The sequence below is a fragment of the Acanthaster planci genome, linkage group LG05 (genome assembly GCF_054643075.1).
Source record: "Acanthaster planci isolate LZ-2023a linkage group LG05, COTS_SCS, whole genome shotgun sequence".
In the NCBI taxonomy this organism is placed as follows: Eukaryota; Metazoa; Echinodermata; class Asteroidea; order Valvatida; family Acanthasteridae; genus Acanthaster; species Acanthaster planci.
This window is the reverse complement of record NC_141781.1, coordinates 17,986,313-18,408,487: the sequence shown is the minus strand read 5'-3', so window position 1 is coordinate 18,408,487 and position 422,175 is coordinate 17,986,313. Positions and strand designations below refer to the sequence as shown.

The 422,175-nt window shown below is 40.9% G+C and overlaps 16 protein-coding genes and 12 long non-coding RNA genes across 63 annotated transcripts in view; 17 read left to right on the top strand and 11 right to left on the bottom strand.

The window, feature by feature from the left end:
* Positions 1–12,644, bottom strand: part of LOC147799158 (uncharacterized) — a 15,919-nt gene extending 3,275 nt beyond the window's left edge. The window contains exons 1-4 of one of the 2 annotated variants that reach the window (XR_015425354.1): positions 12,522–12,644; positions 6,583–7,086; positions 6,040–6,147; positions 5,151–5,245 (exon numbers count right to left, since the gene is read on the bottom strand). This is a non-coding gene — a long non-coding RNA (uncharacterized LOC147799158). The remainder of the gene's footprint in view (positions 1–5,150; positions 5,246–6,039; positions 6,148–6,582; positions 7,087–12,521) is intronic. The other variant, XR_015425355.1, reaches the window with a different exon arrangement.
* A 9,046-nt stretch (positions 12,645–21,690) lies between these two features.
* LOC110988710 (uncharacterized) lies at positions 21,691–24,712 on the top strand. Its single transcript, XM_022252489.2, has 5 exons — positions 21,691–22,061; positions 22,332–22,387; positions 22,538–22,658; positions 23,309–23,406; positions 23,888–24,712. The coding sequence occupies exons 1-5, from the start codon at positions 21,771–21,773 to the stop codon at positions 24,033–24,035; spliced, it is 714 nt and encodes a 237-aa protein (XP_022108181.1). The 5' UTR covers positions 21,691–21,770; the 3' UTR covers positions 24,036–24,712.
* A 2-nt stretch (positions 24,713–24,714) lies between these two features.
* On the bottom strand, positions 24,715–28,414 carry nudt15 (nudix hydrolase 15). Its single transcript, XM_022252490.2, has 3 exons — positions 28,220–28,414; positions 26,279–26,475; positions 24,715–25,431 (listed from the first exon to the last, which is right to left on the bottom strand). Exons 1-3 carry the CDS (start codon positions 28,384–28,386, stop codon positions 25,322–25,324), a joined length of 474 nt encoding a protein of 157 aa, XP_022108182.2. The 5' UTR covers positions 28,387–28,414; the 3' UTR covers positions 24,715–25,321.
* Positions 28,415–30,380: 1,966 nt separating this feature from the next.
* Positions 30,381–62,560, top strand: LOC110988708 (regulator of G protein signaling 7-binding protein-like). 2 transcript variants are annotated; one of them, XM_022252487.2, is made up of 6 exons: positions 30,381–31,333; positions 40,128–40,294; positions 47,898–48,019; positions 50,486–50,672; positions 53,102–53,175; positions 57,686–62,560. In XM_022252487.2, the coding sequence occupies exons 1-6, from the start codon at positions 31,115–31,117 to the stop codon at positions 57,787–57,789; spliced, it is 873 nt and encodes a 290-aa protein (XP_022108179.1). In that variant the 5' UTR covers positions 30,381–31,114; the 3' UTR covers positions 57,790–62,560. The 2 variants fall into 2 exon arrangements, with proteins under 2 accessions (XP_022108179.1, XP_022108180.1); XM_022252488.2 differs by having other exon boundaries at positions 30,383–31,333; positions 50,510–50,672.
* On the bottom strand, positions 52,882–57,266 carry LOC147799157 (uncharacterized). Its single transcript, XR_015425508.1, has 2 exons — positions 53,548–57,266; positions 52,882–53,438 (listed from the first exon to the last, which is right to left on the bottom strand). It is a non-coding gene; the product is annotated as an uncharacterized LOC147799157 (long non-coding RNA).
* Positions 62,561–67,374: 4,814 nt separating the features above from the next.
* On the bottom strand, positions 67,375–91,461 carry LOC110988709 (uncharacterized). 2 transcript variants are annotated; one of them, XR_015425502.1, is made up of 9 exons: positions 91,342–91,461; positions 86,872–86,975; positions 86,505–86,603; positions 82,738–82,801; positions 71,061–82,024; positions 70,505–70,640; positions 70,074–70,166; positions 69,449–69,518; positions 67,375–69,050 (listed from the first exon to the last, which is right to left on the bottom strand). It is a non-coding gene; the product is annotated as an uncharacterized LOC110988709 (long non-coding RNA). The 2 variants fall into 2 exon arrangements; XR_015425503.1 differs by having other exon boundaries at positions 91,290–91,417.
* LOC147799156 (uncharacterized) lies at positions 84,177–97,735 on the top strand. The gene is made up of 3 exons (XR_015425506.1): positions 84,177–84,867; positions 85,389–85,457; positions 97,603–97,735. It is a non-coding gene; the product is annotated as an uncharacterized LOC147799156 (long non-coding RNA).
* On the bottom strand, positions 96,432–119,388 carry snupn (snurportin 1). 2 transcript variants are annotated; one of them, XR_015425501.1, is made up of 10 exons: positions 118,850–119,388; positions 115,734–115,881; positions 114,954–115,058; positions 114,149–114,245; positions 113,082–113,257; positions 112,284–112,364; positions 102,250–102,353; positions 101,640–101,729; positions 100,699–100,772; positions 98,700–100,035 (listed from the first exon to the last, which is right to left on the bottom strand). XR_015425501.1 is itself a non-coding variant. In XM_022252432.2 (7 exons), exons 1-7 carry the CDS (start codon positions 119,005–119,007, stop codon positions 97,571–97,573), a joined length of 1,032 nt encoding a protein of 343 aa, XP_022108124.2. In that variant the 5' UTR covers positions 119,008–119,388; the 3' UTR covers positions 96,432–97,570. The 2 variants fall into 2 exon arrangements, 1 of the variants encoding a protein (XP_022108124.2); XM_022252432.2 differs by lacking the exons at positions 98,700–100,035; positions 100,699–100,772; positions 101,640–101,729; positions 102,250–102,353 and adding an exon at positions 96,432–97,837.
* On the top strand, positions 103,298–103,779 carry LOC147799155 (uncharacterized). The gene is made up of 2 exons (XR_015425507.1): positions 103,298–103,430; positions 103,591–103,779. It is a non-coding gene; the product is annotated as an uncharacterized LOC147799155 (long non-coding RNA).
* A 159-nt stretch (positions 119,389–119,547) lies between the features above and the next one.
* LOC110988677 (beta-hexosaminidase subunit beta-like) lies at positions 119,548–140,025 on the top strand. 3 transcript variants are annotated; one of them, XM_022252431.2, is made up of 12 exons: positions 119,548–119,881; positions 121,465–121,709; positions 124,030–124,095; positions 124,819–124,868; positions 125,445–125,555; positions 126,575–126,676; positions 127,229–127,539; positions 128,835–128,994; positions 134,506–134,683; positions 136,882–136,972; positions 137,119–137,223; positions 137,996–140,025. In XM_022252431.2, exons 1-12 carry the CDS (start codon positions 119,685–119,687, stop codon positions 138,039–138,041), a joined length of 1,662 nt encoding a protein of 553 aa, XP_022108123.2. In that variant the 5' UTR covers positions 119,548–119,684; the 3' UTR covers positions 138,042–140,025. The 3 variants fall into 3 exon arrangements, with proteins under 3 accessions (XP_022108123.2, XP_022108122.2, XP_086993610.1); XM_022252430.2 differs by lacking the exon at positions 134,506–134,683 and adding an exon at positions 130,216–130,393; XM_087137484.1 differs by lacking the exons at positions 136,882–136,972; positions 137,119–137,223; positions 137,996–140,025 and adding an exon at positions 130,216–130,393 and having other exon boundaries at positions 134,506–134,648.
* A 265-nt stretch (positions 140,026–140,290) lies between these two features.
* LOC110988712 (alpha-1B adrenergic receptor-like) lies at positions 140,291–144,708 on the top strand. The gene has a single exon (XM_087137485.1). The coding sequence runs from the start codon at positions 140,606–140,608 to the stop codon at positions 141,677–141,679; it is 1,074 nt and encodes a 357-aa protein (XP_086993611.1). The 5' UTR covers positions 140,291–140,605; the 3' UTR covers positions 141,680–144,708.
* Positions 144,709–144,802: 94 nt separating this feature from the next.
* Positions 144,803–183,285, top strand: LOC110988680 (uncharacterized). 6 transcript variants are annotated; one of them, XM_022252438.2, is made up of 13 exons: positions 144,811–144,953; positions 151,030–151,122; positions 152,594–152,752; positions 153,091–153,204; positions 171,164–171,286; positions 172,496–172,603; positions 173,603–173,926; positions 175,035–175,120; positions 175,922–176,308; positions 177,161–177,241; positions 180,930–181,059; positions 181,444–181,492; positions 182,323–183,285. In XM_022252438.2, the coding sequence occupies exons 1-13, from the start codon at positions 144,944–144,946 to the stop codon at positions 182,399–182,401; spliced, it is 1,743 nt and encodes a 580-aa protein (XP_022108130.2). In that variant the 5' UTR covers positions 144,811–144,943; the 3' UTR covers positions 182,402–183,285. The 6 variants fall into 6 exon arrangements, 4 of the variants coding, with proteins under 4 accessions (XP_022108131.2, XP_022108130.2, XP_022108129.2 ...); XM_022252437.2 differs by having other exon boundaries at positions 175,868–176,308; XR_015425498.1 differs by lacking the exons at positions 172,496–172,603; positions 173,603–173,926; positions 175,035–175,120; ... (3 more) ...; positions 181,444–181,492; positions 182,323–183,285 and adding exons at positions 163,679–164,929; positions 165,834–166,204; positions 166,948–167,173; positions 168,361–170,937 and having other exon boundaries at positions 144,803–144,953; positions 171,164–171,287.
* LOC110988681 (17-beta-hydroxysteroid dehydrogenase 13-like) lies at positions 182,263–191,499 on the bottom strand. The gene is made up of 5 exons (XM_022252440.2): positions 191,157–191,499; positions 190,398–190,610; positions 187,501–187,748; positions 186,330–186,455; positions 182,263–185,447 (listed from the first exon to the last, which is right to left on the bottom strand). Exons 1-5 carry the CDS (start codon positions 191,400–191,402, stop codon positions 185,366–185,368), a joined length of 915 nt encoding a protein of 304 aa, XP_022108132.2. The 5' UTR covers positions 191,403–191,499; the 3' UTR covers positions 182,263–185,365.
* Positions 191,500–195,286: 3,787 nt separating this feature from the next.
* LOC147799154 (uncharacterized) lies at positions 195,287–198,493 on the top strand. Its single transcript, XM_087136814.1, has one exon. It carries the CDS (start codon positions 195,287–195,289, stop codon positions 198,491–198,493), a length of 3,207 nt encoding a protein of 1,068 aa, XP_086992940.1.
* A 105-nt stretch (positions 198,494–198,598) lies between these two features.
* On the top strand, positions 198,599–256,002 carry LOC110988707 (uncharacterized). 10 transcript variants are annotated; one of them, XM_087137495.1, is made up of 13 exons: positions 198,599–198,738; positions 199,136–199,868; positions 200,456–201,032; positions 201,374–201,577; positions 208,283–208,357; positions 209,125–209,264; positions 211,445–211,679; positions 214,346–214,508; positions 231,488–231,642; positions 243,669–243,852; positions 244,138–244,307; positions 246,752–250,120; positions 254,212–256,002. In XM_087137495.1, exons 6-8 carry the CDS (start codon positions 209,190–209,192, stop codon positions 214,441–214,443), a joined length of 408 nt encoding a protein of 135 aa, XP_086993621.1. In that variant the 5' UTR covers positions 198,599–198,738; positions 199,136–199,868; positions 200,456–201,032; positions 201,374–201,577; positions 208,283–208,357; positions 209,125–209,189; the 3' UTR covers positions 214,444–214,508; positions 231,488–231,642; positions 243,669–243,852; positions 244,138–244,307; positions 246,752–250,120; positions 254,212–256,002. The 10 variants fall into 10 exon arrangements, with proteins under 10 accessions (XP_086993621.1, XP_086993615.1, XP_086993612.1 ...); XM_087137489.1 differs by lacking the exon at positions 208,283–208,357 and having other exon boundaries at positions 231,492–231,642; XM_087137486.1 differs by lacking the exon at positions 208,283–208,357.
* On the top strand, positions 217,280–217,765 carry LOC147799153 (complement C1q-like protein 3). Its single transcript, XM_087136813.1, has one exon. The coding sequence runs from the start codon at positions 217,280–217,282 to the stop codon at positions 217,763–217,765; it is 486 nt and encodes a 161-aa protein (XP_086992939.1).
* LOC110988706 (uncharacterized) lies at positions 224,246–235,678 on the bottom strand. The gene is made up of 8 exons (XM_022252481.2): positions 235,481–235,678; positions 234,611–234,655; positions 231,877–231,998; positions 231,325–231,580; positions 230,594–230,875; positions 226,915–227,039; positions 225,270–225,522; positions 224,246–224,879 (listed from the first exon to the last, which is right to left on the bottom strand). The coding sequence occupies exons 1-8, from the start codon at positions 235,620–235,622 to the stop codon at positions 224,629–224,631; spliced, it is 1,476 nt and encodes a 491-aa protein (XP_022108173.2). The 5' UTR covers positions 235,623–235,678; the 3' UTR covers positions 224,246–224,628.
* A 2,285-nt stretch (positions 256,003–258,287) lies between the features above and the next one.
* Positions 258,288–261,005, top strand: LOC147799152 (uncharacterized). The gene is made up of 2 exons (XR_015425264.1): positions 258,288–258,568; positions 258,963–261,005. It is a non-coding gene; the product is annotated as an uncharacterized LOC147799152 (long non-coding RNA).
* Positions 261,006–266,402: 5,397 nt separating this feature from the next.
* On the bottom strand, positions 266,403–269,242 carry LOC147799151 (adhesion G protein-coupled receptor G2-like). The gene is made up of 6 exons (XM_087136812.1): positions 269,210–269,242; positions 268,659–268,774; positions 267,763–268,025; positions 267,267–267,333; positions 266,584–266,870; positions 266,403–266,428 (listed from the first exon to the last, which is right to left on the bottom strand). The coding sequence occupies exons 1-6, from the start codon at positions 269,240–269,242 to the stop codon at positions 266,403–266,405; spliced, it is 792 nt and encodes a 263-aa protein (XP_086992938.1).
* Positions 269,243–276,499: 7,257 nt separating this feature from the next.
* On the top strand, positions 276,500–278,228 carry LOC147799150 (zinc finger MYM-type protein 2-like). The gene has a single exon (XM_087137078.1). The coding sequence runs from the start codon at positions 276,516–276,518 to the stop codon at positions 277,017–277,019; it is 504 nt and encodes a 167-aa protein (XP_086993204.1). The 5' UTR covers positions 276,500–276,515; the 3' UTR covers positions 277,020–278,228.
* Positions 278,229–288,158: 9,930 nt separating this feature from the next.
* LOC147799149 (uncharacterized) lies at positions 288,159–291,736 on the top strand. Its single transcript, XR_015425385.1, has 2 exons — positions 288,159–291,322; positions 291,694–291,736. It is a non-coding gene; the product is annotated as an uncharacterized LOC147799149 (long non-coding RNA).
* Positions 291,737–298,550: 6,814 nt separating this feature from the next.
* On the top strand, positions 298,551–301,527 carry LOC110990145 (uncharacterized). The gene is made up of 4 exons (XR_015425504.1): positions 298,551–298,742; positions 299,088–299,312; positions 300,122–300,203; positions 301,389–301,527. It is a non-coding gene; the product is annotated as an uncharacterized LOC110990145 (long non-coding RNA).
* Positions 301,528–301,926: 399 nt separating this feature from the next.
* On the top strand, positions 301,927–308,328 carry LOC147799148 (uncharacterized). Its single transcript, XR_015425505.1, has 2 exons — positions 301,927–304,618; positions 306,475–308,328. It is a non-coding gene; the product is annotated as an uncharacterized LOC147799148 (long non-coding RNA).
* A 7,270-nt stretch (positions 308,329–315,598) lies between these two features.
* LOC110990146 (uncharacterized) lies at positions 315,599–367,873 on the bottom strand. The gene is made up of 29 exons (XM_087136924.1): positions 367,770–367,873; positions 366,020–366,147; positions 364,358–364,497; positions 359,196–359,264; positions 350,985–351,080; positions 349,936–350,041; positions 348,853–349,002; positions 346,687–346,823; positions 343,479–343,587; positions 342,429–342,486; positions 336,957–337,122; positions 332,712–332,922; positions 331,992–332,074; positions 330,334–330,518; positions 328,548–328,585; positions 328,109–328,342; positions 326,440–326,712; positions 325,695–326,048; positions 324,538–324,675; positions 323,510–323,776; positions 323,160–323,239; positions 322,696–322,842; positions 322,012–322,369; positions 321,199–321,389; positions 320,902–321,081; positions 320,659–320,765; positions 319,991–320,253; positions 319,482–319,548; positions 315,599–319,086 (listed from the first exon to the last, which is right to left on the bottom strand). Exons 1-29 carry the CDS (start codon positions 367,775–367,777, stop codon positions 318,552–318,554), a joined length of 4,878 nt encoding a protein of 1,625 aa, XP_086993050.1. The 5' UTR covers positions 367,778–367,873; the 3' UTR covers positions 315,599–318,551.
* Positions 363,057–389,120, top strand: LOC147799147 (uncharacterized). Of its 15 annotated transcripts, XR_015425248.1 has the most exons (7): positions 371,437–371,749; positions 382,994–383,094; positions 385,146–385,310; positions 385,824–385,917; positions 386,018–386,164; positions 387,692–387,769; positions 388,657–389,120. XR_015425248.1 is itself a non-coding variant. In XM_087136926.1 (6 exons), the coding sequence occupies exons 3-6, from the start codon at positions 385,274–385,276 to the stop codon at positions 388,706–388,708; spliced, it is 261 nt and encodes an 86-aa protein (XP_086993052.1). In that variant the 5' UTR covers positions 371,437–371,749; positions 382,994–383,094; positions 385,146–385,273; the 3' UTR covers positions 388,709–389,120. The 15 variants fall into 15 exon arrangements, 5 of the variants coding, with proteins under 5 accessions (XP_086993051.1, XP_086993054.1, XP_086993055.1 ...); XR_015425243.1 differs by lacking the exons at positions 371,437–371,749; positions 382,994–383,094 and adding an exon at positions 363,057–363,208; XR_015425247.1 differs by lacking the exons at positions 371,437–371,749; positions 386,018–386,164 and adding an exon at positions 363,070–363,208.
* Positions 388,026–390,222, bottom strand: LOC147799146 (uncharacterized). Its single transcript, XR_015425252.1, has 2 exons — positions 389,885–390,222; positions 388,026–388,865 (listed from the first exon to the last, which is right to left on the bottom strand). It is a non-coding gene; the product is annotated as an uncharacterized LOC147799146 (long non-coding RNA).
* A 1,636-nt stretch (positions 390,223–391,858) lies between these two features.
* Positions 391,859–393,787, top strand: LOC110987620 (uncharacterized). Its single transcript, XR_002599312.2, has 2 exons — positions 391,859–392,119; positions 392,949–393,787. It is a non-coding gene; the product is annotated as an uncharacterized LOC110987620 (long non-coding RNA).
* Positions 393,062–403,546, bottom strand: LOC147799145 (uncharacterized). 2 transcript variants are annotated; one of them, XR_015425490.1, is made up of 7 exons: positions 403,456–403,546; positions 402,636–402,706; positions 402,290–402,387; positions 401,367–401,575; positions 399,625–399,758; positions 394,063–394,133; positions 393,062–393,182 (listed from the first exon to the last, which is right to left on the bottom strand). It is a non-coding gene; the product is annotated as an uncharacterized LOC147799145 (long non-coding RNA). The 2 variants fall into 2 exon arrangements; XR_015425491.1 differs by lacking the exon at positions 401,367–401,575.
* Positions 403,547–422,175: the final 18,629 nt, after the last annotated feature.

Sequence of the window (422,175 nt, the reverse complement as noted above, 5' to 3'; positions counted from 1 at the left end):
TACTTTCTAGATGACTTTTCCCTCCTTGCATGGATAAGGGGATTTTTTTAATACTGTGAGCAATAAAGACAAGGGACACCTTATTCAAATTTTCCATGTGAATTTATTCTAGGGGACCCCTATTCATTTTTTTTTTCTAAAAAAAACAAAACCAGTATTATGTATGTCTTTTGAATTGGACTTTTCTACTTCATCTCCAGTGGAGTCTTGGACCACCAAAATGACAATCACCTCAGCCTAGATGATGACGTGTGAATCAGAAAAACACATTCTAACATGGCTGGCTACTTTACAATTTGACTAGGTTTTGGAGAAAAAATATCCTTGAAAACCTCACTCTCTCAACAAGTTGTTCCATTAATTAAATGCATTGAAGTGCAGTTCTGGTAGATAATTTTGTTTGCACTTGTGATGAAAGAACCACACAATCTATGAGAATTTCACTGAGTAACGTTTCCAAAATTTGACTGCGATTTTTGTTTTTAAAACAACAAACCCCACAAGAACAATTTCCATTTTTAGACTGTGAAACTGACAAATAACAGTGTGTGATCAACAGAAAAAAGCTTTGTGGTTCAGTTTTCCTTCCTTACCAGAAGTCTGGCAAAGCCTCTTAGGAGATACTGAAGATGACATTCGATTTGTTAATGGTCTACTCCTACGAAAAATATTCTACATTTATTCCTATCATTTTTATATTCCTATCATATTTTAAAAAATGAGCCACAGAGCAAAATATTGATTCTCGGGATAAACAGTCACATTTCACTAAACTAACTAAATTGTTAACTTTTCATAATCTTCCTTAAACTAATATTACAATCACTTTAAACACCCTGTTGTACAAAATCCAATGAATTCAATCCAATGTGCTTTAGACTAAACCTGAAGCGTTAGTAACACCTGTTAATATTCTGCTTACATTGTTTGACAGCTAAACATGTATCTGATACTGCAAACTCAACAATAAATTGCACTTTGCCTCTGACCTCCTTAATACTAGAAAAAAGAAACACATTTTCTTTAACTTAAACTTGTATAATAACACTTTATGACAAGTGAGTGGCATTCCTGGAAATCTGGCCAAATGACTATGTTCAAACATCTCCAATGTTAATAATCACATACATCTACCTAACTTCCTCTAACAGATATGATTGTTAATGTTACTATTAAATATAAAGATTCCTTTTTATAAGATGATCTAAGTTTTATCGTTAAACATTTTCAAAACATTGTTTGTTTAAGGTTACTTCTACTGGACTAAAGGCTCATTTATTCTACTTTGATTGCAACTTTTTAGAATGTTTACATTTTGAGGATGCCCCTATCAATTACCTACAAACCCAGATGTAAGTTTATTATGAATTTAAACTCTACATTTTTCCTGACAACATCTGGTTACCAATCTTTGATGTTTCATGCGCATGTTATTTTTATCTTGTATTCGCTGAGGGACAGGTGTTGTCGTTGTTAGTAATGCTGAGTACTCCAGTAGACATAAACAAATCATCAATCTTATCATTTGACTATCCTCGGGAAATTAAACAGTAATAGAAAACCACCTCACCTTGTAGTCCTAATCATTAACTATGAAGTTTAACTCTCTAGAAGAATTTCATTACTATTTGAATCCTGAAACAGAACGCTAATTATTTGTAAAAGGTTTTGAGGTTTCCAGAAATAGAACTAAACCTTCATTTTATAAACTATCCTATCAACATTGCTTTTTTGAAATCAAGTTTTGCTTGTCCAGTTTGACATGGAAATAACAAGGTACTTTTTTATCTTTCTTAAATTTACTTGTGGTGAGCCAAATTGACACTTTTAAACATTATGTTAGATGATCCTTTGTTGCTAATGCAGACCTATCAGTACCATTTCCTACTCACAATAAACTTTTATACTGTCTACTCAGTTTTACTCCTTTCATTAGCAATCCCAATGTCATCTCTGATACCACCTTTAAGAAAACAATTACCTCCAAATACAAATGAAACCAAAACTGAAATGATTTTGCAGAAGTTGGGTAAAGTTGAGCAGCCATATTTGAATGTCTTTCCTCCAAGTCTCACATCAACACCTGAGAAGAAGCCACTATCATTCATCAGGTCTAGACCCCCCTCAGATCAGAAGCAGATGTCCTCTTTGATAAAGGCTAGGTCATCATGACCCTGCCAAAAAAAGCAACCTGTTTACACAGGAACAAAGAGTGACGGGTACCAACTTAGGATAGCAAAATGATCGAAAAAATGGTCCTCAGTCCGTCACACCAAGCCATACAGGGACTCCAAAGACTTCAGTAAGCAACAGGAATCCTTTCTTTCCTATTCTTGAGAGTTTGAGATTTTTGGGTGAAATAGCGTGTCAATTATGTGAGGCAGGACACTGGTGGGTTAGAGCACCAGCGACACATACAGTCGATTTCACTAAACAATAGGTATATCAACCACAGTACCTGGGCCACAGACTGCCACACGCCCCAGACAGTAAAGGGCACCGACCAGCAAACGTATGTTTAGCACAACACCGCTGCTTGTACATGCATGTAGAATGGGATTTCATAAATAACACAAAAAGACATTTTGGAAATATTTGGTGAGTAAGATAATGTGAGAACCACTCTCCTGACACAAGCCATTCTGAAAAAAATACTAAAACATAGTTTCTGTAAATACACACTGTTGATGAATAAAACAAATAAATATATGTAAATTGAACAAATTTTCAAAACTACACCAAATCATGCATGAACTGCAGAAAAGTGGACAATGATTTCTAAATTTCAAGGTTTCAGATTCTACTAGAATTGCTGTACTTAAATTTCATTTTGGAATTTTGCAAAGTGTTTGTCTCAGGGTCTGTGTCTCAGATTCAATTTGTGAGAGTGATTCTCATCAATATGCAATAACAAACAACCAAAGGTATGGTTAAAATCATCAAGCACCATCAATTTGTAGCTGATCAGAACACAGCTCTTTGAGCTGGAATCTTACGCGCAATCAGCAAACCCAATTTGATCTGTTTGAGACTTGAATGCAATGGTTTTTACATTGTCTTCGAGTTAATGAAATGGCTAAATTAATAAGCAGTGCACATCTGTGTTAAAATGTACCCAAAAAAGTCACAGTTCTCTAAATTCTGATATTTCAAAATTCCAGATTTTTAAAAAGGAAAACTTATAAAAATGTCTTATAAATATCATAATGTGTTCTTAGAAATCTTTACTACAATCGTAACACTTGAAATCTTGAACCATACCTTTGATCATATCCTTTGAGATGGATCCATGGGGATGTGTTTGGAAAATCCACAAATGGGAAAGACAAAAAAAGCAACATTACACACCAGAAATGGATAATCATCATATCCTCACACAGGAGGGACAAAGTTGGAAACATCCCTACATCGGGGAAGGGACAAAGTTGGAAACATCCAAACACCAGGGCAGGGACAAAGTTGGACACATCCAAACACCACGGCAGGGATAAAGTTGGACACATCCCCACACCTGGGCAGGGCCAAAGTTTGACACATCCCCACACCAAGGCAGGGACAAAATTGGAAGCATCCCCACACCAGGGAAGGGACAAAGTTGGAAACATCCCTACATCTGGGAAGGAACAAAGTTGGAAACATCCCCACACCAGCGGAGGGACAAAGTTGGACACATCCCCACACCAGGGAAGGGAAAATGTTGGACACATCCCCACACCAGGGAAGGGGCAGAGTTGCAGACATCCCTGAATAAGGGAAGGGACAAAGTTGGAGACATCCCCACAGAAGGGAAGGGACAAAGTTGGAGACATCCCCACACAAGGGGAGAGGGACAAAGTTGGAGACATCCCCACACTAGGGCAGGGACAAAGTTGAAAACATGCACCCGTTAGGGGGGGGCAAAGTTGGAGACATGTATCCCCACACTAGGGGAGGGGCAAAGTTGGACGTACACATCCCCACACGAGGAGGGGGCAAAGTTGGAGACATCCCAAGAATAGGGGAAAAATGAAGTATCATACACAAGAAAAGGCCAAAGAATGCATGCCATATCCGAACACAAGAGATAAAGAGACCATTGACTGAGCACAACATATGGATCCATCTCATTATAGTCTAAAAAATGTTTACCAGGAAAACCCAAGGAATACATGTAGCAACCTCCAATCGTTTCAGAATTGTAAATTTTGGTCTGTATACCGTTTCAGAATATTGTCAACATTTAACTTGAAACTTATAAACTTTGTACAACTTTATTTTTTGGGGGGGGGGATATTGATGCAATGATTCTGAGTTATATGATCTACATAATTCTTGCAATGCCACTGGATTCATTTGAGTTTTCTGTAACACTTTATGATTTTCCAAGAATGAAAAACACAATAATATCCCATATATCACTAGCAATAAGAAGAAACAAATTTATCCTCAAGCAAACTTGACAAACAGTGTTTGGGCAAATACCAGCATCACTGAGTTACAGATAAATGCAAGGTAAGATGATATCATACAATGGTATCAACCAATGAGCATTAACGATTTGAGTTTGCTTGAAGATAAGACATTACAGACATTTACACATCAGAGCTTACAAAACAATAGCTTAAAAACCTATCCAAGTGTTCTTACTCCTTTCCTTATGAAGTTATTTTGTTTTTGCTATCAATGGGACTTGATTTTGTATTCAGCATTTCATAAATAAAAACAACTGCTCTGGTGGAAATTTGGATACTCATCAGACTAAAGAATGACATTTGGAAACGATCCAAAATGTTGGAAGAGTGCATATATACCTTGTTGTGATTTTTTCTCTGTCATCATCTCAAGATGGGCAACTTTCCTGTTCTAACGCTTGGAGTAAAAAACTTGGACAGCTCACAAAGGCTACAAAAATATCCAAGTTAACATCATAATAACCTTTCAAATTCACTCAAATCTGAAATGTTCTCTTTCAGAACAAACTTTCAAAAATCTTCCTGTTTTTGCTTTTTGATACTGGTCAAACATGTAACCATACACATGTTTTTGAATGAAAAAAAAATAACCTGAAGATTTTTCAAAATATATCTCCTTAATTTAAGGAAAGGTCGATGATAAACAAGGATATTTTGACACCTTAAAAACTGCAAATGTACAAATGATTCTTTTTTTACATTTCTGGTGAAAACGAACGGCTGGACTTGAAATCTCTGGAGGCAGAGCTGTTGTCATGGTAATGAAGGATGTTGCTGTTTATCAAGTTGTTTACCTGCAATGATGGCGAGGAGAAAATAAAGTTACAAGTGAGAAATGCATCACAGGAAACAAATCTAAAACAAAACTCTGAGTATATACATTTTACTTTGAAAGTCTGTGCTAAGTTTTCAAACACAATAATACATGAAGCTCAATTATTCCACAATTAAGCAATTACATATAGTTGCAATAAAAAGAAACAGACTAGCTATTATCTGTTCATTTTTAATACCCATCACATTCACAAATCACTCATTGTGGGATTAATTTGTTCCAAATCTTCCAAAAGCCACCAGTATTGTGATGAGCATAATGAAGCTGTAACTTGAAAATATTGCTTTAATTCAAACCAGTGAATCAGAAAGTATCCAATGACCAATACATGGCAACAACCTCCTGTCTGAATGACTTTTTTGTTACATCCCAGAAAATCTACACATACTGGTCCAAGGTTAACTCCAAGACTTTGTCTTAACGTAGGTCTACGTATGTTTACAATACTATAAGCATGACACACTGGATATAGGAGCCTCAGTCATGGGACTTTTGGTATGAACAATTTGCCAAGAGGTCATTCAGAGTCTTTAATGACACAAAGTAACTTAGACTAATTCTAACAACTGAAACTAGACACAAGAGACTGGATAACTTGGACCAAGCTTTGTTATATGCATTTCATCTTTCAAAGGAGTGATTTAAGTCCTGAGGCCCCAAGTTTAATTTAAAAAAATTCACATACATGTATGCTAGAGGGTAGAGTCGGTATAAAAAGAATACTACCTTGTAATAAAACTATGTGGAACTCACCTTGCAGGAAATGGCTGGTTGTATTTGTCTTCAAGGTGTTTTCTTGGAGAGGTCAGGATGGCAAGGGTCAAAGGTACCACAAAACATATCATTTTGTGGGGGATTTACCTAAAAGGAAATTGTCAAGGAATTTTAGCAAAAGGGATGCACAAAGTGGAACCAAAGTGGAAACGCTTTACTTTCAAGGAAACCTAAAAAACTTGTAACTACTAACAATCCACTGGCACAGCTTTATGTATGAATAATATTGTGAGGTTTTCAATTTCTTTGATGATCTATTTCCATTTACATGTACAGTGGAGAACTATTCATTCAGAAATCAAGAAAGGCATGATGGGGTTAGAAAGATGTTTTTATCTACATTTGTGAGTAGTACTTGTAGGTTGTGTCTGAGGCTTCATAAGACCTCACCTCAACATGATTTGCATTAAAAGATGATAGTGACTGTGTGGAAATGACAAGGCATATTTGATAAATATAAAAGGGGGAAAATCCATCCAAAGGTACACATCAAAAGCATTTGAGCTTTGGTATGCAGCCTACATGTGCTAATCCACTGCATGATTGGTATAGATAAGTAACACTGATGCCTGACTACTTCCTGGATATCTAGCATGACTGGCTTGAAAGATGACTGGCTGGTTGGTAGGCTGATTGGTCCATGAGATAACATGGCTTGTTGGTAGATTGATTGGTCCATGAGATAACATGGCTTGTTGGTAGGTTGATTGGTTGACAAGATAACTGGCTGGTTGGTAGGCTGATTGGTTGACAGGATGACTGGCTGGTTGGTAGGCTGATTGGTTGACAGGATGACTGGCTGGTTGGTGGGCTGATTGGCTGGCAAGATGACTGGCTGGTAGGCTGATTGGCTCACAAGATGACTGGCTGGTTTGTGTTGGCATGTACATTATTTATTGATGTCTTCAAGCACAGCATTTTTGTATCACAATTTGAAGACCCAAGGTCAACTGTGTTGTCATCTGACATGGAATAGCCTTACTGAGTTGGCTCACTGATGGCAGGCAAACACCTGTTCCAAGTCTCCTGTAAAAGATCAGCCCATGAAAAAAATACAGCACTTGAACAGTAGTCGCATGTCTGACATTTTTAACCCGGCCTCTCCAGCCTACTTTGGCCAGAAAACCTGCGGACGCATTACTTTGCATCGTTTGTCACAGTGGCTTGCCTGCCCTGTGTGAAAAGTTCCCACAGGTCAACTCTCCCCCAGGTCAAAAGCCTGGGAGTCTGTGGTGGCCAGTCACTACAAGATCCAAAAGTGGCTCTGTTCAGTGGGATTAGATCCCATGGTCTCAACATGGCCAGTTTGTTCAGCTGCTGCTGACTGCCAAGTGCATCAGATTCAGGAACCAGACTTTTTCACCTGATGGGGTTAGGGTTTAGGACCACAAAACACATTTCGCCCCTCATCAGTAAGCCTGGTAATTATGTGTAGGGCATGTATCTCAATGTTTCAAGGCTAATGCCAAACGATAGCCATTCTACCAGGCCCCTGCCTCAATGTTCAGACTAGAAGGAAAAAAATGTGATTTTGCAGAAAAAAAAGTTGCTGCGAGCATTTTTGTTTTCTCACCTAAAGTTTATTTATTCACCAGAACTGCAATTTCTCTGCTGTTCTTGTTTTTTGAATTTTGTTCTTCATTTTATTCTCTCAACTGTCACTGCAATTCATTTGCTACACAGATTCAATCTCAATGGGCACTGCCATTCATTTGCCACACAGATTCAATCTCAACAGTCACTGCAATTCATTTGCTACACAGATTCAATCTCAACAGTCACTGCAATTCATTTGCTACACAGATTCAATCTCAATGGGCACTGCAATTCATTTGCTACACAGATTCAATCTCAATGGGCACTGCAATTCATGTGCTACACAGATTCAATCTCAATGGGCACTGCAATTCATTTGCTACACAGATTCAATCTCAACAGTCACTGCAATTCATTTGCTACACAGATTCAATCTCAATGGGCACTGCAATTCATTTGCTACACAGATTCAATCTCAATGGGCACTGCAATTCATGTGCTACACAGATTCAATCTCAATGGGCACTGCAATTCATTTGCTACACAGATTCAATCTCAATGGGCACTGCAATTCATGTGCTACACAGATTCAATCTCAATGGGCACTGCAATTCATTTGCTACACAGATTCAATCTCAATGGGCACTGCCATTCATTTGCTACACAGATTCAATCTCAATAGGCACTGCAATTCATTTGCTACACAGATTCAATCTCAACAGTCACTGCAATTCATTTGCTACACAGATTCAATCTCAATGGGCACTGCAATTCATGTGCTACACAGATTCAATCTCAATGGGCACTGCAATTCATTTGCTACACAGATTCAATCTCAATAGGCACTGCCATTCATTTGCTACACAGATTCAATCTCAATGGGCACTGCAATTCATGTGCTACACAGATTCACTCTCAATGGGCACTGCAATTCATTTGCTACACAGATTCACTCTCAATATGCAAATACAGTCACATTCTTGTAAGTCTCAAACGGTGATAAATGCCAAGATTCCAATGAGTGTTTTACAAGTAGGTTTGTGTCTTGAAACTAGACACACATACATGTAATGAAGCAATGTGTATCAGTGAATGAACTTAAATTAAAACTCCATAGTGCTTGTCTCAACTTAGTTGCGCATCATTTGTTGCTTGTGAAGCAATGATTTCTGACTCAATCCCAACAAGTTACATGTATTGTGGTTCGCTACTTTCAACACTGTTTAAGATAATCATGCTCTGGGGAAAGGAACATTTCACACTAATAATAATAATAAAACTGCATTTCTATAGTGCATTATGAATTAAAGATTCCTCAATGCGCTTTACAAACAAAAGCTCGACCTTAATCATATTACAACACTTAAAATCATATGATTATAATCTACACATGTACATTTGAAATCCCTAATTATAAAATAGCACAAATTAAACAGGCCAGCTAAAAAACAGGAAATAGTTTAGGAATTGCAGCTCAAGCAAATTAATTGAACTGCTTGGTTGAGTGAAGCCATTACTAGAGAAATGGGGCTCCTAGGAATCTAATCTGAAATGTACAATGTACATGTACTGTACACACTTGTGGAGTTCTGACAGCTTATGTTGTCCCATTGGGGAATTAAGAAAAGACGTGACATGAACTTACATTTTGCATTTCTGTACATACCAATAATGTAATCTCTATTCCTAGGTGTACATGTGACTCAGCGTACATGTAATAAGATACATGTAGGTACATGTATGCACATTCGCACTGTATGTACTTGTACATGTATAACGACTGGACTTCCCTTTAGAATTGCTGTAAAAAATCTGTTCATCCCTCCTCTACTAAGGGTCAACTATTTAACTCAACATAGTACATGTATGTATGAGATATGGACATTGTGTATAGTACATAAACATGTACAAAGAAACATGTACAGTGTGAGTTGGCCGTACCAGCAAAGAATGACTACAGTACATTTGACAAAGTCATTAAACAGGCCTGGGGGTTGAAAACCAACTTCAAAATGATTATGAACGCAAGATATGAACATTTATGTGGCAAAAACGTAGTGCCCATGGGAAATTGCCCACGTGGTGAGCTTGCCAGCCAAAAGTTGGGGTAAATGTTGACTTTTTTCAACTGGGACACTTTTCAAAGGCTTTTAATTCCAACATCAAACTCATGTGTGCTTATTTTCCCTAGGCAGACAGACCTTTGTCCAAATAACAAGGATAGAATATCGTAAGTCCCTAAACAAAATCTTGGGCTCACAGGGTATCCTCAACAGTTGATTTTATTTATTTCCACTGATAAATAATTTCAAAATTCAGGGGGCAATAACTCTGAAACTATGCAAGAGATGGTCTGAGTAACTTGGACTCTACAAATCTACAATTTTTTAATACACAGGTTGTAGGGTTCAAGTACTTTGGCTTTCCTTCACATTAATTCATTTCATCATTTATCATTCCTTATCATCATTACTGGAATCTTTCACTTGATCCTAAGCCAGGCGCATTAGACAGTCTTTAGAAGGACCATTTTGCAAATGAATTCGGAGGATTTTGATACGGGGTACGAATTATTTTGAGTGAAAGGAATTACAGTCGAAACTCGTTAATAAGAGCACTGTTAAAACAAGAGGCTGCTTATAACAAGGATAATCATAGGTCCCAATCCTTTGTTTATCATTGTTTTCATTCCTGATAATACAAGGTTCCTGTTATAACAAGGTAATTTGCCAAGTCCAATGGGCCTCTTATTAACAAGGTTCGACTGTAATAGGATGGAAAGCCTATGGGAGGTACTTGGACCCTACTATCACCCCACTATGTCCAAATATTAAAAAAGGCGATTTGTAGAGTCCAACTCGGACTATGCAAGAAATCTCTTTTGATGGCAAATTCCAAATGCCTTGGTTCAAATCACCCTAGGTACCAACACGCAGCCTGTAACTTTTATTCATTTTTGAGAAACTGGCCTCCAAAATTCCTTGCAAATTAATTTCTGTGATTTGCAAGAGTAAAATAGTGAGCATGGCTCCAATTTTGGGGAGGTTTATCTCAGGAACACTTTGGAGTTGAAGCCAACAATTTTGCATGTGGTCATATCAGATAGCTGCATTCTTAAAAAAAAATCTGAGTCGGTTACCATGGAACCTCCGGTTGAGTTCGTGTGGAATAACCCTGCCAGTAACTTCGGCACTTCCAGTTCATAAGCCTTATTGCTGATGCGGCATGAGTGATTTTGCACAATGGTAGAAAGGTACTACTTAGGTATTCTAGGAAGGAAAAGGGGGCAATGTTTGGTCCTTTTCTTTCCCATGATGCTTTTCACCATTGCACAAAATTGCTCCTGCTGTATCAGCATTATTATAAGGCCTAGGCCTACCATGGAGGAATACATGTGTGTTTTTATTCTCTATGGCCTTATAGTACTGACAAATTTGACATGAGATCGAGTGCGGCGGCTGAAGTTGGCAGTCCATTTTTTTTCCTCTATAGCTAGGTCTATGTCCCCCAGAACTGTGGGGTCTGACGACCGCTTCTCTCCCATGAGAGAAGCCGTACCAAAAACTACTATGTCTACGTTCTAATTTTGAGCCATGCATACAAGTAAAATCGCAAAGGACTTACCGCCCTCATGACAGTAAATACGAGCTACATGTATATATGCAACAATACGTATGAAGCCAAACCACGATTCACAACCATGCACAATGCATGACATCTCCGATGCTCAACCAACCATAAAAACCTCACATGTGAAATTAGGCTCCTATAACATTCGGGCTTTATTTTCCTAAAAAAAAACCTCCCTGTCCACAATTTCAACCCAGGATTCGAACCCACAGTCCATGCATCAAAAACCATTATGCTAACCACTTGCCTACTGCAATTCACACAAGTTGGCATTGTTTTTACTGTTGATATACCTATGAACAGCTGCAACATGAGTCTAATACACATTGGACATGTGCAATACAAACACAACCACTGTGGTTTGGTTTCATACGTTACTGAGTATGGTTGCATATCGTGTAAATACAGTGTAGCGTTGGGCCTAGCCCCACTAGTGTGGCACGGACTCTCACTCCCGATTTATCCTTAGCCACACATCCGTACGCGTAATTTCGTGTCGGCGAAATGAACATTTTTGGCGCACCAACTTATAATCGTGGGCGCAATTTCTTTTGCACACTAACATGATTCTTGACCTTTCCGTTTTCTAAATACCATTTATTGAATGATTTCACTCAAGTTATTGAGGTATTTTGCAGTCTTTTTTCCTTCATCCATTCAATCTAATGGGCCCACTCTCACAGTCGCCATCTTTAAAATAAGGTCGTTGAGCATTACGTCACTTGACCCCTCATCGTCTCAACGGCTGTTCCATGTCGAGACATCTAAACTGCTGCGAAAGTTTTGGAAGAGTCCATTGGTACATGTAGTATCTTATCGCTCAGTCCGTTTATTACATACGTCTTGACATGGAACAGCGTTTGAGACGATGAGGGGTCAGGTGACGTAATGCTCAACGACCTTATTTTAAAGATGGCGACTGTGAGAGTGGGCCCATTAGATTGAATGGATGAAGGAAAAAAGACTGCAAAATACCTGAATAACGTGACTGAATTCATTCAATAAAACGGAAAGGTCAAGAATCATGTTAGTGTGCAAAAGAAATTGCACTTACGATTATAAGTTGGTGCGCCAAAAATGTTCATTTCGCCGACAAGAAATTGCGCATACGGATGTGTGGCTAAGGATAAATCGGGAGTGAGAGTCCGTGCCACACTAGTGGGGCTACGTTGGGCCTAGTTCTTCAGACACAAGCAACCAGTAACAACTAGGCCTAGTAACATTAACAATACCACAGAAAAGAAGCTTCTTAAACACGGCGTCGTACTATATTTTTATGGACACAGGATATTTACCGTCCTTTTTATCGTAACAGCTGACAGCTGACTTAAAACTCATTTCATTTAATGGAAAACTGAAAATTATCAGCTCACGTTCTACAATGTATACTTATCAAACGCGCCATCCGTGCATTCTTACCAAATATATAACGCCCTCTATTAAAAAAAATAACAGCGCCCTCTATCGAGATATAATACAAGATCAATAAATAGCGCCCTCTTTTGACAAAAGCAATGCCGCCCTCTATTGACTGATAACTGATCTTGCCCTATGGGTGCAGTGTCCCAATTCAAAGAAAATTCTCCGCCAGGCCGAGGCGCAGAAAAAGTACCCCCAGAGATTGTTTCGAAAAGAGGGGTCTGTTTGGGCCAGGAAATGGTGGAATTGTGTCAGTATGGCCCAGAATCATCTCTGTAGATTCAGGGGCACCCATCTGGGGGCAAAGCAGACAAAAATGGGATTGAAAATTAGTCAGAAGAGCCCCAGGAAGGTGAGGGATGTCATTTGAAAAATGGCCGCTGGGAGGGCTTGGCAACATTCACTTTTTGGGGGGTGAGTTTGTTTTGGGCGGATAATTAAAAAATTCATTGGTTAACCTACTAAAAATTGAAAATCAAATGAAATCTGAAGGACCAAACAACACATTGATTTTTGTTTGAGAGGCCTCAGGGACTTCAGTTGCCTGCCATGGGGCTCCAAACTTGGTTGATTTTACACTATTTTCAATGGAGCTTGAATTAGTTCAGTGCACCCTATATTGCCAAGATGGCGGCGTCCTGGATGTCATGACGGTTGGATTGAAAAATCATTTCTCACGTTTGCGATAGTTACACCAGTGGTGAAAAGACCGGAACAAGCCAGGGATAGGAGTTTTATGAATTGTGAGACATGAGAAACATTTGATTGTTGGCAGCAACACTCCACTGGTAAATACCCATGCAATCATGTGGAAATTCTGAAAAACAATTAACTCTGTCACTGTTCATGCTGTTTTGCGTGTAATTTTCAAGAAATCAGCAGTGACCGAAGGACTTGATGGTTTCCGTGGGCCAACCCTAACCGAGCTTAACCCTAACGGAGGCCAACCCTAATGACGGCTAACCCTAACGAGGCCAACCCTAATTATGAACGGTAACCCTAACGGGCGCCTAACGAAGGGTGGGGGTACTTCCTCGATGGTCAAGTACAGCCCGCGCACCAACTGACCAAGCTGTGGATATATGCACAGGTGACTGAAAGTTCTCGAAACACTCTCCTTGGTGGTTTGTTCCACTCTTGTGTTGGAAGTGCCCTATTTTGGGCTCAGGTTTTCAACTCTTGGGCTGGAGCGTGTCAACAGGAATAAATTCTACGTAGAGCTTTCATGTCAAAGCATGGCTGAAGTTTCATAATTTTCTTGTATTTGATCTCTGCTGTTGCTAGTGTATGGCCAAAGCGGTAACCCTTCCTTGTCAGTAGGACATGCTAGTTGAAGCTATTCATGGGGAAAGGTGCAATTTTCAAATGCTGATTGCACATTCTTCTGTTTGCACTATAGTAGAAGTGTACATGTACAGTGTATGTATAGGCAGTTTGTGCACATTTGCTATTGGCTGACCTTGATGATTTACTCCCCATAGCACAGCCAGTGGACTTTTTTTTCCAATTTATTTTCAAAATTGAGTTTTCTGGAACATTCTCAATCATTCAGCATTGTTTTCTGTGTCAGACTGTGAAAAGGGGGTGTATATAAAGGGTGCAGTGGCCCAATTCAACGAAAATTCTCCGCCAGGCCGAGGCGCAGAAAAAGTACCCCCAGAGATTGTTTCGAAAAGAGGGGTCTGTTTGGGCCAGGAAATGGTGGAATTGTGTCAGTATGGCCCAGAATCATCTCTGTAGATTCAGGGGCACCCATCTGGGGGCAAAGCAGACAAAAATGGGATTGAAAATTAGTCAGAAGAGCCCCAGGAAGGTGAGGGATGTCATTTGAAAAATGGCCGCTGGGAGGGCTTGGCAACATTCACTTTTTGGGGGGTGAGTTTGTTTTGGGCGGATAATTAAAAAATTCATTGGTTAACCTACTAAAAAATTGAAAATCAAATGAAATCTGAAGGACCAAACAACACATTGATTTTTGTTTGAGAGGCCTCAGGGACTTCAGTTGCCTGCCATGGGGCTCCAAACTTGGTTGATTTTACACTATTTTCAATGGAGCTTGAATTAGTTCAGTGCACCCCTATGGCCCTGAATAATAGCGCCCTCTACCTAGATTTTATTTTAGTGACAATAATTAGATTGGTACATTTCGAAGAATAGCCGAAAGTCAGAAAACAAAGGTTTGCGACACTTTGGTCAGCTTCAGATCTCTTTTAGAAATAACGGCTATCCGACCGAAAAACTGTAATCTTTGAAGTTGGACTCTTTTTATCACGTTTTCGACCCCAACCAAGCTAAAAGTCAAAGTTGACAAGAAGACATACTTTGAAAAACTCTCCATAAACGAAATGGCGCCCTCTGCAGTTTCGTATAGATTGAAATTACTAGTATAGCGCCCTCTAAAGAACGCTTGAGTTTGTCATTATTGATTACTAGCGCCCTCTACTGAAAACTTGCTCCAATTTTCTTTTTCATTTTCCACATACATTTTTACGTTTAAGGTATTTTTGACCCATACTGATTATAAGTTCTCCGCAAAAACCTTTGGGAGAAGAACGTTGGGAGGGGGGGTAAGTGGTTTCAAAGAATCGCCTCTGATATTTTGAATCATTAATTTTTATTCATTGGCTTTTGCTGGTTCCACCCTAAAAATTAACTGGAAAATGATCTTATATATATACACTTAATTTCAACTTAATGGAATATCTCCACAAATCTTTTTAATATTTGAGTTTTTTTCTGAAGTAATCAATTGCTACATATTACTGTGTATGACTGTTATCAATTATAAAATTATTTTAACGAACATATCACATGCACACTTGCCATTTCATGTTTGAAAAGACATATTAACCCGAAAATATCATTTTGTTTCTCCGGTTGACCTATCTTCTATAGAGGGTTAAATTATTAAGATCCACATCGTCTGGTTAGATAACTGGCTATCTTCAGTGGGCAACGTTTACAGAGAAATCAGTTTATTTTTCAGTAGCCATTCTGATCTGCGCAAGGTTAAGACATCTCCAAAAGGTTGCGTTGTTCATGCCATATACTTCCATTGCTTTACTTTCAATCTGTCCGCAAAACCTTCTCACGATTAGACCTGCTTTAGATGTCCATTTCACTAAATTACCCAACCAATTCAAGAATTAGAAATAATTAATTAGTCAACCAACCACAAAAATCCAAGGTCCTAAGAACTGAAGATTACAGCGGCAAGTGGAAGCAGTGTCTGGTTTGGGGTTTTGTTTTATTTTGCCAACTTTTTGAGAGCATTTTTGAAATGATAATCAGAAATCCTGTACTATCGAAAAAACTATATTAAAAGTACCCAGTATTTTTACAACGATGTTTTCAAGTAATAAAAAAACAGTTATTGCATTTCAGGTAAAACATATCTGTATACTACTATTTTAATGTTTTTTTCCCATAACACTGGGGATTCAGTTAAGTGAAGATTAAGACTTCATTAAATTTTAAAGTGTCACTTTTTGATTTGACCAAGTATTTTAAAAACTTTTTATTGAGAGAAATTAAGGTTTAACCCATGCACTAATTGCGTACATGTTGAAAAAGTGTAATTATAGAAAGTTTCACCTCACATTCGAAATGTAATTAGATTATCACTCTTGTTTTTCAAAGCATTCAAATTTGTGAACAGTAAATGAAGATAACTAAGCCAAACATTTCCATTTTTGTATGTCAACACTAGAAATGATACGGTATTGTCCAAGACAAGACTAAAATTAACTTTTATTTTCTCTCTCAGTTAAAAAAATGTTAACGAAAAGTCAATCCGTTTACACCTTTTTAAAAATCATTTGTTTGTTGAATGAAAATGTCATTTTTTTTCTTTTAAAACCAACACCAACAGTAAGAACTGCCAATCTCAGTTTTGGCGATTATATCTGTTCACAAAAATATTTGCACTTGGAAAATCAATGCGCTATTTCAGTAGCGGTAATAAATTCAATGCAATGGAGGATTGGGGCCGAGGCAGCAGTCTACCCATTCCCCTCCCTAGAGGCATTTTCAAATCTTTGTTTTCCTTTCCAAACAACGTAGCCTCATCTCCGAACCACAAGCACCAAAATGAATGGAAAATTTCCCCACCCCTCCAATCCTCAAGAGTACTGCATACCGGAAATCAAGCGATTTTTCGTTTCGTTTCATAGAAAGAGTAGAACAGTTAGAAAGCAATTCACGTTTAACTTAAAATTATAATGCCCGGTTTTTTGGTTTTTTTTTCTGCCATGGAATTTCTAGCTAGACATGGATCGCTTTCGGAAATGGTACAAGTCAAATGCTATCTCTAATATTATAAGCAAAATACCAGGAACAAGAAATTTTTACAAGATGACAACATCATTTTTTTTATCACATGCCCCAAAAAAGAATCAGTCATAGTCCTACTGATGTTGTTTCTTTACAAACTTCAAGAAATTTCCAAGTTCTTGTTAGAGTAGAGTTTAAGCTCTTCCTCTGTGATGCCTCATAATTTGTACATTTCTCACATTTTAGCATTAGCAGCCACAAACAGTTCAACTAAAATAGCAAGTTAATTGACCTATGCAACCCCAGCCTACATGAGCGGGAGTATGGCCATTGATGACCGCATCAGGTGGTCTTGCCTCAGACACCAATAGGCGAGCGGTATCATGCCTGGTACACCGCCCCAGAGACCCACGAAATACAGCACCAGACCCATCTGGAAAACATCACTGAGCTTGGTCTGTGGTGCTGCATCCTCCACCAGCTCTAGGGCGATGTGCACGTGATAGCGCCGCCATCGCGCCTTCTGTGCTGAGGTGAGGTAGTGTACCCGAGGATGGCTCGCCAGGGTACACAACCCCACGTCAATAATACACACACACCAGGAGCCCCCAACATCACGGACCAAAATCATATCAGCTTTGAGGTCGTTATGAAGGAGGCCCCTGTCTTGCATGAATCGCAGACCGTCCAACACATACAGCACGATGCAGCACCTGGACGACGGGGCAAGATGTAGTCAGCTGGGCCCTTCCAGGGCATCCGTCAAGGTCAGCAACTGGCCCATAATGGAGTTTCTGGTGATCCATCACGAGTCCATCCTTGGTGGTGGCCAGCCACTACCAGGCCAAAGAAACATGGAAAAGACAGATGCCCTGAAAAAAGGCCCATAGCTCTCGCCTCCCTCAGGACTGGAAGTCTGTCTTTGACCTGATGAATTGGATGGCCACTCTTGTTCCATGGAAGGTTCCTTGCCAGACAGTTCCAAAGGCACCACTCCCTTGGATGACCTTGCCACTGGTAGGCAGTTGTATGGCACAGGGCTCTATTCTTTGAACCCTGCCTTTATAAAGCAAGAGAACACCTCCAGTCTGCAATGCTGAGATGTAGGGACATTAGGGAGGCTGGAGTCCTGCTTGAACTATCGGCAGCAGCGCTGGACACTGTATTGAGAGTTGTTTGCTGAGGCGGCGTTGATGGTGTCTGATGTGATGATGATACAGGGCATTGCTGTTGGTTTCTTGCTGATGGTTGATTCTGTTGGCCAGCAATGATGGGCAGATTCCTGGGGGATGCCCCCAACCATCTTGCTAATGATAGAGGGGTGGACTTGATCTTTTGGCCTATGGGAACAAACAAGGATATTGCATTCCACAAGTTACATGTACTAACATGATAAACTTCTGATTCTTTGATCAAGCCAACATCGGTGCACAAACGTATATTGAATGGAAGCTATAGGCCTAGACATCACTGACATCATCATATACTACATGCAATATGTAGCACTGTGCAGTTGAAAAAGTTTTAGAAGAAATGAACTCTTATTCAAGTACTTCATTTTCAGCAGGAGAACTGACGGGAATGTTTGAGCGTACCCATTTCTTTAAGTTGGTCCATTGAACTGAGATGGCCACTGGAATAGTGAGGGGATATGGTTGCAGAGATGTCTGATGGACTGGAAGGGGGGGCTGATGAGGTGGAGCTAGTTAATAGAACACCTTTTAACAGACAGCTCCACAGGTGCAAATAGGTCTGCAGGGATAGTTGGAGAGGTGGCCAGCAATCCCGTGTAGGGAACAAACAAAAAGAGCTAAAGCATATCTCAGGTAGGTATCTCTGAATCACTGAATACAGGCATAGTGCGCCACCAAGACCAACTTAAAAAAATATTTTAACAATCTCACAATCATTCCATAAATTACACTCCCCTCTCTTTTATCTTATTATCTCATTCCTACTGTACATGTATATGGAGTTAACAGAGTGTACTGCATCAAATTCAAAATCAGCCTTGCTATTTCACCTACTTTTCTACCTTTTTGAATAGAGCTGCAATATATACATGCATATCTGCATTTTGCACTGAATCTTAAAAGTTAGCCACTAAATTTGATTCATCAAATATCCCATACAACAAGAAGACGTGCAGTTCAACAGAATGTTGAGCAAAGCATAGAACCAAATTTAAGGCTTATAAATGCTCGGACTTGAGTTCACTTCAACAAGCAGAAAATCAAAGGACAAGACAAAAGACAGAGGCTTCTGGAGTTCACATGACCAAGTTCCTGTGCATACATCTTTTTTGAAAAAAAAAATTAATAAGACGATACCCTCAATTCCAGACTGTACTCTGTAAAGTTTGGTGTCAAAGTATGAAAATCATATACTGTTTATTTACACATGTTATTCTCTGATGTAGAAAGAAATCACTTTCTTGCTTTTTTCATATTGATTAGATTTTACATAACTTTATTCCATCTGATATATCAATCCATTTTGAAATTTTGTCTGCTGCTAGTGTTTCCATCATCACTCCATGAATTCCCATCCAGCCTCCAACTGGTACAAGGGTAGCTGATCAAGCTCATATAGACCCTTAGCTGGCATGGATGTGCTTACCTTTTTCTGTAGTACAAATAATTAAATATCAGGAGATGTTATTTTACCTTTCACGCCCACAACCTAAGGCAAAAATGGGGACATCATCCCAGCATGATATATCTCACACTCACAGCCCAGCAAGGCAGAGCATGCCTAGGGCATATTATAGGATATAGGCTTAAATATGCACTTCCAATGTTGACTGTAAAACGAATGGACATGATGGAAAATCTGCTCTTTCTTGTAGACTGCATCGTTCAAATTACACACCACACGTAGGCCTACGTCATGTATATGTAGGCCCTAAATGACGAAAGTAGTAAGTGGACTTGGTCTAGAACGTTATATACAGGCATGATGTGCGCATGCATTGTGTGATCGACGACGGCGTTCAATCAGTCCATGTCAACCTGTGCCTAGACGTGGTCCAAGAAACTGACAAGTTAATTATTAAATGAGCATCTTCATAAATAGCGGAACTCGCAAATAAAGCTATTGCTGTAACTCCTTGCCGAGGCTGAAACACTTACCTGACGATTTGTGCAAAGGATCTGGCGCGACTACGGCAAAAATACCCAGAATTCCACCAAAGAAACTTCGTGACCTTTTAACCATGCCGGCCCAGCGGGTCCAAGGTAACTGTCTACGGCTTTTTTTGCATGAAGGCCAATCGGGAAATATAGTGTATCTGTGCCAAGTGCATTTCAGATAATACCATTTAATGTAAAGAAAACTCACAGTGAACACATTATCATGCAGGACTGGAAACTAAAATAATGATTATTTATGCCCTTTTTAAAATTTCACCCGTTGGGCTCGAGCTGGTTTGGGCAAATAGGTGACAATGCAACTTTATCCATATTCTTGTAACGCCAGTGAAAATTTAATTCATATGGTTTTGAGAAAAGACGTCGAAATTTAAAGCTAAAAGATCTGGGAGCTGTATATGCAATCACACATATGAAGCCAAACCGCGGTTCACAAACATGCACAATGCATGACATCTCGATGCTCAACCAACCATAAAAACTTCACGTGTGAAAATAGGCTCCATAACATTCGGGCTTTATTTTCCTCAAAAAAAAAAAAAAAAAAAAAAAAAACTCCCTGCCCACAATTCCGACCTATAATTCGAACCCACACCCCATGCATCACAAATCATTATGCCGTAACTGCTTGATTACCGCAATTCACACAAATTGATGATGTTTTTACTGTTGATGTAACAATGAACGGCTGCAACGCAAGTCTAATACACATTGGGCATGCGCAATACAAGCGCAACCATCGTGGTTTGGCTTCATACGCATGATTGCACATATATCTCACTTAAGCGGCTCTCCGATATTGCTGTCGCGCCGTGTTGCTGGTCGCGCCGACAGGTATAAAGTTGGTGGTTCAAAAATTGGCTGATCGTGAAAAAGTAGCTCGTATTTTAAACAAAGTAGGTGGTTAAAATGTAGCCGGTGGTATACTTTAAACGTTGGGTGGTTAAGCCGATGCACAGTTCATAGTAGTGACTCGAGTCTACATGCAACTCTGGTTGTTGACGGTTTGAGAGTAGCTGGTGGTCTAATAAATTCCTCGAAAAGGGCTAACACGATTGAGTATTCGAATAATTAAATAAATGAATGCAACTCTCTGTGCCTCGTGACATAGCTAAGCTTGTACAATCTCCTTGCTATATGTTTGTTTTCCGCCCCCGGTAGATCCATAATTCATGCTGTCCACAGGTGCACTAAGGTTTAAATAAACCCTATATATTAGAATCAAAGTAACGGAAAAAATCACCAACGCAACAAACGGGGTTGACGTACTAGGGCTACATTAACCCTTACATTGAGCAAAATGAATAGTTTGATGCACTAAATAAAGTTATCACTACTATTTTGGGGTCTTTACAAAGTCACCGTGAATGCGAGTGGCGTAAATTTGTGCTCGAAGGGGGGGGGGAGATGGGGCAGGGTGATGACTTGCCCGTCCATGAAAATTTGAAAAGGGGGGGTTCACGTTGTACCGCGGCACCACCGCATTCCCAGCCTCGGACCCGACAAGCTAATACGCAGGCCGCTCAAGTTACCGCGTATAGCGCCACCTTCGGACAACCGAAGCAAATTCGAAATGCCACTGTTACGTCCCAACTATAGCATAAGTCCCAACTATAGTTGGGATTGAAGCTATAGTTGGGACGAAACAGCTGCGCGCTACCCATGTTAGACCCAGGACCAGACTTCTAAGTCTTAACATTGTGAATGTTTACAGTTGAGAGACCTGGAAATGTGCAGTGCGTCATGATTGGATCTGCATTGAGCTCTCTTTTTCGACGGGCTAAAATAAGCAGAATTTGGTCGCGGTGTAGTCATCGTATTGGCGGTCACAGCGGCAGTTACTCGGCACGGCCGGCGGCGCCGGGCTTGCTAAGACGAGTGACATGTGCATGTGGTGTGCTCGGGCATGTCAGGAGGCCACGTTCAAGTTGTTATGCATATCCTTTTCGGACTGATAGTATTGGCCAGACACATTCTTCATTCCTTTCTGGGAAGGTAAAAATGCACTGACCATAAATTGCTGTTTTTCATAGCCACATGACATTGCTATGATAAATGATATGATATGAGTTTCAGGCCTAGGCCTAAATTAGACCATTAGACCTAGGCTATAGCCAGCCTAGGATAAGAACCGTAGGACAAGACCATCGTGCATCATCACCATATTTAGAACAATTTTTCATCATTCCTGGTTACTACTTAGCATAATTTAATGCGTGATGTAAAGGATTTTTCTGCAATACACAGCTTGCTCATGTTTTTCAGGATGGAGTGTACAGTTGTACTGCAGGTCTCTGCCGTTCCACCGATTCCTCAGATGGGTAAGATAACCACATTTGTATGAGTGCAATGTACAGAAAACCCAGGCTATGGTACTAGAAGTGTGATGTGTTCATTTTGTGCTGTATCTGCATGATGGTTAGTACTCCTGGTGTTAACAAAATAGAGTGTTAACTCAAACGATTTCACAGGAAACTTGATGCTTTGTCCTTTGACACCATGGTGGAGGACATTTTGGAAAGTCTGTTAGACTTCTTTGAGCAGCTCGGGGATGAAGAAGACGTCCACGAGGATTTTGATGTTACATATTCGGTAAATGACAACATTCCTTTGCTATTTTGGCAAGCATGTCAGTTTACAGTTTTAAGAATTAAAGTGTTGGCAGATCTTGGAACTTGTGAAAATGTAATGATTTGGCCAACTAAATAAGAAATAGTTTCTCACCCTACCTTGTTTCTTTCCCCTAACCGTTGTTTTTTTGTCTACTGTTGTAAAACTTTGTTGTTTATATATTGACATTGTTTCTTATGAAATATACAGCCATGCATGCATGTTCAGACCTTTTAAGTTGGGTGGTACATGTACATGTAACTCCTTGCGAAATAGCAAGCAATCTTTGTAAAATCTCCTCTTGAAAAGGGAAAGGATTAAAGAAAAAGGGCTGCCTCTTGTTCTCATTCTTTTGAAAGTTCTGGGTGAGAAACTAATTTTACAATTTTTGCTGCTCAAAAGGCAAGGATCACTGAACATTTTTAAGATAGCAAATTTAACAATTTGCAGGGTGTAAGTTGAAATTAGGGTCGACTAATAGTGAACTTGCGTGTATATCACTTGAACAGTTCCTCCAACTTTTGCTTCGTCTTAGTTACGCAGGCTTGAACTTCGGATACCACTTTATTACAAGAATCTAGAAATCTTTACAATTAACAGCATGATGGGTTTTTGGTTTTCTTTCAATGCAGTCTGGTGTTTTAACAGTTAAATTTGGGCCCAACCATGGCACCTATGTCATCAACAAGCAGACACCCAACAAACAGATCTGGCTGTCATCCCCAACAAGGTCTGTCTCTTACTTGCTCTTCTGGAGTGTTAAGTATATAGCAATAAGCAAGAAAGCAACGCTTTCTCAGAAATGTTTACAGTGAGTTAATTGTGCGTTCTATTCCTTCCCTGAATAACATCACTGCAACAGTGCCTCAAGTTGTCCAGGAAAGCCTGGATAATTTAATGTTTAAAAAGTGCATTTTAGGAGGATTTGAACCACAAGGATGTGAAATAGTTCTCGGACGTTGAAAAGAGAGTATTTCTTGCAGAAAAATTGTGTCTATGAAAAATTCATTGGAGTTACACTTAACATGAGATGTTTGTCCTCCAGCTTGTCTTGCTACATAGCAGAGTGCCCTCTCTTGCCCATGCACAGAGCGTATAACCTACACAGTCAGTTGGACAAGGCCCGCATTATGACATCCTCAACGATGGATAAATTAAGAAATTTGGAAAATTTGAAAATTTCTGTGGATTTCATATTCCATCTTTTCCAGTGGTCCCAAGAGGTACGACTTCACGGGTGACGACTGGGTATACTCCCACGATGGCGTCCCCATGCTCCACCTGCTTTCGGAGGAAGTCTCCAGAATTATTGGGAAAGATCTCAACATATACAAAGTGATAAAAGTAAAGGGGACGTGACACAGCCTTTTATTATGAAATGACTATACACATCAGTTGTATTACTGGCATTGATGTATTTTGTACAATGAAGCAGTGTTTCCGTTGTCGTTGATTCTTGGTAAAGCTTGCAATCAGGATATACTCAAATAATTCGGAATTTCTTCCATTTGCCTGCGAAATTTTCAAATGCTGCTGAATCCAGTGGGAATGCCGACTCCTGGGGTGTTGTCTCTTGTAATTTCTTCAAAAGTTCAAATTCTCCCCAAATCCTCCATCGTACAGTAAACCCTGGGGCACATTCTTTACACTTTCCACGTTCTAGGAGCATCCAACCAAATGTCACGCAGTTACGATATGGGCTCTCATGCTGCCGCAGTTGACCCTGTGAAGGCCCTGCAAAACTCCCATTGGACATTGAGGGATAGGTTTGTTTTGGGGGGGGAGGGGAGGTTAGGACAATCAGCATGGAGCAGTCTCTGTGCCGTTTTGGTGATAGAAGCAGTGGGCCTCAACTTCATTTTGTCATGGAGCAGATCTTACTTTAGCAAGACCAGGAGTAAACTTTAATCGAAGACCATTGGCCGAGTGTTGTCTATCATCGAAATTTGCCCAAAGTTTCCAGTGACCTTTGATAGTGACTTGTTGCAGTTTGATGATGGAAAATTATTAAATTATTAAGATAACAAAGCTCACAACGTTTTTACTTGTGCATTTATTTGGTGTGTTAAAAGGCTCCCTTCATCAAAGAAAAAATTAACTTTAAGGTTTGACTTAAACTTCAGCTCAGTATGAAAAACACAACTATGAACAAATTTAACGATGATGGCACACACATTTGCGCTTTACATATATATAACTTCAGAGGACACAAAATGATGTTTCTTTTTGTTAAAAAAATATAACCTCCCATAGATTAAACCCTGGAAATTACCAATGCTAACAGAAGACTGATTTAGACAAAGGACTGACATTCAAGTACAGAAAAATCAGCTGTTCCCTCTGTGTGTCTGCACTTCATGGAAGTACAACATAACGCATGAATAAAATCAGAACAAGACAATTCATAGTTCAAAATCTTTCATCGGAACTGCCTGTCATTTTTGGGACCCTGACTATTCGACACCGCCTGACCATCAGCAAGGCCATTTTACTGTGTCATCCTTAGGAGAGTCTGGTTACAATTCGGAAGCCTGCCACTTAGAAACAATACATTAAACTTGTGAAAGGCAGTGCAGCGGAAATGAGGTACTTAAAACTGTCTCTTCAGCTGTCACAGCAAGAAGAGTTGTGCACTTGTAGCTGTATCACGGTGGGCAGTTCCTGAACGCATCATAGCCCTTCTCCCTGACTATCCTAAGCGGAACGAACAGGTCCTCTGGGTTCGGGAACTTGTCCCAATCCCACCACTCCCAACCTGAAAGAAACAAAATCGTTCACTTTGTGAGCTGCGTGCTGCGGATAGTGTGGGAGTTTGCACCATGTCAAAAGAAATTCACACTACTTGAAGGATGACCTGTTACCATCATGTGAACAAAATGAAGCTGGGTGGGATGTTATGGCAGACCTTGAAATGTGTGGACTTCAAAGCCAGTTCATGATTTTAATCATTTGTTAACTCATGGCACGCACGGTGACGAGCTAAATGAATGCTTTTGTCATATGTCTATCCATGCACTTTACTTATTGGAATGCCCTGTGACTTAACATGAAACTGGATGACCGGTGACTGACTTGTGGGGAATCAATTGTGGCTGTTATGGAGAAAGTCTTTATATTTTGCAATATAAATGCTATTTTTGGCAGTGAACCCAAAATATACACAAAACTCGTACAAAGAGAACACCTCTCCAGTCTGCACGAAATAGAACTGAGAAATCTATAAAGTTACTGTACCAAAAAAGACCAATGTTTGAATATAGTCATGTTGACAAAAACAGGAATATCTCTGTCCATCCCCCTCAGATCTTTAAACGTCCAAATGTGCATAGAATGAAGAAATTTCGTTGGAAAGAATTCCATGTACGGAGAAATTTATCCCTGCAGTGACCTGTTAGCCATCTGAAAGCAATATTTCCTAAAATGTCAACAAACCAGTGAAAATATTGAGACATTCATTTAGAAGACGGCATTTTTCAGACTAGTCTCATAGGTTTGTGCACAGGGAGTCAAGCGGTGTCCGCATATGGATATCTTTCCCATTTGTCGAACATTACTCTCCAGAAATGAACAAAATACTGTGACTCAAACAGAACAGTACCAACCTTCGCATTTATTGGGCTCCATATTTTCAGGCTCCTTCTTCTTGGTCAAATCAATCTCCCCTCTCATGAATATCACAACGTAATGATATCTCTCTTCTTCGATGACTGCGTTGATTACAGAGTCAAAGGTCACACCGATAATGCTCAGCCCTGTTTCTTCAAGGGTCTCGCGGAGTGCGCATTCCTCCCAAGTCTCCCTGATGGAATATGCAATAAGCCAGGTCAGAGTTTCGGGGGTGCGAGGCATTGTGGGATAGAAATTGGATAAACCAACCCATGTGGCGTAGCCAACGGTATGGTATAGCATAGACCCTGGTGTACGAATAAGTGAGGTTTAATTTATTTTCAACTTTCTGCAGTTAATATGAATTTTTTGCAAGAAATATTTAGGGGATTCTTTATTCACCTTTCATATAAAGGTGTGTATATCCCAAAAACTGCCCAGGCACACAGCAGAACATCTTTTACTTTCGAAGAAATCCAAACCAGAATGGCGAGTCGAAAAAATACTAGGTGAGAATATGTGCATTGCTATGGAGCAGAATGGTTTGTTTATCCAAAAAAAGGGTCGTCAAGGCCAGTTGGCGCATGCGGGACCGAAATACCAATTTGGCTAATTGCCTTCATCAGAAAAAAATTGAGCAATTCATTTTACAATCTTCTCAAAGCATCTCTTTATTTGTACAGTCCTTCCATGAGTACAAATGGAGGCAGTTAAGCCTTGAGGATAAGACTTCCATTTCAAAGGCCAACCTTGAATTTACAGAATTGGGGTCATTCAAAAGGCAAGTAGACTACACTACCACTACCACTGTTTTGGTCCTTAAAAAGAATTTTTCCACTGGCATAGGAATACCTACTTGCAGAATTCCAAGTCACTATTCCGTGTGACTTAAAGCCTTTGTTTTATTAAACCCATCAAGTTAAGAACCCATAAAAAAGTCAAAGGACTGCAAGTCAGACAGAGTAGTGACTCAGAGTTCTGTAGGTAGGAAATCCAAATCCAATCTGAGCTGCCTCACACTCTGACAGATTAGCGAGACCCCACCAACATCACTTCAGGGCCAAAATTTCACAGCAATGATGAAAAATCAGCATGGACTTTGAGCTCACTAAAGCAAAAAATAAGACGGCTGGTTACAGACTTTATCATTGTGATGATGTGCTGAAGTGGCGTGTGCATGAGATTTCTATTATTATGCCGCTGATTTAAAGTGTAGCTGCAGCGATTGTTTCTAAGACATAACTTTTCTGCAAATTTACACTCTTCTTCAAAGAAGGAAACTATTTGGCATCCCTATTGAATTAAATGGATTGAAAAGTGCTTCCTTCTGAAACATTTCAAATTATGCATGCTTTCCTAGAAACAACCAATGACTTGTCAACCATGACAACCACTGATATGACTGACAAAGTATACTTCTGGGCTATTCTATGAACATGATGAAACTCTACTGGTTGTATCTTACGTAAAATGTTAACCTCTGTCAGAAGGATTTCATTTGAAATAATGATTAATGATAAAAAAACCATGTTTTTTATTTCATGCTCGGACAAATAACAAAAGAAAAGAGTTCCATATATGGAAAACACTTGAGGCCTCGTGCACCTCTGAGACTAGTTTGAAAAACTCTAAGTGTTTTCTAAGTACATGTAAATGCTTCAGAATTTTCTCCGCTAAATTTCACTTTTTAACTTATTTTAAGACATGTTATCACTTTCTGACGGCTGTTTTAACATTTTAAGGAAAACTGAGTGTTGTCCGTGTATGGAGCTCTTTCCAAACAAAATTTCATTCCTGTGGCCTTACAAACATGACGAAGGTGGTAGACCAAGAACGCCTAGAGTTTAACTTTTTACTGTTTTAGTAGGCCTAGTAATAGTATTTAGTAGGCCTATTAATTATTAACGTTAGACCTACAGCTCTTTACTGTGCCTTACGAAAATTCCAAGTGCCCTCCTGGTAAAGCATAATATCCATCACCATGCACGTTCTTTCGTTTTCCTATAAGCACACATTTAGGGTGCAACGGACTTGTGATTACCACACCAACACCAACTTTCGGACGTAGGTTTTTCTCATGCTTCGAACTCGCAGGCGCAGCCATCTTGAAAACGATCTTGTCAGACGAAACGCAAGGGGGCGCTGTAAAAGTTTATGGACATCGCAGAGTCGTTCGGACGCGTCTCACGACCAGACCTTCCGACATGCCATACCCCTTCCTAACGTCAGGCCTTTACGCGCAGTAGATTAAGATTTGAAATGAACTGAAGGCTGATTTAAATACTTTTCAATCTATTGTGTGGTAATGCCTGACGTCAGGAAGGAGTACGGCAAAGTTGGCAGGGCACAACTTGTCGGGCCGAGGGGGGATAAAAATTATTAGTGAGGGCAGTCTATACTAATTGAATTGATAAACTGTGGCAGAACCAACGTAGTAACAGGATTTCCGAATCACACTGAAAGATCTTGGGATGGAAAATGTGTAATGTCTCTAAACACCTCAGCAGCGATTTGACCCAACTAGTTATGCATACGCGTAATGCACATTTGCCTCGCCCCCAGCGAGATAGGACACTATTTTCCATGCTCTTCTTAGCACGAGGTTGCATTTTGCTCGAAGTATAATATATGAAAGAATATGAAATGAATTACTTGGCCAAGGGTTATATGCGTTTTTGAGGCTTGTAGTTTTTTTAAATTAATTTGGAGGTAAAGAGCAGTGAATAGAAATAAAGTAGGCAGAACAGCCTCAATCAAGAGTCTTAGAAACGATGTCGTCGTCAAGAAAGGTGGGGTCATGCTTTCCAAAGACATCCGCCTATTTTCAGGTGACAGTTTAATCGATCTTGACCAATTAAGCAGTTAGGAAATAGGCCTGATTTTTCAAGTCAGAACAAATTGGGGGCATGAGGGAACGCGACTGGCGGCACAGAAAATGCCTCACTGCAACGAGGTTCGAGGGCAAATGGGGAGCCATTTTCATCATCGCAAAAAAGCGGGGGGGGGGGGTTGATATCCTGCAGCCATACATGAATGCGCTCTAATCGCCCTCTTTGTCGAATAGTGCAGGAGAGGAACCCATATTGATAATTAAACCGGTGGCTGCAAAGCCCCAGGCGGACCGGCCTCGTCGTGCGCAGCGTAGGACAACCCATCTGAGGGTGACGAAGATTACAGTGCGCTGCTTGCTTGTCGTCGAGTAGCTGTTGTCAAGGGTGGCGAATGCGCGTTCGGGTTCATTCAACATGATGATGTAATGAAGGGAAAAAATCAAACGCCTTAAATTGAGGTCCCTAGATCCTTGCTTTTTTTTAGCTGGTATTGTTTTCTGAAGGTTTTGGTGCTAATATTGGATAAATAAATATACCGGTCACTTTTTTACCACTCACCTATGAAGTACTCCCCCCCAAATACATATGTAATAATAATCCGTGGGGGGGGGGCTGGTTCAAGTTACCCTCCTGCCCCCCTCGTTCGATAGGCTACTGGGCAATTGTGATGTTTTAACAATTCCTCTCTTCTTTTCTTACACTTCAAAATAATTCAAAGTTTAAATGCTGTCTGCAGAAAGCTGTGCTAATAACGGACAGTGACAGCTGTGGAATATTCATGAACATGAATAGTGGAAGCTCACTACTTCCGTGTTCACTTGTTAAGTTCCCTCCTTTAACCTGTTTTTTGAATAAACGGTCACACTCGGAAACTGAGCTTATTTTTCATTCAGTGGAAAAAAAGTGTTAATTCTTTACGAGACATGATGATGTTGAACGCGTCATATTTTATCAAGCCTTATTTGTGTCCAACGAGTAATTTTTCAAACCCCAGATTCCATTTCATCTCGATCAACCGACTAACATCCAATGCAAACATAATAACCGTAGATATAAAATGCGACGCTCGAAAAAAAGGAAAATGCAAGTAACACGGGCCGTACGTTTTATCGACCACGAAAGGGCAGTCCATCTTGCAGAACAATTAAGGATGAAGAGGACAGTGCGTCTGCGGAGGAAGTTTCACCAATCAGCATCTAACGAAGCCTTCGCTATACAACGGCTGTTCAGCTACTCCGGGTATTCCGCAGATGCCACTACATTCTTCGCTCATACGTAATGGTACTGATGCACCGAGGCTGCGCAGAACGTTCCCCCCATAAATTATTACATGCCGACACCGGCGAGGTACAGTATGCGGTTACCGTAATCAAGCTGGCGCGAAGGTGGAAATCGTCACTTCCGTACGCGTTGAACGTCGTGTTCGCCAATGAGTGTTTATACATCCATCGAGTTCACTTAGCTTTCCATTTTCGAAGATGTGATGTGCGCAGCATATAGGCCTATGCCCTGCACGAACTGCTCTCTAAAAAATACTGTGCAGTACCAATGCTTAAAGATAGATATACCAGTTGGTGAAATCGTCATTTGGCTCTCAAATTTGCCCCATTTGCCAGGCGTTTGATGTGCATGCATTTATCGCAGCCCAGGGAGACTTTCGTGGATTATCCAGCTAATGTTTTTCTTCAATGGCATTCCTCCTGTATCTGGGTCAACCGTAAGACTGGTCACTTTTATGGTTATTAAAAGCATTTAGCACCGTCCTCCCTCGAGTCATAATGCTAATTACACATTGGAGACACGGCGTGGTGTGACCATGGAGCTATTGCTGCCAGACCGTCCTCCGTGCACTCCGCTGTTATGAATTATAAAGATCAGCCACGGGTCTCAAGTGTTGAGCCGAGGACTCGCGGTATTAGGATTCAGCGGGGGTACACCCGTGGCAAGCGTACGACCCCCATGAGTAGCCCCGGTAGAGACAGGAACAGCAAGCCGGCTTGAATGAACCGCACCTCGTCCGGCCGCGGCTGTAGCAGTCGACCCCGGAGCGCTGGCCCCTCGTCGCTAACGGTGCCGCACGCAGGAGCCAGGGTCCACCACCACCCGCAGCACGTCGGCAGCCCTGCCGGCTACGGCGGTGGTGGGGGTGAGTTCGTCCACACACCCGAAGATAGCTATGACGAAGCGACTTTGAAAGGCTGCGTGGACGAATGCGAGAAGGTACGGTGTAGTGATCAATCATTCTTCTAGGTAATTGGTAATGCGTTTGAAGACGTTTTTGCCAGATACGTTCTTGAAATGACAGCGATGTTGTCTTAAAACGATACAGCTGCTAACAAACTGATATGCACTATGAGTAAGTGCTGTTTGAGATTAAGGCTGTCGGATAGTGTAGGGCAAAAACACGCTCCATTTAACACTATTGGCTTGTACATGGATAGCTCTTAGTGTTAATCCAACACGTACTTCATGCAGGGGGCTGAGTTGTCGTAGGGTCCATCCCATGGCAAGCCCTTTCACAAGTTTAGTCACACTGCCACAGGCTTGACAGTCACAAAGCGTCATCCTTCATTTGATATCTTGATGCATAAGACATATACAGACTGGTGACTGACTTAAAGACACTTGTGAGGCCTTGTGATGGACTTGAATGCAGCACTAGTTGGAAGAGAGAATTTCTCACCTAGTCCACGCAACCAAATTATTCTGAACATGTGTCTGCAAAGGTTACAAGCAGGAGAATGATCCGGTTCATTTCCCATTTTCCCAGCAATTCTCGGGATGGGATGACATTGGGCATAGGTAGGCCTATATTTAATTCAACATACTTAAACAGGGCAGGTAGATCAGCAAATTTAATTTGTTTTCCAGTCCGAGTTTCACTCTCAATGAATGACAGTGAATTTACAAAGGTAAAACACAAATGTCCAAAGTAAACTTAGATGGACTTTAGGCTTAGATTGAATTCTCTCGATGGATCAATGTATAAGAAAAATTCAGGGCAGTGTATAGGCCTACGTTTATTTCGAGACAACACTGAAACCCTTCGTAAAAATGTTGCTGCCACCCAAAGTGACAGTTGCGGTAACATCAAACCATTCGAACACACACCACTCATCAAATCGTTGTGTCTAGTCACGTATGAGTATGCTAATTGTATTACTGGCGTTTTACGATCGTGCCGTGCTGAAGATGACTTTGGCCAGTTAAGCCACGCCTTCACCATGATCTCCCTCTAGGGATGCAGCTCATTTTGCAATGCCAGGCAGAGTAGATGTTGCAAGGTTATATGACATCCGGAACTCGTAATTATGAATCTGAATTGCCGTACAAATCTACATTGTTTTGTTGAAGCGCTCACAGGAACCAAAGACGATTTTATGCGTGGCCAGAAGTTTACCTTGGCCAGGTTTACGCTCGGTGTCTGGTTGCAGTCACTATGAAAAAGTCGACCTCATGTGCAGTATGGATATGCGCAAGATGGTTTCTGCATATTCACCGCTCTTTTAATGACTAGCTGTACTCGTCCTTGTAATAAAACGCCTGACCATAGGCCTAACGCTGGATTAAAAAATCGTCCTCTACATTTTGTTTGAGTTTCTTGTCAGGTAATGTGCCACAATTACACACCCACTGGCCGCGCCTCTCTGAACCAGCTGCTGAACGAAGGGAATGACCGGACGATTGAATGGTGAAAGGTTTGCACGGAGAGATGGATCCTTTCATATGCTCAAACCAGAGCGGGTTTCCATTTGAAGATGCCATAAAAGGAAGGTTTTTGTCTGTCATTCTCCAAGCCGTGAGAGAAAACCTACGCATGTCAGTGACCTTTTTACCGGCATCGTTTTGTCCATTCCATCAGTAACTCCTTGTTTTCCGCCCTTTTCTTTGCCGCCTGCAAATATGTAAGCGAATATGGCATTAGTGCACAACGCAAAGTCGGCATGTAGGGAGCCATTTCATAATAGACGTAGGACACTGAAGAAAGTCTTGAAGAAGGGAACAAACATGATTTCAGGGCAACTCTTCGCCAAGCTATACCCTGAAGAGGTATATCCGCCCTGAGCAGAAGCACCCCCTCATCGGTTGCAAAGAGCCGCGTTGTTTGGGAGTATTCATTTTGTTGGTAGCGACGCAACCGAAACGCTTGAGTTTTCTGATCGGTCGTGAACCAGCGATGTGCAGTTATTACCAAAGGAGCCGCCGTTGCTGAGGAAATAGCGCCCTGTCTTGGTCCAGCTCGGGACCCAAGACCCTTCTTTTACTGCACGTCACGGACTAAAGGTTGGCAAAATAAAACCGGCCTTGTACAAAAATATAAACATAATTAACAAAGTGCTCGAATATCTCACATAGCTATTAAAACAATTAAATAATAAATACCATTACATTATAGCAACTGAAGTGCCTCAATCTTTAAATCATCAATGGAGGAAATGCGCAGCTCGTGGGCGAAATAATTTGCAAACTTTGGCCGCCCATAAAAATGCCAGTCAGTGTTTGGAATCAAAAGACAGGTTTACAGGAGGACAGGAAAATAACCTCTTATTTCCCCTTCTAAAGTCAAACTCGGAAACCGTGTATGATGTGGATTTGTTGTGCCAATGTTAATAATTCCTCGAAGATTATGAAATTGTGTGTGGGGAGAGTGTAGCGTGAAGGATCACAATTTACTTTCATGCCACTCCAATGACAAACCAACCAGACTAGTGACCACTGGCCAGAACTGAGCATAATTTGAATACCGACTTCTTATTGCAGTGTTTTAGCTGCGTCGTGCATGTGCACTGCATATCTTATGGGATAATAGAGATACACGCACAGGCTCCTTAGTCTCCAAAGTTGTTTCAGTCTGTCTTAATGCACGATCTCGCTCTCGGACATCACACTGTCCATTTTGCCCTGTATGTACCTTAGGGCTATTATTCTGCATGATGCGAGGAAAAAAGGGTTTTGTTCGATCATCTCTCTCTGATTTATCGCTTTGTGCTCGGAGATTACGAACAGATGACTGGCAAAATAAAACCTGATTCAACTTCGTCGATGATCGGAGATACCGTGACTTTGCATCATTTGGGAGTTTTCTTCAGAGGAAATGGTTGCGGCGTCAGCGTTGCCGTTTGCCTCTGGTCTACGTCGCTATCGGCGTCTCTAATTCCTTCCATGCGGAAACAAGAATTGCCGAAATCCTTGAGTCGATGAGTCGATCAATTTCGTATGATTTGCCGCACACTAAGCGATACTGCAGTATGGTAAATGATCCCTGTCACGAGACACAGTCATTTTACCCAAATGGGGATTTGAACCACGAACCAGATGGTATGAGTGACATAATTTCCCTATAGAAAATAATTCATAGCATCTTAGGGTCAGTAGTCGCCCGATGTGTTTGATAATACATATTGTTAATTACCCTTGTAATCCATGTTTGGACGTGAGAATGACGTAGGCTGTCTTCAAATCTAACCTTGTAAACTAATTTAGGTAGTATTATCTAGACATTAGTTGCAAACGAAAAACAATCAGTGATTAAAGTGCAAGAAAGCTTTGAGAAGTTTCCTTTTAATCTGCAGAGGAAATGCGACATTCTGAATTGATCGTAGATTCGCTCTGGGCACTAAATTTCATTTATGATCACTGTAGCAGGTCAACTGTGCAAATTCGCCGAGAGACCATTCGCTGAATCCACCCTGTCACCTTGCAGCAGATTCTACACGAATATATAAACCCGGAGACCAAGAAATTACTCATTTCTCAGCTTTGCAGGCGCACGAGATGCAGCTGGCTGCATTTTCATGACAGAGTAGGCCTAATTGGCTTGGGCTTTTGAGGCGGAGATATAAATTCGATTTCGATCGATTTCGAATTTGAGCAGATACATAAGAAAGATGGAGACATCATAGCTTGACTGATGAACATCTGGCAGCTGCACCATGCTTTTTTGTGTGGTGGAAACCTAAACTGGTGAAAACTGACTCGATAAGTTTCACGAAAATGCTAACAACAGCAGGCATAGTAGCAAGCGAGATTGGTCAAGATAGTAACGCGAGATGTCAAACCGACCGGAGCAATAACGTCACCGAAATTTAATTTGGTATTCAATTATGGAAACATGCTAACCTTTGATAGGCTTTCTAACGCTAAACTAGAAAAATGAAATACGGATTTAGATGAAAAAATCACGGATTCCAAAGGAGATCTTCAACCATGCGTAAGGCCCTGTCCGAAACGGGCTTCTAGAGCTACGGCTCCGTCTGTTGTCTGCGCGTCTCCAAGCATTTCCAATGGAGCAAAGACCTAGACCTAGCTGTAGACAAGAGATTCAGATGCAGCCTAAAACGCCAATAACCGGAACAAAAAATCTTTCTTCTTACTTTTTAGATTTTATATGGTCCCGTCACAACCTCGGAACGCTGGCGTCGTATTCAGTAAGTGATTCCGTGGGAGTGGACTCTGAGGCACTGCAGTCATGCGCACGTCGCACGAAGGCGCGCGTACATTTTAACAAGAAGCCAGCTCTTATTGGGTAAAGAGGCAATCATACATCTCGTACGCAGATTTAGGCCAAAGAAATGGCAAATAACATAGGCTACATATCCGAATTACGCTTTTCCACCTTGTAAGGAACAGTCACACGCAGTTGGACTGATGGTCATCGTGAAAAAAAAGCTGAACAGTTAAGTCTGGAGATGGAGAATTTATCTTTTCAGAAAATGTGAAGGAATTATTTTTTTTAATGGGAGAGACCTACGCTGTCTCAGTAATGTTTCGGAGTCGCGTTTTTTTGGCCAGATTTGTCTGCAATATGGTTTATAGTTCATAACTTTAGAATCTGCAACGGACTCCAATTTTTGTGTATTGAAAAAAACTATTTTGCACAAGCTGCAAATGTAATGATTATGTCAGCCACCGACTGTGCTAAGTTCTTGTTCTTTCTACGCTTTTACCTTTCTTGTTCTTTCTACGCTTTTATTTTTCGAAAAATAAAACGCACAGTTAAATGAAAACATGCAAATCAAAGAACTCGTCAGTGTGGAGCACAAAAACGATTATTAATCAAAACTAGGGAGCTCTAAAACTAGGGAAACAAACGAATGAACGAAGCATGCAAGACACACATGAAGTTTATGTAATTAAGAGCAAAATTTCTCAAAGATAATCGCGTCCTTTTCTTCACAAATTAAGTCACATTCATAACACAGCGTCGCAGCGTTCACCTTGAGTGCGCGCTTAATTAATTATGTGCACTAAAATTGTGCAGGAACAAAAACAAGTCTTCAAGCTTAACTAAAACAAGTGGAAATAGCCGCAGTTTGACATGCAGTATTTATCTCTAGCGGTGTACGACCTTTCTTGGTCTTTTTGCACGTACGAATGCCAGGAGGCACAGCAGAAGTATTTAGTGCCGCTCTGTTGACGGTGAGTAGATCTGTCATGGACCAACAGATCTGTCACGGGTCGGAAGACGCTCTTATTAAACCCCACGAGAATGATTTGGAGAACAGGATTTTTGTCTCAGCGGATTGCGGCCAAGCTGATACAAACTGATCTACGCTCGGCGAGGTTGAACATCAATGCTCTCACGTGCCCTACGATTATCCAAGCACACTGCACGACCAATTAAATATGTCTGAATGCAGTTCAGTGCATGCTATCGAACCTGAACGCTACTGTCGTTAGCATGTAGTAGGCAGGTTTTGCCCGATAAAAGCAACGTAAAAAAATCTTTGAAATTATTTTTTGTTAAATCGCGGGCCTCTTCAAGTACGTGTGTAGTTAGTCACACATTAGCCACTGCCACTTTGCTCGAAGATCCATTGGAAAAAAATCTGTTTACATAGCATTGTGTACACTAGGCTTTTCATTTTCATGTAATTACTTCTCGTGTCTATATATGGAGGTATAATTCGATTTTCTTGACGACACAGCGGAGCCACGACAGCTGCCATTACTTCTGGTAACTGATAGTGTTGTCAAGAATTTCCATTTAAACGACCATGAATGGCGGTGTATAATCTTTGCGTAGACGCAACGAACAGAAGCAGTTTCATTTCATTATTGCAAAATAGATTCCAATTTACATGTGTATGGTAGATGGACGACAGATAGTACGTGTACCTGGCGCCTGCAACTATTGAGTTAAATACACTTTTACAGCAATTTTACCTGGCAATATGGATGCCCGAAAATTTCAGCACAATAACAGGTGTATTTTGAATTGAATTCAAACCTTTCTGTGGGAAAATGATTGATAGTCAGGACCACAGTGATCCCCTGGCCTTTTCCCATTTATTACAACAGTATAATATGAACTAATTTACGGTAATATTTTAAATGCTATCGTCCCCCATGAATTTGGTACTGGGGGAAACAATGTCGAATGTCCCTTCCATATTTAAAGCAAAACAAAATACTGAAGGAATTGATGGATGGAGGATTTTCCCTTTTTAGTTTTTTATAAATGGAATAAGATAATAAACACGGTGTGCACAAAAAAGTGTAAATAGATCCCCCCCCCACGATCGAGGAGAGATTTCTGCCCATACTTGGCATGTCTGTAAACAAAGCTTTTAAAGCATGGGCTTGGCATAAAAATCAAAATTAAGTGTCGTGCTTGAGACTTCCTGGAATGAAATGGAGTTTCGAAAAGAGACGCGTTGATTAAAGGCACCACGCAACACAAAATGTTTTTCCAACAACCCTCCCTCTAAATTTCAGCTTTGTGTTTAATTTAACTTAAAGAAACCTGGAAATTTTACTAAAAATTGCATCTTTGGGTTTCAGTTAACTTGATTTTAAATTTTTGTTTTGCAATTTCAATCCATATTGTGATTTTTTTTGTTTATGCTTATGTATTATTTGCATATTCATGAGAAGAACTACGATGTCATCCAAGGCACTGGATCTCAATGTTGCACTGATTTGTGCACGGAAAGTTTCTAGATCTTTTTAACCACTGCTATGGCAGATTTTATTTTCTTTAGCAATATATTGCTGTGTAAGAATATGGCAATAATCCAGCAGAAAACCTTTGCACGGAAATGTTCCTATATAGACAGCAAATTTTGGGAATCACAATTTGAACATGAAAACATGCAACCTGAGCTTTGTCTTCCTGAATTTACATCAAAGCAAAAGCGCCCTTGTCCAGAAATGCTTGGTCAATTTTTAAATGTTGGAAAAACTGCACCGTCCAGTTCACGTAACTCAAAAAGATGTCCAACAGTCTTCATACGTGGAAGAAGAGTACAGCGATACACAAAAAATAATTCTAAGAAAATTCATTTCCTGGTTCCTGTAATTTTCATTTGCTGGTTTGCTATGTTAATCGTTACTTGGAGCCTTTTGATATTAATATGATGCGTAGATTTCTATATTCATGAGAAAAAATGTGTGGTCATACCAGGCACAGAACATCAATGTTGCTTTGATGAAAAAAATGTTGGATTTTTTAAAATATATATTTTGCCGTCTTAAATTTCCGTTTATTTGGCAGTTTATTGTTGTGTAACCAACGAGCAATCGAAATGTTCGAAAGAGCAAGTTTCGGGTTCAAAATGTATTCGTGGAAACGTACAAACTGAACAGTGTCTTCCCTGATTTACATTACAGCAACAGCACTCGCACTTGTCCGGAAAAGCTTGATAATTGTGGATACTTGAAGAGTGCACTTTCCATACGCTTAACCCCCAAAGAGATCTCAAACAGTTCTCATAAGAGTCTAAGACAAATTCATTGCACAAAGCCTGTAGGCCTACAATAATTCAAATGATGCAGAAATATTTACGTATGCAGAAGCCAAGGAAAATTGAGTTTGAAAGAAACGTGAGAGGGTTTACATCGACGTAACTTCTCGGCTTGTCACATTCAATGAAAATTTTCAATACCGAAAATGCGGTACCTTTTGTATGTACACACTATAACTGAATCAAATGCACTTGAAACGCACTTAATGGTACCCATTTAGTAATGTTATAGTAGCATCTAACTGTAAAAATAAAGCAGTGATCGCACAGCTAGAGTTTCTCAAAACTAATTTGAAACACCAATTTATAGCATAGGTTTCTTGGAAACAATACGTAAGAATAGATTTAGCTTGCAATATGACGCTACATTGGTCCAAGCTACAAAACAGTCACCTAGGGCACTCCTAAGCGTACAGTTGGACGATCAACATCTTTGGACTGGCCAATCAGTACCATAGTTTGGATCGAAGCAGCAACAGTTTTCACCAGAGTTGTATAAAAAGAGAGTAGCGTCAACGCCAGACTTTGGAGCCAACATGGCTGTTCATTTTGTTTGCAGTACGGCATGCAGCTATCGTGTGCTAACTATCCAAGTCCACTGATGCATAACCGACCATGTTGGTTGCAACATTTGAGACATTCATGTCGCAAACCTCTCTTTAAATAGTTTTGTTAGGACCATTGCCGACTTGAGCTAAACAACAACCCTATGGTATATAGCTTAGTGCACTGAGCTCTGCCCATCAGTAACGTTAGAGATTCCAACCCGTTAGACGCATTCAAGCAGGTTAAAACAATTTGTTTGGATGGCAGGATAGCCGAAACGTTTGTGGGGTGGCAAAGGTCAACTTAATTGGAGCAGGTTCAGGCGCCTACAGAGTAATTTCACCATTGAGTACCACAAACTCTGATGTAGCCGTTATCCCAGTCCTCTGTGGCGCTACCAGGGGAGGGGCACAGGCGGTAGAAGTGAGGGGGCAGGGTGGCCCCCCCACTTTTTTTTTACTGGGACACGGCCCCCACATTTGGTCTTATAGTGGGGGCAGGCTCAATGGATCGGGCTTTTTAATGGCGGATGTGTGATGGTCCCACAACTGCTCCCTTCCCACTTTGAAACTCGTTCCGCTGGGACAACTGAACTTTGATCCTTTGGTATTGGAAGCTTTAGTGATAAAGTTGCTGTGACGAATCTTATTGTCTTTCTGAACCAGGAGCCGCATCATGATTCTCAGTATTCAGATGTTTGTGTCTGTGCTTACTTCTCGCAGCTTGTTCGAGACTTTAACACCAGAGTTGCCCAATACCGCGAGAAGTTAATCGGCATCGCCGACGTAAGCGACTCCTTGCACTTCCGGGAGGATATACGGCGCAAGCGCAGAAAGGGTCTGGATGCTGCCAGGAACGCAAAGTATAAGCTGTTTCCACACATGCGTGGGTAGGTACAGTACATCTCCTTGAGTTCTCAAATATAGCCTATAGCAAGTTTTTTTTTTTACAAATGATTGTTTATCCAATGCTTGCTTCGTGACATATCTTGTGCATCGAGGTATATAGTTTAGGCGTGCATGAGCCGTGGTCTTGCTCATCTTGAGGAGTAATCATGTGTTAAGTTAATAGTTATCTTTCAGTCACGTTATCGAACTGTTTGCTTTCGTAAAGTTGCCGGGCAGTTTTCAAATTATCCAATACCTTAGACTTTGGTCAGTGATCAGTCATTAATTCTGCTTATATAAATGACGGTCCTAGCATTGTTAGCTCTAAATTGACGAGGCCTTTGCACTACATGGGACTATCAACACAGTGTGAAAACCACTGCTATTTTGCCCTTTGCTTTGACACATCAAACTCGAATTAATTCTTCAGTTTAATATTTTTCTTCCATCTAATTTGTGCAAACATATCTGAGAATTCACTGTTTTCACGCCGCAGAATCGAATATGAATAATTGCCGCATTCTATAGGCTGTCATAGCACACGTGTGAGCTCCACCTCTGTCTTGTCTTCAATTCGTGTGAAAAAAGATAAATTTATCACTTCAAGGGGACAAGCTACTTTGTATTTTGTAAAGACGTAAAAGGTAAAATGTCTCATTATAATTTGAAAAAAATTCAGAGATGTCACTATAAACTCATGATTTTAATAAACCCGAAACTTGAAAAAGAGTGAGATTTCAGCACTTCGTGAGCACAGGAATGATGGCTGAATCACGGTGAATCCGGTGAGTGTTCTACTGTACTTAGCGAAATTACAATAAGAGATTTGATTGCTCTCCCTTGACATCTTGAGGGGTGTAATAATCTAATGCAAGGAGTCTGTTAAAAGACCGGTTCACTCACGGAGTTTTAAACGTCTTCTTAACCTATCGCCTCCTGCCATTGACGACAGATAGACCTGGCCATCCGTCTCTATAAAATGTGTTGTGTTTTTGTTTGCGTTCTAACCATTTTAAAATCCACCTTAATCCTTTTAGAAGTAGTGGCCAGGGATTTTCCTGGATCAGAAGAGCTTATCAAAACCAACCCTTCTTTCTACACAATATTTATTGAAGGACCAAAAATTTATCAACATTATTATACGCCCAAGAAAGCGCTGCACAGTGTCCTTGCATTGATCTTGCGTGTTTCTCGGGACAGCACCTTAAAGGTGTCCTCTTTCCAAATAAATACTATTCAGAAGTCGGAGTCCGATATGATTGGATGCTTGCATGTGCATCCGCCCTGAGCAGAAGCACCCCCTCATTAGTTAAAAAGATCCATGTTGGTGGGGAACGTTCATTCTATTAGTAGCGATGCGACCGCAGGGCAGGCTAGTCGTTCGTGAACCAGTGAAGTGAAATTCCCACCAAAGAAGCCCCTGTTGCTAAGGGAATTGCACCCTCTCTAGGTTCCGCTCGGGGTGGATAAGCTGGTACATGTATAACCGTGGGTTATGTTTATACCCGCATCCATTCAATAGGCCAGCATCAGACTGGCGTGCACCAACTATGAGCAATGGGTTGTGTCCAAATTATTTGGTTGCAGCCCGCAGTGGTCCCCAAGCGGAACCAAGAGAGGGCGCATTTTTCCTGTCAAACGAATGCTCTTTTGGGGGGAACTGCACTTCGCTAGCTGTGAAACGAATGCGTCGCAGTGGCGTGGCTACCAACGAAATGAATACTTCCCACCAAAATGGCTGTTTTCAACAGATGAGGGGTGCTTCTGCTCAAGGCGGATAACACACTAGTTTCAAAATGGCTGCAAGCGCTATCTTTACAGTCAAGTGCGGCCAGCATTCAGATGTTTGAAAAATTTAGCCATTCCACATTCGCTGAAATGGTGTCGGCCTACCTATTCAATTTGACTTAAACCGTTTTTGATGTCCGTAGCAGAAGCAGATCCAAGGGAAGGGGGCGTTAACTCACGCACACCCTTCTTTCTGGATTTCTTAGGGAGACCACCTTTTCTTTTGTTGTTTCCTTCCGCTCTAAACTGGTTATTATTAGAAAAGTTTCAAAGACAGAAACTATGAATTGCCTACACTGTGTTCCCATCACCATTTTACTACCCCAGTTCAATAGATGCTGGGCGCCCTCCCCTCATTTTGTATCAAAATTATACCTGATCACCCACTGCGCATTGCGCAGCATTTAACAGTGTGCATTCAGACTTCTGACGTACTTGGTGACTGGATCAAAGCGGTTATCGTGCATGGTAACTATGGAAATGGGGGGGGGGGGATCACAACCATCGTTCCCTGGCTTTTATAATGTAATAATAAAACAGGCAGGCAAGTAGGAAGACAAACAAACCAATAATCTTTGGTGAAGGGGCAATATATCAGTGGGGGCTCCAGGCTTCCTGCACCAATGAAAGGGGGCGTAGATCACCTATAGGAAGGGGTCCGGGGCCCCCAAAGGAGGTAAAACCTCGAACATACGAGCGAGACTTATTATGGTTGAAAATTCCTGCGTTTATAGGATTACCAAATAAAAACTATGTAAGCAGCAGTGAATATTGGGTGTTCTGACAGCTGCGTAAGATTTTTGAACACTTACTGGATTATTCTTTCTTTTATGCTGACGGCTGGCCTTAGTTTTGGAGGCCACTAGTTGGCAAATATACGACTGTGAAATAGAAAGAGCAGACACTGTACGCAAAAACCTCTGATGACTTTAACGGTTAACGGTGGCAGGACATGATTACATGAAATCCTCGGCGTGCAGGTTGCATAAAAATGTACTGACCATGCTACGGTATCGTATGCACTGACATGCTTCTATTCGTGAAAGCAACGAGATGCAGCGTTATGAACTGACTAGGCCTACTTATCATGGCAACCCGCGGCTTCACAATACTATTAATTTTTTTTCAAAGCAGGCCTATTGTGATCACAAATAATGTCACTGAGCAGGATAAAAGATGAAACCTGAGCGACTGAGGCTATAACAATGATAGAAAAACTGACGAGCTGGGCAGTCAAATAAAAAAAAAGGCAAGGGCGTACGCTACAGGGAGCGAGCTAACGTTACACGACGTCTGTGTCTCATTTGTTATGTATGAGACATTAATTAAAAGCACCTGGCTGCTTTAGGGAAAAATGTGCGTGTATTTTTATGAAAAAAGCATATGACTTTCCACCGCTGCATGGAGAATTCATTTCGAGAGATCCTGCGCGTTGGTGTCCATTCCTTCAGTCCACCAGGGTGTGCATCCGGCAGCTTCGTGAAGTGTAATCTCTCGTTAGGAGAATGTGCATTTATGATTAAAGATACCACTCGATGGAGGACTTTGATGTCTGGCCGCGTTGGGCAGATGTAGCTGAGTCCTGGGAAATGTTGCATGACGTGGGGCCCTAAATTATGCAAGGTGCTTCAGTTAAGGTCGTGAGATTGGCGTCGGTGAAAAACATCAGGACCACTGCTGAGTGCATTTCAGTATATTATTTGGGAATGGATAGACTTTGGTGCTGAAGTTGACCTTGTTGCCCTAATGATGAGTTCGTTTGGAATTGGGGCGATAAATTTCATTTTAAAAGTGCCAATGTAAAAATATTTTGGAAAATAACAAGTGGCCTATATTTGTTTGAAATGTTAGGCCTTTTGATAAAGTAAAACAGAAATTGGATATCACAACGACGTACATTTCGTTGATTCCTACATAAATAGCAAAGATCGTTGAGTTATTTAACACGCCCCATCTCTGTACAGAATAGGTATGAATGTTGAAAATAATGCACAGTGCTGAGTAAATGTCTTGCTTTGTTTTAAAGGTGATTGTAATATTTGACACCAGGCCAGGCCATCATAGCTAAATGGGTACCATAACAACAGCGGAAAACGTAAAGTTATCAAAATTTGTGCTTTCTATCACACAGCATCTGAGAACAATTTAAACGTATTAGAAATTCTTTTTGCATTTTTTTGGGTAAAATACTGATTCAGTGTGCAGCTTGGTGTTAACTGATTTACAGTAATTGAAACAGGTGTCGCTGTGGCATTTGTTTCAAATAAAATGAACAGTAATTGAAAGGGGTTCTGGTTGTGTACACATAAACGAATACGTTGATCCTTTGTGCACAACATTTCCACTACAATGGACACATTTTTCTTTCTTTATCCAATTCGTTCCCGAAATCCCCCTACTTCTATCAAAATTGTAATATGGCGCCATCAGAGTATGGTAGGTTGGGAAAAGACTGCAGAACCATTTCGGCCAAATTAGTAAATTGTTTTAACTGTAGTTATAAAGACCAATCTCAAGCAAATTTTGGCGAATTTACCATTTTACAGCGTATTCTTCTCTCATCTGTTTATCATCAAGAGATACATCAAATATTTGTCTAAAAATAGTGGGAAGGTTTTTGTACAGAGATAAAATTTTGAAAAACAAACAGTTTCTTTTGGTTCCCCCATCAGCTAGAAAACAGTGCTGTAAAAACACTCAGAAACTTAAATCGAGTTCATCGTAAACGAGGTAACAACTTCAATTTTGCTAACTACTTTAAGTAATAAAATCCAAATTGTCCGTTGTGCTCCAAACTCTTCTGAATTTGTTTGATCGAGGCTTTTCTACTAATATTTCTTCAATCCAGATGAAAATTAATATTCTTTGTTTTTAAAGGTATGATGTTACCATGATAGAATTGAGTCTGCTAAACGGCTACTTTTCGTCTCTTTGCAATGTTATTTTCGGTAGTGAGTTGGGGCATAGTGAGATTTAAATGGGATCCATTCTTACCTTCATTCTCAGCTGCAGTGTAGCACTTTAATTCATGCATCGGCATAGAGGCTTTGTCACCGACGGCACATATCGGCAACTCCCATCTCAACAGAGATAATCTTACAATTTTTTGGGTGGCTTTCGGCGCCTTAAGAAGGAATGAAGTATGGAAATATTCTGTAGCACGTTTTATCCTATTCAATGCAACACAATTTGTCTGTGCATGTATTGGAACGTATGAGTACGTAAAGCAGTGCGCACAGTATAGCCTGTATTCAGGAGTCACATGAAATTAGGATATATCGACAAGCTTATCTCATCACCTGAACTCTTACCCCTGGCGAACTCTAGTCCAAAATTTATGCTACAGTTCATTAAGCGAAGGCCGAAATAAAGTAGAATCGATATATCTTCTAAGGCGAGGTAACTCCAGACAATTTAGCCTTGAGAAAATCGTGGAGTTACTGGAATTACGTTCAAAATGTAAAAGAAAAATTGGCAGATATTTTGAATAAAAGCAAAATATTGCGATTGCATGCGTTTTGGCACGGGAATGAGGTAGTGTGAATATTGCAGCACGAATCACAAGACTAAGCTCTCACCAGGCATTTCGATTTGGGCATATTTCACAAGTCTGACACGTTAGCTCAGTGATTTCAACCCCAGGAATATAGGTGATGACTCGGGCCCCGGGGAAGTCAAGTTTGGTTGTAGCTTTAATCGACAACCCTGTCAAAATTCCCCTGACAGTTGGCTAGACTGTTATACAGAAACAGGGCTGCAGTGCCTCGTGTGACAGCAGAGGCATGAAGGTAGGCATATGAGTATAGATTTAGTATTAAGTAATGGAAGGTAATCAAGTAATCAAGCGGAAATTTGGCCAAGCTGTTTATTCCGTTTTACGAGTGCTGACTACATAACCAGAAGATATTATGAGCTACCGAGCTACACTGCATGCTCTCGTGGTGCTTTGCTTGTTTTTTTTTTTTACTTGGTGGTTTTGTTTGTTTGTTTGTTTTTTGCTGTGTGCTTTATAGCTTGATTAACAATGTTTTTAGCGCCATCGGAAATACGCTTAGCGCAAATGTGTGACTCGGTATTAATTCAATTTTCTCACAAATTGATTTCGATTCTACATTGATCTCTGATGCGTGACATACAGACCCCAGGAATGATTTGGTTCAGTTATGATTTGCTGGACATCCTAATCATTCTTGTTAAGCCAATTGCAACATTAAAGGGATTCTTAATATGTCTGAAAATAATTAGTGTCTTTCAAAATGAAAGACAGTAGACATATCAAAATGTAAAGGGTGATGCACTTCGAAGGAATCGACCACTTTGTCTGAATTGAGCAGTTTTCTGCAATTCATTTTGTAAAAACCTCTCCCATTTATAGATAATTCAGCGTACAGTCTCTGGCCACGAGAAAAGTAAATAAATCTCCAAGCTGTTGCCACAGACGATAAGGCGTTTCCCTTAAGCTACAGACGTAGACGCACTGTTTGCTCTCGACAATGGAAATCGCAAACGTGATCTGATTATCCAAAATGTCATTTTGAGCTGTTTGCAGAAGAGTGGTGTTAATGACGCTCTCTCATCATGTATTTTTTACTCGGCTTGGCCTCAGCGTTAGCCTGCAGGCGCCCACCGTTCCACATAAAGACGCTGTGTCGGCTTTCTAGCGTTGGACGGCGAGTAATCTGATTTGTGTGTATGCACTGCGGGAATAGCCCGAGGATGCATAAACACGCGTCGAGCGGCCCCTCTTAGCGCGGTTCGATCATAGAGCAAAGGGCCATGGTCTTGGTTTGATCGAGACAGTGCGCGGAAGAAAATCCGGTAATCCACACATAGCGCACTTAGTCCTCGAGACTCGTTTTCTCTTACTGCTTTACGTCTGTGAGAGATGATGTTTCATCCCGCGGACAAAACATTTCGAGGAGCAGTTGAAAAGTGGTTTTTGTTTGACCTTTATGTATGTTACGAGAACTCGTCGAACAGCATCTGACATGGTGCGCCTGCGTGAGCCATAAAAGAGACCAGTGGAAATTGTATACGCGAGCGGGATGTATTTGCACATCGGGAAAATTAGCTCCTTAGGCCCCCCAAAGGCTCCGGTTTCAGGTCAGGGGCTGGATCCAAAATTGGTGCGCCAACGCTGCTTGTTTTTTGCCCTACAAATAATGTGCACGTACATGTGCTTGAACTACCAACACTGAAATAGACTGACCCCTCAGTATTTACTGTTTTAAAGCTTTTTCAGCTGGTAGCTGTACACAGGATATAAGACCACCTCGTTTGTGTGGTTCCCAGAAGTAAATGTTACGGCAATACAGAAATGACGTCATCTGAAAAAGAGTGCCCGGCGTAATGTATGGGAGCCTAGAAGGACTCCTTTACTGTGCCTATTGCTCAACTGTACCCCCATCTAAAACACGTTAAAATTACGCAGTAGCAGGATTCCAGTCGATGTACATTTGGCAGTTTTTGGACATCGTATGTTACCAAATAAAAAACTGTTTTAATTTGGCCTTAAATCTCCATTCTACGTTGTTGTTTTATCTGACGCAGTATATAAAGTGTACATATCACTTCCAGAAAGTACACACCTTGCAAGGTGTCTGAAAAATAACCGCACAGAATTGGTGACAAAAAGTTTCCAGTCACACACATATCCTGTACATCTGCACCATTCCCGATACCCCGTTGCAATATCTTACTTGAGTAACTTACTATACCAATGAGCTTCCCTGTTTAAAAATCATAGCATTAAATAATACCAGGGGGGTCAATGGACTGGTCTGATTCCTGACATCCTTTCTTGTTGGTTTTACCCAGGAGGCTTACAAAGCCAGACTTCCAACGTCTTTTCATACAGTTGACCGGCTGCATGCATCTGTTTATAGCAGAGATGCGGAAATCCTTGGTACTCCTCTCAGCATTTCCCATTGATCATGTTGGTAAGTCAAACTGGTTTTCAGATTCACGGTAGTTGAGTGGACGGTGTAATAGTCATAACAACACATGAAGGCCAATTCATAATCGGCACGAAAGTGAATACAAACGCGATTTTGCAACACTAATCAAACACTTGAGCTGCAATTTTGCAAAAGGTGAATACATTTGAACTAGGCTAAGCGAATTCGGAATAACGCTGCAAGCGTTTCGTGACATCAAACTGATGCACTTTCGCATTTGCCTGAAGTGTGAGCTGGCCTTATAGTTTGATTTTGAAAAATGCGTATACCTTGGAACACTGAGCGTAATTGTATACTTACAAAAATAAAGAAAAATGTAACATGGAGAGGATTAATGTTACCATGTTCGTCATCAAATCGTCTGTGTATATAAAACACGTTGACAGCATGTGTAATGGATAAAGTCCTAATTCATACCCTTTCATACATCAATAACACCGTTAATACAATGCTAAAAACTCGGTTCTCGAATGATGTTTGAGAATTAGTTGGATAATGTGTTTGTCAAGTTAAGAAAGGAGGAAATATGGACGGTGATGTCTTCATGTCGCGAAAATGTACGTGACCGACAAGACATCTTTCAGCTTCAATTTTCTACTGCATTTTACACCAATCAGTATTCACAAACAATTTATGTAAACAATCACAATATCCCTGCGCAGTGAAAAACTAGATCCCTGTGGAAGCCTCTTGGTGGCGTTCGATATTGGGAATTCGCTCCTAATTACCGAATTACTTGAATGGCAGTCCTTTAATTAAGGTCAACTAGGGTAGGCTTCAGTTTAGAGTCCACCGAATACCCACTCCGCATAAAGGGTTGTTACTAAAATCACAATTTTTGTCTGACCATAAATTGGTGTACAGCGGCCAACGCCAATACCACGGAAAAGGAAACACAAAACGTGATCAAAGGTGAAGTTTAAGGCAGGCGTGTAGGCAGCGTGTTTCCGTTGCAAATTAAAATTATGCCCCACCAAGATCAACTAATGGATCCCGGCTTGCAAAGCACTGTAAGATTATATCGATTTGGGAATATGTTTTATCTCAGTATTCAATACATTTACTGTATATTTTCACCTACATTTTCATTAATGATCCAATTGACGGCCCTATATTGCTTCTATCAGCGTCGCAGTCTCCCTCTTAGATTCTCTATCGCGTTGCATTCTGCCATCCTGCATCCTCTTTAGCTACACTACTGGTGTAAAGTATTGGCTAGGCAAACCCCTTCTTTTCTGTTTAATTACTCCGTCTATAACGGTACCACGAATGCGTACACAAAATCGGGTATTGGATATAATGGTAATTGCGAAGAAATTATTCCCAGTTATGAGACAACAGAATAAGGTGAGAAAATGCGTTCTCTGATGACTGCAGTTGAGCGAAAATTGTACTCAGGCATGTGGAACTCGGGATCGGAGAATTTTTCGCCCCATCTTTACAGTAATCTACTTCCTACGGGTATATGTAGACAGCTGCATTGTGTGCACAAAATCTTTTGCGTTTGAATTGCTTGTATGGTAAATATTAGCAATCATGGCAATCAAGAATGGTTACAATATGTGAGGCTTATAACAAATATACATGAAATTCATGGTATTGTTGTGTTATTGTAGAGTAGGAAGACGTTTGCATTAAAGAGGATATAATGTAGTTTGAATCGTTTGTTTTGCAAAAACCTTGTATGAAAAATTGTCATTCAAAGTAGTGCATATGCCTTTTTTTGGTTGGATTTCTGTCTGCGATCGTTTTTCAGCTTTTGTTTACCCATCATTAAAGAAGTCCTGTGGTTTTTATTTGCTCGTGGCATTGCAGAAGCAACGAAACAGTTCGGTATTCCAAAAGGCAAGGTCGGTCGACAACAAAGCACGCTGTTGGCACAGGTTGAGCTAATGGGCAGACCCCGTGCTCACGTATTGCCGTTCGCGATGACCTAAGGCGCGCTTAGTTTTGGCATGCGCTGTTGGAAAACCGAACTTGCTCATTTTTGTTATACTAATGGAAAGGGCACACTGTTGCTTGCTACTTACACGTTTTGTGGTTTCATTGGTACTTAAAAATCAATAAATCGAATAATTACCACAATCATATTTTTTTGGTTAGATGTTACAATCAATACGTTGCGTATTGACAAATATTTACGTATAAATTGTGTTTGGTAGTTTGAACAAAATATTGATAAGTTGGATTTGTCTGTTTACCTTTAAATGTTCAATTAAATTGTGTAAACGTGATCTGGAAACGCATATTCTCGCACGCAACGGAAACGATTCTGCCGCTTTAAAGTAGCTACCCTGGCCAAGAGTGATGATTCTTCATCTTTCATCTGCATTTTATGTGTGCATGATACCATCGCATGGATCCATACAAAAATTCCCGCGCATGTTGTTTATTCCCTTTTGCCGGTTTCTTTTTTTATACCTTCTTGTGGGCCACATTTATCGTCAGGCCATCCGTATGAAAACCTCCCAGGTATGGTGATGATGATGGAGATAGCTGGCCCCTCCCACGACCGGCGGGGTGGGAGCCACAAGGGTCGAGAGCTGACTGTGTCGGAGATCTCTGACCAGCTGGAGGAATCGGTCATTCTGGATGGACCAATGGCCACGTCAGAGGATCTTCAACTTATTGCTAAGTATGTAATCGCTTTTTTTGGTGCAAAGAACACATTTACCGCACCTTACCTCAGTGATATGCTAACGACTGTCCATGTTAAAAGTACCTAACTGCTATTACAGTACAAAGAACAAAACCACAACACCGTACCTGTGTATAATGTGCTTGTGATTGTGCGTTTGTGGTAAAAATAAGTAATCGTTACCATGGGAACAAAGAACAAAATGATCGTATACCCTACCTGTAAATTAACGAATATCCACGTAATTAGAAATAAGGTGTTATTTAATAACCTTGGTCTAAGGACTAGAATAAGTTTAGTGCACTAGCTCATAAGGAACAAACTCAATAGCTGCATGCTAAATGCGAAATGGACGAAGACATTGTCGTTTGTCATGTGCCCTGCCGGCAAAAGGTCGTAAGCGCTCACGTCCTTTTGCCGGGAAGCATGATCACAGCAGATAAAATGTTCCCGGCGAAAGGGCATAAGAAACACACTCTCTTTATTTAGTAAAATTGATAAAATTTACAACAAAATCAACACAGGCTGTACAAAAAACAAACTTTGAAAAACTTATAAAAAACGACTTGGGAATTTGTTTTAACTTTTATATTTCATTTAAATAAAACAGTTGCATGAATACGTCCATTTGCCGGGAAAAGTGTTTTTGTAGTGATCATGCTTCCCGGCAAAAGGGCACAAGCGCTTACGTCCTTCTAGGCACACGACGAGTTATAGAACACCGTAAGTTTGCGCTCTTTTCACCCTTTTACCTTCTCGCAAACCATGCAAGGTCGAATAAAAAGTGCCCCTTTATAATGTCTGAGATATTTGACCAGCCTTTAAAAAGTACGTCACACTTATCTGGATAATCCATGTTTTGTAATCAGATACACTGATACTGTGCACATGCTGCATTTTAGCCAATCAAATGAAAGACTGTTGTGTTAGCCATCTTCATATTCAGAACCTGAGAGTGAAATTAAAAGCAACAAAATTAAAACAAAACAAGAATAATTTAGAATATGTGATAAATTGTATCCAAATGTTTCAAGCCACATTTAAAAATATAAATTCAAATGAACCTTGGTTGGTATCCAGAGTAGTCTGGCACTGCCCTCGTCATTGAATGTTGTATATTTAGGGAAAACAAGTGAAAATGGCTTCTAAGTGAATAAGGTCTGTTGGCCCTGCAAGTTAGTTGGCAAATTTCTTATATCATCGAAAACGTAAAATAAATCTGTTGTCAAAATGTGAGCGAAGCGTGAGCAGTCACCCGTCTGAAGGCTCAAAACGGTCAGACAAGAATTATGCGGGGGGGGTATTATGTGTAATCTAAGAGGAAGAAGGCCACTCTATCTTGGTATCATTCTGATTTGCCGTCCTCGCATAATTTCTTGGAGCGGAATCACAAACCTTCCAGAAAGGTCCCACTTAATATGCTTACCCCATGCGTGCTATATGCAGACGCATGAAGCCACTCGCTACCCAAGTAAAAAACGAGAGCCCGTACTTGAGATTGCCGCCAACATCTGCATAATTTACGGGAATCGACCCATTACTTGCATAAACCAAGGACAGCGGTACAGTCCAGAAGTAAAAATAAATACTGATAAATAAATAAGCTGATTGTCGAAGGCGCCAGTTCTTTTCCAATGCAGTGGGCCTCACAAAAAGTAAACGACTGACGAAGTTACGGTTGCTGGGTCACGAGCCAGGAAGGGTCCGCACGCAGTTCGTGACAACGATGGCAACATGAACCAGACGGGAATATCCAAATCGGAGTGGTTGCGCCTCATTATAGCAACGCACGAACGCAATGTATCCACACGCTCAAACCCATCGATCTGAGCAGCATTGATATTGATCTTGACATTGTGTATGATTTACTCCCCGCGCGGTGTTTATTTAGTGACCGCCGGCGTGTATGGCTGAGTACAGCACTGTATGGAATGACTACATAAGAATGTCTGGACGTCATCAATGAACAAGAAACGTAGAGGTCGTTATGCATCCTCTCTATGTTATTAACAGACAAGCAAGGATGCGGTAATCTCTGCTAGTGCGTTAACATAGAGGGAGCAGATGCATCTTTACTGGTAGCTTTTCTAAACATATATTAAAATGCCACCTTCACCAAGTGTGACCCGCTAGATGATTACGACATTGTTTATTTTTCTGCAAAGAACGGATGAAAAGCAACAGAATTTACAGACATTACAATCAGTAAACTAAAAGCCGTACCAGTGTGCTTTACTTGTATGTGTTTTGTTCTAGGAATCACATACAATTTGCAAATCTAAATCAAATCTACCCCCCCCCAAAAAAAAGGGAATCAGTGAGTGGGATAAAATAACTAATACAGACAGAGCGTTCTGTTCGATTGCTTCTTAATACCAACGTATACATTTGTAACAAAGGAATATTGTAACTATGTTTCCATATAGGGATATGGAGGAGGTGCGGCATATGTTAAGCGAGGTGGATCTGGATGAGATGATCCCTAGGCAACGCTCACCAGGTGAGACATTGTCGACAGTTACTCATGAAAGAAAAGCAAAGAAAAAAAAATAACAATAATAACGATAAACAAGACTGTTAAAATTATATTTCCCGGAAGGCAGCATTACTTTGGTTTCATCACACGCTCAAACATGTTGCACCCGTGTTTTTTTTCTTACGCTGCTTCCTAAAACACCTACACTTTCGGCAGTAGCAACAGCCCATCGGTCCAAATGGAATTGCTGGGAACATGTGATCAACCTGCGCACAAGCGTGGCACCACTGTAATTTAATAAAATGCACATACATGTATAAACCAGTTGCGTTAGTCTAGCAACTGTCTATCAGATGAGAGAGTAAGTCTCAACAAAAATAAACATGTTAATGTCACCTCGCAATGAAGAGCGTGAAGAGCTTCCCTCAACTTTATAGGCAGCCTCCTCAACCTTGTTTAAGTTGTTTTGTTTTCCACAAACACAATTGTTTTGGTTGGAAAACAACGTCCTCGTGAATCTGCAAATAAACGTGTACAAAATAAAATCCTTTAAATTAACATAACATTTTAATGAGAATGGGCATAAGAATTTCTAACAGTGTATGCTGCATATTATTTCGCCTTTTGGATTGGTTTTGGGATTAAACAGGCACAAAGGTAAGAGAATAAGCTACAGTGAAAACTGAGACCAGGGTCTTCCTCTGTGGCATAAATATACAGTAATTAGTAACCTGGTTGGCATGCACACAGACAATGAGGAAGATATACACGCACGCTATGGGCGGGCAGGCGAGCGATCTCACATGAATGCACTGAGTAAACATCTTAGAAAGTAACCGCAGTCGCGTAAGGACATCAACAGAGCTGCCTGCCTGCAGTTAAAAGAAAGGGGGACCGTCTTGAAGCTCTCTTGCAGCTTCAAAATGTTGCTCATGACTTGGTTTAAGTCAACATCGCCCACCCTTTATCGCAGAAGACAGGCCAAATTTGTTCGAGATCGGGAAGACATGAGAGCTAGGAGGCATCATATTTCGCTCGCGATGAAAATAATAACGTGATGCATTTCTTTCCAGGGCTCTCTTGACCCCAGTTAAAGTGCCCATCGTGTGAAGCATTGATGAAGCTATGTCATCCAGTGTTAATTCACTGACGTCGTGCCTCTTGTCTCAGGTTGGAAAAGAGAGGGTTGTAATGCAAGTGGTATTGCAACAAACGTCGCATGTTTCCCTAAATACACCAATCCGACTGTAAGCAACATTGTGCATTCTGGCCAAAGCCTCCAATATTTGAGGAAATATCAGTTTTTCCCAACTACTGGTTAAAAAAAATTAAGCACGTGAATAAAAATGTAATGAAAAAATGGATTTTGAAAAGGACGAATTGCCATACATTTAGGTATAAGATTAAAATTTTATTGCCCTGTGTGCTGAAACTTGCCGTTGCATTGCATCCTGGGATTCGTGCAAAGCAATCTGGGTCCTGGCAGATGGTTATTAGGCATACAATTTAAGCATGATCTGATTATATTTATCAGATCTCATAACAGTGGGTGCTATGTTAGGCAAGCTCATGTGCCCGTGTCTCCCAAACTGACAACAAGTGCGGAATTTGAAATACATTTGAGAGATCTGGGAGTTTTATATTTGAGATGATTTGGGAGTCATGCGCAGAGAGGAAATGAATATTTATAACGCTGGGGACGCGTTCAACCATATTGTCACTTTTCATCAGTAAAAATACGTTATAGACAAGAGGAGGTGTGTGGGAAAAACGTTTGTATGCATGAATAAATAACCCTGAAGACTTGTTCTGTGTGGTCTGTTAATAAAATATCTATGGGGGGACCAAAATAATGAACGAGTGATGGTAGTTAAGATGCATTAAAGGAAAGAGTGTAAAGGTTATTCCATTCGTCTTCCACTTTCAATTTCCAATTTCCTTTAAGAGGACCTAAACCCTTATCTATTTTAAGCAGGCCTCGGCTCATTTTACTAAGTGCAGTGTCGTCAGGAAATGAGAGTCATGACAAAGTAACACGAAAAGAGCCTCATCACCACTGTGCGACATTTGTCTCGTACTTAAAGGTTACAGTGCGCCCTCGAGAGCCTGTATTAAATTTCTGCAATAGTTCTAATTCTTTTTGGAAACAAGGTTGTGCATGTAAATTCCTGTTGGGATTTGATGTATTTTCCCCTCATTACATTTCAAACTACAAGGCTGTATTTATAGAGTACCTCTAAAGGAAACATGTTTTCTGTGATTTTATCTGTTCAAATAAATGTGGAAGCATCCGAATCGAACGCAGTGTCGTTTGTCTTTAGAGCTCAACTATAACAAGCTAAGAAAAGGTTTTTTCTGTTCATTCCAAGATGTCTATGGGGAGATTATTACAAAGGTATAAAAGGATTTGAAATTTAAATTTATAATGTCTTCCCGTTCTCTGGTGCATTTTCAGAGCATTCTCAAGTGAAATTTCAGAAGTATACCCCAGGTTTGTTAATTTGTAGGGCCCACATTATCCAAAACAAGTGCACGAAAATTGAAAAAATAAAGGTTTTGCAAAAAAGAACCGCGAGTAAAACGGGGAATTGCATGTCGTTGGCTCGTGGGACTATGAAGCTGCACTTTGTTTGGTCAATATGCACTTGACAAGTTCCACTTGGGAGGCCAAACATATAACATGTATCTCATTTTGAACTAGGAATCTGCATGATTTTGCTGTTTCATTTTAAAAAACGTGGAAATTGAAAACTTGTTTGAAAAGGGAGTTCTCAACACTGTGTTCTTTAATCTTCTTTTGGAGAAAAAAACTAAACTTTCGCAGAGAGTTGTAAGAAATCAAATGACTTCACTTGCGGTTTTAGATAGCTTTAATGACTTTGCAATGAAAATAGAGAATACATGTTTGCAAAAAACACGAGAGGTGTCCCAAAATTCAATTCAGTCAAACGTGAAAGATTTCGCTCCTGGAATATCTTGCTTTCTGTCTCTAAACGTTCCCCACTGATGCATTTGGAATTCGTGTAGAAGCTTCCAAAATGCACTGCATATGTTGTAATCCTTGCAAACATGACGACACGATCTCCATAATACATCTGCTCTTGCTACACGATGAAGGAACACGATCGCCCAGACTTCGCCGCGCGGGCTTTTTTTCAGACGAAGCGGTATAGAGTGGTTTCCTGCCGTTACCTTGGCAACCGGATGTGCATAAAGTTGGGATAGAAGTCCCAATGACATCGGCTGAACATTTTACAAATGCCACGAATAAGCTACACGTGAAGCTGGAATGCTCAGGGGACTCTGTGAACAGGGGAATACTCGCATCATCAATGCCCGTCTAAACATTAGTCGTTTGGGTCGAATTTCAAAGGACCTTCACTCAGTGTGTTTGTTTATTTATTACAATGCACGGGAAGATAGAAGATATCAAGTGTATTGCTGTACTTAATTGTGTAAACGTCGTTGCTTGGTGCGGTGTATTTTCTCTGTGGTGTTTCCTGACGCTTGAAGGCAGGCGCAGATGTAATGCATTCCAGTGACACGCATAAAGGAGCTTTAAATGTCAGCACAAGATTGCATTAAAAGCATTTTTACATCACCAAACATTCTGAGCATTGAGATAAAAAGGTAATACATTCAAGAGTGCTGACGTAAAAACCCAAATGCAAGTCCTCGGCTTCAAGGTCTTTCGCTGTTTTAAAACAAACCAATATGTGAAACTACATTCATCGGCCTTCAACTGTAAATTGTTGACCGTTGAATCTTGGCCCAAGATAAATTAAAACCAAAATGGCCACGCACAGCCCTAAAAACGTAGGAAGGAGAGCATATCCAAAGGGGCAGATTGCATACCGGTAGTATTGAAAATTTTCAAAGAAAAGCCGGGTTGTCGATAGTAGCAAAATCAAGACTATAAAAGTGGTTGAAAGGGTATTTCTTTGGCAAAAGGCAAATAAAACTTTGGTTACTCCGATCTGCATGTGTCACTTGTCCCGTGTTTCCACTTAATTGCGGAGGTTTCCTCTTTACATCAACACCCCCTGAAAACAAGAGTGCAAAAGTCACTCTCAAAAAGAACGAGTCCTTCATAAATCCACTCCAAAAGAGTGAAAGCCACAGACTCCAAAAGAGTGAAAATCACTCCGAAATTGGAGCCAATGAGGGATAATTCTTTTTTAATGTTTCCCTTATGTGGCTCCTTGGATGTGTGGGAATCTAATTTACTCTTTTGGAGTGGGTTTCACTCTTTTAGGTGGATTTATTAGGGGCCTTTTTGAGAGAGGTATTCACTCGTTCCCACTGGTGTTTATTGTTTGCTTACAGTTTCATTGCCCCGTGGAGTGAAGAAAATAATGCTGAAACAATCTCTAACACGTATACCTTTGTCTCCCAACGTAGCTTTGAATCATCATTTTTGGCCATTTGGGTTCCTGAGCGCTTATGTCCTGGGTAAAGGGACTCCAAATGATATCCATGTTATTCGTTTCAAACAATATTAAGCGACATTTCCTCTTGTTTGGTTTCTTCACAGATGAACTTACCCAGGTGACCTCCATTCATCGTCAAAGCAGCCTTGTAAGACTACGAAGGCGCATGCTTTGCTGTTGCAGTAGGCCGAAACACATCAAAACCTGAAAAGATGGTCCAAGATAAATTTTATTTATAGCCTGCAATAATGTACTTGAACTCTCCGGATGCAAAAGCTGGAACTGTTGAAAACCCCGTCGACGTGGCAGCTTCGAAGTATTTCTTCATTGTTAATAATGGAACATGGGTGGTATGCAAGTTTCACCTGCGACTTAAATGACTGCATTGCAATCACAGTGCCTAACTCTTGGGGGCTGCCCAAGAGTCTGTCCTTTGTGCTGCCACCAAGTGTCCAGAAATAACTTCTTAAGTACTTCTGAGCGCAGACTCATTAGTACAATTGATCTCCATGCATGCATACCTGAAAAATCTGCGGTCAATACTCGAGATATAAGATTGTTTTTTTTATCGTTCCATTGAGTGTTCTCACACGCACCCATATCCCGAGTATATTTTATTTAAGAAAAACTTTAACAAGCTTACTCTGAAGGGACTCGCACCCATGACCTCATCCCTAGGTAGCAGAGTAGACAGGTATTGTTGGTTCAATGCCCACCCAAGCAAGCTTGTAGAGTTTACTGCGTGGGCGTTGGGACAGCTCTGGTGATACTTGAAATTACTTCGGTACTATTCGGTAACCCATTAGACAAGAATCTTGACAATGCTGGTGTTATAGGTGTTGATAAGATGTACATTGCTGCTGCGTTTTTCACACTTTGAATCGGTAATTTAACAGCACAGATGCAACAGAGGTTTTCAATCCGAATGGCTCATCACGTGGACAACTAGTATAAACCATGCAGGCATGGAACTAAGGTTGATACAGGCCTACATTACACAAATGTACCATTTTCCATACAAAATTTTCCACGTACCTTTATGTATACGTATACAGTGATCACAGTACTGTCCCTTGGCTTATCATGTGCTTGATATCAATCCAAACAAATACTTCACAACTTCACCGGGACACGAGAGCCAGTGAAATGTGCAGGAGGGCCTTCAGGTGTCCCTGTTCCCTATTCATGAAAGCAATGGTCCGCACAAGCTCGAATCGTCCTGTCTTCGAGTGAGGTTAGCAGTATTAGACCCTGACAGAAGGAGTGGCAACATACAGCACCCGCGAATGGTGGGCTGATCATCTGTGCTTTGCGCAAATACCACCAAAAGAACACCAATGCGCGCTGGAACTGTCACATAAAATGCTTAACTGGTATATGGATAATTCAATTTGGAACACTAGATCATGGACCCTCTTTCGTTTGACGAATTGTTTTATACTGTATACGCGGTGATTTTACCATGCTAAATGTTATACAGTGTGTGGTTATGGATTCCGCACAGAACACGTAATCATGATATTATTTACCATTGCATGCAACATAAACATTTTAGTTTTGTACGAGATGGACTACAGTAAAGCCTGGTTTCCATAAGGTCTTTTATAACGCAGACAGAACGCAAGGTGCGAAGACGCAGAAACGAACGGAAGAGACGGGGCATGACGTCATTCCAGACAAAATTGAAACAAAATGGCGTCCGAAACTGTGTGATTTTTCGCGAAAAATGTGCTTTAGATGGACTGTACCGCCTGATGATGCCAAACCTCTACTCCAGTTTCATGCATTTCATTAACCATCATCTATTTAGTTGATTACTGGGGTGCAATATTTAAGCATTAAGGAGACAATGGGCAAAATTTGTGAAACTAAGCGAGGACATCGTTGAACGCCGGCCATGACAGCATGCGTGTTTGTATGGGGATACCACGGCTACTTGACGCACACAGTCGGCAAAGTTGAAACTCGGCTGAGCTTTGCCGATCGTTCGCGGGCTGGTTTGTGTTTGTCTGCGTTATCGAGGACGCCTCCGTTTGACATGTTTCCGTATGTCCGCGTTGCAGTTTGTGTCTTGATTGCGTTGCTCGCTGTGTTTCTAAAGTCGATATGGAAAGCAGGCTTAGTAAGGTATAACTTACTTGGCTTACTTGATCTGTTCTCTAGGGCGGCATTAATTATTGCTAGTTCAGCCTTTTGAATATGGGCTTCGGCACGGACTTTGAGGAAGATCTTCATGCTGCACAACACGTTCTTTGAAACAAACTAGTTCGAACAATGTCTTAATTAGTCGATTTTCCGATGACGATTTGTCATGGTACTCTAATGAATTGTCACTTGAATGGGTAAATGAGCCCCATTCGGACACACTCAGACACAGGAATGAAAAAAAGGAAAACAAAGTGAAACGGTGTAGGTGTAGAGGCTTTGCGTGGTAGCCATCTTGCAGGGCAGTTGTTTTGTTCCACAGGGATACCTCATTTGTGCATATCCTGTGGAACAAAAGAACTGGCCTGCAAGATGGCAGCCATGCAACCCCCTATTGTATACGACGTGCCGTTTGATAATTTTGGTCTAACTTAAGGCAAACAACTGAAAGAGCATCGCTTTCTCTAAAATTTACTGACTGCTGAGAGCTTGTTTGAGATCCTAATGGTGGGTTTTAAAATTTTAACGTAGTTGCAGTGAAGGCACAGAACGTGTGCTTGAGGTACTTCTGTATGTATTTTAAAGGAACGAGGACATGTTCTCATCAATGGTGCACCTGACAAGCTTTACTGTTGCTGTATCGGGTGCAATTGGAAACGTCTACTTGGGCAGCACGTTATGGGCACAGTTGGGATAGATTCCCCTAAAGTTGGGCAGATGTTAGCTGTACTTTTATTTACCTGACTTACCGGCATTGCCTTTACTTCGAACATTTGTGGCTGCTGGTGAAGTTCTTGAAGGATACCGTGCAGATCCCAAAATCTGTCCACCGGTAAAACTGTCCGGGGACAGCATTACCTGGATGAAAGTTTTCAAGTCCCTCAGTTCTGGTCCCCTTCAGGTTATTCTGTCCTCTGGTAATTTTGCCGCCCTAGCCACGCAGAAGCTGAAAGTTTTATGTTTTTGTGATAAGTTCAGTCCGCAATAGACTTTTCTGCCTCTCATCAAACTATCAAAACGAAAAAAAAAAAAACTTCCAGATTCATAGAGATCGCTCTAGCTGTGCTTTTGGAAGAAATCAGAACAGGAAGCAACGTATTCTGCAGACTTCCTGCACGCGTAGTTATTCACCTGTACATAGGACATGATATTGTGATCGACTGCACTGCAGCTGCAGCTGGCTCAGTGTCATTGCAAACTTCCGGGGGGAAGTCAGTAAGCTCACAGTGGGTCTAACTATAGTAAACTCCCCGCACTTCGGTAAACTATGGTCGAACTCATAATAGCTTCCACGTATGCTTCAAGCACAATAACTTCAGACAAGAACTTTCTAGCGCGCAGATCTCGATCGGTCTGTACGAACATCTCGTACAGGATAGCCCTTCTCACCCGATTGCTGTGGTTTGAATCAACGGGCATTCCAAAAAGAAAGCAAGGCGTCCGTCAAGATGCCGCACGGAAAGAGTCGAAAGAAAGCAAAACATAGTCGGGGCGCCAAACATTTGACGTTTTACGGGGACAAATATCCCAGGGGACACATTTTCCGCTGAGTAGGGCGACAGATTTCCATTTTCCACCTGTTCACTCCACTTGCACCAATAAGCCTATTAGTCCCCAATGTCTCCCTCGTGCCTACAGAAGTGAACGAATGCCATGTTGTTCAAGTTAGCACAAACTGCACGAAAAATTAACTATAGGTCGCGGTGTGCTGATTAGGATTTCAGGCTTTCTTGAGTTTAGCGTAAGATGCAGTGTCACTTTTGACACTTATGGTTTGTACACATTGTATCACAAGTCTTTTTAAAACGGGTGATTCACAATACAGTGCATTGTGCCACCAATTGGTTGTCAAGGCGAGGCCATTTTTCAAGTTAAAAATCACCAATAAATGTGAATGTCAGTTGACAGTTTGAGGAAATGTGTGATTTATCAGGCCATTACGTGCCTCATGAAAAAACAAATTAACACTGATACTCCTAACACTTTTGAATCTTCAACCCAGAAAAAGAAGAGCGGAACAGTTTAAGTCCATACGCACAGCAGAACCGGAGCCAAGAACTTTGTCGACCGTTTTCCAATAATGCACTGCAAAAAGGCCTCTCTATGGCAACCTCTTGGTGGCGCACAGCATTATGAACCGCCCGTATTACGGAGGGCGCTTTTACAGATCCAGCAGCTTGGGCAAGTTCGAGCGACGACAATAGTTAACTACAGTTCGACTTACACCGCCCGACCAATGGATAGTTTGGATTACCCAGTTGACCATTTGGGACCAAGCCCCAGGGTATGGTCGCACCGCTATATATCAATAACCGAATCCGTTTATCATTACGACAGTTCAGTGCAACTGAACTGTTTCTTAACAAGCAAACTGACTACTATTCATACTATAGTTGGCGCCCGAGCTTGCCTTTGTATTTCTGTGAAAATTAAAACAGCTATTAAAAATATATCTGCATAATTATGGCAATGGATACAAGCAATCTGAGTTCAATGTAATTAGCTGAAATGACATCGAAAAATTTCCGTTTTTTGAAGTCTATTGTTTTCACGTTCATGAGTTCTTACTTAAGGTTTGTTGCATAAATTGCAGAAATGAGGGGTAAAAGAAAAAAGTGTTTCGAACTTCGAAGCTTGATTTACTTTTGAGTATTTAGATATGAATTCCTATTTCATTTGGCTGTCAATCATCCAGGGCCTTAGACTTTACAGGATTCATTACCCACCTACCCACATAAACAAAATTAATGTAAACCAAGCCTCCGGCTGGTGGTGCATGTAGAAATTTTGGTTGGACGTGACGGAATGACCCCACATTCCATGGAGAATCTGCGTCAACATAATGAACAAAATGAAATGCATGGAAGCAGAATTGTTTATTGTTGCTTTACTAAACCTTTTGAACACTTGACATTTATGAAGAGAGTTACTGAATAAGACTGCGAAGGTTGTACAGACACGGAACTTATCCGACCTCAAAATGATTTAACAGAAGAATACACCAGTTTACAACCAACCACTGTTTTCAGTGTTAAAGCACAACTTCTACAACTCGTTGTGCATTTCCTAACTTAATGAAACAGTTCGGTATTTCTTTAGCGCATGCTCAAAACAAGGCGAATCATAGCTCATTCGAGAGCATCAATATGTGCACGCGAGGTATACCCTGTGTGCATTGCACATGTTAATTGCAACCGACGTGACGTCAGATGCTTTGTTCGCAAATTACTTTGCCTTTTTCGAATACAAACCAATCCTCAATGGGGATGGTACACGGCGCACGCAGCACGATCTGAAATGTGGATGTCTTTTCCATTTATAGGATGTCGACAGATCGGATAAACTTAATTGATCATTCTATTATTAAAAGACACACGGATACAGGTTTAATGTAAAAGTTAACAGAACTGAAGTTGGAACTTCCCACGCATAACCCACGTTTCATAGTATTTTTAGAGTAATTGTTCTTAGACGTTAATAATTATGTACTTCGATGAGAATCGTGGCCTGACTGCATCGAGAAAAAATCTGCGAAGCCTACTCTGCTTTCGTTCACAGCTTTCATAATGCCTTAGTTCAAGGGAAAGACGGCCCCCTTTTCAAATACAAGTTCTTATGGTCGAACTTTATTTGCATATAGTTTTTTCCGCAGTATTTGGAAACAACCACCCAGATGCACCTTTTGGTCAAATTAGCACGTTACTAACATGAATACGATTCCTTTGTTTGCAAGTTTTCTTTCGCAGAGGTATTTACTTTTTCCGGTAAACCGGTATCCAATTTAGAAAGCACTATTATGTTAACTAAAATTAAGCTGTGCGACATTGAATTTTTTTTTCAAAATGTCTGCCACATTCAAATTGCGCAACCCAAGTAGTTGCTTGGGTGGTATAGTTTAGTTGCTTCAAATGATTCACAGATTTCTTCATTATTTCTTCGTGGAATCCTGTAGTCTGTGAGGTGCCAGAGTTCAGACAAATATCTAACCCACACAAATACACTATGAATTTGCGAACGCATGCAACATCATGAGTGCAAGCATGCATGGTTTCGCCTGAGCAGAATGGACGATGCTTGCGATTTGCACGCATATAAAAGCGTATACATGCAATAGGTTTTATTCACAGTCGTATCGAGCACTGAGACAGTTACAAAGATTAGTATTGAAAGGAAATATGACTTACTAATGTTTAAGTAATATACCTTGGTCAGACAGATGCAAATTGCAAGCATGACCGAGACATACGAAATGTACGCGTGGGCGCAATGGTGAGGGAAAGACATGTTTAAAAAAACGCGTGCTGGCGGCAGGCGGGTATAATGTAACTTGTTTTGGTGAGTTGCCCATGCAGAAAACGCAGTGGCTGAAAAATGTATGATGTTCTGTCGTCCGTGATGTGACATTTTTGCCAGGTGTAGTTCGGGTTGGGAGGATATAAAGCCATGTGCAGGCAGACGACTCCGGTGCAGCTGCTTAGAAAAACAGTATTATGGGGAGCAAGTTGTCAAGTCAAATGAGTTCGCCAAGGACTATTCCACCTGGTGATGTGAAGCGCTGTCATCAATGAAAAGGACAGCTGCTAATTTTCCTCAGTCGCAACCCGTACGTTTTACTACTTCTCAAAGGTTACTAAGGGAATAAATATATACTTGCCAGATCTTAAACTTTCACTGAAGACCGGATCAGGGGAATGGACGCTGATCATGTCTGAGCCAAAGGAGAAGGATATTAGCAGTGTCCACTCTCCTATAGCAGTCTTCAACATTTCAGACCGGCAATCATTATGTAATCCTATTCACGAATACCTTTTGGGTCACAAAGTCTCAATAAAATTGAAAAACTAGAAATTTCTAGCGATTTGTTCAACAAATTACTTTTTCCCCTAAAAATCTCTTAGCCATGCTATTTCAGTGCCCGAGTTGAAGTACACCCCAAGCGGCGAAAGAAAGACAGATGGTATACAAATACAGCATGGTTTGAGGGGAAGTACTGTAGTGGGAATTATACAGGTCCCGAGGTGTGGGTCATTCCTTGGGTCGAAATGGCTTGGTGGGTAGATATTTGAATTTTTTTCACTCTCAGTAAAGTTATCTTTCGGCGATGATAGACAATTTCCCAACGATTCATTTGGACGCAAACTTGCTCAGCGGTTTTCACGTAAATCGCAGACCTCCTCTTTACTAAGTGCACCTGACTGTTTCGCTATAACTGCATAAAATTGAGACTTACAACTCTTCAGGAAAAGGATTAATACATCCGTTTAATACCAACATTTTCGCTGCCGGGCCAATCAAAATTTTAAAGTTTTATGCACTACTCACTCACCGATCCCGGCAGTGTTTACATTGGTAAGTTTGGTTCCCTATTAAACGACCAACACTGGGTTTCCTTCAATGCAAAATCTGGGTTCCCGATTTTGGTCACATACATTTACGCGTGTCTCTGATGTCATTTGATTGGCCAGTATTAGAGAGAATATGTCAATCAACCAATCAACCAATCACAGAGAGTCTTTCACGAAACACATACGGCAGTCTAAACCTGCGATAACGAAATATTTTGGGTGCACTTGGCTGTTTCGCAACGACTTGAAAAGTAAAGACTTATTGTTTGGCTGGATATATGACATATCTATCTTTCTGCTGTCAAGAAGATTCTGCCGACCCAGATTTGGATCCACTAAAACCATTTTTGGCCCTCGTTTTTACACGCGAAAGCCTACGTTTTACGCCTAATATCCTTCAAAAGACACCGCGAATATTTGTATTTTTTTTTACAAAAGGACATGAGACTGATATTTTAACTGTACATTTATGTAAAGATATTTCATTTTTAAAGATAACACAAGGTGGTATACACTTTAAAAAAGTCCACTACATAGCTCATTACATATGCACGATTCAGACAGCCGTGCATACGTAGGAAATGAAAGGAGCAGCTTTTACGGATGCTGCACGCTGACTGCTACCAGAAAAATATCCGCACGGCAGCGAGGTGGATACTCATCGCTATGACGTCACCTGGCACGTATCATTTCTACTTTCCAGACGCGAGGTGGAATCGGTAATGATGCGCTCCGATTTGCTCATGAATATTTATGAGGTGTAGTAATACGTTTTCCAAGCGGGTTCTTGCACACGTTCTGCGTATACGCCAAGACCATAAATTCTGGAAAAAATATGCGCCTCCACGTGCGTGCTCCACGTCAAACGCGCATATACTTGCGCGCCTTATGGCGCGCCTATGCAGTATCAAAAATACGCCCTCTTTTATTTTGCTCTGAGTGGATTGGACTTTTGTGCCGGAAATCGTACACAATAGGCTTTGGTGCGCGCTTGGTGCGTCCCGTTTGAGTTTGTGCACGGTGAACTGGTGCGTTAACAAGACCAACCACGTGACGGTCTCTTGACCAATAGGAATGGCTAAACTATCTTAGGTGTTTTTAACCTGCAATTGAAACTCTGCATCTGAAATGATTAACAGAGTAAGGTTAATACATTTACTGGTGAAGTTGAAAATAAAACAGTCCCAGAGAAGTTCCAGAGAAAAAGCATACCAGTCGCGGCAGTGTGTTTTCATTCAGAAGCAAGGCGTCATGCCATCTTGCTCCTGAATGTCACAAGGTGGCGTTATTTTAGTCCGATCTTATGTTGCTTGCTAAGGGAGCGTGTCAATAGCAGTAAACCATACGGCTGATAAAGACACAACAGCGCCCTCACATGTGATGGAATACACAAGACCAATTGCTGGGAGGAGAGACAGCAATCTTTCTGTCATTGTGTGGGTTGCTAGGTATCTACTTTTTCATTAATTTTACCCGGAAATTTCCGAAGTAGACTTGTGGGAGCTAGTACATGTATAAATAAAACGATGTCCATTTCAGTGAAATCAATTCAACCAAAACAAAATCTGAAACAGAATTTAAATAAAGTGTCCTTTTAAGTGGGGAATGGTTTTTTGTGTAATATACGGCGCCAGGCCCGTTTCCATCACAGTCTGCATTAAAAATCTTATAGCGCCGCCTAGCGGCGCAAGATGGGGAACTTCACCGTGCATACGCGTAAAACGTGGTCATCGCATGGGCGCTATTTCGGTTGGACTACGCCTGCGAAAAGCATGTTAATGCACAGGCGCAGGCGCTGCGACAAGCACGCACATACTATGCCTGGCCTGCGCCTATGCATTAATGTTCACACTCGAATGGCGCCCATGATAATAAGACCTTTTGGCCAAATTATCCATCTTGCGCCACAACGCAGCGCTATATAATCTTTGGTCTGCATTGTGGTAGAAATATATACCACGACAACATGAGAACGAATTGAACTCGACACTGAATATACTCTGGATCAACCTTGACCCTATGAGCTACATGCTCGTTCTTTCACTTGTCCTTGTCAAAGATAGCATAGCGCCGCGTAGCGGCGCAAGATGGGGAACTTCACCGTGAATACGCGTAAAATGTTGTTATCACATAGGCGCCATTCTGGTTGGACTACGCCTGCGCGGTACGTGTTAATGCGTGAGCAAAGCGCGAGCAGTATTTGGTTTATCTGCTTGTAGAACAAATATGCTTGACTCAGCTAAAAACAAACACAGTAGTAAGTAAACGACGAAGACTTCTCAACAAACCAGACACGAGACACGTTTTCTCTGCAAACTTTGGCTTTCAATGAATGAACCAATGACTAAACTAAGAACTGCAAAGGTTTAGCAACGCGTAATATCAACAACTAATAGCAAACACATGGAAGAAAAATTAGACTGTGTACAACAAGACGTCTCAAAGGCTACAAAGAATGAAAGCTAACATTTCTCCAATTCTAGCACAAAAATCGTTTGAAAAGAAATATTTCCCGGTTACAGAACTGTTTCAACACTGAAGAAAAATTGTTAGCGATATTCAGCAAAACAATGCACCTACGGTTTATAAAGGAGTCAAAGTGTAAAACAAGCCTCTAACGTGTGCATAAAGTGTTATATTTTACCTAAATTATCATGAACCGTTTTCCAGATACAATTAAGGTTTTCCTACCGAGGTCCCCCCAAAAGTCGGTCTTTGGTAAGTACGCGCGTCGATTTTAAACGTGCGCGTCAATTTGTTTTCCATTTTTTCTCAAAATTTTCAAAATAGCCCCCTCTATTTCTGCACTGCCGGAATGTTCGCGAGTAGACTGATTCTCAGCCACAAGTCCACAAGTCAGAAGGGCAATTTGTTCAAGGAACCAGACTAATTTGTGGGTAGCTCGTACCCGATGATGTTAATGTAGAACACAAAGAGTAGACCACAGGTAGGTTACAAAGTTGTAGCCAGCTGATCAACAACAATGGCGGCATGACGTGCGACGTGCTAATACTAGCCTTTGCTATTTGATTAAATATGCCAAACAGTCCTAAAAAACCACCCCCCCTAAAAAAAAGCATCACCGCATCAATTCTGGAACTTTGGTCTGACTAGAGACTGATTATTTTGGGGGGCCTAATGAGAGCACGTCAAAAAGAATATTTCGCAGGAGCTCTAGTGCCGTCAATTATATACCCTTAAGAATCTACGAGCTAAATTGATAAGCTTATAGTTGTTCACTGGTTTTTCAGCACCTTAGAAGCAACCCAATTAAGGACCATTTCCGAGAGACCACACATGGCAAAATGTTGAACTAATATGTTGAATATGTTGAACTACTTAGTTACCTTCAGCAATAGAGACGTACAATGAACAGCAGCAATTTCCGAAATATTTTGGACCAGATATCTCTAAATCCTTGCAAATTTTTTACCGGTGCATTTCGATCTATTATGCTGCAAGTTGAGACTAGTACGTGTACTTGTTACTACCCAGCAATTCAGAGAGAGCAGGGTACTTGTTTCAGACGAAAACTGTTCAAGTTTAGTTTGTTTTTTTTTCATTATGGGAAGAACAAACAGGATGCCTTACACAATGTGTACAAATCTGTAGATGTGATCCTCCATATTACACTCTCAGATCAAACAGCAAATGACCGTGTGACTGACACGTTGTAAAGCTTGAACCGTCAATGATGGTATTCAGATAAAGTTTAAGTGACAAATCAGGAAATGAAAAAATTCTAACACAAAAATACACACTTAACTATTTCCCACTCTGATTTATACTTTTATGTGCTTTTTTAAACAGTTTTTGAAATAAAAATCAACCCCAATGAACTTGAGAGCATGCAGGGTGCTATAATTGCGTTAATTTCATAACCTAATAAGAAACTGGAAACCGTTTAAACTCGGCTTCCCATCAACAAGTGAACACAGTCCGTCCAAAGCCAGCAGTAACGAGCGAATTTCTCGGTCACCTGTATCAGAGGTATATAAGTACAACACATTAAAATTCATAGTGATTTATTTTACCATAGCTCAAACAAAAACAAAGTCGTATTGTTTATGAACACGCGAACTGAGGGTTAATTGATTGAAGTTAAAACGTGTTAAATTTTCCTGATAACATATAAGACTCATTTTTGTCGTGCCGAGCATTCAAAAGTTACGAAAACAATTCCACAAATTTTATTGAAATTTAGCGTACCGTTTTCCAAAAAATACACTCCTTTCAAAGGCATAGCAGTAAATGTTAACTTTGTTGCCATAGACTGTGCAAGACGTTAGGAATGCTGCTATGGTTGTGATATGGGATAGGGCCTTTACTGACAAAGCACTGAGGCCGGGAGGAAGAATGCGATTGGCACAAACTTACCTGACAAAACATTTCCTGCTATTTTAAGCATAGCAACAGTAGCAACTCGGACGACAATTAATACAGCATCCTGTCAAAAGACGCACAAAACAACTCGGCTATCACAGTGGCCAAACTGACTGTCACACGGCAGAGACACGTTTTTGACAATTTTTAAATTCGGGCATTCGAAATTAGAACATTTATATTTAAACTTGTTTCGTCTATTTCACGCCAACATACTTCACTTCTGCTCAGCTCTTTCTAACTTATTAATTTTAATGTTTACATGACATTTTACGGTTTTATTTACTCGCCATAGGAACAGTTGTCCCACTGAGACTCTGGCATTGCAGCCGGTACGCCAGAGTGCGTGATGTCAGTCTATCGGTATGCATATCGGGTCGAGTCCTATAGGCCTACATCTCAACGCCAAGCAGGCAAACGCCATCTAGTGAGCATGCGGTTTCAGCTTTTCCAATTGTTTTAGTCGTCCCCCCATCCTTTCTGTAATCATGAATGTTTAAAAGTTGTCATAGGCTCTTCGCTAACGCTGTCGGTGATCATTACGACCATAGCGTAAAGATAATGCTCATTAACTCTCCAGAACCTAACATTTCTTCACACTCGCAATGACACCACTTACTTTGCGCATTGCGTGCAACCCGGTCTTTCCAAACAAACCAGTCTGAATCGGCGTTGCCAGCTGCTTCGTTCACCCTTTTAATACCTTTCTCGTCTGTCAAACAATGGAGATAGAATAAAGAAACTGGTGGTTTGTTTCTTTTTATACAGCAATGTATTTCTTTGGCAAAAGCCATCCAATGTGATATTAAGACAATTTAACAAAAGTCACGGTTGCCACAGCAAAACCTCTATTCAACACATCATAGAAGCATACGTTTTGCTCAAAGCTAATTGTCCAATTAGTATTACGTCACAGTAAACTACATAGCAGACTTGGGCATTTTTGACAGGAAATGGAAATAAAAAAAATGGACTTAAATTATTCTCCCGAAATATGAAAATATGAAATGCAGGTTATCTTCCTCTACCTAACTGATCAATTCAACTCACCATGTCCACTTGGTACTTCAGAACTCATCACAGTTCCCACAATCAAAATGACGATGAAAAAACAGCTGAGAGTCACAGCCTTCATGATGTCAAACTTAATTTCGCCGCAACACAAAGGAAAGATTCTATGGAGAATCTGCAGCCAAGGGCACAATTCATATTCATTATCGACAAATGTTAACAATGACAAACTTTAGAATAAATGGCCTCTACTTCACTAAAAGAGATTGTTGCGAACAAAATGCACAAGACATGCATCGAAAGCCTCACGAGCCCGTCGGTGTCTCTGGTTTTGATTGAGAAATTTTAATTATCATCCGCCAGCAATCGGATCTGTGATCATTGGCAAAGGAGCAACCGTAACAGTTTTAAACAGAATTTTGTTTATACTTTGCATCTACACATAGGTCTAAACATAAATGATTTGAGAGGGAATTTTTTTCAACGAGAGCTGAAGTGTAGGCATATTATTTTTTTCTCCGGGCTTATGCCGATAAGCAACGAAAGCAAGATACGAAGACGCCTACATGAACATCATTCCCATGGTTATACTTACGTTCACTTCGTTTGGGATTTTCTGACGGCGGTAGCAAAGCCGTGCATGTGAAGTAAGAAAAGGAAACCACTAAAATGATCCAGTACCACGAAGCCCACGATAAAAAACTGCATCGCAAGAGCATTTTGAACAGGCTGAGATTGCCTCGTGCCGAACTAGTCCAAATACGTCATCACGCATGGGCGCAGAGTGCAAATATTCGCTGGAAACAAATATCAGCACGTGAAATATGGAGACATCAATAGAGGCGGCCTTAAACGGTGCAGGCCAAGTCCATTCGCTTGGGGGGCTGACTATCATCCGTGCACGCACATTCTTGTCAAAAGCCGATTAGGTTTGGTGCTACTTTTTTTTAAATCACAGCGCCTTAATTTATAGTGATACAACTATTATTTTCTTGAAAGTTAAGGTAAAAAGGTTCTTCGTCTGAGGCACATTGGGGGTATACTCTTTATTATCCGACATGATTACATAACTTTTTGGTATATTCCTTCCACGAAAATAATCGCACGACTTTCATATTGCGAAATTCTCAGCTGGCGACAATCCAAGACCGAATATCAGGGTCAGTACGTGATGCCATAATAATCGATAACGAGTGCGCTCGGCCGCAAGGCATTATTTTGCAATCTTGGCAGGAGGTTCCCAGCGTTCATCATGTCTGGGTCCTTAATCACCAAATATTATTCCCTTACGTTTACGAGCGAATAACGTTGATTTTAACGACTGGCTGACCTCCACGCAGTAACGTCTGGTGGCCTGATCGCTCAGAAGACAAAGGTCACATCGTGCACGTACGACGTTGACATGTACGCTGGCGAGGCCAATGTCTTCAACGGTGAAAGGGCCAATGCGATAATACCTTCTGAGAAAATTCTGCGAGGTTGTGTTGCCGCGTTGAATTCAGCACCAAAGCAAACCAAACCAAACTAAACCAAACCAAAGACAACACAACACAACATAACACAACAAAACTAAACAAAACTAAACAAAACAACAAAAACAAATGTGGGTGATTTGACAACAGTGTTTTGATTACAGCGGGAAGGTGAATTACGTTTACCCACGACTTGGTGCACCAGGTACTGCACTGGGGGATAATGCGATGCGTAAAACAACGATGTCAACAGAGTCCAACCCGGCGGCCGTGCCGGCGAGGACACTAGATTAAAATCGAAAAGCCATAAAGGGAGGGATACTGAGCTGGAAGGGATTGGGTGTTGTTTCAAACATGGACGGAAGCATTTACATTACTTGCAAGTCAAAATGCCAGCAAGCATTGAGAACTTTTCTAGTGGACGACAGATTTCACACGAAACACTAGCAGACTCAGTCGGATCGCCGCGTTGGCGGGACTGGCAATAAATTTGTGTGTAACCCTTTTGAGTGAGTTTAATCATAACCGTACTCCCAAGTCATTTCACTGTAATTTCTGCGAAATAAGCATAAAAAAGGCATCCAACAGCGCCTCTTTCTCACTAAACTCTTGTGCGTAACTGTGGGCTATGGAAAATCACTGTGAAACACATACAGTATTTGCAATAATATCTCACGTTTTCATAACTGCAAATTTCTGGCGACAATCCAGGGCCCCAATCCGGGTGAAAAGTTCAGCAACACATAATGATCAACATGGCGTGCCCTTGGTCGTGCAACATTGAATTTGAAAAACAACTCGGCATAGCGTACGTTACCCTGGATTTTGGAAGACCGTGCCACCGGCAGCAGGTTCTAGTTTTCACATCCTGGACATTGGCCCCAAAGTGTGTTTTGCTGTGATAAGGATTCAACTTCTAACAGTGCTTTTAAGCAATGAGCTCATCCAACATTCACATGTACGTGTAGTTGAAATCAACCCCCCCGCCGTGATTTAAACCAGCGAGTCTTCAGGGAAACATTTTCCGGGGGGAGTGTGGACCACTTTTTTACTGTTCAGCTTACCCCAATGGATACCAATAGGTGTGCTTGCCTTAATTGTTGTGTACAAGAAGATAATCTGTCATTAAACGCTTAATCCAAACTCGTCAAATTAGAACTGTGAAAAAATACGTGTAAATAGGAATATGAATATAAAACAAACAGAATTAGGGACTGCATGGGAAAAGCTAAAAAAGAAGAAATACTTAACGACAGAAAAGAATGGAAACAAGAGTACTTTATTCTATCGGCACCGACCTGACACTTACTAAGCAAGACGTAGAAAAAAAATCATACAGCTCTCGTAAATGTCGTTAGTGTTTTTTGCTTTTGTGTGCCCTCATTGTATAGGCCTACCGTATACTCCTGCGGGATCATACTTCAGGGAGCGGTACGTGAAGCCTTGTTTCTGTAACGACCGCCATTGTTGTCTTATATCGTCGTAATTGCTTTGCTCCGTTTGTCTTGTTCAAGTTGAATTTTGATTAGGACAGCATCAGCAAGAAGAAAAATGAGGATCATCACTTTGCGGGAATAGCTCGCGAATTCTGCACTGCATCAGGAAAGAGACAACAGTTTTAGAAGTTAGAAATGACAGCACTGAAAAGATTACTCTCAAGGTTTCCGCGCGGAAATGTCAAAATGTCAGCTATGACGGGTCGCAGCGATTGGTTTGTACACTACTCACGGTATGCCAAAAATGGACCCCTTCACAGCAGACAATAATTATAATCATCTAACGCACTTTTGTGCCTGAACCTTATATTAAAACGGCGCAATTTAACGATTTTGTACTGTTTTAGAACGCTTTAACATGTCATGCGTTTTCGTTTGCCGAAAAGATTTTGTTTCAAATCCAAAACATGGATGATGATCACAAGGTTTATCCTCTGGTCCACGAGTTGGGGATATATCTCCCACAGATCGTCCCACGTTAAACTTTGAATGCGTAAATTACCATGAGCACAGCATGCCACCCCTAATACAAGCCAATATACCAGCACACAGGGAGATTTGAACGGCTGGCTAACACGAAATAGGTCTTATCCATTCCACTGATTGGCTTGTAACCATTCTTGTGCATGACCCATTTAGTCACCATAGTCATATTAATATCAGGCTTTTCGCTGACAGTTTTTAATCACAACATTACTTGGTAATAATTTTACTTCCATTTTCTTGTGTATTATCATCAGTCTGTGCCAGGTCTCTTCGTTTATATGAGGCTCTTTGGTCTCTTAAATCGCAACGGTAGGGTATTAAACAATACCCACAACATCAAGCTAACATTTAGTACATGCTTTCTTAAACAATGTAATCTCATGTTGTCACGACTGCGGTATTCTGGCGACAATCCAGGATCCAAGATCCGGGTGAAAGTTCATTGATCCAAGAACCCGGGTGAAAGTTCACTGGAAATGATGATCGACATTCCACGCGCTGGAAGAAGGGCTTTTGAAAACTATGGTGGCCCTTGAGGAACACAAATATTAACGACTGTAGTGAATATTTTTGCGACACCGTGAACTTGTTCATGGCTAGTCGTGATTATCTTTGTGACGTCGTGAATTTATTCACAACCTGTCATAGATATCTACCGTGAATTTATGTAAAACTAGCAGTGAATATATTTACAACGTCTAGAAAATTTTTCAGCACCGGTCGTGAATTTTCTCGCGAACATTTTTTTTCAGTAGCTTAATTTGTATTTACCGGCAAACAGATGATTAAAAAGAGGACATTACTGCTAAACTGCTACATTGCTGAACCCCTCAAGGTGTTGGAAATATTCACGACAAAAATTTATGACTTGTCCAGAATATTCACGACTGGTAGTCGCGACTTATTCACAACTTTGCAAAATATATTTATAAATAGTCGTGAAAAATTCTTATATATTAGATGTCGCAAAAAAAACATTAACAGTGAATACTGTGTCCTGTTATGCGGAAATCAACATTATAAACATTGCTTTTAAGCAACTGGCTAACTCCACAATGACATGCCGTGGAAATCGTTACCCTAGATTTTAAACCAATGAGGTTTCTTACAAAATAACGTATCATACAACGACTCAGTGTCGCCTTTAAAACATTTTAGATCCACTCTTGAACTTTTCAGCCCCTTAGATCCCATGCACTATTCAGCTATGCTTGCCAAAACTGCGTCAAGGGAAAATCAGTTCTCAGCCATTAAGATCTTAATGGCTGAGAAGTTCAATCAGTACTTGTCTACTTAACTGTAAAAAAACACATAAACAAAAATATGAATACAGGCAGAACATGACTGGACAAGGAGGGAAAAAAGAAAGAAGTGTGAAAAATAATCAGGAAACTAAAGTACAGTGACGCAAATGATTTACATGTATACTGTGGTACATTATCAGACAGCGCGAGCGCAGGACTTACCCTGTTCAGCTAAAGAGGGCGCTATTATGCGAATAAAACGGTGCAGCCTGACCACTAATTCAAGTGAGAATTTTTGACCAGCTCATTAGCATTAAAAGTGCCCCCCCACAGTATCTTTTGAAAAAGGAGATTGTTTTGCCCCCAAAATGGTGAGATTGTGTAAATCGTTGCCAGGATCAACTCCCTGGGTCTTTGAGCTTTCATATGAGAGCAGAAGGGCTAAAAACTACGGTTGAAAAATGGTCCTAAGTGCCCGAGAAAGCTGAGGTTGCCACTTGAAAAATGGCTGCAATCAGACTTCGGAAAAATCACTTTTTGGGGGGTGGTTTTGTTTTGTGGGAATAATTAAAAATGTAATTGGTTAACCGACAAAAAATTAAAAAGAAATCGAAAGATAAGTGACCAGACAAGAATTTTGTGTTTCAGAAATCTCAGGGATGTTGGTGTGCATGCTATTAGGCCCTGAACGGTGCTGATTTTACACAGTTTTCAATGGGGCTTGAATTAGTGAACTGGACCCAAAAGACAGCTCGCGCGCTGTAGCCAGGTGGTTGGAGTTTGGATCTTGTCCAAGACGGACGTACTGAAGTCAGGCTCGGGTAATAGGAGGCTACGGGAAGCACTACGCGGATTTGAGCGTGGGCCTTTGTACATACCTGAGTGGAACCCACGGTGGGATACCAGGGAAGGAACCAGGGATTAGTTTTGGTTCTCAGGGGTGTGGAGTACCCTGGAGACGAATACTTGTAGCCTGGAGGCTACCTTACGAGAGGGTCCAAACTAGGAGGCGCAAGGGTAGCGGGAGGCTATTTACGGTAGCGCTTAGTAGAGGCTTTGCAACTGAAGTCCTACAGTCCTTTGAGGGTCCCACATTATAGTGACCACCTAGAAGCTCACATTGTCTTGTATGATTAACGTATGAATAAAAGAGGCTTCCATATACATGTAGTTACTTGTCCCGTCTGTTCTTGTCCTGTCCGTAGTTGCCCTGTCTGTGCCCGCGGAGGTTGTTGGGGCACTGTCCGGTCAGCCCTGCGAATAAGGCGGTACATCTCCGTCCAACGAGCCTTCCCCTCCGGTCGTAGGTTTTCCTGAGGGAGTACCACACTCGCTGAGTGACCGTCGGGGGAACACTTAAAGTCTGGGGTTTCTAGGTAATTCCGTAACAGTACTTTAAGGAGATCCCCTTTGCACTGACCTACCCTCAGCCGCAAGACGTAAATGGAAACTAACTAGAATTATTGTAATAGTCCATCGTTAAGTTATTCTTGTTTACTTTTTATTTCTTGGCTTTTTGTTCTTTTTAGGTTTAGGTGGAAGACCTGTTGTCAGGGAAAATGTCTTGTGAACTGTGATCTCTTACTTTTCATGCCGATGTCGATAATCTGCGTCTAGGTGTACCGGTAAAACTTCTGCAAACACGTACACCAGCGATCTATCGATCGCACCGATATGGGTTTATTAGGTGAGGGGTGAGATTAGAAGAAAGGAAGTATCCTCGATATAATCATCAGGGGTTTCAAGGGCCGCACAGCAGTCTGTGGTGTACACTGTCTGCCATTTCTTGTGTTCTATATCAATTAACGTTTACACGTAAGACACCTAAGCGGTAAACACATGATTTCCTACTTTTTAAAAGAGACTGTTCACAAAAATCCTAAAAATCAGGAAAATCCTGATGAAAAAAAAACTCCAAAGTTTCCAGATTAATCCCATTCTTGTAGTTGAAGACAATGTATAGGGGCCTACACTGAATTTGCAGGATGCAACTTTATTGTGTGATTTATTTAAGATTGGATAAATGTACTGTGGTACCGTGACCCGTTTTTCTTCTTCTTTTTGCTTAGAAGTGCTGTACATGCACATATACTTCAGAGCGTATGGCCTTGTTACTACGTGAAGTGTGAATTAACAACTTGGAATTAATAAAAGACCATAAAAAATGACGAGAGGCAATGGTTTCAGTCAACTCACTCATAAAAGAGGCTTCAATTTCTTGGCAAGACTGAGGTTGTTAAAATACAGTAGCACTGCAAAACCGTGGAAAAATCATATGTAAAACATAAATGTTCAGCTCCACTTTCCGGTTTTAAATGAATTTCTCACGAGGTAGCAGTACAGTGACATTCTTTGCGCATCGTTTTCTGCTTCAGCTTAGAGGAAACAAAGTGGCACGTCAATTAACCTATTACAAAAATAAATGAAAACAGTTCAGCTCCAGAGTCAAAATGAAAATAAAATTCTCATGAGGCAAATGATATACTGTGAACATTGTTTTATGTTTTAGCTTATAATAAACAAACTGCATTTAACATATTGGAGAAAACAATTCAGCTCAGAAAATAAATTCTCCTGTCACTCTAATCTGCCTTTGTTCTTGGCAAGAAACGATCAACGATGCATGAGTTGTTACATGTTTGGTTGTCATAACGCTATGCACGTCCATCGCCACTGCATGTGCTGCATGCGTACTACGCCACTGCCTCCGCGACACTGAAATAGACTGGCTCCTAAAGATTTATTGCTCAAAAGCGTTTTCAATTTGTATTGCAAGACCACTTAGTTTGTCTGGTTCACAGACGTACGTGGGCCCGGGTCCGAAGGGTGCACCACTACAAATAAATTCCCATAGACAGCAGTGATAAATCCCCATACTTCACAAATATTTTAAAAATACTCACAACTCTCACAGGTGTTCAGGCTGCACAGAAAAATGATGTTCCCCATGTCCTCTTTCATTTTCCTTTCAATTTTTGGGGGGTTGGCCAATGAATTTTTGAGAAATTTTCACCAGAAGCAGACCACCCCTAAAATGCAGAAAATGTCCCTGTCCAGAAAAGTAGCCATTTTGAAAAACCCTCCCTCAGCAAAATGGCTCAAATAGTGCCACTTTCATACCCGATTACATCCAAATTGCTCAGAATTGGAAGCCCCGAGTCCGGCGCAGAGGTCCAGTCTCATATTTCTTGAATTCCTCAGTTCCATGGCTCTCAGGACCCTCTAATATAGAATATTTTGAGTGTATAACTTTTATTAATGAGCTCGGCGGACATATTTCTGGCCTAATTACCAGGGTGCACCCCGAATCAATACGGGCGTTTCGCAATAGTGCACCTCCAAGAGTTTGCAAAGCGTTGGCCAATAACAATGCGCGAAATCTGTCGATCAAGCGCACGTTTAGAAATGGTCGACAAATTTCGCGCGTTGTGATTGGCCAACGTGTTGCAAACTCTTGGAGGCACACTATTATCAATCAACCGTATTGGCTACGACCGGAAATTACACCGAGTATTTGGCAGCATCCACGGCTAGTTCCCATTAAATCATGCATGATATCAAGCCGCCGCCAACTGATTCGGACACGGCCTTCGTGTCAAAGATACACGAATGACGTCATCTGATCAGAGTGCCCGACTGAAATGTGTAGAGGCCTTGGGGGATTCCTTTACCGTATATATTACTCAACCCCTCCAAATATTAAAGTTGGCGGCTTTGTAAATTGTTTAATGCAAAAAAGTCTTTATTTTGCCAACGTGCAGGTCTACGGCGACGCGCGCAGTGACCACAAACTGGAGACTATTTTTTTTGGGGGGGGGGCCTAAACATCAAACCCTTTTTTGCCCCCAAAAAGGCCTTGTGGTCTGCTTGAAACTCGCAGTACATGTAGTTACTCTTACCTCTGCAATATCATATTCGACACCCTTCTCGTGCTTTTTAATTAACGGAATCATTTGCCCGGGCATAATTTCCTCCGCAAAGTGATGTGCACAGGTTTGGTTCTCGGCCTGGTCACACTGACCAGGCAAAGGCCACACCGTGCACGTATGACGGGTAGGTGCAGTTTACAAGGCCAATGATGTCTCATGCAGTCGTTCGATTAGACTCACTGTTTTACACAATTAAATTTATGAATACTGTTTGAAATCATTTTGGGTTCAGTGTATTGGAAGTTAACTTCGCTTTTTTAGACAAGTGAGGGCATTGTGCTCGTTACAGGTTTTCACGGTCAGATATTGACTGCACCTGATATGACACCTCAGTTATCTTAATGAATATTTAAATTTGCATTAGCATAAAAACCAATTGTCCTTTCTCAATGACAGGTGCCCGCATTCACTCTTTTTAAATCCTGTTAGAGAAGAGGAAGTAATTGATATGCTAAATGCTGCTGCTGCTGCTGCGACGACGACGACGACGAAGCTAAAGACCGTTAGACACGAGAGATGTAGGATCAACTGCTCTGTCTGTAATTGCCTGTGTTATTCAAATTGTGGATAAGAAAGATCAAATGTGATACGATTAAAGCACTCAAATCTTTTGGAGGTATTTTGACTGTCTAAGAGTAAGATCTGGCGATAACTGTCCAGTATTCAGTAAGGACGTGAACATTTCCTGTCAATATGAGGTATTTGGGATCGAAGATATTAAATTTTTACTTGAACATTTACTAACATTGAAATCTTACTGCTGAAACCACTAATTTTATTTTGTGTTTTAAGGTTGGAATATTGTAAATACTTTGGAAGCAAGTTCTAAATAAGAATTTGTATAAACAGAATAATATGTTTTGAAGTCGTCAACTGTGTGTGTGTTATCCCCGTTGTCCAATTCTGAACTGTGACATTCTGCGACTACATTGAAAACCTTGAAATATTTCTTTCGCAATTCTTGAATTCCTCTGCAGGGTTACTGACGTTCCATTGCATCTGTGGAATTTCCAAGTCATTGTTTACAATAATGGATTGTAACTGTCAGTGCGCCTCTAAAACGGTCAACAATGCCAGCAATATGTGTCAATGTAATGTTTTATAACATGGTCAAATTTAACAGTGCCAGTCAAAATCCATTGAAATCTTGTTGATTTGGCTAGTTCTGGCTGTCATGGCAATCCTGATGGTATAAAGTATGATTCTAACAGTTTTCAGTTAACGTGTAGATTCTGGTCGAACAGACTGGTTTTTTAAAACTGCAATCTGGCAGTTATGGAGTTGCCTCGGCTGTTCAACTATCACAGCACGAAATCCAGACGCGGACATACATGTATGTTACGATGTTAAGAAAAGAATGCGTATTACTCAGCATGCATGACGAAGACTTCTTGTAGTAAATCAGGACATGATACATTTGTTTTTGCAGAATCCATCTTTTAATTAGGTCATAAACAAGTACTACAGTAATACAAAGATTCTACTGCAACAGGTAATGGTGGGCCCAGCTACCAACTTGAAATAAATGGAAAATAACTGAAAATTACCGCGAAGAACATGTAGTCCTCATACAAAGAAAATGCCCAATTGTTTTTTGATTATTGATAATGCACACTGGGGGCATCCGGTTGAATGTCAACAAGTTCAAATAATACATGTAGCTTTTTACGCCAGACACCAACAGGGTTTGTTTTGCAATCAGTTCAGACTAGTGTGCATCTGGCCACAATTCACGATTCAGGGAGAGCGATCTTCTTCAAAGAAATTGATCATGTTTTGGTCCTGATTTCCTAACGTAAGAAACGATACGTTAATTGTTTGACACATTGTGTCTATATCAGAATTGGTTTATCTTCGATATTTATACCCAAACAGAGCAAAATACAGAGCAAGACATGCTTTCAGGAAGCACAATAACTGATGGTGCTCAGGCAGAGGTTTGATAGGGAAACCAAACTAAGCATTAAAAAGACCCCGAATCACGATTTACGCCCAAGCTTTTCTATCATTCTTGCTTTTGTTTTGAATTGTTGGGTTTTGTTTCTTCAGTTCCGTTTTTATGCTTCTCGCTTGTTTACCCCATCAGGTTCACGGCAGATAAAACAAACTCAGAAGCTTTTAAGCAAAATGCTATAATGAGCCATTTCGGTTGTTCGAAACAAAATCATTTGAGAACGAAGTACGCGAGGGTGAACATGTTCAGCGCTGGTGAATCCGAATCAACGGCGGATTATGTGGGCCCTTAATTAAGTGCGGTATTGCTGGTTCCTGGTCGACCACAACGTGCTTTATTTCGGTCATCCGCTGTACGTTCAAATACCGAACTGGTTCACTGCGCTAGACTATAAGCCCCATGCGTTTTTGCTTTGTTTTGTTTCCCGGGGGTGAAGGATGGCTTTTTAAGGCTGGCAACGCACACGGAAATGAGTGACATATTTAATCAAAGAGCACAGGCTAGTGGTAGCACGTCGCACGTCATGCCGCCATTGTTGCTGATCAGCTGGCTGCAACTTTGTAACCTACCTGTGGTCTACTGTTTGTATTCGACTTCAGCGTTACGCAGTCGTAATGGATCTATCACTGGGTACGAGATACCCACGAATTAGTCTGGTTCCTTGAACAAACTGCCCTTCGGACTTGCGGACTTGTGGCCGGGAATCAGTCTACTTGCAAACATTCAGTTGGTGCAGAAATAGAGAAATAGAGAATAGGCCTAGCTGTTTCGAAAAGTTTAAGAAATAAAGGAAGAAATTGACCCGCGCGTTCAAAATCGACGCGCGCGCTGACCAGAGGCCGACTATTTACTTTTTTGAGGCCTAAACTTGATTAATAAAAACTATAAAGTTCCTCCAAATTTCTGTTCCTCCTCATAAAGTAAACTCAGCCCATCCAAATGATACCGCATCTCTGACTGTAGAGAATCTATGGCTGCCTGTAACAAACATAAGACAAATTAATGACAGCACGATGGCTCGCGCTAATTTGAATGATTGGGGTAATGATGAGCAGGAGGAACAGGACGAGGACAAGCGGACGATAATGATAATGCAAGTGACAAAGAATAAAATCATGGAACGTGTTGAAGAAACACATATAAAAGAAAATAAAAAAGGCCATAGTTGATAAGCACAACGCAGGAAATGGTACAACAGATGATCATGATTCAAGCCTCAAAGAGCTTAACTGGAATTTGCCTTTGTCTCAGTAAATTTTTTTCAGCCCAATTTCATCACAAGTCAGTTTGGAATGCCAACCTTTAAGTTTCTGCTCGGAAATACCTCAACACCACTTTTGTAGAAATTGGACGAAGCCTTAGGCCTATTGCAAGAATTGAAATTTTCACTGAAGGATAGACGCGGACAAATGTTTAGTTTTCACATGCAGCGCAAAACGAAAAGTGCTCACTAATGGAACACTGTAGTGATTATAACATAGACGGGCAGTGTAGAGAAAACAACGAATATGAGTTATATTGAACTCAAGTATCATGAACCAATAGAAATTAAACTAAAAATTGTCAGCAGTGGTCTAAGGAGCACGGTGTTCATTCCCTGACATGAGTAGTCAACAAGGCCGATTTCACGATTCACATACGAAGATGAAACACTGAAATTGGGACGACTAGAATGTAATAACTATAATTACCTTTATGCAATACAACAGTAGCAGGTGCCACACACTCTCAAGCAGGGACAAGACTGCCTATTATCTACCAAAAGAGAAATACAACAAAGACACTGTAATGAACATGGGAAATTCTATAATTATACGCAAGAAACCGCAGGAAAAAATCCGACTGAGACTGTCATTCCCCTATGAGCTCGAAGAAACACCAAGAGAGGGCGCCATGTTCCTGGCAACAGAGGCTCCTTTGGTGGGAACTGCACTTGGCAGGTCCACAAACGACTGTAAAACGCACGAATTACGGTTGTGTTGCCAACCAACAAAAACGACAGTGCTCTTCAATGGACAGAGTTGCTTCAAATCGAAATTACCAAAGGAACAACTGAGGAACCACCCATACCACGCCTGAAAGTTAATTCACACGTACGGACGCCATTTTCCGGTCGAAGCACGTATGTTACAGTGACTGTCGAAAGAAAAGCGACAGCAGATACCAAGGTTATATACGTCACCACTCCTAAAACAAGCTTGAGAAATTGGAATGTTTTTACGGTTTATTTATTCGCAACAGGAATAATTGACCCACTGAGACTCTGGCATAGGAGCCAGTAAGACAAAGACTGTGTGACATCAGCATATCGGCATGCGTACGAGTCGCATTCAACAACTCCGACACATCAGTCAGCAAACGCCACTTTGAGCACGTTCGGGCTTTTCCAGTTGTCTGCGTTTTTGTTTTAGTCATTCCCCATTAAAGCCTTTTCATCATCACGACTGCTTACAGTCTTTGGTGACGCTGTCGATGATAATTACGACTGTAACGCGGAAGTGGTAGCAAGTCAACTTTTGCAAGTCCAAGTCTAATCACAAGTCGGTTTTCGCAAGTCTATAAGTCAATTCTCAAGTCTAGCAGTCCAGTCATAAGTCAAGTCACAATTACAAGTCAAGTCATGTCAAGTCAAACGTCGATTTGGTCCAAACATAAGCAAGTCCAAGTAGACCGATAAGGCGAGGGACGTGTGATATCAAGCCGCAGCCAAGTGATTCAGACGTGGCCTTGGGAAGACAAGACCGAAGTAGAAGTCTTACGCTGATTATCTTAAAACCCTTCGCTGCATATGTGTTTTTCCCATTAACTATTTCTATGTGGATTGTGGTGACGGAAGTCTTTTAATCACGTTATTATTAATTGTTAAACATAAATGTTCTTCTAAATGGTTTCAAATTCCTACATGGATGTCCTCTGCACCCTCAAACCATTAAATGAATTAAAAAAAGAAAAGAAAAAAGGAAAAGGCCAAAAAAAGTCTCCGGTTTCTGGTCACCGCACGCGTCGCCGTAGACCTGCGCGTCGGGAAAATAATTTTTTTTTTAGTTTTGCATAAAACGATTTCTAAAAGCCACCAAACTTACTTGGTCAGCAGGAATTCTGCTACCGCGTAATTTTAACGTGTTTTTGATTGGAGGGGTTGAGTAATATATACGGTAAAGGAATCCCCCTAGGCCTCTACACATTTCAGTCGGGCACTCTGATCAGATGACGTCATCCGTGCATCTTGACACGAAGGCCGTGTCCGAATCAGTTGGCTGCGGCTTGATATTACATATGATTCTATGGGAACCTAGCCTTGGACGCTGCCAAATACTCAGTTTAATTTCTGGCCGTAGCCAATTGATTCGGACCCGGGCCCACGTACGTCTGTGAGAAAGACAAACGAAGTGGTATGCAAATTGAAAACGCTTTTGAGCAACAAACCGTGAGGCGACAGTCTGTTTCAGTGGCGGTGAGGCAGTGGCGGTAGATACGCATGCAGTGGCGATGGACATGCATCGTGTTATGACAACCATACATGTAACAACTCATGCATAGTTAATCGTCACTTGCCAAGAACAAAGGTAGATTAGAATGAGAGGAGATTTTATTTTCTGAGCTGAATTTTCCCCAGCATGTTAAATGCAGCTTGTTCCAGTGAGCCAGGCCAGAACTCTGAACAGCGCCCTCAATAGTTTGGAGCTTTGTATCTAAACCATGCTTGTCAGACATCTTTTCTTATGTTTTCTCTTGAAAGAGTCTTGTCCAACATGTGACAGTTTTCACCAGTTTTACTAGACCAACGTTAGACAGTTACCGAGAGGAGTTTTGCCAAAGAAGTAAGCATTCATTTGACTCTTCATTTAAAGGATTTCTTGAGATTTAAGGAAGAAATTTAGTATAGTGTTTAACGTTAGATTTGCATGAAGTTATTGTTGTAGTGGAACTATGTGTATTTTGTAAGACATGAAGCCAGTTTAAGTTGATATAAATACCCATATAGGTTCACGCTTTAGAACACTAAGATTGAGTAAGACTTCTGAATTACATTAGTTGTTTTCTAAAGTTATATGACATACATAGCTTAGTGTTTAATTTCCGGATTTAGAAAGGTTTTCAAGTTAAAAGTGTTAGTCTTTATAGTGAATCATTTACTTAATGAAAGAACTGATAACTTCAGTCTAGATTTCAGTGACACAACATTAACTAGAAAAACTATATGCACATCAGTATTTTGAATTCAGCCAGTCATGTCATTGCTTTATACATACAGTCCACAGAATTTAGATCATCTTTGGAAATTCAGTTTTATTATAATGGAACAAGCATTTATATTGTTTGTTATTTCCGTGTTTTCCAGATCGAATAAACATGGCTGAGTAATTAGCCCTATAGGCTATACGATTCACAAGACTCCTCTGAGGCTGAGGTGCGTGTTGTACTTCTGAAGATCCACAGCTTGTTTCTTTTAAGCTAAAACAGAAAACAGTGTATCATGTACCTCATGAGAATTTTATTTTCATTTTGACTCTGGAGCTGAACTGTTTTTATTTCATATTTTTTCCTATTTTGACGTGCCACTTGTTTTCTCTGAGCTAAGGCAGCAAACAACGTGCAAAGAATATCTTATACTGCTACCTCGTTAGAATTTCATTTAAAACCGGAAACCGGAGCTGAACATTTATTTTCACCCATGACCAGAAACCGGAGTCTTTTTTTTTTTGGCCATAGGTAGTGAGCTTTGACCCTACAACAGTTCTTTGTTTGCTTTCAGTAACTGCTCCGAAGCGTAACAACGCACATGAAATATAGCCTTTAGCTTTGCTATCTATACCAGGGTAGAATTACCCAGGCACGCGCTTTCTGGAAAGCCGCGAAGCTTCTAAAAGCCCGACAGCCTTTAGAAGGTCGTTTATGGGTCACAGGCAGGGCCTGGGGCAAGCCATGCACCAGTTGATATAATAAATACAGGATACATGTAACTCACATCTGGACGATGTTTGTACACAGTTGAATGGCACTTGGCCAGGGACCAGCGCGATTTTTTTGTCCCTACTCAGGGGAGGCCCCGTAGTTAGAGGTGACTAAACCAGGCTGTTCAGCATGAACACAAGGAGGATTTATATGGGAGGTGACGGCAGGTGGCCGTTTTTATTTTTTATAAATTCATGAACAAAACGGCGTACCCAGGGGACGTCAGTTGAAGTTGAACTCCGTTGAACGCAAGGCAAGTTGATAGGCTCAAACTTAAGTGGGTTCAATTGAGCAGAGTTGTAGAGTCTGAATCAAGTCACGTGTCAAAAGCTGAGTGTTATGGCGAGTCAGGTTACGTGTCACAAATATAGCAACTCGAGTCCGACCGTGAGTCCAAGTCAGGTCAATCGAGTCTATAACTCTGCTGTGTAGAAAACATAATCATGGTTGTTATCTCTCCATACACCTAACATTTCTGCACACGCGCAATGACACCACTTACCTCTTGCCTTGCGTGCAATCCGTTCTTTCCAGCCAAACCAGCCCGAGTCTGAATCGGCGTTGCCAGCTGCTTCGTTCATTCTTTTGATACCTTTCTTTCCTGTCAAACAACAGAGAAAAATAAAGAAACTGATACTTCGTTTATTTTGATATAGTAATAGATTTCCTTGACAAAAGCCATCCAATGTGGTATAAAGTCAATTCCACAAAAGTCAAAATGTTAATTGCCAAAGAAAAGCCTGTGTGCTACACAACTGGATGTGGGTGTACAAAACATAAATTTTTTTTACATAGCGACAGCGGCGTTTCCAAATATAAATGTGAAATTCAAGTTATACTCGTTAACCTGACTGATCTATTCAACTCACCATGTCCACTTGGTTCTTCAGAACTCATCACAGTTCCAACAATCAAAATGATGATGAAAAAACAGCCCAGAGTCACGGCCTTCATGATGTCAACCTTAATTGATCTACAACACGAAGGGATCAATCGATTGAGAATCTGCAACCAAGGATACAATTCCACTATCTTCCCTCCGCACTTTCTTAAAATCCTCACACTACGGGCAAAAGAACACGAGCTTTCCAATACAACATCGAGAAATGTTCATTACAGGGACGGCCTCGACGCTTTTGGTCATTTTAAGTTTGTACACATGTGAATGGGCCATTGCTTTGTGCACAATCTGTAGCAGTGACCACCATCCAATGAATCAGAGCAATGGCTTTCCATAGGCCACACCTCTCTTTTAGTATGCACTTGTGTATAGAACGCCAAAGAGGCAAAAACTTGGAGGCAACACATCGATCGTTCTTCAACATCGATCGATCGTCCCCCTACATCGATCGATCGTTCTCCTACATCGATCGATCGTTCCCTACATCGATCGATCAATCGATCGATCTCTTTTGATCGATGAAGAAAGACCGATGAAGCTACATCGATGAAGCTACATCGATGCCAACGTTATGTAACCTCTTCCAGCACCAAATTACATGTGTTCCCAATAACCATAGCCCACCAGCACACAAGGCGGTGTTGAGTACTCGTAAGTCTGGTCCCGAGCCAATTGAGTTCTCATATTGGTGTTTATATCTAGTTTCCTTGTCATGAAACCACTGAGAATATTTTCTATTTTCCCCTTGATGGGATGCCAGTTCATCATGGGTCGCTCCCTAGGGGTGCAGTGTCCCAATTAAAGGAAAATTCTCCGCCAGGCTGAGGCGCACAAAAAGTACCCCCCAGAGATTGTTTCGAAAAGAGGGTCTGTTTGGGCCAAGAAATGGTGGGATTGTGTCAGTATGGCCCAGGATTATCTCTGTAGATTCAGGGGCACCCATCTGGGGGCAAAGCAGACCAAAATGGGATTGAAAATTAGTCAGAAGAGCCCCAGGAAGGTAAGGGATGTCATTTGAAAAATGGCCGCTGGGAGGGCTGGGCAACATTCACTTTTTTTGGGGGGGGGGAGTTTGTTTTGGGCGGATAATTAAAAAATTCATTGGTTAACCTACTAAAAATTGAAAATCAAATGAAACCTGAAGGACCAAACAACACACTGTTTTTTGTTTGAGAGGCCTCAGGGACTTCAGTTGCCTGCCATGGGGCTTCAAACTTGGTTGATTTTACACTATTTTCAATGGAGCTTGAATTGGTTCAGTGCACCCCTAGCCACTGTGGGCAGACATATTTACTCCAGGTGGATACGAATTTTATTTTCCACACCGATGCCTGGCGAAACCGGCAGAACCAGCTGAACCAGTGGAACTATTCTTTCATTCATTGACCTACATGTACATGTACTTTGCAGAAACCAGGCTTGCACACAAGAGACCCTTGTATATGGTGACCCCTGCCCAGCCTCAGTGACCGCGGGCGCAGTTTCAGTACACCATGGTGTATAATGTACTGTACATGTACACGTACATGTACAGTGTACATGTACATGTGTATATGCTATACAGTAAAGGGTATTTTGTTGGGCCACGCTTCGGTTACTGTGTGGCTCAGGGACCAGCATGTGGTGTTCCCGTTTCGTGTAGGTTCAATGTGAATAAAAGACCTTCCGTTTCTTGATAACTAGTAACTTCTGAAGTTTACCAGTCTTTAAAATGTTTTGTCCTTTACAATATGTACCCAAATGTGTGACATGAATGACAAAACTTAATACCTATAAAATTCAAAGGTATTAACTTTGTTCAAATCTTTAACATGTTTATTAACATTACACAAAAAGAAGAGATAAATCTACAAATGAACACAAAGTTACCGTGACAGAAAAGACATCTGTACGAGTCCGGCAAGTAACGTTCGTAACTCGGTGTCCTGTTGTACGCGTTAAATACTTATACGATGAAAATATTTTTTTTCAGAGACATTGTGTATTTACTGCTTGTCACAAACAAGGAAAAACTGAAATAAAAAATAAACATATTGTTTCCTATTGGCTATTTAGATGCGGGAAAATGAAGGACACCGTTTTAGATGCGTTGATGTCCACAAATTAATAAATCCTTGATCTTTTGATATCTGGGTATGTATCAACTAACTTAATGTCATTGCAAATTATTTATTCAATATGTATTTTTTGCGGGAGATGTTAATTTGGGGAGATGTTAATTATATATAACGGGTTTGCCCTTACCCAACGTATATTGATAAGCACTGTATGTACAAGTTGCCAAAAATGTGTTTCCTTAGTCCAACTTCAGAAAAAAAAGCGACATCAAACGAACTTAGACCACCAAAAGGAAACTGTACCATGATGGCATAAGTAATCTGGTTAATAACGTTTTCTCTGAGGTTCAAGAGTTTAATCGCGAATCAACGCGTGGGGAATGGGAGTCCACTCTTTCAATCACCGCCGATCGCTATCCTTTATAAAAGGAGCCCAAATCATCAACAGAATGCTGAAGTTGAAAGTAACTTTCCTTGAAGATGCTCCTTTTCCTATAGTGGACTCCCGATTCCTGCATAACTCCCAGTTTACCAGAAAGACGCTCTGAGATCTTCCTTTCAAACACATTCCTTATAAACATACCAGTAGGTCGGGCATATCTGAGCACAGATCGAGTATTCCCCTGCACAAGATATAAGAACAATTTCTAACACACCCTGTATCTGCTATTTTGGATAACACTTTGTGTTTGAAACAAAACAATAGCTTTCACATGCACCTGCATTTTTCCGACGACAGCCTCGAGGTCAGATTTACCAGCACCAGTACGTACATGTACATGCATTGCGAATCGTGTCCTTGCTGTTTATTATTACTTTTGGTATGAGTGGAGTACTGGGAGTCAAAGTGTTCTGGAATATTTACGATCCCCTCGCAGTTGTTTTGCGGTCAAGGCCCATTGCATGCCGCGCATGGCCCCGCCCCGAGTAGTATGTATGTATGTATAAGCATAGAGTAGCTCTATGGTATAAGAGAGTTCGAGACCAGCACCCTTTTTCACTCTGCTTCCACGCTCCAACCCACACACAGACCCAATGCACTCACATAAGTGTGTATTTGCCTGCAACTGGGGACCCCTTATTGTTCCTCTTTTGTTTATACTTTTTTAGAAGACTGCCCATATGTTTGTACACAGTTGTCGATTGGGGACCCTCTGTCAATTGGGGACCTTATTGTCCTCTATTGTTCAGGGTCCCCAATTGAATGCGGAAACAAACTCATTGACCTTTGACCCCGGCGCTTTCCATAAACAACTCGAAGTGAAACCCACCGCGCCTCATTTTTAAAAAGCTTCATTTTAGAAACATGGGAATTAATTTTAGTAACCTGTTTATTTTGGTAAACAAAGACAATTCAATTTTGGCTAAGTTTGCTGACATTACAACGGCTTACAAAACGCCAAAGGTCACCCAGCAAGAAGTCGTGGATCGTTGGACCACAGACCCGATGTCAGTTATCAAAACCAAGTCAATTTTGCGGTGTATTGCGCAACGACTGCGTGTGGAATAAATTTTGGACGGATTGTTTACCCCAGTCAATATAGATATCTGCTTTAATGAATTTCCACGTGTATTATACGGTAAAAAGATCTTCGCCAAGTGTATGGCATTGCCTACAGACAATATATTCTATCCTTGTAATAATTATTAGTTTAACAATGCGTTTAATGACACTTGTTGCGAGTTTAACATGGATCCAAACATGAATTTTTGGCAAGCCCGCGATCCTTTATACAAACGGCCTCGGTACCGCTTATTATTACGACACTGCAGGTTTTGCTGATGCCGGTGTAAAAAAATGGCTGCCCGTTCCAGGGAAAAACTACGACCCAAAAAAGACTTATAATGAATATGGTCGCGAAGGCAATTTAATGGATCTCTATTGGCAACCCGTGGGTTCGAGTCTGACGATTAAATATAAAATTGACTGGATTTTACAAGATGCTAAAGCCAAATCAGCGTGGCAAGACTTTATTCCACACAAAAGGACAATTATACAGACGTTGGAATTACAATGGTAAATGAATCGATTCGAGCTTACGTCTACGCGTTACTTGGTGCCCAAACTCAAAAAGACGAGCGGTTTAATCCCCGGCACCGGATTAGACATACAACGACAGTTTATTACGATCGTGCAATCTTTAAAGACAAAATGACATAAAATAAAAAGGTACTGATGTTAAAACTATTACTCTGCATATTTTCTGACCAATGTTGGCAATCAAGATCATGTAATACACTTGTGTCTCAAATGAAATAAGTAATAGAGTTTATGCAGCATGAAAATTCACGAACTTAATCCCTCCCAAACAACATGATGATCACATACCTGAGAGCCAGCAGTATGCTGAGCAGTACAAATGGATATTAGGAAAACCCACCTGTCGATGATTGGAGCAAAAAAAACCCACAATTTTTTGACACGATGTCTGAGGATTAAACTTGAACACAACTTTCAGCGATAACTAACAGTAATAAGCAGTGAACGGCAAGGTGAGCTTTTCTTTCGCCAGAGGGCGCTAGTTACGTTTTTACTGTACGCGACTCCTAAATAGCCGGCGGTTACACTCCCCCTTTCTAAACATGTTGTATCGTCCCGATACCAGGATAGACTGTTGTGTTACAAAATGTCTTACAGAATGCAGGAATCCAACCACCACTCACCTCAGTATGAAAAGTTTTGCAGGTAGGTTGGCCCAAAGCATCATACGTAAATCTTTTCGAAGGCACCCGAGGCCTAGTTGATCGTACTGGATGGTTTTCTACAGACTCGTAGGTATCCCCAGAATCCTGGGGATGTAGATCACTGACACTGCCCCCTCCCCAGGTTCAGTCTCTAGGTCTGACACAACAGAAGGGCCCTCATGGCAGGAACCACTGCAAGATGTATCGATGCTCATCTTGTCACGACCATCGGCTCAGATTCACCCAAATGAAGCGTCCCTCCTACATCCTCATCACTATCTTTAAGTTCAGACTCAACCACCGGTTCGCGTATCGTGTGAATCCCTAGTTAGAGACTCTAGAAAAAATGCAACTACATGGAACACCTACACTCACAACTGTCTTGTCAGAATCATCGCTATTAGACTGAGCATTGAGGTCAGCGGCTAAACAACATGTACCACAACCTGTCAGAGTGTTTCCAGGATCTACAACCCTTATTTCCGTGGCTTCCGGCAGTTGCTCGTCTACTCTAATAGTTGGGGAGCTGCCGTTTAGCTCCGAACTCATGGGCGATTTCTTGGGAACAAAAACTTCAGCATCTGCTCACAAGTCACTATCCGTGCTCGCCACAAAAGCGATACAGTCTGTTACAGGAATGGTTTCCTTATGCCAACCTGAGATGCAACATCTGGGTATAATGGTTGGGAAACTGGCTCAGGATTTTCACTATTAGGCCGAGTACTAATCAGTTCTGCCTCCTCTTAATCAGACGCTTCATCTATATCTTCAGTCTGGGATGGAATCTGACCTGATGATGCTTTCCTTTACTTCTCTGGGCCTTTGGGTTGACCTGTCTTGGAACGAATCTGCGCCATGTATGTTTCTTTTCAGCTGGTAGAGTACCCAACATGTTCAGCAATGTGCGATTAAACCGTTCAGGCTGTGGATTGCGGGTGATAGGGAGTTGTCCTTGACTTCGACTTTACCCAGAAGCGAAGCAAGCTCCTTGATAAGGTTGTTGTCAAACTCCCGACCTTGGTCTGAGTGGAGACGTTTTGGTAGTCCGTAGTGCAGGAAACAATGTTCCCACAACACAATCGCAACAGTTCTTAAAAATTTATCTCTAGTTGGCACAGCTTGGGCACATCTAGAGAAATGATCGGTTGAGACAAAGATGTATTTGTACCCACTCTTATAAGGTTCCAACTTCAGAACATCCATGCACACCAACTCACGAGGAGAGCTGGTGGCGATGTTAACCAAGGGTCTATCTACTTTTTGTGTTGTCTTTCGGGCTACGCATCTGATGCACTGAGAAATCCAGCTATCTTAGAGGTCATCTTGGGCCAGTAAAATCGCTGTTGAGCCAATGCAACTACCCTTTCCACTCCCATGTGACCAAGGTCATCATAAAGTCCTCGTACTGCCCGCTCCCGAAACCGTTTTGGCAACACCAACCGGAACATCTCTTCACCACCTGGACTGATGATTCGGCGATACAAGATACCATCTCTCAAAACTAACCTGTTGAACTGAGCCAACAAGAGTTCCTGCTCACGCGTTACGTCAACTTCAGCGTTCGGCTTCTTTCCTGTCTTGACGGCTGAAAGGATTCCTTGGATAGAATCATCATTGGCTTGCTCTCTCTACCAATCCACTGGTTCATTACACACTCCACTTGGATCTGAATACAACGCAGGAATAGCCTCAGTACTCAATGCCAGAGAATGCACTAAGGATAGGTGGAAGTTTCTCCACTACTGCATACAGAACTTGACATTAGACTAACAAAGACAGCACGGATGACGTCAATGTCACAGTACTTTTCAACAATATCATTCTCATCCTGCAAGCGAACCTCAAGGATATGAATCTGGTCCCTCTGATTTTCAGCATTTTTGTCTTTGGGGTGTGGCCTCTGGGACAGTGCATCAGCATCTCTATTACAGGGTCCGGGCTTATAGTGTAGTGTGAAGTCGAAGACAGTGAGTGCCGTAAGCCAACGGTGGCCTGAAGCATCCAGTTTTGCTGTAGTGGGTACATAGAGGATTGTTGTCTGTGAAAACTTTTGTCCCCCTCTGCTGTGTACAGGTAGTCCTTGAGCTTTTCTGTGATGGACCATTTGAGCGCCAAAAATTCCAGTTTGTGAGCAGGGTAGTTCCGTTCAGTACGGGTTAACCCTCTGCTAGCATAAGCTACCAGACGTAGCTTACCTGATGATTCCTGACACAAGAAAGTACCTAGTCCATCCCTTGATGCATCGATATGCAAGATGAATGGTTGAGTAACATCAGCAAAGGCCAACACAGGGGCATCGCAAATCTTCCCCTTTAATGTGAGAAAAGCTTCATCACACTCGACAGTCCATGAAGAACCAAGTGACGACCTACTGTCCCCATGTTTGTTGGGATTAGAATGGGACGATGACTCCCGCCTTTGAAGTCCTCCAGTAGGCTGATGCAGAGGTCTAGCAATTTTGGAAAAACCTTTAATAAATCGGCGGTAGTATCCACAAAACCCCAGGAAAGAGCACAACTACCTAACATTGTCTGGACTGGGCCAAGAGTTAATGGCATCCACCTTTGCAGTCAGTCTGGACACCCTCCTTTGACACAATAAGACTGAGATATTTCACTGATGTGCAGCACAGTTCACACTTCTCTGGTGCCACTTTTAAGCCATAATGAGCAAGACGGTCAAATGTTCTCCCCAACCGCCTCTCCATCTCTTCAAGTGTTGGTGCAAACACAATAATGTCGTCCATGTAGACCAGGACCTCAGCTCCTCAAAATCTAGACCAGCCATACACCGCTCAATTAACCGCTGGAACGTCGCAGGTGCCCCTTTGATGCTTTGAGGCATTCTCTCGAATTGGAAAAACCCAGCAGGGCACACAAAAGCCGTCTTTTCCTTGTCCTGAGACTTCATTTGAATCTGGTAATTTCAAATCTACAACCGAGAACCACTGACTCCCATGCACACAGTCAAGGACGTCCTGCACAACAGGAACTGTATACTGATCTGGCAAGGTACGAGAGTTCAGTGTCCTGTAATCTACACAACCTTATTTGGCCATTCTTTTTGCGAACAATCACAATGGGAGAGGAATACTGTCTCTTGATCACCCCAATACCCATCAATTTCTGCAGGTGCTCCCTGAGATCCTTCAGATCAGTCCGTGACCCACGCCTTGATCTTTCACGAAAAGGCTGTTGGTCATTTAGTCGGATTTCATGCTGGATCCCCTCTGTAAGACCAACATGCCATTCATTTCTGGAAAATACTTCAGACCTACTAACAAAGACAGCACGGATGACGTCAATGTCACAGTACTTTTCAACAATATCATTCTCATCCTGCAAGCGAACCTCAAGGATATGAATCTGGTCCCTCTGATTTTCAGCATTTTTGTCTTTGGGGTGTGGCCTCTGGGACAGTGCATCAGCATCTCTATTACAGGGTCCGGGCTTATAGTGTAGTGTGAAGTCGAAGACAGTGAGTGCCGTAAGCCAACGGTGGCCTGAAGCATCCAGTTTTGCTGTAGTGGGTACATAGAGGATTGTTGTCTGTGAAAACTTTTGTCCCCCTCTGCTGTGTACAGGTAGTCCTTGAGCTTTTCTGTAGGCTAGTTTCTCAATTCGGCGCCGCCACTCTTTGTTTATAGGACCCCCATACAAAAGGCTGTGTGGCAAACTCCGCTTCTGTAATAGATGGTCCAAAACTACATTTTTCCCTGGTGAAACTGATGTACCCACAGAAACGTTGCTGCACTCTGCATGCTCATAGTTCCTGGTCATGCTTGTCCATGCAGGTACGAATGGTCCTCCCAAGACATACTTGTTTGGCACGGGTACGCTTTGTCCTGTTGAATTCATTAAGCACACAATGACCTTGTTGAACCCGGCATCAACATGAACGAGAGAACTCACCACCTCCAATCCACTAGGTAACCTGCACGGAGACGCAGCGTCAATCAACACCGTAGTTGGTGTCTCATTTCTATTTCGAAGCGTGACAAAAACAGTCTTCAAATAATTGGGTGGAACTTCCATTTTTCCCTTGCAACGTAGACTTATCAATCCCGAGTGCCCATCAGGTCGAAGCTTCTTTTGAAATGTAAAATCGTTGTAGATTTTGGTGCAAGTTGGGTGAACCTCTCCTTTTTTCCTCTGAGCACCCTGAAGAGAGTCTTTTCCCAAAAGACTGACCCGGAATCTGGGTCCCATGGGGCCCAACCCCTTTCCAGGTCAGATTTTGACCCCCTTTTGGGCCATATTTGACCCTTTCTCGGTAAATTATGACCCAAAACATAATTTGACCCGGAAAATTGTCAGGCCCCATGGGACCCAGATTCCGGGTCATTCTGACCCAGGTGTTTCAGAGTGTACGGAATCGACTGCTTTCAAGTAACACTGGATTCGACACCAGTTTGTTTCCTCCACGGAGATCATCACCAAGGATGCATATTTTACGAGCAAACTACCAGAACATTATCTGAAATCAGGCCGGTGCCCAGTATCCAGAACTGCCAAAGGACAAACAAGGCTGGGAAATGCAAGGACAAAGACATTCCTACAAGTGGAATGAAGGGGACATTCTGCCAAAGGAACTGCGGACCTGGCAGTAGAGCACATGGTTCATGCAGAGGACACGCAGAAACAGGAAGACAATGATTTCATTGCATTGACAGTGATGTTTTATTTTCATAAAGCATCACCATGGTATAACAGCCTGGAGTTATTGCAAACCAAAATAGGTTCCTCATGCACTTCAAAAATAAATGGGGGTACGGGAGAATAAAGAATAAGTGTTAATGTGTGGTTTTATTCTGTACAAGTGTACACACACATGCTTGGTTTAATAACATTTTCCTATATTCTGTGCCATCTCGTTTCTCAGAATAAAAATGAACCAAAACTGTTGCCATGGCAACGACATGTGCAAACTCCATTAAAAGTGGTATCTTCAACTAGACAATTTAATTATCTTCAATTTAAAACCAAAGACAAGCTTATTGCAGTATTAATTTAAATGGTAATTGATGTTTAATGAAATTCTACTAGTTTATTTTGCGTTGCTTTGGCACCGGCTCTAGAGCCCATACCCATCACTGGATCAAAACAAGAAGCGGATTTTGAGTCTTAACTACTGGAAAACTATAGGAACAAAATGTCCCTAATGGGGTGGGGACGGGGGGGTCTATCCTGGCCAAGATCAGATATGACATTCATAATGAGAAGGAAAAGATTTTACTTGACAGAAAAAAGTACATGTATTGTAAGTTTGCATGACACATCCACAAGCGCATGGGGAAAAAATCACCTTTTGGATGACCCTTGGTCATTATTGTCATGTAACATGAAAACGTTTTGTCCAACGAAGTGGCAACACTGCCAAATGTCCATGCTGGCGAAGAGGGGAGGGGGATCAAACACAATAAGGTGAAGGGGCGCTTGGGGTGTTGTTGGACACGGCCCACGATGTAAATTAACCTGAACAATTAAGTTAAAACAGTGCATGTTAATATTTGTATGGTTTCAGTACTAGGTAACACATTCGTCAGTTGAAAAGAATGATTTGTTTTTAAACGGCCAAACCTGGATGATGAACGTAAGGCCCATCCTCCAGATGGACGTTTCTCTCAGAATCACGGGATTTACATCCTAAGTGACACTGAGCAGGGCACATGTCACTTTTTTTCAACATTATAAACAAACCATTTCCTGTTTTTATACATGTATATACATGTTCATAGACGGTCAGTTTCGTTTGAAACTAGAGCAGCGCATTCAACTTCCAGCTCAGAACCCAGTTTGTCTCTAAACCAGCTCCGAGAGGCCACTCCTGATCTTTCCACACTTTTCAGTGAAACACACTTTTCGACCACGGTCATCATATCATTATTCGAGCAAAATCCAAGATCACAGGGAATCTCAGTCCCCCTCATGTCTCTGTCATCTGATTTCCACCCTCAGCGACAGATTTGATGTCTCCCGCCTCGGCATCTACATTCGCGCTCACGACCGTCTCCATTGACGGGGCAGGGGGTTTCAGATCTGCACCATGGGGTCTGGAGGCCATCACAGACTCGGGAACCGGTACACCAAGCATATCAGGAAGCATCCAGGGTTTTAACCATCCGACTAGCGGGGTGCTTCCTGGTGAGTAATGAGCCTCCTTGTGGTAGAACAGCAGACCATCTAGCTCAGCCTGGAAACGATAAAAGAGCGATAACAATAATTCATAGAGCCCTAAGACAGTTGAGCCATTTCTATTGGTCAAAACCCGTCAGGTGGCTGGTCTTTACAAGACCGGCTCAGGGGACCAAGCTGATAATTTCCCTTGCCTTCGGCCCTGACCACTACCAGCAGCCAATCTGTTCTGGTCGTATTTATTCCATTATTAAAAGAGCAAATAACAAACAAAGGGGAAAACGTAAAGAAATTTCATTTCTTCTAATCATAAAATTTCGAGCCTCTCATATTCCATTTCTTGAAGGTTTTGGACATCGTGAAGTTGTTACGCACCGTACGTTAGTTTTGAATTGCTTAATTTTCGGCGAATGCACGCGCGCACACAGCAGAAAAGAACAAAATAGTTACTTATTTTTTTGCATGTGATTCAGTTAAAGATGTACAAAAAACCCAACAAAATTACAACTTGGGAAACCTGGTCTAACGACACAGGGACACAAGGACGACGACGCATCGGGCAGAGTTCATGAGTTCGAGTGACGCATTCGAAATAAAAATGGATTTGTAGGCACCAACACATTGTTGACCTTTCAGTTTAGAAACGCTGATCACGTCTCGATTCCCGGGGAAGGGGACCACATTGGCTCTGATAACCAGCCCAGATTGAATGAAGGGGTACCTGAGTGGCTTCTACCATCCGCCGTCCCGTCTCATCACTCTCAGTTATTTGTACGTTACTACATAAACACACAAGATATGTAAATCTTAGTTTCATTACGTTTATCCCGGTTCCCCCATCGGCCATCGGACTTCAGTATCTGTCTTTCATATCGCATTGGGTTTCCAAAGACACGTATCCCTCAAAGCGTATCGAAAGATTTCTTAACGAACTAAGCCTCGAAACTCGTTCTTTATTTGCAAAACCATGCTTTTACTGAAACCTTAACTACATACTGCACTGCTACGAGTCAAAAGTATCGCGGATTATTAACGGCTAACTTTAAACACATACAATATAACCAAACCATACTGTGTAACACAAAGGTTACGAAGAAGACTTGCGGTGCCCAGTGTACTGAAGGAATCTTTTGAGAAGACAAAACATTAGCTGGTTGCAAACTGATACAAAACATTTTCATTACTGAAGCCATATTGACGACAATATCGAACAGTTACCCTAACAATTCACGTATATAATCCACAGTGAAAAAAGAAAGGTTCTGAAGAATGTAATGATTCAACTATGCTGTGCTGTTTCAAGATACAATGTAGCCTTCCCTGTTAATAAGAAGACATTAGACAGAACATTTCACAGGAGCTCTCGTAACCTTTATTCAAAATCCATACACAATATAAAATAAAAGCTGGACTCAGTGGCGTAAATCTGTGCTGGAAATTGGGGGTGAGGTGGGGGATGACTTGTCCGGCCATGGAAATTTGAAAGGCGGGGAGGGGGCCTACAACAGACATATATACTTTATATGGGGGTGATACTCGTGATAAAAACGCTTAAATCGTTTTGCTCATCATTGGGGGGGGGATTCAATAGCCCGCCACCACCTCAAAATGGGGGGGGGGGGTATGTACCCTTATCCCCCTAGGATTTACGCCATGACTTGACTGTTCGTTGTTTTTTCAACTGCTTAAAAATAGCCGAAATGCTGGACAATATACCTTCAACAGCTGGGAGATGTAATGAATAGCAACAATTTCGAATAATCATACCAGAATCTGTAAAAACATGTCATTTCATAGGTTCATTGTAGTTCAGTTAGTTTAGACTAGTGCGTGTACTTGTTATGGTCCAGCATGAAGAGAGAGAGAGAGAGCGCAATGTATTTTCATTATCGGAAGAACGAACATGATGTCTTTACACAATGTGTACAACTGAGCAAAATGACTGTAGCAAAGGAGTTTTAAAGCAAGACCCACATATGATAAGGATGAAGTTGTAAATCGGGAATTGAATAAAAATCAAACATAAAGAACTACACATAAAGCTAATTCGCCCTTTGTTTTTGTGTGTTTTTTGTCTATACTTCCAGAATTACAAATTTTTTTTTTTCAGAAGATACATATCAACCCACTTAAGAAGTACAGAGTATAATGGTGTAGGTGCGTTAATTTCTAAACCTAAGTAGTACCCAAAATCAAACCCCTTCAAAATCCGCTTCCGATCAAGTGAACTCAGCCTGTCAAGATTCCAGTAACAATCTGGAAAAAGAGACGAAAAGGTAAAACAATGCAATTAAAATAGATGAGGATTTATCTCAAACAAAGTATAGTCATATTATTTATGAACACGACAACGCACAATAATTCGAATGACAAAATGACACAAGAATCGATATAAATGGTAAGAAGAAAAAAACTGAAGCTCGCAACGTCGACAAAGATGACTATGAAAATAATGCAAAAACATATGAAAAGGATGGTTTTTAACCTAAAAGGGCTTGGGTAGGATCTAGCCTGGTCCTTGTCAAATTTTCCTGATGACATGAACTCGATCTGCCGTGCTGATCAGTCGAAAGGCCAGTTCATACTTCTGGCGCATGCGAAAGCAAAGCGAAGCGAATTTGACGTCACAAAACTCCAGCGAAATTTCGCTCCAGTTGAAATGTGTTCAATTTTTGCAAAAAGGCAAATATTTGATCTAATGTCACAAATTCGTATTTCATTCACTTTCTTGAAGAAGGAACCCGCCTCAAGTTTTGCAGCCAACAACACTGCCTAACAGCTTCATCGAAACTGGGCCAATCATCTCTGCTCGGAAGAACAGTGGTCGAATAGTTTTGTCTATATGACATGGGCCTGGATACACACATGTACCTAAAACCACTGATGTCGAGAAAAGCGATGTCATAGACACAGACTCACCTGCTAGACACTGCATACTCTGCCTTTTTAAGCAAAGCAGCAACTGCAATAAGGATAACAAATCGTACAGCATCCTGTCGAAAGACACAAAACGAATTGACTGTCACCGTGGCCAAACCGACTGACACACGACAAAGTCGATGAACAATTGGAGTGTACCACACGAACAAAAGGAGGCGGCAACCAATAGATAAAGCTCAACAAACTAACATTCAAGCAAACCTTTGTGCACAAGGAACCATGAAGCGTAACATGAGCATAGCTAAGTTGCTTTTGAATATGAAGATTTGCTTCCAAGCTAAAATGAAAACAAACAAAAATGAGTACACGGCAATTAATGCCACGCTTGAAAGTGCGGAGATAAGCAGACAAATTCTCTTCATGGTCGAAACGAAAGGAGACAACACCCAAGATGCCAAACCATACAGAATGGTGAATCACGTCATACGACGCCACTCCTATGAAAATGCACCCGATCGAGGCTAGTTTAGGTCAGTTCCTGTAAAATTGTTTTAGATACTTCTTGCGACTACACATTCTGAGTCGATAATTTCACTTAGCCAATGGTCAGGGCTTTTCAAACTGAAATTTACGGATTTATTCAATACTATTACCAAAAGAATAATTGATGAAAATGGTGGCACAGAGACAAGTGGCACAAAGTTGCACGACAGCATCATATCATTATGTTTGTGACTATCCTAAACCTCGACGTAGCAGTCTGAAAACGCCAAGGTCAACAAGCTCCAACTCCTTCCACTGTTTGCGCTCCCGTGTTTGTCAGTTCCAACAAAGCCTTTCTGTAATCGTCACTGCTTAGCCACCGAAGAATCTTCGGCGACGCTGTCGGCCATCATTACAACTACAGCGTGAAATGTTGCTGTTTAATTCTTAAAAACACCCAAGACTTCTGCACACTCCGTGCATGTGATACCACTTACCGCGCGCACTGCGTGCAATCCGGTCTTTCAAAGCAAGCCAATCTGAATTGGTGTCGCCATCTGCTTGGCCCACCCCCTTGATGCCCAGCTCTTAAATCAATATTGGAGAAACAGTAAAAATAAAACTTTGTTTTGCTTCATACAGCCATAAATGACCTTAATATAATACACGTCATCCAACGTGATACAAAGAACGCAAAAGAGAGCAACATTCGTCACCGATCAGACAAGAGTGCGACATCGCCAACAGCAAAGCCTCTTTTCTGCACAGCTGGGGGAGCACAAAATCAATACTGAGCCGTATTCTCTGTGTTAAGAGTCTTCCTTTGCTAGGGCAGTACAAAATCAGTGGGTAAACGGACTCTATGCCCTGTAAGAATCACTTTACAATAAGCTCCAATTGTAGATACATTTGTACGCACTTTTAACAGAAAATCCCCAAACTGATGGAATAAGACTAGTGTGACATCATAATAGACAAAATAGCTTTATACGAAAGAGGTCGTCCTTTTTAACGTTATAGGCCTATGGGGGATTTCAACCCCCCCAAAAAATAATATATTCCCAATTCCATTTACCCTCCCTGCCCTCGTTGATCAGTTCAACTCACCACGTTCTTTGGGTACTTCAGAACTCAACACAGTTCCAGCAATGAAAATGACGATGAGAAACAAGTTGAGAGTCACGACCTTCATGATGCCAGACTTAATTCCACTGAAAAAAAAAATGGGGACGATTCAGTTTACAATCGTCTACCAAGGAATATGATTTCATGTAGTCCATACACTGTAAACGAAAGCTGCACAATCCCATCGATGTCATCAAACTTGATCCACGTAATCCTTTGGTACCGGTATCATCAAATTTGTGACCCTAAATATAAATAAATTACATCAGCTCACACAGAACAGGAAATAGTATTAGTTGATTTTGAATTGAATAATGCATTCTCACAAAGCAAAAAGATACATAATGTGCTTACACCGAATATATATTTTATATATTATTTATACATCAATATGCATGTGTGGCTCTATTATTTTATCAGCAACAGCTAAAGGACAAAGAGGATTACATTAGAAGAAATATTCAAACAAGGGATTACCAAATGGCATTTTTATCTTTTATCAGCAGGAGGATCCATATTCAATACTTCAAGGAAATGTCTCGTATGTGGTATTTTAAATCAGCTACTCAGTCGGTATTACCATGAAGCTTTTCACAGGCTTGCCCTTGAGTGGTCAGCCAGGCCCAAACCACTAACATTAGTAACAACACTGGGGACCTTCGTAAACAAACTGATTGCTGTTGTTGGGAATCCTTCAACTGATACCCTCAAGTTTGTCTACAATTTGTCCTGGACCAATTTTGAGATGGCTCCTCATCATGGTTATGGTTTAACGGTTAGCACAGTCCCGATTGTCCAAAGCCCACAGTATTCACGTAAACAGAAGCAAGCCAATCGTCGACGCTGAACAATTATGTTGAACGCTTCGTGCGGAATGGAGCCAACATGGACGCCAAAAGTAATATTGGACATATTGGATCAGTTTCTAGGCCTGTATCTCAAAACTGTAAAGTAATGGTATAATAACTATAGAACAGACGAGTAATACATGAAATGGGAGTTTTCGCTTAATTGCTCACCAGGTCACTACGGCCGATATAACAGGAATGATCTATCGATCACGGAATCCTCGAACTAGAATGACTACTTGAACCTTTGCCGACCGACCAAGCATGCGATATGCGTGCAGTCGATGGATGGGCCGCCTGACGTCAGCTGCCAAGGTAATTAAATCAATGCACAGTACATGTGATTGTCATTCACCATGACCCGTGCTTTGGCAATAGAAATTTCGGTTGACTTATCAGAAATATCAGAATCAACAAAATGACAATTGACGGCACGCTTCAATATTCAATAGACCTCTCTCATTTTTCCCCCTAGTGCGAGTGGTTGGTAATGGCTGACCGTCAGTATAAAGTACTACTACGTGAAGTCCACACCGGCAGCCCTCTTACAAAGGCTATGGGAGAAGGGTATATTTCAATTTTTCGGAGGCAAAACCGGACACCCATGGGTGGGTGCCCCACACAAATACGATAGATCGATAAACACTCGCGAGGAGACAAATATTTTTAGGAAGCTCAAATGTCAGGGACATGTGAGGCCAACGTGAGGGACTTTCATCGAAGTTTAGAGCAGTTCATTTAGTAATGCATGTAGGCCCCTTATGTGTGCTTATCGGGCTGCTGACAGCTTGAAAAGGCGGAGTCGATTCAGTTATTGAACGAATATGACGATCATTCATGCAATAAACAAAATCGCCAGAGGCAGACCAAGGAGTTTTTTACCGGGGGCGGGATTTTTATTCAGTGGGGAGGGGGGGAGTGCCACGATATGTAATTTTTGCCGTTGGTGATGAAGCCATTTAATCTACGTGTATTGTCATTAACCATGCACGCAAAATAAGAACCCTACATGGTTTATACTTTTTAGGAGGTCTTCCACCTTTCGACGTTGTAGGCATCTTTTCAAACAAATTGACAATGAGCGTGGGGAGATTTGACGAATTACGAATTCGACCTCCACCTGCAGACCTTTTTGTTTTGAGAATAAGTTGGCTAAAAAAAATGATCAAAGGAAAACGAAACAGGGAAAAGAGCAGCACATATGCGTGCTGCACAGTTAACTCTACTCTTGACAGTTTATTTCCAAAGAAAGAACTATGAAAAGTTACATGGGTATCACGTATGTTCACGGTGGCTATTTAATTAGTACGCATGCGCGTAAAACTCGCCCAGTTTCGTGTTGTAAATTGTTGACCCTATTTTTTAAACCAAATATAGGAAAGAGAGAGACTGCATGATTGCATAATTAGTGAATATCGCATGCTCATGATCATAGTTATGTTTTGGTGGCATTTTTTCTGATTTATTTCGGTTCACCTTTGAAAAAAAGTGGGATTCAAGACAGAATTTTGATGAGTTTGTCGATTATTCGAAAAAAGTCACTCTAAATTCATACAATTTTCAACTTGAAAATCATTTTTACAATCGGTGGTCTCACAAAATCTTGTAGGGGGAACTGAATGCATTGGAAGGTTCTTGCGTTAGGTAAGTTTCCTTCCAGAGTTTATTTTCGCGCCATTTCTGTGTTTCAGCACTAACGTTAATACGGTACAGTATACTACTCTGTACTCGGTCTTGAATGTGTGTTTTTGCAAGACTGCCTGATATCAAAGCTCACGTCTCAAAACTTCTCGAACATCTCAAAATCTTTGTAGGCCGAGGTCCACATGGAGATTGACATGCGTTCATACAGTAGGCGGTCGATCGCGTGATTTTAGGGGCGGATACATGAGTTTAAGCTGGCGGGGGGGGAGGAAGTTGTTCGTGTGGGGATACCGGTGGAAAAGACATCTAGTCTTTTTCCCCTTAACTGTACATGCAAAAATGACCCCTATCTGGATTATGCATATAAGGGATCTTCCAACCTTCAGACGCAGAACCCTAAAAACATGCAAATGAAAAATTTTCAAAATAAACCAAACACATTAGCAATGTGCAAGGCGATGGGTTGGTTGCCTACCCCTACCCCATTCTGGATCTACACTTTTATCATGGACACAAATCATCAAAGTTTAGCAGTACCAGTGTCAATTTCTGAAAATATCTGCTTATGGAGTGCTATAATTGAGGCACCAATCGTAATAGTTTTTTCATCTCAATGTGCTCACGTTTTAAACATGAATTTATATTGTGAATAAAAAGACCTTCGCTATTTCTTAGGTCTACATCTGAAATTCCTGCAAATGAAGCAAAGCAGGTTACCGTACCAAAAATGCATACGTAAATTTCTAATAACAGGAAAATATTTTAGTTTACTGACAACATGTTTCATTTCGTTTTGCCTTTTCATTGCCTTTGCTTCTTCTGTTCTTGCTTCTCTTCTATGGTCATCAAGTGTTGGCATTGTTGTAACTTGTGCTGCCATTTACATGTAATAAAGTTTGTATATAACACATGACGTTTCACACAGTAAAATGATATTTTACCTTCACAAATGTTGCCTTAAGGAAATCTTGAAGATCCTGACTTTGTCATTTTCGATCCTCAGTAAATCAGTAATAAATTAATGCACATGACCCATGCTCATACATATTTTTCATTTTCTTCTCATAAAGCTCATTTGTGGTAATAAATATAATTCTTGAATGTAGTTTGAATGTTACAACAGTTCAACATCATAAGTTAGTACCAAGATACTTGCTAAGAGTTAAGTTACCCTGTTATACATATTCTGGGGATCTTTGTCTCATTGCATCCTCCTCTTTTGTTTTATGTGCAATTCTCTTGACATCTTATTTAATTAGAATTAATTACAGGGCTAGTCTGCAGCCAGTGCCTCTTCAGAACAGCTTGAAAGGATGGCTAGGTCCCCCTTCACCCCTATGATGTCTCTCCTGATGGTGTTGAAACATGCATGGACAGACTCCCCACCCTAGCCTGCTCAACACAGAATCCTAAACCCACCCTCCAACGTGTGATGCAGGGTATGACATGTTCTTCTCGTATGTGCATCTTTGGAGTTACTGTTTCGTTTGGGAAATTGTCCCGAAAGAACTTGAAGTAGGCTGCATTGCATCTTTCTGAAATGGAATAAACACCAGTCATGAAAAAGGTCTTGTAATTTCCAAGGTCATTAATAGAATTGTGAGCAGAGTGAATACAAATGCTCCTTGAGAAATTCCTTTTTCCTAAATTACCCACATCTTGTATGTCTTTGTCATCCATATGTCTGGCAGAGGAGTATATCTCATGGCATCTTCCAAAGAGGGTGAAAATCTGCCTGTACCTCTCAGCCACATTCTCAGCATCACACAGTAGCACTCTCATTAAGGGCTTCAGTCAGCATCTCAATCATGGGATGGCACTCATCAGATGCTGCAGCTTTGGTAGCAATGCATCCATACTTGATTTCCATCTTTGTGTATGTTTCCAACAAGTACACATAGCTTTTATTTGCCTCCGGAGTCTTCATGGAATTGGCAGGATGTCATTGAGGCACAGTAGAGCTTAATGCCTAACTCATGGCATGCAGTCTCAATGCTCACAAAGTGCTTGAGAAAGATCCCAAGACTCAGATGAAGACCAAGTGGGCATACCTATGGGTGACACAATTTATCATTAGTGTTGCTGTGATTTTCCTTTAGGCCCCTTCAACCTCTCTTTCGAGCCTTTTACAGGTCTTTTATTAAACCACCACATTAAAAGGGTGAACATTTTTCAGCACTGAAGTTTACCTGTTTACCTCACTGAGCAGTATTGGCTGTATCGGGGATCTTATGATGTTGTTGACCATCTTGGCATGCTCAGATATACTTCCATCACTATGAAAGTTACATAGGTCATCCTCCATGGACTTAAGAGTTCTGAGCAGTGCAGTTGGTCATTGTGCCTTGGGTAGATGCATCTCATGTTTTGAGGCAGTATAGTACAGACAGCAGTATCTACCTGAGTAGGGTAATGTTAAAGTTGAAGTTGAATGTACTCTGAACCTGTGAGCCTGCGGGAGCATTTTTGAAAAGTCTTGCAACCAAGACACACAATAGCAGGTGAGGTGACAGGAATCTGAGTGGAACTTGTGTAACTAATTGTAATAGTATATGAAACTGTCTGTGACCCTAGTTCAGTGATTCCATATACACAAAAAGTCACGTAAACAGACTTCAAGGAAGACTGGGTGACAAGGAATATGGGAACCCCCCATGACCTTTAGTATGTTTGGAAGAATCTACATGATGCTTAAACTCACCTGATGGTCCACTAGTACCATACAGCTTGTAAAGGTACTCCCCCAAAAGGAATACTTTGAAGTGGAAATTTCTGAGAAAACATGAATCATAGAAATTATTTGTAAAGTCAATTTTAACCTGTGTGTTGTGTTTCTGATAACTAACAATCCCCACTCTTTTCAAATTCAATATTTTACTTTCAATAAAAATGATAACCTTTACCTCCACGATGATTGCATCAGTTCAGCAATATCAGATTGGGGACGCTGCAGGCCCAACTTCAAGTTGTGCATGCTGTCACCTGCCTTGAAGGCACAAACATCCATGGTGTTCTTTGGTGCATTGGGGCTATCAACATTGGCAATCTGAAACATCTGCTTAAAGGTGATATCACCCTTGTCCCCTCCTACCTTCACCCAGATCTGGTTCTGTGCCAAGTTAACATGCCTGCCCTGCAAGGACAACACATATTCCTTTAATCTAAGAATATGTCCTTGATGATAGAATAAAAATGAGCCCATTTTACACTCAAAGTGGTTCTTACATATCAAATTCTTCCAGTTGCTTGATGACCTTGGCCAGCAGTGATTGTACTTGGATACATGGAGCCAGCCGGATCATCATGCCGCCATTCTTCTCATCAGAGAACTCCATTGGAAGTGTTTCAGCGAGGATATTGTCTCCCACAATGAGGTCATGCTGCTGTCGTAGTGATTTCTCACTTTTAGTAAGAACTCTGTATTCTTTTAACCACCTTAAAGAGAATGTAAAACATATTTGTCAGAAATAGCAACAAGTACATTAAATATAAGACTTAAAGGTTTTCATGGTGAAAGAAACTAGATCTATAGTAAAGATTGCGGTAACACCATGTATTTATCTCTTCTTTGAGTATGTGTGGTTCTGAGAAGAACCGGGGAATAACTCGACGTTTCGAACAGTGTACTCTGTCCGTCTTCAGTCCTGAAGACGGACAGAGTACACTGTTCGAAACGTCGAGTTATTCCCCGGTTCTTCTCAGAACCACACATACTCAAAGAAGAGATAAATACATGGTGTTACCGCAATCTTTACTATAGAAGTACATTAAACTTCACAATACCGCAAAAAATTGGTGTTGAATTTAACGACTGATTGTGTGCCATACAAACCTCTTCAATTCACTATTCCTTTCCAGCTGATTCCCATATTACCTGTCAGTGCCAACAGGTCCGAGTCTGCTGCTGCTATTTTGATGTAACTCTTCTCTAGGCTGGATTTCAGCTTAACAGACTGGGCTTGCTTAGTACTAGTCTCACCACTGATAGGCCTGTTAATGCTACTTACAAGTGTAGTACGTCGTCTTTTGGTTTGTAAGGACATGCTGGTAGACACACGTCTTTTGGGTGCACATTCTCTGTGAAGACTGTGTTGCCCAAAACATGCAGGTGGATTTCAGAAATATTGAACTTTGAAAACTGTGGTATGTGTATTTGCTTTCCGGGATCATTATTTCAGAAACATAAAACTGTACAAAAAATCAAAGACCATGTGCAGTGTGTGAGCATGGCCCCTTTTGCAATAAATCAGCTTCTTAGCTTGCGGGCTTTCTGATGCTAGGAAATGTGTGGATGCTTTACCCACTGCAGTTCTTACCTAAGCTGGACGTGTTTTGTTGATAATAACTTTCTTTAAAGGATTCTTTTTGTAAGTAATAAATTTGTGTACATTTCTAAGAACTCAATGCATGTATAAAATTCAGATTGTCAAACATAAATGCTGAGATTTGCTCATGTATCCCATTTAAGTCAGTTAGTATTATTTGCTGGGTGCCATCATGTTTGTTTAAAGCTTACATATCAGGACAATTGGAGAATCTTGATTGATTGATTTAAACATATTCCTGCATTTAAAGAGGCTTTAAAGACACATTTTAGTCACTTTTATGTAAATTTCTCAGCTTGGGAGAGACCTTAGTATAACACGATCACAATTTCTGAATTTTCTTTACTTGTTTCCTTTTTTAACTTGTTTCTAAGAATTTCATGGATGCTATATTAAAGGATTTTGACTTACCTGTTTACCTGTTCTGAATGTTGCAGATGCACCAACTTGGGGGTCTTGAAGTTTTCTTTTCAACACCTGTAAGGCGATCTGTTCCTCAGATGAAAATTGGCAGATGTATTTGGGGGTGTCTTTTTATTGTACATTTGTTGCAACTTGACCGAAGCAAACTCCATTGTCTGTTGGAAGTACTGCAACACTACTGAGATTAATTTGAACTGTAGAGGTTTTTGACAAATCATATTTTCCTGTTCATTCTGTTGTGTGAATTGCCTCATCCATTCATGGCAGTAAACATGGCAACAGGGGGTCTGTACAGGGGAGGATAGAAACCTCTTACAGACATTTATACACCTCGCATATTGGTGTAAAGCTGTTGCTCATTGAGGGGTTCTTTTCTGTCTTTTCCCCTTATCATTTGCCTTTGCTGGTCTCCCTGGATTGCTCGTTCGGCACATGTTCTGCAAAACTTACATTCTTCTGAGTGTTCTTCCCACAGGATAGAAACCCCCTTCCCCCTTCCGGTGAGGAACTTTTCTGTAGCACGAACCACAGAGATTTGGAGGGTGGATTCGGGCACATCCGTGCCGAAAACCTCCAGAACTTGCTTGGAATAGGTACATGTAGCAACGTTTTTTGCTGCTTTATTAGTGAGTATGCGCAGTTGTAAACAACTAAATGTCCGTTGCAGCAATGGGACGTAAATATACATGTACATGGTACATGTATGTACATGAACGTGGGGGCATCTAAGGATGACCCAATCTGTGTTTCAGTGAGCCTTTACGCCTTGCGTTGGGAGAACATACAGTATGTTGTACTGGTCAACGAATATGTGGACAGTGCAACCTGTACATTCCAACTTATACAATCATGATTCTCATCAAATAATACAAATCTAAGTTTCAACGCCAGACAAGATACACGCAAACAGAAAATGTGGAAAACCTTTCAGTATTGCAACATTAACTAGTAAAATTTTGAATTTTTAAAAACTGTTCCAAAAACATTTTTTTCAGCATAATTTTTGAAGTTTATGAATGTAGTCGCAGACTTAGGTAATTGACGGGCTTGAAACTGTTTTTATTTGTAGGGAAATATGTACCAGGCAAGATGTTCACTTTTCCCAGCCGCCCTCGCATGACATACATGTACATGTACGTACATGTCATTTATTGCATTCTCATAGTCAAAATAAGACGAACAACCAGATCAGCCCAGGTCATCTCTCTGCTGATAAACCACACACATGCCTAAGTCGGAAACCCTCTTTCGGCAGAAGCCTTACCCCATATGTACTGCATTTTTACTGCACGGTACGACTGACAATTCAGCACCCAGCTTTCACTAAAGTTATTTTCTACCGGTATATTGTATGCGTAAAGAATACTTCCATCCAGTCAAGATATACAGTATATACAGAAAGATATATCGAGACCCACATTTTCGGCGGGAGTGCAAAAACTGAGAGGTGAGGCTACATTTTGTTTTTTGGATCCCATTCGGGGGATGGCATCATCCCCTTGCCCCCCCCTCCGCCCTTTTAGTTTTGGAAAGTGTTATCAATTCCATATTTCATTGGGACACTATAAGGCAGGAGGTTTGCAATCTTTTCACAGAAATGAATTGTGGTTAATGACTGATATGCCAGGAAGAAAGTTTCACTAATAGGTTTCTTCTTGAAATTTCCCAATTTCCACGGAGAAGAGGAAAAAGAAATATCTGAAAAACAGGTATGTCCAATTTTGTCATCTGTTGAAATTTGAAAAAGGGGTTTACCATTGCCAGTTGTTACATGTAAGTGCTTGTACTTTCTATTAGTGAAGATATTGTATGCTGCGCGGGAGATTGATCAAACAAATGGAACAAACAAAGATCAAATTAAACTGGAACTTGATGATGTAAAATCGGACAGATGACACACACAGTACACATATAAAATATAGATACACGTGTATGAACAGATGTGTACATTTATGAAAGCTGGTAAGTTCAATGCCACGTTGTGTCGACGATGTTCTACCATCTCCCAAGTCCCAATCCCAAAAAGAGAGACACTTCTAGTTCTGTTACTCAGCACAGGATAAACCACACTGCACTGCACTGATGCAGGCTTGTCATGGAGTCATATTGGGTCAGCAAAGCCTTATGGTCATTTTTGAAGGTAGTTTTTGGGGGAGGGGGATTTATTGGTATGTGAACATGAGGGACGTGCCTACATGTAAGCATGGGTGCACTACAGAAAATGAGATTTCATTTGAATTACTTGTTTGGCAATAAATAACATGGATTTGTCTTCCATGGGCTGAAGTGCACCATTGTTTACCGGCAAAGACAAGACAGCTTGTTGGGATGTCCAACCAGGCACACACACACAAGTGTGTATTTGCCTGCAACTGGGGAACCCGTATTGTTCCTCTTTTGTTTGTACTTGTCCTCTATTGTTCAGGGTCCCCAACTGAATGCAGAAACAAACTCATGCACCCAGCACACATACAGCGACCGTCAATTCAAACAGATATTGGATGTATGGACTAAGTACATGTACATGTACGTCCCACACTGAATGTACCTAAACCTGAGCACGTACACAGTAAATAGCCTGATATGGAAGCTGCCAACTGAAGGCTTCATTCTTTCCTCTACCAATGCATTCATAGTTTGGATACAGCCAACTCTCCTCAGTGTGCACACAAGCTTAGGGACCTCGAGCAGATGCCTGTGCAATGTATGTACATGTATACTGATCACAAGCTGCATTCATTGGCAAAATAGAAATGACAAATCATGAAGGTCTTACTTCAAATGGTGCTGGTTTCGCCATGGCATCCTTTATTGCACTTTGGTTACAAGGGTAGCTTGGCAAGGCCAAAAATCTGTACTGTTTGTGGAAAAGACAAACAAAGTAAAGGATAAGATTGCATCTGTATGGTGGGTCTACAGAGCCCAAGACCGACTTACCAAGTCTGTCAACCCTTTGGTTCTATGACATGTAGGAGTGATAAAGTTCATGAAACATGTATACTACATTCTGTAATGTCAGAGACCGCCATTCGCAGAGTGGAGGCAACTTTTTGCTTATTATTAAATCAAAGAAAGTACATACATAGGGTTTGCTTTTAAGTATACTCACTTGACTAACCACATGGTTGGGGACCCAACGCAAATTGCTATTCAAACATCTGAATCCAAAGCTGAAGCAATTGCCACTGTATAATTCCAGTACCCAGTGCTGGACACAATGTCAAGTTTAACTCAGGAAAATACAATAACCCAGAAGTTAGTTTGATCTGTTCTTTATTTAACAATGCTTTTTACATGTACAGTGTACATGTAAGTTCATTTTTCAACGGAAAGGCTGTCTCAGAATTGTAAAGGTGAAAAAGGTTTCTGATGACAGACAAAAACCACAAATTTCCCCACCCCCCATAAACCACAAACAAAATTATGCCCCCCCAAAAGAAGGTCAGGCCAGGCCAAGCCAAGTCGTTTCCAGGTGCTTAACTCAACTATGGTATCAAGCAGACGGGTACACTGTCTTAGTTAGTATAGTTTTTGTGGTTTAATTCAAGATAAAAACAAAACTGAAAATGCTCACCGGGTTGGTGCTTGTTTGCACAGCAAGTTCTGGAACCTCTGCAAGTTTGGTCTGGAGCCAGTAGAACCGGAATTCCGTGTCACTGTCGTACACAGGATGTCCTCTCCAACACATGATGTCCAGGACATAGAACGTCCGAGTGGCTTCTTGGAAGATGCAGTCTAGGAGGCTATAGTCTGCAATCAATTGAAAGACAAAAAAGGATCCAATTGATGTCTCTCTAAGGGTCTGCTCTTCTGACATCACAGCCATATTTTTCCTGCAAGTGGATGTTAAAACTATGGCTGGCCATCAGTACAAAAGTAAAGGAAGAAATCACAAAGTGTTCAAAATCCCATGGAGCTATCATAACACGAGATCATAATACACGTACTACTAAATACCAAATGAAAATACAACAAGACGGTTGAAGGCAACCGTTTTGAATGAATCGAGGTAAATCGAAACCGAAAGGTAATTTTTCTGCAAACACTGGCTGCCCATACAAGTTGTTAGCAAAATGAAAGAGGGTCTAATGGCTCAGAACATATGAGATATTTTTTCTCTGTGTCATTCACCCTGAAAAAATGAGCATTGCAGATTTCTATGTAAAATTTCTATATAAAATGTAAAGAACAAAACTGAAAACAACGGCTAGCAATGCCTCAAACATACTTATACCATTACACCATTACAGTTCTAGGCTAACGGAATGACATTTTGACATACACGTACATACATGTATACCGGTACCTTTATTTGGTATTATTCCCTTACCAATAATAAATACACGTAATTAGCAAATAAAAACATTTTTGGAAAAAAAACATTCCAATGGAATTAAAAGTTGGTGTTAGAGGTAGTAGGTCAGTGGCGGTTTTGCCTTTGACCGGTTTTGATGTTTGTTAAAATGCCAATTCGGTGACCATGGAATAATTAGTCAAATAAAAGCACTTTTATCAGACAGTTAAGAAGGTCTTGCCTTCAGCACACACATTTTGGAAGTACTGGTCATAATTTATTTCCAATCCCAATGACAAAGCTGTTTAATCTGAAAAAATGGCCAAAGTGGTACTTTGCTTGCTTACCTGTGTTGTTATGTTTGTGTTTTCTACAACCTCCAGGCAGCATGGATGGAAACACTGACAGTCGGTACCCACTCTTACTGTAGCTTGAAGTCTTACCCTAATTTATAAAAAAACCAGCTTATCAACACGGATGTTTGTATGCTATTAATTATTGATTTCCCGACAATCAGGGATTCTGAACTTCTTCATTGTGTCTGCAACGTGCCTTTCTCAGTTTGCAAGGTAAAGAAAGACCTGAATGTGCACTACCTTTTAAAATGTACTGCAAAGAAAGTTCAGCTTTTATGTTGCTTTTTGATTTGTTTGATGAGTTTTATGTTTCTTAATAGATATTGTTGTCTTTTGAGATACAGGTTTTCAGGGCTGTGGGTTTTGTAAATTAAATGTTGTACACTATTATCTATTTTTACTTTTTACAATTTAAGCAGTGATTCTGCTCAGCATGTGAACAGAAACAATGAAAAATAGCAGGTTGAAAGTTAACCATCAAGTTGAAATTGAAGGAAAGTCAAAGTCACCAACAAGTGAAAGTTCCCAAATGGCCTTAGTACCCTTTCAGTTGGCCTTGGTGTCCTTTGGTTTTTGGGAGCCTTTGAGGCCAAGTAGCCTTGACCCTCTGAAGGTTAAGGTTGAAGCCTGGATATACTCACTTTTTGGATGTTAGTTTTGTTAACTGCTTCTTTTGATTGGGACTTTTTGGCTTTAAGGGATTTGGTTTGTAAGTTTGTGGCATTTTGAGAATAGGGCTTTAGGCTGTTTATTTTTGTGTTTTATTAGTAGCATGGTTACAATTTGGTATACCAACCTTTGCAGCAACAATCAGATTTCTTTTTCCTTCTGGACAAAGCACCATCAGCCAATCTGAGGCTAGACTGGTTGGAACATCCACTAACCACTCAGATAACATCAGCTGCAAAACACATTGGGGTAAAGTACATTTAAAAACACATTGTCTTGTTACAAATCCAACTAAAAAGTAACTGAACATTTGTATTAAGAAAGCTTCCTTGGTACAATATTACCAAGCTAGTGTACCTTTTCCAGGGATCTTAAATGCAGAAGACACTAAGAATACAAAGGTGCCTTCTTTGTTTCCTTGAGTTTCCTAGTTCATTTTTAAATCACAACACATTTTCACAATACACATACTTATTGCTGGTCCATGCTCTGTTTCTCATAAATTTTTTCTTTCCAACCAAGGTTGGCATGCCTCGACAGTGTCGTGGACAATGTTGGGGCAATGGATGAAGTTAAGATAACAGTCCTACAACAGGCAGACTGGAGAATGGCAGTATGTGTGCCCTTGTGGGCAAAAGCTGCTTCGAAGGGAGGCAGAATGTACATGTAGATGTCAGGCGCAGTCGGTCGATCTGCACGATTTCTCGATCTTTGCATAATCTGTCGATCCCACTCCATGATTTTCATAGGATTCTGCTATCAGCCAATTGCCTTTCCCTTGTTCTTCTTGGTTGTGGAATTGTTTCAGATAAAGGCAAGTTAAGTTGGAGTTTTCATACAGGATCAGCTGATCCCGCTTTTCGACCAATCGCACCCAACAGTAATAATATAAATCAAATACCAGTACCTGATTTCTGTAATATCGTGGTTTTCTCTTCTTGCGCAAGACTGAGCTGCCACTGTCCATGTCTTCTTCATCTTCATCTTGCTCCTCATAATTGCTCCAATTCTCTTCTGCCAGGCAGCGGGCTTTGTTGACATAGTCTAACCGGTCTCTGTATAAGGTGAAGGGTTGGTCCATCGCTTAAAAGTCAAAGCCATATTTCTGGTGATGTACGGAACATCACAGCATGTAATCTTCCTCACACTAACAAAATACACTTGGAGGTCGGCTTTTATTGCATGTTTCGAATCTTCTGACGGTGGAATCTTGTTTTTATCGCACAACCACTGTACATGTACATGAATCTTAGCAGTATGAGCAGCGTGACTGGACTGATACCAGCAGGTCGCAGGACATGTGCTGCACTAGCTGTGCGGCAAAACAATCTTTTTCAGGGGTGAAAATGGTTGAATCAACATGTGGGGCTACACGTACATGTAGTACTCCCGGAAGTGTGGATTTGTCATCGACGAACCCCACAGTATGGAGCTAGCTCAGCTATTGGCCTGCTGCATATGCACTATGCGATACGCATAAAATGTACATGTGCCAGTATGGTACGGTGCGACCGTTGTTGCCGTCGGGTAGAGAATGAGACATTGTTGAGTAAACACTATTATTTTTCAAAAAATGGCTGGTCGCATGATCTTATCTACGGTGTATAGGGCTGTGCTAAATACTGAATATCTGATTATTCGATCAATTATTGCATATTCGAATATTATTTTGCAAATTTGAATGCAAAATTAGCAAAAATGAAGGAAGAGTTTTCTTGTTTTAAACGAGAAAAATCACACAATGGAGGCTCGTTTCTAGCAGATTGAAATGACAAGCTACAGAATAATACATCCTAGGATTCAAAAAGTAAATTCATTAAAAAATTTAAAATAGAAACTTTCACTGGGGCAAGAGGTATTGTTCTTCTCTTCAATCTTGCTTAATCGTGGATGAAGACAGTCCTAGAAGAGAGAGGCTGTTATAGTGATTATAATGTACAACTGAGTGCATTTTTGCAACTGATTCAGTAAATGGTTAGTAGGTGCGACTAAATATCTGAACTTCCATCATATTGAAGGTCACACAGTCGAATAGCATGAATAGTGAATTATTCAAATTGACTCAGCACTATGATCTGAAATTTGATTGGAAAGTGGAATTGCATTTCTACTATTTAGCCTACAGGTACATGTACTTACTCAGACATGTCAGACCTCAAAAAGGGCAAAGATATTGGAGAGAAAGAGTTACATATATACATGTGTAGCTACATGTACATTCATGGACCCAGGCATTAGTGCCACTGATATGCTATTTTAAAAAATATTTGTGACCATTATTTTTGACCTTAATCAATAGCAAAGGGGTACTAGTATGAAGAATGAAAATGTAATTTGCAGAATCTACGGACCCCCTTTAAATACTTCGAATCTGCGTTAAAAATATTTGCCAAAAATATTCATTTGACCCACAAAATGACATGGTAACATTAACAGATATCCCAATTCAGACAAATATGACTGAGTATCCTTATACATGTATGTACACACTGTACATGTACATGTGGGCACTTTGGTTTTATTTTTTCGTCTTACCTGTTGTTCATGTTTGATTAGATTTGCAAGAAAACTGAAACATGTGGTGGTTATTATTACTACACCGTACCTACATGTACATTATCATTATCCACCCTTACGGGTGGGGGATGCTGAGAGCCCCCCCCCAGGAGGGGATTTAAATTAGGACGTACACGTACTTGGTTGGTTTACATTTTCAGGTTACTGTTATGTCCATGTTACATAGTTTGGTGCACTTTATCAGATGCAGCTAGCAGAATACACAAAAAAGAAATTTTCACACACATTTTGTCAGTGTTATTAGTTTATTTTAGATTTGATTACAAAGATTAAATATTAGCCTTTTACATACTGGCACATGATTATTATCAGAATATAACTACAGAGAAAAATATAATGAAATAAAAATAGAGACTTAACTTCCTGCAGTTATCTTGGGAACTAAGCCTACATGTACATGTACTTGCATAGAGCAAACCCAAATTTGTTTACCATTTCCTATTGATAAATGTTAGTGTTCCAAGAACATGTTGTTGATCAAAGAAATTAATTTCAAAAGAGTGTTGGTACTAAAAATGGTATAATGGTTCAAACAAACACCCACAAAATACAGCAATGGCATTCATGTACCCCATAAAATATAGCATACATGTATCTTAGCATACGTAATGAAATTGCTCGAATATGTGGTGAATTTTCATCACTGATTCATGTACATGTATGTGTTTGAAATCCACAAACATCCACAACCTATATTGTCAAAATCACCATTTTATACAACATTTTGACAGAATGCATATTCCAGTATACGTCTTATTATTACCTTTCATATTTGTGTGATGACAACCTAAGTGCATGGGGTTGAACGATGACCATACAATGCAATACACATTATGTAGGCTATGTTGGCATTGCACGATAACACTGCTCAAAAATCACAAACTTTGCCAACACTTGGGCCAAAAAAACACACTTCACATTGTCTGATTCCAGTCAAATTTCATCACAAAGTACTTGTAGGTAAGATATTTTTCTATCGAAATGCATACCTTTTATTCCAGGATGATAATCTTGTACATGATTAGTGAGACGTTGAATGTAAGCCCAAAGTTAAGACGGAGCAGACGATCCCTAGAAGTTAGGACCTCCATTTTTTTTTGGAAGGATGGTACCAAGTGACTAGAATACGTCATTTTGATGACCTACTGGGGAATACCTCTTTATAACCCACAGAAATATGTCATTGCAGGGACAGCTTTCCATGTTCCTGCAAAAGCCCATGCATGTACGGTAGCGACATTCCGACCACAACAAGCACGTGGATTGTAACATCCCTAAGTAATGCATGACAATGTTTCAGCCTTCAGTTCAGGACCAGATACTGGATTTAATAATATTGGCATGTTGTCATGGTTACATACCCTAAAACTACAAGGGTAAATATGGTGTGAGCTGGCAGAATAAAAATTCCCAAACTTTAAAAGTAAGCATTGCCTCTGTCCTTACCTTTTTTGGGATTCCAATTTAATACGTCGCCGGTCGTCTTGGCTGCTCTTGTCGCCTCTTTGCTTAAACTGCGACAATCTTGGGTGTGGTGTGGCAGTATCGTTTACACGCATCCCAACACATAACGATCCTGCGAAGGCTTCTTCCAGTTGATCCATTAGGCCAAAGATATGTTTTCGTCACTTGAATGGGTTTAATTCTGGCTAAATCACAATGCATGTACATGTACATGATGTACCGTCATGGGTGCAGCCATCTTGAAAAACGCAAAGGCTTGTGGTTAAGTTTTTTTAAAACTCGTAGCCGTGTGTTAACGTTACGATACGCCTAATTCAAAACGCAGTTTCATTAATCCTAGGTATCCTTTCTTTCAGCTGTGTTTTCTCAGAAAAACGTAAAATTTTCTAAGGTGAGGTAAAAACTTGGGTAAATCTCATGGGTATGAACCGAATGTGTATGACAATAACTCATTTTATACACAAAACTGATTAGAAGCCGAAGTTTAGGCATACAGCAGCCGTACGGCATTAGAATTAGAAGCGAACATGGGGCTATAGCACAATGAAGCGTGCTTGGGACCGGGAAGAGATAAGACATACAGGGGACAAGACTACCGATCATGTGACTGGATCATGTGACGGACGGCGAAAGCGCAGGTTGTAATAAGTGTGGTCAGGTGATACACACTCAGCTAGCTAGCTAGCTGCTAATGAAAAGTGCTAGCCTCGCCTCCCTGACGACATGTGTACGCCCTCAGCTGAGTGAGCTCTGACCGTTGTTACCGTTTAAACAAAACAAAAAACAACCGAACAAGTTGATCTACCTTGAGTTAAAAATGTTGGGATTAGTTCTGACTGTATTGCTATCTGCGGTATTCAGTGTACGAGGGAATAGTCAAATCGAACATGAGTTCGGCCTCCCACCTCTGTCTCGACCAGTGCAGCCTCAATCGGCCGGTGTGCCATGGCCAATGCCACAAGTGATGGCCTCCACCGAAGTGATATATCCGTTGGCAGATCCCAGCATCTTTAGGTCGGTGTCAGAAGGTTAAATTGTTTTACTTTCACCTTTGCCTTTTTCCTTTAATTTTGAATGTGACACCCCCAAACACTTTGTGCTGAGCTGAGATATCAAACTTCTTGTTTGGGCATACCATGGTTAATAAGAAAGTGTTCATGATGTAGGCCTTGGCCTGTGTTGGGCAAGGTCAGCCGATTGTAATGATGAATGCTGGTCAACTCGTATGTGTATGCAAACCTGTATGCCGACCGACTGTCTCATACGCTGATTAACTCGTATGTTGACTAACTGTTCTTACAGCATGTACAGCAATCAACTTACGCACTGACCAACTTGTACGACAAATTGTACCATAATTAGTCTGTTAGTACGACACATACTAGGATGTGTGCCATTGTGTTGTCCTTGTTCTGGATTTTCTCCCTGTTTGATGACCACTCCCTTCGCAAATAATGTGTGATATTGTGCGTATTGATGCTTTTGATAATTCAACTTGAGCTTATCAATGACAAGCCACCATAGTAAATGAGTGGCTCTGCTTTTACAAATCATTAACACATTACAGTATGTGAAATTCAGTTTTTAAATCTTGATGCTATTTTTCAAAATTGATTACTTTTTTCAATATCTACATGTAGTTCTGAAAAGAGCAGTGTTCAATGCATCTGGTAATTTGGTCAAAAAGCACGATTTTCCAGTCATACAGTGTACGACTTCAGAATTCAGACTGAAAACCGACAGTGTGTCAAGTTGTGGCGCACAAGTTGGTCACCACACAATTTGGTCAGCATTCAAGATTAATACATGTAGTCAGCATACAAGTTGACCAAATTGCGTATGAGTTGGTTGGTGTACGCGACTTGGCACACATACATGTACATGTACATGACATACATTACATGTACATGTACGTGGTGATCATGAGTGATCACCGTCAGTCGATTTTGTGTGAAATCTCTGACTTTATTTCCTTTTACAAAACAATCTTCTAAAGTCAGGTACATGTATTACAGTACAAAGAAATGAACATCAGCCAATTGCCACTGTAGAATTATCAGGAAATGACTTGCAATAAGACTGACAATGACAGATCACTCAAAGATTGATTGTACCCTGCATGTTTTTATTAGTAACATTAAAAGTTGTGGGGTTTGAGTCCAGCATGTTAAGAGACCTTTTTCTCCCACATCGCTCCCTCAAAATTAAAGTTGTTTTGTTCAGAAGTTGTATTTTACTGCTGAAAATTACTTTCTGTTTCATGGCCCTGGAGGATGCGGAAGCATGTGTGTTTTTGTAAATTCTGGGACAATACATGTACATGTAGCAATGTGGGACAGATTTTCATTGCAGGGTAAAATCCATGCCTTCTGGAGAAAGTAAAAACAAGTTATTTATTCTTGTAACATTGTTTGGCAGTTAATACATGTAAGTGCATTGTTCTAAAATAACATTCATTGTGGAATTGTCATTTTGTACATGTATACTTGTGTTTATGCAGAAACACCCTGAACATATATACTCACTCTTCATTTTGAAAACATATAACATGCCTTTTGGTGATCAATTATCATGTAATTTTTTTGATTTTATATCAGGATTTACCAGAAATCGCAGACCACTTGCCAACTGCTTGATCAGGCATTCTCTCGCTATTTCAACATCATCTTCTTTGGAATACCTAAATTGTCTGACGAAGTGAGATTGAGGAAGCTTAGTGAGATGAAACAAGAAGGCCGGTTTAGCTCTCCACATGGCAAGAATCAAGTGGCTCTGACCACTCTAGCAGTTAGCATCACTGATTGCAATGAAATGTACCCATCTCTATCATCATCAGAGAACTGTGAGTTACGTGTACATTGTAGTTTCACTTTCAGTTCAGGCCAGCTAAAATGTGATTGTGACAAACATGTGTACTGTATGTACATGTATGCCATGAAATATTTAGTACCTCATCTATTCAATGTACCTACCTCAGTTGCTGATCCAGAGGGGTGCAGTCTTCCCCACTTTGCAGTTTTTTCTTTTAAGAAGATTTCACCTTTAGCCCTCAATTACATTATTTTATTAGGGGTCGTCCATAATTCTCATCATTTTCATAAGTTTACAAAAATTTGACTTTTCACTAACCTTTTTCCCTCCCTCCAAAGTGTACATGTATATCAGTGGGCAAAAAATGATGATGGATGGAGAGCTGACGCATCCATTGATGGATCATCATTTTTAATCTTCAGAAAAAGAGTACACAAGGTCTTTAACCCCCTCCCCCTCTGATGAGTGGCTTGTATGCTTGTGAAATGATGAAAATTATGGACAGCCCCATACATAAATATTCTGGTTTATTAACATCATATTTGAATAAAATGGTCCTAGTACCAAAACCATTCAAATTTACAAAAATTACACATTTTCATTTACAGCACTAAAAATAATAACAAAATCAATAAAAATTTTGGACAGAAAAATAAACCACAAAAGTCAATGAGGGTATTGTTTAGCACCTGTAACATTCAGTGTTGTAACGTGGGGCTATCAAATTAGAGGTTGTTCTGAGTTGATAACCATTTTCTCGCCGTGGTGGGAGCATTTTGCGGAACCTGTCAGATTCAAGCAATTTCCTGCCAAATTTAATAAATAAATTGGACCGTCTAACTCTTGTAAATCCAAGTATATCAAAGAATCCTTATAATTATTATGCTGATGTCCCAAATTTATTCGACAAGCACGTTTTTGAGCCCTTTCAATTAAATAAATTTGTTCTTAAGTAATAGAGCAGTGCCAGACTGGACATGCATATTCCATGATAGGTCTGATAGGAAATATAGGTTATAACCATATGATATGGAAACACCAGCTTTCATAAGATTGTGCAATATGTATAGTTTCCGAGAAGCTTTCGAGGTTATTTCTGTAATAGGCAAATAGCACTTTAAATAACTCTGTATGGTGATTCCCAACAATTTTAAATGTGAAACTTGGCTGATTTAAGTATATCCCATTAATTGAAAGTGCAGATGTGGATACATGACGTTTGAAAAAACTAATATTCATGCTCATTTAGATGGTTTAGGTAGCACATCATTTTGCTGACACCATCGAGAAAGGTGTACATACAACTGCATTTGTGATTGATCCCCAAATTTAAGGACTTCTCCCAGAGTCAGGTCATCCATGGTCTGCAGCAATCAATTGCAGCATCATTAACAACAATCAAAAATAAAATTGGACCCAATTTTGTACCCTGTGGAACCCCACATGTAATTGCCCAAATAGAAGAAAACTGTCCGCTTAATTAAGTGTTTTGAGTACGTGCTGTAAGAAAGCTGCAAATGATGGGCAGAATGGATGGCCTAACTCCAAGATCTATTAATTTTTGAATTACATGTGTACAATGGCATGATTGACCCGATCAACAGTTTTTGTTACCAAATGTACTTTGTAAATGGAAATTCTTACTAAACATTTACCCTACATGTACTGTACAATGTATATTCGGGTACACCTCCGTTTAGGATGCCCCCTCCCTTTGATAAATGCCGAGTGCCTTGATTCTCTCTTTCTTAAATTTTGCATCCGCCACTATACATAGGTTGAATCTTACGGCAGTGTACCCTTCATCCCTACTTTATAAAGTCATCTTTCTAGTGTCATTGCCAACAGCTATGTAATCCACTCCTTAGGGAGCAATACATGGCTGAAATTCCTGAGAGGGGGCATTAGGGATCCTTTCACTTTTTTGGTGGGGAGAAAAAAGCCTTTTCCAACTTCCCTACAACCGAAATGTTTTGAACAGTGCCTCCAGTGTCATGCTTTGTCCAGTGATTTCCCCTCCCCCTAAAATTTCCATGCTTTGGCAAGTTTTATATTTCAGTCATCCCCCATCGCCCCTAGTCCCCAGTACAGGTTCATCTTGCACTGAATTTTTGGGCATTTGGCAGCTAGGGACACACTTGGCGTGTGCAACGTATTTCTTTTGGAGTACAGTCTCTGCATGTGGGCTGGACATCCAGCATTCTGAGCATGCATGGCCTCTGCGCGCCTAGCCTCGGAAAGAGTTAAAATCACGGCTACCAAGGCGTGTAAAAATTATCATTTTACGTCGTAAGACTGAGACCAGAAGATTTGGAAACTTTTCCATTTTTTTCCATTGCTTTCTGTTGCAGATACATTGGATGTCAGCGCACCGGTGGCTGTTTTATCAGCTCATTCTCAGTGGGGTGCATTGAGAGGTACCGGCATGTTTGTCATTGTACATTGTGCAACCAAGGGGGAAACATATGCTGTTTAGAACTACAATGCAAAATGAAAGACAGTTTTGAGATTTTCCCTTCCACATCAAAACATGTAAAAATACCCAAAATCTACCATCACGATTCAGCTAGGCCATAAAAAAATGCTGAAAGAAATTCCCCAAGTTCTAAGTTCTAAGAAAATGTTGGCCCCATGAATCTGGTTCTGGATTTTCCCTTGTGTACACAATAGCCTGCCATCCCTGGTTGCCAAAAGAGAGGCTTCAGCTACACTCACATGCCATGGGTGCCATGTGTGCCCGGTAGGCAGGCAAAGATGCTGCAAATTCCAAAAACAAATTTTGTAATTTCTTTTCGTACCAGCAACTGCCTCCAGAATACACCTGCACAGAGCATTGTTGGGATGTGTAAATTCATTGTGATTTGTTCTGCATTGTTTGAGCCATTTTTCCCCACCGAACTTGACATGTTTAAATAATGATATGAGTATTTTGGTCATTTCATACATGTGCATGAAGAGAAAGCAAAACTAAAGCAAATTTCATGCTGTTAACTGTAATTTCATTATGACAATTTGCAGTTGTCACAATAACTCTTTCACTTGGGCATGGTGTATGAACTGTGATTTGAGAATTATACTGTACTTGTGATTATAAGTTCTACAATGTATGTCTTACAATAATGGGAAATGTTTCTCTACAGGCTTGGAAACATTTAGCCAACTTGTATATGAGTCTTCTTCATTAGCAATGGTAAGAATTGACCGTTGTCCCTCTACTGCAGACTCAAAACAAATGGACTTAATTCCTAAAATTTGTGTGTTGTCCATTTTTTTCAAACCCTAAGAAATGGTCACAAATTAAAATAATGTCTGTTTTATTTGATTTTTTTTAGTTGAATTATTTGGAGTTGTCAGGTTTGTAATCCAATTGATAAAAGAAGGGCCAGAAAGAAAAATTCTGCTAGCATCAAAATGTCATCATGACAGGCCTTTCTTATTTTGTGATTTGTATTTTTGGTCAGCAAGTTAGCCAGTAAGCAGTTTGCAGCAGCTTTTGTTTTAAGAGAAAGTTTTTATTTAAATTCAAGTTTCACTTATTTGAAAACTATTTGTTCACTTAAATTTTGGAATCAACATGCTAGGTTTATTAATTTTGACAGGATATTTCAGAAAAATAGTGCAATGAAAACTGATTACAAAAGACTTTGTTCAAACAGTCTCTTGAAATTTTGAACACAAAGTTTACTCAAGTAATGCCTTAACACTGGCATCTTTGCATCATCTGACATGAAATCTCAACTTAGCATCATTCTTGTGTTCATTTTAGTTGATAGTCAACAAGACAAGCATCACTGACTATCCACGCTTTGCGCATCGTGGATTCCTGGTAGACTCCTCCAGGCATTTTCTTCCTCTGGATGTACTTCTTCAGTTTCTTGTGAGTTTGGTTGCTGGCTTGTACATTTTGAGGGCTTGGCAAGCCCACCTGTCACATGAAGTTTTGATTTGAGCCCATTATGTGCATTTTAGGGAGTATCCCTTACACATGAGTACATGTATGAGTCTGAGTGTCATCCATTTTTCACTGGAATCTTTGGCTCTGAAGCAATTCTGATTCATAGGAGTGGGCAAATTCATGCAACCCCGCACTACTTGCATGTAGCTGACAAAGGTCAATTTCAGAAAGTAACATCATTTCAAGCAGTAATCTGCTGAAGGCTGTTGATTGATGTTAACTGACCATGTTGGCTGACCAGGTTCACACTTTCCAAGACTGACATTTCAGACTTGAAAAACATATCGTTTTTGTAGTTTTGCACAAATCCAAACAGGCTTATAACTTTAGATAAGAATCATACAATGCAGGTAGGACTTTCTGCATGGCATAGCATGCATAAGGCCGGGATATGATGTACAGGTGTACCTCTCCATCATGTTGTCTTTCGTATCACTAAGCTTGTTGTGGCTGATGGCTGCTTTGTTCAAAATCTGGAGGTGAATTTTTAATGTTTCAGCGAAAGTGCAGTCTACAAGCAAGTATCTGCCACATAGACATACTTATTCTGATAGTAAAGTGCTTGAAACGCTGTTGATGTTGAAACCATTCGCACTCTCAATTGGCCTCTCTAGAAACAGTGTGGGGACAGAACACTGGCAGCTTTAGATGGGTAATTCCAGAAATTGGGGGTTCATTTTTCTGTGTCCCTGTCTTGATTTTTTTAATTTGCAAGGGCGATGAGATATTGCAAATTTCCAGTGATATTTCCATGTCAAATAACAAGAGTCAGATGTAACAGGGACATGAAAATGTCACACTTTAGGACCCTTAATATCTGGAATTACTACAAGCACTGATCAGCTGCAGATGTATCAAAATTGCAGTCAGTTTTGTCACGTTATCCGTAAATCGTAAAATAAGAAATGAAAAACAACACAACATTGTCATTTTGTTTACAGGATGCAATGTCCTACAACAAGTTTAATGTCTTCCATTGGCACATTGTTGATGATCAGTCCTTCCCGTATGAGAGTACAACATACCCTTACATGAGTCAACAGGTAAACAGTTCTCTTGTGACTCTCATCGTCTGTGTTGGAAACTTGAAACAACTTGGAATTTAAAGGAGATACATTCTTTTGCCATCGTAAATATAACCCTGTCAAGAGAGTAGGATAAGTCCTGTCTCAGTGTGTGGCAAAGTGAAGTCAAATTGAAATCTTTGATAAAAACGTAACATGATATGGTGGTCACAGATTTTTGTTGTTGCCAGATTCATTGACATAATATGTATGGCCGTAACCAAATTTCGGGTAAACATTTGGACTGTTTGTTTTTAATTTTGTATTATTTCAGCACTTGGGGTTGCTACAAAAAGGTTAATATTGGAAGTTGTGTACGTTTACATGCATGAAACCAAACTATTGACGTGATTCAAAGCACAGATTTGATTTGACCTCATGCATTACTTCATACTCCTATTCCCCAAGATGCATCTAGCAGAAAAAGGCTCTGAGTCTCTGTCTCTCTGATAACACCTAAATTTGTAGCTTCGGGAGAGAGGAGGTTTTCCAGGTTTTTAAATCTGAGTATTTTGCTTTTATTTTATGCAGGGTGCCTACTCACCATCTTATGTCTACAATCAGATTGATGTGAAGAGGGTCATTGATTATGCCCGGGACCGAGGTATTCGGGTCATCCCCGAATTTGACACCCCAGGCCACACCCAGTCCTGGGGCTCTGTCAAGGGCCTCCTAACACCTTGTGAGGACAAGTCGGGCAAGCCCACGGGCCAGTATGGCCCCATCAACCCCATTCTCAACTCCACCTACCAATTTCTGGAACCGTTCTTTCGGGAGGTCTTCCAAGTGTTTCCCGACAACTACATCCACGTTGGAGGGGATGAGGTCAGCTTTGACTGCTGGTGAGTCGGCTGTCTTGATGAATTTGTGAAAATTCTATAACACTGAATTTTGCAACATCCTCCACTCATTACAACATACAACAGTTATCTGAATAAGACATGTCTACAAAGGACACTACCTACATGTATCTGTACATGTCAAGTCTACTAATTCTAAAGATGAACAAAGAAATTGACTAGATATTTGATCCTGTGACCTCAAGGATGTCATGCCTCTGCAATGAAGTCACATCTTAAGTCAAATTAACTAAAAACTAAAACAACTGAAGCAACTAGATGGAGAATCCTCAATGCACGGCCAGCTTGTTACCTAAGCCTGAAATTATTTACATCTTTATCCAGGTTGAGATAAAGTTGAAATGATGATACACATGTAACAGTGATGTAGTCGAGTACTTTTTGAGAACCAAGCTCTCTACTAAATATTTAACTAGTTAGGAGGGAACAAAGCTTAAGTACATTGGCATTTTAAGGTACATGCATAAAGGTAAGATTACAAAGCAACATAATGACTTCAAACCATCATTGTTTGATTAAAATTAACTTTTTAGGACAAAAGTACTCAGAAAGTACTTGACCGAGTACTTTCAGAGTACTTTTCTCCTTAAAACTTAAATTTTACACAACTGGGAGTTTCTGAATTCTAACATTTATTTTGTAATCTTACCTTTGCACATTTACCATCAAATGCCTGTGCACCCTGGCTTTATTCCCTCTTACCCAATTCAGTATTTTGCGGAGAACGTTGGTACTCGGAAAGTACTCGACTACAACACTGTGATATAAAGGGATGCCTCTGTTTAGATTTCATTCACAAAGGTCATGAAAAATGTCGCCCGCCACTTGACTTCAAGCTTTCTTTTTACCTGCAAATTTGTGTAAACACAGGGCACATGAAAAGAAATGTTTGGACGTGTTGGAGAACTGGTCTCCTGAATGGAGAATTGTCTCCCAAACTTGGAGATATTGGACACTTATATGCAGCATGGGCACTGCATGCAGTCACCAGCTGAATGTGGTTATCTTGCCATTTACTCTTCGTTGGAGCAAAAGGGAAACTTGCTGAAATTCTTGCTGGACCTGATATTAGCAAGACTATCTTTATACCCACTTTGATAAAGTTTGCATTTTCGTGCAAGTAATACAGAAATAAATGTGTTACTGATGAAGTGAGATCAGTTGCAGACATATTGTATGACAGTACCTGTCCACAGCCAGATCTGAATGATGTGTATTGTCCCATATTCACAAGTATTGTCTGTCTGCAAGAACTTGACAAATTTTTGTGCATTCAGGAAGAGCAACAAGGACATCCAACATTTCATGGCACAGATGGGTTTCGGCCAGAACTACTCCAAACTGGAAGCGTACTATGAGAAGAAATTCTTAGGTATTGTGGAGAATCTGCTGGCTAGACCAATCGTGTGGCAGGAGGTTGTCGATAATGGAGTTCATGTAAGTACTGCAAGTACCTGCGATTTCTGTTAACTCCTGTCTTCTTCTAAATTTAACAAGATAACTCTTTATGAGAGGTACTTTTACAACTGTGATCAGAAATTATTTATGAAAGTGCAGAAAATACAGAATCAGAAACTTTTCGTCATGCCATTTGGGAGAAAATATCCTTATACAGAGGAATAGCTTCTCTGCAAGAGTTTCAGAAAAATCAGCTTGCCATGAACAAAGGTGCATATACATGTATATTAACTTATTGAAAGGAGTAAATGACATTTTTAGTCAATTAAAGTAACAATCTAGTGTGTTTCTCGCCACTTCAGTCCTTGCGTCACATATTCTCAAAGCGAATAACTTTGCTTTGATTGCTGTACATGCATATACATGTACATATATTAGCAAATTATGAATTACACGAATGCAGTAGATTTTGAAATTATAAAAATGTTTGCTTACATTTAAGAAGTCTCTGCCATCTTAAACTTGTGATAAACTGAACCAATCCCGGCTTCTTTGCAGTAAAAAGAAATGCTTCATGCTTACACATGTGTACAGTTACTACCAAGAAAACAGTAAAAATGTTTCTTCAACTGTTCAGATATGCTTTTAAAATGATACATGTATGTCTAAGTTTGATGGAGCATGTAATGTTATTTGCAAAATTGCACAAACATTTCCAGTTTTAGAAACTTTTTTATACATGCTCCAGATCATAATGGCACAGATTGTGGCTGAACAACTTATCCACAGCTGAAAAATGACACCTTTGCTCAAGTGCGGAAGGTCCCAGGTTGCACAGACGCCATGTCTAAGGTGACCAGGCCAGGCTACAGGGTACTACTCTCCGCCCCCGGTACCTCAACTATTACTTTCGGGGCCCTTATTGGGAGCTGTGGAATCTCATGTACCTTGTGGATCCGCTCAATTTTTAAGGTTATCTCGCTGGGATCACTTCACGTCATATGACAAAAAGGCAACCAGCGGCCCTTACAGTTATAGTCATTTTGCTTCATATACATTTGCACATGTTACTGTGTGATTAACTGGCTAAATGGGAGAGGTAAGATCACAGTGGCAGGACCAGGAACTGCATATTGTTTCCTGATCAATTCTTCTTGTCCTTGACCAATGCATACAGGTACATGTACCGGCATGCTACCGGTAACACTGTCATCTCAGTGTACTCCTTCTTAAATCTGAAGTCTAATTATCTGCCCTCAGGTAAATCTCGAAACATCGGTACATGTTTGGAAACAGCCGTGGCCCTCTGAGCTCTTCAATGTCACCAAGAAGGGCTACAGAGCATTGTTGTCCACCCCCTGGTACCTGAACTTGGCTGGTAACCCATACGGCCAGCCTTGGAGGGGCATATACAAAATTGAGCCCTTGGCATTCAATGGTAATGCGCCTTTTTGACTGACTATTGTCCTGGTAGCGGTGCATGCATGGTCATGAAGAGACTGGTATATAAATCTACATGTTTGCTGTAGCATAACTGTGCTGCATTAGTGCAAATGAGGCTTTTTTGTGTGGCAGGAAATGACACGTGTGCCAATTGAACAGATAGTAAGCATGTGCATGCATCATACACATACTTTTGCGAATAACAAGCAAAACCATTTGAGCTTCATTTAAAATATTTTCTAATATTGTTTAATTCGTTTCAAAGATCTAAACCTACAGCTTAAATTTCTTTCAGGGCAGTGCAAATTTAGCAATGAAGTGTTTCTAGCAGATGGCTCTTAATGCGTTAAAATGAATCCACTAACTGGACCCTCAGACGAGTTCAACCCTGTTTCGACAGTCCTTAATCCACCAATTTTAATATAATTTTTATGTCCTGAAAATTGGGGATATAATTACACCACTTCCAACTAAAATTCTGTTTCTTTGATATCTGTTTAGCTGTAATCTGTTTGTTCATTTTTAACCATCAGACCTGGTTTCTTTCCTTTTACAACTGAAACCTGTTTTCGCCGTTTTTTTCTCTGTCATGCAATTTCTTTTTTATTTCTTTGCCTTAGATTATTTTTTACCCTTCTGCCCGGTTTTGTACTATTGTTTGGACTTGTTTTGACTTCTGACTTGTTTTTTTTCCTTTGGATGTCACTTTCCTTTGTTGCTTTTTTGTGTGTTTGGATGCAGAGAATGTTTCCAAGACCACTGTCCTTTTGTTTTTAGTGTTTGAAAGGCTCACCTCACCCAGACTCCATTGGCACTCCACATCCTTCAACCATGTTAACCCCTGATTGGCTTTGTGGGGAATAACCATACACGGATGTGCTGATGTGTCACAGTGTTTACCACAGTGCTTTTGGGGATAAAATGGGTGTCATCAGTACATACAATGTACATTGTACACTGCCATCATAAGCACTTGAGCACAATTACATGTATCTCCATTTCAAAAGGCAGTTGTTTTGTGTAATCCTTGTTTTGAGTCTTCATGAGAAATCACCATGCACGACTGGAAACAGATTGCACCTTTTCACTTTCTTGTGATCAAGTGTAACTTACGGGTGCGCTACATCTGTTTCTCATACTTGCAGCATACAGTTACTCTTGTTCTATTCCACCATGAATTACAATATAAATACAGTTCCCTAGTACATGTACATGGGCTGTTAAATATTATTTAAATTTGAATCACAGCAGTAGTTGGTTTGTAACAGCAAGGACATGGTTGAGGTCACTGTGATGATTGCTGGCTGTTTATAGCCAGGTAACCAACAGATGAAATTACATCATAAGCAGTTTCACTGTGTGCCATTGCTGGACAGGATGTTCTGTGGATTAATGCAGCCTTTAAGTTTAAGCCATAGTTTACAGTACCCTCTTGGCCTGTGCATGCTCTAGGGCAGGAGGGAACAACCCTGCAACTGCAATGAAAACGATTTCTGAAAATGACTATACATGTACTTTGTAATGGTGTATCCTGGTGGGCTGCTTCATACTTGAATGCTTGCTAAGATTCAGCTGATTCCTAACAGACCTATAAAGCCAAACAAAAAATTAGTTGTGTTTCCTATTGCACTGAAAAATAGATTAGGGTGGTTGGTTGGGTAAAATGTTTTTTTTTTACTCTAAATTTTTATAGCCCAAAAACTAGGGTTGGAGGATGGTCTGTATTTGGGGGGGTGTATACTGTGCATGTGTACATCAGTATTAGAGATCAGCACTGTGGTTGAGTAGTAAAGCAGCTGGTTGTTGAAATACAAACACACAAGAGCCGTCCATCTCATGCAAAAAAAAGATTAGAACAGCACAATTTACAGGACGATGTACACCAAATTAGGTTCGGGCAAGGCACCATCATATCAGTGTTTATATTTTATTGATTTGTCAAAAAAAGGATATGGGCCCCGCGTGATTTTCTCCCAATAGGTACATGTTGGGTCAGCTAACCAGAAACACAGCTACATGTTTTTTTTTGTGCGGCCTAAGTTGACTTTTTTAGGTACATGTATAGCCCAGCATCAAACATCAACAAACAGTATGCATGTCCTCTGGAAGTAAAGTGGGTTAAGTGTTACTGTTACTTAACATGCTAAATAAAGCCTATTTTGTATGGTACTCAGCTCATCAGTAGTTTGTGAACTGTACTGACTTTCAGCTTATATTTAGTAAATAACACTTGTAACACACTTTGCTATGTGAGGATGCCATGTATATTGATAATTGATACCCACTATATGGGTAGCTAGGTCATGTGATTTAGCAGGTGCAATTGGTCTATGAGCCATGTTAGTTCAATAAATGCTCTTAGCCTGAATTTGATTTTTCACAGAGAGAGTGATGGAAAGAATCGATCCTAATAGTAACAGGGCTTTTAAAGTAGACAAGTGTGACAATTCTATCATCCATCCTTGTTCTAAATCAAGTATATGATACAAGAAGATTTGAAGACGTATTTTGTACATTAAAGTATAACAGGTGAGAACATGTACATGCAGGTCAAATATCCTCTAACCCATGCAGGTGTAAGTGTTGTGCTAAGTGTTTGACTACCACATCTGACATACATGTATGTATATGTATCGATTTTGCATGATTATTTTTTCAGCCCATCATAAGAACATTTTAAAATATCTATGGGTAGACAAAATCCCCTGTTACTGTCAATTAATATTTTATCACTATCAGACAACTATGTGATGTTGTAACTTTGAAGAGGTAAATAACCATGCATGTTTTTTGAGAAATTTACATTCAGAGAGCAATATCTGTTTCAGTGCCTGCATTTCCACTTTTCTGCAGTTTGGAAAAATCATAATACATCCTTTTTGATAACAAGGTCCTTCTCTAGAGATCTTGGGATCAAGAAGGCACATTACATGTACACTGTAGGCATGCTACCAGAGAATTAGTGCATGCCCGTGCTTTTGTAAAATAAGAATTTACATGTACCATTTACATGTAGGAAGGTTTGTGTTTTTACATTTTTCCTGTTTTCCTCTTGTTTGGTTACTCAGCACAAATACTGTTTTAATTTTGTTTAAATCCTATTTTTCTTCCTTGTTGTGTGACTTTCCCATGTACACTATTTTTAGCCTGGCTTTTTTAATTGTTTTCACTCATATTATATACCAAGGAAAAAGCATATTTTTCAGAAACAAGTTTCAAGCATGATGAGAACATTTTGGGTGCATGTGCTCCTTAAATTTTAGATTGTTAAATGTGACCTATACTCTAACAAGGATACATTACGATACTGAATCCTGGAAGCACATGTGCATGTGACATTATGTTCAAGGACATTACTAATGCAAGTGATTTACAGTTGCTTGATACATAATGTGGCTGTTTTGTGTTGGCCATCATAAATGGCTGAGTGGCAGAATTTCCTGAGAGATACATGTATCATTCCTTGCCTAGTACACAAACAAGTGCAATTGTACATGCATGTGCTAAGTAAAAAAGTGCAAAATAATCCTTTAGTCACTTTTCAACAGAATATAAGTTTGTGTCAGTTTTGACTAAAAGCAATCGACAGGATGCAGATGTTTTTGCTTTTGACGAAAAGTGACCAGTCCCATGGTATTGCCACAGTACAGTTTCTGTGAAAGAAGGGGTTGTTGAAACAGCTGCCTGTATGACAGGGCATGTGGTGTCCTCCACGGTGAATACAGGAAATCAACACACATCTGTGTTGGGACAGTGCAATACAGTGAAACATGATGAAGTGATTGACAAAATAATCATTTGACCCATTGTCACTGCTCAGTGTCATGCGGCACTCACGCCAGACACCTGGTACCTGTCAGTTAACATCTGTTTTTATTGACCAAATGCTGTCAGAACTTGTTCAAAGTGCACATTGTTTTAATAGAAACAGTAAATTTCCTGCCAGGCAATGATCTAGTGGACAGTTTGTCTCCAAAGAACAAATCAGTAAAGTAACTTATGTACAGGTAGGTACTTTGACACCACAATTTCTATACAGGCAACAAATGAGACTGGAGGGTTTTTGGCAAATATGCTGCACAGCTTCATCTCTGTTTCTTGTTCAAGGTGGTCTCTAATGCGGTAGTCCATGTGTGGAAAGGCCCATGGCAAGAAGAACTGGCCAAAGTCACCCGCCTGGGTTACAAGACTCTGTTGTCTACACCTTGGTATCTGAACTATGCTGGCAATCCATATGGTCAGGATTGGAAGACTGCCTATGCAGTTGAACCCTTGATGTTTAACGGTAATCATTTGCAAGTTCTGGGGTGTCAAATCATTATTTCACCCATTCATCCCATGCTTTTTGAACCTGTGAACATAGCCAGAGTTCATAAAGAACCAGAGCTCTTCTAGAACCATACCTGTCCCGACAGTGCTCGTGGAACAGTGGGGGGGGCATTTATGAGATCACCGTGCATGAGCCAGAGTAAAGGGCCTGCCAAAAGTGGGAGGGGGCATTATCCCTAAGTCAAAAAAGTGTGGGGGGGGGGCTCCCTTGCTCCTCCCCTGCTACCGCCGCCAGTGATTCATTTGAAGGATAATTGTGTTTTATTCCATACCATATTCATTGACAAGCCAATATCTTATTATGTGAGAACAAATCATGTGTCTATAAGCACAGGTGCATTCCACTACACATGAACATGAATACGGTGTAAGCTTGTTTGTTGGCAATTGAGCCACAGTAGTACTGCTATCTGTAATTCATTCCTAAGTCCACAGGGCCATACAGTAAATATTTATTTAAAAAGTTTATTCTTTATGATTTGTCCATGTTTCATGGTTAAGCAGTTATTACTAATGCATACCAAACACAGAGAAAATGGGTAAGAGGTTAATAGTACCTTATTAGTGGTTATGGTAAGAGATTTAAAAGAAAATTAACCGGGCATTTACTGAGCTCATGAATAACAACAATTTTAGCTTGGAAATTTTCAGTTAACTTTGCCTTTTTTGTAGACAATAACAGTACATATGCCATACTGGTACACATACAGTACTTTAAGACGTTGACTGCCGCACATACATGTAATTTACTATTATTTATTTGGCATTGACAATACAAAGTATACATTGTACATATAGAACAAAACAAAACCCAAGGACAAGGACATATGAAGAATGTAGCACATGCCAGGAAAGAAAAAATGTAACTAAATAACTGTAGCTCAAAGGCCTTCCTTTCCACAGGGTGTTCCCACTTGCCAAGCGTTGTATGCACGCATGCATAAGTAACAGGTAGTCTTCAGGTTTCTATTGGAACATAAGCATTTTAAAGATGTACAGTATGTCCTCACCACTGCCAGTATTTGTTGTGTTCTTGCTGATGCCAGTGTATTCAATTTACAATACAAAAGCCTTTCATTTCCTTCGAGTATAGCTTGAAGTGGCAGAATCCGGGGCCCTTTTCCAGTACTCGACTTGGGCTCCGTCTGAGGCTTCAATTCCAAAACTAATCCCCGATTGTGGGCCCTAAGCGTTTAAATGAAATTGGATTACTGTAATTCCTGGCTCTCTTGCATCTTATTTGATGTTTGCAGCACTATTAAACTAATTACTGCACTTACAGCTTCAACGTCAGCTAGTTAAAAAACAGTTGAAGCCTGAGACGGAGCCGAAGTTGAGTATTGGAAAATGGCACGGTACAAATAAGCCCACATTCAAGTGGGCTTATTGTCCACGCCACAACCAAGACTCTTTAGGTTGTTTCTTGCCCTTTTCTGTCTTTCAAAAGCCTCACGCCAAAAAAAAAAACACCTAGAGGAAAGTTACTCTTTTGAACCCTTCATGTACTTCCTGGTTTCATGGGACTTTCTTCAATTGCTTTTAAATGCTTTCAAAATCTGTCATGTTTTCTTTGTAAGTTAATGTATTGCTGTACCCCCTTCTGCAAGAAAGTTATTACTAAAAATGAAGACTTAGTGCCAGTGTTGCATTCAAGTACTTTTCTGAGTCCTAAAGTTAACAGATTTCTGAGGTAGTGTAGTAGTAATAAGCCTAGGTGATGTAGGTTATGTAGACTGAATCCTTTGTGTCAGTGTCTTGTGAGTGGTTGGAAAATAATAAGCATGCAAAAATGTTCAGGTATTTATGAATCCTTCTGCAGGTACATGCACGTGTACTTCAACATTCCAGCATTCCTTCATTTCCAAATACTCAGCTCCTAGGTTTCATCACTAGCTTGTGTACTGTACTGTTATCAAACTCTACCATGTCTAGTTACCTGGCTTTATTTCCTAATCTAGCATGTTAGATTATCAGAGTGGGAAAAGGGATGCTTAATACACTGCTTATTTATCAGCCAACATTGCTTAAATGAAGAAATAAAAGGCACTTCTTTCCTACTGTTTTTCATCAAGCAACTTTCCTCTTTGTGGGTTATGCCCCATGGCCAAAGTTTTATTGGGTGTTGAGATGACCATTTTTCTGGATGATTTTCAGGTACAGCAGCCCAGAAGGCCTTGGTGTTTGGAGGAGAGGCCTGCATGTGGGGAGAGTATGTGGATGCCACCAACCTGATTCAGAGGAGCTGGTAATGATACAAAATTAAAATGATTAAAATGATTGATGCATTTAATGATGCACTGTTCCTGAAGTGTGTAATTACCAAATGTTGGTTTAATTCATTGAAACACTTTTAATTGGCCTGACTTCTCAATGCAAATAATCCACTCTCAGGCCACGTGGCTGTGCAGTTGCTGAACGATTGTGGAGTGCAGAGAACGTTCGCGATGTAAACAAGGCAGCACCCAGGCTAGCTGAACAGAGGTGCCGTATGGTCAAGTAAGTAATTGTATCACTGCTAGGTGTACTTTTTGTTTTTAAGGTAAAGCCCTATCGGTCATGGGGGAGAAGACAATAAGGAATTGTTCAGCTGTAGAGGGGAAGAAAACCTCAGATATTATTCTGGGAAAACCCATGGTATCAGGGACTGAAAACCCAATCCACATATCGGGCTGCACAGAATTGGAACCCTGGGCTGCTGTGGTGGAAAGTGAGCAAGGCACGACTATGCCAACCTGACTGTACGTCAGGAAAAAAACAAGAGAGCTGAAATTGAGATCTGGTATCTGGTGCTCCCGGGATGTTGTCTTCCATGTGTTCATCCTCACTTATTCCCATATTTTAGCCAATTTGGGGCCATTAGCCCTTATAGACCAATCTGACATCAAGTGTTAGAAGCTATTACTGCAGTGGCTCAGTGTGCTCACATCAGTGGTGTTCATATCCAATTCTTGGCTCCAGAGGCCAACATTTGAATTTTTGTCTAAAAACAATTGTCCGCATGTTTTGCATTCTCCCTGCCCTAAGGAAAGTTTTGTTTTTCTAAAGTACCGGCAGTTTCAGTTCCTCCAAACAAATTTGCAATGTGACTCCAAGGGAAGTGGGCTTCCCCCACCCCCAGCCCAGGATTTGCCACTGGCCTACACACAGATGATTGGATAGTTTGTAATGTACTCATGCATGCAGGAACATTGGAACATCACTGGCATCAGTAGGACACATTCTAGGAAACAAAACATTAATTCAGGAATGTGTATGGTGTTGATTACAGGCGTGGTCTGAAAGCTGAGCCAGTGACTGGGCCAGGATTCTGTTAAATTCTAAGAAGAGATTGAAATAGTAATGCACACTGGTCAACCTGATGTTCGTTTCAAGGAAGCGTTTATTAGAATTTAGCACATTCATCAGTACTGGTTTTTTTTATACTGCACCAGCATGATTGCCATAGATTTTGTCGCATTTTGCACTAAAATTAAACAAATGAAAACTTGTTCCTAACAGACAACATTGTCTGACATTTATGAGTTTGCAGCGTCATCAAGCATTATCTCTTTATTTGAAGATAATAGCCAATACACAAACATTACTTGTTGAAGTATGATTTGCAATGATCATTGTCAAAACCATCACTGAAAATGTTTTGTCTGATGGAAGTTTTTATTTAGATAATCTTTGCTTGGTTTCTAATAATTACAATGTGGAGAATGAAATCTTGTTCTACAACTTTATATTAAACCAGAATCTCTGGGGAAAAAAGGTGAAATATTCTAGTATTAGGACTTTACAACAAAATCTGTTAATTCGTTGTTCTTATAGATGTTACTTTGTAAAAAGCATAAGATGTTAATGTTTCTTCGCACAAAAGAAAAATGAATCGGTTACCAGTCCTTTTGTATTGTATTAGATAATGTTCATAACATTCATGCCTTAGATAGAATCATTTATTAATGAACCATCACTAGAGTAACTATCATTTAGTTTCAAGGATGGATACAGAACGAAGATTGTGGTGCTAAGATGTTCTTCGAGGGGCCTGTTGGAAATTTCTTGGTGTTGTCATTTATAATAGCTGTTCTGAGGGTTGAGGCTACAGTTTAAGAGCATTTTACACTTTTGAAAAAAAAGGAAACGAAATAGTGTAGTTCTAAAAATCGCCTTCCTCTCATATAAAAGAATCGAAAATTGTCCCTTTTTGGGGTTGGGGTAGGGTGGGTGTTGGGGGTAGAGAGGCGTTTGTCCGGTGTTAAGTTTTGTGGCATTCCTGTGAAAACGAATCTAAATTTTCCACGCAGTTTTTGACCTTTCTCAGTTCAAAGTTTTAAACGTATATTTTCAAATTCGTTCCTTTAATTCATGACCTTTCATGTCCAATGTTTACTTTCGTCTTTAGTCGCTCAGTTTTTAACTTTTAATTTTGTACCATGTACTACATGTTTTCTTGAAAGACAATTCGATGTCTGTATTTGTTGAACGTACAGTAGATGAATCAGTTTCGTCATTTTGCGATCAATGTTATATCAGTTTCATTCAAATTTGTCACTCGATACTCTCTTCGGTATTTTATGTTTCCGTCTGTTCTTTTCTACTTAAAACATGTTTACTTTTAGTTGTTTTAACATAGATCTGTAACCTTAAATAAAGTCATATCGTTTGTATTGGTTGTGCGTTCAAGCGTTAACAGCTGGAAAAAAATGTTTATACATGTACATGTACTGTTCACTTCATGCAAGAAATAATTTTAGGCCCAAACTCCCGAAAGCAAAATGTATATTTTCACATCTGTCACAAAATAGTCAGTTCATTTCTTCCTTTCTCTTTGGACTGTCTAACCTTCAATTTATTGTCTTTAATTGCAATACACCATATCAAAGACGTCTGTACATGGTTGTGTACCATCCGATGAATTTGATTAAAACATTCTTTGGATCAATGGAACAAAAATTGATCCTTCCATCAGGTTAGAAAAGGTCTATTGAAATCTTACGAAATCTAATGGAAAATTGTTGAAAAAGATTGACCGTGATAAAAAAACAAATCATTGTAGCATTTGCATGTCCTAGTCTCCTCGAGACGAATTTGAAGTTAACGGTCTGGGAATTTGAACGAAACAAAATTTGGAAATGCGCAGGAATTATTTGCTAGTACAGTTTTCCGTGCCCACTAAGTTTTATACAACCTGTTGTCTTGAATTATTGTTGATTCCAGTGAAAATAATTAATAGGTGATTCCAACGAGGAAAATTAAACATGAAGCATCTGCACTAAATTCATATGATTAATTAATTCACAGATATCGATCAAATTTCTGTGCCTCCTCATTTTTATACACCTGTCGTCTTGAATAATTATTGTTTATTTCAATGAAATTTGAATTGATAGGTGATTTCAACGAGGAAAATTAAACATGAAGTGTCTGGAGTATTTTTCTTCATTGGGCAACTAATTTACAACTTTCGTTTTCAAAGTCTAATAATCTGTTGCATGTTTGATAGTGCCTTTGTTCACGTTATCTACGTGCCTTTCGTTGAAAACAAACCGAAGAATTCGAATTGGTTCTGGGAATGATAACCGAGCAATGTACCAAAACTTTCTGAACCTACAGTGCCTGAATGGAATAGCGGTACTGATGCTACATTTCTGTTCACCTTCCTTTTATAAACAGGAAACCAGCAATGATATCTGCAAACCCGAGTTATCCTATTATGTTATAGACTCACGAGTCGCAACTCTTTGCTCATTTGCATGCCGACGAACATTTGCAGTCTGGTGTACAGATCTATCCCGAATCCAGCAAAAGCAGAGGGTACAGCAGCGCCTACATTATTACCGAATTGAGCTCCATGTGAAGCATTTCAGTGATCATTACACATCTCATCTCAACCATGTCCAAGCAAAATGAAACCTTGGCGTTGATGCCCTCACACGCCGTCACCGCCATCGCTTGTGTTTGGGCCTTTATGACCGCTCTGGCTTTCGTTGGCAACCTTCTTGTCATACTGTCAGTCTTACTCGCCAAGAAGCTACGCACAGTGACCAATGCCTTCGTGGTCAACCTCAGCGTAGCAGACCTGTGGTCGTGTCTGTCCTATCCGTGGATGATCGTGGCCCAGGTGAGCCCAGGCGGCTGGCCCCTGGCGTCAGAAGTCCCCTGCACCGTTGCCGCCTTGCAGTTTGACACCAGCCTCTGCGTTCGTGTATTCACGCTGGCCGCCGTAGCTGTCAATCGCTTGGTTCTTACGACCGTGTGCAGAGCGACTTACAGAAGGTTGTACTCTCCGAGGAAAGTCATCGGCATGATTGCGACCACGTGGGTCGTATCATGCACCATCGTTTTCCTCCCTTACGTTCTTGAAATTAGTGAGCCCGGCTACTATCCCGAAGATAAAATCTGCTCGACCAAGGACGGTTTTCATGGCCGGAAATTCACTTACGAAATCATCGAGTCGAGTTGCTTGGTGCTGTCCTTGACCATCGCCGTGATTTCCTACGCGGTGCTCTACGCCCGATCGGTCCTGCAGAAGAGAGACCAGGCACTCCGTGTTGATAACCAGCCACACGATGAAGTGGTGGTGACTGAAAGGAGGATGTTTTTCTTGGAGATCAGTATCCGCGATGCCACCAGGCAGAAAATTACCAACCCAGACCAGGAGCAAGCCACCACCAAGATCTTGTTGATAGCCTTCTGCATCATGTTGCTACTTGTGTTGCCCTTTCTGATCGCGCTGGTGGCGTCAGCCGACCATAAATTCGTCGTCTACAGTATGACCATCGCCATACTGACCAGCTGCGTGAATCCCATCATCTACGCGTTTGGTCACCCTCATTTCAAGGCGGTTCTTCCCAAGGTTGCCCGATGCCGCTACTCGGAGATACTCAAGCCTTCGTACTTTTTGCAAGCAATGCTTCAGCCCTCTTCTATTGCTTTGAACAAGGAGAGCTCGGCACCACTGGCGTAACTTGTGCCAGAATGGGGGGGGGGTGGGGATGATTCAATAGCCTATCCTCCCCCAAAAGGGTTTTTTGAGGGAGGGGGGATACCCAATGATCTCGATGATCTCGGGACTTGCGCTCATGCTCAGCACCCCGCTGCCCTTTCCGTTTGTTCGGAAAAAAGTGTAGCAAGAGGAGCGTTGGCCATGGTTTTTGGCCGTGGATATGTCACAACTTTCGGTAGTTGATACGGAAAAACAGGCCTCCGCACATATGTTCGGCATGGCCTTGGATACATTCTATTTCAACAAGTAGTATGATTTGTCATAAAATGAATTTTAAAAATGTGCTATAGTGTATGGATACCAAGGAATAGAAGTTTTGAAAATGTGATCATGGAGTAATACTGGATTAATTGTAGATTTGGTATAGTGTAATTCGAACACCAGAATTAGAAACCATTATTGCGATGGCACAGTGCTTGAGGACAGGTGGTACGCGTGCGTTACATGCCTCTTCGACCAGTAGGGTGATTTACCAAATGCACACGAGCGTCAAGTTAAAGAATGTGCGTGTGAGTGCGGTGCCACCGCATGCGCAGTTATGGCGTCTAATCGGATAAGTCTATATCCTGGCTGATGAGGCCATAGAGGGATTTCATATTAGCGCCGTCTGCGCATATCTGCGTCGAAACTGAGGCTCTCTGTGTTGACTTCCTCGCGCGCGCCCGCGGACTCTGAGTCCACACAGTACATGGAGTATCCGGTTCGTACGTGTGACGCCACTTCATTTTAAACCACGCCCACTGCACAAGATACAGGACCATCGCAGGTGCGTTAGTTCGCGGTCAATTGTCGTTTTTTTCTCTTGATTTTACGTGTCGAGTAGTCCTGAAAGACTCTTCCACAAAAATGTGCCGCCTAAAAAGTCTGAATTTAACATACCGTTATGTGTTTTGTGTCTTGACTCCTTACTTTCAAGCGTTTGATCGTATCAAGTATTGAAGCTGACACGTACAGCCTCGTTTTCAAACGCGTAAGTGCGCAGATCGACGCTAAAAGCGTCGTATTGGGATCCCTCAATACCAGCGCTCACGGGGGGATCCAAGAATTTTTCGGGGGAGGGGTTAATATCTTATTCTGCATACAAACGGAAACGATGAAACATTATATATGACATACATTGTTTAAATTGATATTGCTGTACTTACTTTTTAAAAATTATCCTCCCCAATGTTTCCTTGTTTTATCGGTGGTGGTGGTGGGGGGGTTGCATCCCCGAATCTGCGCCTGGTTCGGTATCTGTGCTCGGAAGAGGGTGATTCTTAGGGGCCATGCATTATAATCGATCCCTTCATGCCTCTCTCCCACCCCAAGTGTAGACTTTTCCCAACAACAATAATTTCCCATATTCCGTGTTGTAGCAAGGTGCCATTAACATCTCAGTTGTTTCGTAGTTATTGGCTAAAATCCAACCGTTTTCCATTTCTTTCTTCCATAGGCTATATATGTACAGGTTTCCTAAACTTTTCTGAGGAAAACTGTAAAATTTTCTTTCTGATCTTGTATTTTAATAATGCCCCTCTCCCAGTCCCTTGCATCTGTTTCTGAATGCTGGACGTAATCATAATTTTACGTTGAAGGCAACTGATATCTTCCGAAATAGAGAGTTGAATTTTGTATATTGGTTGATGTGCCTTTTATGTATTATAGTCTTGTTTAATGGTTCATTTTTTTTCATTTTAATCCCATATATTCTATCGCATGTAGTTGCAGAGATTAAGACAATTTCATTTGGAATTTTAAAGTTAGTGCATGCATTACATGAATGAATAATAGTTTTTAATTTGAATTTATTTTATGTATATACAAAAGCACAAAAAGAAAAAAAAAATAAGAACGGAACCAAATTAACCGAACCAACCAGAAACCAAGAAACAAACAGGACTATGTTTGCATTCTTTTCAATAAGCCTGTTCGTAATTACCGCATTGTCGCTGCACGGGAAAGAAGGGCAAGGGCCATTTGTACATAAAACCAATCGCTTTACCGTCGTGACGGTTTTGAGCAGGCAGGCGCCACATTCGGTAGTGAATCGAATGTTAACTGTGTGATTCAGCTAGAGCTTCAATTTTCAATTCTTTTCCGTTTTCGGTTGAATTTGTAGCATGGATGGAAATGAGCAAGATCTTTCAATTGTTGAAATTCGTCTGTGGACCGTGGCCCGAAAGAGTTCAAGGAACAACAACATATTTCACTCTGTATTTGGATTTTTAAATCAACACTTAATTGAACCTTAATTTGTATGAAATTACCTGAAAGTTTAACAAAGTCGTACGTATTACAATTTCAGTTTTCTTCCATTTTTCAGTTTCATTGTATCTTAAAGATACTGCTTTCTCTAAAGATTTCCTGGAGTGAGTTCTTAATGATGTCGATTTGCCACACCCTGTGCACAAACCCATGAGGCTGGTCTGAAAAATTCGAAGCGTTTTCTAAGAAAATGATTCTATTTTCTCACCACTACAATTCACATTTGAGTTTTTATGACATACTATTGCGTTCTGAGGGATAATTAGGCCATGCAGGGGGAAATTATTGATTAAACATGTTTATATTGTCAAGCCCCTCGTCGGGATTTCAAGTGACGGAACTTTTAAACAGTTTTCACGTGCCCTGCTTAATCCGACTCAAGAGTTGGGAGCCGAAATCCGCCCCCGTTGTCACGGTCATTTCTTATATCGCTGCAGTACATTTTTGTCAAAGCGTCGAACTTTATAGGATGTTTCCAGTAACTTGTTGCTGTCCTTTCTTGTGTACCAGTTGCACCCGCTTTGTGAAAATCGGACATACGCCCCCGGGCCGTACAGTTCTCGAGCTGAGCAGAGTCCGATTTCTCTGAAACAGGTCAGCCAAATAATGTAGGAGGCCTATACTTTTCCAGTGACGTGCTCAGTGCACGCGGGCTGCGCTGGCACGCATTAATAGCGTTGAATTTCAAAAAAGTTTAACACCAAACAAAATGTGGATTGAGTTGAAAATTCACATTTTGTGAGTTTCGTTATTTATAACAACGGTTGACCATTTGAAAAGGGCACATTAATAATAAATTTTATAACGCCCTCTATAATGTTGCTGTCGCTCAAAAAAGAGTGGTACTTTCTTTATTCATTGTCACCATATTGGGACACCTATGGGAGGCTGGGTACAATTCCACCGTCGCGCATGTTTTCAGGAGTCGGAGTGCTTTTTCATTGTCTTAACTTCGATGCCAAATTCACTTAAATCACCATGTTTTGGGGTAAGTATTTGGTAAAGAACGTTCAAGTAAGTAATATCAGTTATTTAGGATTAGTTAGGATAGAATTATTTTGTTTTGGGGATGGGGTAATTGTAATTGTATTCAGTTCAAACTTTAGTTAGGCCTAGGGCCTACTACTGTACTACTATTAGTAGTAGTACTAGGCTGGCCCGGTCGTACTGCAGCAATTAACGTCAACACTACGTCAACACAACGTCAGCATGCGTCAACACATGATAGTAACGTCAGCACACCCAAATCACGTTCTAAGTTTACAGAAATGGAATTTGATAGCAATATCATGCCTAAAATACAATTTGGCTAACGGTGTCAGGTCAACTCGCCCCCTGACTGACTCGCCCCTTACCGACTCGCCCCTTTCCAACTCGCCCCCTTGTAAACTTGCCCCCTTACAGACTTGCCTCTTACCAACTCGCCTCCTGGCCGACTCGCCCCCTGACTGACTCGCCCCCGATCGACTCGCCCCCTGGCCGACTCGCCCCCTCGGAACGTCAAGCAAATATGGCCGGCCCAATGTATTAAAGAAAACAAAACAATGGTTCTAACCAACGACGCGACACGAACGACTCACGGACGGTGATGGATATTTGGACATCACCACTAATCACTTATTTATTCAAACGCTTCCTACGTCCACTGTCTGATTAGGTTATTTGTACATCCAACATACCCTCAGGATCAACAACTTCGAACCCTCCGTCCCATTAATATTTGGGTATATGACTGTATCTTCTTGAAGTGACCCGATATCCAGTTAGTTATAGTGTTCTTTTGCTAATTCACTCGACTGGGACCTCACATATACTGCGAAAATTGATTTAGGTTCTTGTATATATGCTTTTTGTGTGATGTATAAAGTCATAGTGGTACATTGTACACTAATGTCAATTTTTAACGCCCCATTATTAATTTTTTTTCCTTCTTTGGAATTGAATATCTCTGAGAGTGCTCTTAATTTGTTTACAAGTAACGGGCACCAGATGACATGACTGTTTTTCCCTGACGTCATGACACCGACAGTGTATGCTGGGATATAATTCAATATGGCCGATCAATAATGTGATCCTTGATGACTGTACTCGCCGAATAAATCAGTATTTTGTGTTAATTGTGAACTAATAAATGCATCCTGTGAAGTTATCGGAACCTGAAAGTGTGTAGCGACCGTTACACCCTTTGTCATAAATCGTGTCTCCTTAACACTTCCGTAGGTTTGCGTCGCCAGGCATTATGCCTAATATGTACCATTTTTTTATCTGAAATAGTTCGCAAAGTTAATTAATATGGTAGGGTGTTGGTGTTGTGGCGCACGAAATCCCATAGACAATACACAGGAAACGCGCCATGGCCCATACACAGGATAATACTGAGTTTTACCAATATAAAAAAAATATTGTTACCCCCAATTTCACACAAAGGGAATATCTACCGAGCTTTAAACAAACTCAACTTTGAGTGCCAGCTGCAAACCCAAGAACCCATTTTTAAGGGCAGCAATCACCGATTCCATCTCTGACTGATTGTATTTTTTTTAAATGGTGAATGGGCCGGCCATACGTGCTTGGCAAACTTAAGGGGGCGGGTCGGTCAGGAGGCGAGTTGGTCAGTGGGCGAGTCGGTAAGGGGGCGAGTTGGCTAAGGGGCAAGTTGGTAAGGGGCGAGTCGGCTCGGGGGCGAGTCAGTCATGGGGCGAGTTGGTCAGGGGCGAGCTGGTAAGGGGCGAGTCGGCCAGGGGGCGAGTTGACCTACATGTACAATCTGGTTAACAACAGTAGGCGACATTTGGGGGGAAACGAAAATAACACCCTCCGCACAACCATGAAAGACGGTAGCCATGTTGCCTCAGATGGATTGTACCATAACGCTACAAGGGGTCACCTTTATACAGTAAACCATGGTACGGTCCAAATGCTGTGAGAAGGCAAGATGGCGGTGATCAGCAGCACTGCTCAGAGACGATTTTTTCGCGGAAAAATCTCCCTTGAAATGTAGTAAAATGTAAACTCGATTAAATAGAAATTATTCCTGAGCATGTACATTACAGTTCGATATGTCAAGGGTTCGAAATTCGTTTTTAGGGGCCTAGGTCATTTTGGCCTTGGAGAAGTCAAAATTTCCAGGGGCACCAAGGCCATTTAAAAGGGCACGGAGGCCATTGTCGAAAATTGATAAGGGCCCAAAGGCAAATTTGTCAAAACACAATCTGTTCAGCCTCTAAAATGCATTCTTTTGCTTTATTGTGGAAAAAAGTTGACAAAAACCTAACACCAGGAATTGTTATACTCTATGAACAGGGCAGGAGTTGCACATACATGTGAGTGATCGTCAAATTAATTAAAAAATTTTTCTAAAATTTGAAAATGTGTGCGCATCTCTTTGTTGACTTTTAGACTTTCAAGTTACCAGCTGATTAATCTACATTGTATCCAAGAACCCTGCCATCCCCTTAGGCTTCCCACCCTGACATGAAAACAAGAGCAATAAGGGTTAACAAGTTCTGATGCCCTTTTACTTTTTTTTACCCCTTACTTTTGTTTGTTACCAGCAATGTGGGCGGGAGATATATTTGGACGCCTGCCTTGCCGGCGTGGCCGCATCTTCACCCGGCACAGATTTCGGGAAATCACGGTGCCGTCAACATTGCCAATCTCGGAGCCACACACAGCGAAACCACCACTTACCCATGCATAAAAAAAATCCAATTTCTTGCATTTTGTAGCCGAGTTGCAGAGCTCCTTTTGAAAGGAACGTTTCAAACGTTCTTTTTGAGGCATTGTCGTGTGTCGTACAAACTGACAGTGGGCCGGTAGCGATAGGAAAACTTCGATTCCACGTGGCTGGTCCGCGTCCCTTGAAGCACGTACATGTACTACAGGGGACGCGGATCAATGCGGAGTGCACTGGTGGTACATGTACATACATGTACATGTATATTCAGCAATGCATTATGGGACACCGCGCTTGGCAATCCGTAAGGGGTGCGGGTCTGTGCTTGCTAGCACGCACGATGTTCATTGTTACATGAAGTTGAACAGTCAATGCTACTCCCTGTGGATAGTCCATGTAGCACACATGTGGCTTGGCCTGTAACGCAGGGGTTGCGCATAACTATAGTAACAGCTCGCTGCTTAAGAAATTTTGTGAATACGTGTTTGCGTGAGTGAAGGCAATGTGGCCGTATACCATGTGGGCTGTGCAAGCCCGATCGCTCGTGGTATGGTCTCGCCGACCGGTGCGGCCGGTGAGCGCTAGCGCTGGGCTGAATTAATTGTTATTTATTTTGATAACTCGCTGGAAAGGGCACAACGGCCAAAGTGTGCTAAGGGCACAGCAAAAGTGGCCGTGGACAATGCAATTTTCCGAGGGGCATCACGGCAAGTAAAAGGGCATCGACGGCACTGGCCGTCGTGGCCGTCATGAATTTCGAACCCTGTATGTCTGTTTTCTGTTTTCAATGCATTTTGTAAGTGTTGGTGGTGTGTTGACGTTACTATCAATGTGTTGACGTGTGTTGACGGTGTGTTGACGCTGATTGGTACGGCCCTGGCCGGGTCAGCCAGTCAAAATTTCAAAGCTCCCAGATTGCAGTGACCAACAAATGACCGACATGGTTTTGAGTCAACTCGGATCCAAACCAATTTGGACCCTTGCCAACTTGGACCCACACCAACTCAGATCCAAAGCCAACTCAGACCCACGCAAACTCGGACCTACATGTAGCCCCAGACTGGGGGCCAGTTTGCCCCACAAATAGGGCTGTAGTGGCTCACTTTTACACTCTGTCTCTTATCTGTCGCCACCACAGCCCTACTTCAAGGCATGCCTTAAATGCCTGAAATCCATGATTGTCACAACCAACAGGTGCTCTGTACATATATATGTTGTACCATACAAAACTGGTACCCGGTCACATCTTGCATGACAGAGGAACAAGGAACTGGTGAAATTAAATTTGAATAACATTAATATGCTTGCTATGTACATGTACCATGTTCCACACGCACACTAGCAAAGTGCGCTCGCAACTTACATGTATACCGAGCAATACTGTGACAACATGAATTATGCATCTACAGCACCTGTCGGGTGCCTTGACTCCCGACGCACGAAATGCTGCCTTCATTTTTCAAAATGGCGCCGCCCGTGGTCGGCATTTAACAGTACAGGACAGGTTTTTCGAGGCGCCATACATTGGAAAATTTACGATTTTGGAAAGCTTTAGGGTGTAAGTGAAATTGTCGAGTCTTTCTTATTTCGGAAGATATTAGGATTCAAAGTTTGTGACAATCCTGCAGTTTAACCCTAACAACCCTGAATCCTCCAATTTTTATATGATTTTTCACACACTCTAGGGAATTAGGGTTAACCACTTCGTGCCGGGGCATTTTTCAATGTTGGGCCGGCATGACCATCATTTTTTCCGTTTTCAAAATCCTTCAAAAATTCATCATTCCATTTAACGGTCATTTATAGCCGCACCAAGTAATCTTCAGGCACTACTCTTAATTAAGTTGACAGGTGACCTTCACTGACACCGGAGTATTTCAGCCAGGCCTGCTGCCTTGTAAACAGAGCCCAGATTGTGCGGTGTTACACAACTGTCTTTTGTTCACGAACCTGGCTCAGTGCACTGCTGACCTCTTTTCAATAGGGGCCAGATTAGCATGCAGCGGTGCTGTGTGGCTCATCGCTGCGGTGGTGGAGCACTTTTGTCCCCGGTGGTAATCCGCTTGCTCTCAATGCCCCAAACCCTGGTATACGGTTTCAAAATAACGCTGGATTATCACTACTTTTGAGAGTGAATAATGCCGGTAATGCCCAGCAGCCTGGTCTTTTGTTCGGAGTACGGTCTTTTGTTACAGGGCCCTGTTTCCTTTGTCCGACTACGGAGACCCCAGCCACACATATAAACCATACGGCTCCGATTTCGGAGTCCCCGGCTGGTAGTGGTTAAGACATACCTTAAAGTAGGGCTCTGGTGGCAACAGATAAGAGACAGATTGTAAAAGTGAGCCATTACAGCCCTATTTGTGGGGCTAGGGGCCTGTCTACTGGACTCCCACCGTATCCAGCCCCACATGCAGCGGTTCGTTCAAAACATGCCAAAAAGTGGAAACTAAGCAGAAATGCCTCTAGGCCAATGAAACCCCTTTTGCATGTATGGGTCATTCACCCCATGATGTCATACTTTGGGTGATTTTCAATTTGTAGAAGTCTGTGAGTGTGAAATTTTGGTTTCGATTTGGGCCTTTCATTTACTACAGCGACTAACTCCCAATTACCCCCAGAACTGTGGGGTCTGAAGTCTGCTCCTCTCCCACAAACCCTACAGAAAAAGAGGCTTTTTCACCAAGTATGCAAGTGAGCGCGCTTTCACACAGTGAACGATTCCTGTTGAGCGCCTTTGTGCACCCAACGGCTCTTGTTTGTCTTCCTTCAATTTGATCACTCCTCCGTGTGACTTGGAACCATTGTTGTTTACATGTACATGGGGTCGTAACGCTTTGTGTTTTTTTTAATCGAGCTTTGTGGTGAATGATCAAGTACATGTGTAGTTTTCCCATGCTTTAACCATTTCACGCTGTCTGTACTGGACTTTTCATCTCGGGGAAAAGAGTCACAAGTATATTTCCTGTGCAGAATTCTGCTGGTGAAAATGACCACGTACATGTAGCTCAGTAAAAGTACATATGTAAGTGAGAGATAAACTTCTGGGATGTCTGCCCTGGACATGAATTACATGTAATACAGTAATTTAAAGTTAGATACATGTACAAATACAAATGGCAGTTTCCAATAATGGGTAATTTTAGACACATCGTTGGAAACGGCAGTCTTTTTATTGCTTTCTTCAAAGTAACCACTTACCTGAAAGAATTATTTAACAGGGAGCTTAGTCCCATGACTTGTCTTTAAAGCGAGTACATCTACATGTACTTTGTACATGTATGCTTTGCAGCAGTAATTTTGTGGGTTGCTTCATGGGCAGCTGCAAATGTTGGAGTATACTCTGTACTCTTCCTTTGACCCTTGACCTCCCGTGTTTTCATTGCAGGTTTGACCATCGAACCCGGGAAACGTTATACCCAGACTGTGGAGGAGTCCTTCCACGTTTCCATGGTGGCTCTGGATACCAGAGATGTAGCTAGTAAGTTCCTATAGACTAGAGGTCAGGCCCAATTTCACAAAGCTGCTTAACAGCTGAAAGGTTATGCTTACATGTACATGTAATACTATAGTAGAAAACTTTGCTAACCTTCTCTTGGCCAGCGGTGCTTAGTGTGGTTTGTGCTATCAGTTGCACGATCATAGAGAATTCTATTGTTATGACACTGAAGTTAAGTACATTTTTCCTTTGAGGATAGCATGCCTTCTGCCGTGCTTAATGCTTATGGTCTGCACAAAATACACAGATCCTCTGTTAGCGTAAACGTACGCTTAGCAGCACTGTGTAATTGAGGTTTGCAGGAGAAAGTCTCACCAGTCTGTTTTCCATGGACATGAAGTAGGCATGAATTCAGTATCGGACTATCACAGTTGGTGAGCATCATTAACCATGTTAACACCAACAAGTTTTAACCAGAGGTGCCTGCTTATTACAGGTATGAGGAGATTTGTACCAGGAAGGGGGTTAGAGTACTAATGAGGAAAAGGTTTAGAAAGAATTTTAAATGTGTATGACACTAGAAAATCACGATTATCCAAAAAAGGTATTTTTTCACAGGCTGTACCGGCAAGCACACTTTGGCCACAAGAACTTTTTGTGAATGCTTTTCTCCAAATTCCCCCCCCCCAAAAAAAAAATTCAAAACAACTGGTAAATTGTTAAAGGAAGACATATACATGTATACATGTATTAGTGTGGAAGTGTTTTGGCTGAAAACCCATAAGGCACTAGAGAAATTTGGTTTCTAACTTCTTGTTGCTTGACCCCTTGGGGGCACTCTGTATTGTGAATAGTTCTGTTACAGAGATATTCACATACATGTGTGTACCGGGTACATGTGCATGTAAGCCCCTATCTGGGCTGTAAGTGACTTTGTCTGATTGCAGGCTTCCATTGGACGAACAGTTTTCGGAACAGTGATCAGGAACTTCCGGTTCCTTGGTTCCAGGTAACTCTGTGTACAGTTGGGGTGGTTTAAACTGAAATGACATCACACTTACCAGTATGAACTGGATGGAAGCCACCGGGTACTTTTACTTCCCATAAAACACAGCCCTAGTTAGTGCCCTTGAGGAAGCCACTGGCTGTAGCCACAGGCAGTGCCCTTATGGAAGGCACAGGCTGCTGCCACTTTCCATAGCATGTAGCCACAGCCATTGTCCTTCTGGAAGTTACTGGCATCATTGTATGCATGCAGTTTCTAGCTGTAGTTACATGTACATGTAGTTGATGTAGACACAGCATCATGGCTTTGTGCTGCAGCTGAGAATGGCATGTGCCCCAGTGGAAGCCACAGGCTGTGGCTACTTTTTCCCATAGCATGTAGCCCCAGCTAGTGTACTTGTGGAAGCCACTGGCTGCAGTTACTTTCCATAGTTTTCATGCTAATTCAAGATGCAGCCTGTTGATTCAGAGTCAGTTTTTGCTCCTAACAACAACCTCTGTGTTGCAGCCACTGACAGAGAGCAAGCCAAGCTAACGCAGTTGATGGTCCAGCATGAGAGGGCTGAGTTCCTTGTCTGCACGCTGTGCTATGGCACCGTCTTCCAACAGCCGCTTGATCTCAACTTCACAGAGGGTGAAGAGGTTACGTTTTTCTCCGAAGGACGGGGTAATTCAATTTTTGAGCCTCAGCACGCAGTGTTGGTAATCCATGCATTTACACTGTACAGGTATATTTAGTTGAAAGGTTCAAGCCCAATTTTAACCGTCTTAGTCTTCAACACTGTGTTACCTTTGCCTGAATATTTTTACCGGTAGTGCTGGTACACACACACTTCAGAGATCTAAGAAGTAATCATTTGCAGAGTAGGTTCCATGTACGATTGCCACCAGTGTGTTTACATGTAGATCGAGAACCCCTTGACTTGACGGCTTTTGTGGGATATGTGTAATTTTCTTGAAACGTGTGCATGCTCTGTTGAACTCAACACAATGTTGATTTGCCAGGAACGTTGCACTTAACCGGCTACCTTGTCAAGGACGAGCCCATGTCTTTGGACCCAGACATGATGGCACTGGAAGAGATGTCGAGCTCTGATGAGATGGCCAGCGACTCTGGAGGTAAGTCGAGCTTGTTTGAGGTCACTTTCCAGGTCAGTTCTTGTTAGGGTCAGGTCAAATTCAGGTGCAGGCTAATGTTACAAATGACCTTGAGTTGCCGTAGCTTTAAGACAAGTTGTCAGTTGTTAAACGATTGGCACTATATGTTGCTTAAAAAGTCCTGGAAACACAATTTGGATGAGGTTAAACATGTTAAATCAGATCAGGTCAAATCTGGTCAACTGCCAGTGTAGTTAGATCAAGTGGTATTGAACTATCTGTGGGGGTACTGTCATCTATCGTGACGTACATGTAATGTGAGCAGAAATTTTCAATATGACAATGAGATTACATGCACCAGTAGGTGTGTATTTTTGCTTTGCTAATTCTCAGATGATTTAGAGTATAATATTTATGTTTTTTCGCTGGTTCAGCATTGTGGCCTTTTTACAGATGAAAGGTATCTGTCCTTTTGCAGTGGAGATCCGAAGCACGTGTTGTTTTCCCTTCAAAACTGCTGAATTGGCAATATTATAACAGAGTGGAATGGAACTATATCTACACCTGTGTGGAAGTTGTGGAAATTGGAAAGTCAACTTCAACAAAAAAAAGGGAAAAATCTAAGTGCAGTGAAAACGTAACTGACGCACTCATAAATACAGGTCAAATTATTGGCAACCTGTTTGTAATATAAAGCATGGTTTTCTCAAGTCCGATTGGTGCATGTACAGAATATTGCTGTCAGCTACTGGCACATGAAACCTGTATGCATGTACATGTAGGTTGGTAACTTGAGAATGGCATGTTGTTTGCAGAGTTACATGTATCTGTGACCAGGGGGATCCTATCCCCTAGTCATTTGCAGTTGCTTCAAGGGAAGAGCGTGTGCGGCATGCGCATGAGTGAGGTACTTTGCTTTCGGCCAAACCTTTACACAAAACGCAGAGGTGTTTATCTGAGCTAGACTTACACAGAGTGCTCCAACCAGAATGGTACTGTCCACCACAGTGTACCTTCTGTGCAGAACGCACACCCACAGATCAAGAGTTAGTACCGTTACAGATGGTAAGTTGAAAATTGGCATTGTCGGTCATCTGTACAATTTTTACAGCAAACGAAAAATTGGGATAAAATTTAATGCCTACAAAATACAGTACAAGATGTACATGTACACGTACCTCCATCAAAGAGCCTGATCCCATTGTTGCATTGTTGTATGATTGATAAAATAACCATGGCCTTCTTCTGATATCAATGCCCAGCCACCTGGCTTTGGTTTGACTCTGTTCAGTACTGTTGTCTAATCCAAATTAGCCTGTTGGATTTTGTCCAGTGGCAGTGCTTTCTGGACCATATTAGCCGTCTTCTCTGATATTTGACAGTGCCAACTTTCAGGTTATCATTTGATGAAGGTACACCCATAAACTATACTTACTACGAAAAGATTTCATTCCCATTAGCGTGGGTCTCACTTGTTTGGCCAAAATCTTATTGTACATACATGTATACACGCTCATTTTAAGAAAGTGCATTTGTACTAAGAAATTTCTGGACATCTCAACTGTTCATATGCATTTATTGCAGGTACACATATTTTTATATTGCCGTATCCCACAATATGTGTTCCTCACTTGTTGGTTCTTTAATTGGCAGAATGGGCATCCGGGGAGGAATCGTCTCGAGAGAGCCGTGTCAAAGTTCAAAGGCCACAAGAGTGGATGCTGGTAGCTCGCCAGGGAAAGAAATATAACAGGAACAGCCGGTCAGGGTCAAGACACAGAAGATTTGCTCTTGTGCCTCGCAAGACTTTCCCAAAGAAGGGGAATTCATGGACGCAATATCCCTCTAGGAAAAAGAGGACGTTGTCAGGAATAAAGTCAAATGACCGCTGGAATAAATTTTCTCACAAAGACCGGGATCAATCGATTCAGAGGAGTGGGTCAGCAATTTCCAGACATGGCAGACAGGGTTACGGCTTACAGGAACAGCGGGCGATTCTCCAGACTTCGGACAACGTGACAGCAACACTGATCCTGTCAGAATCACCTTGCACCATGTCAAGTATGTCTGCAGCGCCTACACATCAACAGGGGAGCATCGCTCCTCATCAAGGTCAGCCAGGTTTCGTCGTCAGTCCGTTGTCAAGTAGGCTAGAGTCTAGGCCCTGTCAAGACACAGTGACCTATCCCACAGAACATCTCGCTGAGTCTTTCCGGACGAGAACTGTGGTCGATGGACCAAACACCTTAGTGAGAGACCCCAAGGCACAACTTCGTAGTGCTCACAATTGGCCAGGCAGGCAACAGGCATCTGACAGGAAAGTGGCCTGCCCTGCTCCCAACGATTCTGAAAGAACACCAGAATCTCCGTCTGCCAGGGAAGCAGTGAGCTCCAATTTCACTGATATCCTCAAGACCCGGATCGACCAAGCGTCTCCCAACACAGGGAAGGGATACCTGAAGCGGAAGCCACCGAAGTCCAAAAGCAACGCGTCCGGCACGCCCAAGCGATTCATGAGCAGCGCCGTCACGCTGCCGCACAGGAAAATCTACCACAGGAAGGGGCCTGTGACCTCCCGGAGTCAGGGCAGGCAACTGAATATTCAGTGGAACGAGTCCTCGCCTACGTCGGCAGCCCCAACTGCCGGGAGCTCATACAGCCGGCCTGTCTTTCCAGACATGGTTGAGGAATGCACGACACACGAAGTAGCAAACTCACTACATGTATATGACGGTGCTTCATCCCAGCAAGGCATGAGTAATAACGTGGATCTACAGCCCTCCGAACAGTTCCCCAAAGTGGGTAAGTCAACAGAAGGTGCCAACAGCTGTAAACTGTTTCTTGTTCCAGATCAAACTATTCACATTTTTTCGAAATGTTGTTGGTCACATAGTCTGTTGTGCAGACATTAGTGTAAGGCATAGTTTATTCAGCAATTTTCATATACATGTAGTTTCTATACGTGCATGTGTAGCTCCAGTCATGTCTGTCTGCCATGTGTGCAATTTCGACCTGATCCAATAGATTTCAAATTGTATCAAGTGATTCATATTGGGTGATGTTTCAGCCATTTGAATGGAAAATAAGGAGAAAGAAATTTACACGGATGTTTTTTTGTCGTTGCAGAGGATGGCATTGAACCCCCAGGAGTTGATAATTCCAATTCTGCCCTGGTGCAGATCACCCAGCCCCACCCTGTTCCAGCTGAATCCCAGTCTTGCTCTGGCGCCGAGCCCCAGGAGAACTACCCTCCGGCCAGCCAGCACGGTCTGGTGCCCACCTCGCTGGCCATGGCCAGCACAGGAGGAGTAGGGGGGAGCGGGGGGATGGACACCTCGCCTTCCCCTCTGCCGGCCGCGGGCACCAGCCAGGCCTCCAACATGAGCAGTGTCTACTGGAGCTGCCTGTCAGACGAGCCCTCTGAGATGGTGCCGACGGAGCCTGGAGGCTTTGCTGTGAATGCTGGCGGTGCCATCCCTGTAGCATCCGATATGGACTTCCTGACAGCGGAAGATATGACCCGTAATGGTGTCAATGTAAGTATTGCTTACCACTTCAAGATGCATCAGAAGTGAAGAATTTGGATCTATGTTTATAGATTTAGAAGCTGATCGTGGTTTGAATGAATTTGAATAATTGTGACCTGCCATGGCAGAATAAGGAAAGAACCCCATTTATGATTTTTTGAGATATACATGCAAGAATAAAGAGAAATGAATGGGCTTTCCAGTGATACCACATTTACACTCGTATACAACTCCGCTCCGAAAATACGACGCGAAAAAGATGACGGGAAACATCGCTGTGGTCAAAACTACTTTTTGAAAAAAAAACGCTTTAAAAGAAGAGCACGCGACAGTGCTGTAAACGTTAGCCACGAGCATGTTGTGTGAGTTCCATAACCGTTCTCAATCTAATGACCATAGCAACATTATATTTACGGGCAACTGTTGCCATGAAAGAACAGAGTAAATTTAAAGAATATCTTCAAAAATTGTTTTCCTGGAAGTTATATTGTTATATTTTTTGGAAAAGGAATCCATAGTAGTGCAGTTTCGTGATCATGGATTTCTATTGGCATCAGACGGGCCAATGTTGACACTGCCTCCCGACTTACGGTTTCTAGATTTTGAAGCATTCTTTTTGATATTAAAATTCGCAGTACCTGTCAAGATAAGTTAATATAAGCTTATTTCAGTCAAAAATCAGTCTTTCGAAATTGACAAGTAAGACTCGTATTCTTTGCCAACCGAAAATTCTGGCTCTTCAGAAAGCTGTCATCCAGCCGACAGTATCGGATCTTGCCTTCAATACTTTCAAAGTTTCCATGTACATGCATGTGCTGGTGTCTCACGAGCCGACAAGCAGTGTCTTGAGCAGATAACAAGGGTGCAATACAGTGATGAGATACATGCTACTCCAGCTGAATTTGGCATAAAGGTCAGGCAGTGTTATCCCTTTCGGCTGGTCAAAAATTGCAAGTATTCAGCTTACTGATCGTAACAGTATTCAGTGTACATGTACATGCCATGTTGAAATTGACTCGTACATGCTTGCACTGTATACATGTACATGTACATGCACACAGCATTGTTGTTTTCACGTACGTGTTCAGGCTAGAGTAAAAGTATCTTTTTTGCACGCCTGTAATGCATGCTGATTGGACGAAAGAGCTTGACATATATCCAAGTAAAAGTGCTGACCGCGCGGAACATTTGAAAAACAGGAGACCAATCAAACTGCTTGATTTTGCCTATGCAGTTTTCATCGTGTATCAAAGTAACTGTAGTTGTATGGGGTTCCAATCATGTACATGTACATGTAGCTTCCCTTTGCCTACGTAGGCATACATGTAGCTTGTGAACGAGACACAGCTTCTCAATGTATTAGATTTGTTTATTTTCTTTGGAAGCCTGGAACAGGCTAGAGGTCATCCAGTCGATGATATCACTGCTATAAATAGACTCTAAGGAAAGCCCTTTCCAACAGTACCAAATTTTATGCAAAGGCAACAGTCAAACTGCCCGAAAACGTGCTCGGAATATGGACAAAATTTTGTCCTGTAAAAGGTAAACGCTACAAATTTAAGAAAAGATTGAAATAAAGTCACTCCAGAAATCCTCCATTTTATCACTTTTGCCTGATTTTGGCATACCTAGAGGAAATCTTTGACACCTAACCTACCTAAAATCTAAAAAACAGAAAAATCAATTTTGGCATGATTTCTTACGCATGTCCAGCTTCAACAGCCGATTACTCAAAATAAGGTTTTTGGGGATCATTCCTCATTTAGCCCAAGGAGGTCACATTTATTTTGCCAATGAAACTTGTCTGAACCAGTATACACTGTATTTACAAATGTACATGTAGATAGAAAGGTTCACAGATGGTCCTTACTTTTCCCAGAATTCTTGCTGTTTTTTAATCACATGAAGCATGACATTATTAAACTGTAACTGCCAAGATGTTTTAGCCAGAAAGTGTCCGGAATCCGCCATGAAGCTCCACCACTGTGGAGAAACAATGACTCATACCTTGCCACAAGGTGTATCAACCCATGTCGTACCGTACATGTAGTTGGGCTGTCGCCTCCATCAATCCCACAAAATCCTACCATAAATGATGGATGTCAGAAAAACTCAGAGGATTAGTGCTACATGTAATACCCTTTTTGGCAATCAGGCTCTGCTCTGACCTATTTTTCTATGTACGAAGATCCACCACGATCCATAAATTTAAGCATAGTGATCAGGCTGTCGGTGTTGTATTCAAGACCTTTCACCATGTTCACAAGGCCAGACACAAGACCAGTCACAAGTTACAGGGTGAACAATGACAAAGGAATGCTTTTGTTGGAGTTCATTTGAATAGCTAGTGACATAAATTCAGGCTTTGGATCTTTTGTTGGTATTGTAATGGTTTTGTGGGGTCTTGTGATGGTCTTGTAAGGGTTTTGTGAGGTCTTGTGATGGTCTTGTAATGGTTTTGTGGGGTCTTGTTTTGGTCTTGTAATAGTTTTGTGGGGTCTTGTGATAGTCCTCTAATGGTTTTTGGGGGTCTTGTGGTTGGTCTTGTCATGATTTTGTGGGGTCTTGTGATGATCTTGTAATGGTTTTTGTGGGGTCTTGTGATGGTCTTGACTAGGACACTGTAGGCTGTTGCCTTCCTCGATGCTGTGGAATACTCCAGTACTCATACCTTGTGGATTTTAGAGGAACTTGAATGATTGTAGCTAATACCCCTGTTTTTGCAATGCATGTTTTCCTGCAGATCGGGAGCCAAAAACTTCGCCTGGCCCACGGCTATGACGTCTTCATCAGCCGGCTGGACCTGTGGGAGGCAGAGAAGGCCTCCAAGAAAGGCTGGACAATCCTCATCAGGCGCCTGTTGGACATCTACTTTGATCGGATGACGCTGGCCATGGGCAAGCCGACACACCATGGCAACAGCATGGAGTACCAGCCCCTGGACCAGAATATCATTGGGGCGATAAGTGGTGAGAGATTGACCAAGCGATTGAACATGAATCTCCCTTGACCAAGAGTAGTAGAAAAACAACTATTTTTGGCCCTGCCCGTATTGTAATTTAACGCTGTATGCTCAGTGTATGCCCCCGAAGGCTTGTGAAAATACCACAAGTGTACTCGGGTGGGAATCGAACCCACAACTTCCTGCTTAATAATGTAGACGTCTTAACCACTCGACCACCGAGCTTGCCAGTGTCGGCTGGCTGGTTTGAATCAGATGTAGCAGTGGGTACCGTGAACAACTACTTCAAAGGTTAAGACATCTGCACTAGTAAGCAGGTCGTGGGTTCCAGAAAAGCGGTTTGAATGGGAGCGATCTAAAACTTTGCAGGCTATATTTTAAATACAAGCGAACAAAAGAAGTGCCCCACAAGGATAGATATTTGTGTGTATGTTCACGTAGAAACTACAGATGGGTTGCAATTGGGCTTCATTGTGAATTCTTATTTGTTGTCATTTTATCCCTGTGATCATATTTTCTGTCCGAAAAGCTCATACAATTTTATGAAGTACTGTGTTTTTAAACCTTATATCGTTTGCTTTGACCAATGAATAATGATTGGTTTCCTGTTTTCCGTCTCTCTCCAGCCTTCATCAAAGCCCGCTACAACATTGAGAAGCGCAAACTCATTCAAGCCATCAGCATTTACTGTAGTGATTGTCGGAAGTCTGGCATTCCAGGCAGCATGATCGAAAACCCTAAAGCCATGTATTTCCCAGACATGCAGTAGCCTTCTTAAAAGTAACCAACTGACCCCGCCACACTTTCTCACGGGAAGGAGTAAAAAAAAAGTTAAGGATAATGGATGAGCATCACTCATGGAACTGTCGGTGTTTGCAGCAGTGAGCATTTCTCAGAGTTTTGCCTCGTCTCTGACTTGAGCTCTGCCTCTCGCCCCAAAAGCAGTTTTTTGTTATCAACTGTAACGTTCCTCAATCCTTTAAGATCCCTTAGGTGATTTTGGAGGATTTTGGGGGACTGAGACTGAATTGCAAAAAAGTTTGGCACGTTGTGGAGGAAGTATTTTGTCAAGGTCTTGGGTTAGACCTTGGCTTGTTTGTGCTTTGCGGGGCATAAATTCAGGCCTGGGTTATACATGTATGTGAAATCATTCACACTGCTCCAGGATACCATTCACACTACCTGAACATCATGACAGGAATTGTTGGTGGAATTTTGCAGGATTGGCAGGGGTCAGCCCTGGAAGGAACATACTCGAGAAATAATGGAGGATTTTAGGGGGTTGATGCTGTGTGCCGTTTTCCCATAGAGGGCAGTTGGAGAGTTCTTAAAGACTGAGGATGCAACCAAGCCAAAAGGGCCCAGGGGATTAGGGTTAATGTCTTAACCAGTCGGCAAAACTCCCCCTTCAAATCATCAAGTTGGATGCTGCCGGAGGAAAACATCAACACTTCAGGATCAGGAAATGCCGCAAAATCAGGGAGATATATATAGATCCCTAGGCCAAGCCAAACTCTACAAAGTGGCCGTAATTGGTTTACACCAAGAGAACTTGTAACACTGCTTCTGTCACTCACTGACACACAGTGGATGTCATTAGTTTACATTATTGCATGCAAATATACATGTAAACTCAGACTTTGAAGTATTATGCATCAGCTGCTAATGTACCACAGCAAGAAAGAAATGACTTTATCAATTCACATATATATACATGTATATGTATATATATTACCAATTTTTACATGTCTTATTTGTATAATAGCTGCGTTTTCAGTGCTAAGTGAAGTCTCTTCACAGAAATATAGTGTTTGTTGTTCCAAGTAGAAATTTCTGTTTATTTGGAGCGACATACTGCTTGCATGTGTTTGTCTCACTAATGCCCAGGGGTTGGGGTGGAGTGGGAGTTATTCTGTAAATCTGTTGCATCTTTGCTTGGGTGCCAGGCAAGACAACACCAGTGGCACTGAAGTTTTGCACTAGTCAGTGAAGGCTACTTTTATATGCCTGGAACAGGGCAGGTATAAAACATTTGTCAGTGTAGGAGAAGGGCGGTTCCGTTTAAGAACTTGTGTTTAAGAACTGAAAACTCAGTGGACAACACAACTCATACACTCACCAACGTATTACCGTAGTTTGGGGGCAGTGAGTCCTAATTTAATTTGCTTTTGCCACATGCTTCCTCACTTCATCTGATCCATTTTTGAATGCATATCCGAAAACTCAGTCATAGATATTGAGAACATTTCATTGAAAATACTCATAGTTAATGTTGAAAAAGACCTGTATATATTTGAAGACTGGTTGCTTTCTGTACCACCAAACAAAAAACTGAACTCAATAATAGTATAAGTATTTGGTATCTTCCAATTACAATTCATGTCTATTATTACATGTACATATGTAGAATGCCATAGTATTAATAAAAATATCAGCACTTGACTTGATACTCATTAATATGTGAAAATTGATATGTTTAAGTAGAAATGTACCAGTGAATGTGAATATCACTGAATTATTTGAAGACGAGTCACCACCTTGTCAAGTATTCAGTTTTTTGTCATGTTTACTTGATTCTTACCGGTTTACAAATGCACAACAAAATGATTAACTGTATTTTTATGTCCACATCAAATGTATAAGAGCATAAATTTGTATTTAGACTATTTTTTTCTGAAAAATACCAACCCTGTATTCCAGCCACACTTATTAAGAATCTTTTAGCTCAATAAATCTTGCCTCGAAGTAACTTGTACAGCACATCAAACTTGGCTTGTTTTTCTTGCCTTATTGTGTGTGACATTTATGCATTGTTCTGGATTCCCTTTTCCAGGTTCCAACGGTTCAGGATAATCCTGACAAATCTTTGGAAAAAGTCATGGAAACATATAGAAAATTGGAAAAAAAGTAGGGGTGCTCTGAAATCCTGATGTCTGAGGAAAATGTCATGGAAATCAAGGTTTTTTTTATGTGATTATGAAATAATGCTAAATAATCAAGCTGTCCTTTTTGGTTTATAGAAGTGGCCATGTATGGCAATCTTCCAACTGACCAAACAACACTTCTCTGAGAAATTTCATTAAAAGTCATGGAAATTTTCACATTCCACACAAGTCCTGAAAAAGCCGTGGAAAGCCAGGGAACCCTGCAATCATGGCAACTGTCAAGCTTACCATTGTGACAAGTTCAGTGTGATGTGGTTGCAAAGCCTGGATTAGCTCATTCATAGTAGCCTGTGGGTTAATTCAGTGCTTTCCTACAAATGCTCAGAGCATGAAACAAAGAAAATGTACATGGGTTGCTTCTGCTATTTTGTGGGAATTATCGCAATGCAAATACCCAAACTGTGCCAGGGCTTGTCTCTGGATAATATAAAATCAAAGATATTTTTCATTGCTGGTTTTACGTGTTAAGTACCAATATATTAAGACTAAAAGTAGTCTCCAGAAGCTTACCTCCAAAGTGTTGTCCAGATCAAGATCAAGAACATGAGACAGATGGTAAGTTGAAACTTGGCATTGTCAGCATTCAAAAAAATGATTGCCAAAATCTGAAACTTTGCAAACAAAAACTCTGAAACCATTTGGTGTACTCTACAGTGCTATAACCTACCTCCATCGAAATTGCCAAAATGAAAAAAAGTTGACATTACTGTATCATTTGTCATTTCTTTCTCCTGGCTGTTCTTCATCTACATGTACATATTTGAATAGAATTGACCTTAAAGGTTCCATTGAATTATTTCTTTCATAAAAGTAACCATGGGAAGTTTGTAAAAGCACCCATTAGACAGTGCCAGCTTTCACTATCATTTGATGGAGGTGAAAGTACTGTATAGTTTCATCAAATAGTTGTTTACATGTACATGCAAATGCAGCCGCAAAGGAATAAGCAACTTTGCATCATGATTAATCCAGTGCCTCTTGATTGCATTCCAAACTTGTAAAGACAGTGTCATTTGCAATCTCCTTAATGTCATCCTTTGTTGTTTTTCACATCTGCACAGATTTGGCTTCTGGTGAAGAATCACCTATTGAAAACCAGGTCAAGGGTCAAAGGCCATGGTCAGGAACACCCATGAGGCATCGTAGGAAGATGTGTGGTAGTAGAGTATCCCTTGCCAGCAGACAGAGAAATGCTGTGTCCAAATCACACAGGTATTTGCAAAGAAGCAAAACTTCCCATCTGGCCAAGGCTGGAGGTATAAAGAAAAGGGGGCTTACGAAGGAACGGAGAAGGGGTTATATTTACAAGCAAAAGGAGTCCCAAGTAAGAAAACACAACTGCTGCACAATTGGTCGTGCTTTTGAGCCATCCCCTAGAATGGGTTTGCAGTTACAAATACAAGACAAACACGTGGTTCTCCGAACGTCAGAAAACTTGTCGCTAACTTGGACTCAGACTTGTGTGAAGGACCACACTGGATCTCCATCCGTTCTTCCTGAAATGACTGCCAATGTAAAGTGTTCAGGAGGGACACTGACTTCAGCAAGGAATGCAGAGAGTGCTATGATGCGTCACTTGCGAGGGACAGAGGCTGCATTATCTCCGAGTGATGGCCATTCAGGATCTTCTGACGTACAGATGCTGGATAACCTGCCGTCTCCCAATGGACAGCAGAAAGGTGACTGCTCTCTTTCTGGGGCAAAAAAAACACTCATCAGAGCCATCAGGAACAAAGTTACCCGAGATAGGAGAACGACCGAACTTGGCAGCCTGACACCTCATGCTGGATCCAGTGGCCAAGGAGTCATGTGTACAGCCTCAGTGTCTGAAATCTCTGACCAGAGAGGAGCATGTAGCCAAACCACCATTCCCCAAGGGAGACATCATCAGTCACCCGCAGAGGAATGTGTTAAGGTTGTTGGCTTGAGCGCTTGGAATGTTGGCAAGAATGCAGGTGCTGCCGCATCCTCCCTTGGAGAGAGGCCTGTGAGGAAACTCCCTCTGAAATCCAAAATGAGCACTCTCTGTCGCCCGAAGCGATTAAGCCACACTCCACGGAGATCTGCAGTGAGAAAGACTCCCTTGGCCTCCAGAGGTCACGTGAGATGTCCCAGCCTCCAATGGAATGTCTCACTGCCACCTGCTTCCACATCCACCTCTGGAATCTGCTTCAGTCAGCCGGTGATTTCCAACGTGGTCGGGGGGCAGAAAGCTGTTGAGCTGACAAGGATGGAATTCGATGCCAACTCATCATGGCAGAATCAGAATAATGAAGAGAGTGTTCATCAGTTGGAAGAATACAATCATGCAGGTATGTGACTGGCAAAAGTTAGATACTCCCCCAGCTTACCCCAAAAGGGTGTGGCAAATGACCTCAACTTGTCAATTTACATGTAAGACTTCTCACATGCAAAGAAACCTTGATTGCAGTCAATGTCTTCTAGTTGAGAGCTGAGGTTAACAGCTACACTATTAGTTATAGTTATATACATGTAATAAAGTCACAGCATTTATAAGGACCATAGTATCTAACAGTATCTGTCAGGCAAAGGCACAGACACTCTGCCAAAACATGCCCTGGCTTGTTCCTGCTCGGCACAGATACAGCCTGATGCCATTTCATGCATGAACGGCTATTACAATAAACATTCTACCTTTGCAGTTACCCCTTTACTCCTGGGTAAATAGAGGCATATAAGGCCTCGCCTAAGGCTACAACATGTAACCACCTGCTACGATTTGAATCCTCATTCCTGTAATCAGAAACATGTACTAGTACAAACCTCAATGTCTAGGCCATGTCCCCGTGACAGATAAGGTACCGTAAATGCTGCCAAAAGGGAGAATTTATTTTCTGTCTCCAGTAACCCGAACAATGTCAAATCCAGCAAGACTGTACTCGATCTTAATTTTCAATTTCTGAATGAGGTGGAATTTTTGCTGGCAAGATTGTTTGAGAAATGCAGTGCACCACAATAACACCGTGGACATCCGTACCTGTTTGTCAACCTTTTAATTCAAGTCAGCACTTGTAAATGCAAGTCACAATATGTCAAGCACAGGCCTATCACTTGTGCGTTTTCACTGTCTAGTCTCAAGGTACGGTACAGTACAGTATTTGACTCAAATTGAGACAACTTGACCAAGGGAGTCTGTTCTCAGTTTTAAGGGTTTGCTGTCGCTGAATACCCATCCCTGTCTGCTTACGTTGACAGCTGATAGACAAGAGCAAGTGATCGCAAGCCCTTTGATGGGTCACTCCCACTCCCAGCAACTCTCAGCCGAGGGCCGGCCAGGCTGCAGCACCGAATGTCCAAAATCATACCCGACCAGGCCTAATTGCAGTCTGGTGCCCACCTCGCTCACCGTCGCCACTGCAGGCCCCTCTCCTGAGAACACGCCCGTGTCGTCGGCAGGGCACCTGACAGTGGCTGAGCAAAACATGGACAGTGTTTTCTGGACTTGCATGTCCGAGGATGTGGACCCATCACAGAAGGCAGAAGACGCAAAACCCTCTGATGACAATGTACCAGTAGCCACAGATATGGCCCCAGTAACTGCTGAACACATGCCTTATGAAGGCGAGGTAAGCCATTTTGCTTTGGAATCGTACTCATAGAAGTACTACAAATCTCCATTAAAATTGTGACTGAATCCTACATGTACAACAGCAGTCTTAAGAAAAGGTACATTTTCACTAGTTTGTGTTCCCACAAGCATCTTTAAACAAAAAACCCACTCAGCTTCTCATTTTGATGATGTCTCATTTTGATCTTTGTGTACTAAGATAATACCGGTATGTGTGTGTAACAATGACATATTTCACAGATTTCTTTGTGGAGATTTGTTTGAAGGCCTGTATTAAATACAAATGTTGTTCTTGGAATCTGTGGCCCATATTTTAGGTTTCAGTTGTAAATCCCACATCTATGAAAAGTGGACCATCCAAAACCCCATTATGGTACAGTTACAACACAGTACAATTCTAAAGACAATGGACTTGCATTTTTGCCGGGTTGGGTTCAGATCTTGCACAAGCTGTTGAATCATATTGTTTTTTCAAACAAAAGGGAAAGTTGTATTTTGATTGTGTGTACGCGAGGCACTAGGATTTGTCATGTAAATATGCATGCATGCTGTTTCCAGGATAACTCAATAAGACCACTAGTTTAAACCGGGCCTGTTGCCAAGGGGGTGGGCAAGTGTACTAACCCCCCCCCGATATACTTTGTTCCTGTGATGTGGCCCACCTTAATGCCTGAAGCTGGTGACGGTGCTGGTTTAAACTCGCATCAGTCTCGTTTTTCTGTATACTGATTCTCTGTGCAGTTCGCTGATCAAAAAGTTCGTCTGGCCCACGGATACGATGTCTTCATTCGCCGCTCGGACCTGTGGGAGGCAGAGCGAGCCTCCAAGCAATCTTGGTCCATCTTGACCCGACGCCTGCTGGACATCTACTTTGACCGCATGACCCTGGCCATGGGCCGGGCCAGCCACCGGGGAACCAACGAGGACCACAAGCCCCTGGACCAGAACGTGATCGGAGCAATAAGAGGTAACGGAGAAATCATACCAGTGGCTGTCTGCAACATTCATTCCTATGGGCACCAGTGGCCACTGGCTCCGCCATTTTCCATATACCCTTTACTGCCAGCGACAACAAGACTGAAGCAGCCTTTCAGTTGACTCGTAATTGCAATCACCATGCTTGGTATCCATGTACCGGTACCTTAATGCTAAAAGAGCTGGCTTACTTTGGATCATCTCACAGCCGGGGAGTAATCTGCCCTCCCCCCACTCGACCATCCCATGCCCATTTTTTAAAAAACTTGGCATGAATGTAAAAACACTCCTTATCAAATGTGTAGTTTAAATCAATTTCAGCAACAGTTTGTTGCTATAGTCATTTGAGGTTGAAGGCTATATACAGGCATGCCAGCCTGTGTGCATTGAGCACAGATTGGGAAAAGTACCGTACATGTAAACATTTTTTGACTGACTTGTCTTTGAAAGCTGGGTACTGCAGGGGAAAAGTATGAGTGATTTTCATAAAATTGGGGTCAAAATGACTGCATAGATTTGCTGAAAAATTCCCTAAAGGTTTGGCTTGTGGGAAAAAACTCAGTGGCAATAATCAGAAAAAAAAAGATTGAGGCCCTCCCCCAACTCTTATAGGGTCATAAGGACAGAATTTGTCAGTGCTCTATCAAGCCTAAGTTGAGGTGGCTGCTTGACCACACTCGTATTCAAATGAAAGCTGCATATCCCCTAGAGGCATTTAAACATGCATACACCACCTTTGTACATGTGTGGTGCATGTATTGTAGCAGCAGTTTCTAATTCTGGTCATTCTGGTTTCTAATACTACATTAGCAAAGTTGATAGATAAACAAGGGGCTAACGAAACACTAATCAGTGGGCAAGAACATAAAATTTTGCAGCTTTATAGAGGCTGCTCGTAATACAGTCGATCGGAAATAGAATTCCCTGTTGTTTCAGAGCAAAGAAGTGGATGATTTGGATTACGACACACTTGCATTTGTTCACCTTATTTCTCTTTTGCATGTACTGATGTCTTTATATCTACACCAAATGACCAATGAAACTACAGTGCCCAAGGTACTACAGAGTACCAGTTGATCTTTATAAAGAGATAAATGTTAGAAGCCCCCTTCCAGTGTACTGCTCCTGCAGCCTTAGACGTGTCAAACAGTAACTTCGTTCTTGCTTTTCTCCTTACAGCCTACATCAAAGCCCGCTTCAACTTTGACAACCGGCGTAAGCTAATGCAAGTCATCGGCTTCTATTGCAGTTATTGCCGCAACAAATTGATGCATCAGCTTCAGTATAGCTGATGCGCGGGATGCTGCCTTGTGACAGACTTGTAAATAAAGGCACTGAAGCGTGACTTAACTGGGTGTCAACCCAGGCTGTCAACCTGACCACGAGTCAGTCTTTTGAACAGCACCATATAGGGAGCACCTTGTCGATTGTGGTCATGAGTACTCGCCGTGACCCCACACATACAGTAGCACAATGGTTAGCGGACTGCTGATGGACTCCGGGAAGAGGCAAGGAATATGTCCCTTTAGATAAAAGGAGGTTGGCAGGTTACAAAAGATGGGGCCCATCTCCACCTAAATTGTGACATTCTTCAAAGTTTTGCTGTTGTTGTACACTTTTCTTGGTGTGGTATAAGGACAACTCACCTCACCGTCTGAAGGCTGTGGCTAGTGTGTTTTTCCCACTGTGAAATTGGAATAAATCATAGATACTGTAATGTCGGCAATATTATTTACATGTACACAAATTGTAATCTTATGTGTAATCTTATTGTGCGCATTCCATCTGTCAGGAAAAGGAAAACTTGGCAAGTGCCCTTCTCAAGATAAGACCACACTCACCTTGTGACAGAGGATGGTGCTTGCACCTCTGAACCGGCGCGCCTCCAAGAATGAGGGAGAAGAAAGTGGAAAATCAAAGCAATGAAAGAGTGGACCATTTTGACACCAAAGTTGTCCAACATTCTCGCGGGAAGCATAGCCCCGGTGTATGTACATGTATACATGTACATGTAGCTCCCAGTACATGTACTATGTGTTAGAGTAATGTTCATGAACGGCTCATGTATGACCAGAGGGTTGGGAGTATGAATCCAGAGTACCAGGGCCTTCTACCCACATACTTGTTCATGTATCTTTTCATTTACAGATTTTTTTTTACTGTAGGCTTTGTTTTTCAACACAAAAGTGTCAAGAATCAGGAGAGAAATTGGATCTCTTGAGAGTGATACACCACATGGTCAAGAATGTTCACATGCATCGGGCACGGAGTGTGCATGTTGGGTGTATGTACACGTTTATTTGTGTGGGCAAAGGGTGCGCGGCACCACTGGCAAGCAGTTATCTCCATAATCTCTTGAGCTGTTGTAATGGCCAGCGAAGGGTACTGATGTACAAAGTGGATTTCACTTTTAAGTTATACACGTATTTGTTATTTGCCATGGTAAACTTCTTCATGCTGTGAACCGATGAAACACACTTACAGTTTAATTTGACCTTTGACCAGAGCAAGGCCAACATGTAATCTGTTTCACTGGATATTCCAAAAGAAATGCACACCTTGCAAAGCGTATGAGTAAGTTTGCACCAACAGGTTCATTTTTCAAATATTATTTTGACCGTCTCCCGCCCTGTGTTGTGAAGATCATGAATGTGGAGAAAATGTACGTGTATTTTCAACCTTTTTTCATTGTCTCAAGAAATGAAACTACATGTGCATGTATTTTACATGTAGTTGATCACATGTGTAGATAATTGTAATCAATTTTGCTTATGGAGTTTACATGTATAATGACTGGCAGTGAAACTCACATGTATTTGTTGAATTGTGTGTGATTTTGAGAGTTCTAGAAAGTTGTTTTGACATACCAGCACATTGAAAATGAAGAAGGGAAAAGATCTGTTAGCAAAGACTAGTATGTGAGTATGTTACTTTGCACTTCTTCAAATTTCTTAGAAAGCTCTTGTATATTTAGAAACCATGCGTTTGACATGCTTGAAGAATTGTGTTTTGCTAGTTTTTAATTGTGGAATTCCAGTCTCAAGTTTTGTTTCATGAGTTCATGGTACTTTGTTTTTAAAATGGTGCATGTACATACCAGTAAATGTATACAAACATTATTTATGTTATGATACAATTCGCTACAATACAATTTGTATGTTTTTGTAAAAAACCATACGCTTAAAGCTTTGCGATACAAATCACAAGTTTTGATTTTCTCAGTCATATTTACTGCCTTAGAGCAACCTATGAGAAATATGCTCACCACTGTAAGATGTACCCAGATTCATTGGCATTCAAATAAACAAGTACTCCTTGAAAATTTTACACCTTTTCTTCTTAATTTTGTTTAATTTCAGCATGACACCTGGAATGTATGAAAAATAATATCCCACACTAATTATCCTTTCACTGTTCTTGTAGGTTGGCCAACTGTCTTACTGTGTATGAGACATGTTCATTAAAAGCGGTTTGACGGTTTCCATGTGTAAACAAACTTATCTCTTGCTGAAAAAAGTGTTAGAAATATTGTTAGTTATTAGATTTAGCTTCCCGTTAATAATTAAAGGATCAATACTTTGAGTCTTGACCTATGGAAACAAGGTTGCTGGGGTAGATTGTTTACCCACATCTTGGGATTTTCATTGGGGCTGCTGACTGACAGACGTGCATGGAACTATACATGAATGTAGTACTTGTGTGGACATGAGTTTGACAGTGTTACTTAACAGGCAGTGTAACTGTTATCACAATGAGGTTTGAAGCTGTATTGCCCTCCATGGATCTCAAAACATTTACATGAAATATGACATTACGTTTATTTTCATTAAAATGTTGCAACTTGTCTTCGTGTAATGGTAAACGTGGAAAGAATTTTTTCTGTGAGTTAAGAATATCACCCAAGTGACCATGCGGAATCATTAAAAACTCTTTAAGGAAAATGTTGGAACCTTTGTTGCATTTCTCTCATTTTATTTGACAGATGAGGATGAGATTGAGAATGCTGAAGAGGAAGAGGACGGGCCTTCCTTGCAGGAGCTTGCCTTTGCTCCTTTAGAGGACGATGAAGACGACGATGATGAAGATGAATGGAAACCCAAGGAGGGTATGTTGGTGTTGTACCATTGCTAGAAATTAGGGCTACACTTGTACATACATGTACCTTAAATCCTAGGATTGTGTGCTTACCCTGTTGGCCCAGAATTTTTGTAATATTGCTGTAAGCCATCGCACAAATTGGGATGACATCCTATCCAAGTTTAATAGATATACATTTACCGGTATTCTCAAATAATGTTTCACGCCAAGGAAGCCAGAGGCAAACACAGGCCTGACGAGCCCTTTGGCTTAGAAGAGACTTGCCATTTTTGCCGAAAACAAAGCCGTGAAATTGGGCCAGGGTTAACTCCACACATTATTAAGGTTAAGAGATCAAGACAGTATTGTAACTTCTGAATTTGCAAGAGATGTACAGAGCAATATACTCCCCAGCAAACTGCAATGGTCTGAGGAATATTTATGAGCAACGGCATCAAGGCGAGTTCACACTTGGTGCAATATTGAACATAAATGAGAATTTTTGACATCAGATGAAATATTCGCTCTGTGAATTCGCAGAAGTTGAACACATTTCAACTCAAGCATATTTCACTGCAAACATTTAGTGGTGTCAAATTTGTGTTTGATATATTTATGGTCCTCAGAACATGAACCAAAGAATAGACTTACCTCAAGTACATGAAGAGATGTGACGTGTGATCCTATCGATGTGACATAAGAACTCTTGCACACAACAAAGTGTCATGGACGTATGTTTCAAACTTCATCCATGATCTAAAGATATATATTAAAAAGGAAGCTAGCACATGAGATAGAAATGCTTCAAGATATGGAGTACATTGAAAAGTCTAAATTGTAAAAATCTTGGATCTAGCGGATGTCAGAAGTGAACTTTTCAAAAGCAATTGCAAAAAAATCCAAAATTAATTAACATCTCCCATCCCCGGCAAAAATCCATCCTTAGAAAGAGTTGTTCGTGGTACCCTCTGCTACATCTGACTCAAATCAACCAGCCGACACCGACAAGCTCAGTGGTTGAGTGGTTATTACATCTGCACTAGTAAGCAAAATGTCATGGGTATGAGTCCCACCCGAGTATGCTGTGGTTTTTCCACAAGCCTTCGGCGGCAAACACTGAGTATACAGTGTTTCAATACACGTTGGGCAGGGCAAAAAAAATCCAAAATTAATTAATATCTCCCACCCCCCGATGTAAATCCATCCTTGGAAATAGTGCATTATTTGTCCTCAACAGGAAAAATGAAACGAAAGAAAAATCAAAAAAAGAAAACAGATTCCAAGCGTCAACACGTGGATGAGCCAGACCCTGAACCAAGGAAGGCCAAGCAGCTTGCTACATTGGGTACGTAGAGTGTGCATTGTATGTACATGTTGGCACTTACAGCATTCAGGTACAAGTTTCTGTCTGTTGAGTAGAAATTCCTGGGCTTCATGTGCTTCCTGGTAGATGACCCCTTGTTGGAATAATAGTGGGGTGAAATTCTTTAGGGGTACAGGTGGCCAAGGGGTTAAGGTTTGTGACTCTCGACTAGAGGGTTGGAGGTTCAAATCTGGCTGTTGGCCATACTAATAAGTTGTGGCTGTGGGACAGGCCACTTCAACCCAACTTGTATCTCTCCATCTACGAGAGTTAATGGGTACAGGGATTAGCTGGGGAGCAATCCACGATGGACTGGCATCCCATCAGGGAGGGCAGGGGGAAATAGACATATTCTCAGTTGTTGCATGCCAAGAAAACTGGAGATGGTTGATGTGCCAGGTGACGTGGAACAGATCTTGTTTGAAATTCTGACAAGTGTCCTGTGCATGAATTACTGTCCCATTATGGCCTTTGATTCTCTGGATAAGTCTTATCACTCTTGATCATTTGTTTTCATGATTTTTTCTTACGATTTTGCCCACCTGCTTTGTGTCCACTGACAAAATACCTACAATATAAATATTATGTGTTATCACACGAGTGTAAGTGGAAAACAGAATAATGTAGTGCATCTGTGTCCTGTGACGCACTTCATTATTCTGTGTTCCACGAGCGCTGGTGCGGTACCAAAGTTATCTCCAAGCAAACTTGACTTGCAGTAAAGATGTCGTAGGGGCCTATGTGCATCTATGCACCATCTTTGAATTTAAAGTAATGTTTGCAGTTGTGCATTTTGCTTTTAGCGTAAAAATAGTGCAATGTGTTGAATTAGAACAGCGCATTGCGCAGGATTTGATATGAACCATGCTGTACAGTTATGTATCACACTGTTTGGTGCATGGATCGACCAATTGAGCAGAATTGAAAATTCAAGTTTGCCTGAAGACAAGACTAATTGTTATTTCTATTGTTTACATTCAGAGATAAGCAAAAGTGGAGCAGATTCATTTTCTAGCGATGAGAGCAATGATGTAGACTACAGTCCCATGGATGCTGCCTTAGTGGATGGGGATCAAGACATTGAGAGTGATGACGAGGATGAGTTGTTGGAATGGGAAGAGGAGGAAGATAAGGATGGTGAAGATGAAGAGGACAGTGACAGCAGTGAGGATGAGAACAAGCTGTACGATGAGAGGGACAGCGATTACGATGGTGAGAGCGGTGACGATGACGATGACGATGTAGAGGTCATCAGTGATGAGGAGGAGAGAGAAATGACATCACCATCTCTGCGCAGCAAGCAAGGTACAGCACACCTAGGCTATGTCCAAACTACTTGACTACAGCTGACAGTGACACATGGGCCTTTATATGGGAGACAGCTAGGACCTAAATTCCTTTCCTAAAGACAGGTATTAATTTGGCAGCAGCCTTGTAATGCTGGGCTTGCAGAACATGCGTGTACAGGGACGGTGCCATTCACCAAACACATTAGAATTAGGATACCAGCTTGGTTTGGATTAGGATTCTTTTGAATTCTGATGGAATAGGGTTAGAAGTACATGTAATTGGCACATTTTTGTGGGGGGTGGAATTATTATATTCAGGATTGCTTGTGAGTATCCTGCAATCATTATAGAGAAACAGAAAAATACCAAATCATGAATTGCATTTTAATCAGTTCTTTGATAATAAGAATTGAAGGCTAGTGTAAACATAATTTGACATATACTGCACAGATAACTTTCTAAAGAACAGCAGCACTTGCTGCTAGACTAAATCTGTAGTGTTTTTTCAAACTTATTTCATTCTGGGATTTAATGCAGAACACGCAGAGATTTCTTGTCACATGTGGGGGAATGATTTCTAAAGGTCATCCTTGTGCCATATGAAGCAAGATGCGGGACGGGGAGCACCCCTCACCTTTTGTGTTGGTCATTGTTTGATTGGAATCTCAGGAATTCTTTACAGACATCTAGGGGGGGATGTGTTAGGAAACAATACTCTAGAGTGTGTATAGGGATTGGACGTGTTGGGGGGTACCCTTCCATCCATATCTTGCTGGGTATACCTTGTGCAGAGCATGACATAGTACAGGGTCCAAGGTCCCACTTCAATTATAGGAAGGCTATGGGTGCGAATGACTTCTCAGTGACTTGAAAAGTGGGGGGGGGAGTAATGATTATATTGGTAACCCCCTAGGTCAAAAAGTGGGGGATTTATCCCTACATGCCCCCGGGGTCTCCGCCCATGTAATGCAGCTTCAATAATGCCACCTTTGCAACGTATGACTGGTACTGCTGATAGTTTGGTTAAAATGTTTAGGCACAGAATTTGAGTGTGATGCAGAAATTGGACCTTTGCCATTTCTGGAAGCATGTTATGCCTGACTTTGAGTTTCTGTCACATTCAGATTCCAGGGACCAGCTCAAGAAAACGATGAGTGATAAACTGAAGAGCACCAGGATTTTACGTTCTACGGAGGCCCACTCACCCAAGGTCAGAGAATGTTGAGCATGGTTCGTGAAACTGTCACTGTTTTTCAGCTCAAACTTCCTCGGTGCAGTTTTATTTCATAAAATTCTCACAGTTGGCTCTGTTGTCCACTAACCTAATTTGCAGTGTGCGCTTCAGGGTGCTTCTGCTTGAGAAACAATTTCACTCATTTGCTTCTCAGGGATTTATACCCATAATCCCCTTGATTACCACGTGCAGATATCTTAATGTTCAACTACCATACTTGTTAGGGCCAGCTTGCTGCTTTGTATCCATTATAGCAGCAGTTGCTGAAAAAATTCCATCAAAAGTTTCACTACGCTGCCAGATTCAGGATGTTTAGAGGGGACACAAAATTTAGAAGTGAAATGCAAGCATGCAAGGCCAAGCCATTGGCTATGATGTAATGCACTGTCATCAATTTTCAATTCACTGTTGTGCATGCGGTGGGGGAAGGCACGTCAAATGCTAGTGTGGCTTTTACTAGTGTCACTGAAAATTCAAAATTCAGTGAAGTGGAACTTCCCAAAACTTCACTTGAACCTTGGGAATGTTTTTAACATTGCACAAGTGATGTGTTCCTTGAGGGAGAGGTGTCACTCAATAAAAAGCTGCCTGTCTTGTTCACGAGAGCCTTTGTTGTAAGAAAAACTAGTTCCGTGGTAAAAAAAACGATCAGTGTTGCAGGGAGTATCTGGAAAGCCTTCTTATCTAATTATCACTTTGTCCTGATTGGTGCCTCCGGCAAAGTCCCCTGGTAAGCCAGCAACTGCGGAGGACAAGGAAAATATTGTTGTTCAACAGAAGCGACAGAGAGACCAGTCAACTCCACTGATCGAGAAGCCTGTGGGTAGCAAAACACCGGATGGAAAGACACCGGGCGACAAAATAGCCGGGGAAAAGAGAGGTAAAACACCTACAGGCAAAACACTGGCGACAGAAAGAGCTGCTAATGGTAAAACACCGGGCAGTGAAACTGGGGGCAGGAGAAGCAACCGGAGCAAAACACCAGAGAATAAAATATCCAAGGCTAAACTGCTCCAGGGCAAAGCAGCTACCAAGACACCAACCATGGGAACTGGAGCACAGGGAAACCAAGGGCAAAAGACGCCAAAACAGAGGACGGGGGTCAACCAAACACCCAAGAGTTTGAAGGGGAAAGGAAAGGACCAACAAGCAACAACGACACCTGTAAGAAAATTATTGGTGGTTTTGGGGGACGGGGGATAGTGGTTGATGGAGTTTAACCCTCTCTATGGCTGCCAAAATTAAAGGAAAATTAACAACAGATACCTGTTAACCCCGTTGACAACTAAACCCCCCCCGAGCCATACCTGTAGCTGATAGATTTTCAAGGAAATTTGAAAAAAAGATATTCAAAAGATTTTTAAAAGTTGGTTGAATGTGGCTTCTCCGTGTATTGGTATATGTACTGATATTACAGGTCTGTAACTCATATTATTCAAACAGTGGTGTATGATTATGAAACTTGTATATAATGATGACTGTACAATTGTATTTTGAGGTTTTGTTGTTGGTTAGTTCTGATAATACAAAATGAAAACATTTTAGGCATTACCTCTTCATGTTCTAGAATTTTCTGATGTCTTGTTTCACTGCATTGGCCTACACTGTGTTTTGCATTTGGTATTCCCAAGTGAAGCCATTGGGGTACGTGTATATAGTGCAGGATGATTTTGTGGGCATTCTTGCCTAGGCTAATATTATAGATTGGCCACTGTTTCTGCTGAGAGATGCATGAGTAGACTAAACCAAGGTAGTAACAATTTTGTGCTAGTCCCATGACTGCAGTTGCCTGCATGTTGTGTATGAGGGGCACGGGCTCTCGACAAGTTACCTTCTTGGTCAGTGAGGCATTAATGAAAACGTGAGACCATGACACAAGCATGCATCACCACAACCATGGCTTCCAATCGTCTAGTCCCCGGATTAGTCTCAATCTTTTCGGCTATCCTATTGAATGTTTACATCCTTGTCTGGCCATGGTGTTAGTGACATTTTCCTGTCAACTTTTTATTTCAGAAAAAAACCAAGTTGCCGGGTGGTACCGTGATTGAAGATTTGGTGGCAGGCGATGGGAAAGTGGCCAAAGCAGGGAAGATGGTAAGATGTTTGAAGGGCCAGACCTTTCAGAAATAGTTGAGATGTCTGCTCAGTTTTAACTTTAAGAATGCTGTCTAAAAGTACAGATTAAATGACTGGTTCAGTTTTGTACACATAATGGACAGTGCTGGCTTGAAGAAGCCCATGGTTTGAGCCAACCAATGAGTTTTGAAAGGACCTATCTTGCACCTTTTTTGGGGGTGAGGGGAGGCTCGGAAATTAGAAACTTTCGTGCAACCTTTTAGGACCTTTCTGAGGGGTTGGGGCAACTTTTTGGGGCATTTTACATGAATTTTGAAGGGAGGGAAATGAAACAGACAAAAATTTGCTATTCTGTGATTATTTTTCTAAAAAATAATTTGCCTCCTCTTTTAGAGGCTAGGAGGGCATGGCTCCCGCTTGGCCCCTCTTCAGATCTTCAAGGTGGTTTTTACTTGTATTAAATGAGAAGATAAACAGCCACAGAAGTCTCAAGGGAACAGTGGCATTTTATTAATAGGGGCATACAAGGTTGCACACATTTTTTCAAGGGGGAATCGAAAGCAACTGGTTTGTACATAAACTGTGCACATTTTAAAATTCCAAATGGGGGCAGAGGGGACATGGGGCAAACTGCAAGGGTAATTCTTGAGCTCAGGATTTGTGGTTCATTAATCGATTCATTGAGGACAGCTTCACCAAATTCCACCGTGAGAAAGAAAGGTTTGTTCAGTGATGTGATACAGCCGTTGAAAATCTGAGGGCCACAATATCTTACGATCTGTGTATATTACGTCCTCTGTTGGTCTAAATCCCCCGACAAAAGAAAGCCTGGCAATTGGGCTGACCTTTTCTCACCCACGTGACTGGATTGCGCTAAATGTAAAAAATACCACCACGCATGGACCGCCTTGGCCACGGCGATCGCATATAGTTATTCCTACGGGCAGCTTCAACCACGTACAAGCTGCATACTTGCCTAGTTTGTCTTAAATAAGTAGATTACCATCACAACACATCATGGTCCAGCGCAATTGTTACATCATAGGAATCCGGTCTATAAAAGCTGGGCCTATGGTGGTGCTGGTTTAGACCCCTTGTGACTATTATAGCCAGCCTTTCTCCAGAGGACTGTCGCTTTGAAAGGGATGTTTTGTGGGGAAATTCCTTTGAGGGGCCGACAGTGTCTGCTTTTAAGGACTGTTGTGAAGAACAACAAATCAAATACTCGCTCTCGCAGGTTTTCTTCGGGTACTCCGGTTTCCTCCTGCCTCTAAAACTGGACCTTATTCCTAACTCCGCAATGTGATGTTGGTTAATAAAGTGTATTATTAAATGTACAGTTATTGGCGCAAATAGCCTGAGTTGCTGAAAGCGCCATTAAAACAAAACACAGCAACAAGATGACAAATCAATAAAGTTGGCTTGAGATGAATCTGGCTGACTCATGTTAGCCTATATGCATTGCCTTTCATGCCTTTCCGCATCACTGTATATATGTACCACACCTCCCAATAGAGAGAATTTCCATGTACATGTAAACACCGTAAACCTTACCAGTTTAGTATCTCCCTCCATGCAGAGCTTCAAATTCTATTTACTAAGCAAACTGTCAACTTGGGCATGGACCCATAATGTACAAACATCCAGCGTTTCAAGGCAAGCAGAATATTTTTCAAATTTAATGCAAAGTAAACAGATTTTACTTTTGCGTAAAGTTTTACAAATTGAGGAATTTAATGTGAGAAAGCTTATGCTAAAAAAAAAACAAAAACAAAAAAAAACCAAAATATAATATAATAATATATTATAATATATGACCTACTTTTGCCATTGAGAATAAGCTTTTTTATTTTGATACACTGTTCATTATGCATACAAAGTTGGTAATTTTATTCTCCTCCCTCCAATACATCAGTTTTTAAAGACTCGATACTAATTTGGTAAGACTGGCCAACAAAATGTTGACTTTTACTGGAAAGCTAAGATCATAGGTAACAAAATGCGCTATTTCATCACAGAGAGTGATCATGAAATCTCACAAAATACACTTTTGTACAAATGCCATAATAAAAGTGATTCAAACAAAACACAAAATAAACAATGTCGCTATTTATTCCCAAAACAACTCCAGAAGAAAGCGGCAATGACTGCACATGTAGATTTAGGGCACACAGCAGAATGCAAGCAATTGCGCAAGCATTAAATTTGATGTCATGAGATCATACCAACACCAACAAATGAATAATACGGGAACTCTCAGAGTATGCCACTCGTTTCAAAATTCATCTAGCAAAGGCCTGGAGGGGGCCATTGTTGTTGTTTAGTACATTCTGGGTGCGACATTAAGCAGAAATCACTTCAAGCATGGCGTCATGGAGGCTGGGCTGGCATCGCTCGTGGAGAGAGGAGGAGCTGGTTTTCAAAAGGCGAGCAGAGCAGAGGATAGAAAGCAGAAAAAGACAACGGAAAATCACGCACACCTGCTACAGGAGGAGAGGACGGAAACCACGGAAAGAAATTCATCCTCAAGTGGATGGATTACCTCCACCAGCTAGACCTACCGTGGCTCCTGACCAATCACACGCAGAACACACGGCAGAATATATGGTAGAACCCATGTCACAACCACCTGGACTGCCTTTCCTCGATCCTGTGTCGACCAACCCGTTTGATTCATTGTGTACCGTCACCCCCATGTCGAGGGCTGCCGCCATGCTACCACCTGCCCCCCTGAAGCCTGTACTGTCAAATCCAGCATCCATGCCACTTACCATGGCCCCTCCGCTGAATTGCATCAGTGAAATATTCTGATTATTGTGTCTTTACTTGGTTTCAGTCAGCAGACTGGCGCAGAATTCCAGGGTGGGGGAGAGGCATTCTTATTTTAATTGAAAAAAAAAGTGTATTGGTCTTCAGAATTAGTGATACTGCATTATCGTTTATTTATGAGTTTGCAAATGAATCACTCAGGAAAAGATACTTTTGGTGAAAATAAAGCAATATGCACAGACAAGGATGACAGGCTATCGAAATTAAATTACATGCATGTCCGTTGAGGTTCGCTCATGCACTGATACACAGCAGTACACGTAAATACCTCACAATGAATTTTCTCGATCGACTGATTTTCTATGGTAAACAATACCCTCTAACAAGGAAGTTATGAACTATAAGATTATGAAAATCTATAATATAGTGAGCCCCTATTCAAAGACGATTGTTTGATGGAATAAAATAACAGAAAAGTTCAATTACAGACTTTATTTGGCTGAAGTAAAAATGAAATCATCACCCCAAAATGTCAAGTTTTGTTCTTGGAAGTTCTGCTTGATGTTCATAGTTAGAAACATGCATTTGTGTCCGCTTTTTGTAATATTGTGTAATTGTCTTGTATAAAAGCATTACTTTCAAAGGCAATTGATAATGCCGGTGCATGTGTGTAAGTTTTAGCCTGAGGAAAGTAATGTTTGTTATTACCTCTTTTATGTCATATGATGCGAGATATGGGACAGAGAGAACCCCCCTCCCCGCCTTTGTGTTGGTCATTGTTTGATCAGAATCTCTGGAATTCTTTACAGAGTTCTGGGGGAAGGTAACAATAGTCTAGAGTGTGTATAGGGATTGGACATGGGGGGTACCCATCGGCCCCATATCGTGCACAGTATCCTTTATGTTATTTGGTTTTGTGTTGGTTTGCCTCCCTTAGGTGCATGTGTACTATCGGGGAACCCTCGCCAGCAACAGTAAGGAATTTGACTCCTGCATGGATGGTAAACCCTTTATGTTCCGGTTGGGAAGTTCTGAAGTCATCAAAGGCTGGGATATGGGTATCGCCGGTGAGTGAGCAACATGTCTTGGGGAGGAAATGAACTCGGGACATCATTTCTCATGAATTTTTTTTGGATTCAGGATTTTGCGAACTTTCAAGTAGCCCGACCTCTCCGGTTGGACTTTTAAAAATTGCAAGGTTGCTGTAACACGTTGCAGTTCCGCCACAATATGCACTGTAACACATTAACATAGTGGGATATGACACTGCTAGTACAGTGTCAATTAGTTCTGTAAATGATTTTACCAGTGACAAAAATCCCATTTGTTTTTACTATTTTTATCATTGTGTGTCAAAAAATTGGATTATTATTGGACACAAGAGAACTTATTTTCCCAAACTGGTTTACTTCTTGGGATAACCTTTTTTCTCGTCTTATTTCTCATGTTAGGTATGAAAGTTGGAGGCAAAAGGCGTTTAACCGTTCCTGCATCAGAAGGGTAGGTTCTTGGAGTTTTGTTCATGTTTACAACTTTCTTTTGAAATCTCTCGCACAAAATGATAGTGAACCCTGAATAAGCATTTTACGACAGTTTGCAACCAAGCTGACCTTTACAATGCATTGTGGAGAAAAAGCCGACAAATGGTTTCCTTTGTTGCATATACATGTAAGAATGCGACATTAAATACCACTTTTTCACGTTCTTGACAAAATTGGCAACTCTACAGGGAAGAAAACTCGGAGGATAATCATGTCTGAGCAGTTATTCCTTACCTTCTAAATTCAGCATGTTTAAAGTGGGAAAAAAGTGGGGCGAGGGAATTGATCATGAAATGTAGAAATTGTCCTTTTGCCCTTTTCATTTCAGCTTTGACAGTTGCGCAGCTTTGTCTCTGTCTTTGTGACTTGAATCTTGACTTCATCAGTTCTAAATACAGTGAAATCTTGGCGAGTTAAACTTTGATAACTCAAAGCTCTTGCTAAGTCAAACTCTCTACAATCTTTTCCCTTCGGTAGCACAACAATATGTACAACCGTGCTTATTAACTCGAAACTCTACTGGACCCAGAGTTTGGACTTGTTCCCTTCAGGTTTGACTTAGTGCGATTTCACTGTGCATGCATTTATCAAGGCAAACAAATGAAAATTCTCGAAACCGGGCTTCATGGACCTGCACACTGGGCTCACAACCATGGGGTGGGGAAATAAATTAATAAAGCAGAAACTTGAAGCAAAGACGACACTCACATTTGTAACCATCAACACATATCACTTCAAAATTAACACAAACATCCTTTTTATTGCTTACTTTTGTTTTCATGACTGCAGCTACGGACGTCAGAAAGTTGGTCCTATTCCTCCCAACAGTGCCTTGGTCTTCACTGTGACACTCAAAAATGTTAGCTAGAAACCTTCAAGTTGGCAGTGGCTTGTTTTATTGGTAATGTAGACCAGAGCCCACATCAATGTATTGTGGAGTCCCCAGCACATTTTGAAAATCTTCCTGCAAATATCTTGCTTTTTAAACAGGCATACTTTTTTCAAGTATATCATAGTGGAGTTTGGGGTAAAATCGTTCAAGTGAGATGGCACAACTTATTTGGGAACGTGCCTTAATTTGATGCCATAAATATAACAGACCAACCTGACTCCTTGATTTCAGTAGTCAGTTCAATGCATCGGAGTGTTTATGTACATGCATCCTAGTCCATATCACACTCTGCATAAAAACTGCACTGGACAAAGAGTAAGCGTATTGTAGCCTATGTAAATTGTTTACAGCCGCATGATCTGCTGTCAATTCTGTTCACTTGGAGATAATTTGGCTGGCACCAATCACTGTCATCATGTTGTGTTTTGAGGCCGTTACCCAGTCTGTATTCTGGATTGGCCTGCATTCCCCCTATCTGCATATAGCTTTCCTCCACTTGGCCCTGTCTGCAGCGTCTCTGATTGACATGACATGTTTGAATTATTTTCAAATGTGTAACTTTTGCCAAAGCACTCTCTGAAACTTCTGGTTTCAAGCACAAAATTACTCTCCATCCATGGGTTGCTACAAATGGAGCAAAGCTTATATTAGGGTACAACATTACACATTTTTTTAAGTACAAAATGACTGTACATGTATGTTTAATCAAGATTTTCTGAATGACATTCCCTCACACCATGATACCTTTGACAGTGTCGTAATATTCTGATTTTTTGCCGTTGAAATCATGATTGGGAATGTGTCAGAGTAATGTGGCTGCTTTGGAACAATTAAAAATTTTTGATGACTTTTTGTAAAAAGTGTTTTGTGGTTCTGCTTTCTGAATATAAAGCAAAATAACAAACAAGTGAACTTGACAGCCAAAAAACTATACTTACATGACATGAAATCTGAAGTTTGGTTTGGTAGATGACCATACAAAATTTTCGTTGGTTGTTTAATGAAATCATTCTGTGAAAGAGGGCAACTTCTAGACTTCATTCTGGAGGAATTATACAAAATCAAAATCTGAGAAATGCACTTTTGCGGCTTGATCATCCTCAACTTGGTTTGCCTTCATCTAAATTGGTGTTCCCTGTTACTTTTCAGTGCTGCAGGTCAATACTGAGCTTTACATGTGCATTGTACATCTGCAAATTTCAGAACAGTGTGTACAAAATTGCAGTGTTGCTCACTTCTCACAAATATTTGATTTGCATTTCAAATGGGGGATTAGCCTGTTTATTTCGAAAGTTTTTTATCATTAATAGTTTGTAAAATCTACATTTGCGTACAGCAGCAATCTTGGAGGTCGTTTGGTTATTTTAATTCAGCAACATCAAATACACCAAAGTTTTACACACGTACATGTATCTCTGAGACACAAGCCAAGACAGACAGGAATGAATAAAAAAAGGCAAATGAAAATTTAAAAACCAAGCAATACCCAAAGACTTAAAAACCCTGCAATTTGGAAAGTTTTGTATAGACAAGAAATACTTTCATTTGTAAGGCCCCATGGCAAACCTGCATTGTCATTTACATGTAGACAGAGTGAAAGACGCTTTATCATTTACAAATGTTTTAAAAGTAGAAAAGCCATCATAGTATTTAGGAAAATATATTTTCTGAATTTTTGCATGACAGAAATGATCACATCTCGTTATATATGTAAAATCCTAAAATTCACATTTATCATGAAAAGACCATTTTAAAAATAGATTTCTTTAGTCTACATTGTCTAAGAAGTAATAAAATCCCATTTGAGGTACTGATCAATCAATAAATACAAATACCCTCTTATCAAATACATGTATTTGAAAGTGCAAAATGAATACTTAAAATGAAAAGCTTTATAAAATTATTCATAACACCTCAAAAACAGATTCTGTATCTTGATTGGCTGAGAACCAGTCACATGGTATTCACTAATTTTGCCATCTTCTTGTGCACGGAAAGATTTACATGTATATCTGCCCATAGCAACCAAAGTAATATACTCTAGCAACCAAAGAACAATACACTTTACTACTGGCATTGTGTGCGCATGCATTGTGGTGTGTGTGTCATGCCTATTCCAAAGCACCAGCGTTACAGAGCAGGCTTCACACATTTTGTGAAGAGGTAGTTTGGAAAAGTGCTGGTAAATTTTCAACAAATTTCTTAGTCACAGACATATTTTTGCAAGTACATATAGTATATGTACTTCATATATGATCAAATCAATCAGATATCTCTTAAATCAATCAATCAGAATCGGTGGGAGAGGTGTTATAAAACAAACACCGACTGCTTTGTCTCGTTTTGGAATACTCAATGGATTACCTTGGGAGGCCAGTTTTACGACACAACTCAAAGCAGTCAATATTTGAATATTTAATGCAGTCACTTTGACTGCTATCATTCTGTAAACGTGCAATTTTTCGAATCGTGATTCTTACTGGAATGGAAGTGCTGATTATGATAACATACATGTACATATACACCACCAACTGTTGGCTGTGCTTTAGAGAATTAACTTTTTCTCTGCCACAAAAAGACGGACTTCAATCGTGTGACAAAACAAATCAAAGTACATACACATTATGATACCTTGATAGCTAAGTCAGAACGTTCTGTGCACTTGAGGTAAATTGCCTGCTGAAAATAAATTTTTCTGATCATTTTGTTCATTGATGTGTGCATGTACATGTATGTACATGTATCAAGTAGATTTGGCAAATGGGTAATCATCATTGTTGGAGTCATGCCCTGCTATATATTTTGATCGTCAATATTGTCCGATGGACTGACCGAATTCAAACATTTAAATTAGACTCACAGCTCTTCTCCGTCTGTGCTGTCGTCTGTCAGCTCAGAAGCTTCGAGTAACAGCAGGCGATAGCTGTCTTTCTTGAATCGTCATTTTTCCTTCCTGGTCTGCGAGGGGACGACAATTTCCTGGCTTCTAAGAAAGGCCTCCCAACCTCTTTTTGGTAATACACTGGAACAGAGAAAACGGGAGATATGAACTGAGACAATAACATTCTTTTTGTGAAAGTACATGTATGGATAAGTCAACACACTTCTCTAGCATTCCAACAGGTACATGCACTTTATAACCCTTCACTAGTTGTTGGAGGCCTATACCACAATGTAAAGTTAATTTTGAAGAAGACAAACTAAAAACTAATGGGAACATTCTTCTCCTGTCCACTCCCCCCCCCCAGCTGTAAACTGAATCAACTGTATTTATATGTTGGCTGTCTTGAATAAGCCTTTTGCAAATTAACTTTGACCCAAATCTGGTACACTGAGTTCTTGAACATGAACATGACAACTTGAATTCTCCATACTAAAACCACGGTTGCTATACCTCGTGATTTGGGGAAAGCTTTTGCTTGGTTACATAAGAGACTCCTTGCAACAGTACATTATTCTCAATGGATAAGAAGGGTGCAAAGGAACCAGTCCATTCCAGAGCTGAGGGTCACTATGTGAAAGCTTGCCTCGAATCACGAGGTATAGCGACAGTGTCTTTAGTCTGGGGAATTTAAATGTGCAGTCAGATAACTCAGTGCACCAGATTTTATTCAAATTTAAGTCGCAAATGGCTTCTTGAAAGTTTTGGAGCGTGAGAGCAAAAGCAACAGCAATGAAACAAAACATATGTAATTCAGAATCTGTGATAAATTACAGTAAATTCTCTAAGCCACATTTACAAAAGATTAAAAGTTTGGTTTGGAACCGAAACTAGTCTGGCACCAGGCCATTCACCAGGTTACATTAAATATGACGCATTCAGGGAATATGATCAAAAACTGTTTCCCTCTGAGAAGGTCTGTTGGTGATTTACATGCATATAAATGGCACTTGGGAGACCTACGCCTTTAGAACCATGGAGACCCAGTTAATGACTGCAGGCATGAGCAGTTCCCTCTTGTTCTTCAGCACGCCATCCACAATTTGCTCCACAACCTCGTCCGCCTTCAGCATGTCTCGGCCATCTCTCCTGGAATGCATTGAGATTAAGGAGGCAGGGGGTTGGAACCAGCAAACAGAAATCTTACTTTTCAAAAATGAGAGCAAGTTGCAGATGCTTTATGCCTAACTGTGTACTGGCACAATCAAATAGGAATCCCAAATGACCTTTGTGTTATCTAAAAGGCATTGATGGGTTATTCTATAAATTTGGGGTCCTTAAGTGTGAGATTTTTGTGTCCCCGACTTGAGAATTGGACCGGGAAACATTGGTCTCAAACTATTATTTTAAGTAATCTTTGTAATTGAAGAATGTCTTTTAAACTTACAAAGTCATATGCCAGATGTGACAAGGAGATGAAAAAAATTGGATCCCAACTTTGTTGAATGACCCTGCTACATGTATGTACATGAAGTCAGCCCTGTGATGGGCTGTAATTTAGAGGGATCTTTGGCAAAAGTAAATGAGACAGTCAGATCTAAATGAAGTACCCATAAACACCCAAATACACGTACATGTACATGTACCTAGTAGCTGGTGTAATCCTTCGCATGGTGGGGATTAAAATAAATACTGACTGAAGGGCAATTTTTACATTTAACTTGTGTTTGGACATTGCTTGCTTTGTTTGGTATTCCATAAAGATCACATGAGCTTCAGTGAACACTCCACATTCCACTATGAATGTTGCACTTCTCCTCGTCTAATATACGAGAAAAAACAATTTATTGTAAGGATTTAGCTTCACATTCAGGCATCATTTCTTCTATTTGTTTGGGTATATTCAATTTGGTAGTAACAAGAAAACTACATGGTTAATGTACATGTTCATGTATATATGTAATTTCATTTTGAGCTATAATCATGGAAATTTCCTGTAGCAAAAGTCACACAATGTCCAGATGGCTGGATAGGTACAATGTTCATTGATAACCATAATCACAAGCCCCTGTCAAAAAATAATTCAAACACAGGTCTGACAAGTCACCCTGAAGCAATGAAATTTGATGGAACTACAACACTACATTTACAGTATGTAAATTATGGATTGTCAGTAAACCAGAGGATTTCTCACTTTGTACTGGTGCTGTGAATCAATCCTGTATCTATGAACATTGGACACACCACCGTGGTTTGGACTCCTGGCTTGTTGAAAACCTTGTCAATTTCGTCCCTAAGGGCTTCATGAAGACCGATGGCAGCGAACTTGGAGGCGCTGTAGTCGGTTAAGCGATGGGAGCCCTGTTTTCCGGCCATGGAGGCGATGGTGACGATATGCCCGTCGTTTGCTTCCAGCATTCCCGGTAAAAAATTGCGAATGGTCTACATACACAGATAAAAGTAACCAGAATTGGCAAGACAGTTTCCCAAAACCTTTGGCCAGGAAATGGATTGAATTTGCTGCCAGGCATGATTGGCCAATCTGCACAACTGAAATCTTCAATTTTTCCTTCCTTTTTTGAAACCGGCTTCCATGTGACCATGATTGAGAAGGGAAAGACAATTGGCTAATGGCAGAATAATTGACAAATCATTGCACAAGATTGACTGATCACGTAAAGATCAAGCTGTTGCTCAGATCAAGTGATCATGTCTGACAAATGCATCAGCCAACTGTAAAGACAGGAAACTCACTGAAAGCTCACGAGTGTGGATTCTGAACTAGCTGCCTACCCATGCATGCATGTACTGTTATACCACTGGCTACTGCACACTATTCTGTGAAAATGGTTGCACTCACTGGCTAGTCACTTCCAAAAGCATCAGGCGAATTTCTCTATTAAAAATCTGGTCCCATCGGAAAAAGGTCTGAGTCAATTCGAATAATTCACTATTCGAATATTCGACAATCCATTTGATCGAATATCCTAAGATTAGTTCATACTTACCAGCAGATTGTTGATTGAACAAACTATTTACAAAATCAGTTGCAATAATGCACACAATTGTACGTTATGATCAATATACATGTAGATGTAATAAATGCTCACACCTGGAAGTATCTCCAGCCACTATTTAGCAAGATTTAAGAGATAAACAAGACTTCTTGCCCTGTTGAAAATTTCTGTTCCTTTTAAATGATTTAATGAATAATTTACTTTTTAATTAATCATCATAAGATTTCTGATGGTTTTATTTGAATCTGCTTGAAACAAGCCTCCATAGTGCAATTTTTCTCATTTAAAAAAAAATTCCCTTTTCATGAAATTTGCAGTCAAATATTCAAATTAAAAAACTGATATTTGACAATCAATCGAATATTCGGTTATCTGGCCTATCCATAATATAATGTACCAGATGTACAACGTATAACCTAATGTTGATCAGTCACTCTTCTAGGGCTTTACAGAATCAGGATTTGCACTAACTCGGGCATTTGTAGATCAATTTAAGAGATAAAAACTGGACAATGTGGTTCCACAAACTTAAATTCAAGGCAGGTGATTAATAAGCATGATAAGGCAGGTTGTACTGAGCCAAGCGACAGTGATTGTTGACTGCTATGGTTTGCTGATAAGAGATACATGTATGATCTGACATCATCTTGCTTTGAAACCCAAGTTCAGGCAGCCAACTGAGCCAAAAACCTGAGTTCAATTGGCTGAACCAAGGCTTTCTGGTAAATAAGTCTAAGAATTCAGACTATGGGCAAGTGTAATTTTAGGCCACACACAAGTGTGTAATTTGGGCATGGTTCCCTTACAAAAGTCTATCTCAAACAGGGCTGAAACTGTGTACACCATGACTGTCTTCCAAAGCACTGGCATATATGTTGACAGCCTCTCATTCTATGGCTGAGATGGGTTTGGTTATACATGTAAATTACTGTATGTACATGTACTGTACTTAACCAGGCTGCCCCTACCCAGAATGAACAATATCTAGACATAGCCAACTTCACACACCATATATTTGCTGGTCCGCGAACTAGATAACCACGATTTGTTTGTTTTTCCTGTACCAACTATGCTACCATAGAGTTTAGCATGGGCATAAATCGGGGGGGGGGGTGTACATCCCCTCCATTTTTTGAGGTGGGGTGGGCTATTGAATCATCTCCACCCGGGCCCTTTTTGTGGCACTGATCAAAAAATCTAAAAGTGACTTCCAACTAACATGCATTCAATATCACTCAAAAGAGGAAAAACAACTTTAAAAAGCTTTAAATATGCAATTTTGAATACATATTACAGATATACATGTATGTACATTAATACTGTTATGCCCCAACTGTAGCATCTGTCCCAACTATAGTTAGGACAGTTCCAACTATAGTGCTGCAGTTGGCCTGGCCTAACTATTAGTGGCTGATCTCTGTAAAAAACTTACTCAACTTTCTCCAAACTTATGCAGTTCACTCCTGACATAATTCATCTCACACACATGTATGGCACTTAATCTGTATAAAAACTTTTTTCTAAAAGCACACGATGATTTAAACAAATAGCTTTGGCACATGCTCATACTGAACTTCGGTCATTCTGTGGTACACATGTAGTTGGGCTGGCCCAACTACATGTACCGGTATTCTATCACACACATACATTTACGTACAGTTGGGCCAGTTGAACTTTTGCTTGTCACCCAGTGTCCATATAGGATGCTGGGAAGGGCAGGAAATTTTTACGACCTGTGACCGTAAGGTCATTACTTCCTTTGTCAATATTCTTCGGTAAATCATTTTATCATTACATTTTGCAACTTGTTACGGAAATTAGTTGCAGATTAGGATGTTATCACATTTGAGCCACTTTTGCTTCTCTGCTTACAGCTCGCAATGTTTTCATGTCTAAAACTGTGACCCCGTGTGATGTGTTTCCTTCACAAAATTGTTTGAAACAGATTAGCCCTTCCCAGCGCCTTGTGTGGGCACTGGGTGACGAGCAAAGTTGGGACTGATGGCTATAGTTGGGGCGTAACTATATTGTGACCCCACTGATTGACCTCTGAAAGGTGAATGAAACTGCATACCCAAAAGTGTGCAATGACATTGATGTTCATGGTCTGAGTGATGTTCCGCTCTGACAATGACAGTATGTCCTCTCCAACCAGCACCCCGGCATTGTTGATCAGCATGTAGATGCCGCCGACCTCCTCCAACACTCGCTCGGCTGTATTTTTGATGGCCTTAGAGGAGGAGCAGTCCACTGTGTAGGAGAAGGCCTGAGCACCCAGTTTACGTACCTTTATATAAAACATCGGGGCAGAAAATGAAAGACAGAAGAATGGGGAAGTCACCAGAGCCAAGGATCACATAAAGAAAAGTGAATTACAGTGTAACTCAACTTCGAACTCAAACGAAAATGGATAACATTGTGTCTTGTTTTCTCTGATTCAGAAACAAAAATGGAAAACAAAGCATGTGCAATCATTTTTGATCTTGGAATTGGATCGGATCCTGTGCCTTCATGGCTGGCCGCAGAGTGGTAGATCTAAACTCATTAAAACACAGGAAACAAAGGGACAGAAAAAGCCATGGCAGGGGGCCCTGCATGTTCCCTTGCATTTGTATTTTGAGCATGGTACATGTACATGTAAATAGGTAAAAAAGTAGGCCCTACATGTTGGCCTACTCAAACACTAATGCCATAGTGCATAGCATGTACATCGTACAGTGAATTGTGTAACACTGTAGGCCTATGGGCCTCCTATTGTGAAAGAAAAAATAAATTGTGCTAATTAGTAATTAAAATCACTGAATTCAACAAATTATGTTAACAACATCCTTACATCTCTTGCAGTTTTTTCGTTGTTCGCCTGGTTGATATCCCACAACACCAAGACGGCTCTCTCTCGAGCAAAGCTCAGAGCCATTAACCGGCCCAAGCCGTGCCCCGCCCCCGTGATCAGCACTGAACGGCCGGCTACCGACTTGCGACTGGCCGGCACAACAAGTCGGTAAAAAACCTCAATGTACGACAGGAAAAGTGTACTCAATAAAATAAAGACGTCAAAGATGGTCCTCAAAACTGACATTTTGCCTGGGTATTGCCAATCTCTCGTGAATTTAGAGAATATTCCGTGTGTATTGGGCAGTTGCGTGATACCAGCCTCTAGCGTCCAGCTGTACAATATTATCAACTATCACAAGGGCGCCCTCTATTGCCATAAAATCTTACTATTGTATTTGGTGAGGCGAAATGCAATACAAAACTCCCAAACAATGGGCTATTCCAGAAATTAGGTGTCCAAAAGTGAGACTTTTTTGTGTCCCTGTTACATCTGACCTTTGTTATTTGGCATGGAAATATCACTGGAATTGATTTGGAACTGTTACTATTCGTTTGGCAGGTAATTCGCATTAATTCATCACTCTTTGAACTTACAAAATCATAATGTCAGATGACAGGTACACACACAAAAATGGACCCCTAATTTGCGGAATTACCCAAATACAAGTCGTTAGTTTAAAATAGAATGCGTAACACACTCTAACTCTCTCCTTTTTCTAAGATAATTCTCGAACTCGTCAAAATCTGGTCAAGAAACTAGTACCAGTCTGTAGAGAAACATACCTTGCGCAGATCGGAATGGCTACTGTAAGGATCCCCCTTTTTGTAATTACGTAATGAAAAAAAATTCGGCCAAATGGAAAAACCTCCTGTTAATTTGCATCTCTGTAGATGCTGAACAGCCCAGTTTAGTCACCTTTAACATGGGGACTTCCCCTGAGCTGCTTCATTCTTTTCCAGAGCCCGCCTCAAGCCACGTCCCATGGGGATTGTATGTAAATATCTAAACCACGTGCTGATCAGGGATTATTGACAAAGAAAGTGCCTGGGCAAGCCTTGGAAAGCCTGGGCCTGTCTTATATCAATGGTCGGTCTCTCTTATGTGTCTCTGAGCTGTAGACAGCTGTCTGAGTAGTTTCATTGTGCTGGGGTTGTCAAATTTTTGTGTTTATAACGGAAGTGATTTCAAAACGATCACCTCGATGCAATGGGTGTAAAAAGTCGGCTCTGTGCAGTGAATTCAGCTGATACACGTATGACGGCGTCCGAGCATTAACATGAAAAAATCGGCTCTGTTGCAGCGGAGGGTTAAAATCAGTGGCTTAAAGCAAATTTTTTTGGGGTAGGATGGGCCTGGAAACGATCTCTCTGTATCCTTGCTGAAAACAGCTACCTTAATCCTAAACGAGCCGGGGGGGGCACAGCCTGCAGCCCCCTCAACATTTTTTTCCGATATCGCTCCAGTGCATTTTATTCACGAGTTGAGCCCTAAGGGGTTTCTAGGGTCTGTGCGGTCATTTTGACACCATTTTGCAAAAATTAAAATTACCGTTCTCGCGCTGCGTGCATTTCCCGAGACTTTCTTCCATTGCTGCGCTCGATGCACTCAAACCGGCATGCTTAAAGCCATGAACTCCAAATGACCGTAACAACAAAACTAGAATGTCCAATGAGTTCAAAAGTCACCTTAACAATGATAAGGAGAGTTTGTATATGCTCACAAAGTTTGAAACAAAATCAGGCGTGGCACAGCCAATTTCTAAGGGGGGGTTCCGCCTACCGCCTGTGAGAAGAGTCAAAACAAGCTGACCCTTTCTGTTACGGCGCCGTACGTGCCATGCAACATTCCAAGGTTCTTTCAAGTAAGAGCACCATGCACTCTTTAAAAAAAAGGTTAAAGAGTACTTGGGAAAACGGCACATGTCACCTCCGGCTGCTGAGCCACCAAAGCTCAACTTAAACTTCCGGAACGTACTGGAGGTGGATTGGAATCTGCTCCCCCCGACTTTCCCCCCTGATATCCCTGCAGTGTATTTGTATCAGGAACTGAGCCTTTGGGTTTTTATAACTGTTTGCGGTCATTTCGACCCCATTTTTTGTCTGTCGTCAATTTTTTAGAGACAAGCCAGTCAAAAATGTTTCTACTTAAATTGCCGTTATTTTTTCTTTTGATTTTACGTGTTGAGGCATAAAAAGACTCTTCCACAAGAAGTTGAAGCCTGGACAGTCTTAATTTAACATACCTTTATGTATTTTGTGTCTTGACTCCTTAATTTCCATCGTCTGATCGTATTAAGAATTGAAGCTAACACATACAGCCTCGTTTTCAAACGCGTAAGTGCGCAGATCGACGCTAAAAGCGTCGTATTGGGATCCCTCTATTCCGGATCCCTAATGCTGCCAAGGGCCTTGGCCTTACGGCAAGAACTAGATCTGATGAGAAAGTGGCTTGGTAAAGAATCGTCATAGCACGTCAGAAGGATCCGTTCCGTTAGCATAGACAACCCAGATGTAGCACTGAAAAAAGCCTGGGAAAGGCTGAAGGAGCCCTACGCTTCACCAGAAGTTTTGGAGGGCGCCCTCTTCCGAAAACTGGACAATTTCCCGAGAATTTCAACCCAAGATCATCTTAAGCTGAGAGAACTGGGAGATATTCTGATGGAAGTCCAGTGCACAAAGGAAGACGGGCACCTACCAGGTCTTGCCTATCTGGACACCGCCCGCGGCATCAACCCAGTAGTCGAGAAGTTGACTCACGGCCTACACGAAAAATGGATCACTAAAAGATGGAGGTACAAGTAGGATCACAAAACATCCTTTCCCCCATTCTCATTTTTCACATAGTTTATCTGTTCTGAGGCTAAAACGAGAAATGACCCCAGCTTTGCCTTCGCTAGAAGTAGTACTGTGGTGAGGGGAGAGAGACCTACCGTAGGACACATGCGCACAAGTACCCCAATATCTGTACACAAGACGGATGTTGCCATCGTAGCCGGCTCAAGTGCAGATACCACTGCAAAGAAAGAGGACAGCCCTGACAAGAGCTGCCCCATCCACCACAAGCCACACCCACTCAACAAATGCAGAGGTTTAGAGCCAAACCTATGGACAAACGGAGATCCTACCTCAGAGAGAATGGTATCTGTTTCAAGTGTTGTGCATCCACGTCTCACCTCGCAAAGGACTGTAAGGTAGTAATGAAATGCAACGAATGTGACAGCAACCAGCACAATGCTGCTATGCACCCGGGTCCAGCCCCGTGGTTGCCAAAGGCCTCCCTTCCTACATCACAGCAAAGTGGGGAGAAAAACGCCGACTCTACCACAACACCTATGGTCAGTTCCGTATACGTATACGTTGTACGCCATACTCGACGACCAGAGCAACAGGTCATTAGCGAGGTCAGATTTCTTCGACCTGTTCAACATAGAGAGCAGTCCGTCACCTTACTCTCTGAAAACCTGTGTAGGTGTCACCGAAATGACAGGGAGGCAAGCAGTCGGTTTTCAGATAGAAGCCATTGATGGGGGAATAAGCCTTCCTCTTCCTCCTCTCATTGAATGTAATGAGATACCAAACAACAGAGAGGAGATACCCACACCGAAAGCAGCCGCAAACCATCCCCATCTACAACCCGTGGCAGCCCACATCCAACACCTCGACCCAAATGCACCGATCCTCCTCATGCTCGGAAGAGATATCTTGAGAGTTCACAAGGTGCGCGAACAAGTCAACGGCCTACACAACGCTCCCTTTGCCCAGCACCTTGATTTGGGCTGGGTGCTCATAGGAAAAGTTTGTCTCGGGAATGCACAGAAGCCAAGCGTGAACAGCTTCAAAACCAACCTGCTAGAAAAGGGACGGTCGTCTTTCCTCACTCCATGTCCAAACCATATTCATCTTCAAAGGAATGTACACTACAGCGGGGAGCAGCAGAGCGGTTTATCTCAAGCGTACAACAGAAATCACAACGGGAAAGCACTACACAAGGATCCCCGGGCAAGACGTGTTCCAAACCAGCTGTGATGGCAACAAGCCTGCCCTCTCCATCGAAGACACAATTTTCCTTGAGACCATGGACAAAGAGGTATACATGGACGATGCTAACAGCTGGGTGGCACCTCTCCCATGGGGACACAGAGACGTCGCCTACCCAACAACCTTGAGCATGCACTCACTCGCCTCGCTTCCCTGCGTCGGAGCTTCGATAAGAAGCCTGAGATGAAGGAGCAGTTTATTGCCTTCATGAAGAAGATATTCGACAATGACCATGCCGAGCTAGCACCCCCACTCAAGGCTGGAGAAGAGTGTTGGTATCTGCCGACATTCGGCGTCTACCATCAACAAAAACCAGGCCAAATAAGGGTTGTGTTTGACTCGAGCGCTCAACACGATGGTATCTCCCTGAATAACGTCCTGCTCACCGGCCCAGACCTAAACAATAGCCTCCTGGGAGTTCTACTGCGTTTCAGGAAAGAACCAGTAGCAATGACTGCAGACATCCAGCAGATGTTCCACTGCTTCATTGTGCGAGAGGACCACAGAAACTACTTGAGGTTCCTGTGGTATAGAGACAACGACACATCCAAGGACATCGTCGAGTACAGAATGAAAGTGGCCATCGGTGCCTTCTACGGCCTCCATCGAGCAGCCAGAGAAGGTGAACACGACTATGGTGAAGACACGAGAGAGTTCGTCACGAGACATTTCTATGTCGACGATGGACTCAAGTCCCTTCCCACAGCTACAGAAGCTGTTGACTTGCTACAGAGGACTCAAGCATCGCTGGCAGAATCTAATCTACGTTTACACAAGATCGCCTCAAACAGCGGTGCCGTGATGGAGGCATTCCCCACCGACGATCATGCCACAAGCATGAAGGACTTTGGCCTCGGAGGTGATGCCGAATGCTTTCAAAGGAGTCTCGGACTGTGTTGGGAAACAACAACAGATACTTTCACATTCAAGGTTTCAGCCGCCGATAAGCCCTTCACACGGCGTGGGGTCCTTTCAACCGTGAACAGCCTCTATGATCCTCTCGGCTTAGTAGCTCCAATCACCATACAAGGCAGAGCTCTTTTGCGAGAACTGACTACTGAAGCTTGTAGCTGGGACACGCAACTTCCTGAAGAGAAGCTGAAGGAATGGGAAGCATGGAGGGACTCACTGCAAGAGCTGAAGAACCTTCACATCCCTCAAACCTACACTTCAAAGTCCAAGATGAGACGCACCGAGTTGTGTGTGTTTTCAGATGCATCCACCAAAGCCATTGCAGCAGTTGCCTATCTCAGGACCCTCGACAACGATGGACTCATCGAAGTGGGCTTCATCCTTGGTAAAGCAAAATATGCCCCACGATCTCAACCCACCATACCACGACTTGAGCTGTGTGCTCCAATTTTGGTTGTTGAGATAGCAGGACTCATCCTGGATGAAATTGATCTCACACCAGATGCAGTGAACTTCTATTGTGACAGTAAGGTTGTCCTCGGGTACATATACAATGAAACCAAACATTTCTATGTGTATGTACACAGCAGAGTTCAGCACACCCGCCAGTCAACGCAACCTGATCAGTGGCATTATGTTCCTACAGAACACAACTCTGCTGATCATGCTTTGGGGGCACTTCCAGCATCTCAGCTCACCAGCACATCGTGGTTCACGGGACCGGCTGTCCTGCGTAAATCCACTCAGATCCACGAAAAGCAGATTCATTTCGAGCTGGTCGACCCCAAATCTGACGCGGACATCCGACCAGAAGTAAGGAGTTTCATCACCCAGGCAGAGGTGAGACAGCTTACCCCGCAGCGATTCGAGCACTTTTCCACCTGGAACTCACTCTTAAGGGGCGTTGCATTCCTCATTCATGTCGCCCGCTCATTTAAGAAGGAATTAGGAAGTGAGTCCAATAAATGTGCCGGCTGGCATCAGTGCAGTGGACCTCGCATCCCAGATGAGCTTTCTCAAGCTAATAGCATCATCATGTCAGTCCAAAGAGAGGTTTACCTTAACGAGATCACTGCCTTGAAGAAGAAAGGAGACGTCCCAGGCAGGAGTTCACTCTCAAAGCTTAACCCAATTCTGCAAGACGGGATCATTAAAGTTGGAGGACGTCTCAGACATGCCCAGCTGGACAGAGGTGAGAAAAACCCCACCATCCTGCCTGGCTACAATCATGTAGCCAAACTACTGGTGCGCCACTACCATGAGCAAGTGGAACACCAAGGCCGCCACTTCACCGAAGGAGCCATCAGAGCATCAGGCCTTTGGATCATCGGTGGTAAGAGACTCATCAGCTCTGTCCTACACAAATGTGTAACCTGTAAGAAGCTCCGTGGCAAAACTGAGGAACAGCAGATGGCAGATTTACCGGCCGAGCGACTTAGCACCTTGCCGCCTTTCTCGTACGTAGGTTTAGACGTATTCGGACCATGGATGGTCGTCACGCGTCGCACCAGAGGAGGCCAGGCCAACAACAAGCGCTGGGCAATCTTGTTTACCTGCATGAGTACTAGAGCGGTGCACATTGAAGTCATCGGGTCCATGGACGCTTCAAGCTGCATCAATGCACTCAGGAGGTTCTTTGCCATCCGCAGACCAGCTAAACAGCTGAGATCGGACTGCAGAACAAACTTCATCGGAGCTTCCAAAGAGCTGAAACTTGATAAAGAACGGCACCAGGGTATTGGAGTCCAGCGCTACCTCGCCGAACAAGGTTGTACTTGGGTTTTCAATCCGCCCCACTCTTCACACATGGGAGGTGTATGGGAACGGATGATCGGAGTAGCACGAAGAATTCTCGCCTCCAAACTGCTGCAGAGAAAACCTCTGAACCTGACGCACGCAGTTCTATGTACTGTCATGGCCGAAGTAACAGCCATCATCAATGCCAGACCTCTTGTTCCAGTGTCTACCGATCCTCAGTCACCATACATCTTGACACCAGCAATCCTGCTCAACCAGAAAGGTGGCGCCCAAGCTCCTCCCGGACACTTTGACACTAAAGACCTCTTCAAGAGCCAGTGGAGACAAGTGCAGAGTCTTGCGAGCACATTCTGGTCTCGTTGGCGACGTGAGTACCTCCCCATACTCCAAAGCCGAAGAAAGTGGAAAGAGAGTCGTGGCAACCTCAAAGCAGGGGATATCATTCTCTTGAAGGACGAGCAACTGGCGTGGAATGAGTGGCCAATAGGACTCATCACCACTGCAACCATGAGCGACGACTGTAGAGTCCACATCGTCGAAGTTAAGGTGGCTGCTGCAGGAGGTACTATCAAGACGTTCAAGCGACCCATTTCAGAGGTCGTACTGCTGCTGCCTAAAGAGGACTAGAAACTGTAAGGTCATTCAGTGACATCTTAACGATGCCAAGCGGGGAGTGTTATGTTTACATTGCTTCCACTGTATTTCTTAATAGCGCCCTCCTTGGACCGGTAATCTGAGAACCATGCTTTACACTCATCCATAGACAGTGGATTTGTCAGAGTGAATTTGTGCATCGTTTCCCACATTTTCAGGGCACAAATTTTCCTCTCGCTCCTTGCTGACTGTATATAGCGCCTAGTGAAGCATTGCCTGTAAGTTGATTCCAGTTTTATTCCTTATAAAGAGATGTTTCAAGTAGTTTAGAGGCCTTTATAACATTCGGTTTTCATGTCAAGTGTACCTTGTTTACACATGTATATACCCACATGTTGACATATTGTATAAGGATGCAACAACATATAACACACCAAGCGATCCACGTGTTCATGGGGATGTGTGTGGATATTTTCTGCACTTATAGGCCTGTTAAATAGACATATTTATAGGGCTCCGTGAGCTCAGTATTTACATGCACATGTACTCGTTCGACTAGTTGTTAGCATGAATCTCACTATATTTTGAGACTAGAGACTCATACATGTGTAGTGTTTGTGTAGTAATAGTGCAGTACACATATCCGTAGCTTGTGTTTTCTTGTTTACTACGCAGTTTTACTCCATGTCAATGACAGCATCATCCAGTGTGACCAAATATTAAAACACCGGAGCTACATGTGGAGCTATTTCCTGACTCCCATTTCGTCAGTGATAGGAGTTTGGCTGGCTGCCAAATTGAGATTAGAAACATCTTAAGGAGGGAAGTACAGGTGTTTAAAGCCTATATTAACCACAACGTCACAGTTTTGAAACAATGAAGGGATGCATGTAGCCACTTCGCTGCCGACAACAATTGAGTCTGATGGTTCGATTTGTCCAATTCAACGCTTACACACTGTGTGTTGTCCTTTTTTCTTAGAAGGAAACCAAATAACTGGATAATTGGCTCAAGATATGGGTGTTTTCCCAGTCAAATGAGCATTATGCTTAAAGCGAGATTCGAATTTGTAAACGGTTCTGGGATCCTTCAATGCGTTAATCTTACAACAAATGTTACCAAGGTAACTCGGATCTGTCATGACTGAAGAATCATCAACCGTATTGTTCGGATTTTCACTTTCTGGAAAGGTTTTCCAAAGGACTCACTCTATAGGAGAATAAGTTGTTTTTACTTTTGCCTTTGCAGAGTGGATTGTGTGATTACGGACCCGGTATAGCGATGGGAGCTGATGGTATTAGGGAAAAGGTGAAAGTCTATAAACTAGTTATAAACTAGTGAGCTGCACATATCCCCAGCAGGTGTCGTGATTATCGTGACAATGGATCTGTCCTGTTTGCTAAACCAGGTAAAAGATCGGCTCATACTACATGTGATTGCGGCAGCGAAGCGAATTTGACGTCACGAGTATACCAAATTTCGCTCGAGTTGTAAAGCGTTCACAGTCTACAAATTTGCAATGCGAATAACGTCACAAATTCGCGTTCGTTTTCGCCTTCGCGTAAAGTATGAACCGGCCTTAACTTATTTGCTTCTCGCGTTTACTCGTTGTTGAGGGTAAAATGATACTAATTGAATGTAAAAGCTTAATTAAAAATCAAAGAAAGTATAAATTAAAAGCGTATCAGATAAAAATCACTTTCGATATTAATTTTGGCTTTTATTTTGACATCCGTTTTCAAGAATATTTTCAAAAATGCTAATCATACAAACTGTACTCCTGAATATGTTTTTCAATGCATGGTACATCCATTGACATATAGTCCAAAGTTTCCAATTAATTATAAAACAGCCCTTACATTTCTGATGAAATATGCCTGTACAGTAGTGTTTATAGCTTTGATCACAATTCATTTTTATAAGATCCACTATTCCATTAACTGCACATAGTCCGGCTTTAATTATAAAATGGCGATATTTCATTTAACTATGCAGACATATTTAGGTCTGAGCTGCTGCTGCTTACATGTGGAAAAGCGCCAGGAAGACAGACAAAATGTAGACGGCTATGCCTTTCCAGGGCATCCTCCAGGGTCAGCGACTGGCTGACAAGTCCTTGATGGTGGCCAGCCACTACTAGGCCAAAAAAGAAAGGGAATGACGGATGCCCATGAAGAAGGCCCATTGCCCTCGCCTCATCAGGATGGGAAGTTGGTCTGTTGTTGACCTGACGCACTTGACGGCCACTTTGTTTCCATGGAATGTTTCTAGCTGGACAGTTGCAACGCCCTCAGGTCTATCCTCGTAACCATTCATCGGGAGCAAGAACACCTCCATAGCTAGCGTTGCCACGCTGAGCTGCAGAGGTATACGGCAGGTTGTAGCCCTGGATGAACTGTGGGCAGTAGTGCCCCCAACATCACGGACCAAAATGTTATCAGTTTTAAGGTCGTTATGAAGGAGACTCCTGTCGTGCATGTGTCGTAGACCGTCCAGCACATCCAGCGCGATGCGGCGCTAGGAAGACGGGGCAAGATGTATACAGTTGGGCCCTTCCAGTACATCCGCCAGGGTCAGTGACTCTTGCTGGTGGCTGATCTGTTGTCCAGCAAATATGGGCAGATTCCTAGGGGATGCCCTCAACCATTTTGCTGGTGACAGAGGGGTGGACTTGGTTTTTCGCCATATGGGAACCAAAAAGAATATTGCATTCCCTAAATTACTGACTAAGATAAACTTCTGATTATTTGATCAAGCCGACATCAGTGTATAAATGTATATTGACCGGAAGCTACAGGCCTAGACACCGCCGTCATCATCATATACTACATGTATTAATTAATGTAGCTCTGTGCAGTTAAAAACGTTTTAGAAGAAATGAACTTCTATTAAAAGTGTTTCATTTGTCAGCAGGATAACTGACGAGAATGTTCTTTGAGGAGGTCCCTTGAACTGAGATGGCCTATGGAATAATGACGGGATGGTTGCAGAGATATCTGATGGACTGGAAGTGGAGCTGATTAGGTGGAGCTAGTTCATAGGTCTGCAGGGATAGTTGGAGAGGTGGCCAGCAACCCCTGGTTGGGAACAAACAAAACGAGCTTATGCATATCTCAGGTATGTATGTTTGAATCACTGAATACGGGTGATTCACAATACAGTGCACCACCAAGAGGTTGTCATATTGAGGCATTTTCGAGTGCATTATGGGATAAAGGCGACAAAGTCTCATTTGCTAACTACACTGTAGAAGGAAAACTTTAATTTTTTCGAATGTTTATCTTGGTTGAGAATTCGAAACTGGTTATTACAAACGGGTGTTAGGAAGTCAAAATGATGTTTTTGTGTGGTGCAGGCAACGCCTAAGTCAATCAAATATCACAGCAGCGTGTCGACCGCAAACTTTGAGAAGTGGCCTGTCTGCAGCAAACTATTTACAATTACTAAAGTAATCATTGCATGGAAAGGAACTTCTAGAAACACTGTGTAAACACTACCTATTTCCTTGGGAAGATTGTCCATGAGGCATCAAGAATGTGAGAGGTGATTGATGGCAAGTGGGAAAGTGAGGTGACGGTGGGGGGTATTTTGTGGCCTTGTACTGGTGCCGATCAGGTAGACATACTTGGTATGGAGAGATGTGGACAGCCTGATGACTACCCCCCAGTAGTCTTTATGTCTGAATTATATGCAAAAGTTTTACTGGAAAAATCTTAAACATAGTCACAACTATTGAAATAACTTGAAATAGTCTACACTGTCTCTTTTGGCTACTTAACAAATTGTCAGGCATTGGTCGTTTCCATTCATTAATATCAGTCATGAAAAAGAACCTCACTTTCACACTGTTGCACAGTGGTGTAATTGTCACTGATAACTAGATTTTGCCATATTTCACAGAAAGCAAAATATTCGCTAAGTTAATCCCCACAATGCTAATAACATTGTTAATAGACTTGCTTTTCAAGCATTTAAATATTTATTTGGGGGATACTACTAATGAAATGCAAGTTATTATCCATTGGTCCCCTGGAAGCAGGGCTACAGGCAAGTAAAATGGATTTCCACGGCCAAGGATAGCAGACAGCAAGTATCGGCCTGCTTTCATGTTTTACCTTTGATTTAAAAGCAGAACACAAAAGGAAATTCCTTCATAACAGTTAAACAACCCAAATATATTATGCATGCCATGCTTCTTTATGAGGTGGCTAGCTACTGATTTTGGTGTCTGATTTTCCATTTCCACACCATGAGGCAAAAGGTTGAATCTAAGTAACAAACAAGTCATGATTTTGAGAACATTTAATGCCAACTTCATAAAACATTTGAACACTCTCGTAATTATTCAATCAATTACACTCTCCTCTTTTTCATCTTATCTTATTCCTACATGTAGTTGATGGAGTGTATTGCATCAAAATTGGCTTTGCTATTTCATTCATCTAGTAGCTTTCAGTAGCTTGGGTAGAGCTGCAATATCTGCATTTTGCACTGAAGCTTCAAGTTAATTAGTGAATTTGATTCATCAAATACCCCATACAACAAGCAGAGGTGCAGTTCAACTGAATGTTGAGCAAAGCATAGAGCCTAAGGCTTATAAATGCTCGGACTTGAGTTCACTTCATTGTGCAGAAACCCAGCGTTTCCTAAATCTTTCAGCTTGTAGTTGAACATGCGTCCGTCATTTTCGAAACTGCTCAGGTAAGCCTCATAGTGGCAGAGGGAGGCCTGATCTTAGCTTAAGGAGGTGGCTTGGGGATAAGGCCTTAAGATCGTCGGGATCATCTGATACTGGTATGATCAGCCTGTCGTTCACAATCGACTCTACCTTGAAAAATAGGGCGACTAGTTTCTCATCGTCAAGGATCTGGTTCTGGAGAAGTGCAGATAAACCTTTCTGCCAGTTCTTATCTTGTGTTCCCGCGATCCGCCCATGTGGCGTGCCGCGTGCCGTGGTCCTAGTACATATGCTCCGGTGCCCCTCTTTTGGAAGCAAATCTCATGAGACCATTTAAGAAAGCGTCTATCTCCAAGGAATGCAGAACTTCAAAGTGGATGTTTCTGGTGGCCAAGCAGACAAACAAATATCCGTACGTCTTTTCCCTTAAGCGGCCTAGCTTGATAAAGAAAGGGCTAAAACAATCCACCACTACATGCGACAAGGGTAGTAAGCCAGGGCTTATCCTAGCTTCTGGCAGATTGACCATGCACTGAACCTCTGGCTGAGCATGCATCTTCTTGCAAAGCATACATAAGACACGGTTTCGGAATCCAGTATTTTCTACTGACAACAAAGAGAACATGATCCCTCCCACCATGACTAATAACTTGTGTACATGACGAACCACCAGGAGGGACACATGATGATTTTGGGGCAGAATGGAGGGGAACTTGCGGTCTTCTTCAATAGGATGTTGCAGCCTACCGCCTACCCTAAGAATGCCAGCGTCGTCCAGATAAGGTCTCAGAGTGCACATGGCACTCTATCTTTTCACAGCTGTACAGCCCTTCTGCACATCCTTAATTTCTTGAGGGAAGCTCTTATGTTGGACATGCTTCAGGATAGCCAGCTAAGCTGCCTTGAGCTCCCGAACTGTCAGCCGGGATGGGTGGCAAACAGGCTTGCCATTTGTCAACCTATTCTTGAAACGGAGGAGCCATGCCACTGCCTTACGAAGACTGAGCCCGCAGGAATACCTACTCATAAGCTCGTGAATCGGATTGGCATTATCTTGGGCATCAACAGCTCTAGAGGTTGTCTCCCGTTTCACTCTTCGATCCTAGTCGAGCAGATTTGTCACTCCCGGTTTCATAGGCCACTGACTTTCGCTTTGCCAAAGGAATCTAGGTCCATTCCTCCATTTATCCGACGACAACAGGCAGTCTGCATCGAGCCCCCTGGAAGAATCGTCGGCTTGAAACAAGAGATCTGTGCTTACGTACCGCCACTGCTCGCGTGATAATGCCTCATGGATTGTTCTCTTTCGATTGGCTACAAAGGTGTGGAAACGCATCTGCCCTTCTAAAATTTTGATAGACATTCATGGCTGCCTTGCTACTTTATCCATTGATCCTTTATCCACTGCACCTTCTAGGGGTTCATCCCAACCCTTGTTGACGATCCTGCATTCACTCTTGAGCAGTATTGCTTGATTGTACAATGATAATGATTATTCACAAGACAAAAACACTATTACTTACCTAATTTGCAGTCTATACTCTTTTATAAAAACTCCCTAAAAACATGTTTGATTTGACACTTTATGTATATACAAGTTCATGTCTATGGGGATGTACACCATTTGTTGACCTTCTGAATCTGCCCTGCCCCGAGTTTAAGTGCACCCTTACCGGCGAAAGAAAGATAGACTGGTACGAAGTTGACCAACCGGGATCTTGCACACCGCCAATGAGTTCGTACCAAAGGACTGAGAATTTCATTTTAAAACGCCCTCTTTTTTTCTGATACATGAATTTTTTTCAAGATATTACCTCTTAAGCCTTTATTTCAAATTGTCTTCGTGCATGTCAGTTATTTACATCCTATTCATTTGAACAAACACAATTTTCTCAATTTGTGAAGTCAGGTTTAGTAAGATCACTAAAGCTACTACTTATAGTTGCTCTTTGATTTCATAATCTAATATGAAAAGATCAACTACCGGCGAAAGAAAGATAGACTGGTACGAAGTTGACCAACCGGGATCTTGCACGCAACCAATGAGTTCCTACCAAAGGACTGGGAATTTCATTTAAAAACGCCCTCTTTTTCCGATACATGAATTTTTTTTCAAGATATTACCTCTTAACTGCCAAGACAAACGTAGACTTAGATTTTCTCCGACACGTCAAACTCTTTTTTTTATTTCTGTTCTTGCAGATTGGAAACTTTGGGATGTAATAAATTTCTTAAATGTTAAGGCCAAAACCAGTAACACTTATTTTGGAAAACCCTGTCCAAGGTCAGCACCTTGACATTTCTTGGTGGCGCCATTGGTCCCCAGTAAGATTGCGCAGTTCATTTATACACGCATAACACCAACATGCCTGTCTCCCCTGTCCCAGTTTTCTCCGTTTTCTCAATGTCATCCTAATAGCTAAATCAGTAGGGATGGAATGGTGAACATTTTGTTTGTTTTCTTCCTAACGTCAGATCCAGTCCCTTCTCATTTCAACATGCGAAACTTCTCTACCTACGATATGGACAATGATGAGGATACCAATGTTAATTGTGCAGCTGAGCTGAACGGGGGCTGGTGGCACGGAACATGCAACTCTGATGCATCGAATGGCCTTAATGGGGAATATCAACAAGGTCCAGATGATAGCGGTATGATATGGGTTGGATGGGAAGGCCATCGAATAGTCAAATGCGAAATGAAGCTACGTCGGTTTTAATATCAAAAGTGATTGGAAACCCACAATAGAAACCACGTACAGTGATACGCTGTAAAAGTCTCAAAGCAAAGACGTGTGGTTCTTAATTCCAATTTCTCGAAATTCGTGACAAAAATGAAATACAACTGATTCACTTCCGAAAACGTGACCATGCACAGTAAAATGTTTTTGATCAGAATATATTTTCGGAAAAAATGCACTAAAAGTGAAGATCGGTACGTTGCAGTTAGTGTATGCCTCTTTCACGAAGAAACTAAACACAAAATCAAACGAAAAATGAAGCAATAGCTACATGCGGCGTTAAAATTAACAATATTCTGAATAGCCAAGGATAGAATTGATAAATGAAATTAGATGTTGATATGGTGTACCTTTTCTTCAATCCATATAAGTGTTACGGATTAACATTTCTGTTGTTTGGTGGATAAGATGTTCAGTAATAAACTTTCTAATATACAAATTCATAACACTTTGCAATCAACTATATTGCGCTCAAATTGTGGTTGTTTTGAACGCCGCAAACGTTCAAATGTGTTAGTCCGATACTTCTGACGTTGTGAGGATATTTTGCTGCACAGTGTATTCTGCCACTAACGATGCAGTGTTAAAATTGAGAAAAGAGTGAAAACTGCAAGTCAGATTCATGGAGTTTGTCTACCAAAAGTTGATCACTTCATATTAGATTATGAGATCAAAGAACAGCTTTAAGTAGAATAGCTTTAGTGATCGTACTTAACCTGACTTCACAAATTGAGAAAATTGTGTTTGTTCAAACAACTATGATGTACATAACTGACATGCACGAAGATACTTTGAAATAAAGGCTTAAATTCCCTCAATGAAAATGTATGCAGAAAAAGACTCATCAACGAATTTTCTTGGACCCAATGTAGCGCAGTGATGAAAGCACAATTGCCTCTGCTTGTTTCTTTTCGGTTTTGTTTTGTTTATGTTTTTATTAGTATGTACTAATTCTTTTGAAAGTGTAAAAGCTCCCAACAAACTCGAAAAGAAAAGTAAGAAGAAGTTGACTAGAAGAGGTCTCAGTAATCAGTCAAGGTGTGCAAAAATGATGATTGGGTGACATCCGATTGAACGGCACAGTACCTGTGCTACGAGTGCAATGATTCCGTACCAAGGAATTTCTATTGCATGAACAGAACCGCTTGGAAACATTCGCCTGGAAACAAATTTCTGAATTCCTATGGGAAAACTTACATATTAAAGAACAAGACCAATGCTTTCACAGTATTCATCCAAACAACATCAGCTCCTCTCTCACGATTTAAAAAATGCACTGCAGAAAAGTGTTAGGGAAGGTCGAAGAATATTACTCGAAAAAAACCCCAAAGATTTGCAGCAGTTCAGACGACTTCACAATCGCAGATCATTATCAAAGCCCACTAGGTTCAGAATGTTTTATATTTGACATTACTGGTACGGGATATGTTATTTGGAAAATAAATCCAGCATGTTTCCCAGGAATACACAGGAATTTTGTGCTATCCCTTCATAACAACAGCAAGAAATATGGCTGCCACGCAGAACCTTTGTGCTTGCAATATGCAACAGAATCTTAATCGCGCATATCCCAAGTACTGTTAATCAGCTTTACCTACAATTAGCTTTAAGCATTTGTAATGGGCACACTGAAGGAGCCCAATGTCATGCATACATTATTTCCAAATTGTACATACATCTCAAAAAGAACTAATTCTTAACTGTTCCTGGTACAACTGTATTAATTTACACTCACCTGGTATTCCGCTTGACGTTTGCTCTCTCGAGATGCTACGTCAAGCTGAGGATGAATGGTCATCGTTCTGAGGGGCAAAACGGCCGCATGGGCTTTTAAACTGGCCAGCCATTTCCTAAGCAATGACTGGTGAACTTAGCTGAGCTGGTGATTAGACACTGCGAGATATATACTTACACTGAAACTTGGGATCACTGGAGATCTTAATGGTGGAAGTTACCGAGATGTCAGCGATGTATGAATTAAACATATTCTTTTGCGACTGACACCTACAAACTTGTCAGCCACGAACAATTTACTCGTGGCCACCGATTTGTTGGATGACCAAATGTGATTGATAGATAGATAAATCACGTCCGGTAAGCTCAGGCTACTTTGCGTTTGTGATTTGTGATATCATTGCAGCGCTTTGTACAGAATGAATATACCTGACGATTTTGAGGGTAACCGGGAGGCTTTACTTTTCTCAGATGACCACCCTCTGTCGTTGGCAACTGCAGGGGAGAGGGAGAAGGATGGAAAAGAAATCCTAAACTTGTCCAGACGCCAACAGGTGTTGGTTTTGTTTTTATCTAATTTCGAGAAATGGCCTCAGTCTTTGCGAGCATTAATTTCATTCAATTCCACACTGTATTCAATTCTTCTGAGGATTTTGTTTCTCTCTACAGTACCGATTCTTTTATTCGTGATTTCCACGACAGGATGGTCTTAACTTGCGCTGAGTGCCAGTTGCGTTTTTCTAGGTAAGGTAGATTGTTTGTACATATAGTTTTGAATTTCGACCAGTAAGTCGGTGCTTCCTTTGATAAAAGCTGTGAACATAAATAAAGAGACCTCTTTTTTTCTTTTTGATATTTTTTCCTCGTTTTCCAGAGGTATCTGCAATACTAAGAAATATGTCCAATATTGAGTGAATGTGATGTTCTGCAACAGGTTGCCTGCTTCTGTGTACTTTGTCTCTGTCTTCTTGTAGGGCACAGAACATTCAATGCACATTGCTGCAGTCGGCCATGTTTCAAAAGACAGTAGACTTTATTCAAGTGCATGCCTCTGTGGCTGGCAACCTTTTGATGGTGCAATTTTTTCCTGGCAGCTTATGTTTTTTATTGCACAACTGTTTGGGGATAGCCATACTTTCCTGTGGAAAAAATATTTTTGAGAAGAGACTAGTGTTCATCCCTCGTGAAAGCTTCCCCAGTTGAGATATTGGATTTTACTTCCCTAAAAACCCTTCAGAGCAAAAATTATAGCCTCTATTCAAGTCAGGTTTCCAAAGTGTTTTGTGCAACGAAACAGTTGCTCCCTGGCAAGCAGTCATCCTGGAGAGATAGTGAAGTCCTGCACATTTTTGATGCAACACAGCTACTCCCACCGAATAGGAATTTGCCACCACTGAGACCCAGTTCTCCATGCAGGTGTCAGGAATGTACATTGTTTGTCTTATCACAAAGAATAGGTATCTCGACTGCTGATGTGTATGGTCAATTTTGACGTTTGCTTGGCAACGCAGGGGGCCAATCACAAATAAGGGCAAGGTCCATTGTCACTGCCTATCAAATCGCCAGCAGGATTAGGATGAAAGCTAACAGCAGCCGCCGGCGATCACAATTTACGTCTGCCTGTTTGCAACAAGAGCGATCTGATTACAAGGTAAGGCGTCTAAAACAGTTTACTTCATCCAGACAAGTTGTTACACTTTGCACAATGTTAAAGTCGTGTTTGTTTGCAAATGGTATATCGAGTTCAGAGTACTTCTGCAATATATTACACTACTGCCAAAAGCACTATCTAAGGAGCAGTAATAGGTCGATGAAAATTATTTCATTTGTAAGGTTAGGGAATATTGTTGCTGAATGAGCCAGGAAATAAATTAGCCTACGCCAATTTTATGACCTTAGAACATATTTTTGTTTAACGAGCCTCGAAATAAATTCGCCAATTCTAGATTGTCGATTCTGAGTCTCTGCATACTGAATTGCACATAAATGTAACTACTATATTTCAGCTATATCAACACTCAACCCAAATAGATTTATATAAGTATATACGTGTTGGTGTCGATTTTGATTTTCATAGTTGCCCTTACCAAGGGCGTAAATTCCGACAGGAGTGAAAAGTATGATGTCCCCCACTTTTCGACTGGGATAATGAGCTTTTGGATCAACACCCCCCCACACACACGTACATGTTTTTCATGAAAGGAGTTTTAAAAGTCGAAAATTGTAGTATTTTTCGAAATTTCAAACTATCAAAATGTTCTCAGTAGTGTAGGAAAAGCGGAGAGAAACTTTAATATGCTATGGAATAAAGGTTTAAGGTGTAAGCATGGATAAGGTGTACATCTGTATTACACAAAGCTGCTCGGTGCCATGTAGTGTCCAGCAATCCTGCCCCTTCCGCTTATGGAGATTTTGATAGAAGTATAAGGGACAGAAAACTGCACCACTAGCCCCAGTATGCCCAACAGGTAGAATGACCAACAGACTGACTGACAATTTGACCAACCGATCGAAACCGGCAACATGCACCCCTGTCTGTGAGATCTCTCGTAGTACAATTTGCATATTTCTAGGTGTTGATAGAATTTATATAAACTTATATTTGAACTTAACATGCATGTAAACCCTGCAACATCTTCATTCTTCCTTTCAATCTGTGGCCAGTATTATGAGACCAAATGATAATTATACATACGGGTGACAAAATCGGGTTGTCTGTAGACTTCATCGCTCCAGTTTTTTTTGGATTGAGAAACAATTTGAATTAAAACTCTATTCTCAAAGTGACAATAATCTGCAATAGTTTTGTTGACAAAACATGACGACGTGATGTGAGGACACTGGTCATTATTGAAAGAGCGATTATTTTCTGATTTGTTTTACTGAATATAGTTCAAAGGGTGTATTGATAGAAGATAGAAAGATCATGGAAGAATCCGTCTCACAAAGTGCAAGGTGCAGACATTCAGCAATTTTGTTTTCCAAAATAATTTGATGAACATATCTATAAAACATATTGTGTTGATTCAAACAGACAAAATAAGGAGGCCATTAATGGGCCATTACGCGTTTCGTGCAACTTTTGGAAGACCCAGACGAACTTTGAATCTACCAGAGTAACCACTGGAAATTGAGCAAATGGACCAGGCAGAGATTAGAACTGAGCCAAACCGAACCAAACAGAAGGAGTTTGGCAAACAGACTTCTACAAGTACATTTCAGAACTTTCAAATCTAGAAATCTAGAAAAGGCGTCATTTGGCGAGATTTAGCGGAAACAATGCATGAGGTTTGCTGTGAAACTGTGTTGTAACTAAAGTGATGAGTTATCTCATCTCAGCTCATCTCTCTTTTTATTTGTACGCTGCTTTGTTTATTCAACCTAATGAATTGAATGTAAAACTGGAAACTGTCGTACCAACGAGCTCTCTTCAGAGGGCAGGATATATACATGGTCGATACACACAGTCCCAAAGACCCAGCGTTATATGTGACGTTACATATTTGATGTACATAAAGACGAAGATAATAGACTTGTACGTGGACAGTATGGCCCCTAATGTAATTTTTCGATAAATATGACCTTCCTATTGGCATTTTTGTCCTGCATACACTCCTTCCAAATCTTCATCCAACCACCGCAAAAAGAGGGGCAGGGCTTGATCAACTAGTAAATCCTCTCGGTCAGTGAGTGGACGGGGATCAGTCTAATCTCATTCTTGGATTTATGCAAGAAAAGAAAAAAAGTAAAAGGATCAACCTGGCTGCATCACAGTGGGTGCCATAGTTTCACAACCCTAACCTTCTTTAATTTTTGCAATGTTTTCAATAGATGCATTTCTTTCTGGTAACCGTCCTTTCGTTTGGCATTGTTCTTGGGAACTATGTCATGCTGCGACCTGCAAATAACGAACTGGAGGAAAGGCAGGGATATGAGCCTGATAAAACTCTAAATAGTCCCAATCAGCAGTTGATAGCATTTACTGCTGTACGGACAACCGACTCGAAACCCTGCTACAACCACACAACACCTTTGGCCTTCGAGCAGACCCTGACACTTCTGCCAGGTACCAGGTGAAAACTATTTGCCGACCCTTTGGGGTTAAGTGTTTTAAATAGAGTGCTTTAACGGACGCTTTCGCTGTGTTGATAGTCAGCTATTGGGTCTGTTCGATTAGCTTTCCAGGGGGAACCTGATTTGGAGATGGAGAAGGTGGGGACGAGGTTAAACTCTTGTCAGCGAGTGGAAGTTAATTAAACGCACCCAATTTTTTTGGTTTACTGTTTATATGTTTGTTTCTTTTTTTGCAAAATTGTGAAAGCAGCATGTTTGCTTTGAAATTTCTCTGTGCTTAATTCCATGACCGTAAATTACCATAGATCATCAACTCAAACAATCTGTGCAGAAATTAATTGAGTTTTTCTTGCCAGAATGTTACGTGTTAGCTCCTGAATTGGACAAATGTATGTGCTTTTAAATTATTGTATACAAAGAAATGGCGTTGCATGGATCCTTGAAGCTTCAATGACACAAAATTGTAGTAGCTGCGTAGCTGAATAATAACGTAACTGCCTTTTTTTCAGTGACACTGAAAATCTGGTTGGAGAAAATACAAAAGGCATGCTTTTGTTTTTTCTCCAAACAAATAATTTTGATTCTTTTATGGTTACAGAGATGAAATGTTGTGACTTGCTATATCAAAATTATAAATATTCGTATTACATCTAATAGTGAAGCCTCCACTGGAATTTTGTATACTTTACTGTCTGTGGAATTGACTTCCCGATCCCTTGTATCTGGAAATTCAATTTGAAATTCAAATTTGGACAGATAACTCAAATTCTCCTTCACAACTGATGTCTGATTTGTATCCCTATACTGATAATGGTGGATTTCGACGGCGTAGTTTTATCTGCTTGTAATATTTTCTGTTTATTTAGACTGCTTCAATAGCTGCGCGCACCACGCAGATTTGGCTCTCGTTTATGGTACGGTATGTCAATGAAAACGTACTATTAACAAACGATGGTCAGCCAACGATCGTTAAAATACAAACTCAAATTTCTGTTTTATCGAAAACTCCAACATTCTGGGCGAATATATTTTAAAGACAAACCGATGGTGTTATTTACTTTCTTTTATGTAAGACTTCTGGCAGCAGTTTTGTTTTGTGATTTTTCTAATGGTGTCACCTACCTTTGAAATGAGAATATTTTTGAACAGGGCCATTGAAATCGCCAGTGTTCGTCTTAACATCTACATCTACCGTATAACATGCTGAGTATTAGCCGTAATGTCCAAGACTGCCATATGAATAAAAGATTTTAATGGAAACAATCCCACCGATGTGGATTAAGGTGCATTATTACAAAAAAAAAAAAAAAACATTTAGGCAGTAATTTTATCACTCATAAAATATTGAAAGGGTCTGGGAAACTTTATTGTTTGAAGTCAAGCTGAAGAAGGAACAATAAGAAGACTATTTCACAAGCTTAACGTCTCTTAGTTGCCTTGCAAGTCTGCATCTACTGTGTTTCGCTACAGAAAGAATGTTAAAATTGAACAATGCATGGAACAACTAACGCGGTTCAAACCTGTTAATGCTTATTGCTGGTATCAATGTAGCCCAGAAATCGAGCATAAATGAGGCGGGCGATGATGAGAAACTTTGCATATCCTTGAGGCTGTATGAAATTCTGGTAGAGCTCATCAGAACGCTGAGAGCTGGAAACGCCCAACGGGAATCCATGGCCATATTGTTTATATAACACACATAAATATCTCATGTCCAAAGCTTAAAGCCAGGCCACAAAGTCACGAAATACGCACATAAACTGCAAGTAACGAAGAGACTGACAAGATTGTTTAAAAAAGGCCGATCCCTCTGAGCCTCATGTAAATCAGGTTCATATACCGAAATACAAAACATTGATTGGATAAAACATTTGAAATATGCGATAAAGGTACAAAGTTGCTCCTGCTGCGAAGCTTGGGGATGTTGAGAAACCACAAATGAAGTGGATGGTAAAATGGAGGTTCAATTAAAACACATTTGAAACACAATCCCGGAGATGAACAGCGTCCTCTTGAATTGTTTGGAAGTTGGTTTGGGGTGAACACTCGAATAAATTAATTAATCGGACTCTCAGAAAAAAGTTATAGTCTTGAACCCAAGCCAACTTCAAAACAATTCAAGAGGACCCTGTTTATTAGTGGAATTGAAACTCCATTTTTCGATCCACTTCTTCATCAGTGGTTTCTCAAAACGAAACTCATTTCTCTCCACTAATTCATTATAGAGATATAGGATGTTGGGGCTTTTTTATATTTTTTATTTTTGGTTTTTGTTTTGGTAAGGCACAGTTTATCCCGATCAATCAAGCAAGTTGTCAACTGACAGTCGCTCTAATGCAACCTATGTCTCAGTTGACTGGGAACTTAAAGACTGAACGTTTCTGTTACTGGCAACCATTTGGTGGCGCTCTGCATTGTGAATCGCGCTTATTTTCTGGCTAGGCAGTCATCCTTTAGAGATAGTGACTCCATGCGTCGTCTGTGGTTGGGCAACGTGCAATAGTCTTGCGCATATTTGATGCTAAACAACAACTAGAATAGAAACAAGATTCATTTTTTTCAATTAGGGGTCAGAAATACACATTGTCGTATTAAAAGATGATAAATTTCTCGACGCTGATGTGTTTTGTAAAATTAGCGTTTGTTTTGACCATGCAGGGGCCAATAAAAAATCAGGACAAGGTCCATGGTCACTGCCTCTCAAATCACTAGCAGAATTTAAACTACAAGAAGCCGGCCGCCGACTGCACTCCTGACAGCGATTACAACCCGTGTCTGGCTTCTTGCAACAAGAGCGTTTTGTTTCCTTAAAAGTTACAAGGTAAGACGTCTAAAACAGTTTACTTCATTCAGAATGTTGTTACAGTTTTAGCAAATGTTGCCTTTTTTCCTTTTTTTGCAAATGGAATCGGAGATAAGAATACTTCAACAAATTATCTAGCCCTAAAAAGCATAATCTGAACGGTAATCTTGGGGAATATGTTGTCATTTGTGAGCTTAGAGGTGGGTGTTTGTTTTTGGAATGAACCGCAAAATAAGTTTCGTCAATTTACACAGCTGAACCATTGCGTAACCAAATTGTACATAACTGTCGCTGTTTTTATTTCAGCCACACCCACACTCTGTGAAGTGTGTATTTACCTGCAACTGGGGACCCCCTATTGTTCCTCTTTTGTTTGTACTTTAACTTTTTTAGAAGACCACCCATATGTTTTGTACACAGTTGTCAATCGGGGACCCTCTGTCAATCGGGGACCTTATTGTCCTCTATTGTTCAAGGTCCCCAACTGAATGCAGAAACAAACTCACACACACGCAGTTGTGTACATAAAGGTATATTTTTCTTGTATTTTTTTGTGCTGGTTTTCATTTCTCCGAAAAAATATCTTTGCCCCAATCGGAAGCGTAAATTCAGATAGAGACAGGGAGAATAATTATAATTAGGCCTATTAGCTATTTGATCATCGCCAGCGCCACACACACTAATAGAAAAATCGGATTTTCTGGTAGTTTCAGAAATTCACAACCACAAAATGCATTCGCTAATACTGAAACGGAGAGAAAAACTTTACTTATTTGCCATTTTAAAGTAATGGGGCTGATGATATACATATACATCTGTATTATCTGTCGGTCATTCGCCGACCGACTGACCAACTGACACTGGGCTGACTGACAGACGACTGATAACCAGCATGTACCCATGGGATCTTCCGAAGTATAAATTCTAAATTTTAAGCTGCTCATTCATTTGTTAAAAAGTAAATTCAACCAATATCCTACAACATCCCTCCTTTCAATCCCTGACCAGCGATATGAGACCGAATGTTATGCATACAGATATGCGATTGTTCAGAAACAAGCATAGTTCTGTCAAACTTGGACCATAATTTTTTGTTTATAGTATTATGGAAATCGAATATTTTATCCTTTTGCGATATTTGTTTTTACTGTTATGTTGAATTTTAATGAATTGAACGAAATGCATCAAAACTCTGTTCTAAAACTAAAAATAATTTCTGCATTTTTTAAATATGATGATGTGGCATTAAGCAGACCGGCTGTTGTGATTGAAACAATGTTTATCTCTTGATAAGTTTTATTGATTACAGTTCAAAGGGTGTATTGACAGGGGAGAAAGAAGACAGAATCTGTCTCACAAAATGCAAGGTGCGGACGATCAACCATTGTGTTTTCCAAAATAATTTGATCAATATCTGAAGAAAAAATTGTGATTTAAATAGACCGACAAACTAATTTCATATATTCTGAATCATGCAGCTACTTTTACTGCAAAATTGCGGGGAATCAATTACGGCCATATGCAGATGGTGCAACATTTGGAAGACCCAGACGAGGCTCAGGGCTGACACAATAAACGCTGAAAATTAAAAAAATGCACCTGACAAAAATTGGGACTGAAACTAAGCCAAACCAATCCGCTCAGAAACTAAATATCCCCTCGTCGATTAAAAAGATCAATATATGGCGGGAGTGTTTATTTTGTTGTAAGCGATGCATCCCAACGCGTGCTTTTCACAGTCAATCAGCGAAGTTCAGTTCAGACCGAGGGTGCCTGCGTTGCGCCCTCTCGGTCCATTTTGAGGCTCATAAACTTCAACCGGTACGTTTTACAACTTCCGTCTAAAAGTGTGGTTGACAATCAGGACAAACTGAGAAAGGCAACTGACCTAAGGCAATGGATTACCTCAAGCTTATTAAGGAGCACCAAACAATGGAACATCGTGTAGTACGTTATCTCTCTCTTGGTCTGCCTGTATTGGTTTCTTTCATTTTTACTAAAACTGAAAGAAAATGCAAAAACGCTGAGGCATACTGTGGATAATCAGCAATAATGTGAACACGTCAGATTCAGCTGCTACTATTTGCGAGATGTTCATATCTGAACATCTTTTTTCTCATCAAGTTATCTTGAAAAAGTGTCGTTTGGCGACAGTTCATTTTTGACGACAGAAACTAATCAATTTGCTTCGACGCAAAGTATTTGCTGTAGTGACGGCAAGTAATTAATTTTGGTAAGTCGAGTACCGGTATTATTTTTGTCCTTATCTGTACACTTTTTTTTTTCAAAAGGCCTGATGATGAACGACCCCGTACAGAAAAGAACATATGTTTGGCCTACAAACACGTTCCCACTTTTTTTTTCTCTATTTACCGTCCTTTCCCTGTTCATTACCCCTTGCTGCATGCATTCTGCTATTGTGCAGAGTTAACTAAATTGTAGCTGATAGAATATTTCACCCTCAAACTCCACATCAAACCCCCAAATTCCGTAAATAAAGAGGTTTAATCAAAACGGCAAATCGTCTTTGTCCACAAGTGGATGAACATGTATTTTCCTTCCCTCGGAATTTACGCTAGAGGTATAGGAAGAGGACCAATCGTATTGCATCTGACTGTACCTCTGTAGGGAGATGAAAACCTTTACACAAAACGCTGTTCAGTTAAGGGTGTCGTTTGTTGCAACAGTTCCAAAACCCTAACTTTCTTCAATTTTTGAAATGTTTCGAATAGATGCATTTCTTTCTGGTAAACGTCCTTTTGTTCGGCTGTCTTCTTGGAAACTTTGTCATGCTGCGACCTGTGAACAATGAACTGGACGAAGGGCTAGAATATGAGAGCGAGGAAACTCTTGATAGACCCAACCAGCAGTCGATAGCTTTTACTGCTGTGAGGACAAACGACACGGATCCCTGCTACAATCACACAACCCCTTTGGCCTTCCAGCAGACTTTGACACTTCTGCCAGGTACTAACTTTGATCTCAAGAATGGTACGTTTACCTGTACTGTGCCAGGGACCTACGCGTTCTCGTTCTCGGTGTACAAAAATGGTCCCGGTCCCGTTCCCGCGCTTTACGTTCATCTAAAGAAAAACAACGAATGGATTGTCTCTGGTAGCAGTGGTTATCCAAGTCACTATGAGCAGGTGTCTGGGAGTGCAGTGCTTGTTCTCCAGCGAGGAGACGAAGTGTATTTGACCTTATATGGTACTGTGGCCGGTGGTGACTTCTATCACTTCAACTCCTTCAGCGGCTTCTTGCTTTACGCCAGTTAATTGATTGGTCCAAGTGACCAACATTCTTTGTGTGCAACCTAATGCGATTAATTGATCTATTTATGGCAAGTGTTTAATGCCTCTTCGGGCTAGCCAAGTGTTATAAAGGGCACTTTTAATCATTTGAAATGACTGAGGGCGCTTTTGCAGTAATGTCAGTCTGGGAGGACACTATTGGGCTTATTCAATGGGGAAATCCTAACCTTGGCCAGGATGGCCAGGTGTACCAAGTCAAACAAGTGAGATGTTGGGGTTCGAGGTAAACCCGAGTCATCCAGTGGAAGCTAATCGAGCGTACCCCATTCATTCCAAACCATGGGGGGGGTTCAAAATAGTGGAACCAACATTTTCGAATTAAATTCTCTAGACTTATTGCCATGAGCTCGCACAGCAATGGATCATCAAAGAAAAACAATTAAGGCCCAACTATGTAAGAAATCCTAATATTTATTTTGCAAAAAGCAAAGTCATGGAGTTTTTTCTCTGGAATGACATTATGATTTATGGATAGTCATTAATGACTGTATGGAAACATATGTTATTGTATTGACCTTGTTAAGCGTTAATGACATCAACTTGCAGTGGACATGATGCGTAGGAGAAATATACTTGCTTCAAAATTGCTTGTTTACGGCTTTTGAGTGTTCCAGAAAACCAGTTAAGATTGATGCTTTTCCGGCTACGAGAATGGAATGTTCTGACAAGGGTATATCGAAATTTTAGATATTATCAGACATATTAACAAAAACTCCCGGAATTATCAAAGAAGATGAAGACAAATGAGATAAAGTTATAAAATATAATAAAAGGGGAAACCTAGGGTCTGTATTAAGTTCGAGTTGTAAACTTTACTTGGTGTTGATGATTTCTCACTTCATCAGGAAATTCAACCCAAAAAGGAATTGTTATCTTTTCCACATTCTCTTTTTCATCATTTATGTCACACTTATTTTCCTTTTCTTAATTAAAGTTAACCATGCGTTTAGTGATTTTTGACGTCGTATTTTTTTCTAATCCTAACATAAAACATTTATGCAGAATGATTCAAGAGCTGTACACTCTACACAAAAGAATAGGTGGACGTTAACGTGTTCAATATGTAAAGATCAGTTAAACAAAAACTCTCGCCAAAAAGGCAGATATATTTACACATTGGCCAATAATGTCTTTGAAGTAAGATTTTTTCAAGGATTATTCAGGAGTCCCGTTTTTGTGATTTTACGGATGGTAAAAGATACTTTTGAAATGATAAGAATTTACCAGTTTGATGATTCACAGGGCCATTGAAATCAAGAGTGTTCGTCTTGATATCTACATTAATTGTAAAATACTTGATATAAGCCATAAATCTAAAATTGAATAGAATTAAAAATGTCAAAGAATAATTCCCAGTTGTCTGGATAATGGTGCATTTGTTTTGTGGGCAGTTATGTTGTCACTCACGAAACACTGAAGGAGTCTCAGAAATCGTTTGTTCTTTGAAGCTGATCTGAAGAATAAACACGTGTAATTAACAAACTAAACGTTTTGTTACCATATTCTCCATATTTTGCCATTTTCCCAAAACCTGTCAAGGCGTAGTCTTGGCGTGCACCAACCACTTGCATTTATAAACATTGTCAAACTCGAATTCTAGACTCCAGAATCCAATCTATCACGGGATTACGTGGAGCATCGGCCATAGGAAATCATATCAGGTCAGACTTGAAAAGGGCAACAGAACCTGAACACCTGCGTGCATTATGCATTCAATGCAGAGTGTTTATTTTCCAGAGACCTTAACAGATCCATGCAGTAAAAATTACTGAAACCCACTTTTGGTATATTCCAGACAACTATCGGCTTTGCAGTTTCAATGTCATTCAAGACATTGTTCAGTTTATACCTTCAATTCAATTGCAGTTAAATTCAATTCACTTTGTTTCAATTGAATCAAATCCAGTTTTAACCTACGTGAAGTGGAAATATAGCTTTTTTAATCAATAGAATTTGTACAGAAGTCAATGCTGAGACTGTACGTTACCCTAATTCAACTCACTGAACATTTCGTTGAGGGTAGTCCACAATCCACACATGTCTCACTGCTTGAGTAATGATCATTCAGTAGCCCAGCCTGATAGGAAATCTAAGCAGTTTCAACAGATTGTGACAGTTCAACAGCTAAAGGTTTTGTCATTTCTGAAAGTAGCTAAAACACTTGCATTATACAAATATCCCATTTCTCTCAATATAACCGCAAAAAAGGTCAGAGTACCGTCACGGTACCCTTTTTCTAGTGGGGGGACCAAGTAAACAACAATTTGACCCCCCCCAAAAAAACAATGAAACTACCCAGACAGCTGTCTAGACATAGCTCAGAGGCACATCAGAGAGACCGAACATTGATATAAGACAAGCCCTGGCTTGCCCAAGCACCGTTTCTGTAAACAATCCGATAAGGCCACGTGGCAGAGAGATTAGTACAGTTCAATGGGACTCATTGGCTCGAGGCTGGCTTTGGCGAAACTTGTATCAGCCAAGGTGACTAAACTAGGTTATTCAGCATGGGCAGAGGTAGGAATAGATGGAGGGTCATCGCATTTGGCCGTATTTTTTTTTTAATTAAGACATTGCGAAAATGGCCGTCCATGGCTGACGGACGTTGCTCTATGGAAGGGAACAAGTAAACTACATCAGGATACTATGAGCTCATAAGCTTGAAACATAAAGTATCGTTCTTTTAGAAAAAATATCTGCTGAGGATAGTCGCAATTTTGATATACATGTATTTCCAACATTGTGGAATTTTGTGTTATCAGAATATTCTGTCGAAAACTTGGGATGCCTCTGTTGGAATGTCTCTATTCTTTTCATAGCAATATGACAATGAACAACTCTGGGAAACGGAACTTATTCAAAACAGAGGCGTAAATTGAAAAATGGCAACATGGAACTACATACAAAATAATGATTAGGAAAGTTGAAAGTACGAATAGTTCAGTGAGCTGAAATTGAGATTTTCCTTTCCACAAATTGGACAGCTCGAGAGTAAGAACCGTAGTTTTAGGTGGAACCAGAAGGCAGAATGACGAAAGTCAATTGAAAGCACATTTCTTTACCAGTAATTTAAAAAGGTTATTGGTCCTAAAATAGTTGTTCATAGTTTTATTGAAATTTGATGCAGAATGACACAGAAAACTTTAAAAACACTTACTAGCTTATTAGCTAGTTACCAAACCTTTGTGCTTGGACGATCAAAGAAATATTACATTCTTCTGTTAGTATGATCTGGATTTCTGTCCTTAAGTCACAAAACTAATGAAATAAAGTGTGTAGCTGATCAGAATTCTCGATATAAATCTGCAATAGCTTCAAGAGCGTCTATTCTCATGTAAACCTATGAGGGGTCTGATTTGTGTTTCTGCAATGCAAAAAACCAAAGCAAACTAAACCACAGCAAAGCAAACCAAAAACCGCTTCGGGGTGAGTTTGCGCGTTTCCCTGTACCATTCAGCAATGTGACGTCACAAACATAGCATAAAAGCCTTATGGGCCAATTTCATGGCGCTGCTTAAGAGAAAAATTTGTTTAAGCGTGAAAGAAGCTTGCTTGACAAATCAGGTTTCCAGCTGTTACGAAGTTGGAAACCCCAATAACAGATAAAGAATGGGAAAGGGACACAGATATAACATGAGGATCGGAATAAAGGAATTTGTTCAAAATAGGATTTGAATTAATTTAATGATTCAGCATTACCAATTAACAACCAAACGAAATTAAATGACATGGTTGCATAAAGAGTTATACAATGCTAAATTAAACAAATTATAATTTGGCCATTGCAAGGGGACGTACCTCCATGAATGGAATCCTGAGCCACCAGCCTGCCGAGAGTTCGTATCCGTTATCAGCCCGTTTCCACGATAAAGTGAGCGAGACGATGACCAGTGGGCAAGGTCTTGCACTCGACAGGTTGCCCGTAATGGATGGGCGTGGCACTTGTGAGAACAAGAGCGTGGCAAGATGGCAGACTAAAATCAGTGGTGACGGAACCTTGCTGGTTAGGAAGGCATGATGATGTCGAGTGCCCACGCAGGGAGAAAATATTCCTGTTTGTCCACCTCCAGCAAGCTGAACTGAAAGCTCAGAATCCGCCAAGGGGCGCAAACGGCCAAAAAGGTTCTTTTGTAGGCGGGGAAACGCAGGATCTTTTTATTTATTTGGGGATCACAATTAATGGGGTAACCATTAAATTTACGATATTTTTGAAATGGTTACGTTTTTATTGTTATTTTGAAATACTTCACGTGGGCTAGGTATTTTAAATTTTGATTAACAGGTATGACCTCTGGAGGATTTAAAACGGACAAGAATATCATTGTAGAGTTCTTGATATTAAATTTTGAAGACACATTACCATCTTACTTCGGGCGTCATCAGGGTGTTGTTTTCTGTGGGCACCTTCTATTTTGATTGAGCTCAACCCGTAGGAAACGGAGTTTGAATCAAAGCTCAGCCAGCGCAGCACCTTTTTGACCCATGGAAGTAACTGTTGTTCTTTGTATAAATCGGAACCCTGAACAGACTTCAAGAAACATTGCAAGCCGTTCTGCATTCTGCTTCTAAGTGAATTTGTAATGCATAGCACATCTGTTGAAAAAACATTTTAATCGTACCCAGACAAATATAGCCATGAATTTTATGTTTTCACATTTACTGGGACTTTGACAAAGAAGCATGATGATGCAAATGGTTTAATACCACAATTTTCAAATCTCGATTTATTCAAAAGTAATTACATACAACTCAGAATCGTACGGGAATTTCGCCTATTCAAATGTTCTAAGTTACTGAAAATTTGTCTCCAATATGGTTCATTGTAAAGTAACTGGCCTATGAATATTCTAATGTATAGTCTGGAAAGTTACAACTCACTAGTTTCTTATATACACCGTTCAATTCCTCCAACCAATTTGCATTAATCACTATCTAAGGAATTCACATTCATTAATAGTTCTGAGATTTTTGGGGTGTAACAAAGTCATGTGACTAACCATACCACAATCGTCAGATCAGGGCACTCGATAGTAAGCACTAGACTTCAGTAAATGTGTTAGATTTATAAGCAATGTAGTAAAAACTTTCCATTTGGAATCAATCAAATCAGCAAATCTTAACTTTAAAATCTTGAACTGTTCATTGTAGGCATAATCAGAAAATTCTCACAAGGTAATATTTTTAAATTTTTAAATATCATTGTACCCAATAACATTTCCATGCTTTGTTTTTATTTTCCCTACCCTCTCTTAAGCTCTTCTTATCTTCTTTCATATAATTATTGCAACGGTGATATCATGCATAAAATGTACAACCAAGACTCAAATGCTGTTTGCTCCTTAAATAACACAAATGAGTAAACCCTGAAAGAGTCAGGTTTTTTTGGCCCGTCTCAAAGCCGGGGGTCCGCCCCCCCCCAACTCGTCTGTGCCGTGCTCGACTTTTTCTTTGACTTGGCACGCATTTACGTAAAGACACTCCTAAATATAACAAATGTGAAGTCTTAGCTCATTTTTTAAAAATGAATTTGCAATCTATATATTTCTTTCAAAAACTCCCAACAAAAAGTGTCATTTGGGAAAACCATTGTATTTTAGATTTGACTCCTCGTGTATATCAACAAGTTCATGCCTATAGCGATACATACCATTTGAATACCTTACCAATCTGCCCCGAGTTTACGAACACCTTCATCAGAGAAAAAAGTAGATTGGTACGCAGTTTTCCAACCGCGTTCTTGCACACATTCGGTCTGCGTGCAAAGACCATCAAGATTAAATTCGTTGCGCGTAATCAGCTTGCCAGCCAATGCGTTGAGTTCATACCAAAGGACTGTGAATTTCATTTAATAACATGCCCTCTTTTGTTCCCGCTCGGAGCTGATACATTAAATAGTTGTTTCCCTTTCAAGATGTTATCTCTTATGCAATTATGTCAAAGTACCGTCCTGCATGTCAATTATTTACAACACAGTTAACTGCACAAACAATTCGTAAAGCCAGGCTCAGTAAGAACACTAAAGCTGCTCTTTGATTTCAGAATCTAATACGAAGCGATCAACTTTCAGTCGACAAATTCCATGAATCTGACTTGCATTTTTAAAGTGTGCTTAATTTTAATACTGCATCGTTAGAGGCAGAATACTCTGTGAGGCAAAATATCCCCACAACGTCAGAAGTATCGGACTAACACATTCGAAGGTTTGCCTACACGGGCGGCGTTCAAAACGACCACAATTTGAGTGCAATATAGTTGATTGCAAAGAGTTATGAATTTGTATATTAGAAAGTTTATTACTGAACTTCGTATCCACCAAACAGCGGAAATGTTAATCCGTAACACTTATATGGATTCAAGAAAAGGTACACCATATCAACGTTCAATTTTATTTACCAATTCTATCCTTGACTATTCAGAATATAGCTAATTAATTTTAAAGCCGCGTGCACATATTTTTTTTCATTTTTGTTTGATTTTGTGTTTAGCTTCGTCATGAAAGAGGCATAGACAATAACTGCAATGTACACTCTTAAAAGTCCTGGGTCAGATTGACCCAGAATTGATGAGTCCCATTCGGCATGACCCTTTTCCGTCAAATATGACCCAGAAAGGGTCAAATATGACCCTTTTGACAATTTAAATGCCGAAAAATATATTCTGATCATTTTACTGTGCATGGTCACGTGTTCGGAAGTGAATAATTTGTATTCCACTTTTGTCACGAATTTCACGAAATTGGAATTAAGAATTACACGTCTTTGCTTTGAGACTTTTACAGCGTATCACTGTACCTGGTTTCTATTGTGGGTTTCCAATCACTTTTGATATTAAAACCGACGTAGCTTCATTTCGCATTTGACTATTCGATGGCCTTCCCATCCAACCCACATTATACCTTGATCATCTGGACCTTGTTGATATTCCCCATTAAGGCCATTCGATGCATCAGAGTTACCATTGCATGTTCCGAGCCACCAGCCCCCGTTCAGCTCAGCTGCACAATTAACATTGGTATCCTCATCATTGTCCATATCGTAGGTAGAGAAGTTTCGCATGTTGAGATGAGGAGGGACTGGATCTAATGCAGACGTTAGAAAGAAAACAGACAAGATGTTCAACATTCCGTTCTTACTGATTTGACAATGAGGATGGCATTGAAAAGAAAACAAGAAAAATGAGAAAGAGTAGACAGACATTTCCGTGTAAATGAGCTTCGCAAATTTCTTGGGGGCCAATGGCGCCACCAAGACATGTCAAAGGGCTGACCTTGGGTGAAGGTTTCAAAATTAAGTATCATGGATATTTTCCTCAACTTTTGAGGAAATGTATTACATCCTGAAGTTTTCAAGCCGCAAGAACAAAAATTAACAAAAAAAAGAGTTGGAGTTGTCTTGGTTGTTAATGCATAAACCTAGACTAGTGAGTTTCAATGTGGTGTGCTGCATATGTCCAGACTACTACATCATACCAAACTGAAATGATCCACCGTGAGTCAAAGTGTATTTGTTGCCGCTGATGCCGAAGTCCATGGCCTGTAAGGTATGATACTCTCCCTGATCATCCTTCAGGTCTACTCGTAGTGACCATCTATTCTCTGCTGTTAGATGAAGAAGTATCTCATTTCCAAGCCAGAACTCCCCCGTCATTTCGCCGAATCCGTCCTGGTACTCGCTCCAATTACGAGTGAAATTTACCGACCCATCAAATCGCTTCTGGAACACCTACAACGAACCAAAGAATTTTACTTCTCTATTACTGTTGAATGAATTAAAAGAGAACTTTGTCATATGTTAAAAAATGTGTAATAGGTATATGCAAAGGAGTAAAGTTTAATAACCTGTGTTTTCTTTTTTAAACCCTCGAGCTAAAGTTACGTCCCGACCAAACACAATCTGTCTCAACTGTAGCGTATCCAAGCTGCTTTTGGTGTGCGTGTTTGTTTCTGCATTCAATTGGGGACCCTGAACAATAGAGGTCCCCGAATGACAGAGGGTACCCGATTAACAATTGTGTACAAAACATATGGGTGGTCTTCTAAAAAAGTTAAAGTACAAACAAAAGAGGAACAATAGGGGGTCCTCAGTTGCAGGCAAATACACACTTGTGTGTGTGGGGGGGGTTAAAAGCGAATGCCGCTTCGGGCTTTTTGACATTATGCTGGGGGAGAAAAAGCATCAAAAGCCTTATTCACGGTCCGGAAATCCTAACTTGTACGTTAAGGTGGTTTCTTTGGGTTTTGGTGATAATATTTCAAGCATAAATATTACGATCAAATTCGATAAATATTAAAATGAAAAACAAAATCGTCTCCGCCCCCCCCCATATGCCACTGTGACCCAACAACCAAAAAAGCTGAACACGAAACTTACCGGGTCTATTAAAAATATCGGACTCGAAAACAGTTTTGTGCGCATCAAGTTGTGTATCAACTATCCCTCGTTGAATGAAATCTTTTGGAGATTCCTCATGATGAGTTTATCTTTAATATCTCTCATAATCGCTCATGTAAGTTAACAAGTGGGAAATGGGCCATGTTTAACTAGCATGACGGATGACTTAGGGGCTGCAGTAGAAATGGAATGAAAGATGCCATACATTCACTGCTTGCCAACTGTAAATACGCTTGCATAAACGTAGTCATATTGACCAAAGGATAGATTTAAACAGGCTAGTCATATTGACCAAAGGAACACGTTATCCAAAGATCTGTTCGAAACGCCCTGAAGTGCACACCAATTTCCAGGAGCTGGAATGTGTTCCGATTCACCAGACAACTACAACATGTTTGCTTAATCGAATCTGGCAATGCACCCAACGGGAAATATTCTAATAGGACAGCTGTTTAACATTCTCAACAATCATGCTCAGTCAATGCACCTACAATACTGACTAATAAATACAGTCGGTCTGACTACCCTTTGATTTTTAGTCCAAAACGGAGATAATTCGTCCGAAATGCATGATTGGCCTAGAGTAACCAGTTTGACTATTTTCCACCCAAATGACTAACTTATATTTACGGTGTAGAGTAATTTTAATCAAGAAGTATCAATTCTTTGTAGAGAAATCCACTTTTTACCTTCCGTCAATTTGGTCAAACAAAGTTTACTTACGATCCAGCCTCCGTATTGGGTATCCATATCACAGTATACCTCTACACCGCCAGGGTACTTCGACGGGTAGATGGTGTACACGCCACTCGTGGTGATATCAAAATCGTCATGTAGGAATCTGCAATCTGAGGGGAAACTGTGTCTTTAATGGACATTTAAATGCAAACAAACATTAATGTTTTTAAAACTGTGTCTTCATTGGACATTTTGGATGCATGGAAATAGAACTTATACTATTTATTAACGTACGAAAGGTTAACGTATAATGCTCTAAGAATAATGATATTGCTGAAAACTCTGACTTCTACTGTCCATTGTACATGATAAAGTTTGTGATTAAGTCACTATTTGAGTTCGCTGGTCTTCAACTTTATACAAGGTGCGCTTTATTCATCAAGTCAAGCCACAAGTCCATTTTTGAAAATCCACCCCAAGTCACGAGTCATTTGGTCCAGTCACAAGTCATTTGATCACAAATCAAGTCACGTCAAGTCCAAACACAGCCAAGTCACAGGTCATTTTGTCCGAGGCCAAATCAAGTCACGTGATGTGTGATTTCGAGCCTCTCCCAGTTGGAGCTTTCTGACCATTTCCCAGATGCATTCATTAAAAACTGCTCTGCTCACAACTACAAATTATGAAACATCAATTTTCAAAGAAAAAGCTGTAAAATGTAAAATTGAGATTCTCATAGTGCAGTCAATAAAAATATAAATTCAAGGCAGAGCTACTTATTTTACTATGGTAGCTTGTCGATATGTCGGTTCAAGTTTATTCATCAATAACACCAATACACATACAGCACAATTTGCTTTCTACTGGACTGGTGGGCTCATCAAGGAGGGGAAAATCGAACACTGTATAGAGGGTATGGGTAACACAACAAGGACGTAGGCTGGTGTCGCCCCGTGGGTGCGATTTTCAAGAAAGCTGAGCTCCAACTTCCAACATTTAAACGAGGAAGGTTAGTATGGTACACACCAGTCATAATACGCACAAAACACCACTCGCTCTGAGCTCCCTACTGTACGCAGTGACCTAGGCCGCATCCAAATTCCTGGCTACGGCTGCTGACGTGGTCCGGTCGGTCGTATGTACGCTTTCAAATATCGAGTATGTTGACCGTGTCCGGATTTTCCCGTGTTAAGTATTGGGAGTGGACTAATCATACGGACTAATGCGGGAGCGTGCCGTCCTATCCTACCCTCCTCTCGCGATATTTTTTTCCTTTAGTTTGGCACTTGAATCCGAGCATTACCGTATTTCTCTACAGCATGGATATATCCAGCAAGACCAAGGGGTGCCCCCTCCAACATGTCCAATCGCTATACCACACTGTACAGTATTGTCACCTTACACCCCTCCCATGTCTGAAAAGAATTCCTCAGATTCCTGTGAAACAATGACCAACACAAAGCAGGGGGCTCTGTTCGTCTCACATCCTGCTTCATACGAGCGGTGATCAGTCTTGCAGACAGACCAATAAGGCGTGTTATTAATACAGAATAAAGCATTGCAACAACATCCAAACAAAAAGCTGAGGCGCTAATACGGTAAGTAGGCAATCTATGTGAGTCTTTACAGTAGAAGACGACCGTGACACCCCTGATATTAAATTAATGCAAGCAATATTTCTGAAATCACTGAAAAATTGCCCAGGTTAACTTTAACCTAAGGAAGGGTCAAAACTGCAACTACCCAAATAAGGAGCTGTGTTAACCCAATTTTGGGGTAAGAATTACCTTCGGTTTCATTTGTCACCCACAAAGTGAGTGGATATGACCCATTGTTTGGTTAAAAGAAACCAGAAATTAACATCAATCACCCAAACTGGATTAAAAAAATCTAAACCATTGGGGAGTTGCAGTTTTCACCCTCCCTTGGGTTAAAATTTAACCCAGGCATTTTTCTCAGTGTGTCAACAGTTAAGTTACTACAGAGGGGGTTGAAAAACTTCTATGTCATTTGGATCCACAAAAACAATACATCACCTCGTATCCTCAAGCTATGTGCTGCAAGCTTAACACCCACACTCAAAACAGTATTTCAAAAATCGCTTGATACTGGTACTCTGCCTTCAGACTGGTATTATGCAAATGTTGTTCCACTATTCAAGTCTGGTGACAGGTCTGCGACGTCCAATTATTGTCTCATCTCGCTCACGTTGGTCGTTTACAAAGTATTGGAACAGATGATATGTCACATCATCATGGATTTTTGGGAAACACATCAAGTACTACGAGATCACCAACACGGGTTGCGCAAAGGTATATCATGTATCATGTGAGACACAACTTGCTACGACAACCGAGGACCTTGCTGCGGTACTAGTTCAGGAAGACCAAGTCGATTGTGTTTAGATTTCAGTAGGGCATTTGACAAGGTCCAACACCAATGATTGCTAGCCAAACTTCGTCACAGTGGTCTGCCAGATTCATTGATTTCATGGATGAGAGGTTTTCGCACTAAAAGATCTCAGCAAGTCACTATAGATGGGGATTCTTATGAGAAGGTTCCTGTTTTATCCGGTGTACCCAAAGTGTAGTCTTAGGTCCAGCAGTGTTTCTTCTGTATACAAACGACCTTCCACAAACCATTAAACCTACAGTAAGGCTACTCGCTGATGACTGCATTATGTACAGAAAGATTGCTTCTGCAGAAGATTCAGTTATCCTTCTAAAGGATATTGACTCACTCCGTGTTTGGCAAAAGCAATGGCTGATGCAATTTAATAATAAGTGCGCTGTTATGCTAATCACCCATAAGAAAAGGCCCCTCATGAACATATATAAGATAAGAGATTCTCAGCATAGGCACACGCACCGGGGAGTTTATTTAAACAGAAAGCTCACCTGGAACAACCATAATGCCAAAGTTGGCACCAAAGCCAACTACACCTTAGGTTTCCTTCGACGGAATTTTTATTACTGCAACCTGGAAGTCAAATCCATGGTATATACAAGACCCTCATTAGACCACAATTCAACCATCATGCAGCTCAACCATCCGGAATACACACCAGCATATCTACATCGACACCCTTGAAATTGTCTAAAACCAGTCTGCCAGGTTGGTGAAAAGGAATTTCAGCCGAAATAGTAGTGTTTCATGAATGGTTAATGATCTTGCATGGAAAAGACTGGAGGAAAGAAGGCTTAGTGCCCGTCTGATCCTCCCGTATAAAGCACACCATCAACTTACACCCATTAAAGTCAATACGTTGTACATCAATTCTAGCCCAAGAAGACACAATAGACACAACACCGGCCTATCTTTTTTACGCCCCCAAACAATAAGGACTGCCACAAATTCTCCTTTCTACCTAGAAGCACAGATCACTGGAACACTCTCCCATAGACTTTAGGACCTCGCCAACTTTGAACAACCTAACTGCTGCATTTACCACGTCTACGCACCGTGCGGGATATCCTGTAAAGGAGATTTACATTATAACACAGTTTTAGACTGCCGTTCGGTTAATATGAACGCCCTAAGCGGAAATGTCTTCTGCTGGCAGGGTGTGCAAGGGGTGCTGATTTATCAACCTTGAACAGAAACACCCCCATAAGTTAAAATGAGTCGTGTTTGTGAATTTCATAGTCGTTTGTGAACTAAAGGATCGTCCATCGCTAAGAAAACTGTGCCCTCTCTTGATGGTCCCACAACTAGTATGACTTACCTCCAACATGGAAGCGACGCAGCTTCATTTCACTACTCCTAGCTATTACAAGGTTGTCCCCATCAAACCAGCCAAAAGTACGGTGAACCTTGCTCGAAGCATTTTCAGGGAGTACATACTCGCCATTCAGATTGCTCAAAGAATTGTGCAAAGAACCACACTGGCCGAACCACCAACCTCCCCTCGCTAGAGCAGCACAGTTGAGTTGGTCTTCACCGTCGTTGTCTCTATCGTAGGTGGAGAACGGGCTTGGTGTCTGGCTTGATGGTAAGGGGGATCTCCCTGCATAGACCAGCAGACAATGGAACAAGTATTTTTCTCCACTAACGAATGGAAATTCAATGACAATCAAGGCCATGACTCCATATTCCTCTGAACACCAGGCCTTCTCTAAACATTTTAGGCTGGTTTTTTTTTTGGGGGGGGTACCCTGGTTGACCCCCTTGGATCCGCCCTCAATGTTGTGAACAGAAGCAGAGTATCGACTGCTGTTTATGAAGAGCTACTCAACGAGAAGAGAACACACTTCAAATGATCTGTGACAAGCAAATCTGAAAAAAAGAGTTCGAATAGAGCTCATACCTCTACATTCCTCAAAGATTCAAATTAGAAAATGCATCATATACAGTAATCTCCATCTTAGTCGACAATGGCCCATGCTTTGGAGAAAATTGTCTTCGGTAAAATTTCAAAGGAATTTTTGAGTCCGATACCACTGTAATCAACCGTACCTGTTGATCCCTCAACCTTGAGGGTGTAGCTGTCACCCTCGACACGGAATGGCCATCGGTACCTGGTAGGCTTTTTCCCGTAGAAGTAATCGTCAAACGTCAAATCAATCTGTAGTAGCCATTTATTTTCCGAGGTCAATTGACGAAGTTTCTCGTTTCCCAGCCAGAACTCGCCCGTCAGGTTGCCGAATCCGTCCCTGTACTCGATCCAGTTGCGAGTGAAATTCACCGACCCGTCAAGCCGCCTCTGAAACACCTGGAACGAAAGAGCCTTTTCGGTGTTAACTGAACGCTTGTGAAAATTGACCTTCGTAACAGGTAACTGAAGTAAATTTCCCATAAATACACATTCTCCTGAGGGTGAAATTTAAGTTGGTTGTCTTTTTATTTGTAAAATATGTTTTACCAAATCTGGATCATGTATTGCCAGGAGCGATAACATCAACGCAACCTTTGAAAATCAAAGTTGACGTGAGTCGTTTTGATCATGAAATGTCAGTTCTGTAAAGGGATGTCGTCATTACTCTCGTCAAATTGGTGAAACAAACTCACTATCCAGCCTCCGTATTGGGCATCCATGTCACAGTAGACCTCTAGGCCGTTAGGGTACTTCGATGGGTAGATGGTGTACACGTCACTCACGGTTACACCAGCATTATACCAGGAAAGACAATCTCGGGGAAAAAAATGTCTTAAATGGAAAATTGGGATGCACTGGTAAAGTATAATTGTCAACTTATGTGTTAAAGGTGAAAAAAGGTAATCCAACTTTAAGGGGTTCATAGCTAGATGGCATCTCATATAGCATTTTGAGGACCACAGCAATAAAATTGAAGATAAGCACTTTCAAATGACACTTTTCTTGCCTAATCATGTGATTGCATAAGTTAACACCAATGGATTGAAAAAAAGGCACCAAAACTGCATTGGTTCCCTTATAAAGCCTCGTTGTATTTCACTTCACCAACTGCCACACCTTGACTGTGAATAATCTTTTGCCTGGTTAAGCAATGGTGTTTATTCAAAAGGCCTGGCGTGTCAATTCTGGCCATCAAACAAGCCTGGTATCATGAAAGTGAACCAATCGCATTTTGCACCCTAAATTCTGGGTGATGCTGCTCAATCAAGCAAGGCCATGGGCAAGAAACCTTTGTGTCATTTTAACGGATATAATCCCTACTTTAAAGTGATACCATGATCCTTACTGAAAGCAACATACATTAGTATGGTCGTATTTACCCCTTAAAGTTGGATTACCGTTTTTGAAATACCCTGTACAACAGACGCTGGATCACTGATGAGCGTCTATATAATTATAAGATGAAGACTGGCCATTAATTATGCAAGACAACACAGCACTAGTCCTTGGATGATCAACTACCGTGTATTACACTGTTGGCTGGAAAACACGGCACATGCAAGAAACTGGGCGATCGAGTTGGGCTTCCTCTATTGTTTCCGCAGGATTTTCAGCGTTGTTCACGTGACATAAATAAAGCCATGTAAGCTTAATTTGTTTGGTGTCTGACTGAGTCTCCTTGTGCACCACGTATGTGTATGCCCCATAGAGACAACGTTCACTACAAGCACGTATTAAAGCTAACTCAATTTTAAGCAGACAACAATTTTTCCTGCGAACAGACGACGTTAGTCATGCAGGTATTTTCAAAGGCTAACCTTGTAAAATATCGAAGTGTAGCAGCACAAATAGTTTTCGGGAGCATCTTAACACAACACAGAGAACAATACATAATGTTTCCTCCATTCGTAAGATTTTAAAGTGACGAAGAATATCAGAACAGTATATAAAGTGACTTTTACATATCTTTTCTACAATCAAAAGAAATGAAATTGCAAATTCTGCTCTGTTTTCATCATCTTATTTGTAATAGAAAATAAATTTTCTGAGACAAAACTCTAGCGCCAAATCAAAGGCTCCCCCCCCAATGCATTGATTTCACCCATTTATTTATAATCCATCTGATAGATTTTTAGTTAGGCCATTTTTAACCGTTACAACAATGCAAGAAAATTTTAAAGCCGTTTTTGTATCTATTCCTATGACCAAAATGGCATACCCAATACTAGGCTGATGCTGATGATTTTCTGTTTGACTATAGTGACTTTGTCTCGTAGAATCGTTAAATTAGAGATATTTCCTGTTCATCACTTCCGCTGCTATATCATGCATACTGACGCGACGTCGAACTTGCCTCGTCCACCTTAGCACATATGCGTGATACATGTCACTGGTAAATAATGCAAACGTGTGACCCATGAATCGTCGTTTCAAGAATGTTACTCAAAAGTCTGCCATTACAAGAGTATGGTGCAAGGGTATCATCTTTTTGTCAAAAGTGTGAGAAGGCGGTAACTCCTGACTGTGAGAATTAAGTTTTATTTGGATAAAAAGTAATTATACATTAGATATGTGACGATTGTTTTGTTAGAAAATGTCTGGGTTCACAACAACTTGGCGCAAAAATTTGGTTCAACTTCAAATTTGTTTGTTCTGCGGCCCCCAAATTCTTGCACGCAATCTATTAATTTCAACACTCTTCTACTTGATATAAATTTAGTTTTTATAACCAGGAAAACCCACTTATAATAGAAATTGGTCCAATTTGACAACAAATAATTGTGGGGTTATTTCAAACCATGTTTTCATTACCGGTACATTTTTTGAAACAGGCCACTAAATCAACGCTACTGATTATTTATGCTCGGTTTCATGGAAATCCGTCAAAAAGGATAACGTCTCATTTTGCGATCACAGCGCACGAAATTAGATATGACCTGATGCTTTTCTGTTGTTGGGCACATATATATACCTATACTTTGGTAATGAGCACCATGGACACCTGTGGCAACATGTTTTAAGTTTTTCAATTCATAGTACAGGAGCATACGCCTTATTGACGTCCTCGTCGGTTGAGTCAGCTGACATCCTCCGTCACAATCCGGACGGCAATGATTTTATAACGGCTATGACTGATACGCTACGTGGCATACGAATTCCAGCTACGCATGTATCAGACGTTCTTACGGAGCCGGGATAACTCGGACTATACTTTTAACCCTCCCTCGAAAAAAATTCTTGGCAGCGCCCTTGCAGTTGTGTCAGTGTGGGTTCTAAGGAGAAGCACTGATGTATACTTGTTATAAAGGAATAGTGTCGATCGTGACAGTAAAAATATGCCATTATGACCCACAAGGGAACAAGTATACAGTGTAAGTTATGAAAGAGAGTTGATTACTGTGACGAATTTAGCCTATTATGACTTACCATAATAGTGGAATCGATGCAGCGTCATATCACTACTCTGAGGTACTGCAAATTAATATTTAATGTATAAATTGATATACATTAAGATACAAAACTGTCGGATGATCTGTGCCAGCATTAAAAAACGGAAGCAAGATTCACGTTGATTGTTTCCTTTTTCAAAAGAAGAAAACCCATAGAGGAGAATGGTGAAAATGAAACCAATGGATTTCTTTTGAAAACTTCTAAAATTTTAAACGAATTCTTTTGAAACACACAGCCTAATGCTTTATTGTGAAAATCCAAATCACAGGCCCTATTTAAAATTTGAGCTTGATTGAATATACAAAAACGAACAGTGTAGATTTCATGTAAATTAAATGCCGGCATGTGAAGTTGTAAAATCTTAAGTAAAATATGAACTTTGGAACGGCACCACTTACAATTAAATTTAGCTAGATCATTATTGATATGTTTTTTTCCAATTAAACAGAAAATATATCCTGCCATTTAATCCTGCCAGGGTCACAAAAGTAAATGGAATTCCAACTTTTTTCACTGATGCTTTATTCGGTAAAGAAACACATTGCTCGTTGATAACACATTCATTGTGCTGTGTCAATTTGATGGTAGTTATACTGGTACTAATAACGCTGTACACGGACGTGGAATTAGCTGGAGTCCTTTTTTGTAACAGGCCCAGTCTTGATAAACCGTTATTTTTTTGACTTGTAATTAGACTTCACTCGGTCTCACTCATGCAACAAGTATGATTTTGACCACAATTCTGGTATGGCATGTTACGTGGACCTCGTATGTTGAAATAACTGAGCCAAGCTTGATTGAGTCAAAGAGGAATCTAGAAAGTCACCGTCTTCTACCGTGACTTACCGGTACCCGAGACCATCCCGCCATTGGTGTCTTTCAGCGAGTAGCGAGGCGTGTCATCATCTTCATCATAGTACAGACTCCCTTGGGTTGCAGAGAAATTTCCAGGATGCTCTCGTCTTGTTGCAAAGTTCAACTCGCACATTTTGTTGCATTCAATGAAGATAAAAGACTTGCAACGTTCATCCACGCTACAGTCCCGCCCGCAGATGACAGGAGAGCGAACAGGTCTACGTGCGTATGCAAAGCCTTGAAGTGAGCGATTTTCGGCGGCGTACATGGTATTGCGGATGGAATCACATTGATGAGCAGAGACAAAAATGACCACTCCCCAACACAATGGCATCCCCAAAACTTTGAAACGGGTGTAAGGCTTTGCCATTATTGAATTTTTCTGGCTTTACTGACCAATCGGAATTAGCCGAATGTCATAAAATTTAGGCTCAAGTAGGAGACCAGACAGTCATGTTGAAATGATTAAGTTGATACTAAGCAACGTCTACGCGCTACATTAACTGTGTTACCAGCTGGCAATCTGTCAGCCGGGAGAGAGATCACAATAAGGCGCTAATATAATATTCTGGCTCTGCCATGCATAATGCGGTCAGGTTCCACTAATGATGACCTGGGTCAGGGGTCACAGTGTTTTATTGCTCGTCCAAATAGCTTCATTTGACACCACATTGGTGTTCCTCCGTTATTGTTGCAGCCTGAATTTGTCATTTTTGTAATCGTTTCCTGATTATAAAATCAGGCAATAATTTTCAAACTGAATTAAACCTTTTAGTTTTTGTCTTAACTTGTAATGCATGGAATGTATTCATCTTGCTGTGTGAAATTATGTGTTCTGTATTTGACTACAAACTGTTAACGTTAATTTTAGAAATCCTAGCATACTCTTTACATTGGCTAATTATTTTATTTGTCAATTGTATTTTTATTTGCTATATATACAGTATTCAAATTTATTTTCATGTCTTTATGTTCCTGCATGGGCATAAGTCCCAAGGGATGGGGGTACATATCCCTTCCACTTTTTATTGGGGAATGGTCTATTAAATTATTCCCCCCGCACTTTCTTGTGGTGCAAAAAAAAATGGAAGTAGAATGTGAACAATATTTTGACTTCCCAACAACCAGAATATATTCAATAGCACTCAAAAATGGAGAACAATAAAAACATAAATACGCTGTTCTGTTGTAAGATTCTCCTGGAATGGATATCATGAACATCGCCCCCACACAGTGTCATATGATGTCAGCCCCCCCCCCCCGCTTTTCATATTTCCATCAAGTCATCCCCCACTATTCTCCGTCACCCATCCTACTTTGCTAAGTATTACAAATCATCACCAGTTGCGTAGTTGAGGACTCACCCCTTGGGCGATGCTGGTGATGCTGTTGTAAGCGGATTGTGGGAAACAGCGCTAAAAATTTCGGTGAAGTCCAGTTGTCGCGTTTTAGGCTCAAATGATATGTACTGCATGGCTGTGTAGGCTTTAAAAATTTATCGCTCGTACTTTTCACAAAAAGGTCATGTACATTAAATCTTTAGTGGGTATTCTAGAACTATTTTTCACGTCCAAACGCAATTTTGGACCTACTTGAGCTGCCCATTTCACTTTATGATCCAATTGGTTTTTAAATTTTAATGCTTGGTCCAGAATGGCTGAGTATATCGTGCCATCAGTGCATTTTCACAATGGCAATTACAAAGAACGAGAAGCCAATTTTCTTTTAAATAAAAACCAAACTGCCATTTGAAAACAGGACGAGACACGCAGTTAGTAGCTGTTTTCGCTGTATACGAGGTTCACATTATAAATGATTCATTTGATTTGTACTGCAGTGAAAGATAAAACATACTTCAACAAATTTAGGCTTCACGGACAGAAATCTTCGCTGAATTTTAGTGCTCTTGCCCTTTTTAAAAACATGTCACTGTAATTACAGCTTCTAACATTGAACACATGCATGTGTAAGCTTTGACCAGAGAACTTCAGTTTGCTTTAAACTGTTTCTACATCAGTGGTGTAGCTGCGGGGATGGGGAGGGCACTTGCCCCCCAACAAATCCCTGGTACCCCCCACTAAAAAAATCCGGGTAAATGGATATTGAACGTGGCTGACAAATTTGTCGAACCTTTCAAAACGCACATTGGTTCGACAAATTTCGCGCATTGTGATTGGCCAACGCGTTGCAAACTCTTAGTGGCGCAGTATTGTGAAACGGCCGTATTGCGCAGTTGCTTTTATTTAATAAGCGGTGTACCAAAGGTGTTCATGTGCAGTTATTGCCCTTATCGAACGCTTTCCTCTGGACTTATTTTGGGAATAAAATAGTCAAGTTGTTTATATTTTTTGTTTCTTTTAAATCATTTTTACGATGGACTTTATACAAAAAGGTATTTTATGAGATTCCATGATCACTCGTTATAAAACAGCGCATCTTATTTTTCGTGAACTTATCTGTCTAGTGTTGGTCAACATGTTATTGGCCAGTCTAAGCGAAATTCATACAAAGACATTCAAGAGTAAAAAAAATAGAAACATTGCATGGATAATGGAAAAGTTCATCAACGTCTTTTAAAAATTATTCATGAGAGCAAACGTATATCTATTGTTACATATTTTTCTTTATATTTCCTGGTGACTGCGATAAGTTGCAGTTAAGTGCAAAGAAAACACCCCAAATGTTGCTATGATATCACTGACCCCACTTGTCCGGCTAAGCTGCAGGCGGTAACCAGGCATTTTGGAATGTTTACTATTGTTAATCTGACCAGGCGGCGATGATCATGGAGCACTTTGATGTGCCAGAGTTGTACCTCCCTCTGTGTCCTTCCTCCATGTTTTGATCAATTTCAATTTTGGCTCTCTGTCCATTGATGGTTGGCCATGTTTCAAGTATGCACATGTGCACTTACTTTGTACATGGGCATGACAAGTACTTCTTCAACGCACCTATACCAGCACTACTACGGATAAATGATTCTTGTGCAAAATATTTGCAACAACTTAAAAATACTGCATGTACCGATGTTTTTTATCAGGTCTTACTGCACAGGCACTTATTTTGTTTATTTTGATAAACAGGGGAAAATAGGCTTGAAATGGGAATTACAATTGATATATTTTATTTCAAATCTGATTGTGTTTATATAAAAAACAGTTTTTAGAATTTGTTTAAAAATTTTGTGCAGCTGCGTTAATATAATACAGTGGTCCAATGTCATCTTATCAATTTTAGTTGTCAGGTTATTTCTGTGAACTTTATTTATATTTTGTTAAGTGTCAAGAAGTGCCGAAATGTCGTCTGGCGTCTTCTACCTTGAAATCCACAGCAAAGTCTCAACTACGTGGTGCACAAAGGCATAGGAGTGAACATACGTGTTTCCCACGCTGGGTTTAAAAAGCAAAAGTACTCTATAGATTTGTGTGTCGCTGACCGTTGCGGTCTCGATACAGTTTCGTTTTGATAATGCATTGCTTTGACATGTATTGCTACTGCCTTGTTTTCACGAAAAGCCGGATCTGTGCAAATGATATCCTTTATACAAGGGAGAGATTTAGGAATGATTGAAACCTGGCACTAAGGTTTTAGAAATTCTCATTAAGGATCCCAGCTAGTAGCATCTTTGGTCCCTTCGCGGAGCACGCGCATCAGCTCTTGCGCTCTTTATAAGAGGATGTCTCGAAAATACTATGGCTCAAACGCCGTTGGTCAGAAGAGTGGCAGACAGCAGACCACCCCAGGCTGCACAGGTTTGTGGAGGCGCCAGACGAACTTCTAGGCGAGGACCTAACGCGTAGGCAATAGACAATACTCAACCGTCTCAGAACTGGCGTTAGCCGCTTCGCCGCTACCATGAAAGGATGGGAGCTGAAAGACTCTGCTGCATGCGACTGTGGAAACCCCGAACAGACAGTCGATCACGTCATCGAGTCCTGCCCACTACAACGGCCACCCAACGGTGAACCTGGCATTTCCACCCTGGACGACGATACCTGGGCATGGTTCTTCACCACTGAGCTGAATATGTGAGGATAAGACGCTGGCAGCATACGAAGAATACAACAGAAGAGCATCTTAGGGTCATATTTTTGTAGTAACTTGGTTTTCATGAAATAAAACCTGAATAATATCTATACAATATTCTATTTATTGGACACATTGCAGGCTCTAAAAGAGATAAGTGCCATTTCAGAGAATGAAAATTCAGCTTTTGAGACCTGGCTCCTGCAATAAGATTAAGTTAAAAACAACTAACTTTACACTTAAGAAAGCAACAGTATAAGTTGGAAATATTGTGACCTGTTATCAGCTGAACAATTCTACTTCACTTTAAGTGTTTTCATTTGTAACACTTAATCTTCAGAGAAAACTCCTGTTATACATTTCTTTTTAAAAGTAGAATATATCTCACAATACATTTTTCGAAATCTGAAGTAGTAATCTGGGATGTCGTCAGAACCCTTTTAAGTTTTCATCTTTAGGTTTTTAAAATTTAAGATCAGCACAGAAACTGTATTTAAATTATCTGTTTCTGGAGACCAATAAAAGAATACAACTTTTGAATAAGGTCACTTGATTAAACTAAAATGTACACAGTAATACGCAATTCGGGTAATCTGAAAATTAAAAAGCCACTCATAAAAAGGTCTGAATAAGTGAGCATACCTCTACATCATTGACCTTAAACTTGAAATTTCTTGACTTAAATGAACATCTTGGGTCCATCAAGACATTGACGCAAAAAATGCCCTCCTTGTTAGTAGCTGCTGGAAGAAGATTTGAGCACAGAAAACGAGAACACGTAGGTACCCGGCAAAATACATGTGAATGTACCAGTCGCTAAATTGAAGTTTGTACCCGGCAGAAGCGTCTCAGCCTCCTGGAAGAGCAAACGGTTGCTGCCACTCGCGGAGTTATCTGGACTCTCACCGGGGTCACCTTTGACCTTGGATACCAACTTCTCCAGATGGGCCAACTAGACCAGGTGGGCCTCTTGGACCCATCTTACCGGGCAGGCCGATTCCCTCGTCCCCTTTAATGCCTTTCGGCCCAGGGTTTCCTGGAGCTCCCCGCTCACGTACGGGGCCAATTGGACCAATCTCGCCCCTTTCACCTGGATCACCTGTGTCGCCTTTTGACCCCGCGGGGCCATACAGGCCTGGGCTCCCTGGCAGGCCTGGAATGCCAGGTGTTCCAGCAGGTCCCTGGCAACATATTGGACAAACACCATCACCGTCAGTGGTAACTGGCCCGGTAATGGCAGCTCGAAGCTTCACAGAGTTATTACCCAGAAGGATGGTGACCGAAAAGATGGTTGCAAAGGAGATTTGCATCTGTTAAAAATAATAAAACAACACACACATACACACACATCAACCAACAGAGGGAAGGAGAGAGGAACAAATCATAATGCTCTGTAGCTTGGAACAAATACGTCAGTGTGTAAGATCATTGACCATGTGTTCCTTCGCGATTAAGATATAAACACTTTTACCTTTCAGGTTATTACCATTGGTTGTATATTTTTAGTTTTCAAGCACACATTATGCGCTTGAAAATCAAACTGACACTAGGTAAAGTGTGCGGAGAATTCAGGACTCAACGGAACTCATCATTTCCAATGTTTGGCCTAGTGTTCGTTATAGTGGCGCTGTACCGTACATAAACAGCAGGCTCGTGGAAAACCTTCAGCAGGTCAGCTTAGGGGTTTATTGTTAAGTGAGACAGACATATGGGTCTAGGTGTATCACCTTTCTCTGGTTGCGACAAGGAGATAGGGCGTATGTAAAACATGAAATCACAAAAGGAAAACCCCACTTTGGATAAGGAAATCCTATCAGCTTTGTGGTTAAGCGTGTATGTTTTGCACCAAGATTGTTCCATTTCAGACATGATTGCGCTCCGAGAACAGGACAGATCATGAAGTGAATAGTTAAGTTAGCCGTGACCTAATTATAATTTGCAAAGCATAAAACACATAACATTGACTAAACACTAAAACCAAAATACAAAATTACAAAAGTACAAATACACATATTACAAGACAGGCAAAACAACCAAAATATAAAAGTGACAAAGTAGTGAGGATGAAGTGGGAAAGTAATGAAAGTCCTTTAGTATTTCCAAAATAAACTTAACAGACAAGATCTCACGCGGTTTGATAAATTATTTTTTGCCTTCAAAGACACTCACACGACTTTCAAGGAATTGGCTAGTTTGTTTTCTCTGTCTAGAGGGCATGATGAAGTGAAAAATTCAAACGCACATTGCTAAATATGTTGCAAACGCTGGAGACAAATCGAAAAATCGACTGGAATACATATCAGGGAGCACGCCTGCATGCGTATACTCGTAACCGCCATGACTCTACTGGGTATGCACCCTTCTTTTAAGTGTTTGGCAGAAACCCCAACTTCCCAATCGATCCCATACTAAGCTTGAGGAGATAAGATGAACATGCAACAACCACAAGTAGAGCAGTACTGCAGAACCATTAGGCCTACGGTCATAGAAGAGTCTCCATCAGAAAGTGAACTCCAAAAGCTTCAATCCCAAAATCATAAGGACAAGACAACAAACATTTGCACACGATAAAAAACGTGAATGGAACAAAAGACTGGCAAATGGTACGAGACTATCTGCAAAATTCAAGAAGAGCCCCTGCATGGCTAAACCTATAAGAACCTTGCTTCAGACTTCTGTATAATATCTGGCTAGAATGGATTGATATTCTTTTTTATGATGACGAAACAGAGTGCCTGTTGTTATGTATACACAAGCAGTTTCCGCAAGTCAGATTCTGTAATGATACTGCCCTTGACTCTGTGTGTGACCCAGTTTTTGACCCGAGGCTGCGGTTAATGACTTCACTTGTACTCCAGAATTTTCCTTATTTTTTCCGGTGCACGTTCTGGAAGTCTGTTGTAAGAATACGTACTACTAAAAAGGTTTCTTTAAAAAGAAATTACGTAGTGATAAGAAGTTAGTAGAAACTACAATATATTTCTGGAAATGTTGGAGACTATAACTAAGGGCTCAGGCAGACAAAGACAATGAGAGAGAGAGAGAGAGAGAGAGAGAGAGAGAGAGAGAGAGAGAGAGAGAGAGAGAGAGAGAGAGAGGGGGGGGTAGGATAGATATTTGTACATATAGTTTGGAATTCGACCAGTACGTTGGTGCTTCCTTTGATAAAAGCCACGAACATTAAATAGACCTGTGAAACAAGAGAATGAAAAAAAACATGTCAATAGTTTACTCAACGGGAAGTTTCTACCACGAGCTTAGAAATACAGCCAAAATATGTTCATAGACTGCACGGCCAGCTGTTAACATACATTATCAACGACAAAGTGTCTTTGTAGCAGTTTTAACTAGCCCAAAAGGTATTGATATTTTGGTTGGATTTCTGGTTTTTTTTATTTTTTCCTCATTTTCCAGAGAGATCTGCAATAATAAGAATATGTCCACTATTGAGCTAATTTGATGCTCAACAGGTTGCATGCTTCCATGTGCTTTGTCTATGTCTTCTTGTGATGTTCAACAGGTTGCGTGCTCCCTTGTACTTTTTCTCTGTCTTCTTGTGATATTCAACAGGTTGTATGCTCCCATGTACTTTGTCTTTGTCTTCTTGTGATGTTCAACAGGTTGCATGCTCCCATGTACTTTGTCTTTGTCTGCCTTTGATGTTCATCAGGTTGCATGCTCCCATGTACTTTGTCTTTGTCTTCTTGTGATGTTCAACAGGTTGCATGCTTCCCTGTACTTTGTCTTTGTCTTCCTTTGATGTTCAACAGGTTGCATGCTTCCATGTACTTTGTCTTTGTCTTCCTTTGATGTTCAACAGGTTGCATGCTTCCCTGTACTTTGTCTTTGTCTTCCTTTGATGTTCAACAGGTTGCATGCTCCCATGTACTTTGTCTTCTTGTGATGTTCAACAAGTTGCATGCTTCCATGTACTTTGTCTTTGTCTTCTTGTGATGTTCAACAAGTTGCATGCTTCCATGTACTTTGTCTTTGTCTTCTTGTGATGTTCAACAGGTTGCATGCTTCCATGTACTTTGTCTTTGTCTTCTTGTGATGTTCAACAGGTTGCGTGCTTCCATGTACTTTGTCTTTGTCTTCCTTTGATTTTCAACAGGTTGCATGCTCCCATGTACTTTGTCTTTGTCTTTTGTAGGGCACAGAACATCCGGATCAATCAAACATTTCCTCAAACCTGGGAACATTTTTGATGGTGGAACTATTTCCTGGCAGCTTGTGTTTTTATTACACACTGTCTCGGGATACATACGTACTTTCCTGTTGAGGAAAGGTTCTTGAGCGGAGACTAGTCTTCATCTCTCGTGAAAACTTCCCTTGAGGTATCGGAATTTACTTTCTTCAGAGCCTTGATAACCTTTATTCAAGTCTGGTTTCAAAAGCGTTTTGTGTAAAAAAAAATGCTTCCTGGGAGGCAGACATCCTTGAGAGATGAAGTCCTGCACATTTTTTGATGCAATACAACTTACCCCTACCCAATTGGAATCTACCACCATGACCCAGTTTTCCATGTGTCAGGGATGTACATTGTTTGTCTTATTACAGATAATGAGTATCTCCACCGCTCATGTGTAATTGTCAATTTTGTCGTTTGTTTGGCAACGTAGGGGACAATCACAAACAAGGGCAACGTCCATGGTCACTTCCTATCAAATCGCTAGCAGTATTAGGATTAACGCTACGAGCAGCCGCCGGCTGCACTCCTGACATCAATTACAGCCTGCGTCTACCTTTTTATCAACAGGAGCGATTTGATTCCTTAAATAAAAGCTACAAGGTAAGGCGTCTAAAACAGTTTACTTCATCCCGAAAAGTTGTTACAGTTTGCATAATGTTAAAGTCGTGTTTGTTTGCAAATGGTAATCGAGTTCAGAGTACTTCTGCAATATATTATACTACTGCCAAAAGCAGAAATAGGTCCATGAAAATTATTTCATTTGTAACGTTAGGAAATATTGTTGCTGAATGAGCCGGGATATAAATAACGCCAATTGTATGAGCTTAGAGAATATTTTCGTTGCATGAACCATGAAATAAGTTTCGCCAATTTTAGATTGCCGATTCTGAGACACTGCATACTGAATCGCATCATATAAATGTAACTACTATAGGTGAATTGAGCTATATCAACTATATATATCAAGTATATATATTTTGTGTCTATTTTAATTTCTCATCCTTGCCCTTACTAAGTACGTAACTTCCGATGGGAATGGGAAGTATGTTATCCCCCACTTTTCAACAGGGAGAAGGAGCTATTGGATCATATGCACTTTTTTTTTCATGAAAGGAGTTTTAAAACTCGAACTTTGTAGTAGTTTCGAAAATTCAAACTATCAAAATTTTCTCAGTAGTACAGGAATAGCGGAGTGATATGGAATAAGGGGTTAGGGTGTAAGTATGTGCAAGGTGTACATCTTTATTATACGAAGCCGTCCAATGCCATGTCATTGTCCAGCAATCCTGCCTTTCCGCGTATGGAGTTCTTTTTACATAAGTGACAGAAAAATTGCACCACTAGCCCCAATCTGCCCGACAGGCAGAATGAGCAACAGATTGACTGACAATTTGACAGACAGAGCGAAGGCTGACAGCGTGCACCCTTGTCTGTGAGATCTCTCGTAATACAAATTCCAAAATCCTGCAACGTCTTCGCCCTTTTTTTCAATCTGTGACCAGAATTGTGAGACTGGGGAGTAGAATCGGGTTGTCTATGACTTCATGAAATTAGTTTCATTGTTCAAATATAAACGCGCCCGGCCCTTTTAATTTGGACTTTATTTTGGATACTGGATATAAATTAGAAACCTTCCAAATTCATTGTTCCTGTTTTGGATTTAAAGTCCATTCTTAAACTAACGATAATTTCTGCAATAGTTTTGTTGACAAAACGACTGGCTGTAGTCATTATTGAAAGAGTGATTATTTTCTGATTAGTATTGTTGAATATAACTGTTCAAAGGGTGTATTGACAGGGAGGAAAGATTGAAGAATCTTTCTCACAAAGTGCAAGGTGCAGACAGCCAGCCATTGTGTTTTCCAAAGTAATTTGATAAGCATATCTATAACAATTGTGTTGATTCAGACAGACAAGTGAGACCATTAATGGGTCATTATGCGTTTCGTGCTAATTTTGGAAAGCCTAGACGAACATTGAAGCCAACAAAGTACCCAGTGGGAATTTTGCAAATGGACCTGACAGAGATTAGAACTGAACCAAACCGGATCGAACTGAAGGATTTCGGCAAACAGACTTCTACAAGTACATTTCAGAACCTCCATTAAAAGTGGAAATGAATGAATCTGGATAAACAGAGCCAGAACAACGCTCAAACCATTTTTTTTTATTCCTCTCAAGCTCATAAGAAGCAGGGTAGAGAAGGAACACTATACAGTGTCTTACTTCCCTCTATTTATCTCCATGTTTGGAGTATACAATTTACTAAATGTTACAAAAAAAGAAAACGTTAGCTAACCCTGTGTATTGTCGGTAATTAGCAAAATGTGAAGATCTCAGCTGCAACTGCTACCATTAGCGAGATATTGTTATCTGAATATCATTTTTCTCATCAAGAAATCTAGAAAATGCGTCATTTGGCGAGATTTGGCGGGAAAAAATGCATGCATGAAGTTTGCTGTGAAGCAGTGTATTAACTAAAGTGATGAGAAGTAATCTGGTAAATCTAATCTTTATCTACAAAATAATTACCCTCTCTTTATTCGTACCTGCTTTATTTATTCAACCTAATTAATTGAGTGTAAAATTCAAAACTGTCGTACCGACGAGATCTCTTCAGAAGGCAGGGTATATATATCGGTCAACACACACATTCCAAAGCCCCAGCGTTATAAGTGACGTTAAGTTTAAATTTGGTGTACATAAAAAAAAGATAATAGACATGTACATGGAGAGTATGGCCTCTTATGATAAAAAATTTCTTTCCTATTGGCATTTTTGTCCTGCATATCTACTGTACTGTGTGTGCTTAAACTGTGGCTGCTAGAATATGCCCTCCAAATCTGCATCAAATCTAACCACCGCAAATAGGAGGGGCAGGGCTTGATCAACTGGCAAATCCTCTCGGTCAGTGATTGGACGGGGATCTAATCTAATTCTTGGATTTATGCAAGATATAAAACAGGATCAACCTGGCTGTATCACAGTGAGTGCCATAGTTTCACAACCCTAACCTTCTTTAATTTTTGCAATGTTTTCAATAGATGCATTTCTTTCTGGTAACCATCCTTTCGTTTGGCATTGTTCTTGGGAACTACGTCATGCTGCGACCTGCAAATAATGAACTGGAAGAAAGGCAGGGATATGAGCCTGATAAAACTCCAAATAGACCCAATCAGCAGCAGATAGCATTTACTGCTGTACGGTCAAGCGACACGCAACCCTGCGACAACCACACAACGCCTCTAGCCTTCCAGCAGACCGTAACACTTCTGCCAGGTACCAGCTTTGACCTCAAGAATGGTACGTTTACCTGTACTGTGCCAGGCACCTACGCGTTCTCGTTCTCGGTTAACAAAAATGGTCCCGGTCCCATCGTCATCCTTTACGTTCATCTCAAGAAAAACAACGAAATTATCGTCTCTGCTTGCAGTAGTTTTCCAAGTCATTATGAACAGTTGTCCGGGAGTGCAGTGCTTGTACTTCAGCGAGGAGACGAAGTGTATATGACTGTATATGGTAGTGTGGCTGGTGGTGGCGATTATCATTTCATCTCATTCACTGGTTTCTTGCTTTACGCCAGTTAAATGATCCATGCGACTAGTGCTCCTGTTTTAAGTATGAGACTATTTGTCGGCCCTTTTGGTTTAAGTGTCATGAAGAGAACCTTTTAAATAATTCAAAGATGACTATGGGTGTTTTTGCTGTGGTGACAGTCTGGTTAGACATTTATTGGGTTCGTTCATTTAACTTCCCAGGGGAGCTTGATTTGGAGATGGAGGCGGGGGGGGCGAGGTTAAACCGGAGTCAGCGAGTGGAAGCAAATTAAACGCACTCATTCATTCAGTACTTTGTTTTTTAATTTGTTGTTTGTTTTTGCAAAATTGTGAAAGCAACATTTTCCTGTTAAAATTCCTTTCGCTTATTGACATGAACTCAGATTACCATGGATCATCAAAGAAATTTTGCACCGGAGTATATGATAAAGTCAACCGCGTTGTTGTGCACAAATTAGTACAAATTAAAATAAGTTTTTCGTGCCCGAATGACACATGTTTTTGCTCTTAATAATTTGAAAATATATGTGCATTTTAAATTACTGTATGGAAAGGAGTTGCGTTGCATGGATCCTTGAAGCTTAAATAACATGAAATGCTGGTAGATATGCTTCATAGCTGAAAAAGAAAGTAACTGCCTGTTTAATTTTCAGTGTATGCCTTTCTTTCTCCAAGTAGATAACTTTGATTTTTTACGGCTACGAAGAGGGAATGTTGTGACTCGCTATATCAAAATTATAAGTATTCCTATTACATCTAGTAGTGAAGACACTGAGAATTGTGTAGACTTTACTGGATGTAGAATTGACTTCCCATTGATTAGGAAATTCACCTTACAATTTAAGTTTGAACGGATTCCAGTTCGGGCGATCCACAGTAGTGCGCCTTCAAGAGTTTGCAGTGCGTTGGCCAATCACAATGCTCAAAATCTGTCGACCCTTTCCAAATGTGCTTTAGGTCTACAGATTTCACTATTGTGAAACGGCCGTACTCTCCTTCACCACTGGTGTTACATTTGCATATTCCTCTACTTATAATGGGAATTTCGAAAGCGTAATCTTATTTACTCGTAATACTTACTGTATGTTCAGACTGCTTCACAAGCTGCCCGCACCGTGCAAGATTTGGCTCCCGCTAACGATGCGGTATGCCAATGAAAAACTTACTATTTAACGGTGGTAGGTTAACGATCGTTAAAATACAAAGCAAAGTTTATGTTTTCTTGAAATGTGCAGCATTCTGGGCTGATATGTTTTACAGATTAGCCGATGATGTTATTTACCTTCTTTTATGTAAGATTTTTAAAGATTATTTAGGAGTCAACTTTTGTGGTTATTCTTATAGTGTAGCCTAACCTACCTTTGAAATAATAAGAATCCTTTTAACACGGCCACTGAAATCGCCAGTTTCGTGTTAACATCTATATGTACCGTGTAACATGCGGAGTATTAGCCATAATGTCCAATATTGCTATGAATAAAAGATTTTAATGAAAAAATCCCACTGTATTTTTGCAAAAGACTTTAGGCAGTGATTTGGTGACTAATAATATATTGGTTATATTCATGGTTCCAAAAAGCTGCTACGGATCCACAAATCTGCACCAGTTTGCATTCAATTGGCCCCTTTTCTTGCAGTTATGGCAGTTTGAAATTTTAGGGTTTCACAAAAGGTGAATCGTGGAAATGCTTCTGGCACTAATTACTCATAAAGTGGGCCAATCAGAATTACTTGTGCATTAACTGGTAGCCAATCACTGCCCATTCTTCAGACCAATCACAGTCCATTCTTTTAGTCATTCGGGCTTGGGGTTAGATTACTTCTGCTTGGCAATGCTAGTTTAGGGGGGGAAATTCTAATAAGAGGATCATTCTGTTACAGCCTGTTGGGCTAGCTGGGTCAATTTGCCCACCACCACGCCAGCACCTGCCTTTGATTAGAATATTTGCTTTTAGTGTTTTTTACAGGATTCATAGATAATTCTTCCTAATACATACAAGATGTGATATGTATCTTCACTGTTATGATAAATTATAGCAATGATATTATTGTTAACATTGATGTTTGCCATAATACACTGCAATTTGAAATTTGGAAGGGGTCAGCCACATCCTCTTATGTACCCAAGGGGGTGGGGTGCTGTATGTTCCACAGCATATATAACCAGTGCTGACCCCAAAAGATTAGATGGATCATATTATTATTTCATGATTATTCCTGGGGCCTGGGAGCCCATTCTTTATGGTTGGCCTGTACGCCAAATGACAATAGATGTACATAAACATGTACATAGGACCCGGGAGTCCTGGGAGGCCAACCAGCCCATATTCGTGATGCCAGCTTGCCCAAAACTAATTCGGTATCTGGCCAAAAAAAATAATAATAACAATCGAATCTGTGGCAAGAGACAGAAAATAATCTGTCTTGACGGTTGTTCATTTGTGAATCCGAGTATAACTAGAATAGAAACAGAATCTATCACCGAGACCCATTAATCTCCAGATAATATATAATGATGATGATAAATTTCTCCACGCTGATGTGTTTTGTGAATACGTGCAATTCACAATAGTACGGCTCCACTGGCCAATTATAATGGGCGAAATCTGTCGACCCAATGCACCTTTGGCGGAGGGTCGACGGGTATTTTGCCGTTTGTCTAGACAACACAGCGGCCAATCAAAAATTAGGACAAGGTCCATGGTCACAGGCTATCGAATCGCTAGCAGGATTAAAACTACGAGCAGCCGGCCACCGGTTGCACTCCTGACACCGAGTACAACACTCCTGACAGCGATTACAACCCGCGTCTGCCTTTTCGCAACAAGAGCGATTTGATTCCTTAAAAGTTACAAGGTAAGGCGTCTAAAACAGTTTATTTCATTTAGAATGTTATTACAGTTTGAGAAAATGTTGAAATCTTTTATTTCATAATCCACGCGAATAAAAACTTGGATTTTGTGGTAGTTTCAGAAATTCTCAAACACACAACGTATTCGCTAATACTGAAACAGAGAGAAAAAGCTTTACTTATTTGTCATTTTAAAGTAATTTGAATGAGGATGTACTGATCTGTATTATCAGTCGGTCATTCGCCAACCAACCGACACTGGGCTGACTGACAGACGACTGACAACCAGCATGTGCCCATGGGATCTTCCGAAGTATAAATCCTGCATTTCAAGCTGCCCATTTTATTTGTTTGAAAGTACATTTAACCTAAATCCTACATCCTTCCTTTCAATCTCTGACCAGCGATATGAGACCGAATGAAAGTTATACATATGGATGACAAAATTGGGTTGTCCTGGGGGTTAATGAATTTATGCCATTATTCAGAAACAAGCGTAGGATAGTTTTATCCTTTCGCGAGCTTCCATTTTCCTGTTACGTTGCACTGTACTGAACGAAATGCATTGAAACTCTGTTCTCAAACTAAAGATAATTTCTGCATTGTTTTTGTTGACAAAACATGATGATATGGCAGTAAGCGCAAGGGCCGTTGTTATTGAAACAGCGATTATCTCTTGATAAAAGTTTTAGTGGATACAGTTCAAAGGGTGAGGGGAGAAAGAAGGCAGAATCTGTCTCACAAAATGCAAGGTGCTGACAATTAAATACTGTGTTTTAAAAAATAATTTGATCAACATCTGAAGAAAAAAGTGGTTATTTTTAGTAGGCCGACAAACTAGTTTCATACATTCTGAACCATGCAGATGCCTTGACAGCCATAATGCAGATGGTGAAGACACACACGAGGATCAGACCTAATAGAATAAACGCCGAAAATTTACAAAATGGACCTGACAAGATTGGGACTGAAACCAAGTCAAACCAATCTGGTTAGAGCAGAAACATCTCGACGTCGACTGAAGAGACCCATACCGTATTTGTCGGATTTTTTTTTTTTGTGAGATGTGGCCCCACGCGTGATTTTCACAGTCGTTCCTGAACCAGCGAAGTTCAGCTCAGACAACGGGGGGACGGAAGGGTGTTGTGCAACAAGCGCCCCCTACGCTCAAACTCTTCTCACTCAGTATTGTGTAGCGATGGAGTGCACATCCTTTGTTTCTTAGGTGCATGAAGATGGACCACGATGAGTCTTGGAAACCACGAACTGCAGACAATATGTTCGTTGATAATTTCGACTGTGACTCCGAGTGTTTAAAGCCGTATGATATATTTCTTTTATGGGTTACGCCCTCGCTTGGTCCAGCTTGACACTCAACTTCCGTCTAAAAGTGTGGGTGACAATCAGGACAAATTGAGAATGAACAAAACAATTTTAACCTTACTTTCTATACGTATAAAGTTCGGGACAGGCCTAAGGCAAGGGATTTCTCTGAAGCTCACAGAGGGGCACCAAAATTGTAGATTTTCTTGGGTTTTAAAGTTTAAAAGAACACATTGTTTTTGGCCAGCAGAAATTTGGATTTTACTTTGACGACGACGAGGTGGTCCAACAGTGCACAAGATGAAAATTGAATTTACAGTAAAGATTGCGGTAACACCATGTATTTATCTCTTCTTTGAGTATGTATGGTTCTGAGAAGAACCGGGGAATAACTCAGAACCACACATACTCAAATAAGAGATAAATACATGGTGTTACCGCAATCTTTACTATAAATCTAGTTTCTTTCACAATGAAAACCTTTAAGTCTTATATGAAAATTGAAAGGACACGTTTCTCCCTACATTGAAATGGAACGATCTTAGGAAGATTGACATCACTCGACCCAGAAAAAAAATGTGGACGAAAGTTTCAAAGCGGCCGCCAGAGTGACGGTCCTTTGTAGTACCGCGAACTTGCGGAGCCCGCCCATTTGATTGACCCGCCGTCCCGAATTTCCATCTCTATATTGCCGATTTTCTTTAAAAGATCTTGCCTTTTTCACGTCAAGGATGTAAATTTTATGGGACGTGTAGAGGAGAGTATTATTTTAAAGGAAATAATTGAAAATAATATGTCGAAGATTTACGGAAATTATGAACTGGTTATGGTGGAAGTTACTCAGAGTGCCAATAGTGAACAATATTCAGATATAAGATTTACGATACAATCCACCATCCATGCATTTCACAGTACATGAATCTGATGAACGCTCTGAGCCGTCATTTGCTAGTTTGTGTTTTCATTGCGTTAATATCTCTTCACATTGCCACTTTTAATCATTTGTCTTGTTATAAATGACCCAGGCCTCCACTATAACTGCCCCCTTGTATTTGATGACTTGAACAAAGATTTGAATTAGAAATATTGAATTAATCTTTGATGTCATATCAGTGACCGGCTGGTGTACCAAGCTGAAAGATTGATTTTTGTCGTGGCTATCTTTTTGTGAATGGAATTATTGGCTGAATACGTGTTTTGGAATTTGTGCCGTAATTCAGCAAGTTCAAGTTGCATTTTAATACTTTCTCTATTTTCCTTTTTTTTTAAATTCTTGGTTAAACAGCACTTAGCTTCTTCTCTGACATGACTTTTTCAATTCAAACCTTTTTTCATTCTAAAACGAATTCAATTATATTACTGTACATGGACACAATGGTTAATTACATCCAGCATTGTGGACACATATCACCTTGCGCTCAGTTATTTAAAATGGAAATGTCCCATGGCAAACCGCCACCGTCTGTTTAATTTCACGGGTGCCCTGGGAAGTCGGGATTTCGCAGTACATAAAGGACCGACAAGCTTTTGGCGGCCGCTTTCCTTTTTGCTAGTTTCTCAATAGGAATTGTCCACTTTTTTCCGGAGCTGTGATACTATCCATCAGACATGGACACTCTGCCGTTAATGTTAGCTGCCCATCTTCCCAAGACCGTTCCATTCTGAGCGGAGGGAACACTGGAGTCGTTTCAAGTTTCAACTTGTCCAGTTTTGGACCACCCCGCCGTCGTCAAAGTAAAATCCAGATTTCTGCAAGGAGAAAAGTCGGTTTTATGAAAAGGGGTAGTGTAACTTCAAAAACCCCAAAATCTACTGGCAGAAAATGAGAAGGGGGTTGTCCTCTTTTGGAGCATCAGATAAAATTTGGTAGTGGAAGTTAAAATTTTTTAGTTGTCGATTTTTGAAGCGCCACAAGAGTTGTTAAGTAAAATCCTAAATTTGTACCAGCGGAAAATTGCGTTGTTCGAAAATGCATTACACATTTCCAAAATCCTAAAAATCTACTAGCCGAAAATGAGAAAATGAGGTTGTCTACTTTTGACGCTCCATACTCATCAAGTTATCTTGAAAAAGTGTCATTTGGTGACAGTTCATTTTTGATGACAAAAGTTAATCAATTTGCTTAGACACAAAGTATTCGCTGTAGTGACGGGAAGTAATTTGGTAAATCAAGTACCGGTATTATTTCGTTTTATCCTTATACCGTTTTTCAGTAGGCCTGATGATGAACGACGTCGTACAGAAAAGAACTTATATTTGGCCCACAAACACGTTTAACTTCCCAAACACCCCAACGCTACAAGTGATATTACGTTTAACTTCGGAGTATGCACTTACTCAAAACCAAGATAATAGGCATATAGATAGTATTTAGTATGACTCCTATTTTTAACCTTTTTTTCTCTATTTACCGTCCTTTCCCTGTTCATTACCCCTTACTGCATGCATTCTGCTATTGTGCGGAGTTAACTAAATTGTAGCTGATAGAATATTTCACCTCCCTAATCACCGTCAAATCCCAAAACCCCGTAAATACACAGGGTTTATCAAAACGGCAAATCTTCTTCGTCTAAAAGTGGATGAACATGTATTTTCTCTCTCTTGGAATTTATACCAGAAGTAAACTAGGAAAAAGATCAATCGTATTCCATCTGACGGCACCACTTTAGGAGAGATGAAAACCTTTACACAAAACGCCGTTCAGTTAAAAGTGTCTTTTGTTGCAATAGTTTCGAAAGCCTAACTTTTTCAATTTTTGAAATGTTTCCAATAGATGTATTTCCTACTGGTAACCGTCCTGTTGTTCGGCTGTCTTCTTGGAAACTTTGTCATGCTGCAACCTGTGAACAATGAAGTGGACGAAGGGCGAAAATGTGAGCCCAAGGAAACTCTTGATAGACCCAATCTGCAGCCTATAGCATTTACCGCTGTAAGGACAACCGACTCGATACCCTGCTACAACAACCATACAACACCTTTGGCCTTCGAGCAGACCCTGACACTTCTGCCAGGTACCAGCTTTGATCTCAAGAATGGTACGTTTACCTGTACTGTGCCAGGGACCTACGTGTTCTCGTTCTCGGTGTACAAAAATGGTCCCGGTCCCTTTCCCGGCCTTTACATTCATCTAAGGAAAAACAACGAATGGATTGTCTCTGGTAGCAGTGGTTATCCAAGTCACTACGAGCAGGTGTCTGGGAGCGCAGTGCTTGTTCTCCAGCGAGGAGACGAAGTGTATTTGACCTTATATGGTACTGTGGCCGGTGGTGGCGTTTATCACTTCAACTCCTTTAGCGGGTTCTTGCTTTACGCAAGTTAATTAGTCCAAGTGACCAGCATTCTTCACGAATAATTGTTCTATTGTTAAAACTGGTTAATGCCTCTTTGGGCAAAGTGTCAAAAGGGGCGCTTTGAAATGGCTGAGGGCGCTTTTGCTGTGATGTCACTCAGGGAAGACACATTTGGGTTAATTCAACAGGGACGCCTGGAATGCCCAGGTATACCAAGTCAAACAAGTGAGATGTTGGGGGCGAGGTAAACCCGAGTCATCCAGTGGAACCTAATCAGACGTACCCCATTTATTTTGTCAGAATAGTTTCGAATCGAATGCTCTTGACTTTTTGCCATGAGCTCGCACGACAAGGGATCATCAAAGAAAAGCAATTAAGTTCGTACTATGTAAGAAATTCCTCTATTTTATTATGCAGAACGCAATGTTATGGAGGTTTTTTCTGGAATGACATCATGGATTTGCTCATTGATATGGAATGATGCTCATAATTAGAAATTGGAAAATACACATGCATTTTCAATAATACGCGTTATTGTATTGACCTTGTTGAGCTAAACATACTTGGGTATAGTTTCAAACTATCAAAAGGCTTTTAAAAGTTCCAGAAAACTAGTTTAAAAAATGATACTTTTCCGGCTACAAGAAGGGAATGTTTGACACGGTATATCGAAATTTTACATCATTAGATGTATTAACAAAACCTCCGGGAACCCTTCATCAAAAAGATGAAGATCAAAGATATAATAGTTCGAATTGTAAACTTTACTTGTTATTGGTGATTGCTCAATTCATCAGGAAATTCAATCTAGAATGCACCATTAAGCTCTTCCATAATTTTTTTTTCATCACAGGTGTCACATTTGTTTTCCTCTTCTTAAAGTTAAAAATACGTTTGGTGAGTTTCGACATGGTTTTTTCTTCTAATCTTAATATTAACCGTTTATTCAGAATTGATTCAACAGCTGTACACTCTACACAAAAATAGGTGTTCGCATGCATTATGTAAAAATGATCGTATTTTTAAAACAAAACTTCTCACAAAAATGCGGCAGATTTGCCTCTGCTGTTATTTACTCCCTTTCAAATGGGATTTTCAAGGATCCCGTTTTTGTGATTTTACGGATGGTGTAACCTACCTTTGAAATATGAATTTGTCTATTTGGTGATAAGCAGGGCCATTGAAGTCACTGGTATTCGTCTTGATATCTAACTGTAAAATAAATGTCAGCCATATGTCTACAATTGAATAAAAGTAAAGATTTGAAGGAATAATTCCCAGTTGTCTGGAGAATGGTTCATTTGTTGCCAAAAAAGTATTGCAGGCAATTATGTTGTCACTCATGAAACATTGAAGGAGTCTTAGAAAGTTTTTGCTTCTTTGAAGTTGAGGTGAAGAATGAACACGTGTTATTAACAAACTAAATGATTTATAATCATATTTCTCCGATTTTGCCACAGTACTTTGCCCTTTTCCCAAAAAACTCCTAAGGCGTAGTCTTGGTGTGTACCAACCACTTGCATTGTCAGACTCAAATTCTAAACTTTGGAGTCCAACCCATCATAGGATTACGAGGAGCATCGGCAAAAGGAAATCATCTCAGGTCAGACTTAAAAAGGGCAACAGAACCTGTAGGCCTACACCTGCGTGTCAGTGCATAATGTATTCAATGTAGTATTTATTTTCTAAAGATTTTAACTGAGCCATGCAGTAAAAATTACCGAAACCCACTTTTGGTAAATTTTAGACAACTAATGGCTTTGCAGTTTCAATGTCAACCAGAGAAGACACTGTCTAGTTTATACGTTCAATTCAATTGAATTCAGTTCGATTGAATTCAATCCAGGTTTAAACCTAAAGTGCAGTGGAAACTTAGCTCCGATGCACCGACCCAAGTCCAACAATGAGTTTGATCCACTTAAAATCATGCCCCAGCCCAAAGACCCTTCAAAGGCATTTAAATTGATTTGAGGGTGTTCCTGGGTGTCTGCCAATGCCTACCAACAAAACAAAAAACGAGAAGAAAAGATCTGAATAAGGTCACAGTACCTTTTATACAATAAGGGGGGGGGCACCGAGTCAACAAAAATGTAACCCCTAACATGAAACAACCCAGACAGCTGTCTAGACAGCTCAGAGACACATCAGAGAGACCAAAAATTGACTCTGGTGAAACTGATACCAGCCAAGGGGAAGTCCCTACCTCCAAGGCCACTAAACTGGATTATTCAGCATCGGGAGAGGTGGGATTAGATGTGAGGTCTTCGCATTTGGCCGTTAAAAAATTAATTAAGAAATTACCAAAATGGCCTTCAGTAGCTGACTGAGGGAGCTCTGCGCAAGGTTCGATAAAATATTGTACAGTAGTAATTGCTGAGACTGTACATGTAGCCCTCATTTAACCAACCAAATTGACTCTGTGCAGAAACCTTTAATCTGGAAATCACCCAGAAAGACCATACCAATCATGAAAAACCTGACACTCCAAGGAAACCCCGTTAAACTGTGTACAAACCTGACCCCTTTTTGATATGTGGTTCTTGCCGCTGCTTATGACTGACAATCAGTCACTCTTGATTTGCCAACCCTTGAAGGCAAACAACAGCTATTTCTCCCAAAACCTAAAACATGGCAGTGTCTAGTGGTGGTTTGGGGATAGTTGTGGGATTGGTTTGTATGGAGGGTGTAGGGGCTTATAACGTTAGACATTTATTTTCATTTCCAGATTAGCGGTAAACTACTTTTCTTAGAATATTTCAGTTTGTGACGTGTGCCTGTGAACCTGCATTCAATCTCTTCAAGCTATTGGACTGGCATTGTGTTCAACCAATGAAATTACATTTGCGTTACATGTAATAAATTTCCAAAGTAGTCCTTAGAAATAAATGCAATATTTCTAGTGGCTTTGCTGCTCGCAGCGTAAACAAAAGAAAAGTACACGTGACCCACAAAAACTATAAACCACTTAACGATAAATCTGGTGTTGAGCGAATTCCTTGAAGCACATATTACATCCAGCGGCGTATCGGGGGGGGGGGCAGGGGCCACTTGCCTTCCCACTCCCTGGACGATTTTTGTTTCTAACAAAGGATATTTCATAGGAAATCGGTATATTTATTTATCAAATATTAGTACCAAAACACACACACACACACAAAATCAAATCAATGATGTCAAGACTTCGAGTAATGCTTTTTTAACATCATGTTTTAATGAAAACAAAGCGTTCACTTTTGAATTTCCACCCGTCCCCCGACACCAATAGCTGGATACGCAGCTAATTACATCATAAAATAACCATTTTAACTGATCTGCACAGCTGAAGGGACAAAATGTGTTGGCAGACCGTGTGGCCCTAATCCTTCACTGCACAGGGCAGTCAGTCAGCCAAACGTGTACATATAACGAATAAAATTTAGACTAAAACTCTATGTAGGCACAGACAGAAAAGGTCTTGGTCGCCGACCGAACAGCGCCCTCACTTTACAGAATTGTAAACCCAAAGCCCCTTAGGCCTACAGGAGAAAATTCGATAAAAAGTTATCCGTTAACCTATTGCTATGGCCATGTATTTAAACAAAAATAAATTGTCCTCCCCCTATGTAGAGACAGAAAAAGGCGACGGTCGTGCCCTCAATTAAATTGTGAACTGAGACCTCTTTGCTGAAAAGGTTCGGACAAAGAGTTTTTCGTTGGCCTATTGTCATGATCGAGATTTCTGTCCTTGGATGACGTCACACTGAAATATATTTAACAGGTCGTGACGACGCAAGAGAGATGCCAACCTAGAGGAAACTGTGTGTTCTAATGCTTTACCCAAGAACTTTAAGTTGGAGATCGGTACGTAATTTTTCAAAACCTCCTTACCCAAGCTTGCCTTCTTCTAAAAAGGACGAATGTGAGAACCTTTCAGGCATTTGGGAAAAACACCTGAGCAAAACGATTTGTTGACAATCGTAGTGACATGCGGAACAGTAACATCAACACAATCATCTAGAGTGGATATACAAGGTATCTGTGGGAAATTCATTTTGGATACTCTTTTTAACCTGTGAGCGAAAACTTCTGAAAATTCAGAGGCAAGGGCATCGTCAGGAACTGAGGGTAGACCCTGGATTTGACTCTTATTTGACTCTCTTAAAAGATCATTAAAAATGCCAAATAACTTTTCTGGTCACCAGAAAAACATTGAATTTTGGTGGAGAAGTAAAGTATTTTTGCTCTGCTTATGCAGGTATTCACTGTTTGCCGCTGGACAAAGTAACTTTGTCTGTGGGCTTCAAGTTTCGTTCTCCGGCATCGCCGTTCCAGTTGCCTCTGAATTCTACGAACTGACGTGATTTCATCGTTAAACCACGTGGAATCTGGTCGTGCCCTGACGGTTCTAACATGAAGAGGAGTGTTATCATCTAGCAGTTTACGGAGACTCGTCTCATAATGATAAACACATTTATCAAGATCAGCTGCGTCAGGATCAACCGCAGTAAGAGCTGCTGGCATCTGACAGCGAAACTTGTCCACATCAATCCCCTTTAGTCGAAGAGTCGATATCGTGACTGTAGGTGGCGTTGGTTTACGCAGTTGAAGCCTGGAAACAATGCGAAATGGTCTGGGACCTCTGCATGGTTGTGAGTGTCCATAACAAGAGAGAAATCTTCACGTGTAATAAGAAGGCCTAGGGTGTAACTGCTAAGGCGGGTTGGCTCCATAATGTGTTGGGTCAAGCCGTATGCTGAGAGCACGGCACTGAACCATTTGGAAGCAAGGTCGGACGGGTTGTCGACATGAATATTGAAGTGTCCTGCAATTAGAATGTCGGAAGATTGGAGAGAATACGATTCTATCAAGTTCTCGAAATCACCCACAAATTTAAAGGAACTGATGTTGTCAGCCATGTTTGTCCCTGCCAGAGCGATACACAACCACGAGCAAAACAGTTCTTGACCTCCACGAGATTGCAGCATGAAGAGACTCGAATGATGAGTACTCTCTTACATCAGATTCTAGTTCCACCGATAGACTAGACTTATACAGTACCCCAACCCCTCCACCCGTTTTATGAAGTCGTGGAATATGTTGAAAAGAGTAACCAGCAGGGGTTATCTCGGCCGTCACCCAACTGTCACCAGGTTTAAGCCACGTTTCTTTCTGTGATGGCAACGACATTGAGGTTGTTGAAGTGAACAAATTCACAGACATCTGGTGTTTTATTCCGTATGGATCGTACATTCAATGAACAAAACTGCAAGTTTGACTCATTTTGAGCAGCAAACGATCTCAGGTTTGTAAAGCGTACTCCACTGGGTTCAATGAAAGTGTGTGATCTGCGGGGCACACAACAAACACTTATCTTTCGTTGTGTCCGTCTACCAGCACGGCAACCTCTGTGAGTTGGGGGCTCCTTATTAATAATACCTAGTGAAATTAGTTCTTTCGATAAACTATACGATAAGCGGTTTTTATTTTCCTGAATGCCAAGCAGTTGAGTTCTGTCATAGCGATGTGTGCAACAGGCTTCATTCCATTTTAATTAAAATGTTACCGCGTCTATGGTACACATCTGGGCCGGGATTGGGGTTAATATCGCCACAGGAAAGTAACTGAATGATAGAGGTAGCACATATGTTGAGTAGTAAGGTAAACGGGTTCTCAGAAAACCTTTGAGTAGACTTTCAAACCTGTTGGCTGACTGGACTTTTAGGTGCGCGCACAGACAAAGGCCCACACAAAGGCCAAGCAGAAGATACAGCTTGAAGAGTTCCATTGTCTGGCACCACGGTATTACGTCACTCCCTTTGTTTACGATCCTCCCTTTGTTATAAGAATGTCACTCCCGAAACGTGAAATACAGGATCACAACAAATACAAGGGCACTAAATACCTTTATTTAAATTAAAAACAAACAGAGCTGCTTTCCCTAGAGTTGTATTGAAAAAAACGGTGTTGTGTGGGCCCTTTTAAGAGGACTGACTGGTCTGTTGGAAAAACATTTCACAAATAGAAAAGTGAGATTTATTTCTGAATCATGCTGGCAAGAAGGCCACTCAGTTTCTTTCCCATGCTCAAGGACTTCTTTACTGTCACTTATTTTTATGCAGTTGGCGAAATGGACCATGGTAACTTCAAATGCTTGGTTTTTATTACATCTGGGCTGGTTTTGGATTATTTAAGTGGAGTCTTTTTCATATCTTTGGTGCAAAACTACACCAAAGATACTAATATTTTTGTCAGCACGAAGATATGGTTAATTTTAAATGATAAAGAAAAGCATAATCTAGTTCTGGGTGAGTTTCAGTCACTTCTGTCGAGCTACACATTCTTTAGTTACCCTCACAAGACCCACCGTGGTGGAGGTGGTGGTGTGGGTGAGTTTGTTTCTGCATGCAGTTGGGGGCCCTGAACAATAGAGGACGATAAGGTCCCCGATTGACAGAGCGTCCCCGATTGACAACTGTGTACAAAATATATGGGTGGTCTTCTAAAACAGTTATAGTACAAGCAAAAGAGGAACAATGGGGGGTCCCCAGTTGCAGGCAAATTCACACTTATGTGTGGGTGAGTTTGTATACACATTCAAATCGTGGACATATAACAATATGGGACAATAGGGTCCACAGTTACCGAAGAGTCCACGGTTGGAAAACGTGTACAAAACATATGGGAGGTCTTCCGAAAGGTTTAAGTATGAACAAAAGAGGAACAATAGGGAGTCCACGATTGAAGGCGTATACACACTCGTGTGTGTGAGGGGTGTTACATTCTCAAAGCTCGATCAAAAAGAAGTGGGAGTTTCGAGTCCTTTGAGTTTCTGGACTTGATCAGTGTGTACAGACCGTCTTCGTCTAAAGTGAATGAACTACCCACCAAGAAGTTCCTGTCTGAATTTTTATCTTTTTTGGAGTCTTCTGTTGTTACGAATTCTCATAATTGCTGAAGACTTTATCTTTCATATGGAGGATAATTCATCCTCTGAAGCGCGACAATTTGGCAAGCTCATGCATTCAATGGTCCAGAAAGAGCATGTGTCACAGCCTAGAGCGCGGCCATACGCTCGACATTGTTATTACACGTGCTAAGACGATTACCTCGATGGCTATGATGTTGAGTCTTCGTTACCAACCGATCATGGTATCGTCAAATTCCAATTTCAATTGATTCGATCCTGTCCACAGAGGGTCACTTGTATGCGTCAGTCTTAATAACCGAGATGCGACAACAGAGGAGCTAGCTGCATCCATCTTAGAACATCTGTTGCCGTCATCGAACGACGCAAACATTCACCAGCTGGCAGATGACTATAACACCAAATTGGCTACTGTGGTGGACGAGGTTGCTCCTTTAAAGGAGAAGACCATTACAAAGAAGCCAAGAGCAGCCAAGTTTAACGATATATCATGCTAAGAATTATGAAGATGAGAAATATGATCGACCAGTTTCAAATATCACTTTTCTAGGTGAGGGTATTGAGCGATTAGTTTTATCAGATTGACAAATATCCACCGGGGAACTCCATGTATCACAAATTTCAATCTGCCTTTCGTAAAGAGATGGCGCTTTTAATAGTTTTCAGTGATATTTTAATGGCGTTAGATAATCATCTTGAGATGAGATTAGTTATGTTACTTATCTTCCGCATTCGATACGGTTGATCACAGTTTTCTACTGCGGAGCCTGAACAAGAGTTTCTTAACGCAAAGTCATGTTTATGATAGGCATCGGTTCTTTATGCTGAAAACCCGCCAATTACTCACTAAATGTTAAGTCTTTCAATGAAACAAGAAGCTAGCCTTTCGTCAAGGCCTTCGCTGCTGTGTTACAGTTTAACTGCAAAGCGGCTGGACCACATGCGCGAGTGGCGCAGCCACGAGGCCTTTTCCAATTTGTCAGGAATTTCTTGTGTTTTTCTTTATGATTTCGATTTTGCTACACCGTTGCATTGTTAGGCTATTGAAGCATGAGTACGCGGGCTCCATATTTCAAGCACTACCGTTTTGCTTTGATCATTCAGTCTTGATGAACTGCTACTTGCTAGTGTTATTCCAACGTCAGCACCATCCCCCCACCGACAAGCATCATAGTTGTCATCTCACCGCTTATTGCCCTATGGAAACATAGCGTAAGCTTTGGAGCTGATGCGTTTATTTCGGAGACTCATCTGCTTCAACTATTTACATGAGATTTATGAATAATGCATACACAAGAAGCACGCGTCTTGCATTAATGTCCTAGACTCTCATTGGAACATCCTAACGGTTTCTTTTATTCTTGGGCTTTCTCAAGGAACCACTTAGCGATTGCGAAACGGTTTGTCAGTCGCGCAATGGTTGTAAACATACACGCCATCCTGCAACATTCAACAGTGCAGTGCAGTGCAATGCAGTGCACATCAAGCATGCTTATTACACAATCAACGTAGTGATACCCTAGCTACAACTATCAGTATTCAAAGTGAAGCGGCCGTTTGTTCTAAGACATCAGCCACTGACAGTCTTTGAAATATGAAACTTTGGTTCCGCCATCATTGATGCAAGATTACAAAAACATTAGTGCGATCATGGTGAAAGAAAAAACACATACACACACATATATATAAACAAAACGAAACTGTGGCTTACTATCAAACCTAGCAAATTACCGATCAAGCATATTTATGTAAGAGTATAGAACACACATTGTATTTTTTGTTACATTTTCCTTGCGAACTTTTACATTGAATGTTTGTTTTTAATTCTCCGATCGACCATTTGATATCACAAAAATTATAGGCAACGACGCACTTTAAATTTTCACTCTGGGTAATTTATAGAATTAACACAAGTAAATAAAAACCACGTCAAATATTTACACAGACTAGCATTGTGCAAACCCGACACTTTATGCAGTAAATAAAGCATTGTCTTATCTTATCAACCTTAATTGGTAATATACAGCGGAGTGGCCTTTCGATTGTTCAAGTGAATTGTAAACAAGCAAACAAAATTAATTGACGGCATTGACCTTATTTTATCACAAACACTTTTTGGGAGTCTCTTTTTCAATGAAAGCTACTAACCTACTATTTGTAGAATTTATACACCCATCACCATTGCACCACTAAACACTCAGGTTCTCTGATCCTCAGACTACTAAATCACCTTAATTAAAACTGACTAGAATTAACATCGGCAAATGCTAAATTATTGCTATTAAATTTGACACCAGCAAACATTTAGAAACGTATAAACGGCCCAACAAGTCATCTACTTAAGCGTACTGCCAACTGCATTAATCTGGCTAAATATTGTCCTAAGGGCCCATTTACACAGCGAGTGGTAAAGTACATCCTACATAAAGTACATCGCGATATAAACCAACACCCTATAGGACAGTTGACAAAGAGAAGACAAACCGAGAAGGTCGGTAACAACGCAAGGGAAAATGGTCTTCACTACCAAGCTTTACATTTTCAACGGTCAAGATGAAAGTCGTTTTGTACGCCAATTTGCAGACTTTCCACAATAAAAATAGCGCCCCATGAGAAGATTCGAAGCCTGGATTTGGAAGCGCTCGATCAGTCAGTCTTTTGATGTCATATAATTATTTGAAAAATCGCCCAGGTTTCTTAACACAGCAGCTTTCATTGCCCCCATTATTTGGTTTATTGTATCATAGTGTTAACAGTTACTGAAGACTGAAGTAAAAGCATTGTCTTCGAGTCCTTTTTTGATTAAAAAAATTATTTCGGTATTTTTTGTCTTTGACCTTTGACTTTTTTATCGCTCATTGTGTAAATAGGCACAAACTGTAAAACGCTGCCCGCCATGTTGCTTTCCTTAAACAGTTTCTGTAATCACTTGTCTGCGTAAACAAGCTTAGATGATTAGAAGATAAAGTAAGAGCAGAATGGTACTTTCTTAAAATCCTGCTATGTATTATGAACAACGGAGCCAAAGCCCTCTGTTCGGGTTTTCTGGTAGAAAGGGGAATTACAGCAAGTACTGCTCAATATTCTCAGAAAAACATTACACCCAAGCAAAAAGTACAATACCTCATACGCACAATACTCTGCAAGCACCATATGTAAAATCAAACACGGAACAAAAACCAACACTGGATTAATCCTCGTTAATTAAAGAAATGTGGTTGGGTATTTCTGGTTCGAGCAACAAAGATAACATTTGGTTCAGCCACTTTTTTGCGGGGGAGGGCGTAAACATTGTTTGAAATCATTTAGATGGATGGAAACGCTAACGCATGGGCAAGTATATGCTTCAGGAGTTTTTTACACTTCAGCCATCATATCATTTGCTAATTAATCGATTTAGCTACAAAACGCAGCCAACAAGAGCCCTTTCATTTGGTTTGAATATTAAAGGCAAAACCCAAGTTCTTATCGAACAGGTGAGTCACTGGACTTTAATTTATGATGGCAAAAATACCGTGTCTGAACCCTATTTGTTTTATCACCAGTGAATCTTTCTGACGCTCCAATGGTAGATTTCGTTATTTCAGACCACACCTGTTGGTTTACTGATTTCACCGCTCCATAATAAAAACATAAACTCGTTCATTATATCATACAACAGCCTATACTACGCTGTCTGTGCTTACCTGTGGGAGTCAATGGACGTTACCAACAATGGCTCAACAAATAAAAAAGCCGGTACTAGATTGTTGTGTATGCTGGGGGTACTTGTGTTTTTTGACAAGAGGTAATAAATAGAACCATATAGCTCCACTTCAAGGGAAAAAACCTTCTGCGCTCAGCGTTGAAAATATAATAATTTGCATTAGGACAAGTCGATATTTGATAAAGTTTTCACTTCAGTTTTCTGAAGATAAAACTCTTGAAACACAGAAAGTTAGCCAAAATTCATACAGGTTGATATTTAGGACATATGTATCGGGCAGATTGAGTCATAAATCAACGCAAGTGTTTTGCAAAAGTCGAAACGAACAGATCAGTGTCCCCCTTTTCCCTCGCCTAAACATTAGTTTAATTGAAATAAACAAGCATTTTTAAGTATATGGCCAATTACAAATAATGTCATTTAAAGAAAATACTACATGTAAATCAGTTATCATTATTGTAATCAATAAAATCAGATCCTACAGAACTACTTGAATAAGAAAATATAGGCCTACAAAATTTATCAGTTTATTTGGGATATAACCGTTATCTTTTACATCCAAAAACAGATAAACACTGCGCATGTCATTTAGGCCCTCAGCATGAAAGAGTATTGGCAAACTTGATTTTTGCTCCCAACGCGTTTTTTAGCTTCAATAATTTGTTGCACAACCTTTTTTCATTTCTAATACGAATGAAACACTAAAAAACAAAGAATACTATTTCTTGAAAATTTGACAAATCGTCTTAATACACCTTTTGTTTCCTTTTTATTTTTTGTACTTGTTTTGGATTTATTTTCCACCTGTAAATGTAAAAATAGATACATCAAATACAGCAAATCCGAATTACACCACGTTCTATGACGACTGCCAACCGTAGAAAAGAAAAGATCCCCTGCAGCATAAACACTGATTACTGTGATGTTTGTCTTTGTAAAAATAGAATTGTGTAGTTCATGAACAATTCTTTTAGTCAAAGTAAGTTCATAATGTCATTTACTTTATTTTCAGCTCTTCCCCTTCCTCAGAATCCACTTCTAAAGAAGAGAGGCCAAGGGAAACCCTAGTAGTAAGGGTACCACTGGTACTCTGTCGCGAGAGAGGGATATCATTGGGTTCAAATTGATTTCCGGCAAAGATATTCCACCTTAAACCCAGACGACGCAGCACGGGCTGAATGACACGTCACCACTTTTGGCGAACCTCCGCCTGTCTAACACAGAACAAAACGAAGATCAGCAAACCCTGTGCAGAGTTGAAGACAGCGAAGAGCACCTGGAAAACAAAGGTGGATGTTTGGACAATAGCCAGGAGTCCAAAGATCCAGGTCAAACCAAGCAGCACTGAGATGCCCACAGCATTCCGCAGGCGTTGCACGGTGGTCTGGCGCCTGTTTTGGCTGGCCATTTTATTGGCGTTACGCTTTAGCTGGCGCATGACAGCAACAAAGATGACGAAGTTTAACAGAAGGATCAGTCCAATTGGGAGAAGCAGACCGAAGTAGAACGCATTACCAGGTTTCAAGAAGCAGCTTAAATAAAGAATAGAAAGTATTTTTCACATGAATTTAAAAAAAACACATTTTCTTTAACAATCCGTCATTTTGAAACTGTTCCAGCCCCCTGAATTTTATTATTTACTGGCAAACTAATTTCATAATAAATCTAAACCTTCTCTACAAATTGGCACCGTGATTTTGTTCGGCCGATTTTGGACAATAACGTATACATTGTGGCACAAATACAAAATTGATCCCACCATAGGAAACAGGGGTTTGGTTCCAAAATATGGGGAGAATGTCCCTAATCGCCATTGGGATGGGAACCTCATTTGTGCATGATAATAATTAGATGAGAACAACATACTTTCACATCAAAATAACATAAACGAAGTTTGATTAAGTAGAACTCTGGTATTATTAACTCACTGTTTGTTGTCCGAATATTGTGTGTGGTCTACAGCAAGAACAAGGATCACAATAACCAATGGAAATCCTGAAAGTCAATAAGGAATGAATGAGTCACGATGGAACTATTAAGAGATAAATTAAGAGCTCAATAATCGTGTGCAGTTGTCTCTTATGTTCACTAAATTATTAGCCATATAAGACCACAAAACACAACTGCCTCTGAAGTGTTTCCTTCTGTTATTACAGAAGGCGGCAACCACAGTTTGTTAGTGCAGGCCCACACAACTTTTTTACTAAACCGTTTTAAAAAGCAAGTGCCTAGAAAAATTGAACTCTGTACAAATCTGACAATATTCAAGCTAACTTTAACCTGGAAGTTAAGGAGCCTATATACATTGACATTGATACGTCTACAAGTATTGTTTTAAGTTTTACTATATCTTAATTAATATTATTAACAGATGTCTTGAGAAATTATTTTTTGTCAGAGCTTCTTATAAATTTAAAATCTTACCCAAGGCTGCAGTACACGCTTTCTTCATGAAGTGGGTAACGTTGCCGGTCATCAACCTAACCAGCAGGAGGTATAGGTTGATAGCCTCCACGGCCATCCACAAAATGGCAGCAAGAGTGAAGTAATGCATGAGAACGGCTACAATGCTACACCATGTCCCACAAGGAGGAGCTTCAATACCTGTCAAGAAAATGACGTACAATCCAAGCATGGCAAAGCAGAGGTTGATCAGGATCCGATGTGGTTGTCTGCTACGGAACCTCCTACAGCCACAAAAGACAAAAAGTCATAAATTGTCCTGACTATCCGGAAATCCAAGTGCACTTTAAGAATTGCGCTAATCGTGCTCCTCAATAAAGATAACTTGCCAAAAAGGGCAGCCACTTTGTAAAAGTAAATTGTCCATCCGGAAATTCACGGTAACAAAATAAAAATGATTGGAAGAGCATGTCTTGCATCTAGTTTGTATTCTTTCAGGTAGCCAATGATTGAAGCATGTCTTGCATTCAGTTTGCATTCTCTAAAGTAGCCAAGGTCTCTGCTCAAATCAACCGCCACTGTGCAGGTGTTGAAACAACTATAGGGTTTAGAGACGCTTCAGCAATTTCCCTCAGACTTGTAATCCATTCCGGGTAGACAAAGTGCATATGAGTTTACTGATGACGTCAAGGGCAACACTGCTTCTCCCATAAATATCCTGAGCAAGGCAATAGTATTGTTTTAGACAATGTATACATCGAACTAAAATTGATAATAATTTTTCAATTTAAAGCTATATAGAGAAGATCTTTAGATACTTAGATATGTTAAGAAAAATAGTGCCTTTTCTTACCACAAGTACAGCAAAGCTGGTCAGATGATCACATACACAAACGATTTTTTTCTCATGATCAAACTGCCGTCTACATCCCTTGTTGGACCAGTCACCAAAGCCACTATTGAGGGTGAAATCCCAGTAGACGCACTTTGACCTGCATTCATACGCATCCACTCTCTCACTTTTACTGTCGCTCTGTAAACAGAAGAGTTATAAAACAAAAATAATCATAACATTTTGAAAAGGATTTTAGGATGAGATCGTCAAATGAAGCATTTCAGGCCATCAAAGGAACTGTAAAAACCAAATTACATCAATTGGGTAGAATTCAGTCGTGACGGAAGATGGTAAATGCTTCATCTCCACTCCTTCCACTGTCACAGAAATGATGTGACTGCCAACGGAACGCCGGAATTCACCAGGGATTTCAGTGGCGCGAAGAGTCGGGGAACGGAACAACTTGTTGTTTTGGTAGATAATTGCACTTAAGTTGACAGTTCCCCCTACATTTTAGAAACGTGAAAATTCAATTAATGATACACAAATTGAAGTGTTGCGGATAACATTTCACAGTACATCATGTCTCTGCACAGAAAACACATTAAAGTTACGCGTTGCCCGTAAACTGACAAGCAGGAAGTAAAACATCTGTATATAAACCATCTTTAAAACATATCCTCTCTTTTTCTCCATTTCAAAACGCTGATTTTGAATGCCAAGAAAATATCAGTTCCCTTTTTGAATACAGGTTTTCTCGGCCTTTTAATTTTTTTCATTCGGATTCACCAATTAAAACTTTGTTTAGTCTAAGAAAGAAAATACACAATTTTGCCAGAAACTTATATAAAAAAGCTGGAAACTTCTGCTCGTGGTTTGAATTTGCTTGACCAACAAAATGTTAACTCTAAGATTGACGAAAATGGACATTGCAAGTGCTCTGACTTAATTGCCCTGGAGGATGTTGACAATACCCATCTGTAAATCAGAATTAAAGAAATTGGAACAAGTTGGTGCAAGCTATAATATTTTAGCTATAGGCAGAACTATTTATCTCATTACAGAACTGAATGCACTTTTGTACAATAAAGTTTCATATTTGCAAAGCATGTTGTGGTTTTATTTACCATTTGAACCGACACGAAGAGCTTCAGCAGGGAGAAATATAGATGTTTCTGTATCTAATGAGGCATTGCGTTCAGGAAGGACGACGACATCGTTTTCTGTTAACTCAAGGGATTCGTCATCCACTTTAGTTGCAACCCAGACACCACTGCGGCGTGAATCTTCGGGTAGTTTGAGCGCCAAGACAGCAACCTTGGTCTGTGTCTCGGTAAAGTTGTTAGCTTCAAGCTGCAAGGTCGTAGTGTACGATTCTAAGGCTTGGAAAATCTGAGACGGTGACTTGTCATCAATTTGGTCAAAGGTAGCTTGGTCAACCTGAAGGATGTTGTTAACAGTCACCACAATGTCTGAGGCAATCTAACAAAAGTAATAATACAATTTTCAGCTCTAGCTTCAGCCTTGATATAGGAAAAACTTAAATCTTTAAAAAGTAATATGACAACGAAATTAGAAGCCATCACTGCGGTGGCACAACGATCGTGGACAGGTAGGCGAGGGGTATGACTATTCGACCCGTAGGGTCTGCATCACTGATCTCCAGTATAATAAAGATCATTCGTCTGCACACAAAACTGTTCTCGTGACGTATTTACTTTATTACTCTATATAACCAATGGATTTCGCAACACGTTGTGCAACTTTGACTTAAAAATGTACAGCAATGTGTGAGTAGAAAAAAAATACCTCTGTGGAAGGTTTTGCGACAGCCGCTAAGTCTTGCAAAATTTCTGCAATCGAAGTAGTGCCCTGTGAGTTCAACTCAGTCTACTTTCTGGCCAAACGTGCCACTGTCTCGGCAATCACATTTGCGTTTTCATGTGTCACGACAATCTGTGTATAAACAATAGACACACTGATATACCTGTACAATCAAACGTCAGTTTCTTTATTTTCAGTTCGGTATCTTTTTCACCTCTAAACATCATCTAAATTTCACCAAAGATTTCTTTGGAATAAATCCAGAATAGGTCTTCATGCATTCGTGAATACCTTGTGTTGGAACTCCTGCAAAAATTCTGGGTTGGTTTCAGTGGAAGAGAACCTTTACCTTTCATAACTTCAAGATAAGCTCCTTGAAAATAACATTCACATCATATTTTCAAGTATTCAATACCTAATATTTGTAATAACAGGAGTTGACCAGTACCTTACTCGAACAGCCGAGGAGCCCGTTGATGTCCTTATCAGTACTCTGACATATGTCTGGCACTAGTGTGCTCGCTAGATCTGGTCCAAAAATACCAAAGGGTTTACAGTATCGGGAATAAATCTTGACTTGCGTCTTCGAATTGGGATTCATGCTAGGAGCAAAATGTTAAATTAATAATGATGTTCAGCAGTAACAATGGTAACAATTGGTAACAGCGGTAACAATTATTCAGGGTATAACAAGTACACGTATTGAGTTTTAAATCTGTACCGACGATTTTGGTTCGCGGATAAATGACACGGCCTAAAAACGGTTTATATCCTGTAACACATTAACTCTATCTTACCGTGCAGGTTAACACCAAATGTGAATCTTTCAAGCACCTCACATCCATTCGAATCAAAAGCTGAACAAGTTACTGTGTGCGACCCCTCATTAAACAGCCCACCAGTGACGGTCACATGCCCGGGGCTGTAGCCAGGAGATGCACAACCAATGCCAGTGGCGATCTCAGTCTGATTCCCAGTCACTTTGTCCCAGGTGACAAACACAGGCTCTTTATTGGCATCAAACTCCACACCATCTGGTGTAGACAGCGATAAATCCGGACACTCTGAACAGCAATTGAAATGAAACAAAGAAAACACTGAATCTAGAATCAAAGTCTCATTCCATGAGAACAAAACGTTAAAGCAGAAAAAGGATTAAGATTTGTCAGTTAAATCCCCACCACTATTACAAACGATCTTACTACGTCCTCAGACTAAGAAATCGGAGGAGCATGGCCAATCATGGTGAGAACTTGTATATCTCAGTAAGAACTCAGTGGGAACTGATAGCAACGTGGTAAGAGCTTCATGGACGGGGAAGTCGTGTCAAAATTTTGAACATGCAAATCTTCCGTGACGTCAAATTCGCCTCGCTTTCACATTGGCCTAAAGTGTGAACTAGCCTTTACATTGCACAGTAATGTCCGTGGGTAACTCTTTAGACACAAATCTGTTTTAAAATGGCGAATATGACTACGTGAGGGCCGTTCGAATCGTTCTCCAAAACTGACGTAGGCATATAGGAACTTGTGGGAGATACTGACGCTGCTGAACAAGAAATAAGTAAGCAGTTAGACGAATTGGCAAGACGGACAGGAACATCTGTTGACTGACTTTACAACTAGATAACTTCTTTTCACTATTTTACGCAGGACTGAGAAGGAATACCTGTACGTTATAATGAAATCAACTTGACATCCGATTTGAGAAGAAAGTTTAAAAACAACGAATGGAATGTTCGTGCATGGAACATTTCACACATTACCCCCACAAATCATTCTTACCACTGCGCCCATAAACGTTTATTTTAAAACTTATATATGTACCAATATCACATAAAGCTCCCATTTTCCCTGCCTGACAGGAACACGGTGGACCACGAGTCATGTCATTGTTTATAGGGCCGACACACATTCCACAGCTTGGAGGGACCCCAGAAGCCGTACATTTATCTCCATTTGCACCTGAAATCCAGAAACATATTTTAGAAATGGCTTTTGAAGGGAACAGTGTACAAAACGAGAGAATGAATATTACTGATACATATACATATATGTCTAATCGACATGAAATTCGCTTGGTGGATGGTCATTAAAATCCTGATTAGTTAGGTCAACAAATTTGAAATTGTACGACTTCTTGAATATTTATCTCTATATAAATTGACGTACACATCTTCTATACTTTCTTTATGACACTGCTCCTATCTATTTTTGAACTTCAGAGATACTAAGACTCTTATCTGAATTTCTGTCAAATTTGATTACGTCAAGGCGTCATAAGATATTTTGTGAGGATTTTTTTTAAGATGTCACATTTATATATTTCAATATGTATAACTACTCACTTGGCTAGTATCAAACTGATTTAATCTTTACACTCGTTTACTCCAGTGCTACGTCCTTGCACAATTTATATTTAAGTTAATATGATGTAAAGTCACAGCACAGTTTATCATACAATTCTGTCAACTTTCAGTTTAAGCATCATATACCTCAATACACATGTAGGCTACAGTTGCCGCTATATATGATTGTAACGTACGTTTAGTGCGTCAATTCCCTTTTGGCGGGCAACACTTTAAAGAGGTAGTTGGAAAAGAGAGTAATGATATAAAATGTCTAGTATTTTGCCAGTTTTTCAATTAGCATGAGGCTCTATTCAAAGTTCTTTTAAATGTTGTGATTAGTTTCTAACGTCCATTAGGCACTAAAAGACAGGGACGTGCCACAGATGAAAATAGTATTAAAGTGCCGTCACTTTGGTGGATCGTCAACTTACCAACACATTAAAAATGCATTATTTTATGCTCTTTATCTTCTGAAGTACATGTTCGATCGGAATAAAACCTTGCAGATGCAGATGCACAGATGCACACAGGAGCGTGTTATATAAATGTGGGCCTACTTGAAAAATGCAGTAATGTTGCCACCCCATCATGTTAAAGGTGAAACTTTCATATCTATATCTACTGAACATAATAACTATTTAGTTTCAACTTTGTGTTAGAAGATTATTTATTCAGTATATTAATTTAGTAACACAAAGGTCATCAATACAGTAGGCCTACATTAATTTAGTAACACAAAGGTCATCAAAAGTCTTGAAATGAGTTCAAAATCTGCAAAACGGTACGTAGTGGTCCACAAACAAAATGTCTGTGTTTCGTTTAGATTCGAGTCAGGTCGGTTTGGTACTATTATTTGGCTTGAGTTAGTTTGAGGTTTAGGACGTCTTTTGACTTGTCCTTTGTCTTTAATAACATATTTAGCCAATGGAACAAGTTTAAGCCTGTCAGACGGGATTTTAAAAACATAAAAAATTCCTTAATAGCTACTACCAAAGTGCTGCCTTTTTAGTTGGTATCATCCAACGATCTCTTTCCAACTGGAAGCTGTGCAATATGAAGTTCGCGGGGTTTAGGCAATGAGTTACATGTCGTGTTTACATTGGGTTGTTTTCGGTAAAGCACGCATCCGTGACGAGAACAAATCCGGATTTGAAGCTTAAATAGAACTCTTGGAATTCTTTTTGAAATGGGTTAAAACGGTCAGTTGTGGGGGGGGGACTATCCAGCACACTTTGAACTTTGACCTAAAAAAGGGAAAAGGTCATAAATATGCATAAGTATAATAATAATATGATATTGGTATGAATTGGAATGAGGTATAGGGTGAAAAATTAGAGCACAGAATGACCTTGGGTAAGGGATAGGCATAGGAGAAGGTCAGAAAGTCTGGCACAGGTTGACCTTGACTGTAGAGGGTGAATATTGGAGATATGAATATGAACATAGTAGGTTAAATTTTTTTGGTACAATTTGACCTTGCTGATAATAAAAAATAGTGGATGAGTCATACAGTGTGTGATGGTATACGGAGTGGCCCACCAGGCAATCCTAAGGGGTAATAAGGAGTAGGAAGCGATAATCCCTACACAATAGACAGCTCGTGCCGCCGGTTAATAAGAAAGATAATCTCTAGATAACAGACTGTACGTAGTGGCTGAGCTGTGTCGGCGGACTATTGTGTTAATGATTACATTGTGTACGTTGGAAGTGAGCGTTGGTCTGACTTAACCTTTGGACACTAAGGAAGAGAGGGCGCCCACATGCTAGCGGTCTTTGGGTTTGGCTTACTATGGCTACCGAGATTCGATCGATACGGGAAGAAGACTCTATTGTCCCTAGCTGAATTTTTAATCCTTTGAACTAGAGTGTTTTACGTCTCGTTACCCTGTACATGTATACGTTTCACAAATTCAGTCAGAGCGGAGCATTACTGTTGTTCGTTATTGCGGAACCTAAATGTAAAACACAGCTTTACATAAAATTAAGAATTCTGGGGGTGGCATGACGTCAGTTGGGATTTTTAATACGTAGCAAAGGGGTAAATTTATTCGTCGTGCTGTGGAATATTGTGCAGAAGTTCCGGCCAAAATCCGACCTGAAAATTATCCTTCGATAGTCATACCGATAAGTATAACACAAAACAAATTCAATGGACTTCACATATTGGTTTCTGGTAGGTTTGTACTGGTACCGTTTTATTTTCCGTTGTTCATCATTGATTTTGTACAATAATTATCTTAGTAATTTTAAGAATTACTACAAGGGTGATTACCGGAAGTTTGTTAACTTTGAAATCAGAGTTATTACATGTACTCATTATTTTTGGAACAATTTGTCTCTACAGACTGTTAAATTTTAGGCATGCTCCTCTTCATCATGAAACAGTCCGGCAAATTTTTCAGCTGAAACTCTATTCAGTACCCCAGATCGAAGAAAAAGCCAGAGAGTTTGTCATGTGAACATGCTTACGAAATATTATGAGCGTGATAATCTGGCCAACCCGTGGAGCCAGTAACAGTTCTAATGATGAGGACCGTGAAACAAAAACATCTGAACTTGAGTTTCTTGCTATTTAGCCTTCAAATTCAGACATTCTTGCCAACTTAGACAGAATTCTCGACCCTTTGAACGATGGCCAATCGAGAGATTTGTCAGACCTGCTTCATAGGTACAAACAAATATGTTCTGATAAACTGAGCCACACATCAATGGTAGTTCATGATGTTTACATGGGAGAATAAAGACCTATAAAACAAATACCGTATAGACTAAACCCTGACAAATAATCCAAGGTTCAAGAACAGATTAAGTTCATGTTGGACATTATACAACCTGGTCAGAGCCCGAGGGCATTCTCACCCCGAACGGTTTACTACCGAGTGTATTAACCTACTTAACACCCTCTGAAAACTCGTCGTGACTGTTTACACGAATGTCGTGTTTTTGTATAATTGGAAAAAACGCCGCAACCGAGAGTAGACAAATTTTTTTGTTCTATGGCGTTTTTACGCCCCAGCTACAATCTGAGACATAAAATAGGTTGATTCAAATGGCACCTATGCCAATTTTGTTGTGAACACCAAGGTGGAAACATGGCTAGTTCTGACAGTGATTGCAGTGTTTTCCTTACGCAAAACACATTTCGCTCGGACACTGAAGATTCTGCCAGCGTGTCAGATGCCACATTAAATATAGAAGACATCCTATCCCAGTCCAAAATAAATATGAACCAATAGTGTCCGACATTTCTGATGACCAGCTATTGGCAGCAACCCTGGTCGCTGAAGCAGATGAAAAAACCAGGATTTGCTACCCTTGCAGACGTTGCAGGGAACTACAAACCAAAAGTAGACTCGGAAATTGTGGACATTGGCAGAAGAGGGTACATGTTAGCTGTTTATTTATTTATTATGATAAGCAAAAAGTACTTTCAATAAAAGCTTTTTCTCAAGATTCCTAATTCTCGGCAAACGTACAAGCTTTTTAAGAGCTTTTTGTGTCTAAGAAGACTAAAGAAAAGGGTTAAGAAAAGTGATAATCTGCTGTATAGTATATAGTATCTTAAATGTTCATACATGTATTTTACATTTACAATTTGCTGAGACTAAGATGGAAAGCTTGCGGTAAACACCATGCAATATCTCTTGTTTGAGTCTGTGTGGTTCTGATAAGAGCCTCTCCGGTTCTTATCAGAACCACACAGACTCAAAAAAGAAATATCGCATGGTATTTACCGCAAGCTTTCCATCTCAGTCGTCTGTCACCATGAATAGCTTGAAACCGCAATTTGCCGAGAGTACGGAACGGACAATCCAGTGGGCCGTTGATTTGTTTCGTGATTGGCAGATGTTTCGCACAATAAAAGCTGTCTGTGATGCATCACTGAACATCAGCCCCATTAAGGTGGATTTGGATAACATGACCAAAGATGAGCTTAATTACTCGCTATCTAGATTCATATGTGAGGTGAAAAAGAAGAATGGTGAAGACTACCCAGGGGAGACGCTTCATGAGCTGGTGATCTGCGTTCAGCTTTATTTTGAGTTGAAAGGCAAAAGCTACAAGTTCTTGTCGGATCCAGATTTTCTACAGCTGAGAAATACTCTTGCCGGACTTATGAAAGAGCGAGCGGAGGCAGGTTTGGGAATACATCGCAAACAAGCGGAGGAGATTACAGTCGAGGAGGAAGAGTCATTGTGGCAGAAGAGTGTTCTCAGCAGTTGCAATCCCACCCAGCTTCTAAACACACTGGTGTATTTGATGGATTGAATTTCGCCCTACGTGGTGGACAGGAACACAGAAATTTGCGATGGAAATCGACGCAACTTCCAATTCAGCGTGACGGTAATGGTGACAAGTTCCTGAGGTACACAGAGGATGTTTCTAAAACCAACCAAGGCGGCTTGAAACATCGTCACCTTCAGCCAAAGGTCGTGGATGCGTACGAGAACAAAGAAGACAAAGAGCGATGTATTGTTACACTGTTCGAGAAGTACGAGCGTCACTGACCCCCTGAAGGCAAACGAGCATATGCGTTTTACTTGCGACCGCTGGCTCAGCCAAGAGGACAGGTTTGGTATGCTCCGTCACAAACTGGCCCAGGTTGTTGCCCAGATGTGCAAACAAGGAGGACTCGCCGGTTACCGTACGGATCACTCCCTTCGGTCCGGTGCTGCCTCGCGTCTGTACAAGGAGAATATTGACGAACAGCTTATCTGTGAGGTAACTGGAGATAGATCAAATGCTGTCCGAAACTATAAACGCAAATCAGACGGTCTCAAACGCCAAGTCAACTCAGTTGTACAAGGCCGTGGGTCTATTGGTATCATCACACCACCCAAGAAGCCAGCAACTGACACTACTGCCACGACTTCTTTTGGGAGTGCGAATTTAGAGAATCAAGACTCTAGAAACATTACTGTCAATGTCAACTTAAGCATGAAAGTATTTGTCCCCAAGTACCAAAGGAGTAATTCTTTGCCAATTTTGAATTTTGTCTCCAAGGCGAAGTGAAATGACATCGGTTTTATATACTTGGATACAGGCTATGTGAGCTAAGGTTTATACGATGTGACGTAAGCACTGAAATTAATAATATGAAACTTGAGCCAGTTAAAGTAAAACGTTTGTTGAAAGCGTGCTAGTGGCTAGAATTGAACTAATTAGGTAAAACTGACTCAATGTACGGTAAAATGTAACTTGATCTATGCTGGATAACAAAACATGAACCTAGTGTCAGTTTATTAAATTGTGGACTCTGCGATATGTTACGTTAACTTAATTTTTGTTCTTTTCAATGGCATGCGTTAACTTAAATTTTTCATGGTATGGATTAACTAAAGCTATGTTAATCTGTAAGCAACTAGACATCGGTGTTATTGATACTTCTTGTTTTGTAATGTGACATACGTAATGATTGTAATGGGTTATCTATATATATATGCTTTATATGCACAAAAGCTCATAACCTACACTCAAAGAGCCTAGCTTATTAGAGGCGTTTGAATTAAAGTGCCAAATAAATAGTGACTTGAGTCTCCCTTGTTTGTATAGTGCACCATTCGTAAGACACCGAATGGTGCACTTTGCTCCATTTGTGCGAAATAACAGCGAGAAAGAATAAAAGTGTGACATCACAGGAGGGTGTTAAATGATAAGAAGTTTGTAGAAACTACGAAATTTCTGGTAGCGTCAGAGACTATACAATACGTGCTCTGGCAGGCAAAGAGAGAGGGGAGGGAGACACACACCTAGAGAGATTTGGGGAAATAATTCTTCTGTACGCAGGCTGTGATGTGGCCACCGTATCCCTATGGCTAATTGTGCGCTGTTGTTATGGGCTGGTAGTAAACCACTTTCAGTGAATCCTGGAGTCCTACTGTCCTTAGAACATTGTGTCAGAAATTAGCTGAATCCAGCGCCGTTGCCGCAAAAGCCAAGCTAACTTTTCGACAGTTTTTGAGAACGGATCACCAGGCATCTGTCAGCAGTACAGCCCGATCCTGTCATACACGGTAGGCTGTGTCAGTGACTAATAAGAAAGTCTACATTTCCCACGTAGCATTTACCATTAAAATGAACGGTATATACTTCGTACGCACACTGATTTTTCGGCCTAAACAACGGGCGTCTCGCTGGAAACTACGGAGGCAATGTACTCGCGCTACATGGCTAACCATGGCGCACTCACTTATTCCCCTACCGGCCAAAATGGACATCAAAGGAGACCAGGTCTCCAAATGGCAGTTCTTCAAAGCAAGTTGTCAGAACTATTTGGTAGCCACAGAACTGAATAAGAAAGCCTTGACCATCCAAGTGGCAACCTTATTGACTGTCATGGGAATGGAGTGCTAAGAAGTGTATGAAAATCTGACGAGCAGAGAAAATCACCACAACAAATCCTGACCAGCCTTGGAGCCCACTTTGACCCAAAACAGAATGTGGTGTACGAAGGGTTCATGTTTAATTCGTGCAAACAAAAGCCTAAAGTGAACACTGTCACCTTCATGATGAATAGGCTGAGAAAGTTGGCAACAACCTGCATTTATGGACCACTCCTCGATGAAATGCTACGAGATAGGCTGGTCATAGGGGTGGCAGACAACACTATTCGCACTCGTCTGTTCCGTGAGTCAACGCTTACATTGCAGAAAGCCATTAATATCTGTCGCAGTAGTGAACAGGCAGCAATTCACTTACAACAAATGCATCTGGCAGAGGCAGAAACAACACACTTCGTGAAAAACAAGCAGCGGACACAGAATTCTAGCAAACCCACCAAGCCTCAAATAGAAGCTGTAAATAAAGTGGTAAATCACACAGGCAAGTGCCCAGCCTATGGAACGACCTGTTCCAAGTGCCAAAAGTGTAACCACTACGGGCAGGTTTGCCAGTTAGCGGGCAAGGACCGCACAAAACGTGAGTCACAGAAATCTACACAGAAGATCCATCAAAGGGAGGAAGATGAGAGTGACAGTGAAGAAAGCATCTACACGGTGCAGTCAAAGCCCAAGCAGCAATACTTTGCTGAGCTGGCAGTGGAAACGCCAACAAGGGACCAGACAAAGTGCATCAGATTTCATTTAGACTATGGTGCAACTTGCAGCACCATGATAATGGAAGACTACAGGGAGCTCAGTGATACATCTCCAAAGACTAAGATGGAATGAACGATGGCACAATTATCCACCCTGTTGAAGCTGCCAGCTTGAGGTGCTAGATCAATGGGGTCATATCAAGAGGAAAATTCACTTCCAGATTGTGGAGGTTGCCCCTTTATCACTGCTGTCAGGCAAAGCAGCAGAAACCCTGGGAATGCAGTTCACTCATGAGTGCCTTGTGCATGCAGTGACAGAGCCACCGACTCTTACCAAGGCACAAGTCCTCAGTGAGTACAAAGATGTATTTACCGGCCTTGGTTGGCTACCAGGTCACTTCCACATAGACATTGACCACAGCGTCACTCCAACGCAACACACCAGGCGCAGTGTGCCCATTCCACTGTGGAGCGAGCTGAAACAGAAGCTTAAGAATATGGAGGCACAAGGCACCATTGCCCGAGTGACTGAGCCCACTAAGTGGATCCACAACATGGCAGTCGTCAGAGAGCCAAACAAAATCAGGGTGTGCTTGGATCCACTTGGCCTAAACAAGGTCATCAAGTGCAATCACTTCCCCGTTCCCATAGTCGATGAAGTACCCGAAGGCTGAAGAACCCCAAGCTCTTCTCTGTGGTTGATGCCAAGGACGGATTTATCCAAGTCGTCCTTTCAGCATTTCGTCAGCACTAGAAGAATTCCAGCACAGGCTACAAGAATGTATGGAAGGTCTGGGGATCATCGCAGTGATTGCAGATGACATCTTAGTCTATGTTACCGGAGAAACACAGGCTGACGCTGAGGCCTCACACGATGCCGCCCTCACAGTTCTTCTCTCGAGATACAGAGAGTAGAATCTGAAGCTTAATGCAGCCAAGCCACGGTACAAGCTACCCAGTGACGCATACATGGGACATGTCTTCAGCTTGGATTGACTCTCTCCAGATCCAGCGAAGGCCATACTCGATCGACATGCCTCGCCCGACAGATGTTCAGGGAGTACAGAAACCTGACCTACCTTGCTAAATTCTTGCCAGAACAGAGCATGGTATGCGAACCACTCAGACAGACGTCTGATAATGACAAAGGCGTCATGTTCGACTGGTTGCCACATCATGATGCGGCCCTGGACAAAGTCAAGAAGCTCATCACAGAAGCACCAGTGCAGAGCTACTATGATGTCAACCAAGACGTTACAATAGGGCGTGATAGCTCTGAAGTTGGGATAGGAGCTGTAATCAAACAAAAAGGCCGCCAGTTGCATACGCTCCACGAGCCCTATCAGCCACAGAACGCAACTATGCTCAAATAGAGAAAGAGTGTGTGGCAATCGTATTTGCCACCCAACGCTTCAAGCAGTACATCCCTGGGCCGTGACAAAGTTCTCGTGCTTACCAACCATAAACTTCTGATCAACATCTTCAGAAAGCCAATCCTGGTGAGCCTGAAGCGCATGCAGCCTTTGCGACTTCGCCTGTAGAAATATTCCCTTCATGTAGAGTACAAGCAAGATTCGCAAATGTAACTGAGAAATACATTGTCGTGAGCCGCGTTACCCACCCGTCAGGTCACAGATCAGACACCAGACTATCCGATCTACTTCATCACTGAAAAACAGAAGCTCAATGCGGAGTTGGAGAATATCCAGCCGAGAATCCTTGTCACAGATGAGCACCTGCAAAGAATCAAGAAGTCAACATCTACTGACCGGGTCCTACTAACACTGATACATGTCATCCAAGTATGGTGGCCAGGGGACGAGGCTCAAGTTCCCTTGTACATCAGAGAGTACTGGCCACACAGAGATGAACTGACAACACAAGATGGACTCATCTTTCGGTGAACCCGTATAGTAATCCCAACAGCCCTGCGTGCAGACATGACAGCCAGAGCACATGCATCTCACATGGCAGTCTAGGACATAACCAACACGGCACGACACATAAGATACTGGCCTCGTATGCACACAGAACTGGTGGAGGCCGTCCAACGATGGAGTCCCGAACAGCTCTTCAGAAGGAACCTTAAAGACTCACCCAGTACACAAGACCCCGTGGCTGTTAGTTGCGAGTGACTGCTTTGAGGTCCATGGACATAACTACTGTGTATTACTCAGACTGCATTGACGTGCAAATTCTTGAAGATATGACTTCTACATCGGAAATCAAGGCCAGTACTTTCCACTCATGGCATTCCGCATACTCTGATCACTGACAACGGGCCAAGTTACATATCACGTGAGTTGCCCAGTTTACAGAAAAGTGGGAATTGAACACATCACCACTAGCCCTCACCACTCCATATCCAACGGAAGGCAGAATCTACCGTCAAAATCGCCAAGGGACTGGTGACAAAAGCTGCAAAGAATAACAGTGACGTGTGGAAGGCTATCCTTGAGTGGGGACCACCACTACACCGGGAATGTCTAGCTCCCCAGAACACACTATACAGACCCCACGTCGTAGAGGCTAGGACAGAGCAAGTCGTGACCAGGAAACAGAAGGCCAAATTGTACCACGACTGCACAGCCAAAAGCCTTCCTGAGCTTGTTGTCGGACAGTCAGCACGTGCCAAGACCGGGCCCAAGGTAGAGAATCCTACAAGGACACCAGGGACAATCAAAGCCAAGGTCGCCCCACTTAGTTACCTCGTCGAAGTTGGCAAATGCTACAGACTCAAACGCATACACCTCAGAGACAGTCAGGAGAGCGCAAAAGCGCCTACAGCAACAGTTGCACGTATGAGTTTGTCTCAGCTTACATCACAACCAACTAGCAGTGAGTTCGCCGGCCCAAGTGATTCCAGTCCAGTGGCCAAGGTTCAAGATGTACCTTATCATTCAACAGACAAATCTGCAGGACTGAACTCCAACACTACCACCACCAGATCCGGTTGCGTTTCCAGACCACCAAAAAGACTCATTGAATGGTAACTCTTACATTGGGTTGCTCCCGAAAAACGCCTCAATGTTTAAGGCTAAGACTTAAATAAGCAGACTCCTCACCGCAGTTTACATTTCAAAATTGGTCTTGTATAAGTTGTTCCTTGAGTTTAAACTTTACCAAGTTATGTTTAAACGTTTAGGGCCGTCCTTTAAAAAAGGACACTTAGTATGGAGGTATTCATAGTTTGTTGATTCATTCATAAAGGTTTTGTATTCATGACCACCACTCTAGCAGACCACAACTACAGTCTCGCGTGATAATTCAGCAAAAACAATAGTTAGCAACAATTGCTTCTTAACCTAAGGAAAGGGGATGTTATGGTGTGGCATTATGCGGCCACCGTATTCTTATGACCTTTTGTACGCTTTTATTATGGGCCAATAATAAACCACTCCCAGTGAATCTTATTCCTGGAGTCTTGCCACCCTTAGAACAGGCTGTAAGAAGTCATTGACTCGCTGACGTCTGCACCATTTCAGCACGTGCTGGCGAGTCGTCTGCGGAGCGACATTTGAAAAAAAAATTGTCGAGACCAAGTGAAGTGCAGAGCTGAATTTTGTTCCGGCAGAAACAGGTTGTGAACTGAATCCAATTTCAGACTGTGTGATCATCACGTCCCCATACTTGCGACGGTCATCACTCCCTGGCCGTTTCGTCTCAAGCCTGGTTATTCCTATTGGATGGAATTAGCCATGCACGACCTTATCAAACTCTTTGCTTTGTAGAAGAAAGCTATACGCACTGTAAGCAATGCAGGTTACTTCGATCTTACTACTCCTCTATTTGGTAGAATAAATATCTTGAAACTATCTTTATCATCTCCGCCTGTGAGTATTCTTGTTTATAAAATATGTCCAGAACATCCTACCACAAATGTTTGATCATCTATTTTTATTTTCAACCTCAGTGTGTTCATTCTCACGGGACACGTAGTTCATCAAGGGGTGATTTTTCTGTGAGACAAAACAAAACATCATTTTTCAGAAAAAATCCGTCTCGATATGGTGCTAGAAATTGGAATGAACTTGATATTAAACTTAAAGAGTGTAATACTATGGGTTTTCCTTGCCAAAACAATGATTACATCTTATTTTGAGATATCTTGGTTTTTATAAGCTATCGGGTCTCATTGCTACAGTCCTGTCCGTATGGCCATAACATGTCTTGAGTCTAGTCTTGTCCAAGGGAAAGGTACAAACGGGCTGCCTCACCATTTTCCTTCGTGTTGGCATTATTCATTTTTCATGTAAAGCCTATACACTATGCTTTGTTCTTATTAATGTGGGGAGTTGCCCGTATATTTATCATGTATAATCTACATGCACATGGTATACGCCTTTAAGATCCTTTCAATGTTTACGTTGTTGCATAGCAACTGAGAGGGTCCCCTCACCCTTCACGTTGACGTGGCCTTGCGCCTCTATTGGAATTAGCTCCATTTAATTTCTATCGTGATAACATAAGATTTAGCCGGAATACCTTCCGCCGACTTCATTATCTGTTTAAAAACGCTTGTATTCATTTTTATTGTAATACGGGCATTGTCAACATTTTTACTATTTATACCGCGCTTGGATATGCCGGTCTGCCCAGTGTGCGTTACCGACCCTTCGACCACGTCTAGTCCTTTTTTCTTTCCGTGGCCATCTTGGTGGAGACAGCGCAACATTTCGGGACCATTTCGGACAGTTTTCAGCCTGTTCCCTTGGAGTTGCTGGGCCCTGCAGACCACTGTAGGTCTCACAACCCGTGGTGTCAGGGTGAGTCGGGGTTTGGGGGGTATTTGGCATATCCTAGCGCCGGTATTTTGTAATTTCATCCATTATACGTTGCCATTTATGGTCACTTATAAACGTTCGACATGTACATCGTCTTCGCGCTGTACCGTCACGTGGTCAGTGCATTTGCATAAAGCCCCAAAGCCACCGTGAATAGAAATTTGGGTTGTGCTGTTAGCTTAAATAGCATATTCGCTTCTATGTATTATGTGTGATATGTATAAGCAGTACGCACTCATGCCATTGTAGAATACCATTGCAATTGATGTCATTGTTGTTTAGTTATTGTCCATGAATCAACTAAAGCACTTATGTAATTAATTAGGGTTCGTGCTTTTGTATTAATTTATAGGGTTTTCTTTCCATTGACGAATAAATTGGAGGTGATTATTTGACGACCTGTGTTACAAGTTGATCCAATCCATCCCTTACCGGGAGACCCGCCCCCCTCCGGATCGTCAGGGTCCGCCCCCAGCGGGCGCGCAAGCGCTGCCGCTACAAGTTCTTGGCGTCGTGGACAGGATTGGATGAATGTGGAGCTTGATGTTACTGTACCCCAGATACCGTCGTGTGATGAGGGACGAGACTGCTTTTTGTTAAGACACGCTGTGGTTATAGTTTGTTATTATTATTGTGTAATAACACCTTTTTGCTTAAATGCACTTTCTACTGTAAGGGTAATCACATGTGAGTGCCTGCCTTTTTTTTAAAGCCTATGCGTGTTCTTAAGGCAATTTCCTGATTTAAATGTCATTTTTCTTACATGTTACATGTTTATTGGAGTACTTGTATATCTCATTTTTCTTGTAACTGCCCGGGGTGCCCAGCAGTTTGTCAGCACATGTATTTTGATACCATAGTGCTTGTATTAGTACGTAGCTCTGTTGGTGATTGCATTTTAAGAGGTTTTGCCTCTCTTGTTATTTTTGGTGGTCCGTACGTGGTTTGTTTGTCACTCTGACGTTTTGACTTTAGTTGACTTCAGACTAGAACCATGGCTCAAAAAAGGGCTCAAATACAATCGAATACAATCAAATAGGCCTCGACGGTTAAGCTCTCGAAATTTAACGGGCGCCCAAGGAAATCTGGGGACCCGACCCTGACTGAGTGGCTTGACGATCTTGAAACTTATTCCCGTCAATTGGGCTTGTCTGAGGACGAGAAGTTGTCGGTAGCAATAGATCACCTCGGTGGTGACGCAAAAGAAGAAGTTCGCTGCTGTCCAAAGACCGAGAAAGACCAGTTTAGCAAACTTCCGGCTCTTCTTAGGTCTAGATTTGGCACCAAGGAGACAGTGCAGTCACTGAACTGCACATTTTACTCCCGAAATCAACTAGAGGGAGAGAGCCTGGAGGACTATAGTAGGGTACTCATGCGACTATATGACCGCATGGAAGCGGCTTCCACAGACCAAAGTGAGAAAGAGGCACTGCGTAAACTCAAACAAAATGCTCTTAAGGAACAACTCACGCGTGGTGCGCGTGATGTGTTAACGAAGCGCGAGCTTCGTCGACTTATACATGAGAACCCTGAACTCCCTTTCTACAAGTTTAGGGAGCTTGCTTTGAACATCTTGCGCGATGTTGATGGTGAACCAGCAAGAACATGCCCACCGACATGTTCTGTGCCTGACATGAATGGTGCGGCTCCGCATGTGGATGCCGTGACCTCTTCTTCGAAGACTGCGCGTATAGGGGGCGATCACGAGTTACTTACTGCATTGATCGAGGGCCAGAAGCATCTGCGCGAAGCAGTGGAGCGCCTCACGCGACAGCAAGCGGAAACCTTAAAGCAGATACAGAAGTTGACAAATACAATTGCTTGTCAGAGTACTGCTGACCAAGCAAACCAGAAACAAATTCCGAAGAATCGGAAAACCCCTGTGCAGTGTACTTATTGTAAGAAGAGCGGGCATTCAGTTGAAAAGTGCTTCAAGAAAGAGTACGACTTGAAGGCTAGCGCAGAGAAAGAGCAAACTGGTAGCCAGGCAAAAGCATCTGACAGACATGTTCAGGAAAACATGTCGCCTCCGTCGTAGAGGGCGAGACGTCGGAGGAAAGTGTTAATGAAGAGCCCACATTCAGTCCCATTACTTCTGATACAAGTAGGGTTTGTGTAGAAGCTGACAGGCGTAAGCTTTTTGCCAGCAGTCCTACTGCTGTGATTTTGATCAATGGAATTCCGGCAAGGTGTATTTTGGACACTGGAGCCGAGACTTCGATGATATCATCACAGTTCTACCATGGCCATTTGGCTAAGGTAGTTGGGGGGTTGGATGATGTGGGTGGGTTCTTCAAATGGATGGGTGCTAATCACCTCGAAATACCACTTGAGGGTTACTTGGAGACACAAGTTGAGATTTTAGGCCAGAGGTTCTGTGCCAGTTTTGTAGTCTCTAGTAGTAAACTCTGTCCAGATCCTGGGGACAAGAGTAGTAAATACCCAGTTTTGCTGGGGTGTAACATTCTTAGGAAGGTCGCATCCAATGCAAAGTTTCTGGAGGTCTGTCGGCCAAACTCGGACTGGGATTTGGCCATTCGTTGGTTCCGATCCATGACGTCTGCTGGTGCAGATGGAGGGGTAAGGGAACCTGTGACCACCATTTTTGATGTCTTGACACGTGGTGAAGAGACAATCCAACCACAGACCGTGAGAGAAATTCACTGTGTACTAGGTGGGTCTGTAGTCGACCCGCAAGGTAGACTTATGTTAGTCCAACCTTACCCAATTAGTTCATCATTGGATGAAATTCATTGCGGAGTACGTGATCTAGAGGGTGCGTGCCACATTGTTGAGGGTCTGCAGCAGGTGGATGGACCTCATTTGTCATTGTTGGTCGCGAATACAAGCCCCAATCCATTGGTAGTTCCACCTTCCACTAAAATAGGTACTGTGAGTGATGCTTGTTTGACAGAGCAAGTTGTGGTTGATTCTGTTGATAACTGCTTCCATGTGTCCGTGCACAATGTTGTGGCAGGTGTGCCAGACGTGACGGATGTTGATGCTGAAAGTTCTGGGCCGGTGGGTTCGGAATCCCCTGGGCATGGTGGTGTGCAGGGTTCTTGTGATCAGCAAGGGGAGTTGTTTGTGTTCCATGATGGTACAGAATTCTTGTTGCCTCCTGGTATTAGTCTTAGGAGTCTAAATGCCACAGATGCACTGTCAGCGGCCGAGTTGATTCAGAAGCACCAGAATGTTTTCTCGAAGGGTCAGTTTGATCTCGGCTACTGTGATTTGATCCCGCATGAGATTCACCTTTCAGATGAAAGGCTGATTAACTTGCCTTACCGCCGAGTAATACCAAGTCAGATATCAGAGGTGAAGAAATTGTTGCAGGATCTGCTTGACCGTAAGATAATCCGGCGATCAGCGAGTCCGTATGCTAGCCCAATAGTGCTGGTTAGGAAAAGAGATGGACGGTTGCGACTGTGCGTCGACTATAGGTGTCTTAATGCTAAAACGCATAGAGACGCTTTTCCGCTACCAAGGATCGATGAGACCCTAGAATCACTCGGAGGGGCCAAGCTCTTCTCTTCTCTCGACCTAGCGCATGGCTACTTTCAAGTAGCCATGCATCCTGAGTCGGTAGCCAAGACTGCGTTTAGAGTGCCTTGGGGGTTGTACGAATTCCTTCGTCTTCCCCAGGGGCTCTGCAACAGTCCAAGTACTTTTCAAAGGATCATGGAGCTGATCTTTGGCGACATGAACCTTTCAGAATGTGTATTGTACTTGGATGATTTGCTCGTCTTCTCGGATACTTTCGAGGAACATTTAAGGAGGTTGGACAAAGTGTTCAGTAGGCTTGAGACCCATGGCCTGAAGTTAAAAGGCACTAAATGTCAGTTGTTCCGCACATCCGTTACCCACCTTGGTCACATTGTTAGTGACCAGGGTATTGCTGTAGATCCTACCAAGATCGAGAGAGTCAGAGACTGGCCGACTCCAACTAACCTTGATCAGCTTCGTTCATTTCTGGGACTAGCGTCCTACTATAGGCGCTATGTGCAGGGGTTTGCAAATATTGCAGCACCCCTGCATGAACTGAGTGGCAAGGCCCCAGAAAAAGTAGGGAACTCTAGGGGGACCCTGCCTTGATCAGAGGAAGCTGATGAAGCCTTTCAGACCTTGAAGAGCGCGCTTTGCAGTACACCAATTTTGGCCTACCCTCAGTTTGACAGGGACTTTGTGCTTGAAGTTGACGCGTCCCTTAAGGGACTCGGGGCATGTCTATCCCAACGCGACGATTCGGGTTGTCTTCACCCCGTAGCATATGCCAGCAGAGGGCTCAGGGGAGCGGAAAGAAATTATTCCGACCTCTCTAGCTTTAAGCTAGAGCTTCTTGCCCTAAAGTGGGCTGTGTCAGAGAAATTCAGAGAGTATCTTTGGGGTAGGCATACACTGGTTTTGACTGATAACAGTCCTGTTGCCCACTTGCAGACAGCCAAACTAGGTGCAACTGAGCAGCGTTGGGCTGCTCAGTTGGCCCCGTTCGACTTAGAGATAAGATATCGATCAGGTCGAAGTAATAAATGTGCTGATGCACTCAGTCGGAACCCCCCTGAGGTGACTGATGTTGGGGCGGCGTGTGTGTTTCAAACTTCAGCGGAAAGTACCTCTATCCCCGTAGAGCTGAGGCCTGCCTCAGCAGGCCATTCCAATTGTGCAGGAGGTGTGAGCGCATCTGATGATGACGCTCCCTTGGTGACACCTTCGGTGTTCCCATCATATTCCCACTCTGACTTGGCGACAATGCAGAAACAAGATGAGGCCCTTGGAGTTGTGTGGGGTCTTTGGAATCGCCGCTGGGACCCTGGGCAAGAAGCTGTTCCCCAGCCCAAAGAAACGACTGGACCGCGACGTTCTGAACGTCTGAGGCAGAAATGCCAATCCAGCACCCTGCCTACTGGAGTCACCTAAATTAGTTCCTGTAGTTTCATTGCAAAGCCTTCTAGCAAGCTGAGAGGAGGGGTCGCCTGTGTGTAGCAGGACAGTGGCATTTTGCCACCTCCTTATTCATGCTTGTCAGCTTGGTCGAGCTGTAGTGGGCTTGTGCTGTTTCGATCATGTACATTATGTAATTTGATCTAGGTGGTGCACATTGTATGCCCAAAGTACATGTATTTTGCCTGTACGTATATTTTTGCATTCAGTTTGTTATACATGTAATATATTGGTACATGTAGTTTAGAGTTAGACTAAGCACCTAAGACCAAGTTCTGAAGTACCCTTGTTACTTTGTTATTTTGCCCTCGTTTGTTTTTCGACGGCTTTGCAATGTCTGAACCGCTGAATGTATATTTGTTTGGGCATTCTTTTGTGAAAAGACTTGATAGGATGGCCCGTCAGGAACACCAGTCCGTGGAAGAATTACTTGGGCTTGCTGCAGAAATTAACTTGACTGTCGAGGGCCATCCAGGTTTGAGTTATGACCGTCTATTTAATCATGTTGATTATTACTGCCAAAAGATGCGGTTGTTGAATTCCATTGACGTTTTGGTACTTGATATTGGTACAAATGATCTCTGTCTCCCTGAGATTACGCCAGAGGTTCTAGTTGGGAAGAGTTTTGAGTTCCTAGATTTGTTGGAAAGTAGAGGGATATCACCCCGAAAGGTGGTATTCCTATCTATAATACAACGATCTAAAATCACTAGATCTGGACAGGTCGCGGTGACGACTTTCAATCATAGAACGAGAAGGTTCAACTCACTCTTCAGTAGGAGACTTAGGTCGGAACGTCAGAACGTGTATCTGTTCACGCAGAAGCGTGTGAACTACCCTAAGTATTTGAGTGATGGTTGTCACCTCAATATAGAGGGTATGAACAAGTATTGCAAGGGTCTCCGAGCGGCCATTGTTCGCTATGGCTTTCACTAGTTTGTAGAACGAATACATATATTTTTCCCTTGCAACTACGATTTTAGCTAGGCTATATCGAAGAAGATCAAAGGTGTCCACTCTTGAAAAAGAGACAGGCTGTGCCTCACCGATGATCACGCATTCTTTTGCATCACTTTTATCGGATGTTGTTAACATGTTTTATACTTTTGTAATTTAAAAAAAAAAGTGATTGACAGCCGTTAAGTGATCACCAATGAGTGTCTTTTGAGGATAAATCATTTTAGACAAGTTTACCCTGGATAGGGGAATCCCATTTTGGTATTATGTCTCCAAACTTTATCTTACATCAGTGATATATTATGTGAGGTTATTCCCGGCGTTATGCTGTTAACATCACCATCCTGGGGCGTATGGTGTCAAAGTAGGGAACTTGTGGGGAGTTGCCCGTATATTTATCATGTATAATCTACATGCACATGGTATACGCCTTTAAGATCCTTTCAATGTTTACGTTGTTGCATAGCAACTGAGAGGGTCCCCTCACCCTTCACGTTGACGTGGCCTTGCGCCTCTATTGGAATTAGCTCCATTTAATTTCTATCGTGATAACATAAGATTTAGCCGGAATACCTTCCGCCGACTTCATTATCTGTTTAAAAACGCTTGTATTCATTTTTATTGTAATACGGGCATTGTCAACATTTTTACTATTTATACCGCGCTTGGATATGCCGGTCTGCCCAGTGTGCGTTACCGACCCTTCGACCACGTCTAGTCCTTTTTTCTTTCCGTGGCCATCTCGGTGGAGACAGCGCAACATTTCGGGACCATTTCGGACAGTTTTCAGCCTGTTCCCTTGGAGTTGCTGGGCCCTGCAGACCACTGTAGGTCTCACAACCCGTGGTGTCTGGGTGAGTCGGGGTTTGGGGGGGTATTTGGCATATCCTAGCGCCGGTATTTTGTAATTTCATCCATTATACGTTGCCATTTATGGTCACTTATAAACGTTCGACATGTACATCGTCTTCGCGCTGTACCGTCACGTGGTCAGTGCATTTGCATAAAGCCCCAAAGCCACCGTGAATAGAAATTTGGGTTGTGCTGTTAGCTTAAATAGCATATTCGCTTCTATGTATTATGTGTGATATGTATAAGCAGTACGCACTCATGCCATTGCAGAATACCATTGCAATTGATGTCATTGTTGTTTAATTATTGTCCATGAATCAACTAAAGCACTTATGTAATTAATTAGGGTTCGTGCTTTTGTATTAATTTATAGGGTTTTCTTTCCATTGACGAATAAATTGGAGGTGATTATTTGACGACCTGTGTTACAAGCTGATCCAATCCATCCCTTACCGGGAGACCAGTCTCCCCCCTCCGGATCGTCAGGGTCCGCCCCCAGCGGGCGCGCAAGCGCTGCCGCTACATTAATATTATCTGACTTATCTATGTATGACATGTTATTGAAATCTACATGTAATCCTGTTATAAGTGATGTCAATATGGAAATAAATGTTGCTGAGTAATCTTCGCCCCTACATAGCTTATTTTTGCACAGTCAAAGACTGAATTGTTTTTCGCCATCTGTTGAGTCCAGAATTCTGAGCTGTAGTGCCTGCTAAGCTTTCGCCAGTAAGATTTTTGTTTGAATAAGATTTGTTCTTGATTCTTTACCCTAATCATTGTAAATTAGTTCCAATCAGGGCTTTTCCTTGCTATCCTTAAATTAAATCATATTTTTTTTTAAATCAGTGTGATCTTGTTTGATTTCTTTGTTGCATTGAAGAAAATTCAGGCTTAAAAATAATTACTACTTTAAAATGGTTTGGAGCTTTGTGGATCGTAAAACTGTAACTTTTAAATGATGCAATTGTATTGTATGATTTAATCTAATTCCTTGAAAAAGTATCTGAAGAAAAACTTCATTGTGCCTTTGAGTACCATGGCTAGAAATTGCTTCATTCATTAGTGGCTTTTATGTAACCTTAATTCTCAAAGTTAAGAAAACATGTACTTAAATTGACAGGTACTAACGATACCAGACACTGGTTGAGTGATTGAAACCGAAGGTCCCATTTGTGTAAATGCCAACAATTACAACAATCCGCTATTGGACTTTGTAAATATGTGTTAACAATTATAATAAGTACAATTTTATGATTGAAATTGTCAAGGACAAGAGAGAAGGGAGAATGACAGCGCTCCCTTTAAATCTCCTGCACTGGTTAATGACTTTTGTGTAGCGCCCTCACCCAATTTGTTTTCAGGCTATTCTATTTTCGCGGGCTTTGTCATTACTGTCCTTCAATGTGCAGATAAAGACTCCTTTTCTTATTTGTATTCTTTAGCTGTCCTAATTTTAGATTGCGTATTTATAAATACCCATTCATTTCAAGATAATCAGGCTGATCAACCTGATCTAATTTTAAATATCAGAAAAAAAGAGGGAAAAAGTGAATTAAATTTTTAATCATGGGACGGGCGGGGTGAAAATCACCGATTTGCTTGAAAGAAAAAAAATGGGGAAAATACAAATTGACCCATTCCATTGTTAGTGGTTCATCAGGTCACTGGTAATGAGTGATTGCCCCTCCTCAAAAGAATCCTTGCGAATTCCCAAACGAATGCAAAGGTCAAAAAGGCATTTTTTGTGTGTTTAAATTAGCCCTTTGTTTCGCTATTTATAGGGTATTTGTGCCTTTCATACTAATGAGTATTTCCTTTTTCATCCTCGAAAGATGCATATTAAACTGCAATAAGTTGTCATATTTTGCTGTCCTACATTTCAATTTCTTGGTTATTCGTGGTTGTGTATGTGCATAACAGTAACATAATGGGTAGCTTTTTCTCATAAACGTTTTCGATAAGCAAATTTTGGTTTCACAAAATGAACGGTATCTTCCCTGGCTAACATAACAGCAAGAGCGCCCTCAACTGTGACGAAAACTACAGACAATTTTAATTGCTCAAAAAATGCCTTGTCAATGTGCTTCATACAAAAGGATTTCAAACAGGTTTAAGAGAGAGGAAAGGATTTTTTTTTTTAAATGTGCAAAAAAGGACACTTGGGAAGCATTTACTGCTTGGGTCCTATGAGGTTAATAAACAACCAGAGTTGTAATGACTTGAGGAAGTGACTCGACTCGAGTCTGTGCGAGCAAATGAGTCGACTCGACCCGACTCGAGTTCTTCATCATCATTCTTCACTCAAGTGATCGTTTATAAGACTCGAGTCCCTACAATAACAGCAAACCTCTGGCAGGAAATAGTTGCACTGATTTACAGTGCCTGTTTTTAATGCTGCTCTCATATGCTGCATTGTCAAGAGTGAGATGTGGTGTGACCATATGCAGAAAACCAGGGGTAAATTTCAGATGTTCAAATAATTGTGACTCGAATTGACTCAAGCTAAATACTTGAGTGGACTATTTTGCCTAAAGATTCAACTCACCATAATGACTCTACTCGCGATATCGATTCGAGTCACAAACATTTGTGACTTGTCAAAACCCTGTCAACAACAAAAGAATGCTGTAAATCTTCAAAACACTCACCTCGATGAGACTTTATTAAAGCTATGGATCGGAGTCTGGAGTAAATCAAAGGCTCGAAATGACAAAAAGGAAAGCAATGCGTTTAAGTATTTGCGGTGGTATATCGTATAAAACATAAAAAGAACAAAACAAACGCGCAAACACACACCAAACAAAAAAGGAAAAATGAAACTCCACAATCTGTCAAGGCATGAAACAAAAAAAAACAGTGTGTTCAGCAAGATGAAAAGTGACCAAGAAATAGAAATTTCAGAGATGGAGCCCTCATTTTATATTCCTACCTCAATAAAAACGTATGCTGGAAAAAACGAAAAAACTAAATTCCAGTACCAAGGAAAAATCTTCAGAAGACCGAGGATTGAATTGCCACTCAGCCAAAATAGTTCACATTTACAACAAGCTCATCAACAAATTTTCTTGGACCGAATATAGCGCAGCGAAGAACGCACATTTGCCTATGCTTGTTTCTTTCCGTTGTTGTTTTGTCTATCTTTTGATTAGTATGTATTTAACTCTTTTATGAGGTTAAAAATGACTCGAGGCAATGACTCGAATGGAGTCATGCGAGATTCATTTTTGGTGACTTGACTCAAATCATGATGGGTAAATGGCTCAACCCAACTCGAGTTCCTTATCATAGGACCCCACTGTAGTATAAGTTAATAAGACTTGAGTCCAAACAATAAAAGCAAGCTCCTTTGCAAAGAAACATTTGCATTGACTACATTACCGGCTTGTAATGCTCATGTAATATGTTGTATTGCCATCAATAGGAAGATGTGGTGTGATCATCTGCAGAAACCCAGGGTATTTTTTTGAAAATCTAACACTGACTCTCTCTATTGTTCTTATCACGTTCAAATAATTGTGACGCGAATTGACTTGAGCTAAATAATTGACTCGACTATTTTGCCTAAGAACTCGACTCACTACATTACTATGACTCGACTTGATTTGTATCAGAAACATTTGTGACTTGTAAAAACTCTGACAACAAAAAAAAATGCTGGAAATCTTCAAACACTCGCCTCGACTAGTCTTTCTTGAATTTAGGGATAAGAAGTAAATCCTGATGTCTGGAGTCAATCAGAGGCTGAAAATGATACAAAGGATAGGCCTAGCAGTGTGTTTAAAAAATTATGTCTAATTGACAAGGAACAGTATTTGCGGTGATATATCGTAAAATACAGAACAAAACAACGCCACACCAAAACGAAAACAAGCAAACAAGAAACCCCACACGCTGCACTGAAGATGATTTTCAGGTCAGACCAAATATATTGCAGTGGTGAAAGCACATTTGCCTCTACTTGTTTCTTTTCGTCGTTGTTTTGTCTATGTTTTGATTAGTATGTATTTAATTCTTTTGAAAGTGTAAAAGCTCCCAACAAACTTGAAAGGAAAAGACGTTTTTGAATTCCCGTGGGAAAACTTACATTATTTATTGAAGAACAAGACCAATACTTTTACAGTATTCATCCAACTAACATCAACCCCTCTGTGATGATTTTTAAAAATGTACCCCAGAGAAGTGCTAGGGAAGGTCAAAGAGTTTCACTCGAACAAAAGCAAAGACTTACCGCAGTTCAGACGACTTTACAATCAGGGATCATAATCCAAGACGATTAGGTCAAGAATGTTTTGGATTTGACGTTACGGGATATGTTATTTGGAAAATAAGCCCAGCATGTTTTCCAAAGCAATGAAAAAAAAAAGCCTACAGGAATACAAGGTTTCTGAATAGCGGCCATTTTTCTGGTAAGAACCTTTCTTCCATAGGAAAACACATGAACTTTGTGCTATTCCTCCATATCAAAAGCAGTTACCAGAAATATGGCTGCCATACAGAACCGTTATAATTCCAATATTCAACATAATCTTAATTGCACATATCCCGAGTACTGTTTTTCAGCTTTAGCTACAATAACCTTCAGGCATTTGTAAGGGGCACACTGAAGGAGCTTAATGTTTTGAAAGCATTATTTCCAAATTGTATAGACATCTTAAAAGAACTAGTTCTTGAACTATTCTGGGTACAAGTGTATTAATACACACTCATCTGGTATTCAGCTTGAAATTTGTTCTCTCAGGATATTACTTCAAGCTGAGGATGAACGGTCGTCGTTCTGAAGGACAAAGCGGCTGCTTGTGCCTTTAAACTAGCCAGCCGTTCCTGAGCAGTGACTGTTGAACTAGGCCTGGCCGGTGATTGGCAAATGCACGCTGTCACTTACACTTATCACCGACTGTCCTCGTGTCCGATGAGCGGAAGTTATCCTGTTGGCACATACTTCGGGATATAGACTACACTGAAACCAGAGGTCCCTGGAGATTTAGTGGTAGAAGTTACCGAGATGTCAGCGATGTATGGATTAAACATTTTCTTTTGCGATTGACACAAGCAAACCTGTCAGTCACGAACCATTTACTTGTGGCTACCGATTTGTTGGATGACCAAATGTAATTGGTAGATGGGAAATCAGGTACCGCTAAGCTCTGACTAATCTGCGTCTGTGCTTTGTAACATCATTGCAGCGCTTTGCAATTATTGTACGGGATGAATGTACCAGACGATTTTTCGGGGTAGTGTGCAAATCCCCTTAAGCGTAAAACTGGCAGGTTTACGTTTCTTGGGACCACCCTCTGTCTTTGGCAACTGGGGAGAGAGAGGAGGGTGGAAAAGAAGTCTTCAAGTTGTTTAGACTCCCCGCGGACTTTTGTTTCCTTTTTGTTTAATTTCGCGAAACGTTCCTAAGTCTTGGCAGGCATTAATTTCATTCAATTCCACAATGTGTTCAATTCTATCTTATGTGGATTTTGTTTTTCTCTACGGTATCGATTTTTTGATTCGCGATTTCTCCGACAGGATGGTCTTAACTTGCGCTCAGTATTGGATAAGTTTCTCTGGGTAGGATAGATATTTGTACATATAGTTTGGAATTCGACCAGTACGTCGGTGCTTCTTTTGATAAAAGCCACGAACATTAAAGAGACCCGTGAAACAAGAGAATGAAATAGCAATGTTAATAGCTTACTCAAGGACAGTTTCTACCACGAGCTTGGAAATACAGCCAAAATATGTTCATAGTTTGCATGGATAGCTGCTAACATACATTATGAACGACAAAGTGTCTTTGTAGAAGTTTTAAATAGCCCCAAAAGGTATTGATATTTCGGATGGATTTCTGGTCCTTTTTTTAATTTTTCCTCATTTTCCAGAGACATCTGCAATAGTAAGAATATGTCCAGTATTGAGCTAATGTGATGTTCAACAGGTTGCATGCTCCCATGTACTTTGTCTCTGCCATCTTGTAAGGCACAGAACATCCGGATCAATCAAACATTTCCTCAAACCTGGCAACATTTTTGATGGCGCAACAATTTCCTGGCAGCTTGTGTTTTTATTACACAAAGTCTGGGGATACATAAGTTCTTTCCTGTTGAAGAAAGGTTCTTGAGAGGAGACTAGTCTTCATCTCTTGTGAAAACTTCCCTTGAGGTATCGGAATTTACTTTCTTCAGAGCCTCGATAACCTTTATTCAAGTCTGGTTTCAAAAGCGTTTTGTGTAAAAAAATCGTTTCCTGGCAAGCAGTCATCCTTGAGAGATGAAGTCCTGCACATTTTTGATGCCATAAAACTTACCCCCACCGAATTTGAATCTACCACCATGACCCAGTTTTCCAGGTGTCAGGGATGAACATTGTTTGTCTTGTCACAGATAATGAGTATCTTCACCGCTGATGTGTAATTGTCAATTTTGTTGTTTGTTTGGCAACGTAGGGGCCAATCACAAATAAGGGCAACGTCCATGGTCACTTCCTATCAAATCGCTAGCAGGATTAGGATTAACGCTACGAGCAGCCGCCGGCTGCACTCCTGACATCAATTACAACCTGCGTCTGCATTTTGTTCAACAGGAGCGATTTGATTCATTGATTAAAAGCTACAAGGTAAGGCGTCTAAAACAGTTTACTTCATCCAGACAAATTGTTACAGTTTGCACAATGTTAAAGTCGTGTTTGTTTGCAAATGGTAATCGAGTTCAGAGTACTTCTGCAATATATTATACTTCTGCCAAAAGCACTATCTAAAAAGCAGTAATAGGTCGATGAAAATTATTTCATTTGTAAGGCCAGGGAATATTCTTGCCGAATGAGCCAGGATATAAATAACGCCAATTCTATGAGGTAAGAGAATATTTTTGTTGAATGAGCTATGAAATAAGTTTCGCCAATTTTAGATTGCCGATTCTGAGTCACTACATACTGAATCGCATATAAATGTAACTACTTTATTTAAATTAAGCTATATCAACTCTCAAACAAATTCAGATTTGTATGAGTATGTGTATTTGTGTCTATTTTAATTTCTCATCCTTGCCCTTACTAAGTGCGTAACTTCCGATGGGAATGGGAAGTATGTTATCCCCCCCTTTTCGACAGAGAGAAGGAGCTATAGGATCATATATGCACTTTTTTTCACGAAAGGAGTTTTAAAACTCAAAATTTGTTGTAGTAGGTCTCGAAATTTCAAACTATCAAAATTTTCTCAGTAGTGCAGGAAAAGCGGAGTGATGTGTGTTGCGGACAAAACATCTCCAAACAAGTCCTTTCATGGGCACAGTAGTTGTGTGTTATCAATAGAGGGCGCTCTGCCCGCACCGCGCAGTGCCGAACAATCCTTTTTAGTTTATACATGGTTCACGAGCATTTTGACAAGTTATACGTCACCAAATTCCCATTTTGCTTCCATTCCGTCAGCTCAGCAAAGTGAGTCGTTTTCTTTATTTATCCTTTAGTTATTGCCTTAGGATAAAGGCAATAAGATAAGCTATTATTAAGCCATTATTAAGTTATTTTTCCAGGGCAAACAAATTGCAAGATTTTTCCGAATACATGTATGATGTCCGAGTTTTGGGCAACCACGTTTCACATGTATGTAAGACACGTTATGTTACACATGTATATGTATAATACAATGTCGCACATGTGTTACGTTTATACAATGGATATAAGGGTGTATTTAACTAGCGGTCTAAAGTTTGTGACCAGGATTTATGACGGTGGCATATAGGTTTATCTATATAATTTATTCCTTTTGTGTATTATTTTCAGTCAAACCATCATAACCGTCATCATCATCGACACCATTGTCATTGTCAGCGTCGTTATACATTATCTATCGACAACTGTATGTTAGACATCAGCCATATCAACTGTCATCAGATATTGTCATCACTGGGATCCATCACACCTTTGATAACTGTCACATGAGCCGAATTGCATCATCCCAGTATTTTTTGCCATCATTTGGAGACACCCTTGTCCACTAGCCAAACAGTTAAGACACATGAGACATTGTTCATGATACAGCAACACCATTGGTTTATTTCTTGCCAGTCAAGACATTAAAGGAGAGTTGAGGACAAGTAGACACTATAATTGAATTTTAGATGTGTGTTAATTGCTGAGTTTACAGCGACAGATTAACGTCAAGTAGCGTGGGCGCTACAATGTGGAATAAAAGTTTAGGGTGTAAGTGTGTGCAAGGTGTACATCTGTATTATACGAAGCCGCCCAATTCCATGTAGTGTCCAGCAATCCTGCCCCTTCCGCATATGGAGTTCTTTTTATATAAGAGACAGAAACATTGCACCACTAGCCCCAATCTGCCCGACAGGCAGAATGACCAACAGATCAAAGGCTGACAGCGTGCACCTTGTCTGTGAGATCTCTCGTAATACAAATTCCATATTTCTAGTGTCGATAGAATTTTTATGATTCAACTTAGATTTAACATACATGTAAATCCTGCAACGTCTTCTCCCTTCTTTTCAATCTGTGACCAGAATTGTGAGACTGGATGTTATACACACAGGGAGCAAAATCGGGTTGTCTAAGGCTTCATGAAATTAGTTTCATTGTTCAAATATATAAACGCGCCCGGCCCTTTTAATTTGGACTTTATTTTGGAAACTGGATATAAAGTTGAAACCTTCCAAATTCATTGTTCCTGTTTTGGATTTAAACTCTATTCTTAACCTAATGATAATTTCTCCAATAGTTTTGTTGACAAAATGACTGGCTGTAGTCATTATTGAAAGAGTGATTATTTTCTGATTAGTATTGTTGAATATAACTGTTCAAAGGGTGTATTGACAGGGAAGAAAGACTGAAGAATCTGTCTCACAAAGTGCAAGGTGCAGACAGTCAGCCATTGTGTTTTCCAAAGTAAGTTGATAAGCATATCTATAACAATTGTGTTGATTCAAACAGACTAATGAGACCATTAATGGGCCATTATACGTTTCGTGCTACTTTTGGAAGGCCCAGACGAACATTGAAGCCAACAGAGTAACCTGTGGGAATTTCGCAAATGGACCTGACTGAGATTAGAACTGAACCAAACCGGATCGAACTAAAGGATTTCGGCAAACAGACTTCTACAAGTACATTTCAGAACCTCCATTAAAAGTGGAAATGAATGAATCTGGATAAACAGAGCCAGAACAAAGCTCAAACCATTTTTTTATTCCTCTCAAGTTCATAAGAAGCAGGGGAGAGAAGGAACACCATACAGTGTCTTACTTCCCTCTATTTATCTCTATGTTTGGAGTATACAATTTACTAAATGTTAGAAAAAGGAAAACATTAGCTAACCCTTTTTTAGTGTGGATTATTTGCAAAATGTGAACATGCCAGCTACAACTGCTACCATTAGCGAGATATTGTTACCTGAATGTCATTCTTCTCATCACGTAATCTAGAAAAAGCGTCATTTAGCGAGATTTGGCGGAAACAATGCATGAAGTTTGCTGTGAAGCGGTGTATTAACTAAGGTGATGAGAAGTAATCTGGTAAATCTAATATTTATCTACAAAATAATTACCCTCTCTTTATTCGTACCTGCTTTGTTTATTCCACCCAATGAATTGACTGTAAAAATCAAAACTGTTGTACCAACGGGATCCCTTCAGAAGGCACGGTATATATTTCGGTCAATACACACAATTCCAAAGCCCCAGCGTTATAAGTGACGGTAAGTTTAAATTTGGTGTACATAAAAACAAAGATAATAGACAGGTCCATGGAGAGTATGGCCTCTTATGTCAATCTTCGATAAAAAAATTCTTTCCTATTGGCATTTTTTGTCCTGCATACCTACTGTACTGTGTGTGTGCTTAAGCTGTGGCTGCTAGAATATACCTTCCAAATCTGCATCGAATCCAACCACTGCAAATAGGAGGGGCAGCGCTTGATCAACTTGCAATTCCTCTTGGTCAGTGATTGGATGGGGATTTGATCTAATTCTTGGATTTATGCAAGATATAAAAAAGGATCAGCCTGGCTGCATCACAGTGAGTGCCATAGTTTCACAACCCTAACCTTCTTTAATTTTTGCAATGTTTTCAATAGATGCATTTCTTTCTGGTAACCGTCCTTTCGTTCGGCATTGTTCTTGGGAACTATGTCATGCTGCGACCTGCAAATAACGAACTGGAAGAAGAGCGGGGATATGAGCCTGATAAAACTCCAAATAGACCCAATCAGCAGCAGATAGCATTTACTGCTGTCCGGTCAAACGACACGCAACCCTGCTACAACCACACAACGCCTTTAGCCTTCCAGCAGACCGTAACACTTCTGCCAGGTACCAGCTTTGACCTCAAGAATGGTACGTTTACCTGTACTGTGCCAGGCACCTACGCGTTCTCGTTCTCGGTTAACAAAAATGGTCCCGGTCCCGCCATCGTCCTTTTCGTTCATCTCAAGAAAAACAAAGAAATTATCGTCTCTGCTTGCAGTCGTTTTCCAAGTCATTACGAACAGCTGTCTGGGAGTGCAGTGCTTGTACTTGAGCGAGCAGACGAAGTGTATTTGACTGTATATGGTAGTGTAGCTGGTGGTGGCGATTATCATTTCATCTCATTTACCGGTTTCTTGCTTTACGCCAGTTAAAGGGTCCATGCGACTAGTGCTCCTGTTCTATGTATGAGACAATTTGTCGGCCCTTTTGGTTTAAGTTTCATAAAAAGAGCTCTTTAAATAATTCAATAATGATTATGGGCGTTTTTGCTGTGCTGACAGTCTGGTTAGAAATTTATTGGGTTCGTTCATTTAGCTTCCCAGGGGGGGCTAAACCGGGGTCAGCGAGTGGAAGCAAATTAAACGCACTCATTCATTCAGTACTTGATTTTTTTAATTTGTTGTTTGTTTTTGCAAAATTGTGAAAGCAACATTTTCCTGTTGAAATTCCTTTCGCTTATTGACATGAACTCAGATTACCATGGATCATCAAAGAAAAGAAATTTCGCACCGGAGTATATGATAAAGTCAACTGCGTTGTTGTGCACAAATTAATACAAATATAAACTAAGTTTTTCGTGCCCGAATGACACATGTTTTTGCTCTTAATAATTTGAAAATATATGTGCATTTTAAATTACTGTATAAAAAGGAGTTGCGTTGCATGGATCCTTAAAGCTTAAATAATATGAAATGGTAGTAGACGTGCTGCATAGCTGAATAAGAAAGTAACTGCCTGTTTAATTTTCAGTGTATGCCTTTCTTTCTCCAAGTAGATAACTCTGATTCTTTTACGACTACGAAGCGGGAATGTTGTAACCTGCTATATCAAAATTATATGTATTTTTATTACATCTAGTAGTTAAGACACTGAGAATTGTGTAGACTTTACTGGATGTAGAATTGACTTCTCATTGATTAGGAAATTCACTTTAAAATTTAAGTTTGAACGGGTCCAATTCGGGCGATTCACAATAGTGCGCCTTCAAGAGTTTACAATGCGCAAAATCTGTCAACCCTTTCTAAATGCGCATTAGGTCTACAGATTTCACTATTGTGAAACAGCCGTATTCTCTTTCACCACTGGTGTTACATTTGTGTTCCTCTACTTAAAATGGTGAATTTCGACAGTGTAATCTTGTTTACTCGTAATATTTACTGTATGTTCAGACTGCTTCAAGAGCTGCCCGCACCGCGCAAGATTTGGCTCCTGCGAACGATGCGGTATGTTAATGAAAAACTTACTATTTAACGGTGGTAGGTTAACGATCGTTAAAATACAAAGCAAAATTTATGTTCTTTCGAAATGTGCAGCATTCTGGCCTGATATATTTTACAGATTAGCCGATGATGTTATTTACCTTCTTTTATGTAAGATTTTTGGAAGATTATTTAGGATTCCATTTTTGTGATTATTCTAATGGTATATGTTGAAAGAATAAAAATCCTTTTAACAGGGCCACTGAAATCTCCAGTTTTGGTGTTGGCATCTATATTTACCGTTTAACATGCTGAGTACTAGCCACAATGTCCAATACTGTTACGAATAAAAGATTTTAATGGAACAAATCCCACTGTATTTTAAAAGACTTTTAGGCAGTGATTTGGTGACTAATGATATATTGGTTATATTCATGGTTCCAAAAAGCTGCCACGGATCCACAACTCTGCACCAGTTTGCATTTAATTGGCCCCTTTTCTTGCACTTATGACTTTTGAGGGTTTCACAAAAGGTGGATTCTGGAAATGATTCTGGCACTAATTATTCATGAAGTGGGCCAATCAGAATTACTTGTGCATTAACTGGTAGCCAATCACTGCACATTCTTCAGACCAATCACAGTCCATTCTTTTAGCCAATCGGGCTTGGGGTCAGATTACTTCTGCTAGGTAATGCTAGTTTAGGGGGGAAATTCTAATAAGAGGTTCATTCTGTTACAGCCTCTTGGGCAAGCTGGGTCAATTTGCTCGCCACCACTCAGCCACCTGCCTTTGATCAGAATATTTGGTTTTAGTGTGTTTTTAACAGGATTAAGATAATATTTCCCAATACATACAAGATATGACATGTATCTTTACTGTTATGATAAATTGTAACAATGATATTATTGTTGATATTGATGTTTTCCATAATACACGGCAATTTGAAATTTGTAAGGGGTCAACCACACCCTCATATGTACCCAAGGGGGTGGGGTGCTGTATGTTCCACAGCATAACCCGTGCTGACCCCAAAAGATTAGATGGATCATATTATTATTTCATGATTATTCCTGGGGCCTGGGAGCCCATTCATTATGGTTGGCCTGTAAGCCAAATGACAATAGATGTACATATATAGAATAGATGTAAAAAAATTAATAATCGAATCTGTGGAAAATAATCTGCCTTGACGGTTGTTCATTTGTGAATCCGAGTATAACTAGAATAGAAACAGAATCTACCACCAAGACCCATTTATCTCCAGATAATATATAATGATGATGATAAATTTCTCCACGCTGATGCGTTTTATGAATACGTGCGATTCACAGTAGTACGCCTCCAAGAGTTTATAACGCACTGGCCAATTATAATGGGCGAAATCTGTCGACCCAATGCACGTTTGGAGAGGGTCGACGGCTGTTTTGCCGTTTGTTACGACAACACAGCTAGCGGCCAATCAAAAATTAGGACAAGGTCCATGGTCACAGGCTATCGAATCGCTAGCAGGATTAAAACTACGAGAAGCCGGCCACCGGTTGCAGTCCTGACACCGAGTACAACACTCCTGACAGCGATTACAACCCGCGTCTGCCTTTTTGCAACAAGAGCGATTTGATTCCTTAAAAGTTACAAAGGTAAGGCGTCTAATACAGTTGATTTCATTCAGAATGTTATTACAGTTTAAGCAAATGTTGAAATCTTTTATTTTATTATACCCTCGCGAATAGAAACTCAGATTTTGTGGTAGTTTCAGAAATTCTGAAACACACAACGTATTCGCGCAATAATTCGCCAATGACAGACGACTCACACACAGCATGTGCCCATGGGATCTTCCGAAGTATAAATTCTGCATTTCAAGCTGCCCATTTTAAATCCTACATCCTTCCTTTCAATCTCTGACCAGCGATATGAGACCAAATGATAATTATACATATGGATGACAAAATTGGGTTGTCCTGGGGGTTAATGAATTTATGCCAATGTTCAGAAACAAGCGTAGTTCTTTTGAAACTTTGACCTTATTTGATTAGGATTGTGGAAACTGGATAGTTTTATCCTTTCACGAGCTTCCATTTTCCTGTTACGTTGCACTGTACTGAACGAAATGCATTGAAACTCTGTTCTCAAACTAAAGATAATTTCTGCATTGTTTTTGTTGACAAAACATGATGATATGGCAGTAAGCGCAACGGCCGTTGTTATTGAAACGGGGATTATCTCTTGATAAAAGTTTTAGTGAATACAGTTCAAAGGGCGACGGGAGAAAGAAGGCAGAATCTGTCTCACAAAATGCAAGGTGCTGACAATCAACCACTGTGTTTTGAAAAAAATATTTGATCAACATCAAATTCAATTATACTACTGGACATGGACACAAAAGGTGCGCTGGGAAGTCGGAATTTTGCAGTACATAAAGGACCGACAGGCTTTGGGCGGCCTCTTTCCTTTTTGCAAGTTTCTCAATAGGAATCGTCCAATTTTTTTCCCGGGCTGTGACGCCACCCATCAGGCAATGACACTCTGCCGTTAATGTTAGCTGCCCATCTTCCCAAGACCGTTCCATTCTGAGCGGAAGGGCGCTGGGGTCGTTTCAATTTTCAACTTGTCCAGTTTTGGACCACCCCGCCATCGTCAAAGTAAAATCCAGATTTCTGCAAGGAGAAAAGTCAGTTTTATGAAAAGGGGTGGGGCAACTTAAAGAAAACCCAAAACCTACTGGCAGAAAATGAGAAAACGGGGTTGTCCACTTTTGATGCTCCATACTCATCAAGTTATCTTGAAAAGGTGTCATTTGGCGACAGTTCATTTTGGATGACAAAAACTAATCAATTTGCTTCGACGCAGAGTATTCGCTGTAGTGACGGGAAGTAATGTCATGAATTTGGTAAATCGAGTACCGGTATTATTTTTGTTTTATTCGTAAACTTTTTTTTTCAATAGGCCTGATGATGAACGATTCCGTACAGGAAAAAAAACACATATATTTGGTTTACAAACACGTTGCCAAACACCCCAACGCTACAAGTGACATTACGTTTAACTTCGGAGTATGCACTCACTCAAAACCAAGATAATAGGCATAGAGATAGTATGACTCCTATTTTTAGCCTTTTTTCTCTGTTTACCGTCCTTTTCCTGTTCATTACCCCTTACTGCGTGCATTCTGCTATTGTGTGGAGTTAACTAAATTGTAGCTGATAGAATATTTCACCTTCCAAATCCACGTCAAATCCCAAAACCAAGTAAATATAGAGGTTTTATCAAACCAGCAAATCTTCTTCGTCTAAAAGTGGATGAACATGTATTTTCCCTCTCTTGGAATTTATACCAGAAGTAAGCTAGGAAAAGGATTGATCGTATTAAATCTGACGGCACCACTTTAGGAGAGGTGAAAACCTTTACACAAAACGCTGTTAAGTTATAAGTGTCTTTTGTTGCAATAGTTTCGAAAGCCTAACTTTTTCAATTTTTGAAATGTTTCCAATAGATGTATTTCCTCCTGGTAACCGTCCTTTTGTTCGGCTGTTTTCTTGGAAACTTTGTCACGCTGCAACCTGTGAACAATGAACTGGACGAAGGCCAAAAATGTGAGCCCAAGGAAACTCTTGATAGACCCAATCTGCAGCCTATAGCATTTACCGCTGTAAGGACAACCGACTCGATACCCTGCTACAACAACCATACAACACCTTTGGCCTTCGAGCAGACCCTGACACTTCTGCCAGGTACCAGCTTTGATCTCAAGAATGGTACGTTTACCTGTACTGTGCCAGGGACCTACGTGTTCTCGTTCTCGGTGTACAAAAATGGTCCTGGTCCCTTTCCCGGCCTTTACGTTCATCTAAGGAAAAACAACGAATGGATTGTCTCTGGTAGCAGTGGTTACCCAAGTCACTATGAGCAAGTGTCTGGGAGTGCAGTGCTTTTTCTCCAGCGAGGAGACGAAGTGTATTTGACCTTATATGGTACTGTGGCCGGTGGTGACTTCTATCACTTCAACTCCTTCAGTGGCTTCTTGCTTTACGCCAGTTAATTAGTCCAAGTGACCAGAATTCTTCACGAATAATTGTTGTATTGTTAAAACTGGTTAACGCCTCTTCGGGCTAAGTGTCAAAAGGGGCACTTTGAAATCGCTGAGGGCGCTTTTGCTGTGATGTCAGTCAGGGAAGACACATTTGGGTTAGTTCAACGGGGAAGCCTGGCATGCCCAGGTGTACCAAGTCAAACAAGGTACATGTTGGGGACGAGGTAAACCTGAGTCATCCAGTGGAAGCTAATCAAACGTACCCCACTCAGTCCATACCATTTGTTAGACAGAATAGTGGAACCAACATTTTCGCATTGAATGCTCTTGACTTTTTTGCCATGAGCTTGCACGACAAGGGATCATCAAAGAAAAGCAATTAAGCTTGTACTATGTAAGAAATTCCTATATTTCATTATGCAGAAAGCAATGTCAGTTTTTCTCTGGAATGACATCATGGCTTTGCTCATGGATATGGAATGATGCTCATAATTAGAAATTGGAAAATACACATGCATTTTTAATAATAAGCGTTATTGTATTGACCTTGTTGAGCTAAACATACTTGGGTAAAGTTTCAAACTATCAAAAGGCGTTTAAAAGTTCCAGAAAACTAGTTAAAAATAGAAGGGAATGTTTGACACAGTTTATCGAGATTCATCATTAGATGTATTAACAAAATCTCTGGGAATTCTTCATCAAAAAGATGAAGATCAAGGATATAAGGCTATGAAATATGATAAAAGGGAAAATTTAGGGTCTGTAATAGTTTGAATTGTAAACTTTACTTGTTATTGGTGATTGCTCACTTCATCAGGAAATTCAATCTAGAATGCACCTTTAAACTCTTCCACATTTTTTTGTCATCACAGGTGTCACATTTGTTTTCCTCTTCTTAAAGTTAAAAATACGTTTGGTGAGTTTTGACGTCGCTTTTTTTTCTTCCAATCTTAATATTAACCGTTTATTCAGAACTGATTCAACAGCTGTACACTCTACACACAAAAATAGGTGTTCGCATGCATTGTGTAAAAATGATCGTACCTTTAAAACAAAGCTTCTCACAAAAATGCGGATAGATTTGCCGTTGCTGTTATTTATTCCCTTTGAAGTAGGATATTCAAGGATCCCGTTTTTGTGATTTACGGATGGTGTTACCTACATTTGAAATAAGAATTTATCTTTTTGGTGATAAGCAGGGCCATTGAAATCACTGGTGTTCGTCTTGATATCTAACTGTAAAATAAATATCAGCCATATGTCTACAATTGAATAAAAGTAAAGATTTGAGGGAATAATTCCCAGTTGTCTAATGAATGTTGCAAAAAGTATTGCAGGCAATTATGTTGTCACTTATGAAACAAAGGCGTAGTCTTGGCGTGTACCAACCACTTGCATTGTCAAACTCAAATTCTAAACTTCAGAGTCCAACCCCTCACAGGATTACGAGGAGCATTGGCAATAGAAAATCATCTCAGGTCAGACTTGAAAAGGGCAACAGAATCTGTAAGCCTACACCTGCGTGCCAGTGCATAACATATTCAATGCAGAGTATTTATTTTCTAAAGATTTTAACAGAGCCATGCAGTAAAAATTACCGAAGCCCACTTTTGGTAAATTTCAGACAACTAATGGCTTTGCAGTTTCAATGTCAATCAGAGACGACACTGTCTAGTTTATACGTTCAGTTCAATTGAATTCAGTTCGATTGAATTCAATCCAGGTTTAAACCTGAAGTGCAGTGGAAACTTAGCTCCGATGCACCAACCTCGTATTTAACTTATCATGGACCCAAGTCCGGCAATGAGTTTGATCGACTTAAAATCACGACCCGAGTCCCAAAGACCCTTCTAAGGCATTTAAATTGATTTGAGGGTGTCCCTGTGTGTCTGCCAACGCCTACCAATAAAACAAAAACCGAGAAGAAAAGGTCAGAATAAGGTCACAGTACCATATCCAGTAAAGGGGGGGGCACCGAGTCAACAGAAATGTTACCCCCCCCCCCATGAAACAACCCAGACAGCTGTCTAGACAGCTCAGAGACACATCAGAGAGACTGACAATTGATATATGGCAGGCTCTGGCTGGCCAAGGCAGCCTGTGAATAATCCCATAAGGGCCACGTGGCAGAGAGATTAGTATGTATTCCCACGGGACTTGGCAAGAGGCTGGCTCTGGTTAAACTGATACCAGCCAAGGGGAAGTCCCCGGTAAACTAGGTTATTCAGCATCGGGAGAGGTAGGATTAGATGTAAGGTCTTCGCATTTGGCCGTTAGAAAAAAATTAAGAGATTACGAAAATGGCCTTCAGCAGTTGAGGTTCGATAAAATGTTGTACAGTCGTCACTGCTGAGACTGTACACGTAGCCCTCATTTAACCCACCAATTTGACTCTGTGCAGAAACCTTTAATCTGGAAATCACCCAGAAAGACCATACCAATTATGAAAAACCTGACATTCCAAGGAAACCCCGTTGAACTGTGTACAAACTTGACCCCTTTTTGATATGCTGTTCTTGCCGCTGCTTATGACCGACAATCAATCACTCTTGATTTGCCAACCCTTGAAGGCAAACAATAGCTATTTCTCCCAAAACCTAAAACATGGCAGTGTCTAGTGGTGGTTTGGGGATGGTTGTGGGATTGGTTCGTACGGAGGGTGTGGGGGCTTACAAAGTTAGACATGTATTTTCATTTCCAGATTTGCGGTAAACTACATTGCTAGAATATTTTAGTTTGTGACGTGTGCCTGTGAACCTGCTTTCAACCTCATCAATCTATTGGACTGGGATTGTGTTCAACCAATGAAATTACATTTGCGTTACATGTAATAAATTTCCACAGTAGTCCTTAGTGGCTTTGCTGCTCGCACTGCGGCAGCGTAAACAAAAGAAAAGTACACGTGATCCACAAAAACTATAAACCACTTAACGATAAATTTGGTGTTGAGCGATTTCCTTGAAGCACATATTACATCCAGCGGCGTATCGGGGGGGGGGCAGGGGCCACTTGCCTTCCCACTCCCTGGACGATTTTTGTTTCTAACAAAGGATATTTCATAGGAAATCGGTATATTTATTTATCAAATATTAGTACCAAAACACTAAAAAAAAAAAAAAAAAAAAAAAAAACAGAACAAACAGAACCATTAAATCAAATCAATGATGTCAGGACTTCGAGTAAGGCTTTTTTAACATCATGTTTTAATGAAAACAAAGTGTTCACTTTTGAATTTCCACCCGTCCCCAGACACCAATAGCTGGATATACGCCGCTAATTACATCATAAAATAATCATTTCAACTGATCTGCACAGCTGAAGGGACAAAATGTGTTGGCAGACCGTGTGGCCCTAATCCTTCACTGCACAGGACAGTCAGTCAGCCAAACGTGTACATATAACGAATAAAATTTAGACTAAAACTCTATGTAGGCACAGACAGAAAAGGTCTTGGTCGCCGACCGAACAGCGCCCTCACTTTACAGAATTGTAAACCCAAAGCCCCTTAGGCCTACAGGAGAAAATTCGATAAAAAGTTATTCGTTAACCTATTGCTATGGCCATGTATTTAAACAAAAATAAATTGTCCTCCCCCTATGTAGAGACAGAAAAAGGCGACGGTCGTGCCCTCAATTAAATTGTGAACTGAGACCTCTTTGCTGAAAAGGTTCTGACAAAGAGTTTTTCGTTGGCCTATTGTCATGATCGAGATTTCTGTCCTTGGATGACGTCACATTGAAATATATTTAACAGGTCGTGACGACACAAGAGAGATGCCAACCTAGAGGAAACTGTGTGTTCTAATGTTTTACCCAAGAACTTTAAGTTGGAGATCGGTATGTAATTTTTCAAAACCTCCTTACCCAAGCTTGCCTTCTTCTAAAAAGGACGAATGTGAGAACCTTTAAGGCATTTGGGAAAAACACCTGAGCAAAACGATTTGTTGACAATCGTAGTGACATGCGGAACAGTAACATCAACACAATCATCTAGAGTGGATATACAAGGTATCTGTGGGAAATTCATTTTGGATACTCTTTTTAACCTGTGAGCGAAAACTTCTGAAAATTCAGAGGCAAGGGCATCGTCAGGAACTGAGGGTAGAACCTGGATTTGACTCTTATTTGACTCTCTTAAAAGATCATTAAAAATGCCAAATAACTTTTCTGGTCACCAGAAAAACATTGAATTTTGGTGGAGAAGTAAAGTATTTTGGCTCTGCTTATGCAGGTATTCACTGTTTGCCGCTGGACAAAGTAACTTTGTCTGTGGGCTTCAAGTTTCGTTCTCCGGCATCGCCGTTCCAGTTGCCTCTGAATTCTACGAACTGACGTGATTTCATCGTTAAACCACGTGGAATCTGGTCGTGCCCTGACGGTTCTAACATGAAAAGGAGTGTTATCATCCAGCAGTTTACGGAGACTCGTCTCATAATGATAAACACAGTTATCAAGATCAGCTGCGTCAGGATCAACCGCAGTAAGAGCTGCTGGCATCTGACAGCGAAACTTGTCCACATCAATCCCCTTTAGTCGAAGAGTCGATATCGTGACTGTAGGTGGCGTTGGTTTACGCAGTTGAAGCCTGGAAACAATGCGAAATGGTCTGGGACCTCTGCATGGTTGTGAGTGTCCATAACAAGAGAGAAATCTTCACGTGTAATAAGAAGGCCTAGGGTGTGACTGCTAAGGCGGGTTGGCTCCATAATGTGTTGGGTCAAGCCGTATGCTGAGAGCACGGCACTGAACCATTTGGAAGCAAGGTCGGACGGGTTGTCGACATGAATATTGAAGTGTCCTGCAATTAGAATGTCGGAAGAATGGAGAGAATACGATTCTATCAAGTTCTCGAAATCACCCACAAATTTAAAGGAACTGATGTTGTCGGCCATGTTTGTCCCTGCCAGAGCGATACACAACCACGAGCAAAACAGTTCTTGACCTCCACGAGATTGCAGCATGAAGAGACTCGAATGATGAGTACTCTCCTACATCAGATTCTAGTTCCACCGATAGACTAGACTTATACAGTACCCCAACCCCTCCACCCGTTTTATGAAGTCGTGGAATATGTTGAAAAGAGTAACCAGCAGGGGTTATATCGGCCGTCACCCAACTGTCACCAGGTTTAAGCCACGTTTCTTTCTGTGATGGCAACGACATTGAGGTTGTTGAAGTGAACAAATTCACAGACATCTGGTGTTTTATTCCGTATGGATCGTACATTCAATGAACAAAACTGCAAGTTTGACTCATTTTGAGCAGCAAACGATCTCAGGTTTGTAAAGCGTACTCCACTGGGTTCATAGAAAGTGTGTGAGCTGCGGGGCACACAACAAACACTTATCTTTCGTTGTGTCCGTCTACCAGCACGGCAACTTCTGTGAGTTGGGGGCTCCTTATTAATAATACCTAGTGAAATTAGTTCTTTCGATAAACTATACGATAAGCGGTTTTTATTTTCCTGAATGCCAAGCAGTTGAGTTCTGTCATAGCGATGTGTGCAGCAGGCTTCATTCCATTTTAATTAAAATGTTACCGCGTCTATGGTACACATCTGGGCCGGGATTGGGGTTAATATCGCCACAGGAAAGTAACTGAATGATAGAGGTAGCACATATGTTGAGTAGTAAGGTAAACGGGTTCTCAGAAAACCTTTGAGTAGACTTTCAAACCTGTTGGCTGAGTGTACTTTTAGGTGCGCGCACAGACAAAGGCCCACACAAAGGCCAAGCAGAAGATACAGAGTTCCATTGTCTGGCACCACGGTATTACGTCACTCCCTTTGTTTACGATCCTCCCTTTGTTATAAGAATGTCACTCCCGAAACGTGAAATACAGGATCACAACAAATACAAGGGCACTAAATACCTTTTTTTAAATTAAAAACAAACAGAGCTGCTTTCCCTAGAGTTGTATTGAAAAAAAACGTGTTGTGTCGGCCCTTTTAAGAGGACTGACTGGTCTGTTGGAAAAACATTTCACAAATAGAAAAGTGAGATTTATTTCTGAATCATGCTGCCAAGAAGGCCACTCAGTTTCTTTCCCATGCTCAAGGACTTCTTTACTGTCACTTTTTTTATGCAGTTGGCGAAATGGACCATGGTAACTTCAAATGCTTGGTTTTTATTACATCTGGGCTGGTTTTGGATTATTTAAGTGGAGTCTTTTTCATATCTTTGGTGCAAAACTACACCAAAGATACTAATATTTTTGTCAGCACGAAGATATGGTTATTTTTAAATGATAAAGAAAAGCATAATTTAGTTCTGGGTGAGTTTCAGTCACTTCTGTCGAGCTACACATTCTTTAGTCACCCTCACAAGACCCACCGTGGTGGAGGTGGTGGTGTGGGTGAGTTTGTTTCTGCATGCAGTTGGGGGCCCTGAACAATAGAGGACGATAAGGTCCCCGATCGACAGAGCGTCCCCGATTGACAACTGTGTACAAAATATATGGGTGGTCTTCTAAGACAGTTAGAGTACAAGCAAAAGAGGAACAATGGGGGGTCCCCAGTTGCAGGCAAATTCACACTTATGTGTGGGTGAGTTTGTATACACATTCAAATCGTGGACATATAACAATATGGGACAATAGGGTCCACAGTTGCCGAAGAGTCCACGGTTGGAAAACGTGTACAAAACATATGGGAGGTCTTCCGAAAGGTTTAAGTATGAACAAAAGAGGAACAATAGGGAGTCCACGATTGAAGGCGTATACACACTCGTGTGTGTGAGGGGTGTTACATTCTCAAAGCTCGATCAAAAAGAAGTGGGAGTTTCGAGTCCTTTGAGTTTCTGGACTTGATCAGTGTGTACAGACCGCCTTCGTCTAAAGTGAATGAACTACCCACCAAGAAGTTCCTGTCTGAATTTTGCTCTTTTTTGGAGTCTTCTGTTGTTACGAATTCTCATAATTGCTGAAGACTTTATCTTTTATATGGAGGATAATTCATCCTCTGAAGCGCGACAATTTGGCAAGCTCATGCATTCAATGGTCCAGAAAGAGCATGTGTCACAGCCTAGAGCGCGGCCATACGCTCGACATTGTTATTACACGTGCTAAGACGATTACCTCGATGGTTATGACGTTGAGTCTTCGTTACCAACCGATCATGGTATCGTCAACTTCCAATTTCAATTGATTCGATCCTGTCCACAGAGGGTCACTTGTATGCGTCAGTCTTAATAACCGAGATGCGACAACAGAGGAGCTAGCTGCATCCATCTTAGAACATCTGTTGCCGTCATCGAACGACGCAAACATTCACCAGCTGGCAGATGACTATAACACCAAATTGGCTACTGTGATGGACGAGGTTGCTCCTTTAAAGGAGAAGACCATTGCAAAGAAGCCAAGAGCAACTAAGTTTAACGATATATCATGCTAAGAATTATGAAGATGAGAAATATGATCGACCAGTTTCAAATATCACTTTTCTAGGTAAGAGTATTGAGCGATTAGTTTTATCAGATTGACAAATATCTACCGGGGAACTCCATGTATCGCAAATTTCAATCTGCCTTTCGTAAAGTCTATTCAACAGAGATGGCGCTTTTAATAGTTTTCAATGATATTTTAATGGCGTTAGATAATCATCTTGAGATGAGATTAGTTATGTTACTTATCTTCCGCATTCGATACGGTTGATCACAGTTTTCTACTGCGGAGCCTGAACAAAAGTTTCTTAACGCAAAGTCATGTTTATGATAGGCATCGGTTCTTTATACTGAAAACCCGCCAATTACTCACTAAATGTTAAGTCTTTCAATGAAACAAGAAGCTAGCCTTTCGTCAAGGCCTTCGCTGCTGTGTTACAGTTTAACTGCAAAGCGGCTGGACCACATGCGCGAGTGGCGCAGCCACGAGGCCTTTTCCAATTTGTCAGGAATTTCTTGTGTTTTTCTCCATGATTTCGATTTTGCTACACCGTTGCATTGTTAGGCTATTGAAGCATGAGTACGCGGGCTCCATATTTCAAGCACTGCCGTTTTGCTTTGATCATTCGGTCTTGATGAACTGCTACTTGCTAGTGTTATTCCAACGTCAGCACCATCCCCCCACCGACAAGCATCATAGTTGTCATCTCACCGCTTATTGCCCTATGGAAACATAGCGTAAGCTTTGGAGCTGATGCGTTTATTTCGGAGACTCATCTGCTTCAACTATTTACATGAAATTTATGAATAATGCATACACAAGAAGCACGCGTCTTGCAGTAATGTCCTAGACTCTCATTGGAACATCCTAACGGTTTCTTTTATTCTTGGGCTTTCTCAAGGAACCACTTAGCGATTGCGAAACGGTTTGTCAGTCGCGCAATGGTTGTAAACATACACGCCATCCTGCAACATTCAACAGTGCAGTGCAGTGCAATGCAGTGCACATCAAGCATGCTTATTACACAATCAACGTAGTGATACCCTAGCTACAACTATCAGTATTCAAAGTGAAGCGGCCGTTTGTTCTAAGACATCAGCCACTGACAGTCTTTGAAATATGAAACTTTGGTTCCGCCATCATCGATGCAAGATTCCAAAAATATTAGTGCGATCATGGTGAAAGAAAAAAACACACACACATATATATAAACAAAACGAAACTGTGGCTTACTATCAAACCTAGCAAATTACGGATCAAGCATATTTATGTAAGAGTAGAGAACAGACATTTTATGTATTGTTACATTTTCCTTGCGAACTTTTACATTGAATGTTTGTTTTTAATTTTCCGATCGACCATTTGATATCACAAAAATTACAGGCAACGACGCACTTTAAATTTTCACACTGGGTAAAATATTTACACAGACTAGCATTGTGCAAACCCGACACTTTATGCAGTATATAAAGCGTTGGCTTATCTTATCAACCTTAAGTGGTGATATACAGAGGAGTGGCCTTTCGATTGTTCAAGCGAATTGTAAACAAGCAAACAAAATTAATTGATGGCATTGACCTTATTTTATCACAAACACTTTTTGGGAGTCTCTTTTTCAATGAAAGCTACTAACCTACTATTTGTAGAATTTATACACCCATCACCATTGCACCAATAAACACTCAGGTTCTCTGATCCTCAGACTACTAAATCACCTTAATTAAAACTGACTAGAATTAACATCGGCAAATGCCCAACAAGTCTTCCACTTAAGCGTACTGCCAACTGCATTAATCTGGCTAAATATTGTCCTAAGGGCCCATTTACACAGCGAGTGGTAAAGTACATCCTACATAAAGTACATCGCGATATAAACCAACAGCCTATAGAACAGTTGACAAAGAGAAGACAAACCAAGAAGGTCGGAAACAACGCAAGGGAAAATGGTCTGCAGTACCAAGCTTTACATTTCAACGGTCAAGATGGAAGTCGTTTCGTACGCCAATTTGCTGACTTTCCACAATAAAAATAGCGCCCCATGAGAAGATTCGAAGCCTGGATTTGGAAGCGCTCGATCAGTCTTTGACCTCATACTTTTGATGTCATGTAATTTTTTGAAAAATCGCCCCGGTTTCTTAACACAGCAGCTTTCATTGCCCCCATTATTTGGTTTATTGTATCATAGTGTTAACAGTTACTGAAGACTGAAGTAAAAGCATTGTCTTCGAGTCCTTTTTGATTAAAAAAATTATTTCGGTATTTTTTGTCTCTGACCTTTGACTTTTTATCGCTCATTGTGTAAATGGGCACAAACTGTAAACGCTGCCCGCCATGTTGCTTTCCTTAAACAGTTTCTGTAATCACTTGTCTGCGTGAGATGATGATTAGAAGATAAAGTAAGAGCAGAATGGTACTTTCTTAAAATCCTGGTATGTATTATGAACAAGGGAGCAAAAGCCCTCTGTTCGGGTTTTCCGGTAGAAAGGGGAATTACAGCAGGTACTGCTTAATATCCTCAGAAAAACATTATACCCAAGCAAAAAGTACAATACCTCATACGCACAATACTCTGTAAGTACCATATGTAAAATCAAACACGGAACAAAAACCAACACTGGATTAATCCTCGTTAATTAAAGAAATGTGGTTGGGTATTTCTGGTTCGAGCAACAAAGATAACATTTGGTTCAGCCATTTTTTGGGGGGGGGCGTAAACATTGTTTGAAATCATTTAGATGGATGGAAACGCTAACGCATGGGCAAGTATATGCTTCAGGAGTTTTTTACACTTCAGCCATCATATCATTTGCTAATTAATCGATTTAGCTACAAAACGCAGCCAACAAGAGCCCTTTCATTTGGTTTGAATATTAAAGGCAAAACCCAAGTTCTTATCGAACAGGTGAGTCACTGGACTTTAATTTATGATGGCAAGAATACCGTGTCTGAACCCTATTTGTTTTATCACCAGTGAATCTTTCTGACACTCCAATAACCTTGGTAGATTTCGTTATTTCAGACCACACCTGTTGGATTACTGATTTCACCGCTCCATAATAAAAACATAAACTCGTTCATTATATCATACAACAGCCTATACTAAGCTGTCTGTGCTTGCGACCTGTGGGAGTCAATGGACGTTACCAACAGTGGCTCAACAAATAAAAAAGCCGATACTAGATTGTTGTGTATACTGGGGGTACTTGTGTTTTTTGACAAGAGGTAATAAATGGAGCTGTATAGCTCCACTTCAAGGGAAAAAAAAACTTAGGCGCTCAGCGTTGAAAATATAATAATTTGCATTAGGACAAGTCGATATTTGATAAAGTTTTCACTTCAGTTTTCTGAAGATCAAACTATTGAAACACAGAAAGTTAGCCAAAATTCACACAGGTTGATATTTAGGACATATGTATGGGGCAGATTGAGTCATAAATCAACGCAAATGTTTTGCCAAAATTCGAAACGAACAGATCAGTGTCCCCCTTTTCCCTCGCCTTGCCCTTTTCCATTCAGCCCTTACGTATTTATGACACTAGTTTAATTGAAATAAACAAGCATTTTTAAGTATATGGCCAATTACAAATAATGTCATTTAAAGAAAATACTACATGTAAATTAGTTATCATTATTGTAATCAATGAAACAGATCCTACAGAACTACTTGAATAAGAAAATATAGGCCTACAAAATTTATCAGTTTATTTGGGATATAACCGTTATCTTTTACATCCAAAAACAGATAAACACTGCGCATGTCATTTAGGCCCTCAGCATGAAAGAGTATTGGCAAACTTGATTTGTTTGTTTTTTAGCTTCAACAATTTGTTGCACAACCTTTTTTCATTTCTAATACGAATGAAACACTAAAACACATAGAATACTATTTCTTGAAAATTGGACAAATCGTGTTAATACACCTTTTGTTTCCTTTTTATTTTTTGTACTTGTTTTGGATTTGTTTTCCACCTGTAAATGTAACAATAGATACATCAAATACAGCAAATCCTAATTACACCACGTTCTATGACGACTGCCAACCGTAGAAAGAAAAGATCCCCTGCAGCATAAACACTGATTACTGTGATGTTTGTCTTTGTAAAAATGTAACTGTGTAGTTCATGAACAATTCTTTTAGTCAAAGTAAGTTCATAATGTCATTTACTTTATTTTCAGCTCTTCCCCTTCCTCAGAATCCACTTCTAAAGAAGAGAGGCCAAGGGAAACCCTAGTAGTAAGGGTACCACTGGTACTCTGTCGCGAGAGAGGGATATCATTGGGTTCAGACTGACTTCCGGCAAAGATATTCCACCTTAAACCCAGACGGCGCAGCACGGGCTGAATGACACGTCGCCACTCTTGGCGAACCTCCGCCTGCCTGACACAGAACAAGACGAAGATCAGCAAACCCTGTGCAGAGTTGAAGACAGCGAAGAGCACCTGGAAAACGAAGGTGGATGTTTGGACAATAGCCAGGAGTCCGAAGATCCAGGTCAAACCAAGCAGGACTGAGATGCCCACAGCATTCCGCAGGCGTTGCACGGTGGTCTGGCGCCTGTTTTGGCTGGCCATTTTATTGGCGTTACGCTTTAGCTGGCGCATGACAGCAACAAAGATGACGAAGTTTAACAGAAGGATCAGTCCAATTGGGAGGAGCAGACCGAAGTAGAAGGCATTACCAGGTTTCAAGAAGCAGCTTAAATAAAGAATAGAAAGTATTTTTACACATGAATTTTAAAAAACGCATTTTCTGTAACAATCCATCATTTTGAAACTGTTCCAGCCTCCCGTATTTTATTATTTACTGGCAAAATCATTTCATAATAAATCTAAACCTTCTCTACAAATTGGCACCGTGATTTTGTTTGGCCGATTTTGGACAATAACGTGTACATCGTGGCACAAATAAAAAATTGATCCCACATAGGAAACAGGGGTTTGGTTCCAAAATATGGGGAAAATGTCCCTAATCGCCATTGGGATGGGAACCTCATTTGTGCATGATAATAATTAGATGAGAACAACATACTTTCACATCAAAATAACATAAACGAAGTTTGATTCAGTAGAACTCTGGTATTATTAACTCACTGTTTGTTGTCCGAATATTGTGTGTGGTCTACAGCAAGAACAAGGATCACAATAACCAATGGAAATCCTGAAAGTCAATAAGGAATGAATGAGTCACGATGGAACTATTAAGAGATAAATTAAGAGCTCAATAATCGTGTGCAGTTGTCTCTTATGTTCAGAAAATTATTAGCCATATAAGACCAAAAAAACACAACTGCCTCTGAAGTGTTTCCTTAACGTTTTTTATGATGTTATTACCGAAGGCGGCAACCACAGTTTGTTACTGCAGGCCCACACAACTTTTTTACGAAACCGTTTTAAAAGCAAGTGCCTAGAAAAATTGAACTCTGTACAAATCTGACAATATCCATGCTAACTTTAACCTGGAAGTTAAGGAGCATATATACATTGACATTGATACGTCTACAAGTATTGTTTTAAGTTTTACTATATCTTAATTAATATTATTAACAGATGTCTTGGGAAATTATTTTTTGTCAGAGCTTCTTATAAATTTAAAATCTTACCCCAGGCTGCAGTACACGCTTTCTTCATGAAGTGGGTAACGTTGCCGGTCATCAACCTAACCAGCAGGAGGTATAGGTTGATAGCCTCCACGGCCATCCACAAAATGGCAGCAAGAGTGAAGTAATGCATGAGGACAGCTACAATGCTACACCATGTCCCACAAGGAGGAGCTTCAATACCTGTCAAGAAAATGACGTACAATCCAAGCAGGGCAAAGCAGAGGTTGATCAGGATCCGATGTGGTTGTCTGCTACGGAACCTCCTACAGCCACAAAAGACAAAAAGTCATAAATTGTCATGACTATCCGGAAGTCCAAGTGCACTTTAATAGAACTGCGCCAATCGTGCCCCTCAATAAAGATAACCTACCAAAAAGGGCAGCCACTTTGTAAAAGTAAATTGTCCATCCGGAAACACGGTAACAATTAAACTAGAAATGGAAAAGCATGCCTTGCATCTATTTTGTATTCTTTCAGGTAGCCAAAGATTGAAGCTTGCCTTGCATTCAGTTTGCATTCTCTCAAGTAGCCAAGGCCTCTGCTTAAATCAACCGCCACTGTGCACGTACTGAAACAACTATAGGGTTTAGAGACGCTTCAGCAATTTTCCTCAGACTCGTAATCCATTCCGGGTGACAACTGATAGAGTTGGACAGTGGCCAACTTACCTGAAGGCGAGATGGGTTATCAAGGTACCAACAATAGCCAGTGTAGACAAAGTGCATATGAGTTTACTGATGACGTCAAGGGCAACGCTGCTTCTCCCATAAATATCCTGAGCAAGGCAATAGTATTGTTTTAGACAATGTATACATCGAACTAAAATCGATAATAATTTTGTTAATTTAAAACTACATAGAGAAGGTCTTCAGATACTTAGATATGTTAAGAAAAATAGTGCCTTTTCTTACCACAAGTACAGCAAAGCTGGTCAGATGATCACATACACAAACGATTTTTTTCTCATGATCAAACTGCCGTCTACATCCCTTGTTGGACCAGTCACCAAAGCCATTATTGAGGGTGAAATCCCAGTAGACGCACTTTGACCTGCATTCATACGCATCCACTCTCTCACTTTTACTGTCGCTCTGTAAACAGAAGAGTTATCAAACAAAAATTATCATTACTTTTTGAAAAGGATTTTAGGATGAGATCGTCAAATGAAGCATTTCAGGCCATCAAAGGAACTGTAAAAACCAAATTACATCAATTGGGTAGAATTCGGTCGTGACTGAAGATGGTAAATGCTTCATCTCCACTCCTTCCACTGTCACAGAAATGATGCGACTGCCAACGGAACGCCGGAATTCACCAGGGATTTCAGCGACTCGAAGAGTCGGGGAACGGAACAGCTTGTTGTTTTGGTAGATAATTGCACTTAAGTTGACAGTTCCCCCTAAATTTTAGAAACGTTAAAATTCAATTAATGATGCACAAATTGAAGTGTTGCGGATAACATTTCACAGTACATCATGTCCCCGCACAGAAAAACACATTAAAGTTACGCGTTGCCCGTAAACTGACAAGCAGGAAGTAAAGCATCTGTATATGAACCATCTTTATAACATATCCTCTCTTTTTCTCCATTTAAAAATGCTGATTTTGAATGCCAAGAAAATATCACTTTACTTTTCGAATACAGGTTTTCCCGGCTTTTTAAATTCTTTTTCATTCAGATTCACCAATTAAAACTTTGTTTAGTCTAAGAAAGAAAATACACAATTTTGCCAAAAACGTGCTTAAAAAAGCTGAAAACTTGTGCTCGTGGTTTGAAAAATTAAAAAAGTTAAAAAATCAAATCTATGATTGACGAAAATGGACATTGCAAGTGCTGTGACTTAATTGCCCTGGAGGGTGTTGACAATACCCATACATCAGAATTAAAGACATTTGGAAAAAAGTTGGTTAAACCTATATTATTTCAGCTATAGGCAGAACTATTTATCTCATTACAGAACAAAACGAACTTTTGTGCAATAAAGTTTCATATTTGCAAAGCATGTTGTGGTTTTATTTACCATTTGAACCGACGCGAAGAGCTTCAGCAGGGAGAAATATAGATGTTTCTGTATCTAATGAGGCATTGCGTTCAGGAAGGACGACGACATCGTTTTCTGTTAACTCAAGGGATTCGTCATCCAGTTTAGTTGCAACCCAAACACCACTGCGGCGTGAATCTTCGGGTAGTTTGAGCGCCAGAACAGCAACCTTGGTCTGTGTCTCGGTAAAGTTGTCGTTAGCTTCGAGCTGCAAGGTCGTAGTGTACGATTCTAATGCTTGGACAATCCGAGACGGCGACTTGTCATCAATTTGGTCAAAGGTAGCTTGGTCAACCTGAAGGATGCTGTTAACAGTCACCACAATGTCCGAGGCAATCTAACAAAAGTAATAATAATATTTTCAGCTCTAGCTTGAGCCTTGATATAGGAAAACCTGAATTCTTTAAAAAGTAATATGACAACAAAATTAGAAGCCAGCACTGCGGTGGCACAACGATCGTGGACAGGTAGGCGAGGGGTATGACTCTTCGAGCCGTAGGGTCTGCATCATTGATCTCCAGTATAATAAAGATCATTCGTCTGCATACAAAATTGTTCTCGTGACGTATTTACTTTATTACTCTATATGGCCACTGGATTTCGCAACACGTTGTGCAACTTTGACGTACAAATGTACGGCTATGTGTGAGTAGAAAAAAATACCTCTGTAGAAGGTTTTGCGACAGCTGCTAAGTCTTGCAAAATGTCTGCAATCGAAGTAATGCCCTGTGAGTTCAACTCAGTGTAATTTCTGGCCAAACGTGCCACTGTCCCTGCAATCACATTTGCGTTTTCAGGTGTCACGACGATCTGTGTATAAACAATAGACACACTGATATACCTGTGCAATCAAACATCAGTTTCTTTATTTTCAGTTCGGTATCTTTTTCACCTCTAAACATCATCTAAATTTCACCCACAGATTTCTTTGAAATAAATCCAGAATAGGTCTTCATGCATTCTTAAATACCTTGTGTTGGAACTCCTCCAAAAATTCTGGGTTGGTTTCAGTGGACGAGAACCTTTACCTTTCAGAACTTCAAGATAAGCTCCTTGAAAATGACATTCACATCATATTTTCAAGTATTCAATACCTAATATTTGTAATAACAGAAGTTGACCAGTACCTTACTCGAACAGCCGAGGAGCCCGTTGATGTCCTTATCAGTACTCTGACATATGTCTGGCACTAGTGTGCTCGCTAGATCTGGTCCAAAAAATACCAAAGGGTTTACAGTATCGGGAATAAATCTTGACTTGCGTCTTTGAATTGGGATTCATGCTAGGAGCAGAATGTTAAATTAATAATGATGTTCAGCAGTAACAATGGTAACAATTGGTAACAGCGGTAACAATTATTTAAAGTATAACAAGTACACGTAATGAGTTTTAAATCTGTACTGACGATTTTGGTTCGCGGATAAATGACACGGCCTAAAAACGGTTTATATCCTGTAACACATGAACTCTGTCTTACCGTGCAGGTTAACGCTAAATGTGAATCTTTCAAGCACCTCACATCCATTCGAATCAAAAGCTGAACAAGTTACTGTGTGCGACCCCTCCTTAAACAGCCCACCAGTGACGGTCACATCCCCGGGGCCATAGCCAGGAGATGCACAACCAATGCCAGTGGCGATCTCAGTCTGATTCCCAGTCACTTCGTCCCAGGTGACAAACACAGGCTCTTTATTGGCATCAAACTCCACACCATCTGGTATAGACAGCGATAAATCCGGACATTCTGAACAGCAATTGAAATGAAACAAAGAAAGCGTTGGATCTAGAATCAAAGTCTCATTCCATGAGAACAAAACGTTAAAGCAGAGAAAGGATTATGATTTGTCAGTTAAATCTCCACTACTATTACACACGATCTTACTACGTCCTCATAAAATCGGAGGAGCATGGCCAATTATGGTGAGATCTTTTATATCTCAGTAAGAACTCAGTGGGAACTGATAGCAACGTGGTAAGAGCTTCATGGACGGGGAAGTCGTGTCAAAATTTTGAACATGCAAATCTTCCGTGACGTCAAATTCGCCTCACTTTCACATTGGCCCAAAGTGTGAACTAGCCTTTACATTGCACAGTAATGTCAGTGGGTGACTCTTTAGACATAAGTCTGTTGTAAAATGGCGAATGTGACTACGTGAGGGCCGTTCGATTCGTTCTCCAAAACAGACGTGGGCATATAGGAACTTGTAGGAGATACTGACGCTGCTGAACAAGAAACAAGTAAGCAGTTAGACGAATTGGCAAGACGGACAGGAACATCTGTTGACTGACTTTACAACTAGATAACTTCTTTTCACGATTTTACGCAGGACTGAGAAGAGATACCTGTACGTTATACACAATGAAATCAACTTGGCATCCGATTTAAGAAGAAAGTTTAAAAACAACGAATGGAATGTTCGTGCATGGAACATTTCACACATTACCCCCACAAATCATTCTTACCACTGCGCCCATAAACGTTCATTTTTAAACTTATATACGTACCAATATCACACAAAGCTCCCATTTTCCCTGCCTGACAGGAACACGGTGGACCACGAGTCATGTCATTGTTTATAGGGCCGACACACATTCCACAGCTTGGAGGGACCCCAGAAGCCGTACATTTATCTCCATTTGCACCTGAAATCCAGAAACATATTTTAGAATTAAATGGCTTTTGAAGGGAACAGTGTACAAAACGAGAGACTGAATATTACTGATACATATACATATATGTCTAATCGACATGAAATTCGCTTGGTGGATCATAACTAAAATCCTGATTAGTTAGGTGAACAAATTTGAATTTCAAATTGTACGACTTCTTGAATATTTATTCCTATATAAATTGACGTACACATCTTCTTCTATACTTTCTTTGTGGCACTGCTCCTATCTATTTTTGAACTTCACAGATACTAAGAATCTTATCTGAATTTGCAGATGCACTGACAGGAATGTGTTATATACATATGGGCTTACTTGAAAAATGCAGTAATGTTGCCACCCCTATCATGTTAAAGGTGAAACTTTCAGATCTGTATCTACTGAACATAATAACTATTTAGTTTCAACTTTGTGTTAGAAGATTTTTTATACAGTATATCAATTTAGTAACACAAAGGTCATCACAAGTCTTGAAATGACTTTAAAAGCTGCAAAACGGTACGTATTGGTCCACAAACATAATTTCTGTGTTTGGTTTAGATTCGAGTCAGGTCGGTTTGGTACTATTATTTGGCTTGGGTTAGTTTGAGGTTTAGGACGCCTTTTGACTTGTCCTTTGTCTTTAATAACATATTTAGCCAATGGAACAAGTTTAAGCCTGTCAGACCGGATTTTAAAAACATACAAAATTCCTTAATAGCTACAACAAAAGTGCTGTCTTTTTAGTTGGTATCATCCAGCGATCTCTTTCCAACTGGAAGCTGTGCAATATGAAGTTCGCGGGGTTTAGGCAATGAATTATATGTCGTGTTTACATTGGGTTGTTTTTGGTAAAGCATGCATCCGTGACAAGAACAAATCCGGATTTGAAGCTTAACTCTTGAAAATAATCCTTTTTGAAATGGGTTGAAACGGTCGAGAAAGTCAATACAAATATTTTATTTGTAGCACTTTAAAGTTCACCTGTACTTCTGGGGAAATGGGACTCTTACCAGATGATGGTAGGCTAAAAGCTGAAAGGAAAAATCCTGCGGCGTTATTGTACGCTCCATCAAACGTTAACCATACAGTGTCTCCCAATGAGATTAGATGGGGTACTTCCCCCGTGCCTTTCCACTCGAAGAACATGGTGGCACTATCGGCGCTGTCATTACCATCACCGGCACGGAAGACTGATCCATTATGGTTGTCGAGATTGTGAAAAATGATGCGAATTCTTCGTCCGTTTTCTGTTCTGATGATCCAAGTGAGGTTCACATTGCTCTGCTTGTGTGAGGAGGCACTTCGCAAGTAGTTTGGAGAGGCAATTTGAGCCGACTCATTTGCACGTATAAATACAGGGGAAGCTGCAAATACAAGACGGGGAAAATGTCATTGGTCTTGGAACGTCAAGTTCCAACATTTGGTTTAAATGCCCTCAGTGACAACTGCAGGTTGAACAAACTTACAAATGGGAAGTTTCAAAGATGTCATGGTGTTTAGTGTGTAATTTAGCTACAGGAGTACTTGGAAATTCTGTTAGAGATACAGCGGCGTATTCGGCTTCGGTCACCATGCATGCTTCCATGTATAATACATAAATATACCGATTACATTCTTACTATTCTCACCTGTGAAATATTTCTAGTTAAAAAAAACCTGGGGGAAATTTCCCCGTGCCTTTATACACCTTTGGATGGATATCCGTTTCGGAAAGTCCCCTCTCCAATAAAAAAAAAATCAGACCGCAACAGTTACCTTTTACATAGAATGTAAACGTTTTTGAAGCCTGGCAGCCATCAGAATTTGTTGTTGAGCAGGTCACTTCATGAGGTCCAAGTCCGAACATTCCTCCTCTGACGCCGACACTTGTTGCATATCCCCGATCAGTGCAGTTAATGTCATTCACGAAGGGAAGATCCTCAGTGTCAGTAGCTGTTATCTCGGCCCAGGACACGCCAACAGCAAATCGACCAGATTTAAATTTGGCACTAAGGTTGGGAACGCTTGGGACAGTTAAAACTGGTTTGGCTGCGTACAAAACAAGATAGATGGATTAATGTAAAATCTATGCAAGTTTTGGGATATTAATTACTTTCTAGGCAAAGATGATATTCTTTTAAATGAAGTGTCACTTAGGCCAGAAAAAGTCTCCGCTTTCTGGTCAGCGCGAACATCGCCGTAGACCTACGCATCGGCAAAATAAGACAGTTTTATTTGGTAAAAAAAGATGTCGAAAGGCTGCCAAACTTGCTCCATTGATTTCGAACCCTGCTACTGCGTAATTTTAATGTGTTTTTTATGGGGTACAGGTGAGTAATATATACAGTAAAGGAGTCCCTCTAGTTCCCCGTACATTTAGTGGGGCACTCTTTTTCAGATGACGTCATTTCTGTTGTATACATTTACACCTGAGACCAGACAAACGAGGTGGTCTTATGTCCTGTGACCATGCACAAGCTGAAAATGCTTATAAAAATTATAGGTTTTATTATTAAATTATAGGCATTATAGGTAGGCCTACACCGTTTGCGGAAAAAAAGTGAGGGTAAAAAAAAGCCACATCGCCGCACCCAGCCCCTGACCAGAACCCGGAGAGTTTTTTGGACTTAATCAGAACTGCACGTCTGCGTACGCGGTACAAAAACCGTTGGAACAAAAGATAGTTCACTGTTTAATAGTGGCTTTGCGTTAATTGTAAACATGTAGGTTATGTAACCGGTTCAAATTAAATACAATTTTGGAAATAAACGTGTTTCGGGTGTTCATGAAGTGATGCCACCCGATATATGTGTCATTTATTAACACATCTACACGTATTTGTTTTTTAAAAATGAACACCTAAACATGATTAGCTTTGGATTATTGACACCACAACACGTTCTTAAAGACCAGGAAGGCTTTCAAAAGGCGTTTAAATAACACTTGTTTTTATAGTGAAGGACTTTGTCCAATGGCCATGTAGTAAGGGCATCAAAATGAGGGCAAGAGGGAGATAGTTGTTAACAAGTCAAAGATCAGAAATACACTACAGGAAAAGATGGTTGAGCAAATCACTATTAATAGAAACTTAAAACATTGCAGCAAAGTAATTAAGCAAAACAACTACAGTGTTTTATCAACGCCCCAAATTTGGAAAAAAACGTCAAAATAAATTGCATTTTACACTTGTGCCACTAACTAGGGTAATTAAGTTGTTTATTTTGTATTTTTTATGACAAATAGGCAGAACCACAGAAAGCCGGTATAAGGCACAAGGTATAAGGTATGATGAAGACATGTTGAAGGAATGTGAAGCTCGTGGGCTTATAAGTGGACCAGAGATACCCAACTTACAAGCGGCTTGATCACAAGTCTGAAATTCATGAGCACTTCATAATATATACTCGGTCGTATTTGTACTATTTTGAAGTCCCGAGAACCCTACCTCTCACACGGAATAATAGCTTCCTTATCAGAAGGATCCTGTGCTGGTCAGTAACAAGACATGTTACTGAATTTGATCCGTCCCCAGAATCCAGGCAAAACACGTGCTCAGCACAGGTAAACGAATTCATGTCATTGTTAAAGGCCGTGATGTCTGTCTGCGTGATCGTCGAATTCAACCTGTCGGATTCAACGCATATGTTGATGACGGTTGTGGCATAGGTCACTGAACAATCTGTAACGAAATGCGGAAACTTATATGACTACATTAAATTGAAAAATATTTGTTCCATTAGTAATCTCAATGAATGTTATAATCAAATATGGTATTTATCAAGGTGTGAATGGTAGACTATGACCATTTTGCATCTCACACATTCTTGTTTTGACGGGTGCTTTGAGAATACCGCTAATGCCAGGCCAGAGAGACTTGTACTCACCAATGTAAAGAGATTCCACTAGATGTCCATTTTGACAGCTGTGGTCAACAGATTAAAAACAAAGCATCAAAAAAGAGTATTATTAAAAAAAAAAAAAAAAACACAGAAACGTTTGCCGGCTAAAAAAAAAAGCACACCTAAAACCACGTTTAATTAAACAAGGACAAGTTGACGGAATAAATTTTACACTGGTTAAATATAGTAGTTGAATATATGAGCGTATACTGCTAAGTAAGTATGCATGCTAACAATGTGTACCACACCTCAAGGTTCTGGGTTTACGGGGGTTTTTATTCATACCATGAGCCAAATGCTCGAAATAATAATTAAGTTGAAATGAGTGGCTTGGCCCGTTACTATAAAGAAACCTCTATGACAAGGTATTTGCTCTGTCCCAGCATTGGAACCTTACTTTTTGCGTGCGTACCAGTAGCTTTAATTTGTGTTTGTCACCGTCAGTGATTTGTACGTATTTGTTTGCGTTCATGGTACCTGTGGTGTCTTATAGTGTGAATAAATAAATATTGCATGACTTTTTATGAATATTCCTTTTGCTATGGTCTCGTCTTTTCTTTAGTGTTTGCGTTACTGGGTTCTTATAATGCCCTTATCTTGTGACCCACAGCGAGCTATTTTTCCAAGAGTGCTTTTTGCGACTGATCGCCTTAAACAGTGCTGCTACAAAATTCTGGTTTGGGCAAGCTTGTAAAAGAGAAACCAAGGCTCATTTTACACCCTTATGGGCCTATGACCTTCTTCTGAGCCACCCGACAGTATACATATTTGTAAATAGTTTTCCGGCCTTAGTAGAGTATTAACTGTCTAAATTGCGTAAGAGTGAAGGGAAATTAACTAGTTGATAGTAAAATTTTTTTGGACTATTGCATCCCAGAAACTGACAACCACTTAATTTTTTATACTTCCTTAGCTTACTGAATATTAAAACTACTTATTTTTAGATTCAGCCAGAATTAAAGTGACGCATATCGGTTGGTCTTGTGGTATTCGCCTTAATAAACATATGTATTTAACCTTCGATCCCTTGAATATATTTGTGAATACTGATAAATAATAAACTTTGTGTGTTTTGTATTTGAATATTTAATTGGTTACTTAAATGAAATAGTCTTTCCATTAGGATCATTCTCAGTGTTTACACGAAGTTGTCGGGGAAAAACGCAAACCCGTAAAAGTCATGCTGCGCTAATATTCTTGGGTGTCAGCTGTGACAAAAGGACAGACTCGGTAAATTGTTTCGTACAAATGCAAGAACTTTATCGAATAAAAATCATTTTGGGGAGAGGAATTTGTGTCTTTGAGTAACTAACCAATAAGGCTGATCCAAAATTAAAGTATGAACTAGGGCTCCTGGGGCTGAAATTCGAGAACTTATCGCCATGCACCAGAATTTTCTCTTCTCGGGCGAAGATACGTCAATGTGTCATAGAAGTGATTTGAAATGAAGGTGAATTTCAGGTACAATTGATTTGATGAAGTATCAGAAAGCCAAATGAAACTGTTAATACAAATGACAGCGTCGAACATCTGATCGGACATCCTTTTCACACTGTATCAACAGCATAATTGTTTGAAATTAGCTCGGGTCATAGTGATACGAGCGTTTATTCCCCTCATAGCTGAATAAAAGGAGTGTGGCTATTTGCATCTTGATGCACTGCTCACGTAAGCGGTTTAAACCAAAGTGTAATATTCTAATCCCAAACGTTTGGTCTTGGTCGAAAAATACTCCATTAAACACAGAAAAAAATTTCACGATCTTTCTTACCACGTACACGCAGAGTCACTAAATTCACAGCATGGATATTGTGCAACCTGACGGTCCTCGTCGGTTTCACCCGAGCAGTCTGGGTTTAAGGGCATCGTTATGACACGGTCTTCAGTCGTGATCACAAGGTACTTTATGGAATCCTTGCTCAGAAACTCGAGACCAGTGATGGGACCACTTGTTCCCTTTGAAAAGATACAGCAAGAAATCAACTTCTCGTTTTTGGCAACAGCACGTCTCTCGTCTTCCTAGGTTTCTCAATTGCCACATTACCGAAAGTGCCAAATAAGCAAAAACTTGAGTTCCTTTTCACCCTGTTACGATCCCAGTTGATCCAAATCCTTTTGTGTCTCCCTGAAAAGGTACGTGTGGAATTTACGCATGTTCCAAAAAACCGTAGTCATTGATTTCGCTCTCAAAAGCTTTTAGCATGTGCGTTCCGAAATAGCCGGCGTTGGGTCAGCACCTCCTTGTCGTCATCTCCTCTTTACCGCTGGATCGTGGCCAAGGCTGACTCCGCTGGGGAACCGTGGACCCTGCAGTGTCGTGGCTCCATGTGGAAGCCGAATCTCGGGGATCGACACTGACCTACCTGTCTGAACTGGGCTGTTCTGGCGCGGAGTTGAGTGTGGAGGCCCGACGACCGCGCTCTTTTAGCCATGGCATTGACTGGGTGGGGCCTAATTTTCTTCCTCTCTTGAGTTGGCTCCTTAAGGTAATTATACTCGGCCGAATATAATTTGCCTCTTTACTTATTAATATGTTTTTTGCCGGCTTTCTAATTTTCATTTTGCTTGGCTGTGCTAATGTAAATAATTTCCTTTTATGCTTTTGACTGTTCAAATTCACGGTGTTCTTGCATGAGAGGTTTAAGTTGCAGCAAACCACTAGATTTACTTTGTTTTAATTTACTGCTTTGCTGATTTAAGTTTATAATTAAATGTTATTCCAAATTAGTTCCTTTATTGTTCTTTGCTCGTATGTTTTAGTGTCCTGGTTCCCGTCTTTGATTTTTCTTCTGCCGTGCGTTCTCCGCACGTAACAGAATTGGGGGCTGGTCTGGGAACTGAAGCCATCAGACACTGTAGCAACAATTGAGTGTGTTTAGAGTTGGGATTTGTGTTTCATGTTATTAAGTGATTGCGTAGTCCTAACTTGGAAACGAAATCATGGCAAGTAAATTTGATATTAGCAAGTTCGTAGCCAGCTTTGAAGCCTCTCCTTTGGAGACTAAATTGAACACATTGAAGCGCACTGAATTGTTTGACGTAGCTAAACATTACAATGTTTCCGTGCTTGCTAGTATGAAAAAAGCAGACTTGAAGGCTGTTCTTGTAGAGTTCTTTGTCGATGAAGGGATATTAGAAACTCGAACTGTAGAGCCTAGTCATTACTCAGAGAACGCTGCCATTAGGTTAAAAGAACTTGAGCTTCAAATTCAAATTAAGCAAAGGAAAAAGGAAGAGGTGGAATTAGGACTGCGTCTTTTATATCTGCTGCTTTGTTGCAGTGTCCTAAAATCCAAGGTTACCATTCCTCTTCCCAAGTAACCATAACCGTGGGGGTGTAGCATATGTAAGTTTTTAAAATTTAAATTGATGAATGTCAATCATTTTGCACACAGCAGGTCGGTCACTACAAGGTCCATATTTGCTTACCTTGTCACGAACTTCGACAAAACTGAATTTTTCGTCTGGGTTGCTGCAGTTATCTTTCTGAGCTCTGACCACAGTTCCAGTGGCTGTCAAAAAGAGCCAAATTAAATTGGGTGGGATTGGATTAAATTGCATTGCATTAAACTGTAATCTTTGAAAACGACCTATAGGAGTAGTGTAAACGTGTTTTGTCTGCATGATACAAAGTTCACTTCTCAGACTTTCGTATATTTATCCCACTATCAACTCGGACATTCTCCAATGAATAATCACGTCAGCGTTAAACATGTTGCCTGCGGAGCAGTGGTCCTGCTCGACAGCCCTGTTTTTGGAACCCCCCAACATTAACTCAAAAGAAACTGTAGGACTTCACCTCAACCGTACAGAAGAAAGTATATTTTCTTTATTAAATCAATGTGGCAGAATCGTAAAATTAAACCTTATTACTCCCTACTATGACTGATAATCTTTTTCAAAAATAATTTTGAGACCGTGCATGTTTAGGCGCAAGGTTTGTCTCGTAGCTAAACCACACAGATTAGCACACTTCTTTCATAAGCATGCATGCATGTATATGTTTACTTATAACGAATGTTGTTCTGTTTATGTCTGATTACTTGAGATGCATTTTTGGTTGTAACATTGCTCTCTACAGGAAATCACCTCAGTCTGACATGAAATTAGATTAAAAAAAGTCAAAATGACGCCATAAAGTTGTCATACTTGCACCAAAGAAGTAAGTACAGTCATTGTCGTGATCAACAACCAGACTTGTAAAACGAACACCGTCCACAAAGAGTATGGGTGGATCAGAATACGGTAGGTCAGGTGGTGTTCTATTAGCGTCACTTCCTGACGTATGGTCATCAGGATTATAGTTGGGCACCAGCCTAAACAGCAGCGGAGGATAGTCCGTTGTGCGGTTTTCCTTACACTGCAAATAGACAAAGGAGAACATTACTCTAAAAGTTATCTTGCATTATCTTACAGCATGCGTAACATTCCAAGAGGCACGTGAAAGGCAAACAGGAAACGACAGGACCGGACAGGGGAAATGTATTGTATTTCCATTTTATATAAAATATCTTCAGATTGTTAATTGGCAATGAGAAAAGCTCAATTACTTTTTATTAATAAAGGGAAACCAGAGTTTCAAATTCATTGTGGAATCAATGGAATTACTTTGAAACGAAATGGTCGGAAACGTAGATTTTTGGCCATATGCAGCAAGGTATGAGACGGAGAGAACCCCCCCCGCTTTGTGTTGGTCATATTTTTGGCTACCAGGCTAATAGCAGAGCGATTATTAAAACCAATAAACAGAACAAAACAGAGCACAACAGAAAGCAACAGAACACAACACAAAAGAATATTACAGAGCAGAACTCAACACAACATGACACAACACAACACACCAACAAACCTGACAAACAAACAGACGAAACAAAAAAGGCAATGCGACCGTCTTGATTTTCAGCTAAGACTGTATAGCGCCGCGCTGCGCAGTACGATCTTTTGTTTTAAGAACTTTGCATTCCTTTCTTTAGCTAAAATGTCGAACTGCAGACTCCTTTTCCGACTTTTCGAAGGTTTTGTACCTTTTCTTGACTTCTTGAAGTTCTTTTGTCATGTGCGACACGGCAAAAATAGAAAGTGGCTTAACCTTCTCTGTCATCTATGCTCATTGCAAATTCTTGGCCGCTGCCACGGGGCTATAGAGGAGTGTTTCATTATACTTTAGCTCTGAGTGTCCGAGAAAACCATGTGCAGTTGGCCGACGTTTAAGTTTGAAAACGTCGTTCGTGAATGTAAAGCATGTTCAAAATCATTTGCGTCGAATTATGCTAGGATAGGATATGTATTCACATCACTCATGTGACATGAATACATATCCTGCCATTATTACTAAAATCTGTTGCCGCCCCAGATCAAACAGATATCCAAGTCCTTCTTGTAATAGCTTGTTCATCTAAAGGTAGCTAGCACCCTCTAAGACTGATGGTTCGTGATTGCAAAATAAACTACAGGGAGGTCTTACTACACTACACAAACTGTGGTGGTAAATTTTATTTAACACCAATTTTTTTTTCTTTTGGAATGGAATTTGGTGTAGCAGAGGGTTAAATAATTCTTCAGGCATTGAAATAAAACAAAGAACTGGTGTTACATGACATTAGTGTTAAACTTGTCTCACAGCGCATGCATCTTTGAAAGAAGCCTCCTGATTGGTCAATATAAAATTATGGGACGCTAGCTGCCGTAGGATTTTCTCGAACGTTACATGCTTGCGTGCCTGATACTTTTCCTTGATTGTGATTCAACCTTACTATCTGACAAATGTGTGGCGATGTCAAGAAGTTCAAGGGTGACTTGGCAGAAGTTGTGGAACTTGGTAAGTGTTTTAAATGACTGATGTGCTTCAGACTTGAACCGTCCTCCAACAAGATCACTCCGTCGAAAGACATGTCTGATAGTCCTGCACAAAACAGGCCTACTTGTTGATGCGTGCATGAGTATTGCTTATACATAACAGGCGCACAGCCCAGGGAAAAAATTCCTGTAAAATTACTCCGTCCGAGCTAACACTAAAGAGAAATTATCTACAGAATCAGTAGGATTAATATAGGCATGCCATGTACCCAGTGTTCCCTTATGAGGGCCAACTACACGTATGCACATGTACGTAAACCTAGTTTCTTTGTTTCAATGATGCCATTCACTTTTAGCCGAAAACACCCTACATGTAAATTTGCATGCCAATCTTTTTTAAAAGTGTGAACATAGGACGTAAAGACGTTCGCACATTTCTTGCATAGTTTGCCAAGTTATATCCTTGTATGGGACTATTTTCAGAAAAATACGATGGATTTACAATTTTTGCTTTTTTAACAATGGCCTAGGCCTACGCTGCATAGGGCCAGGCCCCTAACACTGTGGTAAGTGTACATGCAATACATGTAACTGGTCTGTATTGGTCTATTCTTTTTAGTAGATATTTAAACAGTCTGAAGATTACAAACCTCTCTGACTTGTTCATTCACTTGCAATGCCAAGCTCCATAGGTTTTGATCAGGAATTGCTAGTGACGTTACCCTGGCAACATGCTTCAGTGAAGCAGACACAACAAGCAGCCCTCCTCACCCAAAGAAAGCAACAGGTGATTCTACTCTGTATCTCTCTCCAAGACATGTTCTTTCAAGTAGATCCATTGGAAAGCGGTTGTATAACATGTTTGAAGTGAGAGCATTGCCAAAGTTATTTTATAATTAAGATTTGTTTAATCCCTTATCTGTGTATTTAGAACAGAAGTAAAACAGAAAATTTTGCTGATTGAAACTGCTCTGTGCAAGGTTAATACAGCATTTTCCATACTTCACTTGAATTTTTAACAAGATGGTTCTTATCTATGCTAGTTCTAGGCAAAATGCACCGTAGGTTTAAGTGGCACTATAACATTTGATACCGTGCCTACTGTCATTCAGCTGCCAGGTACTAAACCACTTGAATCCGTCCACAAATATAGAAGTACATGTAGTTCTAAACAGTGTACTGAAGGAATCACTTTTTGCAGCACAGAAAGTGATATAATTAACAACCTGCCATTGTCAATTTCAAATTGATCAACAGGTGAATATACCCAGTACATCAATTGAAGGCATATGTTCTGTTAAGTGGGTCCAAAGGAGAGTGGTTTTATGATGTATTTTCATTGAGGGTATTGCCTATTTTTTAAAATTTTTTATCCTATTTCAGTGCACGCAGAGCAGAATCAGAAACTGAGTGGTTGATTGAGTGGTATCTTTCTTGATAACTTTGCTTGTAAATGAGCATTACCTTGACAAAAAAATGAGCCTACTTTTAATACAACATATCCCATTTTCAAGTTTATCAACGTGATTCTACCCAGTATTTATCTCGCAGACTTGTTCACTTGCATTGAGCTACAATATTATTTAAGGTATTGTGGGACCACCAAAGCCCCCCAAAAATCCGCGATGACCACTACTGAAGAGATGACATCAGTCGGGGTATTAAAATTAACACCAGTACAAGTGTGACTTTTCGAAATGCCATATAGCAGTGTTATTTAACACCACCTTCCTTGCCCAAAATAAACATCATTTTTTATTTTACTCCGGCATTTGTTGTTAAAGTCGAACACCAAAAAGTGGTGTTATTTAACACCACAGGCCTTGCCCAAAATAAACACCAATTTTGAATAAGTGCATTCCCCCTTTGGTGTTCAAAGTTAACACCACAACTGATTTAAAGTTCTTTAATTCTTTCCCTGGTGTGTTTAACACTAAACGTCTTGCCCAAAATAACACCAGTAAATAATAAAACTCAACACCATTGGTGTTATTCTTTAACACCAGAGTTTTTGCAGTGTATATTTTCCTATACTGAACTGCCCAAAATGTAACTTGTCATTGCCATGCTCAATGCACACGGGCACGCACATGTAAAGCTGAGCAACAAACCTGAACAACAAAACATTTTGAAGCTTAACCGATGTGGTCAGATGCGTATAGTAAGTTTCATAAATAAGATTTGAAGCTTTGCATGGTGGAAGGTACATGAGATATAGACTTGTAGGTACACCATGGAATAAATCTCTTTTGGAAGAGGTGTGGTTCTTTGAAGAAACGGTGAGAGTTCACTCTCCTGAGGACAGCCACAGCATCCTCGCCGAAACGTTGAGTTAACTCTCCCTGGTTCTTCTAAAAACCACACCTCTTCCAAAAGAGATTTATTCTCTGGCGTATCCGCAATCCTATATCTCAAATTTCACAAAGACAGATAATGGGACAGCTGAGATCACGGTGGGGGCGGCCAAATCTCTCTCCGCCTATTAATTTGTCCAAAACACAACTTTGGGGGGGTGTACCCTGCTGTACATTATCACGTAGGCCTCTACATGCACCCAAACACTTTCTTATTGAAAGCACGACATCGTGTCAAATTTACCAATCCAGGTCTTGGTAGTGGAAAATCATCTCCACTTGCTTCAGTGATTTCCTGCCATTGCCGGTTGACATCACCCCCAGGCTGTTTGCTAAAATAGCCGTTATCGAAGAGATTCATGATGTCCTCTATCCTGTAGCTGCAAAGAGCTGATGTCGAAGGACCAGCTCTGAACACAGAAAAAACGTACTAAAATTGTAACGAAATGCCAAGAATCTTTTATGCGACAAAAGTCCTGGTTTAGAATAAGTTCAATTTCACAGTCACTCTCACATCACCATTCAAACCAGCACACTCATATTGTCAACAAATGGGACATGACTGTTTGGCCCATAACTTTTTATTGTCCATCCTGTGGCAAAATAGATCGGGTAATAAAAATCTGTCAATTTGATGACGTGATCTTGACCTAACCGACCGTAATCATGATGATCCCTGTTGGGAGAAATCAGTCTAAACCGTTTTTCGTTGGATTTTTAACTCTTGAATTATGTGTATATACAATCTCTAAATCCAAAGACATTTTACCTTGAAAATCACTCTGCATTTTAGTCGAAAAAGTTTATTTCACCAGTAAACTTCACTCAATTTAATTTGGTCCTTAGTTTCAATCAAAGGAGGCAAATTTCAATTGAATGGAATTTACTGAGTATACAAACGTAACACTCTGCACCTAGAATGGGCAATGTACATTTCCACTTAGAAATTTACAATAAGCCTTATGCATGGATATTTACAGCACCAAAATTATTGTTGCAAAGTATACCCGGTTGTAAAACAGTCTTGGAACTGAAGTTATGACTCATGTCAATGATTAGCCTCGAGTCCAACTCGAGTTACAATTTTGGCGACTTGTTTTGACTCTAGTCCCGACGGGTAAACGACTCGACGGCGACTCGACTCAAGTCACTGCGAGTACGGACCATTTAAACATGGATGTGCAACTGCAAGTGGGCCAAAGTGGAAACAGATACGTTCTCGGGTCCATGCGTGGTACTGATTGTTATCGATTTTTCTCAAAAATAACTTGTGACCACGTGACACACGTTGTTCATAATTTTCAACTTACGCATTTTATTTGAAGAACTCCAGTTAGCAGTTTTCTTTATCACTTTTAAAGAGAAAGGTTTTAAAGAGAAGTTTTTATAATCTTCTTTAAGTTTGAGTTTTTATAATCTTCTTTCTTGCCTTCTGAGATGAAACGAATTAGTTTTATTTTCAGAGTAAACTCTTCGAAGGTTTGTGATTGGGGCCGTCATTATGAATCAACAAGTCTTGACTTCTCTTTATAACCAAATATACGTAGAGCTATTGTACGTATTTTTTTGTTCTCGAAGTGGCTCAATTGTTTCTGTCGTATTATCCGACCGGCTGCCGGATAGGGTTTTGCGCCGCAAACGCAAGGTTCTTACTTTAATACACGACCGTAATAAATGGAATACCTACACTGTCCAATTGTTTGCTCTACAACTGACAAAATCTTTATAGTAGCTCTCCTAAAAAAAATAGGGCTGACAGACTGATGGACTGATGAACAACAGTCACTGAGTCGACAGACTAATTTGATGGGTCGACGGAACAGTTGGATGGGTCGACGGACCTATGTAATATTAAGAGAATAACATATTTACGTGTAGATAATACAGCATTTACTACAAACACACTGCATGGTGCAAATGCTGTGTACACACACTTGTAGTGAAGTCATGCACTGTGGTTTGAGAGAATTACCTCGAGTTCTGTTAAATAAAACGCAGCTGTTCAACAGCTAGGACCGCTGAAAGAATGTGACCGATTACATATCATTTTCTTGAGTAGACAGTCCATGTTCTTAAACCCAAAACCTCTAACAGTGACAGTCTGCACATAAAACATCATAAAATGACTAAGCGCACACAAAGTAAAAACTCTTCATCTCTATTGGTGGGAATGTACTGTCTTTGGGATCTGGCATACAAAATAATGTAAAAATACTTGTAAAGTCAGAGTGTAATGCTGCTTGGAATATAAATAAACAAAATAATTTAGGAGCTAACCTGGATTTTAAGTCCCTCATTAGAAGACCCGACTGCAGTATAAGTTATTGTAGGGGATCTTGCCTTAGCAAGAGTGACCTCACACTGTTTTAATTCAACTTCATGAATATGCATATTATGATCTACCCTGTGTCTGGAATATTTGCATGTTTGTGCGGCTAGTAATTGTTGCTTGATGACCTTTGTGCTGATTGCACTGGTTGTACTTGGTAGACGTCCACCAGGAAAATAAGTTCAAAGGTTATTTTAGGCAATGACTGAATGCATTAAACTTATTGTAATGTACAATAATAACCCTTTGTATTATGTGGTATTTTGGTGACGTGTTAATTGAAGCTCACATTACTTGTACTATAATTTACTCGTTAAGTAACTCTTTGCATATGAATACAAACAAAACAGTGTAAGAAACGGTCCAAGACTTTCACTGGACTGGCCGTGGAGTTCCAGTTTTAGAGGGACGCGGAGAGCATGGGTATATTTTGATGTTAGTAGCACCCATTTCTGCGTCTGTGTAGGCATAGTCCCATAACAAATTTGTAGTACAGTCTACATGGAATCTCCCATTGAGTATTTCTTGATTTTGTTTGTGATATTGATGTGTTATGACGTGTATGGACATTGCCGTCCACTTTGATGTGTCATATGTAAGCAACGATACCCATGTGTGCTATAGTGAATATAGAGTTTGCATGCAGATACAGTTGGCTCATTGGGAGCTTTCGTTATTTTGTTATCTCAGACAATGGGGGATTTTATCACTCCAGGATCTAGCTCGTAAGGATGCCTGTGACAGTTGCTGGTCACCAATAAACCAAGGCTACAAATATCCTCCTGAGTTTGTCTCGGTCTTTGTACATGTACAGTGCCGGTGCTCGTTCCGTTTCACAATGGGACCGGGCCTCCTTGTGGCGTCCCACGACATTATCATAAAAAGACTAAGTGCAAAAAATAAAAGCAAAGTTCTTTGCAAAAATACTAGCAATGGTTTACACTATTAGCTTACAATGTTCATGTCACGTGTTATCAAAGGTAAGATGTGGGTTGACCACATGTTCCACTTCTTACCTTTGATTAACATAGGAACCCAGAGGTAAATTTTAAAATACCAGATATGATTTTCTCTTTCGTTTTTAATTTATCGCATTGTGTTCAGAAATGGTCACTCGAATTGGCTCGAGCGAACTCAACTTGACTTTTGGCCTAACGACTCAACTCAAGTCACTTCGTTACAATTACTTGACTTGACTCACGTTTTCCCTGTAGTAGTTGTTTTTCATTCGGCGAAGCCGGCGCATGCGCAAGCGACGTACCCAAATGCGGTAATCATGAAGGCGTCGTTCCATATGTACGTTTTGGGGAGTTACGTAAAACAAAGCGTTCATGTGTTTCACTTTCATGGACACAAAAATCAACCATTAACATAACACCACGTATGCGTTGCGTTCTGCCGTCAACATCGCCGCGAGAGCGATTCTGAAGCATATGCAACGCTTGGCGCAGGTGTTGACGAGCTTATGGAAGGCGGCTTAACTCTTAAGACCAACGCGTGACGTATAGCCATACTCAGCGGTGTTTGCGACGTTGAGTCGACTCGGCAGTTTTTGAAATCGAGATCCTTGAATTTTTCCTTCGTTTGTGTAGTATTCACGGAGTGAAAACTACCTCAGGTTCAGTTGCCAGACACACTTCTTTATATTTTGAGCACTTTTATTGCCTCAAACGGTCATAATGCACCCATGGCAAATGGTAGAATGGACACATAAATAGGCTTGGTGACAAACAGTTTGAATGGTCGACTGAAAATGTACCTGTGTGGGCTAATTTTTCTCATAATTTCCTATAATTTCACTGTTGTTCTCTTTAGGAAAACCCACTGTAAACAACAGTGTTAAAACGGTTATATATAGTGAATTTTTATTGGTCGCAAATTGGTCACATGATTGCTACAAGCATGCATTATTGCTAATGATGAAAGGCACTGGCGGTGTTTACGTGCTACAAAAGAGATGCATAATCTTGATCTTTTACACAGTTGATGTTCCGTTTCCAATACGAGGTTGCAAAGCGTATATTTGAGATGAGGATCGTAAGACAGTGAAGCAGGTATTTCTTCTGTCGGTTTACAACCATCATTTTAGTTTACATCGTTTATCTTTTTTTTTTACTGATAAACGTTACCATAATTGTCCCATAATATCAACATCAGCAGAGGACAACAGTTCGCTCTAAAAGCGGAATTTCTTTTTTCTCGTTCTGAAGACAAGATCAGAGATTCCATCATTGTTCAGAGCAGCACAGAAAAACGAAAATACAGAAAGTTTGTTTGCGTGGGAATACGGTCACCAAGGTTTCGAATTCTTTACCACAACAGGTATGACGGAGAAGATTTGATAACAAGACTATTTTGTTTTAGCTCATCGAAACACTTTGTGTCACAAGGGACCAGATGGATGCATGCATGCCTTCTGTAGACTTGACACAGGATGACGTCATCAGCCCAACATAAACACAAGAATTGACCTTGCGTGTTTCAGATTTCGGCCCTATTCGCTTTGGAAAGAAATGCTTCAGTCCTCTCTAGTCCTTGTCTTCTTGTCATTAAATCAAATATGTTTGTGCTTTGGACGGCAAATTTATATTTAAAAAACCCTTAAAATGTCAAAATATACCTCTTTAATTACATTCAAACCAACCGCGTGACCATTGGGAAATAAAGTTTCTAATATATCCCGGCAGTACTTCAGCAAAGTGAAACCAGCCCTTGAAGTTAGCTTCTACGAATTCATTTTTCAAAATAAGACCAAGTTTGCAATGTAGAGTGAAATTGAGCCTTTTTTGAAAATTGGTACTTAAACGATGTATGTTGGCCGTCCGTATTTGCCCTGGACCATGGAAATAGTGTACCATGGATTTCCATCTTACACGACACAAGTTAGGCGAACAAATTAGAAGTCGGCAAATTGACTCTTGCACCACCTTTCATTTTAATTATTTGATCCCCTTGTCGGTTTAGTAATGTTAATAAAGGCTAGAGAAGTCAATTTTATGTTACTGATTCGTCGATGAAAAAACCACCTAAAGCTAGGCATTACTTGCTGAAACAAGTGAAAAACATGTACCTATATGTTCATTCCCAGTACGCGGGCACAAGTTGACTGGGTGTAACTGATGTACATGTACAGTCATGTGGGAAGCAAAATAAACTGTCCTTCGGGAAAAATGTGCCTAAAGTTCGTGAAATTTAGGAAAAATTGTACATCAAAATGATGGCAGCTCACGGTAACAATCAACATGATCATACGACACATTTTTTACACCCGTTGATTGACTGGCTTGATACCAACTGAAAAGCTTCAATGTTATATACTTCACTGCAATCCAATGTATCACTGCTGAGTAGCAGCTTTGGGAGCTCGTATGAAACAGTTTCACTTACTTTGGTGATGTGAATACTCCATATGCGACCTTCTTGTTAGCATCCCAAACAACATCCTCTGTAAATAAGACAACGATTAAGCAAGTAAATCATTTCGATTATACACATGTACAAAGAGATTTGTGAATTTTTCTGTGGGTTAATCTAAATGACTCTGTTTTCATGTCTGTGGGAAATGCTGCTATTTCATCCAGACAAATAACAAATCCAACACTAAAGTTGGAGCACAGGCACCATTTTAAAAAATGATGGTGTTCAAAGCAGTGAAGTCTTTTTTTGGGGGGGGTTGCATGGAAACATTGTGCTTTTTGTTTTCTTTTACTTCACTTGCATTTTATTGCCGCATATGTCAGACACAAATTGAATGAAATCTTACACCAGCGCAAGTTTAATTCCTTTGTTATCGTTCGGCCAGAGCAGTTTTAATTCCAGATCGATAACCAATAGCATTTTATGTAAGTGATAGCTTAGCATATCCCCGGTCGAAGCGTAAACCGCGAGACAACATTGTAAATAAGCTAAATTGAGCAAGTCCCGGTCGAAGCGTAAGCCGCAAGACACATATTAAGACATTTAAACATAGGAAGTATATAGGATGCTTGTACCATTGAAAAAAAATTAGACTGTTGTTTGTGGGGAAAATCCATCTTCACCCCCACGACCCTATGAAGACTTGGACACTCCACTAGTCCACCGTTTGCACAGTGGTGTATAACCCAAAACTGGATCAGTCCTTGCACTGATTTTGGAAGTGTGGATCTACAACAGAATTTCTAATCCAAAAGAAAACCGATCAAATTTGACCGAACACGTGCGGAGAAGTGGCAGAAATTAACTTGTCCTTGAAAATAAGTATGTCCTTTTCATGCCTGCTGTCAATTATTACTGTACAAAGCTTAGGAAGGTTCTGGCTACGGTACAAGATGGAGTGTTCGGAAGTGGGAATGCAACCGTTTTTGTACCCATAGTGTTTGTACCCATTTGCAGCCAGAGATGAATTAAGCATGCGTACTCTGCTATATTGTTCACTGAACCAATGTGAATACTTACGGATGTCATCATAGTAAAACGGGATATTGCTGTCGGATATTGAACATTGCAGACGAGCCTTGATGAAGGTGATAAACTTATTGGTGTTCGTAATGCCGCCGGTATCATTCTAAATGTCATCCGACAAAAAGGGAAAACAAAACTGTGTTGTGGCAAAACAAGTTACAATGTCAACCATGACTCGCTAATTTGTAGTCGCGATTTATACATGCTTAATTGATCGGATTAGAAATTTACACAGATGAGACACCTCATTCTGATCAGCATGTAATCTATGGGCTACATTTCGGTTTTTTATAAATACCAATTTCGCAGCGCTTCAGCCTCACATTTCACGTTGGTGCCATTAACCTGTAGTACATGTATGTATTAAGGTACATACTGAAAAGCTTCTTGAGATCTGTGCCACCAGTGGTCTTAGCCAAGTTGTACAGGGAGTTGTGTTCAAGTTTGTGAGAATGTTCTAAATCTAGCATCCTGACTGACTTAGAGGACATTGCCCCCAGGATCGATAGCTCTCTTGGCAATTCTGATTACTCTTCTGTGTACTTAGCATTCAACCATCTTGCTGTGTACAGACAAAATAATCGATCAAATTTAAAGTCCATCTGGAAGCACAAAATGCTGACTGGGATCTCTTTCTCGAGCAAGTGTCTCCAAATGATGAATGGTCCATATACGTACATGTAGGTTTACGTACGCCTTGTCAGTATTAACGAATGCTGAACACACTTTGGAACTGAAATAAAAGGAGTAGTTGACCCTTGCATACTCAAACGCGCACTATCTCAACAAGAGCAGACACATACCGTACGGCATTGATAGGATGTGTAATGACGCCGCAAATAAAATAAATATATGGAATCATCTGGAACGAGTACAAGCAAGAAATCACTGCCAGTACATATACAGACCAGCGAGATATTGAATGCTTCACTTGCTGATGGGAATAAATCTTCCATGTAATGGTAGCGCATGCTGAAAGCGTGCTAATGAAACACCTGTTCCTAAGCCTGGCGGATAGCAATCCTTCCAGTGTCTTTCGGGTCACAGAACAGTCTTCCCTTCTGGAACACTGATGTGCAAATGAACTTTTACCCAATCTGCAGTTTTGTTCTCGCCTAAAAAGATCAACACATGATGCTCTATCGCCATATCAAACAAAAATTCCGTACAAACTGGACAGAGGTTACGAGTCTACTTTTTTCACTTTCAAGATCGGCCAATGGCAGCACAAGGGTCACGTACACCTCTATGAAACCATAGACCTGGAGGAGCATGTGACAGGCATGGGTATATACATGTGTGTTTGTACTCGCACATGTACATCTACCCATGTTTGTACATGGTCTTGCATACATTTTTTTTCCGATTCCAATATCAAGATGTATAATATTGGATCACGTAAGACACCTATTGCATGGAAACGCTTTCCGCATGTAAATTTGCTTGCATTTGACAGTTTGTATTCACACTACAGGTACATGTACGTTGGTAACGTATATCCCAGTACAGTGTTCAACATATCAACCTATAACCATTCCCTTTGCTTTTGTCAAGTGTTTCCAAACTTGTATGATTAACTGGAAAAACTCACATCAATGTGTTTTACCTCAGATATTTTTCAGTATGCCAGGAACATTGAGATTACCTAAACACAAAAAAAACAACCTTGGAGAATGTGAATGAACTCTTCAGGCATGATTTCAAGCAACCCTAGAATTAACCTCCAGGTCATCCTTACTATTAAATGATGCAACTTATTGATAACCTGGTTTGTTTGGTTTGTTTTCTTTCAGCTGACGCATCCATAAGCTTTGAAACTTTGATGGATTGTCCTCTGAATTGGATTTCAGCCAAACAAAAGATACTGCTGATGGAGTTGTGGCGACTTAATGGCAATATGCACTGTGTTGTTCCATTCGTATAGACACACATTGTTACACATAATGTTTAAGATGTACATGTATTTTCAAAGACACACAGCTGCAAGAAATATTGAACTTCAAAATGTGTACACTTCATTGCAGAAGAGCCACTCTAAGTTGTACTTTTATGGGTATTATTGTAAGGAAAAAACTCAACCAAAGTTCAGAATGTCCCTTTTGTTAACCGATAGTTCCATCGTGTTATTTACACTTACCCCTGATTTTCAAGGCATCATAAACGGCGACATATTTTATACACACTTTACTGCTCAGTATTTGGAGGGCTGAATACACAAGACTCCATTTAAAATGTTTAGAGATCTGTTTTCCCTAAGTAATCTCTTGGGTTGTTATTGTTAAAAATAAATGTAAAAATTACAAATATTTGAGTTTTCTTGTTCTCAGCTAAAGTAAATGATACAACTGTTCCCTATCCTGCAATGGCCCCTTAAAATCGTTGATGTTTTCGTTTAATACGTAAAACCGGTTAGCGCAAACCATTTTGCTTTTAAAATCAATTCTAGTTACCAAATATTTATTCAAATACTATCTCCCCTTGCGCTATACAGGATGAGTTAATTTGGAAACTGCAGTTGGTACCGATACTTGCATTTGGCAGGGACGACGTTCTTTACGGTATAGAGGCAGACCGTATTTGATGAATGGTGTTTATGTGTGATAATCCGCTTAAAACTGATGTCAAAAAAGCAAGAAATTGCTACCTTTATAAGGACACAGCGAGGGTTTTCTTTACAGATCATATGCACTGACGTATAAATATAACTGTACGTCTCACTGGAATCATAATTATGAAAATAGGAATATAAAAGGTTCCGTTGCATTTTTACTCCGGACTGACAAAGTAGAACAGCAACCTGCACATGGAGTTTAAAATTTGCGTTGTTTAGGGGATTTTTAAAATGAATGTTTACCATACGAACAATAAAAAAAATCATTTTATTCCCTGACAGATTGAAAGTTTCACTTCACCAGGCAAAGCCAGGTATATAAAAGTACTGCCATCAGTACATAAAAACACTGCCATCTTTTTATAATTATTCATCACTGCACTCATAATCATTCATTATTTGCACACTAATTCATGAATGATTTGGAACAGAAATACTGCTGTTTTGTTTGGTAAGATACCGTACTTATTGCATGCTTTACATAAAAAGGCGCGTGAAAAGTGCAAATCAAATGCAAAGTTATTTTTCTTTCTGTCAATCATGTTACACAGACATTTCGGCACTATTGCGTAAGATAAGGGAATTACGTACCTTGCACACTCTCGCGATGCGAGAGTAAACTTTTTCTCCAGAGGTGTATTCGAGTGCATTCTCACGGTAGAAAAAAAACACATACTCACGACCATCGTCATGAGTGTATTCAAACGGCCTGCCTACGAAGGTTCCATCTAAAGGTAAGAGAGAAAGCCTGCACTGTATTCCGAATGCTTTCACCTCTTAAAGTCAAGCTCGATTAACTTCAGAAACAAACATATGTAAAGATATACAAAAATATAACTTTTGAAATTCATTAAAAGGAAAAAGGGCTAAAACTTCACATTTCTTATGGTCGTAGTTGTTCTACCCTTCCAAATTTTGAAGTCGTTCATTTGATTAAACCACACGGGAACCACATGTAAATGAGACTTCTTTCATTTTCTTTTACCACTGCTGCAATCATTGTGTAAAGCTGCAGCTTCAACAGAGAATCGGTGCTAGTACGAATGGCCCTTGAGTCACTGCAACGTGCTCTCTGTGAAACACACCAGGTACTTGTGTAAGAAATTCTCCGATGCGAGTTGATAAGAGAGATGCAAGAAATTCTGCTAAAAGCACGGCTGGCGTGCAGCTGTTAGGTCATACCGAATGGAAAAGGACTGAGTTTTATTCTCTGACGTAAACCGTTTCCCATTGCTGCAGAACATGGAGTCCCGGGTCTATATGAAGCTCTCTGTTAACCCTTCGCCTGATTGTTCACGTTTGTTCCGTTTGTGCACAGGATTTGGCTACATAAAACACTGAGAGTATAGAAGTATTCGTGCAGTGAACACCATCAGTGCTGCATAAATTTTCTCTTGGATTCATTATTACGTGTGTCATTGCAGCGAAACCGTCTGGACTTATGAGGCATGCTATATCACTTCCTGAAAGTATGGTAAGCAGTTTTCGTACCACTTTACAAACCACTCAAAATGAGGTTCACTGATCCTTCAATATTCTTATGTATGAATCGTTTCGAAATGCCCACTTAATACATATTGCTGTTTCGTTAGGAGAATGAGCAACATTTGATTCAAAGTACGATATAAATTTTGGAGTTCAACGATAACAATAAAGATTTTTTTATAAAGCACACATATCCACCTAAAATTGCTTATAACGCTATGAAAATTAACCATGCAAGAAAATTTACATGCTAACTGGTTATACAAGTATGTTTGCTAGCCGTTTGAAACGAAATGGCATAAATGTGCTGGACCACAAACTTAGGGAGCAGTGAGTCTGACAGATCTGTCACCTCAGAACGGGTATGATCTTGGTACAACTAGAAGATGTATCTGAGTTTGCGTCAATTCCACTAAATTATAATCCAACATATAAGAAAGACTGTGAAAACGTCGACTCAGTAAAGTAGCCAAAGGCATCAAATTTATTCTTTATTGAAAGGTGAAGAGAAAATTCAAATCGTTGTTGAAAATCTTGCTTTATGAAGCATAAATCCTGAAAAAAGGAGATAACTATACGTCATTTCCATGGAGAAAGGCAAACACACAATAAGGCCGGATCGTGGGCGTTCCTGGTATCCGTTAAATTTGCCCTCTGTGCTTGTTAAGAGGCCCATCAGAATCAGTGTCACGGCCCCAAACCACAGTTATACTCTACCCCAACCCTCCGGTCACAACTGCTTTGACCGAAACGGGGGGGGGGCACGAGGGTAATCTCCTCGTTACGAAACTACAATGACTATAGATTTGTTAAAGATATACAATAACTGTAGATTCGTAAAAAAAAAAAATCTACACCCTGATTATAGGAATGACGTGACAGAAATGGTGTAATTGTTTATAATTGTGCATTTTCCAAGCTACATTCAAGACATATTACAGGTGTTTGAAATTTTGGGAGAGCTACATGTTGGGACAATTTTAGTGAGGTCGCCATTACAGACCGCCCAACCGACCAAGCAGCTTTAACCAAATGTTTGAACCTTTTTATGGAAGCAAAAAAATCCATGTAAAACTTTTTTGTATTTGGAGATATTTGCTACTAAAGTGACTAAACTCCAGACACATCAGTAAAAGTATGAATTCCGACAGAAAGTTTGATATAATAAGGGAACTATGTAGGGACCATAGAGGGTTTTGCAACCCTATACATTCTTCCAATATGGTTGATAAATGACAAAATCCAACAAACACTATTCTGTGAGTGCCTTACCGTTAATGAAGCCCATTCCAACAACGATTGTGTCCAACTGAAACTCGATAGGGTTGTGTGCGTTCAAGTCTGAACTTAAAGCATATCTATTAAAGGTTGTATCCTGATCCCTTCTGCTTCCACCATACAGCATATCAGCTGTGCCATCGTCTGAAACAGAAGTTATGAAGAGAACGAGTAGTCACGGATGACTCTTACACCAACTGGTGTCGATAAGTTACCAACCAACTGTTGGTTTGTCTCCTAAAGCACTGCTATGAAAGTGCCACAATGGCAAATAGAAGTGATAAATATTTCAGGTTGCTGTTTTCAACGAAAACATATTTGATAAAAAATAGTAAACACAATCTAAACTTATTGAAACTTAAAATGTTAAAATGGCATTAACATTAATACCAGTCAAGGGTAGAGTTAGTACCTAATTAGTAGGTAATGTAGTTTTTTTAGTACCTAATTAGTAGGTAATGCGGTTTCCTCGTTTTCTGTATTTTCTAATGATGATCTGCCAGTGTCATATTTCTTAACTGAGATTGTCAGGAGTTACAGATTTTTGGAGTCTCCTTTTAGAATACATTATTTTAATTTAATATTTTGTTTTCCACCGGAGGCTTGTAAAAGCCCAACTGACCTAACAAGGGGCATAGGGACCGTGGGTCTCCCACTCGAGGCCTGTGCCCTCCTACCTGTCTCCACTCATAAATCAGAAAAGGAAAAAAATCTGTTGACGATCAGTGTTTTAACTGTGACCAAACCCACTGAGTGCCCTTTCCAGAAAATAAGCCCCCTCCCGGTGTCCCCCTAAAATTTATTCAGCTGTGCCCTTGTACACAAGACGTTTTAAATCAAAAACGAAAGTAATAATCTGTAAAAAAGTATTAGATCCGGGTATATTTCATAATGATTATTTCAAATTTCTCCACACGTCAACGAAAAATGTTTCTTCAAGTGCAGACCTGTAAAATTTATAAAAAAAAGATCTGATAAAACTACTACCCTTAAACGAAGTAACCACTCGGACACAACTATGTCATGTAATTGGTGTTCACCAAATCTCTATGGAAAGTAAGAAAACAAACTGCTTACTGATTACAGATGCCGATGCAGTGACGTCTATTTGCTGAGGAACAAACAGGAGGGCCGAAGTACTTGAACTGATTGCATTACACGTTATTGGTCCTGACGCGCTGCACTGTAACAGTAACAAAACAAAAATAATAACATGGGGGAGCTGAGTGACTTTGACGTTTCCATTTTTTCACGTTCTGAATCACTGTACCAACCTGATGTCTAAAATGAAGAAAACCATGCAGGAACTCTACACCAGACTATCTCTCTGTTTTTCTGAGTACCCAGACCCAATCTTACTTCCATCGCTCCTCTGATTAGTTTATCATCTCTAAGTCTCCTAAAAAAAGCTAGGAACAGGTCGTTCTCTCTTGCTGTCCCTCGCTTGTAGAACAACAATTTTACCCCATCACATTAGGAACTCATCATTCAATACGCTCTGAAGAAACATCTCTTTCTAAGATCATAGTTGTTTGTCTTTCTATTCCTTTTCCTCTTTTTTTCTTGTAAGCGCCTTGTGTCCTGTTGTAATTTGGCGTTATATTTATACAGTTGATATTATTATTTGATAGCAAAACATTTTTCAGTGCTGCCCATATAAATCCTGCCGCAAGATACGCAACTGGTGTATACTACTAGACGGCTGACAGATTCTGCTACCGTTAATGCAGCCGCGCCGAGCCGACCAATCAGTTTGAAGCCACGCGCCCTTAAAAGGTTTCCAACGATTTTTTTGTCAGCACAATGGAAAAGCACAGAAACGTGAACAATTTTGCGAGGCAGTACAGAATTCAATATTAAGTGGAAGCTATTCAAGATAAAACTTACACACACAAGTAACAGCTACAACAACTGTTTTGGAAGCAAGGCCAAAATCAAAGCAGAATAGGGAAGAGTCTTGTATTGTAAACGTCATGTCCTGTATAATTTTAAGCTTCGTATTTCTTACGGACGCTTTTTTATTTAATTTTTTTGGGGGGGTTGCTTTGACCGACAATAGGTTTCACTTTGAAATAGGATTTCCCCTTATTGAACACAAGATACAAAAACGCAAACAAGATACCTACCACATAACACAGCCTGCTAAATGCATTTGTGCCACACACTAAAAGTTGACCCGAACTTGTTCTTTCTGCAACACGTATGAAGTTCCAACAAACGGTCTGTGTAGGCAAATATAAGTTGATGTTAAATAACATGCTTAGGGGGATCATGGAAGCACTAAAGGCAAAAATAAAGACAGTGGCGTAATGGACAAAGACCTTCAGAAAATTTATCTAAGCCATTGACAAATGCACAAGAGAAAATTTAGTTTGATATTATAAGAGGATCTACCCTTATGTTATTTTAACTGCATACAGCGCAATTATAAGCCGAAATACAGTATGAACGGATTTTTAGGCCAATTGGTTTTCTGATTAGGTATGACGTCACAGACTAATTGGCATCGTTGGGTATATAACCGTTGATTCTCCCTTTGGGACCCTTGAAAATCAGACCAAAGAAAAATGGACTGCGATTTGTAGAAAAAACATTTTGCCCTTTCCCCAACCATAATCTGTGCCCCCCCCCCAAAAGCAAACTCTGGGAACACTTCATGAGAAACTTTGCAATTGAATTGATTTTGAATGAAAAAATTACCAAAAATCCTTTTTTTCTTTATATAAAACGTGGGGGATGATGCATCCCCTGCAAAAAGTAAGCAATTATTTCCACCCAGTCTCCTGGTATACTAATCAGCTCCGGGCGAAATAAGTAATCCGCCCAGGCGAAAAAGTAATCTGCCCGGGCGACATAGCAGGCCCAATTTTTTTTTCAGTCCTCTCCTATATGCGCTTCCGTAAGTATTACTTATCCTTCCGCAGCAGAATAATGAAATTTAGTTAGAGGGGACCTCAGGGATGCATTAGCTACCATAAAACAGTCGTACAGGTTGTACAGGCTCAGGCATGACCGAGAAATTACCTGGAGACAAAAATCACCTCATGGAGGAACAGTGTGATTTTGGGGTGTGACTGCTCTTTTGTTTACTGACATGCGATGACTGGTCGGCTTTTTGGGTTTTGACCTGGTATTACTTTCCCTTCCATAGCAGAATAATGGAATGCAGTTAGATGGTACCGTAGGGATGCATTAGCTACCGTAAAACAGTTGAACAGTTGTTTAGGTTCAGGCATGACCGGGAATTGACCTGAAGACCACAATCACCACAAGGAGGTAGGTTGTGTTTTAAGGGGCGGAGTCTGTTCGGAGGGGTGTTTATTCTGTACGCGTGTGGTGTGTAAATATATGAATGTTCAAGGATCGCCAACTAATATTGCATATTTGTCTAAAATTGCAGACAGATTTAGCGGCATTACAAAATAAAAATAACATTCAACTTCAAGGGAGCCAAACACAGGGTGGTCAATGAAAGCCTAAGAAAACACATCGAGTTTGTTTGTTTACCCCAGTCGAGTCACAAATATAAGGTTATCACGCAATTACGACTGGGATCTCATGCAACCAGACTACCATGAACAACAAAGTACACTGTTTCGATATTAGACTTTGAATTAATGCGACTATACAAGGAACTGTACGCAAGCAGGAAATTAATTATGCATGCGCATGCAGTAGCCGAGCTGTGTGTGTCGTACGCACCGCCGCGAGCGCCTTTGGAGCTTTGGTTCTAGTGGTTGAATTATTCGATATGCTAATATTTGTTAATTATTCCCATTGCTCTGAACCAATCGTGTTTTGGGGGCTAAGTAGTCCGAGTGTGTCTCGGCCACTTATGTTCATGAAGTCTTTGCACAACGGTGCGGCCTGGTATTTTAAACTTTTGCTATATCCAGTTGGAAGATTGACTAATACGTCTCGACCCTCCAAAGGAGCCTTCACGGCAAATATTTGCTGTGGTTTCAATTTGTCGATCGAATCCCAAGCTTCAGTGCAGCATATTTGAGGCAACTCTGGAAGAGATTGTTGTCTAGAGCTTACACCACTGTCGGAAAGAACGCCGTGTTGAATACGTGCGCCATTGTAACCATGAATAATTTATTACATGCGCCACAGAGGTGATCGTTTTGATTGGTGGAGACTTATGCATACGCATATATCGTATCTGCTAACGAAACGGTAGCGAATGTAAAGAAAAACATAAGCTACGTGGGGAAGAACTCCAAAGGCGTTCGGGTGCGTGCGGTTCGTCGTGTAATCTTTCTTCGTGCGTTGGTTTGGTGCTTAAACTAGTCTCCTCCATCTCCTCGCTCTTGAGCGACTATCCATTTCGCCGTGGGCGCCTTGATCAAAGACTATGTCGACTTAAGTACCCACCGGACCTCCCATGGATGATTCAACTCAACATAAATCGTTGACACTTTGCCTAAAATGATGTAACACGAAATGGCAAACGATTCGACGCAGACGGTACGTATGGGTCAAAGTACTACGCAGATGATCTGTTCGACATGAAGATCAAACCGGTGGATGAGGACGGCAATTTTTTTTTCACCTGTGGCTGTAAACCAATCAAAGCAAGAGTGGTACATAATTATTGATGATAGCAGAATGGTCAGAGCAGAGGCTTCACTGTTTCGTAATTGCTTTGGTTATTAACCCGTTTGGATTTCTGTTCAAAACATAGTCGTGGATGGTCCAGCAAGAAAATGATAATTATTAATGTTGTACCCTGATTACGATGTCATATGCGTGCGCGCCGTTCATTCGTGCTGAAAGAGCGCATCGGTCAAGTTTGAGCGGCCTGTTCTTAAAACGAGGCTATTGTTCTTGCTCTCGAACAGCAGCAACACAAGCAAAAATAATTTCTCGGAAAATAAACTCATATCCTCTTCTCGTCTTGTACGAACAGATGGAAAAAACATGTGGGATTTTTATTTTGAAAGAGCAAAAAATAGCAAGATGGCCAACAAAGCTGAAGACGACAGAAACATTTGGTAAACTTGCATGTGGTAAATTTCTCCCGGTACATATTTAGCTGCTTTTTGCAGTACCCGTTCATTCATGGAGACTCCCGCAACATCTTCCTACAAGAAAATCCTGACGCCTGTTAACGAATGTTGTGTACCAAGTAAACTGTTAGCGATGGTCAGCCGACCATCGTGAAAAAAGAGAAGAAAATTTGTGCTTTCTCATAAACTACAGCATTCTTTACAAACTAACTGATGCCGTTATGTACTTTCTTTCCCGTAAGATACTCCGGGATTCTAAGGTTGTCCAAATTGAGGGATTTTACCAATGATGTACCGGTAACTTAATATGGCAAATATCTGGAAGAATGAATAAACAATGTATTGTGCGGCGAAAGCATATAGGAATATCTGTAGTGAAATTAAAAATATTAATTTGCAAAGTTCCCAAACATATCAAATGTTTCTATTTTTAATGCAATTTGATGGGCAACCAAATCCATATATAGTACGCGCCGTTTTTTTTATTAGCTTTTAGTGACTTCTCTTACATGGATTCATTTTTTGAGAATTTTTGAAGCTCAGCTGAAAATTGATTTTTCATTCCTTTTTTTGTACAAGAGTTTCATTTTCGTGTTTCTCTCAGCTCAAGGTGACGCCATCTGCTTGTTCGCCAATTTGGAACTTATCACTGGGGAGTTCACAGTCAGTATTCCTTGCAAAGCCCTGGTTAACTAATCTACAAAGTCGCAGCCTGCGAAATTATTATTTTGAGGGACCAAAAGAGCATTTTGTCGCTACAAAGAGATGATTTCGAGGCAATAAAATAATATTTAAAGAGAAAAAAATACAAAGAAACGAATTATTTTGGGGGAGAATATCATCAATATTTCGAGAAGATCAATCACCCATAATTTTCTCTGCTTGCTCAAGAGGACTTCGTACTTGTGCACGACAATGTATCATGTGCGCGTATGCAACGCACATGCATTAACTCCATGCCAAATCGTCCGAATACGGGAAACATACCGTATCCACTTCAGAATGGGTTGTTACATCACTGATCTGTGCAGTTATTTCAAAAATCTATTTGTGTATACGGAAGTGCATTCACGTCGAATTCACATTGCTTATGTGTGGGATAAAAATAACCACACAAAGTTGTGAATTAAACATCCAATTTTCCGAGCCGCAAGTCCTGTTCACGCACCATTTCAAATGGTACGTATTCATACAGAGACGTCGACATTGTACAACTATAATCCTGGTCAAAATTGTTGGGACACTGCATGGACAATATGGCCATACCCTCCCCAGGTCCCCCACTCCTGGTCATTTAGTAATGTCTAGCAGGAGCACAGATCGTGCATTGTGACCCAGCATTGACAGTGGCCAGGGGATTGAGGCCTGAAGAGATTTGGCACTGACATAATCGACTGTCGCCCTCAAACGATTTGACTCGTCCATCGAATCATAAACTATGTCGCGTCGTTCACATGTACGTCACTGGCTACCGTCCTCAACAAATCGTTCGGCGTGTGCGTTGAATCGTCTGACATTTTTATGGAATAATATGGATCATCATCTTTCCCGTCTGATCATTCCACGACCCCCAATTCGTTTTATTTAAAATATCTAAGACATCGTTTTCAGACAACTTGCAGTTACCATCCTCAAAGGACATCAAAAGTTGTCACTAGTGAGAGATCAAACCAAAGTGCAAGACATCATGGAAGAGAAATTTGAGGCATATAGTCCGAGCAAATGACAACAGATCGGCCACCAAAAAAAAGAAATAATCACGTAGCCAGAAACCAAGATGGGCGAACGCAATTCTGAAGACAGCGTTAAGATGAAGAAGGTTAAGATGACATGGAGGAGATCGATGATGACAACGCTGAAGACGGAGAGGAAAATGATGATGAGGATGATAATTGCAAGTTTGTTGGTGACTTATATGTTGAGAATCATATCCTTCAAAAAGATATTGAAATTGACAAGGCCTATTATTTTCCAAAATTGTTCGTTTTAAAAAACCCTGCTCGTTTTCGACTTGTATTGAGGGAAACCTATAAATGTCAAGATTATTTGTAAGAAAATTCCGACTATTTTTTCCAAAACTGGACCTTTAATGTTCGAAGAAAAAATCGAACGATTTTCCGCTGACAACGTAATTTGAGTGAAATTGAAATACTGAATTATGACTTACTATGGTATAAAGGTTCAACCGTATCGTCAACGGCATCCGCCCATTCTTCAAAATTATACGTTAAGGTCTACTTGTGAGTTACGGCCACTTCGCCAGGTTTTTAACTTTGTTTGAAATGCTATTTTGACAGGCACCAGCCTGCTGCACCCAGACCCCGACAAACGTTTGTTGAAAAGCGGTAGAGTATCTATATAACTGGAAAAGTAACCCTTCCCGTTACTCTCTATCGGACAAAACAAGCCATTCAACCGTTTATCGAACAGGTCAGGGCGCTGGTCTGCTTTGAATTTGGTTTGAGCTGACGCACATGCGCCATTTTTCGTGGTAATGCAATGGCGTAAGGTATGATCTGAATTTCACCGTGTAGGCAAGCCACGATATTTGCCAGGACTGCATTTGGTTCAACCATACGTCCAACCTACAGTGTCCACGATAGGATAGCTGAGCAAGCGTTATAAGGAGGTTTTATTTAAATTAAGTCTAAGGACAAGAGTATGGGCAGCTTTTGATATGATATAATCTGTGGCTCTACAAATAACAACCTTTGAAAGTGCACCTTTAATCCTAAAAGAGCCGGGTTATTTTGGCCCATCGGAGCCGGGAATTCCACCACCCCCCCCCGAACTTGGCTTTGCCTCGCTAGAATGTTTTTGGGAAACTCTGTATACACGTTAAAACACTCCTTATCTGTACAAAATGTGATGTTTGAACTCAATCTAACAAATTGTTTTCTTGTTACGGTCATCTGAAGTTCAAGGCACCGCAGCAGCAATATAAAACAGTTTTGGCTGACCGGGGGGGGGGGCAGAATCTACCCCACCCTCAGATCTCAGCCATACGATGATGTATTTCAATGACATTTGGCAGGGCCATAGAGGCATACAAACTGATCATCTGTGTGAAATTATATTTAAATTACCAATTACCAATTTTTATCTTCTTTAGACTGCGAGCGATTTTATTGCATTTTTCACATCAAAGATGCTGTATGGATTGTATATTCAGTGGAAATGAAAACAGAGATGCTATGGGCTGTATACAATAATATGCATAAGTTAATTATACAATAAATAGACTTCCCCCAAAGCAAGAGACTTCCTGACAAAAGGAAACCACTGCCGTTTGTACGATGTATTTCTGTGTACAAAGTCAGTGGTAAATTTCACATCATACTTCACCCTGCATCCTAAAATTCTTCACTGAGAGAGAACGCCATGTCCAATTTTCCTTAATTTGGTGTTAAAACGAGGCTAATATATTGGAAAAATTGTCATAAAGTATTATCATGCAGAAATTAATCCCGGAGATGCTATAAGCAAAAATCAACAGGGGGGCGGATTCCCCCCCCGGCACTTTTGAGGGTTAATTGACAACAATTTTTACTCAATATGTATTGTGAAAATGTGAAAATCTGCACACAATAGCCTCATATTTCTCTACAATACATTTATTTTACCACATTTTGATTATTGTTGTCAAATCTGGTCTGGACGTTTTCAACAACACTTTGACAAACTTCTCATATTGCAGAAGTATGCTGCAAGAATAATTTTGAGCAGAGGGCTAGACTCATCAGGAACCGAACGATTTGATGAGCTGCGATGGCTCCCTTTGCCAAAACGAGTCCTTTACCTTAAAGTGGTTTTCGTGTATAAGTGTGTTAATAATGTTGTTCTGAGTTACCTATCTGAAAACATTGTAAAAGTCTATGATATCCACGGCCGACACAATAGCAGCCGATCTACTAGTGATCCCTGATTTCAAATGAAGCTGTTATCAGCATAGTCCGGTTGTTCAAGGTTTGTTGGCATGGAACACTTTAAATTTTAACATAAGATCTTCTCTATGTCTCGATGTATTTAATTATGCTGAATGATCTTTTAACACAAACCTTGCAAACTGTGCGCACTTGAAGTTTAATTTTAAACATTATTTTATTATTTTTAAATTTAATTTGACTTCCCTTATATTTGGGTTAATTCTTAAGTATTTTGTTGTTTTACTCTATCACATTTGCATCCTTATATATTTTTAATTGTGAGTTTTACTTTATTTTCGTGTGCTTTCCACACTTACGGTTTCTTTTGTAAGTGACTATCTGTCTCAATTTTTTGTTCCTAGTTCTTGGTAAATAGTATTGTGTTTTACGATCGTCTTATTTGTTTTACTTGTCTTACTTTTAGTGTTGTATATGTACTTTATTTTTAATTGTGTTTCTTGTAGCAGGGCCCTGTGGAAGACCACTTTATAGTGAACAGGCTCCCCTCATTAAATATAAGAATAAATAATGAAATTATCCAGTTTGTATTTCAACAGCAAAAGCTAAGCGTTCGAATTGGCGTATGTGTGGCAGCGCATTTAGGGCAAACTTTGCTGGCGAGTATATAAACTTCATTTTGATCATGCGCGATGTTGAAATGCCAAACTGACTCACTGATGCTCGCGGCTCGAGTTGCAGGAGGCGCAAACGCAGCTAGCGAGTTTTTAGTAAAATTCGACCCTGTAAAATACCGATTTATTGGTCGTATTTCCCATGCCCGTTTGACGATACAGGTCACTAAATGTCGACCATGGTGGCTAGAGTCTACACAAAATAGGCGTCAAAATTTCAAATAACACCAGGAAAGAGTTTGAGACGAGTAGGTAGTTAAAAGCTACGAAAGCACTAGCCCCACAAATAGGGCTGTAGAGGCTCTCTTTTACAATCTGTCTCTTATCTGTCGCCACCTGTCACCTGGGCTGCCAGCGCTAGAAGCGCTGCCTTGGTTTTTCAAAATGGTGCCGCCCATGGTAAGCATGTAATACGATAGGCCAGGTTTTCAAGGCGCCATACATCGGAAAATCTACGATTTTGGAAAGCTTTAGGGTGCTCATATAAAAGTTCAACCATTGAGGAATGAGCCGGTGTAAGTAATTTTCTCGAGTTATTCTCTTTTTGGAAAATATTAGGATTCAAAGTTTGTGACAATCCTACAGTTTGGATTTCAGGCATTTAAGACATGCCTTGGAGTAGGGCTGTGGTGATGATAGATAAGAGACAGATTGTTAGAGAGCCACTACAGCCCTATTTATGGAGCTACCTAAGCACCAGCCTCTAGGCGATTAAAGAAATGGGAATTTTTTTAGGTATGCAATAATACTTATAAAATTCCTCTCACCTCTTTGTTGCTCGGGTTTTGGGCTGCACAATTCACGACAAGCGTTGGTTCCATTGTTTGTAGTGTGATCTTAATGAAAAAACAACAACAGTGGTATAAAACTTAACAAAGATGACAGCACCCCATAAACTTGCCTTTCTCATCAAAATATAACGGTAAGAAGTTCCTTTGTTGTGGAATATCTGCTGCGTCCGTAAATAGGTTTGTTTAAAAGGGATAGCCAATTAATAATAGCTTATTTCCCCAAGAGTCAAACTGGCTATATCAATTTCTGGGTCACACTATATACAACAACACGTTCCGGTGACAAGGATACAAAACGACGCACAGAAAGCATCAATGTCAGATCAAATGCTGAAAAAAGAGCGATTACCAGAGAGGAACAAGTTGCGTGCCAGTTCATCTCTCTTCTGTGTTCCTCATTCCAAAGAAAAATGAAGATCTGAATCCGTTTTAAAATTTACAGCCCCTAACAAAGTTTATTCAGTACATCACTTCAAGTTGGAAGGCCTGACAAGTGTAAAAAGTTTGCTACAGCCGAACAATTACCTAGCCTCCATAGATCTGAAGGACGCTTATTTTTCAGTACCGATGCATCCATCTTATGGCCAATATCTCCGGTTTTTTTTTACTAGGACCGATATTCCAGTTTACGTGCCTACCTTTTGGCATGTCCAGTTCTCCTCCAACATTTACAAACATTCTAAAACCCCTGTCAGCATTCCTCCACCAGGGAGGTAATCCGGTGTGTGTTCTACCTGGGCGACATTTAGTAGAGTGTAGGCTTTGTAATCATTTTTTTTTTTTTTTTTTTGCAAATCGCATCTGGAACAAACCAGAGAACTTGTTTACTTGGGATTCGTCATAAACTGCGAGCACGTAACACTGTCCCTGACAAAAGAAAAGTTGGATAAGATTGTGTCTCATTGCCATCCAGCTCGACAATCCTCCGACCGCACCGTTCGCAATGTAGCGAGTCTTATAGTCATCAACCATTCAAGCGGTGCCTCCAGCACCTCTTTTTAACTTTGCGTAGGCCTATAGAGCGACCAAAAACCGCACTCTTCAGAAGAGTAAGTCCTACGCGTCATCAGTAATTTTTTTGGCAGACTCAAAGGGAGAAATTCAGTGGTGGATAGACTCCATTCAAACTTGGAATGGTCTCCGATTTGTTCAGGACATTCCCGACCATCATTTTCAAACAGATGCATCACTGGGGAGATGTTGTGCAAGCCTTGGTGAGACATAAACGGGAGGGCGCTGGACGCCTCAAGAACAGTGTAATCACATCAATTATTTGGAACTTTTGGCAGAGTGGTATTTAAAGCTCTCAGGTCGCTTCTGACCAGCTGCAGCAAGAAACACATTCGGGCGCGAACAGACAGCTCTTCGACACTGGCATATATTTCTCACAAGGGAGGAACACACAACCAACAGCTATCACGTTTGGTGGTACAGAATTAGGTTTGGTGTCTTCATCGGGGCATAGTGATCTCAGCTGGGGTCACAGAATGCCACAGCGAACATGAAGTCGAGGCGGTTCAACGTCAGTGTCAAAAGGTGTCTCCTTCCTCAAATCTTTCAGAAGATCATAAACATCTTTTCATTCCAGCCAGAATTCAACCTATTTGCATCCAGGCTAAATGCCCAGCTTCATCAGAGGTTTATCTCGTGGAGACCCGATCCCTCTGCTTGGGCTTTGGACGCTTTGATGCTGACCAGGACCGACATACTAGATTACACATTTGCTCCGTTTGCTCTTAGCCAGATGCCCTCAGAAAGTGAGCAGAAAGAGAGAGAGCAGAAGTAGTTCTGATAGCTCCAATATGGAATACACAACCCCGGTACCCTTTACTATTGCAACGCACTGTTCGCAACCCACTCCTCCTGCAAAGCCGTTCAGATCTTCTACGTCTACGGCATAACCTCAAACAACACCCAATAGCACACAAGATGCAACTAGCCGCGTTGAGGTTATCCGGCAAACCGTGGCAACCATGGCCGAGGAATTCCACCGCACGTGTCCGACACAATTTTTGTCATCCTGGAGGCAGAATACTCACAAGCTATTCAATTCTGCATGGAGACGCGGGTGTGGCTGGTTTTCTAAATAGGCATCTGTAGCAAACGTATTATCCCTTATTATACAAGAATTTCATCCGCACATTGTTTTGTTGATGAAAAGCCCATTGGTCAACACAATTTAATCACCTGATTTTTTTTTAAGAAGTCTTTAATGCAAGACGCCCTAAACCGAGGTATAATACTACCTGAGATGTCAGTCGTGAGATATTTAAATGGACTCCCTGATAACTGTAGTCTCAACATCATACAGTTTTCGGACAAATTGGCCATGTTAGTAGCCCTTGTAACAGCTGGCAGATGTTCATCTTTGACAGCTTTAGACATCACCTTAGCTTAAAAGATAACAAGATAGTACTTGTGTGTTCTGTCTAGAAAAGTTAGCCAAGTGTGCTTCAGTGCAGCGACCAGGAAGAGAAATTGTTCTCCGTAAATATCCTACCAACAGGAAGTTATGCGTAGTCAGGGTGCTGATCGCACGAGTTCTCTGCGAGGCTCTGGGAGTACGAAATTCACGCAACTTTTCATTTCTTACGGAAAACCGTATGTATCACTCAGTTGCGTCATCGATCATTGCACGTTGATTGAAATCAATCATGGGTGACGCTGATATTGACACCTCATGCTATAAAGCGCACTCTACTTGAAATGCATCGTCCCAAGCGGCAAAACGCGCAGGTGTTACTATCGGTGACCTTCTGAAGACAGCAGATAGGTCTTCATCGGAGACATTTGTAGCCTTTTACTACAGACATCCTGACAGGACGAAAGACGATCAAGGAGTGCTGGCGTCGGCTTAGATTGCAGATGTGCTTCAAAGTCTCTCCGAGATTAGCGAAATATAATCCCCCAATTATGTAAAGGTTATTTACCTGCAATATAATTAGATTTGTATGAGATAAGGGAGGAGAGACTCAACTCCCTCCCTCCTTTGTTCGTTCACCTTTTGCTACAGGCAAAGATTTTATTACCCGTCCAAGAACCAATCTAAACCGTCACCGATCAAGCATGATCCAGCGATTCAAGCTCACAGAGACAACATCACTAGGTGGAGTGAGAGGAACTAAGCCTTTTGCGAGTTAACTTTGACCCACATCTGGTACACTGAGTTCTTAAAATTCACCTGAACAGAACAACTTGAAATCTCGTTACTAAGGCCATTGTTGCTATGCCTTGTGATTCCGGGCAAGCTTTTCCTTAGTTACATAAGAGACGCCTTGCAACAATGCACTGTTCTCAGTAGATAAGCAGGGCACACAGGAACCAAAGCTTGCACCGAATCACAAGGTATAGTAACAGTGTCCTTAGTCTGGGAATTCAAATCGTTATGCTTATGTGCAGTCAGATAACTCAGTGCACAAGATTTTATTCAAAATTAACTCGCAAAAGGCTTATAGAGGGATCCCAATACGACGCTTTTAGCGTCAATCTGCGCACTCCTGCGTTTGAAAACGAGGCTGTATGTGTCAGCTTCAATTTTTAATACGATCAGACGATTGAAAGTAAGGAGTCAAGACACAAAATACATACAGGTGTGTTAAATTCAGACTTTTCAGGCTGCAATTTTTTGGTGAAGAGCCTTTCAGAATGACTTGACGCGTGAAATCAAAGGAAAAAACAATGGCAATTTACTGTGAACTAACATACCTGCGATGGTCGTGTATCTTGTGCAGTGGGCGTGGTTTAAACTGAAGTGGTATCACACTTACGAACCGTATACTGCATGTACTGTGTGGACTCCGCGGGCGCGCACGACGAAGTTCAACACAGAGAGCCTTGGGTTTTGATGAGGATATGCGCAGACGGGGCTACGGTGAAATCCATCCATTGGTTCTGTACCCGGGCACTTACTTAACTTCGAATGCGACTGGAAGACGATACCATTACTTCAGAAGGTGGATCAGACTGCATCCAAAGGGGCAATCTACGCGGTGAGTCTCTCCTCCCTCACCTCTTATAATTCTAATTAAATTATTGCAGGTAAGTACCTTTAAATGGGAATTGTCTCGATGCATACGTGATGAGGTACGGAGATCTGAGCACCAGTTTCTTCCATCCGGCGTTTTTATGATATCTTCATCCCGTGATATATTAACTCAAGATGTTGTCATCCAACTGTTACGATGTCGTGATCTCGTCGTAACTTAGTTCAGGTTCAGCTGAACCTGAACTAAGTTACGACGAGATCAAGAGCTACCTGAATTCAGGTAGCTCTTGAAGGTTTTTGCGCGGTGGAATACGATAAGGTAGAGAGTTGCGGATCTCTTTTGAGTGTGTGTGGTTCTGAAAACAACCGTTAGGAGGGTTCCGGATCCGGTAACAGGTTCTTTTCAGGACCACACATACTCAAAAGAGATATTTTCCACATGGTGTATCCGCAAATCCTCTACCTTAGCTCAGGTTGTCAACATCTTGCCTGTATCATGTATCATGTATCATCAACAAGTGGAATGGCACTTACAGAGCTCCGTAGACAGGGCTCTTGTTCTTCTGGCTAAATTCTAGACTTTTCAGGTGAAGAAAATAATTTTTAAAAAGGAGAAGTCCAACAACCAAAATCGTTGTGATGTTGGATAGCTTTTTTTGAACACATCTGGGCCTTCAGGAACGGATGACGAACCCTGATTCGCACGGAGAATATTGTGCATGGGACCTGTCTTCAAACAGAAGTGAGGTATCTTTCTGCAAACCATGGCAATTTAATCAAATGATTGAAATCAGTAACTGTCGAGGTAATGTACCCCGTAAAGAGCCTGTATAACTTAGCAATATTTCGGAAACTTGTGTTGGGAATTGGGTATTGTGTGTGTGAGTATGTGTTTGGGGGGGGGCTGACATCATGTATAGAGGAGGCGATGTTTATGATACAAATACACATCTATAATATGTATTACATACATGCAGATGCTTACATCAGAACATCATGTTTATGGCTTTTTGATTGTCCTAACTTTTAAGTGATATTGAATACATTTTGAATAGCTTTTGCTAGTTGGATCTGTTTTTCAAATGGACAACAATGATCAATTTTAACATAGAACTCTTGCTATAAGATATCAAGCTAGATTACATGTACTTACCTGATTTGTAGTAACTTGGTTATTTTTGATAGACAGCCTCGTGAGGGTTTCATTAGATCCAATGTAGATGTGACCATCAATTTTGTTAAGTATCCTATAGGCTGGTAGACCTGTCTGCGTGTTGCTGACAACCTCGGCATCTATTTCGAATGTAAGGAAATGAGAAGTCTAGGACCAGGACTTAATTTCTTATAAGTGGAATGGAAGTCCACCGCCTAACACTTCCTCATTAATCTACCGAAGTAATTGCTCTACACATCCTGTACTCATCGCCTTTCTGGCATTTCGAAAGACACCGTTTTATTCTGACACCTTTCAATCATACACGTCTTGGAGAGAGGTGGCAGATTGTTGCCAGCCTCGTCTGACACGTAGAATGAAGAATTTGAAGCAATGCTTGGTGGTATGCACCAGAGAAATAGCGCAGATCATGCAGAAACTCATTTTGGTCAAAATGCGAGAATGATACGAGCGGGTACCCTCTCTAGCGCAGCCCTTCACACAAAATAGCTGACACCAAACAACAAGCAGGAAGCTTTAGTCATCCTTTTGACAAACAAAAGAAATGTCAGAACTTGTTGCTTTTGTGTTGGAGAATCTTCTTATATCAAGAAACACAGTAAATGATAAAATGAAAGCAGACTGCAAGACACCAGATACCGTCACAGTTTAAAGCATGAATTAATTCCAATCATGGCAACTCCATGAAAGGCAACTTCAGCACAACGATAATTCATTCAGGCATGTTAGCAAGGAAAATTTTAGTTTCCTCGCGTGCGTTCTCGCCACGGCATGGCCTGGAAGATACCCCTTGTGGCAGCAAATTTCTCCAGAAACTTAATTGAGTGTGGTTAGAGATTACAAGCTTCATCCACATAAACGTAAAAATTGACGCGGAAATATTGACAAGGTAACAATAGTCTAGTGTGTGTATAGCGATTGGACGCGTCTGGGGTACCCATGGGTCTCATTTATTGAAGGATATAGATGGGATTATTATTGGTTATTTTATTTTTTTTAATTTATTTATTTTTATTAATTTATTTTCTTGGGCGCATCTCGGAGTAATAAGCCATCGGGAACCGCATAAACCAAGTTGCCTTTAGTGATGGGGGAACTATGTGTAGAATCCCTGATAATCAGCCACGCCTAACCGACTGGAGTCGCTGGAACCTTACATCTAATCAATTGGAACCGTAAAGTTGTCAACAGGAAATAAAAATCCGATCGGAAACTATAAGTTATGACGTGTGTCTGAGAAGTGTCCCACCAGCGTGCCATTAAAACTGTCAAAGGATCCCAGTAACCAAATTGTCGCGAATAGCGTTGTGCTATAGTCATAAAGTGTTTGTATTTTGTTCAGATTTGTGCAAAAGGGAATAGTGAATGATAATTTACAAAGATTAAATGCGACATTCTAAGGAGGAGACTCAAGTAAACACCCTGCTCATAACACTGGTTTATTTACATGCGTCCTAATTCAGACCTTTTTAATTTTATTTATATTATGTTTTATTTTTCATATATTAATTTTCTATTGTATGGGAAATGAAAATTACTTCTGGCGTAGAAAATATATATACATACCCTACCTTGAACGTACGATACAAAACAAAATGTTAAAACTTGCCAGAAAACGAGCACCTGAAGCTTTGTTCTTACCCCTTGATGGACAAGAAAACATGCAGCTACCATTCTGTTCAAGTTTGGCTGCATCCAACGAGTTGCTGAAGAAGGCAACCAGTAGAAGAGCTCTCAGTACCAACACCAAATGCGACTGTGAACGTGTTCTGGTAAAACAATCAGAAATTAAACAAAGTTTTCAAGAAAATAACCACTTATCAATGATATCCCATTCAGATATTACATTTCATTTGTTAAAAAGAAAATGCCGTGATGAAGATCCTTTTTTTCTTAGATTAACATACTTCTGCTACACAGATTAAGAAAGGCTAAATAAGAATAAGATTAAAGGAAATGGTGTCATAAAGCCATTCGGAAACCTTTACCTTTAAAGAATGAAGTTAACTGTGTGTGCGTGTGAAGCGCTAATGTTTTTCGTTTTGGATAATAGGATTTATCAGGACCAAAATGTTAAGGGGGTCCCAGGGTGCTCAGAGTCGTTGGATATTATGAAAAATGTGATTCCCTTTGGATGAGTTGCGTTGATACATCTTTTAGTTGTAAGTTGCCAGGGTCTCCAGCTTTGGGACTAAGTTCGATTATTCTGTCCATTAACGGCAATTGCAAATTGCAAGAGGTACTACAAAAGCCTACTTCTCAGTGCAGATCTACAGGTATGAAGAGACTTAAATGTACTTGTGTATCTTGGTTGTCAAGAACACTAGTTGCCAACAACACTTTGATATTTGTTATAGATGAACAGTTTGAACATTGCAATTTATTAGTCTTGACGAACTACGAATTCAAGTTGTAAAAAATATTTATTCAACAATTGTTTTCAAGTTATCCTGGAAGCCACATGCTACGTGCCTCTGTTTCCAAATGTAAAATATTTTTCATATAAAGTTTTAACTCATTCCATTCAATCAATTCAACAGTTATAATTGAAAAGATTGAATTTTAAAAAAATTCATTTATAAGTTGTTACTTAATGTTCGATGGCGAACTTGTAGTAACTAAAAACATGCAGAATTTGAGTATTTACAGCAAAGGCCAAGGGTTCTGTTGCGTGTGTACTCGAAATACGCAAACCATGCGTTAGCAACCACCAAACCGGACTTCTCCTAATTTGAAATAGTTTAACAATTCGAATTACTTTTAATGAACGTGAAACGCATTTCGTACGCAAATATTTTCAAAAGCCGTTGTACCATCTGGGGGAATGTGACATGCTATTTGTCATGTTTACTATTTTAACATTGCACTCCAGACAACCAAATTACAGTATTTATTCCCAGAGACCCCGTACTAATCGTTATGCATATTTCATTTAACGCACAAATGTTGGTTCGATTGAAAAGGAAGTGTACACAAACGAAATTAAATTTGTTATGCCATTATGTTGAATTTTCAGGTGAGGCGTTATAAAATAAATATGAATACATATACATCTTGAGTGCTTGACCAGTGAAATTATTATTACCGCTAGCCTTCCGTAGTGATGAGATAATTCCTCACAGTCCTAAACGGGACGCCTCAGTAGTTTTTTGTCACTGATCGAGTAAATATTAAAATGGCGTTTTCCTGAACTGAAATGCTCACAAGCAAAATTGTCTATTTAGTGTTAGCTGAAAAAGTCACAAAATTATATGGATCCCTCCGATAATCGCCTTGAGCCTAAAATTTACCTACAAGACGAGTTTTAAAAATGTTATTATCATGAAATTGTGACTTTCAGGGCAGGTAAAGATACAAGCGGTTTTAACATGTAAAATGCTGTTTTACTAACCTTGTCATCCTGGATAAGTTGTGATGCCTTCGCGAGTAAGTTTGAAGTTAGTCAACACACAACCAGATTTCAAATTCATTTCCGGGTAGACAACTAAAAGCAAGCGTACGCCCTAACAAGGCTCACACGAGGGCCTGGAGATAATGAGTTCCGCTTAGTTGCACATCAATACACAAGTACAAAAAGCAGCAGGAAGTTCAGTTATACAGCGAGCATTTATGACCATGGGGCCACCAGACAGTCACCTTTTGGCTATTTTTATCTAATACATTACAATATATCTTTTCATAATTATGCACGCATGCGCACAAATAATCTTAGCGGCAAGGGCCATTGAAAATGTAAAGGGGTGTGATTTTGATAAGTGTCTCTCAGGTGTTCTCTCTTTCTCTCTCACTTTTCAGTGTTAATGTTTTGCTATTAGTTTCTAATGTAAGTGGGATTTTTCCCCCTTAATCTCGTGCGCACAGGAAAAAGTCTTTTTACGGAGCACTAAAAATAAAATTTGGAAATAAAATACCTGCCAAAAATATTTTCATGGTAAGATAAGGCCTTTTCCTAAACCATTTTGTGAAAATAAAATTGAGAAATGGTACCCCAGTGGTCTAGTGATTTTGTGAAAAGCTCTGTTCGTAAGCGGTAGTTTGTTTTCGTTTTGATACGATTTTTGAAGGCTCGAAACAAAGAATTTGAAGTTTTCCTGAAATCTTCAAAAGTGTACTGTGGTGGAGAAAGGCGTGGAAGTTTTTAGATTTGCTGACGGTTTTCTGCAACATTTTTTTCTCTTTCTGACCTGACATGTTTGCATATCGACCTAATAACGTAGCTCTATGACCTAACTCAGAAAGAACCGTTTCCGTTTTTCCCGAACGAAAAACGACACAATTAAAAGCGATAGAGATAACAGTTAACCCGAATGTCCTGCCGGTCGCTTTACTAAATAGCTTGCCAGAACTTTAAAAAGACAGTATGCATTCGCAACTTATGGTGGAATGTTTTTGAAAACATTTTTGCCTTGAGAGCGCTTGAACCACCAGAAAATAGTTAAGCCACCAGTGTCATCGTTAGGACGAACGTTCTCAAAAACACTCGATTTGAGTGTTTTTATAGATGCTCAGTTCCCCAACCAGCCTGTAGACTGGGGAGGGGTTCGAGGGACTCGAACGAACCCCCTCCCCGGCTCACTTCTGAGTTCCGCTTGTTGGTAGTCTGGGTGTGTGTATGTGAGTGTGTAAACGCCTTCAATCGTGGACCTACAACAATAGGGGACAAGAGGGTCCACGGTTGCCGAAGAGTCCACGGTTGGAAAACGTGTACAAAACATATGGGAGGTCTTCCGAAAAAGTTGAAGTATGAACAAAAGAGGAACAATAGGGAGTCCACGATTGAAGGCGTTTACACACTTGGACGTGTGTACCGAATAGTTTAAATATACCGTAAATTCGGCATACGAGCCACGGCTTAAACGTTGATTCACAAGCTCAAGGTGACAACGACTCTGCATATTAATTAATGAATCAATCTCTAGTCATATGTACCGTCAGGAAGTTCTGGCAAATATCCACATTTCACGTTTCCAAGGGTTTGAAATCAAATCAAGTTTATTCCAAATTGAAAACTACAATATACAAGTCTTACATGCAACCTTTAGTTCGCGACACACATGCAACTTTTCAATGTTGTTTTTTAAAAGCACACTATGATTGGCATTTGTATAAAAATATGTGTTCACAGTGCCAACAGTTCCACTTTTTGGTTGACGAACCTCCCCCCCCCCGGTCTCTGGTCAGGCAACAGGCCTGCCAACATGCAGGAAGGCCGCAAAGGTCAAGAAATACATATGCTACTTTTGAGAGACAGTGTTTAAGTTCATCCATCATTCTATGCAACTCTCTGTACACCTTTGACAGCTTTTTGAACAAAAAATATAAGTAAAGGATCAGACGTGCTACGTAGCTTATAAATGCAGGAATCTAACTAATAGAGATACATAAACAGTGCTGGCTGCAAAAAGAATTATTGTGTAGGTGAACAACGGAGAGTAATGACTATCCATTAATTGGCAGCGCTTGACACAGACCAAATCATTCCATTAGAAACTGTCATAAAAGCGTGTATCCTATGTCCTCATGGACAATGGGTTCCAATGATCCCACCAGAATTGCCCTTAGTTCTGGGAGAAACCCTTAAGCTGGAGAACATTTGAAAGCGTTATTGGCTGGTCCATCGCCAACAAGGTTACTGATTTGAAAGTGTCAAGTTACAGACGAAATAACTTATCCATATCATGACCCGGCAAATGTTCAGCCTTGAATTGGACGTTCTTTAGCATGCGCTTATACAGTCTGGAACGGACTTCTGTGCCAAATGGAATCGTAAATTTGTTGATCGCTATCCTCTCCGTACGTGGGAGCTGAACTACTCACCGGAAACCCCAGGACAGTGTCATTACAAAATGGCCCATTCCATTTCAACGATATAAAGAATAACCTCTGGATGAACCGGAACAATTTGAAATGCAGCTTTGATGTACCTTCGAAAGTAAATATTCAGGGCCGAGCCCTGATTACAAAAGCGTGATTGCATCGTCGGTTGTCAGATATTGCTTAGCCGCATAGTAATCAGGCATTAAATCGTTTACAGAATATTTACAAATAGGGCATTTGGGAGACATTTTGTGGTACATTTTTCAGCATTGAGCTAGGGAGACATTGGCTTTTAGGAAGCCATTTCAGTGTCTCCCTATTTTCAAACTACCAGAAGGAAGAATTTTGAGAGATAATAGATTGGGGTCTAACTCCATAGTTAGCTCCCTGTAGAAATCAACGATTTATACTAAAAGTACGGTGTGGGCAGAAAATATTTCAAAAGTGTGCACAGGTCTAGTTCGACGATCAAGTTGGGTGACTGATTGGATGGTGACTGAAAACACTGTAAAGTGTTTACGACGTGGTCCCCTTTTTGTGTTTTGGCTCAATATTTTTTCAGGTCTTTCTGGTGTCGTAACTGAAATTGATTTATGAGATGGATATTGAAATACATAAACTCTGAATTACATGGAAAACGGACACTTTATTAGTTCCACAACTTCACAACTGTGAAATATTATCACTCCCTGAAGTACATTTCTCAACATTTTAAACGTGCGTAAACAGCTAGCTTGACAACGCTTAAATGGCAGCGTGTATCGCGCGCCCTGACATTGCCTTCCCCCCCCCCCCGTGTCCATGGTCCATATGCAGCAAGGTATGAGACGGAGAGAACTCCCCCTGCTTTGTGTTGGTCATTGTCTCGCAGGAATCTGGGGAATTCCTTTCAGACATCTTGGGGGGGATGTGTTAAGTAACGATAGTCTGGAATGTGTATAGGGATTGGACATGTAGGGGGGCCCTCGGTCTCATTTCTTGCTGGGTGTACCGTACCTATACCATGGTCGACCCAGCCTGTGTGTGATTAGTGTGGTTCCCTGACCGCAGATTTCCCAGACGTCTGTATACATAATCTTAACAAGAGTAGTCAGAAATATCGGGACTGGTATCCAAAGCAACATAAACGTTCGTTACGCGAATACGCTGCGTCTGTACTGTCACGTCACATGACGTACCCATAATAAGAGAAGATGTGCGTGATCGTCGGGGGCGTCGGGCGAGGAGAGGTACATGTACGGATGGTAGATTTTTTTTTTACAATAATATAGGTTAAATTTTACAAAATGCACAAGAACCCGGATGTTCGATATAGGTAGAAGTTCATTAAGGGGTAGTTTTGCTCCGGAAAACGAAAACGGAGGTTTTCTCAGGTACAACTAGGCCTGCAAGCACTTTTCAAAAACAAGCCTAGGGCCTACCCACGTCTAGTCATGAAAGTACAAGCGTTACAACACGAACCAATTGCGCTCAAAGTCACAACAACGTGGCCAATTGACCAACTCATGACCATTACGACCGTACGCCAAATTGTACCATCACATGAGTATGAGGGTACGTATGAGGATGTGTGCCGTTGCCTTTCCCTATATAAATGTTGGATTTTTCCCTCAAGTTGATACCCACCCGTACCCTAGCCTGGTACAGTGGTAGAATGTGTGCTGCCGTGTGTATCGATGCTTTTTAATGGCTGAACTTTAACATACATTGTAGGCCCCACATGTATCATTGACAAGGCACCATCCCCTGACCACGATAAAATAAGTTGCTCAGTCTTGTATTTGCGTTCCTTGATTAAACTGTATTTGTGAATTTTAATTTGAAATCTTGATCGGGTTGTCATGGTTGTAGGTACGCCGGGCGGGGCCGTCCAGCTCTCGTACATATACTGGTAATCTCCGCCTGGCACTTGGGGTAATTTTAAGCCTGACTGCCCAGCACATACATGTGTATCATTCCCCGAGTTGGTAAAATTTCTTAAAAATCTAGAAAATTCTAATGTATGTTTCTATCTTAACCCTAACCGCCAAGCACATTGTTTGGCTTACACTGCACAGTACTACAAAAAAAATTAGTAATAGTCTGAGCCTGAAGGACCTAGCGCTACAGATTACTACTTCTGGATACATGTAGGTTACTTCCATTGTTACTCGTGCAGAGAACAGTAAAGCCATGCATTCATAGTGCCACAGCATGGTACATTGTCTTATCTATTGTATTGCTTCTGAGAACAATAAGGTCATGTCCTCTGACAAGCGACAGCGCTCAGTACTACATTTTACTACAAGTAGTAAATTGTAGTATTGTGTAGGGTTAGGGTTAAAGAAGATATTTCTGTGTTTAATTCCTTGTTTTAAACTGCAAAAACTACCAAAGTAAGCTTAAAATTGCGCACCAATCCAGGCCTTGAGGTGAACGACGGCGGCCATACAACCACATACATGTACATCCCATCACATTAGGCGAGCTTCACATCCAGTATTCCCTGTACTGTACCTGTACAGCACTACACACGCACATTGCATTTGATTACGGTGTACGAGTTGGTCAGAGTACAAGCTAGTCAGTGTAGGAGTTGGTCAGAATACAAGCTAGTCAGTGTAGAAGTTGGTCAGAGTACAAGCTAGTCAGTGTAGGAGTTGGTCAGAGTACAAACTAGTCAGTGTACGAGTTGGTCAAAGTACAAGCTAGTCAGTGTAGGAGTTGGTCAAAGTACAAGCTAGTCAGTGTACAAGTGGGCCAGAATACAAACTAGTCAGTGTACGAGTTGGTCAAAGTACAAGCTAGTCAATGTAGGAGTTGGTCAAAGTACAAGCTAGTCAGTGTAGGAGTTGGTCAAAGTACAAGCTAGTCAGTATACAAGTTGGTCAAAGTACAAACTAGTCAGTATACGAGTTGGTCAAAGTACAAGCTAGTCAGTGTAGGAGTTGGTCAAAGTACAAACTAGTCAGTGTAGGAGTTGGTCAGAGTACAAAATAGTCAGTGTACGAGTTGGTCAAAGTACAAGCTAGTCAGTGTACGAGTTGGTTAGAGTACAAGGTAGTCAGTGTACGAGTTGGTCAAAGTACAAGCTAGTCAGTGTACGAGTTGGTCAAATTACAAGCTAGTCAATGTACGAGTTGGTCAAAATACAAGCTAGTCAGTGTACGAGTTGGTCAAAGTACAAGGTAGTCAGTGTAGGAGTTGGTCAGAGTACAAGCTAGTCAGTGTACGAGTTGGTCAGAGTACAAGCTAGTCAGTGTACGAGTTGGTCAGAGTACAAGCTAGTCAGTGTGCGAGTTGGTCAAAATACAAGCTAGTCAATGTAGGAGTTGGCCAGAGTACAAGCTAGTCAGTGTAGGAATTGGTCAAAGTACAAGCTAGTCAGTATACAAGTTGGTCAAAGTACAAACTAGGCAGTATACGAGTTGGTCAAAGTACAAGCTAGTCAGTGTAGGAGTTGGTCAAAGTACAAAATAGTCAGTGTAGGAGTTGGTCAAAGTACAAGCTAGTCAGTGTACGAGTTGGTCAGAGTACAAGGTAGTCAGTGTACGAGTTGGTCAAAGTACAAGCTAGTCAGTGTACGAGTTGGTCAAATTACAAGCTAGTCAATGTACGAGTTGGTCAAAATACAAGCTAGTCAGTGTACGAGTTGGTCAAAGTACAAGGTAGTCAGTGTAGGAGTTGGTCAGAGTACAAGCTAGTCAGTGTACGAGTTGGTCAGAGTACAAGCTAGTCAGTGTACGAGTTGGTCAGAGTACAAGCTAGTCAGTGTGCGAGTTGGTCAAAGTACAAGCTAGTCAATGTAGGAGTTGGCCAGAGTACAAGCTAGTCAGTGTAGGAATTGGTCAAAGTACAAGCTAGTCAGTATACAAGTTGGTCAAAGTACAAACTAGGCAGTATACGAGTTGGTCAAAGTACAAGCTAGTCAGTGTAGGAGTTGGTCAAAGTACAAAATAGTCAGTGTAGGAGTTGGTCAAAGTACAAGCTAGTCAGTGTACGAGTTGGTCAGAGTACAAGGTAGTCAGTGTACGAGTTGGTCAAAGTACAAGCTAGTCAGTGTACGAGTTGGTCAAATTACAAGCTAGTCAGTGTAGGAGTTGGTCAAAATACAAGATAGTCAGTGTACGAGTTGGTCAAAGTACAAGGTAGTCAGTGTAGGAGTTGGTCAGAGTACAAGCTAGTCAGTGTACGAGTTGGTCAGAGTACAAGCTAGTCAGTGTACGAGTTGGTCAAAATACAAGCTAGTCAGTGTACGAGTTGGTCAAAGTACAAGCTAGTCAATGTAGGAGTTGGCCAGAGTACAAGCTAGTCAGTGTAGGAATTGGTCAGAGTACAAGCTAGTCAATGTAGGAGTTGGCCAGAGTACAAGCTAGTCAATGTAGGAGTTGGTCAAAGTACAAGCTAGTCAGTGTAGGAGTTGGTCAAAGTACAAGCTAGTCAGTGTACAAATTGGTCAAAGTACAAGCTAGTCAGTGTACGAGTTGGTAAGAGTACAAGCTAGTCAGTGTAGGAGTTGGTCAAAGCACAAGCTAGTCAGTGTACGAGTTGGTCAAAGTATAAGCTAGTCAGTGTACAAGTTGGTCAAAGTACAAGGTAGTCAGTGTAGGAGTTGGTCAAAGTACAAGCTAGTCATTGTAGGAGTTGGTCAAAGTACAAGGTAGTCAGTGTACAAGTTGGTCAGAGAACAAGCTAGTCAGTGTACGAGTTGGTCAAAATACAAGCTAGTCAGTGTACGAGTTGGTCAAAGTACAAACTAGTCAGTGTACGAGTTGGTCAAAGTACAAGCTAGTCAGTGTAGGAGTTGGTCAAAGTACAAACTAGTCAGAGTAGGAGTTAGTCAAAGTACAAGCTAGTCAGTGTAGGAGTTGGTCAAAGTACAAGCTAGTCAGCGTAGGAGTTGGTCAAAGTTTAAACTAGTCAGTGTAGGAGTTGGTCAGAGTACAAAATAGTCAGTGTACGAGTTGGTCAAAGTACAAGCTAGTCAGTGTAGGAGTTGGTCAGAGTACAAGAGAGTCAGTGTACGAGTTGGTCAGAGTACAAGCTAGTCAGTGTACAAGTTGGTCAAATTACAAGCTAGTCAGTATACAAGTTGGTCAAAGTACAAACTAGTCAGTATACGAGTTGGTCAAAGTACAAACTAGTCAGTGTAGGAGTTGGTCAGAGTACAAGCTAGTCAGTGTAAGAGTTGGTCAGACTACAAGCTAGTCAGTGTACGAGTTGGTCAAAGTACAAGCTAGTCAATGTAGGAGTTGGCCAGAGTACAAGCTAGTCAGTGTAGGAATTGGTCAGAGTACAAGCTAGTCAATGTAGGAGTTGGCCAGAGTACAAGCTAGTCAATGTAGGAGTTGGTCAAAGTACAAGCTAGTCAGTGTACGAGTTGGTCAAAGTACAAGCTAGTCAGTGTACAAATTGGTCAAAGTACAAGCTAGTCAGTGTACGAGTTGGTAAGAGTACAAGCTAGTCAGTGTAGGAGTTGGTCAAAGCACAAGCTAGTCAGTGTACGAGTTGGTCAAAGTATAAGCTAGTCAGTGTACAAGTTGGTCAAAGTACAAGCTAGTCAGTGTAGGAGTTGGTCAAAGTACAAGCTAGTCATTGTAGGAGTTGGTCAAAGTACAAGGTAGTCAGTGTACGAGTTGGTCAGAGTACAAGGTAGTCAGTGTCAAATTACAAGGTAGTCAGTGTACGAGTTGGTCAAAGTACAAAATAGTCAGTGTACGAGTTGGTCAAAATACAAGCTAGTCAGTGTACGAGTTGGTCAAAGTACAAGCTAGTCAGTGTACGATTTGGTCAAAGTACAAGCTAGTCAGTGTACGAGTTGGTCAGAGAACAAGCTAGTCAGTGTACGAGTTGGTCAAAATACAAGCTAGTCATTGTACGAGTTGGTCAAGGTACAAACTAGTCAGTGTACGAGTTAGTCAAAGTACAAGCTAGTCAGTGTAGGAGTTGGTCCAAGTACAAACTAGTCAGAGTAGGAGTTAGTCAAAGTACAAGCTAGTCAGTGTAGGAGTTGGTCAAAGTACAAGCTAGTCAGTGTAGGAGTTGGTCAAAGTTTAAACTAGTCAGTGTAGGAGTTGGTCAGAGTACAAAATAGTCAGTGTACGAGTTGGTCAAAGTACAAGCTAGTCAGTGTATGAGTTGGTCAGAGTACAAGAGAGTCAGTGTACGAGTTGGTCAGAGTACAAGCTAGTCAGTGTATGAGTTGGTCAAATTACAAGCTAGTCAGTGTACGAGTTGGTCAAAATACAAGCTAGTCAGTGTACGAGTTGGTCAAAGTACAAGGTAGTCAGTGTAGGAGTTGGTCAGAGTACAAGCTAGTCAGTGTAAGAGTTGGTCAGACTACAAGCTAGTCAGTGTACGAGTTGGTCAAAGTACAAGCTAGTCAATGTAGGAGTTGGCCAGAGTACAAGCTAGTCAGTGTAGGAATTGGTCAGAGTACAAGCTAGTCAATGTAGGAGTTGGCCAGAGTACAAGCTAGTCAATGTAGGAGTTGGTCAAAGTACAAGCTAGTCAGTGTAGGAGTTGGTCAAAGTACAAGCTAGTCAGTGTACAAATTGGTCAAAGTACAAGCTAGTCAGTGTACGAGTTGGTAAGAGTACAAGCTAGTCAGTGTAGGAGTTGGTCAAAGCACAAGCTAGTCAGTGTACGAGTTGGTCAAAGTATAAGCTAGTCAGTGTACAAGTTGGTCAAAGTACAAGGTAGTCAGTGTAGGAGTTGGTCAAAGTACAAGCTAGTCATTGTAGGAGTTGGTCAAAGTACAAGGTAGTCAGTGTACGAGTTGGTCAGAGTACAAGGTAGTCAGTGTCAAATTACAAGGTAGTCAGTGTACGAGTTGGTCAAAGTACAAAATAGTCAGTGTACGAGTTGGTCAAAATACAAGCTAGTCAGTGTACGAGTTGGTCAAAGTACAAGCTAGTCAGTGTAGGAGTTGGTCAAAGTACAAGAGAGTCAGTGTACGAGTTGGTCAGAGTACAAGCTGGTCAGTGTACGAGTTGGTCAAATTACAAAATAGTCAGTATACAAGTTGGTCAAAGTACAAACTAGTCAGTGTAGGAGTTGGTCAGAGTACAAAATAGTCATATATGAGTTGGTCAAAGTACAAGCTAGTCACTGTTTGAGTTGGTCAAAGTACAAGCTTGTCAGTGTACGAGTTGGTCAAAGTACAAGCTAGTCAGTGTAGGAGTTGGTCAAAGCACAAGCTAGTCAGTGTAGAAGTTGGTCAGAGTACAAAATAGTCAGTGTACGAGTTGGTCAAAGTACAAGCTAGTCAGTGTACGAGTTGGTCAGAGTACAAGCTACTCAGTGTATGAGTTGGTCAAATTACAAGCTAGTCAGTGTACGAGTTGGTCAAAGTACAAGCTAGTCAGTGTACGATTTGGTCAAAGTACAAGCTAGTCAGTGTACGAGTTGGTCAGAGAACAAGCTAGTCAGTGTACGAGTTGGTCAAAATACAAGCTAGTCATTGTACGAGTTGGTCAAAGTACAAACTAGTCAGTGTACGAGTTGGTCAAAGTACAAACTAGTCAGAGTAGGAGTTAGTCAAACTACAAGCTAGTCAGTGTAGGAGTTGGTCAAAGTACAAGCTAGTCAGTGTAGGAGTTGGTCAAAGTTTAAACTAGTCTGTTAAGGAGTTGGTCAGAGTACAAAATAGTCAGTGTACGAGTTGGTCAAAGTACAAGCTAGTCAGTGTACGAGTTGGTCAGAGTACAAGAGAGTCAGTGTACGAGTTGGTCAGAGTACAAGCTGGTCAGTGTACGAGTTGGTCAAATTACAAAATAGTCAGTATACAAGTTGGTCAAAGTACAAACTAGTCAGTGTAGGAGTTGGTCAGAGTACAAAATAGTCATATACGAGTTGGTCAAAGTACAAGCTAGTCACTGTTTGAGTTGGTCAAAGTACAAGCTTGTCAGTGTACGAGTTGGTCAAAGTACAAGCTAGTCAGTGTAGGAGTTGGTCAAAGCACAAGCTAGTCAGTGTAGAAGTTGGTCAGAGTACAAAATAGTCAGTGTACGAGTTGGTCAAAGTACAAGCTAGTCAGTGTACGAGTTGGTCAGAGTACAAGCTAGTCAGTGTACGAGTTGGTCAAAGTACAAGCTAGTCAATGTAGGAGTTGGCCAGAGTACAAGCTAGTCAGTGTAGGAATTGGTCAGAGTACAAGCTAGTCAATGTAGGAGTTGGCCAGAGTACAAGCTAGTCAATGTAGGAGTTGGTCAAAGTACAAGCTAGTCAGTGTAGGAGTTGGTCAAAGTACAAGCTAGTCAGTGTACAAATTGGTCAAAGTACAAGCTAGTCAGTGTACGAGTTGGTCAAAGTACAAACTAGTCAGAGTAGGAGTTAGTCAAACTACAAGCTAGTCAGTGTAGGAGTTGGTCAAAGTACAAGCTAGTCAGTGTAGGAGTTGGTCAGAGTACAAGGTAGTCAGTGTCAAATTACAAGGTAGTCAGTGTACGAGTTGGTCAAAGTACAAAATAGTCAGTGTACGAGTTGGTCAAAGTACAAGCTAGTCAGTGTACGAGTTGGTCAAGTTACAAGCTAGTCAGTGTAGGAGTTGGTCAAAATACAAGATAGTCAGTGTACGAGTTGGTCAAAGTACAAGGTAGTCAGTGTACGAGTTGGTCAGAGTACAAGCTAGTCAGTGTACGAGTTGGTCAGAGTACAAGCTAGTCAGTGTACGAGTTGGTCAAAATACAAGCTAGTCAGTGTACGAGTTGGTCAAAGTACAAGCTAGTCAATGTAGGAGTTGGCCAGAGTACAAGCTAGTCAGTGTAGGAATTGGTCAGAGTACAAGCTAGTCAATGTAGGAGTTGGCCAGAGTACAAGCTAGTCAATGTAGGAGTTGGTCAAAGTACAAGCTAGTCAGTGTAGGAGTTGGTCAAAGTACAAGCTAGTCAGTGTACAAATTGGTCAAAGTACAAGTTAGTCAGTGTACGTGTTGGTAAGAGTACAAGCTAGTCAGTGTAGGAGTTGGTCAAAGCACAAGCTAGTCAGTGTACGAGTTGGTCAAAGTATAAGCTAGTCAGTGTACAAGTTGGTCAAAGCACAAGCTAGTCAGTGTACGAGTTGGTCAAAGTATAAGCTAGTCAGTGTACAAGTTGGTCAAAGTACAAGCTAGTCAGTGTACAAGTTGGTCAGAGAACAAGCTAGTCAGTGTACGAGTTGGTCAAAATACAAGCTAGTCATTGTACGAGTTGGTCAAAGTACAAACTAGTCAGTGTACGAGTTGGTCAAAGTACAAGCTAGTCAGTGTAGGAGTTGGTCAGAGAACAAGCTAGTCAGTGTACGAGTTGGTCAAAATACAAGCTAGTCATTGTACGAGTTGGTCAAAGTACAAACTAGTCAGTGTACGAGTTGGTCAAAGTACAAGCTAGTCAGTGTAGGAGTTGGTCCAAGTACAAACTAGTCAGAGTAGGAGTTGGTCAAAGTACAAGCTAGTCAGTGTAGGAGTTGGTCCAAGTACAAACTAGTCAGTGTAGGAGTTGGTCAAAGTTTAAACTAGTCAGTGTAGGAGTTGGTCAGAGTTTAAAATAGTCAGTGTAGGAGTTGGTCAAAGTACAAGCTAGTCAGTGTACGAGTTGGTCAGAGTACAAGAGAGTCAGTGTACGAGTTGGTCAGAGTACAAGCTAGTCAGTGTATGAGTTGGTCAAATTACAAGAGAGTCAGTAAACGAGTTGGTCAGAGTACAAGCTAGTCAGTGTATGAGTTGGTCAAATTACAAGCTAGTCAGTGTACGAGTTGGTCAAAATACAAGCTAGTCAGTGTACGAGTTGGTCAAAGTACAAGGTAGTCAGTGTAGGAGTTGGTCAGAGTACAAGCTAGTCAGTGTAAGAGTTGGTCAGAGTACAAGCTAGTCAGTGTACGAGTTGGTCAGAGTAGAAGCTAGTCAGTGTACGAGTTGGTCAAAGTACAAGCTAGTCAATGTAGGAGTTGGCCAGAGTACAAGCTAGTCAGTGTAGGAATTGGTCAGAGTACAAGCTAGTCAATGTAGGAGTTGGCCAGAGTACAAGCTAGTCAATGTAGGAGTTGGTCAAAGTACAAGCTAGTCAGTGTACGAGTTGGTCAAAGTACAAGCTAGTCAGTGTACAAATTGGTCAAAGTACAAGCTAGTCAGTGTACGAGTTGGTAAGAGTACAAGCTAGTCAGTGTAGGAGTTGGTCAAAGCACAAGCTAGTCAGTGTACGAGTTGGTCAAAGTATAAGCTAGTCAGTGTACAAGTTGGTCAAAGTACAAGCTAGTCAGTGTAGGAGTTGGTCAAAGTACAAGCTAGTCATTGTAGGAGTTGGTCAAAGTACAAGGTAGTCAGTGTACGAGTTGGTCAGAGTACAAGGTAGTCAGTGTCAAATTACAAGGTAGTCAGTGTACGAGTTGGTCAAAGTACAAAATAGTCAGTGTACGAGTTGGTCAAAGTACAAGCTAGTCAGTGTACGAGTTGGTCAAAGTACAAGCTAGTCAGTGTACGATTTGGTCAAAGTACAAGCTAGTCAGTGTACGAGTTGGTCAGAGAACAAGCTAGTCAGTGTACGAGTTGGTCAAAATACAAGCTAGTCATTGTACGAGTTGGTCAAAGTACAAACTAGTCAGTGTACGAGTTGGTCAAAGTACAAACTAGTCAGAGTAGGAGTTAGTCAAAGTACAAGCTAGTCAGTGTAGGAGTTGGTCAAAGTACAAGCTAGTCAGTGTAGGAGTTGGTCAAAGTTTAAACTAGTCTGTTAAGGAGTTGGTCAGAGTACAAAATAGTCAGTGTACGAGTTGGTCAAAGTACAAGCTAGTCAGTGTACGAGTTGGTCAGAGTACAAGAGAGTCAGTGTACGAGTTGGTCAGAGTACAAGCTCGTCAGTGTACGAGTTGGTCAAATTACAAAATAGTCAGTATACAAGTTGGTCAAAGTACAAACTAGTCAGTGTAGGAGTTGGTCAGAGTACAAAATAGTCATATACGAGTTGGTCAAAGTACAAGCTAGTCACTGTTTGAGTTGGTCAAAGTACAAGCTTGTCAGTGTACGAGTTGGTCAAAGTACAAGCTAGTCAGTGTAGGAGTTGGTCAAAGCACAAGCTAGTCAGTGTAGAAGTTGGTCAGAGTACAAAATAGTCAGTGTACGAGTTGGTCAAAGTACAAGCTAGTCAGTGTACGAGTTGGTCAGAGTACAAGCTAGTCAGTGTACGAGTTGGTCAAAGTACAAGCTAGTCAATGTAGGAGTTGGCCAGAGTACAAGCTAGTCAGTGTAGGAATTGGTCAGAGTACAAGCTAGTCAATGTAGGAGTTGGCCAGAGTACAAGCTAGTCAATGTAGGAGTTGGTCAAAGTACAAGCTAGTCAGTGTAGGAGTTGGTCAAAGTACAAGCTAGTCAGTGTACAAATTGGTCAAAGTACAAGCTAGTCAGTGTACGAGTTGGTAAGAGTACAAGCTAGTCAGTGTAGGAGTTGGTCAAAGCACAAGCTAGTCAGTGTACGAGTTGGTCAAAGTACAAGCTAGTCAGTGTACAAGTTGGTCAAAGTACAAGCTAGTCAGTGTAGGAGTTGGTCAAAGTACAAGCTAGTCAGTGTAGGAGTTGGTCAAAGTACAAGCTAGTCAGTATACAAGTTGGTCAAAGTACAAACTAGTCAGTGTACGAGTTGGTCAAAGTACAAGCTAGTCAGTGTAGGAGTTGGTCAAAGTACAAGCTAGTCAGTGTACAAGTTGGTCAGAGTACAAGCTAGTCAGTGTAGGAGTTGGTCAAAGTACAAGCTAGTCAGTGTACGAGTTTGTCAAAGTACAAGCTAGTTAGTGCATAAGTTGGTCAAAGTACAAGCTAGTCATTGTAGGAGTTGGTCAAAGTACAAGGTAGTCAGTGTACGAATTGGTCAGAGAACAAGGTAGTCAGTGTACGAGTTGGTCAAAGTACAAGCTAGTCAGTGTACGAGTTGGTCAAAGTACAAGCTAGTCAGTGTACGAGTTGGTCAAAGTACAAGCTAGTCAGTGTACGAGTTGGTCAAAGTACAAGCTAGTCAGTGTAGGAGTTGGTCAAAGTACAAACTAGTCAGTGTAGGAGTTGGTCAGAGTACAAGCTAGTCAGTGTACAAGTTGGTCAAAGTACAAGCGTGTCAGTGTACGAGTTGGTCAGAGTACAAGGTAGTCAGTGTACGAGTTGGTCAGAGTACAAGCTAGTCAGTGTACGAGTTGGTCAGAGTACAAGGTAGTCAGTGTAGGAGTTGGTCAAAGTACAAACTAGTCAGTGTAGGAGTTGGTCAGAGTACAAGCTAGTCAGTGTACAAGTTGGTCAAAGTACAAGCTAGTCAGTGTACGAGTTGGTCAGAGTACAAGCTTGTCAGTGTACGAGTTGGTCAAAGTACAAGCTAGTCAGTGTAGGAGTTGGTCAAAGCACAAGCTATTCAGTGTAGAAGTTGGTCAGAGTACAAAATAGTCAGTGTACGAGTTGGTCAAAGTACAAGCTAGTCAGTGTACGAGTTGGTCAAAGTACAAGCTAGTCAGTGTACGAGTTGGTCAAAGTACAAGCTAGTTAGTGTACAAGTTGGTCAAAGTACAAGCTAGTCAGTGTAGGAGTTGGTCAAAGTACAAACTAGTCAGTGTACGAGTTTGTCCTGAAACTGTTTAATGCACCCACTTTAGGATTCAATGGGACGTACACTGTACATGCAGATGACTGTTTCCTGTGAGGCACAATGTCAGGTGTTCAGCTCGAGGTCATCACAGCTGGCAAACATTGTACTGCTCAGGAAACAGTTGTTGGTGTACGAGTGCCTACTCTTCAAGCTCAATTCTGAGTGGTCAGCTCAGCTGGTGTGTCGTGACTGTTTGTCATTCTCCCTGTCTTTTTGCTTTCAGTTTGAATAGCAGAAGAAGAAGAAGATGGCAACTTGGGATTTCAAACTCAGCAGTAGGACAGGTTACAATTTGGAATGGAAATTTCTTTTATTTTCCCGAATGTAAGTAAACTTTAACACCATCTCTGGAATCTCTGATTTCCATTGAATCCTACAGTGGACGTATTACACAGTTTTGGAGGTGAATTCTGGGGATTTTGAATTTGGCCATGAGATGTTTTAGATGAGATAAATTAATGGTAACGAAGGCTTATGAAAGGCACTCGGACTCAACTGTCATCGACCACGTCTTAATGTAAAAAGAGGCGATTCATTGAGATCTAGTTACTCTATTATTGCCCCATAATGTTGCTCATATATGTGTACCAGACTACCTCCATATACATGTAGTGTGCCCAGTGTTTTAGCTAGGATTTGAAAAGTGAATGTGCAAAATGAAAAACAGGGAGCGCAATTTGTTTAGAGTCCAAAATTTGTGTGCAAACTTGAAGTATGTAAAAATCGCCATGGGAATGAGGTTGATTACATGTACATGGATGAGCGCTCAGTGGTGAACAAGTATGGCTCCCTGTATTCATTTTGTTACAAGTTGATAGATAAAATGCTGTAGTTCATTATTTGTAGTAAGGGAACTTGCCTGCCGGCGTTGATACGTTTGAACCAAACATCCGAACCTACAGCTTACAATCATGTACTTTACTGCAGCATATTTGCTACTTTGGACTTGGTTGATTGGGGGGAAAGAGTGGGAAAAAGACTGAATTTTAGCTCAGATTTTGTTTTACATCTTTCGGGATCTAGGTTACACAAGCCTCCAATTAAGTAGTGCACAACTTGATTTGCACCGCCAGGCCGTGCTTGAAAAAAATGGGCCATGATTTCACAAAACTGGCCATGCAAAACACGGCTGCAAGGCTTGCTAGTGAAAAATCTAAGTGAGCCACACGATGCCATTTGCAGACCTGCCAATTGTTCCAATTTAATAATCGGAACATTCTGATTTTTCAGGAGGAAAAATAAATCTGAAAGAATCTTGCAATTTTCTGCGGATTGTCTAAGTACATGTAGTTCACTCGTCCTCATCTTACATCGCACAACACATACCCATGTACGTACTGGTTGTGCCCAATCACTTGGCTGTGGCTTCAATTTACGCATGGGTGTATGGAAAATGGGCGCAGCCACAACTGTACCTGTAGATTTGTGTGTAATTTCAAACCGCAGCCAAGTAATATGGACGCCAACCTCGACTCCGTGGGCTGCGTGCATGTTTCTTTGAACCTCATAGTGTGGCAAATTCGTGTGAATGGGAACAAGGTTTGCACGTCGGACAAAACTGAATGAAATGATGGTTTTTTTTATTTCTGTTCGTCCCCACAAAAAAATCCCTCATTCTACATTTTGTCGTTCACTGTGAATTAATACAACTTTTTTCTAAATCTTTTTTGTATGCATAGTTCAGTAATTATGGAAAAAGAAAATGAGAGATATTGCCATTTGTGAACGATCCTATCATAACCAATGCGTAACGTAAATTTGGAAATGGGTAGTTCCTTAGCGGGTGTGCATGTAACGACCGTGACATGATGTCATGGATGTGAGCGTGAGTAGGCCAATTTTGACTAAGCGCTGTGATACGTCTGTTGCAACCAGAAATCAGCTAATAAAGTGAAATCTCCCCCGCATTTCTGCATCCTCAAAGGGGGAGCAATTTCTGTTTTGTCGATACTGTTGGCAAGATATCCAAATAGTGGGGGACTGAGTGATTATTACACCATACTGGTCACCTTGAAACACTGACCAAGAGGAAAGAGCCGCATCCAACACAATAAGCTGATATCCTGTGTCCGAAAAACATACATCCATGCTTGCTGTCGCCCAAAATGTGGTCCTTGTGCAACCATGGCAACTGTATTGCTGTTTTCCAGTCTTCTTGTATTTCACATTTGTAATTTCATTAAATGCAACAAAAGAATTGTCATGCAGCCATAAAACTTTAGGCCTACTAAATGAATCTTAAATGCACAAATAGAGAATGTGAAAAATAATTTAATTACTCACAGGAGAGTAATTTTTTGCAGGGTGGTTGTGGAAGGTGCAGGGAAAAATGACAAAGTCTGCTTCATGTTTCACTTACTTTCTTTTACTTTCAGGGGTCTTAGAATAGCTAAAACCCGGGAGCTTCTGGGGCGTTGCCCCTGGACCCCACCAGGGGCTCAAGGCAGTCGGCTGGACCCCACCCGTTCAGGGCTCACACCAAGGTGCTCTCGTTACATGCTTGATGGCCGTTCTGATTTCTTTCTTTCCATCGTTGGCAGGTATGCAATTGCTTTATGTGTGGAGAGCCCCCGTTGCTAATGTCCCTTAAAATGAGATTGAGACTTTTTTCCAGGCTAAAAATTAAACACAATGTATATTGACGGTTTTACCAGACCCTAAAAATTGTTTTCTGTACCTTTGGATCTCTACTTGTCTCAAAATCTTGAAGCAAATTTGGAGCAATGTTGCCAAAAACTTCTGTGATGGCAGCCATGTTGTGCTATGGATCATGCGTAGCGCACAAAGCAGTCTTACCTACAAATGTCATTGTTACATTTATTGATGGAATCTCAACAAAGTATCATCCGTACACACATAGAAAGGACATTCAAGCAGTCAGGTTGTGGTCAAAACCATTCTCTAAGTGGTCCAGTGGTTTAGTGTAAAACCACCAAGATACATTGTAGGCATGGTAGGTGAACAAGGTTCCTCAAAACGAGACAGTCAACTGAAGACAATTATTCTGTCTAATCCTGGAATCCAGTTGATGTTTTGTGTGTGCATCTTTGCAGGTAAACCGTGTGGTAGACACGGACATCCTCTGTTGCCATGGAGAGAGCTGTGCTTGCAGAGGTTACCAAACAAATTCCAAGTCAGAAAGGAAAGGTATATGAATATGTAGCATCAGTTTTTATAAGCGTACCTTTCCGAAAACAACATCTGTAATTTTCTTGCATGTTTTTTCTTGTTAACCACTTGCCTCCAGGGTTTCCGGAACCAGGCACCTTGGGTTTGTATGCGTAGCCAGGGTAACCGAAATTGGACAAAAGAGCTGGGCTTTAAAAGACCATACTCGGAACAAAAGACCAAGCTGCAGGGATTTGCCATCATTTTTAAATTGGCATTAGCAGAGGTAATCCATCATTGTTTTCAAACAGTATACATGTGTACCACTGTTTGTGGCATTCAGTGCCAGTGCATTATCAATGGGGACAAAAGCGCTCCAGCGATGAGTAATACAGTCCTGCTGCACGCTATTCTGGCCACATTTGAAAAGACGCCACTGGCATTCAGCAAAGCACAAGGCTAATAACGGGAACAAAGGAAATTATGCAACACCGCACAATCTGGGCTCTCTTTACTAGGTGGCTGGCCTGGCTGAAATACTCGGGCATCAGTGGAGGTTGCCTGCCAGGTTAGAGTAGCCACCAGACAGTCATTCGTAAATGAAGTTACGAATTTTTGAAGAATTTTGAAAATGGAAAATCTTGAAAAACCCCCTTGCATTCCTGGGAACTCACCTGCAGATGCAAATTCCACCTGGCTGGAAAGTGGTTAAGTGGGTTGAAAGATTCATTCAATAACCATCTCATAAATCCATTTCAGTTACGACACCAGAAAGAAGGTTCTCGGCCAAAATGACTTCAGAAAGGTTTTACTGAGTTTTTTATATACACCAGGATAATTTTGGTGGACCCCCTTGTTAATGAACTCCTCAGTTTTCTTCTGCGGCAGACTTTAGGGCATGCATATATCAACATGACCACAAACCACCAGAAAATTCCTTTTAAATTAAAAAAAAAAATCATTAATATCCAGCCTTCATATACCGAAAAGAAGTGTAATAAAATCGTGATAAAAGCACAGATGCTGAAATTTACCTTACAGGGTAATCATTTCAACTTAGTTATTCAAGTGAATTTCAGTCTTTTATACCTTGGCACTGATTGGTCAATCCCATAGCAACCCCGGTAGGACATTTCTAAGATTTTCATTGGCACCTTCCATTAAAAAGTGTCTTTGACCAGAGCTACATGTGTTCTTGTGCCAGTGTTCAATAATTGTGTACTTCATTAATAATCTTTGTGTGCGGTTTTGTTGATCAGTGTGGTTGACTTGTTGCAGTCTTTACACCAAGTCGAGCGATGAAAAAAATCTGAAACTGTAAATGCTCTTATTTATCAAAATAATACCCAGACTGTGTCTAGGGTTACTACCAACTCAGTTTTCCTGTCATTTCCTATATTCATGGCAGCTTTCGATTGTATGACATAATTCCCTTAGACTTAAGAGTTTTGGAGATTCCTTCAACTTTGCCCTTCCCCTGGTATGGAAAGATGTGCGATAAAAATTTACCTTCCTATGGTGATGGAAAATGCTGAATTCCCCTATCTCATTACAACTGAGATTGTAAAAGGTACAAGATTTGAAATGTGAATGAGCTCAGACTAGCTTTTCTAGTGGGCTTTTTCAACCTTCACACATGTGAGCCTACCGTAGAATTTTTTGGGGCCTTTAAATAAATCAAACACATGAAAGTACATGCAGGTGTCTCATCCACTAAATTTGTACAAGGTAAAGCTCCTTAACCACACGCTTCATTTGTTTTTAATGTCTAATTTTGGAATTGTTTCATATTTTTCATCTTTTTTATATGCAGCAATGAAAAGATACACATTCTTCACGTCACAGAAACACCTGTGGGAGTTTTATTGGCCATCAGAGGTCACATGACAAGGTAAGGAATGATGCTCTTAAATTGTGCCACCTGCCTAGAGTCTGAATAATTTTGTCGTTTAAAGCTTCAAACACATGTCACTGCCCTCTTTAAGATTGCCAAAACTTGTCTGAAAGCACAGAGCTGTGACATCATTTCAGACTTTCCTGCTTTACTCTTGTAGATATAAATTGAGAGCAGTTTTTGGCAAGCGGCGCACTTTCTCAAAGGATTGGCAGTTCTTAATTTGAAGTAATCGACCAACTCACAAGGGAAGAACTTGGAGACGGACAATTTAATTTCAAAGTTTAGCTGGCAAAACTCCCCTTATCAAATAATTGGATTGGGCTCAAGCTTCTTTCATTTCAGTCTCAGAAAAGATTCCATTTCAACCAATACAAAAAGTGTCCTAGAGGCCTGAGAATATTTCGTCCAAAAGCTATAAAAGGACTAAGAGAGACATCCAGATGCCTTGTCTTGTTTGGAATTTCAAAAGTGACAGAAATTCATCGAGACTCTTAATAAATAAATTGATATGATAAATAGGATATTGATAGGAATACAGTTGCTGTTTGACGAAAAATGGGTGATTTGGGGTCTCATTAAAAGGAGCTGCCACACTTGGAGTGCAATGTTCTTTCAAAAAAAACATACTGGGCTTTTATCCTGTATAACATTTCAAATGTTAATTAGCAAGGTATGTGCTTTGGGAATAGCTAGGAACTCAGTCTGTACGTTTCAAGTTCGCAGTGGAGTTCCATTTTCAATTTCTTCATTTAGATAATGAAACTGGCAGAACCTTGATGTGGGTTTTGCAGAGAATCATTCACTTCAAATAGCTTCAGCTTTCACTTGGAGATTGCAATTGGATACGTTTAAAACATTTCCTCATTTGTTCTTTCTTGTAGCGTGCTCAGCTGGTCAGGCCAAGTCATCCATTTCTGGTTATTACGAGACTGAACCCAAGATGTCGCTAGCAGCCTTGCAACCAGCAACCTTGTGATTCAAGTTAAGCATCTCTATACGTCAGTTTGTTCCTCTCACAGCTTCTGCATCACAGCCTTCAAGACTAGAGGAAGGCTCCAAATCTTCGACTGCAACTTTCATCTGCTGTTGGCTAAGAGTAGTGGGAAAAATGTTAAATTATGAATTCCAAGTTTAAGAGCGGTTTGTTATGTTCTGAAACACTTAGTGCATTTGTGTGCACATTGCATTTGGAGAAAAGGTGGCCTTTCTCTGCAAAAATGGTGGTCTTTGAAATGAGAGACACATAGCTCAGATAACATTATGAAACTGTTAAAGTTTTGTAATGAACAAATTTCACAGTGCTGGCATTGAGCCGGAGAGTTTAGAATAAAACAGTGAAAGTGGATGAATTTGATATCAAGTCTCTTCAATTCGTTGTACTGTATTTTATTACCATTTAGGTAAGAGTTCCATCTACAGACGAAATTAATTTTCCCTTGGAGTAGTTTGTTAGGCATCAGAAAGTGATAACGTGTCTTAAAAGTCTTTTCCAACTGTGACACTGTTGATGCATTTTCATAGAAAATACTTACAATTTTTCAGACCAGTCTCATAGGGTTTTGAACAGGGTATATTAAGTGATGTCCGCATATGGAATTTTACGCCATTTATTTTGACATAAATTGGGCCTTGACAGAATTTATTTTCAAGACTAATTAAACAGCTACCGGTACCAACTGAATTTGAATTTTAGCTTTTGGGGGAAACTTATTCTAAGGGAGTTTGAAATTAGCAAGGCTTTAAGGGGAATGCTACCAAAATGAAAGCGCGAACTGCGCATGATATTTGTACGGTCAGGATTAATGTAATCTACCAAAACAGCATTCGTATCAAGACTGGGATTAGGAATTACTCCATGCTAAAACCGAAAACTTTAACCCTCCTATGCTAAGATGCATTCTTGACACAGTTGTCATATCAGTCAAGTTTCCCATACGTGTCTGTGTACTGGGGGAAATCAATTGGAAGGCATTTCTGACTGTTTTTGATGGTTAAAACAGGAGGGTTAAGGGAGAAATTGTGCCACTCCAGTAGAATGATTCGCCATACACACTGATATTTTTCAGGGAATGTGCTGTATACGAAGCTGAAATACCCCCAGTTTCTTACCTTTTATGCAGTGGGTCTGCTTGTTGACACTGGCGACAGAGCCATGGAGGGATGAAACATATGAAGAAATAGCAACAGTAGCAGGTTTAGGGTCGACGACAAAGTGGAAATGCCTATGATGTAGAAAGTAGCCAGAGCGTCTGATAGTGTAATGTCTCTCGGCTGATACTATGACCCGACAACAAATGACAAGAACTAATATGGATAAGCGATGAAACCATGTGTGGGCAGGGAGCCAATAGGAATAGATGGGGGTGTGGCGAGAACAGAATTGGGGGAGCAGGAAAGTTCCACAGACTAGACTGCATGCACGAGGATGGGAATACATTACTAGTCTGAGTTAGAGGCGAACACAAGCTAGGCGTTTCAAATCTGGGCCCCCATTGCATACACGTTAAAAGAACGGTACTTTAGCTGAGAAAGAGACCAATTTTTTTGTTGGATTCTTTTGTTCAGTCTCCCCTTAACAATAAAAACATTCGAGGCTTAGGAGAGGATTAGACGCCGCTTTCTTTTGTTACGCTGGGGTGAGCAACAATGGGGAGAATTGAAGCAGAAAATCTCGGAAAACTCGCCTTTAAAAGCATTTCAGGCAAAAAAATGATACTTTTTGCAGAGGAAATTGCATAACAAATCTAACTATAGTTTCAATTTTCCAAAATTCGCCCGGATAAAAAAGTTGGCATTTCAGCACTTGCTGGATCCACGCTAAAACTTTCTCCCACCCGACGTTGGTGGCGCTATAACAGTGAAAATCCACCATAATTCGAGGCATGCAGTGAAGCTGTACATCATTTTCATGTGTGTATATCAGCATACGATGTGCTGTCGAGAAAACAAATTCACAGTTTCATTTTTAAACTTTCATATGAAATTTTCTAAAAGATCTTATCTTTTTATACACATTTTCCAAATGTTTTTTATATTTTAATTTTTACATGTTTCCTCGAGAATCAAACCAAACATTTCTCGGGGGCTCTGTAGTACTTTCCGACAATGTTCATACCCTGCCACCCGGTTTCAATCTCTATTTTTAAAAATCCTGAACATTCTATCCTTGTATATTTTCCATGAACAAAATCCTTTCTAATTCATCGGTCACACTTTCTAAGGTTGCACTTGAATATTATTTGTTCCTTTTCCTCATGGGCAAAGACTTTTTGCTATTTTTAGTAATATACACGGCATTTTATACCACGCGATACTAATTCCCGCTTATGCAAGCTAAACATCACGCAAAACCGGGCAACCAGCTTTTTGGACCGTAAAGAAAATCCGATTTGCACCGCCGATATGGTTATTTCTGTACACGGCCGATTGTGCACACGTATATACAGCACAGCGAGCTACAATTTTAGCCATTTCGGCGTTTCCAACAGACAGGCGCATTGTGCATAACTATATGGCGTGGGCTGTACTACACAAACAGCCATATCAGTGTTTCCTATGCTACGTGCGTAATGCACAGCCCAGGCAGGCACCGTGGACTTTCAATGTTATAGCGCCACCATCGGCGGGTGGGAGAAAGTTTTAGCGTTGATCCAACCAGTCCTGAAAAGCCAACTTTTTTATTCGGGAGAATTTTGAAATTTTGAAACTATAGTTAGATTTGTTATGTAATTTCCTCTGCAAAAAGTATCATTTTGTTGCCTGAAATGCCTTTAAAGGCGAGTTTTCCGAGATTTTCTGCTTCAATTCTCCCCATTGTTGTTCACCCAAGCGTAACGAAAGATAGCGGCGTCTAATCCTCTCCTAAGCCTCGAATGTTTTTATTGTTAAGGGGAGACTGAACAAAAGAATCCAACAATGGAATTGGTCTCTTTCTCAGCCAAAGTACCGCTTTTTTTAACGTGTGTGCAATGGGGGCCTAGGTTTTGAACGCCTTATATTCGCCTCTAACTTTGACTTGTATTCCCCGTGCAGTCTAAGGAAGGTGTCCTGTCCCTCAAAATTTCTTTGTCGCCACACCTCCCCCTTCTGTTCCTATTGGCTCCCTGCCCACACGTGGTTTGTTTTATGTCATCGCTTATCCATATTAATTCTTGTCATTTGTAGTCGGGTCTTTAGCCGAGAGGCATCGCATGATCAGATGCTCTAGCTACTTCCAACATGACGGGCATTTCCACCGTCTTGTCGACCCTAAACCTACCATGCTTATTGCCGTTTCTTCTAATTTTGCTATTCCTCCATGGTTATGTCGCTAGGTTTCATCAAACAGACCCTCTGCACAAGAAGGTAAGAACTTGAGCATCGTATACGGCCCATGAGTGTGGCGATTTATTCGACTGTAGTGTGGCACAGTTTTGTCCTTCTCGGTCTTGGCGTGAAGGAATTGCAAATCTGAGTCTTAGTTTAAATACCTATTTGGCAGATTACATTGACGTCCTGGCTGTGCACATATGCTTGCTTTAATTTTGGTACCATTTCCCTTTAAATTTTTAAGCCTTGTTAATTCCAATTTCCCTTCGACCAGTGTTTCCCAATAAAATTCATAAATAGTTCATAGCTCAGAGTTCCATACACAGACATCACTCATCTTTTGCACAAACCAAATGAGACTGGTCTGAAAAATGTGAAATATTTTCCAGGTAAATGTTTTGGTATTTTCCCTGCTAAATTTGACTTTTAAAAGACATGTTATCGCTTTCAGGTGGGAGATACACCACTTACAGGGAAAAGTGAATGTCTATATGGGGACCCTTACCGTTGATAGCCATTTTATTAGCTTCCAGAATAAATTCTGTTAAAGGTCATTATTTTTATATCAAAATAAATGACCATACAAGACAGTACAATGAAATAAAGAGACTTGATATCAAGCAAATCCACTTTCCCTGTTTTATTGCAAAATATGTGGCCAAATGCCAGCCCTTTGAAATTAACTACAAACCTACATAACAGTTTGAAAAGTTACCAGAACAATGTGTGTGTCTCTGATTCCAAAGACCACCATTGTTACAGAGAAGGCGGCCTTTTCTCTTGTAAACGAATGCACCAAGCATTTCCGAATAATTACTTGCTGAACTTGAAATTCATAAGATACAATTTGTCCAATTATTCTTAGCCAACGGCAGACGAAAATTGCAGTCGAAGATTTGGAGCCTTTCTCTAGTCTTGAAGTCTGTGATGTTGAAGCTGTGAGACGGACCAACTGATGTATGAAGCCGACTTAAGACATCTTGCGTCACAGGGTCAACCAACTAACATCTAAGGAATCCAAGGCTGCTGGGCACATCTTGCGTTCAGTCTTGTATTCACACATCGATGACTTGGTCCAACCTGCCAGCGGTGCACGTTACTAGAAAGAGCAAATGAAGAAAATAAATGTACATGTATTAATTTAAACATTTAACACTTAGTTATTCAATTGCAATCTCCAAGTGAAAGCTACTACAAAGCTGATATTTGAAGCCAATGATTCTCCAGAAACCTTGACCTGGACTCCACAATTTCAAAGATAAAATGAGGAAAATTGGAAGTATTTCAAAAGGTGGATCTCCAGCCCTTCTACAGGTCAAACTGACTTTCTGGCCATTCCGGAAGCACATGAATTCCTGATTAACTACTCTGAACTACTATGCAAAAGCACTCAAGGTGTGGTAAATCTCTAATTCTCACCCAACAACCTCATCCAAAAGCCTTCCTGGTTAAAAATTTTATTTATTAAGAGTCCCTTGTGATATTTGATCAGCTTCCGAACAAGACACTGCATTTCAAATGTTTCTCTGCTTTTTATTGGACAGAATTTTTCTCTGAACTGCCAGATCACTTTCTGTATTTGTTGAAATGAAATTCATATCTTTTTTTTACGAAATTGAAATAGAAAAAGTTTTAGCCACATCCATTTATCTGAAAAGGGGAATTTTTCCAGCTGAACTTTGAAATAAATTATTAAGTATCCAAGTTTTTCCCAGGTGAGTCTGGTTACTTCTTAAATGCCGAATCTGTTGATGCTTAGCGAAAGGGCACTATTCTTGATCTCAATTTACATTCATAAGAATTAATGCAGGAATAATTCTGGTTCTGATTACAAATCTGATATTATGTTGTCACAGCGCCATGTTTTCAGGCAAATTTATGCACACTGGATTAACTTTCACGAGCGCAGTGTTCGAAGCTTTCAAAAGATAAAATTCAGACTTTAGGCAGCTAACACAATTTCAGAGCATCATTTTTACCTTGTCAAGTGACCTCTGATAGCCAATAACACTTCCACAGGTGTTTCAGTGATGCGAAGAAAGTGTCACTGCTGCTTATAACAAACATGAAAAAAATGAAACCATTCCAAAATTAGAAAAAAGTGAAGTGTGTGGTTGAGGAACTTCACCTTGAACAAATTTAGTGGATGAGAAACCTAGTTTCATGTTTTGGGTTTATTCAAAAGGCAGAAAACTTCTTGGGTCCTCGCAAGGTTGTAAAAGCCTAGTCAACGAGCACGGACCAATTTTACAATATTAAATGTTTTGAGAAATGGGTATTCAACATTCACAGTTGCCAGGGGAGAGAAGACTTGCAGGACATCTTCCTAGACAAGGCAAACTTGAAAAAATACCCCTAGGAAATGAGTGAAAAATTGAAGAAATCCCCACAACAGGGAAGGGACAAAAATTGAAAAAATCCCCACACCAGAGGAGGGTAAAGGGGCAAAGTTGAAGAAATCCCAACACCAGAGGAGGGTAAAGGGACAAAGTTGAAGAAATCTCCACACCAGAGGAGGGTAAGGGGCAAAGTTGAAGAAATCCCCACACCAGAGGAGGGGAAAGGGGCAAAGTTGAAGAAATCCCCACTACAGGGGAGGGTAAAGAGACAAAATTGAAGAAATCCCCACACCAGAGGAGGGTAAAGGGGCAAAGTTGAAGAAATCCCCACACCAGGGGAGGGTAAAGGGGCAAAGTTGAAGAAATCCCCACATCAGAGGAGGGTAAAGGGGCAAAGTTGAAGAAATCCCCACACCAGAGGAGGGTAAGGGGCAAAGTTGAAGAAATCCCCCCATCAGAGGAGGGTAAAGGGGCAAAGTTGAAGAAATCCCCACACCAGAGGAGGGTAAAGGGGCAAAGTTGAAGAAATCCCCACATCAGAGGAGGGTAAAGGGGCAAAGTTGAAGAAATCCCCACACCAGAGGAGGGTAAAGGGGCAAAGTTGAAGAAATCCCCACACCAGAGGAGGGTAAAGGGGCAAAGTTGAAGAAATCCCCACACCAGAGGAGGGTAAAGGGGCAAAGTTGAAGAAATCCCCACAACAGGGGAGGGTAAAGGGACAAAGTTGAAGAAATCCCCACACCAGAGGAGGGTAAAGGGGCAAAGTTGAAGAAATCCCCACACCAGAGGAGGGTAAAGGGGCAAAGTTGAAGAAATCCCCACACCAGAGGAGGGTAAGGGGCAAAGTTGAAGAAATCCCAACACCAGAGGAGGGTAAAGGGGCAAAGTTGAAGAAATCCCAACAACAGGGGACGGTAAAGGGGCAAAGTTGAAGAAATCCCCACACCAGGGGAGGGTAAAGGGGCAAAGTTGAAGAAATCCCCACAACGGGGGAGGGTAAAGGGGCAAAGTTGAAGAAATCCCCACACCAGAGGAGGGTAAAGGGGCAAAGTTGAAGAAATCTCCACACCAGAGGAGGGTAAAGGGGCAAAGTTGAAGAAATCCCCACACCAGAGGAGGGTAAAGGGGCAAAGTTGAAGAAATCCCCACACCAGAGGAGGGTAAGGGGCAAAGTTGAAGAAATCCCCACACCAGAGGAGGGGAAAGGGACAAAGTTGAAGAAATGCCCACATCAGAGGAGGGTAAAGGGGCAAAGTTGAAGAAATCCCCACATCAGAGGAGGGTAAAGGGGCAAAGTGTAGGAAATCCCCACACCAGAGGAGGGTAAAGGGGCAAAGTTGAAGAAATCCCCACTACAGGGGAGGGTAAAGAGACAAAGTTGAAGAAATCCCCACAACAGGGGAGGGTAAACTTGAAGGGGCAAAGTTGAAGAAATCCCCACACCAGAGGAGGGTAAAGGGGCAAAGTTGAAGAAATCCCCACAACAGGGGAGGGTAAACTTGAAGGGGCAAAGTTGAAGAAATGCCCACACCAGAGGAGGGTAAAGGGGCAAAGTTGAAGAAATCCCAACACCAGAGGAGGGTAAGGGGACAAAGTTGAAGAAATCCCCACATCAGAGGAGGGTAAAGGGGCAAAGTTGAAGAAATCCCCACACCAGAGGAGGGTAAAGGGGCAAAGTTGAAGAAATCCCCACACCAGAGGAGGGTAAGGGGCAAAGTTGAAGAAATCCCAACACCAGAGGAGGGTAAAGGGGTAAAGTTGAAGAAATCCCAACAACAGGGGACGGTAAAGGGGCAAAGTTGAAGAAATCCCCACACCACGGGAGGGTAAAGGGGCAAAGTTGAAAAAATCCCCACAACGGGGGAGGGTAAAGGGGCAAAGTTGAAGAAATCCCCACACCAGAGGAGGGTAAAGGGGCAAAGTTGAAGAAATCTCCACACCAGAGGAGGGTAAAGGGGCAAAGTTGAAGAAATCTCCACATCACAGGAGGGTAAAGGGGCAAAGTTGAAGAAATCCCCACATCAGAGGAGGGTAAAGGGGCAAAGTTGAAGAAATCCTCACACCAGAGGAGGGGAAAGGGGCAAAGTTGAAGAAATCTCCACACCAGAGGAGGGTAAAGGGACAAGGTTGAAGAAATCCCCACACCAGAGGAGGGGAAAGGGACAAAGTTGAAGAAATGCCCGCACCAGAGGAGGGTGAAGAGGCAAAGTTGAAGAAATCTCCACACCAGAGGAGGGTAAAGGGACAAAGTTGAAGAAATGCCCACACCAGAGGAGGGTAAAGGGGCAAAGTTGAAGAAATCTCCACATCACAGGAGGGTAAAGGGGCAAAGTTGAAGAAATCCCCACATCAGAGGAGGGTAAAGGGGCAAAGTTGAAGAAATCCCCACACCAGAGGAGGGTAAAGGGGCAAAGTTGAAGAAATCCCCACACCAGAGGAGGGTAAGGGGCAAAGTTGAAGAAATCCCCACACCAGAGGAGGGGAAAGGGACAAAGTTGAAGAAATGCCCACATCAGAGGAGGGTAAAGGGGCAAAGTTGAAGAAATCCCCACATCAGAGGAGGGTAAAGGGGCAAAGTGTAGGAAATCCCCACACCAGAGGAGGGTAAAGGGGCAAAGTTGAAGAAATCCCCACTACAGGGGAGGGTAAAGAGACAAAGTTGAAGAAATCCCCACAACAGGGGAGGGTAAACTTGAAGGGGCAAAGTTGAAGAAATCCCCCACACCAGAGGAGGGTAAAGGGGCAAAGTTGAAGAAATCCCCACAACAGGGGAGGGTAAACTTGAAGGGGCAAAGTTGAAGAAATGCCCACACCAGAGGAGGGTAAAGGGGCAAAGTTGAAGAAATCCCAACACCAGAGGAGGGTAAGGGGCAAGGTGAAGAAATCCCAACACCAGAGGAGGGTAAGGAGCAAAGTTGAAGAAATCCCCACACCAGAGGAGGGTAAAGGGGCAAAGTTGAAGAAATCCCCACAACAGGGGAGGGTAAAGGGGCAAAGTTGAAGAAATCCCCACACCAGAGGAGGGTAAAGGGACAAAGTTGAAGAAATCCCCACATCAGAGGAGGGTAAAGGGGCAAAGTTAAAGAAATCCCAACACCAGAGGAGGGTAAGGGGCAAAGTTGAAGAAATCCCAACACCAGAGGAGGGTAAGGGGCAAAGTTGAAGAAATCCCCACACCAGAGGAGGGTAAAGGGCAAAGTTGAAGAAATCCCCACAACAGGGGAGGGGAAAGGGACAAAGTTGAAGAAATCCCCACAACAGGGGAGGGGAAAGGGACAAAGTTGAAGAAATCCCCACAACAGGGGAGGGTAAAGGGGCAAAGTTGAAGAAATCCCCACTACAGGGGAGGGTAAAGGGACAAAGTTGAAGAAATCCCAACACCAGAGGAGGGTAAAGGGACAAAGTTGAAGAAATCTCCACACCAGAGGAGGGTAAGGGGCAAAGTTGAAGAAATCCCCACACCAGAGGAGGGTAAAGGGACAAAGTTGAAGAAATCCCCACACCAGAGGAGGGTAAAGGGGCAAAGTTGAAGAAATCCCCACACCAGAGGAGGGTAAAGGGACAAAGTTGAAGAAATCCCCACAACAGGGGAGGGTAAAGGGGCAAAGTTGAAGAAATCTCCACACCAGAGGAGGGTAAAGGGACAAAGTTGAAGAAATCCCCACACCAGAGGAGGGTAAGGGGCAAAGTTGAAGAAATCCCCACACCAGAGGAGGGTAAAGGGGCAAAGTTGAAGAAATCCCCACAACAGGGGAGGGTAAATGGGCAAAGTTGAAGAAATCCCCACACCAGAGGAGGGTAAAGGGGCAAAGTTGAAGAAATCCCCACACCAGAGGAGGGGAAAGGGGCAAAGTTGAAGAAATCCCCACACCAGAGGAGGGGAAAGGGGCAAAGTTGAAGAAATCCCCACACCAGAGGAGGGTAAAGGGACAAAGTTGAAGAAATCCCAACACCAAAGGAGGGACAAAGTTGGAGACAACCCCACACCAGGGTGGGGGATTGTTGGAATTGACCCCCCACATCAATGGGGAAAACTGAACACAAATTCTTAAATCTCAGGGAAGACCAGCCTCTAGAAGTGTCAAGGAAACACAACAATGTTAAGTGCAACTCAAAGCTGCCAAGAATATTGGAGATACTGATTGGGTAATTAACCTGTGACACAGTCCAGGTTTTACTTCGATAAATAAGAGCATGTAGAGTCTCAGAATTTCTTTCATTGCTCAACTTGGGGGATGACTGTAAAAGTCAAACCAACAAACAAACAAACTATGCATGTAGCCATTGTTTGGCATGCACCAGGGATTATCCACTACAAACACAGGGCGAGGGCTCCCCTCATTTTCTCTGAATGATGCAATCTACATTCAGAATTCACATCTTGGCATGAACAGAAAAAAGCCCTTTTTAGCTTGTTACAATTGAGCTCTGAAGACAAATGACACAGGGTTTGATTTGAATGCTTCCATATTTATTTGAACAGATAAAATCAGAGAAAACATGATTTCCTTGAAGGTGCTTTTTAGAAATGGAGACTTTCCTTGGACTACATGTACATCCCTGCTGTTGTCGGTCTGATGTCTTGGATTAGGAAGACTCTTTATTTAATGAGTTTCTTTTATTAAATCTGCAAGACCCAAATTTGCTCCTTGAACATCTCTCAGGAATTGTTGACCACAGATCGTTGGTAAACTGAGGTGAAACAGCAAACAAACTGCCAAACAAAGGACCTTCAGGCCAGGAAATGAGATTAATTCCAGTGACAGTGGGTGCATTGAACTAACTTGCCCTGGTCACAAGGGTTTAAGCTGGTCCTCACCGTCTTGCTTGTTTGACACAGCACATGCAACCATCACTAGGGTCAGGGGTGCCCCGTGTACTAAGCTAAGCAACTAATGTCTTTTGGCTAGCCAAAAAACCAAAGGAGGATCAGAACCCAATTCTTAAGGGAGGGGCCTTGTTTAGGGGGGGGGCAAATAACTTTTAAAGTTTTGATTTTTTTGAGGGATTACATGCAGCTACATCTTGGAGTTTCCACTTGCCAAGAAGAGGGAAATGAAATGGAAAACAAACCCCTTCAGTGTTTGAAACGAAAACAATTTAGCTTTTGTTTGGTGTGTGTGGGGGGGTCATGACCTGATTGCCACCCCCTCCCCCATCCAGCCTTGCCAAAATCCAGCATCTGAAACACAGGACTCCTACCTGTGCTAGCTGATGATGTAACCTGAATCTTCACTTTGGAGATTTCATCACTGGTCAGTTAATTCACACTACATCGTTAGTCAGCCTCTACGTAGGCAGCCATAGCAGTACATTCACCTGAGCCCTTCCCAAATCTAAACACAGGGGAAATGACACAAAGTGAAAAGAAAAGGTCACCTCTCCAGTCATACTGTAACAAAGATTCCCCCCCCCCCAAATGAGCAAAACATCCAAGTTTTAACCCATCACTACACAAACTCTTACTGTGGGTTGCTGTTAAATCCATAAAACCATACAGTGCTGGGAGTGCAGGGGGAAACAGGCTGGGTGGGGTCAGAGTTCAATTTCATGGGGCTTCTTAACACAGTCAGAAGAAAAATCATGCTAACTTTAGCAGAAACATTTGCGAAGATTAAGCACTATTTCATAGTGGTGTTTGGCGTGGTTTTGCCAAAAGCCGCACGCGCAGAGAGATTTTTATTGCTTACTCAGTGCTTTATACGGTCTTCTTGAAATATGCAGAGTCTCTGTAAGCGTGAAATCGTGTGCTAAGTAGTGCCGTGAAATTGGGCCCTGATTGTTACCAGCAAGGTTTCAACGAAATCTGAAAAACAAATTCAGTGACCTTTCCTGCACTTTCCAGAACTAAACTTATGACAATTTCCATGATATTTAATGCCACTCTGCACAGAAAATTTGTTTGATATTATGACTGGGAAGACTGCCATAGCCACTACTGGCAAGGATGGCCTGTAAATTTATTGTATGAAATTTTATTACCACATCAAAAGTGGCCCATCAAAAATAACCCTTGTATGATTTTGACTTCCATCACTTTTCCTTAGATCAATTTTCCATGAGTTTTTCTTGACTTTCCGGGACAATTTTTTTACAGGATTTCCTATGACTGTGGGAACCCTGTACAAAGATAAATGGATTAAAAGTACTGTGCAGTCCATCATTTGCAGTTATCCAAATGGTCATCATGAAGAAACAATGATTTCAAGCAGGCCCCTTCTCAATTTTGGAAAAATTGCCATTAGAAATGGACGCAAGCGTTGACATAATACACAGACACTTGCGGTTTCCATAATTCAGCGGTTCAGTGGGTGACAGCGTGAGTTTTGCATTCGATTGAACTTGAGAATGTGTCCCGCATGCTGAATTCAGACACCAATTTAAAACACGACTCAGCAACTTTTGATCTGAAATCTAAGTCTTAGCATAGATTTCTAAGAATATGGAGCATTCACCATTAAGCTGAAACTTCATCAGGGGTGTTTTTGCGTACCCGTCTTTAGATTTTTAGTAATTTTGTTGCGGCATGGGTAAGGCAAGTGCTGGGTGTCTGGTTATTATGTTAGATGGGATCCAAATACCCCAGCATGAATCGTGGCCACACAGAACCGGGCTTTGTGCAGTGTGCGACCCAGCAAACTTGGCAGATAAGGCCTGGTGACCTTGCTACCGGTATATGTCTGCGGTTGCCATTGGCAAAATTGGAAAAATCTGACAGCCCAGCAGAACGCGGTAAAAATATCCCACCGTCAAGGGGTTAAGCTGAAACTTCATCGGGTTTGTTCTTGCGTACCCTTCTTTAGATTTTGGGTAATTTTGTTGCCTCAAAGGAACATAATGCACAAAGGACAAATGATGGACTGTACCCCTAAACAAATTGTTGCAAGAACCTAAATCACGACTACTATTCTTGTACATCTGTGAGAAAACAAGAAATGGCTTACTCTACTGGGGCACTGATGCCAGAAGATGAGCCGACAGGAAGGGGACTAACCATAATGCTATCGGCTTACTCTATAAGCCAGTGATGCCAGAAGATGAGCCCACAGACAGGGAACCAACCATGTTGCTATCGCCTTACTCTATAAGCCAGTGATGCCAGAAGATGAGCCCACAGGCAGGGGACCAACTACGCTGCTATTGCCTTTAACACCTGATAAAAATACAACAACAAAAAGACATCCTGTAGCAGTTATGTCTGTCTGCGTAGTTATACAGATGTGGATTTTAAGGCAATATCTCAGCCAACTGGCAAATGTACAAACAGAAGAAGGTACCCAGTATAACTTCTTTCTGACTCCTGAGCAAACGTGAAATCTGTGACTATGTAAGTGGGGATTTCTAAAGGAACCTCTCAACTCCATCTTAAAGGAGCCAGGGTGGAGGCCCTTAACATATAAATGTATTCTGATATTAGGGCAGTTCTTCTTTGTGGTCATTCTGGCACCATTGTTGTGAAAGTCCCACTTATTCCTACTATATTTTCTGAGAGCGTTCAACCCAAAATGTATACTTTTCAATGGCCGTGCTCAATGAATGTGGGCTTTCACGTGTAACCTTCAACTTAAAATAAGCGTAACAAAACCCTTACGGCAGATCGAGTCCAAACCTCATGTTTGTACTGAGTCTGAATCAAATTGGTCATGGGACAGCTGAGTTCTGGGGGAGGGGGGCAGAATGCCCCACCCCACAGGAACTGGACAGCCTAGTTCTTGAGGGTATTACCCTCTGCCTTTCCTTGGCTGTGAGATTGTCCAAAATTACCCAGTTCTTTTAGGGTTAAGATGTTAGGAAGTGTCAGGTGCAAATGTACCAGCGGAAATTCGATTTCCAAATGAAAATGACTGACAAGTGACAGCTTGTCTACCTGCTGTTTTCCCCGTCCACTGTTCTTGTTCCTCATCACTGTCAGAGTGGCTGTCACTTCGGTCCTCACTGGAACTTGAATTTTTCCTGCGCTTGCTTCTTTAAAACAAAAGAGATAAAAAACAGATGTCATCACAGACCAGTGACTTCGTCACAAAAATAACAAATGAACACTAAAAATGTATAAAAATGTAAGGACTATCTTTCCTTAGTAGACAGCAGCATTGAATTTTTCAAATTTGTTGACATGGAAGTCACAATCCAAAGGTTTTGTGTAGAATTGTTCATGCTGTTTCTGTTATCGAGAAACTTTTTACACAGTCTTTGGACAAGGTATATGAACCTACCTTCACTGTCTGTGCTACGGCTGACGTCAGAGTCATCTTCATCATAATCTGTGAGGCCAAACTCCTCAGAGCTAACAAAGTAAAGACAAAGTAATGAAATAACTATTTAAGCAGCAAGACATAAGGACAGCAAAGAAAGACTGTGGTTCCTGGGAACCTTCCAAAATCCTAAAAATCCTCTCAAGAATGGTACATTCTCCAAAATCCTACGGAGACATCAAGTCCCATGTGAAATCAGAGAGGCTGGGCTAGGCTCCACCTTCCTCGATCTTCTACAATCTCCGGATGGATTTTGCAGGAGCTGGAAAGGTTGGCTATACAATGACACAGGGTTTCATTTTAATAAATACGAGGAGAGCTAAAAATCGTTCTCCTTAATTCACTTTGTTGATTTAAGGAGAGCGACTGAAAATTGCTCTCCTTAACTTAAAAGTTTATGTTGCATTAGATACCAGTCCCAATAATTTTGACTACTCTTATCAGCTCAGCTCATTCAGATTATGTATAGACAGATAGAGACGTCTGGGAAATCTGTGGTAAGAGAACCACACTTTCGTGTATCACATTTTGGCAAAGCACTTTTCAAAACTCCATAGCATTACGACACCATGTAAACCAATTACATGTACGTTCACAGTCGACTAGTCACACAGAGTAGTGACTTTGAGTTCTCGAAGTCGAAGTACACCATGCCCACATACATGACATACAAATGTATCCCACATAAACTTGTTCCAATATCAATCGGGACAGGGCCCAGTATATGACGAAGGAGTATACATTGGGCCCAATTTACGGGGCTACTGAACAATTAGCTTACCTTTACAGACATACCAAGGAACGTGTCAAATCTCGTGTTCAGTTTCTGATTTAAAATTTCATGCATGCAATGATGACGCCCTCCAATGACGCCCTCTTGTGACAAAAATTGTAAGCTACCAATATTTAGCGCCCTCTATTGAAAAATATTGTGGCGCCGCGCCCCTCCGACGAAGGCGAGGGCGCCCTCCTCCTCGAGGCGCGGTGCGTCGGACGGCACGCCGGAGAGTCCCTGAGCGGCTGGGGACGAGTCCGTTGGGACCGAAGTATACCGTCCCCCAAGAAAGTTGGCCTTCGTCGAGATGATGGCAAATCTGATTGGTCGAAACTTAATGACGTAACCCGGACAGACCTGACTTGAAATAAACTTCGCCTGGGCTCCTGACTTATATACAACAATTCACAAGCGGCTGGTTTATTCATCAACACACTCAACCAATACACCAGTAGAGGGCGCTATTGACGGGGAAACTGCGTGATTATACGTGACAGCACTTCGCCCAGAGCAGCGAACACCACAATCAATTGTGGGCATCCAGTGCCGAATCAGGGACTTTAGCAAGTCTACGGGCTTATTGTCAGGGCTGTGCTACACGCAACTCACGTCACGAGATAGCAATGCGCCCTTGCATCGACCGCAAGCTCCTATCAGGAACTATACCGCACCACCAATTAGCCCCTCAACGTACCGAGCCCCTCAACAGCACACGCACCACTCGGACTCAGGCACAGTCACACTAGGCTAGGTGACTTTAACCCTTGCACAGGATTCTCGACCTTTACCTCAGGATCAGCCCTTTATCAGGACCACTAAGCGTAGCCTACGCACGCCTTTTATAGCTTTTGCGCTGCTCTGACCACGCCCGCGCACGTGCTCACGTGACTAAGCAGTGACTTCTGCTGCCCTATCGCACAACGCACAAGGCGGAGCCTATGCGCCGCGCTTGCTTAACACACAGCTATGCGCGCCTAACATCTGCCTCTGTTACTGGGCAGAGCGCCATCTATATCTTCGCACCGTGCCTAGTGACTAGCGCCCTCTGTCACGTCACAATATTATAGCGCCCTCTGTTGAATCAATTGTCAAAACGAGTAGCGCCCTCTATACGGCAAAATAGCAGCATAGCAACTTTCAATAGCGCCCTCTGTTGGCTAGCAGTTGACCAATACCAACTTATAGGCAACAGCGCCCCCATAACTTCACTGAAATGGATACACTTTTGAGTATGGCACCCTCTTACGAAATGTGAAAAGTTTGTTCTATTTTTCAATGGCCCCCCTCTATATTGACCTGATGATGATCTGTGACATTTTTCCAGGAGAAAACGCAACTATGATAGTGAAAGGCTTCCATCAACAAACACACAAAAAACGCGAGTCCCAAAAGCAGTCTCTCAGCTCGTGAAAATTAAACTAAAACTTCTAAAGGCAACTGTCAAGGTATCCACTTCGTGTAATGCTGAGTAAAAGCAACCCATTATTTGGGTCATGAACCAAAGTGTTTAGTATAAGAAATACCTGATTTAAACAAAATTATTTTTAATCTGCAACACATTTGCGACACCCTTCTGTCATTACATCCTCCAATTAATGATCAAGGGCATACTAAACCTGACAATATTTTACAAACCAACCATCATAATTCTTACAATAATTTCTTTTTTTAGACCAGACAGAACACTTTTATTTCGAAGGTCATTCACAGTGAGTTTAAAAACCATGTGAAAAATATCGAGAGTCGAAAGGCTCAATTAATACCCGGCAAGCCGACGTTACTTGGGTTTCTAGAACAAAAGTCATTGTCTAGTCTTTCTCATTTTAGGTGGGTTTTTGCCAATAACACTTTTCAATTCACACAAAATAAATTCACCCCAAAAATTAATATTTCTGATAAAGCCTGATTGCGTTTTAACGGCTTACTTTCTTAGGCAATGGGGACTGTTTTTAAACTCTGCGCTCGGTTGGGATATCCTAATCTTTCCTTCCCACAACGTCATCCCTCCATGTTGTTCGGCTGGCAGTCTCATTTTTTATGCTGGAGTTCTAACAAACCCCAGCTCTCCAATTCCAATGCAGTTTTACGAGTACCTTATTTGGAAACTGCTGGAAGCTTATACATTTATGGAAAGCACATTACGGATGTACCATTTTGTAATTGTTGGGGTATTTCCAAAACTGCTCTAAAATTCAGTGATTCCTGCTGATTACGGATGACGTAGACTTATTGGCCATCATACCGCTAAGGAAAACATGTTTTCTCTGATTTTTTTTCTGTTCAAATAAATATGGAAGCAACCAAATCAAATGAAGTGTATTTTGTTTTCAGAACTCAACTATAACAAGCTAAAAAGGACTTTTTTTCTGTTCATGCCAAGTTGGTAATTCTGAATGTTGACATGCGTCATTCGAAGAAAACAGAGAAAACGAGGGGGACCCTCGCCCCGTGTCCGCAGTGGATAAACCCTTGTGCATGCCAAACAGTGCATGCAGCCATATTGTTTGAAGCCTCTTTGGTCCCTGATGCCTTATTCCTTGCGTCCTCTTTTCCCTCTCACTTAATTATTCGTTAAGAGTTCCTGAAGTCTTTTCTTTTAAAAATGTTTGAAACTTGTTTGTCTTTGCTTCATTTTCAAAAATGTATGCTTATCAACAGAACACAGAAGATATTTAGGCTGTTTGAAGTACAAAGTGTTTGATATTGTTCCTGCATTCCACAAATAGATTTTGGACATTGGAGCGGCTCCAGAAATATTGGTGGGGGGGCTGCTGTAGGTTTGATTTTTTGTTTGTCTCATTTTTGCGGACAAGCAGAAACGAGAATGAAACATTACATGACACATACCGGTACATAGGTGCACTCATCACCTTGAACACATAAGATTCGGCGGGGATCTTGTTATTAAATTTACTTTAGTTATTTTTTATTTTCCAATTAATTTAACCTTTTTTATCTTAGAGCAGGGTTTTTTTTAACCCTCGCCCCCCCGATCCGCGCTTCGGACATACAAGTAACTACAAGAGTGCAATGTAATTTCAGAATAATATTTTTACTGGGAAGTATTCACACAACTTGTTATATATTCAAGTGAATACAATGATACACAGGCTTACAGGCATCTGCAAATATTCTTTAATCAGAATGCCCAACTATAAAATGTATTCACATGTACACTGACACTTTTGCATTGCGCCTTAAAACCCGCAAGTGGTCTACCCAATCGTCTTACTAATCCAATAAACTGATTGTCTAATACACCATATAAAATGCTTGAACTTTAAAACCTGCAACAAACAAATATTATCCTCTCACGTTATAAACATGACACCGCAATGATTGAATTAAATATTCATCTGTAAGAACAGATTTACTGTTAAACTGTTAATTAATAGAATGATGTGCAAAGTATAAGTTCAGTTTACATAAAATTCACAAAACATGACTTGTGTATGTGATTGCACTGAACCACCTTTACCGGAAAAAAATAAACAAATCCACGATGTTTCAAGACTGTCCCTTCAAACACACACATCTGTGTTTCATACAAAAAGACATGCAAACTGGTACAAGAATGTCACATTCATGGCAAAAGCTCTGAATGACTGTCGAGCCCCCCCCTATAAATTGCAGATAGCGCCTTTGCATTAATACAGCCAATAGTGGAATCTCGTGCCAGGATTTAAAGCTTTAAATGCAAACTTGAATGCACCTTTTCTCAACTTGAAGTGATACACTGGCCATATATGCTACAGAAGAGAACATTACATTTTGGTTTCCATGAAGTCACATACATGCAGTGCACAGTATTGCAATTAAAAGTCAACACTTCGAATTCACCATGATCACATTCATATATTTTACAAGGTGTGAATATATTTTTTCTCCTTGTGTGACAATTCATGAAAAATCTTTTCCCGCTAGCGTTGACGTGAAAGGAAATCCCCATTGGCAGGTTTTGCAATGTAGTGCAACAGACAGCGATACAATTTAAATAAAATGGTTTCATTGAAATAACAAGCAAAGCACTGACGATGCAAATAATTTGTTTTACCTCTGTTCTTCAAAGCACATCTTCGTAACTAGTTGTAAAAATTCAGACTAAATTATTCAGACTCAAACGTTTTCTGAAGAACATCTTGCAGCGTGTACATGTACACTGTATATATGCATACCAAAGTACAAAAATACACAATCAGCTTCATCGCATAAAATGACTACTGTGATACTGCAGGTTTGTGGTTTTCAAACATGAACACGACATCCTGACGTAAGCCGACCCTTGTCTTGGCATCTCCGAGTGACTTTTCCAATGGCAGACCTCCAGCACTTAAATTAAAATGGAGATTCATTGAAGAGACGACCTAATAAAAAAAACCAAGTTACAGATTTCGGGCACTCTTATCAGATGACGTCATTTGTGTCGGAATCAGTTGGCTACGGCTTGGGCCCTTTTCCAATACTCGACTTGGGCTCCGTATCAGGCTTCGTTCCCAAAACCAATCCCCGATTGTGGGCCTGAAGCGTTTAAATTAAATTGGATTACTGTAATTTCCGGCTCTCTTGCATCTTATTTGATATTTTGTGGTACTATCAGACTAATTACTGCGCTTACAGCTTCAAAGTCAGCTAGTTAATAAACCAGGTGAAGCCTGAGACGAAGCCGAAGTTGAGTATTTGAAAACGGCCTTGGTATTATGCATGATTCTATGGGAACTGTCAGTAGATGCTGCCAAATACTCGGTGTAATTTCTGGCCGTAGCCAATTGATTCGGACGCAGGCCCACGTCTGTGAACCAGACAAACGAAGTGGTCTTACGTCCTGCTTACATATACAAATTAGAAACGCTTTTAAGCAACAAACCGTGAGTGGCCAGTCTATTTCGGTGTCGGTGAGGCAGTGACTGTACATACGCATGCTGTGCATGCAGTAGCGACGGACATCGCGTTGACAACCATACATGTATGCATGTAACGACTCATGCATTGTCACTTGCCAAGATCAAAGGTAGATTAGAGTGAGAGGAGATTTTATTTTCGGAGCTGAATTTGCCCCCAATATGTTAAATGCAACATGTTTCTTATAAGCTAAAATAGAAAACAATGTGCACAGTATATCGTGTACCTCATGCGAATTTTGTTTTCATTTTGACTCTGGAGCTGAACTGTTTTCATTTATTTTTTTTCATTGGCCATTTGACGTGTCACTGAATTTAGATTCCGTGACACATTTGGTTGTTAACAACAAGACACACTAACACGTTTATCGGGTGTTAACACCATCTGAACACCAAAACACGAAACATTTCCAAACAACTTATTTTATTTTATATAGTTACATGTTAACAATTAACGCAAAGATGCGTTTATAATGAGCGTAGGTATTTACAATTGGGTGTAAAGTACTGTGAGAATGTTAGCAATTTATTTCAAAAACAGATGTCTGCAATTGGCGTTTTACAAGAGACACACAAACGTCAAGGCTCAACTTTTAAACATGGCTCAAATTCAAACAGCGCACTTCGAATATCAAACGTCATGGTCCAACTTTTATTTACAATGTACAGTACATCGTACGTGCCGCGTATCTCTGAGCTTTCAACACACATGGGGGTAAATACAAATTGGCTCATTTAAATACTGGTACTTTTATTCTACTGTAGTTCCACAGCATCTTATCATGACTACTTTTTTCTAGTTTTACTCTTGTGAAGTTTCCCTTGCCTTATTTGGCAATATGATTAATACCGGCGTATTTAAGACTGTAAATGGGGCAAATAAATAACCTCTTCCTAGTGGGTGTATAACACCCGTCACACCTGTTCTGTTACACCGAAGTTATACCACGTCGTTAGAAGAGTTGGCGTACGATATTTCAGCAATTGAAGTTTGATGTTTGAAAGTTGTGCCACAGTGTTTGAAATGTAGGAACCACGACTCTGTGTCTTTCCATTTTAGAACACCATACTTTATCACCTCAAAGGTCAGTGGTGAGTGAGGACGCGAGTCAGCCCGTTCGATGCCGCCTGCACTTGGGGCTCAGTCTGAGACGCCAACGTTGACGAGGATAGCATCCCCGCTGTAGCTGACGAGCCAGATGCCATAGGTAGCCAACCTACCCAATTTGCAGACGGTCCCCCAAGGGCTGGGTGAGTGTAGTCTTGCTATGGGTTCTGTGGGTATACCTCGTAGTACTGCTTTTGGGGTACTCAGCCATAACAATTTGGTCTTTTCTCCAAGCCCGATGGCATCCATTATTTCCGGTGGGAATCTTACCGCTCAGAGTCATGAGCCCACATTTTAATACCAATAGCCTCCCTATATATTCGGCCTCCCATCCATACCCTCCGTTCTCACTAAATATCCTTCCGGCCCCTTCGTATACGTTAACTGCTATGACCGGTGCCGGAAGTGGTGGTTCAGACGGCTAGATGGGGCTTTCAGTCAGCTTCCCCTGCCAGTAGCGCACCGGCGGGTACGCACTGAGCACGGTCGCAAGGTAGGGATCAGTGTGTTGGAGCACCCCCAATTTCATTGGTCAGCCGCAAATGCAGGGAAGGTAAATGCCTTTCTCCGCTGTTGTATTTTGCACTTTCGCGTTTTGGCGCAAGGCTGGCTCGTTCCTCTGTGGGTCGTGTTGCTCCCGAGTTGCAATTTATGGCCCCAGAAGCGGTCAAGCTACATTATTCCATACTTTTTATCACTCAATCGTTTTGCTCCCCGTGATGTGCCACAAGGGCAGATTCAGGTGTTATTTAATATAGTCCATATATTTTGCCGTATATTCATGGCAAGTGATGTACCACACGGGCTATTCCCCTCTACATTTGCCAGTGGAGGGAATTAGATTTTACCACGTTTGCCATGTGATTTGTAAAGCTTCATTATTTTAGACAGGTGTCTAACAGGCTGCATGTGCTGTACACCTTAATAGTTCTGTTACATTTTTTTATTGTTTGCTCTAATCAGTGGCGTAACTAGGGTGCTACAGCTGAGGGGGCACCTGGGGGTGCACAATTTTTCTTGGGGGGCACTGAAAATAATTGAAGTATTTGCCTGTCTAAACGCCTACCTACATAAATGGACGTAAATGTCCATTTCAAAATTTCAAATGGGGGGGGGGGCACGTGCCCCCTCGTAGCTACGCCACTGGCTCTAATATGATTACACAACGGCCGTTACTGTGTTGGTGAATAGTGGCCATTGGGTATCACTATATCTGAGTTGTGGTCTTGGGTATCACAACCACTGTTGATATGTTGGTGGTCATGGCTACCGCCTATAGTGATCTTTGTTGAGATTGCTTGACTTCTTAATCCGGTTTGCCCTAAATCTGTGGTATTGGTATTCCGGATGAACAGTTAAACGTTGATTAAAATTGAAGCTGTGGCGAGAGACACACACACAAAATAAAACTGCAGTGCTTGTGTTCCTATCGCTCAGAAGTTTGAGTATTCTTAGAAATGGATCATTAGGGAAACATTTTGTGGCAAATTTTTTAGACATCCGTCCAACTACTAGAAGGAGGCCAAATTTTCCGTCCAAATTTTGAGAAATGATAGACTAGGGTCTAAATTGAAAACTGATTGAGTCGGTTCAGAACAGATTAGGGAATATTTAATTATGGGACAGTAAAGTTTGTACACGTTCCTATGTCTCCCAAGTGACCCATTTTCGGTAAACAGTATAACCGTTGTTAAATACACATCATCGTGGGTCTGGATTTCATTCCTACGTATACGGGTGATAATGAAATCAGTGGAAAAACATATATGAGTATATATCACAGCGTTTATTCCAACATGTATTCACATGGGCCACATGGTTTCTCTGTGTGACACTTTAAGTTTACAGCAAAACTCAGTATCCACACAGTGATATGCTCGTGTCGACATGGGGTGACACAAGGACATCCCAGCGTTCCACCATAGTATTGTCACATGGACAAACTAAATCACTCTTAGTGCAAAGTGTCGGTAAACCTGCAGCAGACTGTAATGTCAAGTGAGACTAATACATACACATTTCACTTGACTCACAAGATGCTCAGTATGAACTGGGAAATATTTCTAAATCTGTTTTATGCAGTAACCCCAATGAGCCAACGAAACTTTACCTTGAACAGTAAAACTATGCAAATTGATACGATATAACAATCTGATTCAGCAGTTTGACCTGCATGCAAGTTTAATGACTCTGGCTAGACTTTTCTCCCGTTAAAAATACAATTTCTTTGGAAAGGGAAGTCGCAACTACGCTGTCGGGACAAATGTTGCCGCATAATTTCTACATTTTTCGTCACGTGTGCTTATATTCAGAATGTCGGCATATGCCTAAGGCTATAGCCTGCTCTCCGCAGTTAATCCAGATTTTAAGCGACGTACACCGTTAAATCAGTTTACTGTGAGAAACAGCATTCGGAATTATAGGCTTACACGCAGGACTGTAAGTTTTATATACTTTTCAGCTTTTGCCGAGCGTATGGTTTGAAAAATCATCTGTAGTGAAACACGATAAGAACAACCAAATCAGATAAATGGTTGAATAATTAGATAATTTTTATATGTGCATGTGATGCCGTGCACATATTGGACATATGCATTTTTATGGTATGGGCGACACAAGTAACGCATATGAACCACGGCTTGAGACTAGTACTCAATAGGTGTCTTGCGAACCGCAACGACCGAACACAAATTAAGTGATCACTTTGAAGTAAGCTTTTCTGGATCGCAACCACTGGAAAAAAAGTGTTGATTATTGTTTCGAGCGATCAAATTTTGAGCCCTATAATTAAACAAACTGTGTTATCTTGTCCGTGCCCTAATTCATTCCGTTCTGCTGCATATAGGGTACTTCTGTAACAAGTGTGTGTGTACTCCGTGTGTGAAAACCCACAGCGTATATCTAGACATGGGTTTACATGTAGGCCTACATGGAGATCCATCACAATCTCGAAGGATTAGCACTTATGTTTGTTTGTGAGCAGTATGGAACATCAGCGTGTATTTATGGTGTGTTTCTTGAGTTTGTAGACACATTCAAATCGTGGACGTATAACAATAGGGGACAATAGAGTCCACGGTTGAAAAACGTGTACAAAACATATGGGAGGTCTTCCGAAAAAGTTAGAGTATGAACAAAAGAGGAACAATAGGGAGTCCACAATTGAAGGCGTTTACACACGTGTGTGAGTGGACTTCAATCTACGGAGAGGTGTGTCTGTTCTCACACTGAAAAAAAGGTAGGTCTATGAACAGTGGAAGATCACAGCGTTCTGACTCAGGCCCTACCTATTCGCAGTTTGGACATTCCTGTAGTGAAAGGGTCACGCCATTAACTTCTTTTGAGGCTCTGTGCGTTTTTACTGTCAACAATTTAGCCTCCTTGATAACGAGGGTATTTCAAGGAAAATCGTCATTTCACATTAATCGTGACAGTGTGTTCCTATTTGTTGCGCAGGTTATAATATTATGTCCTTATGTTGGCTGCTAGGCTTCTGACTACCTACCTTTACCTGGAATGTACACCTGGTTTTCGTTCAGTTACTTTTCCTATAGGCCTAGTTTGCACCCTCTCTTTTGGTTAGCAGAATGCAAAATCTCAGATGTAAAAAATACATAAAGAGGCATCGCAAAAACACTGCATGTGTTAAAAAGTGCATATGTACGTTAATTGAAAAATGGAATTCAAAATAGCACTTTCTTAACTTTGGGTATAGTGTACATAGCCCCTATGGTGTTTAATTTTGTTATAAATTTTTTTTTAAATACCTGTCCGTCCCTGCCCATCTTTAAAAATAATGCAGTTTGCTCTGAAACCCAATATATTTTAAAGCCTAAAAAAATGTATATGTTAGTTTGAAACACCAAATGGCGACCTATATGGAAAGACGACGTTGCATCATGGTATTTGTGAACAATATGTATGTGGCTCCCACTCTCCTGTCTCTCAACAATGCATAGTTGTGTCTGGATTCTCCAAGATACTAAACCCTAACCAATGGATACCATGTACATACATGGAACCGTGAGTCGCGCGGGGTTTTTACCCAGTTGCAGACTCCCAAGAAGGAGTGTCCTTCATCACTTTTAGAATGATGAGTTGATCAATATAAGTGGTAATCATCAAACCCTCAATTCTGACAATATGCACCACCTGTACAGATACTGCAATATTGCCTTTTTAAAGGTACTCTCATATGAACAGAAAAGTTATAGACGGAATCTCTTTAATGTCCAAATATAGATTCGTTCACAACAACAAAATAGTGCATTTATAATTAATAACAGTCCAGTGTTCACGACAAACTCTACCCTTGAAACAGCCGGGCTGTTTTGGACCATCTCGTTGCAATATGTGAATAGGGACTATTTTGTTCGCGCGGAAGCATTCTGAACAATCTAGTTTTGCACCCAGACATTTCTCCAGTTTTCGTGTGGTGAATAAACAAGCAGTGGCATAGGAAAGGTACACCCTTTCAGTTATTCATAATTACCTTTTTTTCTACACACTTCACATCTTGCCCTGGACCGGGGACAGATTGGCTTATACATGTAAAGACACTCGTTATCAGCTCAACTGTGAACTTCCAACTCAATTTGACATATGGCTTTGTTGTTATGGTCATTTAAAGTGGTCAGCCCGCTGAAAATGGGGCACTTTGCGAGATTGTCAGGTGTGATTTCCACAAAAAGGAGTCTTGCAGTGACTGCAAAGAGTTGCTAACAAACACCGAAGGTTATTACGCTTGAGAAAAAAAACATGTGCATGCCAAATAATGGCTACAAGCAATGGCTACACGCACAGTTTGGCATGCACAAGGGTTTTATCCACTGCGAACACAGGGCAAGGGTTCCCCTCGTGTTCTCTGAATGACGCAATCTACATTCAGAATTCGCTTCTTGGTATGAACAGATAAAAGCCCTTTTGAGCTTGTTATAGTTGAGCTCTGAAGACAAAGGACACTATGTGCGATTTTGATGCTTCCGTATTTATTTGAACAGATAAAACCAGAGAAAACATGTTTTCCTTAGAGGTGCTCTTAAAAAATAACACCACATACACACTAAACATAACCCCCCAAAAATCTATTCATACAGAGTCCATTAAAGGGATAAGGAATTCAATTAAAAATTCGAGTAAATGTAAAGAAAGTTGTTTTAATTAATTCACAGAACTATACACATTTATCATCTGGTTATCGCACACAAGCACAAAAGACTAATGAATGATGAATGTGGGACGAACTCAGATTATTGAAATTAGCAATCAAAGTTAGCAATTAAAAGACTCATCCGAGAATAATCAATTACGTTTTATTGTTGTTCGTGATAACTTTGTCATGAAGGTTCCAGGTTCTTATATCGTGGCTTTTACTCCAGTGAAGTTTTACGCACACATTTGACTGATTTTGGTCAGTCTTTATGCTCCTTTGGGATTTCTTGGTGTTCCTGAGTGATTGTTGGGCAATACTTTCTCAAACTTTGTTGTTCTGTACTTGGTGTCTATTACGCCCTTCTTAGTCATGTTACACTCGTCTATATGAGCTCCTGGTGTGCGTTTTTTGTCTTTATTTTGATTATTGTTCATTGATCAAATACTGAAGATGCAGAAGTCACGGTCTCTTAAGACTAAGGCCCAGGAGTACCTTGAAAAGGCCTACACAGGCAATTTTCCTGGCGCAGAAACTTAAAATGGAAAGCAGAGGGGATGTACAGCTACATGTACACAAATTAAGGGGGCGGCATTCATACACATGCAGGTACATATAGTAACAGAAAAACATCATAGGAATTTAAATCCACATTTTACGAGTTTGACTGAATTCGGTTACCTTGTCTACCTAAGCAAGCCTATCCAACCTACCTGGCAATACAAAAAGGCCAGGGTCGGGAAAATGTGATCTATCTTATGCAAGGAGAGAAAAGCTCCCAAATCTTGAAAAGAATACGGTTTTCGGAGTCACACCATGCCAGTCACACCCAACTCGATCATGGGCAGCAATCGACGGGGAACTATGGGCACTTTACAAGACCGCGCCTAGTACCCGAAAAACACACGCCATGTACGCTGCAGGCTAAAAGGCCGCTCAAGGGGGAAAACGTTGGGAGTTCCTTTCGTTGGTTCCCTCAACAAACCACCCACAGTGCAGGTTTGGCATGATTCAATTGATCATCATGCCCAAAGTCACAATGCAAGTACGCTCACCGATGCCTCGGGTGCAATGCCGTCGAACACGGACTCGCAGCATGCAAAGCTCCACCGCCCAGTAAACTGCGCGCTAAACAACCGGTCTGCAGGTTTGGCAATATTTGTGTATGCTGCCTTGTTCAAACACTAATTAAACTTTTTTCCGTTATTGACCTTACTAGACGCAGTACCCTAGTAAGGCTGAAGCAGAGAAGTTATGCAACGGCTTCGCAAATGAGTTTTGTCTCGGGTTTAGTGGGCCTTGTACCCAACGGGATGCTCCAAACTTACAGTCAGGGAGGCAACGCACACAAACGGCCCTTGAGAAATTAGACAAAGAGGTTCTTTTGGGAACTGTGGCCGGTCAATTTATTACCCCTTCATTTAACAACCTTTCAACATCCCCCCTAGGTCTTTTCCCCAAAGCAGAACCTAGCTCTTTCAGATTAATTCATCACTTGGCGTATCCAGAATCAGAGTCGGTCAATGACGATATTAATAAAACACTTTGCTCAGTTCACTCTAGCAGTTTTGACGATGCTGTACATCTAGTTATGAAAGCAGGAACGGGCTCTCTCCTTGCTAAGGCTGATATCAAATCGCATTCCGTCTCCTACCCATTCACGCCAATGGACTTCTGCCATTTGGGAATTACGGTCCAAGACAAGATCTATGTGGATAAGGCTGTACCCATGTTGGCTTCTGTCCCAAACGGAATGGGATTTTTTTCGGGGGGGGAATGACGTAGATCGGAAATTTCACCCAAACGCAACAAAGATAATAAAGGAACAGTTGGACAGCATTTTAAAGGACCATTAAAAAGATTTTAAAAATGAAAGTTTAATTCCAATAACTTCAACTTAACATGGGTTCCCAACACATTGAAAGCAAGATTCAATTCAAAGAACTTGGAGAAAATTAAAAGAAAAGAATGGGCTTTTGCAATCTGCCTAAAGGCAAAAGAAATTACTTTTAAGTGCAATTTAAACAAAATCAAGCAAAACTAAATGAATTTATACAAAAATAAATAAACAGATGAATTGCTCAAATCCGAGCTGTGCCCAACGCCCAAACCCTGCGTGTCAACACAGGAAAAGAACAAAAAGCACGCTTTATAAAACTCAACAAAATAAAGCAAGGCAGTGGAAATACATACAGTATAGATTGATAAATTTAACTTACAGAGGGCTTGAGAGTGCCAGACTGTAGAGCCTCTGGTCTGGGCTTATTTGAGGAAGTAGTAGCACAGAGTTTAGCTATAAACATTCACACATATAATGATGGGTGTGCTTGACAGTGTGCTTGGCTGGTAGCTTAGGGTTGTCTTTGGAAAAGTCTTGGCCTTCAGCGCCTTCCTTCAAGGAAATTAGGCAATAGATGCAGGAGGAATTGCGTGCCACATGCAACATGTTGCCAGAGACGACCAAAATTTGGTCTGACATTCTCTCATGGCTCTTTTATTTTGGGGAGTTGAAATGAAATGCAGGCAAAAATGATGTCCACGCCTTGAACAGATTTGCTCAGAGAATCTTCACGGAATTGGAAAATGCACACCGAACTGTTCACGTACACAACCTCACGGCTTCTCAGCATTCATTGTATCGCTGTGATATTGTCTGCACTGAGGAATGAGATATTTGCGGCAACTTGCACTGAGCGATGGAATATTTTGCTGTGAACCCACGCTCCCTCCTGTATTCACCTTTGTTGCAGTCTTAGGGGCTTAATTCTCTAAAATTTCTTGGCTTTGCTCAAATGGGGGGGGGTAGCAATTTCCTGAGTCAGAAAATTGTTTGGCGGTTTTTCTTTTGAGTAAATGGGTCCTGGCCTACTCCGGCCTCGGTAGTTTTCCCTGCTGGGGTGCCCTTTGTAGCCTGAGGGGTAGGGTGGGCCGCATAACCTTTGTTAGACATGTACTCGCTTACTTTTAATGTAAATCACATGTAGTCACGGGTATTTAAACCACATGGAAGTCACATGTAAAACACATGTAAATGACAAATAAATCAAAAGTTAAGGTTTGGCAAAGTTAACCAACTGCTGTTTGCAGATGGTGTCAAGTTTATGATACATACAATTGGTGTTAACGCGAACAATCAGAATGTTTGGTCAAACAAATAGGATTCTGATAAACTGTGTTGTAATCATTGGATCCGAAGTTTATTGGTGTATGGGAGTTTACACTCAATGAAACCCAGTGGAGGCAGTCATGTCCAAGTGGCAATCCCATTTCTGTGTGTACCTCCTTCCTCCGGGCCAAAAAGAGCGCTGCCTTCGTAATTTTCACCACAGTGACTGTCTATACATGTGAATTCTTTAGGGGAATTTGCAAAGTTTCTAAACTATTGTGAATTAATGAGGCAAATTGCTTGTGACGTGAACAGTTTTTGTCTTTATAATCTTACATTCGTCAATCTGCCAGTAAGGAGCAGTTGTTAGAAAGCTGGTGGCTGAGTTTGGCCAGCAGTAACTCAAATCACAGTCCCAGGGGTATAGCATCAAAGGGACAGAGTCCAACTCTCCAATGAAAAGCCTCCAACACCAATAAATAAAAAGTGTTTTGATTAAACTGTTGCTTGGCTTTAACTCTGCAAAATGTATACATCTAGTAGTTTCACTTTTGGTTTTACACTAGGTTTTGTGGTTTATCAGCCAAGAACTCAAGTGTAGAAATTCAGTCTGCGGTGAAACAACTTGAAGTAGTACGGGATAAACTTTACGCAGACCTTCATCACAGAAAATATATGTGTAAGCAACACAGTCAATTTCACTTAATATGTCATTTGTCTCCCATTAATAGAAATTATTATTACCGCTAATGGGTCATTAGGGAGACCTTCCCATACGAACGTGCACAAAAATTTTCCAACTTTACCGTCCCATAATTCAATATTCCCTAGTCTGATCTGAACGAAACTTTGTATGTTTTCATTATGGACCCTAATCTATCATCTCTCAAAATTCTGCACATAAACATAACGATTTGAATTCCCAGACTAAGGACACTGTTACTATACCTTGTGATTCGGTGCAAGCTTTCGCAATGGACTGGTTCCTTTGTGCCCTTCTTATCTATTGAGAACAGTGCATTGTTGCAAGGCGTCTCTTATGTAACTAAGGAAAAGCTTGCCCGGAATCACAAGGCATAGCAACAATGGTCTTAGTAACGAGATTTCAAGTTGTTCTGTTCAGGTGAATTTTAAGAACTCAGTGTACCAGATGTAGGTCAAAGTTAACTCGCAAAAGGCTTAGTTCCCCTCAATCCACCTTGTGACGTTGTCTCTTTGAGCGTGATTCGCTGGATCATGCTTGATCGGCGACGGTTTAGACTGGTTCTTGGACGGGTAATAAAATCTTTGCCTGTAGCAAAAGGTGAACGAACAAAGGAGGGAGGGAGTTGAGTCTCTCCTCCCTTATCTCATACAATTCTAATTATATTGCAGGTAAGTAACCTTTACATTATTGGGGGATTATATTTCGCTAATCTCGGAGAGACTTTGAAGCACATCTGCAATCTAAGCCGACGCCAGCACTCCTTGATCGTCTTTCGTCCTGTCAGGATGTCTGTAGTAAAAGGCTGCAAATGTCTCCGATGAAGACCTATCTGCTGTCTTCAGAAGGTCACTCATGGTAAGTAACACCTGCGCGTTTTGCCGCTGTGTGCTATACAGGGGAAACAGAATTGGGAAAGGCTGTTGGCCTTGCAAAGATTTTAGTGACGGAAATACATCACACAGGGTCAAGCTAACGACGAGCTGAGCATTGTGGGTAAATCTCTACAAGGTGCGCGAGCTCGCTGAATACGTTACACAAGCGGCGGTTATCAAATCGGTAGTTTTTTTTTCTTAATCACTGCTGAAAACATTCTCTCTATATTTAACTCTTTCACCCAAAATGGATCAAGATAAACAATCATTTGAAATATATCGCCAAAAGAAGAAAAATTAACACAGCGTTATTGTACCACGGCCATGTTTTTATCATATGCATGTAGCCAACACTTTGCCCGTGCCAAAGCATTGCCATTGGTGACCCCCCCCCAAAAAAAATGAATAACGCTTTGGTATTACAGGAAGTGATAACCTCGCGGTCACATGTAGAGCACAATGTAGGCAATTACAGTGCAAAACCATCTGCCCTTCCCAGGCGTCCGGGCGCTGGGCGACGAGCGGAGGGATATTAGGCCTCTTTCATGTATGGCGGAGAAAATGGGAGGGTGCTATTTGTCTTGGGTAAAATCTTTGTGCTTACTCCAATTTACGCTCTTGAAATGGCGCCCTCTTATTGTATTCATAATGCTTTGTAAAGGCCAACGGCCGTTGTTGTTGCGGGCAGCCCGAGACCATCTAATAAATGAGCAATTTACACCAGGGCAGATGGAAAACATGCGGGGATGCGCTTGGTCGTCTGGACGCCATCCCTCACATTGTTGTGTTGCCTCGTGGATAAATGTCGATATACCTGTCAGGAAACGAACAACAGCTAGACGACCTCATTCAAACCTGCAAAGTCCCCAAGTTTCGCCTCTATAAATGGTACGGTATTAGACAGGTACATTATCCGAGAGGGGTTAAGGAAATTCCTACTGCTGAGCATAGGGTTAGTAAATATTGGAGAGTCCGCACATCTTCCATAGTTGTGAAATGGCGACAATCGGGTCGGGGGGAGGGCTTGAAAGGTCAGCATTTCGTGCGTACGTACTTGATGGACGGCCCCTAATGATTCAAATCAGCAGGAAGTCTCTGGCGGCATACTAAGGCGTGCTATTCCCGTACGGCTTAATCATGGATTTGCTATAGAGAAACCCACACCCAAGATCCAGCCGGACAGAAAGTGAAGAACATTCAAACAGGAAAGAGCCACAATTGCAATGACACTAATCATAGACCGTCCCGGAAACTTTACGCTATTAGGTCATGAATAATTTGGATGTGAGTACAGTACAACGTCACTGTACTGAACAATTGGGTTTACGGACCATACCCCTTGGCTCCCGAATTTTCTGTGCACTTTTAATTAACATTAAAAATTTACTTTAAAAATAAAGAAAGAAATTTAGGACTGATGACAGTGACTTGAAAGTTAAGATGTCAATAATTAAACTCCGAAATTGCAATGGCCATTTTATGAGCCCAAACATGTAGCAAAACAAGCAGCCGCACGACAGAGTCTGTTTCACATGTACAAGAACACACAAGTATGTAAACATTTCAACATGGGAAATAGCCTTTTTTTCTGCAAATGACACCCTCTGTTTAGGCAAATGGCGCCCTCTTCTGCCAAGATTTCCCCTTTTTATGGAAATCGGAACATTTGGATTTTTAGGCCTATGAAAATGCGACGATTGGAACGGTACCAATTAAATCGGACCCGTTGGGAGGAATGCTACACCAAGCATTGTGTGAGGACCCTGCCCTGTTCATTGTAGCTGTGTCGTACTGTATCATACCTATAAACCTCTCAAAAAATTAAGAAATCAGACATTTGTCCTAAGTTGAAAATTTCAGCCAGGTGTGCCACCTCACTGACTTCACTTAGGCTGAGTTCGGGCGGCTTGGTCTCATATGTTCACGAACAGGTCGATTTGTTGTTCGTGAGTCGGTCGCTCGTCCGTTGTTGCTGGCATGCACTTGGTAGCGAGCGACATGCAACACTGCGGCGTCCATCTACGTTATTCGAGAGTTAATGTTTAGATAACTAGGCTGAATTCCTTCTATTTAAACAAGAACATTCATTTCTGTGTAATGAAAAACAATTCATGTTAATTGCTAACTTTGATTGCTAATTTCAATCATCTGAGTTCGTCCCACATTCATCATTCATTAGTCTTTTGTGCTTGTGTGCGATAACCAGATGATAAATGTGTATAGTTCTGTTGATTAATTAAAATAACTTTCTTTACATTTACTCGAATTTTTAATTAAATTCCTTATCCCTTTAATGGACTCTGTATGAATAATTTTTTCTTTTGTTATGTTTAGTGTGTATGTGGTGTTATTTTTTAAGAGCACCTCTAAGGAAAACATGTTTTCTCTGATTTTATCTGATCAAATAGATACGGAAGCATCAAAATCGCACATAGTGTCATTTGTCTTCAGAGCTCAACTATAACAAGCTCAAAAGGGCTTTTATCTGTTCATACTAAGATGCGAATTCTGAATGTAGATTGCGTCATTCAGAGAACACGAGGGGAACCCTTGCCCTGTGTTCGTAGTGGATAAAACCCTTGTGCATGCCAAACTGTGCATGTAGCCATTGCTTGTAGCCATTGTTTGGCATGCACTTTTTTTCTCAAGCGTAATAACCTTCGGTGTTTGCTAGAAAATCTTTGCAGTCACTGCAATACTCCTTTTTTGTGGAAACCAAACCTGACAATCTCGCAAAGTGCCCCATTTTCAGCGGGCTGACCACTTTAAATGATCACAACAACAAAGCCATTTGTCAAATTGAGTTGGAAGATTTGAGCTGATAACGAGTGCCTTTGCATTTTTAAGTCAATCTGTCCCCAGTCCAGGGCAAGATGTGAGTGTGTAG

Bases quoted from the DNA above. Each gene is read 5' to 3' on its own strand.
- LOC110988710 (XM_022252489.2), top strand. From the start codon at position 21,771: ATGTTTACAGTTGAGAGACCTGGAAATGTGCAGTGCGTCATGATTGGA. The intron at 22,062-22,331 runs GTAAAAATGCAC...CATGTTTTTCAG, and splicing joins CTTCATTCCTTTCTGGGAAG to GATGGAGTGTACAGTTGTAC. The intron at 22,659-23,308 runs GTAAATGACAAC...CTTTCAATGCAG, and splicing joins ATTTTGATGTTACATATTCG to TCTGGTGTTTTAACAGTTAA.
- LOC110988681 (XM_022252440.2), bottom strand. From the start codon at position 191,402: ATGTCAGTTTTGAGGACCATCTTTGACGTCTTTATTTTATTGAGTACA. The intron at 187,749-190,397 runs GTATGCAGTTTC...CTGTGTATGTAG, and splicing joins ATGTCATTGCACACTTTTGG to ACCATTCGCAATTTTTTACC. The intron at 185,448-186,329 runs GTAGGTCTCCCA...TCTCTGTTCCAG, and splicing joins GTCTCCATGGTTCTAAAGGC to TGTATTACCAAAAAGAGGTT.
- LOC110988680 (XM_022252439.2), top strand. The intron at 151,123-152,593 runs GTAAGTTCCTAT...TCTGTGTTGCAG, and splicing joins GGATACCAGAGATGTAGCTA to CCACTGACAGAGAGCAAGCC. The intron at 153,205-154,836 runs GTAAGTCGAGCT...TTTAATTGGCAG, and splicing joins GATGGCCAGCGACTCTGGAG to AATGGGCATCCGGGGAGGAA.
- LOC110988708 (XM_022252487.2), top strand. From the start codon at position 31,115: ATGAACCGCACCTCGTCCGGCCGCGGCTGTAGCAGTCGACCCCGGAGC. The intron at 31,334-40,127 runs GTACGGTGTAGT...TACTTCTCGCAG, and splicing joins GCGTGGACGAATGCGAGAAG to CTTGTTCGAGACTTTAACAC. The intron at 40,295-47,897 runs GTAGGTACAGTA...GGTTTTACCCAG, and splicing joins CTGTTTCCACACATGCGTGG to GAGGCTTACAAAGCCAGACT.
- nudt15 (XM_022252490.2), bottom strand. From the start codon at position 28,386: ATGGCTGCGCCTGCGAGTTCGAAGCATGAGAAAAACCTACGTCCGAAA. The intron at 26,476-28,219 runs GTAAGGCACAGT...ATATTCCATCAG, and splicing joins GGAGGGCACTTGGAATTTTC to GGAGACTTGGGAGGAATGCG. The intron at 25,432-26,278 runs GTTGGTACTGTT...TGTTTCTTTCAG, and splicing joins GGAGCCCAATAAATGCGAAG to GTTGGGAGTGGTGGGATTGG.
- LOC147799150 (XM_087137078.1), top strand. From the start codon at position 276,516: ATGAATAGCTTGAAACCGCAATTTGCCGAGAGTACGGAACGGACAATC.
- LOC110990146 (XM_087136924.1), bottom strand. The intron at 359,265-364,357 runs GTAAGTACATGT...TTTTTCATTAAG, and splicing joins ACCAAGTTACTACAAATCAG to ATCACACTACAAACAATGGA. The intron at 321,082-321,198 runs GTAATTTGGTTT...TTCTGTTTACAG, and splicing joins CCGAATTCTACCCAATTGAT to AGCGACAGTAAAAGTGAGAG.
- LOC110988706 (XM_022252481.2), bottom strand. From the start codon at position 235,622: ATGTGCGAGTTGAACTTTGCAACAAGACGAGAGCATCCTGGAAATTTC. The intron at 231,581-231,876 runs GTGAGTTTGTTT...CTTTCGTTCCAG, and splicing joins CCCAATACGGAGGCTGGATA to GTGTTTCAGAGGCGGCTTGA. The intron at 227,040-230,593 runs GTAAGTCATACT...GTTTCCCCTCAG, and splicing joins GCGTCGCTTCCATGTTGGAG to ATTGCAGATTCCTACATGAC.
- snupn (XM_022252432.2), bottom strand. From the start codon at position 119,007: ATGGATCAACTGGAAGAAGCCTTCGCAGGATCGTTATGTGTTGGGATG. The intron at 115,882-118,849 runs GTAAGGACAGAG...CACCTTATACAG, and splicing joins AAATTGGAATCCCAAAAAAG to AGACCGGTTAGACTATGTCA. The intron at 112,365-113,081 runs GTGAGCATTTTC...TTCCACAAACAG, and splicing joins TGCAAACAAGCACCAACCCG to TACAGATTTTTGGCCTTGCC.
- LOC110988677 (XM_022252431.2), top strand. From the start codon at position 119,685: ATGTTGGGATTAGTTCTGACTGTATTGCTATCTGCGGTATTCAGTGTA. The intron at 124,869-125,444 runs GTAAGAATTGAC...TGTTCATTTTAG, and splicing joins AGTCTTCTTCATTAGCAATG to TTGATAGTCAACAAGACAAG. The intron at 134,684-136,881 runs GTAATCATTTGC...GATGATTTTCAG, and splicing joins TGAACCCTTGATGTTTAACG to GTACAGCAGCCCAGAAGGCC.
- LOC147799151 (XM_087136812.1), bottom strand. From the start codon at position 269,242: ATGGTTTATATACAGATGTTTTACTTCCTGCTT. The intron at 268,775-269,209 runs GTCAGTTTACGG...TTCTGTTTACAG, and splicing joins AGATGTTTTACTTCCTGCTT to AGCGACAGTAAAAGTGAGAG. The intron at 267,334-267,762 runs GTAAGATTTTAA...ATTGACTTTCAG, and splicing joins AGCGTGTACTGCAGCCTTGG to GATTTCCATTGGTTATTGTG.
- LOC147799153 (XM_087136813.1), top strand. From the start codon at position 217,280: ATGCTGCGACCTGTGAACAATGAACTGGACGAAGGGCTAGAATATGAG.
- LOC110988707 (XM_087137487.1), top strand. The intron at 209,265-211,444 runs GTAAGGCGTCTA...TGTTTTCAATAG, and splicing joins AAGAGCGATCTGATTACAAG to ATGCATTTCTTTCTGGTAAC. The intron at 211,680-214,345 runs GTACCAGGTGAA...TTGACCATGCAG, and splicing joins GACCCTGACACTTCTGCCAG to GGGCCAATAAAAAATCAGGA.
- LOC147799147 (XM_087136925.1), top strand. From the start codon at position 363,072: ATGCGCAGACGGGGCTACGGTGAAATCCATCCATTGGTTCTGTACCCG. The intron at 363,209-382,993 runs GTGAGTCTCTCC...TTTTGCTTTCAG, and splicing joins CCAAAGGGGCAATCTACGCG to TTTGAATAGCAGAAGAAGAA. The intron at 383,095-385,823 runs GTAAGTAAACTT...GCATCTTTGCAG, and splicing joins TTTCTTTTATTTTCCCGAAT to GTAAACCGTGTGGTAGACAC.
- LOC147799154 (XM_087136814.1), top strand. From the start codon at position 195,287: ATGGGGACACAGAGACGTCGCCTACCCAACAACCTTGAGCATGCACTC.
- LOC110988712 (XM_087137485.1), top strand. From the start codon at position 140,606: ATGTCCAAGCAAAATGAAACCTTGGCGTTGATGCCCTCACACGCCGTC.